The sequence below is a fragment of the Mirounga angustirostris genome, unplaced genomic scaffold (genome assembly GCF_029215605.1).
Source record: "Mirounga angustirostris isolate CCGP_5_RB_7025 unplaced genomic scaffold, mMirAng1.0.hap1 SCAF_1, whole genome shotgun sequence".
NCBI classification, from domain to species: Eukaryota; Metazoa; Chordata; class Mammalia; order Carnivora; family Phocidae; genus Mirounga; species Mirounga angustirostris.
Genome location: NW_026991709.1, coordinates 111,900,854 through 112,446,539, shown reverse-complemented (window position 1 = coordinate 112,446,539; position 545,686 = coordinate 111,900,854). Strand labels below are relative to the sequence as shown.

The 545,686-nt window shown below is 40.1% G+C and overlaps 8 protein-coding genes and 7 pseudogenes across 38 annotated transcripts; 7 read left to right on the top strand and 8 right to left on the bottom strand.

Moving 5' to 3' along the window:
• Positions 1-20,897: 20,897 nt before the first annotated feature.
• LOC135364403 (methionine aminopeptidase 1D, mitochondrial-like) lies at positions 20,898-22,247 on the top strand (annotated as a pseudogene).
• Positions 22,248-85,987: 63,740 nt separating this feature from the next.
• GYG1 (glycogenin 1) lies at positions 85,988-119,983 on the top strand. The gene is made up of 7 exons (XM_045903611.1): positions 85,988-86,183; positions 89,444-89,579; positions 91,403-91,577; positions 91,870-92,032; positions 103,660-103,786; positions 116,643-116,862; positions 119,110-119,983. The coding sequence occupies exons 1-7, from the start codon at positions 86,003-86,005 to the stop codon at positions 119,281-119,283; spliced, it is 1,176 nt and encodes a 391-aa protein (XP_045759567.1). The 5' UTR covers positions 85,988-86,002; the 3' UTR covers positions 119,284-119,983.
• Positions 119,984-126,255: 6,272 nt separating this feature from the next.
• HLTF (helicase like transcription factor) lies at positions 126,256-177,360 on the bottom strand. 7 transcript variants are annotated; one of them, XM_045903603.3, is made up of 26 exons: positions 177,133-177,360; positions 175,794-176,001; positions 166,802-166,968; positions 164,970-165,103; positions 164,324-164,421; positions 163,220-163,294; positions 162,657-162,848; positions 160,035-160,130; positions 156,597-156,672; positions 155,437-155,527; positions 153,850-153,929; positions 153,723-153,764; positions 152,570-152,659; positions 150,260-150,357; positions 144,939-145,082; positions 143,683-143,821; positions 142,689-142,824; positions 141,026-141,205; positions 138,425-138,549; positions 137,566-137,756; positions 135,667-135,792; positions 135,241-135,353; positions 134,723-134,903; positions 131,112-131,192; positions 128,312-128,482; positions 126,256-127,463 (listed from the first exon to the last, which is right to left on the bottom strand). In XM_045903603.3, the coding sequence occupies exons 1-25, from the start codon at positions 177,150-177,152 to the stop codon at positions 128,330-128,332; spliced, it is 3,036 nt and encodes a 1,011-aa protein (XP_045759559.1). In that variant the 5' UTR covers positions 177,153-177,360; the 3' UTR covers positions 126,256-127,463; positions 128,312-128,329. The 7 variants fall into 7 exon arrangements, with proteins under 7 accessions (XP_045759559.1, XP_045759560.1, XP_045759564.1 ...); XM_045903604.3 differs by having other exon boundaries at positions 128,317-128,482; XM_045903608.3 differs by having other exon boundaries at positions 137,566-137,744.
• LOC123835104 (U2 spliceosomal RNA) lies at positions 133,887-134,045 on the bottom strand (annotated as a pseudogene).
• Positions 177,361-182,833: 5,473 nt separating the features above from the next.
• LOC123862918 (large ribosomal subunit protein eL15-like) lies at positions 182,834-195,440 on the bottom strand (annotated as a pseudogene).
• A 2,017-nt stretch (positions 195,441-197,457) lies between these two features.
• On the top strand, positions 197,458-236,837 carry HPS3 (HPS3 biogenesis of lysosomal organelles complex 2 subunit 1). Of its 9 annotated transcripts, none has more exons than XR_010410164.1 (17): positions 197,461-198,018; positions 204,861-205,352; positions 206,144-206,315; positions 206,417-206,502; positions 208,625-208,817; positions 214,137-214,218; positions 217,503-217,657; positions 219,693-219,801; positions 221,865-222,046; positions 222,905-223,085; positions 223,993-224,226; positions 225,706-225,891; positions 226,237-226,425; positions 227,853-227,960; positions 231,629-231,835; positions 232,500-232,594; positions 236,011-236,077. XR_010410164.1 is itself a non-coding variant. In XM_064586595.1 (17 exons), exons 1-17 carry the CDS (start codon positions 197,802-197,804, stop codon positions 236,136-236,138), a joined length of 3,012 nt encoding a protein of 1,003 aa, XP_064442665.1. In that variant the 5' UTR covers positions 197,463-197,801; the 3' UTR covers positions 236,139-236,837. The 9 variants fall into 9 exon arrangements, 8 of the variants coding, with proteins under 8 accessions (XP_064442683.1, XP_064442686.1, XP_064442680.1 ...); XM_064586595.1 differs by having other exon boundaries at positions 197,463-198,018; positions 232,504-232,594; positions 236,011-236,837; XM_064586609.1 differs by having other exon boundaries at positions 197,842-197,965; positions 232,504-232,594; positions 236,011-236,837.
• On the bottom strand, positions 225,973-285,490 carry LOC123863736 (ceruloplasmin). 14 transcript variants are annotated; one of them, XM_045903580.3, is made up of 21 exons: positions 285,076-285,488; positions 277,418-277,665; positions 275,218-275,430; positions 274,298-274,471; positions 272,194-272,448; positions 270,780-270,951; positions 267,494-267,633; positions 265,549-265,701; positions 263,826-264,040; positions 255,015-255,165; positions 253,560-253,772; positions 252,258-252,465; positions 250,319-250,458; positions 249,056-249,184; positions 246,069-246,175; positions 244,409-244,625; positions 243,640-243,779; positions 242,352-242,514; positions 241,701-241,762; positions 230,532-230,636; positions 225,973-226,422 (listed from the first exon to the last, which is right to left on the bottom strand). In XM_045903580.3, exons 1-20 carry the CDS (start codon positions 285,216-285,218, stop codon positions 230,601-230,603), a joined length of 3,279 nt encoding a protein of 1,092 aa, XP_045759536.1. In that variant the 5' UTR covers positions 285,219-285,488; the 3' UTR covers positions 225,973-226,422; positions 230,532-230,600. The 14 variants fall into 14 exon arrangements, with proteins under 14 accessions (XP_045759536.1, XP_045759535.1, XP_054360340.1 ...); XM_045903579.3 differs by lacking the exon at positions 241,701-241,762; XM_054504365.2 differs by lacking the exons at positions 230,532-230,636; positions 241,701-241,762 and having other exon boundaries at positions 242,352-242,453.
• Positions 285,491-292,527: 7,037 nt separating this feature from the next.
• Positions 292,528-322,569, bottom strand: LOC123834639 (ceruloplasmin-like). Its single transcript, XM_045863707.2, has 19 exons — positions 322,415-322,569; positions 321,341-321,591; positions 319,852-320,064; positions 319,202-319,372; positions 317,927-318,169; positions 315,400-315,565; positions 313,374-313,504; positions 312,858-312,998; positions 312,371-312,582; positions 310,614-310,764; positions 309,777-309,989; positions 307,396-307,603; positions 306,492-306,631; positions 304,245-304,373; positions 302,134-302,240; positions 301,034-301,235; positions 297,633-297,772; positions 293,668-293,830; positions 292,528-292,661 (listed from the first exon to the last, which is right to left on the bottom strand). Exons 1-18 carry the CDS (start codon positions 322,567-322,569, stop codon positions 293,672-293,674), a joined length of 3,132 nt encoding a protein of 1,043 aa, XP_045719663.1. The 3' UTR covers positions 292,528-292,661; positions 293,668-293,671.
• Positions 322,570-341,748: 19,179 nt separating this feature from the next.
• Positions 341,749-367,301, bottom strand: TM4SF18 (transmembrane 4 L six family member 18). 3 transcript variants are annotated; one of them, XM_064586515.1, is made up of 6 exons: positions 367,075-367,294; positions 366,791-366,984; positions 363,893-363,982; positions 356,003-356,145; positions 351,163-351,343; positions 341,749-344,337 (listed from the first exon to the last, which is right to left on the bottom strand). In XM_064586515.1, the coding sequence occupies exons 2-6, from the start codon at positions 366,965-366,967 to the stop codon at positions 344,323-344,325; spliced, it is 606 nt and encodes a 201-aa protein (XP_064442585.1). In that variant the 5' UTR covers positions 366,968-366,984; positions 367,075-367,294; the 3' UTR covers positions 341,749-344,322. The 3 variants fall into 3 exon arrangements, with proteins under 3 accessions (XP_064442585.1, XP_064442598.1, XP_064442588.1); XM_064586528.1 differs by lacking the exon at positions 363,893-363,982 and having other exon boundaries at positions 367,075-367,293; XM_064586518.1 differs by lacking the exons at positions 341,749-344,337; positions 351,163-351,343 and adding an exon at positions 352,180-352,482 and having other exon boundaries at positions 367,075-367,301.
• A 9,428-nt stretch (positions 367,302-376,729) lies between these two features.
• LOC123862917 (SREBP regulating gene protein-like) lies at positions 376,730-378,346 on the top strand (annotated as a pseudogene).
• Positions 378,347-404,989: 26,643 nt separating this feature from the next.
• Positions 404,990-405,936, top strand: LOC123863733 (small ubiquitin-related modifier 2-like; annotated as a pseudogene).
• Positions 405,937-410,496: 4,560 nt separating this feature from the next.
• LOC135363877 (peptidyl-prolyl cis-trans isomerase A-like) lies at positions 410,497-413,694 on the bottom strand (annotated as a pseudogene). The gene has a single exon (XR_010410150.1). The product of XR_010410150.1 is annotated as a peptidyl-prolyl cis-trans isomerase A-like (transcript).
• A 149-nt stretch (positions 413,695-413,843) lies between these two features.
• TM4SF1 (transmembrane 4 L six family member 1) lies at positions 413,844-421,251 on the bottom strand. The gene is made up of 5 exons (XM_045903575.2): positions 420,967-421,251; positions 419,471-419,560; positions 419,235-419,380; positions 416,573-416,753; positions 413,844-414,703 (listed from the first exon to the last, which is right to left on the bottom strand). The coding sequence occupies exons 1-5, from the start codon at positions 421,141-421,143 to the stop codon at positions 414,689-414,691; spliced, it is 609 nt and encodes a 202-aa protein (XP_045759531.1). The 5' UTR covers positions 421,144-421,251; the 3' UTR covers positions 413,844-414,688.
• Positions 421,252-482,788: 61,537 nt separating this feature from the next.
• Positions 482,789-484,165, top strand: LOC123862916 (elongation factor 1-alpha 1-like; annotated as a pseudogene).
• Positions 484,166-505,388: 21,223 nt separating this feature from the next.
• Positions 505,389-526,656, top strand: TM4SF4 (transmembrane 4 L six family member 4). The gene is made up of 5 exons (XM_064590806.1): positions 505,389-505,840; positions 506,552-506,641; positions 517,285-517,421; positions 526,184-526,373; positions 526,579-526,656. Exons 1-5 carry the CDS (start codon positions 505,667-505,669, stop codon positions 526,654-526,656), a joined length of 669 nt encoding a protein of 222 aa, XP_064446876.1. The 5' UTR covers positions 505,389-505,666.
• The last annotated feature ends 19,030 nt before the right edge of the window (positions 526,657-545,686 follow it).

The following is a 545,686-nucleotide window of genomic DNA, read 5'->3' as shown; positions in this document are numbered from 1 at the left end:
GGTTCTCTGGCTGTCACATAAAAAGCTTAGACAGGGTAATGGGATAATATGAGGACTTTCTTATGTTCAGGCATCCCTTGATGTTGTCACTTGACAAAGTGCACTTGTGTCCACACCAACTAATTTTTTACAAAGGCAGAGAAATGAAGAAAGGTAAGGAACACCTGTCTGGTTGTTTTGGCAGAAGACTAGAAAGAAAAGGGTCGAGAAAAAAAAAGTAATAAAATCAGATTTTCCCTAGCCCCTTCCACAAATTCCCATCCTCTACTAGAATTATATAAATATTCTGCCACTAAGCTTCATCTTAATCTGTCCACTTCATTTAGTCTACAAAAAGCAGACTCTGAGATGAGACAGCAAGTCTTCTAGATGAGTCACCTTTCCTCAGACCTTAGAACAGGGCAGCCTCATGATTCTTGCATGTCCAGTATATTCCTATTTACCTATTTTTTATGAACTTTATGGGGGTTGAATATCTTGTATTATTTTATCTTAATCTAAACCAAATATGCTTCTGATATGCATTTTGAAAAACTACATAAGAATACAGCAATAACATTTGATTGTACAACAGATGTAATGGAGCATCTAAGGACTATGAAGCCACTCAAAGGCAGAGTTGAATAGAGGCTTCACCACTTACTAGTCATGGCCTATCTGGGAAATTCAGTTAATGATACCCATGTCATAAGATTACTGTGAAGACTTAAAAAGACCCTAAGTCCTTAAATATAAGGGTGACCAACTCTTCTGGTTTGCTCAGAAATGAGGGGTTTCCCAGGACAAGAGACTTTCAGGACTAAAACCACTGAAAAACCCAGTCCTGGGAAAACTGGGACAATTGGTCACTGAGTTGCACTAAAATGTTTCTCAAGCAAAAATAAATGAATATTAGGACGCCCCCTCTCCCCTTCCAATTCTCTGAAAGCCATTATCACCAGATAAAATATATATTAAAATTTATTAGTAGTTATCACTTTGCTGTTAGGTGTTAAATACTTCATGTGGGTTATATCAGTTTTTCTTTAAATGAACTCTTAGAGCCAAATGCCATTTTAATCATTCCCATGTTGACAGATGCCAAAACAGAGACACAGAGCAGCTAAAGGTCCTACACAACAAGGTCATAGGGGTAATAAAGAGTAGAGCAGGCATTCAAACCCAAGCAGTCAGATTTTCAAATGTGCACACAGCTCTTTCTACTCAGTGTGGTACTCAGATCAGCAACCTCAGCATCACCTGAGACTTAGTGAAGGAAACTAAAGTTGAACTAAAGTAGAACTTGCATCTCTAGAAGTAAATTTAAACACACTAAGTAAATTTGAAACTGAAACTCAAACAGTGCTTTCTTATAGCACAGGTTTAGGGGGTTTTCTTCAAAATATACCTGCTTAGAACACAACCAAGACTATCCTTTTTTTCTAATACAAATGCATCACAAAGCAGGAAGGGCAGAGACCAAAATATCAAAGCATTTTGAAAGAAACTTTGAGCTGATCTACTTTTTGTGCTGTTCAAGTTCCTGGATTTCACATAAAACTGAAAATAGGAGGAAAATTCATAATTAGGAGACTTACTTATGTTTCGCACAGATTTAGAGTTTTGAATATAAATATAAATTAACAAGTATTTAATGTTCTTTTCAAAAACAAGATCTTAGCAGTGATAGTCTATCAAGCACTCTTACCGAAAGCTAAAAGCACAGCAATAAAATCTCATTCCCGGCTGAAACCAGACACACAAAGTCAGAAGTGATGAAGTCATTATCATTTGCTAGATTAAAAACACTCAGTCTCAATAACAACTGAGACCCAGTTCAAAATAACAGCTTCAGTCTATCAGAGTAAATATTTTATGTGCCAAAATATGTTGGGTACACAGTCTGTACCAAATTATGTGTTTAATTAGCTGCATTTCATCAGATGCCTTTATACCAAGGCTATCTCTTCTATATGAAATAATTTTTTCCATATAAAGTGAATAAAATAGTCACTGGAAACAAATGCATTTAGGAAATAAGACCATAATTCTACCTTCAAAATCCCTCAGTTTAAATCTAAAGATTTTTCTCACTTTTTTTTAAATAATGCATATATTATTTTTTCATTAAATTTAAATTAATTCCTTAAGGCTTTAGCTTCAGGTATCACAACTGACATATTAGGCTATATTAGAAGGAAACTATATTTCTAAAGCTCCATGCCAGGAACTTTCATCATTATTTTATTTAATCTCCCAATGATGCTATGCAACAAGTATAATTAACCACCATATAAAGGAGGAAACCAAGACTCAAAGAATCTAAGAGAATCACCAGAGGGGCTGCATCAGGATTTGAACCCAGGTCTGAGACTCAAGCACAATGCTTCCCAAAGGCAACCATAAGTCCTGGTGGTACATCATTCAAGCCCTCTAGAGCTGAAAGTAAACTGTTTCCTATCTAACACCTGACAGTTTAGGGACAGCATAGACTCACAAGGAATGAAAAGACAAAAGGAAGATTTAATATTCCACACAGCCACCTTAGACCCCTATCTCCAAGCCACCATAGCCCATGGTAAAATGTAACCAAAGTAAATGGCACAAGTCTTCCCTAGTGATAAAAGGTGTTAGGGGAGGTGTGCAATGGTTCTTCAAAGTGCAAGTCCACCTAGGAGTCGGTCAGCATCATCCAACAAGCCAGGGATAGCAATCTCCCTCCAGCAATTCCCCAGCACAGATGATACAATGGCTTGGACCCAAGTGCATGGACCTAACTAAGTATGTCTGGATGCCCCAAAGAGCAAGCCATGAGGTTTTCCTCTTTATGGATTCCACTGCATCTGTGGCTCTTATGCAGAGGTGCTAGGCATTCCAGAAACTGTCCTTTCCATACACAAGTAAGCCAGCAAGCCTCTTCAAGGACACTGCTAAATGTCAGTCACCCACCTCTTTGGCAAACATAGCATTTGAACCTACATTCAACCTCAATGCCGCAATCAAGTTGCCTCTTTTAGGGTTTATAGATTTCAACCAACTTCTCAGACATTTGGTGATCAAAGAGGAATAAGATCACATTTTAAAATGATATTTGCGGGGGGGGGCGGAGCAAGATGGCGGAGGAGTAGGAGACCTGGATTTCGTCTGGTCTCAGGAATTCAGCTGGATAAGGATCAAACCATTCTGAACACCTACAAACTCAACAGGAGATCGAAGAAAAGAATAGCAACAACTCTCTAAACAGAAAAGCGACCACTTTCTGGAAGGTAGGACGTGCAGAGAAGTGAATCCGAGGCGATATTCGGGAGGATAGACGGCAGGGGAGGGGCCTCCGTCGGCCGCTTCTGGCAAGTGATAGAGCCGCGGAGCACAAAATCCGAACGTTTAAAAGTCTGCTCCGCTGAGGGACGTCACTCCGGTGGCTAAGCTGGGGGTGGAACCCTCGCGGGACAATGTGGTCTCAGGACCCTCGGGGTCACAGAAAGACCGAGGGTGCCTGAGTGCGGCAGAGCTCCCAGGGATCGGAGCTGGGAAGCCGGCTGCAGAGGCGGAGCCCAGGCGCGGGCTCTCAGCTCGGGGTTGTCATAAACTGTGATCCAGGGCAGAGTCGGGCCACTGCTCCTCCAGCAGGGACCCAACAAGCAGCAGATCCGGGGAGACTCCCCTTCCTCTCCCGGGAGGAGAGGTGCAGGAGCGCACCACAGGGATCTGCTGGGTTTGGAGACTCCACCCGGGGTCGGGTGTCAGAGATAGAAACGCGCGGTTACAGGCCGGGTGAGCACAGAGTGCAGCCGGAGACCGGGGAGATGGGAGTGACTGATGGCTTTTCTCTGGGGGCTCACTGAAGAGTGGGGCCCTGAGTTCTCAGCTTCTATGGGACGGAGATTGGGAGGCCGCCATTTTCACTCTCCGCCTCCAAAGCTGTACGGAAAGCTTCCAGGGAACAAAAGCTGCCGAGAGCAAACCCGAGCAGATTACTTAGCCCGGACCGGCAAGGGCAGGGCAATTCCGCCTCCGGCAGAGACATTTGGAAACCACGGCAACAGGCCCCTCCCCCAGAAGATCAGCGAGAACAGCCAGCCAAGACCAAGTTTACCGATCAATGAGAACGGCAGAACTCCAGCGCTAGGGGACTACTGCACATAGAATTCATGGCTTTTTTACCATGATTCTGTAGTCCTTCAAAGTTAATTTTTTTTAACTGTTTTTTTTTTAATTTTTCTTTTTCCCTTTTTCAACCAACATCTAATCAATCCCTTTTTTAAAAAAACATTTTTATTTTTCATTTTTAGAGTCATATTCAATCCCTTCATAGTAGTTATCCGTATTTTTGGCATATATATATATATAAGTTGTTCTCTCTTTAAAATTTTGAGATAGTTTCTTCTAACAGATCAAAATATACCCTAAATCTCTAGTGTATGGTTTTTTTCTACTCCCCTGCCTGATCACATTCTCTCCCTCTTTTTTTTTTAAATCCTCTTCTTTCTTTTTTCAAACAACTTCTTATCAATTCCTTTTATAAAATTTTTTATAATTTCCATCTTTAGAGTCACATTCCATCCCTTCATCATATCAACTATTATTTTTGTACATATATAAGTTTTTCTTTCTTTAAAATTTTGGGAGGCACCTTCTTCTAAAAGACCAAAATACACCCCAAATCTAGTGTGTGGCACTGATCTATATACCAGCCTGAGCATATTTGATCATGTTCTGTTTTTTTTTGTTTTCTTCTGTTTTTGTTTGTTTTTATCTTTTTCATTTTCTTTTTTTTTTTTTTTCTTTTTCTTTTCCTCTCTTTCCGTTTCTTTTTCCACTGCTTCAGGTCTTTTCTGATTTGTTTAGAGTATATTTTCTGGGGACGTTGTTACCCTGTTAGCATTTTGTTCTCTCACTAATCTATTCTCCTCTGCACAAAATGACAAGATGGAAAAAATCACCTCAACAAAAAGAACAAGAGGTAGTACCCACTGCCAGGGACCTACTCAATATGGACATTAGTATGATGTCGGATCTAGAGTTCAGAATCATCACTTTAAAGATACTAGCTGGGCTTGAAAAAAGCATGGAAGTTATTAGAGAAACACTTTCTGGAGAAGTAAAAGAGCTAAAATCTAACCAAGTAGAAATCAAAAAGGCTATTAATGAGATGCAATCAAAAATGCGGGCGCTAACTGCAGGATAAATGAGGAAGAAGAGAGAATCAGTGATATAGAAGACCAAATGATGGAAAATAAAGAAGCTGAGAAAAAGAGAGATGAACAACTACTGGATCATGAGGGCAGAATTCGAGAGATAAACAATACCATAAGATGAAACAAAATTAGAATAATTGGGATCCCAGAAGAAGAAGAAAGAGAGAGAGGGGCAGAAGTTATAATGGAGCAAATTATAGCAGAGAACTTCCCTACTTTGGGAAAGAAACAGGCATCAAAATCCAGGAAGCACAGAGAACCCCTCTCAAAATCAATAAAAATAGGTCAACACCCCGACATCTAATAGTAAAACTTACGAGTCCCAGAGACAAAGAGAAAATCCTGAAAGCAGCTCGGGACAAGACATATGTAACCTACAACAGTAGAAACATTAGATTGGCAACAGACCTATCCACAGAGACCTGGAAGGCCAGAAAGGACTGACAGGATATATTCAGAGCACTAAATGAGAAAAATATGCAGCCAAGAATACTATATCCAGCTAGGCTGTCATTGAAAATAGAAGGAGAGAGAAAAAGCTTCCAGGACAAACAAAAACTAAAGGAATTTGCAAACACAAAACCAGCCCTACAGGAAATCTTGAAAGGGGTCCTCTAAGCAAAGAGAGACCCTAAAAGCAACATAGACAGGAAAGGAACACAGACAATATACAGTAACAGTCACCTTACAGGCAATACAATGGCACTAAATTCCTATCTTTCAATAGTTACCCTGAATGTAAATGGGCTAAATGCCCCAATCAAAAGACACAGGCTATCAGATTGGATTAAAAAACAAGACCCATTGATATGCTGTCTGCAAGAGACTCATTTTAGAACCAAAGACACCCCCAGATTGAAAGTGAGGGGGTGGAAAACCATTTACAATGCTAATGGACACCAAAAGAAAGCTGGGGTGGCAATCCTTATATCAGACAAGTTAGATTTTAAACCAAAGACTGTAATAAGAGATGAGGAAGGACACTATATCCTACTTAAAGGGTCTATCCAACAAGAAGATCTAACAGTTGTAAATATCTATGCCCCTAACATGGGAGCAGCCAATTATATAAGGCAATTAATAACAAAAGCAAAGAAACACATCGACAACAATACAATAATAGTGGGGGACTTTAACACCCCCCTCACTGAAATGGACAGATCATCTAAGCAAAAGATCAACAAGGAAATAAAGACTTTAAATGACACACTGGACCAAATGGACTTCACAGACCTCTTCAGAACATTTCCATCCCAGAGCAACAGGATACACATTCTTCTCTAGTGCCCATGGAACATTCTCTAGAATCGATCACATCCTAGGTCATAAATCAGGTCTCAACCGGTACCAAAAGATTGGGATCATTCCCTGCCTATTTTCAGACCACAATGCTTTGAAACTAGAACTCAATCATGAGAGGAAAGTCAGAAAGAACTCAAATACATGGAAGCTAAAGAGCATCCTACTAAAGAATGAATGGGTCAACCAGGAAATTAAAGAAGAATTTTAAAAAAATTCATGGAAACCAATGAAAATGAAAACACAACTATTCAAAATCTTTGGAATGCAACAAAGGCAGTCCTAAGAGGAAAGTATATAGCAATACAAGCTTTTCTCAAGAAACAAGAAAGGTCTCAAGTACACAACCTAACCCTCCACCTAAAGGAGCTGGAGAAAGAACAGCAAAGAAAGCCTAAACCCAGCAGGAGAAGAGAAATAATAAAGATCAGAGCAGAAAGCAATGAAATAGAAACTAAAAGAACAGTAGAACAGATCAACGAAACTAGGAGCTGGTTCTTTGAAAGAATTAACAAGATTGATAAACCCCTGGCCAGACTCATCAAAAAGAAAAGAGAAATGACCCAAATCAACAAAATCATGAATGAAAGAGGAGAGATCACAACTAACACCAAAGAAATACAAACAATTATAAGAACATATTATGAGCAACTCTATGCCAGCAAATTAGATAACCTGGAAGAAATGGATGCATTCCTAGAGATGTATCAACTACCAAAACTGAACCAGGAAGAAATAGAAAACCTGAACAGACCTATAACCACTAAGGAAATTGAAGCAGTCATCGGAAATCTCCCAACAAACAAAAGCCCAGGGCCAGATGGCTTCCCAGGGGAATTCTACCAAACATTTCAAGAAGAATTAATACCTATTCTTCTGAAACTGTTCCAAAAAATAGAAATGGAAGGAAAACTTCCAAACTCATTTTATGAGGCCAGCATTACCTTGATCCCAAAACCAGACAAAGACCCCATCAAAAAGGAGAATTACAGACCAATATCCCTGATGAACATGGATGCAAAAATTCTCACAAAAGGGGCACCTGGGTGGCTCAGATGGTTTAGTGTCTGCCTTCAGCTCAGGTCATGATCCCGGGGTCCTGGGATCGAGTCCCACATCGGGCTCCCGGCTCAGCGGGGAGCCTGCTTCTCCCTCTGACCCTCTCCCCTCTCATGCTGTTTCTCTCTCGCTGGCTCTCTAAAAAATAAATAAAATCTTTAAAAAAAAAAAAAATTCTCACAAAATACTAGCCAATAGGATCCAACAGTACATTAAAAGGATTATTCACCACGACCAAGTGGGATTTATCCCTGGGCTGCAAGGTTGGTTCAACATCCGCAAATCAATCAACGTGATACAATACATTAACAAAAGAAAGAACAAGAATCATAGGATCCTCTCAATAGATGCGGAAAAAGCATTTGACAAAGTACAGCATCCTTTCTTGATCAAAACTCTTCAGAGTATAGGCACAGAGGGTATATACCTCAATATCATAAAAGCCATCTATGAAAAACCTACAGCAAATATCATTCTCAATGGAGAAAAACTGAGAGCTTTCCTCCTAAGGTCAGGAATGTGGCAGGGATGTCCACTATCACCACTGCTATTCAACATAGTATTAGAAGTCCTAGCCACAGCAATCAGACAACAAAAAGAAATAAAAGGCATCCAAATTGGCAAAGAAGAAGTCAAACTCTCATTCTTTGCAGATGATATGATACTTTATGTGGAAAACCCCAAAGACTCCACCCCAAAACTGCTAGAACTCATACAGGAATTCAGTAAAGTGGCAGGATAGAAAATCAATGCACAGAAGTCAGTGGCATTCCTATACACCAACAACAAGACAGAAGAAAGAGAAATTAAGGAGTCGATCCCATTTACAATTGCACCCAAAACCATAAGATACCTAGGAATAAATCTAACCAGAGGCAAAGGATCTGTACTCAGAAAACTATAGAATACTCATGAAAGAAATTGAGGAAGACACAAAGAAATGGAAAAACGTTCCATGCTCATGGATTGGAAGAACAAATATTGTGAAGATGTCAATGCTACCTAGAGCAATCTACACATTCAATGCAATCCCCATCAAAATACCATCCACTTTTTTCAAAGAAATGGAACAAATAATCCTAAAATTTGTATGGAACCAGAAAAGACCCCGAATAGCCAGAGGAATGTTGAAAAAGAAAAGCAAAGCTGGCGGCATCACAATTCCGGACTTCAAGCTCTATTACAAAGCTGTCATCATCAAGACAGTATGGTACTGGCACAAAAACAGACACATAGATCGATGGAACAGAATAGAGAGCCCAGAAATGGACCCTCAACTCTATGGTCAACTCATCTTCGACAAAGCAGGGAAGAATGTCCAATGGAAAAAAGACAGTCTCTTCAACAAATGGTGTTGGGAAAATTGGACAGCCACATGCAGGAAAATGAAACTGCACCATTTCCTTACACCACACACAAAAATAGACTCCAAATGGTTGAAAGACCTAAATATGAGACAGGAGTCCATCAAAATCCTAAAGGAGAACACAGGCAGCAACCTCTTCAACCTCAGCCGCAGCAACTTCTTCCTAGAAACATCGCCAAAGGCAAGGGAAGCAAAGGCAAAAATGAACTATTGGGACTTCATCAAGATAAAAAGCTTTTGCAAAGCAAAGGGAACAGTCAACAAAACCAAAGGACAACCAACAGAATGGGAGAAGATATTTGCAAATAACATATCAGATAAAGGGCTAGTATCCAAAATCTATAAAGAACTTATCAAACTCAACACCCAAAGAACAAAGAATCCAATCAAGAAATGGGCAGAAGACATGAACAGACATTTTTCCAAAGAAGACATCCAAATGGCCAACAGACACATGAAAAAGTGCTCAACATCGCTCGGCATCAGGGAAATCCAAATCAAAACGTCAATGAGATACCACCTCACACCAGTCAGAATGGCTAAAATTAACAAGTCAGGAAATGACAGATGTTGGCGGGGATGGGGAGAAAGGGGAACCCTCCTATACTGTCGGTGGGAATGCAAGTTGGTGCAGCCACTCTGGAAAACAGTATGGAGGTTCCTCAAAAAGTTGAAAATAGAGCTACCATACGATCCAGCAATTGCACTACTGGGTATTTACCCCAAAGATACAAAAGTAGGGATCCGAAAGGGTACATGCACCCCAATGTTTATAGCAGCAATGTCCACAATAGCCAAACTGTGGAAAGAGCCAAGATGTCCATCGACAGATGAATGGATAAAGAAGATGTGGTATATATATACAATGGAATATTATGCAGCCATCTGAAGGAATAAGATCTTGCCATTTGCAACGACGTGGATGGAACTGGAGGGTATTATGCTGAGCGAAATAAGTCAAACAGAGAAAGACATGTATCACATGACCTCACTGATATGAGGAATTCTCAATCTCAGGAAACAAACTGAGGGTTGCTGGAGTGGGGGGTGGGGTGGGAGGGATGGGGTGACTGGGTGATAGACACTGGGGAGGGTATGTGCTCTGGTAAGCGCTGTGAATTGTGCAAGACTGTTGAATCTCAGATCTGTACCTCTGAAACAAATAATGCAATATATGTTAAGAAAAAAAAAGAAGAAGATAGCGGGAGGGGAAGAATGAAGGGGGGAAATCGAGGGGGTAGACAAACCATGAGAGACGATGGACTCTGAAAAACAAACTGAGGGTTCTAGAGGGGAGGGGGTTGGGAGGATGGGTTAGCCTGGTGATGGGTATTAAAGAGGGCACGTTCTGCATGGAGTACTGGGTGTTATGCACAAACAATGAATCATGGAACACTACATCTAAAACTAATGATGTAATGTATGGGGATTAACATAATAAAAAAATTCTAAAAAAATAAAATGACATTTGCTTGGGGAGTCCAGCCTCCAGAAAGAACATGTCCTAAGAGCCCTTATCAAAATTGCCCCCCCAATTCAAATTTATTACTCAGACCTGGCCCCCTCGTGGGGCCTTTCCAAAAGGTTCCAGTCCATGCAAGCTCTTCTCTGTCTCAACTCCTTCGAGTCTGAATTACCACCTTGGTAAACTTCCCCCTGTGGAAGGCGATTCTGAGCATGCATCTATACTCCCCAGAATCAGCCACTATTGCATGGACTTCTTATTTATTCCCCACAGCACCTAACACATCTATGACATAGTAAAGGATAAAACCAATCCTGGCAGGCTGCTTCAGCAGGGTCCCCTGGGATGGCAACGCCTAGGTGGAGTGACCACAGTGCAGAATCTGATGTACAGAAATGTGATGAGGAGTAAACAAGCTCTGTTAAATGAACACATGTCAACAGATACACTAGGGTCTGACTTCCAAATAAGATTGCCAACATATTCATCTACCATGGCCTAATAGGGGTTTGGAAGGAAACAGAGAAAGCACAGGAGATATACTTGGGGTACACAGCATCCATCCCAAGCAGCTGTTAAAGAGGCAGAAATGCAAACAGGCTGGGAGAATAAATGTCATAAGATCACACTATGTCTCAACTTTATGCATTTTGAACTAGCAAGTAATACGGAAAAAACAAAACTAGCATATGCTTCCCAGTAGTCAACTCTCAGTTTTCATCACTGCTCTTTCTCTTTACTCAAAACAATAAGGTGTCTCTGCTCTTCTATCTCAGAGAAGCCTGGCAATTGGGGTGTGGGGGCAGTAAATGGCCCAAGGGTGAAGTTAATGGCCCTAGAGGGTCAAGTGCTTTCAGAGAGCACTTCCCTTTTTTTTAAGATTTTATGTATTTATTTTATTTGAGAGCGAGAGAAAGTGCACACATGAGAATGGGGAGGGGCAAAGAGAGAGGGAGAAAGAGAGAGAAGGTCAAGCAGACTCCGCACTGAGCCCAAGATGCAGGGCTCGATCTCACAACCCTGAGATCATGACCTGAGCTGAAACCAAGAGTCAGATGCTTAACTGACTAAGCCACCCAGGCACCCCTTTTTTTTAAGATTTATTTATTTATTTTAGAGAGAGAGCAAACAGGGAGGAGCAGAGGGAGAGGGAGAGAGAGAATCTCCAGCAAACTCCCCGCTGAGCTCAGAGCCTGAAGTGGGACTTGATCTCATGACCCTGAGATCATGACCCTGAGATCATGACCTAAGTCAAAATTAAGACTTGGACACTTAACCGACTGAGCCACCTAGGCTCCCCCAGAGAGCACTTTTTAAATATGCTCTCTATGTACCCACATCCTTATCTCAGGCTCTGCTTTTAGAGGAAACCAAACTAAGAGGGCAATCAAGACAGGAGAAATTGCCAAGTCATCCAGAAGAGCTGAAAAAGAGGTTTTTATGAATAATTTATGTACCATCCAAGATTATCCTTAAGGCCCTAAGTATCAATTTGTCAGAAACTTTTTGCTGACTATGAATAGAAGTTACTTAATTGCCAGTAACCTGTGACTCAATTGAGTAAATTAATAAAACCGTTTGTTTGGTCAAATGGAAAATGCTAAAAAAACTCCAGTGCCAACACTGTCACTGCTAAAGATGCTAAAGATAACACCATCATGACACAGGTGATAAAAAGTAGCCTAACTCTGTAAAGCTATGAATAATTACCAATAACAAGATTATTTTTATATTTAATATTTTAATAGACTTTTTTAGATTTTTTAGAATGATTTTAGGTTCACAGCAAAACTGAGCAGAAAAGAGAGTGCCCACATACCCCTTGCCCCACACATGCACAGCCTCCCCCACCAATATCTCACACCATGGTGGTATATTTATTGCAATCAATGAATCAACACTGACACATCTCTATCACTCAAAGTCCATATACACATTAACTTTCACTCTTGCTGTTGTACATTCCATGGGGTTTAGATTTAATTTTAAATTGCAAAATGGCATACAAAAATGAGATCTTACCCCCAAGATATCATAGTATGTACTCAGAAAACAGATAGATACCCACTGAGCCAGCTAGAAGTCTTCGGAATAGATACCTAGGAGCCCTAACACAACCCACTGATCAATTCTGGATGCATCACAGAAATGTGTATCAAGAAGAATAAAGAATAAGCTCATAGAGAAGTGCAGAACCTCATGGTCATTCCCACTGGCACGACTCAACCACGGTAAATCCTTACACACTGAATCCACAAACTATTTAAGTACTCTTTGTGAATGGAATAGGAATTGGCATAAAATTAAGACAACTTGGGCGCCTGGGTGGCTCAGTTGGTTAAGCGACTGCCTTCGACTCAGGTCATGATCCTGGAGTCCCGGGATCGAGTCCCGCATCGGGCTCCCTGCTCAGCAGGGAGTCTGCTTCTCCCTCTGATCCTCCTCCCTCTCATGCTCTCTGTCTCTCATTCTCTCTGTCTCAAATAAATAAATAAAATCTTTAAAAAAAAAAAAAAAAAAGACAACTCGAGCCAAACTGGCAGAAAGCTTGGAAGAAAAGACAGTAGGTAATGATGGAGTACTCTTTTAAGAAATGACCCATTACCAATGCTCCCAATGCCTCCTGATGAGTGGAAAAACTCACACTGAGAACTCTTAAGTGGAAAAAATGATTCAGAAGAGCAAAATTCTGAATATGAAGTGATTTCAGAAATAACAGTGGATTTATTGTGCTCATATTTACATTTTTATGTATGTACAATTGTATGTGCAGGTGTTTTAAAACCTATCTAATTAAGTCTAAAATAGCCTTTTCTAAAAGTATGGAACAAAAATCTTAGGGATAAAGAAATTTTAATCTAATTAGTAGCTCTTTTTCCTTTCTCAGTGACACAATTGATGGCATCTTAAATTCCATAAAATATGACAAGTGCTTACAAAATTCTGGGGAAGCCAAGGTAAGGGAAAACCACCACTGGCTTTCAGAGATCAGAAGGTTTAAGGAATCACAGAAAACGTCTGATGATGATCTCAGCTACTGGCAGCACCAAAGCAAGTGATTCTATATAAAGAATGCCCACAACTCAAAGTAAAGCTCATGTCTGCCATTGCCCTTTACCTGCCTACCCGCTGACAGGCAGAGTGGACCCCATGCCATAATGTGCTCTTATAAGAAGGCACTAGAGAGCTGGTTCCTTCTCTCTGCCTGTCACATGAGGGCACGGTGAGAAAGCGGCAAGCCAGACAGAGAGCTCTCACCGGAACCCAAGCATGCCGGCACTCTAGTCTGAGCTCCTAGCCTCCACAACTTGTGAGAAATAAATTTCTGTTGTTTAAGCCACCCAGTCTGTGAGATTTTGTTATGGCAGCCAAGCTAATACATTAGGCTTCTCTCCTAAAATGAAGTGCAGTCAGCACCTCTAATATCATATAGGGGATGGGGATGATGGTGAGTTAACAAGAGACAATCTGCATAATTGCTCTGAGAATTATGATACATAAGATTATTGTTCTCAGTTCTTCACTCACTCCTTATAAAGTTACACATCTACACTCTTTCCCACATGACTTTGCAGTGCCTCCCACTATGGGTAAAGTACATATATCCCAACCTACTGCCCCTGCACTTAGCCATGTGATTTGCATGAGACAATGGAATTTTAGTAGATGTGATTCAAACAGGAGTTTTAAATATGTTTGTGTGGTTTAGCCTGCCTACTTACACTTCAGTTGTCTGTAATAGGAAGACCATGCCCCAGACAGCCACTGGCACTGGAGAAGCAGACAGGAACCCAACCCACAGCCCAGAGCCAAGACCAGGCAATCTTGGAGCCCAGCTGAGCCACAGACAACCCACAGACCTATGAGGGAGAAAATGAGTGTCTATTATTGTAAACCCCCAAGATTTTGACATTATTTATTATGTAGCAAAAATTACTGCAAGAATTAAATATACATCTAAAACAGTGCTTGGCACATATTAACCATAATTATTTCAGGAATCTTGTAAATTATATAGCATGATGTAAGCAATATATGTAAGCAATGTATTCAGAGTTTTTGTTTAAAGATAATAGCAGGTATGAATAGCGAGGCTTCAAAATGTAAAAAATGTTACATTTTTACATTTTCTATATCAAATTATATCTAGTTTGAGGGGCGCCTGGGTGGCTCAGACGGTTAAGCATCTGCCTTCGGCTCAGGTCATGATCTCAGGGTCCTGGGATGGAGCCCCATGTCGGGCTCCCTGCTCAGCGGGGAGCCTGCTTCTCTGCCTCTATCTGTGGCTTCCTCTGCTTGTGCTCTCTCTCTGTCAAAAATAAATAAAATTTAAATAATAATAATAATAATAATATCTAGTTTGAGCACTAGACATTAGGGTTGGCAACAAGTCTAATAGCTCTCCTTTTTCCATCCCCCATCCCTTTCTTGCATGATATAAAACCCCCAGGATTTATATGGTTCCAAACAGAGGGGGAGGGCCAGACTTTCAGACAACTTGTGGAAGTAAATGGATTTCAAAAAATATTTTGTACCTTTCTGGGACACCTAAGACTTCAAACTGTATAAGTAATACATGCTCTCTATATTGCTAGAATCTAAGGGAGTAAATGTCACCCATTGTCTTAATTTATATTTATATTCCTAATTACTTAAATTAGAATTAGAATTAGAATTAAGAGGATTTTACAGGGCTATTTGGAAGTAATAGTGGTTTTAAAAAAAAGGAGATGGTCTATCACCATTTTAATTTAATGTATCCTTAAAAAATGTAATCAGAGTAGTGTAAAAAGACAGAAGAGGATTTGTCTTAAGTGATATACAACAAGTTTGCGCATATACAATTAAGTATACATCAGAATAAGTATACAGAAAACCATTCAAAGAATAGCAGCATTCTTTGAAGGGCAATTTGGCAATACTTATCAAGAGCCATAAAGTTTTTATATCCATGGACCTTGTAATCTCATTCTTAAAACAAATCTAAACCAGTAAATCAAAAGACAAAAGATATATTTATAAAGATGTTATATTCACCTCTAATAGTGAAAAGTAAAAATAACCTAAACCTAAGAGAGCCTTGGTAAATTTTGGTATGTGATTTTTAAGAATATTATGCAATATGTTAAAAATACTGTAGAACCATAAAAATCAACAAGAAGAACAAATCAAAATAACTACACTCAAAATAATGTATGGTAAAAAAAAAAAAAACCTGCATCATAAAAAAAATGTGATTGCATGTGGCAAAAGTTTGGAAAGAGAACACAAAGAGTTTGGGTAAAATATTTTACATTCTACATTTTTATTTATATTCTAAACACCTTTTGTAAAAATAAAACCATTAGAAAAACTATATGTTACTTTGTGCTGGAAAAAAAAAAATCATGGTCCCTAAAAATAGTAGCAAAGGGTAGGTGGATCCATTTCCAGATCCTATTAGGCTAGGAAGGGTGAATTGGCGATTGTTCTTGACTTTCTCTCCCAAGACCAACCAAAAACACCAAGAAAGGTATGAGAAATCCCTGCGATGAAGACAGAGGGCTATTTTGAACTGATGTGAGAGGAAAAGACTGGCTTCAGGGAACACAAGAGGAAGCCTGGTAGAGTGTACAGAGGATAGAAAAATAGAATAAAATAGAAAAGGTACCGTTGGGATGAAGAATATCCACCCTACACCCACAGCAACTCAGACTTGGTCCAAGTGATCTCAAAAACAAAGGAAAATCAATGGCAGGAGCTACTGTGACATGGTGTGAAAAGCAAAGTAATGACTCCAGTTAAGTTGCTATGTTTAAGAAAGATCCCCCACCTAAAGCTGCTCTTTCCTGAGGGGCAAAGAGCAAAGCCCTACATTAAGTTCTTTTTTTAGGGTGAGGAGAGATTGACTCAGTTTTTCACTGTCTCAGCCTCTGGACACAAGGGCTCATGCATATACCCCACTCCCACCCCCTAAGCTACTTAAGGTGACAGAGGCAGGGGTCTGACCTTCCCCTATATGCTCTGCTTGACAGAATAACCCCAGGAAAAAGAGACCCATAAATCAATAGGATAGGGTATTTAAGGAGTACAACTATCTGGATTTTTAGATTCCATTAGAAGCAAAAATACACACACCAATAACTTTAGATCAGTTTAATGAAATTTTTTTTTGGCTGTTACTTTTTTTTTAATTTTTTTAATTTTATTGTGTTATGTTAATCACCATACAATACATCATTAGTTTTTGATGTGGTGATCCAGTATCCATTGTTTTCGTATAACACCCAGTGCTCCATGCAGTACGTGCCCTCCTTAATACCCATCACTGGGCTAACCAATCCCCCCCCCAAAACCCTGTTTGTTTCTCAGAGTATTTTTTAAAGGAAAGAATGCATCAATAGGATTAAAAATTTATTTAAAAGAGTGAAGCAGATATTTTAAAGACAAGATTATAATAGTTGAAATAAGGAACACAAAAATGATACGCTTCAAAAAGAACATTGCTCAGAAAAGAAGGGTAAAGAAATGAGAAATAAAAAAAAAAATTCAATAGGCATAAGGAATAGAAAGAGAAGTGCTAAAATCCAAATCACAGAAAGAGAAAAAATTTGAAGAGAGGTAAATATTTGAAGAAGTAATGCAGATAAATGTTCGATTTTTTTTAAAGATAACGGAAAGAGTCTGTAGAGTGGCAAGAAAGAGAAAGAAAGAAAAATCCACACCACATAATATTAAAATTTAAGAATAAGAAAGATAAAGAAAAAAATTCTAAAAGTTAACAAAAAGAGAAAAAGCATATCACATCAAAGAAATAAGAATCAAATTATTCAGAAGCAACACTGCCCTAAAGACTATGGAAGTAGAATTTCAAAAGTATTGAAGGAAAAGAACTTAAATTTAGAACTGTATATCCAGCCCAAATATAAATCAAATCTCAAAGTTTGATAAACACATTTTCAGGAATATAAGGCCTCAGAAGATTTACCATGCAAAAATCAATGATGACAAGGGGGGTGGGGGAAGGATGCATAAATAAAAGGACAAACAAGATGCTGCAAGTGATATGTGAATAAAAAGAGATTAAGTACCTTGGTTGCTATGCTAAAGTTGGTTGCTATATTAAAGAGAGGGAGAGAAAGAAATCTATTATCAAAATAAAAGAGGAAATATAATAACCCTATTTAAAAGCTTAGTACTTCGAGAGTTAGGTTCTCACAGGTATGAAAGAACTCAAACTGTGGTCCAGCAAGCTTGCTGGTCTATAAACTGTTTGTCAGTTCTTAACAAGTTTCTTGCACCAAAGTGTGTATCAATCAAGTCACTAAAAACACTGCTTAGTTCAGGTAACATGATTTTTACATAAAGACTTTCTCAATGAAGGGAATGATGCTTATTTTAAATTCTAGCAGGAGGGGCGCCTGGGTGGCTCAGCTGGTTACAGTGACTGCCTTCGGCTCAGGTCATGATCCCAGGGTCCTGGGATCGAGCCCCGCATCGGGCTCCCTGCTCAGCGGGAAGCCTGCTTCTCCCTCTCCCACTCCCCCTGCTTGTGTTCCCTCTCACGCGCTCTCTCTCTCTGTCAATTAAATAAATAAATAAAATCTTTTATAAATAAATAAATAAATTCTAGCGGGAAGTCCTTATCTCATTATGGATAAGTAACAATTCCCAGATGAGCATTTTGAGTAGACACAGCTATTAATTTAAAGGAGAGAAGGAGATGAAGTGGGTGAAAATAAACAGAAATAGAGGGAAAAAAACACAGAAATAATAAGTTGAGGTATTTTGAACTGGTCCAAATATATTAATAGTTAGCATAAATATTAACTAGATTTTAAGAGATAAAGTCACAGCTTAGATTTTATAAAATCTAAAATATGCTATTTATAAAAGATATTCCTAAGGCATAAGAACACACAAAAGTTAAAAATAAAATGATAGAAAATCAAATATGCAGCAAATATAACCAAAACAAAGTTGCTACAGCTATTACTAACAATATATAAAATGAATAGCATAGTAAAACATATTATTAAGATAGAGAATTCAATTCACTACTTAATGCAATTATCCAAGAAGATAAAGTAGTTTTAAATATGTGGTTACTAATAAAATTGCCTGAAAGTACATGAAGTAAATTTTATAGGAACTGCAAGGACAGAGTAATAAATCCAGCATCATAGCGAGGGATTTTAGCACACCTCTCTCAATTATTGAGAAGTCAAATAGAGAAAAAAAAACAGCCAAGATATACAAGATCTGGATGACATAACTAAAAAATGTAACCTAAGGAACATCTGACACTTTGAATAAAAATATTCTCAAGTACAGATGACTATAAAAATTTATCATGAATTAGGCCATAAAGCCTCAACAATCTTACCCAAAAAAGTATGCAATTAAATTAGACATTAATACTACAAATATAAATTTTTAATTCCCACTTACTCAAAATTTATTTTTCAAAACCCTAATAAATGACTCATGGATTAAAATAAGGTCATAATGGAAATTTTAAAATATCTAGAACTGATTTAAAAAATTTTATTTTATTTTATTTTATTTATTATCTTTTTTTAGCCGAATAATCTCAAACACATTTTATTGAATAGAGGTTTTTTTTATTTTTTTCATTTTTTTTTTCTTCCAAGTTTTTATTAAAATCTATTTAGGTAACATACAGTGTAATATTAGTTTATGGTGAAGGATTTGGTGATTCATCACTTATATACAACACCCAGTACTCATCACAAGTGCTCTCCTTAATCCCCATCCCCTATTTAACCCATCCCCCCAACCACCTCCCTCTGATAACCATCAGTTTGTTCTCTATAGTTAAGAGTCTGTTTTCTGTTTTGTCTCTTTTTCTTTCTATGTTCATCATTTTGTTTCTTAAATTCCACATATGAGTGAAATATGGTATTTGTCTTTCTCTGATTGACTGAATTCACTTAGCATAATACTGTCTAGTTCTATCCATGATAAGTCTACTTTTTTATTATTTTTTTATTAAGTTCAATTAACAACATATAGTACATCATTAGTTTTTGATGTGGTGTTCAATGAGAGAACTGATTTAAAATTTTTTAAATATATATAAAAATTTATGTGATGCAAGAAAAGCAGTGATTGGAGGGAAATTTATAGCCTTAAACAGGACTATTGAGGGAAAAAATTGAAAGCTTCAAAATTAATGAATTAATTGTCCATCTTAAGAGATGGGAAAAGGAAAAACAGGATAAAACTAAGGAAAATACAAGATAAGAGATAAGAAAACAAAGAATAGAGAAGACTAACAAAGATAAAATGCCAAAATATGACTATTTGGGAAAACTAACAAAATAAACTTTGGCAAAATTAATCAAGATATGTAGAGAAGAAACACAGATGATTTTATAAATAAAAAGAGACAATTATTTCAGGAAAAATAGGAGTTAAAATGATTTTAAAAGACTTCTACTTCCAAACAAGACAGAATCAGGGACCAGATTGACTCATCTGCCAGAAACAACTAAAAAAAAAAAAAGCCAAAATAAATGGAACAGTAGTTTTGAGATATTGATCATTACACAACAATTGACAGTAAGTGATGCCAGAGAGACAGGAAATTTGAGGGGAGCCCCACAATCACCCAGCACCTTACTGCCTGGGAGAGTTTTCAGACTTCACCTCAGTAAAGATCTGTTGTATCTGTAACACACTGCTAGCGGGGATGTAAATTAGTGCAACCACTTTGTTAAAGAATTTAGCATTATATTCTATAGTTGAAGATTTACATAGCCTGTAGCCTAGCAATTCATTCCACTCCTAGGTATATATCAAAAGAAATTCTAGCACGTGCAGGACAGGATATGCGTAAAACATTGCTCATACCAGCGCCGTTCACAATAGCAAAAATCTGAAAACATCACAAGTATCTATCCACAGTAACTTGGATGAATGAACCATGCTATATATACATAGCAGGCAGAACTAATTAACTACACAGGGACTTGTTGCCATAAGGATAACTCCTATCAATACAGTAGTAATGTGAAAAAAAGTACCTAAAGAATAGGTTGAACATGATACTTTTTGTAAAGTTAAAAATAATTAAAGGCTACATTAGAATAAGTAAAAGGAGGGGCGCCTGGGTGGCTCCGTGGTTAAGCTTCCAACTCTTGGTTTTGGCTGAGATCATGACCTCATGTGAGATGGAGCCCCAACTGTCTGCCTGCTCAGGGGTGTCCTCTTGAAGAGTCTCTCCCTCTGCCCCTCCTCCTACGGGTGGGCGCACACAAGCAGGTGCGCGCCTCTCTCTCTAAAACAAATAAATACATCTTAAAAAAAATAATAATAAGTAAAAATACAATTTATCCATATAAAAAGGAAAGCAGCTCCCACTTCCAGGAGCTTAGCTGTATTTTTCCCTATTCCTCCCACTAAGTATAACTAAAAATCCTGCATATAATATATAAGACAAACATCATGCTGTACATTACATCCTCATGACTTACAAACTGTTAGTTTGTACTTTTGACCCCCTTCACCTATTTCACACACCTGGGATATGCCTGGAGTATTGGTGACTCCAGCCAACAGAGCAGCACCCCGTAGCCTCCGCCTGCTGGTTCTTAGAGGTTATCAGAGAATTTTCTCTTCACCTACTCAATCATGTCTACTTACATAAGCAATCAGCAAAAGAAGACATGTCTTTTTCCAGAGACCAAGAGATCTAGTTTTGCCCGCCACAGTTTCTTCAGCTCATCCAGTCGCTAAACTCACATAGAAGCCACCATTGTACCCCATGGGGAGACAACATATAAGTTAAGAATGAAGATCAGAGTCAGGGGCTTCCTCAGGCTTGTCAGCTGGCGCGACATGACCTCCTCCTGTCTGCGAAGAGCTTAAAGATTGACAAGACCCCCGAAAAGATAGATGCTCTTGTTCATCAGTAAATCAGCAGTCATGTTGCCTATCTCTCAACCTCTAGGCTATGGAGGTTCTTCAAAGTCTGTACCTCTGTAAACAAGGTGCCATGTCATGGTATTCCTGGCAACTGACCTCTTCAGAATGGAGATATGATGAACAGACGTCAGGGTCTATTACAACAGCTGCCCTGGAGACACTCTGAAACATTTTTGGTGGACAACAGTGGACGAATGTGGTAACCACTCAGTGGAGGCTGCCAAAAGGTGTAGAGATGAAGCAACGCCTCGTACAGAGCTGGGCTCCCTTCTCTGTAATTGCAAATACAATCGGCCACAGAACTCATCAGAAAGGTCTGCAAGTCTGTCCTCGATGTGTGGGGTCGCGGAGCAGGGAGGCCTTTCTTCACCTCTGCAGGATGGATGGGGCCGGGCCTTTGCATGCAGCTGCCCCACGGGACCCACGGCGGCAGCAGGAAGGGGTGGCAGGGGCCACTGGGGTCACCACGTCCAGGTCCTGGTCTGCATCTGTGAACCCTGACCCGCCGCACTTCCTCCGGTCCAGCCGGGTCCGACCCGACAGAAGCAAGAAGCTGTCCAACTTCTTCCACGGGCAGTCGCGCTCCATACACTCCGGACCCTCTGCGTGCGCACCTCGCGGCCAGATCAGCTGCAAGCTCTTCCCGTGCAAAGTTCCTGCGCTGCACCTCGCCCCGGTACCCATCTGCGATCGCCTTTGCCGGTTAAACCGCATCCTCCGGGGCTGCTTCAGCGGGTCTGCCTCCCGTGTGGAAATTGCTTTTCACGAGCACAAAGAGCACCGCCTTACATGGTTTCTTCCTCCTGAATTGAGAGGCAGAGATCTCCTGCCACCTCCACTTCACTGCCTGGTGCAGGAACTCCTCTACTTCCCTCTCCAAAAGGACGTTGGGGTCCCAGAGCAGCTGGCCTTCTATCTCAAAAATGTTCTTATTTTAACAGGGATGAAGTGATATCTCATTGTGGGTTTTTTTGTTCTTTTTTTTTTAAGATTTTATTTATTTATTTGACAGAGAGAGACACAGCGAGAGAGGGAACACAAGCAGGGGGAGTGGGAGAGGGAGAAGCAGGCTTCCCACCGAGCAGGGAGCCTGATGCGGGGCTCGATCCCAGGACCCTGGGATCATGACCCGAGCCAAAGGCAGTCGCTTAACCAACTGAGCCACCCAGGCGCCCCCTCATTGTGGTTTTCATTTGCATTTCCCTGATGACGAGTGACATTGAGCGTCTTTTCATGTGTCAGTTGGTCATCCCTATGTGTTCTTTGGAACAATGTCTGTTCACGTCTTCTGCCCATCTTTTAAGTGGATTATTTGTTTTCTGGGTGTTGAGTTGTATAAGTTCTTTATATATTTTATCAGATATGTCATTTGCAAATATCTTCTCCCATTGAGTAGTTTGTCTTTTAGTTTTGTTGGTTGTTTACTTGGCTGTGCAGAAGCTTTTTATTTTCATGTAGTCCCAATAGTTTAATTTTGCTTTTGTTTCCCTTGCCTCAGGAGACGTATCTAGAAAGATATTGCTCCAGCCAATGTCTGAGAAATTACTGCTCTCTTCTAAGATTTTTATGGTTTCAGGTCTCATATTTAGGTCCTTAATCTGTTTGGAGTTTATTTTTGTGTATGGTGTAAAAAAGTGGTATGTTAACTACACTGGAATTAAAATTTATATAAATATATTAGATAAGTACATAGATAGATAGATAGTTCTTTATAGATTGAAACTTAAAAAAAAAAATTCTCACCATGGCGGTTCAAGTGCAGGTAGCTGAGGTCCGCTTGTATAGCATGGTATACAACATGGTGACTATAGTCAATAATACAGTATTGCGTATTTTAAGTTACCAAGTGCATAGATCTTAAAAGTCCTCACAAGAAGAAAATTTTGCAACTATGTATGGTGACAGATATTAACTAAACATATTGTGATCATTTCACAATATACATATAGAATCATTATGTTGTATGCCTGAAACTAAAAAAATGTTACATGTCAATTACACCTCAACTTTATAAATAAATAAATAAGACATCATTAGAAGACCTGAAAAGTGGAGAGAAAAAAGTAGACCATCTAGGGATATGTTGGGACCCACCGAAGGCTGGTGGGTTTTCTGGGTTTTATTTTTGCCTTATATATACCACAGCTAAAGCTGAAGAAGCCAGCAACATAGAGAAATGGACACAGAGAAAAAAAAAGCCAGCAACATAGAGAAATGGACACAGAGAAAAAAAGCCCCAACAAAAGCCTACTCTCCCTAGCCAAAGAACCAGGAAAACCAGGCAAGACAGAAAACCTGTAGGCAAAAACTGCTGTATTCCAGCAAAACACCACAGAAATCTGTGACCCAACCCATGCTAGCAAAGACTGAGTGAAGAGCCTACACTTCCACCCCCCTACCAAAATCCGCTCCCCGCCACCATCCCATCAGGCGGTAACAAAGAACTCCAAACCACTAATAGGGGTGGTGTCAAAGACAAAAGAGTGGGGAACCAGGACTTTCATCTGCACTATGCAAGAATGTGGTCCCCTATGGGTTCAGGGGAGATAAGATGGGGAACCTGGATTTTTCTTTCCAACCTGAGAGTAATAGGGTGCTCTTTCCTCTCCACTGTGTGGTGTGAGAGGAAGCCCTGGGGAGATTCAGGCCCTTCCTCACCACCCAGCAGTAATGAGGCCGACATGGTTACAGTGGAGACCACATGAGGAGCAGTAATGAGGTATTCATACCCCTCTCTGCCAGAGAAGTATCACTGGAGGCCTAGTAAGGAGCCAGAACTCCCAATCCTGTCCAACAGTAATGAGGAACACCCCCCTCAGGTATCAACAAAGACCAGGTAGGGAACCTGGATTTCTACACCTACATGGTCATAATGAGGCAAGGCCCTCCCTTATTTGACCAGAGAGATGTCAGAGGAAGCCAAATAGAACAGAAGGTTTATAAAATCCAGAATCTCATAATGTAATATCCAAAATGTCCAGGTTTTATTTGAAAAATCACTTGTCGGGGTGCCTGGGTGGCTCAGTCGTTAAGCGTCTGCCTTCGGCTCAGGTCATGATCTCGGGGTCCTGGGATCGAGCCCCGCATCGGGCTCCCTGCTCCGCGGGAAGCCTGCTTCTCCCTCTCCCCCTCCCCCTGCTTGTGTTCCCCTCTCGCTGTGTCTCTCTCTGTCAAATAAATAAATAAAATCTTTAAAAAAAAAAAAAAGAAAAATCACTTGTCAGACCAAAAACAATGAAGATCTAAAACTGAATTAAAGAGATAGTTGAAAAGACAGAGATGAAAGTAATGTTAGTATTATCTGATAAACATTTTAAAGTAGCCATAATATAAAATGCATGTGCACTATTATGAGCACATTTGAAACAAATGAAAAATTAAAAGTCTCAATGGAAAAAAAAATAGTATCAGCAAAGAAGGTAAAAAGAAGAACCAATGGAAATTTTAGAACTCAAAAAAATTTTTTTACCAAAATAAAAACCTCAGTGGATGGGATCAATAGCAAAATGGATGAACAAATAAAAAATAGAATAAAATAAGCAGAAATTAACCAACCTAAACAACAGGAAAAAAAGTAGACCAAAAAAATTAACAGAACTTTAGATACCAATTCTACAATATCTCTTCTAATAAGAAGGCATAGAATAGAAAGGGAAAGGATACTTTCCGATTCATTTATGAAGCCATATTAGCCTGATACCAAAACTACAGGCAGTACAAAAAAAGAAATCTACAGGCCAATATCCCTGATGAACATAGATGCAAAAATCCCTAATAAAATATTAGCAAATAGTATAGTATATAAAAAGAATTTTATGCCATGACCAAGTTGAGCCTTAGAAATTCCCAGAAGAAAAATCCCAGGATTATATCAATGGATACAGAAAAGACATTTGACAATTCAATACTCATTCATTATAAAAGCTCTCAGAAAAAAATAAGGAGAGAGGGAAGCTCCCTCAACCTGATAAAGAGCATCTTAAAAACAAAAAAGCCTTCCAACAGCTAATATATTTATGGTGAAAGGCTGATGCTTTCCCCTTAAGATTAGGAACAAGACAAGGGTATCCACCCTCACCACTCTTATTCCACACAGTACTGAAGGCCTAGCTAGTACAATAATGTGAGAAAATGAAATAAAAGTGGGGCACCTGGGTGGCTCAGTCGTTAAGCAGCTGCCTTCAGCCTCAGGTCATGATCCCAGGGTCCTGGGATGGAGTCCCGCATCAGAATCCCTGTTCCACGGAAAGCCTGCTTCTCCCTCTCCCACTCCCCCTGCTTGCGTTCCCTCTCTTGCTGTGTTTCTCTCTGTCAAATAAATAAATAAAATCTTTTAAAAAAATAAATAAATAGGGGCGCCTGGGTGGCTCAGTTGGTTAAGCGACTGCCTTCGGCTCAGGTCATGATCCTGGAGTGCCGGGATCGAGTCCCGGGATCAAGTCCCACATCGGGCTCCCTGCTCAGCGGGGAGTCTGCTTCTCCCTCTGACCCTCCCCCCTCTCATGTGCGCTCTCTCTCTCATTCTCTCTCTCAAATAAATAAATAAAATCTTTAAAAATAAATAAATAAATAAATAAATAAAATCTTTTAAAAAAATGAAATAAAAGTTTAAAGATCAGAAAGGAAGATATAAAAGTGTCCCTATTGCAGAGGACATGATTTTCTACGTAGAAGATCCCAAAGAACTTCCAAAAAAAAAACCTCCTAGGACTAATAAGTGAATTAGGTAAGGTTGCAGGATATAAGATAAACAGAAATATCAATTAAATTTCTATACACTAGCAATAAATACATGTGGACACTGAAATTAAAAATATATAATTAAAAATTGAACAAAGCAGGTGTAAATCTAATAACACATGTATACAACTTGTACTACAAACTACAAAACACTAATGGAGTGAATATTTAAATAAAAGGAGAGTCCCACCATGTCCATGCATTAGTAGATTCAACATAGTAAAGCTGTCAGTTCCCCCCAAACTGATGTGCAAGTTCAACACAATTTCTACCAAAATCCCAGCAAAATGTCTTGTAGATGGAGACAAAGTTATTTTAGAGTTCATATGGAAAGACAAGACAACTATCATAGCTAAAACATGAACTTCACCAATTGTATTCCTGGGCATTTATCCCAGAGAAATGAAGGTTTATGTTCCAAAAAAAAAAAGCTGTACACAAATATTCATAGGAATTTTATTTGTATAGCTCTGACCAAAAACAGTCCAGTTACCGTTTGTTGGGTAAATGGTTCAACAACTGCAGTACATCCATACCATGGAAAAATACTGAGCAATTAAAAGGAATGAACTATTGGTACAGGCAACAGTGTGAATGAGTTTCCAGACAATTACACTGAGACAAGAAAATTCCCAAGCCCAAAAGGAAGGGTTCCATTTGTATAACATTCTTGAAATGACAAAATTGTAAATATAGGGAACAATCTAGGGAGTATCAGCGCTAAGGAGGGATTGAGGACCAGAGGGAAATTAGTGTGACTACACAAGTGCAACACAAATCATCCTATCCTTGATGGAAATATTTTATATCTTGACTGTATCAATGTTAACATCCTGGCTATAATGTTGTAGTATAATTTTTCAGGATGTTGCCACTGGGGGAATCTGGGTAAAGAGCACAAAGGATCTCTGTGTTATTACTTCCAACTGTGTGTGAATCTCAAATTATCTCAAGACAATGGTTGATTTTTTTAAAGAAAGAAAAACAATGGAACCATCAATACACTTTCAGAATGATGGTAATCTTGTGTAGAGCGTCAGGGAATAGAGGTGGGGAAGAGCACTTAGTTAGTTGTAGGATTTTGTCAAGGTCCTTGCTCATATTTAGGGTAACAGGTTTGCAGGGGCTTATCATCAGATTAATGATAACTAAGTAAATAAAAGTAAAATTAAAAAAAAAAACAATGGTTTTAAATTCTGTCTCAGAGTCTTATGTTCTCATTAAAATGTGGTGGATTGTTCCCTATATTTACAATTTTATAAATTTACCAAACTCATTTATATTCCTCTCGGGCTCAGAGAAAGGCTACATTTCCTGGACCCCTTGTGGCTAGATGGGACTATGTGACTGAGTTCTGGCTGGTGGTACTAGCCAACAGCGAAGTAAACCACATTCAGAACTGGCTGTTGACCAGCCTACACAATCTGTCACCATCTTTCTCCTCCATCCGTACGGTGATGGTGGCAGAGCTGTACAATATAAGAGGTAAGAAGCCTAGATCCATGAGTACACTGCTTGGAGAATCACCCAGAGAAGCCTCCTAACCAGGAATATCTGCGTTGGATACTGCCGGAGCTAGAACAAAACATGGGCTAGTTTAAGCCACTATGATTTGCATTTTTATTTATTATCACAGTACAGTCTAGCCTACTCTGACTAATACAGGTGCTTTAAAAACCCCCCAATAAGTGATGAGAACTCATAGCAATGAAAACTAGAACTGGCACTTAATTGCCAGAATCTGGAGAAATGGTCACTATTTGTAAAGCCCTTAGAATTGGATCAAGAAATATAATTGGTGATCCATGAATGTGCTGGCACTGGGTTGCAGAAAACCTGATGGCTGAAAAGAAGGTGGAAAGATGCTTTGCCCCTCCCCACTGTCTGCCCTGGCTCAGAATGAGAAAGGCACTGCCAACCAGTCAGTGGAGCAACCACTCCTCTAGGACAGCGAGGCTTCCAACAAGCGCTCCTCCCTCCTCTGCCACTTCTAACCCATCCTCACCACATGTGTTTTAAGTTAAAGGACACTGTAGGCTTATTTAAAACTCCCTTGCAACCTCCGCAGATTCTTCATCCTTCCTTATTCGTCTGCTCCGAATATGGTGTCTATTATTGTTTCTGTCCATATTTTTAAACTTGTACCATGTGTGTATTTGTCCCAAAGTAATATATAAGAGTATGGGATGTTTTTAAAAGATTTACTTCAAGGGGCTCCTGGGTGGCTCAGTCGTTAAGCGTCTGCCTTCGGCTCAGGTCATGATCCCTGGGATCCAGCCCTGCATCGGGCTCCCTGCTGGGCGGGAAGCCTGCTTCTCCCTCTCCCACTCCCCTGCTTGTGTTCCTGCTCTCGGTAACTCTCTCTGTGTCAAATAAATAAATAAAATCTTTAAAAAAAAAAGATTTACTTCAATAGCAGTCTAGCCTATGAATCCTTCTGCAACTTGTTTTTTCATTTAGTACCATGTTTTCTATATTTATTCAAATTGACACAACAGTTTGTTCATGTTAACTGCTATATATATTCAATATACCACAATTTTTATTCGCTCCTCTATTAATATGTTGTATATACATTTTGGCTATGAGAAGCCATACTCCAAAAGGCATTTTTGTGTGTCTCATTATGCATATTTGTAAGCATTCTCTAGGACATATATGTAAGAGTATAGGAATCTTCAGCTATACTAGATGTAGTTAAGTTGCTGTCACTGTAGTATACCAAGTTATGCTGCCATCAGCAGGGTATGGGTTTCTATTTCCCCTCACCCTCAATAATACTTAATAGTTTCAGACTTTTTTTTTATTCAGTTCAATTAGCCAGCATATAGTACATCATTAGTTTTTGATGTAGTGTTAAATGATTCATTAGCTGCGTATAACACCCAGTGTTCATCGGATCATGTGCCCTCCTTAATGCCCATCACCTTGTTACCCCATTCCCCTACCTACCTCCCTTCTGTAACCCTCAGTTTGTTTCCCAGAGTCCAGAGTCTCTCATGGTTTGTCTCCCTCTCTGATTTCTTCCCATTCAGTTTTCCCTCCCTTCCCCTATGGTCCTCTGCCCTATTCCTTATATTCCACATATGAGTGAAACCATATGATAATTGTCTTTCTCTGCTTGACTTATTTCACTTAGCATAATACCCTCCAGTTCCATCCATGTTGATGCATATGGTAGGTATTCATCCTTTCTGATGGAATATTTTCAGACTTTTGAGTATGAAATGTTCATTCTGAGTAACCTAATTTTTAAATTTTTGGTTTCCTGATTATGTGAGTTTGAACATTTTTTTCATATGCTTATTGGCTACTCAGGTTCTAATTCTCTTAATCTCTTGTTCACATCTCCTGTCCATTTTCCAACCAAGCTTTCTTTTTTCTTACTGACGTATAGAAATTTTCTGCATATTCAAAGTATTAATTCTTCTTCAGTTATATGCTTTGAAAATAATTTCTCTTGGTCTATGGCTTTTCTTTTCACCTTGCTAATGAAACCTTCTACCATGTAAAACTTACATACCAAATTTATCAGGCAAAGTCTTTTCCTTTATGATTTGAGTTTTGTGGGTCTATCCCACTGCTTTATAATGTCAACTCTTTCATTTACCAAACGTCTATATATACATGACAATATTTCTAGCTCTCTATCCTGTTGTGTTGGTCTGTTGGTTTATTCCTATGTCAATTACCATACCACATTAATTACTGCAGCTTTATAAAAAGCCTTGATATATGCTAAAGATATTCCCCAGTCCATATTCTTAAATTGTTTTTGCTATTCCTGTCCTATTACTCTTTATTTATTTTTCTTAAAGATTTTATTTATTTATTTGAGAGAGAGAGAATGAGAGAGAGCACATGAGAGAGGGGAGGGTCAGAGGGAGAAGCAGACTCCCTGCCGAGCAGGGAGCCCAATGCGGGACTCGATCCCGGGACTCCAGGATCATGACCCGAGCCGAAGGCAGTCGCTTAACCAACTGAGCCACCCAGGCGCCCTGTCCTATTACTCTTTAAATAAAGTTTAGGATTGACTTGCAAATTTCCTTTAAAAAAGACTTTTTAGTATTTAGAGAATGAACAGAATTTTCTTTTATATATCTTTTAAGAATTAGTAATATATAGGATACTGAAAATTAATGCATGTCAAGAAAATTTTTTAAATAATTATTTATGTTATTAAACAAATGCCTGCAGTTATCAGAAAAACATTATGTATTCTTTCTATATGAAGTTCCTGGTAGATGGCATGGGGTAGTGCTGGGTTGGGAAGACTAGCTGTGACTTCACTTTTGTGAATCCCAGAGATTAGCAAACTATGAAGATCTCATAATAATTAAAGCTGTCAATCTGGTGTGTTCCATTTAAGAAATTTTTAATGGAGGAACAAGGTAAGATATTTACATTCCTCTGAGATGCTGTAGACAACACTTTGATATTGTACTCTATTGATCAGAATTGATATTTTTTCTGAGCCAAGTACATTTTCCATTGCACAAAAAAATAAAATAAATTTCCTTCAATTCTCTGCTGTTCAAAGAATTTGGATATTGTATGAGTCAGGGTTCTCCAGAGAAACAGAACAAGTAGAATGTGTGCATATATGGAGAGATTTATTTTAAGGAATTGGCTCATGTAATTATTGAGGCTGGCAAGTCCAAAATCTCTAGAGTAGGCAGGCCGGCTGAATACCCAGGGAAGAATTAATGTTGTAGTTTGAGTTCAAAGGCAGTCTGCTGGCAAAATTCCCTCTTCTTCGGAGAGGTCTGTCTTTTTTCTTTTTTTTAAGATTTTATTTATTCATTCGAGACACAGAGATAGAGAGAGAGAGAGAGAGAGCACGAGCAGAGGGAGAAGCAGGATCCCTGCTGAGCCAGGAGCTGGACGTGGGGCTCAATCCCAGGACCTTGGGATCATTACCAGAGCCATAGGCAGATGCTTAACCATCTGAGCCACCCAGGCACCCCGAGGTCTGTCTTTTTTCTTAAGACCTTCAACTCATTGGTTGAGGCCTACCAACATCATGGAGACCCATCTACTTTACTCGAAGTCTACTAATTTAAACATTTATCTTGTCTAAAAAATACGTTTTTAGCAACATCCATAAATGTTTGGCCAAATATCTGAGTACCATGATCTAGCCAAACTGACACACACACAAAAATTAACTATCACAGATATTTCAAGGGAATTTCGTAAAATATGTGAAACTAGTTAAGATATTTTAGGAAACCCTTTAGGCAGGGGAAAAATACTGACACTGAATATAACAGGATAAATTCTATAGTATAGACAAGTAAAGAAAAAATAGTTTTTGTGAATGAACATGTTTTAGCAACATTCTAGATTACATACAAAAAGGGAGAAACTGATGAAATTTCATATTTCATATTATTCTACAGTCTCAATATTGAGTCAGGTTTTTGTCTCCTGACTTTTCAGCGATATGAGAATTGACTTTCCACTATTTCTAATTTTACTAAGAGGTTAGCAAGGTCACTCATACCAATATTTTTCCCAATAAATTTTTTCAATTTGAACTAAGTTCTTTTTTATTTGAGTCTCAACTGAAAATGTTGGTTATGTAAAAATACTATAAAGATTTTTTATTAAATTGGATATAGACTTGCTTTCTTTTCTAATATTTCAAGAACTGAAAGACTGTTGAACACAAAGCTAAAATCCACCGTCTTGTGTAAATTCAAATGGAATCATAGTTTTACTGATGTTTAGCGATTATAGCTATTTTATTGCTGTCATATTCTCCATATATTTCTCTTTAAAAGGAAATCATTTGAAAAAAGGAATCCAGTGACTCTCTGCTTTTCCTGCCAATTGCCTAATTGACTATAACTAGGCTGTATGGGCTGTATGCATAATATGCCAAATTTTCAGACAATAAAGAATTGGACAAGTACCTATTGTGTGTGTGCTGGTGGAGGAAGACGAGTAACACTTTTTCAAGTTTCCCAAGGATGAGAAGACTAGGTTTTTTTCCCCCCCACTGTTTTGCTCTGTGTCAGTAATTAGCAGACATCCTTATGTATTTACAGGTAACTGCTCAAGCTAAGAGCTTTCTGCTTTCTTGGCTGTTTGCCCCATGGAAGACATCCCATCATTTTTTTTCAACAACCACCTTGAACTTTGTGGAGTCTCACTGATTTACTTTGGACTGGGTTTTGTTTTTTGTTTTTTCTTCCTATCTTTCTTTGTCTAATCTTCAAGATTTTGGCTTTATTTTTTTTTTAGTATTTATTATTTTTAATTTCTTTTCTTAATCATTAATCTCTACTTTTATATTCTAAACTTTTATATCATAGGTTTTAGTCTTTTATGTTCATCTTTCCTCTCTTTTATTGTTATTTTTTTATTAGAGAGAGAGCATGTGCGAGCCTGAGGAGGGGAGGGGCAGAGGGAGAAGGAGAGAGAGACTCTCAAGCAAACTCCCCACTGAGCCCAGAGCCTGCCATGGGGCTCAATCTCATGACCTTGAGATCATGACCTGAGCTGAAATCAAGAGTTGGACGCTTAACCAACTGAGCCACCCCTTTTTTTTAGGGAGAGTTATTGATATATTTTTAATCATTGATTGTTTATATCTTCATTTTAAACCACCTATTCATCTATAATTTTAGCTCCTAACCTTTGTCTTTATTGCAATTTAATTGTCATATTTAGATTACATTGTTTCTTTTCATTTCTTCCTACGACTCAAATTTTCGTTGTAATCTCTTCATAGTACTTTACAGTAACAAGTAAAAATTCTTCTATTGCATGGGACAGAAGCCATCACTTCAAATAGCTGAAGCAAAATAAAGGTTTAGGTGAAGAGGGTGGAATATATTAACCCACATTCCTGAAAATATCAAATTGCAGGCTTGATTTCAGGCATAACTAAATTAGAAATTTCAATTTTTTTTTCCTTAGGACCTAGTCTCCATGCCTACTCTATATTGCTACTACATTCTGGACAGGCTTCACCACCACTACACACAGGGTGGCAAGAGGTCTACAACAATTTCAACCTATTAATGACATCCTTCCTCATTCAGGTCCTTCTGAAGAAAGAGAGCCCCTCTCCTTCCCAGTCAGCTTCCTGACATCTCACACCATCCAGGCTCTAAATAAACAAAAACATTTTCCATTTTAAAATTCAATGGAGAGAGAGTGTTTATGAGCCAAGAGGGGTTGGAATACGAGTCCTTCCTTGAGGAGACACTCTATGCAACATAAGTAGCCTGACACCATCAGAGCCCATGGCTTCAATGAATAACAAGCATCAAATTAAAGCCAGCAGCTGTATTTTGTAAGCTCCAGTGGACTCCTTGGAGTGTGCTCCTCAACAGGAAAGACTCCTTCTAAAATAAGGCAGACACCCGCAGCTTTTACTGTTTATATTACCATTTTATAGTTTTACCTCCTTTTGACTTGTCAAATAGCAGGGAAAAAATTATGGCAGGCAATAGTGTGGATGAGTTACGTTTACTGCATCAGTCCAATATCCAGTTTTGCACCTCACTTCATCAGAGCTCCTTCCTTCCCAGCCCAAGTCAGTTCCAAGAAGATGATAGGGTTATCATCCCACTCTCAAGCCAGTTTTTGAGATGATTTTACAATTTTTATTTACTCAACACACCCAAGAATTAATCATGTATGGGAAAATGAATGATACATGTGTAAACTTAATACATGTGTCAACTTAAATGACCTCTCTCTCTTTTGTTCCTATTTTGCTGGAATCCCTTCCTGATATTTTGGGGGTGATTTCTATTGCTTCAATATAGTGTGAGGAATTAGAGCAAATGTCATTCACCAAATTATTGTGCCTTGCCTCTTGACTTAATGTTTTTCACAATTATATAAGTCCCAAACCCCAAGGTTCAGCCTGGAGCCAAAAACATGCCACATCTACATGACACAAAGGAGCTTAACCTTGAAATGCATCATACCAAATGGAACCCCAATTCTTGCCAAAAGCTTTGCAGGCATCTGTCACAACATTTATCTCCCTTCAAGCCAGCAGCAACGTTCACATTGGTTTCTAACATTTGAGCTCTGGCCCAAGTCTCTTCCCCTCTGTCTTCTTCAGACCTTGTTCCAAATGCGTAGAATAGGTTTCCTCCTCCCACCCAGCATGCCTCACTTTCTTTCCATTATGAGTTTCCCTGGTTCACCCTGCAACATCTATTGCTCTCCCTGCCAAGACACTCCTTTAACATATACAGAATTGGCGTGTATCTTTCAGGGCTATTTCTGAACTCAGTCTTCTGTTCATTAGTACCGTACAATTTTCACTACTTTAGTTTTTAATTGTTTGAGGTTGTTTTAAATAATACATGCACATGATATTTATTTTAAAAGTTCAAAAGGGTATAGAATGAAAAAGTACATTTTCTTCTCATACTGGCCTTCATCGTGAGCTCCCCTTTCTGAGATAACTACTAAAAACAAAACCAGTTTGTTGTGTTTTTCAAGACATCCTCTTTTATTTATATAGAGAGATAGCAATCCAGTTTATTGAGAAATATCGAGTGGGTAGAGTTTAAACTGTGATAGCATTTTTTTTAAGCACGACATTCAACTGAGCTCTGAAGAATCTCCTTTCTTGCTTACATGACTTCTTCGGCAGATCCTAGAACTTTCTTGCCACTGTCAGTTAAATTTCATTTTCATTTGTTTAAAATTCCCACCTCATATCCAGTTTAAATCTCATCTCCTCACTTCTCCCTAGTGAAGATCTGGCACTGCCTCAAACGACTTGGAGTTGGGAAGATGCTCTTTCATTGTGTGGGGAGAGAAGGAGGGGGTCAGGCATTGTGGATTGGGGGGAGGACTGAAAGCAGAGACCTTCTTACATCACTGGCAGCCTGTGGGTTCTTGGGAGGCTCCCCTAGTCTTGCTCTGGCTCCATCTAGTTCCACCTGCTCCTAGTAGCCTCTGAAGATAGGGAGGTCTTTCCAGGGGTGGGATGATTTTCTTGGAATTGTGCCCAGCTTCTCCAGGCCTTCCTCTATTGTTGAGAGTCTCTTGAGAAAGTGGTATCTGGTCTCCTTTCAGTCGCAATAAAAAATCTAGGCCCTTGTTATAAGCTGAATTGTGTCCCCCCAAATTCCTTTATTGAATTACAAAATTCCAGTATCTCAGAATGTGATGGAGATAGGGTCTTTAAAGAAGAGATTAAGTTAAAATGAAGCTCAAGTGTGGACCTTAATCCAATCTGACTGGTGTCCTTTTAAGAAAAAGAAATTTAGACACACAAAGAGATACCACGACTGCACACACACACATAGGAAAAACCACGTGAGAACACAACAAAAAGGCAACCATCTGCAAGCCAAGGAGAGAGACCTCAGAAGAAACCAAAGTTGCTGACACCTTGATCTTGGACTTCTAGCCTTCATAACTATGAGAAAAAATTAATTTCTGTTGTTTAAGCCTCCCAACCTGTGGTATTTTGTTATGGCAGCCCTAGCAAACTGATACAGTCTGCAAATCCTGTACATCCACTTGGACCAGAGGTTTCCTGGACAACCTCATGAACTGTATCTTCGTTCTCTCCTTCATGCTCTTTTACAAGAAGATCCAGTACCCTGTAAATTCATCTTCCATTTTTCCAAAGGACATAGAGAGCTGCAAGTGGGGGCTGCCCACTCCCTCTTCCCAAGCAGAATCCCCTCCATCCCTTCTCACGGCTCTGCAATAGGTGACCCCTGCAAGCCTCCTTGCAGAAATCTCCAGATAAGTAGTGTCTGGGTTCAGATTACCTCCAGACCACCAGAGCACCTGTTAAGCTTTCTCCAGAAGTAAACTCAATTCCAATGATAACACCACAGTGAGCCTCCACATGGAATTGCATCTAGCCAGGAGAGGAGATGTCAGCCACCCTCAGCACCTTTTTCCAGCAGCCCCCATCCCTGTGAATAAGTCTTCTGAAGCCCCTTCACTATATCTTGGGAGAAAGAACCTTAACCACTAGATTTGATCCTTAATCTTTTTACATAAGCATGTGGGGCAGAGGTGATGGTTGAGGTGACAGTACTCATTCAGCACCTCTAGGTAAGCCCAAATGGAAGTGTCTGATCATAATTGTGGACAGCTCTCTTTAGTATGTGGGACCTGAACACATTTTTGTTCTCAACTTTGAGCCTTATTCACCAATTTGGGAGAAATAGGAAAAGTACACCACCACATATACATGTATATATTCCAAGTTTTTACTCAGAGGTGTAGTTTGTTTTGACTATAATTGATCTGGTCTTCAACATCAGCCCCACCTTCTAAGGGATGGTGAAACACGAATAAACTTAAACCTTTCTGGTTTGACACTTTATCCAATCCCTTCAATAACCCCTTTCAGAGATTGTTCAGTCTCTTGGGAGAACGGCTCAGTCTTTTGCTACGAAAAACTACATTCAATGGCTATCAATGTTTATGTTGCTTTGTGCACAGAAGTGTGTCGTAGAATAAATTCCTAGTAGAATTGCTGGATCAAATGGCATTCAGTAAATTCAAAATTTTTCAATAAATATTTAGAAACCACAATAACTAAGGTAGTTATATAGTACATTAGAAGATGGTAAAATCTACAGAAATAAGTAAAGAAGAGCAGAAGGGAACAGGATCAAGAGGTTGCAATTTTAAATCGAGGGGTCAGTGAAGGCCTCATTGAGAAGGTGCTATTTCAGCAAAGACCTGAAGGAGGTGAGGGATTTGGCCTTGCCTATATGTGGGAAAAACTATTCCAGGCAGTGAGAACATGCTGTGCAAAGGCTCTAGAATGGAAGGATCACTGACATGTTCAAGAAAAAGCAAATAGGTCAGTGTGGCTGGAGCAGAGGTGGTGGTGCAGACCTGGATGGCAAGAGTGGAAGTGCTAAAATGTGGTCAGAGTTTAGCTATATTTTGACTGTGTGTGACTGAGGTTGCCAAATTGCCCCTCCAAGTGTTTGCAGCAATTTCTCTTCCCACCAACAAAGGAGACTTCCTGTGTCCCCACACACTGGCCAATGCAACACAGTAACAAACTCCTGAGGTTTCACCACACTGGTAAGTAAAAAAGCAGCAGCTCAGTTGTTGTTGTTTTTTGGTTTTGGGTTTTTTTTTAATTTGTGTTTTTCCATTTGTGAGTGAGGATAGATATTTTTCACATGTTTGTAAAGTATTTTTTTCTTTTTACCTGTTCATGCACTTTGCCCATTTTTCTAGTGGGCTTGTAACCATATAAATTGATTTGTCCTAACTTTTTATATATTAAGGAAATTAGCTTTTTGTTTTGTCTGTCATCCTTTCTCAGTTTGTCATTTTCCCTTGACTTTTTCTATAATATTTTTCCCATGTGGATATTTTTAATTTTTATATACTTAAGACTACTGATAATTTCTTTTAAAATAACTCCTACAGGAAAGCATTTCTTGTCCACCAACACTCTGTTTCCCAAAGTCTCTTCAGAGTCCAGTGGTTCTCTAAGTTTCCAAAAGAATGATCCCTGTGCTCAAAAAAATCTAAAAATAACTGTAACCTTACTCCCTTCCTAGAGACTTACTGTACACCCAAGCATAGTAAGAAAAATCAGTAAAGAAATGTATTTACTTTGCTAACCCTATGTTTCCCAAACTTAACTGAATCACAAACCACAGCCATCAGCCTGCTTTCCTTTTATTCCCTATTAATTCCATGGAACTGGTTTTACTTAGAACATGGTTTTAAAGTGCTACATTAAACATTCTAAAATCTATACCAGTGTCAGTCCAGCCAAGAAAGTGATCCTGGATTGCATTGTTTTGCCTATTCTCTCCCTCCCTCCACATTGCCCTGCCCCACCCACCCAGACCCTGTCACTAGTGAATGTGCACAGCCTTACAGCACATGTGTTATGTACCAGCCTTACTTCTGATTTTATCTGACCTTCTCAAACTCTCTCACTTTCCCTCTGTCCTGCTCTCCTTATCCACTTATTTTTTTAATTTTATTTATCTCATTATTTTGCATTTATACAGGCATAGACTTGAGACCCTCTCGTACATCCTTTCTGGAATAAGGCAGGGAAAAAGGAAATATAAAGAAGTAAGTTCCATTTATATAGCAGGGATATTGGGCTGACGTATGAAGTGCTGAGGATATAAAGATAAGTCCCTTAGAAAGGAGGAGCCTGCCACGGTGAGTAAGGGTTCCTGTCTTCAGCAGCATATCAAGGCTCAGGAATTGCACGGTCCTCAATAGCAATTGCCCCCTTCTGTCCTCATCTGTCACAAGGGGCGGGGGGGGGGGGCACCAGAAGGCATGCTGGGACCTCAGCTGTGGGTCAGCAGAAAATAGGGGAAAATTGAAATTGGAGGGGACCAGGGCTTTGGGAATTGGGCCAAATTAGGGCTAGTCCTCAAGGAGGTGTAGCAAGGTGCCGCATACAGTGCCTGGCGGAGATCTAATTGAGTGGCACTTTAAAGGCGGTGGGATATCCACTGTCTGGTGGTGCATGGCCAGAGCAGTTTAAATAGGACTACGGGGGCACAGGTTTCAGGGAAAAGAGACCAACTCAGGAGATGTGGAAGAGTGGAGTGGTTAAGAGCAGGAGCTCTGCCAGGTTGCCCAGGTTCAAATCCTAGTTCAGCCATTGATTGGTTGTGTGGCCACAGGAAAATTACTTATCTTCTCTGGGCCTTAGTTGCCTCATTCTTTTAAAAAGCGGGGGGGGGGGGGGTTGTTTAACAGCATAAGACTCAATGAGCTGTCATCCATCAGGAGCTTAGAACAGCATCTGGCATAAAGTAAGGACTAAGGGGAAGAACCCAGTAAGAAGCCCTTTAGGCTCAGGAGAAAGCAATGGAAGCCAGGGGGACTGAAGAATGCAAAAATGCAAATACCCCATGCTTTGTGTTTGTTTGCTTATTTTGGAATGATCAGCAAGTCGGGAGGAAGGTCCTAAGCTGAAGCACAGCCGGACCCAACCGATCTAGACTAATCATTTCAATTCAGGCCTAAGACCAAAGGAGCAAAAACCAACCACTCAAATATTCACTACGCATCAGGACAACTGCTTTCCCAGGTGGCACCTTTTTGCAAATTGGAGGGTGGGGCAGGGGAGGGGTCACTTACCCAAGACATTTCCACGCGATTTGCTAGGAAATTAGTGTCATAAATCTACGATGACTCTGGTGTGAACGGAGTCCCCAGCACTGGGCAGTGTGCATCCTACACAACCACACACAGCCTTCCGGCTCCCACTGAAACCGTTTTCTTGTCTTTACGCAGTATGTAGCACATTCTTTATCATAAAAAGTTTTAAACAACAGGAGAAAGGAGAGTGGTATGAACCATGTTAATCTTTCCTCCTGTGTGGTAGACGGGAATATTTTAATCCTTCTGAAATCTGTTTCGCTTGAGATGTGACTACTTCCAAATGCAATTTTTTTACAACAGAACTTAGTTCAAAACATTCAAGTTGTTTAAAAGTAAAAAACATGCTGAATATGATCTAATGTTGGAAAAGCTGTGTTAGTAACCCTTCATTTTGAAATAAAGTTCTGGAGAGGTTTAACAAAAGCTGAAAGGCTTTAAAAACATTTCTGCAACAATTGAGGTCCACGGAAGTATATGACAGGGCCTGAAGCAGTTTGGCTGAAACAAACACAAACCCAACTTCTGGTTTGGGTAGCGTTCCCCCACACACACACCCCAAATAATTTTCCTTTCATCACAAACTAGAAAACCTCTTTGTTTCACGTATCCAGCTGCGCACCCATGGGCATTCATTCTGGTTTGGTCTCGGCTAAATGCAGAGAAACGCAGTGGACCTGTTTCAAGTCGACGCTGCCAAGTCGTCATGAATTCATCACTATCCTGTCACAAATGTCCTCCCACAGTGTTTTTCATTGCCTGTGGCACCAAAAGAAAGGAGCCAGTATTGTTTATGAAATGGCTGTGAAACAGATATTTGATTCTTTCTTCCCCTTAGAATCTGCTATAAGCCACAGAAGCAAAGGAAGGGGGAAGAAAAAAAGAAGGGCAGTCACTTCAGTCGTGTCAAACAGAGAAGAAGGAAAAGGAGAGAAAGAAATAGAAGGAAAGAGCTGAAAGAGAAAAGAAGAAAGCTAGAGGAAAAGAAGGGAAGGAAAAAGGGAAAAAAATCTCAGCTCTCCAGGCCATGTGCCTGGAATATAGACAGACCCTAATTTGGAGAAAGATTTTTTTTTTTTTTTTTACTTTTTGTACCTTAAATGATAAATGTCTACGTCTACGATCTCTATCTTTACTACAGTATAAGCTTCATAATTATCTGAGACTTTCCTTTCGAAAGGTGTGCTATTTAGATTTTTATCTGAATCTCTGGGTACCCAAAATAGGAGTTAAGTTCCAGGAGGAACCAGAATGTCCCTCCATCCTACTCTGTTGCTGAGGCCTGGACTGGGTAGAGCAAGCCACGCCCCCATCCACAGTAAAAATTTAAGGAGGCCCTCACTCTCAGGCTATGACCCTGCACCCACACGAATCTGACAGTGGGCACCTCCTTAAGATGTAGCACCCCAGGGGGCTCCCTTGCCTCACCCTAGTCCTGACCTGCCCCCTGCTCCCACAACAAGCCCTCCTTGGCCCTGGAAGTCATCTCAGGGCTCTTTCTCTTACTTCTACCTAACAGCCAGTTGCTGAGGCTCCTCTCCTGTCAGAATCTCACCCTATGCCCCCACTACCTTCCCACACCACCCCAAGCATCACTCCCACCTAACTCAACCAAGCTGCTCTGGCCTTAGGAATCTATTGCTGAATTTTGAACAAGCCTTCAAGAATTTTAGAGGTTAACAAGTAGTTCTGGACCTTGCTTCAAGAAGAAAAAAATCAGCCAAAGAAATTTCCTTTGTTATGCTGTGAAACTATGAAATCCCGTTTAGTGACATCATGCCTTAGAAACCATCCAAAATTCTATCCGAAACAGATCTTTATCTAAGGAAAAGATAATGTCTAACAAGATGGGCCTTACTAGTTAGGTATTGATTAGATTACTTTATTATTAGTTTAAACCCCTGGGGCACCTGGGTGGCTCTGTTGGTTAAGCGTCTGACTCTTGGTTTGGGCTCCGGTCATGATCTCAGAGTCCTGAGATCAAGCCCCAGGTCGGGCTCCTTGCTCAGTGCAGAGCCTGCTTGTGATTCTTTCCCTTTTCCTCTCTCTCCCCTTCTTCGCTGCCCCCCCATCTTCCCCCTTCCCAGCGCATGCGTTCTCTCTCTCAAATAAATATCTTTAAAAAGAAAAAACTCCTGACTGAGATTTTTCTAGAGGAAATCGTAATACCCCAATTTCCTACTGAGGCCTTGCTTTAATCACCCAGAGATACTCCTTCTCTCCACCCACTCTACTTTCTTTCTCCCCTACAAACAAATGCACTCTGCCGGGCCTCTCTCAAAGAGAAGAGTACATCATATCCCTCAGGTGTACTGAAAAGCACGGCTTTTGCTGGAGAAAATCCAGTGACTCTGGGGAGAACAAGATGACCGATGTCAAAGCAACAAGCTGGGGTGAAGACCTGCAGGCCTCACTGGCAGGTGAGCAGAGCGGTGCGCTGGTCAGTGGCTCGTCTTCAGCGCCCACCCCATCACCACCGTGGGGCAGTCAGAACCTTCCCCACTTCCTCTAGAAGCAGCCTCTGGATCCTGAAATCAATTCTTCCTTCAATTCTTTTGATGACAGAGCAACCGCAAAATGCTCTGGCAATCAAAACTGCCTGAAAAGAGCATATTAACCACTCAGAGTTTTAACTGAGTTAATCAAGGAACGTCAGCACATATGCTCTGTGCAGTTCTTCTCATGTAGATGAACTCTGGATGCTGCGTCCTTGAGACTTTGCTCCTTCTCTCCTGAAAGTCCCTCTCCCAGACGGGATGCTGGTGTTCACAGGAATGACTTCCACACGGGGGATGAGGGCTGAAATGAGGATGTGCCAGACGTTTACAAACACCTTCTCATTTCCGTTCCCAAAGAACCCTGTCAGACACATCCCAGTGTCATCACCTTGCAACTGAAACTGATACTAAGAGAAGTTCAGTGCCTTTCCTACGGTCACTCGGTTAGGAAAAGGTGGAATTAGAATTGGAACTCATGTCTGATCTTGTTAGACTCTACACTCTCTGTCCCTCTTCCTCCCTTTCCGCCACCGCTCCCTCCCATAATGCACTGCTGCCAGCACTCTCCAGAGCACAGTGCTTGGTTGACAGTGTGGTTTATTTATAAGAGCTGGGTCTTGGCCTTTCTTATCTGAGCTCCAATCATTGGAAACTAATGCTGAGCAAATCTTCTGAAGCTGCCTCACGCAATCCCTTATAAATTATGATAAGAAAACTAAAGTGCAGTCATTAAGTTGCTATGCCCCTAGTGAGCCATTAAGTCAGTGCCTGGAGCAGGACCAGCACTGACTCCACCGCAGCGTGTTGGCACCTCACCATGCTTCTGAGATCTTGCAAGGAGAAACCCATGTCCTAGATGGGGGGAGATGAGTTCTCTCAAGCCCCCAACCTTTCTGGAGACACACTGATAAGTGGTGAGGTCTGGTGTGGTGGTTCAGGGGCAACATCCATACCTGCCAATCATGTTTGGCTCCAGAGTTGGCTGTTTCTTTTCGGCAGAGCAGTTCTAGTCACTAAACCCATGGGGAAAACGTGTATCAGAGTGAACAGGAAATGGAGTCGCCAGCACATTTCCAGGTGGATTCTGGCATCTTCTTCTAGGACTTCCTGATTCTCTCATTCCCAAGCACTTGCAGGGCTCCCTACAGCAGTACCAGACCTAAACACTCCTCGAGTCACCACCACCCTTAATTCCTTGTAACCTATTTTCCAACATGCTCCCTCGGTCTGAGTCAACCTGGTCTATACATACCAGCCCCATGAGCACACCCTCTCTATACAACTTACCTGTTACCAGTTCTGGCCCCATATTCATGCCCCAGCTCCTGGATGTCTGCCTCCTCCCTCCTGTGTCCCCCTCCCCCAGTTCCTCTAAGGTGGGGTTGCAATCACAAAGGTCTTTGAGGGCCAGGAAGGTAAGGTGAATGTGTGAAGTGCTAGGTGCACGATGAAGGGAATGGTGGGAATACAGCAAACTAAGAAGTGCATGGCCCACCTAAATAAAATTCCAATTTTAAGAAATTTAAAGTATTCGGTTGTTCAAAGTACTTCCGGCAGCCTGGATTCGGTAGGCACCCGTTTTCAACCCATTTGCACTCTAATCTGCAGGCATTACTTTCTTCAAATCCTGACTCAGAGTCAAACATATTTCCCTAGTATTGTCTTTACTCATCAGCACTCCTTTATACCCCCTTAATTGTATGGAGTTCCTGTACCATATTCTCTGGCTTTTGTATTCTCTATACCTTAAGGGTAAGAACAGTTCACCTTTGTTTCATAACTCAACTTTAGATCAGCCTTGCCTCAAATTTAGTTAACCAGAACCTCCAACAATATATAGTGTATAGTGTGCAAGTCTTATTAAAAAACAAAAAACAAAAACCTTATTTGGTGTAAGTCCTATTCCTAAGTGTGTAGATTAGTGTCGTTGGCATCTTTGGAAACTCCTAACAATGGGGCAGAAGTTAATTTTCTGCATCTCCGTAGTTCGGAAGACAGGGAAACATTCTGTTGTAAATTTGCACCAATACAAATAAACCATATGGCTTTCTGAATGACAGAGTCACTGTGACACCCAGCCAACTACGCCTGGACCATTTCTCACTTGTCTCCCAGAAAGCTGTCAACACAGGAAGCCAACCTTAATGGACCTTGAGTCCTTCTGTCATCTGCTGCCCTCTAGTGGACAGAAGGGATATAGCGGAGAGTATGGTCCGGAATCCAGAACTGCCTGAGGCCTAGCTCCAGAAGACGATGGACAGTCACATAGAAAAACCATCCCTTCCTCTGTGATGTAGAGTTGGAGTGATTATAATAAAAACAGAAAAAAATTTACAGAGACATTGAGCTATGGTTTTCTATTGTGGAAGATAAAGTTTGTGTTGAAGTAATGTAAGTAGGAATCAATAACTCATTGGTGAGATATAAAAAACCACTGAGGCTGAGAGGAAACCAGGATGTGGTCTTCACACCATGCAACAAACACCACTTTTTAAAAAAATATATCTTTTAGTGGTTTTTTTTTTCTATAATATAAAAGCGTATACACTTTATTGTACACGTTTTTCTTTGTTACACAAGTATGTGTTCATCTTAGGAAGTATGGATATGCAACAAAATCCAGATGAAATCACTCAGAAACCACCTTCCACTAAAAGAATACCACTGGCAATATTGTGAGAAGATCATTCTAGACGTTATGGAATGCATATATAAATAGATAAAGGATCACATTTCGCATCCACTTTCACAACCTGCTTCATTACCGCCATATTCTGAGGACATAAAAAGTGCGTGTTTTCTGAAGTTATTCCTCACCTGCGCTGTGTTTGCCAGCCACTCGGAGTGTGGGCTCATGAGTGTGCTAAACCAGAGCAAAATTGCCTGCGTGTCTCACCTAGCGCCCCCTCTCATCTGACTAATCATAACATATCATTTTCTTTTCCAAATGGTAGTTAAAATAATAAATCTGGGCATATGGAAAATAAATTAACATTAGTACTCTCTGCTGTAACTGTATTTATCATGGATTTAAACTGTGTGGATATGGCATTCTAGTCCTGTTTTAATAAATATATTTTTAAACGACATCTATGAAAGATTTTTCTCCCAAAATTATGGGAGATATTTAATGCACTTGAGAGAAAATTTCAAACGTAACCAATCTGTACTTAGAAGCGAAACATGATCATTGTTTCTCCAGGCATGTGTAGTTTGCCCCCATGTGATAAACACAACAAGGAAAAGAACGGCATCTACTTAAGAGGAAGCCGTGATGGTGGGGATGAGAGACAGCATGACCAGATTTAATGTTAAAGCAAAACTAAAAACTCCAGGATGGCACTTAAGTGAGCGTGATGGGAACGTATTGTTTCCTTATAATGATTTTAAATGGAAATTACAATTCAATCACAAATAAAAGTAAATTGTAGATAGTGAGGCGAACAAATCTGTTTCACTCGGATTCATGGTGATTATCAAATTAGCAGCTACTCGTTCACCACTAACCATTTTCAGTCTTCTTGGTCTCTCTAACAGCCCTGAACTGCAGCTTCATGGTGATTGCAATGGTGGCAGCTCATCAGGGCTGTATTTTAGCTGTGCTTTTATCTTCCCTGTTTTGCCTTTTCATTGCTTGGGAAGGTAAAAGAAAAAAGATCATTAGAGGAGTGAAAACTTGTGCTTGCACCTGTTTTTAAAAGTTGTGCAGTACCAGTTGAAGGCCTAACATCTGGCTCCAGGCTGTCTCCCAACCCATCTCCTAGCACTCTCCCCTCATTAACTCCACTCCAGCCACACTGGTCTCCTTGCTCTTTTTCCACACGCCAAACACACTCCCGCCTCAGGGCCTTTGCACCTGCTATTCCCTCTGCTAGAACATCCTTCCCACCTACATCGGCAAACTTCACCGCCCCACTTCATTCAGGCCTGAGTTCAGATGTCCCCTCCTTAGAGAGATTGGCCTTCCCCAACTGATCCTTCCTAAAATAGCACCCCTGTCACACTCTACTTCCTCAGTCTGCTTTGTTTTTTCTTCCCCAAACATCTATCACTACCTGGTGTAATATTACATGCCTATTTTGTGTTTTGTTACTGAATGAACCCAATATCAGGGAATTCTGACAGAATGTCCAGCATGGGCCTGGGAGTACGTATATTGAAATCACCAGGACATTTTGATGTACACCTTGGTAAGAACCTGGTGTTAGGGGGCTTTATAGCTTTTGGGATCAGATGGTCTGGATTAAAATTCCAGCTTGACAAGCATAGGACATCACAGCTCTAGGCCCAGTCAGAAACACAGTAGTAAAAATCCCCGTTGCCCAAGGTTATGCTGAAGATAACACCAGGTAATGGATTTGAGACAACCTCCTGCACCAGAAAGAGTTATATAAATATTAGTTTAGTGCCCTATTTCTTCTCTGAAGGTGATCTCCTTATATTTTGAAAAATAAAAATTTTTGAATAAGAGTAAGATATATTTTTAATTAGAACCCCAGACAGTCTTCTCTGAACTAGATTGTTGCTTCTTCGTAACTCTAAATTGTACGTCCATTTCTATCCCCGAAGGCAGTGCAAATGAGAAGTGACTCGAATTTGGCCAATACTCAGCCAACTGAAATAATTCCATATTCCGAAATTCAAAATTGCCAGCACTGCCCCCAGAGTGGCCCCGGGGAAGAGCCGACCTCCCGGGGCTGCGTGTCCCTGAACTTCGCCTTGCCCTTGGGGAGTCCGGTTCGCAGCGGAGGGTGGAAGCGGCGGGCGGGCGCGCGCGGGAATGGGGGACAGGTGCAGCCGGTGCAGGTGCCGCCCGGGGAGACCCGCACACAGCACTTCTGGGAGCAGCAAGCAGACATGCGGCATTTTGGAAGCATTAGCTCTAGTCACAGGAGATTCCAGTGTGGTCCCCGAAGGGGCTGGGTCCTGTGACATAAAAAACAATCGGTGAATTGAGGCTCCGACTCCAGCGGCCAGGCTGCACCCCGCCAGTCTTACAACAGAAGTGGCTGTGATAGGAATTAGTCCTCCAGACAACATATGTATGGTCGCCTTTTATGACACAGATCACCAGGGAAGGACTTCAGAAGACACAGGTGGGGACATTTTGTTACTCATGTTTGCGTAACCAAGGAAATGGATGTTTTATAGATACACTTCTATTTATAAACGCCGCTAGCGGTTTTAATTGGATCAAGAGTGACACCTAGTGGAAAAACTTTGCTAAGCTCTATTTTCTATCTCCTCCCCACCCCCAGTCTAATTAATTTAGTTTATAAAATTACTCCACAGTATCACCAAGCGGCCCTAACGCCAATGTCTTTGAAAATTGCATCCAAAATCCTGTAACATCAGGCTCTGTAAGAACAAGGGCAAAAGGGGACTGAAAGCCTGGAACTAGTTTTAAAAGTATGTATGTATGAAGAAACTGATAAGAAAGGCAACAGTAAAAGAAATAAGACAAATCTGTGTCCCAAGTTTCTCAGCATGGTATGAAAATTTTCCATTAGACAAAGAGAACAATTCAAATTTGACTAGGAATCTGTGAGTGGGACTTTTTGGATTGGAAGCAGGTGAAAAACAGTGGCTACTACCTCTGGAAACCCTGCTGAGTGGCCTGGCCTCTGGCAATTGGCCCCTTTGCTTGAGGTCCAGGTACCCACTCTTGCCCCCAGTCTGTGAGTTTCTGCAATTCATACGTCCCAACTAACACTGGAGCAGGGCCATCTGGAAGAGCTTCTATCTCCAGATCCTTTTCCCATTTTTTTCTCACCCTAAAATCAGGACATATGACCTAACACCCAGTTGGACCGTAAAACAGAGCCATTGAACTTAGGACTGCTACAAGAAATCCAAGATATTCACTTGCTGTAACGACATAGAGGTGTATTGGCTCTTTTTTTAAAACAGTTTTTAATATTTATTTTAGAGAGAGAGAGAGCACGTACGTGCGAGCAGGGAGAGGGGGCAGAGGGAGAGAGAATCCCAAGCAGATACCCCACTGAGCCCAGAGCTGATGCAGGGGCTTGATCTCACAACCCTGGGATCAGGACCTGAGCTTAAATCAATCAAGAGTCAGACACTTAACGGACTGAACCACCCAGGCACCTGAGGTGTATTTGCTTTTAATGATTTCATAAAAGAATTCATTCTACTTCCCAAATGGCCTCTGGGATCATATTTTGCATCTCCCCACCCCCACAACTATTTGCAGTTCTTCAGGAGGAGGACTTTACCAGCCCTTCAATGACATCTCTGTGCCCCTCCAGTGTTCTCTGCTTTGTTAGTCTTTCATCCCCTCCTGGCCTGATTGCAGCGGTCCAGTTTTTAACCCCTCCTCTCCCACACTCCTCTCCATCGCCTTCTCACCGCCCTGGCCAGCCCCAATGCAGGGTTTCCATCCCAGAGTGCTCCCACCCAGTGCCTCCGTCCCAGCTGCCTCACCATGATTCCTCTGAAACTCACTGAGTAAACATCAATTTGCCATGAAACAGCTCCCACCCGAGAGTCTCCTTTCCACCAGAAACATGCACTTTGTTACTCCCATGCTTGGTCTGCACCATGCAGTTGGTTTGCTCTAGGAGCCCTGTTGAGCCTAATGGCATAATTCACTCCTGTTTGTTTAGTTGGTTAAATCAGATTAAAATGTGTTTTTGGCAGGGGTAGAGTGTGCTCACTTGTGTGTATTTTAATTTTCACACACGCTTTCAATGCAGAGACCCAGAGGCACAGTTTAAAAATTAAAAGTTTACAAAGCCATGCTGATGACAGTCAACGATAGTGGATAGCTTTCACAGCCAGCAAATACTTAAAATAAGTTTAATTATTTTGAAGAACTACCACTCTTCCAGGCCCAAAGAGGTATCGCTCCCCACTTCAAGGTCCCCAAAGGGCTTCACCAGCACCACCAGGAAAGCTTCATGAACAGACACAGTCCTGGGCCCTATCCCAGATCTCCTGAACTAAAATCTCCGGGCAGAGACCTGGAATCTCTTTTTCCACAAGCTCTCAGCCAGCCCCACATATTTTCAGTCCAATGTTTGGAAGCACTGCTCCGAATCGCTGCCCAAAGCTCACGTCTTGCAGAAAGGTCTCGGAAAGCAACTTTTGCCAGTATTTCCCAGTCTAAAGACATGCATACTATCTTGATTTCGGCCATATCCATGTATCACCTACTCTGCAATTGACCTAATATGTGTATATCAACTGGCTTGCATTTTTGCGTAAACGGATTTCATTTTTTTAGTTTTATCACTACTATAAAATCATGATTTTGATGTGTAGTTTTTCTAGTACACAATATAATAAATATACATCATTAATAACCATTTTAAAATGCTTTTCTCTGTAGCAGTATGCATAGTTTGTGTACCAGTGGGGTACACCTGCCATACCTGAGAAAAAGCTGCCCGAAAGAAAGAATCTCTGGTCCCACCTTTCCTTACAAAGAGGGCCCTGAGGACAATTATGAACAGGAGAATTTTGTATTGTTCCATTCTTCACCCACCCTCTCTTTCTTTTAATCAGTAACCAAACAAATCACTGGAGGTGGGGTCCAGGAATCGGTCATTCTAATATAAAACCAGGGGTAGAACCCATCATGCCATTTCCCCTTCAAAAGACATTTCTCCCCAGCTGGGAAGTCCCATTACCCTCTACCACCTCCATGGGGCTACTTTGTATTCACTGATAAACAGAGGATAGAAAAGCCACTTGAAATATTCTCACAAGTACAAATCCGAGCCAAAAAGTGGATGCCTTGACTCCAGAATTCCAGAGAACACCAACCTCCAGGGCCGTCTTGTACTAGTGCTGGGTTAACACTCCCGTACCTTCATGGCGGCAGACCCCGGTTTCTTCCTTTCTCCTCATTTCTTCTTATTCTCTGCTTTTCCCTTTCATTAGTTAAAAATAAATGACTTAGGGCGCCTGGGTGGCTCAGTCGTTGAGTGTCTGCCTTCGGCTCAGGTCATCAAGCCCCACGTCGGGCTCCCTGCTCAGCGGGAAGCCTGCTTCTCCCTTTCCCACTGCCCCTGCTTGTGTTCCCTCTCTCGCGGTCTCTCTGTCAAATAAATAAAATCTTAAAAAAAAAATAAAATAAAATAAATGACATACTTTTTTTTCTTACTTTGAAAACAAATGTTCATGCAAGAAAAATTAGAAAGACAAGGTAAGATAAATAAACATTTTGAAAGGTCCATAATACGACTGTAGAGACACTTATTTCTAACCCTTTAGGATATATATTCCAAACACTTTCTAGAATGTGTGCCAGGATATTATTCACAGATTGATGTGTGCTGAACTCAGTACTAGAAAAGAATGAGGGGTGCTTTCTTTATTCTTCTTCATTTCTAACCCAGCACTTGACACACTTCAGTTGCAGAGCTGGAAATGGAAGCTAGGAGGCACTAGAAGGCGAAGCCTCACCTACCCGGAAGGAGGCTGGTGCTGAGTGGAGGATGTCTGAACCAGGACAGGAGGTTCACTAGGGAGGAGGCCAGTGGCAGTGGGTTCTTCAAAAGGGGAAGACCCATGCCCCACCCCACCCCCAGATAGCCCTCACATAGTGACCTGGCTTCTGCAGGAGGGGGATTGAACACCAGATTTTTGGCCTTATCCTATAGCATAAGATCCTTGTGCCCAGCTTGGCGAAGGAAAAGAAGCTGACATCTTAGAAAAAGGACAGTAAGCAACCCAGTGGCTCCCACAGAGCCCTAAGCAGTTGTAGCCCCTCTGTTTGCTGGACACCATGTTAAAACTCAACTGAGATGGAGTTTCCAGCCAGTTCTGGTGAGTGGGAGGGGCCCAATTTATCTCCTTTAGAACGGTTAAAGCCCATTGGCCGGAGACACCAAAAAGGGAGTTGAGAGGGGCTTCTTAGGGCATTTGGGTTTTTTATGGATACGTTTAAGGAGACATTAGGGCAGCAGGGGTCAAATCTGGACTGGATTCTGTCAAGAAGAAAGGGAATATGGTGATAACTATCTTAATTTTCACCTTGAAAAAACCGAAGTGGGGGAGAGTTGTCATCAGTTTAAAAAGAAAGAAAGTAGCAGTCATCTGTGTTAGAAGAGATATTTTAGGTTGTAGAGTGGCTTTGTCTTTATCTTGTTCCAAACATGGTCTGAATGGCCTTGTACAGCTTTGTTTATATTCTTTAAACATTGTTAATTTCCACTTGGCAACATCCTGATCCAGCTGCTAGCAGAGCGATTTTTTACTTTCCTGAACAAAGGACTGTATCATTTCTTAGCCCAAATTAATATCCATTATATATGTACACAGATGTTTTTTTACAAATACAGGAGTGTACTATACATACTGTTTGAGAATCTATTTTACCTAATAATATATCAACAAGAGTTGTTTGTGACAGTATTCATCTGTGTCATTTTAAATGGGAATAATGGGGTTCCATTGTGCAGATAAGCCATACATAGTTAACTAGTCCCATACTGCTTGACGTTAGAATGTTTTCTTCCATGCATTCAAGCCTGTGTGTGTGTGTGTGTGTGTGTGTTTATGCTTTCGTAATCAATGCGCTAATGGACATCTCTGTATCTAAGATTTTGCGTCTATCCACAGTTAGTTCCTTAGGATAAATTTCCAGAAGTGGGATTGCCAAATTGAAGTGGGGCCACAGTTCTAAGGCTTTTGGTAATACTGTCAAATTGTCCTTAAAAGTTGTTACAATGTACACTGTCACAAAGCAGTATAGGAGAATGATTTTAGCCCTGTTTCCTTCAGTGTGCTTTGTAATTTTGCAATTATCTGCTTTTATTGGTTTCAAATTTGGTAGATTTATCTACCTCCACATGAGTTCAGATGCTCTAAACATGTTAGCGAGACCAAAACTATCCACTTAATTTCTTCCTGAGTTAAGAGTTTTTATCACTAGTTAAGTAAACAAGTCAAAGGAAATGTTCTATTGATAGCAAATCAGGACTGGTTTCCATACACAAAGGACAGCATGCTAAAGTTAAGGTTTTTGCTGACAGAAATAGTTCGTTGATTTCTATCTCAAGCATTTGCGGTTTGGTCCTCTATGACATTTCAATAAACATTTGTTGACTATCTTTTAAACGCTATCTGATCCAATTAGATTTTTTTGGTTGTGAGTGACAGAAAAACTCAATTCTAAAGGCTTAACCCCAAAGCAGGGTGAAATTTATTGATTCATGTAACTGAAAACCCTGGAAGACAGTATAGCCACAGGTGAGGCTTCATCCTGAAATTAAAGGCTGCCACCAGGATCCACCTCTGTTTAGCTGCCTTTGGACTGGCTTGATGCCTAAGCTCTCTGTGGTGGCCTTTGGCAGCTTCGGGCTTTGTCATCATAGTCACAGGATGACTGAAGGAAAATCAGAAGGAAGTCGTCATTGATACTGGGCAGGAAAACAACAAATACCACCGCTATGACTCTCCTAGAATTCTAAAGCTAGCAGGAAATTTGGAAATCAGCTAGTCTAACGTTTTTCAAAAGGTGTTTGTTTTGTTTTGTTTTGATGGATCAAAGATCTTTCGCTGTCTTGGGGCACCTGGGGGGCTCAGTCAATTAAGAGTGTCTGCCTTTGGCTCAGGTCATGATCTCAGGGTCCTGGGATTGAGCCCTGCTTCCGCTCCCTGCTCAGCGTGGAGACTGCTTGTTCCTCTCCCTCTGCCCCTCCCTCTGCTCATGCCCTCTCTCTCTCTCTCTCTCTGTCTCTCTCTCTAGCTGTCTCTCAAATAACTAAATAAAATCTTTAAAAAAAAAAAAAAAACTTTTGCCTTCTTCACACAAGATCTTAGGATAAAGCCAAATACATAAAATGGAGTAAAACTGAGCTACTCATGTTGAAACAGGGGTAAGATGGGGCGCCTGGGTGCCTCAGTCGTTAAGTGTCTGCCTTCGGCTCAGGTCATGATCCCAGGGTCCTGGGATCGAGCCCTGCATCGGGCTCCCTGCTCAGCAGGAAGCCTGCTTCTCCCTCTCCCAATCCCCCTGCTTGTGTTCCCTCTCTCGCTGTGTCTCTCTCTGTCAAATAAATAAATCTTTAAAAAAAAAAAAAAGAAAGAAAGAAACAGGGGTAAGAACCCTAAGCCCCAAGTATTTCACCCCCTCTCTTTTTCCTCATCCTCCCTGAACCTCCTACAAGAAGCACTGATCACTTTGGAGTAGGGAAAATGAGGCCCTGAGCACATACATGGCTGGCTCTAGGACACATAGCCCATGAGTGATAGAGCCAATGGAACTCGAATGCCCTCACCCTGTCCCTCTGTCTTGCTACTTCCCTCACCTCTGTTTATTTCTCACTGCCATTTTGAGTATTGGGTTTCACTTCTGTTTTTAACTAAGCACCTCTGTCCCCACCAAAAAGAAAAAAAAAAAAGGTAAACAGAATTGAAAGGTTCAGTTGCCTACCATGGGTGTTTATGCCCAGCCCTCATGCCTCCAGCCATAATGGATCACTGAGACAGGCTCAGGACCAAGCAGGTTCAAAGGTACATTGAGCTTCTGTATTCCTCCAAGTCCACTTGAGGTTTTTATTTTAAATCACCAAGACGATGCCAGAAATCAGTGTTTCTCAGGTGTCCAATCACCTAAGGACATTGTGGATACTTCTCTAAGATCCTCTTAGGAATTCTTGAGTTTAGAAGATATTTTTGGACAGAGTGCAGGATGAGTGACAGAAGCAAAGGGACCCAAAATAAGAGTCCTAGAGATCGCTGTCCTATGAGAAAGGAAGATTATCAGTTTGACTGTAAGGGATAGAAACATTTTCTTTAGTACACAATTGAAAGTTACAGCCAATATTGAGAAAGAAATGAAAAAGATGACCAAATTTATGCAAATGCAAAAAGAATCCTAAGTGGTTACAATAAATAGAAATAAAATAATAAACACCACCATCTGTGTCTGGTAAGAAGTATACCCCAAAATATCACCATTATGTTTCATATTACTGTAATGATTTTCATATCACCATTATCACCATATCACCATTATGTTTCATTTGCCTCTATAACCAAGAGATAGATCTGAGGGACTAATGTAATTCACAAATATATTGTCTCTCTCTCCAACCCTCATCCATCTCTTTCTCCCAGTTTTAATTAAAGCTGTTCTTATGCAGAAGAATTGGGGCATAGAAAAAACTTGGAAAACTACATTAATACATTTTCCAACTAAATCAAAATAAAAGGGTAAAAGTCATTGGGACCCTGGGTAACATTCAGAGCTCCATATATACAAGATCGTGGGTTAAAGCCAATGGATAAATGTCACAGGAGACCAGGAGGGGTGCGATCCTCTCCTCTGTAAAGAACAAATTTTGGAGGGTCTCATTAAAGATAACTCTCCTGGGCGCCTGGGTGGCTCAGTCATTAAGCGTCTGCCTTCGGCTCAGGTCATGATCCCAGGATCCTGGGATCGAGTCCCACATCGGGCTCCTTGCTCAGCACAGAGCCTGCCTCTCCCTCTGCCTGCCTGCCACTCCCCCTGCTTATGCTCTCTCTCTCTCACTCGCTCTGTGTCAAATAAATAAAATCTTTAAAAAAAAAAAAAAAAGGTAACTCTCCCTTTATATGGGGGAAAAGAATTTCTATCAAAACTATGTTTTCGGGCGCCTGGGTGGCTCAGTTGGTTAAGCGACTGCCTTCGGCTCAGGTCATGATCCCAGGGTCCTGGGATCAAGTCCCACATCGGGCTCCCGGCTCAGCGGGAAGCCTGCTTCTCCCTCTCCCACTCCCCCTGCTTGTGTTCCTGCTCTCGCTGTCTCTCTCTCTGTCAAATAAATAAATAAAATCTTAAAAAAAAAAAAAAAAAAACTATGTTTTCTAGCAAAACCCACACATAACCTTTTTTATTGTACACTGGTACTCTGCAATTTAAAGCAATATTTAATTTGTTGAAGCTAGAGGTATAGAGTTTCTCCAAATATTCAAGTTATAAAAGGAAAATGTTTCCATTGAACATAGAAGAAAAAAATTAGGAGAAAACTGAGCATGTACTTATATATCCCCTTCAGATCCCAAATCACTTTGTGAGATTAGTAACATAGACATATAGTAAACCTATCATGATTTGTTTACAGAATCTTGAGCTCCAGTGCACTGAGAAATGTGATTGCTAGGAGAAATAAGTTGGGTCAGGGAGGCATTCATTTTTTTCACCTTTGGGTTCAAATAATCAAAGAAATTAAATCATATGCCCCTGTGACCACCCACTTTATTGTTCACATCCCAGTTTTTGGTCACCTGGTGTTATACTTTTATGTTTACTCATCCATCTTTCCTACCACCAAACTCAGCAAAGGCAAGGACTGTATCTTACTCATTTAGGATCCTGAAGGTCTTAGGAAAATGCTTGTCCCTCAATAAATAACATAGAAACAGAGGCAGAAAAGAGATCTAATGAACTGTATCAGCACCCCTTCCATGTTTGATTTGCTGCCATTTTTACCTTTTTTTCCAAATTAATAAAAGGTTAAGTGTAAATTCCAAAGAAAGATTGGGTCAGAAGATTCAGAGACCATGGCCAAAAAAGGATTAGGACTGTGGAAGAAAGTTCTAGAAACATTGGGTAAAATTAATTTATCCCCAACACTACCTTTTGCTTTCTTCCTTTGCCAATTTAATGAAAAAGATAATTAAGCCTAAAAATGCAGCATTGTCAGGGAAATGGCAGTTGAAGACAAATAGGGTATACCAGAAGAGGGCACTCTTAACACAGATATTTACAGTTAACATTTTTTGAATGTTTGCCCCACAGCAGGGCCAACAGGGAAAGCACAGCATTCTTTCCTAAGGAGCTCATAATTCTCCCAGCCAAGCAAGGAAAAGGAAAAACACCAAGGGTAAAAAATTAGAGAAGAATGCCAATGGTGATGACCATGCTCCCTGGCCATTGCAATCTGGAAGCAGAGCTTTATATGGTTCTCAGAGGACTATTTACCTCCTCCTCCTCACTAAAGAAGAGAGAAAGAGAAGAAAGAAAGAAAGAAAGAAAGAAAGAAAGAAAGAAAGAAAGAAAGAAAGAAAGAAAGAAAGAAAGGGAAAAGGAAAAGGAAAAGGAAAAGGAAAAGGAAAAGGAAAAGGAAGGAAGGAAGGGAGGGAGGGAGGAAGGAAGGAAGGAAGGAAGAAAAAAAGCCAAAGAGCAACTACTCCACTCTACCGGCCAACCCACATTCTGGGCTGCGTTAACCCCACTCTCTGTATTGCATTTCAACTCTTTTTATTTCCATGCATTAAAACAAATCATTTCATTCTAGGGTTAGACCAAACCACATTTGCCAGAAGTCTGTAGTGTTAAGTGATAGTGTTGTACTTCTTAGGGGAAGAACAGCCACATTCTCCCTGATGACCCACGGAGAGTGCCTGGGCTTCTGAGCTGTGGAAACAGATGAAGCCTATCTCTTCCTTCATGCTTCTTTGGGACACTTACAGACTATAGAACTTTTGGTTCTCCTCCTACTCTGACAGCCGCCATTGCACATGATTAATCCAGAGATTGGGAGATAAGTACCCCATCTCATCCTGGCCCCAGAGCCCTGTCTTCCCCAAGGCCAGCTCTGTTTGGGGATTTCATCTGTGTGCTGGTCCAAAAGATGCCCTTCTCCTAGACCATGTATGACTCTACAATTCCAACTCAATTGCCCCACGGTGGTGCTGGTCCTCTTCATTCCTGTGGGCTGCCAGGGGTCTCCCTGCTCCAGGCTGGTTCCCCACCAGTCCTTCACACTGCACTGGAGTTCCCTTCCTAAAAAAAGAGCTGATGCTTTGCTACTGCAACCTCAACGCCCATCATTCTTCTCATTGCTTACTCCAGCCAGACTGGCCTCTATGTTTTTCCATGAACATAACTGTGTTGCTGCCTCAGGGCCTTTGTACTTACTGTTTTGTCTGTCTAGAATTATATTCTCCAATACCCACATGATTCATTCTCTCACTTCATTCAGGGTTGTGCCCAAATATCATGCCTTCCCTGACTGTGGGCATCCAAAGCAGCTACCTGCCATATTACACTCTATCCTCTTACTCCTCCTTACACTGCTTTATTTGTCTTTACAGCGTTCATCACTCCCTGACATTATGTTATATATCTGATAGTTTACTTATGTCAGCTCCCTGAGGGCAGAGACTTAGTTCTATCTTGTCCACAACTACATTTGCAATACCTGGCACTTTGGATGTTCCCAGTAAATATTTGCTGAATTAATTAATTAAACCATGCCTTTCATCCACTCACTTCCTTCCTCCATCCCCTCAGGTACTCGTCATTCATTCCAGAATTAAACCAAACCCTCTGGCATGGCATTCAGGGCTCATGATCTGACCGTCCCTTCCTTTTCTGGCCTTATTTCCTATCACACCTCCCCCTCCTGCAATGGACCCTGAACTGTAGTCAGACCTAGTCGTACACCCTCCACTCTCATGCTTGCTCGCTTGTGCTGTGGCCTCTGTTCCATCACCACTTGCTGAAACCCGCCTAGTCTCTCAAAAACCTTCCTCCATGCCGTGGCCCCGCAGGGGAGACTTCTCTATTCTCCCTCCCATCCCAGCCAATGACAGCTCTGTCCTTGGTATCAGTTTGTACATCTCTTAGATTATGTCCTGTCTTACACGGTATTGCTCCATTTAACTTTCTCTACCAGTAGACAAAATACCAGGACTGGATATTTTCTCTTTTATCTCCCAAGCACCGAGAGCAGGGGTCTCAAACGCAAATGCCCACAGAAGCTAGGCACAAAGTGAGGTACACGGGTGTATCACTCTGCTTGGGCTTCCCTAACAAAACACCACAGAGTGGGGGCCTCAAACAACAGAAACTTACTTTCTCACGGTTCTGGACCCTGGGACTCCAAGGTAGGGGTGCCATCAGGATCGGTTTCTGGCGAGGGCTCTCTGCCGCGCTCATGGCTGGACAGCTGCCGTCTGCTCCCCGCGTCGGGGTCTTTCCTTTTCTTCTGTAGACACGTGGTGACAGCAAGCGAGCTCTCTGGTGTCCGTTCCCCTAAGGGACACCCTTACCCCTCTAACTGCTTTCCTCCTCTTTTTTTTTTTTTTTTTTAAGATTTTATTTATTTGTTTGAGAGAGAGAGAGAGCGAACAAAGGGAGAGGGAGAAGCAGACTCCCCGCTGAGCAGGGAGCCCCATGCGGGGCTCGATGCCGGGACCCTGAGATGATGACCTGAGCCGAAAGCAGACGCTTAACCCACCGAGCCCCCCAGGCGCCCCTCCTAACTGCTTTCTTAAAGGCCCTATCTCCGCATATAGTCACATTGCAGTTAGAGCCTCAAAACACGGACTTAGAGGAACACAGTTCAGTCGGTAACAAGGGGCCTGATAGGACTGAGGGAAAGTGGAGGCGTTCCCCGCTCATCTGGGGCGGTCGCTGCTCGGCCCTAGCACGCGGTCCCAGGCCTGATGTGCAAGCCTCATAGCCCCACCCTTTAGGACCTGAAAGAAGCTGAAAATCGAGATCATTTGTAGGTGAGAACTCTTCATTCTAAGTTGCCAGTAACTAGTTCAAACATATGTTCAACCTATGAGAGCAAAACAGATGCAGGATCCTGCCTGGGGACCAGGATCCTGCCTGGGGACCAGTGGAAGTACTGGGCCCGTAGCAAAGCCTTGTGAAATGTTTTGTGAGGAAATGGGTCCCCGGGGTCTGTGTGTGCCTTGTCTGGAGAATTCGGAGATGAAGGTGACGTGCTAGGGGAAAGTATGACTTCTAATTCATGTAAAGACTTCCTATGCCTCCCCCCATTTTCCGTGGTGTTTGTCCACTAGCAAATTCCGCTGGCCCTGTCCACCTCTCAGTTCCTGGCACACACATACCCCCCAACCCCCCACCCCGGCCCCTCGCACCTGGGCAGACACCCCCTCCCAGGGCTGCAGTTAGTGGGGGAGAGTGAGAAACCGGAGTCGATTCTCAGAAAGCCACGGAAGAGATGAGAGGTCTGGGAAATAAAGATCAGGAGAGGTTAAAGGAACCAAGGTAATTCCCGCTCAGAGGGGAGAGGGTTACAGGTTTAGCCCGCAATGGTTTTCAAGTACATAAAAGGCTCGTGCCCAGGACAGTAATGAGCAGTTCTCCCTACTGAGAACAGAACATACAGAAAACAGACTCCAAATTCAGCATGGGGATTTGGATGTTTCTTTCCCTAACATAAACATTTGTAAGGACTTTTGTGTTCGAATGGACCTTTATAGTGGAAAAGTTCTTTTTTTCATTCATTTACCTCCCTTCTGGCTCTAACATTCTGTGATTCTAAGAAAGTCCTGTTAGAAAAGGTTGTTCATAACGAGAGAATGAGCCGTAAGGTGAAAGAAAGACTTTCATCTAGATACGATAGTGATGTGATATTGCTCAGTGAAGGATATAATATTTCTGTATTTAACCTAAGAGAGTCACTTCATACAGAAAGCAACAAAAATCCACTTGAACTTGGTAATATGTTCAAGGTCATGGATGACTATCAACAGCCACATTTTCCCCCTCATCTACTTTCCGGTTGCATACCAAGAAAGCCAGATTTCCTCCAGTAAATGAGGAGGGGTAAAGAAGATATATAAATAAATAGGGGCGCCTGGGTGGCTCAGTCGTTAAGCGTCTGCCTTCGGCTCAGGTCATGATCCCAGGGTCCTGGGATCGAGCCCCGCATCGGGCTCCCTGCTGGGCGGGAAGCCTGCTTCTCCCTCTCCCACTCCCCCTGCTTGTGTTCCCTCTCTCGCTGTGTCTCCCTCTGTCAAATAAATAAATAAAATCTTTTAAAAAATAAAAAAAATTTAAAAAAAGAAGATATATAAATAAATAGATACACATAAGCAAACAAACAACCTGTTCCTTAAGAAGTGCAGAGTCATGATCCTCCAGGGCAGAGATGATCTGCCCTCACGGGACAGCTGGACCTTTCCTAGGGCCCACTGTAGTGAGTTGCATTTTCTTAATTTGTTAAGCGAAAGGACGGGCATGGGTGAACTTTCGTCTCTGGAAACTGGCAAACCTGGAGCTACAGTCAACTGGCCTCCAAGGAACAGTTCTGCCACCCTCAGCAGAACAATAAGATTGATAAAGTCTTGGATGTTTCCTTTGTGCTTCCTCTCCCCGGTGTGGCCCAAAACGCCACCACCACCCCCCCCCCCCCCGCCGCCATCCCTAGACACCTCCACCAATAGCTAGCTCTTTTTTGCCATATGCACCCACGGAGAAGGCTAATCAGACCCAGAAACTAGCCTACTATCTTTCCTCACAGGCTAGCCTCTGACGAGGAATTCCAGCCAAAGTAATAGGGCCTTACTCCTCTTTCGAAGAATGCCCATTGTCACACAAGTCACAGGAATGAATCTGGAGGATTTCCAGGGTTTCAGATAAACACATACTCTCACGCAGGTAAAACCTGCCTGGCTAGTTTGTGGCATTCGCTCAGTCCCGAACTCCTTTCCTCCTCTTCCTGCCACTTCCCAAGATTTCTTTCTTTACCCCCATATTGCCTAACTCTATTTTTCTTCTTGGTGGACTTTTAAAGGCACTTGGTATCCTATTTTAATAGGACTAGTTATTAACTAATAAGAGCAAGAATGCCAACATTAAATCAAAGAGAAGTGTTTTGTTTTGCTTTGTTTCGTGTGATAGGACTCTATCTGAAAGGTACGATAAGGAGAGGGGATCCTATTCAATTATAGGTCATAAATTGTCGCTGGACATCTGGCATCAAAGATGACTACACCAGAAATTTGAAAAGCTGACAAGCACGAAGAAGGTATTTGAGACCATGAATTCAGAACAAGCAAAGGGGCAGCTTCTCTTACTGTGGGTGATTTCTTCCAGAGCTGTTATGCTCAGAGCTACCATACTCTGCACTGGCTTAGGCAGCATAAAAATGGGGGGATGAGGACATTGAATCTATTGTTTATGAGTAGAGATTACTCATTTGAAATTCTGTCACATAAACTTGGAGCCAGGCAACCTGGATTCAAATCCCAGATCTGCCATTTGCTGTGAGAACCTGGCCAAGACATGTCATCTCTAAAATAAGGACAGGAGTACCAACCTCCGAGGTTGCTGTAAAAGTTCATTTATATAAGATCCATTATACCCATGGCAGTTGTTAACACATACCTTTTGAGAAGTGGTGACTATTATGATCATTAAAATAATAATAATAACAACAACAACAACAAGAATATTTTCACTCCTTGTAGCCTTCTGGAACACACCTCGTAGCTTCCAATCAAACTTACCTTAAAGCAGACATCACCAACCTGGAGTATTGTGGCAAAGGCAGCCCTGGTATTGGCTAGAGATTGTCCTTCCAGGGTCTTCCACGGAGGTACGGAAGTGCCTTCACTCTATCCTAGGCAACCTCCCTCTTTCTGTCACCCTCCCTCCACCTTCCAGCAAACCCACCCACCTCTGTCCTGCCCCGAGGCTACTCCTCTTCTCATCCTCTCCTCTGTAATCAAAACTCTTTTTCCTTCAGGACTGTGATGTTCTGTATGTGCTCAGACAAAAGTATCATCAGTTTCCTCATCAGCCAACGGAAAGAGTGAATGAAAAGCTCCTAACTGCACTAGGCACTCAAGAGGTCTTGATAAATGGGAGTTCTCATCCCTCATCTATGAAGTGAGAGATCTGGACAAGGTTACCTCCAAATTCCTGGGATTCCACAGAAACTCAGAGTCAATTGTGAAGCCGGTGTATATTTGCATGCTGGCAAGAGAATTTTTTTAACCACCCACACTCCTCCTAGTTGAGACTCATCTCTGGCTGTTGGTTAACTGATATTTAAAGATACCTAGAGAAACTGGGTCACCCCCCAGCCCACACACAAAGGCCAGAAGAGTATTAAGCTCCTCACCACCCTACTTCTGAATGGTGGCTGGCCCTCACTTTGAACACGAACATGGCTAGAGAATTAAAAATTAGGTTTGCCACCTGTTAAGAATATTTATGGACAGTCCACGGACACATAGGTCAACTTCATCCTAGAGAGACCCTTTATTCAGAAGCTGTGACCTCAGGTTATCAGAAGCATGACAGGCTTTTTGAGCAGACTCTAAGAACGGTCCAGGCACCTCAGGCTTCTGGTAGCATCTACTGGATTCAGTCTGGGGTGACCGGACCTGAAGATGGCACTTGACATTAAGTCAAGTTTGGAATTCGATGGCTGGTCTGTCAAGCAGAGGACCATCTATGGGACTGATGGCTCCATAAGAGCCCAGTAATGAAATTATGTGCCTAGGATACACAGCTGGCCATTACACTCTCTATGGATCACTTTAGGCAGCAATAAAGATAAAGTGCTTTATAATGTATTCATTCATTTCAATAGAGTCAGTAGTAATGTTAGAAAGTGGTTCGTATCAAGAAAAGGCTGAACTGCATTTGAAAAGAAGAAATGTGTTTTCTTAGTGGGATTATTTTGGAGAACCAAATGAATGTACGTGAGATGCTTCATTAAATCATATGTCAGTTTGGCAGGTGATCCTAATATGCTCCTGGCAAAAGTGGGATTTGGAGCAATTGAAACGGTGGAAACAAATGAGCTACAGGTGTGCCTTGTTTTTGTTTTGGGTCTCATTTGGATTATTATGGGCTACATCAAATATATATCAAAAAGTTTGTAGATCATCCCAATAAACGGATTTCGAGTTTCTAGGAAACATCGGACATTTATTTGATGGACACACAAGGGACAAAATGTGGTTTCTAGGATGTGCTCTTGGAGACTCAACAGCTTCTGGGTATAAATCTCCCTATTCCAAGGCTGTTCTCTCCCCCTTCTCTTCCAGGGAAAAGATAAGTCACACAGGGGGAAAACTGGACTCTTAAAGTGAGGTGGGAAACACCGAGATAACCACCCAGCGAAGGACACTCTGCTGGAAGAGGTTGTTTTGATCCTTAGAAAGAAGGTAAACCTATAGAATGCCAAGCTGGGTCCCTGGCCTTGAAATCCTGCCAATCACCATCCAAAGTGTTGTTTCTTCTAAGCTGATCCATGCTGAACGCTAACTCATCATCTTCCTTTTCTTCCTTTCCCCAAATTACCCTCTTTTTTGAACTTTCCTAGTTCGTTGATTTAATTAATATATCTATATTGAGAATCTGCTCTGTGCCAGGCACTGTGTGAAGGGCAGAGGTAAAAATGAGGGATAGTGTTCGTCCCTCTGCCCTCACATTTTAGTAACAGGCGAACAAACAAAACAGAAAATAACCAAACAAATGACTAAATACATAATATATTGTTAGATGAGGAAACATAAGAAAAATCAAGCAGAGTAAGGGGAAAGAGAGGGATGGGGTGGTTAGAGAAGGCCTCTCTAACTCGGGTACATTTTAGCAATCTCTATGAACCTGCAAGAACTTTGGGGGAGAGTAATATTTTCATGTTTTGTGTATTGGTTGAAAATTCCAATTTTCCAAACTACAAAGGTAAAATAAATGTGTGGAGAGGCAAGATAGGGACTGAAAGCGAGGGAGCAAATCAGGTAGATACCTGGGGAAGAGCGCTCGGGATGGAGAAACTGGCATATGGAAAGGCCTTGATGTGGGATTTTGCTGGCCTTGTTCAAGGAACAGCAAGGACATCTGTGTGGCTGGAGAAAGTGAGCAAGATGGGACGATGGGCAAAAATGGCTCTCGGCTCTTTTTCCCCTCCAGCATGGAAACTACAGGTGCCTTTTACTCCTCCCACCCTTTATATATTTGGTTATCTGTTCTTTTCTTTTTTATTCCTTTTTGTTTTTGTTTTTAAAGATTTTATTTATTTATTTGTCAGAGAGAGAGAGAGAGCACACAAGCAGGGGGAAGGGGCAGAGGGAGAAGCAGGCTCCCCAATGAGCAAGGAGCCTGATGTGGGACTCCATCCCAGGACCCCGGGATCATGACCTGAGCTGAAGACAGATGCTTAACCAGCTGATCTACCCAGGCATCCCTTGGTTATCTTTTCTAAAGGATAATTCTCTAAAATCACCCTCCCCCTGCTTCTCTCTGATCTCTCCCCCGAATTCAGGCTCCACTCAATTTATGCCTGGATTACTGAAGAGCCTCCTAACTGGCCTTCCAAACTCATGCAGCAGCATCTATTGCTCTAATCACTTTACTCTAAGCTTCTAGATTAATCTTCCTAGAGGACTGCTTTCATCATGTCTTCCTCCCTTGCATAAAAATGGCTTAGCATTACCTATAGGATAAAGCAGAAGCTCCTTAGCATGCCCCTCCTCCATTCCTGCCTCATTCTGGCCTAAACTCCATCTTTCTGTATCTCTGTTCCCACTTTCCCAACTCCAGTGACCTCCACCCATCATGCCATATACTCGGGGTCCTCGCTCTCAAGCCTTGAAGCCCAGCCTACGACCCACTTTAACCTACTCTGAGTAGCCCATCCCAAAAAAGATTGTCTCCTCTCTTGAACAGCCAGCACACAAAGTCAGAAGTATATCTCCAGTTTGCTGCTTAATATATAGCAGTATATAGGCCCATAGCTTTCTTCTTTAGTCCTAGCCCCCCAATTATACTAAATTCATTGAGGGTAGGAACCATCTCTTCTACATTATTTACATCATTTGAGCGCCATATATGTACAAGCCGTATTTTATATGTGGACAATAAATACTAACAAAGAAAAAGTTATGGGTTGTTGGACACTGAATTGGGTAAGAAAAATAAAATAAAATGATCATATTGTATCAATGAAGCCACCCTTTTTCTGCAGACAAAAGGAGCTATTCAAAGCAAGGTCATCTTCCTCGTAATATGAAGGAAGGGAAGCTCAGCAGCATGATCACAAAAACTTTATTTTGTTCACCCCCTATATTCAGTAGCTAGCTGTCTAAGTAATCAGATAGCTCCCATATTTGTGTTAAGCACTGAGTATATGTAACTACAAATTCTCTAGGGAAATGCTATCAATGTGATTGAACCAAATGTAAAAACTCTACACATCTACATGGACTTCTAGCAGGTAATGCTAACAGGTCTGAAGAGCTTTATAAAAGTGAGAAGATACATTTCTTCAGTCCTCGATACCAATGTCAAAGGCTGGATGACAGCAATATTTTTCCCACACAGAAAGCTCACATGGGTGCCAGTAAAAACATAGGCAAAGTTTATAAATCTTACATTGTGATGGAGAAGATATAAAATCTCATTCTTAAGTAGCAAGGTTTCCAACAAGAAACTCAAGTAGAAATTCTTTCCACCTTTGAATGCCTGATGGCCTTGCAGAGTGTTGCCCGACAGAACTGAACTGTCCAGACAGTATTTTCTGTGTGGTCTTTGAAGTTCGCACCTGCCAGGGTCTTTGAAGTCCTATCTTTCAAAATCATAATAATCATAATTAAGTTAAAAATAACAGATGCCAGAATTCTGTACTCAATTCGTATTTCACCTGGTTTCAGCAAGATGAAGCACTTGAATTCAGGGAAAGGGTGAGTGTGTAGGTAGACGGGAGGGGTTCCGTGGCAAATCATTAACTTTGCCTTTCCTCTTCCCTTTATTCCTGGAGAGCCTGCAGCTGTGATTACACCGTCCAGGGGAGGCTCAGGACGAGACTGGCTGGTAGTGACAGTAGGCAGAGGCCTTACCTGACATAGGATGCAGAGGCCCTGGGACCCTCCAGGTCCTCCCACTAGCTAAAGCCTGGAATTCCTTTATTATTAGCTAATTTGCACAGCTTTCTTCCTTCTCGGTGAACCTGCAGGAATTTTGAGGAAAGCTAATACTTGAAGCTCAGGTATCTCTGAGGGCAAAGGTTGAAATTCCTGGTTTCCCGGGCCGGGCAGGGCTAAGAGGGGACTGAAGCAAACAGCTCCAGTGAACCCCAGCTGCGTGGAGCGGCGCAATGTGGGCCCGCCGCTACCAAGCCTTCTGACCTTTCAAAAGATGCCAAGAAGCCACATCTTTATGCGAAGCCCCCCCCCCCCCCCCGCCGCCCCTTTTTGACGTTGACCGCTAACTCTTGCTTGATACAACACTGCACAGACGAGACCAAACGCACCCGCAGGCCGGCGGTGAACCCTATCCGCACTCGGGTCTCAGCGCGGTGCCCGGGAGAAGTGAGGGTAGAGCCGGCAGCCACCTGGTAACCGGGGCTCGAAGGAGGGGCGGGGCTTTCGAGAGAATCCGAGGGTCCGAGTGTGAGCCGAGCGGCTCTGCCAAAGGGGGCTCTGCGGCAGCTTGCTTGCACACCGACCTGGGCAGGGAAGGAAGGGGCCACACAACGAGCCTCCGGAGGGGTTTCTGAGCAGCGGCTTGGGCCACAGCCTATCCACCTCCGCTCTACCCCTTGTCCAGGCCCACCTTAGGATATTCCCGGGCACACTGAAAAATATATCAATTATGGCTATGCCAGTGTCAAGACAAATATGAGCCAGGCTGGATTAGTATTCATTTTTTTCTTTTTTTTTGTTTAATGTTTTTTTTTTTTTTAAAGATTTTATTTGACAGAGAGAGACACAGCGAGAGAGGGAACACAAGCAGGGGTAGCGGGAGAGGGAGAAGCAGGCTTCCCGCTGAGCAGGGAGCCCGATGCAGGGCTCGATCCCAGGACCCTGAGATCTCAACCTGAGCTAAAACTAAGAGTTGGACACTTAACTGACTGCGCCATGATGATCATTTTTTTTTTAAGATTTCATTTATTTATTTGAGAGAGAGAGAGAGTGCATGTGCACATGGGCAGGGGGAGGGGCAGAAGGAGAAGCAGACTCCCCGCTGGGCAGGGAGCCCCATGTGGGGCTCGATCCCAGGACCCTGGAATCACGACCTGAGCCGAAGGCAGACGCCCAACGACTGAGCCACCCAGGCGCCCCTAGTATTCATTTTTTTCTTCTGATTTTGAAAGAAGTTTAAAACTTTTCTTGGGCCCCTAAAAGTATCGTGGGCCTTAGACCCTCGCCTCCGGTGCCTAAGGGCCTGAGTTGGCCCTTCCTCCAGCCCAGCAGGGCTTGGACTAAATGCTGGATGAAAACTCTTGGTTACTAGCTACTGGTGCCTGTCACTGTAAATATGACAAATCAGTAGTCCTGTTGAGAGGCGGCTAGATTATTGTGGACACAAAGCATAGGCCATAAAAACGGACTGCATTGGTTCAAATCCCAGCCTTGCCATTTACAATTTAAGCGATATTAGGCAAGTCACTTGACCCCCTCTGTACCTTGATCTCCTCATCCATGAAGCAAGAATAGTAACAGTACCTACCTGAGAATTGCTGTGAGGATTAAATGGGTTAATATATGTAAAAAGCTTAGAAAAATACCCAGCAAAAGTAAGAAATAAACATTAGCTATTATTTTGTTCTGTTGTGTTCCCACATCTGACTGGCTTTATGGTTCTGGATATTGATGAAACTATCGAGTTAACATGTAAAAACTCTTGAAGGACCAAGCATTCTCTGGTCTTGAAGGCAACAGCTTTATCATGATTTCCTAAAGGTAACTTAACTGTATAAAATTCAAGAAATAGATGAATATCTATGCAGGCTTGCCTTGGCTAACTTTTAATCGTGTGTCGTCTTCCTTCTATCAGCTTCCTGATTTCCCCCATTTGTCTCTAAAAGAAGTTCAAAGTGGAGACTTGAACTTAGAAACTTATCCACGAACTGTGTTTGATATCCTAAAGAGATACGGTCTTTTAATAAATAAATATGCCTTGCATTCATCGAGTGCCTAGCAACTTTCAAAGCACTCAAATATACAATGATAAATGATATACATTCAAAGCAGCTAAAAACAAGAGAGAATTTTAGAAGAGTTCATGCCATTGGGAGGACCCAGAGCGCCAGTCTCCCCTGTTGTACTGGGATAATTAATGACAGTGATTTCTGTTGTCATCCATAGAGTCGTAGAGCGAGAAGGAGCCTCTCAAGTTATCAGCCCATCCCTCATTTGCTGAGGACACTAAACACACAGTTGTTTCCTCAAGGTCATGTTGGTTGGTCTCAAGCTCTTTATGTCTAGTCTTGCCACCTCTATCACCATTTTGCATATATTGCCTATTCTGAGTCCTGTTGTATGAATTCATACCTCTAACACTAGAATTGTTGCAGCTAAAGATGGTTGTAGACTTTTGTGCAGATTTTAAATTCTTTTGGTGGAAAAAGAAAATGGTACTCAAAAATCCTTGCTAAATGAATGAATGAAAGTTCTTTAAGCTTTCATTTCATGTTATCTTGTGATCTCACTGAACTCCTCACCATTTTATAAAACAGGAGGAGGAAATAGAGACCCTCATGTATTATCATGTTCTCAGCCTCCATGTAGTCCATATAGTTCATAACCACATGTGGAATGAACTATTTCTATTTCCAAATGTTTATAGATACATTAACATGAGTGTTGTTTGATTTCAAAAGAGCAAACAACAATGTATCCAAAGCCACATGATTTGGTGATTCCTGAAGACAAGAATAAGGAAGGTCATGTGGAAATGTGAGCTAAGCTGAGCCTGTATCTCTTGCTCTCTCTACATAATATACCGTTAACTGCTCAAACTACAAAAAGTATTTATTCTCATCTAATCCGAAGGAATGGCACAACTTTGAATGTCTTACACCAGCCAAAAACGAATGCATTTTTCAAGATACATCTTTACTGTAGTCTAATAGTTCCCTTTCCAAAAAACCAATCAACAAAAACCTCTTGCACATTTGCAAAATACTTGAAAATCATTAATTCCTCCCAATAGTATTGTTAGCTTACTTTATAGTGAAGGTGCTAAAGAAAGTTTGAGACGTATTATGGAATTTTATATAACTCACATTCTATTCAATTGAACCCAGTGAGCCATGCTGTGTTCCTAATACTCAAATAGATGTCCAAATCTTTCTTTGGGCCAAAATAAACCAATTGGTTGCATCTGAAATAGCTGTTTTGTTAAAAACCAGAGTGATTTATAAACAGAATGGTGATTTCCTTATAGCAAAAGAACAAAACCCGTTACTAACCTATGCTCACATATGATGTTCAGCTCTGTGGGCTCAAATGCAATTCCTGAACATAAGCCATGTCAGCATTAAGCGCTGAATACAGGCTAATATATGGGCTCTTTTTAACTGGACTATTAAGTCCATTAACATTTAATGAAACAATTTTAACTTTATCCACAAAAACACTCACAATGCCTTTCCATCAACTCCCTAAAGGCAAAACAACATAAATTTGAAAGAAAAATAACCATGAAGCTTTGCTAAGTGCAGATGATTTCCATAGGACAGGTTAAGTCCTGAATTTCTGTCTCAGTGCAGTCCACATTTGATTTTTACTACAAAGATAAACTCAAACTGGCAATTACCCTTTGCTAACCCTACCAAATAACCTCAGCATGAAAGTGCTGGCATTTTTCTTACTACAATGCAATGTATGGAGAATTAACTAAAGTAATTTCACCAAGAGTCTTAGTAATCCATTTCAAATCTATGCTATGAAACATTATCTTTAAAAATATCATGTTAATGATTTTCCCTTTACAGCAGGCTCAAAATAAAACTATATTCACTTTGGCTTGAATGATGAAGAAAGTTCTAGAAACCAAAGTCCTTTACAGAGATCCACTGTCCCGTTGACACAAAGATATATGTGGGACACAGGGAACTCAAATTGTTCAGTCGGTTGTGGTTTTTTTCCCTGTTACCTTCGACACATACCTATGCTATTTAAACTTATGCTTGTTCTGAACCTAAGTCTGGATATTTTTATAAGTATGCCCCCCCCCCCAACGCCTATTTTGAAACTTCTAAAGTAGAGAGCTTGTTAAACTTTTTTAAAAAAAAATCATTAGCATGTTCTTCTTCATGTTTCTTAGCATGATGCTACTATCTGGACAATTCTATAGATTTAACAATTCTATATCCACTCCTCCAAATCTGACCACTTTGAAAACGGCTCTCCCTCAGTTAAAACAATAAAATACAATAAACTATAAGTATCCATGACTTAGAGTCATGTTTTTGGCAAACTTATTTAATAATCTAATGATTTAAAAATAAATCATATATTTTTTTCAAACATCTGTCTTGAAAGACCTCACATAGCAGCTTCAGGGATTTGAATACCTTTGAGAAACCTGAACATCTAAAGGAGTTAGTGGGACTGAGGCAGTTGAGGCACTGAACATTCGACATGGCAGTTGTAGGACTTGTAAATGTACCACAGTAGGAAGCAGCTTCCCATGGACTTCAAAGCAAACGGCAGTTAATTATCCAGCTTTCAGGAGCAGCGTGGACTTACCCAGACAGCTGTTAGGCGAGGACACATGGGCATCTTCACAACTGAACATCAGTTCGTGTCATTGTCTGGCTTGGATCTCATTGGAAAGAAATGCTTAAGGTCTCAGCTTGGTTCAATTCAAATTAGTCTAAGAGTTTTCCCAGATGGTTTCTCAGCACAAGCTTATTTCTCACCCCAGAGCGTGTGGCTTCACCATCACCTCAGATCTGCAGTCGACATGCTGCTTGCATATGCTCAAGCTCCATTTTTAATGCCGTGCATGGGATCTATCTATTTGAACTTTCTGCTCCCTGTTATTATTGTGAATTCAACCTGGGGGTCTTATAACTTTGGTGACAAAAGGAATGCTTCTGCTTTTTAAGCTCTCTCTCTTTCTTTCTCTCTCTCTCTCTGTATCCCTCCCCCTTCCCTCTCATCCACTCTCCTCATTTTGTCACCGACAGAGAAGATTGACTGTTTTCTACCTGGTGCCTAACAGGTGGGATGTCTTGGGGTGTTCTTCGTGGCTGGCCAAATATAGTGGGTCCAACAGTTACTTGATTTGCACGAATCCTAGCAGGGCCTGGCTTGTCCACAGTTTCCCAGAGCATCAGCTTCTATCTATGACCTGATCAGCCTTCAGATAAGCCATGACAAATGCCCAGAATAACCAAGTTCATTCTTGGCCTCTCCTAACACCACCTCCCAGTCAAGGATCGTGGTCAAAATTGTGCACTTTGCTGCATCTAGCACCATTTTTAAACCCAGACCTCATCCTTATTGAACAATGTCAAGTCGTCCATAAACACAAGGGATGTGCCCTCAAGGAAAGATAGCAAAAAGAAAGTAAAGAACATATTCCTTTGATTAGACCTGCCAGAGATAGGGAAGAATAAAATATAAAGGGGAAAAAGTGAAGGACAGAGTTATTGGGATCAGAAGCTAATTAGGAAAGAGTTGAGAAAAGGAAAACTTTTCAAAAAAAGGGGGAAAAAAATGAAGTACCAAACTGATATGACCTAAACTAACTTCATCCCTTTTACAAAAATGTCTGCCTTTAAATTCTCTAAGTTAGTGAGGTCTTGCTGTTAAACTTGAAAAGTAAAAAAATAGCACTTGAACAAAAAACTTCAACAATTGCTGACCTCTCATTGCAATTCACTTCAATCAGCCCCATACTGTTTCTTGACATGTCCAAAGTCCCAAATGAGGCCTTGCTGATTTCAAGCAGTTGGTAACTATGTGCAATATATGCAGAATCATCTTCTGGGGACTCCAAAGAGCTAGGACTCTTCTTGTCCCTCCACCTCCAGGAAACAAATATCAAATGCTTTCATCTTTCTAGTATGCAAAATGTTTTCAAGCTGCCTGTAAAACATGTGCTGTGAGTGATTTGACAAAAATATTACACAAATTTATTAATTATCTTTAAACATGTTTCTTGCAGCTTTCAGGTCGTCTTATATTAAGTGCTGAGCAGAAACTGGCTTTGTTTCTTACAGTAAAATTACACAAGATGCATAAATCTTTAATGTTCTCGGTTGCCTTCAGTGACTTTGCTTTCTTCTAAAAGTGTCTGAATACCTCTGAAATGCATGCTGGATAAATTCCCAAGATGCCAGGTTGCTAGCCAAAGTACTTAAAGGTGATAGGCTACAGCTGCTTCCTTCTTCCTAAGGAAAATGGTGCAGAGATGTGGGTCACTGGGTACTTGACAAATGTGTGATTGCCAAGCGTTCAGGCCCTGTCTTCTAAGGAGATGCTGAGTAGACCATGTGAAAGCAAACTGCTTTATGTGGAGAGTACATAGTTAATCAAACCTAGGTTTTTTAGTCTAAATAAGGCAATGTGTGACCAGTGAATCATAAAAGCTGAGAATAGGACTGTACTTTAAAAATCACATGGTACTGGGGTGGTGGGTGGCTCAGTCAATTAAGTGGTTGACTCTGGATTTTAGCTCAGGTCATGAATCCAGGGTCCTGGGATCAAGCCCCACATTGGGCTCTACGCTTAGAGGGGAATCTGCTTGAGGATTCTCTCGTCCCTCTGCCCCTCCCCCACTCATGCTTGCTCATGTGCGTGTGCTCTCTCTCTCTCTCTAAAATAAATAATCTTTTTTTTTAATCATATGGTCCAGAGATCTAATCCAAGAATACCTGCTATGTAATCCTACCAAGTGATCATATGTTTGAACACCTCTAGAGCAGAGAATCCACTCTGTGTTAAAATAGTCTACATACATACACACAATTATAATTCATATCAGACAAATGGATAATCTCCATAATACATAAAAAGCTACTACACTTCACTAAGAAAAAGGCCAATAGTCCAATTAAAAAAAGAAGGCAAAGGATATGGAAAGAAAAAGAAATAGAAATGATTATAAATTTAAAAAGAAACAGTTGGTTAAGTGTCTGCCTTTGGCTTTAATTGTGATCTTAGGGTCCTGGGATCAAGCCCCACTTGGGGCTCCCTGCTCAGCAGGGAGTCTGCTTCTCCCTCTCCCTCTGTCCCTCCCACCCCCCCCCACTCTTGCTCATGCTCTCTCTCTCAAATAAATAAATAAAATCTTAAAAATAATTTTTTTAAGGGGCGCCTGGGTAGCTCAGTCGTTAGGCATCTGCCTTCGGCTCAGGTCATGATCCCAGGGTCCTGGGATCGAGCAGGAAGCCTGCTTCTCCCTCTCCCACTCCCCCTGCTTGTGTTCCCTCTCTCACTGTCTCTCTCTCTCTGTCAAATAAATAAATAAAATCTTTAAAAAAATAAAAAGTAATTTTTTGTAAAAAGAGAAGATATGGTAAACTTCACTCATAGTAAGAAAAACGCAAATCAAAACCACACTGAAATACAACTTTTCAAATATTTCCTATATTCCTGACATGAGTATAAATTTATACAATCTCTATAGAGTAAAATTTAGCAATTAAAGTAAGAGATGCATATATATGCTTTTATTCACATTTCAACTTTTAGGCACTTTTCGACACGCAAAACGGTATACTTATGAAGGCGGCCACTGCGGCATCACTGGTGCTAACAAAAGATGTGGAAATAACCTCATTCCCATTAACAAAGATCCAGCTAAATGGTACATCCATGCACTGGAGTACTGCGCAGCTGTAGGTAATATTGATGGTAATAAGGCAGCTCTTAATGTTCATACTAGAAAGTTCTCCAAACTTTATTGTTAAAAAAAGAAAGCAAGGTACCCTCAGCAAACCAGGAATAGAGAACTTCCTCAACTTGATAACAAACCACTATAAAAAAAAAACAACACCACCACGTAACATCATACTTAGTCATGAGAAACTTGAAGCTTTCCCACTAAAATCAGGAAGAAGACAAAGATGTCCCCTCTTACCACTGCTTTTCAACATTGCACTGGAAATCCTAGCTAATGCAAAAAAAACAGTAAAAGGAAATAGGCATACAGATTGAGAAGAAAGAAATAAAACTATCTTTGTTCACAGATGACATGATCATCTATATAGAAAATTTGAAACAATTGACAAAAAAAAATATTCCTGGAACTAATAAGCAATCATAACAAAGCTGCAGGATACAAGGTTAATATATAAAAGTTAATCACATTCCTATATACCATCAATTAACAAGTAGAATTTGCTTAAAACACATAGCTATTTACCTCTAACCCCCAAAATGAAATAAATCTAACAAAGATGTACAAGATTTATGGGGCAAACTACAAAATTCTGGTGAAAGATATCAAAGAAGAACTACATAAATGGAGAGATATTCCATGTTCATGGGTAAGAAGACTCAGTATTGTCAAGATGTCAGTTCTTCCCAACCTGATTTATAGATTCAACACGATCCAGTCAAAATCCCAGAAAGCTATTTTGTGGATGTTGGCAAACTGGCTATAAAGTTTACATGGAAAGGCAAAAGATCCAGATAACAAACTCAAGATTAAAGAAGAACAGAGTTGCAGAACTGACACTACCTGGCTTTAAGACTTACTATTAAGTTACAGTATTCAAGGCAGTGTGGTATTGCAAAAGAATAGACTATTAGATAAATGGAATAGAAAAGTCCAGAAATAGACCCACACAAATATAATCAATTTATCTTTGACAAAGGGACAAAGGTCCTACAATGGAAAAAATTCGTCTTTGCTGCAATTGGTGCCACATCAACAGAACATCCACATGCAAAACAATTATTCTAGACACAGACTTTATTTACACTTTTCTCAAACATTAACTCAAAATGGATCACATGGACCTAAATATAAAACACGAAACTATAAAACTTCTAGAAGATAATAACATAGGAGGAAATTTGGATGACCTTGGGTTTGGCAATAACTTTTTAAATACAACACCAAAGCACAGTTTGTGAAAGAAAGAATTGATAAACTGGACTTCATTAAAATTAAAATTTTCCACTCTGTGAAAGACACTGTCAAGAGAACGAAAAGATAAGCCGCAGACTGGAAGAAAGTATTTGGGAAAGACATATTTGATAAAGGACTGTTATCCAAAATATACAAAGAACGCTTGAAAGTAAACAATAAGAAAACAAACAATCCAATTAATAAATAGGACAAAGGCCTTAACAGATCCCTCACCAAAGAAGATATACAGATGGAAAGCATACAGAAAGATGTTCCACATCATAGGTCATCAGGGAAATGCAAATTAAAACAATAATGAGATACCATTACACATCTATTAGAATGACGAAAATTTAGAACACCGACCACAGCAAATGCTGGTGAGCATGTCAACAACATTCGTAGTGGAGATGCAAAATGGTACATACACTTTGGAAGACAGTTTGGCAAATTCTACAATACTAAACATATTCTTACCATATGACCCAGCAGTAATGCTCTTTGGCATTTACCCAACAGAACTGAAAACTTATGTCTACACAAAATCTAGCACATGGATGTTTACAGCAGCTTTATTCATCATTGCCGAAACTTGGGAGCAGCCAACATGTCCTTCAGGAGATGAATGGACAAATAATCTGTGGTATACAATGGAATATTAGTCAGCGCTAAAAAGAAATGAGCTATGAAGCCATGAAATGACGTGAAGGAGCCTTAAAAGCATACCCCTGAGTGAAAGAAGCCAATCTGAAAGATTAGAGGTTGCCAGGGTTAGGAGAAAGGAGGGATGAATAGGCAGACCCAGAGGAACTTCAGAGCACTGAAACTATTCTGTACAATACTGCCATACTGGATACTTGTTGTCACACATATGTCCAAACCCATAGAATGTACAACACACCAACACTGAAGCCTAAGGGAAACTGTGGACTTTGGATGATAATGATGTGTCAGTGCAGGTTTCCTGATCGTAACAATTGTGGCACCGTGGTGTGGGATGTTGTTGGGGGAAGGTTGTGGGTGTGTGAGGACACGGGTATATGGGAACTCTGTATTTTCTGTTCAGTTTTGCTATGACCCTAAAACCACTCTAAAAAATAAAGTTTGTTAATTAAAAAAAAACAACAAGATACTACATAACAAGATGTATAGGATGTTCCCTTTACATAAAATATATAGGATTACCTATATATTCATTTCTTTTTTTAAAATATCTTATTTATTTATTTGACAGAGAGAGATACAGCGAGAGAGGGAACACAAGCAGGGGGAGTGGGAGAGGGAGAAGCAGGCTTCCCGCGGAGCAGGGAGCCCGATGCGGGGCTCGATCCCAGGACCCTGGGATCATGACCTGAGCCGAAGGCAGACGCTTAACCGACTGAGCCACCCAGGTGCCCCATATATATTCATTTCTTTTTCTTTTTTTTTAAAGATTTATTTATTTATTTGAGAGAGAGAGAATGAGAGACAGAGAGCATGAGAGGGATGAGGGTCAGAGGGAGAAGCAGACTCCCTGCCGAGCAGGGAGCCGGATGCGGGACTTGATCCTGGGACTCCAGGATCATGACCTGAGCCGAAGGCAGTTGCTTAACCAACTGAGCCACCCAGGCGCCCTATATATTCATTTCTTATGCACAAAAATGTTACTTGTGGAGAGTAGGACAGGAGTTGGAAGAAGACTTTTCACCATAGACCTTTTTATACTTATTTTTGAACCATTAAAAAGTTACTTATTCAAAAAATTAAATGACATAATTTAAAATATATGAAAATGGTCTATTCTATCCCTTTCTAACAGTTAAAAAAAAACAACAACTTAGTATTGAAATACTGCCTCAAACAGTTAACTCTTTTTATATTTTTTTAAACTGAGACCATCACACAATGGCCTATTTATTCTAACCCTAAAAATTTGGACCCAATTTTCAATCTTCTTGAAACCAATAAAAAAAAAAAGTACAAGGAAAACCTTATGAAATCTCCAAAAGAGAAGAATCAAATCTTACAAGAATGTGGATTCCTAAATGAACCTCCACCATTTTTTCTCTTATTTAAACTTTACCTTAAACATCAGCTATCAGTCTTGATTATTTATCTACTGTTTAAGGTCTTAACTTTTAAGCCTCCAATCCAAAAGTTTCTGCGGGCAGGAACATATGGTGCTTTGTTGTGGGTGTGCTGGAAACACCCAGCGGTCCTCACCAGCTGAGCATATTCTTTGGGAACTGCTAGTGGCAGGGCTTCTGGACCTTTAAGGAATTTTTCTCCTGACCTCAAAACAAAACAAAACAAAACAAAAACAAAAAACCAAAAACATCCAAGCACCTTTTCTGGACAAATGCTATTTCTTTCAGAATCAATTTGTCCAGGAGATCTGTCAAATTCCTGCTACTGATATGTTTTGGTACAAACTGTTGTGCTTATCCCTCAGGTGGTTAGTACCTTTCTTATAGACTTGCCTTTACGAGAGTCCCATACAGTGGTCACAGACTTTCTTGAATTTGATTCTAGCAGGTGGCAGGGCAGCTCCACCTCTCCTTCCTTTGGGATAACCCACTTGCCTCCAGAAAGGGCTGCCCTCAGCTGACACCAGCAGAACCTGCCAAAGAGCTCACATGCTGATTTTTTGATAGGCCTAGCAAGGTTAGATGCTATCCGCTCTTAAGCTTTTGGCCTGGCCAGAAGCTGGGTGTGTCCCAATGACGTACCATGACCAAACTGTTTGGGCTGTAGCACCCTGTTTGGCATAGAATGGCGGAGTATCAAATTCTGGCAACAGCTTTCAACTCTGTAGTATTCAAGGAAGATCCTGGGCTCCTGGAGGGGGTTTTCCTGATGCAAACTGGCAGTGAAAAATCTTCAGCTCAAGGTCAGTCCACACTGCACAGATTTGGCTTACCCACCAGCCCTTGAGCTATTGATTGCAAATCTGTTTCTGTAATATAGAGGTTAGCAGACAATCATTCCTACATACTTGCCCGTGAAATTTAACGTGGTGGGTACTTCAGTACATTTTTAAGCTGTTTTAAGTCCAAATCAAAAATTATCTCAATCATCCAACAGAACAAAACCTGAAATACTTTGGGAACCAAAGATTTATCTAGTTATCACACCAAAACAAAACAAAACAAAACAAAACAAAAACAAAACACTGCAAAAAAAAAACAAAAAACAAAAAACAACCAAAAATAAAGAAGTTCAAAGTTCATCAGAAGCAAAAGTGAAAGCCGCCAGAAGCATATGTTCAAGAGCTATGTAACACAAAACAGAAGTTGAGGAAGTATTTTAAAGCTCGAGGGCTATATTGATTCGTGTGAAATGATAAAAAGTCTCTTGTTCTCGCCTTACTTTAAAAAAAAAAAATGCTTAAGGGGCGCCTGTGTGGCTCAGTCGGTTAAGCATCTGCCTTCAGCTCAGGTCAGGATCCCAGGGTCCTGGGATCCAGCCCCTTGTGGGGCTCCCTACTCAGCGGAGAGCCTGCTTCTCCCTCTCCTCCCTGCTCATGCTCTCTCTCACTATCTTTGTCACTCTCTCTGTCTCTCTCAAATAAACAAAATCTTTAAAAATAATAAAATAAAAAAATGCTTAAAATATATATTTGGAAAAAAAACCCTTAAATATCCCTTAAAAAATTTAAGTACCAGGACTGAGTAAATTTCTATTTCTACATAAACACCTCTTTAATTTATAAATGACCACAAAAGCACTAAGTATTCATGGTTCTAAGAATTATATGTTACTATAATTGCTCTGTGTGCAAAATAGCCCCATATGTCAATGAATGGATCTTCTGAAAGCATGTTGCTTTATCTTAATAAAGTTTGGTTATTTTTTTTTAAAAAGTTTGTTTTCAAAAATCTTCAGTAATCATTTCAAGCAAAGCTGTACCCACAAACCGTATTCAGGTATGACAAAAATATCCCCGGACACAGAATCTATTTACTGGCTCATAAAAGGCATATTCACACATCGAAGGTAAATGGTTTCTTAACCTCTCAGTCTCATCATTTTGTGTGCAAAATGGAGCTAATAATATCTCCTGCACAGGGCTGTCGAAAAGATTAAATGAGATTATATATGTACTATCTATTCTTACTGTGCCTCATAAAATTAGCTCTTCAAATAATGTCTCTTCTTCAACCAGAACTTATTTTTTCTCTCTAATTATGGGTGAAATATCTTGTCCTCTGTAAAAGGAATTTCAGGCAGGCAAAGATATTTTAGGTGTTTAGGACACTCCAAGAAATCATTAAGCCTTTGCTCCAATGACCCCTCCCTGGAATGAGGGTAAGCGGTAGGATCTATTCTAGAAGCTGCTTAGGAATTACCAGGAGTGAAGTATGTATGTCCTTTGACAGCTTTTTTAGGACCTTGGAGACTTCTTGGCTCTTTTCCACTTGAACTCTGACTCTTTCTCGGCCTGCTTGTGGGCTAGAACCTCTCTCAGGCTGCTTCCAACATTCTTAGAGATTCTTCTTCAAAAATCCAATGCCTCATTCATTCCTCCATCTCCTCTGTGTCAAAAGGAGAAGCAGATGGGGAGAGATTATTGACATACTGACTGCCAGAATTGGCAATGAGTGTCCCTGAGGTCCCGAATCCTGAGAAATGCTCCGATTCCCACTCAAATTCCAGGGAGGCAGCGCAGTTTAAGAAGACCCAGACATGCCACTCTCTAGTCAAATGACCTTGAACAATTTTCTAACTTCTCTGAGTTTCAGTTATATCATCTGTAATACAGGGAAAGTAATTCTGCATGAACCAAAGAAAGCCTTTTCACCTGGTGGAAAAGAAAAATAAAAACACTTTTTTGTTTCCAAACATGGGTTCAATAGACATCCCCCAAACTCACACTCACTTTGGAGGTTCAGGGCTGGGATCGGGCTCAGAGATGTGATGATCCTGAGGGACTGGCTGTAGTTCAGTAATGTAAGAGGGCTCAGGGCTGTGCAGGGACACCTGTGACAGCCTTTAGTTTTGTTGTTGCTGTTGTTGTTTGTTGTTTAACCTGGAAGTTGAATGCTTTTTTAAAAAAAGAATAAAATTATTGCTTGAATCCCAGTGGCCTTGTGAAAATATCATGTAGGTGACCTGATAGGCTAGATGACCTGATGCTTTTTGACCACTATCATGTTGTTATCATGTTACTGGTAGAATAAATAATAAAAGTAAGATTGAAAGATCAGGCAATGTGTTGTCTTTTTAACTAATCTTAAACTAATTACAGAAGGTTATTCCCATGTCTGGATCTGTAACCCTTCCTCTCTAATTTATGGAATCTTCATTTTACTGACAAACCACTACAAAAAACCCACAGAGTCACCCAAATTGAACTGAAATTTCATTTTCTGTGCTCTACTCCCACTAGAAACCTCTGATAATTTAATTATTTACTAATTAATTCCACATGCCTCCCCTACTTCCAAAGGATCTCATGCAACTTCATAAATAAGGCAAGCGTAATTATGAGAGCAAGTAATGCAAGTAAATGCAGGGTAGAGAGGCTAAATAACGACTAGAAGTAGCTGCAGATTTTGCCATAAGCTTCTAAGTGGAGCAAAAAAAGGGGGAAGCATGTATTGATATAAGATTCAAAATGCCTATAAGATAAAGAAAAAACTAAGTATTAAGGAGATGCAACATTCTTTCTGAACTAAAATTAGGGTGAAAATTTTCACGTGGATCCTCTGCAAAAAGAAATTGTGTGACACAGCAAATATCATCTACAACACAGTGAGTTTTCTGTGGCATCCTTAGATCCACAGAAAAAGCCAGGAACATAATGCCACTCTATGCAGGGAAACATGGTGGCTGGAGGGAAAAGGTGGCAGGGAAGCGACTTTTCATTGCACACATCTCCTTTCATAGCTTTTGGAGAGTACACAACCTGCACATATAACCAAGCACTGGTTATTGTACAGACTGGGGAAGCACCTCCACAAATTACTAGCTGTATAACATTGGGTAAGCTCTGTGTCTCCCTTTGATAGTGGGGATTAGAGACTATCCACCTCATTTGATTATTGGGAAGGCTAAATGATTTAATATGTATAAGAAGCCTAGCATCAGGTAAGTGATAGCTATTACTAATGATAATGCCAAAGTGAAGTTTGTAAAGGTTGTCTTGTGATGGAGCAAAACAGTGTTGTTCCTTGTATAGAGGTCAATGATAATCCCATTTTAGTCAAGAATATAAATCTAGAGTATCTACTAGATATGAAAATCAGGTGTCTGTTGGTGGGAATGCAAACTGGTACAGCCACTCTGGATAAGAGTATGGAGGTTCCTCAAAAAGTTGAAAATAGAGCTACCATACAATCCAGCAATTGCACTACTGGGTATTTACCCCAAAGATAAAAATGTAGGGATCTGAAGGGGTATGTGCACCCCGATGTTTATATCAGCAATGTCCACAATAGCCAAACTGTGGAAAGAGCCCAGATGTCCATCGACAGATGAATGGATAAAGAAGATGTGGTATATATATACAATGGAATACTACTCAGCCATCAAAAAGAATGAAATCTTACCATTTGCAACGATGTGGATGGAACTAGAGGGTATTATGCTAAGTGAAATAAGTCAGTCAGAGAAAGACAAATACCATATGATTTCACTCATATGTGGAATTTAAGAAACAAAACAGATGAACATAGGGGAAGGGAAGGAACAATAAAATAAGAGGAAAACAGAAAGGGAGGCAAATGATAAGAGACTCTTAACTATAGGGAACAAACTGAGGGTTACTGGAGGGGAGAGGGGTGGTGGGATGGGGTAACTAGGGGATGGGCATTAAGGAGGGCACTTGATGTAATGAGCACTGGGTGTTGTATGCAACTGACGAAATCACTGAATTCTACCTTTGAAACTAATATACAGTGTATGTTAATTAAATTGAATTTAAATAAAAATTTTTAAAAATAATTAAAGATCAAAATTACAGGGGAAAAAGAAGAAAATCAGGTGTCATGTCTTTGGGGTTATGCAGCTAACAGACCTAGTTTGTTTGAATTTTGTTATGTGTTTTAAAAGGTAATGTACTACTAGGCATTGTTGAAAGAAATTAAGGAAGATCTAAGTAAATGAGAAGACATCTCATGTTCATGGATCAGGTTTAAGTTTTTAAGTTGTCAATTCTCCCCAAATTGATCTAAAAATTCAATGCAATCTCAATCAAAATCCCATCTTTCTTTATTGCAGAAATTAATAAACTGATCCTAAAATTCATATGGAAATGCAAGGGACCCAGAATAGCCAAAACAATTTTGAAAAAAGAACAAAAATGAAGGACTCACTCTTCTTAATTCCAAACTTACTACAAAGCTGCAGAAATCAAGGCAATGTAGAATTAGCATTAGGATAGACATAAAGATCAATGGAATAGAATGAGTCCAGAACTAGAATTGTCATACTGATGGTCAACTGATTTTCATCAAAGGTGCCAAGAAATGGTGCTGGGACGATTCAATATCCACATGCCAAAGAAAGAAGCTAGACTTCCACTTCACATGACACACAAAAATTAACACAAAGTGGATTATAGGCCTAAATTTAAGAGCTAAAACTACAAATCTCTTAGAAGAAAACATAAGAGCAAATCTTCATGACTGCGGGTTAGGCGATGGTTTCCTAGACATGATACCAAAAGCACAAGCAAAAAAGAAAAATAAATAAATTGGGCTGTGTAGAAATTTAAAATTTTATGCTACAAAAAATACTATCAAAAAAGTAAAAAGTCAACCCACAGAATAGGAGAATATATTACAAATTTTATATATATATGCAGGGGTGCCTGCATAATTCATATACCATAAAATTCAGCCATTTAAGGTATACAATTAGATGGTTTTGAGTATATTCACAGAATTGTGCAAATATCATCACAATCTAACTTCAGATTTCATCACCCAAAAAGAAAACTATACCCATAAGCAGGGGTGCCTGCCGGCGTGGCTCAGTTGGTTAAATGTCTGCCTTGGGCTCAGGTCATGATCCCAGGGTCCTCAGGCTCCCTGCTCAGCAGGAAGTCTGCGTCTCCCTCTCCCTTTGCCCCTCCCCCTACTCGTGCTCTCTCTCTCTCTCTCTCAAATAAATAAAATCTTTAAAAATTTTTTAAAAAATAAATAAAATCATAAATCATATAATATATATCTGATAAGGGCTTGTATACAGAATATATAAAGAACTCTTACAACTCAATAATAAAAAACCAACTCAATTTAAAAGTGGGTAAAGTGTTTTAATAGTCATTTCTCCAAAGAAGATATGCAAATGGACAATAAGCGCATGAAAAAATGCTCAACATCACAAGTCATTAGGGAAATACGAATCAAATCCACAATGAGATGTGACTCCAAACCCATTAGGATAGCTATAATAAAAGACAACAACATTGGCTAAGAAATTCTCATACTAGTGGGAATGCAAAATGGGGCAGACACTTTGGAAAACAATCTAGCCATCTTAAAATGTTAAACATAGAGTTACCATATGATCCAGCAATTCTATGGTTGGTATATATCCAGGAGGAGATCGATCGATCTATCTATCTATCTATCTATCTATCTATCTATCTATCTATCTATCTATCTATTTAAAAAAATATATACATGTGTGTCAAGCAAAAACTTGGACACAAATGTTCATAGCAGCATTATTCGCAATAGCTAAAAAGTGGAAACTACCCAAATATTCATCCACATGTTTATTCATGAAATGGTAACTAAAATGTCATATATCCATATAATGAAATATTATTTGGCAATAAAAAGGAATGAAACACCAATACATGCCCTAACATGGAAGAACCATGAAAACATTATGATAGTAAATGAAAGAAGCCAGTTACAAAAGACTACATATAGGCAAATCTTTCTAGACAAATCCATAGAGACAGAAAGATTAGTAGTTGCTGAGGGATGAGGGAAAGAGAAACTGAGGAGGACTGCTTATGGGTATAGTTTTCTTTTTGTGTGATGAAATGTTCTAAAGTTAGATTGTGATGATATTTGCACAATTCTGTGAATATCCTCAAAACCATCTAATTGTATACTTTAAATGGCTGAATTTTATGATATGTGAATTATATCGTAATAAAGTTGTTGTTGCTTTTTTTAAGTCATTGTAACTAGTCAATAGGCCCTTACAACTTAGGGGAGTTGGAGACTCCAGCTTTCAAGTGAAGTATGAACAACTTTGGGCCTCCAAGGATAATATTTCTTGAATAAGCTTTCACTTGGAATTAGACAGGGATGTGATTGCTGGCAACAATTCCAGGTACAGATTCTGTGTGTTACCAATTAAGGGCAAAATTTTATGTAGTTAGTTAACAAGTTAGTTACTGTGTCTGGGCAGATGTGGTATATCTATTTCATGGACTGTCTGTGGGAACTGTTTGTCTTAGGCCAGCAGGTTGCCCTCTGCTCTGGAATATATTTCTAGGTCAGTGGCTCCCACCATCAATTAGTGTGTGTGCTCAAGGGAATGCAAACTGATTTCAGCATTATCTTAAACAAAACATAATTGGGAAGGTAAGGATCCTGCCAAAAAATTACATCATGCATTCCAAAGCCAACTAAAAATGAATTTTGGACCAACCACGCTAAATATACACATTTAGCATAGGTTTAAATGGTTAATAGTTAATGATAATACTAAGTTGGTAGTACCCATGTAGCTTTTCTTTTTAAACTTATTTAAATCTTCCTTTTAGGATTTAGAAATTCTGCTACACAGATTTCACAGGAAAAAAGTTAATAAATTAAATTCTCAAACATTTGTCCTATTACAACATTGTATGTCTTTCCACTACATCTAAATCCTTACAATCCAGAATGTTCAATCACCTTGCTATGCAAAATTGGTCTGCCACCTGGACATTGCCAGGGAGATCCATTCCAAACTACTGAGTCAGAATCTGCATTTTAACAAGATCCCCAATCTGTGTGCACATTAAAGTTTGAGAGGCCTTGCTCTCATACCTAACCAAAACTCAGTGTAAAACAGCCTCAGGAAAACTGGGCAGTGCGTCACTATTAGTAATCTCAATTGAGACAACGTTGTAGCAACCTCAAAATGTCCCTTTTTGATTAAGGTGGTAAAAGCTATCAATGTTCTCTTATAGCTATCAATGTGCACGAAACACAGGAAAGAAGGCTGTGGTGACCACTCTTACTTAATCATCCTGGAGGATGGAGCAGAGAGGAGCTTGTTCCTAAGGAAATTTTCCCTACTGTTCTAGTTGTCCCCAGATCTTCCTCCTGGCTTTGACCTTTTGAGTCCAGCATCACCCTTTGTGAAAACCCAGCCTGGACGGACACTTTGCTCTGAAGCAACAGGTGGTAATAAAACCATCAAGGGCAGGAGGGTTCCTGAGTGAAAGAAACTTTACTCATTCAGGTCCACTTATCAGTATGGAAAGAAGCAATTTAGACCTGGAGCACCACTGTTTTCCCTTTCCCAAGGAGGTACAATTCAAGCACAGCCTTCATTTTCCTTAAAGAGTGTCAACTCTTCTAACCCCACAGGGTTCAAATACATGAAAACCCCTCCATTGTACCTTTGCTCTGACATTTCCACTTCCTACATAGGAAGGTTATAAAGCCAAGTAACCAGGAAGTCTTCCCAAGTGAATGGGTGGTCTCCATGCCAAGATGGGATTGGGGGGAAGGGGAAGGGATCGAGAGAGTTTTCTGGAGAATGATAATTAAGTTGCTGATTCTTGGGTTCCACCCTTAAGATTCTGATTCAGGAGGTCTGGACTCAGGACCAAAAGTTAACATTTTAACAAGTGCCTTAAGCAATTCTAAAGTAGGCAGTCCAGGTCTACACTTGAGGAAACTGAGATAATGGGCTTGGGTTTAAGAATAGCAATACCACCTTTGCAATAAAACACTTATTCTTATGCATCTATTTCATTTTTTGAACTGATGTTGTCAATTTCCTATTTGGTTTCCATTCAGCATTTACTGAGCAACTGTTGTTCGCAGAGAATTGTACTACCTGTTCCTTTCCTGGTATGTTTGGGCTGGGTGGAGGGGATGGGGAGAGGAGAAGGGTGTGATCACAAGAGAGAACTATTTCTCAACTTCCCAGCAAAATGACAAATTCACTTTTTCATGATTTGTGAAACAGATTAACCCAAACAACTATATTACCCAACCACAGTTACCATAATTTGCTAACCTTTTTAGGGCACCAACGTACCAGGGATGCCATGGCCTTACGGGTAGGAAGGTCAGTTCTGTAAACCAAACTGCCTACCTTCTCCACTTGATGATATGACCACAGGCAAGTAATTTAACCTTTCTGTAACTCAGTTTCTTCATCTGTAAAATGAGGCTATAACACCTACTTCATGGAGTTGGTATAAGGAGTAAATGAAACCCTATCTCACGGATGCAGAGGGTTCCAAGAATCTAGATAATATAGCGAAGATTTGTCAGTCAAAGCCACAAGACCATTGTGAGAATACTAAAAACTGTTTCCAGAGGCTGATTTGTAATTCCAGGTGCAAGGAGTGAAATTTAAACTTTGTTTATTTCAAACAGTTCAAGTGAATTACCGTCACTAAAACGATCTGGGGTTTTGTTTTTTAGGGTTCTCTAACCCTTGGCCCCTTCAGGAGTTTGTCCTGCTGGTGCCACGCTCTGCCCCCAAAGTTCCGTTCCAAATCCCCGGTTTGGGGGGATGCGGAAGCGCGAGGCCCCGGGCAGGCGCCCCTCGGCAGCTGGACCCGAGCCCAGCCTCGCGGGCGGAGGGCTTGGGACAGACCCGGCGCGGCCGCCCCGCCGCCGCTCAGCGGGGAGGATGCCGGCGGGCGCCGAGAGCGTGCGCGGCCACGTGACGGCCGCTATAAGAGCGCTCCGGGCCCACGCTCCGCTCCCGCCGCGCCTCCTCCCGGGACGCGCTCCTTCCCGGCGCCCGGCTTCTCCCAGCCCCAACCTGCGGCAGCGGCGGCCGCCCGCCCCTCCCGGCAGCAGCATGACAGGTACGCGCCGGCCCCCCCGCCCCGGACCTCCGGCTCCGCGCCCCGCGCTGCCTCCCCGCGCCTCCTCCCGCCCCGCAGCCCCGGGGGAGTTCCTGGCAGGACGGAGACCGCCGCAAAGTTACGGGCTGGCTGCAGTCGGGCGTGCAGCTTCCTGCGTCAGCCGCTGCCCCGCCGCCCCCGAGGCCGGAGCTGCGGCCGGGAACCCGGGACGCTGTCGTGGGGGGCAGCCTGGCGGCACCTGGGCCCTCTGCCCAACCCCCGTTCCTGCTTCCGTCTCCGTGCCCTTCCTCCTGCTCTCACCGTGAAGGGCGGGCGGAGCGGCTGCGGCGGGGCCGGGTGGGGGTGGGGAGCCGGCCCCCGGGGGCGCCTGTCCCGAGCCCTGGGGCGCGGCGGGATCGCTCGGCGGCCGCCCCCGCCCCCCGCAAGCAGGATCGCCGGGAAGGGCCGGCCTCGAGGTGGGGACGCCGGCGGCCCCGGCCCGGCCCCTTTACCGGCCGCCGGGGCGCTGGCCGCCACGCCGAGCCTATTTTTAGGCCTTTGGGGCCGGGTTGCTGAAAGCCAGAGCCGGGCGAGCGCCCCAGGGGAGCGGGCCGCATGCGGTGGGCGTGCGCCGGCCCACTTGTTGCAGGGGTCGAATCTGCCCCGAGAAGGGGCAGCTCGGAGATACCTGGTCCTTCCGAGGTTGTTGAGGCTGATAGCGCGGTTATGAGAGCAACTGAACTGCCGAAAGATTGCAGATGCACCCGGAGTTGCTGTATTTTACCCAGCTGTCATTGGTCTTTCCCGTTCTTTTGTAATGTTTGCTGGGTGTTCCAGCGTATGTTCCTAAGCATCTGTCCTGTCCCCTACTTCCATCTCGGATAGCATCCATAACCTTGCTTCCTGAAATCCTTGAGTCCTGTTTATCTTGTTAAACTTTTATCCAGGTTCCCCTTGAGTTAAAACATTAGTCCTTATCCCCCAGATTAAATACTCTTGGGGCAGACTGTCTGAAATGTTGCCATCTTGTGATGGGTTGAAGAAACAAGTAAAGGCAGAGATTGATGGGCATGTCAAATGACAGGTGTCATTGTTCTGAGCTTTCCTAGATTGTGACTAGCTGGGAAGCCGGTGGCCCTTGAAGGGTGGGGAACACCAGTGTTTCTACAGCTTAATAGCGATCCTGTTCAGGAAGAGGGTCCAGCACATGCAGTAGCCTCCCTGACAGCCTACAACTTTCTCTGGCTTCTCAATGGAATTCACTCTGCCTCCAGCCTCCACATCGGAAAACAGGCAAAGGGAAAATGAGAAAGAGCGTGACTTCATGACAAAATGTCCCAGCTCCTTGGTTGGGCAACAGTGCCCCCAAGTGACCCCTGCCAGTGTTTGATCCTAAGTATCTTGTACATTTGGATGCCCACTGCCTTGCTAAAATCCCCTCAGAGATAGAGTGGACCTCAGACTCGTTCCGGGGAAGAACTGGAGAAATCCTAAAGGCAGGGCTGGTGGTCTTGGGAGGGTGGGGCTTGTTCAGTAGGAAGAATAATCCATGTGTTTGCCTTCCCTTCTGGCAACGGAGGGATTATTGAGTGTGTGTGTGTGTGTGTGTGTGTGTGTGTTGGGGGACCCAGGGTACAGGGTAGGGGATGCTGCTTGCTTCTCCAAGAAAAAGGAGGCGGGTTTGTTAGCACTTTTGAGGTGCTCCCTAAGATCCGATTAACACTGATTGGCTGCTGTTTAGATAGAAGCAGTAAGGAGGGAAGGCCTGTCCATGGAGGTGATATTTGAGCAGACACTCCAAGTGACTGTTGAGATGTGGTGGGTGGTGTGGGTGCCTTTGCTGCAGGTTGAGGAAACAATATAGGAAGCCTGAGGCTTGGCAGAAGCCTAAGCATCAGAATGAAGAATATGGCCTCAGCTTTCAGATGCTCTCCGTTGAGGTCATTCGTTGGATTTGTGCTTGCCTGAAAATACTTGTAGGAAACAAAAAATGTACTTCTTGAGTTCATTACCACCTGTTAATTACCTGAGGTTCACCTTCTGGTGTTAAGCTGCTATTTAATCTGAGAATTTTGCGTGTTCAGACTCTAAATTGGATTTAATTTTTTTTTTAATTTTTTATTGTTATGTTAATCCCCATACATTACATCATTAGTTTTAGATGTAGTGTTCCATGATTCATTGTTTGTGCATAACACCCAGTGCTCCATGCAGAACGTGCCCTCCTCAATACCCATCACCAGGCTAACCCATCCTCCCACCTCCCTCCCCTCTAGAACCCTCAGTTTGTTTTTCAGAGTCCATTGTCTCTCATGGTTCGTCTACCCCTCCGATTTCCCCCCCTTCATTCTTCCCCTCCTGCTACCTTCTTCTTTTTTTTTTTCTTAACATATATTGCATTATTTGTTTCAGAGGTACAGATCTGAGATTCAAAAGTCTTGCACAATTCACAGCGCTTACCAGAGCACATACCCTCCCCAGTGTCTATCACCCAGTCACCCCATCCCTTCCACGCCACCCTCCACTCCAGAAACACTCAGTTTGTTGCTGAGATTAAGAATTCCTCATATCAGTGAGGCCATATGATACATGTCTTTCTCTGTTTGACTTATTTCGCTCAGCATAATACCCTCCAGTTCCATCCACGTCATTGCAAATGTCAAGATCTCATTCCTTTTGATGGCTGCATAATATTCCATTGTGTATATATATACCACATCTTCTTTATCCATTCATCTGTCGATGGACATCTTGGCTCTTTCCACAGTTTGGCTATTGTGGACATTGCTGCTATAAACAGACACCTGGCAGGCCAGAAAGGACTGGCAGGATATATTCAGAGCACTAAATGAGAAAAATACGCAGCCAAGAATACTATATCCAGCTAGGCTATCATTGAAAATTGAAGGAGAGATAAAAAGCTTCCAGGACAAACAAAAACTAAAGGAATTTGCAAACACAAAACCAGCCCTATAAGAAATCTTGAAAGGGGTCCTCTAAGCAAAGAGAGAGCCTAAATTGGATTTAATTTTTAAAGCTTAATCAGCCTGTTGGAGATTGCCAGAGATGTTTCTGCTAAAGAATGGTCTTGAATCATTCTTAAAGTGGGCACTTGGGTTCTTGCCCCACTCCCAAAGAGGCTGCTCCTTTATTAATAGAGCAAGTTGATCTCAGAGGAGCTGTTTTTGCCAAATTAGTGGTTGAAAAGGGTCCTGAGGTAGCTTTTTTCCGGGTAGGATATTGTAATGAGTGTGGTTTTTTTTCTTTCTCTTTGTATTAAGATCAGGCCTTCGTGACACTGACCACAAACGATGCCTACGCCAAAGGAGCTCTGGTCCTGGGCTCGTCTCTGAAACAGCACAGGACCACCAGGAAGCTGGCCGTGCTTGCCACTCCACAGGTCTCAGACTCCATGAGGTGAGGACCTCCTGCCTGTCTGTTGGTGGGCTCTGACATCTTTATCCCATTTCTGGTATCACTGGGTGTTGAGGCCATCCCCTTTCCAGGGGTTGAGCACTAGGTGGAGAAAGATTAGAATTGCTGGATGAAGGATTTCTGGATCAACCTCTTCTAGCTCTTAGGAGCTATTCCAGCTGAGCTCCCTTCTGGAAGGTGCTGTTCTGACCCATGCTCTTATTGGTTCCAGCTGTGAGAAGGACTCTCCTGTAAGCAGGTCCTCTAGGATGACCTGAGTGAATGTTTTAGTCCAGGCATTCATTTTATGTGGTCACACTTCACTTGTATTCCTTTCCCAAAATGCAGCAGGGGCTACTTTTTTTCCTGTTTCCAACCAGGGAAACTTCAGGTGACTGAAAGTAAGTAGCAGTTTTCTCCACTGTCAGTTGGCACTTGTAACCTAAAGTTCTTTATTTATCATTTAATAGGCTAGAATATTTGCCAGGGCTTTCTGAACTAGGGATTGTGTAAGAGAGCACCCCGGGGTAGAGATGGGGCGGGGGGGACACACACTGCTTGTTGATTGTGTTAGTTCACTTTGATTTGTTGGTATTAAACTTGGAAGTATTTGACTGAACCACCTAGATCCTAATACTACAAAAATATCTGGGCACATTAGCAGCTCTGTATGGTGTTTATTTTTGTTTTCTATCCATCTTAGAAATTGAAAGTGCCCTTTTTTGTGACTTTTTATAAGAAATATAAGCACATGCCAAGAACCTCTATATATAGCTAGATATTTCTCACATGCTAATAACCTTATTTATAAAGGGTAATTTAGGAAAATGCTAAAAAGACTTTCCTAATGTGTACATCCTAATTTGTAGTCTGTTTAGTGAGGATGTGTGCAAGAAAACAGATGTAGTCTTAGATCCCCTTTTACTGTGGTAAATGACTCCAGTGACCATTTATTTTCAAAAAGATCATATTTACTGTGTGAATTGGAACATCTTTTTCTACAGCTTGGGGACAGATAATACAATGCCAGTTTTGTTCTGCGTGTTTCATTTTGTTATAAACTTTCAATGATGATGTCTTTATCACATGCTGTGCTGAGCTTAGTGTTTTACCTAAGTATACCCCCACTTAACCCACCTCAAGATTGCTTTCTAAAATAAATCTTGACTTAATTTTGGGCCTGGAGAAGTGTTGCACCTCACAAACCAAAGTGAATCATCATGTCAGAAGTGCTAAGCATACTGTAAGTGTTGGTTATATTCGATTCTAAAAATTGGCAACCAAATAACTGAGTCTTTGAACATCCTTTGGGATGCATAGCTCTATGTAAACTGCTTTATCAAAAATGATTAGTTATAGGCTTCGTTGCAGGTATTATATGCACTTAGCATCATTTGTAAAAACATGCAGTAATCAGCAAGGCTCAGTTCTAATGAAATATCATTGTTAAATACATAGGTTGTTGTAAAGATGTGCTCTTTCAAAATGGGAGTCACATTTTGACAGGTGGTTTCTGTAATTTGCCTGGTATCCAGTGATAAAATAAATAAAAATAGAAGAGTTCTGCTATAATAATGTTTAGTACAAGTATTTCATCCTCACCAAAGCAATTTTTATTAGTGAAGTTAGCTGCACATACAAATTGATACAGTTTGGCCTGAAGTAAATTAAGACCACCTATTTAAGAGATTGTACTGTATCAAAGTAACAGATTGCTCTAGTAATTGGTGGGTAGACTAATAAGAATACAATTTTATATTAGATGGGTTACTTGTTACTTATCTGAAAAGACACTAAATGCTGTTTTCTGGATTTTATTTTGGCAGAAAAGTTTTAGAGACAGTCTTTGATGAAGTCATCACAGTAGACGTCTTGGACAGTGGTGATTCTGCGCACCTAACCTTAATGAAAAGGCCTGAGTTGGGTGTCACACTAACTAAACTCCATTGCTGGTCACTTACACAGTATTCAAAATGTGTGTTCATGGATGCAGATACTCTGGTGAGTGTGGCTTTGATGACTGGAAAGATGTAGATAGTAACTGAGGCCAGTTAGGCATTTGAGGAATGCTCTCAAGACTTGACGGTACAGTTCAGATAAAACCACTTATTGAAAGCATCAGGTGATGAAGGAGAGTAAGCCCAGGCTACTTTACAGCTGTCATCTGAATGGTTAAGATCAGCAGCAGACTGCATCGTTGGTGTGGGATAACTTAGAACCTAGGAGGAGTATGCTGGGGCAGAACATTTTTGTAATGCTTTCCCTCCCACCTACCTCCCCCCCTTTAAATTAGGTCCTAGCAAATATTGATGATCTTTTTGAGAGAGAAGAATTGTCGGCGGCACCAGACCCAGGGTGGCCTGACTGCTTCAATTCTGGAGTCTTTGTTTATCAGCCTTCAGTTGAAACATACAATCAGCTGTTGCACCTTGCTTCTGAGCAAGGCAGTTTTGATGGTAGGTATCTGTTATCTTTATATTTGATAAGCTGTTAGTAACTTCCAGGGGCTGTTCTTCTCAGGGTTCTAGTTGCTTTCATTCCTTTTGCCTGGAGGACAGCAGTGCATGAGACGTACCAAACATTTTCATTTGTGCTCTTGTTGGAAAGACTGTTGTGTGTCTGTGTGTGCACATGCATTTTTCTTCTGTAGGTGCATAAGACTGAGCTAGGAGGCATTTTCATACACCTGCCTTTAACTGGCTTTCTTGTGTCTAAATTAGAGTATGATAAATGAGCCATGATTATTCAAGAATTCAAAAGACTATTATTAAACAAATCACAAACTTTAACAACTATCTTTAAATCTAAGTAAACTCAACTGCAAGAGCTAACAGGAGGACCAAGCATTGTTTCCATAGAAATTGGAGGAATAAACCTAATAATTTGGCTCTCATTCTCTTGGGAAGCATTTTAAAAAAAAAGATAGAAAATTAAATGATCAATCTCTGTCTCCAAATTCTCATTCCCTATAAGGCTGCACATCAGAGTGGCATTTGCAAGGCCAAAGAGTAGAAAATTGGCAAAGTGAGCATCCATTTTCCATAACGTAGAAGCATATCTGTAGCTACATGTATATATAGAAATGTTCTGACTATTCATGGATTTAGGGCCCCACATCCTTTGGAGAAATTTGATCAAATGAATTAGGAGGTATGTTTCCATTTCAGGTCAGTCTCTGAAACAATAAATAATCCGCTTTTTTTTTTTTTTTAACAACAAACTATCCCAAGACAGAACTAGTAGTTAATGTGCAAAAGCAGCTTTTTCTAAAATTAATGTTAATGGATCTTTTTTTTTTTTTTAAGATTTTATTTATTTATTTGACAGAGAGAGAGAGAGCGAGAGCAGGAACACAAGCAGGGGGAGTGGGAGAAGGAGAAGCAGGCTTCCCGCGGAGCAGGGAGCCCGATGTGAGGCTGGATCCCAGGACCCTGGGATCATGACCTGAGCCGAAGGCAGACACCCAATGACTGAGCCACCCAGGCGCCCAATGTTAATGGATCTTTTGAATAAAGAAGAAAGCCAGTTATATCAGAGAAGAAGGATCTTTTCTAAGAAGTGGCGCTCTCAGCAGGGACTTACTATCAGATACTTGACATTGTGGCAAAGAGCCCTGAGCTCTGAAGTAGATCCTCCGCACCAGGGGCTGCTTTCTTCCTCCTCTCCTCTCCAAGGGCAGATCTGAGATTGCAGGGAGTAGATCTTTTGAAACTAGCAGAAACGGCTTTCCTCAGTTGACATAGGTTTGGCCCTCGGTAAAGATATGAAGATTCATTTCCATTAACTAGTTATAAAGGTAAAAGTCATAACTTCAAATTTAAACGTTTTAAACAAAAAGATTAAAAGTTTGTCAGATTGCTGAAGTTAAAACATTTTCAGTTATACATAAAACTGAAATTGGATTTTTGTTGTTGCTACTCACAGAAAATAAACTCTGGTCATTTGACAAAGGATTTGGGATCTGCAACTACGGAAGTGTCATTGAAAAGAATAAGAAAGTTTAAGTCTCCTTCTTGTGTCACTAGTTGGCTAGTTTAAACTCTGTGCCAGGAGCTCTCAACATGAGGTTGATTTGGCTTCCTGGGGGACATTTGGAAACATCTGGAGACCTATTGGGTTGTCACAGTTGACCAGAAGGGTGCTACTGGCATCTAGAGGCTTGGGTTGCTGCCGAAAACATCCTACAGTGCACGGGGACAGCCCCACAGCAAGGGATTACCAGGCCCCAGTTGTCAGTGGTGCCAAGGTTGAGAAACTTTGCTCTATGCCAAGACCTTTTATGTTCTAAAACAGTAAGCAGGAATATCTGCACCATAATGAATGATGGCATCTGATAAGAAGTACAGAATTACTTTAAGTTGGAAATAACGTGTTGACTGTTCACTGTGGTCAGCACCAAATGCAACTTCTTCACTTCACTGACATTTTTTTTTAGCTCCATAGAAGAAATGAAAGATGTATTAGTATTTGCATTCAAAACACATATTCCTTATTTCTACTGCTTTTACTAAAACCATGACCTTTGCATAAAAGGAAGGTGAGAGTATTTTTAGCAGAAGTCCACTGTTTGTCTTAGCCTTCCCGTCAAAATATAGCTTTCTTCACCTCCTCCGATCATATTTGAAGGAAGTAATTGTAATCTGCCAGAAACTCAGTGTAAATTGTCAACTCCAGTAAACAAATTCACATTCTGAAATAGACCCAGCAACGTGAAATCCAAATTACTATAATAGCGTAAAGAGAATCAATCCAATTTCGAATCTAGAAGAGTACTAGATTTTGCTGTTGAGAGTTAAGAGTTGAGATACCAAATGGTAGTATGCCATGGCAAATTATCCAGGTTCCAATTTTAGAATATAAAACTAAATGATTAACTGGTAGAGACCGATCTGGATCATCTACCTTGTTTCAGAATTAAGAGGTACTAGAGGAGTTGATGAATTCATTGTTAAGAAGCCAGGATGTGTGAAAAGTGCCCAGCTAGAAAGCACTTTCTGCTTTTTTAGCCAGAATCTGAAACCACTGAGAGATTCTCTCTGTGCCTGGTAGCACATTTCATTATTCAGCAACAGGGTTTCCAGGAGCTGGTCTTTCTGTAAGGTGTTCCATTTAACTGGCTTGGTGGTGGTGAAGGATTGAATTTTCTGTTAATAGAAATGCTTAATTGAAGGAGTTGAAAATTCAGTTATGCAGATGGGAACTTATAGTTATTCTCAATATGTTGTTGAAATTCAACAGAATAGATTAGCAGCTCTTAAATGAAAGGTAGTTTTCCCTTTGTATTGATAAGCTTTACTTACCAAAGAAAGCTCACAATATACCGGGAGAGCCTGTTCCACTCAGGAGAAGTTTACTGTCCTGTTGAATTAATACCTGTGTGACATAAAGACTTACTGGACTGACACAACATTTCGTCGTGAGCTACATCTTTTTTTCTAATGGCAGTAGTAACCTTGCTTTACTTGAAGTTTTCAGTGCAGTGAGCAATTTTGTTTAGATGTCCTGTCATAGACACTGAGATATGAACATTTTGATGTTTCACATTTTCTACTATCCACAGATATTCGCCATCCCCCTTCATCCCCCAGTTTTCCTGAACAGGGAGCTTAGGTCCCAGTATTTTTAGATCGGTATTAAGGGAAACCCATTTGTAGATGATTGTATCTCAGTCTGAATATCTCACAAGTCCTGCTTAATCTCTTGCATACGTTCAACAAACACTATGGGGCCGGGTGTCCACTGACAAGCCACGCAGGCTGCTGGGGTTGAGTGTTTGCAGCCCTTCTGCTGCGGAGGAATGTGACTGGCATGCCTCTAATCACCAGCCCTCTAATTACTACTCCTCCCCATGCCTCTGGCCAAGAGAATAACCGTACCATGGCCAGTCATGCTGGGTACCTTGACTTCTCTCTTCCTTCCAAATATATCGAGTATTAGAATTTAGAGCTGGTGACTGTGCACCTCATTCGTGGCTGAATTCTAATGTTCCATAGCAAAGTGTCTAAGTTCCTATACTGTTGTTTGTGTTTGCAAACTGTCTTGGCACTTACTTCATAACTGAAGTTACATGTTTCCTGAAAGTTGAACAATAGCTGTTGTGAAATATCTGCACACTAACATTTTATAGGATGTGACAAGATCAGGTTAATTCGGGGTTTGTTAGCAGTGAGAGGAAGAGAGGTCATATTAGATACTGATCATCGGTTTTGTCTCCACGTATTCATGTGCAACAAAGGTGATGCACTTGGCCCTTGAGGAAATCTATCTGAAAGCAAGCTTAGGTTTACTTTCTTTTCCCCCTGTTACTCTAAAGTATCCTAAATTAAGGGTACAGTTGAGTTTAGTGCTTGGGAATTGCTGTATGTTAATTTTATCTATATGTGTTAGTTTCAAAAACCTAAGTCAAAAAGAGGAATTCATATTTTCCAGTTTGGAGTGTTTTTTTTAAGTATTTATCAGAGAGAGCACAAGCAGGGGGAGTGGCAGGCAGAGGGAGAGGGAGAAGCAGGTTCCCCGCTGAGCAGGGAGTCCTACATGGGGCTCGATCCCAGGACCCCAGGATCATGACCTGAGCTGAAGGCAGACGCTTAACCAACTCAGCCACCCAGGCGCCCCTGGAGTGTTGTTTTTGTTGTTGGGTTTTTATTTGTTTGTTTGTTTGTTTTTTAATTGGGGACTTACTTTACTGTAACCGAAATACCCTAAGCTACTTACTGGAGTAATGAAATTTTGGTCTATAGTTGAATTTTCAGAAAAAATAGGAGACAATAAATTGGTGAGCGAATATTAGGTATGATTTTACTTTAGGCAGAATCCAAGACCTGCTGTGAGATTCTTATACCTACGTGTTCCATATTCCAAGTGGTCACTGAGCCCCTTAAACTGTAAGATGTTTTTTCTGTGCTTGCAGATGTAGTAAACCAGGAGAGTATACGTTTTTAAAATGATTTTTAACAGAAAAGATTTGGCTTTAAATTCTTATAAAGTGTAAAATTGACCCCACGGCTACCTCCTTTAATCTTTGTAGTTGGTTAGGCTTCAGATTGGACCTGCCCAAAAAAGGAATGAAGGTGAGAGGTATTTCCAGCTAACACTTGTCTTGTCCAACCCACACCGGTCAGAAATCCCAGTGCGCCTCCCTGGGTTCGCGCGGACTTGGTGGCTTCTCCCTTGGCGGCTGCCTGTGGTGGGCTTGCCCCAGCTGCCCCAGTAGGAGGCTGCTCGCAGCCCGGAGAGCACTTCATCAGCTGCTTTGAAAATTACTCCGCTTTCTTGCATTTGTATCATGTAACTGATCGTTGGAGTAATAAGTATCTTGAATAAGTAAAAATGAAAAGCAAAAGTCATAACATATAACAGCAAGACAAATGAGCACCAGGTTTTTTCTCAAGAGCTATTTTTACCTCCTTATACCCATGAGTATTTCTTTTAAGCTAGCCATCTGTTTGCCTCTAGCCTTGTAACCAGCAGAGATCATGAACCCCGTGAGAAATGGAGAAGGGGGAAAGGACCAACGTGTTACCTGTGTACAGGCTCTTAAACTGGTCCGACTCCTCCTTCACTTTCCCAGCCGTCCTGTGAGGTCGTCATTCACTTGCTCGTTCACTCGTTCATGTGTTCATGTAGCAAGTCGTTCTTGAGGGCTTGCCGTATAACTAGTCCTGGGAGGGCAGCCTGGCCAGCGTTCCTTAGCCAGTGGCAGAGCCAGGGCTGAACCAGACAGTGTTTCTTGACTCTCTGGCTGGGTTGTGTATGTGGTTTTTTCCTTCCCTCCCAATTAGTCCATTCTGCAGCATTCACGAAAATGAATCCTGATAGCAATACAGGATGGAGGAGAATCTCTAGGTCATGGCCCTTATTACAGATTAATTACTTAAAATTCATTCCTCTGAGTAGAGAACAGCTGATACATTCCTCATCCTACAGATAAAGAAACGGAGGCTCAAGTCTCCTATCTCTGCAGCTTATTGCTCTTCCCCCGTGAACCACGATATCTAGAAGTACTTTGTCTTTCTAAATCAGCTGCACAGTTAAGTCTTGCATTGCTTTCTGAGTCTGGAAACATTCTTGGAGATATTACTCTCTACATTTCTGTAGTCCATTTAGCATTTATATAATTTTAGGTACTAAACTGGTAGGATGCTAAGTTTAATGGCCAGCAATAGACTGGTAAATAATTCAGATTTTCATACCTGCCTCTATAAAGCTTATGAGACCTTACAGAAATTTAATAATAATTATATAACTAATCATGTAATTGTGATTCTGATAAATTCAGAGTGCTAAGAGAATCTAGACTAGGAGGACCTGCCTTAAATTGAGAAAGTGAAATTTAGGCCAAGAATAAATGTTTCCTTGCATTTATACATTATTTAATTAACATCTTGATTATTAAAATCTTTTTTAAAAAGAGAGATTCTTACCTGTTTATTAGAGAGCATGTGCAAGTGGGTGTGCACGAGTTGGGGGGGAGAGGGAGAAGCAGGCTCCCTGCTGAGCTGGGAGCCCTACTTGGGGGGAGGGGTGTTGATATGCAATGATAGACTCAAGCTCCAGGTGCCTAGATTTCTATGAGCTACCTGGGGTTCATCCGATGATCCATGGCAAACTTCATAGAAATATCCCCAAGATCTGAGCCATTCATAAACTGTAATCCTTGGCATGTTTGCTGTAGGCAGAAGCGATGATATTAGTATATTGTGGAAGTCAGTGTTAACAAAGCGAGTCACATTTTCATTTCAGTGCTTGCCTATATCGCTATATAATATTAAGCATATTTTACGTTAAATTATTTGCTTGATATCTGCTCCTCTGCCTCTTTATTAGAGAACAGTTTGAGAGCCGAAACCTATCTTATGAATCATCCTAGCCATAATGCCTGTACCTAATTTATGTCACTTCAGATGTTTTCTATAGAAATGATGGTGCAAGTTGCATTCTCCGATTGGAAAAAAAAGTCATTCCCTAGTTCTGACTCTAAACCAGTGCTTCACATATTCTAATATGCAAAGAAATCACCTAGGGATTAAAATGTGGATTCTGATTCTGTAGGTCTGGGTTGGGGCTTAGCATTCTGCATTTCTGTCAAGCTCCCAGGTGATCCCTGTGGTGCTAAAACCTGGACCACTTTGAGTAGGACAAGTAGGACGAGTCTGGAGGCAACATTCCTGTGACTGAGCTCCTAGGGTTCATGTTTAAACCAGAATTGACCCACCCTCCCTGCTATCCACAGGAGGTAGGCCAACTGCCAGCCAACTGTGGAAGGGCACAAAAGAAATGCACTCATACGAAAGACAGCACTCCCCTCCATTGCTGTCTTATAAAATAGAGTTTCTGATGAATGCTGCTATGTGTCTATGGTTACCAGTTTCATGACCCTGCTCAAAAGACCTGGAAAAGACCGGGTGGTTGTAAGGTTATTACTATACTTAGGCAGCCAGGTGGAAGGATGAGGCAGAATCTGATATTTGCTTTTGTTGGCAAAACAGGTGCCATGTGTCCCTTGTCCCATTTCCTTTCTGTCTCTCACCTGTGTTACCACGCCCTGGCCCGATGGATCACAGCTGCTGGCAAGGTCTCCTAATCCTGTTTGTCGGTTCAGAGATGATTGAAATTAGAAGTGTCTTAACCTGTCAGAATAAATAAAACTGCCTCCAGAAGTCTGGCTGAAATGTACTGGACTAAAAAGTCCTGGGGGTTTTATAGTGAAAATTCAGCAGTCTTCATAGCATGAAGCGCAGACATGCTCAGCTTTGAATTGTGCTCTAATTTAGGGACTTCTAAAAAGACGGTATTGCTAATGCTACATATAGATTTTTCTCATGAAGTTAAAACATTTGCCTGACCTTGAAACGTGGAATTGTGCATTTGGAAAAAGATGTTTGAAATACTAAACTTAAAAATTGTGTAAAAAGCTACAGACTTTCAGGTGATGTTTAATTCTATTTTTAATCCACAATTTTGGGCTCGAAGTTGACCCTCTGTAGTCACATAATGAGGTCAGCGGCCATGGAACTTTTATGCTCTGTGCTGTCCCCTCCAGAGGCAAGGTCCTTGTTGACTGTTTAAGGATTTGCCAGTTGAATGGGACGACTGACTGACAGGTCTTCCCTGCCCATTTCACCTCTTGCTTGTTTCCTGTCCCACCGGTGCTGCTCGGCCCTGATGTGGCACACGGCTGAGGGACTGATGAGGTTTGGAGGGTACCTGCGGGTAAACGGAAACAGCCTTTGGTGGCCAAGGGCAGCTAGCCAGGGGCTTTGAGGGATCAGCAGCTCTGACTCCTGTTTCCCGGGATCATCCTGTCCGATTGGGAAGTCCTTCTTTACAACTACTATTCTGACCTTCATGGAATTAGATTTCTTCATTGTCCTACATGTAGTCAGTAGTCCTTTTCAGTAGAATTAATTTTTTTTTCTGTTTCTGAAAAAACTAGTAGAAAAATGTATATAGCATGATGCCCAATTTTCCAAAGTTCAGAAACAAGTGAAACTCCCTATGTTGTCTGGGGATACTTATACATGTAAAACCAAGGAAATCAAGACCATTACAAACAAAATTCACCATTAGTAGTTCTGGGGGAGGGACAGTGGGATTGGATTAGGGAGCCCACATAGAACTTAAACAGCATTGGTAACGTTTGAGTTCTTAAATTGGGTATTGGGTAGAGTTTTATAATTATATGCTTTATAAACCACACATATATTTTTTCTTTTGATAGTATATTTCATAATGAAGATAAATTAACAGGTAAGGGATATTTAGAAAAGGTCTTGGCACAATCTCGCTCTTGCCCGTCATCGTATTATTTTAAAATTATAAAAATAATACAACTGTACTAAGGAAAAGTAAGGGAGAGCATATCTGTAACACCAGTCCCCTTATACAATTACTGTTGTTTCATTTATTTTCTTCCAATCGGAATGTTTATGTTCTCAGTTTTGGTAATGGCATCTGTCACTGTGTATCTATATTGCTTGCTGGACTGATGGTCTTTATAGCCCTTTGTTTTAATGGCTGAATAATATTCCCACAAGTGGTTAGTAGCATAATGTACTAACCATTCCTCTTTGGTGGAATATTCAACTTTTTTCAATTTTTCTGCTATTACAGAACATCTTCAAGTTTCTTGCATTCGTTCCACAAGTAATTTATGTATGTGTAAGGCATTCTGCTATGTGCTAGAATTATAGTAATAAGCAAAAAGCCATAGTCTCTGTCCTTGCGGAATTTAGAATCTAATGGCTAACAGTTCTTGATTATATCTTTGCATTTTAAGCACATTAATCCTCAGAATTTCAAAATTTTTTTTTTTATTTTTGAGAGAATAGTAGATTCACATGCAGTTGTAAGAAACAATATGGAAAGTTCCCATGTATCCTTCACCCAGTTTCCCCAATGGTAACATCTCACATAATTCCACAGACAGGAAATGGACATTGATACAATCCACCAGCTTTATTCAGATTTCAACAGTTTTAAGAGTTTTATGTGTTGTGTGTTTGTCTATGCATATGGGTTTTCTGTGCGCTGTGCAGTTTTATTACGTGTGTAGTTTGGTGTGACCACCACCACAGTCGAGACGGAACATTTTCGTCACAGGGACCCATCATGCTACTCTTGTAGTCATGGCCACTTCTCCCCCACTCTCTCCCCCTCCTTGACCCCTGACAACCACAAAGCTGTTCTCTATCTTTATAATTTTGTGGTGTAAAGGATGTTATATAAATGGTACAGTAGGACTGGATTTTTTTCACACAGCATAATTCTCTTGAGATCCATCCAAGTTGCTGTGGGTATGCATAGTTTTTTCCTTTATATTGTTGAGTAATGCTTCATTGTATGGAGGTATCATGTTCCTACACCTGTTGAAGGACATTTGGACTGTTTCCAGTTTTGTGCTATTATGAATAAAGCTGCTATGAACATTTCCTCAACCTTTATTTTGATGATTATACATAAAAGGAAATTAGTAAGACTTCAGGCCTCTGTACCTCAGCCACCAGTGTGTATGCCCACATTTGGGGTGTCTTTGTAGAATCCAAAGTAAGCCACTGATTAATGCTATGGTGTTCTGGCTTTAATATTTAATATTTTGTGTCTGAAAATATGTTAATATAGCTAAACTGTTTTTGTTTATGTAATAGTGAAGCACATCCTACCACCATCTTTATTATCCTTTAGAATTTATGAGGGTAAAATCTTGATTTTCTGTTGAGCTGTTTGTCCCTTGAGGAATGAGGACCCATCTGAGTCTCATAATACAAAGAAGTTGCTCCGTAGACATTTGTTCAATGAATGATCCACAGAGTTGACTGAGGATATTTAGAAAGGATGAGATACACAGAGGATAGATAAGGTACACTTGGGCTTCAAACCGAATGCTTTGATCTTACTCCTTAGTTCCAAATATTAAATAATCTCCAGATTTTTAAAGTCTCTTTCAAAACCAATGAAAACCAGGGCGCCTGGGTGGCTCAGATGGTTAAGCATCTGCCTTCGGCTCAGGTCATGATCCCAGGGTCCTGGGATCGAGTCCCGCATCGGGCTCCCTGCTTGGCAGGGGGTCTGCTTCTCCCTCTGACCCACCCCTCTCATGTGGTTGCTCTCTCTCATACTCTCTCTCTCAAATAAATAAATAAAATCTTTAAAAAAAACAAACAAACCAATGAAAACCAAATAATAATGATAGCCAGTTGGGTCTGTTGTGTATTTAGGAAGAAAACTGGGTCTTGGGGCAAAGCAGACTAAGGAGGGAGGTAACTGCTCAGTATAGGAGACTTGCACTTCAAAAGAGAAGGATTTTCCCTGCCTGCCGTCTCCCATACACTGTGCTCGCACACTCGTCTGCACATGCACACACCCCACCCACCTAAGCTGCTGTTTTGCCTTATGGAAGACTCTGGTTCTGTGCATGTTTTCTGAAATCTTATGAGCCTAAAACAGAAAGGACATGGGTTATGGAGCAGAATATGTTTTGAGGTGGCTTAGTGACCTCTTTGGTTACTTGTGTGTTTATGATTTAGGTTAGACACTTAGCTGTTTAGATTTTTTTTTTAATTTCTTTTGAATGAATGGCCATGATTGTCACTTTCCAAGGAAGGCATAAAGATCAGCAACCCCCAGGGACTCAGCAAACACTATGCTGTGTGGTTGTGGCTGACCTTGGTCCCAGTGATGACTGACCTGGACCTGTCCAGAGGCTTGGTCAGTGGTAGGAGAATGCACCAGGATGATGTGTCTTTCTGGGCCTCTGTCAATGAGCCAACAGTTGGGGCTCTGGAAGACCATTCCATTATCCCAGTTTGCTCTCTTTTGCTTTTTACCACCCCCACCTGTGCCCCCATAGCTCTTAACATAAAGTCAAAAATCTGGGGATAAAGTCTATAGTCTGAGTTCTGTGTGGTCTGGTGCTTGCCTACCTCTCTGAGACCCACCTGGTGCCATGCAACGCCTTCCCCCATGCCACAGTCCACGTATACAGGCCACCTTCCAGGTCTTTCCATGGCTTCATGTTCCTGCCCACCTCCCTTCTGTGGTATCTGCTGTTTGTTCTGCCTGAAACACCATCTGCCCTCCTCCTCTCCCCCTGTATTTTTCAAGCAGTCCTGTGTACCCCTCAGATCTTGGCTTCAGTACAGCTTCCTCATGGAAGCCTTCCTGACACATCCCATGTTCTTGAGCCACTTCCACCACATGCCTCGTAGCAGCCAGCCCTTTGCCGTTCCCCTCCCCGTCTGTGATGATGCTTACGGAATTATAATTCCTGGTACCAGTGTATCCCCCCCCCCTCCTGCCCTGCCCCTCATGAAGATGATGACCGTCTCTCTGTTCCCTGTTGACTCTTCAGTGCCTGGCGCAGTGTCTGGCCATAGCATCTGCTCAGTAAATATTTGTTGAATTCGTTAATTAACTCAGGAAAATGGCCACCCCCTAAAATGCCCTTGGTAGGTTTAACACGGAATGTCTTATTTTAAGGATGGAATCTGTACCTATTTTTTAAAGATCCGGTTATGTGTTCCTGTAAAATTATTGACCTGTCTTTGAAGTTTATGACTATAATTCGCTTTTTTTTTTCTTTCAGGTGGGGACCAGGGTTTACTGAACACATTTTTTAACAGCTGGGCAACAACAGATATCAGAAAACACCTGCCATTTATTTATAACCTAAGCAGCGTTTCTATATACTCCTACCTCCCAGCATTTAAAGCGTAAGTGCAAAGGTTTAACTTGTTGGAGGTGGGCAGGGCAGGGCAGCGGAGTGGGATTTAAAATTTGGAGGGTTCCTTATGGTCATTCTGAGGTCAATAACAGGTGGGAACTTTGAGGGAAGTCTTTCTCTCATGAGAAACATGGCTGTAGTGGGGAAGGGCCTTGATGTTATCAGTTACTTTGTTTGGAGTAACCCAGAGAGCACTTAACCACCTTACAGGAAAAGGTTCCCATTCGCTCCTGGGTGCCAGGCCCTCTGTTAAATCATCCCTGTGTCATGGTCATGAATCCATAGTGGGCACAAACCCAACTTGTGGTTCCTAGTGGCTGCTAGGCTTCAGTTCGCATCCCCCTAAAATGAGGATCTTAACGGCTTTCTCTGTGGTTATTGTGGAGCTGAAGCAAGCTGCCAGCAGCAGGGTACGGTCCCAGTGCAGAGCAGGGGCTGTGGAGTCCAACTGCTCAGTTCACACTCTGGAGTAGCTTCTTCCTGGCTGGTTACTCATTACTGAACTTCTCTGCCTCGGTGTCCTCCAAAACTAACTGTGATCATTAAGGGAGGTGGTCCTATGAAGTGGGTAGAAGAGGGCCTGGCCTACCCTTAGCACCAGTAAACGTCAGATTATTAGTCCTTTTTGTTGGAGAGGTGGTCTGGCAGTAGGCGTGATCTCTGAAGCCAGAAAGGCAGGGTGTGTCTTCTCACTCTGCCATTTACCTACGCTATGGCTTAGCCTCTGTGCCTCAGTTTATCCATATGCAGAATGACAAGGGGAATCAGACCTACCCCGCAGAGTTGTCATGAGGATGAAGTGAATTCACACAGGCATAAAGCGCTCAGCAGACAGCTTGTTTTTGGCAACATTGCTTGTTTGGCAGTCACCCTGGGGTGGTTCTAACTCAGCAGTTAATACAACCTACTTGCAGGGCTGGTCTCACTGAGCAGGGCCCGGGCCCTGTTCTTTAGCCTCTGACTCATTTGTGTTGAATGAAGATGATGATTCAGGTTTCTTGAACGGAGGCCAAGCTGTCAGGTTGATCCTGAGACACAGGCGTGAGCAGCCAAGCTCTTCACTGAGTTGGGCTCGGCTCTGCAGTCTCTGTCCCGCATGGGCATTCCTGGGCACACAGAACACAAAGGGCCTTTCACTCCTCATATTTCATTATCCAGAGTCCTCTCTTTACGTCTCTCACCACAGTAATGAGCACATCTGGCTTTTTGTGGGAGAAGTGTTTCCTTTTCTGTTCTTTTCTGGGCAAACTCTGTCAACATTCCCCCAGATAAGGATTATAAGTGTCTTGTGTTCTTTCCTCCCTAACTGTTCTCTTGACATATGTGTCTGACGTATTATAGCCTCTTGATAGTCCTCCCTCTCTAGAATGAAGCAGGCAAACTCTCAAATATACCAACTGTCCAAGTAACACAAATAGAGAAAGATTCACTATCAAGGGGTGGATTTGGAGAAGCATTTTTTTTTAGCCTCTCTGTCCTTGGTCTTGTCAAGTACCAGCCTGTCTTGCTTGGAAATGTGGGCCTGATTCTTTCATTCTTATTGCCTCATAACGAACCCTGCAACTTTGAACAGTGCTCCCGCAGACCATGATCCCCCAGAACTGAATTTGTGATAATAGGGAAGTTGGTTAACGTAACTGACTAGACTCCATTGAGCAAGCAAAAAGATGAGGGCGAAGGAGAAAGAATCATTACCAGTCTGAGCAATTCTACCCACCATTCCAATTAATTCTGCCCAGTGAACACGTGTCCTGGGATGAATATGTTGGGGAGACGTGAATCTGATCTCCTTCCAGTTGGTCTCAGTTCCCAAACAGAGTCAACTCTAGTGTTTAGAGATTTGTGTTTTTCATGTAATGTGGCCCCCGGTGCCTAGCAACTCTCTCCTCTATGGTTCATTTGGACTCCATCTGATTTTCACCATAACACCAAAATTGAACACACTGCACCTTTCAGTGATCACCTGGTTTGCGCAGACACTGCATTTATTTTGTTTTGACAAGAACAAGAAGCAGGTAGAGCAGAGTTATGGTTTTCTTTTGGCGGGACGGGCGGTGGGGGGAGGGAGATAGACTTATTTGTCAGAACCAGGGCCCCCTCTCTCCAGATCCCAGTTGTTTTTATATCCTCTGAATGAATTTCCCAGAAAAATAGCTTGAGATCTAAATGACCAGAATGGTTAGGATGGTTTCTTCTTCCCGGCTCAACAAATTAGTGCTAATTTTGGAAATCTTCTTGGTTTATTGCCATAACCATAGAGCATATGACACACTGGGGAGGTTGGGAGCAGCTCCCTCCACTAGCTTGCCATTGGCTGGCCCGTGGCCCCACAGGAGCTCCTGCCGCCCCTGTGCAGCCTGCCCTTGGGGGTGTCCACTCTGCACTCTGTGATAAGACTTTTCAGAGTGCTGCTTTGTCTCACCCCATTGCTGCCTATTTGGGAATGTTGAAACTCCATCAAAGAACTCCTTTTTCCCTTCCCTCTGCCAGAAAATGCCTTTGTTTTTCTTGCAGAGATCCATCTCTGGAGACATTTTTCATACCACTGGGAAGGGCTCAAAAGACAGTTCTATTCCTTTTTTTTGTTTCAAGCGAATGTAAAATTATGACCCAGATCTCTTAAGCTGAAGTAGATGATCATGAACGTTTGGGTTGCAATACCTACTCCACAGATTGCCCTGTGGACCTCTGGGAGCTCATCATGAATGTGATGCTCCATTGCTGGGCTCAGAATCACCTTATGGGTCTCCAGGACTTAGTGGCCCTGTGGCGTGCTGGTCTTCCCTAGGACAGCATGTGGGTGGTGGCAGGTAGAGTGAGAAACTGGGGAGTGGTTCAGAACAACTTGGGCTTGGTAGAACAAGTGAGAATTTGTCTTACCAGCTCCAAGCAACCCTGTGCCATGAGGTCACCAAGGCAGTATTTAGATGCCCCAGAATCTTAGAACCGTAGACATCTTAAAACACATGCTGCACTTAGAACAGTGTGGTCTTGCTGTTTTATGTGAAGTTTTTGCTAAAGGATGGCCTAATATGAATCTTATTTGGCATGAATTTGAGCCATGAAGGCAACATTTCTAATGCCTTACTCGACATACCATTTGGATAGAACAAAACCTAAAGGAAACACTTAATAGTTCTATCACTTTGAATGAATACTCAGACATAGCTTCTGAAAAACAAAATTAGTCCTATTTTCTGTAATAGAAGATCCTCTTTAACACAGCATAATTTGAGAGCTAAAATGCTTGATTTAGGAACTTTTAAGGTAATTTGTAATATATGAATTGAGAAACAAGTTCAAAAATGCATTTCTTAATGAAATAATATTTCTGCAAGTGCCTAGCATAATGTTTAGGACATAGTAGGCTGTTAGTCAATACTAGTTTCTTTTCCGTTTTCTTCACCTAGAGGGCCTATTTTATTCACGTAGTTTAGAATCTGGCTTGTGCATAGCGCTAGGCAAAATCTCATCAGCCTTTTTAAAAATCAGTCATTTAGCTCCATTTTAGCTTTATAATCTATCTACTGAGTAAAAGCTGGGGGTGGCATTTTGTGCCATATAAGAGGGGCCCAAAGCCAAGAGAACGAGTTCTCTGGTATTGCTTCAAATTGCCAAATTAATTAGTGCTATTGATGACTCCAGAGCTTGTTTTACCAAATAATTTCAAAAATAACTTTATCTAAAATTTTTACTTGAGTTCAGATATGATCTGAGACCTGGCCTGGCCTAGTCTCAGATAGTGGGTCTAAAAACCTAAAAGATTTCTCTCCATTTGCTTTAAATTCTTCTGAGGATATTTGTATCCACTGTTTCTTTTTCAGGAATGTGGCTTATTCACTAAGGTCTTATCAAACCTCTTTAAAATCCATATTTTCCAAAAATGAAATGAACCTTCAGCATCCTGAATTCTGTTGTTCTTGTGTATTTCTGATTTGATTTTTTTTTTCCTTGACCCCTGAGACACCCTTGGGTCCAGCTCCCCACCGTGACTATTGTCACTGAAGCCGTAGCCTTTCTGTGTTCGTTACTGTCACATTCTTAACATCTTCACCTAAAACCCTGAGGCCTCGTAGTTTGGCTCCGTCTTATTTCTTCAGCTGTCTGTACACTCACCTGTTTGGTTGGCTGGCGGGCCCGCAGCTCGCAGAGGGCGCACAGCTGGACGAGGGAGCTCTCATCTAATCAGCCTGCGACTTCCTGCGTGTGCAGAGTTGCCGGATGTGGCATGCAGGGGTTTTGTGATTTGCGCGTGGGAGAAGGATCCAGCCGTGGTTGCCCGGCTGTCTTGTTCCTCCTTCATGGGTGTCAGAAATGCCTGTTGAGCCCCAGGGTCCCCGTGTCCGGGATGGCCTCCTGGTCATTCCGACCTCCTCTCTGTTTATCAGGCGATGGGTCTGTCCTCCGTTCTTCCTGCTGCCTTTTCCCCTCCCCTACCTCAGCCCTTAGCGCCCAGGGGAAAGCTTCCCCATGAGACCGAGCCCAGACATCAGAGGCCACCCTGGCAATGGGCCCAAAGGGCACGAGGAGTGGTATCCCCGCGGCAGAGGTCTGAGTGAGAAATGCCTTCAGGAGGAGATGGAGCTCGTGGGAGGGGAAAAGCATGTGGATTGAGTGGAAGACCATCCTCCGGGTCTCAGACTGGTGGGCTGCAGACTCCCTTTGTCCCACAGATACGTTTTGTCTCCCTTACATAGTTGTTTTTTTTTTTTTTTTAACTCAGGTGCCAATGCTTAAAAATCAGGGAATTTCACATGAAACCCAGATTTTCAACTTCTTTAAAAATATATATATATATATATATTTGGAGAAAGATGTCCAGTGACTGTTACAGGTTTGGGGCCTTAAGCAATTGGAAAGATGGGGGCAAGCAGGTTTGTGGAGGCAGGGTTTGACCAGAGATGGATTGAATGTATCCAGTTTGGGATGCATTAAGCTTGAGGTACCTGTGAAGCATCCTAGGGAAAATGGGGACTAGGGAAGTTGCTGTAAGAGTGGGGAGTTGAGGATAGAGGTCCAGGTGAGACGACCTATGGGAGTGTCAGCACAGAAGTGCTGTTTATAGCCATGAGACAGGATGATGTCACCCAGAGAGTGACTGTGATAGAAGAGTGCTGAGCAACTGAGCCCTAAAACAGGAAAATGTGGAGAGGCAGGGCCCTGAGATAGAGAAGAGTAAGGCAAGGGAGTAAGGCAGAGAGGTTGGTGTCAGGTAAGAACCAGGACAGTTCGTTCTTGTAACGTGAAGGAAGGCAGAGTGTGTAGACACAGATGAAGGTAGGTGGGCATATTTTTTGGTTGAGTGAATGAATGAGCTAGCAGTCAGCCAGGAAGGACTGAGATTCACAGGATATCCCCAGGAAAGTCTCCATGGTGGTCTGGAGTCGTGGGGTTTCCTTGGCCTACTCTGTGAGGACAGGCCACCCTGGTAGGGGAAGTAGTTGACTAGGTCCTCGTCTAGGTGATTAAAGTCCACGTTTGAGTACTGATGTTATTCTGATTTCTGAGGCATGGTCGGGAGGGTTATTTAGCTTGAAAGGCAAGGAAAAATCAGGGGCGTCCCTGGTGGCCACAGTTCTTAGCTGCTGGGTAGCAGCTGTCTTCTGGTGATGTACTCGCTTGTGCTCCATGGTCCCGACCCTCAGCAGATCTACTCCTCCTCTGCGTGGCCAGCACCCCCTCCCCACCTTGGGCACTTGTGCTCACAATCCTTGGTGTGTGTAGACCGTGAGTGAGTGGATAAGAGGAGGAATTTGGGGGGTGAGAGGGGAAAGGTGGCTGACTGGTGGTAGGGAAGGGATGGTGCAGGAGTGAGTGGCCATGTGCCAGAGGACATGAGTCATTGAGGTGGGTGGAGGATGGCTGGCCAGTGCTGCCACGTTCCCCAGAGAAAGGCTCACAAGCCGTGCTGTGTTTCTTCTTCTTGGTGCCTCACTGAACATCACAAATACGTTGCTTTGTGAGACGTAAAATGGCTCCTGTGTGCACTGTCACAGGGTAGTTCCTTTTCCGTTCTGAACCTCTGTAGTCTCATCCACACGTTACAGCTGCTGAACTAGTCATGAAAATCCTATCTGATCTTTTGGTAACATCAGGTCACAGGGATTATTTTAATGGCTAACATAAGCAGTATTATTGCTGGCTCAGGTTCAAACTATGTCTTGTGATCTGGATGTCTCTTTTGAGATTCTATCAAGTTAAAATTAGAACACTTATTTTAAGAGATGTATGCAAGCTGAGACAAATCCCCATTACTGGGTCAGAATGAATGGTTCTTAGTAATATAGAGACAATTGTAATATGTACCCAATGTTGTTTTGTTTTTTGTTTTCTTTATTCCTGGCCGGTAATTTGGTGGATAAATCAGGCAGTGAGTCAGTGAATCTTCTCATTATCCTTGTTCTGGGTTGAGGTCAGTGGAACTTTAATTCTTTTGACATCAATATTTCCCCTTCTTATTTGTCAGCTAACCATTTGCCTTCAGCCAGGCAACATAAATTCTGTCTGGTATCCTGAGTTTACCTTCTTATGAGGAATATCCCTGAATTTGCATTTAGGCTAAAATATTCTTTTAAGCAAAAAAGTAATTTCCCTTTTCACTTATGACCTGTTCTCTTATTTCATTTTGATATGGTTATTTTGGATTTCATCAATAATTGGAGAGTAGTTGGGGCGCCTGGGAATGGCTCAGTCAGTTAAGTGTCCACCTCTTGATCTCTGCTCAGGTCTGAATCTTGGGGTCATGAGTTCAAGCCCTGTGTTGGGCTCCATGCTGGGCTTGGAGCCTACTTAATAAAAAAGATAAAATTTAATTTTAAAAAAATTGAAGAGTAGAATTGATTAAAATGATAGAAAATGATTTTTAAAAAATTCCTCAGAGGGCAGGATTAAGACATAAAAATAATTACATGAAATTCATACCTAGATTAATTGAAAGTCTAGATACAAAAACCGTTTGAGACCTTTTGCTCATCTTTTTTGCCAACTGTTTTATTATGAAAGCTAATAGAGCAAGCCCTTCAGGCTACTTTGCTGTGTAATTAAATACTGTTCTGTTTGTACAGTTAGAGCGTAGTTGTATAGTTTTACCCATATAACTCACAGACCTTCGTAGAAGGTGGCCAATGTTAGGCCTACCAGTGCCCCTGGAGCAGCCCTAGGTGATTTCCAGAACATCGTTGTGTGTGACTACCTTATGCAAAACTGCAAGTCTGTCTTCTCTTCCCCTCCCCGCTTCCTATCAGAGCCCCATGTCTCCCATTAGCAGCTGCCTTACTTTGCACCCTGCCCCCATCCTCCCACCCTCAGAGGGCCTGTGGGTTGGCCAGAATCTTCCACGTTCAGTGACTCACCCAGGCTTGTGCTTCTCATAAAGAATTCTTGCTCTAAAACTTGGTTTTCTCCTACCCCGACTCATTTCCATAGATCGGTTTGGTGTGTGGCAGTTAGGTTAGAGGAATACCTTGATACCTAAAATAAATAAATAAATAAATAAATAATTCCCGTTCTTGACTGTACAGAAGTAGGGCTAACCATGGCCTTGAACCCATGACCTCTGAAGCCTGCGCATGACTGCTGTATGCCCCAGCATCTTTCTTACTACTTCTCTCCTGCATCTCTCTGCCGTCACACTCCTGAATCCTCATGAGCTCTTTCTAGTCGGCCCCTTGGTACCCCCAGCTGCAAGAGAAACCTAGTCACATTATGCATTTTATGATTTGTTTTTGTTTTTGATTTGTTTTGTTTTTGCTGAAACTTGGGTAGCTGTTGGGTGGTTACATCACATCTCTACAATCCCGCTCACTCTCGTCCCCCACCGCCCCTTACTGGCACCAAGGAATTTCTCGACTTCAGGCACAAAGGGCAGTTCCATCCACATTTAGGACCCCTTATGATCTCCATTTCTGCCTCAAACAGGCTTATCAAGGACTTTCTTCAAACTAGGACTGCCCTGTCTGTGAAAGGACTATCCAGTGGATACAGTTTTTCTTGGTGTTACGTTGGAATAGGTCAAGAAGGTAATCTTGAGGAGGAAGGATCCTTCCTCTAGCCACAGAGGGCATCAGTGATGTAGATACGGAGACACTCAGGGATCGTGGCTTCCCGAAGGTGCAGCCCAGGCCTGAGCCACAGTGCAGTGCAGGCGGTGGACTGTCCCCAGATGGTGTTTCTGTTGACGTGCGAGGGGAAGGCACTGAGCCACGTGGGGTGGCCTCTGACCGGAGGTTGCAGAGACCCCTGACCGCCGTGGGGCACAGCCAGACCCAGAGGCCGGAGTGTGTACTCCTGCCGCCAGCAGAGGCAGAGCGCTCTGTCTCGCTGGGCCGTGTTAGCAGCTCTGCAGTGCGCTGGACCATCGTGCCCTTCCTCTGCTTCCCCGAGCTCTAAAGTCCCAATTCACGGAGTGGGGTGCTGGAGAGGAGCTGGGGTGGCCCTTAGACACGGTCGAGCGCGGTCCACGTAGGGGTCAGCTGCCGGTCCTACGCACCACCATCCATTTCTTCTTCTCCCCACCTTTCCCCTACCTTTGTGCAAACTGAACCCTTCTGAGAACAGTCTTTCTTAGGCAGTGCTAAATTGCTTGCTTTGTAGCTTTCTTTCCTATTGGTTACTTTCTTGCTCTGTCCTTGACTATATTTGGAGTATTTCCAGGGCTCCTTAGACACATCCTTTCCACTTTTCAGATTGACCCTCTGTAGGCAGGGCATCCATCTCTGAAGTAACAGATGTCACTCTCAGATGATGTCCTTCTGATTCTGGGAGTGTCTTTCAGGAACAGCCTAGTTGGGGTTAAGAACCTTGGCTCTGGAACCAGACTGCCTCCGTGGAATCCCAGCCCTGTCACTCACCAGCCGTGGTCCTAGACAAGTTACTGAACTACTTCATGCCTTGGTTTCCTCACGTACTTGTTTTGGAGATTAACTGGTATATAAACCATGCAATTGTTAGCCAGTGTCTGGTACATGTAAGTACTCAATAGATGGTAGCTACTCCTGCGACTCCTGTTTAATCGTGTGCAAACTGTCGGGAAGCAGGTTCGAAAGGAATAGAGTTTATGCTATATTCACGTTTTACTTTATTTTAATTAGTACTGTTACCTCTCCTATAATGACTGTAGGACATTCATATTAGGTCTAGGCCAAATCACAGACGGAAACTTAGCGGCCAGTTTTATTCTAGGAGGAGCAAACAAGGAGTCTTGCTCCAGGCAAGATGAGTCAGGAGGAGGAGGTCTGAGAACGTGGGAAGCCAGTGCTGTCTTCTGGTCGTGGGCGTGTTTGTATCACAGGCTATAGGTAGTGCCTGCTGCCCCCCAAAACACACACAAGTGTCTGGTCTCTGGTACAGGTCCCCCCCGCCCCCCGTCACCACGAGGACGTTTGTCGAAGGCTGTTACCTTCACCCCGCCATCTTTCCCAGGTCTTCTCTGGGCCCCCTTCCCACACAAAGCCCCTTCTGAAAATCCGCGCCTGCATTGATCGCTTTGGTGTTTCCATAGCCCCTCGTGTCCGCATTGCCCTGGTAGCCCTGACTCGTTGCCTTGTTTGTGCTGCTCTTCCTTATTTTTATGTTAGAGGACTCCTTTCCCTGTTTGGGTGAAAACCTTTTGGGGTCCTGCACTGACCCTATGTAACAGTTGCTTATTTAATTAATAGCCATGTCTGCACAAGTTTTGAGCATTATCCTTTTAAGGATAAAATTGAGAGTACTTGTGTGCATGTGTGTGTGCGCACATGTGCGTGAGTGCAAAATATGAAATGAAGAATCAGCTTGGGGATTTCCAGTATCCGTCTCATTTTCAGAAGAAAGGCGCTGTGGTATAGTCCATTACTCTTAGGAGGACATTTACAGTAGGCTCTATTTTTCTTGCATAGTTTTGGAGTGGCAGCATGGTAGGATTGGTAAGAGTGCAGGCTTAAGAGAGAGGCAGAACTGTGCCAAATCCCTTTTCTGCCACCTAATAGCTATATGGCTCTGGCTGACTCCCTGACCTCTAGGAGCCTCCATTAACATGTTAGTAAGATCTACCTTTGCCAGAGTGTTATTATTCCCAGTCATGTCCTTTAAATAAAAAGTTTGGGCCCAGGATGCCTGGGTGGCTCAGTCAGTTAAGCATCTGCCTTCTTCTCAGGTCATGATCAAGTCCCGCATCGGGCTCCCTACTCAGCGGGAAGTCTGCTTCTCCCTTTCTCTCTCCCTCTCCCCCGGCTTGTGCATGCTCTCTCACTCGCTCTTTCTCGCTGACAAATGAAAAAAAAAAAAAAAAAAAAAAAAAAAAAACCTTAAAAAAAAAAAAGTTTAGGCCCCAAACATGGAAAACCCTTAGACAATGATAGCTATGTAATAGGTCTCTGGCATTTAAAAAAAAAAAAAAAAAAAAAAAAAAACTTCACAAGATTGGAAAGCTTACATGAATAGAGTTTGCATTATTTCAGTCTGCACATCATGCTCAGCAACTTTGGTTGCCTATAGGATAAATCCACTAAAATCTAACACTTGAACCCAACACCCAAGGAACCATCCCATTTTTCCTTTCCCTATCAGAGTTTCCTCTTTGGCTGCAGTGGGAGTACCCTCGGTCTAACTCACACTCACCTGATACTTGCTCTCCCCTGCCTAGAATTCTCTGTATCACCAGCTTCCCAGCTCCTGTCTGTTGCACAAGCTTTAAGTCTCTGCTCCACGAAACCTACCTTTCATGACCACCCTGCCTCTGCATTCCCGGAGCCCCCGCTGTTCCCATATTTCTTTTGGCACTTGTTGTATTATTCACCTTTATTTTTTGGTTTTATGTACATAGATTTCCTTCCAGCCAGAAAATGACCACTCTTAATTCTTTTTTTTTAAGAAATTATTATGAAATATAGTATATATACAAAAGGGTAGATATAAAAAATGTGCTTTTTTTTTTTTTTTAAATCCAAGAAATGGAACACAACCAGTACCTTACAAGCTGTCTGTCCCTTCCCCATCACGGCTTCCCCTTTCCTCCAGAGATAACCAACATCATGACACTGACATTGATTATAGTTTTCTACTCTTTATTTTTTTTAAGATTTTATTTGTGTATTAGAGCATGAGCAGAGGGAGAAGCAGAGGGAGAGAAAGGGAGAAGCAGACTCCCCACTGAGCAGGGAGCCCAATGTGGGGCTTGATCCCAGGGCCCTGAACCACCTGGGTCCAACCCACTGAACCACCCAGGCATCCCCAGTTTTCTACTCTTTAAATAGTACTTTTTTTTTGTTTTGCCCCATGTAAATGGATTCTTATGTATGAATTTCTATTTGAAAATTTTCAGCATGTTTAAAAAAGTCATCCATTTGCTGCATGTTGTGTGTGTAGCTACCATTTTATTTTCACTGCTATATTGTATTCCATGATCTGAATATACCAGAAGTTGTCCTTTAAAAATGATAAAATAGACAAATAACTATAAAATCTCAGTGACATTCAATAGTAAGTATATATTTCTTATTCATATGTTGGTGGCTAGGCTGGAGCAGCTCTGATAATCTCAGCAGGGTTTGGAGCTACAGCTTTGATCCACATCTGCTCTGTGGGTCTCATCCATCCTTCTGCTGACAGGTCTCTCAGAGAGAGGGACCAGAAACAAGCAGGCCTGCTTGCTTTTTCTTTCTTTCTTTCTTTCTCTTTCTTTCTCTCTCTCTCCCTCACTTTTTTCCTTCTCTTCTTTTTCCTTCTTTCCCTTTCTTTCTTTCCCTTCTTTCCTTTATTTTTCCTTCTTTTTCTTTTCTTTCATTTTCTTTCCTTTCTTTCCTTTTTTCCCTTCTTTCTTTCTTTCTTTCTTTCTTTCTTTCCTTCTTTCTTTCTTTCTTTCTTTCTTTCTTTCTTTCTTTCTTTTTCTTTTCTTTCTTTCTCTTTCTCTCTCTCTCCCTCACTTTTTTCCTTCTCTTTTTTCCTTTCCCTTTCTTTCTTTCCCTTCTTTCTTTCCTTTATTTTTCCTTCTTTTTCTTTTCTTTCATTTTCTTTCCCTTCTTTCCTTTCTTCTTTTTTTCCCTTCTTTCTTTCTTTCTTTCCTTCTTTCTTTCTTTCTTTCTTTTCCTTTCTTTCTTTCTTTCTTTCTTTCTTTCTTTCTTTCCTTCTTTCTTTCTTTCTTTCTTTCTTTCTTTCTTTCTTTCTTTCTTTCTTTCTCTCTCTCTCTCTCTCTCTCTCTCTCTCTCTTCTTTCTTTCTTTCTTTCTTTCTTTCTCTTTCTTTTCTTTTTCCTTCCTTCCTTCCTTCCCTTTCCCTTCTTTCTTTCCCTTCTTTCTTTCTGACACGCTGTTACTTCCTCCCACATTTCCTTGCAAAGGCAAGTTCTGTGAGCATGCCCAATTATCAGTGAGGTAGGAAAGTGTATTCCCCCTGTGGAGATTGGGAAAAGGAGTGAACACTTGCTGAACAGGCTTAACCTACTAAGATATGGTCATATGGATGGTTTTTAGTTATGACTGTTTCAAACAGCACCGCTGCTATGAACATTTTGATGACATCTGCATGTAGGTAAGAGCTTCTCTCGGGTCTGTGCCGAGGAGCTGAGCTTCCAGGTCAGAGGTGTGAGCATTTTCAGTGTCACTAGGTAATACCGAATGGTTTTCCAAGTGGTTGTACCTTTCCAACCACAGTGGATTGGTGTTTTGGTTGTTGCCCTAACCCACTGCTACTTTTGGATTTTTGTATGTATTTAACATACAACTGAATAATTTCAAAAATCTATGCAAAACTTTTTTCAGTGAGCTCAAGTTCTTTTCCAACCACTACTTCCAGTGGAAGGTGCATCGTTAAGGCTACCGAACAAAGTGCTCAGAGTCCACTAATGGTTTCAACTTTGTGTTCTCTTGGCAGATTTGGGGCAAATGCCAAAGTTGTGCATTTCCTGGGACGAATCAAACCATGGAATTATACTTATGATCCTAACACAAAAAGTGTCAAAAGTGAGTCCCATGATCCCACCATGACTCATCCAGAGTTTCTCAACCTGTGGTGGGACATCTTCACCACCAACGTGTTACCTCTGCTTCAACAATTTGGCCTTGTCAAAGACACCCACTCATGCCTGAATGTGGTAGGTTCTGTTTTTTCTTTCAGGTAATTTAATGCTGTATTTTTTAAAACCTTGGTATACTGGTAGAGGTAGTGTTTAGTGGTACTTTAAACAGAGATCAATCAGATTTGTAGAAAAAAAAAATGCCCATCGTACAGGGAAGGAATAGTGCCAGCAAAGGCTAAAAGCAGTAGATTCTGTGGCAGATTTCATTCGATCTGGGAGCATAAGAAAGGACTTTAGAGGTGTGTGTGTGTGTGTGTGTGTGTGTAGGGCACACACATGCATATATGTCCATATCTAGTATGTATAGTATTCTTAGCCCATTGTCCTAAGATTCTGAGATTATTCCTAAAGTATAAAGAATGACTTATTTCATGTGTTAGAAACTACAAACATTTAAATATACATATTTATTTTTTCCATCTGCTTAGAAGAATGTATTTCCAGTGAACATTTTAATAACATGTGAAAACAAACACTTGTAAAAACAGATACTTTTCTAGGATTATTTTGGTTCGCCATGCTCGTGCTCTTACGGTTACATAGAATCTTGAAAAAAGAAATCTTGTAAGAGGAAGATGACATTAACATTTACAACAGCAACTTGCTTAGCCTCTTTTCTGACTTTAAATGTCTTCCTCTGAGGTTGGTTCTTTTGGAAGAATTGGAAAGAGGATGAGAAGTTACACTTCTGTGCTACATATTAAGATATAAAGAATCAAACTGAGTGGGTGAATTACAATCAAGTCTAACTGATCAGTTAATTACCTTGCTATAATTAAAAGAGGCTATAAGGTTATCCTTTTCTTTGCCATGGTAGAGACTTTAGCCATTTCACTTAGTAGCACTTGTACCAATATATAAAATGGAGAAAGGGAAAAATAACACTAACATTCTCACTTTAATTGCTTTACATGAACCATGAAATAATACTTGTACAGTACTCGGAACATTGCCTGGCACATAGTGCGTAAGGAAAGCTACTTGTTATTATGTAACCCTTACAACTACTTTGTCAAGTCAGTGTTATTGTTAATATGCCCTTTTATATATTAAAATTAAGTGAGGCTTAAAGAAGTTAAATAACTTCTCTTAGTTATATAACATACTCATCAAAAGCAGAACTGGGACTCAAATCTAGGTCTGCAAGACTGTTACCTTCTGAACAGTATCATGAGACAGAGAATTCTGGAAGAACATCCCAATATCATTACTGTTGCAAGTGGAAGCAAAGGCAGGGCTAATCCAGGGTAAGGACTTCAGCTATGAAACCACCCCATGGAATCTGCCCAGATACCTTGGAGTGCCAGTATATTTAAACACCTACATAGACACATATACTCATTTAGCAACAAAAACTGGTAATCAAAAAATTTTGTTCTCCCATTTTCTCTGTTAAAAGCATATCTGTATGCATTCACTAGCCTTCCTTTTTTTCTACTATTTCCAGTACCTTCTCACCTCAGCTTTTTGAAGAATAGCTTTGATATTCTTTTATGGTACAATTGAAGTTAATGGCCTTTCTATAAGTAATGAGCTTCTAATTTAATGTGGAGTGGGTTTGCTCTATTTCCTGCACGTTTCCCTTGTTCCTTCCACAACCCAAGGAGTGAGAATTATGAACCAAGGAAAGGTGATGGGAATTTAAACAGTTGTTCAAGACTAAGCCAATTAACACGAGCTACGAGAATAGATACTACTTGATAATAAGCTTGAACGGGCAGATAAGTTCGGTGCATAGTCTCAAACCATTTAGCTCTCGCTTTTATAACATGACAACTTGTGTATGTGGTGTGGCTCTCTGATTAGGTGCTTTCTGAAGTTTAGCCTCTGAAGTATCATTTTGTTTAAGTTCTCAACCTTTCAGAGCCCACACAGATCGAGAATGGATCGTGAGACTCTGTTCCCTTGTCCGTCCATCTTACACTTTCTAATGAACTGTTTGCAGCTTTCAGACTTGGTCTATACACTGGCTTTCTCTTGTGGCTTCTGTAGAAAGGTATGCAGAACTTAAACATTAACCCTAATTACTTTGTTCTCCCGATGTTTTCACTGAGTCAAGAAGTCTTCATTTCGTTAGGAATAAATCATATGACCCTTGTATTTCTGTGTCTTTTGTTTGTTTGTTTCATGTAATACTTTTCAGTTTTTGCTACTTTGCATGATAATTCATCCTGGCTTTTCTCACCTTCAACTTATTGCATTCCTTAAAAACAGTCTGATTTTCAGCTCTCAAGGAGTCTCTGATTATGCTCTCCTTTTTAGGAAGGAGTCTCAGGAGCCGTATCACACCTGTCCCTCGGGGAGACCCCGGCTGCAGCACAGCCTTTTGTGTCCTCAGAAGAACGGAAGGAGCGGTGGGAACAGGGCCAGGCTGATTACATGGGCGCAGATTCCTTTGACAACATCAAGAGGAAACTTGACACTTACCTCCAGTAGAAACACTGCCATTTTCCCACGGACACATCAACTTCCCAGGCCCTTGTTTCAGATACTTAGTGTCTAGATCTGGGTTAGGAAAGGCCTGTTACACTTGCTAGAAGCTTTGCTAGAATTCATCAGATGAGGGGATTTTGCAGGACAACAGGGGAGAACTGGGCAAAAGTTGTGAAGTAGCCGTTCTGTCATGTGGGCAGCATTCTGCTTTTTAACCCCAGGCTTATTCATTATTCAGCTCATGTGTTGGAAGTTCTTAATTTTGCTGAAGGCCAACATATGCGGTGGTAAGGGAAGCTCAAGCTAATTAAGATGGCTATACGTATCGACTGTAAGCACGTGCCAGTGCGGGCTCTGAACCAGTCTCCCTTCAGAACGGGACAAGGTATCTCTCTCTCTCGCTTGCACGTTGTACCTTTCACCAGACCTGCCTTTTATTTAGAATTGCCCAGAGACTGCCGGAGTGATTGTAATTCTGCTTTCAGGTGAAGACAGCCTGTAACCCTGCTGAGTGATTCATAGACCTATCAACAAACGGTGTTAACCCATTTTATTTCCTGATTGTAGTGTCTGAAATTGTTCGCCCGTTTTCTATGTACAGTAAGGCAGCATGCTAAAATGCTTTTGTTCGGTTCTGTGCATCTGTAAACAGCAGCGTGCTCTCTGGTGGCACCTTGTATGAAAATAAAGACTTCTTGCCATATCTTGGTTGTCTAATTAAGGGATTCCCACTCCCCTTGAAAAAAATGTACTAGGCAGTTATTCCTAATTTGTAGAATATGTCAGTGTTTTAACAACCAGTGTAAAACTTGACACTTGGAATGGGTTTCTAGGTATCTAGAAGTATTTCAGTCTAGTGTTCTCCAGTGACAGTGTTGGATGTGATCGATGGAGGAAAGTGAGATCCAATTTATCTAATCTCTCACATTGTATCTCCGTATCAAGTGAGTATTCAGACTTTAGAAAATACAATGTTAAAATCATCATAGGTTCATTGTTAGTCTCTGGTCATACTTGATAATCTTTCAAGACTGTTAGAATCAGTACTGGAACCAGTGACTTCTAGTGTTTTTATCCATGAATTAAAATGATGTTAAGTGTAAAGGATATTTATCAAATGTATAGATGATTCTAGGTTGCAAGGATGGCAAGCCAGCGAAAGGCAGGATCCAGAGTGACCTTTTAAAACCAATGTGAGTAATCTTTCTATTGGGGGGAAGAAAACCAACCAACCAACCAACCAGGAGAGAAGACCATGACCAGAAACTTGAGAGGTTTAATTGGGCAGTAGCTGCAATGGCTTTTATGACCCAACTAACCTTCAAGGTCACCCTTCTTTATTTCCACAATATCCTCCTGGTTACACAAGTCAGCCCTATTCAATATGGGTGTGAATGAATACACAGGGATACGGAATCCTGGAGGCAAGAATGGTTAAGGGCCACCTTGGAGGTATCAAGTAAGTGATTTCTGAAGATAAACTACAATTATTTGGACTGGTGGAGGAGTTGCTATAATCGTCAAGTACACTAAGCACTACTGGAGATTTAAGTGCCTCCATGTGTCAGGTGCTGTGGTGCCTCTTCTCAAAATACTCCTAAATCCAAGGATCTCCGCGTTGGGGGGATTATCAGGATGCAACCCCATTATAAGTCGAGAGAGATGTGTATATAAAATAAGGAACTGGTTTCCTGGCATCCTCCAAAGGTAACCAAGGTGATTTGGTGGGGGGGGGGGGGGTTGTGTTCTAAGCCGTAATTATGAATTAGTGAATTTTAACGTAGTTTGTTTCAAACCATTGCAGTTACTCTTAAAGATGATCTAATTGTTGGGGCACCTGGGTGGCTCAGTCAGTTAAGCAGCTGCCTTCAGCTCAGGTCACGATCTCAGGGTCCTGGGACCGAGCCCCGCATCAGGCTCCTTGCTCAGTGGGGAGTCTGCTTCTCCCTCTCCCTCTGCTGTTTCCCCCACTTGTCTCTCTGGCTCACTCTTTCTGTGTCAAATAAAATCTTAAAAAAAAAAGATGTAATTGTTTTACCTTTATGATTTACATTTTTTTTTAAAGATTTTATTTATTTGAGAGCATGAGAGGGGGGAGGGTCGGGAGGGTCAGAGGGAGAAGCAGACTCCCTGCCAAGCAGGGAGCCCGATGCGGGACTCGATCCCGGGACTCCAGGATCATGACCTGAGCCGAAGGCAGTCGTCCAACCAACTGAGCCACCCAGGCGCCCCTATGATTTACATTTTAAGAACGCTGCTTTTGCAGCTGGTGGAAAATAGCTTGAATTGAGGACAAAAGAGTTAATGGGAAGGACAGTTAGTTTACACTAGTGGTCCTGGAGAAGAGACCGTGGTAATCTAGCATACCTTTCACCAGGATGAAGGCAGTGAAGTTGCTGATGGATTGCATGTGAAGAGTGAGGAAAAAGGAATAACTGAAGATGAGGGGCTTGAGCAACTGAGTCTCCCAACCTTGCTGCTCCCTAAAACACTGGAGACTTAACTGTAAGTAGTTTCTTACACCTCATCACTTACAAATTCTGATTCAGTAGGTCTTGGTTGAGGCCATAGTGTCTCTGCTGCAAGTAACTACCAGGCAATGCAAAAGACTGACCCAAATAACATTTGAGAACCGCTTGATACATTAAGGAGGTATTTACACTAAATGCAACAGGCAATGAGATTTTTGGCCGAAGATGCATGAAGAGGTAAGGTGGTTGTTGCATAGCAGGGGGCTCAACTTCTAATTAAAGTTAAAGCCTTTCCAAAAGACAATCTCAGCTCTGAGTCATACAGAAAACATTACCATAAATAACATGTATAAATGTATAGTGTTTACCTTTTTAATGTCACTGAGACTTGGAGCATTAAGCTAAAGTAAGATTTGACTTGTCCTTAAAATAGTCTGCTGTGGTTTGCTTTTTTCTTTATTATTACAAATACACAAATGGATTATAGTCTTTTTATACTTAGGTTAAGTTACTTAATTAACTTATTTCTCTGGGGTTCAGATGCTGAAATTCGACATCCTTTAAATAAAACTATGTAAGAAAGCAAAAAGAGGAAAGAAAGTTTACTGGACATTTACATCTCAGTTCTATCAATCCTATGATGTATATATGGTATACACATTTTGCAGATAATCAGAGAATAAGGTTTAAAAATTTGCAGATTTTGATTCAAATTTTTGTACTCCAAACTTCAAAGCTATGCTCTGCATTAAAAAAATGTATGGTCAAAACAGACAATGAAATCAGAGAAACCTCTCTATATAACCAGAAATACAAATGCCAGAAATCTGGGGAGTAATACAATGTGTAGTAGTGTAAGAGCTTTCATTTTGCTATGAAGATAAGGACTGTGGTTTGAAATAGGACTTGGGAAATACCTTTTACAAAGGCTTTCATTAAGAAGGCTGCCTGAAAGGGCGCCTGGGTGGCTCAGTTGGTTAAGCGACTGCCTTCGGCTCAGGTCATGATCCTGGAGTCCCGCGATTGAGTCCCACATCGGGCTCCCTGCTCAGCAGGGGGTCTGCTTCTCCCTCTGCCCTCTTCCCTCTCATGCTGTCTGTCTCTCATTCTCTCTCTCTCTAATAAATAAATAAAATCTTTAAAAAAAAAAAAAAAGGCTGCCTGAAATTACAATATAAAAATAAATGGATAAAATCCCAGAATAGAATTTATTGTGTTTTGGCTGGGACTTGATTCAACTTCTGTACACACGTATCTTACAAGAAGCCTCTATTATCTTGTTTTCAGTGGTTTTAGTGGCCTAGAAGAGGCACAACTTCTATTATAGGAGACTATTCTGCGATACTGTGATGTAATCAGGGTCAACACAGACCTATATGGGCAAAGGCTCCTTACACCTTACACAAAGCAGTTCAGTTCTTGTGATCTACTTATTCTGTATTCACTTGTTTCTTGATGTCCAGTCTATCAGCTACCATTTCTCACTACTGTTTGCCTAGAATAAAAATAGGAAGAGAGTCAAATGTTCAGGAAAGGGCTTTTGAATGCTAGTCCTTTTCCACTGAGTCAAGTACAGTTGACCTTGAACAACACAGGTTGAACTGCGAGGGTACACTTACACATGGATTTATTTTTTAATATAGTACAGTACTGTATTTTCTTGTCCTTATGATTTTAGTAATTCTTTTCTCCAGCTTCATTATAAAAATACAGTATATAATTATATATATATACATATATGTGTTGAGTGTTATCAGTAAGGCTTCTGGTTAATTAGTAGGTAAGTTTTGGGGGAGTCAAAAGTTCTATGTGGATTTTCAACAGCACAGGGGGATCAGCACCCCTAACCGCCATGTTATTCAAGGGTCAACTGTATAGGGATTTACTGAAGGCTACTATTTTAGGTGATCGAAGTCTTTTTGGCTCCTGGGTCCCTGGTTGAGATTAACAGAAATCCAGTCTTCAGACAACTAATACTGCCATGCAGTATATAATCTGAGAAAGTGTATTTTGGAACTTTCTGTATCAAAAGAGATCACAAGACTCAAAGCCTTTTCTTTTTGTAATTGAGAAAAGGTTATCAAAGCATCAAATTTGGTGTATGGAGGAAGCAAACCTATCACTTGTTTTTTTGTCTTAATACTTTTTGTTCCCTTTTTTTTTTTTTAACATTGTATAAGCAATAAAGCTCTAAAGTGAAAAAGCTTACATAATTTAAGTAAATATTTATTGAAGGCTATTAACTTTTGGAATAAAAAAGAATGACAAGTATACCATAGAAAACAGCATGTAACGTGCATAGAATTATGCAGTTAAGAGGCTGAGAAATCATTGAACTAGGCTAACAGGTTTCTTTCCTTGATCTTTTCTTTTTTTTTTTTAAAGATTTTATTTATTTATTTGAGAGAGAATGAGAGAGAGCACATGAGAGGGGGGAGGGTCAGAGGGAGAAGCAGACTCCCCGCCAAGCAGGGAGCCCGATGCGGGACTCGATCCCGGGACTCCAGGATCATGACCTGAGCCGAAGGCAGTCGCTTAACCAACTGAGCCACCCAGGCGCCCTTTCCTTGATCTTTTCAAGGATATGCCTTAATTAAGGTGAAGTACTACTTTTCCAACTACACTTCAAAATCTTCTCCAGGGAGCCTAAACTACCACGGATCACCTAGTAAGATGTGTAAAATGGCAGCAATAACTCAGATTATAAGAACATTTGTAGAGGATCAAATGTTCTTACCATTTTTTAAAAAATCTTGTGAACAGTGGTGGATAAGAATAGCCTTTTGCTCTATGACAAATTTGCCTACACAACGGTCAGATCCACACCTTTGGAGGTTAACTCCATGTTTGCTCAAGGTCTATAATTCATGCCTGAAATGACTGTTTATCTTAAATCTCCTTACTTACACACCTGCAAGAAGCCTATTACATCTCCTTCACTGGAACATTTCTCATGAAATACTTAATTTACCTTTTCTTTACCAACATATTGATACCAGGGCAAGTTTTCTTTAAAAACCTACAGTGTACTAGGGAATAGCCCTTCCCTCCCCTAACAAAAAAGGTAAATTAAGCATTCTGGAAGTTGTATCCTGGTGAATTTTATCCGCCTTTATTCTTAACTAGATTGCTAAAAGACTGCAAACTTACTGAAAACCTTCTGAAAGTGTTCCTATCTCTTCTTTAGTAAGTGCAGCACATATTTAACAATATATACTTTGAGGACTCTTAATATCCCTTCTGATCACATTAAATATCCCCTTGTAGTAGTCTAGACTGTTTCAAATATGCAAACACATGTCCTAGAATTTCTTTTATCCACCAACCTAAGAAATCATTTTGACATTTGGTAGCCTTTTAAATAAAGGTCCGCAGCCTTAGTTATTATAAAGTTTTGGACACCTGGCTGAGGTTAATGGAGGTGGTCTGTGCCATACACACTAAATTATAAACATTATTAAAATGGTGTTCCTTTCATCTAGAAATCAGTTTTCATAAAAAGTAGCAATGGGTTTAAATTTGTCAGAAAACTCTTGATCAGGAAGGTTGAATAGGGAATTGGAAGATTTAAACATCCCACATTTTAATCAAAAACTGGTAACTCATTTGCTCTTTCAAATGGAGTAATTATGGGTTCATATAGAAGACTACTCTCCCTTATTACATTCAAGAAATATGAATATATTAACAGGAAAGAAAACATCTGCTTATAAGGTTTCTAATCAACAGTTTCCCCTTTGAAGTAGGCAATACTGCAGGGAAGCATCCCAGTCATTATTCACAGCTACCAGTTTCTGGCTCTTCTTACTCAGAAGTACCACACAAATAAGGTATCCAATTCCAGAATGTAGAACTTGGTTACTACATACTTACTGATGAATGAGGGAAAACAGTATTACACCTTTTATAAGTATTTTAAAGTTAATATAGCTAAAAACTTAGAGTTAAACATCTGAGTTGTTAAGCCAAACATATCTGTCCGCGTGTGTTTAATGAATCTTCCAAATCCTAATGAATAGAATTTTGGCAAGTACTATAATGAAAAAAATACACCAATGCCTTTGACTTCCCCCAATAGAAAACATACACTGCCTGAAGATGATAATTTCATTGTTACTCACTAGTAATAAGCACAAGATATATTCTTGATTTATTATTTTAATCCTAGTTTAGGGCAAAATCTACAATGCAGAGTGCTATCTAGTAATAAATATCACTACATGTAAGTATTATTGCATCAACTTTTTTCCTGGTAGATGCGGAAAATAATTGGAACCAATGTTTTAGAAGATCAAGGCACTTAACTTTAAAAATATATACACTCTGATTTCTAAACAAATTCAGCCAAATTGAGCAAAATAGGTGGTAAGAATAAACTTGTTACTCATAGTACTTTTTATGTACTGTCAGTGAAAAACAATTGTGTAATATAGGTATCTTCACAGAAGTGTGAGATTTATAAAAAACTTTCAAAGAAAAAGTCACAAAAATTATAGCACAGAAGTGGATTTTTAAAACTTTTATTTATTTTAAAACAAAATCCAGTTTGAACCACAAAATTCAGTTTGAACCACAAGTGGGATACAGTGTCTTCAAGATACTTCTAAAGCTATTTTTCTACATAATGATGAAACAGAATTAACAGCAGAGCATAATACGAACTTTTCATTCTGGTGGTTTATATATGTATTTCCTTAGGATGAATTAAATTTGTTTAACACCATTTAATAGGACTATACAAAAACAGGTATTTTTTAAATGACTTGCCAAATTTATCATTATGTTTAAAAACACAAGTCTATAAATGTTAGGTAAAGAGGCAAGCAAAGTCTTTTACAGTGAGTTTGCAAGGCTTTGCCTTTGTAAGCAAGAAGAGTATATATCTCATCTTTTTTTGCTGAACATTCTTTTTGTACTTAATCTCACGGGAGTACTGGTATATAGAAATCCACATAGTATATTTCATGAGATTTTCATCAACCTGATTTTTTTTGTGTAATGCTAGTTCTACAAGGTAAAGAAATTCCCAATTGCTCCTAATGCTAGTGGACCAACCCCAGGTTATTATTCCACTCTTATCTGTACAGAAAGGTCTGTTGATCCTTTTACCCAGCCCTCTGCCTTACCTGCAGCCAAAGAGAAGAGGGGCTGGGAAGATTCTTGCTGCCTAATACACTGTTCCCTTGGAGCAGGAGACCGGGCACAGGGAGGGGAGAATTTAGCTGTTGATAGATTCAGCACATAACTCGATGTATGCCCTAGAACACAACACTGCCTCCAAGCTTATCTTTAAGTCATTTCTTAACACTGTAAGTAAAATGAAAGGTGTTCTCAAGTCTGCATGGTCAAACAGGAAGCTTCTCCTGTACAGTAATCTTTCTTTGGATTAAAAAGTTCCCCTTAAGGAAGGACACCACTAACTAACGTGATTGGCAAATGCAGAGCTTATTTAAATGTGACTCAAAGAGTCATCTGGAATGCCATGACAACTACCGTGAGTCTGATTAACCAAAAAGTAAAAAAAAGAGGACTAATTTTATAGATAAATGTAGGGTGAATTACTGAAGTTCCAAAATCAATGTCTGATTCTAAACACAATAACAAAGAAATTTTTCCATTCAGGATTAAGATGTCTTTAAGAGTTGAACGATTTTGGAGGTCATCCAGCCCAACTTCCATCCAGATATCACGCCTCTCACATATAGTAGTCTTCTGAATTATAAAAATTTATAAAGTTATTTTTTTAAAAAAAAAAAGCTACATAAATAAAAATTATCTCTCTATATAGAAATATCTATTCAGCAATTCCATAATTTAAATATTCAAATTAAACTGGGTAGAACTGGTTCCTTCTCACCCCCAGACTGTATTTACACACTAACACATTGAATGACATTTAAACAATAGTACTACTTGGCTAAAATGGAGAAAAATAGTATTCTAACACAGTCCCTATCTTTTCATAAACATAAAACTGCAAATCACATATGTGAATTAGATCTCAAACTGTTAAAAAAAAAAAAAAAAATTGTAAGTTAACCTGCTAACCTGGACTTCAGTCTCTCATTTAAGGTTTGATTCTGGAATGCAAATATGGTTTTTCAAAGTAATAAAATCTCTTGTATATAATCTATGTATTAATCGCTTACAAGGACTGTGAATCCATCACATCACAAATGGAAGGCTCTAGTGATTAACCAAATGTGTCCAACACAGAAAATAACTCTTTTATTTGGTCAAAAGTATAAAAGGTTTGACCTTATTTGAAATATGAAAAAGCTGAGTACTTGAAAGATATATGAAAATACTCAGCAAAGACAATATGAAAAGCTGAATAACAAAGTAACTTTCTCAAAAAATTATTTTAGGCCACAGTATATAACAGAACTTATTGCTATTTGAAATATCATTAAAAATAGGTTCATATATAGAAGAGACTATATATCAGTAATACTTTACTAATATAAAATATGCTCTTTTTAAAGACATACTCTAGATCTCATTTCTAAAACTCTATTTTCTGATTTCCAAAATTTCCATATATATCTAATCAAACTGACCTTACCAAATCCCACAAATTATAAATCAATTAAAGTTCTGATTTCATTAATTTTAGCTTGTTTCATTTCATTAGCATTTGTTTTTTTAGTTCCAAAGGCTCCAGCAGCAAGTTCTCTCTTTGTGTTTTGTATTTTCAGCATATTTTCTTCAACAGAATCCTTCACAATGAACTTAAAAAAAAAAAACAAAAACTTTTTGTCACAATATTTAAAATCTTCAATTAAAAAAAATGAAAATTTAAGATATGTTGAAATGTTGGTCCACTATAAAGAAATTTGCTTTCTTACAGTATTATATAGCTTTCAGAATTGGTCAATAATCTGTTAGAAACTGTTTAGCTCTCCTTTTTTTCTCAATATGCAGTGAGCATATTTAGAATATGATAGAATAACCAGAGCTGAGCATTGCTTTCCCTCATCACTCAATATGGTTTTCTTGTATAAAGAATATGGTTGTAAGGCCATAAGTTACATCTTGAGAATAGCACCAAAACCAGCAAACTTTACAGACAACTCTGTAACTGGAATACTTGCAAAATAAATTCAGCATTATATTTAAATAGCCAAATGAGATCTTCCCAGAAATGCAAGAATACACCTTTATCTGGTTTAACTTACAATGTGGAAAAGTTAAGAATAGAAAAAAGTTAGGAAAAAAAGCATCAATAGATGCTTAAGAAGCATTTCTGATAAAAACCTTGATAAAAAAGTCTTCATTAACCTATAAATAAATGTCCCTCAGTCTTAAGTGTATCCTCTAGAAACTTACCAAGAACAATGTAGTCACAATGTAAAACAATAAAAGAACAGTTCAAGAATGATTACTATCACTACTGACAGTCAACATTGTGTAGAGGTTCAGTAACTGTAATAACTATACAACATTACTGAAATACATAAAAGACCTAAATAAATGAAGAGAGATACTAAATTCTTATATGGGAACACTCCTTATTTATAAGGAGTATTTATATATTTATAAAGAAGACCATTCTCAAATTAATCATAACATCAATAAATCCCAAACAAGATTTCTTAAATGGGATCTGGTAACCTAAATCCAAAGTTCAATTCAAGAGTAAATACTTGTATTAACGAATTTCTAAAAAGAGGGGTAATGAGAGCACTCTGCCCTGCTAGATATCAAAGCATACTTTAAAAAACCATAGTAATTGTAAGATAAGAGTAATATTGTCCTGGGAATAGGAAAAGAAATCAATGAAATAGAAACACAGAAACAAAGTCCGGAAAGAGACTCACATTAATATATGTGAATTAGTTTATAATAAAAGTGACATTTCAAATCAGTAGGAAAAAATGATATACTTAAAAATTTTAAAGCTTTTTCATGAAAAAAAAAAAAAAAAAACCCATCCAGTTCAAAGATAAGAGTTTGAAATAAACCATTTCCAATATACATAACAAAAAATTTTAAATCAGAATGTATGAGTCCTTTATATTATAAAACTATATTTTGGGGGCACCTGGGTGGCTCAGTTGGTTAAGTGACTGCCTTCGGCTCAGGTGACGATCCTGGAGTCCCTGGATCCAGTCCCGCATCGGGCTCCCTGCTCGGCAGGGAGTCTGCTTCTCCCTCTGACCCTCCCCCCTCTCATGTGCTCTCTCTCATTCTCTCTCTCTCAAATAAATAAATAAAATCTTTAAAAAAACAAAAAACTATATTTTGTACTTTATGAAAACTGGGCAAAAAAGCAATGCACAGAAAAAAATATTAACTGACAACAGATAAGTGAAAAATGAATATGCTCAAGGTCTTAGGTATACGTAAATTAAAAGAGCACTTTCCTGACCATCACATAAACAAAAATTTACATCATTCTCATGTGTCATTAAGCCTGTTTTGAAAACAAAAGAATCCTAAATCCAGAATTCTATTTTTTTTTTTTTTTTTTAAAGATTTTGCGAGAAAGAGAGCCTGGTGGGATGGGGGGGGGGGGGGAGGCAGAGGAAGAGAGAAGCAGACAACCCACTGAGCAGGAAGCCCAATGTGGGGCTCAATCCCAGGACCCTGAGATTATGACCTGAGCCGAAGGCAGACGCTTAACTAATTGAGCTACCCAGGCACCCCCAGAATTCTCGTTTTCTTAATCAATCCTGAAGAAGTACTTGTATATAATACAAGTATATAATACAATAATGCTCATTACGGCACTGTTTTTATTAGCAAAATATTAGACTGGCTAAATTATGATGTATCTATATATGGATGTTAAAAAGAATGGGTTTTGTAGAGTCATCAAACTCACAGAAAATAGAAGGGTGGTTGCTGAGGGCTGAGTTTCGATTTGAGATGAAAAAGTTCTGGAGATGGATGATGTTGAAAATTACACAACAATGTGAAAGTATGTAATGCCACTTAAGTGTACACTTAAAAATAGATAAAATGATATTATTATGTGTATGTGTGTTTTACCACTATATGGAAAAAAAAAAGAATAGGTTTTATATGTACTTACATGGTCGTATACTTATATGGACAGTCCCCAATATATACTGTTAAGGGGACAAAGTATGTTGCAGAATAATAAAGTATGATCCCATTTACCTTAAATTTTTTAAAGGAGAGATACATACAAGTGAATCTACATAAACATTGAGAAAGAGACTTTGAATAACATGTAAAACTATTGATGGTGGTTTCCTCTAGAGATTAAAGCTAACCTTCATATTTTGTTCTGCCCAATTCTACTGTAATCTTTCATAATATATTCATACATTATTTGTATAATCTTAAAAATCTCGTCAACCTAATTTTAAAATAGATGGCTTAAAAACTCACTTTTGTGATGATAACTTCTTGCTTCTGGCCAAGTCTATGGCATCTGTCAAAGCACTGATCTTCAGCAGCTGGATTCCAGGCCTAACAAGAATATGAATTGCTTTATTACCACCCTGATCTGTAAGTGTTCTGCACAAATCCTTTCATTTCAGTATTACTCATTAACCTTTTACTGACACAAATTTTTTGACTGAATTCAGATACTGACATAAATGCTCTGGGAAAAAAAATACACCCCACCCTCAACTATGACAGGCAGGTATTCTCCCCCATCAGTTCACTGCACTGCTTCTAGTATCTAATACAGTGCCTGATACATAGAAAGCACACAGCATGAGCGATTAAGTAATCAAATAGTATCTTTTTCTATTTTAAAATTGATCTATGTCTGTTAACAAAGGAAAAAAAAAAGGTTACACATCCTCTTAAATGACAATTTATATCAGAAAAGATGTAATTGAGTCTATGAGAAAGTTTTCTCCCCTTTTCATGGTCTTTTGATTCTTTTTCTTTCACTTTCTTCCATTTGTTAAGTAAAAGCACAAGAAAAGATTTCAGGAATAATCAAAAGTCCTAAAAATTAAAGGCTTTGTTGATGCAATTTTCTCTATCTGTATTTGAATGTTTGACTTCAAAACTGAACTAAAATAACATTAACTCATTAAATACAGGCATTATGGGGACTGTTTTAAAGTGAAGAATAAAACAATGAAGCAAAGAAAAAAAGCAAAATGATACAGATTCTTTAGTCTAGAAAGGTAAGAGCCGGGCGCCTGGGTGGCTCAGCTGGTTAAGCGACTGCCTTCAGCTCAGGTCATGATCCTGGAGTCCCTGGATCGAGTCCCGCATCGGGCTCCCTGCTTTGCGGGGAGTCTGCTTCTCCCTCTGACCCTCTCACCCTCCCCCCTCTCATGTGCTCTCTCTCTCTCTCATTCTCTCTGTCTCAAATAAATAAATAAAATCTTTAAAAAAAAAGAAAGAAAGAAAGATAGGAGTCAAGTGGTTGGGAAATACTATCATGAACTATCAGAGTAGGGAACATTAAATTTTAAACTATGGGATGATTCTTAAAGGGTGTTTAGGGCAAAAGAAACTATACAGCACAACTACCTGAAAGTGAAACAAAATAGCAAATGCATATGTAAATGACAAGTTTATAGTATGACTCATCCTCAGGCTGTTATTTTCTATTTAAAGTTCCTTTGATGGGGCACCTGGGTGGCTCAGTTGGTTAGGCGTCTGACTCTTGATTTTGACTTGGGTCATGATCTCAGGGTCGTGAAATTGGGCCCCACATCCGGCTCTGTGTTGGGCATAGAGCCTCCCCCAACCCCTGGCTTATACTCTCTTTCAAAAAAAAAATAATAATTAAAAATAAATTAAAAAATAAAGTTCCCATGAGCTCTAGGGAAAAGGAGATTTTACTATTGTTGTAATTTGAGTATTGGGTGATATTTCATATAGAAGTCAGATTTTAAGAATATACTTAGCTTATGATTTTCTAAAACTGATAATCACATTTTATGCATATTCTGAATTTCACAATTGGATACATTTTGAAACCATTATACCAAGAGCCCACGTAAATAAATGTTCCTTTCTGTTGTCTCTGTTTTATCTAGGAACCTTCTAGTGAGCTGACAGTATACATCTAGTATGACTACCAAGAGTCATTTTTTTTTTTTTTTTTAAAGTAGGCTCCATGGCCAGCGTGGAATCCAACACAGGGCTTGATTGAACTCACAACCCCGAGATCAAGACCTGAGCTGAGATCGAGTAGGATGCTTAACCAACTGAGCTACCTAGGCACCCCTACCTGGGATCAAATTTATCTCATGATAATATAAAACTGATAGCTTCCATTTCACCAGTACTGATGAAGGAAGGTAATTAGCTTTATCAAAAGCCCAAAATCGAACATTTAAAATACATCTTAACTCTAATGCAGCATTCCATGAAAACGTAAAATATTTTCATGAGTAAACATTTTTTGATTCAATCTTATTTTCCTGGGACCTGGCTTTCATTTTAAAGTTAGAAATATTTGAAATGTTCAATGAAAAACAATTTACTATGAACTGCTAAAACATTCTAGAAGTTTTTTTAAATTACTAAAGTTTTTTTTTATTACTAAAGAGTATAGTCTGTGATCAGCTTTATAATACTATATTTTGTATCAACAACCTTCTCTTTATCAGATACTAAGATTACAACAAAAGCAGCAAATAATTTGGGAATTTGTCAAAAAATCATCATCTAAGATTATCATGTTAGTTAATATAACAATATGCGGTTACAATGACTGTTTTTTATAATAACCATAAAATATTAAAACTCTAGCAAAGATTTCAAACTTCATCCACAGAACTAAGGCAAGAAAATACAACAGACCACTGCCATCCATAACATTAATGTGAAATCTGTGAATGTCAAAATATGGTTCTGGTTGGTATTTTACTGTGGAGGTTACCCTCAGGTGACGAAAAAGCCTTGGTAACAGATATATCTATAAACTAGATAGCCTAACCAGAATAACTCAAATTTGTATCTCAGTGAACTTTTGTTATGAAATTTTCTGAATTTCAGGTAACAAGCTAAAACTACAAATCTTCAATCTATGAATCACAGAAATAGCAAATAGGGTTGCCTCTAGCCCTGACGGTAACCCAGTGCAAATTAGAAACTGAATTAGTCCAGAGTGCCTACAGCTCTTTGTGCAATTAGAAAAAGGTGCCACTCCTCTATGCATGCTTCTCTTAGGTCACAGTTTGGTGAGTAAAGTTCAGAGTGAATTTTAGCTCCAACTCTACAGCTAGGTCTATACTGTACAACTACAAGTGACTGTACTGTATTAGATGCTAAAATTTATCCAAAATATTCCATTAACGGTATTAGTTTCTACACTTGATCTTAGCCAAAAGGCCGAGAAGCGATACGGTATTAATTTCTAAAACTGTGATGATGGACCACCTGCACCTGAGTCACCTATGATCTATATAAAAATGCAGCCTCCTGGGTCTCCAAGAACTCCTTAATCTCTGAGGAGAGGTGAGAAATTACATTTTACCTAATTCTTTGCACATTAAAACTTGAGACCATTAACATCACGATGGTAGCTACTTTGTCTACCTATGTTTATAGCCAGATCCCGGGTGCATGTAAGACTCCCTGACACAATGTAGGATCATTTGTTGGCCAAACCACTACACTAAAGCATTACAGTTAACAGAAACTAATTCTATATATAGAAGTAGAAAACCACAGCACAGAAATTAAGAACATGGAATCCTGGTCTGCGTATTATTGCATGATGTTGGGCAAGTTATTTTACTTGTCTGTGCTTCAGTTTCCTCACCTGTAAAATAAGGACAGTAATAAAACCTCATAAGGATCCATCATAGGGATATCCTAGGGATACCGTGAGAATTTGTTGATACATATAAAGCACTTAAAAGAAAGCCCTCGATACACATTTACTGAGTTATTAACTAATTTTAAAGTTTGCCTAAGAATTTTCACAATCAGTTATAACTAGGAAGGTATTTACCAAATAGTTTTTGTTTTTTTTTTTAAGTTTAATAACATACCAAAAAGTCTACAGAACTACTTACTGGATCCATTAAAAACACTCGAGAAGCTGCAGAAAGATTCAAACCAACTCCACCTGCTTTTAAGGATAGAAGCATTATAGTTGGAGATCCTGCTTCAGTGTTTTGAAAACACTGAATTGATTCAACTCTTTTCTTCTGTGCCATGGAACCATCCAAACGAGTAAACACAAATCCAGAGGCTCTAATGGAGGGACAAAAAAGATAAGTAACACTTTCCATACAATTTAAAAACATGTTAAGTAATTACAAATCTCTTCATTCAACCAATTCTTCTACTCATTTATTTTCACAAATCTAACCATCTACTAACGTGTCATGCTCTGCAGTCAACTTTTTTTCTGATAAATTCAGGACTAAATCTTTAAATCCTATGCTCCCAGGAAATATTCTGTATTGTGACTCTCATTTTAGGTAGATGAAATGAATATAACTGGTAAAACATATTATTTTTTGCCATCCAAATCAAAACACTTACATAAAATCCTTTTACTCAAAGTGAGAATCAATACTAAATTTACCTGAGTGGTGTTTCTATTAAAGACAGGAATGTTGTAAACTGAGAAACAACTAAACTTTTTATGTTGGGGTTCTTCTTTCTTAAGTCAATCAGTGCATGCATTAGAGCATTAATCTGAAAAAAAAAAAAAATCAGGACACCCATTAGCTTCCATTTTGAATGGGCAAAATATATACAACTTTTTTTAATTAGGAAAAGAATGTTCCTGCCCATTACTTCCCTAAAATGAAAAGTAAAAGACAACTAATGTTTTTAAAAATTAAGACTGAAAGAATGCACTCATAAACTGAAGCTCCTTTCCTCTCAAATTCACCGCTAGAAATAAAAATATTCAAATGATAGGATTAAAAGCAGAATTATTTTAAGACATGGTATCCATATATAAATGTAAAACAAATACTCAAATATTTGCCCATGTGTATTTTACCTTTGAACTGGATGTCCATTCCATAGTAGACTTTTTCTCAGTGTCACACTCCAATTCTTCTGGAGGACATTCTAATAAATTGTCTCCATGTATATCATTTCTGCATAAAGGACATTTAGCATGTGGCTATATAAGAAAGAATAAGTGAAGTTTATGAGGAAAAAATATAAATTTACCTAAAATTTTTAAAAAGTATGGTAAAATTCTAAATCCTTAATAGCTAGCATTTTATTAGACTTATTAGAGTCATCCACTTGAGATAAATCTGTATAAGCTGAACTCCAGCTTGTTAAGTGGGACTGGGTAAAAAAGGGAGCAAAAGTATGGTATGTGATCTTGACTAACAGCAGGAGCTTGAAACAAGTATAATACAATTTGCCCTTGAACATGGGTCTGAACTACAGAGGTCCACTTATTTGAGGATTTTTTTTTCCAATAAATACAGTACAGAACTATAAATGGATATTCTCTTATGATTTTGTTATTTTCTCTAGCTTACTTTACTGAAAGAATACCACATATAGGGGCGCCGGGCTGGCTTAGTTGTAGGAGCATGCAATTCTTGATCTTGGGGTCATGACTGTGAGCCCCACATTAGGTGTAGAGATTACTTAAATAAAAACTTTAAAAAGAATACCACATATAATATGTAACAAAAATATGTGTTAACTGTTTATGTTATCGGTAAGGCTCTGGTCAACAGTAGGTGATTAGTAGTTAAGTTTATAGGAGTCAAAAGTGATATGCAGATTTTCAACTGCACAGGGGGGTCAGCACCCCTAGCCCCTGCAACTGTTCAGGGTGAACTGTACTATTTGCAGACAAGTAAAGAAACCATGAATAACAGTATCTTGAACCTAACTACAATACAGCACACTAGTTGGAACTGTCCTTTAGAAGAAAAAAAATTTCCATCTGAATGGCTTATAAAGCTAGTCTTGACCTGTTAAATCCTATCAGGCTCATTCAAAGCAATATTTGTTGTGTCCATTCATACCAAGACATGCTAATAAAATCTCTCCTAAATAACTATATACCAAATACCATTACAAAAAAAAAATTCTGAAACTGAAAGAATGTTTAAAGTCAGTATGGTGGGGTTACCTTTAGGGAGGAGGGAGAAGGTAACTGATTGGAAGGGGACACAAAAAGACCAGGGTAATAGTTACATGATTGTGTTTACTTCATAATTCACTCAACTGTACAACCATGACGTGCATTTTTTTCTATATTATACCAATGAAAATGTAAACAAAACAAAACAAAACTCTACCTCAGCTGAAGAACTGCTTAAAGGATTATTCCACTTCAAAAAATTCTACCATACATAAGAATCCAGGCTTACCTTATCTAACAGCCAATAAACAAACATGGCAATTAAGCCCATGAACTGTGGCGAAGCCAAAGTGAGATGTGCTGTATGTGTACAATACCACCAGACTTTGAACAATTTGCCCTTGAACATGGGTCTGAACTACAGAGGTTAAACTACAGAACTACAGAAGTTAAAAAATCATGTAAATTATCTCAATAACTTTTATATTTTAGATATATTGGATAAATATTCATTAACTCCGTCTATTTCTACTAGAAAATTTAAAATTACCTTTGTGTCTCACATTTTTTTATCTACTAGACAGCAATGATCTCAACAAAAGAACTAGGATATTGACTGATCACGCCTCTAAAAGCCTACTGTCTTCTTATGTTTAAAAGGGCTTAATTGTAAGAAATATATCACTATGAAACACTGACATACATAACTGACCATAAAACGTGCACTAGTAAATCCAAGTGCAAAACTCTTAATAGTCTGTTGGACTTGGGTTTCATTACACTCAAGACTGACTAGTGTACCACTCCATCAAACACTGAATCTGTACCTAGCACGAAACTAACCTGCTCATTCTGAATGACTTGGCAAATACAGGGTTTACAAAAGACATGTGCACAATGTGTTATGACAGGAACTGTTAAAGAATCCAAGCAAATTGCACATTCTTCATCAGAACCTGAGCTCAGAATTAACTTCATCTTCCTTATTAACTTCTTTCGTAGTTCTTCAGGTGTATCATTTCCTAGAGAAAAGGCTGAAAAATTAATTTCACAGCAAGATCTGTAATATGACTAGACAAGTTAATCTTCTTATATAGGGAAAAGTTTTGCTTGGGCAGTCTTTATTTAGGCTTTTTCTATCACAGGAAACAAGCATGATTTAAATTTAAAGAAAATTCAGGGGGGCCTGGGTGGCTCAGTCGTTGGGCGTCTGCCTTCAGCTCAGGTCATGATCCCGGGGTCCTGGGATCGAGCCCCACATCAGGCTCCCTGCTCAGCGGGAAGCCTGCTTCTCCCTCCCTCACTCCCCCTGTTTGTGTTCCCTCTCTCGCTGTGTCTCTCTGTCAAACAAATAAAAGCTTAAAAAAAAAATTAATTTAAAGAAGATTCAGAGCTAAAATAGTAGCTAATCCACATAATATACCTTACACAAAAGCATCATCACAATCTGCACATACTACCACAGAATAAAAGGCAGATCCAATTTGAAATGACCATCTAAGAGTATCTATCACTGGAAATACTGGAAGACATCACTATTATTCCATTTCATTGGTAAGAATTTCTAAGTATATTCCACTGGTGTCCCATTCTAAAAACAATGTCCATTTGACAAGTAAGACACTATAGGCCATATGAAAAATTTCATTCTGATTTAAATATCCCTAACAAATATAACAGTAAACAAATCACATCTACTTACCTGAGGGACCACTGGAAGACACTGTGTTTGTAAGAAGGTGAGTATGACAACAAATCTGCCGCAATCTAAGCAAAAGACCCAGGACATCTGCATAGTGCGCAAGGACAGTTCCTTCATTAAAATACCTAGTGGTAAAAAATGCTAAGTATTATGAAGACCTCTAAACAATATTATTCCCGATTCTGAAACAGTGGAATAAAAATGGCATTGTTCTTTTCTTCTCTGAAAATCACTTCAAAACTACCTTTAATGTGAAACCATAAGAGATTTGTAACCATAAAGCAAAATATATGAGAAATGGCTGCCAATTGCAATAGAAGTCGAATAGGAAGATGCTGAGAGATAGGACTACAGATCTCAAACAGACCTGCCAGAGCACAATTCTTCAAAATACATAGCAAGCCCTGAGGGGAAAATCAAGTTCTTTCTTGTGCAAAAACAAAAACAGGGTGCATGGCTGTGATCTGAACTTGCATGGACAAGTTTTATACCAAGGAAAGAAGGCAAGCTAAATAAGGAAACACAATAGACCTACTGTGTTTTCAGAAAAGATTATGGGCACAAGATTCCACATTATAAGGAACCCTACAGCTTCTGATCTTTGTTGTGTAAGCACAAATAAAACTTAAAACAACTCAGATATAACCCTGAGTCATAATTAAATAGGGATACTTCCTACCAGTCTGGGACACAGAATGCCCCCTCCCCCCGTTCATATTAACCTCCTGCAAATAGCTAGGCCAGAAAGAACTCAAGACATTCAAATATAAGTAATAATCAGCAAAGAGCAAGGGAGGAATAAATGGCAGTGAAAGAAAACTCACCAAAAAGTGTTGCCATAGAGCAAATAAAAATTAGGAGCAAGGATACTGATCGCACTCCATCATGAAATGTCGCTCATATTATCCAGCCACACTTAACTCTTTGTGTTCTTCAAGCTCACCAACTATTCTTTCAACTCAGGGGTTTACATTTGCTGTTCCCTCTGCCTGAAATATCTCCTAACTCCATTCTCTTTTAGATCTTTTCCCACATAGAACCTTCTCAGTAAGGTCTTCAGTGAATACCCTATTAAAACAGTTTCAGCACTCCCTATCCCCTTTCTCGGCTTTAATTTTTTTTTCCACCAAATTTAATTTTTTAAAATTGTTCCCTGCATTAAAATATAAACTCCTTGAGGGTGGAGATTTTTATCTATTTTATTATGCTATATCCCAGTATGTGTTACACAGGCACATACTAAATTTTGGTTCAGAGAATGAATATGAAAGAAATTTCAATCACCACTGCAAGATTTTGAACTAAGAAATCACTTGCTTAGTAAGAACAATCTTTTTCAATCTCTCTAATTTCTGTTAAACCTGCTCTGTATTTCAATGAAGTGCTTGAATTTGAAGATTCCCCTATTTTCTCAGCACAGTTCTGCCTTCACTGTCTCCTACTCATTCTGGTCCCATGGGCACTCACATCAAATATGTTCTCGCTTGGACTAGAATTTCTCACCTTCTACCAATCCCCGATCCCTTTATTATCTGCTTCATTAGTTCCTATTCCCAGATTTCATGTGTTGTTTGGAAAGTCATATTGACTTCTACATGTATCCAATTCTACATCAAGCCTATCTACCACACTAAGAACCTCACAACTTTTTAGAACAGCTGTTAATCCTGCTATCTTCCTCAATTTCTCACACTACACCTTTCCCTGCAGATACCCTTGCCTCATTTTTCACTGACTACTCTTTACCCCCCACTAGGCTTCATTTTCTCCACCAACTGGCTTTATTCTCTTCTCTATCTGTAGTCTCTTCTATGCTCTCTTCTCAAGGCAGTTAACCCAAAGAAAATGCAAAAAATTGACAGAGCAACAACTATCAATCCTATGTACCAGTCTCACTTTCTTCTTCCTTTTGCAAACATCATGAAAAAGGGTCTACCCCTACCTACAGCTGCTACTTCTTTGAAATTCCCTTACTCCTACAATTTGGTACACACCTCAGTATTCTGGTGAAACTATGCTAAGAGTTTAGACTGGTAACTTCTGAATCACCAAATTAAACAGCTTTTCTAAGTCTCTGCATCACATGAAACTACTGACCATTCCCTCTTTCATGATTATGCTTTCATGGGATTCTCCAACAGTTTTCTTTACATTTTTTTTCCTAATTCTGTCCTTGACAGAATCTTCTACAGTAATTTCTCTTTATTTCCCTATTTCTTAAATACGGACATTCCCCAAAGTTTTGTTCCTTAAATAGGTTTATTATCTCTCACTATATATATATATATATATACACTTCTCTCAATGTTTTTATCTACTCCCATGATAAAGAGCCTGGAATAGAAGCAAGCAAGGTCTTCTGACTAGCCACTCAGAACTTGCCATTTCATGTAAACTTTTGTTTCCTAACTTAAGGAATAACTTACCTGTAAATTATAATACTATTTCATTTACTTCAACTAATTTGTAAAAAGGAATTTAAATAAAGAAGCAAGTTATCTTTCAGTATACTTCCGACTTTCCTCACATTTCTAAGAAATACTATTTAAACAGGAAAGAAAATAAAAATTATTTCCTAAAATGGCTTTCTTTTTTCCATACCTTCCAATAGTAGCTCTGCCTTCATTTTTCACAGACTGATAAATTTTTCTCTCTTCATCTGAAAGTGTAATGTGCTGAATAAATACTTTACGTTCTGGTAACTCCAAAACAGGTTTTCCTTTAATTTTGCTTGTCTTTGTTCTTCTTAGGGTAATATTTTTAATTAGGGATTGTAAACGCCTAAGTCAAAACAAAACAAAGAATTACATAACTTTTTATTTCTATATAAGTTGATTCAACAAGAACAAAAAAAGAGTATTTTAATATATTACTATTTTAGAATCAAAGTAAAGGTTTTTCTTTAAAAAAATCTGTTTTGAGTTCTATCCAATCTGATAATCAGACATATTCTACCAATAGAAAATTATAATAATGCATTCATTGCCCTCAATTCATTACCTGTCACAGTTTAATCTTCTTTTATCCTGTCTTTTTCTTAACTTCTCCCCATTTTTCTTCTATTCACTAATTTTTTTACTTCTCACTTCTGTCAACTACATCACCCAATATTCAACATTCACATTAAGTATCTACACAAAGTAAAAGGCATTATACTAACATAAAACTATAAATGTGAGGAAAGATCTTACCTTCAAAAAGATTTTTCAGTAATATGAAAATCAAGGTACAAAAATAAGTAATTTTTACAAAGTAAAGATGCCAAAAAAAATGAAAACATGATGTGACTATTCAGAAGAGGGAGATATGCCGTCTAGGTTCTACAACCTTCACACTCCCTTCTCAGTATCAGAAAAAAAGGAGGCACATCAATTCTTTAAGGAAAGAAAGGTTTTTAAGGAAAGATTTTTCCTGACACTGAAATATAAATACAATTTTTCTTAAATTAGAATTTACATAGTTGGTTCTGAGAATCAAGCAGTTTTACAAACTAGGTTGGTGGCTTTTGAACCTTTTTCACTGTAACCACAGTAAGAAACACATTTTATTCCATCCAGCAAACGTATATTATCAAAACACATACACATATAACAGAAACCTTTCACAAAACAGTACTTACTATGTGTGAAGATTTAAATTTCTTTAAATCTTCAACTCTATTTCATTTTCTTTTATAATGCTAGATGCCATCTTTATAAGGATTTCACAACCTAATGGATCCCAAACTCTGAAAAACCACTGCTCTAGGCAAAAACCTTAAGCCACATATTAGCCTAGTACCCTGTGAAATGGCTATCACTAAGCTGAATTTCACTTATCTGTCTCCATGAGAAAGAACTTGCTTTCTTAAACTTTTGCTGATGCCAGTGTATGTCATACCATTCAAGTATCACTATATAAAGCTACATAAGGTAAGTTGTGAAAATTTAATGCATATTAGATCCTCAGGGCATACAGTTTTTCCTGTCATTGTTTAATCAATTAATGGTGATTTTGAGGGCAATAGCAACACACAAAGACCATAAAGCTCTGCCTTTCCTTTCAGTTTGACTAAAATCAAAGAAAGGGAAGGCTTATGTTTTACTTGCAGTGTCTCCCCAAACAAGAATCACTAGGTTCTAAGAGCCAAAGGCATTAAGCTATAAACGCTCTTGGGAGAAGAAAGACAACAGTGAAGTTAAAATAGTAATCAAAGTGATAACTGGTTCAAGCTGCTTACAGTTATTTGTTGCTAATTTTAATCAGTTTTCATGAAATTACTTACCTAAGTCCTCCTTCATCTCCCATTGTGACAGGACGCTGTATTGTTCTATGCCACCATTCTCTATCAAGAAATGGTTTAAGTTTTAAAAAGGAAAGAAGAGACCACAAGTCCTTTAAAGAATTTTGAATCGGAGTACCTAAAAATAACAGAAAACTGTTGTAACTCTATAGTATATCCATGTGACCCAATCAGAGGAAACAACCGTTGAAAATGGGCATTCTGCACCAGGCACACCCACTAACTATCAAGGTATAACTATAATCCATTGTTAAACATATACGCAACTTTAAAATACAGTTTTGCTCTAATTTTAGCTCTCACTTGCCATACTAACAAAGAAAAAGACCACAGGTCCAGTAAATTCAACTTTCTCCTTATCCAAGAACATTTATTTGATTTTAAATCAGCAGTATTAGCAAGAAGGAAAAATGAAACTGCCTGTATTCTCATTCTCTTGCCTGTATTCTAGTAGAGGTGTCACAAGTAGCAAACAGGCTTGGCTTCAAGATGAGAAACAGAGAAATCGAGACTCTGATTGGAGAATTAAAGTGTCTAATGAATCTCCAAAGTTTAAAAAAAAAGTCTAGGGGCACCTGGGTGGCTCAGTCATTAAGTGTCTGCCTTCGGCTCAGGTCATGATCCCAGGGTCCTGGGATCGAGCCCCGCATCGGGCTCCCTGCTCGGTGGGAAGACTGCTTCTCCCTCTCCCACTGTCCCTGCTTGTATTCCCTCTCTCGCTGTCAAATAAATAAAATCTTTAAAAAAATAAATAAAAATAAAAATGAAAAAGTCTAGTGGTTGTTCCACAAATTGACTATAATTCAAATGTTGCCACAGCATGGGCAACTGTGAAAAACAACTCAAAATATTTTATTAAATGACTTCTTTGATTAATTATGGACAAATTTTATATCCCTGTGAAGTTTACAAAGTTACCTCACTAAAACTTAATGATATATGAGAATTAATTTTTTAAAAAATATAACCTTTTTACCTGTTAACACCCATCTTCTTTCTGCTTCTAAATCAAGTACAGCTTTTGTCTGCTGAGCATTTGGATTTCGGATGGCATGTCCTTCATCCAGGATCACTCTTAGCCACCTTATGCTATGTAAAGGACTATCACCTTTAGTCTGAAATAAATGTTTCATGTGAATTAAAAACACAGGAAAGTAAAATAGTACTTCCTATAATTTGGTAAATACAAGTTATTATTCTTTAATACCAATACTTACTCTGTGGTAGATACTGCTTTAAGCACTATATACATTAAGTTATTGAATGCCCAAAAGCTTATGAAGTATTATTATTTACTCATTTTACAAATGAGAAAACTGAAGCACCAAGACTGGAAGTATGTTGCTCAAAGTACCACAGCTAAGAAATAGCAGAGCTACCATTTAAACCTAGGCAGTCTAGCTCTCTATTGAGACTTTGGTTCAATACACTGAGCTAATTCTGCCTCAGATCAAAACAGTGATGAAAGAAAAATTTTCAGTTGTAAGAATTATTTGAATACAATATAATTAGTTTCTTTTATGTTGAAGTTAATGTTCTTACTGGAAGATCGAAATTTTGACAATAAGGTTTTTTGAAAAACATTTTAACAATTGGAATTACAGGCAAACAAACAACAATTAAACTTCTAAATTAATTGGGAAACTCATGAACTTAAAAAATGCTTATTTTGGGGGCGCCTGGGTGGCTCAGGTCATGATCTCAGGGTTCTGGGATCGAGCCCCACATCGGGCTCCCTGCTCCGCGGGAAGCCTGCTTCTCCCTCTCCCACTCCCCCGCTTGTGTACCCTCTCTCGCTGTGTCTCTGTCAAATAAATAAATAAAATCTTTAAAAAAAAAAAAAAAAGCTTATTTTTAAGCTGAGATAATTATTAATCAAATCATACTTGATTTGATTTAGAAAATCTGATTTAGAAGATTTGATCAAGAAAATAATATTCTAGAATACTAGAAAAAACAAAATTCACTTATAAAGTGCTATATACACTTAGTTACAATTCCAATGTAAAACTGTAACTTCAAATGTCCTAAATGGAAAATATTCCTAATTGCTTGAAGAAAGTTCAACCTTTTTTTTGCAGAATATTAAAAGACAATTTCCTATTTTACTTCCTACATATTAAGTATTTAGAAAGAAAGGAAGAGTATAAAGTCTGAATTTTAGAACACTTTAGAAACCTGAAGCATACTTCTTAAATTCAACTTCTGAAATATGAGTGTCAGCATACTTACTCCATAGTCATGAGTTAAAATGTTGTATGTAGTCAAAACAATATCCTGTTTTGAAAGCAAGGTTGGGTCTCTTATACGATCAGGACCATAATAAACATAAAAATTCAAATGCACATCTGATTTTATATGTTGTCCAAACTGGTCCTAGAAGAAAATTAGAAATATTTAAAATAATGAACAGATTAGTGTCACGTTTGATAAACTACTGTCCTGTACACAAATCAAACTACTAAAATTACATAAAATCAAATTTCCTGCAATCTAAACTAAAATAACAACAATGATAATAACAATACTATTATTTTATTGTCAGGAAAATGGACATATATGCAATAATAATGCATTATATAAATTTTGCTTGGCCCTACCAATGAGCAGCCACTTCACTTTTAGGAGGAAAAATTACCAAATTTCTTTAAAACTGTAATTTTTTAAAAATTTAATATTTTAACAGAAAGGATCTTTAATGCTTCCAGTTAGTAAAGTTTATAATATCAAAATTAAACCTTAAAAGAACAACCAATATTCTCAAGAATGTAGGCAGAGATTCAAGCATAGTATCCACTTTCATTCATTTATCATAAACCTACTATTTGCCAGTTCATCAACCAGAAATGTAGTAAAGCTAAAAAGAAAAATAAGACCGGGTCCTAGCCCTCACTGAGGACATGATCTGTTTAAAACACTTGACTTTTTCTCTCAAATCTGAGATTCTGAGCAGGAAAAAAAAATCATGGTTAGATTGGGGGAAAAAAAAAAAAAAAGGATACCAGAAAAACAAAGCTGAGAATCTATTAGGTGAGAGATGATAAAGCGCTAAAGTATCAAGGTAAGAACAGAATGGGAAGGACAGGTGTAAAAGAAAGATACCAAGAAAAAGGGACTGATGGGACTTGAGGACTAATTAAATATGGGATATGGAAAAAAAAAAGGGAGAAACAAAGAAGCCTCTGATACTTCAAGTGAGTGCCTAAAAGAACTGTATGATAAAGATATAAGGCAGTTGGTTGTTTTTTTTTTTTTATAGATTTTATTTATTTATTTGACAGAGAGAGAGAGACAGCGAGAGCAGGAACACAAGCAGGGGGAGTGGGAGAGGGAGAAGCAGGCTTCCCGCCAAGCAGGGAGCCCGATGTGGGACTCGATCCCAGGACCCTGGGATCATGACCTGAGCCGAAGGCAGACGCTTAACGACTGAGCCACCCAGGCGCCCAAGATATAAGGAAGTTTAAAAAAAGAAGGGGGAAGTTTAAAAAAAGAAGGGGAAAGTGGGTATAAAAATGAGAAAAGAAATGGGGTGCCTGGGTGGCTCAGTCAGTTAAACGTTTGACTTCGGCTGGCTCAGGCCATGATCTCAGGGTCCTAGGATCAAGCCCCATGTTGGGGGTTTGTGCTCAACCGGGAATCATTCTCTCTCTCTCCCTCTCCCCCTCCCCCTCCTCTAGCTCGTGCTCTTGTTCTCTCAAATAAAATCTTAAAATGAGAAAGAAATCGTAAGTATTATTATTTTAGACATTTAAAATTCTTGGACACTACAGAATGACTGGACACATATATTAGGAATATTTACTTATTTATTTTTAAAGATTTGAGAGAGTGGGAATGTACAAGTGGGGGGATAGGCAGAGAGGGAGAGGGAAGGGAGAGGGAGAGAGAGAGAGAATGAATCCTAAGCAGGCTCTCCGCCAAGCGCAGAGCAAAACACGGCTCAATCCCAGGACCCGGAGATCATGACCTGACCAAAATCAAGAATTGGACACTCAACAGGAATGAGTCACCCAGGCACCCCTACTAGGAAAAATTAAATATTGATCTGTAATACAATGCAGAGATGGACTTTACAAAGTTATCAGCAGATAGTACATGAAGCTATAGGAATGAGTAAGATTTTCCAAGAACAGGCATAATGAGAAAAGGAGGTTAGGGGCAGAACCTACAGAATGGCAGTATTTAAACAGTGGGCCTGTTTTTATTGGGGTAATTTAAAATATTCCAGCAAAGAGAAAAATAAAAATAAAGAAAATGTGGCAGACTTTTGAAATTCTTGAATCTTGTTAAGTAAATGCAGATCTCATTAAAAATTTTCCTAATATTTCAAAAAAGATACCATGCCTTGGAGGGGGGAGGAGGCAGACTAAATAGAAACCATGGGAGAAAAATAGTGGTCAGAAAGTTGGGGAAGCAACAAAATTGGGGGGCAGGGGAAGAATAGCAAAATTTCCAGAAGGAATAAAAGGCTGATTTTTTAACTTGTAATTTATGTTCATTCCCACTCTTTACAGAAAGTTTTCAAGATGGCTTATAAAATAAAACATAACAAAATGCCATTACAAGAAAAATAAAAGTCAGGGCAGAGGAAAAGACAAAGGGAACTCACTGGACATGGCAATAATGGGGTCACTGAAGGCCTTCACAGTTTCTATAGAGGGTGGGAGCAAAAACCAGACTAGTATGGGCTAAAGAAGAGAATGATACCTGAAAGAGTAAAGGCAAAAATACTAAGAAAGGATAAAACATGAAAGAGTAAAGGTGAAAACACAGAGAATTTTATTAAGAAATCTGGTGGAAAAGGAAAAGCGAAAGAATTCAATATGAGAAAACTGAATCAATGGGCTGCCCTGAAGTGGAAGAGAACAAATTTGTGGCAGGATTAGACCTGAAATAGAAAAAAATTAACTTTCTAGAGAAAGAACGATAGTATTGAGTTTCTAGTCACTGTGCTTCAGTTGTGTGTGTGTGTGAATAAAATATGTGTTATTTCATTTTCTCTTGGGAAGATAACTTGTCCAAATATCCAGAATAAGTATGTGGTGGAAGTGGGATTGGTATCTTAAACCTTTAACTGGACTCTCCCCTATCTGAAGACAAAAAAAGGATGATAAGGTAGTTCTAGCCTGCTCATTAGGGTGCTATGTCATTTACTTGGAGGCTAGGAAGAGAGTAGGTTATTGAGAGATTGAAAAATTCTATTTTTTTAAATTTTTTAAGAGATTTTATTTTTATTTATTTGACAGAAAGAGAGACAGCCAGAGAGGGAACACAAGCAGGGGGAGCAGGAGAGGGAGAAGCAGGCTTCCCGCAGAGCGGGGAGCCTGATGCGGAGCCTGAGCCGAAGGTAGACACTTAACGACTGAGCCACCCAGGTGCCCCTCTAATTTTTTTTAAAAGATTTTATTTATGCATTTATTTGAGAGAGAGTGTGCATGTATGCATGAGCAGGGGGAGGGGCAGAGGGAAAAGCAGACTCCCCGGCTGAGCAGGGAGCCCGACTCGGGGCTCAATCCAGGACTCTAGGATCATAACCTGAGCCCAAGGCAGACGTTAAACCGACTGAGCTACCCAGTCACCACACAAAATTCTAATTCTTGACCAGGAATCCATATATGCCCAACCATTCCTCATTCCTTTAAAAATCAGTTTTTTCCAAAAAAAATAATAAAAAAATAAAAAATAAAAAAAAATAAAAATCAGTTTTTTCCATAATCTCATTAGGCAAGACTTTGCCAAGGTTTCCTCTCTGAAGTTTATATTATCTAAAATTTTGTTTTTCATATATAAAATTATAATGAAATACTGATGACCCATTTTTAAAATACATATCCCCAATCCAAGCTCTTAAAGAATCACAGTTCTACTGTTTATACCCCCATTAATACTTGTAAACCTCAGACTGAAACTCATTCTAGTACCCATGTATTGGCCTTCCCCAAATGCACTACATCTCAAAAGAAAGAGAATACTTTTGTTGGAATAAAAAAAAGAGCAAGAAGGAACTAACCCTCACTCTGGTCCTAAGAGGAAAAATGACACACTAATCAGAAGGTTTAATTTAAAAAAATATATATACCAAAAACTTAAAAAGATAAGAATCGAAGAAGGCAAGAGTACATAAAAGTCAAGAAGTAAAGAAGCATAGAATTTGACAATTAGAGAATAACTACTCATCTTTTCCAAAGCAATTTAGAGAACAAGTGGCAGAAGCCAGATTACAAGTAGTTAGTAAGTAAAATCACAAAGTGAAAATTAAACCCCAAAAGTTATGACAGTAAAGGAAAGGATAAGAGTAGCCAACTTAAAGGTGAGACATAATCAAGAGGAAGTATTTAAAAATGAAAAAGATCCAAGTATGTTTCATGAAAAAGCCAGTAGGAAAAGACTAACCAGGCAAAGAGAAAAATAACATAAAATGCAAAGGTGGGAGAGATGGAATCCTATGTACAGACTGAGGTAATGGTCTTACAAAGACTAGGACCTCTTCCACCTCTGAGATTAGAGGAGGAAAGGTCAGGAGAGATGCAATAACCTTGGACGTGGCAAGAACAGAAGTTCACATCCAGTGGTCTTTATGTTCACAATGCTTCTAATAGAGTAGTTATTTCATTGTAACATGCAGCTTGAAGCTCAAACTGGAAAGGAAACATAACCAAGCTGCTCCTTACAAATAATACATCAAGAGGTTCCATTCCAATGTAATGTTTTAGAATAGAAAAACAATCTGGAAGGGGGAAAAAAAAAAAGACCAAATTTTTTGGTGGGTAACCTTAAAAGCAGAGGCAATAGAATCAGAATGTTGGAGACTATATCCTATCTCCATCATTTATTAGCTGGATGATCTTAAGCAAGTTACTTAATTTCTGTGTGTTTCAATTTGATCACCAAGAAAGTGAGAATAATGGTTGTGAGAACTAAATGAGAAAAATCTATGAAAAGAGCCTAGGGAAAAACTGAGCACATAGGAGCTCACTAAATGCTACAAGTTGTTAATATACACAGAAGTTAGTGTAGTTCTTAGAAAAGAGTTTTCAGTAATTCGTAAATGTAGCAGTCCTAAATTATGTATCTTTCCTACCTTGTGGGACAGAAATGGCAGAGAAAGAAGTACAAACCTAATCTTATAACAATTAATGATGTTTCTTTCTCTACTATAAATCTTCAAAAAATTACTTCAATTGAGTAAATAAAATCCCAATTCACCCAACAATTATTTTAACTTAAAGTGCTGACCAAGCATTATCTTTCCCAATGATGACTCTAATAATACTTTTTATCATACAAGACTAAAATATAAATCATGTCACATTTTTAAAAGGCTATGAAGAGGGGCGCCTGGGTGGCTCAGTTGGTTAAAGCGACTGCCTTCGGCTCAGGTCGTGATCCTGGAGTCCTGGGATCGAGTCCCGCTTTGGGCTCCCTGCTCAGCGGGGAGTCTGCTTCTCCCTCTGACTCTCCCCACTCTCATGCTCTCTCTATCTCATTCTCTCTCTCAAATAAATAAATAAAATCTTTAAAAAAAAAAAAAAAAAAAGGCTATGAAGACTTACAATCCAGTTGCTTAACACAGAAAGTGGGCAGATGATCAGTGTTGTTCTTGGTCTCTCTTCAACATCAGTTTTCTTTGAACCCTCCACTGCAGATGCTCCTGAAAGAGTGAATCAGTTGAGAGGCTTTAGTTTTCTTCTCATATATATGAAGTCAATAAAGAGATGACAATATGTGCCTTTATGAAAAGAGAAAATAGGAAGAACTAAAATGAAGTAGATAGACTGTTATTTCCAGCCATGATGAAGTAAAAGGAACTAGAGCTTACCCTGTCACTTTATTTTTTACCTTGTCACTTTTAAATCCACACAGTGATTACTTATGGGGGGAGGGAGAGAACTGTTATTGAGAGGGGACACAGAGAAAAAGTCTGGAATATCTCCTGATATGTATTTAAGTTATTCATAGTTACTCATTAAAATAACATTTGTTTTATGCAGTTTTTGGAAACTGTACTATAGTTAATATGGTAACCAGACTCCAAGATATCCACTTTCTGACAGTCACAACGTCATACAGTCTCCTCCCACAATCTACTAGGGTGACAAATAGGATATGGCAAAAATGGTGGTGTATCACTTCTAAGATTAAGTTATAAAGGATGCAGTTTCTGTCCTGGGTGCTCTCTCCCTCTCTCTGACCACTCCCTTTGGAGGAAGCCAGCTGCCATGTTGCAACAATACTCAAGCGGCCTATGAAAGGACATGCTATAATTTTATTTTCCATTCCCGTACTGGACAGTATTTACATTATTTCCAATATTTTTCTAAAATAACACAGCAGTGAAAACTACTTTTTCATAGCTACATATCTAGGTGATATATCTATCTTCATTATATTTGGCCTACTTGCTGCTCACGATGGTAATTTATACTCCCATCCATAGTGCGTAAAGAGTTCCTGTTGCTGTACAACCTTGCCTATACATGGCACCCTGTGAGATTTTTAAATGTTTGTAAATATAACAGGTGAAATGGTATCTCTCTGTTCCTTTAATATGATTTTTCCAGTGACTGAACCTGCACAGCTTTCCCTGTTTATTGGTTATGTTTTCTTTCCTTAAACTGTATAATTGTATTCTTAGTGGCTATTCTCCTACTGGACTGTCTTTTTCCAATTGATTTGTAGAGGTTCCTTTTTACACATTCTAAATACTAATCCTTTGTAAGTTACACTTACAAGAAATATCTTCTTCAATCTTATCATTTTTCACCTTGTTTATATTGCACTTTGATGCATGGGAATTTAAAATGTAGTAGAATTTCATCAATTTTTCCTTATGACTTCTTGTGTCAAATTTAAGAAAGCACTATGATTTGTCTCCACTCACTGATTTTTCTTTCTATTCTGCTTTTCTTCCAGAAATGTGCTTATTTTTTTTCACAGCTATGATTTTTTTTAAATTTCTCTCTTCTATTATGGCTATGTGCCTGCAACAAGGCACTTTTTGAGAGTGAACTTAATTCTATCTGAATTCTAATTCTATCTCAAAAGAAAATTCCACATTTCTTAAAATTTCTAAAATTAGGGTCAAGAAGTATTTGAAATGCATATTATTTTCAACTCAATTAATTGTCTGATTCTTAGACCAAAAGTTAGCTCTTTTTTCATCATTCTGTGTTGGGTCAAATTTCATCTCCTTAAACAGGTCCCTTTCATCAATCAATATTTCACTATCCTTCTTTATTTTATTCACAATGTCTACTATTTAAAATTACCTGTTCACTTGTGTATGTTTTCCCATCATCAGATATAAGCTCCATGAAATTAGACTTCTGCCTAGTATCCCCAACATATAAAATACAGGAGACTAAGTTACAGAGATACAGTAACTTGTCCCAGATCTCCTTAACCTTAGAGTTCAAACTCTTTCCTTCTCAAATATTTAGATTCTTATATAATGTTTTCCTCTGAACTACAAAATATAAAATTATAATAAAGATCACTAGCATTCATAAGTAAAAAACAAATTCTACTCATGCCAAGAACTGAATCTTTATTATAATTTAAATAAGTTCAAATTAAATTAGGTTTTAAAGAGCCATCAATTGCTCTGGACCTTCACTAGAAGAAAACATTTCTGCTATTCAGATGAGTAAAGGACCTCTTTTCCATATTTTTGACCTAACTAAAATAAACAGAATAAGAAAAGGTACTAGAAGAACACATAAACATGCACTTCCAAGAAAAATGGGATTATCTTTTTCTTTTCTCTACTTTCTAAACTTCTTGCACCATGTTTTCATAACTTTTGTCATTAAAAATTTTTTACACTGAAAAACAAAAGCTAAAAAACCATGAGATTTACTGACCCTTTTTCAACATTCTCCTTTTTGTTGTAGGGGTAGATGAAATAAGTGCACATGCAAACTCTGCATCTTCTTTAACCTTAGAAGATCCTGCTAAAATAAAACCACAGAATCATTAAGATATCTGAAAACTAATTCTCTCCTATGCTTAGGTACAGGTACCTCCTGAGAATAGGAAATAAATACAACACTTCCATACTCCAAATCTTGAGAGTGTATATTATTCAATAAAAACAAAATATCTGGTGACCAAAACTGCCTGACACTAAGCATATAATTCCAGCTCAAAGAAGGAATATAGTCACTTGTCATGAAGTGTTACTTCTCTTGAGGAAGAGATGTGAAAGTAGGAGCAGCCACATGCAAAGTGATTCAGCTTCCAGGTGGAAGAGTATTCTCAAGGAAACAGGTGTTTGACTTCTAATGATGAGGCTGCCAAATTTTCATTATCAGTTGGTGGTAATGAGTAATTTTCCAAATGCAATACAATTTCTCAACTAATTAGGAATACAGTACCATCCAGTTTACAAGAAAAGAAAATAGTTATGTTTTAAAGATAAGGAAAAAGTAATGATACTGACTGGTTACTTTTACAGCTATATGACAATGCGAACAGTAATATTACCAAGATGGTGCTCCCACTCAACTTCTGTAATTGTAATTTGTACATATAAGATTTTATTGGAGTCCTTTAATAAGCAGTAAAAATTACTTTGTTTAAAGTTAGTTTAAATATTTCTTAGATTTTAATTTGAAACTAATCTTTCAATTTGCCTCATTCATTTACCACCCTTAATTAGCTCCAAATGTAAACAGCAGTCAAGTGTAAGACCTATTACTAAAGAATCCAAGCTAAAGAGATATAAACCTATGGAGTTTTACTTTATTTTTTTTATTTTTTTAAAAGATTTTATTTATTTATTTGACAGAGAGAGAGACAGCCAGAGAGTAAACACAAGCAGGGGGAGCAGGAGAGGGAGAAGCAGGCTTCCCGCCGAGCAGGGAGCCCAATGCAGGGCTCGATCCCAGGACCCTGGGATCATGACCTGAGCCGAAGGCAGACGCTTAACCGACTGAGCCACCCAAGCGCCCCTGGAGTTTTACTTTAAAATAATCCTTAAGTGTAGATTATGTATACTGAGATTTATATACGTACCTTTTACTCTTTTAGTCTCAGACTGTGCATTTTTCAGTTTGCCTACAACAAAACCAAATACAAAAATGGTCACACTGGGAAATTAGAATATAAGACACAGTATCAAATAAAGTCCATTTCATATTACCTTTCATTTTCTGTGGCAATTCACTTGCTTCATTTTCCTCTGAATCACTGCTTTCATTGTACTGGACTGCAGTTTTCCTTCTAAAATATACACAAATTTTTTATCAAACCAAAACAAAATGGGATATGAAAACACAGGTTTAATACATGCACTACATATGCTTCTGTGTTGCCTGGTTTTTGAAAAAATTTCAAGGAAAATTTGACAAGTGAAAGTAAATTTGCTAAAAGCATTTTGCTTTCATATGCAGATGCATTTACTATACAAAATACAGTACCACTATTATTAAATTTGAAAAGGTCAACCATCCTAAAATAATCATTTTTAATACTGAGCTTAATATCTGGCAATTCAAACAAAACACCTATATAAAACTAGAACTAAAAAGAAGTAACTCTTATCAAAATATAATGAAATGAGCAGCTAAGATGCAAAAATATAATTCTCTCACAATGAAAAATTTTATGTATTTTGTGTAGAAACAGTACATTACAGTGGTTAAGCACCTAAAAATAATGGACTTTGGAGTCAGACCACCTAGATTCAAATTTCCATTCCTCTACTTATTTGCTATGTGACTTTAGGGAAGTCACTTAATATTCTTCTATGCCTCAGTTTCCTCTTTTGGAAAACAGGAATAAAAATACAATTCACTTCCTAAGATGTGTTACTACATTCAATGCCCCTAAAATAGTACCTGTTGCACAGTAAACATACATGTATTAACTATCATATATGTGTTAGTTTTCCCCCCACATCCTCCTTACTATTTCCATATCCTTTAATCTTATCTGGTCAACCTAACAGTGCTGTTCTCACGCTCATGGTCAGTTAAGAGTTGTAAGATTTGATATCTAGATGAGAAACAGGAGTCCTGGTTTTGTGCTCAGTTTAGATAGGTATTAATGATAGAGAACAATTAACAAAGCACCAGTTTTGAGATCTTTACTGAACTAGCTAATAGAGACTCAGATTTGTGATCACACCTGCAGATATTATGGTAGACAATACAACAAAAAGTCAAGTATTTAGATCTACTTCTGAGGGCAAATGAAATTTACGAAGTTAACAGATTCAAGTTAAATTAGAAGAGCATTATATATTTTATTCAAATTCTCCCTCTAGTCTACATTAATATAATACTCTCTAAAATAACTTCATCATATCTTATTTCTAAAGGTGAAATGACAAAGAACCGAGATGAGCAAAGAGTGCTTCTATCAAATCATCTAATAGTTGTCAGTTTTCATCTCCTCAAAATATAAAGAAAACTTCTAAAATCAACAACAAAAAAAACTTGGGAGCTAGATCTTAGTTCCTATGTGAAAGAAATAGAAAAGTGGTAGAAAGGTAATTAATTATTAAAAACTACCAATTCCCTTTTATAGATCAGTATTACTTTTCTTCACCTATAAAATGAGAACACCTACCTGCCTAAATCAGTGATTTTGCAAGTTTCAAGTAACAGAATGAATTTGAAAGAACTATATAACTGAGATAAATGGTCATATCTCTCTCCTACATATAAGAAAATGGAAAAAGAGTTTAAACAAACATTACACACAATCAAACCATAACAGAGTTTACCTTTTGGGGCGAGAGCTAGACAATTCTGACTTGGGATATTTATTCTTTCCCTTGACATCTGAAATACTGGGTTCTCCACTACATCTAGATCCTTTCATTTCAAAGAAAAGGACAAATATACAGAGTATTAGTAAATTACCTTGACTAAGAGTATCCTTCTTAAAACCTGGGTTTTCCAAATCAATAGTTCAACTTTTTTTAATATCTTCATTCTTTTCTTTTCAATCAGCCAGCTCATCTCTCTACCCACTCACCACAAAGGTCTATACCATACTGGATCCTTTACCTAGATTCTTAACTCCTTTGACTCCCAGATGATCTACTTCACAAAAAAAATCGAATGCTATCTTCTATCAACTCCTAATTTTCCTACCTTTCATTCCCTCAATTATCTATATTTTCCATCAACCTTACTTCCTTTCCTTCTAATGCTAATTCACTTATCTATTCTCTTGCTCTCACTGCCCCCACAGAGGCCTACAAATTCTTTCCATGGTACCCAAAAGCTATTCCTAGCCATGGATTTCTTTCTCAATGCTCCCCTGTGCAAAAAGCCCTTCAATTCTGCCTTCATTTCCAACTATTTTTCTATTTCTATTTCAAACTTAGCAAAATACATAATAGCACACAACTGTTATTTCCAATTCTTCACCTACTATTCTTATCTTAAAATATTTTCAGTTTTGCTCTGCTCTAACCAATCTTCAAAAACTAATTTTGTGAAGGTCATTAACTGCTAACCCAACTATGTAACTGCTAAATCCACAGTTTCTCCTCTAACTTCAGAATCTGGCTCTAACCTATCTTTCTACCCTTATCTGCTATTGTCCATGCACATTACATTGTAATTACCATAAACTACTCTGAGGTCTCAGAACAAAATACGCATTATGTTGCTATCGTTTTGTTTTTTTACTGCCCTTTCATGTGACTTTTTCTCAAACAAAAATGTTCTTGCCCAGCTTCTCTGACTGGTGTACAACCACCCAATTCCATCATGACCTCCTTGATGAAATTTTTCCTGATTACCAGTTCTCATGAGATTCTTAGAAAAAGAGATCTTAAAATTTTTACATGTTACAAAGCCAGAGCTCGAATTATGTCATCAAACTGGAAAAATTTAAATTAAATATGGGGTCATGTTCAAAAGTAAACTTTACCTTTGATTAGTCCATCTGCCTTTTCACTGGTATTGTTTCCTCCAAGTTTCATAGATTGATCGTTAACATTACACTCCTGGATGAAAAGGCATATTTCTTACATAGCACTGCTGTCAGTTTTAAATAAACTTAAAATGCATCCTTTATACTGCTTTACTTTACATAATAAAGATTACTTAGATTGGTACTCCATTCTGGAGCAATGCGGGGAGGTGCATTAAGTGAAGAGGAAAAATAAACAGATTAAAAAATTTTCACAGGTATCTCAAAAGAGAAAACTAATCAGTCTTTATCTTTTCAAAAGGAATACAAATGGCAAAACTCAATTATAAATGGCATATAATTACTGTAAGAAACAATGAACATGAAATAGAAATTTACTTTAGAATTAAAAGGAATTCTCAAACTATAAGCTTTTAACCAAGAGTCCCTACTCAGTAAATAACTTATCTTTAATGAGGCTGCCATTGCCATCCTTGCTCTCTGGAATTCCCAGGATGGGTAGCTCCAATAGTACAGGGTCCAGAGTCCCTCCTATCATACTCTATTAGGGATTTTCTTGCCAACCCTGACTTCTTCTTTTTCCCTTCATGTATATCCCTTTGTTTCAAAATGAATCTATATATCTATATCTATCTATATATATACACACACACACGAATAATATACACGTGAATACCAAAACTTCTGTAAAAGTAAAAATTTACATTTCTTTGTAAAAAATGTTTACATGAGTCTAATAGGGCAGGGTTCCTCTAATCTTTAATTCTTAACTTCATTCTGTAGGTACGAATAACAAACGCCAATTGGGCTGAATTTAATTCTTCCCATTAAAAAAAAAAGTAGGTGATTTAGTCATATCGAGTAGAGATTAGGACTTGGGGGGCAGGAGTACAAAGTAATTTTTGCTGAGATTGGGATAAGAAAGGATAATTTGATTTTAGTATTAAAAAAGTACATTTGAAACATCTTATAAAATCCCACCAGTTAAGTTTTACTAAAAATGTAGGTGAAAAGATCCATCCCCTTCTAAAGGTATGAGTCTAACTAAGCTGAAAATTTTAAATGTAACGTATCTAAAAATATGTAACTAGGAGTTATTTTAGGTAATTTATTTGTATTTTCAGAGCTCAGTATATTTTATTTTTTAATTTTTTTAAATTTTTTATTGTTATGTTAATCCCCATACATTACATCATTAGTTTTAGATGTAGTGTTCCATGATTCATTGTTTGTGCATAACACCCAGTGCTCCATGCAGAACATGCCCTCTTTAATACCCATCACCAGGCTAACCCATCCTCCCACCCCCCTCCCCTCTAGAACCCTCAGTTTGTTTTTCAGAGTCCATCATCTCTCATGGTTCATCTACCCCTCCAATTTCCCCCCCTTCATTCTTCCCCTCCTGCTACATTCTTCTTTTTTTTTTTCTTTCTTAACATATTGCATTATTTGTTTCAGAGGTACAGAATATTTTATTTTAATCAATGTCAAATATTTACATTATTTAAGACTGCATAGCCATTATAAAATTATTAAATACACTGCAGTCCAAAGTTGCCATTTTTATTATGGCAGTATTACACCTTTCTTTTTTTTTTTTTTTACAAGCCAAATGATTTTATTTTTTTCTCCAAGTTTTCATTTAAACTCTAGTTAGTTAACAGTATAATAAGTAGTTTCAGATGTAGAATTTAAGTGATTCATCACTTATATCCAATACCCGGAAGAAATTGATATTAAAAATGCTTTCCATCAAATGTTCTACCTTACTTCAATAATTAGTTCAACCATTTATATTAAACAACATGCAAAAAAGAACCTAATAGTTTATCCACAAATGATGTCCATTACATTACTCTTTTTTATGAAATGATTTTGCTTAGCAAGTTTTTTCTTCAGAGTTCAAAATTAAACCTTCTACAAAGTCCAACCTAAGTCATATTACACTCCAATCTAATGGAACTTAAATCAATGACATTTCACTCTGTAAGCTTGGAATATCTAAATCTATTTAAAACCGTGTAATATTTTTGTTGCAATAAATTCTTAGCTGGAAATCACATTTTCAGCCTCAATTTCAATAAATGTGACAAACCAGATATACTAACACCTTCCTGCTACCTAACACCTTAAATTCATGGCTGATTTTCGGGGGACAGAGTGTGGGGGAAGGCTTTCCTGATAACAGATAATTTTTTAAGCTGATAATTGCTACTGAAGCTGTAAGTAGTCTTAGGTGGTGGTGTTCTGTTTTAGTAACAAAATGTAGGAAGCACAGAATGTAAAGTATCAAACTACTCATGGTAAGGAATTGAATCTCAGATATTTGACAAGAGAGTTAAACTCCCAACAAAAGTACAAAGAAGGAAATGCAACGAAGGTGCAGAAATTAATAAAACAGACTCTTCATAAGCAGTGGCAGGAAACTGATACGCAGCCTCTTTGAAAACTAAAAAAATTAGAACAGCAGTACAGAAAAGTCCAGAGGTATTTTGCATATACTTTTTGCTCAGTTATTCCCTAATTTAAGTTTTTTGAATTTTAAGCTGAAAATGGAAAATAACTGCTTCATTCTAATAACATTTACTTTCCCCATAAAACTAATTTTTTTTAATTCTTAGAAATGGAACATAAATATATTATGTTTATATGCCATATGTAAAAATATATATAAATTAAATATCAAGAAGGTCACCCATGTTATCATCACTAGGACATAATTATCACTATGTATGACTACATTCAGACTCAGACATACATAAATACGCCTTTCCAAAATGAGACTTAATTCTATTCAAAATGTGTCCCTGGCCTTTTTTTTTAACTAAAAAATATCATAAAAATAAGTGTTCTTCAAAAATAGGATTTTATAGTTGCAAAATATTAAATTTTAAGGCTACATAATAACATAACTCTTACCTTACTGTGAGGAGTTTCTTTTCTGCCTTTAAATAATGCATAGGGGGAAAAGTTTGTACTTTTATCTCTGGAAAAAATGGATTTCTGATGACTTCCTTCCTTCCATTATTTTTTTTAAACAAATTAATTTTTTTAAGTAGGCTCCACACCCAGTGTGGAGCCCAACACAGGGCTCATACTCACAACCCTGATATCAAGACCTGAGCTAAAATCAAGAGTCGGATGCTTAACCAACTAAGCCACCCAAGCGCCCCTCTGATAACTTCTTTAGTTTCTCTGAAGTGGCATTACTGAATCACAGATCATAAACACTTTTAAGATTCTTGATACATATTACCCAATTACCCTCAAGAATGTAGTACACAATTTTCACTCTTTTCAGCAACACGTAAGAGAGGCCATTCAGCATTTCTCTAAAAACACTGCATGTATTTTATCAATTTTTTGGCAAATTATTTTTCAATGACAAAATTAAAATGAACCAGAGACTTTGGAGAAAACACACTAATACTTTACCTTCTTCAGCTGACTTTTTTTAATTCTTTCAACAGGAAGAGGTTTGCCATCATGGAAGTTGGTAAGAATTACTGCAATGGCTGTCAGAGTTTTGCCCTTTAAAGATGTTTTTAAAAGACAAATGGTCAGACTCCGAAACTCAACTGACCAGAGAACATTCCAAAACCAATTGTAAAATCAAATGGGCAAATATCATATAGCATTCAAGGCCACAGAAGCATACTATTATATTAAATAATCTATGTATTAATAAAAAGAATTCTGTTGATTAAGAAATGCTTTCGCACACTGTATTACTAAGAATTATTAAATGGTTTACTCCATAAAATACTATAAGCATCCGTGAGAAATATGATTCTACTGGAAGACTGCTGGTTATAAGATTTTATGTTTAACCCTGAACTAATAACTTTATCATCAAACTACAACTTGCTTGCCATGTAGTTCAGAGCTTATTTAAAATGATTAGTAATTCCAGTATGCACATGAGATAATCGATTATTTTATTAAATTTCATTTAAATATCACTGTAAAACTTAAAAGCTTTAACTTATCAACAAAGCATAAATGATGTATTTCTTGTGCATTTTTCTTAAATAGAAGCATGTAATTTTTCATTACTTTCCATAGGCGAATTTATAATTAGCAACACAGAAATAACTCTTTGGCAATTTTAAAACAGTTAAAGCAGCAGTTTCCTAAGTGTAGCCCACAGGTCCTAGAGTTTTCCAGGACCCTCTCAGGAGTATGTACAAACCTATTTTCATAATACTGCTAAGGACTAAGCAGCTGGCAGTACATCATACTAGTGGTCATTGTATTCTTAGCTGCCAAATACTTTAAAAAAAAAAAAAGCTAGTTTTAAGAATATTTTATAAGAATATTCTTGATGAAGCAGGACACATGAATTTTATTAAATCTTGCCTCAAGTACACACGCAAATATTCTAAGTATAACAAGAAGGGAAGAACACATAAAAATACTTTTGTTGCACACCAAAATATGACGGTTATCTAGAGAAAAATGACTTGCGAGACTGAGGTTACAAGCTCAACTATCACCATGCATCATCATTTTTTCATGCATCACTATTTTTACTTGAAAGAATGACCAACAACCAGTTATTCATGACTGAGTGGCAGACTTTTTTGAAAAATGAACAAAGTACAGCTATTTTCAAGGGAAAATAATTGACAGATTTGTTGTAAATTATAAAATCTGAACTTTCAAGCAAAAATTAAGAATGTTGGAAAACTTGTATCTGACACCATGAGCACAGCAGCTTCCCAAAATGCAAATGCCTACTAAAATTAGCAGTAATATCAAAGAATATAAACTTTTGATACTATATAATGAAATGCATCAACATCTGGCAGATCTGTGTAACTCAATGAACCAATATTTTCCAAATAAGCAATGCCTGATGTTATGAAATCATGCATGAGCGCAATATCCATTCAGTGTGCAAGCCCACCAATGGATTTTAATGCAACAGAGTACAAAAGCTCAGATACAATTTTTAAGTTCGACATTATAACTGTTAACCTTTAATAAACTAGTACTTGCTTAATTTTGTTGTTGTATCAAAGAATTATACAGTTATCTAAAAAGACTACTTTTAGAAGCGCCTAGGTGGCTCAGTTGGTTAAGCGACTGCCTTCGGCTCAGGTCATGGTCCTGGAGTCCCGGGATCGAGTCCCACATCGGGCTCCCTGCTCAGCAGGGAGTCTGCTTCTCCCTCTGACCCTCCTCCCTCTCGTGCTCTCTCTCATTCTCTCTCGCAAATAAAATAAAAATAAAAATTAAAAAAATAAAAAGACTACTTTTAAAATACTCCTCCCATTTCCCAACTACATATCTGTGTGAGGACTAATCCTTATGTACCTATACCAAAACACCTTATCACAACACACTGAATGAAAAAGCAGTTATGAGAACTCAGAACTCATCTCTTAGGCCAAACATTATAGAGATTTGCAAAAATGTAAAACAATGCCAGTCTTATCAAAATTACTTTTGTTTTGGAATAGTCCCTTTTCATTTAAAAATATGCTATGTATGTTAATAAGTAATGAGTTTATTATTTTTAAATTACTAACTTAAAAAATTTTGTTTTAATATCTAATACTATAAATATTGATATAACCCACAAATACAAAAAGCTCTTTGGGATTGTCAAAAATTTATAAAGAGTATAAGGGTTATGGAGACTAAAAAGTATAAAAACTGCTGGTATAAGGAATCATAAATGTATATTTAATACTCTGTATATCACAATACTGTGACAGAATACAATTTCATGTAACATTGTTGTCTCTTCCTTCTTTTTTTAAAGAAAACCCATGAAAGATAAGCTACCTTGAATTTCAAAAGAAAACTGAGAAATACGTTTATACATTATTGCTAATTAACTTAATTGTACCTTAACCAAATAAACCGAAACAAAAAAAACATAGCCTCATTTTAAGTGCAAGACACAGAGAAAACTGTTCTATACCGAAAGTGAAATCTAGTTCCACACCAGCACCAACATATTCCTATCTCTTTCTACTTCGAAATTACTTTCTATAAAATTATAATTACAAAATAAAATTTTATTAACTCAAGAAAAAAAATAATTACCAAACCCATATCATCAGCTAAAATTCCTCCATGGACATTTTCTGGTCGGTCCTTCTCAGAAAAATTTGTTATTGTGTTATAGTATAAGTCACTTCGCTGTTCCCAAAATGGTGGAAGGTCTTTACTGTTTTCCCGTGAAACCATCCAAGCTAGAGCTTGTTTTTGATGTGGAAGCAATGGTGTTTCAACAGCCTATAAATAAAAGGAATGTCTTAAATAGAAATTAAACCAGTCCTTTTTCTCCATGCAGATTCTGGAAAACAGTTCATATTGTGCTAAAAACTGTACAGATTAACAGTGTATTTTAAAATTCCAAATTGTTTTAAATAAAAAATATTGGGGGTGCCTGAGTGGCTCAGCTGATTAAGTGTCTGACTTGATTTTGGCTCAGGTCATGATCTTGGCGTCGTGGGCTTAAGCCCCCATAGGGCTCCGCACTCAGAGTCGGCTTGAGATTCTCTCTCCCTCTGCCCCTTCCCCCGTCTCGCTCTCTCCCTTTCTAAATAAGTCAAATATTTTTAAAAATTAAATAAATAAATAAATAGGAAATATTGGCTCAGTACCTCAGCTGGTTCCATTTCATGAGTTTTATCATCTTCTTTTAAATCTTCAAACAATTTGTCAAATTCTGTTTTAAGCTACAACAAATAGCAACAAGAAACATCATGAAACAAACCAATTAAAATAATTTCACTTAATTCAGGGTTTTCAAATCATTTAATTAACAAAAAGATTTGAATACCAAAAGTTACCTAACATATTCTTTGAGTTGCTACATTGCTTACTGAAGGCAGAATGAATAGGTGCTTTAGGTGTAAGAGGTTGTGTTACAATCAAAATACGGAAGAGATTAAATCTAGAGTTTGTCACAGCTGTCACAAATCTATATATAACACTGGGCAAGAGACTTAACCTTTATGGCCTATATCTTATTCTTATAAAATGAAAGGGATAATTTAGAGTGTCTCTAAGGTTCCTTCTACCATTGAAGTTCTATGATTCTATTAGTTGTATTCAAAACATTTTGTGAGATCCTACCAGGTCCATTTATTTGACTTTTTTTTAATGTCAATGACACTTCATTTACTATTACTGCAAACAACTTGTTAGGTGCTACAAAACATTAATAGATGATTTTAATCTTATGCTAATTTAGTTGGTTCTTTAAACTGATCTAATTCTATAGCAACATGTATGTGTTATAATTACTTTTATAAATTAGCACACGAATACAAAGCAGTAGCTCAGAAGAAATCAGGCTAAATCAAAAAAGTTAGAGAGGTAACCTGGGGTTTGCCCACCAAACACAGGCTCAAGCCTTACTAATAACGAGCAGGTAAAATATGGTAACTACAATTAGAAGACAAAAAGGCTAACAGAGATTCTCAGGGTCCTGGGATCAAGCCCCATGTGGGGTTCCCTGCTCAGCAGGGAGTCTGCTTCTCTCTCCTTCAGCCCCTCCCACCCGCTCTTGCTTGCTCTCGCTTGCTCTCTCTCTCAAAATCTTTAAAAAAAAGTTTTTCATATATATTCTACAGTGTGTTTCATAACTTAACATACCTGAAGATCACAAGTACTAGCACATACATATTTATCTTATTCTTTTAAACATCAATCTTCAACATTTAAAATTCACTTTTAGATTACAAAATAAAAAAGAAGCATACCTGCTCAGTTGTCATCTGTACTGCAGCATGAACTGGCATACTATAGCTTGGTCCAGCTCTTCCAGAGCCCCAACTACTTTCTAAACTGAATCCTAAAGCTGTAATTTACAAAATGAAAAGAATAAAATCACCAAATGAATTATCTTTTAGTAACTTTTAGTTGTGTTCTAAATATATTTAAAAAATTTTTTAAAAACTAATAGTCATTAAAAAAATACATTATTAAAATAATGCCACATTTTTTAACAAACTCTTGCCAAATAAATAATACTTCTTCATTCCCTATTGGGAGATTCTTTTTGTCTATAATTTATCAGACGAAGTTTAAAATCAGGGATTTTAAACCAGATATTAACACTGGGGAAAATTAGGGAGGAAATACAGGACCTCTTTGTATGTATGTGTGCATGTGCATGTTCTCTCACACACAAACACATGCCCCCTCCTATGAATCTATAATTATTTCAAAATAAAGAGAAAAAAAAATCAGGGATTTCCTTAAAAAGATTCCTAAGAAAAGTTACAACTCAGAGCCTTCAACACAAATTAGCCAAACAAACTCAAATTATTTCTCAAGAGAAGAAATGTTTTATAATTCCTGCATCTTACAGTAGCAAAATAATAGGAGCTTAAACTCTAAACTTACTTTTTGGTGCAGGACCCAATTTAAATCCATGTTTCTTCAACTGATCTAAAACCGCTTTTCTATTTTCTTCTTTTCCCCAAAAAGTCATATGGAGAGGCATGGTAAAAGCATTGTTTGCACCAAAAGGAACAACCCTATTATATTTGAGGAAAAAAAAAAAAGAAAATTAGAACTGTTATTTTTTACTTCCATTAAGAATACGACTATTAAATATTGTAAGCATCACTGGGGTGCCTGGGTGGCTCAGTTGTTAAGCATCTGCCTTCGGCTCAGGTCATGATCCCAGGGTCCTGGGATCGAGCCCCACATCGGGCTCCCTGCTCCACGCTTCCCCTCTCCCACTCCCCTTGCTTGTGTTCCTTCTCTCGCAGTGTCTCTGCCAAATAAATAAAATCTTTAAAAAAATAAAATAAAATAAAATAAAAAAATATTGTAAGCATCACATTCAAATTTTGCAAGGAAGTGAAATAAGGAACTATTGGGCAAACTAGAAAAACAGAAAAAGTACAGGGAATAGGATCAACAACAATCAGTTTCTGTTCCTCTGTTTTTGGAACAGAAAGCCAGAAGAAACTGAAAAGATGGAATAAAGCCGGGTAGCCTATAACTGAGATTAATAAGATAGGTACAAATAGTAAGTTTAATTGAAAGGGAAGAGCTTTCACTAACAGAACCACTGATGGTAGCAACCCATTCTGGGAGAATGGGGAATGATTTGCAAGAACTACATCTGACCCTTAACAACACAGGGTTTTGGGACACTGACCCCCTATGCAGTTAAAAATCCACATATAACTTTTGATACCCTAAAAACTTAACTACTAATAGCCTGTTGTTGACCAGAAGCCTTACCAATAACATAGTCAATTAACACATATTTTGTAGGTTATATGCATGATAGATTGTGTTCTTAAAGCTAAAAAAAAATTAACAAAATCATAAAGAAGACAGAATACATTCACAGTAGTGTACTGCATTTATTTTAAAAAATCTGCATTTAAGTGGACCCGTACAGGTCAAACCCATGTTCAAGGGTCAACTATATTTATGATCCAGGATTCACTAAAAATTTATTCTCAATATCCAAAAACTTTAATGAACTGAGAACGGAGAAACAAGTGAAGTAAGAAGACATTACTGAGCATTTGTCATCCAACCTCACCTTTTCATATTCTAAACATCCCATACTTAAATTCAGATCACAGACTAAACGCCTGAAAGAGAAAAAATGGTAACCAAGGAGACTGGGAGTTTTAAAAAAAAGGAAGAGGTGGTAGAACTGGGAGAATACAGGCCTTGCCTAAAGCAGCAGCTGCTACTCTGCTCCAGTCAACTGATGTTCTGTGCAAATGAAGGTCAGATCTTCCATTTGTCAAGAGAAATATTCATAAATAATTTTCAATTAGGGAAAAAATTAACCTATATAAAATGCAGAATATCCAGATATTTGAATATTGGAAATAAATGAAAAATTATAAAACACTATGTAGGCAAAATGAAACTCACCTACATATGATCACAGGCTACTAGCTTACAACCTTTGATTTAAACAAACACTTCCAAACTCCCAAATCTATGCACTAAAAGGTTTGGACACATGGTATGGATTTCCTAATATTTGAGCCAAAATCTATTATTTTCCATGGTAATAATTTAGTAGGAAAGTAAGGGAATAGTTGTTTCATGGCTGGGGTAGTAGAGGCAGATGGGAAAAGAATTAATACATACTAAAGGCATAGTGATAAAAGTTGTCAGGGCAACTATATAGCCTCTTAACAAATTCAAAGATCACAACTTATAATTATTAAAACTAAACTCTGAAAGTACATTACCCTTCAATCTGTGCCAATTTGTTGTCCATGATATAGGCCAAAGCAGCTGCAAGATCTTTCTTTAAATGGCCAACCTGATTTCCATTCACATTGTTTACTTTAATTGCATTCTTATCATAGGGGTTATTGGGCTCTCGTTGTAACGCAACCATTTCATTATTATTAACCTAATAAAATAATAAACAGATAATATTATAAATAATAAACATACAATAGGAGCTTTCTTCATTAAACTTTATCTGGGCTTTCCATTTATTTTTTTAATACTTACTTAATAACAGCATATAAGAAATGTAGATTTTCTTAGACTCATATTTGTATAGTAATATAAAAAATATATTTTATAATGTTTTTTACAGTATTTTTTAAACTTACATTCACTGGGAAGTTAACAAATCCTTGATATCTGAAAGATACAATCAAAACTAAATAAAAGTTTCACACTAAAATTTTCAACATCATAACTTCCGAAAACAGGTGATCTTTATTGAGTGCTTATTATGTGCCATTGTTCTATGTACATTCCTAGATCTGACTTTTCAAATATTCACAACTCTATCAGTAGGTACTATCATTACCCCCATTTTACTGATGAAGACACTAAAGCACAGAAAAGTTAAGTAACTTGACCAAGGTCATAAAGCTATTAAGTAGCAGAACTAGAATTTAAATCCAGGCAGGCTGGTTCCTAAGGCTGATTTCTCCAGGCTCTAAAAGGGGAAAAAGATATTAATTATAAGTCAAAATGGAATGAAATTAAGAAAATATATCCAACCTTCAATTCATGCCATTCTGATTCTACTAGATTAAAAGTTGCCTGAGGGTGATGTCACTGAAAATAGAAGACTTAAAGGACTTCTGAAAATTCTCTCTTCCATAATGGCAATGAAAAAAATGGCAGAAATTGTCAGAATCAACTTTTCCAGACATCTGGAAACCAACCAAAGAATTGCAGAAACCTGGAGGGTGTTAGTTCAAACAAAACAAAACAAAACAGCTAAACATCAGTGTCCTAGTCCCATCTCCAACTCTCAGCTGCATGATAGCCTTTAAAAATAACCTGCTAAAATTCTTGGTGCAGTCTAGTAGTCACCAAAGGGAGTGCAATGGAACAGAATCTTTCAAAGATTCATTCCTAAAGAATTGTCATTATTTGACCTGTATGATGGTTCTCCAGAATATCCCCACTTGCAAAGTGATTTCTATTTGATCTCTGAGCTCATCCAATACAAAAAAACCCTCCTTGGGTGGGTGTTTGTTAGAAACAATTTTACAGGCAACGGGTAATAGCTGGGGCAAACAATACAATAACCAAAAGGATTAAAAGGAAAGCTGGGGACTAAGATGTCCACTAAGGCTTTGAAAAGCTCCAATATATTCTGAGAACGTAAAAGGCCATATTCAAGCAGAGGGCTGTATGCATGCCCGGGGCTGTGCATATGATCAGGAAAAGACCTAAGAAGACCGTAAGCTCACACCTCTGGCTAAACTTGAGGCTCTGAACTAGCAGGACATTAAGGTTAAGGAAGACTGTCAACTGAAGGAGTGCCCCAAGTGCATACAGATCCCCACAGTAAAGACTGATAGATTTACTGGTTCTGGTTTAATCATAGGCTGACCATTAAGCTAACCAAGTACAGACATCAGTAGATTTTACAGGGTTAATTCAGGAAAATCACTAAACAAGCAACAATTCCAAAATCAGCAACAACAAACAACCCTGGAGAGGGAGAAGAATCTAATTTTTACAGTTGCCACATTATTTAAAATGTCTACTTTTCAACAATAACAACAAAAGAGACATGCAAAGAAATGAGAAAGTATGGTTCACTCATAGGAAAAAAACTATCAACTGTCCCTGAGGAAGCACAGATGTTTGACCTACTAGAAAAAAATTTAAATTTTAAGTATGTTCAAAAACCTAAAGCAAACCATGTCTAAAAAACTAAAGGAAAACATAAAAACTATGTCTCACCAAATACAAAGTCTGTTGTCAAAAGTACAGTAAAGTAAAAAAAAAATTCACTAGAGAGGCTCCACAGCAGATTATGTGAAGGCAGAAGTTATCAATGAAGATGAAGACATTAGATGGGAGTCTAAGAACAGTTACAGAGTCTGAGAAATATATAGAAAAAAGAATGAAGAAACATGAACAGGCGTCAGAAATCTGTGGGACGATAGCAACCATATCTAAGATACACATCAGTCTCAGAACGGGAGGAGAACAAAGGGTAGAAAGGATATTTGAAGAAATAATAGCTGAAAACTCCCCAAATTTGATGAAAAACATTAATCTACATATCTTAGAAACTCAACAAACTCCAAATAAACTAAACTTAAAGAGATCTAAACCCAGACACATCATAATCAAGCTGTGGAAAAAAAATGTTGAAAGCAACAAGAGGAGCAACTCCTTATTTATAGGAGGATCCTCAATAAGATTAACATGATTTCTCATTAGACAGCATAGAGGCCAAAAGGTAGTGGAATAACTTTTCAAAGTGCTTCAAAAAAAACTAAAGCCAAGAACTCTATATCTGATAAAATTACCCTTCAAAAGTATAGGAGAAATTAAGACATTCCAGTTAAACAATGAGAAATCACCACCAAGACCTGTCCTATATTAGAGAGAGAACTACAGGCTGAAATCAAAGGACTAGACAATAACGTGAATCTACACAAAGAAATAAGGACTACAGGTAAAGGCAATTAGATAGGTAAATATAAAAAGTATAATTTTTTTTGGTTGTAACTTTTTTCTACCTGAATAAAAGTGCATAAAACAATTATAAATCTGTGTTGATGAGCATACACTGTAAATAAAGATGTAATTTGTATGTTAACAGCACAAAGGAATGGGGGAAGAGGGAAATGGAGCTATCTACAAGCAAAATTTTTGTATGCTATTGAAATTAAGTTGGCACTAATCCAAACTAGATTCTTATGAATTGAGTTATTAATTGTAATTCCCCAGAGCAACAACTAAGGAAACAACTCAAAATATATAGTAAAAGAAATGAGGAAATTAAAATGGCACACTAGAAAATATTAACGCAAAAGATGGCAGTAATGAAGGTTAGACCCAAGGGCCACATATTGTATGGTTCCATTCTATGCAATGTGTAGAGTAGGCACATCCACAGAAATAGAAAATAAATGAGTAGATATCAGGGACTGAGGAGACAGAGTAATAGCAAGTGATTTCTAAAGCGTACAGGGTTCTTTCTGGTGTGACGAAACGTTCTGGAACCAAACAGTGGGGAAGGTTGCACAACCTTGTGAATAAAAACCACTCAACTGTACTTTAAAAATGGTGAATTTTGGGACACCGGGTTCGCTCAGTTGGTTAAGTGTCTGCCGTCAGCTCAGGTCATGATCCCAGCATCCTGGGATAGAGTCCTGCATCAGGCTCCTTGCTCAGCAGGGAGCCTGCTTCTCCTTCTGCCTGCCCCTCCCCCTGCTTCTGTGTGCACGCTCGCGTGCTCTCACTCTCTCTGACAAATAAATTTTTAAAAATCTCTAAAAAATAAAAATGGTGGGGCGCCTGGGTAGCTCAGTCGTTAGGCGTCTGCCTTTGGCTCGGGTCATGATCTCAGGGTCCTGGGATCGAGCCCCGCATCGGGCTCCCTGCTCTGCAGGAGGCCTGCTTCTCCCTCTCCCACTCTCCCTGCTTGTGTTCCCTCTCTCGCTGTGTCTCTTGCTGTCAAATGGATAAAAAAAAATCTTTAAAAAAAATAAAAATAAATAAAAAAAATAAAAATGAATTTTATGGTAGTGAATTATCACTTTTTTAATTGCCTGAAAAAGACAAAGGAATGCTGCTTCAAACCACCACCACCATCTGTCTACTTTTTCAGGATTCTCTATAGCCTGGGGCACCTGGGTAGCTCAGTTGGTTAAGCAACTGCCTTCGGCTCAGGTCATGATCCTGGAGTCCCGGGATCGAGTCCCGCATCGGGCTCCCTGCTCGGCGGGGAGCCTGCTTCTCCCTCTGACCCTCCCCCCTCTCATGTGCTCTCTGTCTCTCTCATTCTCTCTAAATAAATAAATAAATAAAATCTTTAAAAAAAAAAAAAAAAAAAAAGATTCTCTATAGCCTGACCAGTCAGATTATCAGACAGATATTCCTCTCTAGCCCTTTGGAGATATTCATAAAGCACAGCTCTGTTCTCTCCCAGTCCCATCCTTTCTGCCAATGCCTGTAAGCATGATCTTTTTTTAAACTAAATTATGCAAATCCCAAGAAATACATAACCCCAAAAAGTTAGGTAAAAAAACTTACTTTTTTTAGATTTCATCTCAAACAAAATTAGCTAATTTTCTTTTATTGTAATAAATCACTTATTAAAAGTAGGTAACTGTGATTTACTACAGATGATAGCTAATTACTGATAATAGATAGTAGATAATAATTACTGATAGAAGTTAAAATAGAATACATATAGACCAAAATTCTAGAGACTATAAAAACAAAGAAAACAAGGTCTGAACACCAAGACAGAAAAGGATGTATTAAAAAATATTAAAAACAAAAAAAAGAGAGAGAATTACAACTAATTACAACAATGTATTTTTTTAAGATTTTATTTATCTGACAGAGAGAGACACGGCGAGAGAGGGAACACAAGCAGGGGCAGTGGGAGAGGGAGAACCAGGCTTCCCGCTGAGCTGGAGCCCGATGTGGGGCTCGATCCCAGGACCCTGGGATCATGACCTGAGCCGAAGGCAGACACTTAATGACTGAGCCACCCAGGTGCCCCAAATAAATAAAATCTTTAAAAATAAAATAAATAGGGGTGCCTGGGTGACTCAGTCACTAAGTGTCTGCCTTCGGCTCAGGTCATGATCCCAGGGTCCTGGGATCGAGCCCCACATCGGGCTCCCTCCTCCGTGGGAAGCCTGCTTCTCCCTCTCCCACTCCCCAGCTTGTGTTCCCTCTCTCGCTGTGTCTCTGTCAAATAAATAAATAAAATCTTTTAAAAAATAAAAATAAATTAAATAATCTTTAAAAAATTTAGCAATGCCAACTTTATATATCAAAACTTAGAGGAGATATAGCGAATACAGTACTTTGAAGAATGTTTAAGATTAAAAGCTATTATTATTAAGATTAAAATTAAGCATTCAAATCAGAAATCTAAAAATAAAATAAAATAAACTTAGGGAACTTGGATAACAGAACATAAAACAGAAAACAATGAAGAAAAATAACCATAAGAAAAATCTAAGAAAGGTTGCTTGAAAAGATGAAACATAAATCTCTACCAAGGCTAATTGATAAAAACTAGACACAAATATAAAACACAGAGAATGAACACTTAAAATATTTTCAAGTATAAATGTTACTAAGCACAACTCTGTAGCATAAATTTGAAAATTTAAATAGATGCTTTTCTTTAAAAATATAAATTGCCAAAATTGACTCAATAAGTATTTGAATTATCCTGAGTTTGAATGAAGCTAGAATTAAAGAGTACATTAATGTATGACTTAATGCATATAAAGCTCTGGAACAGGCTAAACTGATACCAAGAGAAATTAGGTTGTAGGTGTTAGGGCAGGTCCAGCAGAAAGGACTACAACGAAACACAACAGAACTTTCAGGGGTGATAGAAATAATCAGTATCTTGATTAGAATGGTGATTATCATGTATTTATCTTTATCAAAACTCTTGGAATCATATACTTAGAAATGTGTATTTTCTAAAAAAAAAAAAAAAGGCATGGGGGGGTGCCTGGGTGGCTCAGTCATTAAGTGTCTGCCTTCGGCTGGGTCATGATCCCAGAAGCCTGGGATCAAGCCCTGCATCAGGCTCCCTGCTCCGTGGGAAGCCTGCTTCTCCCTCTCCCACGCTCCCTGCTTGTGTTCCCTCTCTCGCTGTGTCTCTGTCAAATAAATAAATAAAATCTTAAAAAAAAAAAATGTGTATTTTCTCATGTAAATCATATCTCAATAAAACTGGAAAAAGTTGAAAATAGTAAGTATGCAAAGTTTAATACCTCAATTTTTATATTTTCATAATAGTGATCAACCTCAAAACGTCCATCAATAAGGAAATTAAAAATACAATATAGGGCGCCTGGGTGGCTCAGTTGGTTAAGCGACTGCCTTCGGCTCAGGTCATGATCCTGGAGTCCTGGGATCGAGTCCCACATCAGGCTCCCTGCTCAGCAGGGAGTCTGCTTCCCCCTCTGCCCTCTTCCCTCTCGTGCTCTCTGTCTCTCATTCTCTCCCTCTCAAATAAATAAATAAAATCTTTAAAAAAAAAAAAAATACAATATAGATTTGTACTGACATGAAAAGATAGTCCTAATATTTTACCAGGAGAAAAAAGGGTGATCACTATAATAGACATAATAACGATCTCAATTTTTAATACATAATGTGATTTCAATTTACATGCATATGCCCACAGAGTAAAGTGTGAAAAAATAAAATGAATAACTTATGGTCCAGGATGATAAACTACAGGGAGATTTAATGGTTTTTCTTTTAGCCATTTTAAAATAATGAATATGTATTACTTATAAAATAAATAATACATATTTTAAAAATAAAAAAGTGATTACTTTTAATGGGCTCAACATTTTTATTAGCTTACTAGTGTCATAGAAATTATTCTAAGCTCAACAAATAGTAAATGTTCTAAGATCAAAAACCATAATCTAGTATTTCACAATGGCTTAAAATAATTTAGAAAACAATCTAAGTTTTGAAAAAATAGCACAAATCAGAAACAGGCAAGCTCAGAGACAGAGACAGATAAAAGAACTAAAGAAGAGAGATGGATAGGAGATAAGAACCAATAGATTTTAGGAAAAAATTAGAAATGAAAAACTATTTCAGAATTAAAAACCAGAAAGAACACAAAGTTCCACAGACCTTGTGGAAAACATGGTAAGGGAAATAAATGATGAAAAACTAAGAAATAAAGAAGTATGATAGAAAGGATTTCAGAGAAAATAATAGGCATATACACAGGCATAGATATATGCAGAGGAGATCTAATAGATAGATGGTAGAATGGAGTCCCTGAAAAACAAAGCAAGCATTTAAAACTGTAATTAAAGAAAAATTTTCTGAAATAGAAGAAAATGAAGTTACAGGGCAATCATAAGACATACCCCAATAAAACTACTAGATTTTCAAGATAAGGAAAAATACCCTTTAGTTATGGAGGCAAAAATTCCCAATTCACTTATATGGGAGAGAAATCATATTGTCATCAGAATTCTCACCAACATTTTATGCAACATCAAAATATAGAGAGAAAATACAGGCTAAGGACTTTATATTTAGCCAAACTGTCCTTCAATATAAATGTCACAATTAGAAACATACAGAAACTCAGGAAATCCTCTTTCCTAAGAAATCTCCTAGACAACACATTTCAGACAATTACAAAATAATCTAAGAAGCTCCAATATAAAGAAAATATAGGAGGGGTGCCTAGGTGGGGTGGCTCTGTCAGTTAAGTGTCTCAGGGTTGTGAGATCCAGCCCTTTGTGGGGCTCCACACTTGAATCTGCTTAAGATTCTCTCTCTTCCTCTCCTTCTGCCCCTCCCTGCTCATGCTCTGGTTTGCTCTCCAAACAAAAAGAACTATAAAAAGACATTTTTTTTTTTTAAGATTTTATTTATTTATTTGACAGAGAGAGACACAGCGAGAGAGGGAACACAAGCAGAGGGAGTGGGAGAGGGAGAAGCAGGCTCCCCGCAAAGCAGGGAGCCCGATGTGGGGCTCGATCCCAGGACCCTGGGATCATGACCTGAGCTGAAGGCAGTCGCTTAACCAACTGAGCCACCCAGGTGCCCAAAAAGACATTTTTAAACAATTAAGAAAACTGATTATGGATTAGTTATTAGATGTAATAAGGAATTACTAATTTTCTTAAGTATGAAAATGACAAGGTCTGAATTTTTTTAGAGACATACTGAATTATATGGATGTAAACTGAAACAGTAGAGGGGCGCCTGGGTGGCTCAGTCGTTAAGTCTGCCTTCGGCTCAGGCCATGATCCCAGAGTCCTGGGATCAAGCCCCACATCGGGCTCCCTGCTCTGCGGGAAGCCTGCTTCTCTCTCTCCCACTCCCCCTGCTTGTGTTCTCTCTCTTGCTCTGTCTCTCTCTCTGTCAAATAAATAAAATCTTAAGGAAAAAAACAAAACAAAACAAAAAAAACCTGAAACAGTAGAGATTTTTTTTGTTCTAAAGGACAAAAGGAAAAGTGATGAAAAAAATGTGAGAAAATTTGTTAACCGCTGAATCACAGGTATATGGGAGTTTGTTTTATTATTCTACTTTTATGCATGCTTAAAATATTTCATAATAAAGACTAAAACTAGTGACACATCAGCCAAATAACAGAGAAACATACTACATAACCATAACAAAGACAACTTCTCACCAGATATAAAGTCATATATTATCTGTCTCTCACACATACACACAATGCAAACAGATACAGAAAGACAGATGTAGGGAGAAAAATTGGTAGACAGATAGTCTTACTGCAGAAAGGAAAAAAAAAAGGACCTAAAAATAGACAATTCCCTTATCTAGTAGGAATTAATCTTCCTAAATTAAAAATATTGCAGTACAGAAATGCGCTAAGGGACAGAAGAGGAGAAAGAAAAGAACGGACTTGGAAGTTATTCTACAAATACACCCCTAGTATCTGCTTTCTGGGCCAATCATCTAACCTTCCTAAGCTTCAGTTCTTCAGTGATAAAAAGGGGATAATAGATGTTCTATCTACCTTCAAGTCATTATAGCCATCAAATGAAACCATACAGGAAAAAGTGCTTTATATATTACAAGCAGAATATAAATACAGAAGAAAATTGGCCATTAAATATTTGTTATCTTACCCAGATACATTCTACTTAAAGTAAAATAAGTATTAATTGTACATATCACCTTCAAATTCTTATTTTCTGGGTTAACAAGATAAATATATTTCAACTTAATATCTAATATTATTATACTCACTACTCCTGTGTAATAGCGTAGTCCAACTACATGACCTCTCAAAGTTCCAAATAAAACTGAATCTAGCTCTTCATCACTAGTTAGGAAGTCGTCTGGAGGTATAATATCTTGGAATTCAAAACGGGGAAAGAAAGTTGGATATGAGAGGCGTGGAAAATTTCCATGGGCTCCGTATTGGACAGTCTGCAAGTACTTCCAAACAGGATCTCTATTAAAAAAGAAAAAGCACAGGAAAATGATACAATATTTAACCAAAGACCATATTATATTTATAGGCCAACTGTTTTCTCATTTTATTTCAACATGTTAAATCTTTAGTGGGAACTGCTGTATAAAGATTGACAGAGTGTTACTATGGGTAAAGCAGGAATTGGAGTGAGTGGGGAAGGTTTCCAGGAACCCTAACCTGTTCAGTAATGCCTCTTCTACCTACCGAGTACTCAAAATGAAAACTCCAACAAGGGCTCACAAATCTTTTCCCTAGTGATGATCATCTATTTAAATTGAGATGTATATGATGTAACTCTAATTACACACCAAATTTCAATAAGAATTGAACTAGAAACGACTTGCAAATATGGAACTATTATTATATGTGAAGCCATTTATACGGTTACAGATAATACAACCAGCATCCAGTTTTAATTCTCTCCAAACAGAACCCTTATCAGGCATCTAAATCATGCCATCATGGGAAGTTGACCTCAAGTCTCCCATTCCCGTTGGTTTAAGGGTACCCTCAATCCTTTCATGGATAACTGTTCCAGGAACAGGCATGTACACCAATCTGGAAAATGAAAAATAAGGGGAAGTTCGCTGAGGGGCTTCCTAAAGTTTCCACTCTCCTAAGAACAGATGGAAGCTATTTCCCCGCGTTTTCCTTGTACGCCGCGCATACCTCTTTGGCTCCACTGCAAATACGTATTTCTATGTCTGTGCATGCACATAAACTGTGAGCTACTTGGGGACAAGGGCTTTCTTAATTGGCCCTTTATTCCGAGCACACCGTCTAGCGCACAGTGAGCATCTAACGTGTGTTCGTTGAATAAAGCTCAGATCAGGATCCCGGCTAAAGAGTGGAGCTTGGAACCCTAGGCCCCCCACAGCCCCTGAGAGAAATTTCTCCAAGGCCCCGGCATGAGGCTCGCCTGAGGAGCCTCCCCTCGCCAGCCAAGGCTATGCATTTATTTCTCCCGCGGCGATATGAGCCACCAGCAGGACGAATACAAGCTGCACCGAGAACGCGAGGAGAACTCGAAGGGAACGCGGGGAAGGTCAGGTTCATCTGGGGACGCCGACAGGCCGTTACCCCTGCGCCCCACCCCCTCGCCCCCTTCACCTCTTGAACATCCACGACATGGCGCTGAGCGGGTAACGAACGGAACGCTTGTGCGCCCCAGATAGCTCTCGAGCCGGCTCAATACGCCTCCCTCCAGGCCCTACAGCCGAGAAGCACAGAGTAGGTTCCGAGCGCCGGAGGAAAAGCGCTCCGAGGGAAGTGAGACGCCGCAAGTCTAATCCGACGTCGACGCAGTCGCCTTCTAGCAACAATCTGAGAGACCAGTGACGCTTTGTGACTGACACTGTCAAAGCCCAATCGCGAGGAAGGAGCCTACGGAAACGAACCAATCAGAGCATGGAAGGGAGGGCAACTCCGCCCCACGCAGGGATTCAAAGACTGTAGGGGGTCCCGGCTGCAGGGGCGGTTCCATCCGGGTTCTTCCCCGCCCCCGAGGCGAGCGCGCGGGAAAGCCACGCGGCCCCAGGAGTACGAGTGGCATGCTGGTGGTGTCTGCGTTATCGGCTTGATTCCCAGCTTCAAACAGAGAGACGACTCTCTTTTCCACTGTTTGCCCCAGGCCCTAAGTCTCAGCCCCATTCTTCAGGCCTTACTTCATCCTGCCTCATCCCTACCTCATCTGATGTGACCTGTAACAGGATCTTCCACTGAATAAGCTCCGCGATATTACGAGCCCCGGAGCTACCAACAAGTTACTTTCTTTCATTTCCTGGGGTGAATCTCGGGTGGATGCCTTCAAACTGTTCATCTTAAGGGTCACTAGCGAATCTATGAGACACAACGAATTCAGAAGTGTTTAATTGGAATTTAGGTTTACAGAGTTCCCCCCTCCATTTTCTTTTTTAAGGAAAATTTTCATTTCTAGCAGTTGGTGATTGCTGGGAGTAGTGAGCACGACCTGCTTTACCTGAGGCATGTGGCTGCCCATGTGAATAGGTGGGAAGAAGCTTGTTTTCCTCGGGGACCATAGGAGGAACAGAGCTCCACAGTTGGCTTTTGAGTCTGAGGAGAATCAGAGAACTGTACTTTGGGTACAGTGGGCTGGCTGCAACCAACGGGTTGGCAAGGCTGAGCTCTGCACCTTGGGAGCCCAGAAGAAATTAAGTCAGCTGACCTTTAAACTGGTGCAGCAGCAGCACCAGAGTAAAGAAGCTGGTGGTGGTTTTGAACCGCACTAAGTCTCCGTGTAACTGTCAAAGGAGAATTGTAGGATCAAAGAGGAAATGTATTTGTGAACGTGGTCAATATTGACACTTGCCCTTCATAGAGTGCTCCATTTTACATTTCCTTCAGCAGAGTATGAAGAGTAGTCAATAAGACAGTTTTTTCAAGAGGCCTTTGCTCATTTTCTTAAGCTATCATCTGTAAGCATGAACCAGCAATGGAAAGAGAAATTGAATTTGCAGCAATTTATTACTTCATTTCACTAAACAGAAAGAAGATGATGAGGAAGATGAAAACAGTGGCATTTCAAATTATTTTAATTTACTTTCTTCTGGAAGTATTAGACAAATGGCAATATAGTTCAATTTTTGGTGTGCCAGAGTCTAAATAAGTTCTTGGAACATACGCCAGAAAATGCTCAGACTGAAAATGTTGTATGTGTAAAATCAGTGAAGAAGCCATGATCGTTAGACTGAAAGATGAAATTGCAAATATGAAAATACAGGTAAGCCTGACTCCTTAAGATCTGTAATGATTGCCCCATTGTTAAAGAATGCAGATTAAGGTAAAAAAATTGCTATTTAAAGTCAACTTTTTTGTCCACTTTGTCACTATTTTACATCTCAGATCTAGCAGTTGAACTTGAACACTCTTTCACTTAGTCATAGCACAAAGAGGACGGTGAGGAAGATAAGAGCCAGATTCCATAGAAATTTATGGTCTATGGCAGAGTTTGTGTTTTATTTTAAATGCAGTAGACTCTCATTAAGGGTGAGAATAACAAAGTGAGTTAGGCTTTAAAAAATTCATCTGGCAGCTCTATGGAGTTTTTAGAGAAAAAACAGAAGTAGACTACTTAGTTGATAATTAGGAAACAATTGTGTCCAGCTAAGAGATGATGGTGGCTTGGAATGGGGAGATGATGAAGCTAAGAGAACAAACAGGGTGTGCTGATGGATTTGGGTATGGATGCCGAGAGAGGGGAAGGAATAAAAAATTCCTCCAGCCACTCACCTCCCAGTCACAAACACGCTTTCTCATCATCCCCCCTTTATGCACATTAATCATGTCACTCTCCTGTTTGATGCTGTGAACTTGAAATCAAAGAACGGCAGGTGTGGCTCTTTATAATCTGTCCCCTACCTCCCACTCCTATCACTTCCCAACCCAGCCTGCCTATAATGCCCTTCACTAACTTCTCTAAAAATTAGGAATATTTTCATACAGAACCACAAGGCCATTCTCACACCCAACAAAATTAATAATAAATCAATCTTTGGTGTCTTCTAATAACTTGTAATAACATAATCAAATTTTTACAATTGCCTACAAAAAATGTTTTTTTATACTTTGTTAATAATATAGAATTTTGAAACCCTTGGCAAAGAAAATAACTTTAAGAATCTGAATTTCCAAAAGTCTGACTGTAATACATAAACTTCTAAGTTTATGTCATAACTAATAGGTTCTGGAAGAATGTATGATATTGTGTGTTTACTTGTTTGCTTGCTTTATTCACCCATAAGGAGATAGAGACAAAGTTCAATGGAAGAGGAGAATTTTCAGGAATGACATATTAGAGTTCACAGAGTAAATCTCTTAAGTGGATCTCAGGGAAAAGGCCTGAATGCCATCACCCTAGGCTAAGCACCACAAAGGGAAGGATAATAGCCCAGTAATTTCTGGGGATCCCATTAAAAAAGAAAGCTATGCTTCATTTTCCAGAGTGTAGCCTCAAGCTTCTGCAGATCTTAAGAGTCTTAAGAGATCAGAAATGTGCCAGGGCAATAAAAGAGTAAAAGCTAATAAGGTGGCTCCGTTAAGGAGCTCAAGGGCAGCCTTTCAAAATCTTATCATAATTCCCAGTGAGCCTCCAGCACTGGGAAGGCTCAGTAGTCGTGCCTGCTGAAGGTGAACAGAGACCAAACATAGCCTACAGGGTAAGAGAAAGGGGACTGAATCTGAAACTTGTATTTAATTGACTTTAAATCTTAAAATGCCTGAGCTACCTGGAAGTCACTAAATTAAGTTACCTCCCATTAGGCAAACCGAAGGTATAAGATAAATTAAGTTCAATTAAAAAAATACCAAGCTTTATCTTTGCCAGTGGAGTCAGTGATTGAAATTAATACGTACTACACATCCATATACACATACCTCTCAGTGAATTTACACTTATGTATTTATAGCAGATACCACTAGCTGATTGAATTAAGGGATTTTTATTTTCTTCCTTTTACTTACATGCATGTAAAATGTTCTCTGTATTGAACATGTATTGCTTTTCTGCCACAAGAAAATAATAAAAGATATAAACCAAATTATAGTAAAGAAATTATGAAGTTTTTCAACTTTGTTTTTAATTAATGTTAGACTTATAGAAAAGTTGAAAAATTACTACAAAAAGTTCCCTCATATCTCTTATCCCATTTTAACATACATAATCACAGTATAATGATCAAAATCAAAAAATTAACACTGACACAATACTCTTTCTGAACTTTTTTTTTTTTAAATAAGAAGGCAGAGGAAATGATGGAAGATAAAATCTTTTGTAACTTAGTTATTTACAACAGAATTTTCTCAGACTTAATCAGGACCCCAACAGATTCTGGGGCAGATTTCTGGGTATAACAGCTGGTAGGGCAGAGGAAGTAATATAAAATGAATGCCAAGTAAAAGTCTTAATAATATAATGAATATCAAATGCCTGCCTTTGAATAATAAATGCTTATTGTCATTACTATTATTATAATAGAATTATTATCCAATGAGTCCGCTAGCACTTAACAAGAAATATAGTTGATTGAAGCTTATTTCCTGGTGCTGAGCAGCTGGGTTATTCCTAAATACCAGAATAACTGTTTCCAGAAGCCATTTTCGTAGGTGTGTGTCCTTGATCATACTGAATTGTTTCATCAAGAATCAGGAGACACTCTGATGCCAACTCCCATTCTGAGAAATCTGTGGTGTTCCAGATTACAGAGGACTTTCCCAGGAGATAGTAGTTTCCTCCTCCTTCAGGCCTTGACTCACTAAGTGCTCCTACTCGGCAGAAGACCAGAATTGCTGAAGAATCAGGCCTGCCTGGGATCTGTCCCTTCCTTTGTGTCCTGCACAGGATGCTTCTCCTAACTTCAGGAAAGCACAACTCTGAGCCATGGAATTATTTAGGGTTCTTGTCATGGCCATGGTGAAAGTTCTTATTTTAATGAATACTGCAAGGATTGGTGAATGTTTTTCTGCCTTCTTTATGGCTAAAAAATTAAAAGACCAAAACTTCAACTCTAAATACACTTTGGACATTATCAAAAACACTTTTTAAATGTGGGAAACTTTATTGTATTAGCAAATCGGTTTAAATCATCAGTCATTATCACAATTCACCAAACCATTGCATCCTACAACCATAGGATTATAGTTTGCTAACCCAGAATTAAGGTTTAACTTACCATTTCCAAGTCCTTTAGAAAGTTAAAAAAACTGCAAAATGTCAAACACATTTCTCAAATTTGAAGAAAAAGAGTATTTGAATAGATTTTTAGAGGAATTTAATCGCCTGACCTAATAGAATTAGAAATCCTAAGAGACTCAAGTTCATAAACAGATGAAATTTTAGGGTCAAAATATATTAATATCCTGCTTGAATTGCTAATTTTGTAATATTTACAAATAAAATTTCCATTTCTCAAGTATTTTTAGATAAGGTGTTGGGGTCAAAAAGAAAGACAAATGTACCCCCAGGTGAACATTAAAGCATTGATGACCTAGGTTAGCATACTAAAGTCAACACAGATGGCTGTAAATATTCAGAAAATTGAGCTTCTCAGTAAACATCAATAGTTGTCTACATTATAAATTTGTGAAAAAGATAACTAAAAGGACAAGACACATATTTTTACCCATAAAATTAATATAGATTTTTAAAAAGGATGAGACACAAAGCTAGCCTGGTGTCTAAGATGTGCTTTTTCAAGATACTTCTGCTAAGAAATAAATCACTATATTGTTTAAAATTACTATTTATTTATTTATTTTATTTTTTAAAAGATTTTTATTTATTTATTTGACAGAGAGAGAGATAGCGAGAGCAGGAACACAAGCAGGGGGAGTGGGAGAGGGAGAAGCAGGCTTCCTGCCGAGCAAGGAGCCCGATATGGGACTCGATCCCAGGACCCTGGGATCATGACCTGAGCCGAAGGCAGACGCTTAACGACTGAGCCACCCAGGCGCCCTAAAATTACTATTTATTTAAAAGAAAATTTGAGTTTAGGAAAGAAGTAGCAATAACAGATACATATATTTAAAAAATTTTTTTTGACTGTTGTAAATTGTTTATTTATTTATTTTAAAGATGTTATTTATTTGACAGAGAGAGACACAGCGAGAGAGGGAACACAAGCAGGGGGAGTGGGAGAGGGAGAAGCAGGCTTCCCGCCGAGCAGGGAGCCCAATGTGGGGCTCCATCCCAGGACCCTGAGATCATGACCTGAGCCGAAGGCAGTCGCTTAACGACTGAGCCATCCAGGCGCCCCTGTTTATTTATTAAGTAAGAATTTTACAAACATTACTTCTATTAGCAGTAACAGTGGAGTTGGAGAGTACTGGCGTGTAACTTGTGACCCTTTCCCAGGCCACGCCTCCTGGGGCCTGCAGATTTCAATTCTCAAATCTCCCTGTGCTTGAGGGCTGGTTTGGTGATCTACTGGGTGTCAGGATTTCTTCTGATAGCCTTATGTAATGGATCAATGAAGATAACCTCAAAGAATATGTATGTGGAATCTTCACCAACCCAGTAAGAATTCAGGATTTTCAGAGCTCAACAGTGGTGTCCAGCTCCCTCCTAGGCAACAGATTGAAGGCTTGGGGCAAACTTTAGCTGGTTAACACCATGATGGACAGGCTTGAAATAGGTAGCACACTGAGGAATTGGGCGTTTGCAGTCACGACCGTGCACATGAATCTGATATACGACATAACCTTTCTTGGTCTTGTATCCCAGTCTGTGCACTTTATCAGGCTAGGTTGGGTGGGGTACCCTGGGGAGTGCAGAGAGTTGGCAGTACTGCAAGCAGTGCACTCTGAGAATAAAGCCCATTACATCTGACTGCTTCTTCCTCCATAGCCCCAGGATGTACTTGTAAGCGCCCACCTTCACTGACTTTTGAGCTAAATTGCTGCCACCAGATGGAAAGGAAAGAGCCTTTCTCCCACAAACCCTTTTGGGTTCTTCTTAAAAAATTTTTTCGTACTAAGTATTAAATAGGATAGTTCTCAGTCTTTTCCCAAGAATCCCTTTGTTATTGAAAGATCGCCTAGAACTTTATTCAGGTTTTTAATCAAGAGTTTTTAACTAGCTTTTAACAAACTTGAAATTATATATGTTGAGTAAAAATAATTTTTAAAAGCTTTTTTAAACCTATACATTTTTATTTGAGGAGATATGTTTAGTCTTTTTTTTACACCAAAAATAGGTGGATAAATATTATTATCTTTGCCAGGGGTTCCTGGCAAAAGCTGGGAATTACAGAGGTTTATGTGCTAGACACTTGTATATACATGTGCAAAAATGAATACTACATGATTATTAAGAATAAAAGAGCGGGGGGTGGGGGGCTGGCGCCTGGTGGCTCAGTCAGTTAAGCATCTGCCTTTGGTCATGATCCTGCGGTCCTGGGATCCAGCCCCACTTTGGGCTCCCTGATCAATGGGGAGCCTGCTTCTCCCTCTCCCTCTGCTGCTCCCCCTGCTCGTGCTCTCTCACTCTCTCTCTACCTCAAATAAATAAATAAAATATTAAAAATAAAAAAGAATAAAAGGGTCACCTGGATGACTCAGTCGGTTAAGCATCCAACTTGATCTCAGCTCAGGTCTTGATCTCAGGGTTGTGAGTTCAAGCCCTGCATTGGATTCCACAGTGGGCGTGGGCCTACTTAAAAAAGAAAAAAGAATAAGAGATAACTAATATATGGTCTCTAAATGCACAAAAGAAAATACTGCATGTCTTGCATGGTTTTTAAAGCAGCAAGGTAAACAAGATATACTAAACTGCAAGGGAAATTAACAAAGCAGAGTAATGGAGATAAAAATACTGTGCTCTGGGAACTAGGAAAGGGTGTTCAGAGGCTTCATGAACTAGGAAGCCCCTAAGCTGGAAGAAAATGAAAATTTCATTTTTTAAAAAAGATTTATTTAACAAGAGAGAGCACACGCACAAGAGCAGGGGGGGAGGGGGAGAGGGACAGAGAATCCTCAAGCTGGCTCCCCACTGAGTGCACAGCCCAACACAGGGCTCGATCCCAGGACCCTAGGATCATGACCTGAGCCAGACACTTAACCAACTGAGCCACCCAGGCACCCTGGGGAATGACAATTTTAATGGGTGTGTTGCAAAGGAGCCTTTAAAGCTAGAGAAAACAACAACAACAACAAAATACCAAGTCAGAGAAGCCACCCATTTAAACTATGATGAAGTGCTTATTGTGGGTAAAAGAATGTCTAAGAGACTGTATAAAACAGAGAAATGAATATCTCATCCAACTAAATCCCCAAAGAATGCTGTTCTGTATTTCTCAATATCAATTTAATATAGAATTTAGTGTGGACTACAAAAATAAGAGAGTAAATATTTTCCTAAACACTAAGACTTCACATGTTTTTATTGATGTTAATTAGCCAAGGGATTGTCCTGTTGTCTCCCACCCACCCAGAGAATTCCTTGCAATCAGTGCCACACTCAGCAAGAATCTTCCTTAATGGATATTATCTCTGTCCAAAACAAACTATAGATCTTTCTCAACTTACGGGGTTATATCCTGATAAACCCATCCTATGCTGAAAATATCTTAAGTTGAAAATGCATTTAATACACTTAACCTACAGAACATCATCACTTAGCCTAGCCTACCTTAAACATGCTCAGAAGATTTGTTGGTCCACAGTGGGGCTGCCTCATCTAAAACAAAGCCCATTTTATACTAAAGTGTGGATCATCTCATATAATATATAGAATACTGTACTGAAAGTGAGAAACAGAACAGCTGTAAATCATTATCAGTTGATTACCCTTGTGACCTCGTGGCTGATTGGGAACTGTGGCTCGCTGCCACTCACTGCTGTTGCCCAGTATCATGAAGAGAGTATCATACTGTGTATCACTAGCCCAGAAAAAGATCCAAATTCAAAATTTAGAGTGAAGTTTCTTTTTTTTTTTTTTTTAAGATTTTATTTATTTATTTGAGACGGAGAGAATGAGAGACAGAGAGCATGAGAGGGAGGAGGGCCAGAGGGAGAAGCAGACTCCCCGCCGAGCAGGGAGCCCGATGCGGGACTCGATCCCGGGACTCCAGGATCATGACCTGAGCCGAAGGCAGTCGCTTAACCAACTGAGCCACCCAGGCGCCCTAGAGTGCAGTTTCTACTGAATGTATACTGCTTTTGCACCACAGTAAAGAGAAATAATCATTATGTCAAACTATTGTAAGTCAGGGATTGTCTATAAAACTGTAACAGTACAAAACAAAACAAACACAAATCCAAAACAAAACTAAGAGATCATCACCGGTCTCTTTAACCCCTCATAATTGACCTGTGCCCCAGAAGATTTCCTCCCTAACCCCCTCCACATAAACAACACACAAACACTAAAAGTCCACATCAACCTAAAAATCTTACCGTACTACTACTGTAAAACCAGATGCTGTTCTCCTCCTGCTTCTACACATTTACAAACTATTCTCATTCAGAGAGCTAGGGAATCATTATAAATATTATCGCTTTGGATTTCTATCCCTGAGGTAGTTCAAAGTCCCAAAACGAACACAATAAAATTACATGTTTTCCTTCATTACTAAGGATTAATTATCCCAAAGGCCTACAATCTAAATGCTCATTTCCTGATTCCAAGACAAGTGTAATGCTCTTCCTCACATCATACAATTTAAGCTAACAACTGAAAATATACACGAAGACATTAAAAGTCACACAAAAATCAATAGTGAAAAAAACCAAAACGCAAAAAAAAAAAAAAAAACCAAAAAAAACCATACGTAGCATCACACTAACAGGTTAAACTTAGCTAAAGACACAAAAATTTACTTTAGTAAAACGACGGGCATCTTAGGAAGTATTTGAGACATTAACAGTTTATTAAAATAGGGTAAAAATTTCAGGTGGGAGCAGAAAACTAAAATCACGTTATGTTCTACCAGAAGCCTTGGCCCTGACCGTACTCCTTGCCGGGCCCCTGCCTTACAGTCAGTCCTTCCCGTTTCATCTCCAACTTCGGTCGCTCTGGGAAACCTTCCTCACCCACTCGTTTCTGCTCAACACAGCAATTAAAAATACACGCCCTTTTACTCATGCTATTTTGTCAGTTTGCCGGTTAGCCCTTCCCAGACTGTGAGCTCTGGAATGAAAAAACCTTATCCTGTAGTAAGGTCAGCTAGAACCTCGATCAAAAGAAGCAGCGGGACGAACAGCCGCCGCGCCCGCGCGCCTTCAAGCTGCACCCCTAGGGAACACCCACCACGTGCCTATTTCGCGCGAGAGCAAGCACCAAGGTCCAGAGCGCAATGCGCAGGCGGAATTGGGCGTGCGTGTTTGGAGACCAAAAACTACTAATCCCAGAATCCTCTGGGAATGCATCCTCCTTATCCAGGTTCCCAGAAAGCCCCGCAGGGTTTCAGTCGGTGTTCGGAAGCTTTTCTTTCATCACAATACAAAGGGCGGGATTAACCGGTATGTTTCTTCTGGCGCGGGAGCCGCCGAGGCAATACCTAGCTTTCCCGGGATGGGGATGGCGTCAGCGAACCCTTTTAGGCTTGTTACATTTTGTTAGACCATGGTGTCAGTAGAAGTTCCAAAAAATCGAGATTCTGGAAGGAGTGCAAGAGAGCGGGGGGACAGCTGCGCCCGACCCCGCTTTGTGCCAAGCAAGGGCAGATGGCTTAGGTCTTCTCCAACTCACACTGGCCGGGATGGTATCTTGGTCCCCAGAAACCCCGTGTCCTAGGAGTCACACTGTGGTGGCCACCAGGCGTCAGCTGCAGAAGTCTTGGTAGGGGCAGTGGAGCCGCTGGCTGGTCTCCGTCTCCGTCTCCGTCTCAGTCTCCAGGGAAACTACCTAAACGGACCCAGACCTCCCTTCTCCCCTGTTCCTCATCTTCAGTTTCACTCCATTTCTGCTTCAGAGACTCAACTCTGCCAGTTTACGTGCAAGGATCCACCCCACGCTTTCTCCCAACCCCCAGTCCCTAAATCGTCAGCCTCTACCCTCCAACACTGATATCCTACTTTTCTTTCAGACCCTACAGTCCCATACTTTTTGCTAGTATTGTAGCATCATTTATTGTTAGCTCACATTGAGCGTGTACATCTCTAGTGCCCTCTTAGGCTGAGGCTCTAGGTTAGCCAGGGGCTTTCAGAAGCGTGCCCGGTGAGAACAGTTCTGTCCTTGATCTTCAATTTCCCCACTTGATATGAAGCCCCTTGGATTCAGGACAGAGAGAAGAGATGTATCAAGATGAATCATCTCCTCCTAATGATGGCAAACTTTACATTATGCCCTATTCTCATTTGTAAAATGGAGGTAGTTACCCTTAAGCAGAAGGCTCAGTCAGTTGCCAGAAGTGCAACTTTTGCCCTCTACCCCAAAGGAGAAACAAAATCCTAGGCCATAGAAGAAAGAGATCATTACTCTTCCGGTGGTGCTCACACTGGGAAGTTGTGAAGATGAGGCCACTCTGGGGAGGATACCTTTGAGAGGAAGGGGAAGCTGGAGGACCAATTACATTTCAATTTCACAGCTATCAATGATTCTTGTGTGCTCTTGGTTACCTTACTCCCTAGACCCAAATTTCCCTTTCTAGATATATGTGTATGTGGTAGAGGGGCACAGAGGTGGGGGATAGTCTTCATTGACACCGTTTCCCTGTATTTAAAGCATTTTTATCCCAAGTAGATTAATTTAGGTTCCAATCACACCACCAGAGGGCACTATTGACTGTCTGAAGAGCATTTTCGTTTACAACTTCAAAAGCCCTGTTAACTGTTGTCAAAGTTTTTACACACGTTACTTAGAAAAATGAAACAAGGTCCCAGATAAAGGCATTGATTTATTTAGCACCCCAAAGTCAGAAGGAAAACCAGCCTGTTAAGCCAGAGGTTGCCAACTTTGTTTCAAACTGGAATCTTTAAAAGATACTGATTCCTGGGGTGCCTGGGTGGCTCAGTCTGTTAAGCATCTGCCTTTGGCTCAGGTCATGATCCCAGAGTCCAAGTTGGGCTCCTTGCTCAACAGGGAGCCTGCTTCTCCCTCTCCTCCCCACTTGTGCTCTCTCTCACTATCTCTGTCTCTCTCTCTCTCTCAAATAAATAAGTAAATAAAATCTTAAAAAAAAAAAGTAAAAAATACTGATTCCTGGTCCCTGTCTCCAAACATTCTAATTTCACTGATAAGGGGCCCAATATGGGCATCAGTACTTTTAAAAGCTCCCCAGTGATTCTAATGTGCAGTAAAATTTGGGAACTGTGGCCTTGAGTTCTCTGCTCAGTTTTAAGAAAGGAGTGTGAGCCTGATCTAAACTTTATATGTTATCAACTTCAGGGAGAAAAGCAGGAGTCCTCAGGGAAGCAATTCCAGGAATGCACTTGATGCAGCTCCAACTGGAAACAATGCTAGCCTCTCTGTGCTATTTAGTATTCCCAGGAACAAGAGCCTTACTGGAGTGACCCAGGAAATTAAGTTGAAAATTGATAATAATAGCAGCTTTCACTTACTAAGCTTTTATAATGTACCAAGCATGTTTTATCCTTAACAGGTTTTAGCTCATTTAATCTTGAGAATAAAAAGCTGGAAGCTATCATTATTTCCATTTTATACATGGGGAAACTGAGTCACAGAATGGTTAAATAATTTGCCCAGGATCACACAATACAGCTAGTAAATTGCAAAAGCCAGGGTTCAAAACCAGATAGTCTGTCTGCAAGAGTACAAACTCTTAATCACCATGCTATTCTACTTCCTAATCCACAAATAGTGAATTTTTTCCTTTTCTCCCCACTTGGTCTATATTCCCTCCATTAGTGTTCACATCCATTTTCACCCCTCCTTCATTCTCTACTCTCATCTCCAAGGCCTACATTTCTGACCATTGTTCATTTTCAAATTACTCAAGTTTCTAGCCCCACATAACACTGTGTACTCTGGGGAGATACTAGGATATAAAATTTTCTCACTATGTGGCAGGCCCTTCAATAAAAACTTTATATGTATTATCTCATATGAGGCTTATAATAACAGTGTTGCAGTTGAAGAAATCAGCTTGGTGAGGTAAAATAACTTGTTCAGCTCTTTGGCTTGGTTTCAGGATGTTTGCCCTGACTTTACTCAGGGCATTTCCATCTGTCTTCCCAGGGTCCCATTAAGTATTGATCAAAAAGAGGAAAAAAGGGAGGAAAGGAAGAAAGAAAGGAAAGAAGGAAGGAGGGAAAGAGGGAAAAAAAGGGGGAAGAGATTTCTCTATTAGAGATATTATTAATATTATAGAACAGGTCCAAATTCCATTAGTCTGAACTTGAGTGAAGAGGTGGTTTTCCTAACGTCATTCCACCAGGATAGAATTCTGAAGCACCATTATGTGGGATTTCCCTTTGGCTTGGGCTGGTATCTTTTTCTGGGTATGTATCTTGTGTTCCTAGCTAAGGAGCAAGCTCTATGTTTCACACTCCCTCACTTCACTCAGCACATTGGCTCGTATGTAGTAGAAGCAAAGAATCAACAGGTGCTTTTAGATATGGATGACGCCTCATCTTGCCCACTCCCCTCAGTCTGCACATGTGGAAACTCAGGTCTAGGGAGATTGAGTGTTGGCACCAAGACCACAGTTAGTTGTAAAGTTGGGATTAGCATTGACTATCAGCTGAATGCTCTTGGCACTCTTCCAAACTCAATAAATATTTGATTTTTAAATTGATGTATTTTAATTTCAAAATGACGTGTATTGTGATTGGTACATTATATATGTAGAGACGTGGAACTATTTCATGAGGTAGTTACCACTGTAAATAATTTTTTGGTTGTAATAAGATTTCAGATTCATGCAGCCATGAATGAATAAAATAGTTTACTGAAAAAAATAGTTTACTGAATGGTTCTCAAAGTTTGGTTCAGTAGCATTAACATTGCCTAGGAATTTGTTAGAAATGCGGTTTCTCTGGCTCTATTATAGACTTACTGAATTGGAAAGTGGAGGTGAAGCACAGCAAAAAGTGTTTTCACAAGCCCTCCAGGAATATCTGACGCATAGTCAGGTTTGTGAACCGCTCGTGTAGTGTGAAGTGTCTGTTTGGTTTAAGAAATATATAACCATAAGGGATTCTTTTTTTTTTTTAGATTTTATTTATTCATTTGAGACACAGAGATAGAGAGAGAGCATGAGCAGGGGGAGAGGGAGAAGCAGGCTCCCCGCTGAGCTAGGAGCCCAATGTGGGGCTCGATGTGGGGCTCGATGTGGGGCTCGATGTGGGGCTTGATGTGGGGCTTGATCCCAGGACCCTGGGATCATGACCTGAGCCGAAGGCAGACGCTTAACCATCTGAGCCACCCAGGCGCCCCAAGCATAAGGGATTCTTAATCTTAGGAAAGAAACTGAGGGTTGCTGGAGGGGAGGGGGTTGGGAGATGGGGTGGCTGGGTGATGGACATTGGGGAGGGTATGTGTTGTGGTGAGCACTGGGTATTGTGTAAGACTGATGAATCACAGACCTATAACCCTGAAACAAATAATACATTTATGTTAATTAATTGAATTTAAATAAAAAAAGAAATATATAACCAATGAAAAGTCTCTAAAGATTTTGTATAATGGGTTTTTTTTTTTAATCAGATATCCTGTTTATATATTACCTTGATTAGGACTTGTCTGGCCCAGATATAAGAAAATGGTCACTGAAAGTATTTTGTCAACAACCCAGTTTTTACCATAAAATTATTCTCTAGAATAAATTGTTCTGAAAAGATACAGGATTAGACTCTCGTGACAAAAGCAGTGCAAAGCCAGTAATTGCAAGTTTATGTGTTTAACAGGTACATCTTCCTAAAAAATTAATAAAGGTAGTTCATAGAAAATTCTGTTCATAGTTCATAGAAAAATAATGTTAACTCATGAAATAGGTATATATATACTAGGTATAGTTAATTTATATATGTTTGCTTGTGTGGAGAAAAAGGGAATATGTACTTAGAATGTTTAAATCTGAGAGCTCTGTGATTATTTAGGAAACAGTTTTCATACAATTTCAGCAATAACCGGGGCGCCTGGGTGGCTCAGTCGTTGGGCGTCTGCCTTCGGCTCAGGTCATGATTCCAGGTCCTGGGATCGAGCCCTGCATCAGGCTCCCTGCTCCGCGGGAAGTCTGCTTCTCCCTCTCCCACTCCCCCTGCTTGTGTTCCCTCTCTCGCTGTGTCTCTCTCTCTGTCAAATAAATAAAATAAAATCTTTAAAAAAAAAAACAAAAAACAATTTCAGCAATAACCTAGATCAGTAGAGGATGCTACCAATTCTTCCAAGCTAGGAGTCATTTTATATAAGGAAATTCCAGAAGGGGACACTTTTGAATAAGATAGAAACTGAGTGAGCTAGGCATAACCCAGCCTGGAAGTCACCAGAAATGTAAATTGTCCCTTTGAGCAAAGGAGGCATCTATTCCATTAGCCCTGCTTTATTGAGTGAAAAGGTAGGGAAGGAAAGATGTGTTTGTGTGTGCATGTGTGCACATGTGTATGGCATTGGGTATAAGGAGAAATTTACTTTCTTTAAGTCCTCTGTAGCCCAGAGGACTATTCTGAGAAATTTGTGAGAAACTATAACCTTTGGCATTTACCCATTTTGTTATTTACTGTTATTGCCTGTTTGCTTTGTTTTCCTAGCATTAGTTTGGAGCAAATATATTCCAAATTCAGAGTACCTGAAGATCGATTTTTGGAGTAGTCCTGTGGGAGAAGGAATCCCCAGGCCTAGAGTGGGTAGGGATGGGAGCTCCCGAAGGGAAGGGTAGGACAACACTGGTCTGGCTGGGCCTCAGGGAAGGCATTGGCATGAACAAACCAAAGGGCCCATGCGGATGTCCTCTTGTGGCCGTGCATGACATTAGGAAAATGGGCGTAAAGGTTGGCTTTGGTGGCAACTTGGACATACAAGCAGTTGCTCCTTGGCATTCTAAACTAAGTATCATTCACCCTTTCTTTAAAGCCCACGACTAGTTCTGGATACCAGCATACTTTGGGTTGCTGTAGAAATCCACATGTTCTGCTTTAATAACTTTTAGTATTTTACACTTCTAGAATGGCTTGCCCACCCTGCCTTTTGCCCTAATGAATTGGGCTCTTTAAGTAAAAACCCACAAAAAGACATGAGGTGATATATCAGTAAGAAATTCTGAGCTGGGATACTTTGTCTCTTTAGATAAGTTTTCCTGAGTGAAGATTCTACTGCACATTCATGTTTTTAAAACATGAACAGTATTTTTTGACTTCTATATTTTTAAATTGAAGGAATAAAACAACTATTAAAATAAAATGTCCCATTTAAGCAAAACAATGTGAAAGACCCTACACGTTTTTTCAGTGAGGAATTGGAACTTAGAAGAGATGAGATCTTAGAGGAGATCTCATCCTCTGCTCTCTCTCTCTCTTCTAAAACAAACAAACAAACAAAATATGTCTTCTAGAGTTACATTTGTGATTATTACTCTTGCTTTCAAAAGCAAACCCATAAAGAAGAAAAGTGAGTCTACATGGTCTGGAGGGTACGTTACACAGAATGTCAGGGAAGTAATATTAGAGAGGACCTAAAAAGAAGCAAGATGGTAAGTTATGGGAAGATCTGGGAACCAATTCCAGGCACAGGGAACAGCAAGTGCTAAAATCCTAAGAGAATGAGCAGGGGATTTTTAGAGAACACAGAAGGCTTCTGTGTCTATGGCACAATGAAAGAGAGTGGTAGGAAATGAAGTTGGAGAGAGATAATGAGGTTGACCAGATAATATAGGGCCTTGCAGGCCAAACCAGGAAATTTTAGTTTTGATCTGAATATCATGGAAAGCCATTGGAATGTTTTGAGTATGAAAGTGACACTGTCTGCTTCTCTTTCTCTCCCTTACTAAAAAGCATTTAGGGGCACCTGGGTGGCTCAGTTGGTTAAGCGACTGCCTTCGGCTCAGGTCATGATCCTGGAGTCCCGGGATCGAGTCCCGCATCAGGCTCCCTGCTCAGCGGGGAGTCTGCTTCTCCCTCTGACCCTCCTCCCTCTCCTGCTCTCTGTCTCTCATTCTCTCTCTCTCAAATAAATAAATAAAATCTTTAAAAAAAAAAGCATTTAGAATTTTTAAATATTTTCCTGAACATAGCAAATATCTTAGAACACATTATTTACCATTGAACTCCAGTCCACATCACTCTTATTTTAGATTCTTTTTTTTGATTACATATTTTATTTTATTTTTTTCTTAGCTTATTTTACTTAAATTCAATTAGTTAACAATAGTGTATCATTAGTTTCAGATTTAGAGTTCAGTTATTCTCTTATTTTAAATTCTTAAATACATATGAAGTAACTTCTGTATAATTGAGGTTCATACAATGAGCTTTACTTTGCAATTAGCTAATTAGCAATATGATTTGGGCTAAGTAGTCTTATAGTCTTTAAAAAAAATTCCACATATTTAAAGTACACAGTCTGATAAGCTATGACATATGTATTCACCCATAAACCCATTACAAAAATCAAGATAATGGGCATCTGGGTGGCTCAGTTGGTTAAGCGACTGCCTTCGGCTCAGGTCATGATCCTGGAGCCCCAGGATCGAGTCCCTCATCGGGCTCCCTGCTCAGCAGGGAGTCTGCTTCTCCCTCTGACCCACCCCCCCAGTGCGCTCTCTCTCTCAAATAAATAAATAAAATCTTTAAAAAAATCAAGATAATGAACATATCCATCATTCCCAAAGTTTACTCGTGCTTTTTTTTAATCTGTCATATCTCTGCCCCTCACTCAGACCCAGGCAAACACTATTATCTGTTACTATAGTTTGTATTTTCTAGAATTTTATATAAATAGAATCATTTATATAACTAGTACATTCTATTTTTGTCTGGCTTCTTTGATTCAGCATAATTATTTTGAGATCGTTCCATGTCGTTTTATGTATCAATATTTCATTCCTTTTTATTGCTGAGTAGTATTTCATTGTATGGATAAAACAAAATTTGTTTATCCATTTATCTGTTGATGGATATTTGGGTTGTTTTCGGTTTTTGATGGGTACACAAAAAGCTGCCATGAGAATGTATGTACAAGTCCTTTTAAGGATACATGCCTCGGTTCTCTTGGGTAAACACCTAGGTGTAGAATGGTTGGAACATATGGTTGGTGTATGTCTAACTTTCTAAGAGACTGCCAAACTGTTTCAAAAGTTCAGCCACATCAGTTGCTCCATATCCTAACACTTGTTATGATCAGTCTTTTAAATTTTTATTAATACAATAAATGTATAATGATCTCTAATGGTAGTTTTGACTTGCATTTCCCTAAGGACTTACGCTGCTGAGCACCTATTGGAATCTTAATGCCCAATGTGATGGTGTTAAAAGGTAGGGCCTTTGGGAGGTGATTAGGTCACCCTCATGAATGGGATTAGTGCTCTTATATAAGAGATCCCACAGAGTTCCCTAGCCCCTTCCAGCAAGTGAGAACACAGTAAGAAATCAGCGGTCTTCAACCTCTAAGAGGACCCTAACCCTACTATATGCTGGCACCTTGATCTCAGAATTCCCCAATTCCAGAACTGTGAGAAAAAAACATTCTGTTGTTTATAAGCTGCCTAGTCTGTGGTATTTTGTTATAACAGCCCAAATGGATTATGACAGTGGCTATCCACAAGCCAAAGAAAGAGGCCTTAGGAAAAACCAGAACTGCAGACACACTTCTGACCTCCAGAACTGTGAAAAAAAAAAAATCTGTTTAAGCAATCCATTCTGCGCTATTTTATTATGGCTACCCTAGCAGACTAACACAGCCTCCCATAAGGAAATTAGGGTGTGCCTACGGCTGGCCCTGCATTTGTAACAGGAATATAAGCAGGCAACTCCTCTTTATGGCTACTGACATACATGGAAACCAGGGACATCCTCCTCCTTCCCTTGGTTAGCATGTCTATTACCTAAGAATCTTTTTTTTTTTTTTTAAAGATTTTATTTATTTATTCGTGAGAGACAGAGCGAGAGAGAAAGGCAGAGGGAGAAGCAGGCTCCCAAGGAGCAGGGAGCCTGATGTGGGACTCGATCCCAGGACCCTGAGATCATGACCTGAGCCGAAGGCAGACGTTTAACCATCTGAGCCACCCAGGTGCCCTATTACCTAAGAATCTTAAAGGAGGGCCGCCTGGGTGTCTCTGTCGTTAAGCGTCTGCCTTCGGCTCAGGTCATGATCCCAGGGTCCTGAGGTTGAGCCCTGCATCGGGCTCCCTGCTCTGCAGGAAGCCTGCTTCTCCCTCTCCCACTCCCCCTTCTTATGTTCTCTCTCTCTTGCTGTCTCTCTGTCGAATAAATAAATAAAATCTTAAAAAAAAAAAAAAAGAATCTTAAAGGAGCCAGGCTTATTTAAGGGAGAGGTGGCCTATCTCTACAAGGGACTGGGGTTCCAGGCTGTGAACAAATATCACTGGTTTCTCCAAAATAGACATTTTCAATGTAGGGTGAAATTACAATAAAATTGTAAGTTTAGTCTTGAAATTTTAATTTAGTACTGGAATTTTAATTTTCAGTCTTGAGGGAGGAAATAAAAAAAGGACACATATGGCATATATTTGTGGAGAAAGGGGTGTTCATGAGTGTTGTATCTGAATGAGTTAGTTGTAAGCAGTTGTTAGGCTCTTTGTTTTTTATATGAGTTTTCAACCCTATTGCTGACATCTTTGTCCAGTTCTTGGCCTCACTTAGTTTGGTGAATAGTTGTATCCCAAAAGTCCCTATTGGTTGGGTTAGGTGAAGGACAGTAGAATACTACTTAAGGGGTACTTTATTCATCTAGATGGCAAAGGAAATGGAGGTAGGTTTAACTTCAAACCAATTTCACCTAATTTGTAAATTCTTCTAAGAAATGATTCATGAGGGTGAGAACTAGAAACCGACCAAAGGAAAATTTGCTCTTTCCGGGCGCCTGAGTGGTTCAGACCGTTAAGCCTCTGCCTTCGGCTGAGGTCATGATCCCAGAGTCCTGGGCTCAAGCTCCACGTAGGGCTCCCTGCTCAGGGGGAAGCCTGCTTCTCCCTCTTCCTCTGCTGCTGCTCCCGTTGCTTGTGCTCTCTCTGTCAAATAAATAAAATCTTAAAAAAAATTTGTTCTTTCTTTTTAGTTTTGTCCCTACACAAGTAAGGGGACACCGAAAGTAAGAGAACATGCCACAAGTCATACTTACATATGTTATTTTCTGGATAATTGTAAAGAGTAGCTCTAATGCTCATGTGGGTTTTTTTTTGTTTTGTTTTGTTTTTAAATTGGGATTGTAACCATGAGCTCCACCTTGAGACATCAGGAATAGATACAGGATACAGATTAGTCTTAGGAGCACTGGACTGAGAGCTAGTGGATTTCACCCCTAGTCATTCCATCCTCTGGGGCTCAAACTAATTTTTTGTCAAATACCTGGAGTTCACTAGGTTATGTCCACGGTTCTTCAGCATTATATATATATATATATATATATATATATATAATATTATAATATTATATTATATATATATATTATATAATATATATATAATATATATATTATATAATATATATATAATATATATATTATATATATATTATATATAATATATATATATATATAAATAAAATTTCCTTCCTTCCTTCCCTCCTTCCTTTTTGCTAAGCATATTCTAAGTGTTGTTATTTCCAATGAAATCATTCTAGAATTTCCAATATTTTGGAACAACTCTTCAGTGTGTTCAGCCCGGTGTGGAGCCGTGTGCACTGCACTTCAGCTTTCGCAGCCCTATCCTCCTGAAGCTCAGAGCTATCGGGAAGACTAAGTGATGCCCCTGAAGTAAGTACAAAATGGTACAAGACAGCAGATAATCAAATGTTGAGACGTATTCAAGGGCCTAAACATCTCGTCTAGCCCAAAGCAGTAACGTGAAATGACGGGGGAAAAAAGGACACAGCGGTCTTTGCGCCGGTCAACCGCGGAGCGCGGAGGTGTGGCCAGCCCGGGTCGGCCGGGTCCAAGGCCCCAGACGAGAGGCCCGCGGGGCGCAGGCGCACGGGGCGGAGGCGAGGGCTCCCGGACCCCAGCCTCGCCCCGTAACAGCCTCTTTAAGAAGGGGAGCCGCGGGCGGCCCCGGTGACGCTCACGTGACTCGGCTCTGTGCAACTGCTGGCGGAAGTGGTCCAGCCTCTGCGACCCGAGCGGGGTCTCTGGGCGCCCCGCGGGGCGTGCAGGCCTGAGCGGGCGCCGCCGGGCTGCCCCGGAGCTGGTGGTCAGGATGGTGCAGCTATACAACCTGCACCCGTTCGGGTCGCAGCAGGTGGTGCCCTGCAAGTTGGAGCCCGAGCGGTTCTGCGGCGGAGGACGCGACGCGCTCTTCGTGGCGGCAGGCTGCAAGGTGGAGGCGTTCGCCGTGACCGGACAGGAGCTGTGCCAGCCGAGGTGCGCCTTCTCCACGCTAGGCAGGGTGCTGTGCCTGGCCTACAGCGAGGCGGGTGAGTAGCAGCGAGGCCAGGGGGAGCCTGGATCCCGGCGTGGGGCCTCCTTCCTAGAGGACTGAGCGTCCCCGGCGGCACTCTGCGTGGGGAAGAGACTTCCCAGAATTTGCTGGATGGCCTCGCGGGGTCTGGCTGCTGATTACTGACGGAGAGCAGAGCTGTGCGGTTGTCGTGGCAACCGCAGGTGCGCGCTTGCTTCAAGGGGGCGGGGGACGCCGTCTGCTCTTGCTTACCTCGTTCGCTCACCAGAAAGGCCTGTGGGTGGGTGGCTGGGTTCCACTCAGCCCAGACACTTAAAAAAAAAAAATACAACCGCAAAAAACCCAAACTCAAAAGCATAGAAAATCTCAAACACATGCAAAAGCAGGGAGAATAGTATCCTGAACCCCAGGTACTGCCAGCTTCAACAATCACGCCAACTCATGGCCAGTCCTTTTACATCTATACATTTACCCACTTGCCGGTTTTTGAAAGCTCACATTATATGCTGGTTTTTAAATCTATGCAAGTGGAACTCAAGTCAGAAACTCCTCCTTCCCACCCAAAACAGCACAGCAGCATCCACTGCCCTTTTTCCAAGAAATGTGAAGCAGTACAAGGAGGTACTACTATGTGGGTGTATCTCTATTTTAGAAAAACCCAACATTTAAAAATAGATGGTACTTAAGATTACAGGAGGATTTTCCATAGGCTTCTTTTAACTGCTTAATAATGCACTTAAAGTTTGATTCCTGCTTCTCAAGAGGGGTATAAAGGTATAAATTGCAGTATTTATGGTAGAAAAGCCCATGGCTCAGGGGCTTACTAATGAAGTAGAGAGCCCGAACTTGGAGGATTGGGGATCTCTTTCTGCTACTGGTTGGGTGTGAGTTTATAGAAACTTTTGGATCCCAGGCTCTCTCTCTCTCTCTCTCTTTTTTTTTTAAGTTGAAATTACTAGATCAGTGATTTCCAGGCACTGGGGTTTTGTGGCTCCATGATGGGGCTATCATCATACTTAGTATCTGACTATTCATTTTGTCCAGTAAAAATATATTTTTTTAAAAATGAAAAGCCCTACTATTTACTGTAACCATAAGAGAAAAAAGCACTTAGCCCTGAACACTGGATATCTTTGCTTTATGAGCAACTTACTATGCTGTTATTTTTTCTTTTTGACTAGTGAAGACATCAACAGAAGCTTGCATTGGTTCACAGATAATATTTGAAAACCACTCATTAGATCTATATGTTCTCTTTCAGCAGAAGATTCTGATTTTGGAATTTAGTAGAAATACTTCTCAATCACTTTTCAGTATTGGTGGTTTTCCCCATCCCACCCGCCCCCCTTTTAAACATGGAAGTTCTTACCTTCAAGAGCTCTACTGAGTGGCAAACTCACCAGTCTCAAGGTGTGATATGTGTGCATGTGTGTGTCTGTGTGTGTGTGAGAGAGAGAGAGAGAGAGGCAGAGACAGAGAGACAGACATATTTACGTGATCTGCCCCCATTCTTCCAAATGGACATTTATTCTAGAATTGAAAGTGGCAGGCATCATATAAACCTCTAGTTTTCTTCCCTGTCAGTAGTGGTGATTCTTGGCATCTTTGATGTCACTACTTGTGCTTCAGAATCACCTGGGGGAGCTTGAAAATATGCTGATGCCTGGACCACAACCTCAGAGAAACTGTCAGTTTCCTGGGCTATGCCCCAGCATTGGGGTGAGTCTGATATTTAACCAAGATTCAGAACTACTGGACCTCGTGCCATACTGGCTGCTGTAGGCATTGAGTAGCATGGTAACCTTATTAATGAGGCCTTGAAAAACAAAGACTTTTTATAACCCAGTTTTATAATCCAACTTTCCTAAAGAAAGTTCAGGAGTCATGTGGTATGGCATTAGCCTGGGTCAGATAGCTCAAAGGAAACTTTCAGTCCTCAGCTTGAAGACTGGGTACAATCCCTGGGTACAGCTTCTATTAATCCACACATAGTTGACTCCTAGCTATGCTGATATCCAGATAACTTCTCTTCCATTTCTCAGCTTTTTCCTTTTGGTCTCTTTCCTCCCATTCACAGTAATTTAGACATGGGGATTCCTGCTCTAAGTGCCTCCTGTCTTTCTCTGTAGCAAATCTCCTCCTGTCAGAAACAAAATGAATCTTGTATCAGCCATTTCTATTCATTATAAGTGCTTTGCAGGTCTCTTACCCAAGTAGAAAACATTTTCTTTTCTTCTTTTTTTTAAAGATTTTATTTATTTATTTGAGAGAGAGAGATTGAGAGAACAAGTGGGAGGAGGGGCAGAGGGAGAAGCTGACTCCCTGCAGAGCAGGGAGCCGGATGCTGGATTCAATCCCAGGACCCTGGGATCATGACTTGAGCTGAAGGCAGATGCTTAACAACTGAGCCACCCAGGTGCCCAACATTTTCACTTTTTTAATCTCTAATTAGCAAGATGCTATTCTCCCTTTATAAAATTTGGGGGTGTTAGGGAGAAAGTAGGTAGAAATTTTGAAGGACAGAGGGCCCTAACATCATCATCGGTAATGGAAATTTAATTTAGGCTTTGTGTGTGAAGTGAAGAAAAGGAGACAGGAGAATTTATTGCTCTCAATGGAGAAAGACCTGGTGGCCAGGGTTGAGTGCTGTGTGGGGAGCTCTGGTGCAGGACATTTGTTTATGGGGTGTCTGAAAGTGGTGGGGCAGGGAGGACAAGACCACATGGCTCTCATTGCCTGTTCTTTAGCACAGGTGTATTAAATGAGTCTGTCTATTACATACCCCCCAAACCTTACCATCTCTTCACTTTTCCAGAGCCATAAAACATATTTTGATGCATCGTATATTATTTCAGCCTTCTGATGTCAATTTTGTCATAGGAGCAGCCTTTTCCTTAATCATGTATTAGTATTAACCAGGTTTATGATCTTCTTATATAAAAGGAAGTTTATTATTTTAAAAAATCAATAATCTCAGCTTAAGAATAAATATGAGAATGATTTTTTAATTTACTTAATGAAGACAGAAGCTGTTGTAAAGTAAGTAGAGTAAAGCTCTGACCATATACATAATGCCTAAAAAAGTTTATAAGTCAGTCAGAGGAAGACAGATACCATATGATTTTTTGTATGTAAAATCTAAAACAAAACAAAACAAATCAAAACAAAAACCAAAAAAACCCCCAAAACTAATTGGTGGTGGCGTGGGGGCAGTGGGAGAAATAGGTGAACTGTTTTTTGTTGTTGTTTGTTTGTTTAAATAAATTAAATTTTTTAAAAAGTTTAGTTTCTTTCATAAAGAGCTATTAACCTCCACAGAATCCTCCAGACTTACATCTCCTTTTTAACATTTTGAGAAATAGCATAATTGGGGAATGAGCATCGACTTTTGAGCTAACCAGATCCAGGTTTAAGTCCCAGCTCTAGCTTGTTGGCTGTGTTGCCTTAGGCAAGTTACCTAGCTTATCTGAGCCTGTTTCCTGATCTGTAAAATGGAGAATGAGATAATATCTTAAAGGTTTGTTGTGAGGATTAATTGAGAGAACTCTAAATCTCTGATCATAATGCTTGTCAGGTAAACACATTTACTTAGCAAGTTCTAGTTCATCATTATAAAACTAATCTGAAAACATACAAGACAATATGGGCACTATCTACAGTTTGCAGATTATGTATAAATGATAAATAGACTTTATCGGTGAAATAGGTATATGTTTATAAATGTCTGAATAAAACAATTTTATTTAACCAAACAAATATTCTTAGTTTTAAAATTCATTTACTAATTTGAATATGGCACCAAAGCATGGGCAACAAAAGAGTAAAGTAAATTGGATGTCATCAAAATTAAAAACCTTCATGCATCTATAAAAGACACTAACAACAGATTGAAAAGGCAATCCACAGAATGGGAGAAAATACTTGCAAAGCATATATCCAATACGGGATTAATACCCAGAATATATAAAGAACTCCTATAACTTAACAACAACAAAAGCCACTTCAAAAATGGACAAATAGGCATTTCTTCACATGGCCAACAAGCACATGAAAAGATGCTTAACATCATTAATGACCAGGGAAATGCAAACCAAACCCATAATGAGATACCATTTCATACCTATTAGGATGGCTATTATTTAAAGAAGAAAGAAAATAGCAAATGTTGGTGAGAATGTGGAGAGATTGGAACTCCTGCACACTGCAGGAATGGAAAATGGTAGAGCTGCTGTGGAAAACAGTATGGTGTTCCTCAAAAAATTAATTACCATATGATCCAGCAATTTCACTCTTGGAAGTATATAAACAAAGTAGTTGAAAGCAGGGACTTGTGTAGATATTTGTACATCAATGTTCATTGCATTTTTAAATGAGAGCCAAGAAGTGGAAGCACCCCACAGGTCCATCAACTGAAGAAAAGATAAACAAAATGTGGCATATGCATATCTGTACCTGCATGTTCATTGCAAAATTATTTGTAATAGCCAAGACATGGAAACAACCTAAATGTCCTTAAACAGATGAATAAATAAAATGTGGTACTTACATAAAATCGAATATTATTCAGTCTTAAAAAGAAAGGGAATTCTGGCACACATTACAACACAAATGAACCTTGAAGACATTGTGCTAAGTGAAATAAGGCAGACACAAAAGGACGAATATTGTATGATTCAGTTTACATGAGGTATCTAGAGTGGGCGAATTCATAGAGACAGAAAGAAAGTAGAATGGTCATTGCCAGAGTCTGGGGGTGGGGGAGATGAGGCGTTATTGTTTAAGGGTTTTGAGGAAGATGAAAAAGTTCTAGAGAGGGATGATGGTGATTGGGGCACAACAATGTGAATATACTTCATACCATTGAACTGTATACTCAGAAATGATGAAAGTGGTAAGTTTTACGGTATGTATATTTTACCATAATAAAAATTTGAAAAAAATAATTTACTGAGGAAATTCTAGGAAGATGGAGGCTACAAAGGCATCTTTTGACGCAACTCCATCCAAACTGCTTCTCTGGAACAGATGAGCACATTTATGGAGCCTGGAGGGTACGGTTAGGCATTCTGTGAAGATATCCAGGGAATGAACAGGTGCAAGCTCCGTTTCTGTGGTATCAAAGGGACCGGCATCAAGAGAAGGCTTGCCTTTCTGGAAGGCTGGCTCATTTCGGACACGGAGGGAACCCGGCCAGCCCAGCGAGTGTTTGCTGAAAGGGGCTGCTTGCTTGCTGCTTGTGTATATGGGAAGGCATTATGCTAATAGCAGCGTTTCAGTTTCAGTTCATTGGAAAAGGGCTTATTTACCAAATAATGTTAGTAAATAGTCGGTACTACATTTGGAAAAACCCTGACTTATCTTCCCCTCAAAGTTCTAAAGATTAAAAATTTAAATAAAAAAAAGTCACTAATAGAATATGTAAGAGTATAGTTATGTAATTTGGAGGGCATAGGGGACTGTCTAAGCAAATTAGGAAAGAAGGAAATTAGGAAATTAGGCCAAGGAGGAAACGATATATATCTGACTACATACATATCTGACGACTTTCACTATGGTGAAAGATGCCATAAGTGAAATCAAACGTCAAAGAATAGACTACCAAAAACAATTTGTTATTCATGACCAACCAAAGATCAATATCACTTTTACCCAGAGAGCAGCTATTTCTTAGTAAGAAAAACAAATCAAACATCCTAATAAAGTAGGTAACTTGCAGAAGAGAAATCATATGTGACTGATAAACATAGCAGAAGATGGCCAGCTTTAGAAATGGTCTGGAAAATATACATTATAATAACCATAAGAGTCCTGGTTTCCCCATCACGCTGAGTCAGTGCTAGTGAGGATATAGGGAAACGGGCATGTTCAAACAGTGCTGCTGGCAACACGAGTTCCTATTATGTAATTGTGATAGAATCTGGCAATATCTTAAGATTTAAAACGTATCTGTCCTTTGGCCCAACATTCTTACTTTTGGGAATCTATGCGATTGAAACAAACCCGTAGGAAATAAATATATAGGTATAGGCCTATTTGTTACAGTATGAAGTATAGTGGCAGAAAAGCTTGAATATATATCAATAGGGGAACTGTTGAATGAATTATGGCACATGTATACATAGGATATACAGATAATTTTCAATAAAATGACGTTAGATACCCATGTATTGACGTGGCGAGTTAAGATTTATTGGTAATTTTTAGAAGTTGTAGATTGTTAAATATATTCAGTGAGATTCCATTTTGGTGAAAAAAAAAAAAGACAAAACACTAGTCTACGGTCTATGTTTATATGAGAGAAAAGTATAGAAGGACACGTACCAAGCTATGTGTGTTACCACTGGCTAGGACTGCAGGGAAAAGATTATGCTTTCTATTTGCCATCTCTTTACTGCTTTGATTTCTCACAACAGAGAGTAACTATAAAATTACTTTATAATTTAAACAATATAATAAAATAAACAAGGGAAAATTAACTTGGATTTAAGTTTTGTTTAATATGTATAGCTTTATCCTACTTCTCAGAGTTGACATGAAGGTGTGACTCGTGGGAAGAGGGATTTCAGAGCTACATGAAACACTCAGCTAATATAAGGAATAAAATGTACAATTTCTGTGTAAACTGCATGAATAATTAGTGGATTATCTTAAGACATAATGGCGAGAGATTTATTTCAGAACCTAAATGCATAATGTCAGTTAAAAATACACCTAAGATCCTATTAATTAGGGTTTTGTTCTCGTCAATCTTTAATTCAACCATTCACATTAGGGTTCACTAATAGTTCCTTTTCATGGCACAAAGTAAGTGGTTGTTTCTAATTCCAAATTCTAAGTATAATCTTATTTCCATCTCAGGAGACTATTTGGCAGCAATTGAAGAGAAAAACAAAGCTACGTTTTTACGTGCATATGTGAACTGGAGAAGTAAAAGGACTGAAAACTGTCGCGTGTGTATCCGAATGGTTGGACATAATGTGGAGGCACCCTTCAGTGACACCTACAAAGACCAGATGTCTATTATTGAAATGCCGCTTTCTGAGGCCCCCTTGTGCATCTCCTGTTGCCCAGTAAAAGGAGACCTTCTTGTTGGTTGCACCAATAAGTTAGTCTTGTTTAGTTTGAAGTATCAGATCATTAATGAAGAATTCTCAATATTGGACTTTGAACGTTCTTTAATTATACACATAGATAATATCATTCCTGTTGAAATTTCTTTTTGCGTTGGTTATGTTGCTCTCATGTCAGACTTAGAAGTCTTAATCCTAAAACTGGAGTCAGACCCTAAAAATGGAGAGAGTGTCAACCACCAGCCACATAAGACCGACAATCCAATGAAACAGACAGAAGGTAAATAATGAATTTAGCTTGCTTTCTTATCTTAGGTGTAGAGAAAACCCTTACTTCTGGCAATCTCTGAAGGGTGCTAATATATATATACATATATATGTGTGTTTATATATATATAAATAATCACCAAGCCACATTGTTTATAGATTCAGTTATACCTGATACATGGGATTTGGGTTTATGATCTGGCTGCCCATATCTTACTCTGTAGCATGTCAGTGTGTTTCAGCATATACTTGTCAATAGAAATAATGGGAGAGCTAGGAGGAGTTTCTGGCCCCAGTTCTCATAAGTTGAATGGCCTTGGGTTAGGAATACCATCTCTGAGTTTCAATTTCCTCGTGTGTAAAATTGGGATAATATCCTGTTGTACTTTATCAGTTGTGAGGAATAAATGAGGAAGTGCTAAGGCTTTTCAAAACCATAGTGCCGGGGCGCCTGGGTGGCTCAGTTGGTTAAGCAACTGCCTTCGGCTCAGGTCATGATCCTGGAGTCCCTGGATCGAGTCCCGCATCAGGCTCCCTGCTCAGCGGGGAGTCTGCTTCTCCCTCTGACCCTCCCCCCTCTCATGTGCTCTCTCTCATTCTCTCTCTCTCAAATAAATAAATAAAATCTTTAAAAAAAAAAAAACAAAAAAAACATAGTGCCTTGCAAATATGTAAGATGCCTGTGTGTATGAATAAATAAAATTACTATATGTCTATTTAATTGGTCTGGGATGTTGTGAAATTTAATTTTCATTCAAGTAGTACTTGGAGTTATTAAACTCTTCTCAAATTTTATTTTTTAAGATGTCAGTCATGAAACTTTGCAGCTTGAGTCAGATGACTTTGTTATCTGTCAAAAGCCCATGGAACTTCTCGGTGAAAAAAGTAGCCAATCTGGAGTATCCGTTACACTGGAGTCAACGGGATTAGCTGATGAAAAAACAAAATATTACCACGTTCAGCACCTGCTCTATAAGTATTACAAAGCTTTTCATTCACCAGCATTTAATATATATTTGCCCGCTTAGAAGTACATGGAAATTAGATCTCTTCCTCTTTCTCTTTTTAAACTCGCAGACGTTTTGCTCCTGATATTTCGTTCTGTGTCTTTTCTGATGACATCAAGTTACATTCACTTCAGCTGCTACCTATTTACCAAACAGGTAAGAAAGTATGGTATTGCTACAGTGCAGAGGTGAAAAGGCTCTGGGCTGGGAGGGGAGACCGATGTGGGTAATACTTTAGGTTCTTCTACTGAGTCTCCCTGTGACCCTGGACAATTTCCTTAGCAAATAATGCTAAATAGTGCTCCTGTGAGCACTCGCAAGAGAAGTTGTGTCTGCTAGGAGAAGCCATGGAGAGGATGTGACAGACAAAACACATTTCCCCTTTCGAAATAATTACTTGGCCTGAAAAGGGAAATTAGAGACTTGTCCTAGCTGGGTTTTTTTAGCTGGGTATGTGGCAAAGCTTCATATGATGGCCTTGCAAGCAAGGTGGGAAAATGAATGGGAAATTCATTCAGAGCAGTGGTTTTCAACCTTGTTGCACATTGGGCTTACTTGGATGCTTTAAAAAATACTGATGCCCAGGCTCTACATACTATGGTGCCGGGCATCAGTAGTTTTTCAAAAGCTCCCCTGGAACCTAAATGACAGCCAAGACTGAGAATTTGCCATTGGGTTTTGTACTTAGTCCTGGCGTGCCTACCATCTTTAGATGTTGCCTAGAGACGATATAAATATTATTCCAATTAAATGTGTTTAATAAACCTCCCTTATTTTTTTCTTTCTTAGTGAACATTTATTGACTACCTACTATGTTGGGTATTGTGCTGAATACTAGGGAACCAATAATGAGCAAAAGTAGGCAAAGTACTTGCACTCATGGAGCTTATTGTCTTGAGGGGGGAAGCAGACATTAATCGAATAATCACTTGATTATTATCAAGGAGTATACAATTACACACCAAAATGAGCACTCTGTGGGAAAAGAACCCTACCTTGAGAGCCTATAACAAAGATATTAACCTCATTTAGGGGTGAAGAAAGGCTTCCTAGGAAAGAGGATCTGAAGAGTGAATCAGGATTGATTTGGAAATATGGTTGGTGCAGAGGAAGCAGCAAAGGCATTGTGGTAGAGGGAGAATCTTATATTTGAGGAACTGAGAGAAGCAAGACCGAGAGGTAGAGCAAGGCAGAGAGGGTCGTGAGACAACGCTGGAGACCAGAGAGGGCCCAGAGCCATGTTAGGGGGACAACTATCTAATGGCGTCTCCCTTTCTCTTTTCTTTGCAATAGCAAGAAGCTGGACTAATACCGTAGAATTTCCCATAATCTGAATTTTGCTAATTGAGTCCCCACAGTGTCATTTAACATGTTCCTATATCCCCTGTATTTCCCTGTGATTTGGTGGTTTGATCTAAAGCTGTACTGTTCACTGTGGCAGCCATTAGCCACTTGCTACTGCTCAGCACTTGAAATGTGACTAATCTAAATGGAAATACACTGTTAAATGTAAAAGTCACACCATATCTTGAAGAGTTACTACTGAAATACATACATATATATATATAATATCTCAATTTTTTTGTTGACTGCTTGTTGAAATAGCAATAGGGATATATTGGGTTAATATAATATACTATGAAAATTTTGCCTGTTTCTGTTTACTTTTAAAATGTTATTCCTAGAAAACTTTAAATTACATATGTGGCTCATGTTATATCTCTATCGACAATGCTGGTCTAGACTAAATCTTGATTAGATGATGGTGGTGGTGATGATTATGAAGATGATGATTTGGTAGCACAAGTAATGCTGACTTCTGTTGGAAGGTACATGGAATCTGGTTGACTCTGTGATGATTATTACGTAGATCTGTTAATTTATTAGGGGGTGCAAAATGGTGATATTTTAATTATATCACTCCCTTTTCATATCTTGCTGGCATTCCTCTATAAATAACAGCTTTTCCATGGGGCGCCTGGGTGGCTCAGTCGTTAAGCGTCTACCTTTGGCTCAGGTCATGATCCCGGGGTCCTGGGATCGAGCCCCGCATCGGGCTCCCTTCTCAGTGGGGAGCCTGTTTCTCCCTCTGCCTGCTCTGCCTGCTTGTGCTCTCTATGTCAAATAAATAAATAAAAAATCTTAAAAAAAATAAAGAACAGCTTTTTCTAAACAACACTTTGGTTATCCACACTGAGAGACATTTTTGCTTAGAAAAGTTAAGATAACAGTTTCCTTTACTGGTTTCATGGGTTTCCCCCCCTTTTTTTTCATGCAGGTTCCCTTACTTCTGGTAGAAAAAAATTGTCTCAGGAAAAAGAGTTGCTGAGTCTCTTCTGTTTTTTCTCATTACCTCATGTGGGCTATCTGTACATGGTTGTCAAATCTGTTGAATTAATGTCAGTTTACCAGTATCCTGAGAAGTCTCAGCAGGCGGTGCTCACACCACAATTTTTACATGTCATCGCAAGGTATGTTACAGTGTTACTTGCTGGACTTTGAGTCACTTATTCTTCTGCAAATCCTTGGGGTGCTTCTTAAATCTTTAAATGAGAATTGTGTGGGGGCACCTGGGTGGCTCAGTCGGTTAAGCGTCTGCCTTCGGCTCAGGTCATGATCCCAGGGTCCTGGGATCCAGTCCAGCATTGGGCTCCCTGCTCAGCAGGGAGCCTGCTTCTCCCTCTGCCTGCCGCTCCCCCTGTTTGTGTGCTCTCTCTCTCTCTGATAGATAGATAGATAGATAGATAAATAAATAAATAAATAAATAAATAAATAAATAAATAAATAAATAAAATCTTAAAAAAAAATCAGCGAGAATTGTGTGAACCAGTATATAGTATTGTAAATTAATGGTGTAAATTTGTCTTTTGATGGCCCATACCTACCTTTTCAATGTCAAAGATTTAGATTCTGGTTTTGCCTTTGTTTTATTTTCTTAGATTGGATAGGGGTCTTTGTGAGGAAAAATTTTCATAGGGAATTTTAATGAAAAGTCAGTGGGGCCAGTCAGGACATCTCTGGATTTCTTTTTAGATTTCCTAATTTTTTTCTGTGCTGTCCTCTCCTTTCTATATGAGTTGAGTTATTTCATAATGGTTTAGAACTGTGAAGGAGCCAGAAAGACTACCCTCTGATTAGTACAAATGGGGAAATAATCCAGAGGTTGGCACTGGCAAGGTCATGTGCCTGGTTGGTGGCAGATGCCTTTTGAATTGCCTTACCCTAATACGCTAGCATGTAACCTGGGTTCCTGAGCAGGCTTTTAATCTCATTTCCTTTTATCTCAGCAGTAACTGATGCTTCTGGTTCTATTTCCTGTTGTTTTGAGCTTAGATTATGTGCAAGCCACTGCACTGAGCCCTCTGACCAAGCAACCATGAATAAGGTACACCACCTGCTTTCTAAAGCAACAGCGTGAAAGAAGGCCAGAGACACATACGTGGGGCACAAACACCGGGGGATTTGTGAAAAATAACTTTAGATTTTGTGAAAGTGGTGTAGGTACTGCGAGGAGGGAAATTACTTCTGGCTGAGTCATACAGGAAAGTTTTTTGTGCTTGAAGTGAGAAAAGCTAGTTAGAATCTACAGATGTAGATTAGAAGAGAAGGGCATTATAGATATGGGGAAGACTATAAACAAAGGCTATGTCTAGTTTTGTAGGAGCATCTAATAATTAATTGCATAGGACAGTGATTTTTAATTTTTTTCAACTGAGTGGTAGTATCAGAAGCTACAGCAGGTGCTGGAGTATATTCAGACAGCACAGAACTCACTGAAGGTTCTGCGACTCACTCATAGTGTGGTTGCTGCCCTCTCCCCTCATTGTCTGGTGTAAGGAGGAATGCCATTGTGTGTTTCCTAAGTGAACATTGTGGAAGTAGCTAGTCTCAATTTCCAACGTGTTGCGCATAGTGATGTTCTTTAACCAGGAAGAAGCTGAAATGCAGTGGTGCAAATAATGGTCAAGAGAGAGCTCAGGGCTTTGAAAATTAAGGACTTCTTTAAGCTTTTGATCAATAAAGTGATGTGATAAGAGCACTGCTTTAAGAAAATTAGTGGTGGCTGTTATGCAGGATGGATTGAACACAGGTAAATAAGCTACTGAAATGATTCGGGGAAGGATAATCAAGGGCTGTAGCAGTGAGAGGACAAGGAAGAATGCATGGGAGAGGCTTTGGCAAGAGAATGACAAGCCTTGGTGTCTGTTGGGATGGTGGGAATGCAGGAGGCATGAAAAACCTCACCAGAGTGTTGAGGCTGCTCTTATGAAAGAGTGGAGGCGGGTGAAGTGTGGGGCAAAAAGGAAGTTTGGTTTAGGCACTTGAGTTTGAGGCGCTTAGAGAGTATCAGGGGGAAATGTTAAGTAGGCTTTTGGACACAGAACTGAAGATTAGAAAGGAAAGGAAAATGTAGATGTTTTTTTTATCAAAAAAGAGCTGTCGAAGTAGGGAGCATGGCCCCCAGAGTGTGCAGCAGAGAAAAGTAGTTGGAAAACTAAACTCTGGTGAAGGTCATGTTTAGGAAGGGAGAGAAAGAACAGAAGGATTTTCAAGAATTGAAAGAACCTAGGGAACTACAGCATCTTAGAAACCAAGGAAAAGGGGCGCCTGGGTGGCTCAGTCGTTAAGCGTCTGCCTTCAGTTCAGGTCATGATCCCAGGGTCCTGGGATCGAGTCCCTTCCCGCATCCAGGCTCCCAGCTCAGTGGGGAGTCTGCTCCTCCCTCTCCCACTCCCCCTGCTTGTGTTCCTGTTCTTACTATCTCTCTCTGTCAAATAAATAAATAAAGTCTAAAAAAAAAAAAAAGAAAAAGAAAAAGAAACAAAGGAAAAACTAAAGGGAGAAAGAATAAAATATTAATTTCTTTTTTTTTTTAAGATTTTATTTATTTATTTGACAGACACACAGCGAGAGAGGGAACACAAGCAGGGGGAGTGTCAGGCAGAGGGAGAGGGAGAAGCAGGCTTCCCGCGGATCAGGGAGCCCAATGCAGGGCTCGATCCCAGGACCCTGGGATCATGACCTGAACCAAAGGCAGACGCTTAATGACTGAGCCACCCAGGCGCCCCTAAAATATTAATTTCTGTTCCAAAATATTGATGCAAAAGACTATTAATCTTTATCTGGTTGCATAAAGGACACTGAGAATTTAGTGTCTCTCTTAAATATGTCATGAATTAGTTTGGAATGTAGAGTCCTGAAAACACAGTTATGGGAATTTGAAGGGACTTAAAATGTGTGGGTTTTGCCTGTCTCCAGATAAGAAATTACTGAAGTTTTTCTCAATATCAGCACCAAAATACATTCTGACATCACTAACTTGACTGTGGAAGCATTAGACGTTAGAATAGCAGTTGTTATATGTAAATTCAGATTCTTAATAAGGATCCCCACCCCTATTTTTAAAATCCTATATTTGTTGAACTTTTTACATATTATTTTACCCAGTAAATACATGTTTTAGAAATAGGTGGGGGCCATAAGTTTGTCTTGAAAAGTTTCTTGAAACCTGGTATGTTTTTAAAAAAAAGCAATAGAAAAAAATTTTTAAAGAATCTAAGAACAATATAAAATCATATAAAATGTCATCCTTATAGAAATACGTAAATGGGAAAGCCCCCCCATAATCCTACTCCTCAGAGTCAACCATGTCAACAATTGGTGTATATTCGGGGCACCTGGGTGACTCATTCGGTTAAGGGTCTGCCTTAGGCTCAGGTCATGATCCCAGGATTCTGGGATCCCAGCCAGAGAGTCTGCTTCTCTCTCTCTGTCTGCCACTCCCCCTGCTCATGCTCTCTCTCTCTAAAATGAATAAATAAAATCTTAAAAAAAAACCAGTTGGTGTATATTCATCCAACTTTTTTAAAAAACAGTACATTTACTACTATGATTTGTTTTTCACAGAAGTGGATCATATGATGTCCACTGTTCAGCAACTTGCTGCTTCACTTAGCAGCATATCCTGGACATCTTCCCATGCCAACACATTTCAGTTCATTTTATTCTTTTCTTATACTACTGCTTAGTATTCCAGCAATAGCCAACAGCTGGATTACTATAGGTGGAAGGGATTCAGAGGACCAACCTTTTTATCTCTGAAACCTAACAGTCATTTATCTTTATGGTCACAGCTACTCTCACCTCTCCTTCTGACCCCACCACAGGTGCTTTTTTGCTTCTCACTATCTCAAAGTCCCTTCTATTCATTTTACTTCCTGGTGCTAACTCTATTCTCTAGATTTCTAAGTGGTGGTGCTACTGTTCCAGCGATTATCACGATTCCAGAGGTCATTTGTGGAAATGGACTTGTGGAAATTGACAGATAGCAATGGGCTGAGGCTGCAGTGGAAGCCTCACAAAACAGAGGGAGAATGCCCTGAGTGATACCTCTTACCCTACATTGTGCAAAATCTCCCAACTGTGAAAATGTCAGAATGCCTTCCTTATAAAGAAGTATTTCTCCTATTTTAAAAAAATATTTTATTTATTTATTTATTTGAGAGAGAGCACAAGTGCACATGCACAAGTGGGGGGAGGAGCGGAGGGAGAGGGAGCAGGGAGCCTGACGAGGGGGCTTGATCCCAGTGTCCTGGGATCATGACCTGAGCTGAAGGCAGGTTCTTAACTGACTGAGCCACCCAGGTGCCCCAAGAACTATTTCTTCTATTATAAGATCAATGCTAGGTTTGCTTTATTTCAACATAGTTCATTTTTAATTCTCTTGCTTTTTAATTTTTTAAAAATTATTCCTGTGGGAAAAAAATAAAAATTATTTATTCCTGTGAATCCACTACAAGATGGGTTTTGTAAGTTAACTGTTTTTAATGTCAGTGTTGGAGTGTTGACTTATCCACTAGTCACCAGGCCTCCACTGTGCACTGACTGTGGGGTCTCTAGGTCATTTTACAGTGCAGAAGCAGCCTGGGGTTGTGTAAAGAGCCAGAGGAGTGTGAGGAGTAAGAAGACCTAGGATCTAATTTGGCTCCATCCTCCAGAGATGTCTTAGACCAGTCATAAGACTTCCATGCCCTCATCTTTAAAACAAGCTTCTGGAGTAGATAATTCTCAAGATTCCTTCAGATAGTCTGTAATTTTCTGTTCTACCATTGGATATGTGTTTGCATAACCTAAGTGTGTTGTAATCTAGGCTCAATTACATCCTGAGATGAGTGGGATAGAGATAGTAGGAAACTTGGGTTCTAATCTTGGCTTTGATGATCACCTCTTTGTACCTTGGCCAGATCCTAGGAACATCATTTTGTCTGTGAGATATTGACCCAGACCCATGGTTCTTAACTAGGAGTGTACAGCAGAGCCACACATGGAGCTTTGCAGAAATATACATTCTAGATTCAGCTCTTAAAGGTTATGATTCAGTATGGGTGAGGTGGGGACCGGTTGTATATATATTTTTTTAAAGATTTTATTTATTTATTCATGAGAGACAGAGAGAGAGAGAAAGAGAGGCAGAGGGAGAAGCAGGCTCCCAAGGAGCAGGGAGCCCGATGTGGGACTCGATCCCAGGACCCTGGGATCATGACCTGAGCCAAAGGCAGACGCTTAACCATCTGAGCCACCCAGGCGCCCCCCGGTTGTATATTTTTACAAACACGCCACGGGGATTCTGAGGTGCTCTCCTTGTTAAGAAGCAGACTAATCATCAGCATTTGACAAATACTTGAGTCTTCCCTCCCCACCATTGCTGTGCCTCTGTGAAATCCTCCCCGCTATGGGCATGTTGGTTATTGGCCTCTGCTTTGCTCAGTGGTGTCTCTCCTCTTCCTTAGCAACAACCTACAGTGTTTCACAGTGCGGTGCAGTGCGGCGGCAGCTCGTGAGGAGGACCCATACGTGGACACCACCCTGAAGGTTAGAACTGGTTTATGATGACAACAAAATCTTAAGCTCAGAAAGGGATACATGAATGCTTGCAGATTTGCTCTTGGGTCTAAGTTGGTGAACATTAAAGGTCTTAAGATCTTATTTCTCAAAATAGAACTTTTGGATGTAAAATAGTAAACATTCTGTGATTCATGGTTTAGATGACAATTTTTAAGATTACTTTGAAAACATTTCACTCAGAATTTAGGTGTAGTGCGTAGTTTTTACAATTTGGTAAAGAATATGTGTAGTGTAGGGTCGCCTGGGTGGCTCTGTCGTTAAGCATCTGCGTTTGGCTCAGGTCATGAACCCGGGGTCCTGGGGTTGAGCCACATGTCGGGCTCCCTGCTCAGTGGGGAGTCTGCTTCTCCCTCTCCCTCTAACCCTCCCTCCTACTGGTGCTCTTGCTCTCTCTGATGAATAAATAAAAAATCTTAAAAAAAAGAATATGTGTAGGGCGCCTGGGTGGCTCAGTCGTTAAGCGTCTGCCTTCGACTCAGGTCATGATCCCAGGGTCCTGGGATCGAGTCCCACATCGGGCTCCCCGCTGTGCGGGAAGCCTGCTTTCCCTCTCCCACTCCCCCTGCTTGTGTTCCCCCTCTTGCTGTGTCTCTCTCTGTCAAATAAATAAATAAAATCTTTGAAAAAAGAAAAAGAATATGTGTAGTGTAACTTCAGAGAGAGTACTTTACAATTATAGTATACTACAATTTTATTCTTTTTTAATGGAAATACTGGTGGCACTTGCATATAGCTATTAACAAAGCCATACAGAAATCAGTGTGTTCAAGAACACAAGTGCATGAAAATGATTTATTTATATTTTTTTGTTTTGTTTTATCAGATATGTCTATAATGTATTTCTGTAGTCTTAATCTAAGAGTTAATGGATGTGGTAGGTTATTAACCTCATTTTCAGTGGGAAGTAATATGCTTATTCTCTGAAAAGCTCTTGACCACAAAATAACCATAGGCAGTTTTATGATGAAATTCTATATTTTCTGATCTTGAATTTCTGTTCTCAGAAATATACTGATTCTTTGTGTGATATTCATCATATGCTATTCCACTTCTCAGGTATAAACTACTTGAATGGATGTTTGTTATAAAGCTACATGCGGCAGGAAACTCCCAAATTATGATGGCCTATATATTTTTTTGTAAATATTTATTTGAGAGACAGTGAGTGAGAGAGAGCACGTGATCAGGGGCAGAGACAGAGAGAGAGAGGGAGAAGTGGGGCTCGATCCCAGGGCCCTGGGATCATGACCTGAGCCAAAAGCAGACACTTAACTGACTGAGCCACCCAGGCGCCCCATGATGGCCTATATTTTATAAGTTAGTTTATGTCTGTCTAGCACCTAGAACACCTTTTCCTGGAAAAGTAAGTGTTCACTACTGATGGTTATGTTAATAAGCCAGCACTTTGTAGTGCTTAATGTGTCTGAAGTCCTCTTCCACTATCACCGTCACCCAAATTGTGACATGTGATAGCGTTTTCCGTGATCTGAGTTCTCAGTAACTCTTTCATGCAGTGGCCTGCCTGTAGCTTTCTATTGCTGACCAGGCATACTGCCTACCTTCAGCCTCTGAAGAAACCCGACTTACAGCTTCCCCATGCCTTTCTATCTGTGTTATCTGTGTTTAAGGTACACATATAGCCTTTTCTTTCTTTTTTTTTTTTTTTAACATTTTATTTATTTATTTGACAGAGAGAGACACAGTGAGAGAGGGAACATAAGCAGTGGGAGTGGGAGAGGGAGAAGCAGGCTTCCCTCGGAGCAGGGAGCCTAATGTGGGGCTCGATCCCAGGACGCTGGGATCGTGACCTGAGTCGAAGGCAGACACCTAACGACTGAGCCACCCAGGCGCCCCCATACATAGATTTTCAAGAGCGTATTTTAGAAATAAAGGTTATTTCCCTAGTAAAAATGGAAAGCCAACAGATTTTTTGTCCTTCTCTCATTCTCCCCACACCTTGCTTTGCTTTTTTTTTTTTTCTGTTTTTCAAACCTCAGAAAGACATAGGCTTACATAGGTGGTGATGCGGGAGTGAGGGGTACATAATAGATTGAGGTAGGTTCAAGCTGCATTTGAAATTAAATCATGTTGTAGGTCTTCTCAGAGTCTCCTAAAACCAGAGGGAAGGAACAAGGAAGAGAGGAAGGGAGATAAGAAGAGAGATGGGCAGCTAGCTGGTGGGGGATGCTGCCCTTGAGGCCAGTCCTCCTGAAGGTGGCAAAGGGAAGGACAGTGATGATCACACTTCATGGCTCCCCCTTTCCTGGGACTCTACCATTCTGAAATCCTAGATACCACCTGAACCAGCACACGTTTAGCCCTCTTGCTGACTCAGACTTTGGGAGCCATGGCATCTGAGAAAGATTTCACAACCTCAGAATGTGGCCCAAAGTGTACATCTTACTGCCCTTTCCTCTGAGATTCTGGCTCCTCAGCACTAGCTAAGACCATCTTATCTATTCTTAGGAATGAAAAAAATAGATGATGTTGCCCCAATCTCTTTGTACAAAAGGACAATGAAGGTAACTTCAGAACCCAAATAGTGTTAATGGAAGAGAGGCCTGACAGCATCATTTTGTGAGCTTTCAGAAACAGCTCTTCTCTTACCTTTATCCATTCTACTTGATTAATGCTCCCTTACAGGGACAGGAGCCTGGCTCCTGGGCCAGGATTTCCTCCCCTTTACCTGACACACCCAGCGGGTCATCCATTCCAGGCAATGTTTCCACCCAAGGAGCTAACAGTCAGGGGCCATCTGAACATGCAAGCATTTCTCTTCCCTGTACACCCATCCACTAAGAAACCATTTATGTTCTCTCTGTGCCATAGAATGACCTTTTATAGTGTCTGATTTTTCCTAGAAACCACATTGGGCTATATTCCTGAGTCAGCCGATTGTTAGTGGGGATTTCTCTAGGTGCAGGTTACCAGCCCACAGGTGTGATCCGAGAGCTACTCTCTAAGCCACACAGGAGTTCCCACAGCTGCCAGGGGCTCAAGAGCACCTGCTATCTGCATTCACTCAGTCAGCAAATACTGAGTGGCTCTTCGGCAGGCACATATGTAACAGGTAGTTGGTTACATAACTTTAAGACAGGAAAACCTCCTGCTCTGATAAGATTAGGAATTCAGATTGTTTTTTTGGAGGGGGGGTGGACAGGGGAGCAGGACAAATAAACAGACTGGTTTTTGAAGGTTAAAGTTCATGTACATTTATTCCTTGGTTAAATTTGTGATTTTTCCTTTACTAGGCTTGCCCACCTGTCAGTATGGATGTCTGTGCTTTAAGAATACAGCTTTTCATAGGCTTGAAATCCATTTGTCACTTTAAAAACCACCTGATACTTTTGACCAAGGCAGACCCTGAGGCCATTCCAGAGAGAAGAGAATCACCCAAGAGGCTTCTGTAAGCATCCCCACACTTCCACACATTCCTGCCAATGTTTCTGGAAAGAACTGTTACTGGTATATTTTGTGTGTGTCGTAGTTTATCTTTTTAAAAATCAAGACAAAACTTTGAATGATTAGATGGTTTGTCTATGTTTTTTTTTTTTTTCCAGAGAAGGAAAAGAAAGTTCTAGTGGTCTCCATACTATCCTTTATATTAACCTTGGAATTTTAGAAGAAAGTGGATTATAAAGTAGTTCCAATAAAAATCTGTGTAATTTTAGATAAGTTAAAGGACATGCTCTTCAGTGTAATTAATAGGAAAGACAGAGCCTCTAATGCTAATCCAAACTACAAGGCTCTTTACTACTTTTTTCTTTTTTTATTTGACCTTTCAGTGGTTACATTTTTATCCAATTATTATTTTCTGGTATTTCAATTCAAAAGAAATTAATAATGCATTTCTTACCTTAAAGCACATTCATGATATATAGATATGTGCTGATCGATCTTAAAATAAAATTGCATTTTGATAACACTAATCTCTGGGTGACTCTTGGATTTTCTGCTTCTACATTGTTTGGAATAGAACACTTAGTGCCAGACTAGTTATGCTTCTGTTCAGCATTTTTTGTTCTGTGAACTTATGAGTAGGAATTAAACGATGATGATGATGATGATGATGATGATGATGATTTGTATGTTCTCCTATGAATAATTTAATCAGGAAAGAAATCCGTCTGGGGGAAGAGAAGCAGATAGTGTACAGATGGTCCCATACTTATGTTAGTTTGACTTACAAGTTTTCGATTTTACAATGGTGTTGAAGGCAGTACCCATTCACTAGAAACTGTATTTCGGATTTTGAATTTGTCATATCACATGTGGTATGGTATTTTTTGGTGATGCTACACAGTGGCAGCCACATGATCACGAGGGTGAACAACCAATACATTTACATCCATACTGTACCCATAGTCATTCTGTTTTTCACTCTGTACAGTATTCAATAAATTACATCAGATATTCAACACTTTATTATAAAATAGGCTTTGTGTTAGATGATTGCTACTGTAAGTGTTCTGAGCAAGTTTAAGGTAGGCTAGGCTAAGCTCTAATGTTTGGGAGGTTAGGTGTATCTGATTTATGGTATTTCCAATTTTTCATGGGTTTATTGGGAGGTAGGCTCATCGTAAGTCAAGGAAGAGCTGTATTTCTAGTCAAACCGGTTTTTATTTTTAACATAAGTTTTTGCTTTTTCAAATTTTTTGTGCCTGTGCTTTGTCCCACCAACAGGAATAATCAGAGGTTGATTTGGGTAACTGGTCACTCAGAGCGTGCACGGGATGGTCTGAGACTGACTAATTCTGAAAGCTTTCTGGCAAGAGGAAGAACAATTTGCAATCTTGCAAATTATTGACATTTTTTTGTAATTGGACATTTTAAAAAATTCTATTTTTAAGTGATTTAAAAAAAAATCCTAACCTATTTGAAAGTTTCTTTGGTCAGAGGTCTACATTTTAAAAAGATTGTATACTAAAGAAAATGCATCACATAGTGAAAGCAAGAGAAAAGAGAGTGCTTGAACCCATGGTTATATGTGTCTTGCGCGCTTTCCCAGCAGCCCTGAGTGTTTTGCCTCGTGTTCTGTTGCAGCTTCTGCTTAGATTGGTAACATAGGCGTGTTGGACTCCTGAAGGCCATGTGCAAGAGAGATACTGGGCACAGACACTCTCACAGCCAAGTCTTTCTTCCTTTTGAGGGGTCTTGCCTGTTCTTTGAGCATTTTGCCCATTTAAGAATTCTTGTGGAGTAAATTGGAAGCAATTGGTTTGTCAGTACATGAGAGCTGTCGAATTTTAAATGCTGTAGGCCTGTGTAGCATTGTGAACTAATGTTGTATAAAAATCCACTGTACAGCTAATCACTGAAGAAAATACTAAATGAAAATGATTGCATAAATCTTTTTAGGTATCCAATATTTACCATTTAAGATTGCCATTTATTAATTCTGTGTCTTATCCTGTAATTCTTATCTTTTGTTTTGCTTTTAGTTCTAGAAAAGGAACCAGTGGTAAGCTTAAAACACCTCCTGTAGCTGAGGCTGGGTGGAATTTGTATATTGTGGATACGATCTCACCAGTGCAACTGTACAAAGAAATGGTACTCCTTTCAGACTTCCAATTCTTATTTGTAGAAATTTAGAGTCAAAGCAATGCCCCAATATTGATTCTAATCATCACACATTCAGAGTGCCACAGCCAACCAACTTTCAAGCTCCCGTCTGGCAGTAGAGTGTGGATCTTTAGTCACCTTCTCGTTTTCACAGCTCCTGACATTTGAGGAGCCAGTAGAAATCCCCTTCACTAAAATAAGACTTCCTTATTCATACCCATCCTCCAAAGAGGATCAATTAACCAGTCTAAGCATAAATAGCCTTTGACCTTTACTTTGAACCCTAGGAAAGAGAACCAGGAAATGGAGCTGAAAGAAATCTTAGATCATTTATCCCCATCTCACTCTTTGAAATATTAGTTGATTGTCTTAGGACCTTTGCACCTGCAGCATTATCTGTTGGGTAGTAGCCCAGAGGGGGGCACCCTTCTTCCTTTTTTTTTTTTTTTTTAGATTTTATTTATTTGAGAGAGACAGAGATAGTGAGATAGAGAGCACAAGTGGGGAGGAGAGGGAGAAGCAGGCTCCCCACAGAGCAGGGAGCCCGATGCGGGACTTGATCCCAGGACCCTGAGATCATGACCTGAGCCGAAGGCAGACGCTCAACTGACTGAGCCACCCAGGCGCCCCCTTCTTCCTTTTTTAAGAGTGACAGCTGCCAACTCATTACTCGCAATTTTTTTTTAACTCTTTTATTTGAAATAATTTAAAACTTACAGAGAAGTTGCAAGGATAAGAATAGTAGAAATAAAACTCTGTATATTCTCCACACAGATTCACCCATAGTCAACATTTTACCACTTTTGCTTCTCTCTTTCTCTCTCTTTTTTGTGCTTTTGCACTTTCTAAACACACACACACACACACACACACACTCCCCCCCCGCCCCCCCAGCCCACACACCACTATCCATTGGAAGGTAATTTGCATGCATCAGAGCCTAATGCCCCTAAATACTTCACTGTATGTTTCCTAAGAATCCGAGTATTTGTTTATCACTTATTCAGTTATCACTGAAGTACCGTCAAATGCTTAATAAATTTAACAGGACACATATTCCAATGTTGCAGTTGACTCAATTATGACCTACTAGTATCTCCCTTCGCCAGTACAGGGGCCAGTCTAACATCAGGTAGGGCATTTAATTATCACGTCTCTTTGGCCTCCTTTAATCCAGAATAACTTCATAGCCTTTATTTTTTATGGCATAGACATTTTTGAAAATAAATTTTTGCCCCTCCACCTTTTTAAATTTTTTATTATTTATTTTCTTCTTGTTTAGATTCAGGTTATGTATGCTCATTCTCAGCCAGGACATTACATAGGTAACGTTGTGTCTTTCTCAGGGTGTTACATCAGGAGGCACATGATATCTGTGCCCCTCAGTGGTGATGTTAATTTTGATCATCAGGTCAAGGTTTTGCCTGATTTGTCCCTGGCATTTTAATGCTGATAATTATATTGGCTTTGCCCTGTCCTTTTAATCTTGCTTAATTGAAAGTCTTAAAACTTCATCTAGATGATTTGCTTGCTGGAATCTGAAAATACTGATGGGCTCAGATTAGCTAGTGATAATTTTAATAAGCCCACTGTGGGTTATAGAAATAGGCCAAGTAGAACCTAAATTTACTGACTGAAACTACAATAAAGGAAGCATACTCAGTCTGAATTTAAGATTTAAATCATAGAACTGAAAAAAGTTAACTGTTTCACATATGTTTGTTAGCCTTATTGAACTATGAACAAATTATTGCTAAGTTAACAGTGTTATTAGTATTACAATGTTATTTGTACCTTCTCTAGTGATTAGCACTGTTTAACAAGGGGATGTTTACAATCACATATGTATTAAGCTGGCTCATGGATTGTGGGGGAAAAAAACACCTCAGCTAGGCCCTATCAGAATGGTAAATAACCACTTTTTAGTTTTTTAGGATTTAATGTGTTTAAATATGAACTCTACTAACAAAATACATAGATATTCTTAAGAACCAGGAAACTTTTGGGTGTTTTTCTGCAGCAATATTAGCTGTTGGCCTTTTTTGTTTCAGGTAGACTACAGTAATACCTACAAGACTGCAAAAACCCAGAGCTGCATCCACCTTCTTAGCGAGGCTCATCTGTTAGTGAGGGCTGCCTTGATGGATGCCAATCAGTTGGAACCTGGAGAAAAAGCAGAGCTTTTGGAAGCATTTAAAGAAAGCTGTGGGCACCTTGGAGACTGCTACAGCAGGTTGGTGATGCCTCTTGGAAACTTGTTAGAGAAGCCATCTTGAAATTTGGGTGTAGGTACTAGCTTTTCCATCTCTGGTAGCTACCTGATGAATGGGGGAATGAATGAGGGGAGGAGATTCATTTATTCATTTATCCCATCAGCATTTGTTGAGCACATACTGTGTGCCAGGTACTGTGCTAAGCTTAGAGTCACAAAGATGAACATGACTGTTTCCTGCCTTCAAAAGGAGTTACAATTTATTAGATGAACAATGAATCTCCAGTTTATGAGTCTCCTTCCACTTAATTTAGCAATTAAATTTCTTTCAGGCCTTCTGGGCCTGCTCATGACCATGAAAATCCCAGAGACAGCTGTTATTACTAGTTTATTGCCTGTTAGCCTTCAGAGAGAGATACCATTTGGATGGTCTGTGATTTTAATCTTAGTAGTCAGTGCTTTTATGATTTCAGAAAAGGACTGGGATGAATAGTGGTTTTACTTTTAGAGATGGTCTTTATAGATTTTTTTGTGTATGATTATTTCAAAGGCTTACTCGACCCACGGGAATGATTATAAATTAATAAAACAGACCTTTCGTGCCTATCAACACCATTATTTTAGAGCCACTTTAAAAATCCTAAAATTCACTTAATGAATTATTTTTTATTTTTATTATGAGCAGACAAAAAGAAACTGTATTAATTAGAATGACTTTACAGAATAAAACTTAGAACTTGTTCCAACTGCTAATGGCAGTAGAAGAGTATTTTGAGATTTATGTCATCCGGAAAGCATTATCTGTTTTATTATCAAATGTGTTAGGCATCCAGGCTTAAAAATGACAAATTTGAGGTTTTTTTACTTCCTTCCCTTTAGGCTTGACACCCAGCATTCCCACCTCGCCTTGCCATACTATAAGATGTCTGGTTTGTCTATGGCTGAAGTTCTAACCCGAGCAGACTGGGTACTAGAGGATGGATCACAGAAATACGAGAGGGGATTAATCTTTTACATTAATCATTCACTTTATGAAAACCTGGATGAAGAATTAAGTGAAGTTAATATAGTTTTCTATTTACTTATATCAACCTTCTTAACTTTTCATGTTAGCAATTTATTTTATGCGATACTGTTTTAGAAGTCAGGTTCCAAATATTTTTCTTTGGAATTATTTTCTTCTTTTCCTAAAAAGGTAATGAATGTGTCCTTTTCTTCATTAATAATCCTAGAATTATAGCTTGGAAAATAACTTATAATCACCTTCTCCTACTTTCTCATTATATAGATGGAGGACTGTGGTCCATTGTGGTTGAGTGACCTGCCCAGTGTGACAGGAGCATATCTTTAGAAGAACGACACACACCCCGGGGCCTTCCCCTCCTTCTCGTCTGCAGCCCTTTGCACAACCCTAGTTCTCCCAAATTCCAAGTGTCCAAAGCTTCACTTATGAAATCCTGACCCAGCAACCTTGAGACATTGCTAAGGCTTATTTTTAGCCCCTCATATATTTTTAAAAAGAATTGAGTGCAAATATGCAAAGCTGGACATTGGGAGACCAAATGTTTTAAGGTTTTGAGAGAAATGAAATTTTTTTGTATACATTACCTCATTAAGTATATCTTGTACTAAGCTGTAATTTTTAAATGGACTTTTAAGTGTAATTTAATCAAATCTTTAATTTCTCCTTTTGAACTCTTGTTAAAATTAGAAATGCTAGCCACGACTTGGTACATATTTTCACTGCTTTTTCTTCATTATACCTCAGCAAAGAGATCACTTCAGCTCATCTCAGGTCTCCCACATTATCACCGTGAACGCTGTCTTTTTTAATCTAAAATGTCATACTTATTATTTTGTCTCATTTGGAAGTTTATATCTTTTATATCTCTTTTTTTCGTTTTTGCTGATTTTGTTGCTTTCTGTTGGTTAACCAGCCTTTTATTTCTTATTCATGTTCACTAAAGGAATTAGCAGCAAAAGTGGTCCAAATGTTCCACGTGGCTGAGCCAAAGCAACTGCCGCATATTCTCTGTAGTCCTTCTATGAAGAATATTAATCCTTTAACTGCCATGAGCTACCTAAGCAAGCTGGATACTTCTGGGTTTTCATCGATCTTAGTGACATTGACCAAAGCAGCAATGGCTCTGAAAATGGGAGATCTTGACATGCACAGAAATGAAATGAAAAGCCATCCAGAGGTATGGTGCCCTGCCTGGTATTAGCAGCAGGCTGAAACAGGACCTGGTAGTCCTACATTGTTTAGCTTTCTTTTGGCTTCTGTCTAGTTCATTTCTTCTTAGTCATAAAGGAAAATAGACTTAATGTTAGAAAAGAAGTGACCCAAAGTGGGAGTGTTTGGGCTTTGGATCTGGTAAATGAAAAAGAAATGAGAATGACCAGTGGTAGCAATGGGTATCCAAAGACCTCTCAACTTTGCGTCAGGTACTTTTAGAACACAGTACTTGGTACTAAAGAATATATAGGCTCTGTCCTGAGCTGACAGGCTGATCTAGCATGAGGGATATGGTATGTCCACTGAAACAGAACAGAGTGATGTGTGTTCAAGTACAGCAAGTGGGATGTTAACCATGAGCCTTAGGAGTCTAGTAGTGGAGGAAATGGCCTGCACTTGGGAAAATCACAAATTACGTTATAGAAGATTAGTATTTGAATGATATATCAAAGAAAAGGTAGCTTTTCTTTCGAAGAGAGCCCATATAGAGTCATGAACCAAAGATGTTAATCATTAGGGGAGGAAATTAAAAGGTAATGTTAATTGAGCACCTATTATGTCCCAGGTCTATTCTAAGCCCCTTATATATGCTATCTTACTTAATTCTTGCAACAATGTTATAAGTTAGATGCTTTTATTATACCTGTTATAAAGATGAAGGAACTAAGACAAAGAGGATAAATGAGTTGTCCAAGATCACATAGCTGGTGAGTGTTCGAGCCAGGGTTTGGAGCAGGCAATATGGCTTCTGATCCTGTGCTCCTATTCTGTTGTTTTGTTGCCTGTGGTCAAATGCCCACAGTATGACACTAGTTTCTAAAACAAGAGAGCAGAAGTGTTTTATCATTGTACAAATGACATGTTTTGTTAGATGAAGAGAGCGAGTCAACATTGAGGTCTATTTTGCCTTGAAGAGTACAGTTTTAGAAAGATGAATTTTCTTTTTTTTTTTTTAAAGATTTTATTTATTTATTTGAGACAGAGAGAATGAGAGAGAGAGAGCACATGAGAGGGGGGAGGGTCAGAGGCAGAAGCAGGCTCCCTGCCGAGCAGGGAGCCCGATGCGGGACTCGATCCCGGGACTCCAGGATCATGACCTGAGCCGAAGGCAGTCGCTTAACCAACTGAGCCACCCAGGCGCCCAGAAAGATGAATTTTCTTAAGATATATTCTTTTTATATTCTTATGGTATGTTATTTTTAAACAAGTAGACTTAAATATAAAGCTCTCTACAAAAACAGGATATCCTGATGCTTAATTAAATATTAATAACTTCTTCAAAGACAGTTGACAATGATGTCCCTCTTAGAGTGAGAACTTTGTAGTTAAAGAAAAATTGAGATTGAGTATTAAAAGTTCACCCATGAACCTTGAGTGCACTGGCATGTATTTTCAAGATGAATGCAATGTACGTTTTGATCCTAAATTTCTTGTTTATCTGAAGATGAAGTTGGTATGTGGCTTCATTCTGGAACCTCGACTACTGATTCAACAGAGAAAGGGACAGATTGTTCCAACTGAGCTTGCAGCATGCTTGAAGGACACTCAGCCTGGACTGCTTGTGGCTTCAGTTCTGGGCTTGCAGAAGAACAACAAAATTGGAATTGAAGAAGCAGATTCCTTCTTTAAGGTTTGTCACTTTCAAAATGCAGTGGTTCTGGGTAGGCTGATAAAACTGGTGGGGGGACAGGAAGCAGAATAAGAGACTGCGTTTTCATTTGTTTATTGAAAAAAAAAAGACATGTAACACATTTATAAAAGTATACATTAAAAGGATGTATCTAGAAAAATTCCACTCATGCAATCTAGAATCTGTTTTCTGTTCAAATATCTCAATCTACTTTGCCATGGCATGAATGCTAATGACAAATTATTCAATGCATGGCCCACATGATGGAGTGCTACTCAGACTAGCTATAACTTGATCGATAATATATTTATCTGGGATATGGGGGCTTGTTTCACTGTTTTCAAGGTGCTTTGTGGTAAGGACGAAGATACTATTCCTCAGCTCTTGGTAGACCTTTGGGAAGCTCAGCTCATAGCAGGTCTTCCAGATGTGGTTCTCCAGGAACTCTTTTTTAAGCTCACATCGCAGTACATCTGGAGATTATCCAAGAGGCAGCCCCCTGACACCATACCATTGCGAACATCAGAGGATCTGGTGAGAGAATAGAATAATATATTAAATTAAACTTATACACTGCACATTATAGTAGTGTACCTTGTGATTTTTTTTTTAAAGATTTTGATTTATTTGACAGAGAAACAGCGAGAGAGGGAACACAAGCAGGGGGAGTGGGAGAGGGAGAAGCAGGCTTCCCGCAGAGCAGAGAGCCCGATGTGGGGCTCGATCCCAGGACCCTGGGATCATGACCTGAGCTGAAGGCAGACGCTTAACGACTGAGCCACCCAGGTGCTCCTACCTTGTGATTTTTAATGGCTTAGAATCAAACCTAATTTATATTACCAGATATGTTATAAGCAGGAATGAAAAATACACTTAAATCTTGTCCATGAGTAAAGTTTCTTGCATTTTAAATAATTTTGTTTTGTAAGGACTGCCCCCTACTGCTCCTATATTACTTATTTGCAGTGGTACCTCAGTAGACAAAGCATAGAGGAGGGGCTTTCCCCCCAAACATGTCTGCACTCCCTCAGGGGATTGTTCCAAAGTAGAACACAAGACACATTTGCAGACTCCTTGATAGGAGAGGAACTGCAGAAGGCTTGGGGGAGGGAGACTTCCTTACTGGACTCATTTCCTGTCAGCTGCTCACACAAGAGCTATTCTGTAGCCCTTACAGGAGCCCTAACAACTCTGCTTTACCACTTCCTGTCCCCTTCTCCCTCTAGCCCTTTATGCCTGTCGTGGATGCCACGCCTAATGTGGGTTCACTGGAAAAGTTGCCGACTTCTTGAATAAGGGGGCTTTATGGGAATTGTGTTGAGAATTTATGGAAGAGATTTTGCCTAGCAAGGAAAGTAGTAGAAATAAAAATTCCAATATTACTGTTAAATTTTTTTGAGTAAAATTAGCTTAAAAGCAGTATTGCTTTTTTCTCTACAAAATGTTTCTTAGGAATATTTTAAAATTTAAAATGTAAGGAACTATGGGGCACTTGGGTGGCTCAGTCAGTTAAACATCTGACTTTGGCTCAGGTCATGATCTCAGGGTCCTGGGATTGAGCCCCCTGTTGGGCTCTGTGCTCAGTGGGGAGTCTGGAGTCAGTTGACTTGTATCTCTCCCTCTGCCCCTCCCCCCTTCGCTCCTGCGTGTGCTCTCTCTCTGTCTCTCAAATAAATAAATAAAATCTTAAAAAAATAAATAAAAATTTTTAAAAATATATAAGGAAATATTTAGTGCATTTCCCCCCATTTTTGGTGCAGTTTTATTCAGTGAGAAGCAGCAAGGCTGAGACTTTTCCAGGGGAATACATTCTAAAAGACTTCTGTTCCCGTTCCCAGGAAAATGGATACCTAACTCTGTGACAAGGCAGAAGATTAGCAATTGCTTGTTCTTTTTGGAATGGATGAAGAGAATCTTGTTTTGTTGTATTTTGTTTATGATAAATTTCTTTTACATTTTAGATTAATGCCTGTAGTCATTATGGCTTAATCTATCCATGGGTTAATGTCTTAATATCATCCGATTCCTTAGCGGATAAAAGTTATACAGAAGACCTTTCAAAATTACAGGTAAATAAAAATGCCTCCTTTTTTTACGAATATGCATATTACAATATAGTATCAGATTTAAATTTGGTAAAACCTCAGGTGTCCTGTTAATCTAGAGTGTATACTTTTGGGGGGGGGAGGATCAAATCTACAGTTAGGCATACTCAGGAGCTCTGGAGGACATTCCCGCCTCTGCCTGAAACTGCAGAGAGGAAGGCGGGCGGCTCCCGTTCCTGGTTTCCCCCGCCAAGGCTGGTTTTGTTGCCTGCAGAGAGTGAGTTCACCAGGTCACATGACTGACTTGCTTCATTTTTCAGGATGTGCTTGGAAACACTTTGTGAAATGGAAGTATGGCAAATGCTTAGCGGTGTTTTTATTGATGGCATTTATTTTTTGTTTAGTGTTCACTCATGTTAGGCCTCTAGCCCAAGGCCACCACTATCTGTTTTATAGAAAGTAGGTTTAATAGCCAGTTTATCTGGCTCCTGAGGAGGAGTCTTAAAAAAAAAGTAAGTATGATCAGAAAATGTAGATCATCCTGCAAGAATTCTGACCATGACAGTGTTTTTGCCACAAATGAGAAATAAAGTCCATCTTTGACTTGGTGGACCAAGCTGGGCTAGATGTGGATATGATTTTATTTCAGGTAGTCCTGTGGCCCAAGGACTGAATATAACCCCCACATCTGCTTTGTTTGGTCTGCCCAATATAGTGCCAACATATACAAATTGAAATTTCAAATGAAGAATTCTGAGTTTCAAGATTTTTCTTGAAAAATTCAGCAGAACTGGTAACCCTGGGCTGTCACTGCCTCTGAGACCTTAGAGTTGGAGCGAACTAGTGATTTCGCTCCGTGGTCAGTGCTCACGTTGTCCTGTCTGCCTCAGTTCGTATCTCTGGGTCTGCCTGGTCCAGATATGATGTCTGGTGTCCATTTTCCTTATACCCAGCTGCCTTCATTCATTTCCATAATCTGTTTTGGCCTGTTTAGGCTTTTGAGTTTGCAACCCCTGATTTACCCTGGGACTGGTATAAGTGTGGTTACTGCTTATAGAAACCAAAATGGCAAGTTGGGGTTGGGGTCAGGGAGGGAAGATCAAAAGCCCATATTGCTTAGACTCAGGCTTTAGACAGGCCTGAGTTGTAAATCCAGAGATGGAGTTACTTACATTCATGAAAAATTGCTGGAGAAAATTCTTGTTGGTTCATATCTCTAGTACACTTATGATACAGAGGCTCCTTAGGGCTTAGCCTCAAATACATTCATTCAACAAATATTCCTCAAGCAGGTGCTGTAAACTTGGTCTGTGGCATTGGATAAGCCAGGCAGGGCCTTGCCCTCCCAGAATATATATATTAATTACATATTTAAAATCACAATTGTAACTAGTGCTGTTAATCTTACCGGATAGAGCTTCACAGAATTTTTATAATCACTGCTTGAAAAAGTGTAATTGAGTGATCTTTTAAAATTCATTTTAAAGTATTTAAAAAGAATACTTTCTTCTGGGAATCTTTGCTGTTTAAGGATAGAAATGTAGTCAACCTATACTTTTAAAAATTGTTTTCCTAACAATGAATCGTGGAACACTACATCAAAAACTAATGATGTAATGTATGGAGATTAACATAACATAATAGAAAAATAAAAATTCAAAAAAATTGTTTTCCTAATTGTATCTTTTCCTAGATTATCTGTAGGTTGAGTCATTAAATAAAAAATAACCATCAAGAAACAAAAAGATCTCATTTGTTTTCACCTAGAGGAATGGGAGTTTCAGAATCACCTGGAGAACTTTTCCAAAATTGTATGATTCCCCTCTGCCCCGCATCCCACCATCACCACACAGATTTGATATGAGTGTCTGTCTGTTATCCTCAATCACTGTTATAGTATATTTGTGCAAAACTTAAAATATTTGTGCAAAACTTAAAATAAAAACAATCTATAAATCAACTAATGTCAAAAAGCTGCTATTTGGAAAGACACAGTAACTAGTAAATGCCCTGCCTTTTGCCATAATCATCATGGTCCCCTCCCCCACTTCCTTGCCAACCACCACTCCTTAGATTGTGTCGGTGGAGAAGATAGAGTCTGTGGGTTCCAGCCATGCAGAGTTGGCTGAGAATGAGGGATCACAGAAGGAAATAAATGTCCATGTGTTAGGTGTGGAAAGGAGCCCATTTCCAATACTGAAAACAAAGGGAGCACTCTGCTAAGTAGCATTAAGAGTAGTTTAAAGAGTATCCTTTGGGCCATTTTAAATTCAGTGATATACGTGTTGTCTGGTGTTTCTTATTTTTAAACTTGTTGATGATATGGATAAAACTAAGTAAAAGTTCATGGGTAATCAATTTGTACCAAACTTTGAGTAGTTTCATTTAACCATGGTTTGGGTTACCCATGCATGCCTTGATCCTTCCTACCCTGCCCATTATCCAAATTAATCAAAAGTAAATATAGAAATAATCTGTGTTTTCTTTCATGTGGGAGATCCTACAAGTGGTAGATTTTCATGTTTGCTCTCTTGTTGTCAGGAAATTATTTCAATGAAGGTGACTATTAAACTTGCAGGAAGGAAAGGGACCAACCTTATACTCCAAGCCATTCCTTGCTAGATATTTGGAATAAAATAATCAAGCTGACTGTAAACGAATAGGTCACATTCCATATCCTCTTGTGCGTCTGAGAAGATGCTGTAGTAAAAAGGATACAGGAAGAAGAAAAATCAGGAAATGACCATCTCATCTTTATCCAGAAGAAAGGGAAAGCAGAGATTTTTTTTTTTGGTGGTAGAATCAAAAGTAGTATTTATAGTTTAAATGTTTAAAAGTAAAACACTGGTAAAGTTCTGAATGCTCAAATACTACCTACTCTATGTCTTTCAGTTTGTGGCAAATAGTATTGATACAATTGCTTTAGTTTTCTTAAATGTTAGATTTTATTTTTGGTTATATATGTAGTGCATGCTTATTATAGAACATTTGGAAGATACAGGAAAGTGTGAAAAAATAAAAAGTGGGCTTTGTCCTTCCATCCAATGAGCTGATTTCTGTTTCAAATTTCAAAGACATTTCTATATGTACATGTATGTACCTGTGTAGATTTTACAAAATTGATCCTGCTCTGAATATAATTTTGTATTGACATTTTTTACTCATCATTCTGTTATGAGCATTTGCTCATTAACTAGCCTCTGAAAATAATTTTGATGGCTATATAATATTCCACCATATGAATGTACCATAATTTACTTATCCCTTATTTAACATAGATCCTAGTTGTTCAATATTACAATTACTCCTGAAATGAAATGGACATAAATCTTTGACCACAATGTTGATTATTTCCTTAGGATAGAGTCCTAAAACATTCCCATTAGTTTTAACTTGCAGTCTATCCAAAGCAACTACAATATGTTAGTTTAGAAATGATTGCTTTCTATTAAACAGATTTTTTTCTTTAAACTAGAGGTGATTTCAAGATTATTTAATACTTCAGTCTACTTAGACTTATAAATATTGTATGCATGTGCTCTAAAACCTCATTCATCTTTTTGTTTCCTTTCCTTTTTTTTTTTTTTTTTTGCAAGTGCTGTTTGGTCTTTTTAAAAAAAATTGTATTCTATATATTGTGCTTTCGTTTTTTGGGTGCCTCATTCCATAACATTTCACTTTTCTGTTCATAGTCTCTTATATGTGGTCCTTCATTTGACATAGCTTCCATTATTCCATTCCTGGAGCCACTCTTGGAAGATAATATCGCTGGCCTCAGTGTCCATGTTCTGTGTCAGACACGTTTGAAAGAGTATGAACAGTGTATAGACACACTGTTAGAAAGATGCCCAGAGGCGATCATTCCATATGCTAATCACGAGCTGAAAGAAGAGAATCGGGTACGCTTTTTCAGCTTATGTCTTTTAGGCTTGATTAGTGATAATCAGATTTGATAATCTTGTTGCCTTATCTGCAAAACAGGGACAAATTGTATCAGTCTCACCTCACAGGTCTGGATGGGTCAAAGGAGCAAATATGTTTAATATGTTACGTGCTTTGAGTACGGTTAGAGACTATTAAAATGTATGGTGATTGTATGTTATCTTCATTAAAAACCTCATTTGGAAATAAAGCAGGATATTACCTGAAGATTTGGGAAACAATGTATGATGGGAAAATATTTTCTGGGCTATAGGGTCTTTAGCTTAGAAATTAGAAGAGTTTTAAACTTTAGTACTCCTCCCTCCCTCCCACCTTCCCTCCCTTCCTTCCTTCCTTCTTGTCACCTAAGAGATGATAACAGGACATGTCTATGTTTCTTCTTGAAAATAACAAAGTACATATGTACAACATACATATCATTAGATTTTCAAGTTACAAACCTGATTTATGGTATAGTTTAAACAGAAGCCTGGCTGCTGATATAACTTCTGTTGTAACAAAGTTTGGCACCTTAACCAACATGATGTATTTTTGCCCTGTGCTTTCCTGTACAATCTTACTCTCGTTGGAAATTTGAATGTAAAATGCATCAAACTTAAAATGTATTCATTTTTTCCTAAGATAGACTTTGTGGTGGAAAAAACTGCTGCCTGAACTTTGTCACAGAATAAAATGTGGTGGAGAGAAAGGTCAGCTTTACCTGTCATCATTAAAAGGTAAAATGATCTTTTTTTTTTTTAAAGATTTTATTTATTTATTCATGAGAGACAGAGAGAGAGAGAGAGGCAGAGGGAGAAGCAGGCTCCCAAGGAGCAGGGAGCCCGATGCGGGACTCGATCCCAGGACCCTGGGATCATGACCTGAGCCGAAGGCAGACGCTTAACCATCTGAGCCACCCAGGCGCCCCTAAAATGATCTTTTTTGCTTGATTATAAATTTGAGTCCTAATTTTCGTTTCCATAATTTGCTGAAGACTTGCTTTCTCTGTTTTTTTCATGAGGTTCTCAAATGAGGTGAAGAGGGTCTTAGCAGAATCATCTCAAGGGTTTATTTCCGCATTGATATGCTCCCCCATCACACTGGATATTTATTTATCTCTTCTAGCCATGGAGCTGATACTTTTAAGTCAGTCTTTTCAAACACTTAACAAATGATCGTAGTCATAGAAACTCACAACCTCAGTATTTTAAAAACTTGAATAGCCATTAATACAATTGCATTTTTGATTGATGATCTGAGTGCTTAATTTATTTCATATAGGAAATTAAGATTATTATTATTATTATTATTAATTATAATTGTAAGCAAGTATTGAGGAATAACAAGCTTCTCAAGGCTTTAAAAGTTGACTATAAATTATGCAGTGTTTTGCAGCATAGGTATTGTTTGAATTTGCATAATTTGTAGTCACTTCTAATTTGGTTATCAATTTCTCTAGTCTTATGTGTTAATATCACTAGATAATTATTGGCCTGATGACAAAGGGTGTGGTTATATTGATTTAACTGTGCATAAAAGATTAGCAATTGACAGTGCTGGAATTGTGTTTTCCAGCTGACGTGATTGGTTTTTAAAGTGTTAGGCAGAGCCAGTGGCCATAGGAGGGTGTTTTTCTGAAGATGCCCATTTAAGTAAAGTTGCATGCTTGTGACTGGGAAGATGTGGTGACTTGATACTAACTTTTTGTCCTACTCATCTCCCTGAGTGAATTTTTGCTTTTCAGAAGGTGGAAATGTCAGACATTTGATGGCCTTGTCCCCCTTGTGTCACGTTTATATTCTAACTTGGAGCCGATTATTTGTGTGGGTGGATCACTTTGCAGAGCAGCTGTCCCACATCTTCATACCTCAGTAGCACCATTATCTCAGTCGAAGGACTTCATCCTTTCCTCATCCATATCCATGTCCTCTCTACCCCTAACCTACCCATAATCATTCCTCCAAATGTTCCATTTTTCTGTATCATCGAACTATGTCAGTGCGTGTGCATAGACATGTGCATGTATGTATGTATGTGTGTGATGTGTGTGGCTCATTAGACTAAGTGCTGGGTGAGATTTGTGTTTATTACTAGACTCCAAAACCTCAAGAGCTGGTATAGCGTTTTACTCATTTTTCCTGTTGTGCCCTCCTTACCAGCAATATGCCTGTCCATAGGAAGCGTTCTCTATTTATTGATTTGAAGGGAAGACACCTGAATAATTTCAGGTCCGTTTTCAAGGGAGTTGAAGTGCACTGAGAGGAGACCAGAACTAGAGTCTGGAGACCTGGTTACTGAGTGACCGGAAGCAGGTCAATGTTTTAGTATCCAGAGACTAATGAGAAGTTCAGGATTGACTCTAGAATAAACATTAGGCAAGATCGTAAGATGGCAAGGTTGGAGATGGAGGTCGGGAATCTCTGTAATATGCTTAGGAGCTTGGATTTCTTATCTCTCTAATACAGCATTGCTCAGCCTTGGCACTATTTACATTTTGGACTGATAATTCTTTTGTGTGTATGCATTTTAGGATGTTTAGCAGCATTCCTTGCTGCTAAATACCAGCAGCACTCCCCCAGTTATGATAAACAAAAATGTCTCCAGACATTTCCAGATGTCCCTGGGGAGCAAAATCATGCTGGTTGAGAACCATTGCACTAATGCAGAGCCATTGAAACTGGGGCTAGTGATTGGCTTGTTTCCAGGAAATATTTGTTACTGTTTTTGTGGTAATGGACTGTGTTTATTATTAAAAATGTTACTACTGTAGTAAGTTACAAAAATGAAGTTTAGAAAGTCATTTAAAATCCCATCAGCCAGAAATAACTATTTTCATCATCTGATGAATATTTTCTAGACACACTGGAGGATTTAAAGTCCTCTACAGATTTAAGATATTGACCTTATTCTTGGAGTTATAACCTATATTAGCCCCTCACTGGTTGGCAGAAGAGGAGAATTGGGCAGTGGCAAGATTTTTGTTGCCTCTATAACTTCAATACTGGCCCCCAACTCGGTTTTTTTAAACCTATGATACTATTTATAGGCTCCACATTTACGCTAAATAAACTGGTTTGATAGGGAAGTGTTGAAAATTCATGTTTTTCATATCGGTTTTGCAAACTAGTTAGTAGTCATTGTTTATTAAGTTTCTATTAATATTTTAGATATGCATCATTGTATTTTATTTAATTCTCAAAGGACTCTAGAAGCTAGCAGATGGTACCCCCTCATTATAGATGAAGAAACTGGGACTCAGAAGGTTAAGTGGCTTTCTTAAAGTCACAGAATCTCTCTGACTCCAGAGTTAGGGATCTTTCTCATACATCACTGCTGATCCCTTCATTAACTTTTTAGCAACATGGGCATGTCATTCCTTTGTGTAAGGAATGCTTTAGGTTGCTGAATATTAGAGAGATGACTTTGGATGGATGCACACACATCTGAGCAGGAGATTTTATATTGTAGTCACTCTGCAGATAGAGTAAGTGGTGGGCAGGTGAGGATCACACAGGGAATGGCACTGGTGTTATTGCCAACACTGTTCTTAAGTGTCACCCCCTCTCTTCCCAGCAGAGGGCAGCATGTATGTATCAAGAAGCAATGGAATCATAAAATTATAAACATGTTTGCTAAATCCCTTAGTAATTGAAGATGTACACGAGAGTACCTTATTTTACAGTTTGGAAAAAAATGGTCATGAAGACAGATTTGTGCTTATTCAAAACATGAAAATCTCATAATAGAGAGGAACTGATTTAGGAAAATGTCATCCATCAATTAGTAGTATTTCCTGTCCTAGCAACCTTTATAAATTAGCTGCAATATAGCCCTAACATTAAAGACAGTATCCAAATTATTTTAGTTTTCTTTAGAGGCTAATAAAAGTATATTGAAAAATAATGCAACGAAGCAGTAAATCAAAATTGCATGGAACTAATATAAAATAAAATTCAGAGCATTTTAGAAAGAATGAATAAGAAGTTGTTAAAACCGTAAGTAGTCTGTGGATTTAAAAGACCGATCTTTTTTTTTCTTCCTGTTGTAGTTATAACATTTTCTTGCCTGACCTCGCTTCTAATTGGTTGAGTGATAAGAAAATTGAATGAAAGACAGGCTTGCAGTTCTAACTCAGATACTGTCCTACCAACAGAAACGTTGTCAGTTGTTGCTGTGGAGCTGGAACTGAGGGATTTCCTGAATGTCCTCCCAGAAGATGGCACTGCAGCATTTTTCTTGCCATATCTTCTTTATTGCAGTCGAAAGAAATCATTGACTTGAAGGTATCATTTGAAAAATACCACAATGCCATAGAAGACTGACTTTTGAAAACAACTGAATGTCCAGTAAAAATGTAAATAAAGGATTTTCATATCGAATATGTGCATTTGTTGCAGATGCTTTCAGGCTGCTTACGTTTCCATGAAGTGGTATTATTAGTTTGGTACTTTATGACCTGCATCCAGAATGTAAAAAAAAAAAAGCTACAAAACTTAAGAATTTTCTCAAAGAAGGCATATGTTTTTAGAAGTAGACACTGACTTTTATTCCAAGGAACATCAAATCAGTGTTGTTAGAGAAGTGACAATCTTTTTCACCCCAGAAACACAAAGAAACATTTGGTGGGTATGTTTGAAAGAATGTCACTCCAAGTGGTCCAGAATTTATTCTTCTTGATTTTTCCAGATATCTCAATTTAGGTCTCTTCTTCTCCTCCTCCTCCTTCTTCTTCTTCTTCTTGAATAATTTTCTTTGAGAAAGAGGTTAATGTTTTCCCACAGTAAGATTTCAAATTTTACTTTTTTGTTACTTTTTAAAACTCATGCTGTGGTTTCTCCCTGAATCAATGAAGTAGAAATTTACAAAGTTAATTGTCTTATTGTCTGGCCATTAACATAATTTGTTGGATGCATGTTTTTCAGCCAAAGCCTTGTTTCTGTTTTTTTATTGGTGTACTTTTGCTTTTTTAGCTAGAGTATATGTGAAAATAAAGAAATATACCATTGTATTCACAGTTGTGTCTTCTTTTTTAGCCTCTTATTAAACAATTTTGAGTCCAAGTTCAGCTCATTGATAATGTGCTTTGACTTTACTTAAGACTGGTCAAAAGCTACTCACCCAGCATCTGCCACAACTGTATTTTGAAACTTTTCTCCTGATGTTAGTGTTCATCTTTACCAGGATTTAATCTGTAGAATTGTCAATTTTGCCTTTCTCCAGTTCCAGATTATTCTCCTTCTGACCGTCTCTTCAAGGGTTCACAAAATCCAGATAGATAGGCATTATTTTAATTTTTTATTTTACCTTGTTTTATTTCATTTTAAAAATTTATTTTATTTAAAAAATTTAATTTTTAATTTATTATTATTTTAAAATAATTTTTTACTTTCTCTACACCTATGCCCTCATGTCCACTGATTCATTAAGAATGATATCAGCACCATGTTATAGGGATTGATGGGAAGCCAATGGTTGAAAACATTTCAATGAATCTTAATAGCGATCTTTGAAGAACCATCAAGGACAACATCTGGTCATAGATTTTGGGGGTGGGGGTGGAGAATACAGTTTTATAAAGTCCTGGTGGTGATATGAAGGACTTATGTAAATCAATTATAATTGTATTAGAGTCAGTCATGTGTCTGTTGATCTTTTCATATGAAACAAAGAGTTTCCGCCACAAATACATGAAAGTGTATGTTTTCAGTCTTTTTTTTTTAATGCTTATAGCCATTCCAAAGTAAACTTTTTCTTCAGCACTTTCACGTACATTGTTATGAATCACTGTTTTTTTCTTTTTTTTTTTCCACTTATCACCAATTTATTTCTTTCAGCCAGACTTGGTCTCTATAGAAAAAGAAATTTTAAGACCATTATTATAAACAGTATAGTGGTCCCCCCTTATCCACGGCTTCAGTTACCCATGGTCATTGTAGTCCAGGGGCAGATGTTCCTTAGAAGGTCAATAGTAGCTTAACGCTATGTCACAATGCCTATGTCATTCACTTCATTTCATCATATCATGGCGGCATTTTATCATCTCACACCATAACAAGAAAAGGAGGATCACTATATCCTGAAGGATCAGGATGAGATGTTTTGAGAGAGAGAGAGAGAGGGAGACCACTTTCACATAACTTTTATTACAGTATATTATTAAAATTATTCTGTTTTGTTATTATTGTTGTTAATCTCTTACTGTGCCTAATTTATAAATGAGACTTTATCATAGGTATGTATATATAGGAAAAAAATAGTTTATATAAGGTTCAACACTATCCACGGTTTCAGGCATCCACTGGGGATCTTGGAACATATCCCCTATGGATAAGAGGGATGACGACTCTATATGTCATATGGTTTAAATGTATTCGCATTTTTTACTGTTAGTTGTTTTGTTTAATTATTCTTGATTCATTTCTATTTTTCCATTTTTTGTTTTCTTTTTTATTTAAAATCAATTCATTAACATATAATGTTTTATTAGTTTCGGAGGTAGAGTTTAGTGATTCATCAGTTGCATATAACACCCAGTGCTCATTACATCAAGTGTCCTCCTTAATGCCCATCACCCAGTTACTGCTTACCCCACCCTCCTCTCCTTCAGCTACCCTCAGTTTGTTTCCTATAGTTAAGAGTCTCTTATGGTTTGTCTCCTCTGATTTCATCCCATTTTATTTTTCCTTCCCTTCCCCTATGTTCATCTGTTTTGTTTCTTAAATTCCACACATGAGTGAAATCATATGATATCTGTCTTTCTCTAACTTATCTCACTTAGCATAATACCCTTTAGTTCCATCCACATCATTGCTAATGGCAAGATTTCATTCCTTTTTGATGGCTCAGCAATATTCCATTATATATATATATATATGTATGTGTATATATATATATATATATATATATATATATATATATATCTTACATCTTCTTTATCCATTTATCTGTCGATGGACACCTGGCAGCAATGTCCATTTTTTTATATATTTAAAAACATGTCTCATTCTAGTACTGCTTTATTTAAAGAAAATTTACTTTGCTCCCTGCAAGATCTTCATTAATTATAAAGGGGAAAATAGTAACTTTATAGTAAAGAAACCTGGCAGAAATCTCCTTAAATCAAACGCTCAAAGTTAACATAATCAGTAAGGGAAAAAAATCAACATCTTGTGCCTCTTGACATGCATACAGAGAAAAACAATATCACTTCTGTAAGAATCTTGCCAAAAAATGAATCTAATTATGAGGACATTAGAGAAACCCAAATTGAAGGACATTATACAAGGTGGCTGCCCTGTATTCTTTAAAAATGTCAAAGTCAGGGCACCTGGGTGGCCCAGTCCATTGAGCGACCAGCTCTTGATTTTGGCTCAGGTCATGATCTCAGGGTCGTGAGATCAAGCCCCATGTCAGTCTCCATGCTCAGTGGGGAGCCTGCTTGAGAGTCTCTCTCTCCTTCTCCCTCTGACTCTCCCCCGCCCCCAGCTCTCTCTTTCTCAAATAAATAAATAAATCTTGAAAAAAAAAGTCAAAGTTATAAAAGACAAAGAAACTGTTCCAGACTAAGAAGACAAACCAACTGAACACAATGTATGAGTGGGATTTTCTTTTTCTGTGAAAAATGTTATTAGAATAATTTGTGAAATTTGAAAATGGTCTGTAGTATTGAATCATCTTTAATTTCCTAATTTTGATAGGTGTATTATGTTTCTATATAACAATATCCTTATTTTTAGGAAATATATATATTTACTATATATGTTTATTTAACTTTATATATAACTTAATATATATATATTTACTATTGTATATGTGTTAGGGAAGAGGATGGGGGGCAGATAGGAGAGAGAACAGGAAGCAAATATGGCTATGTAAAATGTTAACAGTTGGGGAATTTGGGTGAAGGGTATATGGGAATTTTTTGTACTATTCTCACAACTTTTCTGTAAGTCTAAAATTACGTCCAAAAAAGTTTAAAAATTCCTTTTCACTGGTGGTTAGATATTTACCAAGCAGAGTATTGGACTGGATTGGGGTAGTTACTAGAAATACAGAATATACAGTCCCTGCCTGAATAACTGAAAGCTAGGCAAGCCTTTTTTCCTACTGACTCCTCTAAAAGGTTATCTGACTGTAGTAGAAATGTCACAGTCTAAAAAAAAGTACCTTTTATATTTATCAGAGAAGGTCTTTATTATGCTTCTTCTGGTAGGGGAAATGAAGCATTACATTAAATATATCAGGATATTTACAGTTCTTTTCTAGTGATTTTTTTCATTGTGGTGGAAATTGCCTGTCTCCTGGTGCATAATATTGAACAATTTTACTCTAACCTCCTGTGCTCCCTTTTCTGTGTCAGAGTAGACAGAAGATTTTCTAAGATTCAGAATTAATGTAGACTTACCCAAAGCTTTATCAAACTTTCATTTAAAGATAATTCAGACTGGTAAACATGGCTCTCCATCTTTCTGTTTATAGTTCAAGCTATCTTTTTTGTTCATTACCCCTTCTTTCGCTCTATACGATACCTTTTCCTTTTGTAGAAGCCAATTTCTCTTTAATCTTTTCCCCAGTGTTTGTTTTCCCTTCCCATTTGCGGTTTGTTCTACAGTTTTCTCTAAGGCTTTAAAAACAATCTCCCTTCTCTTAACCAAGCAATCCTCTCCCTCTCCTTCCAGGCTAATTCCACAGGAGGAATCTTGTCAGTGTCTGGGTGTGCATGATTAGCCTGCAGCCGCATCCTCTGCACGTGAGGCATTTGCACACATGTATTTCCAGAATGCCTGCCTCAGTGCTCCCTCAGAGCAGGATCATTGTTTTGTGTGGTGGCTTACGTGTGTGCTGATACTGCAGTTTTCTTTCTCATGTTTGACTCTTCACCTTGTTCCGTAGTGACTGGCACTGAACCCAACGGTTTATTTACCTCTGCCAGTCTTTGGCCTTCCGGTACTCCCAGTCCCACTCTTTGTAATAAAGGCTTTAAGAGAACCGTTTTTCATGTTACGAGGTGTCTGTGTAAAACCCGGGAGCAGAAATGAAAACTTGTCGTTTGCACTCACGGTTGATCTTTGAGTGACTTTTAATTTTTGAGGGATTTATTTCTATATTTTCTTCCACTTATATGTCCTCTTTAATGCCTGTTTTATTTTTATTTTTTTTATAAAGATTTTATTTATTTATTTGACAGAGAGAGACACAGCAAGAGAGGGAACACAAGCAAGGGGAGTGGGAGAGGGAGAAGCAGGCTTCCCGCGGAGCAGGGAGCCCGATGCGGGGCTCGATCCCCAGACCCTGAGATCATGACCTGAGCCGAAGGCAGACGCTTAACGACTGAGCCACCCAGGCGCCCCTAATGCCTGTTTTAAAGAGGAAACACAAGGCATTGTTTTCTCTACATCATTTCCCCCTGTTGGATTGGCCATCGCCAATTCCAACAATTCTGAACTCAGAAGACCCAAGAAACACCAAAGCCTGCAACCACACAGCAGGATTTCACTCTATAGAACACATTTTGTGACTTTTTACCCAGGAAAGGGCTGTTCCTTCTCCTGTGTTTCCTGTGCTTCAGGAGGGAGTATTATTGCTGGGCTGGGGGAAACATGGAATTTAGATTCTATTTTTTTTTCCTGGATCTTTGCTATAGTCTAAACCTTGGTGTCCCCCCAAATTCCTATGTTGAAAACCTATTGCACATGGTTGACAGCAACTTGGTAGGGCCTTTGGGAGGTGATTGGGTCATGAGGGTGGAGTCCTTGTGAATGAGATTAGTGCCCTTGTCAAAGAGGCCCCAAAGAGCTAGCTTGTCCCTTCCATCATGCAAGGATAAAATAAGAAGTCTCTAACCCGGAAAAGGGCTGTCACGCAACCGTGCTGGCACCCCGATCTCAGGTTAACAGCCTCCAGAACTGTGAAAATAAATATATGCTGTTTATAAACTACCTAGTCCGATATTTTGTTAGAGCAGCCTGAATGGACTAAGACAGTCTCTGACAAACAGTAATCAATAATACTTCCCCTCACCCCTAGAAGTAGAGAAAGATATTATTTCTGCCTGATTGACTATTTAAAATTATATTGATTTTTGGGGGGTGGGGTGGGGAGGAGTTTCTTGTGTACCAGACCTAGAAAAAAAGTTAAATGTTTTCTATTAAGAAAGAAATTAAACTCTAAATGTGTCTTTTGTTAGTCTTTTGGTAAATAACACGACCACTCCCTTATATCAGTTTTAGGAATAATTGCACTGCCTTAAATTGGTGTCATTTGTATTAGCTGAGAGACTTCTGGTGCTGTTATCAGTACCAGCTTTCAGAGGATAAGCAGTATCCCACACCCTTTAGCAGTAAAAAAAAAAATTCCTTTTTGGAGGTAGGAAAGGAAGAAATCAGGGCAGCGAATTCACGAATGCTTCATATTGGGGAAAGTATTTAGGCAAAGTAGTGCATCTTAATTATATTCATGCTATGTGACTTCTAGAATTACTACCTCGATATTCACCTTCATTTGGTAGAACCGTGTAAGTAGTCTCCATTCCAGCATGAATGTGGTCAGTCACATGGCAGTGGAGTAACCAGATTCCAGGTGTCGTTGGAAACATTTCTAGAGTTTGGTATGTCCCAGGGAAAATGTCAAAGACATCAGAACTATAAATGCCCCTGTGCTTAATTAGAAAAATGACAAATATTATATAATGTTTATTATATGTGAGAGTTCATTCAAATAATCTTTCATTGGCCAGCTCAGGGATATTGGGAAAAGTGGATGAATCTGTTAAAGAAAGAAAAAAGAGACAGAGAGACCCTGCACATTTGTGTGCCCGAAACAAACAGTGAGGTATGCGGTCTTGGTACTGCTAAATGTCTGGCAGTAGGGGCCACGAAGTGGGTGTGAAGGGGAGATGTGATGAGAGTCCATTCATCCATTAGGACCACCTGGCGCCTCTTACACTTCAAATCCAGTTTTCTTTTATCAGAGTGCTTGAGTTACACAAGGGAATTTAGCTGTGGCCTCATTTCGGTCCTAATCTCACTTTTGCTGAAGCTCTTCTAGATTAGCTGGTCTGTGAAACTTTATGGCAGGGAGGGGAATGCAGGGAGCAGGAAAGAAGGCCCATGGAGAAGCCAGAACCAGAGGCAGTTCAGGTCGAATCTAGACTAGACACAGAGTAGTTGGGGGGTATTTCTGCAAGGACAGAATTGAAAGTCTGCTAAGAAGGTAACATCTACATAAAGCAAAATACAGATAACAAAATGGCCTTTTCTGCAATGGGCTTTGTGGTAGTTTCTGAATTTTCTACATTAACTCAAAGGTAAGAAAGAGAGCTTCTGACTCCTGCTGAAATCGGCACTGGGTGAGAAGCAGAAGCAGCGTTGAGATCTAGAGACCAATCAGTTGCCCGACAGCAAAATGATAAACTTGTTCACTTTAGTCTGTTTAAGATTCAGAAGTTAGAACTGGTAAAGCTTATAATAAAGTCTTGGCTCTACTCTCTGATCCATCATTGTGTGAACCTGCCTAACCTCTCTGCTAACAATGCTATTCAAATGCCTTGACCAGCAATATGTGAGCAGAATTCCACGAAAACCCACTAAAACTATAAATCCAACGAAGAGCCCAATTTGTAACAAAGGTTGGTAACAGCAACTGAAATTGCTGTGTAGCACAGTCTTTGGATATAATTTAGTCTTGAAACTTTTTTTTTCATGAGTCTCTCTGAGGAAATATTTTCATTTGTATTAAAACATTTTCCAATAGAGCAATAATAATGACCGTGGATCACTCTTACCTGGTACCTGAAGCTGTGGCCATGAAAATGTACCGAGTGCAAGTCGATTTCGTTACCCATTCCCATCAGATACCAGTTGACTTCATCTCCCACGTGCATCGTGAGGCCTTGCAGGTTCCCAAACATTCTTCCATTAATAGCTGGGGAAATCACATGATTTTTTTTTAATTACTTTTCAGGATATTTTATTTTATTTATTTTATTTATTTATTTTTTTAAGATTTTATTTATTTATTTGAGAGAGAGAGAATGAGAGAGAGCACATGAGAGCGGGGAGGGTCAGAGGGAGAAGCAGACTCCCTGCCGAGCAGGGAGCCCGATGCGGGACTCGATCCAGGGACTCCAGGATCATGACCTGAGCCGAAGGCAGTCACTTAACCAACTGAGCCACCCAGGTGCCCCACTTTTCAGGATATTTTAAATCAATGGCTGTTTCACTGACCCTATGATTACTAGGTTAATATGTGAATCTTTTTGAGATAATGGAAGTTATTTCCCTACAGACAGGGAAATGAATACTTTAGGGTCAATAAGGTCACACTGCTTTTCTAGTCCTTTAGCACCAAAAGCTGTAATCTAATTGTGAATTTAAGAGAGAATGAGACCTTGGAATGGGGAGAGAAGTTAATAGGTGGTTTTCCTTTGAACAGAATTCTACCTCACATACAGCGTGAGGCAGAACTGGTTTATTATAAAATGAATAGTCTCCAAACTAATTTTATTTGAAAGAAGAAAAGGGGGAACATAGGGCTGGAATAATGTCTCATACCATGCATTTTATTGCTTTCTATGAATTCCTCATTGTCTTTGTTTACTTTCTCAGGGTGTTCAGAGTATGTTTTGATGTTGTCATCTATGTACCAGGACTCATTTTCATCAAAAACAAAAAACAGAAGGGAAAATTCCAGTTTTGTGATGGGGTTGAATACTTTTATGTAATGTCTCCGGCAAACAATCAGTGGGCCAATTAATCCACTATACAGATCCTGAAAACAAGCAAAAACTTTGGTCATCCTTGTGATAGAAGTCAGGATTTCAGAGAACTGGGACCTCGGGAATTTCAGAGGGATCGATTTAAGTTGGAAACTTTGCCTAACATGGTGCTGTCAGGTCAGTCACTTTCCACTTATGGATAAGTTGGACTAACGATGAGTAGTAGGTAGGTCAAATGGGTGATGCTGAAGTAACAGAAGTGCGTGCAGGGGCCAAATATTGGCTCAGCTAATGAGCAGCAATGTAAAGGAACCCCAAACGAACGGTGTTGGTTGGCCTATTCCGTAAATCAAGCACAGTGCTAGTCTCTAAAAATCCAGAGATGAATCAAACAAAGCCCGTGCCCTCCAGGAACTCAGTCCAGTAGAGAAAATGGAGGGAGAAATGAATCACTCGCTGTGATGGAGGTACATAAGGTGCTAATGAACACAGAGGAGGAAGACGACAACTGACAAATCTATGAGACGTTTGGTTTGGCGGGTGTCAATAATGACAGATGAGGTCTGGAAGGGTCTTTGAGCTCTATCATGTTCAGGAATTTTAGACTCTATCGTATGGGTCACAGGGAGCCATTGAAAACTTGAACATGACATGGCAACATATTTGCATTTTAGACCAGTCATCCTAGCGGTGAGTGAAGGAAGGATTGAAGGAGGAAGAGACTGGGGCGTGGGAGGCCATTGTAGTAGTTAGGCAAATCACGAGGACCCTATCTATGGAGACAGGGAGAAGAAATAGACTGAGCTCTATGGAGGTGGGTGAATTGCCTGTATGAGCCAGGGGGAAGAACTAGATACTTCATACCCAGGGTTCTAGCTTGAACAAATGAGTAGATTTGGAACTCGTGGTGCCACATATTGTAATAGGAAATACAAGAGGTAGAGGAGAATCTCAATTCCATGTTAGAGTTGCTGTGTTTCCAGTGCCGGTGGGACATGCTGATGGAGATGTTCAGTAGGCTGGTATATAAACAGGTCTGGAGCCCAGGAGAGAGATTTGGACTCGAGATTTAATTCTACAAAAGAATCTTGGAATAAGTTCTGATTTGCAGTTGTTGAGTGTTTTGTTGGCTTTGAAATATTCAATAAAATAGCTTTAGTTGTGCTAGTACTGAGATCAACACTTTTATTATCATTAATAGAGCTCTTAGATCATGTACCTCAGTTCTTTGGGTTTAATGTATTTTTATGTCAAAACACTGTACTTATTAATATTTGATTCTGTTACCCATAATCAGCAGTCATAGGGTTAACACACTTACAACTCTATCCTTAAAAAGAAACAAACCGAAAAATGAAACCAAAGTGAATTGTAGAGAAGCTTCCTTTCCTGGGATTTTAAGATAGAATTGGATCACAGGAAAACTCTAATCTCATCTTCCTTCAACTATGTGTCTAATTTGGGGATTTTCACAAAACAAATGATTTAAAGTTTACCTTAACTTGATCCACAGTTGAATAGTAAGCCCATGGAATACAAGCAGAATCCTCTATTCCAGGTCCAGATCTTTCTGGGATCTCCCATATGTAAGTGCGAGTTTCACCTAAATAAATAAGTGTTAATGTATCTGGTTATATTTGGTATATATTTGCGATACACACACACACACACACACGCACACACTAAGTCTTAATAACCAATGATTGTTTTCGGGGATTTAGCGTTAAGACAAACTGTAAGACATATTTTTAGATCTTCTTTGTCAGTTATGAATTAACTAACCATGACACACACATGCAATACCACCAAGCCAGGATGTGGCAATACCAATATCACAATTTGAAGGAATTTTGTAACAGATCTTTTTTTAGCTTGAAGTCTGTTTCTGTAAAACACTGTTTTCAACCATCAAGTCATTTCCCCCAATGTGAGCACCTTCCCCAAACCTTCTCTGTGTTTGTACCTGCATGCCCTGTGTCATTCCCTTGGCCTCAACTTGGCCTTCCTTTTCTCCTTTTTTACCATTATCCCTAGCGATTCCAGAATTCCTGGTGAGGAGCCATTAGCTCTTGGGATCTCATGGGTCACTGACTTGTCACAATGACCTCTTCCCGGGTCTGTCCCATTCTGTCATACCATACGCTGTTCTGTCCCAGCTTTGTCACATACAGGACACTGTCACACCCTGGACCTTGACACTTTGAAGATAGCCAGTTGCTCTACCCTCCTAACTTGCCAAGGCCTTGACCCTCTTCCATGTGCTCTGGGCTCTTCCCCGGGCTGATCTCTGCTTCCAGTCACCTCCGGGTTTCCTGTCCAGCAGTTCACCAGACCTTGACTTTTAGCTGTGGCCACTCACCGTCCACTCCATTTACGTAAACCTCACTGTTACATATTCATGCTGTCAGACTTTCATTAGCCAGATTCTGACAAACCTTTTCTAGGGAATCAAGCAGGACAGGAGGGATGGTCTCAAGGGATGTGGTAGACTTTTTCCTTTTTCTTCAAGTCCTCCATCTTACTCACCCCTACACTGTCACCCTTTTTGTAAGCAGAATCTTTCACTGAGAATATAAAGCATAGATTCACCACCTGAACATATCATCTCTTCATCTACACTCTTAATCTCATAAGCCAAAAAATAATGTTTCCTTCTCTTTTCCATTCCCCCACCTGCTCTGCCACCCATGGTGGATGTCCAAAACCCTGGCGCTGTCCTTGACTCTTCCTTCCCTAACATTTACTAATGCCTGATCTTTCAGCAAGGATTGTTAACACCACCTTTAAAATACAACCAGAATATGACAATTCACCACTTCAGCTGCGTCTACTCTGGTCCACGTCTCATTTTTTTAACCCAGATTATTGCAATAGTCCTCTAACTGTTCCTTTATTCTACCCTGTTTCTGCAGTCACTTACCCACACGTCAACCAGAAGAGGCCTTTATAAAGTGTTCCTCAGATCATCAATCTCCAGCTTGGTTAATAGTATAAAATGTAAGGTTCTAACCATGGCCTCGAGGATTCCCTTTCCTCCTACTGCATCCAGCCCCCTGCCCTCCCTGGGTCTCATCTCACATTCTGTCCCCTGTTTGCTCTGCTCTGGCCTCTGGCCTCCTTGCTGTTCCCATCTCGGGACCTTCAATGCTCTTCCCCCATAACTCCCTGTGGCTCATGACTTAGTATTTAGGTGTCCTCACAAGGGGCACCTCCTCAAAGAAGCCCTCCTGATCACCCTACCTAAAATAGCACTCTTGTTACTTCCTCTCTCTCATCTGCTTTTTTTTTTTAAGATTTTATTTATTTATTTGAGAGAGAGAGAATGAGAGAGAGCACATGAGAGAGGGGAGGGTCAGAGGGAGAAGCAGACTCCCTGCCGAGCAGGAAGCCCGATGCGGGACTCGATCCAGGGACTCCAGGATCATGACCTGAGCCAAAGGCAGTCGCTTAACCAACTGAGCCACCCAGGCGCCCTCTCATCTGCTTTAATCTTTTTCATAGCACTGTTTATAAATTAATACTATGTAATTTGTTTATCTCTTTTGGAAGAATGTGAGAGTCACAAGGGCAGGGCTTTTTATTTCTAATGCCCTGAATTGACACGAGCAACTTTATAGCGTAATTTATTTTTTCCTCACTCATTTTTTCTCACTTGCCATATTGGGGAACTGCTAAATTACTAAGAAATATTCCTTTCCTAGAAGCCAACTTTCCAACTAATAGAAGAAAAACATAGTTTTAATTAAAGGAAATAACACACGTGTATTTAACCTCTTCCAGCTTTTGCACTGTGTTAAGTGAAGTTACTGAGTTTCTAGTACATGCCAGATACTGGGCTAGAATTGGGGGATTTAAAATTCCACGTGGCAGTCTCTGCCCTTAGGACCCTGCCTTCAGCTACAGTCATGGAAACATTAACCACACACAATGTGCGGTAAATGCTGCCTGGGCATGGAGAGATCATCTCTGCTCAATCCATCTTGAGTATTTGTAGATATCCAGTACTCACAGATGTTTTCCTTACAGTTCTCCTGTGGGTCTCTCTCTTTCTTGCCCTCTCTCTCTTTCTCCCTTCCCTTCCCTTTCCTTATTTGTGCATAGAGAAGTATACACAGATATACCTCCTTGCATGTCTCTCTTTTTTTTTTAAGATTTTATTTATTTATTTGAGACAGAGAGAGAGAGAGAGCACAAGCTGGGGGTGAGTGGCAGAGGGGGAGGGAGAAGGAGACTTCCCACTGAGCAGGGAGCCTGACATAAGGGCTAATCCCAGGACCCTGAGATCATGACCAGAACTGAAGGCAGACTCAACCAACTGAGCCACCCAGGCACCCCCCTGCATGCAATCTTAACCACTTCCTTCTTCACTTGCTTAAGACACTCATTTGAAAGGAATACGTCTCTGATAATAGTCATTTGTGGAAAGCCTGTAAAGTCTATTAAAATACCCCCCCCCCCCGCCATCCTGCCCCGCCATAAGTACCTGGTAAAGTTGGAGTAACTGTAGAACTCTCTGTTTTCACCCCATGGGCATGTATTGAGTAGGGCCTTGTGGCCATGTTTTTAAAGATAATTTTAACTATGTCTCCAACATCTGCATGAAGTTGTGGACCTGGCAAGAGCAAAAAAGAACGGTTTATATACCTATTGGATGAGAAGTTCTAACTCAGTAAAAGAAGCAAAGATCAGGTAACTTTCTTAGCATGAAGGCAGGAGTGTGTGTGGCTTCATACTATACTACTCTTGGATTTACACCTGGTCTCGGAGGATTCAGAATAAAAGCATGAGGAATGGTTATCTCTATAAATGGAAACCAAGGGTGTATCTCTCATCAAGAGTCCTACGGGAGGTTTTGGCCTGAAAGTGCCCTGCAGGGCAATGGCCTAATCCTGGTGAGTCAGCAGTGACCCTACCCGGGCCAAGAGTCATTGGGTAACACTTGCTCTCATTTCTCTGCATTTGGACTTCCAGGCCTTCCTGAGTGTGAATTTGTGGCATTTGGAAGGGTGGGTGGGGCCACCCCTCCCATTTCTACCTTATTCTCTAGCCGATCTTAGCTTGTCTGCTGCTAAGAATTTCTACAACCCAGCAACAATGCCATTCCCCCTTGGGTGTCTTATTTCAGGGGCTGAGGATAACACACGCCAAGGTATTCTGTTAGTATGGAAATATGATGAGGTTGGGAGGGAAGTCCCCTGCACTTGATGATTTTCAAGAAAATTCCCAAGACCACTGTTGGTCAGGTTCTTAGACATTCTCTCTTAAAAGGATTCCTGAAAAATCGAAAGCAACTTTCCCCGTGCCTTGTGTATGGTAACACTTTTCTTTCTTTATTTCCTTGTCTATGTGTACATTTTTTTCTCTTGGAGTTAATCACTAGATGGCAATTTTAAAAGCAACTAGCTATGATTTGGGAGCCGGGAGAGAGGTGGAATAACAGGGAGAATTTGGTGAAGACTTTCATTAGAACTAATTTCTAGGAATTTCACCAAAATGACAGGCATCAATTTGATGAACACCAAATACGTACAATTTCATTAGTATATGTGATAATACATTGTTTCTGAGAAAAATAAGCAAAACTTTGGTCATATTCTTCAGTAAACACAGGCTTCTCGTTTTTATTGCATAACTTTTATTTTTATTTGAATAGCTTTGACTATGAACTGAGAAATTAAACCCTTGGACACGTACTCTCACTGCACATAGCCCCACATCGCTACCCCACACCCGATGATTAGCGTACCCAGAATGCCCAGATGTTCTTCTTCAGCCTTTCTCTCCACAGGAACTCTGAACGTGCTGTCGGTGTATTGTCGATACGCAACTTTCTTGTACTTGGAGCCTATGTAAAACTCTTCCTTATCTAAAAATGCATTCGAAACACTTCAACAAAACACACACACAACTAAGGTTAGTACTTGTCTTAATGAAAGTGGAAATTGAGTTTTAAATTTTGAATAACAATATAGTTTTCACTCAAGTAATTATGCTGATTTTTAATAGCATTCTCCCATTCCAGCAAGAAAGAATAAGACTTTAGAAATAGATAGACCTGGTAGAAAGTGCTCCTTTCTGGGAGTGAAGCCATCTGAGACCTGTGCTGACTGGCATTAGCTGATCTCCAGCTAGTCATTGCCTGGTGGATCCTCAGTTTCCTCACCCCCAAAATAAAGTATGAGATGAGATGATCTCTAAAGTTTCTCTATAGCCCTAAAATTCTGAGCCCAGATTTCACTGATGAAATGTTCTCTGGTTCCTGCAATGTTTCTGGTTTATAAGAGCCAATATGGCCGAGTGTTTTCAGCCACTCCCTTTATCTTAAGTTTGCAATGACTCCTCATGGCCCCTGTACATTTTTCTTTTCTTTTTAAAGATTTTTATTTATTTATTTTAGAGAGAGAGAAAGGGATTGCAAGCAGGGAAAGGGACAGAGGGAGAGGGAAAGAGAGAATCCCAAAGAGACTCCCCATGGAGCACGGAGCTTGAAGTGGGTCTCGATCCCAGGACCCTGAGATCATGACCTGAGCCAAAATCAAGAGTTGACTGCTCAACCAACCGAGCCACCCAGGTGTGCCAGCTCTTGTAAACTTTTGACTATCTTACCCCCCACCCCCTCTTAAAATAACCTTTTACTCCTTTATACTGCAAATCATACTCCCCATTGAAGTCAAACTAACCAGCTAAGCTTTGCTCAGCTGTAGGTTACCAGAGATGCTATGCACCCCAGATCTGAACACACGTCCATCCCGATCTCTCAGATCATATCCATGAAAGGTTAGTGTAGGACATGTGAAATGACAGAGGGCAAAGTGGTTGGAAAAGTCTTCAAGAAGGCTCTGGTGATACTGCTTTACATGCAGTTTCTGCAGCGTCAACAATGATGCTTTACTTACATTTATTCACAATGAACTTATTATTTTTTACATTTCCATAATGTCCATGTTACTGGTGGTTTTGAAGTACATTTTCCTATAAGTTCTTAGAGGACAAAGACCATGTCTACTATACTGTCCTCAAGAATTTTCTTTTTAAAGATTTTATTTATTTATTTGTCAGAGAGAGAGTAAAGCAGGGGGAGCGGCAGGCAGAGACAGAAGCAGGCTCCCTGCTGAGCAGGGAACACGAGGCAGGACTCGTTCCCAGGACCCTGGGATCATGACCTGAGCCGAAGGCAGACGCTTAACCAACTCAGCCACCCAGGCATCCCTACTCTCAAGAATTTAAAATATTCTTCACACATAATAGTTTTAAGAATATGAAAGAACAGATTACTGAACTGATAAGGAACTCTCTGGAGGAAAAATAAGGGAAGCAGCAAATGGCTGATAAGGAAAATAATATTTTAGCTTTGAATTTAGGCATTAATTTTTGCTCAAGTTTGAAAATCAATAGCAAGATAGGGCACATGAATATAAGAAGACAATCCAACAGAAAAGAAAGGAAGAGGAGTGACTACAAAGAATCAAATGAGACAGATGGAAATTTTCCTGTGAGAAAATTGCGAGAACAGAAATTAATGAGGAAAGGGTCCTGGGAAGCATTTTGTTATTGTTCTGTTGTTATTGTTCCATTGTTACTGTTTAATGCAACTGTTTGTTTTTCTAAAATTTAGCATAATTCTTAATTCTCTGAAAGAGAAAACTAAAAAAAAAAAAATTGGGAATCAGAGTCTGGAGAATTACTTTTGTTCTTGTAGGCGATGCAGCTCCCGTTCCCATTCCCTGCTTGGGGAATAATCCCACTCCATCTCCACTGCTGCAATGTAGTAGGTCCTCTCTGCCAGGGAGAGGCTTGGATCATCAATCTGTTGCTTGCATTTGTTCACCGTGTACTTTTGCTTCATGCCTCCTGTGTAGTGATCGGTTGTCAGGCATTCAACCTCAAAAGTCCCTGGGATGATAAATAAGAAAGCACATCACTCCTTTGCTCAGCACCTTCTATGGCTCCTCAACTCACTCAGAATCAACACCCAAGTCCTTAACGTGGCTCACCTGGATGATCACATCAGCTACCACTCACTCTGCTCCAGTCACAGAGACTTCTTTGCTGTTCTTAGAACAGGTCAAGTGTGTGCCTGCCTCAGGGCCTTTGCCCTTGCTGTTTCCTCTTCCTGGAACACTCCTCCCCAGAATAGCTACATAGCTCATGTCCTCATTTTATTCAAGCTTCTTGTTAATTGTCACCGTCTCAGAGAATTGTTACCCACCTTTCCCCATCAGTCTCCAGCCCCTTTTTCTGCCCTGTTTTTCTTTATAGTACTTATAACCACTATATATATATATATATTTATACTTGCTTCTTGTCTGTCTCCCTGCATTAGAATTTCTACTTCACAAGAACAGATGCTTTATGTCTTTTGTTGACTGTTGTTTTTACGCTTGTCTAATGAATAAAAGAAGAGGTGACATTGGACTTGTCTTACGTTGTAGTGGCATATGATGAACCAGATAAAGCCTGAAGCAAGTTAGTGTGTTTCACGTTTTGGTTAAAGTCCTTGCTTTTTTGTTTCAGTTTGTTTTACTCACTCAGAACCAGGCCTGCAGAAATCTCTGAGGTTGCATGGCTATCCTTCTAGCATAGGACACTCAACTGCAAACAGCCAACAAGCCAACATTACGTGAAGGCTACAGAGAGATGACAGAACTGTTACAGAAGTCATTCCCTTCCTAGTCTGACTTGCCAGCTCTCTTTAAAAGGACCATAACTTAAAAAGAGAGTGTCCTGAGGATTCTACTATGTGGAAATGGGAGGAACCACAGTCTACTCTTCACCTGTCACTCCCTCCCCTCCCCTCAATAAGCAGGAAACAGACCTATCTACCACACACTTGGCTAATAGTGGCCCGGACATGCTCTTCAAGGGAAGGAAGAGCACACACTTGGAGGTTTGGGGAAGGGATGAGTTTAGCACCCAAAACAGGATTTTAAACCAAAATGACATGAATCCATTCAATGGAGACTTGTCTTGACTTTAAAGAAATGCACCTTTAGCATCAGGCTGCATGAGGAGTGTCACACTTGCTTGAGGGAAGAGGTTTGCTGTGTCTCTTCTTTCTCCTTTTGACAGATACGTGTTTCCGGTAAAGTAAATCCCGTGTACATCAGCCTCATTTCCAGCACTGAATAAGTACCACATGACTGAATCTCCTTGGCACATGTTGAGACCAGGCTGATTCCCGTACATGAATCCATTCATGGCTGTAAAAGTTGGGAAATGGTATTTTGAAAGTGGTTTATCATCTGTCCTCCTACATGACAACCTCCCAGATTTTCTAGAACCAACTTTGTTGATCTAATTTTTGAAAGACCCGTTCATGCCTTCCCCTCCCCTTTATGTGTCAGGAGTGTCTCTGCTGTACCCAGCACTCCCAGAGCAGTCCCTGGCTGGAAGGGGACTAGCCACTTCTTAGTTCTCTCAAGAGTCAGGTTTGTGAGCACCCAAATGAATGAATAGTAACAGCTATTCCTGGGCACTGTAGACTGGGAACGTGTTTGTTGCTCTGGATGGAAAACTCTCCGATTCATCATGAATGACGAGGAAGAGTGAACGCAGGAAGTTTTCTCTCACTGCTGTTACTAATAGGTAATAGTCTTGACTTCACCAAAATGTAAAAATGCAAACTCAAAAGGAATGTTATCATGATTATTACTAGTATTGATTCAATTAAAAAACAACATTGGTTTGTAACACAACTTTACATTTGTTTCCTCTTACTACAGTGATTTTCACATGTAGTCCATTAGCAGTGTGGGTATCCTGAACAATTAGCTCACTGTCTCTAAACCTCTGGAATTACACTGGAAACGAAAGAGAAAATCTAATGCTAGGTTCCAATTAAATAAAAATTTCTGGAGGTTGCCCTGAGCATTTAAAAAATAGTTTTAACAGTTTTAATAAGACACCCAGGGGATTCTAATTTGTAGTCAAGGGTGAGAATCACTGAAGTTCATTGACAACAGAGAACATATCTTTCTTCATTTTGAATAATAAAATGAGGCTGTCACTATTAAACCACAGATGAGAAGAGTATCTAATCCAGTAGTTCTCAAACTTACGCATGTATCACCTGATGTAGAGGGTTTGTTAAATAGAGATTGCTGGCCCCAGCCATAAAGTTTCTGGCTCAGTAGGTAGGAGTTGGGGCCCAAAAATTTGCATTTCTAACAAGTCCCTGGGTCATGCTAAAGCTGCTGATCCAGGGACAACATTTTAAGGACCATGCATCTAATTGATATATTTTATATGTTTTATTATTCTAGATTAAGTGAAATGAAGAATAATTGACTGATACCTTAAATATCAATGTTATCCTCAGAGTTGTATTTAATCGTTTGTTGAAAATTAATCAATGGGCAAAGCTATTAGCATTTTGGTTTCATTAAAAGCATTACATGAGCAGTACTGGAGTAACTTAATATTGGCGGATGGTGTATACTTACAGTGCATCTTATTAGATTCCTGAAAGTCTTCATCTTCCTTATTCACCAGATGAGGTGCAGTTGTAAACATTCTAATATTTTCATCCAGGAGTAAACTTTCATTCTCATCAAACACTGTGGGAAACAGGTAGAACTCCTTGTCTACATTTTTCTGTAAATCAAAACAAGAACAATGAGTGAAGATAGGATAAGTGAGGTAGAAAGTATGCACACAATACTATTTGGGCACAAACTCACCAAAGGAAGGTTAAGAACTTTCCATTCCTCTTTGTAGATGGGTCTCACGAAGTAGCCCAGTTGATTACCAGAGTTTTCATTACTATCTGTGTAGTAGGTTTTTGGTTCAACATGATCTAAGTCTCTCTCTGCACCTAGAAGTTCTGACTCCTCTCCCCACCTTCCTGCCAGTCATCTGGACAAACATTCTCACTTCCTCTCCCCCTCTCCCTGGTGAAACATAAGCAAGCAGAGATGCTGTCTGGTCTACTGAAATGTTTCAGTAGTTCAGAAGAAGGCAGTCTAAGAAATCAAAGCGTATGAGCCCCTGAAAACTAGATCCTCCCTCAAAGAAAAGTTTAGATATTATTGCATGTCTTTTTTCTTTCAGATGAAAAATATGATTATCAAATTTTTAAAATCCAACAAAAGCAGAGACCTAAAGGTTAGATCCTATTGAAAACTGAATCAGTGACAGAGATAATTTTTTGAAAATTTTATTTATTAGAGAGAGAGAGCAGAGGGAGGGGCAGAGGGAGAGAGAGTCTCAAGCAGACTCTGCGCTGAGCACGGAGTCTGATGCAGGACTCGATCCCATGACCCTGAGATCATGACCTGAGCTGAAACCAAGAATCTGACAATTAACTGACTACACCACCCAGGGGCCGCTGTGACGGAGATAATTTTAAGAAAGCTCCCATAAATCAGAAGAAAAGATTCAAAGGTGAAAAATATGTACATAGTAATGATTTCAGAAAGAAATTATAAAAGGGGAAAACATAATGATAATAAATAATAATGGAAATGTTTACCACCATGAAGAGAAAATTCAGATTCAAAAGCTTCACTGAAAAGGCAAAAGTAGTCATAGAGATCTATGCTTAAAAATATTCTGGCAAAATTTTTGAGATTCAGACATAGACAAATTTCTACACTAAGTCATTCTAAAAGTGTTATCACAAACATTGGACTTCTCTAGCACAATAAATATCAGAAGAAGATGGAGTAGCATTTATGTTTTTGAGGGGAAAAGATTACGATACAAAAATTCTATACCTAGCAAAGAACAACAAAAATACATTCTCACATGTGTAGGGATTGTAATAGAGGACTGCTACAGTCACTTGTATTCTGATCTATAGAGTAAACTTCAGTGAAAAGTTTACAGGTCATATTTTCTGATCATAATGCAACAAAACTAAAAAGTACTAATAAAGGAAGATCATATTTGATCCTAATAACTCTTAGAGAGGAAGCAAACATGAATTACTAAGTATTTAGTAAGCAATATCCATAACAAGGCACAATGTATGGAATACACTAAACATATAAACTGAGAGTCTGAAATACTTTTATTTTTTAATTTTTTTAGAGAAAGAGAGCCCAGCACACACGTGTGCACAGGGGTGGGGGGAGGGGAGAAGCAGAAGGAGAGAGAATCTTAAGCAGGTTGCACTCCCAGTGTAGAGTCCGACTTGAGGCTTGGTCTCATGACCCTGATATCATGACCCGAGTTGAAATCAAGAGTTGGCTGTTTAGCCAACTGAGCCACCCAGGCACCCCAGAAATACTTTTTATTTTAAGTAAAACCAAATAAAAATAGATGTTTGTAAATATCTGAAAATTTTAGAAAAGTAAAATGAAAAAAAGGAGAAAGGAATTAATAAAGAAAAAGATGAACTTTTTAATAAATTAGAGCACAAATTAAAATGGTTAAACCTAAAAATGTATTATTTGAAAAGACCAATGAAATACACAAATCTTTGGCAAGTCTAATAAAAAAAATGAGAGATAACCCAAATATACCACAATAGAACTGAGAAAGGAATATAACCACATATATGGGGAAGGAAAAAAAAGATCATTATGTACATTAATAATAATTCTTCTAAGTTGACTTAGAAGAAGTTACTTGAATAGACCAATATCCATAGGTGAAATAAAATGTGATTAAAACACATTTTAATAGACAAAAAAGAAAAAAGAACAAGTAAAACCCCTAACTACTTCTTTTTAAAAGTCACACAGTTGAAATAATTTTACAGGCAATTTCTTTCAAATCTCTAGGGAGCAGATAATTCCTATCTATTTAAACAGTTCCTGAGTATTCAAAACATGGAACTCTTCCCAATTTATTTAATGAAGATAGTGTAACTATGATATGAGACCTAAGAAAGCACACAAAATCTAAAATAATATCACTTACAGCTTATGTGAGAAATTCTAAATAAAACACTATCAAATTCAATACAGAAATGTAAGTGAAAAAATGTTTTAAAAAACCACAGTGCTCATACCACCAGCATTTTTCACAGAGCTAGAACAAATAATCCTAAAATTTGTATGGAACCCCAAAAGGCCCCAAATAGCTAAAGCAATCCTGATCTAGAAAAGCAAAGCTGGAGGCAACACAATTCCAGACTTAAAGCTGTTATTACAAAGCTGTAGTCATCAAGACAGTACTGTACTGGTATAAAAACAGACACATGGGTCAGTAGAACAAAATAGAAAACCCAGAATTGGACCCACAGCTATACGGTCAACTAATCTTCGACAAAGCAGGAAAGAATATCCATTGGAGGAAAGACAGTTTCTTCAACAAATGGTATTGGGAAAACTGGACAGCAACATGCAGAAGAATGAATGTTTCTTACATCATACACAAAAATAAATTCAAAATGGATGAAAGACCTAAGTGTGAGACAGGAAACCATCAAAATCCTAGAAGAGATCACAGGCAGCAACTTCTTTGACATCGGCTGCAGCAACTTCTTATTAGACACGTTGTTAGAGGCAAGGGAAACAAAAGTAAACATGAACTATTGGGACTTCATCAAGATAAAAAGTTTCTGCACAGTGAAGGAAACAATCAACAAAACTAAAAGGCAACCTACAGAATGGGAGAAGATATTTGCAAATGACATATCTGATAAATCTATAAAGAACTTATCAAACTCAACACCCAAAAAACAAATAATCCAGTTAAGAAATGGGCAGAAGACATGAATAGACATTTCTCCAAAGAAGACATACAAATGGCCAACAGACACATGAAAAATGCTTAACATCGCTCATCATCAGGGAAATACAAATCAAAACTACCATGAGATATCACCTTACACCTGTCAGAATGGCTAAAATCAACAACACAAGACACAACTGGTGTTGGCAAGGATGCAGAGAAAGGGGAACCCTCTTACACTGTTGGTGGGAATGAAAACTAGAGCAGCCACTCTGGAGAACAGAATGGAGGTTTCTCAAAAAGTTAAAAGTAGAACTGCCCTATGATCCAGCAATTGCACTATTAGGTATTTACCCAAAGGATAAAAAAATACAGATTCAAAGGGGTACATGCACCCTTTATAGCAGCATTATCAATGATAGACAAACTATGGAAAGAGCCCAAATGTCCATCGACTAATGAATGGATGAAGAATAAGTGATAGATAGATAGATAGATAGATGATAGATAGATAGATAGATATAGATGACAGATAGATAGATATACCTATATCAGAATATTACTCAGCCATCAAAAAGAATGAAATCTTGCCATTTGCAATGATGTGGATGGAGCTAGAGTGTATTATGCTAAGCAAAATAAGTCAGAGAAAGACAAATACCATACGACTTCCTTATATGTGGAATTTAAGAAACAAACCATAAAGGGGCGCCTGGGTGGCTCAGTTGGTTAAGCGACTGCCTTCGGCTCAGGTCATGATCCTGGAGTCCCGGGATCAAGTCCCACATCGGGCTCCCTGCTCAGCAGGGGGTCTGCTTCCCCCTCTGCCCTCTTCCCTCTTGTGCTCTCTGTCTCTCATTCTCTCTCTCTCTCAAATAAATAAATAAAATCTTTAAAAGAAAAAAAAAGAAAAAAAGAAACAAACCATATGAACATATTGGGGGGATAGAGATGGAAACAAACCATAAGAGACTCTTAACAAACTGAGAGTTGCTGGAGGGAGGTGGGTGGGGAATGGGCTAGATGGGTGATAAGTATTAAGGAGGGCACTTGTTGTGATGAGCACTGAGTGTTGTGGTAAGTGATGAACCACTGAATTCTACTCCTGAAACCAATACTGCCCTGTATGTTCACTAACTAGAATTTAAATAAAAATTTGAAAACAAACAAACAAAAAACCCCACAGTGTTCAAGTAACATTTTTCCCCAGAAGTGCAAGACTGGTTCAACATTAGGAAATACTTAAGGTATTTGGTCATGCCTATAGGTCAAAGGAGAAAAGATATAAAATAATTTTTTAAATAATATTTTTTAAATACAATTTTTAAATAAAATTACACATTTTGGCACTAGCTACTCCCCCCCTTTTCCCCCAGATCTTTGCAAGGCTCCCTCCTTAAAATTTAGATCTCACCTCAAATATTACATCCCCCTTATCTAAACTAGGATTTCTGTTCACTATCCCATTACCCTGAATAAAAATTCCATGTTTGTGGATAGGAAGACTCAATACTGCCAAGTTGTCAGTTCTTCCCAATTCAATCTATAGATTCAATGCAATCCCAATAAAAATACTAGAAAATTATTTGTGGTTATCAACAAAGGGATTCTGAAGTTTATACGGAGTGGCAAAAGGCCCAGAATAGCCAACATAATATCGAAGAAGAACAAGGTTGGAAGGCTATTTCCCAACTTCAAAATTTACTACAACACTACAGCAATCAAGACACTATGGCATTGGCGAAAGAATAGACCAATAGATCAACGGGAAGAATCGAGAGACCAGAAGTAGATTCACATGAATTTAGTCAACTGATCTGACAAAGGAGCAAAGGCAATACAGTGGAACAAAGATAGTCTTTTCAACAAATGGTGACATAACAACTGGATGTTTACATGCAAAAAAAAAAATGAATCTAGACACTGATTTTACACTCTTCACAAAAATCAACTCAAAATGGATCACAAACCAAAATCAAAACAAATAAAATAAATGTAAAATAAATAAAGCTCCTAAAAGATAACATAAGAAAAATCCAGATGACCTTGGTGATAACTTTTTAGATACACACCAAAGACACAACCTGTAAAAGAAATAATTGATAAGCTGGATTTCATTAAAATTACAGTTTATGCTCTATAGAAGATAATGTCCAGAGAAGTGAGAAGACAATCCACAGAACGGGAGAAGATATTTGCAAAAGACACATCTGATAAAGAACTGTTATCTAAAATACTAAAGAACTTTTAAAACTCAACATTAAGAAAATAAACAATTAACCTATAGGCAAAGACCTTAGCAGACACCTCACCAAAGAAGATACACAGATGGAAAACAAGCATATGAAAAGATGTTCCACTTCATATATCATTAGGGAAATGCACATTAAAACAATGGTGGGATACCACTACACACCTATCGGAATGACCAAAATCTGGAACACCGACCATACCAGATACTGGCAAAGATGTGGAACAACAGGACCTCCTGTTCATTTCTAATGGGAATACAAAATGGTATAGCCATTTTGGAAGACAGTTTGGGTGTTCTCTTACAAAACGAAATACACTTTTACCATACAGTCTAGCAATTGGTCTCCTTGGTATTTACCCAAAGGGGCTGAAAACTTATGTCTACACAAAACTCTGCACATGGATACTTATGGCAGCTTTATGCATAACTGCCAAAACTTGGAAGTAACCAAGATGTTCTCCAGTAGGTGAATGGATAAGCAATCTGGTACATTCAGACAATGGAACATGATTCAGCACTAAAAAAGAATGAACTATTGAGCCATGAAAAGACTTGGAGGAAACTTCAATGTGTATTACCAAGTGAAAGAAGCCAGTCTGAAAAGGCTACATAGTGTATGATTCTAACTATACAACATTCTGGAAAAAAGGCAAAACTATAAAACATTAAAAAGACCAGTGGTTACCGGGGGTTGGGTATCAGGAGTAGGGAATAAACCGGTGGAACACGGGATTTTTAGGGCAGTGAAAATATTCTATATGATACCATAATGGTGGATACTTTCATTATACATTTGTCTATACCCATAGAATGTAAACACCAAGAGTGTTTACACCTTAGTGTAAACTCTGGACTTTGGATGATAACACTGTGTCAATGTAGGTTCATTAGTTGTAACACATGCACCCCTCTGCTGGAAATGTTGATATTGGGAGAGGCTGGGTGGAGCTGCGGGGGGGCAGGTAGGGGATATATGGGAAATCTCTACTTTCTTCTTAATTTTGCTGTTAACCTTAAAGTGCTCTGAAAAATTAAGTTGACAAAAATAATAATGAAAAAAAATTAAAAATGAACTGTAAAGCTAAAAATGAAAGGTGCTGGTATTAAGGGAATAGGTGACAGGGGAGAAAGGATAGGAGCCAGACTTCTTTGAATATGCCTCTTTTTGTAGATTTGATGTTGGAACCAGGTAAATATTTTACATTATTATAAAATAATATTACAATTTTAAAGGCAATCCCTAAAAGAAATAGAAGTAAAATTAATTAAATAAACCTGTGTATCTAGTGGGTAGCAAAACTACACAGAGAGGAACTATTCCAAGTGACTTTAACTTTGTAATTTGACTGAACATCCCTAGTGGGATCTACTCTAAGGACAAAAAGGGCTGCAAACAAATCTTAAATTGTTTTCAGTAATTATATTGCTGGCTGTAGTGTTGTAATTGTGATTCTGAGGCTGTTGTTTGTATGTTGTGGGATGAATTGAGTGAATGTTTATGTTGTTATCATTGAGAACTAAGATTTTTCAGTGTAGTTGAAGGGAGATACAGATGTAAGATTAATAAAGTTAAGTAAAAAACAATAAGAATCCTTAGACCTGACTTTGAATAGAAAGTATCAGTATGAACTCATGATTAATTTTATCTTAAAAAATTTCCTTCTCCAGTTCTGTCCATTGAAAAGGCCTAGAAACAATGATGAAGCCAATAGAAATGAGTGAGTACCCATAGTGCCCAGATTGTGGTTCTAAAAATAATTTCTTCCTGAAAAGAACTAGGGCTTCTTGGGAGAAATGGCTGATTTCAGGTCTGGCTCAGAAAGTGTGTAATATGAACTTAAAACAGCTTTTTACACCAAAAATCAAGGAAGCTTCAAAGACTACCAAGTTCGTGTAAAAATGAAGGAATCAACCTGAACAAATCCTCTTAGTAGCAAAAAATAGGTAGGATATTTGGGGCATCAATAGGGATAATGTTAATGAATTCAAACACACCAAATATTCTTAAATCCATGAGTTCACAATAGCACCTAATAAGAAAATAAATTATTAAGAATCTTTGAAGTATGTTAGAGAACTATTACTTTGAAAACTTGTAGATAAAGGGAAAGAATCAAGCATTTGTCATTCCTTTCTTATAGAATATGTACCTCAGGCTAACCAAATAATCCATTAAGGGAAGTTTCTGTTTAAGGAAGTATACTGGCTAATAAATAAAGAAGAATGATGAGATCAGGATGTTACTATTGTGCAATCCCTGATTAGTTTACGAATCTAGGAAATGGTTCTCAGGGGCTGACAACATTCCCAACTGTATAGTATATATTCTCTGATAGAAGTACCCAGTACTACACACGAAGTAGTATTGAAAAAAAGAATCTAACCTGAATTTGATCAGACCTGTAGATCTAGCTACTGATTTATAGGAAATTGAGAGAAAGAGGAAGAAACTTTCTTGCTGAATGACACCCCAGGAATACGAACAGTACATCCAGGTGTGGGAAACTTCCATAGGATAAATGACCCTTGAGACAGAAAAATGCAAGGAAATAACCTTGAGAAACACACAACTGATTGCAATGAGCGTCATTTTTTGGGTACTGATTCAAACAACAAACTTGAAACAATTAAGAGGCAGCTGGAGGGCGCCTGGGTGGCTCAGTCGTTAAGCGTCTGCCTTCGGCTCAGGTCACGATCCCAGGGTTCCGGGATCAAGCCCCGCATCGGGCTCCCTGCTCAGCGAGAAGCCTGCATCTCCCTCTCCCACTCCCCCTGCTTCTGTTCCTGCTCTCGCTCTCTCTCTGTCAAATAAATAAATAAAATCTTTAAAAAAAAAAAAAAAGAGGCAGCTGGAAAAAGGGGAACGTTAATTGGAAATGTTATGATACAATTTGATTAAAAATTGATGATACTAACATTATTATGATGATGATTCTAAGGTATGATAATTATATTGAAGGCATTTTTTTAAAGAGCCCTCATCTTTTAAAGGCTCATATTACAATACTTAGAGATAAAAACATGATGGAGTTAAGTATTTCTCTTTTCTGGTCAAATGGTCATTTCCTCCTTTAAAAATGCTTTAAACAATACTTTCCTTAGTGAATGTTGAGTGACCAATTACTTTTTATTTGTGTGTTGAAGTCTAAATGTATCATAAAAGACCTTGGGTTTCAAGGAAAGTCTGTTTCCAACTCATTTGAAATAATCATGTTAGCCAGAGAACCTCTGCATAGTAGAGCTCTTATGAGCTGGAGAAAAATTTGTAATAAACAGTGTGTGTTAAATCCTCACTGTCTCAAAACCCAGAATGTTCCTTATAATAATGATAATTCAAAGGGATTGGGAAATCATTTATATTTTCCCTCATTGGACTCACCAGTCTCCCATTTGCAAGTAAACTTCCTTTCCTGCATATTTTCATTGGCCCGATAAGCCCAGTGAATATATCTTTGGTGGGATCCACAGCAGAATAATACATCTTAGATAGACAGACAGGATCTTTGTAAGTGGGTCCCACTTCTTTGGGGACAGTCCATTCGTAGGTGAATGTTTGTTTGGGTGCTACATGTGAAGCTGAAGGAGAAGGCACACCTGTGAGAAATGTCACATTGGAGAGGTTAAGTATGATTGCTAATGTGGTCATTTGAGCCACCAAGTGGACTGGGTTTCGTCTGAGACAACCCACTTCTCAGTTCCTTTTTATGAATTAGAATGAAACCCTACTTGAATGGCATCCCCCTTGTGCTCCGGTGTCAGGTCACAGATGGGTGTGATTTCCTTCAGGAAGCCTCCTCTTAACCAGTCTGCGGTTGGTGCCTGCTACGGTCCAAATGTTTGTGTCCTCCTAGAATTCACATATTGGAATCCTAATGCCCAATGAGATAGTCTTAGAAGGTGGGGCCTTTGGGGGGTGATTAAACCTTGAGACTGGGGCTCCCCTAAATGGGATTAGTGCCCTTACAAGAGAGATCCCACAGAGCTCCCTAGCCCCTGCTACCACATGAGAACACAGCAAGAAGTCTGAGACCCAGAAGAGGGTCCTCATCCAACCATGCTGGCCCTCTGATCTTGGACTTCCAGTTTCCAGAACTGTGAGAAATAAATTTCTGTTGTTTATAAGATATCCAGTCTGTGGTATTTAGTTACAGCAGCCTGAACAGACTAATATAGGGCTGCTCTCACAGTCCCTGATGATGCCCCCAGCGCTTTTCATGTTAGATTATGTGTATTTCCCCACAAATAGAACGTAACCTTCCTGAAGCAAGCATCGTCTCAGTATTTCCTTTGCTGGAACAACACCTGAAAAGAGGGGGTAATCCATACATTTTCTATTGAACACAACTGAATTGAAAATAACTTCAGACCTAAAAGGCAACTGCAGATGATCCTGTTCAAATATCCTGATTTTATACTTGGGGAAACTGAGACCAGAAAGACTGAATAATTTGCCCACAGTCATACTGCAAGAAGTGGCAAAGCCATTCATCTTCATCGGTCACCCTGACATATAAAAATACCCAAATGCATGCATAAAATGGAATGTTTGTGTTATTAAAGTTATATTAAAATGCTTACAATGCTAAGGAAGCAAACTCAGTACAAAAACACAATGACAAGTATTATATACTATGATCTCAACTACATTCAAAATATATATTATATGTACACAGATGGAAGAGTGGGGGGTTATATAAGAATATAATAGTGGTTATCTATAGAACTGTAGATAATATTTTTGGCTGTACCTTTTTATATTTTTCAAATATTCTAAAATGAGCATCTAATCTTATAATTGCAAGAACATTTTTCAAATCTAAAAATCACCCAAGTAGTACTCCAGAAATGTATAATTGATATAATCCCAATAAGTTACTACCAGCATTGTCAAAAATCATCCAATCAAGGCAGGACAAAATTCCATACAGCAGTTGGAAATGGAAGGAGAAGAGGTTTCCTTACTTCCTGGCGTGATGTCTAAGAATGATATACGAGCGGTTTCCTTGGAAGTTCCTGCCTTCAGTTTTTGCAGGGCAGTTTTCCCTGGCTGACCAGCACAGTGGGTTATTAAATGTTGTGTGGTTATAGAAGGTGGTACTCACTTTCATTCAGGGGGTTGTGAAGTGAGGTATAGTATGTGCCCTCGTTGTTCTTACTGACCCTCACCCCAGTTGGCTCAATACTGAGGGGATATGCTCCTTTGTTATGGAAAGTGACTCTGATCGTATCTCCCACCTCTGCCCAAATGACAGGACCTAGGGACAAAGAGAGCATTATTAGTCTTCCTTGGTATATAACATACAGAATACTTAAGACAGTTGTTTTCTTTGGCTTGTCCTCTGGCAGAAACTGCTGGAAGCAACATCTTATTTATGGCAAATGGATCATCTTTTTTTTTTTTTTTTTAAAGTCTCGTATCAACTTGACATGGCAAGGCTAGAAAGAGATAAGAAGGATTTTTTTTTTTTAAAGATTTTATTTATTTATTTGACAGAGAGAGACACAGCGAGAGAGGGAACACAAGCGGGGGCAGTGGGAGAAGGAGAAGCAGGCTCCCTGCTGAGCAGGGAGCCCGATGTGGGGCTCAATCCCAGGACCCTGGGATCATGACCTGAGCCGAAGGCAGACGCTTAACGACTGAGCCACCCAGGCGCCCAAGAAGGGCTTTTTGATTTAACTTCAGGTTAAGGAAATTTGTTAGCATTTTGATCCAAGTCGGTTCACCAGCTTTATACATTGACAAGAAACTGTTCAGTGTCTATACTCTCCTTATCCTAGCCTTCTATTTGCCAGATATGTGATATTTGTCCCAAGAGTCAGGGGGCTGCTAGTTAAACCTTGACCACCCAAAGAGGGTAAGTTAAATTGTCTTGGATGTAAAGGTAACGTTTTTGTGGATTTTCTGTCACCAAAATCAATATTGTTACCAAATATAGAATAAAAACATAGATATATAGTACATATTTTATGGACTATATAAAATGATATTTATTGAGAGCTTCTCATGTGCTTTTCTGAGTGTTTATGTGTATTAACTCCTTTAATCCTTACAGCATCTTTATGAGTTAAGGACTGTTATTGTTATTTTTTTAAAGATTTATTTATTTATTTGAGAGAGAGAGAGAGAGAACACGTGGCAGGGGAGCAGAGGGAGAAAGAAAGAGAAGCGGACTCCCCGCTGAGTGAGGAGCCCAATGCAGGGCTGGATCCCACAACCCTGAAATCATGACCTGAGCCGAAACCAAGAGTCAGACGCTTAACTGACTGAGCCGCCCAGGTGCCCCAGGACTGTTATTGTTATTATTGTTCCCCTTTCACAGAAAGAGAACAGGCATAGCAAACTAAGTACTTTCAGAAGTCACACAGCTAATAGGTGAGGAGTGAGGATAGTCTGGATCCAGACTCTGTGTGCTCACCCACTATATTCTGTCTGAAGGTCTGAGTGAGAACAGGTCTCTAGGCTGTGCGCAAGGCTCTAAGACTGACCCAGCCTTTTTCATTAGTAGCCTGGATTTTATTTCCAGGGGAATGTAATTTCAGCTAAGAATAGAGGCTAACAGCTTTGCTGTCTATTTAAACCAAGCCATAAACACAATTCTCCTTACCTCTTTTTTTTTTTTTAAGATTTTATTTATTTATTTGAGAGACAGAAAGCACAACAGAGAGCAAGAGTGGGGAGGAGAGGGAGAAGCAGACTCCCTGCTGAGCAGGGAGCCTGATGTGGGGCTCAATCCCAGGACCCTGGGATCATGACCTGAACCGAAGGCAGATGCTAATCGACTGAGCCACCCAGGCACCCCTCTCCTTACCTCTTGAAGAAAAAAAAATCATCATTTGAAATCAGCAGAGTTTTCAATGATAAAGATTTACTATTGGTAATTTACATTGGAAAAGTAACTAGCTGCTACCTTTAATTATTGAATGACCTTCCACGTCCCTAGTTTCTATGTAGAAATCATACTGCAGGTCCTGAAGTTTCTATTCTTTCTGAGGTTGGGTAGCTCAGGACAAGAGTACAACAGTCACAAATATTCTGCATGGACTCACCCAGGAGGCCAAGATGTTCCTCTTCAGGGCCTCTCTTCTTTTGATTTGTGAAGGAGGCATCTGTGTATTCACGATAAACCAGCTTTTTATAAGATCCTCCAATTCTTGTAGAACCCTGTTCAAAAAATACCTCTGAAGCACTGCCAAAAGAAAAAGGGTTTATCACTGGAGTTGAAAGCGGAACAGAAAGCAGGCATTCACATAGGACAAATTGAAGAGCAAAATTATGACCAGTGCTCAAAGGTAATTCTTATGTACGATTTGCCAAATATTCAAACAGAAGCAGATGGTACTAGGCACGTCATAGAAGGATATTCAATTAATGAGTGGAGTATATGGTATGGAGGTTTCACTTTTTCAAGTGAAGTGAAAAATTGTAAGATGGCCCATGTCAACCCCTGATAGTTATTAAGTGTTCTACAATAGAATCTTTTTAACAAATTATGAAATGTTTAAAAATACAGTAGCTACTGTTAATTGCATATCAGCACCAGCTGGGTACTTAGGAGCTTTCATTTGTTATCTGAAACTCACATGATAAGGCAACAAAGTTGGCATTATTCTCCCCATTTTACAAATGAAGAAATTAAATTTCAGAAAGGCATTTGACTTGCCAAAGTCATTCCATTCATCTCTTCTCCCATTTGACGAATGTACTGGACACCTGCTTTTTGCCAGGAACCTTGTTACATGTTGATGGCATAACCATAAGCAAGCTGGACCCATCCCTGTCCACAAGGACTTTACACTGATCAGAGAAGACAGACTATGAACCGATCAACATAATAACATGCAATAAGCACAGGGCATTATGGAGTAGTTCTCCTGGGCTTGGAGAAAGTGGTGGGAAGAGGCCCCAAAGGCTTTCCAAAGAAAGTGATTTTTCAAAACTATCTAGAGGAGAGTCAAGTTAAAAAAGATGAAGTATATGTGGTGGGGAGAATGGGGTGGGTGTTTACAAAGAGGAAATACCCTATGGAAGGCTTGGAGGAAAGAGTGAATATGGCATGTTTTACAAAATATGATAGGAGCAAAGTGTACAGGGAAGGGCAAACAAGAGAGAAAGAGGCAGAAGAGAGAGAAGGAGGCTTGGGGAGATGGCGGGGGCAGCAGGACCTAGTTAAAGTTTCAGTGCTCCATCCCAGAGCAGTAGGAAAGCTTTAAAAGATGTGAGCATTCAGGAGCAGTGTTTTAAGAGGATGCCTCAGGTGGGGGAAAAGTAGATAATTGCTGGAAACATTTAGGATATAATGAGGCAGTACTGATGAGGAGGGAAGGAGGGAGTGGTGAAGTGGGGAGTCAGGGATGGTACTCAGGTTTCGGGCTTGACTGATGATGTGTAGTGATATTATTCACAGAGAAGAGAAAGCTCAGATATATGGGGGGAGACAATAGGTTCAGATTTGGACATACTGATTTGGAGGGCCTCATCCAAATGGGGTGTCTCTTAAGCAATTTGAAATGCAAGTCTACAATTTACAAGAGCCTCCTGGGCTGAGCTGCAGCTTTGGAGTCATTGCATCTGGATGTCAGTGTAGACTGGGGCTTAAATTTCTGCTTCAGGAATCACAGACCCAGTTGTGATTCCAACATGTTTCCCACGGATATTGTCCTCTGATGAAGGCTTGTTACAGTCTTGTACCTGGAAAAAGGCCTGGAGACCAGCTGAAAATCACAGGCCCAGCTATTGACCAGTTGTGTGTCATTGAGTAAGTTACTTGACCTTTCCAAGTAGCTGGGTGGCAAATAAGGCTTCTCTTAGGAGGTGATGTCTGAGTAGAGACTTGAAGCAGGGGTGTGGCATAATCTCATCAACATTTTCGAAAGCTTACTTTGGGTGCTTTATGGAGGATGGACAGTAGGAAAGGAAGACTGAGCAGGGAAGAATGGCTGGGAGGCTCTGGAAGTCATTGGACATGGACAGGAGTAGTTTCTGTGAATCAAAGGACACTATCAAGAGAGTGAAAAGAAAACCTATAGAATGGGAGAAAATATTTGCAAACCATATATCTGATAAGAGGTTAATATCCAGAATATATAAAGAAGTCATAGACTTTAACAACCACCACCAACAGAAACAAAAACAAACAACCCAATTCAGCAATGGGATAAGGACTTGAACAGATATTTCTCCAAATCACCAACAAGAACATGAAAAGATGCTCAACATCTCTAATTAGGAAAATGTAGGTCAAAACCACAATAAGATACAACTTCACCCCCAATAAGATGCCTATGATAAAAAAAATGGAAAATAAATATTGGTAAGGATGTGGAGAAATTGGAACCCTTGTACATTACTGGTGGGAATGTAAAATGGTACAGCCACTGTGGAAAACAGTAAGGCTGTTCCTCAAAAAATTAAAAATACAATTGTCATATGACGAAGCAATTCCATTCCTAGGTATGTACACAAAAGAATTGAAAGCAGGGATGTAAACAATACTTGTCCTTCCATGTTCATAGTTGCATTAGTCACGATAGCCAAAAAGTGGAAACAACCCAAATTTTTATCAACGAATGGATAAATAAAACATGGTACATGCATACAATGGAATATTATTGAGCCTCAAAGAGGAACGAATGCTACGACGTGGATGAACCGTGAAAACATTATGCTAAGTGAAATAAGCCAGACAAAAAAGGACAACTGCATTATGTCCCTTGTATTAATTGCCCAGAATAGGTAAATTCATGGAGACAGAAAGTAGAAGTTATCAGGGATTGGAAAGCTACTGTTTAATGGATACAGACTTTCTATTCAGAATGATGACAAAGTTCTGGAAATGGATAGTGTGGATGATGGTACAACTTTGTGAATGTACTTAACCCTGCTGGATTGCACAATGCTGTATTTTCTTTTATTTTTAATTAATTAATTAATTAATTAATTAATTAATTTTTATTTTAATTCAATTAGCCAAGGTATATTGCTGTGTTTTCGAGAAAGGAAAGCTAATGCATTGATCAGTCTAGTTGTTTTCAGTATTTTCTGAGGAATTTTTTGAGCCTCTGATAATTTTTAAAACCACTTTCTTTCATGAACTCAAAAATCATATTTTTCAAACTGGGACTCATACCAAACACCTTAGTAAATATTTAGCAGTGTTGTTACTCAGTTTCAGGTACCAATTAAAATGTTAATTGCTGAATCCATCTTTTATGCCCTTTCTTTCTTTCTTTCTTTCTTTCTTTCTTTCTTTCTTTCTTTCTTTCTTTCTTTCTTTCTTTCTTTCTTTCTTTTAGGGAGTCCTATTTTGAAATAATAGTCCTTTTTCTGAATTACCTTCCAGGTGCTGTTAAGTTTTTTTTGGTGAAGAGGTCTATTCCAGAAGGTGCATAGTTCCAGATGATTTCCTCAGCAGCAATGTAGTAATGTCTAACTTGTTTCCCGTGGATATCGTCCTCTGATGAAGGCTTGTTACAGTCTTGTACCTGGAAAAAGGCCTGGAGACCAGCTGAAAACCACACGGAAGGAGACATTGGTTAACGCAGCCAATGGTTTTTCCCTCCGATTGCCTCGTAATCATTGCTGATGAAATAACAGATGGAAATTGAAGAAACAGAAACAATATTACAAATTATAGTAAATAGTTGAAATAAATTACTGATAGAAAATTCAAAACTTCTCTATATGGCACAGAGAAGAGATATTAAACACTAGTATTTCTAAAAATGTGGTACCAAGTTCTGTGGAGTTTCACTTGGGAGGTCTTCTGATGAGAAAAAACAGACACATTAATAGATAATTAATGAAGAGGGGTTTGGCCATACTTTAAGGGCAGGGTGGAGTAGAGGAGAAGGAATAGAATGAGCATACATGATTATTGTTCTCAGACAAAATCAAAATGGTTATTCACCCAGTGTGTTGGGTCTTCTGAGGCTAAGGTCATATTTAATAGGTGAGGTTATGTTTGAAGGTCAGAGTTAACATACCAAAAGACCCAGATTAAAGTTAATTTCTTCAGAAGACCAATATTACAAACTAATATTTTTTTCAAGAACTAAGAATGTTCTTTTTTTTTTTTTAAAGATTTTATTTATTTGACAGAGAGAGAGACAGCGAGAGCAGGAACACAAGCACGGAGAGTGGGAGAGGGAGAAACAGGCTTCCCTCTGAGCAGGGAGCCTGATGCGGGGCTCGATCCCAGGACCCTGGAATCATGACCTGAGCCGAAGGCAGATGCTTAACGACTGAGCCACCCAGGTGCCCCAAGACTGTTTTTATATTGAAGAGATGCAGGAGGGATTTAGCAAGTTAAACCAAGGAGTAACTAGACTCAATGAACAAAGTTAGTTACATTTAATGGAACCAAGTCAAAAAAAAAAAAGTTACTTTTCAACTCCACATGCAAATCTTCTGGTGTTCACAATATTGTGTATTTTACAAAGCTGAGAAGTTATATACAGAACTATACTTTTAGGACAGGACTACACATTCAGAACCAGTTGTTCTTTTCCCAAAATTAATATATTTTCAGATTTCATTACTTTATAAAATTCCAGTATTTCAGTCTTTTTTATTACATTATGATGCATAGCGTCATAGGAATGAAATTAAGTTACCAGTTCAAGGCTCAGATTATTCCAAAGATATTTAACTTTTACATTCTGATTCCCAATAATCACCCCATTAGTGGTGTAACTGAGACATGATGCTTATTTCAGCTGACAGCTCATTTTAGGTAAAAATGCCTTACCTTTCAGGTGGTTTAGATTCTGACAGCTAAGCATCCATTCTCCAGGATTCTGGGCCACCATAAAAGCTTCGAAGAGGGTAGCAGGAAAGAGATTGACTGTATCAATCCGGTAGTTCTTATTAGTTAACACTTGGCCGTGGAAGAAAGCTGCATGCACATCCACTTCATTACCCATACCAAAAAGATACCATTTGACTTTGTCCTCTGCACACATGGAGAGTCCTGGGAGACTTCCAAAAGTGTATCCATTCACAGCTGTAAGCCAAGAGCAGAGATCGTGACTCACAGACATTGGTGCCTGGGATAGTAATAGTCACCTCTATAGAAACTGAATGATTTGGGGATGGAAAATACCTGGCATACAACCTGCTGCTATTCCTCCCTCCCGTACCCACATCAGACATTGCTAATCAATCACAGTGCTCTTACTTTAGACCTGAATTCAGCCTCAGGAATTTTGTCAACACAGCATTAGCAGATGAACACAACACTGAAGATGAAACCTGTTTTCTCTTTCTGTTATAAGCTATACACATTAGTATGTGTATATGTGTATGTGTATTTATAAATACATGCATATATATGCATATATACATACACACATACAAAATGTACAAACATAAATTTTAAAGACTGAAGGTTATTTAGTAATCAATCATGTATCATGATGATAGTGGTAATATGAATGATTTCAATGCTTTCTTTTTGCTTATCAGAACTCTACCAATTTTCTACAGTGACTATGAATTACTTTTGTAATAAGAACACAAGGAAAGCTTTTTCTTTCTTTTTTTCTTTTTTAAAGGTCGGAAGACAAAATTAGAAGAGATGTGAAGGAGGAAAGAAGAAATGCAGGGGAAGGATAGTAGAGACTGGTACCAGAACCACAAAGCCCTAAAAGTCCAAAAGCAGGATGATCTAAGACCCTTTGAAGAAACTTAGGATCACTATTCACACTCAGTGGCCCTAGAAGTAAGGTGGAAATTGGTTCTGGGAAGCACCATGAATGCACCTGATACAACAGAGGAATAACCAGACCTACCCAGACGAGATGTTTGAGGATCTTTTTCTAACATCTATTTTTGATTAGTGCATAACAGAGGCAGGATTAAAGTATAGAAAGAGGACCTTCGAGCCAGAAATAAATAAAAGTTAGGGGAAAAAAAATCTGTATTTCGTTAATTATTTTTCTGCTTTGGGAGTTATTTTTGTATTCTCAATTTCTGAGTAAAGATTATTTTGAAGAAGCTAAACACGAACAAAAATCTATACTTACTGGTCTAGTTGGTGTTAAGAGATGTGATTTCTTATGCAAATTCTGAGTGATAGACAACCTTACTAAGCTCATTATTTTGTGTCTGGGGGCACAATTAAGAATTAAGGAGAAGCCTGGGCAGTAAAGAAAGCATTTCTAGAAGAAATAAAGTGAATTAAAAGATAGAAAAAAATGATGCAGAGGAAAAATGTAAGAGAAATACCTTTTAGAACTAGTGGTTTGAACTATTTTCCTAAATACAGTTCAATGCTTTATGATATAAGTATAATTTTCAGCATTTAGTTTAATAATTTTAGGCTGCCTCAAATAATTTTTGGAATGAGTTTGGAGGATAAACAAATATATAAATAAATATAACATACATATACATTAAACCATAATTGATGGTGTTTTCTCCTTATTAGTTTGGGAACAATTTGGTATATCCAGTTTTACCAGGCACAGAGTTTTGATTTGATCTGTTTAGCTGAATATGAAGTTGCATGTTTAATATACCTTCTTATCAAGGCCAGACCAGAAACACACCACTTAGGGATGCCTGGGTGGCTTAGTTGGTTAAGCGTCTGCCTTCGGATCAGGTCATGATCTCAGGGTCCTGGGATCGAGTCCCACATGGGGTTGCTTGCTCACTGGGGAGCCTGCTTCTCTCTCTGCCTGCTGCTCCCCCAGCTTGTGCTCTCCCTGTCTCTCTCTCTCTGACAAGTAAATAAGTAAAAATCTTAAAAAAAAATAAAGAAGCACACTACTTATTCATGTGAAGGATAAACCTAGCAGACTTAATGGATAAAGAAAAATAAGATAAAGTTAACACATCTTCTATAATCTTACAATACATCCTGTTACTCTCCTGGAAGTCTTCATCATCTTTGTCAACTTTCTCTGGTTCAGAGCAATAGGTTTTAATGTTGTCATCTAGGTACCAGCTGAGATTTTCATCCACCACAGAAAACATCACCACAAATTCTTGGTCAATATTTTTTTCTTTTTCATTATCCAGAGAATCTGAAGTGAAAATTACTATTTTAGTAGTAGTTAATCTTTAGCGTGTATTTTTAGCAGGTGATTTATAGCTTTAAAGATTTATTTTTCTTATAAACCACAAATCTGGATTAGTCACTTCTGTTTTACAGACATGGAAATACTAGGAAATTTTATGTTCAGTGTCTTGGGCTTGGAGATCCTTATATACCTGGATGTCCACTGACCACATAACTATTCAATACTTTTTGGCAAATGTGAAGGTTGGAATCTAAAGTTGTGTGTATAACATACAGCCATAAGCTGAGACAATAAGTCTTTGCTGGTAAATCCTTATTCCAGTAAGAATTAGATTTCAAGCTCTTGAGCTATGTTGTCTTTTTCATGATGCTAGAAATAGATACTGTGATCTTATATTGACCAACACAATACAGGTAACTACAGACCTATCACCATGGAGTGCCGCTAAGGGAGTCACATTCAGTGAAGTCACACATCTCTTCAGCCACCACTGTTGGAAATTGGATACAGCAAAACTGTCTTCCAGGAAAGCATGTTTCTTGCAGTTTACCTATGTGTGTGAATGCTTGTTCCATTCATCCCTTCTTCTTTTCCTGCCCTGCTCTTTCTTTCCTTTTTTCTAGATTCACCCCCTCTCAACCTCACCTACTCAATCATAACACAGAAGACTTGACTTACATTTAAAAAAGCAAACTACCCCATCTCTTGCCTGTTGGTCATACATTGCGATCAATAATGAAAAAATGTACCTTTTTTACAGATTATTAAAGGTCCGATAAGTCCTGAGGCGATATCTTTTGGAGCATCAATGTGGGAATGGTAAATCCTGGTCACACAATTGCTATCTTCCTCACCAGGACTTTGGTCTTGGCTGGCATCCAATATGTATGTGTACTGTTCGCCTGGATACACTTTGTCATCTGCTTTGTGAAAATCTGTGGTGTTATCAGGATAGATGGCCCCTAGGAAGCAATATGCGATAAAGTTACAAAGTGAATGTATTTGAACTTAAATGAGAGAATAGATGGTCCATTAATTTTTTCAGCAAACATTTGGTCAATTTCTAGTATGTGCCCCCTTGGGATTGTAGTGATGTACTATTTGAACAGAGAGGAATGGAGTGAGAGGCTAATGATTAGGGGGTCTGGAAGCTTCACAGAAGATTTGGTTATTATTTTTTATACTTACTGAATCTTAAGGGAGTAGTAATAGATAGAGAATAGTGACTTTTGGTTTGCAATTTAAAGAACCACTTTTGCTCTGGGGTCATGGTATGGAAGCATGAGCAAAATGGCTACTCTCTCTTATAATTTGAAACATCTTATATGATGTCAAATTTTTGCCCATGAAGTAACTATGGATTTTTTAAAGTTTTGTACTTTTAATTTGGGAAATTTCCAAAAACATGTAAAAGTTGAGAAAATAATATGATGAATTTACATGTACCCATCACCTGAGCTTTAACAATGATCAACTCAAGGCCAATCTTGTTTCATCCTTACCCCTACCACTCTTATGCCCAACACCATTGAATTATTCTAAAGCATCATCTCATTTCATTCATAAATACTTGAATATGTGCCTCTAAAGGATAAGAACTCTTTTTTCTTTTAACAGAAACACAGTATAACTACCATACCTTAAAAATGAGTAATGCCCTAATATAACATGAAATTGTAAAAAAAGAAATAAGACAGCGGTCAACTTCTATGCTATGAATGTATTTGTTTGTTTCAGAAGAACAAACAAAAATATATGGTCAAAACAATCACCTTCTCAAGCAATACCTCTTTAAAAAAGAAAAAAATTATTTAAAAAATCTAATTTAATCTTCATTTCTAGACTTAATCCTTATAATTTCAATTAGCATGGCCTCCTCATTTTCACTTATGATAATACCTGACATTCATTGAGCTATTACTATATACTATTATTTTACTTATTTTATGTATGAGGACACTGAAGCACAGAGAATGTAAGTAACTTGCCTAAGATCATGCAGCCAATAAAAGGCAAGGCTGCACTTGAAACTTGGTCTATTACTTTTGGAGCCCTTGCTCTTATCCACAGCAAAACACCACCTCTTTCCATCATCATTACCATCATCGAGTACTAAAAATGAATCAGAGAGGGTGCCTGGGTGGCTCAGTTGGTTAGGCGACTGCCTTCGGCTCAGGTCATGATCCTGGAGTCCCTGGATGGAGTCCTGCATGGGGCTCCCTGCTCGGCAGGGAGCCTGCTTCTGCCTCTGACCCTCCCCCCTCTCATGTGCTCTCTCTCATTCTCTCTGTCTCAAATAAATAAATAAAATCTTAAAAAAAAAAAATGAATCAGAGACATCAAACCTAATCTGTGTTCTTCCTGTACCATCTTTAAGTTTTCTAAGTCCTACATTCCAGTAACCTTTTGATTAATTGTATCTCAGTTGTGGCTCTGGGTCGTGCAGCCATGTGTACCATTTGGCTGTCGTGGGAGACTACCCAGACTGCCTGAGCCGGGACAGAGTTTATCCCAAGTTAGGATGGGACAGGACAGCGGCCACGGTATATTCACACGTAAGAACTTCAAAGGTGAGACAATCCCTATCTTGAGTCCTGTTTCCTCCCTCTGGACGTTTGCCTTTTCTAGGCCTTAATTCCCATTGCCTAGTTCTCTCATTCTCTTTGGCTGGCGAGGTGCGGGGCGCTGGGAGGGAAGTCCCAGTTCTCACTGACTCACTCCATCCGTCTACCCAGAAGTCCCATCACATTCACACTTCACACAAGCAAGCACATCTAAGAGAAACTCAGCATTATTATGATGAACCAAAATACTTAATAAAATCGTTTAGAGCTAAACGACAAAATTATAGATCTTATCCAGGAAGGGAGGCCATAATCTTAGAAGTTAAAAAAGTGCTCCTACTGAGAATTAAGAGGAAATTCCAGCTAGAATATGAGCTGAACTTACCCTCATGTTCCTTATAGTAAGTTATTCCATGTGGATGAAAAGTGTAGGGCCTAGAGGCAAAGTTTTTGAAGTGTACATAAACCTTATCTCCAGTTTCAGCTTTGATAATAGGGCCTAAAAACCCCAGCCAGATAGGTTTTTCTATAACTGTTGTAAAGGCTTTGTTTGTGTACTGAAGATACAAGGCCTTCTTATAGAACCTTCCAATTCTATTTGGGCCATTTTGAAGATAGATATCAGGATGTCCCCTAGAAAGGAAAAGAAGACAACTCTATCAGAAGCCATCATTTTGGGGGATAACATTATAATTGTAACATCTCATGTAACTAAAGAGAGATTAATAACCATATCACATTAAATGTTTCCCTACTGTTGTATGGATGCTTCCAAAAAATGAAGAGGTGAGTGGGTACTTACCCTGCTATTTTAATTAAGTGAGGCATCCCACATCAGGTGTGTATTAGAGAATCATGTGTGAAGGCACAATAAAATATGGTGTATCTTACAACAGTATTTTTCTTTTTTTGTTTTTGGGTTTTTTTTAGAGATTAATTAATTAATTATTTTTTGTAGTCTGATAATCTTTTATTAATATATAATGTATTATTTGTTTCAGGGGTACAGGTCTGTGATTCATCAGTCTTACATAATTCACAGGGTTCACCATAGCACATACCCTCCCCAGTGTCCATCACCCAGCCACCCCATCCCTCCCACCCCCCACCACTCCAGCAACCCTCAGTTTGTTTCCTGAGATTAAGAGTCTCTTATGGTTTGTCTCCCTCTCTGTTTTCGTCTTGTTTCCTTTTTTCCTCTCTTCCCCTATGATCCACCAGAGTATTTTTCTGCAGGATTTTTATGTTAAAACCCAGAGGTATTATGAAATAAAATACAAAATTAGAGTGAAATATTAAGATAAAGCAGTTAACACGTTACTCACTTACGGTATACCTCTTTCAACTACTAGAAAAAAATGAGTTTATAAGCAGTTAATCTTGATATTTGAGACTTCAACGTGTGCATATATTTTGTTTTCCTATATAAATAAAATTAATGATGCTAAATTAATTTTACCATTTGTATTTCTTTTAGCAGCACTAAACCAAGATTGGAATTGAGCGTGCAGTACATGTGGGTTTTAAAATTACCTTTGGATTCAAATTACTCTTATGTTCTTTTAATCCCTTGCAACTGAAAATACTTGAACACTGAACATTTACTTTCTGCTTAGTGGCTGATTCATAGTTGCTCAAAACTTTTCTAAAAATATGAGCAAATTAAATTATAACTGGGCCAGGGGAGCAGGGGGAGGAGGAGAAAGAAAGACAAGAAAGGAAAAGGAAGAAAGTGAGTTTGGTATTCAAACTTTTAAAGTGATTCTTATGTTGTCCTTAACAGAAGGCTCTGAATAGCTCAGGAAGATCGATTTGTGGGTAACTCCATCTGCCCATGTGGAGGACCCACTTAAAACCTGGACTTTGGCAAGCTCCACCACAAATGGGATCTCCTCCAGCCTAACACTCAGGCTGATGATCTGAGGTTTGTATTTCTTGGTGTGAGTGTGTGTGTGTGTGTGTGTGTGTGTGTGTGTTGCCAACTTTCCCCTCAGTGACCTCTGATGCCTTACGGTTTCTACTCAGTCCCCGTGGGGCCGGAAGATCTGACTGGAGAATAAACTTTGTCTTATTTCCTCAGCTGTAAGCTCAATGAAAAGAGTGAGAGAGACTTTTCCTTCTTTTCTTCAAGACAAGAGGAAGGCTTGTCTGGGAGCTCTGGACTAATGTTGCTGCAGAGTTTAAAGGCCCAGTTCTTCCAAAATCTAGGCTTGCAGCCTAATATTTCTTAAGTTTTAATGTGCATGGGAATCTACTGAAGACCTTGAGGAAATACAAGCTCCTGAGCCCCAGCCCCATTGATTCTGATGGTGTGCATCTAGGCTGGGGCTCAGGCATCCGTAGTTACTAACAAACACCCCAGTGTGTTGGTGTGTTCTGTTGGGGGCGGGCAGCGCTGGACCATGGATAACCTGAATACGGGAGACTCCAAAGTGAAGGGGAAGAGAGCTGCCTAATCCCAGAGGCAGTGGGATTTCTTGGGACAGTGAGACAGAAAAGTGGCAAGTCCTGTTTCCAGACCCTACCCTGGTAGTGGCCAGGCTTCTGTTGCTATAGTTGCATGAGGACATCAGATTAAATCTGAGTACTGGAGCCAGTGAGCATAGCTGCTTGGCAGTGGTTCTGGTGGCTGAGCTTGGGCAGCAGCAGCAGGGGCTGGAAATAGCAGAGCACTATGCCCTGGATTGACCAGAGGACTTTGACAATGAGTATCTCATTGTTGTCACCATATACCGAGGATGCCATTTTTCCTGGATTGCGTGAACTCCAGGACTCTCAAATTGTTCACTGAGAAATGAACCCTTTTGATGGGAAGGGGGCCAAACTGGAAGTTAGAACACAAAGAAGTGACATCTTTTGCTTCATTTCTCCTAATTGTTTTCTAATTGTGTGTTGGACTTTCCATTTCATTAGAATAAAATAGAAAAACGAATTCAGGAAGGCTCAAGGGGACTTCAAGGACATCAATATGCATGGGAAAACAGCACGACAGTGGGGTGAATTCTTCCTCTAACACTGCAGCGTTAGCATGAACAGGAGGAGTCCTAGTAAGGAGGTGTTTTAACAACAGCAAAATTCTGAGGCACTGAAGGCCACTGAGATTAAAAGCAGATTCATCCAGATAGTACTGAGTGTGTGTGAAGAGGTTCACAGGAGTACAGTTTCAGTCAGGCACACGGCTAGAGCACGGCTCACAGCGCGGAGATGGAATTCCTCTCTGGTCACCCCAGCACTCAGTCTTACACAGGCCCATCCAAGTCTGAGCATAAACTTTCTCCAGTGTCTCCTAGTGGTAGGAGATTAGTCCTGGAGATAATTTAAGTCGAGATTCTAATCTGGGTTCTAAAATGCCCTCTTGATACACATTTTACATTGGCCCTCAAATTTTTAAGGCTTCACTCAAATACTCTGTGTATCTATATTTTCTGAATGTGACTCTGAAACACTTGAGGCACGTCTCATCCCACTTCAGTAAAATGCAGTGAGTTTTGTGGGATGCCTTCATTGCACAGAAGTTCCCCTGTATTAATCACCTCCTGATACAGGAGGAGCGCTGCCTAAGCTTCGGGATTCACTCTTTGTACACGGAGATTTGGGGAGGCAAAAGCTTCTTTTGAAATAATTGATCTGAAGTTATAACATATATTCAGGGTTTTTAACATTTGGAATTCCTTTTATATACACAGCAATATGCGAAATATGTTTCCCATCTTTTTTTTTTTGAAAGAAAATTAACCAAATTGGGAAATATTTCATATCATGTGATAGTCTAAGGGAGGTCTATTTAATTATGTTCAGTCTCCAAAGGAATATCAAAGGGTCATAAGAAGATGTCTATTTAATTTCAAGAACACAGCTTGAGGACAAGGGTCAGTTACTGGAAGTTTGCAGGAAGTCTGACAGTCAGATATTCAGTCAAAAGAATCCATTATAGCTGATCTTTGAACCAGATAATTCATATTAATTGTAGTTCTTCCTGTTGACAATTGTAACATGCTCTTTTCTACTCATTACAATAGATACTGTCTCCCTCTCAGTAATCACATCCCTCTTTTTTACACCCCCAACTTCTAGAATCCTGTAGCCAACCCTTACAATTTCTGGTAGATTCATACTCAGAAGTGAGTTTTTAATGGTAGTGGAATTTTAAAAAAAATTTATACTGCCTTAGTAAGACAATAATAATGCTACATCCTTCCATAAATTCAGAATGCACTTGAGTGGTCTTGGTTTATGTTTAGACATGATTACTAACATGTGGGTAATATATGGGAAAAGTTTCTGGATTCTTGGCTTCATCAGTGGAGACACAGAAGATTAGTTTTCTATTGCCAAATAACAAATTATCACATAACAGCTTCAAACAACACCCACTGATTATTTCACAGCTCTGTAGGTCAGAAGTCTGGCCCAGCGTGACTGGCTTCTCCGCTCAGGTTATCACAAGGCTGACATCAAGGTGCTGGAGGGGCTGAGCACTCATCTGGAGGTGCTGGAGAAATCCACTTCCAAATTCATTCAGGTTTTTGGCAGAATTCAGTTCACTGTGGTTGTAGGATTAAAATCCCCACTTCCTGGCTGGCTGTAAGTGGAGGACCTTACTCAGCTCCTCACAGCCACCTGTATTCCTTCTCAATTGGCCTCTTCCAAATGTTAGTCAGCAGCAGTTTGTTGAATCACCTCAAATCTCTTCTTCTTCCTCTTCTTCCACTAGGAATTCTCTGTTTTAGATTAGGCACACCCAGACCATCACCCTATTTTTATTTTATTTTATTATTTATTTATTTTTTTAAATTCATTTAAATTCAATGTAGTTAACATATACTATATTTTTAGTTTCAGGGGTAGAATTGAGTGATTCATCAGTTGCATACAACACCCAGTGCTCATTACATCAAGTGTCCTTCTTAATGCCTATCACCCAGTTACCCCTTACCCCCACCCACCACCCCTCTGGCAACCCTCAGTTTGTTTTCTAGAGTTAAGAGTCTCTTATGGTTTGCCTCCCTATTTTCATCTTATTTTATTTTTCCTTTCCTTCCCCTATGTTCATCTGTTTTATTTCTTAAATTCCACGTATGAGTGAAATCATATGGTATTTGTCTTTCTCTGACTGACTTATTTCACTTAGCATAATACCCTCTAGCTCCAACCACGTTGTTGCAAATGGCAAGATTTCATTCTTTTTGATGGCTCAGTAGTATTCCATTGTATATAATACCACCTCTTTCTCCATTCATCTGTCAATAGACATCTGGGCTCTTTCCATAGTTTGGCTATTGTGGCATGGCTGCCAGAAACACTGGGGTGTGTGTGCCCCCTTCAAATCACTATGTTTATATCCTTTGGATAAATACCTAGTAAGGCAATTGATGGGTCATACGGTAGCTCTATTTTTAACTTTTTGAGGAACCTCCATACTGTTTTCCAGAGTGGCTGCACCAGCTTGCATTCCCACCGACAGTGTAGGAGGGTTCCCCTTTCTCCACATCCTCGCCAACATCTGTTGTTTCCTGAATTGTTAATTTCAGCCCTTCTGACTGGTGTGCAATGGTATCTCATTGTGGTTTTGATTTGTATCTCCCTGATGATCAGTGATGTTGAGCATTTTTTCATGTGTCTGTTGGCCATTTGTATGTCTTCTCTGGAGAAATGTCTGTTTATGTCTTCTGCCCACTTCTTGACTGGATTTTTTGTGGTTTGGGTGTTGGGTTTGATAAGTCCTTTATAGATTTTGGATACTAGCCCTTTATCTGATAAGACATTTGCAAATATCTTCCCCCATTCCATAGGTTGCCTTTTAGTTTTGTTGACTGTTTCCTTTGCTGAGTCATCACCCTATTTTAAAGGCAACTGTGCCATTGAATATAATATAGACAATGAGAGCTCTAGCTCTTCATACATACGGGTTCTGGAGTTTTAAGACCACCTCTAATATGATGGGTAAGGAGATGGGGCCTTTGGGATGTACCTAGGTCATGAAAATGGAGCCCTCATAAATGGGATTAGTGTCCTCTGAAAGAGACTCCAGAGAGATTTGTAGCTTCTTCCACCATGTGAGGACACAGTGAAAAGGCTATGAACCAGGAAGAGAGCTCTTACTAGAACATGGCCATGCTGGTACCTTGACTTTGAACTTCTCAGCCTCTAAAACTGAAAAATAAATTTCTGTTGTTAATAAGCTACCCAATCTGTAATATTTTGCTCTAGCAGCCTGAACAAACTAAGACTGCTGGACATGCTGGTCATCAGAGACAGAGAAGGGAGAAACAAGTTGCTACCTAAACTCATCTTTACAAAAAGTTTAGTAGAGTATTGGTGAAATTGCTAAAGCTCTGTTCAATGGTCACAGTTCAGATATATTTTTTTTAAAAAAAGATCACAGGCAGAGTGAGCAGTGCCATTTAGAGTTCACATGACTCTAGGTTGTTGTTGAAACCACAGATTAGCAAACCAATGTTGTGCAAACTCCCTAAGCCCCGACAAGACACAAGAGTATTTAAAACCAAAGAAATTCTCTGTCCCCCAGTTCCCCTCCCCCAGCATTCTTAATAAACACCCTCTCTCTTCTCTCACTTCTGGAATTACAGACTTCTTTATTGAAGCATGTTTGGGGCAATGTCTTGCACTTAGTTTATGTCCAGTGAAGCTGATTTGATTTTTTGATCATGAATAAGAGCAGAAGAATGGTGGATGGGGGCATGGAGTATAGTGTTTTGTTTCCCTATAGAAACCGCATATAATTTACATTGTATTTAATCAGGGAAAACACTGCCACCATACAAAATAGCTTGGTGAAGTCATGAAAAGAGGTCATATTCCTAAGAAGAGAATGCTACCTCAAAACCAGGCTTTAAAAAAATTATTGCAAGGTGTATTAGTTTTGTTTACAATCAGTTATCTTTAGGTCAGAAACTTTTCTTATTGTATATTACTAAATTAATAACTTGACAGATATTTTCAGCTATGCATTTATTTTTTACTGTGAAAAATTTCAAACATACATAAAATGAATGAGAATAGCATATACCCATCAACATAATCAAAGATTATGAAAATTGGCATACTTGCTTAGCTATTTTTAAAGATATAATCTTTGCAGCTGATGGTCATTGGGTTCATTTGTGCTTTATCACCATTAAAATACATTGTTACAAGTAGTGAGCATTGAGTGTGGTGACAATTAATGAGCATTATTCAAAGTGATGACCTCAGTATAAACTTCCAGTATAAAAATGTCAAGGAGAACTATACTCTTGCTTTTCTGTATGGTGACTATTGCTTGAAATAAGGGGGCTTTCACCTAAAACATGAAAACATTTAAGTTACACCGAGTTTTTGGGGGGGCCATCACAATAGATATCTCACATTTTTTTGTACATGTGTGATGGACCAAGCACCATACTAAGAGCTTTAAATGCACCCGCTCTTCCAAGAACCCTATAAGGAATTCTTTATCTCCATTTTACAGATTAGCAAGCTGAGGCTGAGAGAGATTAAACTGAATTAACTGTCCGGAGTCATCCAACAAGTACTGGGTGCAGTCATAGTTGTTAAAATTGTGTTTAATTTCTATAAATGATGTTTTAAAGGATCAAAAAACATTTTATTATTTAAACATTTTTAATTTTATTTTTTACCTACTAGTAACCAATAAATATATAACATTTATTAACATAACATTTTACACTGTCATTATTTAAATTAACATAACATTTTACACTCTCATTATTTAAATTAAGGATCCTCAGCATAAACAGATAAGAAGACTCATCCCTGATGAGAGACAAAATAATAACCAGAGGAGGTAATAAGGAGCGCCCGCAGATCCCCTGGGACTGAGGGGAAAGGTGTAGGGCCACCTTTCTCCCTCACCAAAAAATGCCCAGGAATTTAGAGATCTATTAAAGTTTCCTGGATTTCCAGTCCACATTTTGCTCTTTCAATTTACAACAAATTAATAAAATATTTTATCTTATTGCCTTTATTTTTTAATTGATAGTTTATCAATTTGGTCTATAAACAATAAAAATAGTGACTTACGTGTCAACTGAGATAAGTTTCTGCTCACTGTCAGAGGCATAGTCCCAAGTTGTTTCAATAATTCCGATGTAATAATGCTTCTCTTTTGCCCAGGCTGAGTTACTATATAAAAACAGAAAAATACTCAGCCACAAAATCTTCATTTTTTTTTTCCTCTTGGAGCCTGAGAAGCAATGAAGTGAAATCAGAAGCAGGCAATTTTAAGCTTCTTCCTTTATTTGCTTGTTTGACACAACTTAATGTTGCACAAAAGTAAATTGTTTCGTCAAAGCAAATAACGTTTCCCACTTCAGCTCATTTCTCGTAAATCCAGAAAGAAAAGTTTTCTGCTGCCAGGCTTCTCTGATGACAAATAAAAAGTCGACAGTTGTTGTTGGAGCCAATAGAGTGTGCATAACTCTGCCTTCCTCCATTTATTGCGTAAATTCCAGGAGGGTAAAAATCAGCTCTAAATGCTCCCTTTGTTCCTCGAACAATAAGCCACAGTACGGTGGCCTGCACACGGTGAACTCTTAATAAATTAGGAGGAAATTATGCAAAGTGGTTTAAAACATGTCACTCTTTCCTTTTGAAATGCCTACCAATACTTAGTTGCAACTTGATACAAAACCTTATACTTAGCTTGCCAAATTTAAGTACCCCACAATAAGAATCTTATTTTGAAGGATTTAGCTATTTTGTATGCTCTGCACTTACTTTCATAGAAAGTTTACCGTATTATTCTGCATTACTATATGCAAATAACAGAGCACAACAAGGGCTGATAATTCTGTTTTATCATCAAAGAAATCAGACCTAAGTAAATCTGCTTGCAAAGGCAAAGGTTGGTCTTAATAAACAGAATTTTATTATCAGAAGTAAAGAGAAGTTTATTAACAGAAAATCCTGGTTGTAACATTGCACACTTTGTGTTAATATAACCTTTTCCTCTAGAATCTTTCAATGCATTATTATTTGCCCGATGTTGTTTATAAAAGTAGACTGGTATAGGAGAAAGGACCCGGATGTTTGTACAATTCATTAATTTAGTAAGTGTTACCGAGAGAACCTACTATGCACCAGGTCCTGTTCTAAGCGCTGGGGATGCAGCAGACATGAGTCCCTACCTTCATCAGCTTACATTCTGCTTGTGAGAGACTGGCAATGTATAAATGAAGAGTGAAATAGCTAGTATTAGCAGCAACTGCTAGGGAGAAAAACAAATCAGAGAAAGACAATAATGAGTGCCAGGGAAGACAGCAGGATGAAAATCAAAATCCGATGGCACCATGTCACATCAGACAAGATACTTAACCCTGGCCTCAGTTTCCTCACCTGTAAAATCTCAGTCTCAGCGACTATTGTCCAGATGGTAATTAAAATGACTCACCACGTTAAGGCACATAGTAGAGAGGCTTCTCTCACCAGGTCATAATATCTTAACTAATTGCCCTGATACAGACAACTGAATCACATTGCCCAGGATGTCCCAAGACCTCCTTCTAGAGCCACATTTAACTATTGTGTCCTCATGCCCACTGAGAAGACAACTGGCCAAAATCTGTACCTTGCAAGGTGCTGTTCCTTTTAAATACTGGAGCCCTAGAGGGGCTCCTATTTCCAAATGGTCTACTCGGAGGGGACATCTTTTAGCAATTCATTCTCCCAAAAGGAGAATGGCACAAAGCTATTATATGAGCCAGCAGCTTTCCAGACGTTTCCTTCTTTCTCATCCTCTACTCCAAGCCCAAACTCAGCCCTGAGGGATGTGAGGAGAGTGATCAGATCACAGCAACAGTCCTGTCACTTCTTTCAGCTAGTCTACCCCACTCCCACCAAAAACAAAACAAAACAAAACAAAAAACCCCAAACAAACAAAAACTGCCCAGGTAGTTACTGAGGGCTTCAGAACGTATAATCATAGCATCCCATATATTGGGGGCGAAATGAAATGGTTAAAGAGTAACACCCCTGCCCAGTGGGAGTAAATATTTGATGTTGCAATGCAGGGAAGGTGATGAAGTCCATCTTACTGTCCTGTTTTGTAACAGTTACCCTTCTCATTAAAAGGCATATAGCTGCTGAATGGCGGGAAGTAGGGAGAATTATCTGAGTCTTAGTACTGTCTAAATAAAAAGAGGCCACTGCGGGCTAATAAGCAACCAGCCATTGACAGGGTCATTTACTGCAAACCTCCTTACAGTGACTCCAGGGTTGGACCTCAAAAGTGAACTTTGAATAATGTTGCAATTGAGAACTTCTGTGCTCAAGAAATGTGTCACGGCAGCATAAACTGGGGTAAGACAAGAAGAGCAGGGGGCCCACAGGAGAGGCTCAGCGGACTTAGAGCATCGCAAGAAAGAAGAGAGGAACCTGGATGGGACCAAATAGCTCATCCACTTAACTACGTCTGTCAGAAGGTTGCTACCTCAGAACCCTGGGGTACACCTTTATAGTTTGCTATAAATAATTACTGCACAGCCAAGCTAATTGTTTAGTAACCTGAGCAGAGTCACATACCACAAGTTTTAATCACTTTCCACAATTTCTTTTCTTTGTTGTCTTAAAGATTTCTGGAGAGTCTTACCTGCATTTAGCAATTAAGACCCTAGGACTAGGGGCGCCTGGGTGGCTCAGTCAGTTAAGCATCTACCTTTGGCTCAGGTCATGAGCCCAGGGTCCTGGGTGGAGCCCCACGTTAGGCCCTGCTCAGCGGGAAGCCTGCTTCTCTCTCTGCCCCTCCCCTCCCAACTCATGCTCTCTCTCTCTTATTTAAATAAATAAAATCTTTCAAAAAAAAAAAAAGGTTAAAAAAAAGAGATCCTGGGGCTGATAAGGGCTAAAATCAAGGAAGCTTCAGCTTTATTTCTGTCTGGCAAGATTCAATCTCTCTTTACTTCCACTATTCCTGCTTATACCCTCTAGTTTCTTTTTTGGTTGATCCATGACAACTGGCTTTTAACATAATATGTCAGAATTACTAAGAAACAAACCACCGAAGACAGTCTTTCACTTTGTGACAGCAGGAAACAGTATAAAATCACAGATCGTTCTCTACATGACCAGTCAGACCACCACGATGCTATCTTTTTCACAGGAAATTGTGCAACTCTGGAATTTTATCAGTGAGTGCGGCTACATACAGAACTCTGATAATGAGTGCTTTGACTTGAACTAGTATAGCACAAACCTGGCTGATCCTCTTCTCTATTGTTCAGTTCATAACTATTTAGGGGGTTATCAAATTGGTCTTTGGTTGCTCCATCCCCTTTGGCTGCCTGTTAATGGGTCAAGGTTCTGGTCAGCACATTCTGACAGGTAGAACTGTCACAGACAGGAAGAAAAAAATCCTAGACTCTCATCTAGCAAAAGCCTTGATGGTGTCGAGGTCTACATTACAATGGGGAAGGAGATTTGTTTTTTAATGGCATAAGGATTCCAATTACTCCATTCTTGTTTTCTTACACTGTGAACAATGTAGAAATCAAAGCATATGATTTGTTAGCAATGAAAAGGAACCAAAATAGTAGAATTATTTTTATAAAAGGTTAAAGAATAGCTTGTTCACAAGGTTTGATTACATACAACTTCAATGTGCGACTTAAAAAAAAAAGATTTTATTTATTTATTTGGAAGAAAGAGAGCGAGAGAGCATGAGCAGGGGAGAATGGGGGCAGAGGGAGAAGCAGACTCCCCGCTGAGCAGGGAGCTGGGCTGGGGGCCTAATGTCAGGACCCTGGAATCATGACCCGAGCAGAAGGCCGTTGCTTAACCACTTCACCAACTGAGCCACCCAGGCGCCCCCAATGTGCAACTTTCTTGAAACATCTTCCTCTCTTGTTGTGGTTAACCTCATTTCTTCTTGCTTCTATTCCATGCTGGGGCAACACATTTTGTATAGCTCTTAACACTTTGATTTGTGCCTGGGTCTTAATTTATAAAAGATGGCTCCGTGATGACATAAAGAGGCAAAAGCCATTGAAAGAAATGTTACAATTCCCCTAGACACAAGAGGCACGCACGTCTTGCAGGGCCAGCGTTGTTGAGGAGGCAGAAGCAGATACTGGGGGAAGCATAGGCCACAACCTTCGTTGGGATTTGTGTAGGAAAGGCAAGGCAGGGCAGAGTAAATAGCTTATGATTGGCTAGTTTGAATAATCTCAGCGGGCTTTGAGGCATAGGAATGGTCTCTAGTTGTTTGGTGCTTGGCTCCAGATTGATTTCAGGCAGAGGAACTATGGCTTGGTGTGTGAGTTACATAAAGGAGGTGGTTAGGGGTATGGATTCAGGGATTGGTTGGTTTGCATATGAAAGTCTGGCTCACTGGCAAGCTGTTCACTATCTCTAGGAATTAGCTAGCTCTGGGAGAGGCAGTCTTTTCCCACCTAGCAAGGTCCCCAAAGATGTCAAAGCATGATAAAATATTGAAAATAAAAAACATGATGAATGCATATTTCGTATTGGAATTATCTGTTTATGTGACTGTCTCCTCAATTAGACTGGGCTTTCTTGGGGCCAATGACTATGCCTTGTTTTATCTTGAATCCCAGGCACTCAGCATAGGTGCTGACACACAGCTTAATAAAAATTGAGAGAATGAATAAATGTTAACCATAGGAACGGTCGCTAACATCGATTAGTTGATTACTGTAAGCCAGAGCAGTGCCAAGAGCTTTGTAAAGTTTATTTCATTTAATCTTCACAATAACCAATTGGGCAGATGTATTAGTTTTTTGTTTTTTTCTAATTTTTTTATTGCTGCTTTAACCAATCGCCACTAACTCAGTGGCTTGAAACAACATCAATTTAATATCTTACAGTTCTAGATGTCAGAAATCTGACCCCTACATCACCGGGCTAAAGTCAAGGTGTCAGTGGGGCTGCATTCCTTTTTCGAGGCTCTAGGGGAGAACACATTTCCTAGCTTGCTCCGGTTTTTAGGGGCTGCCCACATTCCTTGGTTCATGCGGGGGAGAGTGAGATCTATAAGCCAACAATGGCAGGTCGAATCCTGACATTGCATCACTCTGACCTCCTCTTCTGCCCCCCTCTTCTACTGCTAAGGACCCACCTTGATAATCCTGAATAATCTCCCTATCTTAAGGTTAGTTGATGAGAAGCCTTAATTCCATCTGCAACCTTCATTCACCTTTGCATGGACAGTAATATAGCCATAGGTTCTGAGGATTGGGATGAGGACATCTTTGGGGGAGACCATTATTTTGCTTACAGAATATCACAAATAAGTATTATTATTATTATTATCTTCATTTTACAGATGAGGGAACTATGGATAAGAGAGATTTTATACCTTGTCAAGGACCCCATAGCTAGTAAGTGGAGTAGCCAGAATTCAGGTTTGTCCTCCCTGATCCAGAGATGCACTATGATCCTGAGGACAGTAGAACATGGCTTCAGACCACGGTTGGGCTGGGCTTCCCAGTCTCTCTGTGCTGTGGAAGGATTGAGGCCAGGGTCTGGTTGGCAGTTGGCAGATTCAGAACCTTCATTTTGTCAGTTTACAAAAAGATGATTAGTTTAGAGGGTTCCCTTTGGTGAATTTTGCAAACTTGGAGAATCAGTCAATATAGTAATTTATTCATTTAAAAGTAAAGGAGAATAGGTATATATTATTGGTCTTTTTTTTTTTTTTAATAATCTCTACACTCAACATGGGTCTTGAACTCACGACCCTGAGATCGAGAGTTGCATGCTCTATCAACTGAGCCAACCAGGTGCCCCATATAATTGATCTTTTAAAAAATTTGTTTATAGATCTACTTAGAAAATCATATTATGGAACAAAATTTTCTTGGCAAGTATAGAATTTGACTAAAAGAGTGTATATTCTTAAAGTATATTCCTTTAAAAAATTTTTTTTTGCACTAACAATATTTCTGTTGAAATGGTGGTACTCATCATCACAATGAGAGCACCTTCCAATAGTTGTGCAGGAGACACATCCCACTGATGCATTCTTAGTCTTTGACTGTTCCTGTTAAGATGCATGCAGCTGACTACCTTTCCCTACAACTCCCATTCACTAAATCACACTTCACGTATCCATTAAATTAGGGTTTATTTTACTAGACTCTGACTACTGTCCATCTCTGAATCCCAAAGCCTAGGATTGTGTTCTTAAGTGAATGAGTAGATGAAGTAAGCATTACTCTTGGTGACATTGGGGCAGCACCTTTAGCAATTTCTTACAGAATAGTGTAGTTTTATCAGCAACACTTTTAAAATTCTCAGACTGGAATGCTTCTTGTGGGGAAGGGGCATGGCTAGTTTCATCCATATTTTGTAGGTTCTTATTAGTTTCAACAGCAGGGAGTGAAGTAGTATTGTTATATATATTGGGTACTTTTGCCCAATGTTATAATAGCATTATTAGCATATTAATTTTTAGAAGTACTCTTCTGGAGACAGAAGTTGGAGTATCTTGGGGTAAATGAAATGATGTCAGGGATTTGCTTGATAAGATTCTGGGTATTTACATATTACTTATGAAGTTAAGAAGTTAAAAAGTAAAAGGAATGAAGAGTCTGGCTTTGGTTTCAATTCTCACGTTGAATCCTTTTATTTAACTAATTTCTGATTTCAAATATTCTTATTGTCTAAGGCATAAGCTGTTTGTTAGCCAACGTACAAGACATGTGTAGTCCCCTCTCCCTGTTATTTCCTCTACAAAAGCTACAAAAGCTCTTTCTCAGCCTTCCTTGCAGTTAAGAACAGCATATAAGAGGGGTTTGACCAATGAGACACAGGAAGAAGTTGGCTGGGTCTCCTCAGAAGATTTTTACTTTCCTGATAAAAGGAGAATATGTGGTTGGTGCTACTCTTTTTTCCTTCTTCTCTGCCTTCAATGTGTATACAATATTTGGAGTTGGAACAACCATCTTGCAACCATGAGGCAACAGTCATGAGGGAAAGGCCAAGGACATTAAAGACACTGGCCCTTGCACCATCAAGTTGCTGAACCAACACTAGCAGCCTCCTAACTTACTTAAAAATATGAGACAAACACCATTGGTAATCCCCGTAGCTGGGTTTTCTGTTACTTGTAGCAGAACACATCCCAAATGGTCATATTGTTAGATACAAAGTCAGAGCATGAGTCCTTATTCTTGGTTCTGGAAGACTGCCACTTATACATTCTGTAACCTGCAGTCTAATAACAATACATGGATTTGCATTTAAAAGACTGATACAAATTTTCAACCATGCTATGAGAATTACATTTTTTTTTTTTGATGCTTGCTGATGGTGCAGGGTTAGTCTTGGATTGTGTATTTTTTTTTCTAACTGAGCTAGACTTCAGATTGTACCTGCTCTCTTTGTTCCTCTTGCTCACACCCTTTGCTATGTGTTGAAAACCTTGTTACACCACTACAGACTCTACTCCAGTGACACCGTTTATAGAAAGAGGAAGCAGCTCACACACAAGACGGACAAAAAAAAAATTTATTTCAAGCTCGTTTTCCTGGTAGATTGCCATGAGTCTTCAGCCAGGCCCTCCTAGATTCCTTTATCTCTGGTGTTTCTTCTTCAGCAGCTTTCGCTCTGCTCATGGACTTGTCAACACTCATATGAGAAAGATATTTATGCTGCGGAAAAGAAAGTTTCATGATGTTCTAAGAAGTAACTGAGTCAAAATATTACAATCATCGTATCAAGAGACTAAAGGGTAATGACCTCATGGATAGCCTAAGTAACTAAGGAACTGATGAAAGTCTCAGAGAAGAAGATACTGTTTTCATCCTAAAGTTGCTAGTAAAATGTGTTGGAGAAAGGGGAGATAAGAATGAGAAGAAATTGTCACTTGAATATGAAAAAATATGTAATCATTATTTAGTTTTTTTCAAGAGTTGTAGAAACACTTTATACTTCCACCAGAGTATATGTAATGCCCATCTCACCACACTGTTACTGATATTATCTTTGAAAAAAGAAATCGTTGCCAAATCAATGGCTTACTTACCCAACAACTGTATCTGACTGTTATTTAAATGCAATGTTTAAGTGATTTGATTATTAGCAAGGTTAGATATCTTTATAGTTTCAGTAATCATTTGTGTTTCATCTTCTATAAATTGTTCAAATCCTTATGCATATGTTGTATGAATCTGGAAATAACACATTTAACTCTAGAGTATCTTTTATCAGATCAGAAACAGTTATCTAAGTTTGAGAAAGAAGATAAAACCAGTTTCTTGGTCATCTCAAAACAGTAATCTTTGGGGGTTTTTTGAGATTTATTTCTTTCTTTTAGGGAGAGAGAGAAAATGAGAGAGAGTGTGGTGGGGAAGGGCAAAGGGAGAGGGAGAGACAGAATCTCAAGCAGACTCCCTGCTGAGTGTAGAGCCCAATGAGGGGCTCGATCTCACAACCCTGAGGTCATGACCTGAGCAGAAATCAAGAGTCAGACACCACTTGATCTGGTGGAATCTGAATTTGGTGGTGGATAACTGAGCCACCCAGGCACCCTACAAAACAGGAATCTTTGAATGAATGAGTCACGTGTCGGATCATGTAAATGTTCAGTGGATCAGATACCCTTATATAAACATTGAATTTATTTAAATATGATCACTTCAAATTAATTTGGCTTACCTTTTCATTCGATTACAGTATAAGTGCTCTCCATTCCACCCTCAATGTGAACACTAACATGGCAATGAAATAACCAGGTCCCAACATCTCTTGCATACATTTTTACAGTCTGATATACTCCAGGAGGAAGGTCATAAACGTCAGAGCGATACAGTCCCGTATCCTCAGTAAGGAGACAAAACACCACTAAGTAACTTAAAAAAGGCAGTAGTCATTTATACATCCTATCAATTCTAATATGCTTTGTTAGACGACAATTAGAAAGCATTAGGTGCCATTGCACTTCTCCTCTGAGTACAAGTGAGGGTTTAGAGGAGGAACAAGTCTGAGAACATTTCAGGAATGGGCCACAGAGAAACATCTCACTCTAAAGAGATCTTGTGTCATTCTTGGTGTTAGATACTTTGTCAGGGTCTCCTGCAGAAGAAAGCTCTAGATTTCAGACAACATCTGGTCTTACAAATCCCAAAAGTTTTAACTGAATTATTTCTTTTTTTAAATTTAATTTAATTTTTAAAAATTTATTTATTAACATATAATGAATTATTTGTTTCAGGGGTACAGGTCTGTGATTATTCAGTCTTACACAATTCACAGTGCTCACCATAGCACATACCCTCCCCAATGTCCATCACCCAGCCACCCCATCCCTCCCAAACCCTCTCCAGTCCAGCAACCCTCAGTTTGTTTCCTGAGATTAAGAGTCTCTTATGGTTTGTCTCCCTCTCTGGTTTTGTCTTGTTTCATTTTTCCCTCTCTTCCCCTATGATCCTCTGTCTTGTTTCTAAAATTCCTCATGTCAGTGAGATCATATGATACTTGTCTGTCTCTGATTGACTTATTTTGCTTAGCATAATACCCTCTAGTTCCATCCACGTCATTGCAAATGGCAAGATTTCATGTTTTGATGGCTGCATAATATTCCATTGTATATATATACCACATCTTCTTTATCCATTCATCTTTAGCTGAAGTTTTTCTAACTAAGGATGTTGGTGATGTGAAGATGACCATTTCTTGAGATATAGCTAATCGGGAAAACTCATGGTTACAGGAGGGAGAGGAGTTCATCTGCCTTCTGGGGTCAGGACTGAAGACTGAGGGCCTTAAGGGCTATTTGTTCTCCTAAGCAGAGAACCAGATGTTCAGAAGACTACCTCCTCGGCATGCTACTTTGATTTTGAAAGACGAGGCTCTGGGGCCTGGCCTGACTGGATTAGGATGGATTTGGAAGAGCATAGGAAGGAGATGAATTGCTCTGAATAATGCAATGGGAGGTATTTGGAGGATGGGGGTATGTTAAAGAGTACAGCTCAAGACGGGGTCTGGAATAATTTGAGGAGAGGACAGATGTCAAGCAAGTCCTGCATCGGGCTCCCTGCTCAGCAGGAAGTCTGCTTCTCCCTCTGACCCTACCCCCTCTTGTGCTCTCTCTCTCTCTCAAATAAATAAATAAAATAAAATCTTTTTTTTTAAAAAAAGAGTCTGGTTTTCTGTTTGTCTCTTCTTTTCTTTGTTCATTTTGTTTCTTAAATTTAATAGGATTGCTCTGAAAAGAGCAGTTTTGTGAAGAGGTTAAGAGTGAGGGACTCTAGAGCTGGGGTTCAAATCCTACTTCTACCCCTTATTGATTACGGGAAAGTTCTTTGTCTTGTTAATCCTTCATTTCGTTCCCTTATAAAACAGTGATAAAATAGTGCCTATCTCTGGGAATCCTCAATGAGAAATCCATGCAAAGAACTAAGCATAGCATTTGGCACATAAGACGTACTTAATCAAGGTTAGCTTTAATTAACATTATAGAAATGTTACCACAAATTCCACTTAATTTGATGCCTTATAATAATCATTTTGCAGAGCTAGCCCCTGAGAGCTAACTCTTTTGATTTCCTCTCTTCTCCACACAACTCTTGGCATGGTTCTAGGAATGTCAGAGGCATTTGCTGAACTGAACTGATCTGAACTAAACATCAAACGTACTGTAGAAACTATAACCAGAGTTTAAATCTCTCTCTTTTGTTCTAATTTTTAAAGTCTTATGTAAACACTTATGAATAACAACCCTCGTATCAAGGCTTTTCCTTCTAAAATTTGAGGAATGTAGAGGGAAGTACAGGAAGGTCATGATTGTTGGCCCCTGGGTGGTGGGTAAAGGAGTTCATTATATTATTCTGTCTACTTTGTCATGTAAAATTCTCTAGAATAATAAAAATGGTTTTTAAGCCAAAACAAGTAAGTTAAAGAAGAATAAATGTGTTCATTAAAGGACAGAAAAGAAAGCAGCACATTGATAAAAATTTGGTGCAAAACAAGTCATGCAGACTCATGGAATTTGGCTAAGATAGGCTCTGAGCATTACAGAAGCTATGAACATAATACATCTAGAATCCAGGAAGGCTTTATGTGAAACTTTTATCAATGCCAAAAGATGGACTGTATTATGCCAAGTGTCTGGACCAAATGAGGTGTCAAATGCATGAGATATAATTGGTGCTCAATTGTACATTAATGTTTATATAAGGGACTAGGATGAAGAGATAAAGAAAATGCTCCTCAAGTAAATAAATGACACTAACTTGGACACTGAAAAGAGAAAGGATAAACCTTAAAATACTTGTAATAAATTAGAGAAATGGTCAGGCAAAGATGGTCAGTAAAACAACAATGGTAAAGAATATGAAGGTGTGGTGGGGGAAAAGCAATTCGGACAGAGATATAAAGAGACTAAGAACACATAAAAGAGAAAAAGATGAAGATAATTATTTTAAAAAGTTACCACAAAGCCAATTGTCACCTAATTCCACATTTTTATTTTATAACAAATGCTGAAGGAATGATAGAATTAGAAAGCTACCATTTATAACTCCCACTGTAAAAATTGATTCTGGCAATAATCATCAATGGATCCTTTTTATAACTACAAGGTGAAATATATTTGGAGAAAAAATTTGCTTAAAAAATCACTTCACAGCTTGCTTATTAATTACAAGGGAAAGATGATGCTTTTGTAAATGGAGAGAAATTGTAGACCTCACCTCAATAAAGTTATCAAACAACCCCAACAATGTCAGCACCTGTTGTCAGGATGTACTTCTTGGTGTGATGCATGGGAAGCACATAATATCACCTATGTACTGTTCATGTCAAGAATGTTTGACATGGATCTGATCATGAGGAAACTATCAGACCAAGGCAGAATATGGGGCATTCTACAAAGCAACTGACCTGGACACTTCAAAAATGAAATGCCATGAAGGATCGAGAAAAAAAAAAAACAACCCTCTTTTTTAGGAGAGAGATGACAATGACAACCAAAGGCTATGTATAGATAATTAGATCCTGAATTAAAAACAAAACAAAACAAAATGGTTAGAAAGAGCATTTTGGGGACAACTGGGGCTATTTGAATGGATTATATGATAGATTATATTACTGAATTAATGTTAACATTGGGGGGATAGTAATGTTATCACGATGGGGCAGAGATTCTCCTTAGTCTTAGGATGCATATGGCTTTATTTAGTATTTAGAGGTGAAGAACCATGATGTTTGCAATTTACTTTAAATTGGGTTCAGAAAAATAGAGAAAGAAAATGTGGCAAAATGTATGAGTGTTCCAAGTGTTTTTCTCTTATGCTACTAAGTGTTTGAAAAAAAAAAAAAAGTTGGGATAGAAAGGGTGAAACTCGAGATGATTATAGAAGTCTTATTTACCTATCAAGTAACACCATATTAGAGTGAGAAGTGCACTTCATTCATTCGTAGACATTTACTGAGTGTCCATGGGACACAAAGAGCTAAATGTATAATTATTTACATGCACCTGATATGTTATAGATTGTAGGTATTGAACTTCAGTTCTGGCTGGGTCATTTCCTTTCTAGTCTTGTTATCCTGCCATGCTGCCCCAGTAACTGCTTCACAAGACACAACAATAATTAAACAAAGCTGCCCAGGGCTCTTACCGTGTATTCAAAGCTGTGGCCGTGAAAGTGAACTGTGTGCAGGTCAAATTCACTCCCCATGCCAATCAGATACCAGTTCACTTCATCCCCAACGTGGAACGTCAGACCTTGGTTATTTCTAAACAGTCTTCCGTTAATTGCTGTGAGGGGACACAATTTATTATATTCAACAAATATTTAAAATAATGTAGGTTTAAAAAAAAAGTCTCATAGAAAGTATCACAGATGTTTTCGGAAGCCATGAGGATGTTAAAGTCAGCCTAAGGAAGCTGTTAAACATGACCAAGCCATCCATTCATGTGGGTGAGTCTAATTCTAGAGAGTTTTTCTTGCCTGAGGAAATGAAGCATTGACTTTGCTTTAAATAATTGGGTTGCACTAGAATATTTCACCACTATGGATACTTAAATTGATGGATACTTAAACATGTCTATATATTTAAAGTATATTTAAAGTGGTCACAAGAGGCTTAGAAATTGAGTGTGTTCTTCTTTAACTGCTCTAAGTCAGACCTTCATGATCTGTCACTGGTATGATTAGAATGGCCTTTTAGTTGAGGTCTGGGCCTTTTGTCTTTCCCGCTCTCTCTCTCTAATCCTCTACAGGAGTGGTTTCCAAAGAGTAATAGGAAGAAAATATTAATTTAATTATATAATTATGTATATAATATATAATTTAATCATTAATCATATATAACTATATAGTATATAACATATGAATATTAATATATAATAATTAATAATCTATAATGAAATTATAGATTAATATATAACTATCAAGATATCAACATATCAATATATCAATATATAATATTTAAATTATATCAATATTTAAATATATAATATTTAAATTAAATTGAAATTTAAATATATAAATATATAAATTATATAAATTTATATAAGTTATATATAAATTATATATAAATATAAAATATGAATATCAATATATAAATATATAATATTTAAATTAAATTTAAATTTAAATATATAAATATATAAATTATATAAATTTATATAAAAACTATATAAATTATGTATAGTTATATATAAACTATATAAATTATATGTTATATAAATTATATATTATATAAATTATATAATTAATATTTTATATATAATTACACATAAATAATAATTAATAAACATTAAATATTATTTGAGATTTAATGATTAAATATTAAAATAAATTTTAATAAAATATTTTATATAATCATTGTTAATTTAATTATATAGTTACATATAGTTATATATATAATTATATATATATTTCCTCCTTTTTACTTTTCTATTTTGTGTTCATCTTTTGAAATGCCAAACATGCATTAATACAGTGGTACAAATATATGATTTATAACCATATATCTAGGGAGGTTGGGTTCTAACTTTTAGCTGATGGAGGGATATAATAGAAAAAACTAGGAGACTCTGCTTTAGACCATGCTTCTCAGACTTTAATGTGCATGTGCCCTGAGAATCTTGTTCCAGTGCAGATTATGACGTCCTAGGTCTGTTTCACCTGAAATTCTGCATTTCTAACAAGCTCCCAAGCGATGCTGGTGCTGCTAGGACTACAGGGGGAGCACAAAGGCCTAGCTGAGTGCCAGAGCCGTTCCTCCAATACACACCTCTTCCTGCTGTTCCCTCATTCGGTGCCTTTAGTGCCTTCGGCACAGTGGTTCTGGACTGGATTTTGTCCTGCAGAGGACATTTGGCCATGTCTGGAGACATTTTGAGGTTGCACAACTTGGGGGGAGGGTGTTACTGGCTTCCCAGGGGTCGGAGGGTAAGGATGCTGCTAAACATCTTACGATGCACAGGACAGCCCCCCACAATAGTTACCAGACTGAAATATGAATAGTGGCAGGCTTGAGAAACCCCAATTTAGATCGAGTCTAAATCCTTAACAGGGTAGTCAAGGTCTTGCACAATTCTGTAGGCTTTTCTTTTCTTTCTTTCTTAGGTCACATTCTTCCGGCTACATGGAATGTCATTCCCCTCCCTTTCTACTAGACAGACTCCCATGCATCTTTAAATACTCAACTTGGGCTCCTGGGTGGCTCAGTTGGTTAGGTGTCTGCTTTCAGCTCAGGTCATGATCCCAACATCCTCGGATCCAGCCCCGCATGGGGCTCCCTGCTCAGCGGAGAGCCTGCTTCTCCCTCACCCTCTGCCTGCCGCTCTGCCTACTTGTGCTCTCTCTCTCTGTGAGAGAGCACTGTGTTTGTATTTCTGTTACAGCAACCCCCCCTCCCCCACCGCCCCCGCCAAGTCAGCAGAGATAGGCTGGCCCTGTTCTGTGAACAACTTGAGAGAAGATGCCTCATCTAACTGGCCTTCGTATCTCCTCAGCACGAGTATAGTGCTCTGTGCCCTCCACGAGGCTTATTAAAAGATGATGGGTAGCAAGGATGCAGTCCTTGAATTAATTTCAAATTTACTATATGTATCTTGGGGGGGGGGGGAATGAAGAAGTTGAAAAAGATCACATTTGGGTTTGCCTTACTTAAGGATCCCTCATCTAGTCGCGTCCCCAAGCTTCCTCCAGTGAAAGGACTGGGACCAGAAGTCTGACTGAATGTGACTATAATTCAGTGAGATTGTTTATGTGCTTTTTCTCTGAATAATTGTCTCATTACTATGATTCTAGATGGGAGGGGGGATATAAAAAAGCAGGATGTGCCTAGTCACAAGCCACCTACAAAAGAATTTTGGTTGATGATCATGGAGTTTTTTAAAGTTCTGCTTGGTGGGAAGATTGGATGGGGCCATGTGCTCTCCAGTTTGCCACAAGCCCCACCTCTCCCTGTGTCCGTTCAGGTAAGACACTTAGACAAGTGTGTAGGAAATCCCTCCAGAAATGATAGCTGGTATTCTTGGTTTTACATCACCTGCATGGTTCCAGAAGCGTTGGAATTTGCCTCACTGCTAAGTCTACAGCCCTTAGGCCAGATCCAGCCCTCTCGTTTCCTGTTTTTCTGTGGCCCATGAGTACAGGGTGGTTTTTAAATTTCCAAGTGGTTGGAAAAAACCAAACAACCAAAAAGAATATTTCCCAACATGTGAAAATTATATGAAATACAAACTTCAGTGTCCATAAAGGAAGTTTTATTGGCTCGTAGCCACTTCCATTTCTTTATGTCTCGTCTGTGGTTGCCTTTGTGCCCCATGGCAGAGTAAAATGTAGCCTCCGGTAGGGACTGTGTGGTTTACAAGTCTATGCTCTTTACTCTCTGGTCCTTTATGGAAAAAGTTTACCAGCCCCTGGTCCACGGGATCTATGCCACAGCCCCATGCGATTGCTTTCTCTAAACTGCTGAGTCGGCCAAGGGTGAACCTTCATCTGCTCCCTTTGTGTGGGACACCCCACAAGCTCCAGCTGCTGAGGCAGCTAGTGGACATTACCGTGCATTTGGTTGCTGAGGTCAAACAGTTTATCATTCCTGTCTATGTTGTTCGGATCTGAAGAATAGGTGTTAACATTTTCTTCGAAGTACCAGGATTTGTTCTCATTAAAAATCATAAAGTGGAGCACACGGTGAACTATGCTGGCTTTGGTGTTTTTGCGACATACGATCAAAGGGCCTACCAGTCCACTGTTAAGATCCTGCAGAGGAAAAGCAAGATTGTCAGCTGTGCCCAAAACTAAAAATGTCCCCCAACCAGAGAAACGAGTCGAATCAAGGTTGAGTTCTAGCGAGGTCAGATCCTGAGTTTGTAGTTACTAGGATTCTGAGAGTAAGGAAGAAGATGTTTGACATGTTGCATCCTTGACTAAGGAAAAGCGGTCAGCTCACTCACTCGAGTTGAAGTCTGATGAGAACCACTAACTCCTGAGAGGGATTTTAGTCACATTCCTCAGTGGATTTAGCTCGCAACAACAACAAAAAACCCAGAGCTTTGTTTTTAATTAGAATTTCTCGGCCTTGGAGTTGGCCAGCCGCGAAGTCTAAAGGTCTGGGATCCTTGGCCATGTGATACCCCTGCTCCCAGAGCCGCTTCCAGCTGAGAGCCTTAGTTTGTTTATACTCATTTTGGTTTGGGGTTGAATGTCCGTGTAGGTTCTAGGCAGAAAGCAAGCCAAAATAACTAAAAGTCTGGAGATGAGCCTTTTGTTGTTGTTGTTAAGTGAAAATAAACTGAACTCGAGCATTGATGGCTTAAAAAAATATATACATCTGTATGTGTTTATTTCTCATTCATCAGAGACTTTTAACTCCATACTGTTTTCTGTAATCCAAATCCAACAAAACAAGAGGATATTATATTTTCCAATTCACAGTGACATGTTGGAAAAGTATTGTGAATCGAAGTAACCATAACGCAATGATTTTGCTCTTGGAAAATGCAAACATCTGTAGAATTAAAAGCTGAGCAGTATTTATGTTGCTTAAATGAAAGATTACATAGAACTAAGATTTTTTTTTAACACAAATTCCTTCTTTCTTCCATTATAATTTCTAAGAAGAGATAGGAGGAAAACGATGACTTGATTTAAAGTTTACCTTAATCACATCCACGGTCGAATAGTAAAACCAAGGTATGCACTCAAAGTCCTTTGAGGCAGGGCCAGATCTTTCAGGAATCTGCCAAATGTATGTTTGGATCTCTCCTAAAATAGACAAATAACAGTGCATATAAACAGAATCTTTTAAAGCACATGTTTTTGTGGAGAACCAGATAACGAGCAAACCCCAAAGCTATACAAATATTAGGCAGCATAGTCCTGGTTTTCACTTCTGGCTCTACTGTTCCTAGCTTTGTGGTCTTGGTCAATGTGTTTACAGTTTCTGAGCCTTCTGTTTCTTCCTGAGCATAAAATGGGAATTTAGGGATTAGACAAGATGGTCCAAATAAGGCATTACTTGGGTCCCAGGGTGAAGCTGATATAACTATCACAGCTGGCTCTCATGTTCTCAGGGTTACTGAATCAAAACCTTATAGTGATTTTGCCATTGAAAAATGTCAGTCGTTACATATCTAACTTATTTGTTCAACAAATATTTATTGCAGTGAAGATAATGTAGGCTTTGAAACGCGACAGACTTGTTTTGAATTCCAGCTCTGAACCTTCCAATTTATAGATCACATGGGGCTCTTCCCTGCTCCCAGAGCATTTGCCTTAGCCCTACGGAATCTAAGTCCTATACTCTTGCCTATTTCAGAAAAGTTCTTTGGGACACCTCCTTCCACTCCTGCCCCTTGCTGTATAATCGTGCATCTCCCACCTCCAGAGGCTTAAATTAATTTTCCCAAGTACCTCCACTAACTGATGCTATCCCCAACTTCCCTGCTTCCAAATCTTTAACAATCAGTCTACTTAGAACCAGCCCTCCCCTTCCACCACACCACACAGTGCCTGGGTTCAGCAGATACTCAGCAGTGTTTGTGGAATGTACCCAATGGGATCCTTCTCTGACTACTGAGAGCAGAGTGCTGACTTACAAACTCCTTGGATAGGAGATTCATGTTAGCACTACCATGGGACTGTCTCTTTTTTAAAATCAAAAGGGAATATTTCACCTGCCATCAAAATCTCTCTTTCCTCCCTCTGCCCCACACATCTTCCCTTTTTGAATTTGGCTCTTTCCTCGATACTACTTGTTTTGGTAGGCAACTGGATTCTGGATGTCCCTCCCAGGTTCCCCTTTGAGAATGAAGGAATTTTTGCTCCACAGGCTGTCCACCCTCTCCTGAGACAGCCTTGGTGGAAGAGAGTCAACTTACCCAGGCTTACATCCAATGACAGCTGCAGGGACAGAAAGGCCCAGCTTTCTCACCCCAACTCAGGACAGCTGAGGACCACCCACTCTTCAGAACTTCTAGGGGTGGTTGGGCTTTCTATTGAGGCTGCATCTCTGCATAAGCTCTCCCCCTGCCCAATTCTGTTTCTTTGTCTTTGATCCCAAGAGCACTATCTGCCCACAAATTTTCATTTCAGGATCTGCTCCCTGGGCATTAATATTAAAAAGCATTTGTTTTGGGGGCACCTGGGTGGCTCCGTCAGTTAAGAGTCTGCCTTCAGCTCAGGCCATGATCCCGGGGTCCTGGGATCGAGCCCCGCGTTGGGCTTCCTGCTCAGCAGAGAGCCTGAGTCTCTCTCTCCCTCTGCTTGTGCTCTCTCTCTCTCAACTAAATAAATAAAATTTGTTAAAAAAGCATTTGTTTTTGTCTGAGGTATGTGGAATGGCATGCTGTACAGTGGTGATGCCACAGAAATGTTAATACCTGAGGTTCATTACTTCCTCTTAGTGACTCTCTCCCCTGCCCCCTTCTTCACACACTGCATCGTATATTCAACTCCTACTTTAGCACTTGAATTGGAGAGATGGACTATAGCCTAAGAAAACCTGGCAGCTGGACAGGTGGAGAGAGGGGAGGGAAGGTGGTTCTAGAAGAGACTTGTATACACGGGGTAGTTTTGCTCATGGCACCCATCCTGGAAGCAAACTCAAGACTTGCGAAAGGAACTCGCTCCCCAACTCCTTCTTTAGACCCTTCCTACTAGTCCACTGGTCTCTCTCATCTAGAACTACACCTATACCTAAGAAAGGACATTAGCACATAGTCCTGCATAAAAGCTCTGAAGCTTTCTTTCCTCTTCTGAAGCAGTTACCTGGCTGTGTTGGAACAACAGTGGAATAGTTTGTTTTCACTCCATGAGCGTGAATCGAATATGGTCTTGAGGCTTTATTTTTAAAGATAATTCGGATTTTTTGACCAGGAGTGAGAAATATTAAAGGACCTAGGGAATATAAAAAGGAAAACGTGTGGAAATTGTTATTTATTTTAAATTATGAATCATTTGTCCTCTTAAGTATTTATACAGCGACTTATTTTTATCCTTTTTCCTTAACATGCAAGCCAAATAAAACACACTTTTAACAAGTGGATCATTGATGATTTATGAAACATGGTTTTTGCCTGGAAAATTTAAGTCTTTAGAAAACGTACTTTGATGAGCATCAGTTACTACCTACAAAAACACACAATTTAGAAATGAAATCTTTTATTTTCTTTCTTGACCAACCTTATCACTTAAACCTTTTATCTTTTTCCCCTTCACCTTAATGGAAAGTTAGGAGGAGCTGGAGGCCTTGTTACTGACCAACAGTGATTTTTTTTTCTCTCTCTCAAGACTGAAGACCCCTTCATTATATTCACTCTCCCTTCCATCCCAGGCCAAGAACTGGAGGTAAAAAAAAATTGTTTTAAATCTTCTTTCTATTTAGAAGCAGATTATGTCACTGACTCTAAAAATTCTGAAACAGGGATGGTTTTGAGATGAAATAAGCAGTAAGAATTCTCTTCAAACTTGTACTATAATTACTGAAATCAGAGCCCTGAAGATACGTACTGGACATTAGATTCTAGCTTGGGACATCCTCTCTTTGTCCCCATGGCCATTTCACCTTCCCAAACACTAGAGAATTGTTTTCCCTTTTCTGTAAAGTGGTTGTTGTTTTTTTCTTTTTTTGTATAAATAATAATGGAATCTAGAGGGTCATGTCGTGTTATTTATCTTGATGCACTCAGCCAGAATCCTAGCAAAAACTAACATCCTGCTGTTACTAAAGATAGGAGCCCGCCCAATAGCAGGGGGAACTGGACAGCACAGACCTCCTTCTGGGGGTTGCAAAGGGACAAGCTCAAGAGGTCAATGAGGAGCCAAGAAGAGTAAGAGTAAGAATTTCTCCAACAGCATGTAAATCTCAGGGTCTCACATCAGAAAATAGTCTCTAATAGGGGACCCTGGGTGTCCGACTCTTGGTTTTGGCTCAGGTCATGATCTTAGGCTTGTGAGATCAAGCCCCATGTTGGGCTTCTCACTCAGTGCAGAATCTGCTTGAGATTCTCTCCCTCTCCCTCCCCCTCTGTTCCTCCCTCTGCACGAATGTGTGCACGTATGTGTGTGCACGTGCTCTCTCTCTCAAATAAATAAACAAATAAATAAATAAAATCTTAAAAAAAAAAAGAAGAAGAAAATAGTCTCCAATAGACACTTAGATATCAGGAGCCAAATAAAATTTGAGCATATGGAAATGCCATGTGACTTCTCGAAATATTATGCAACATACAGACGTGTCATTTGACATATGAAAACATCATGTGACCTCTGGAAATGCTGTGGGACTTAGGGAAATGTTGCATGTAGGTGCTTGGGGGTGACTTGTAATTTTCCTAGCTGACCTGTCAAGGGTAGAAGAAAGGGCTGCAATATTCCTCACTCTTGGACAGAAGATGAAACTAAATATTAACACTTTACATGTTTAAATTAAACACTTAGGGTTGCCTGGGTGGCTCGGTCGTTAAGCGTCTGCCTTCAGCTCAGGTCATGATCCCAGGGTCCTGGGATCGAGCCAAACGTCGGCTCCCTGCTCAGTGGGAAGCCTGCTTCTCCCTCTCCTGCTCCCCCCTGCTTGTCTTCCATCTCTCACTACATCTCTCTCTTCAAATAAATAAAAATAAATAAATAAAATCTTTAAATTAAACACTTAAATTTAAACAAAGAGTTCCCCCTTCTCACTATAGTAGGGCTTCTGGGCTTCATTTTAGTATCAGTGAAGTGATCTCTAAATGCTACTTCTGAAGTCTCTCTAGAGTTCTTGAGTCCTAAGAAGCCAGGTAATCTGAAACTGACCACATTCACTTTCTATGGTCCCTTCAATTTCCATGAAACAACACTTGAATCAGTTTTCTTTTCCCAGTAAAAGTGCCTATCGGCAAACAAATTAGGATTAACATTATAGGCCCTTTCCTCTGTCAAGGTGGAGGTTAACAATATCCTCAAGGTGTGCAACAGTCTCTGGTGACTGAGGACAGGAAGAAAAACCTGAAGACCAGTCTGATCGTGTAGCAATACCTAGTATGTCCAGATGTTTTTCATCTTCAGTTCTTTGTGTTAGATTCTTGAATGTGATATCATCATACTGACGGTATATGACTTTCTTGTATTTGGACCCAAGATACGTCCCAATTCTATCCAAATATATGCTTGTTTTACTTTAAGGAAATAAGAACAAAACCAAAAAAACCACAAAGTTAGTTAATTTAACCATTAAATTAGACAAATTCTCATATGGAAGAGCTCCTTATTGCAACAACACAATTGATTAATGTCTAGAGGCCACTTCACCTCTTCTTCTTAAAAAAAAAAAAAGTATTAATACTGGTAAGATGGCTGGATATTCATTCTGTACTTTAAAACATATTTTCTGGATGAAATTTTAGTTTTGATAAATGAATAAATAGAAAAAGTGAAAATCAGAGAGAGAAATCAAGTTTTACAAAAAGAAAAACAAAGGTCTTAGATTTGAGGTTCCCAGAAGAAGAGAGATTGACAGAGACAAATGAAGACAAAAGGAAAATCTGACTGATGCCACATGTTAAATGTAGCTGAAGTGATGTTTATTACACCTTGGAGTGACCAAGCTGGATGGTAATACACATCAGGAAGACTGGATGCAAGGAGTGAAAAGAAAGCGAGAAACAAAGCACAGAAATAAGTGATGCAGATATTTAGAAAGAATTGAAGTCATTTATAATTGAAGGTAAGATACACAGATACATTGTGATTTGTAACGGAACGTATCCTAAGCCCACACGTGCCTCGCACTTACCATGCACACACACCCATCATGCACACCCACACCATACACACGAATACACAGGTGCACGCACGTGCACACATGTGTGAGACTGAAAAGAAAGGGTGGAGGACTCCAGAAGGAGCCCTTCTCGGTTAGAGATGGAAGTTACTGCCATACTTCTCTCCTTGTAAATGTTGCAGTTGTTTCTCCCACTTCCTGCTAGGAGAATAATCCCACAGAACTTCCTCAGCAGCGATGTAAATGGTTTTCTCTTCCTCATACTGTGTTTGATCAGGGTTTGGCTTCTCACACTGCCTCACGTGGTATTTATGCTTCATGCCTCCTAGATAGTGCTCTGTTGTCATACAAACTACATCAAAAGTTCCTGGAGATGAGTAAGAAAAGAATGCATAAAGCTTTGCATTCAGATTTCTTTTCTCTGTGAAGTCATCTAGAAGATATAAACCCCCAAACGTAATACAGTAAGATAGTCCATTTGGTTTTTTTTTTTTTCCATTAATTTGACAGATACTTATTCTTTATGCCAGGCTTATTCCTAGGCACTTGGGAAACATCAGTGAGCAAAACAGTTAAAAATCCATGTCCTAAGGGTTTATATGGCAGGGTGGGTGGGTGTTGCTGAGATAAACATAGCAGGTAACATCAATGGATGTTGGAAGCTGGTAAATGCTATGGATTAAAAAAAGGCAGACCGGTGTGGGAAGGATTGAGAATGCTGGGCAGGGTGGGGCGGGGCAGGGGGGAGCTCCAGGGAGCAATGAGCAATATTTTATAGGATGATCAGGGTAGGCCTTGATGGAAGGGTGACACCTGGACAAAGATGAGAGGTGACTGATGGATCCGCGGCAAGAGCGACCCAGGCAGAGGAAACACGCAGCAAAATCTCTAAGCTGAGGGCCTGTTTGGTGCCTGCAGACCATCCCAGAGGTCTGTGGGTCTGGAGTGGAGTGAGCAAGGGCGAGAGGAGACAAGCTTGGTGTGGGTTGGAGGGCTGGGTCCCATGGACCCTTGGGAAACAGATGGTAGTGGGCAAGTGTGGAAGGAAGGAGACCTGTTAGGATGCTACGAAGTAATCCATGAGAGATGGTGGGGCTTGGATCGGAGTGGCAGCGGTGGAAGGCGATCAGACTCACACTTTCAAGTCCCCAAGCAATGACAACAACAAAAAAACTCCAGCCTCGTTCAGACCAGTATATTCCACCTGAATTCAAGCTGTCTTTCTTTGATTTGGGTAATTTTATGCTCATCGCATGCCAACGCTGTTTCTCAAAGTTACCTTTATCATCACCAATACTTTCTTCTGTCTCTGTACGTGTTTCTGTTGTTGCTGTTACTTTTTGCAGAGGGTAAGATTCAGGAAGACCGACAAGGAACAAAACCTTCAGACTCAAGGATTTGGGAAGAAGCATTTGTTTAGAATGAACTGATGCCCATAGAGCACAGCGCTTGACACATAGCAGGTGTCTCCACATGTTTACTGCAGCTGATCTCGTTAAGTAAAGAGATGAAGAACAAAGCAATTTTTTTTTTTTTAAGTCCAGGAAAACATCTCCAGGGAAAAGGAGAGGAAGAAGTGGGGCGGGCGGGGGCAGGGAATCACCTGCCACCAGGTGAGTGCACAGGGCGGAGAGGAGAACGAGTGTTGGAAAAGATTTCTTTCTTGTTTCCCTCTGAGTGCTCTTAATCCCAGGCTCTGCTTGTTTGTAAAGTAAAATAAAAAAAATTTTACATGTAGAAAATGTAATCAAATGAATCTGTGGTATCACCAAGAGTTCAGATACCAACCCATGGCATTTATGGAGTAGCTAACTTATCGTGTAGCCAGCATTTGATTTGCCAGTAGTTTTTGACCAAGATGAATGGATTTGTGTTTTATTTATTTATTTTATTTTGGTGAAGGTGGATCTGCAGGATAAACGAAGGAACTAATATTTTATTGAACGTCTAACACACGCCAGGCACTTTACTATGCTGCATCTATCTCACCTGGTCCTTGTCTATTCCTTTTTGCAGATTGTAAATTATTGCAATCCCTATTTTACAAATGAGGGTATTAAGTTCAGAGCAGAGGGGAGGTTCCTCTGACACCCCTAACAGTATTCTGATTAAGAAAAATTTGCCACAGCAGCAATTGACCTCACTGAAGTGAAAACATTTCCCTAGAGAGCCAAGCCAGCAAGGAGAGGAGTAGAGAGAAGGCAGAAGCAGACCGGTGGGTCTGGGAAACAAACAGATAGAGAATAGAGTGAAAACAGGTTAAAATGCTTCAAAGCATCTTCATCACTTTTGAGGAGTGTGGATTGATTTAGAGTCTGGAGCCCAGGAAGAGAAAACCGAGAGGGGTGGAGGGGATTTTTGTGATCTGGGAAATGATATATTACTGCTCCTATAAATTACATGGAGCGGGGGAAAGGCTTTTTAAACACTGTTTATATAAGGTCCCTTTTTTCTGTACGAACAATATTCAGTGCATGTCAAGACACTGTTTTTCATAATTTGGGCACATTTCAGTGTGAAAGAGAAGATCTACTACTTACCTATGGAATCGGGTGTCATAAAAAGTGTCTGGGAGTTGTGGGGAAACAGAGCTATGGTGTCGTCCCTTGATCCTAAGGAAGTGAAGGTATTTCCTGAAAAATATATCCCATGTAAGTCTTTTTCTGATCCCACACTGAGAACGTGCCACGAAACGTTGTCTCCTAAGCACATGTCCAGTCCAGGCAGATTTCCATACATGTATCCATTAATGGCTACAAGACATTGGGGACAAAGAAAAGAATATTTAATTTATTGATAATTGGCATCTCTTCAAACTCAACAAAGGACTAATCCTAAGGCAGCTCAATCATGTAAGATAATCTCAAGATTATCTGTGTTCACCCCTTCCTTTTAGATTTGAGGAAACTAAGGCCAAAGAGGCAATTACTTGTCCAGTGTCATTAAGCTTATTTTTGGAACAGTTAAGATCAAAGTCCAAGTCTTTAGATTCTAGACCAGTCCTTTCCCCCTACACCTGCAGTCTTCAAAAACCAACCAACCAACCAATCAACCACCTAACTCAATAAACACTCCATCCACCAGTGTCACTAAATTTGGCAGTAAAAAAATACATGACTTTTCTATCTCACATTTAGTAATAGCTAAACAATATAGTGCACCAACAAGGCATTGTTAAGTATTTAGTAAGTTGAATTTAACATAATCATCCGAGTAGATAGTATTTTTGTTGAGAAATTATCTTTAAAAGAAACATGAAATATATTAGCCAATCCTTGGGGAAAAATGTATGTCTCTCTTAATCTGTAATTCTTTAGACATAATGAAATTAAACAAGTGCTTAATGCATTTATTTTGTAAATTGCATGTTCCCTCACAATACATCTGGTTGGACTTCTGGAAGTCTGGATCCTTTTTATCCACATTTTCAGGCCTTGTTGTAAATGTTCTGATATTTTCATCTAAGAGATGACTTTTATTTTCATCAAATATTGTGGCAAGCAGGTAAAACTCTTTGTCTTTTCCTTTCTGTGGATGAGAATAGAAAAAGAAATAGACATGAAATATAGATGCTCTATATACAAAGTCTAGTCAAATAGTTGATCTGCATACAGGATTTCCTACACAAGGTGTTTTGTATACTCCTCGAAAATTCAGGCACAGATAAAGGCATGAATCCCAGTGAATGGATTTATCACAGAACTAAGAAGTTAGGAGAATTATCTATAGTTGTTTTCGTATAAAGCTCTTACTCTAGGGACCCCTACAACTGAACTTCATAAACTAAACTCTATGATCATAGATGTTTATAGTGGCTTTTCATAGGATGCTTTGTAGAAAGTGAGTTAAATAAAATGTTTTCAATTCTAGAAAGTCTGCATTTTTAGCATTTATGAAGAAATTAAATATGTACACATATTTATATTTTTGGATAAATAGAAAGATTACATGTGCTATAAGAATTATGAGACTTATAATGCTTGAATTATATGGATGCCTGTTAATATGTCATCTCATTTTTAGATAAAATATACATTCAATTATACATATATTTATTTGGGGAGATTTATTAGGCTTTATTACCTTATAAATTATAAGTGCAAAAAAGAAATTAGATATTAGTTCACTTGTGAGTGAGGAACAGGGGAAATTCATCCCTCAAACATTTACTAAGCACCTACTACACGCCAGAGAGGGTCAGTCGTTTTCACAAAAAATTAACAAAACAACAACAAACAAACAAACAAAAAACCCTCACGTACGGTTTCAAGGAACTTATGGTCTAGTGGGACAGAAAGGCCAATAAATACAATTGCATGGATAAGTGCTCCAATGGAAACGTACGCAAGGAACTATGGTAACTGACAGAAACCACTTTAGTTAGTGAATATTGTCTGAAGGACAGGAAGGAACTTTCAGTCGGAGTTTTAAAAATGTCTCCCCTCTCAGCAGGCAAAGCCGTGAGGAGAGGCCATTCCCGATAGAGAGCAGAGGGCAAAATCAAAGAGATGTGAATGAGCCTTTCTTCCTCAGGGACTAACAAGCTAATTCTGCACAGTGTGGCAAGGAAGGAGGCATGAATCTGGAGGGGCCGACAGGGGTCTGTTGTGCTGACTTCTGAGCCAGCCAACTGCAGAGTATGGAGCGCGCTAGAGTTGGATTTGAAAAGAAGCGATGTGGAGCTACAGTGAAGCAGGGTGAGAGTGGAACCAGGAGTCAGGAGGTTAAAGGAGTTCAGAAAGAGGGGACGGTACCTCCCAAGAAGGCAGTGGTATTGGGAGGTGGATGACTAATGTTGGAGGTGAGAAAGGAGTTGTTGTTGATGGAAATCCTGGGATGGGTGGCGTCATTAACAAAAGAGACAGAGTGAAGGAGAGAGGGGCAGGTAGCGGTTGTCCAGAGGGAGATGAAGAGTTAAAGCAGTCAAGCGGAAATAGAGGTGTCTGGTACACGCTAGGGTGGGTGCTCACTGGGCAGAGGAAGGTGCAGGTCTGGAGTTCAGAAAAGGATAGAATTGAGAAAATCAGCCCACAGAAGAAACTGAACCTGCCGACTGCCACATTGCTTTGCCTCTGCAGTTCTGTCTCAGGCAACCTCTCACCAAGGCCTATCTGGACATAGATCCATGACTCACCTGTTTGCCATCTTTACCAAGGCTTCCATTTCTGCACACGAGCAGAGGCCCTACGAGGCCACTGTTGATGTCTCTTATCATATTTACTGAGGAATAGTATAACCAGGTCAGACAGTTGGGATCTGAGGAGGTAGGACCCACATATCTTGGAACTTCCCATGTATAGACAAATATCTTGCCAGGATTTACATGTGAGGAGGGTGGAGGAGTACCTAGTAAGAAATAAATATTGGTAAAATAGGTCCTAGGACCAGAAGTACCCTAGTCTAGGCTGTTAGATCTCTGAGAGCAAGGACCGTATCTTGCTCACTTTGTAGCACCTCGGGTGACAGTTGAAAGGGGCTGAAGGAATCACGGCCATAATTAGGACACAGTGCTGTTATGATGTGAAAAGTGGGCTGCATCATGATTTGAGGAGAAATTTTATTTTCTAGCTGACATTATATTGCAGTGTGGCTTGTTTTGGCCTCCCTCAAACATTACTTACTTCCTCCAGGTGTTTTGTAGAAGGAGCCCTCATTACTCTTTCTGTAACGTAGTCCATGAGGCTGAATGCTGAGTGGCATGGAAGCCTTGTTATAAAAAATGATCTTGATGATCTGTCCCACTTCTGCCTTAATAATAGGGCCTAGAGACCAACAGAATTAGTAATTGTCCTCGGTTTTCACAAACAATTGTCAGGTGTGTTACTTGAGTAAGTTTCTTCTAGGAACAAATTAAAGAGACAATGCTATGAACCAGGAATGCCTCCGACTGCAAGAGCTCGAGATGATGCACGGTCTTAGAAAGTCACTTTGGATCACATGAATATATTACTCTTATTGGATGTATAGGGACAAAAGAATGTAGTTTAAAATTGGGTGAATCAGAATGTACTGTTTTCATAAGGTTGTAAGATGACAGCCTAAAATCTCTAAAACTGTGAGATGTGAATACTATTTTGATTGCACAGAATATGTATAAACGGCGGTATAACCCTGCAGAGCTCTGAAGAGAATTTTACCAAGGATTCCAAGGTGCTCCTCTCTTGCCTTCTGTGTTTGGAAGGAAGCATCTGTATATTCACGGTAAACTAGCTTTTTGTAAGATCCTCCGATTCTGGTTGGGCTTTGTTCAAAATGTAGCTGGGATTCACTGCGCAGAGAAAGCAGATACACAAAGAACTTTTAAGTTAACAGTGATCACGTGAAAAGAAAGCAAGAATCTGTTTTAAATTACTTGTAATATATTTATAAAAGCAATGCATGCTCATTGTAGGAAATTTGAAAAATAAGAAGAAAACTGACCCCCCAAAATTAAAATCTTCATAATCCCATTATCTACATATAACCACTGTCAACATTTTCCATGGATTTCTTTTCAGTCTTTTATCTATGCGTGTGGGTATAAAAGTATCTATGCCTGTCTACTTGGCGGTTTATCCACACACTTTCTTCTGGAACACAAGGTTCTTTTTTTTTTCCAGTCAGGTAGTAACAAACGCCACTTCTAAAACAATTATGTGCAGAGATGTTAGAATAGTAAGATGAGAGATGTCATTCTTCTTTTTAGATTTTATTATAATAGGGGTGCCTGGGTGGTTCAGTCGGTAAGCGTCTGCCTTCAGCTCAGGTCATGATCCCGGGGTCCTGGGATCGAGCCCCACGTCGGGCTCCCTGCTCTGCAGGAAGCCTGCTTCTCCCTCTCCCACTCCCCCTGCTTGTGTTCCCTCTCTCGCTGTCTCTCTCTGTCAAATAAATAAATAAAATCTTTAAAAAATAAAAAAATAAATTTTATTATAATAAAATTAAATGGGGTCCCCTGAGAAAAAGAGTTTCTTAGCAGTGAAGTAGGGACTTGTCATGCTAACACATCATAGAATTTCATAGCCAGGACAATCAAGCAAGCCGAAAAAAAATCTATTAATTCATACTTATTTTAGTCAATATAAAATGAGAGTTGGACCTAACTCTGAATCTGATTTTTGCTCTAAGCCCAGATATCCTTCATATAAAATTTCCATCCCACAGATTGAATAATTTATTGATGAACTGAAGTAAGAAGTGAAAATACTCACTCGACATAACAGTCTTAGTTTTCGCAAATTTTCTCTGAGTAAATTAGAGAAAAATAATTACCATGGGAAACACTGCTTGGTGGTTTCAGAACTTGATATTTTCTGACATATAACTTCCATTCAATAGACCAGAAGGTTTAAAATTGCTGTAATCTTTGAGTTGGTAAATATAATTATAGCAGTTGGACTATCAAAAAAACTTTTTGTGTACTTTTAAATGCTGTGCCATGGTAATGTATTTTGGTCGTAGTTTTTGGTCACTAAAATAGTAATTGGTAATATATTCTTAGGTGCTGTTGAAATAAAAAATATTTATAAAACATAATTTAAGGCCGCCTGGGTGGCTCAGTTGATTAAGCGACTGCCTTCAGCTCAGGTTATGATCCTGGAGTCCCAGGATCGAGTTGGCATCAGGCTCCCTGCTCAGCAGGGAGTCTGCTTCTCCCTCTGACCCTCCCCCACCATGGTCTCTCTCTCTCACTCTCTTTCAAATAAATAAATAAAATCTTAAAAAAAAAAACCAAAAACAAAAACATGATTTAAGAATGTCATAGGAAAGAAAAAAGTAATAAAAAATGTCATGGGCAATAATTTAATTATGCCTTCAGATCTTAGCAGGAAAGTATAAATGATACATGAGGAATGTTTTGAATTTTTATAAAATTGTTATTGATAACATTATCCACTGCCTCATAATTACATATAATAAATCTATTTTAAAACAGTGCTAGGGGGAAAAATGAGCAGTATGTTTTATTTCGCGCTGGCTGCCAAGGCATTTAGAGAAAAATTTTGTGTGGTAGTGATCTTTTAATTCAACATCTTCTAATTATTGATATAATTATTTTTCTCCTTTTGTTTTATCGGTATCTTTTTATGACAAGATGCCTAAATCCTTCTTAGGAGTAGCTGGTTATGAAAAAGTTCGATTATCTTTATTTAACCATAAATATTTTAATCACTGAATTATTACCTTCCAGATGTTGTTAAATTTTCTTTAGTGAAGGAATCTACACCAGAGGGAGCATAGTTCCAAACAATTTTTTCAGCAGCAATATAGTAACATATAACATGTGTCCCATGAACATCTGTTGAAGGTTTTCGGCAATTCCTTACGTTAAAAAAGGCCTTCATACTATCTGAAAAACAGTAAACCCAAGCAGAGAATGTTACTGCAACATTTTTCTTATTCCATATATATTTTATATTTTAGCCAACAATACTGCAACTTCTCCCTTTTGGAGAAATTTGAGGCATTTTACTTACGGAATCTGTGTAAAAACCTAAAATGTATGAAACAAATACAAAAAGCAGGATGCAAAGATAAAGGTTAGAGGAACATATATTACTGGAGAATAATCACCACCTTTGGACCAGTCCCTAGATGAAGATGTTGCCTGTCTACCGAGAAGAATTTGAGATTCTATTTGGCCAAAAACATCTTTCCTCAGGGGTATAAAATTACCACCATTAGTCACTAATGAATTAGCTGATTTATTAGATTAACTAGAAGCAGGCAGGAAGAAAATCAAGGCAGGTAACTTTCCACGAGGGCACCAGTCCTGTGCTTTGATTTTGGAGTACTGTTGGTGGGAGTGTAAATTAGGACAGACATTTTGGAAGGCAATCTGGGCAGCATTTGTTAAAACATAAAAAGATACAAATAAAAAGATGTTAACTATTACATTGTTAATAAGCAAAAAACGTGGAAGCAATTTAAATGCCTATCGGTAGGCAATTGGGTAAATAACTCAGGATAGATACATCCCCAATGTGGAAAACTATACAACAGTGTAAAAGAATAAGTTAGATGTATGTGGAATGTCAGGAAAAAGATTTCAAAACATTGATAAGTGAAGAAAGCAACAGCAGAAAATTATATGCAGCGTGATCTACTTATGTAAAACAAAACACAAAATATAGCAATGTGTTTTTGGTTTCTACATGTTCATATATATTGTGTGAGAATGCATAGTGAACAGGTTTTCAAGTATTCACACCTAGTGTTTACTCTCTGGGGAGGAACGAAGATGGCGATGGGAGGGTTGGACTAACGGTGTGTTCTTAAACTGGCTCTCTAAAGACAAAAAAACACCATACTTGATTTACTTTGCTAATTTTTGTGGTCTAAACACTCCCACTGTGACCAGTTTGAAGTTACCAACAGTTTACCAGCTGGCTGGCTTAACTCCCTGCCCTCTTGAGCTGGTATGAGCTGGTTCCCATACATCACATTAGATTTTTGCTTTTTCTGCCTACTGCCCACCCCCTCAATCCTTCCCCCACCTCATTCCTTCCTCTTTCCATCCTTCCTTTCTTTCCAGCCAAAGTCTATTCATGTATTCTTGTAATTACTAATAAAATAAAATAAAATTTTAAATAAATTTTAAATAAAAACATTTTAAATACAAATTTTAAGAAGACTGAAGTAAATTTTAAAAACCACACACAACTCTAGGACACGGGAAGAGATTAAATACAAGGGAAAGCTATGGAGTCAATCAAATCAACCAAGGAACTCTCAGAAGCTTCTCAATTGTGCCAAGGGCTGACCCTATTCTTTCTGCAGAGCTGAGGGCCAGACGTGGCTCGAAGGCACCATCTGCAAAGTCAGTAAATAGGAAGAGTGGGATTGAGTGTACATTTTCACCTGAAAATGATGTTCCTTTCTAAGTGAGAAACTTTTCACCATTAAATTCAGTCCTTGAGTTGCAGTGGCTGCGAGTGGTTCTCCTTTTTCCCCAGAGCCCTCGAGGGTCCCAGCACATAGCAAATCCTGATAAATACTTGCTGTGTAGTTATTTCCGTAACTAGTGGAAGCATGATTCTAACCAAAGTATGAGACTTAGAAGGCAGGTTTGATCACAGAAGTAAACCCATTTGTGTATAAAGAAAGAAAAGTGAATTCTTCGGTTCTAATAACAACCGTGTGTTTTGATCGAAAGGTAAGACAAAAGAGTGCATGATTATATGTAGAGTTTGGTCATATTTAAGTATAGAAAAGATGAATGACTTCATAACTGGCTATCATATGATTCAATGGACGGTGTGATTGAAGAGGGAAACAAACGGAAATACAAAGGTTTCCTGAGTTCTGGATTAGTATCATTTAGTCCCACAATATTCCTGGCAATTCTTCTTACAGGGTTTTGGACACATGTTTTAACCTCTTGAAACTTGTTTCCTCAACTTAAAAACAAACAGTAATAATACCTGCTCTGCCATTCAGGCTTTTTGTAAGGCTCGCTGGCTAATAAATATAAAAGTTTTTTGTACAAACAAAACAAAACACCCCTATATACCTAGAAGCGTTCATTACTATGGAGTTAAGTGTTAGAGACCCGGGTTCCAGTTCTGATCCTGTCACTGCCTTTCCAAAAGGCAACCCCATCACCTCCCTAGAAATCGCTTTCTATCATTTGGAAGAGAAGGTATTTGTGAGGGGTTGCAACGTTGAAAATTCTCTGACACTGTGTTATGTAAAGATCACAAATCCCTACCGTGTGTCTGACATCCCAGCTGCCAGTCTCCAGGGCCCTTGGCCACCATGAAGGCATCTTCCAGCGAGGCAGGGAAGACAGTAATGGTGTCCTTTCTGTGGTTCCGGGATATCAGAGTTTGTCCATGCAGATAGATGGAGTGTGTGTCCAACACACCACCCATGCCCACAAAATACCACTTGACCCTGTCCTCAGCACACATGGTGAGATTGGGCAGATTTCCATACATGTATCCATTTATTGCTGAAAACAAATGTATGTTTTATTTTATTTTTTTTATTTTTTAAGTAAACTCTACGCCCAAAGCAGGGCTTGAACTCATGAGCCTGATAGCAAGAGTTGCATGCTCTCCTGACTGAGCCAAGAAAATAAACGTGTGCTAATCTCTCACACACGGTAGATGAGGACCAGACGCTATACATTCTTTTTTTTTTTTTTAAGATTTTATTTATTTATCTGACAGAGAGAGAGAACAAGTAGGCAGAGAGACAGGCAGAGGGAGAGGGAGAAGCAGACTCCCTGCTGAGCAGGGAGCCCGATGCGGGGCTCGATCCCAGGACCCTGGGATCATGACCTGAGCCGAAGGCAGACGCTTAACCAGCTGAGCCACCCAGGCGCCCCATACGCTATACATTCGGCGCATTTCCTCAATACACAAACCTCACAGTGTCAGCTTTATTCTCATGCATAATCTAACATGGGATTTGATTGGTGTTCCAAACATGAAAAGGCCATAAATATTGTATATAATTAGAAGTGTCAGGAGCACGAAGAATTACAGGCAAGAGGAGGAAAAGTGAGTGAAGGGCAGAGGTCAGTGACGAGGGGAAAAGAATAAAAAGAAGCTAAGTCCCGGAAAGAAGAGAATAAGGATGGGTGACTGAGGGAATGAGAGTGGCTTTTCTGAAAAAATCTTATGTAGAAACATTTTTTTTTAAGAAACACATTTTCATAAAATACCTGGTCAGTTATGTTTTTGTTCTTCCATAATATTTTATTACCTTAAAATTATACCTTTCCTTTTTTTTTACCATCTCCTTTTGATCAAGATCAGACTTTAGAAAACAAATGCATCTACCTAACTTTACATGCTATGAAACTCTGCAAACTAGCAAAATTTACTAGATGCCTCGCATATCAACCAGCGTACCTTGAGGGAAAACTGGAAAATGTAAACTCAACCACACAAACTTGAACAAAAGGAAATCACTAAATAGAATCACCGAAGTTAGAATTATAGGGTATGATGAATAAGAAAGCTTTCTTTAATCTTACAAGGCATGAGATTGCTCTCCTGGAAGTCAGGATCGTTAGCATTAACTTTGCCAGATTCAGTGTATGCATTAATATTGTCATCGATATACCAGCTTTTGTTTTCATCAGTTATGGAAAACATCAAAACGTAAGACCTGTCGATATTTTTTTCGGTGTCTCCATCCAGTGTGCCTGAAACATAAAGAACAACAAAACTTGCTCTTTGCAATAATTATTTTTGCCATGAAATAAACTGGTGATTCTAACTGATTCAACTTAATCTTGCACACCTACAGACAGAACTCTAAGGAACAATGCATGCAAGGAACAGGCAAACAGCCTCTCAGCTTCCTACCTTCTTCGACCCTGCTGATTGAACACTTCTCTATAGGAGAAAGGTGTCAGTCATTTTGTGAAAAGGCGGCTAAAGTGAAGTTCACTGGATTTGACTACCATCTAGTGACCAACCTGGACTTGAACTGAGGTGTTGGACTCACCATCGCCATCTAGTGCTCAGAGTCTGAGAGGGCAACTTTACTTTCTTGACTGAAGAATCAAGGTCAAGGCAGGAAAAGGGAGCTCATCTGATAGAAAAATTCCACGAGGAGAGCAGGGGGAGAGCCCACTTATTCTGGTTCTATTGCTACAGTGAGATTTTAAAAATATGTTACCTCTTTTGCAAGTCAGAATTGGTCCAACAAGACCCGAAGCCACGTCTCTTGGAGTGTCTACATGGGAGTGGTAAATCCTTGTCACGCAGTTACTGTCATCGGGGCCAGGCCCCTGATTTTCTTCTACAAACCACTTGTAAGTATATCGTGCCCCTGGTTGCAGACGGTCATCTTCCTTTTGCTCGCTCGTAGTATTATCAGGATAGAGGGCACCTAGGAAACATAATCCACACTGCGGTCACAGTAACCATTGGGCAACAGTATTTTGAATATCACTCATGCCTTCTCTAGTAAGCCATGAATGTATGTTAATTTCTATTTTTGGAATCAAGTGTGCATTCCTCCCCTCCTCTTTCCTGTCTCCTGTCTCTTCTTCCTTAGCTGACTTCCACTTGAATATCCAGCTTGTCTAGTTTCTAGACGAAACCGGAATGAGATAGGCAGTATAATTGCAGACTATTATCACCATTATTGACGGATTCCAAAAATATTTACTGTATATCTACTATATGCCTAGACCTCAGATACAAAAACCTAGACTCCTGACAGGCCTTCCATATTTTCTTCACACTTGGGACCCAGGGCATCAAGAGGTATTCATATGTCCTCCAAGTAGACCACTGGAGCCCAAAAGTGGCCCTCTGCATAGCTTACATTACCCTGAGCTTTTACCCCAGTTCTGAATCTGGGGCCTTTCTCTTCCTTCTTTCTTCTTTTCCTAGAATTTTTACCTCGGATCTTTATCTCTTGAGGCTAGAGTCCTCATAACTATGAATAAAGTTCTTACATTCAATAGAAGACTTTGAAGCATGGCCAACCTCTCATATTTACCCATATCCCAGCACCCCCCTGCTCCATGGTGAACATAAAACCTTATTTTTTTGGCTTTCTCTTCCCTCTCTTTTTCTAACACCATTGGGCAGCTGTGAGTGTAGATGTCTAGGAGACAGGATACTGTCTGGAAAATAATGATTTCTCTTGACAGTGATGTTTTCAAGAGGCTAATCCTCATCCATTAGGAAATGAAATGAGGAGGGGTAGAATAGTATTCCTGGAAAATAATGATTTCTCTTGACAGTGATGTTTTCAAGAGGCAAATCCTCATCTATTAGAAAATGAAATGAGGTGGGGGTAGAATAGTATTTCTGCCAACCTAACATTTGCTCATGAGCATCTCCTACCAAAAAAAAAAAAAAAAAGTGGCCCATGCTTTCTCTAGTAAGCCATGAATGTTCATTAGTTTGTATTATTATTATTGAGAGTGAAAAGTGTGTTTTCTTTCCTAAGAATTGCACAAGGGTGGGCACTTACTCAAGATGAAAAATTGAAAAAGGATTGTCAGGTATAAACATTAAAGACATCAAAAATAAGAGTTTGCATTCACCCCAAACTACTCCCAGTTCATAATTACCCTGCTTGCCCTGAGGTCTTGGGCTCATACTTCCCATAAGCAACAGCTCAGGAATATAAGAAAAAAGGATCCACTTACCTTCATTTTCTTTAGAGTAGGTGAGTCCATGAGGATGGAAACTATACATTCTTGAAGCAAAATTTTTTACATGAACATAAACCATGTCTCCAGTCTCTGCCTTAATTATCGGCCCTAAAAATCCCAGCCAGGATGGTTTTTTAATGATGGTTTGAAATGTGTCATTAGTATACTGAAAATACAAAGCCTTTTTATAAACAGATCCTATCTTGTCTTGGCTTTGTTTTAGATATTTATAGGACTGAAACTCTCTGTAAAAAATAAACAAAGAAACAAAAAGAGAGAACTTTAATAAAGTTTGACAGGAAAGAAAAAAAATGTTAAGTCAACTGAAACTAGAAGTAAGAAGCTTTACAACCTAATTTTGATAGACAAAACTCAGACACGGGAGAAAATGTGAAGGGAATCAAAAAAGGTGGTGTAAGCAAGGAGAACGTTGGAGTCTATGATGAAGGGATCAAATACAAGTGTAGCCAGTAATATGCGTGGCATTTTGGCTTACAAGACTTACCAACTCTCCACACTGAGCCACAAAAAGGCTTCTAACCCCACTTGAAGGTCACTTTAGAGCTCAAGCATTAGATCAATCCCAGTGACTTAGAATTGTTTACCCATTTATACGGATTTGTGGATTTGCTGGTAGACTTAGGGTCTTTTTGGCCAACAAACAGGGTAAATCCAAACCCCCACGCATAACCACGAGATTTCTCCCTCCCAATTACTTGAAAAGAGAAATCAAGAACAGAGCTGCAGTTTTAGAATCTCTGCCATACCCTCCATATCAGAAGGAAAAGTGTTGTTTTATATCTTGAGCACCACACAAACAAAATTGATGATAAGCACAGAATTAGAAATGATCCTTGAAATATTGTGCCATGTTGGCAGAAGTGGCGACAATTCTCAGAAAGAATAATTTCTGATTTCTATCAAGAAAACAAAGGAAGCAGTTCTAGTAGCAAATGTGCCCTTAAAGGGTCAACGATGGGAAATTCTTCATTAGCATTTTATCAGTGAATAACAATTACCAACTTCTGTTTCTGAGAGTGACTTTCTCGTTGCAAAGGTATTACTTACTGATCTTCTGAAAAAGGCTTCCCATTGAGCATATTTTTACCAGTAGGAGCATAGTTCCAAGTGGTTTCTTTAATACCAATGCTGTAGTGCCTGTCTTTTGCCCAACCTGGAGAACTAATAAAAACCAGAAAGATCAGTGGGGAAAGGGCCTTCATGTTCAAACCTTAATCCTGGAGAGTCTAAGTGAGTGATGCCTGCCTTTCTTTTATAACCCAGGCTTTCTTCCTTTATTTGTGTCCATTTACATAATAAGTAAGAGTTGCATAAGAGCCCATCAGGTTTCATCTACACATACATCATTTCCATTCCAAATGCATTTAGTTTTCATTAGTCAGGCTGAGTGAAATGTTGCACAACCCATAGAGAATACTGGTGCTTGGCCGGTATCAGAGCTTGCTTGAATTACTGGGTAGATGGGCTACCAGATTATCCCCCGACACCATCCCCCAACAATTACTTTCTGTTCCTAGGTTATAAGAATCATCTCCAATTTATTCTCCAGCCTCCACGTTCTCCCAAATTCTTCATTGCATGTTAGTTTTAATAATTCGTTGCTCTAGATGTTAATTTAAATTCCTTGTCATTTGATACTTTTATTCTCAAATTTCTTGAAATTTAAGACTGTCCATAATCTGCCCCTAATCTGATATTCCACGTTCATCTGCATAATTCACTTAGAGGACCCCTTCCCTCGGGGAAGTTGACTTATTAGGGACACAGCTTATCCAAGTTGTCCCCATTTTGCAAGCCTCCTGAAACTTTACCTCCTCAGTGAAGACCTCCCTGATTATTTCAGCCTATAGACACTTCTCTCTTTCTGAATTCACCGGCTGTGTCCAGGCCTGGTAATTAACTACACAGTTTTGTACTGTTGTTTAAATATACATGTATTTTCTCTACCACCATTAGATTATAAATCCTAGAGATTACTTCTTTTTATTCTGTGTATCTTCTAGAAATGTCAAGGAAGAAATGTAAAAATTTTTAGGAACAAATAAATAAAGTCCCTTGGCTACAGTTACAGTACGTAAGGAAAGGAACAGGAATCTTTGTCACTGATTTGTATATCATCATTTATTGGGATACCTATTACCACTGGGTCTTGTTTGAGACTTTACAATCGGAAAGCCACAACGCCTTTCAACAGTTAGAGTGGTATCCTGATTGAGGTTTGGAAACCCACACTTAGAAATATTAAGGCGGGGCAATCATATAACATGTATTGTTTTGCAGCTTGCTTTTATTCCTCAACTACGTGTCTTAGAGACCTTTATATATCACTGCCTAGAAGTCTACTTCCTTCATTCCAATTGTAGCATTTTTTTTCTATTATGAATGTAATTCATTTATTTTTTAAAACACACAAAATCAAAGTATATTTTTCCTGGGTGCACATACAGATGTCTATACACACTTAAGGAGGTGCCCAAAAGGGTACCTATCAAACTAAATACAGCTCTGAGAAGAGAGAGGGTTATTATATTTAAATTATTTTTTACAAGGAGGATACATTTCTATATTACTTGATTTTAAAAAATCAACAAAGTATTTGCATTTTTTCTTTCTTGGATTAAAAAATAACGGGACTCTGAATCTTCCTTATAAGCAATAGTTGCTAAATTCTACAGAAATCAAAACTTCTAGGCTGTTGTATCACAAAAATTATTCACATTTGTGAATTCGTAGGTGAGTTTTAAAAACAAGTTGGGTAAACAGTCCACTGCTTCGGCAGGTTTTAATGTCACCAGCAGATGCTGGAAGGAAGTCAGAAAAGCTAAGCCTGGAGGGACCTCGGTGTGTAGAAAAGCTGCCCACAGGAAAATCAAGAAGAGGAAGGGTTTCACAAGTGGCACCCTTGGGGAAACAGTTGAAAGGGTTGGAGAGAAGACTCACATCAGACCTGCTGGGTCTCACATGAGAGAGGGATTAGAGACAGCCTCTCTGGCCTCAAGGAGGAGACCCATGGGTTGTAATAGTTGGAAGCTCTAGTCTCACATATTTAGCTCTGTATATGGAAGAACCTTATGACCTTCCCTGTCACTGTAGCCTAGACCAGGAGCTGTGAAAGACCCGCCACGCAGCAGGCAGGGAGAGGGATTCCTTCAGTGGGCTTTCCAGTGTCCCTTTATCCCGAAATTCTGTGACTTCCTTCCTCATCCTCCCAGAAACATTGATTTTACTTTGGAACGTGGATAATAGAAGACCCGTTCAGCTGCCTTTTTTTCTTCTTTTTATTTAGTAAGCACCCCAAGAAGTGCAAAGTCTACTGTATTCAAATCAAACAGATGTATCCCCACCTCCCAACTCCACCATATACTAGCTATGTGATTTGGGACGAGTTGCATTATCATTCTGAACCCCAAGTCCCCTTATCTATAACAGAAAGGTAGTAACAATTAAAGCTCCTAGCCGCTGTGAGGACTTACCTTCTAGCCTATCAAAGAAAGTTAAGCATCCTCTCCCCAAGACAATGAAAATGGTGTTGGTAAACACTCACTGTTCTTCTTCTCAAGAAATAACTAGGGAAACTGGCTTTGTGTGTGTGTGTGAGGGTGGGGGTGAATGGGTGAGACTGGAAGGCAGCACTTTTTCTTAGGTGATGTTATATTTTATGGCTTGGAAAGATGACAATTTCTGTCCTTCCCTTCCTGCATAGACCTCAATAGATCCGTCTTTTGGTACAGCAGTATTTCAAGTTGGTCACCATTATTTGGTTATTTTCTTGGTTTGTAGCCCAAGAGCATAAGGCAACTTACTTAGCTAAGCTTTGTTGAATTTGGCCCAAAGGTGTAAGTTCAAACACCTTGGAGGAAAATTTGGATTCCTTCCTGGTTTTTCCATTCCACAGCTGAAAATGGTTTAAGCAGAAATAGAGCACATGAAAATATGCATAAGGTTCTAATGACACTAGTACCTTGTTTGCAAAAAAGCTTTACAATATATAAAAATTAACTTTAAAAAATTATTCTTCAAAATGTAATCTTCAAAACACTCTCCTTCACCTCAACTCTTATACCTGTTAAATAAATGAAGTATCTAAAGCTCAGAAGGTCTAGGAACTCACTGCATGATGCACACTTCCAAGTTATGGTGCCAGGGTTCAAACAGAAATCCCTGGATTCCAAATCAAATGTTTCTCCTGTGTGACCTTATTAATTGGCTTCCATAATTTAAGTGCATATACTTCTCCATTATTAATAAATGCTAAGTTTTGCTCAGAACATATAACTCTAATTTTATCTTCCAACAAAGCAGACCAATGGGATATAAATGACGTGGCGACAGGATGGGGAGTTTAAAGACAATGAGGAAGATGTTAGCAACATTTACATCCACTTCCATTCTTTCTGTTTCTTCTGCCAATAACCACTATTTGTTGAAAGTCAGATGGTCCTTAGTCATTTTCTAAACAGTAACTCTAATTGTGTCAGCAAATCCTGAAAGGAAAGTTCATTAAGTTCTTTTGATAGTTGAGGAAACTAGAACTTGGGGGCTTTAAAGAACTGACCAAAGCAAGTAGGTGTTATTGTCAAATTTAAACACAGACCTTAAAGCCTGGTGGATGTTCTTACTACTAAACTCCCCACCTCCTACTCTGGGCAACTCTGAGCAACCATCAACCAGATCAGAAGAGTTTAAATAAGTAGAGCAACAGGCAGCTGGGGCAGATAGGTACACTTAGGCTAGAGCCCTGTGTCCTTCTCAGGTTGGAACTACGTAAACTGCAAGCTTTTATAGTATGGGGTAGACTCCATGAGGGACCAGATGGCCACAGAACAAGGCATAGAAGGAAAGAGTGGGAAATGTTGAGGACCAAGAGGAAAGAGAAAAGCAGGCCCTGATATTTGGAACTGGCCTGATACTATCAGCTGGGCCTTGTCCTGGGACTCACAGTTAGACCTTGGTGTTCTTCTCCTATTGGACACAAAATGTCCTGAACTCTAACATCAGACTACACCACTGTGACCACAATGAATCAAGACAAAAATAGGTCCACTCCAAAATAATGTCTGAACACACAGGAGGAACATGAACATTGCCCAAACCTTTCAAATAACCAAGCATTCCCTTATCCTGGCTATAACTGACTAATGCTTCTTCACCAATTATAGCTTTAGCTTGGCTTTGTTCCTCCTGACTTATAGATAAGATTTAAGACATCCAGTCATAGAATCGACCCTCCTGCATCCAATCCAGAGCAAAGCCCTGCTTCTTTAAACATCCCTCAAAACACCTAACACAAGCACCAATCCTGTAAACCCTTTGTAACACCTTCTTTCTGAGATACTCCGTGATTCTCTATGGTATGTGTTGTCTTTCATTGCAACAAGCAATAAACACAACTTACTCAATTACAGGCATATTCCTGTGGTTGGATTAGAGAGCACTGACACTAATTTCCCCTAGGAAAAAAAATCTATAACATGGCTACTATTAAAATATTATCAACATGACAAAAATTCAGAAATGTATGTCTCCAACCTGGACCTCTCTGCCTAATTCCAGTATATATGGTGGTCTACTCGACATCTTCACTTAGCTGTTTAGTACAGCAATTCACAAACACTTATGTGCAGATGAATCCTCAGAAAAATCTGAGGGTCTTTCAAAATGCAAATTCTGAGTCTGTAGGTCTGAGGTGGAGCCCAGTATTCTGCATTTCTGTGCTGGCTCCCTAGTGATGCCAGCGCTGCAGGTCTATGAACCATACTCTCCGTAGCAACAACCAAATAGACATCTCAAACTCAACATGCCCAAATATGAACTTCTAAGACTTTCATTCTTAGCTCCAACATCCTTATAACAAGAAGCACTGGACAAATTGGAAATCAACAACTTTTCTTTTTTTTTTTTTTTAAAGATTTTATTTATTTATTTGAGACAGAATGAGAGAGAGAGAGAGCTCATGAGAGGGGGGAGGGTCAGAGGGAGAAGCAGGCTCCCCGCCGAGCAGGGAGCCCGATGCGGGACTCGATCCAGGGACTCCAGGATCATGACCTGAGCTGAAGGCAGTTGCTTAACCAACTGAGCCACCCAGGCGCCCCTCAACAACTTTTCTTAAACCCATTAGAGAAGTAATGCAAGTAGGGAGATGAAAATTCTAAAAGAAAGAATCAAAAGAAAATGCTAGAAATCAAAAAACACTGTAATAGGAATAAAGGTGCTTCTGAGGCTTCGTTAGACTAGACACAGCCAAGGAGAAAATCAATGACCTTCAAGAGCAGTCAATAGAAACTTCCAAAAGTGAAATGCAAAGAGAAAAAAGAATAAAAACAAAAAACAAACACATACACACACACACACACACACACTATCTTGGAACTATGGGATATTTTCAAAAGATATAACAAAATTGGATTGCCAGAAGAAGAAGAATGAAAGAAATGGAGTAAAATAAATATTTGAAATAATAAGGACCGAGAACTTTCCAAAATTAGTGACAAATACCAAACTACAAATTCGAGCAGCTTAGAGAACAAATGCTAGAATAAATACCAAAAAACAAAGCCCCATACTTAAGCATATCATATTCAAACTACAGAAGAACAAATCTAGAGAGAAAATCTTGAAAGAAGTTAGGAAGAGGAAAGTATCTTCTCTACAGAGAAACAAGAATAAGAATTATTAAACTGGAATGATCTTGCTCATCCTCCTAAAGCCATTCATTCCATTCACCGCCTTCTTCATCTCAGTTAATGGCACCTCCAGTCTTCTAATAAAGCCAGGTCAAAAATGTTGGATTCATCCTTAGCTCCTCTCTTTCTCATGTTTCACAACCAGTCTGCCACCTGTTCAAAGTATAACCTAAAATCCAGCCACTTCTCACCACCTCTACTGATAATTCCCTGGTTCAAGCCATAGTTGTGTCCCTCCAAGGAACTGTAAGAGCCTCCTAAATAGTTTCTCTGCTTCTACTCTTGCCTCCCTCCCATCTGTTCTTAACATAGGAGCCTGAGTGACCCTTTAAAAATATAAATTCCATCAGGTCACTCCTCAAAGTCTTGCAATGACTCCCTATTTCCTGCAGTATAAGATCCCTTCTATGGCTTTCAAAGCTCCTTAATGACTTCACTTCCCATTACCTCTTTTTGCCCATCTCCACTCTTCTCTCCTTCACTCGCTCTGCTCCAACCAGGCTTGCTTCCTTGCTGCTCCTCGGACCTACCAGCCACACCTGCAACAGAAAGCTTTTGCACTGACTCTTCTCTCTGCCTGAACACTTCCCCTCCGGTATCCTCATGGCTCCCTTCTTCATCTCCACCAGGTCTTAATTTAAATGTCACCCTCTCAATGAGGGCTACCCTGACCATATGATTTAATATCAACAACTGCTCCACTTTTCTTCTCCCTAGCACGTGGGATTCCCTTCTGTCCACAGCACGTATCTTCCAATTTACTATACAATCTTCTTCTTTATCCGGTTTATAATTTATTGTGTGTCTCTTTACACTAAAATGTAAGCTCCATAAGGGCACAAAATTTTGTTGGTTTTGTTTGTTGATGTATCCCTAGCACCTGAAACAGTGTTCAGCACAAAGTATGTGCCTAATGAATATTTGCTGAATGAATGCATGGTAGGATACCCTGAAACTGGCTATGTGACCTGGAAAAACAGTAGCAGCAACAATAATGACAATTTTGGAGTGCTTTCTATGTGTTAAGCACTTTATGAGTTTAACTCATTTAATCTCTATAACCTTGAAAGTGAGACAACTAAAGCAGGAAGAAGGCAAGACTCCCACCCAGGGGGCGCCTGGTTGGCTCAGTCGGTTAAGCATCTGCCTTCAGCTCAGGTCATGACCTCAGGGTTCTGGGATCGAGTCCTACATCGGGCTCCCTGCTCAACAGGAGTCTTCTTCTCCCTCTCCCTTTGCCCCTCCCCCTGCTTGTGCTCTCTTTTTCTCTCATATAAATAAATAAAATCTTAAAAAAAAAAAAAGAAAAAGACTCCTACCCTGGGCTGCACAGCTGGTGAAAGACAGAGCCAGAATTTGAACACCCAGGTATTTGGTCTCCAGAGCTCAAGTTCACAATGTGCTATGTTGAGAAAGTGGATTATCCTCTCTGTACTTCAAGCATTTTCCTTTTCATTACAAACTGTTGTGCCAGATTATTTTAAAGGACCTTTCCTTATCCACAAACCTGGATGAATGTCACTCTGCTTCACTATTTTATCTACTTTGCTGATGGTTTTCAGACTAAGTTATAAGATAAGGACTTGATGGAACTAGGACCTGGTGGCTCTGTGGACACCACATTGCAGATCCTTCAGAATATTCCTACTTCCTCTTTTCAGATGCAAATATCACACAACTGTGCATGAGTAAACTTTTTTTTCCTGCTATGATAATACAATGCTGGCTAGTCCTGCCTGTCCAAGTTCCCTTAGTATCTGTAAGAATGAGCAAACAGGGACGCCTGGGTGGCCCAGTCGGTTAAGCGTCTGCCTTCAGCTCAGGTCATGATCCCAGGGTCCTGGAATCGAGTCCCGCATCAGGCTCCTTGCTTAGCAGGGAACCTGCTTCTCCTTCTGCCCGTCGCTTCCCCTGCTTGTGTGCTCTCTCTCTCTCTTTCTCTGATAAATAAATAAAAATCTTAAAAAAAAAAAAGAATGAGCAAACAGTGATTTTGTAAATCAAAGTTCTTCAAAGAAAACAGAACAATTTTAAATAGCCAGATTAACCAAAACTAGCAGAGCCCCCACTCCTGCTTTTAGGAGCAATCAAGGACTTTTGTGGGGGAGGGACTGAGGGAGTCTGGTACAGCTCAGAGATATTCAACTGGCCAGGAATACTGAGATATAAAATGGTGGGATTAATAGAAAACTGTATTGGAAAAAAATTTTTTTGCCCCTTTTGTTTACCAACTATGAGCCATTTCTACTTCACGGTGCATGTCAATGACACTCATAAATAGGAAGTCATGTCTTCACTCATTTATTCAACATTCAGTGGATGCTTATGGAGAGTTTTTATGTGCCCAGCCTTATGCCAATCACTAGGGGAGTAATGACATTTATAAAATAGGGCAGTATAATGAATGAGGAGTGTCTGTGGCTGATGGTAGAACCACACATAAAGTATGGCCAGACAAAAACACAAACCTCATTTCTTGTTTGTATTCTCAAATATATTGTCTGGCTTATTTACTTACCACATTACTAAAATCAACCTATCTTCAGTGGATGAGTAGCTGCCATTTAAAAAAAAAAACATTTAAAAAAATTATTGCCACAGACTGCAAGGATGTTTCAACAACTGCAAATCAATCAGTGTGATACACTACATAAATAAAAGAAAGGACAAGAACCATATGATCCTCTCAACAGATGCAGAAAAAACATTTGACAAAGTACAGCATCCTTTCTTGATTAAAACTATTCACAGTGTAGGGATAGAGGGTACATACCCCAGTATCATAAAAGCCATATATGAAAGACCCACAGAGAATATCATTCTCAATGGGGGAAAAACTGAGAGCTTTTACCCTAAGGTCAGGAACACGACAAGGATGTCCACTCTCACCACTGTTGTTCAACATAGTACTAGAAGTCCTAGCCTCAGCAATCTAACAACAAAAAGAAATAAAAGGCATCTGAATCAGCAAAGAAGAAGTGAAACTCTCGCTCTTCACAGAGGACATGATTCTCTATTTAGAACGCCCAAAAGACTCCATCAAAAAATTGCTAGAAGTGATACAGGAATTCAGCAGAGTCGCGGGATATAAAATCAATGTACAGAAATCAGTTGCATTTCTATACACTAACAATGAAGCAGAAGAAAGAGAAATCAAGGAATCAATCCCATTTACAATTGCACCAAAAAACCATAAGATACCTAGGAATAAACCTAACCAAAGAGGCAAAGGATCTGGACTTGGAAAACTATAGAACACTCATGAAAGAAATTGAGGAAGAAAGAAAGAAATGGAAAAACGTTCCATGCTCATGGATTGGAAGAACAAATACTGTTAAAATGTCTACCCTACCTAGAGCAATCTATGCATTCATGCAATCCCTATCAAAATACCACCAACTTTTTTCACAGAGCTGGAACAAATAATCCTCAAATTTGTATGGAACCAGAAAAGGCCCTGAATAGCCAGAGGAATGTTGAAAAAGAAAACGAAAGCTGGTGACATCACAATTCCGGACTTCAAGCTCTATTACAAAGCTGTAATCATCAAGACTGTATGGTACTGACAAAAAAACAGACACATAGATCAAAGGAACCAGAAATGGACCCTCAACTCTATGGTCAACTAATCTTCGACAAGGCAGGAAAGACTATCCAATAGAAAAAGGACAGTCTCTTCAACAAATGGTGTTGGGAAGATTGGACAGCCACATGCAGAAGAATGAAACTGGATCATTTCCTTATACCATGCACAAAAATAGACTCAAAATGGATGAAAGGATGTTGAAATATCCTTGCAGTCTGTGGCAATAAACTCAAAATAAATGTGAGACAGGAATCCATCAAAATCCTTGAGGAGAACACAGGCAGCAACCTCTTTGACCTTGGCTGCAGCAATTTCTTGCTAGACACATCTCCAAAGGCAAGGGAAACAAAGGCAAAAATGAACTCTTGGGACTTTATCAAGATAAAAAGCTTTTGCACAGCCAAGGAAACAGTCAACAAAACCAAAAGACACCTGACAGAATGGGAAGAGATATGTACAAATGACATATCAGATAAAGGGCTAGTATCCAAAGTCTATAAAGAACTCATCAAACTCAACACCCAAAGAATAATCCAATCAAGAAATGGGCAGAAGATATGAACAGACATTTCTGCAAAGAAGACATCCAAATAGCCAAGAGACACATGAAAAAGTGCTCAACATCACTTGGTATCAGGGAAATCCAAATCAAAACCTCAATGAAATACCACCTCACACCAGTCAGAATGGCTAAAATTAACCACTCAGGAAACAACAGGTGTTGGCAAGGATGCAGAGAAAGGAGAACCCTCTTACACTGTTGGGAATGCAAATTAGTGCAGCCACTCTGGAAAACAGTATGGAGGTTCCTCAAAAAGTTGAAAATAGAGCTACCCTACAACCCATCAATTAGACTGCTGGGTATTTACCCCAAAGATACAAATGTAGTGATCCGAAGGGGCACCTGCACCCCAATGTTTATAGCAGCAATGTCCACAATAGCCAAACTATGGAAGGAGCCGAGATGTCCTTTGACAGATGAATGGATATAGAAGATGTGGTATGTATATACAATGGAATACTACTCAACCATCAAAAAAATGAAATCTTGTCTTTTGCAATGACATGGATGGAACTAGAGGGTATTATGCTCAGCAAAATGAGTCGATCAGAGAAAGACTATTATCATATGAGCTCACTCATGTGTGGAACTTAAGAAACAAAACAGAGGCTCATAGGGGAAGAGAGGAAAAAAGAAAACAAGACGAAAGGAGAGAGGGAGACAAATCATAAGAGACAATCATAGGAAACAAACTGAGGGTTGCTGGAGGGGAGGAGGATGAGGGGATGGGGTAACTGGATGGTGGACATTAAGGAGGGCACATGATATAATGAGCACTGAGTATTATATAAGACTGATGAATCACTGACCTCTACCTCTGAAACTAATAATACATTATGTTAATTAATTGAATTTAAATTAAAAAAATTAAAAATAAATAAATTTAAGTATAAAAAAAGTTATTGCCACAGAATTTTAGGGCAACCAGAAGAGAAGACCCAACAACTATCTGGAACCATGACCTTACTGTGAAAATGTCTGTGTAATTTCCCAGGTTGATGACTTTGAGAATATCTGTGTTCACTAGAATATGAACCATCTGGTGTGTTTCTTATTAAAATAGTTACACTATGTCACACTCATAACTCTTCAGCTGCTATCAGCTAAAAAAAAGTGGGTTGATTGCAAAAATTAATTTGTAATTCATCCTTTGGACTTCAGGATGACTTTTCTCCCAATGAAGTAGTCTTCTGAGTGGTGGATGCATTCCACCTCTGCCCTCCAAATGACATTGTAATCCCAAATATAGATAAAATAACCAAAGAACATTGTTAATGAAACATGGCCACCTAAAGTAAATCCATTTGAAACTGGAAATAAAATACTCGATTAGGATTTTATTGTTAGAAATGAAACCAAATAAGAGAATAAGCTTATTTACTTTATATCAGTTGAAATCCTACTTTTTTGATTTATAAAGATGAGTTTCACATGGTTTCATCTAATATTTAACACAATTTTGATTAGGCCTATAAGTCTGCACCAAATCTTAGGATGAAGCTAAAACAAATCAAGTGTTACTTGGATTTAAATATTATCATTTTTGTTGACAAAGCTTTGAGAGAGCACAATGTAGACTCCATTTCACTTTTGATATATGTAGCACCTTCACAAAGAGGGTCATTTTGCCTAAATATTGAAGGGAACCCAAAGGCATCTCTAAATCTATCATACTCAAATCATTCTTTTGACACATTTAACCTGTCATAATTCTTTGACATTTCTTCAAACATTTGCTAACCTAACTCTGCCGGATCCTTATTTGTCAAGATCTTGTGTGTAATTTGAGTAGTTCTCTATTACTTTCAGTGACTTGAAAGTGCTCCAATATTTACATTTAATTGGCACTGGGAAGTGAAGCAGAGAAGGGAGAGAAACCAAAAAGTGAGTGAGTTAATGCTGTGGGTAACTGGGGCTCAGTCAGGCTGGGGATTCTTTGAGAAACTTGGTAATAATACCCCCTCAGAACTATCCTATTGAAGAGCAAGGAGGGTATGGAATTTACCACCAGAAGGTCACTGCTGGGCTGTTGACTCCTAGGCACTTCTGGCCTCCCCATGTGCTGTGGAAGCATGCTCCTACATCCAGAGAATATATTCAGGTAGAGAAATGCAGAAAGTCATCTGCCTGTACTTGGACTATCTGCAGAAGCCCTACAGGGTGAACCAAGGGGAAATGTGAGAGGTACTGACACGTCTGCTACACTCAGTTGGGTCACTTAGAGAAGGTGACGTCAGATGTCTCCATTCAAAAGGTATCTTTTCCCCTTTGTAATTTATAAGTAATTTCAAAGGTGACCTTTGAGTAAACGTCTTATTCCCCAAACATAGTTTTACTCAATGATTTTACTATCATTCATTCATAACTTCTTTTTTTAAGATTTTATTTATTTATTTGAGAGAGCAGGAGTGGGGCAGGGAGGGGCAGAGGGAGAAATAGACTCTTTGCTGAGCAAGGAGCCTAATGGGGGGCTCGATCCTAGGATGCTGGGACCATGACCTGAGCCGAAGGCAGACACTTAACTGACTGAGCCACCCAGGTGGCTTATAACTCTTATTAACATAAGGGATCAAACCTTATCTCTAATCGCTGAGTTCCAAAAAACCTATAATTAATGAAAGTAACCTCACCTGGGTCCCTGAACTCTTTGAGCCTGCCTTAATCTTTCCCCTTGGCTATCCTTTTAGATCTTCAGTCTAAAGAACTGATCCTTAGGGGTTTGTGACATTATAGAAACTGGCCCACGATACCAGGAACTGCCTCCAGGATTCTTGCAAATATTTTTCTTCAATCTTCCTGCCCTTACCCCTAGGGCTGGGTACTATTGCCTCTGCCAAAATACGTGAAGAGTAGGCCTAGAATTCAGAGGCAGAGCAGTGAGACTTGCCCCGTCATAACCAAGAACACCAAAAGGCTCCAAGGAGCCTCATTTTCCAGTTTGGAGAAGCTAACAGAAGACTCCTCCATGATGGGGCTCAGTCGTTAAGCATTTGCCTTCAGCTCAGGTCATGATCCCAGGGTCCTGGATCCCAGGTCCCTGCATCGGGCTCCCTGCTCCGCGGGAAGCCTGCTTCTCCCTCTCCCACTTCCCCTGCTTGTGTTCCCTCTCTCACTGTCTCTCTCTCTCTGTCAAATAAATAAATAAACAGAATCTTAAAAAAAAAAAAAAAAAAGATTTCCTCCATGAGATTTCCACCACAGTGGACTTGATAGATTCAGGTCCCAAAACAATATGTTATTTACTTTTGAAGAAGAAAAAAATAATAGCAAACATAAACTTGTCTGTGTTAGAAAAGAGGCAACAGTGCAAATGAGTGTGGTTCCCATGGCCTGCCCGCTCTCGGAAGTGGGCAGGGGAACAGTCCCGAAGAGTGAAGTGAGTGTCCTCAGCCAATGCAAATGGTGGACAACAGAAGGGAGATCAGGAACATCAGCAGCACGTGGTGAAGCCAGACCAAGTAGAGATAAAAATCTCACCCAGTCATGCCGTCCTTAAGTTAAAAGGATAGTACATTTGCAACAAGGCTCCTGGTGACGACTGCCCTTGACCTGTCTCTCAAGTCCTACTGCCCCGGGGACTGGTTGCTCAACACCTAGTGAGCAGGTGTTATTCTGGGACACTCTTTTCCTTCTTCCTGGGAATTCCTCTAAGCTCTCCTCTGTGATCTATCTCCTGTTTCCTGAACCTTATTTCTTCCTCTTTGTGGGGGGAGAATTCTCTCATTTTGGTGGAGTGTGTTCTCCAGGAGCTTCCTGGGAAGGTGATATTTTGAGAACTTACTCATCAGAAAATGTCATGTGTCATGGAAATAATTTCCTTCAAAATGTAAAAGGCATTGCTCCAGTCTTTCTCTAATTTAGCTGTTTAGAAGTTTAAAGCCAATATGATTCCCTATACTTTCTATGTGAGCTGTTCTTTTTTATCCAGAAGGTTATGGAATATCCTCTTTCAGTCAGAGGTTTTAAAACTTCATTTGGTATACCTTTTCTATCTGGATACTCATGCTCTTCAGTTTCATGAAGTCTTTTCTTGCATTAAAATTATTTCTCACCTGGGGCACCTGGGTGGCTCGGTTAAGCGTCTGACTCATGGTTTCAGCTCAGGTCATGATCTCAGGGTCGTGAGATCTAGCCCCAAGTCAGGCTCCATGCTCAGTGTGGAGTCTGTGTGAAATTCTTTTCCTCTCCCTCTGCCCCTCCCCCACTCACGCATGCTCTTTCTCACTCTCTCTAAAATAAATAAATAAATAAATAAAATCTTAAATTTCTGTCTCCATTTTATCTGTTATCTCTTTCTAGAAATTCATATTATTTGGTGTTGACTTCTTAGACTGATTGGTTTTCTAATTTTCCTTAGTTTTTGCTCCATTTAAAAAAAAAAAAAACTCTTACTCTTTTTGCTCTAGTCTCTGAGTGATTCCTTGACTTCATTTTCCAAATCGTCTACTGAGTTTTTCATTTATGCTATCTTATTCTTAATTTCTAAGAGTTTTTGTCATTGTTGTTGTTCTTTGAATGCTTCTTTTTAAATAGCATTCCTGTCTTTTCTCATGAACACAGAAATTATCTTTATGAGGAATTCATGGTAAATATTTTTTAAGGTTTTCTTCTTTCCAAGTTTGTTTCCTCCAAATCAGTGTTTATATTTGCTTTAGTCTCTATCTTTCATGTGAGAGGCATTCCTTAGATGTGTGAGGACCCTTGTCTATCTGCTCATGATTATGAATGAAGAGAAGAGCTGATTGCAAGTTGAGTGTATGTGTAGGGCTTATTGACTCTGAACTTCACTGTTGGGTAAACTGGGTGAGCCGTTTGTTGAAGAATTGCAAATGTCACTATATTAGTTTCCTATTGCTATGGTGACAAATAACTACAAACTTAGTGACAGAAAACAACACAAGTTTATTATCTTACAGTTCTGGAGTGTAGAAGTCCAAAATCAGTTTCACTGGACTAAAATCAAGATGTTGGCAAGCCTGAGTTCCTTCTGGAGGCTCTAGATGAGCATCCATTTCCTTGACTTTTCCAGCTTCTACAGGCTGCCTGCATTCCTTGATTGATTCCCTTCCTCCATCTTCAAAGCCAGAAGTGTAGCAGCTTCTCCCCTGTCGGATTTCTGTTCCTATCTTTGTATCTTCTCTCTCTGAACGTGATATTCTTGTCTCCCTCCGTAACAACCTTTGTGATTACATTGGATTTGCCTGGATAATCTCCCCCATTTAAAAATACTTAATTATTCACATCTGCAAAGTCCATTTCTAGGCAACATATTCACAGGCTCCTGGGAATAGGACATGGACATTTTGGGGGGTTATTATTCAGCCTACCACAATCAGTATCTAAGTTTTCCCTCTTACACTGGCCAGACTCCCTACAAGAGGCTCCAACTTGGAAGGTAAAATGTGGCTACCAGTATTCTGAGATCTGAGTGGACTAAAGGGGTTTGGGGCAGGTGTCTCTCAGCATTCCTCATTCAGGATGAACCAGTCACTTAATGTCTCTGGTTTTGCTGCAGTGTCCATATCTTTGGTGAGTTTAATTCCCTCCAATTCAGAGACCCTCTATTTTACCTTTTCCAGAGAATAAACTTTCAAATATCTGCCACTTTCTAGTGACATAGAGAGGAGAAGGGATACAGGGAGGCACTCAATCCTTCTTGTTTTAGTATTCTTCCTTTACTCCCAGTTCCAGATGAATCTGGTGCTATCCATCTGGGAGTCTTTTGAAGATTCTGACATGTAGATTACGCTGGCTCTCTGCTCCCCACCCCCACTCCCAGAACTTGGGATTTTCATGTTTCATGAATTGGTTTTGTCAGTTATGTTTTATCAGTATGCTTTGTAGCTTCCACAATTTTATTGCTGTTGTCTCCTCTCCTGATCTCTGCATATTTGTTGGTTTATGTCTTTAAAAAAATCTTTATTATAAATTTAGTGTGATTTTAGGCAGGAGTGAAATTAGATGTGTGTGTGTGTTTTCATATTAATGCAGAAAAAACATTTGACTTGAATTGGTTATGTTTCCTTGGGTCAGGCTTGGGTTGGCTCTGACTGCAGTGGCCAGGCACCACATCTAATAAAAGGATTTTAGTGGCCAGGTTTTTTGTGTCCTGCCTTACCTGCCCAATTACACACTAAAGCTTGATTTCTTGCCTCAGTTTCCTACCAGAAATCCCAGTTCCTCTGAGACTGGGCTCTTGTCCCTAATTCTCAGCTTCATCTCACAAACCAGGAAGTAGAACTGGCAGGAGTCATTCTGAATATAAATAGTTGGGGTTTTCATAATAGTACCCTTGAGTTGCCCCCTTTCCTTGTGGCTTTTCAGTGGGATGGAAGTATATAGGCCAGAGGCTGAGGTTTTAGGAAACCGATTCTTTATTTTTATTTTTATTTATTTATTTAACAGAGAGAGAGAGAGAGAAGGAGACAGAGCACAAGCAGGGGGAGCAGCAGAGGGAGAGAGAGAAGCCCGCTCTCCGCTGAGCAAGGAGACCAATGCGAGGCTCCATCCCAGGACCCTGGGATCATGACCTGAGCTGAAGGCAGACACTTAACCCACTGAGCCACTCAGGAACTTGATTCTGACAGCTATATTCTGACACACATTCTCCAAACATGTGACAAAAGGAAGTGCAGGCCTGTCTTGCACTTTGTCTAGCCTAGAAATGCCTGCCTCTTACCTCTGCCTACTTTCCCTCCCCAGACTTCTGACCCTATCTTCTCCCTAGAACTGTAGGACATTCCTTTACTCCCTTCCCCTTCTGTTATATTTGTGGTATTTCCACATCTCAGCCATCCCAAATCTGCTCCAGCTACACTGAGTTCTGATTTCAGTCACCCGGGTTCTAAGAGCTTTATATGTATCAACTCACAATCTGCATAACACCTCTATTATTTTTTTAGTATTATTTTTTTAGAAGGGGAGTGGGGGCAGAGGGAGAGGGAGAGAGAGAATCTTAAGCAGGCTCCATGCCCAGCACAGAGCCAGATGTGTGTGGCTTGACCCATGGGGCTGATCTCAGGACCCTGAGATCATGACCTGAGCCAAAATCAAAAGCCAGCTGCTTAACCGACTGAGCCACGCAGGCTCACACACTCTATTATTATTCCTCCTTTACAAATTCAGGAACTGAGGCACAGATACTGTAAGTTAACTTGACCAGGATTGTACAACTAATAAGGCAGAGTCCCGATTTGAATCTGAGCATTTTGACTCCAGAGTACATCTTTAAACCATCTTTAAACCACTTTAAACCATCTTTAAACCACTACGTTATAGACTTATAAATCACATCCATATGCCAAACACTGTTTTCTGAGATATATATATATACATATATATATATGATACACATATCTGAGATACATAAATATATAATATGTAAATAAGATTATACAAATTAATATATATATATATATATACACACCCATATAATCTTATGGATACTATAGATCAAGCAAACAACCAAAAGGAAAGATACTGAGGCTCTGAACGACAAAATTAACAACTTCACCTAATGGACACTGTAGAATCTTGCACCCAATATTTGGAAAAATATTCACTTTTAAAGTACATAAAATATTTACAAATAGTAACCATAAAACATGTTTTAAAAATGTTCAAAGTATCAGAATCATATAGACCACATTGTATAATCACAATACAATCAAGTTGGAAATCAATTTTTTTTACTGTGAATTTTTTAAATTTTATTATATTATGTTAATCACCATACATTACAACATTAGTTTTTGATGTAGTGTTCCATGACTCATTGTTTGCATATAACACCCAGTGCTCCATTCAATACATGCCCTCTTTAATACCCATCAACAGGCTAACCCATCCCCCCACCCCCTCCCCTCTAGAACCCTCAGTCTGTTTCTCAGAGTCCATAGTCTCTCATGGTTCATCTCCCCCTCCAATTTCTGCCCCCCTTCATTTTTCTCTTCCTACTATCTTCTTTTTTTTTTTAACATATAATGTATTATTTGTTTCAGAGGTACAGGTCTGTGATTCAACAGTCTTACACAATTCACGGTGCTCACCATAGCACATACCCTCCCCAATGTCTATCACCCAGCCACCCCATCCCTCCCGCACCCCACCACTCCAGCAACACTCAGTTTGTTTCCTGAGATTAAGAATTCCTCATATCAGTGAGCGCATACGATACATGTCTTTCTCTGATTGACTTATTTCGCTCAGCATAATACCTTCCAGTTTCATCCACGTCATTGCAAATGGCAAGATTTCATTCCTTTTGATGGCTGCATAATATTCCATTGTATATATATACCACATCTTCTTTATCCATTCATCTGTTGATGGACATCTTGGCTCTTCCCTTAGTTTGGCTATTGTGGACATTGCTGATATAAACATTGGGGTGCACGTACCCCTTCAGATCACTACATTTGTATCTTTGAGGTAAATACCCAGTAGTGCAATTGCTGGGTCGTATGGTAGCTGATTTCGTCTCATTTTTCCTCCCTTCCCCTATGATCCTCTGTTTTTTTTTTCTTAAATTCCACATATGAGTGTCTTTCTCTGATTGACTTATTTCACTTAGCATAATACCCTCTAGTTCCATCCACATCCTTGCAAATGGTAAGATTTCATTTTTTTGATGGCTGAGTAATATTCCCTTGTGTGTGTGTGTGTGTGTGTGTGTGTGTGTGTGTGTGTATACAGGTGCCCCTTCAGATCACTACATTTGTATCCTGTGGATAAATACCCAGTAGTGCAATTGCTGGGTCGTAGGGTAACTCTATTTTCAACTTTTTGAGGAACCTCCATACTGTTTTCCAGAGTGGCTGCACCAGCCTGCATTCCCACCAACAGTGTAGGAGGGTTCCCCTTTCTCTGCATCCCCGCCAACATATGTCGTTTCTTGACTTGTTAATTTTAGCCATTCTGACTGGTGTGAGGTGGTATCTCATTGAGGTTTTGATTTGGATTTCCCTGATGCTGAGCAATGTTGAGCACTTTTTCATATGTCTGTTGGCCATTTGGATGCCTTCTTTGGAAAAATGTCTGTTCATGTCTTCTGCCCATTTCTTGATTGGATTATTTTTTAAAAACCCAAACTCATATATTCGGGAATTTTAAAGCACATTTAAAAACACATAGATGGAAAAATAAATCCTAAAGAAAAGTAGAAAAATTTATAGCTAAATAATAAGGAAAATATAACATATTGAAACTTGGGAGATGCAACCAAATTGACACTTAAATAAAATGTGTATAGTCTTAAATGATTATTTTAAGGAAAAAAAAGAAAGTTTGAAATTAAGCTAGGCATTCAATTTAAGAAGTTAGAAAAATTACAGTGAGAGAGAAGCAAGGGAAATAAGAGAGAAATAGCAAATATAAAAAATAAATGCATAAAATAGAATTCATTCTCAATTAGAATAGCAATATTCGGTCTCTCTGAGAATGAGAAAATGAAAAGAACAAGAAAAAGGGCTATCACACACTTACCTTCATGTTTAGTGCTTTTCTATTTTAAGCTCCTTAAGCAGATTTTACAAAAAGGATGAGAGACTACTTCCTTTTAAAATGGTATTTATTTTTTCTCATTATTTAGGTAACGCATTTTCAAATGAAAATTTGAAAATATAGAACAATGTAGAGAAAAGAAACATGGTCACAATCCAACCATTAGAGGATAATTATTAACTACTAGCATTTAGGTATTGTTCCAGTCTTTTTTTGTCTGTATCTGAAGGTTTGCACATGTCTACATGTAATCATATGGTTATTAAAAAATTTGGGCTCACAGTGCACACATAGATTTGTATCCAGCTTTTCCCCTTAAACCTGCATTATTAGCAGATGCTCTTTAAATTAAAGATGTGGGGTTGCTGTGTTAATATTTAATTTACAGATACAAATATTCTACTGCATTTGGCTGCAACCGTGTTCTTAGGCAATGTTTCCAATGGAGTCGTTCAGCTGACATCTGCTCATGGTCCCCTCAAGGCATGGTGCCATATTGAATCTAAACAAGGTTGAGACAGTCTGACTGTGTCAGACAAACGGGTGGGGTTGACCTGCCAGAAGTCTGTTTACCGGAGGGTAAAGGGTAAAGGAGTCATTGGGAGAACTAAGAAAGGTGGATGATAAATATGACAAGTTTATGGGCTGGGTGGAGTAATCAGATACTCTCTGTATGTTGGTGTCCTTTCTCATCCTTTAATTATTTTCCTGACAGCAATGATTAGGTTGCTTTTTTCTTGGCTTCCTTGAGTTCAAATTCTCAAACAAGAATGACCACTAATTTCATTTGGATGGTGTTTCACTCTTGGCTAAGTCAGAGCTAATAGGGTGACAATAGGCTGCCCATGGCTTGGGTGCCCATCCCAGTTCTTTTGGCTGGGTCCAGGCATGGAAGTCATCTGATATACAACATGGCTTGCTTTCAAGACACTCACATCAGCAAAGGCTGCAGTCAGGGCAGCTTCCTTTAAAGGAGGATGTGGGCAGAGCAGGTGCCAAGGAGAGAAGCATTTTTCCCTCTTCCCCCAGGCTGTTGCCCAGCTTTGGTACAGAGCAGGTATTGACAGAACATTGTTGACAATGTTCATGGAGGAGAGCAACAGGGAAGGGGCAGAAGTGTTATGGCCCAGTGGGGCCTATGATGGAGACAGGTGTTCAGCAGAGCAGCCATGAAGGGCAGATGGGCCTGGCATGAATATCCAACACTGAGTGTCTGCTATACCTCTTTGTGCTATGTCCTAAGGAGAATGGGAAAATATATAACATAGCTGCTGTTCTCAAGGAGGTCATAGTAAGTATAGGGTATAGATAGAAAGTTTCTAAATGTTTCACTAAAAATTTTTTTTCTATAAATACAGGTAGTGGTAACTCCCTATGACATAGGTATCAACCGGTCAATGGTCACTTTTTTTTAACCCATTGAGCATGTCCTCGACTGCTCATTTATTTCAAGGCTACCTCTTGTAGCCCACCACACTCATCCTCAGGAGTGAGACAATAAGGTTAAAGGCTCAGTTAGATTATATAAATTTGTATAACTTTTTTTGCCTTTTCTTTTCTTTTTTCCAAAGATTTTATTTATTTATTTGACAGAGAGAGAGACAGCAAGAGGGAATACAAGCATGGGGAGTGGGAGAGGGAGAAGCAGCCTTCCCGCCAAGCAGGGAGCCCAATGTGGAGCTCCATGCAGGGCTCCATGCGGGGCTTGATCCCAGGACCCAGGGATCATGACCTGAGCCAAAGGCAGATGCTTAACGACTGAGCCACCCAGGTGCCCCCTTTTTTTTGTCTTTTCTATCTCAATACTTTCTTTATTGAAGGGTTGAAGCATTATTTTATGATGTTTACAGATACTCAAGGTGGGAAAACATGTGGAAAAAGTATATATCTTTAAAGGTTGGCTAAAAGCAAACATTTTTAATAGTAGAAATATGAGTTTTAAAATATGTGTTAATTATAAAACATGATAAAGAAAACTTGGGAAATAGAGAAAAGTAGGAAGGGTCACCTATCATCCAGACAAATGACAGTTGACATTTTTCTGTAAATCCTTCTAGATTGAGTTTTTCTCCTAAATTTTGATTATTTGGTGTTTATCTTAGATGGTTATGTTTATACTGTAAACATAAATTAGTAATCTGCTTTTTAAATTAACAGTATTCATAATCTTAAAATATAATTTGTAATGACTGTGTATCATAATTTGTAATGACTATATAATATTACAACTAATGTACTACTCTTGATTTAATCCTTCCCCTAAAGTTAAACTTTGGGGTATTTCTAATTTTCTAGAATATTAAATAATATTGCATTATTTGTATTTGCATAAAGTTTTATCTTCTATTCTTATTTATTTCCATAGAATAGATTATTGGAAATGGATTTGTTTGACCAAACAATATGGATATTCCTGAAGATCCTGGCACATATTGCTTAGAAAAAAATTCCAAATTGAAGGGTGACATAGTTGGCACTTTCAGTGAGGACTATCAATTTTATAAGCAGGCTCAAAAAACACCAAACGGAGAAATCACCATCATTTAAATACTGCCTTAAGGTCTATAGTAGATATGAGACAGATGGATGGCATCTTGATAGTGGAAAATATTTTTGTTGTCATTCAAATGATTCCAGGCTATAAAAAAAGAAAAAGAAAATGAATAAAGTAGTAAATTTGGCTTGATTAATGATCCATGATCCAGGTAGCAACTTAAATTTATAGTTCATATTCAAAACATGATGAATTAGGAAAATATCTACTTGAAAATACTAGGAAGGGTATACGTTATTTTTTGTTAAATAAGACACAAGATAACTCGTTCATGATTTCTCTTCACTCTGGACTTGCTGGGTAGTTTTAGCAATTTCAATCATAATGAAATTAACATCAGTATTTTAGCAAATGAAGCAGAAGCAGTTTTGAAGGGATAAAAACATCTTTCTCGGAGGGGGGTGGAGCAAGATGGTGGAGGAGTAGGAGACCTGGATTTCGTCTGGTCCCACGAATTCAGCTGGATAGGGATCAAACCATTCTGAACACCTACAAACTCAACAGGAGACTGAAGAAAAGAATAGCAACAACTCTCTGAACAGAAAAGCGACCACTTTCTGGAAAAGTCATATTCTATCCCTTCATAGTAGTTAACCTTATTTTTGGCATATATATATAGGGCATATATATATAGGGCATATATATATATATATATATATATATATATATATATATATATATATGTTGTTCTCTCTTTAAAATTTTGAGATAGTTTCTCCTAACAGATCAAAATATACCCTAAATCTCTAGTGTATGGCTTTGTTCTAGTCTCCTGCCTGATCACATCCTCTCCTTTTTTTTTTAAATCCTCTTCTTTCTTTTTTCAAACAACTTCTTATCAATTCCTTTTATAAAATTTTTTATAATTTTCATCTTTACAGTCATATTCCATCCCTTCATCATATCAACCCTTATTTTTGTACATATATAAGTTTTTCTTTCTTTAAAATTTTGGGAGGCACTTTCTTCTAACAGACCAAAATACACCCAAAATCTAGTGTGTGGCACTGATCTATGCACCAGCCTGATCATATTTGATCATATTCTGTTTTTTTGTTTTATTTTGTTCTGTTTTTGTTTGTTTTTATCTTTTTCTTTCTCTTTTTCTTTTTTTCCTTTTCTTTTTTCTTTCTTTCCCTTTCTTTTTCCCTAGCTTCAGGTCTTTTCTGATTTGTTTAGAGTATATTTTCTGGGGATGTTGTTACCCTGTTAGCATTTTGTTCTCTCATTCACCTATTCTCCTCTGGACAAAATGACAAGACGGAAAAAATCACCTCAACAAAAAGAACAAGAGGTAGCACCGACTGCCAGGGACCTACTCAATACGGACATTAGTATGATGTCAGATCTAGAGTTCAGAATCATCACTTTAAAGATACTAGCTGGGCTTGAAAAAAGCATGGAAGTTATTAGATAAACCCTCTCTGGAGAAATAAAAGAACTAAAATCTAACCAAGTCGAAATCAAAAAGGCTATTAATGAGGTGCAATAAAAAATGGGGGTGCTAACTGCTAGGATAAATGAGGCAGAAGAGAGAATCAGTGATATAGAAGACCAAATGATGGAAAATAACGAAGCTGAGAAAAAGAGAGATAAACAACTACTGGATCACGAGGGCAGAATTTGAGAGATAAGCGATACCATAAGACAAAACAACATTAGAATAATTGGGATCCCAGAAGAAGAAGAGAGAGGGGCAGAAGGTATATTGGAGCAAATTATAGCAGAGAACTTCCCTAATTTGGGGAAGGAAACAGGCATCAAAATCCAGGAGGCACAGAGAACCCCTCTCAAAATCAATAAAAATAGGTCAACACCCCAACATCTAATAGTAAAACTTACAAGTCTCAGAGACAAAGAGAATATCCTGAAAGCAGCTCAGGAGAAGAGATATGTAACCTACAAGGGTAGAAACATTAGATTGGCAACAGACCTATCCACAGAGACCTGGCAGGCCAGAAAGGACTGGCAGGATATATTCAGAGCACTAAACGAGAAAAATATGCAGCCAAGAATACTATATCCAGCTAGGCTGTCATTGAAAATAGTAGGAGAGATAAAAACCTTCCAGGACAAACAAAAACTAAAGGAATTTGCAAACACGAAACCAGCCCTACAAGAAATCTTGAAAGGGGTACTCTAAGCAAAGAGAGAGCCTAAAAGCAACATAGATCAGAAAGGAACACAGACAATATTCAGGAACAGTCACCTTACAGGCAATACAATGGCACTAAATTCCTATCTTTCAATAGTTACCCTGAATGTGAATGGGCTAAATGCCCCAATCAAAAGACACAGGCTATCAGACTGGATTAAAAAACAAGACCCATTGATATGCTGTCTGCAAGAGACTCATTTTAGACCCAAAGACACTCCCATATTGAAAGTGAGGGGGTGGAAAACCATTTACCATGCTAATGGACACCAAAAGAAAGCTGGGGTGGCAATCCTTATATCACACAAATTAGATTTTAAGCCAAAGACTGTAATAAGAGATGAAGAAGGACACTATATCCTACTTAAAGGGTCTATCCAACAAGAAGGTCTAACAATTGTAAATATCTATGCCCCTAACATGGGAGCAGCCAATTATGTAAGGCAATTAATAACAAAAGCAAAGAAACATATTGACAACAATACAATAATAGTGGGGGACTTTAACACCCCCCTCACTGAAATGGACAGATCATCTAAGCAAACAATCAACAAGGAAATAAAAACTTTAAATGACACACTGAACCAAATGGACTTCACAGACATATTCAGAACATTCCATCCCAAAGCAACAGAATACACATTCTTCTCTAGTGCCCATGGAACATTCTCCAGAAGAGATCACATCCTAGGTCACAAATCAGGTCTCAACCAGTACCAAAAGATTGGGATCATTCCCTGCCTATTTTCAGACCACAATGCTTTGAAACTAGAACTCAATCACAAGAGGAAAGTCAGAAAGAACTCAAATACATGGAGGCTAAAGAGCATCCCACTAAAGAATGAATGGGTCAACCAGGAAATTAAAGAAGAATTTTAAAAAATCATGGAAACCAATGAAAATGAAAACACAACTGTTCAAAATCTTTAGGATGCAGCAAAGGCAGTCCTAAAAGGAAAGTATATAGCAATACAAGCCTTTCTCAAGAAACAAGAAAGGTCTCAAATACACAACCTAACCCTACACCTAAAGGAGCTAGAGAAAAAACAGCAAAGAAAGCCTAAACCCAGCAGGAGAAGAGAAATAATAAAGATCAGAGCAGAAATCAATGAAATAGAAACCAAAAGAACAGTAGAACAGATCAACAAAACTAGGAGCTGGTTCTTTGAAAGAATTAACAAAGACTTAGCAAAAAGAAAAGAGAAATGACCCAAATCAACAAAATCATGAGTGAAAGAGGAGAGATCACAACCAACACCAAAGAAATACAAACAATTATAAGAACATACTATGAGCAAATATATGCCAGCAAATTAGATAACCTGGAAGAAATAGATGCATTCCTAGAGATGTATAAACTACCAAAACTGAACCAGGAAGAAATAGGAAACCTGAACAGACCTATAACCACTAAGGAAATTGAAGCAGTCATCAAAAATCTCCCAAGAAACAAAAGCCCAGGACCAGATGGCTTCCCAGGGGAATTCTACCAAACATTTTAAGAGGAATTAATACCTATTCTTCTGAAACTGTTCCAAAAAATAGAAATGGAAGGAAAACTTCCAAACTCGTTTTATGAGGCCACCATTACCTTGATCCCCAAACCAGACAAAGACCCCATCAAAAAGGAGAATTACAGACCAATATCCTTGATGAACATGGATGCAAAAATTCTCACCAAAATACTAGCCAATAGGATCCAACAGTACATTAAAAGGATTATTCACCACGACCAAGTGGGATTTATCCCTGGGCTGCAAGGTTGGTTCAACATCCACAAATCAATCAACGTGATACAATACATTAACAAAAGAAAGAACAAGAATCATAGGATCCTCTCAATAGATGCAGAAAAAGCATTTGACAAAGTACAGCATCCTTTCTTGATCAAAACTTTTCAGAGTATAGGGATAGAGGGCACATACCTCAATATCATAAAAGCCATCTATGAACAACCTACAGCGAATATCATTCTCAATGGGGAAAAACTGAGAGCTTTCCCCTTAAGGTCAGGAACATGGCAGGGATGTCCACTATCACCACTGCTATTCAACATAGTATTAGAAGTCCTAGCCACAGCAATCAGACAACAAAAAGAAATAAAAGGCATCCAAATCGGCAAAGAAGAAGTCAAACTCTCACTCTTTGCAGATGATATGATACTTTATGTGGAAAACTCAAAAGACTCCACCCCAAAACTGCTAGAACTCATACAGGAATTCAGTGAAGTGGCAGGATATAAAATCAATGCACAGAAATCAGTGGCATTCCTATACACCAACAACAAGACAGAAGATAGAGAAATTAAGGAGTCAATCGCATTTACAATTGCACCCAAAACCATAAGATACCTAGGAAGAGATCTAACGAAAGAGGCAAAGAATCTGTACTCAGAAAACTATAAAATACTCATGAAAGAAATTGAGGAAGACACAAAGAAATGGAAAAACGTTCCATGCTCATGGATTGGAAGAACAAATATTGTGAAGATGTCAATGCTACCTAGAGCAATCTACACATTCAGTGCAATCCCCATCAAAATACCATCCACTTTTTTCAAAGAAATGGAACAAATAATCCTAAAATTTGTATGGAACCAGAAAAGACTCTGAATAGTCAGAAGAATGTTGAAAAAGAAAAGCAAAGCTGGTGGCATCACAATTCCGGACTTCCAGCTCTATTACAAAGCTGTCATCATCAAGACAGTATGGTACTGGCACAAAAACAGACATACAGATCAATGGAACAGAAGAGAGAGCCCAGAAATGGACCCTCAACTCTATGGTCAACTAATCTTTGACAAAGCAGGAAAGAATGTCCAATGGAAAAAAGACAGTCTCTTCAACAAATGGTGTTGGGAAAATTGGACAGCCATATGCAGAAGAATGAAACTGGACCATTTCCTTACACCACACACAAAAATAGACTCCAAATAGTTGAAAGACCTAAATGTGAGACAGGAGTCCATCAAAATCCTAAAGGAGAACACAGGCAGCAACCTCTTCGACCTCAGCCACAGCAACTTCTTCCTAGAAACATCGCCAAAGGCAAGGGAAGCAAGGGCAAAAATGAACTATTGGGACTTCATCAAGATGAAAAGCTTTTGCACAGCAAAAGAAACAGTCAACAAAACCAAAAGACAACCGACAGAATGGGAGAAGATATTTGCAAATGACATATCAGATAAAGGGCTAGTATCCAAAATCTATAAAGAACTTATCAAACTCAACACCCAAAGAACAAATAATCCAATCAAGAAATGGGCAGAAGACATGAACAGAGAGTTTTCCAAAGAAGACATCCAAATGGCCAACAGACACATGAAAAAGTGCTCAACATCACTCGGCATCAGGGAAATCCAAATCAAAACCTCAATGAGATACCACTTCACACCAGTCACAATGGCTAAAATTAACAAGTCAGGAAACGACAGATGTTGGCGGGGATGCAAAGAAAGGGGAACCCTCCTACACTGTCGGTGGGAATGCAAGCTGGTGCAACCACTCTGGAAAACAGTATGGAGGTTCCTCAAAAAGTTGAAAATAGAGCTACCCTATGATCCAGCAATTGCACTACTGGGTATTTACCCCAAAGATACAAATGTAGGGATCTGAAGGGGTACGTGCACCCTGATGTTCATAGCAGCAATGTCCACAATAGCCAAACTGTGGAAAGAGCCCAGATGTCCATCGACAGATGAATGGATAAAGAAGATGTGGTTCATATATACAATGGAATATTATGCAGCCAGCAAAAGGAATGAGATCATGCCATTTGCAACGACACTGGTGGAACTTCAGGGTGTTATGCTGAGCGAAATAAGTCAATCAGAGAAAGACATGTATATGACCTCACTGATATGAGGAATTCTTCATCTCAGGAAACAAACTGAGGGTTGCTGGAGTGGGGGGTGGGGTGGGAGGGATGGGGTGGCTGGGTGATAGACATTGGGGAGGTTATGTGCTATGGTGAATGCTGTGAATTGTGTAAGACTGTTGAATCACAAATCTGTACCTCTGAAACAAATAATGTAATATATGTTAAGAAAAAAAAAAAAGAAGATAGCAGGAGGGGAAGAATGAAGGGGGGAATCTGAGGGGTAGATAAACCATGAGAGACTATGGACTCTGAGAAACAAACTGAGGGTTCTAGAGGGGAGGGGGGTGGGAGGATGGGTTAGCCTGGTGGTGGGTATTGAGGAGGGCACATTCTGCATGGAGCACTGGGTGTTGTGCACAAACAATGAATCATGGAACACTTCATCTAAAACTAATGATGTAATGTATGGGGATTAACATAACAATAAAAATTTTAAAAACCATCTTTCTCTACTTTAAAACCAATTACTAATGATTCAGTATAAAGAATGATTATTAGGTTCATGTAGCAGCATTCAGAAGAGAAATTATTTCAATGGGATAATGTTGTGAGCCTTCACTTATCTTATGAACAGGGAAATTCTCAATAAATAGTAAGACCTCTTTGTGCTCTGAGTTATTTCTACACAAAGCTGTGGCTCATTCAAAACACTTGTGCCGTTTTCACCATTCAGGACTGAGTGCAGATTTTATAACTATTCCATTGATTTAATCCACATAGGCAAGCCAACAGACACATTGGAATATCGGGGGAAAAACTGAGCTATTTGTTGAGGGCAGTAGGGATGGAAAGAAAACCTTTCAACCAGAGTCATTGAATCTTGGGTAATGGGGGGTAAAATGGAGGAGGTAGACGTGCCACTAGTGATCTATTACCTGGATGATGACTGAAGAGGTTCCACACAGTATCTTGGATAACTGAGTGACTACTCTGATGAGGCAAACAACCACTTGAAGCCCACTGAGAGCTATGAGAATAGAAAATAAAATGATGTTCCACTCCACTACGTGTGCAGGTTCCAGGCACTCGGTCCATATGCTGGAGTCTGTAAGGAAACTGAGAGAGAGGAGGGATATAGTCAACAAGACTCGTGGCCAAGCCAACATACTTGGTCCAAGTAAGAAGGCTCCAGATGTTTGTATGTTTGGGAAATTAATATATATTACTGAAATACATAATATTATTAAATGTGAATGAAAGCACTTAAAAAATCATTCAAATACATATATGGAGTATATAGCATGCATAAAGCATTGGGCTATGCTTATTTTAAACAGGGAGCCTGTCTCAGAGACAATTTTAATTCAGTTAGAAGGCAAGACACATTCTGAAGGGTTCACTAGTAATAAAAGGCAGCACGTGTCAATACCAAGAAAGGTAAAGATTGCTCATTCCCTAAAAGTCCAGAAGTTAGCCTGGGCTGTCCGGGACAAGGCTGAGCTTGTGTTAGATATAAAAGATCACAGATGTGGCCAAATAACAAAGGGAAATGCTGCTAGAAATTCCTAGACTCGGGGCACCTGGGTGGCTCAGTGGGTTAGGTGTCTGCCTTCGGCTCAGGTCATGATCCCAGGATCCTGGGATCAAGTCCCGTGTTGGGCTTTCCGCTCAGCGGGAAGCCTTCTTCTCAACCTCTCCCTTGGCTGCTCCCCGTTTGTGCTCTCTCTCAAATAAATAAATAAATAAAATTAAAAAAAAAAAATAAATCCCTTATAAGCCCTATTTTGCTTAAAAAAAAAAAAGAAAGAAAAGAAAAAGAAACTCCTAGACTCTGTCCCCAGAGTCCTTTCAAACAGTGGTTCCAGGATTATCTGGAGGGCTTGTGAAAATGCAGCTTGCAGAGACCCCACCCCACCCCCACCCCCACCACCGAGTTTCTGATCCAGAAGGTTTGGATGAGGCTTGACGTTTTGCATTTCTAAGTTCCCAGTGTGGCGGCGGCTGCGGCTGGTTTGGAGTCCGCAGTGCGATCACGTCTGCTTTAGAACACTGCTGCGCTCTGCTGCTGCTAAAATTTAAGTGATGAGGTGGGAATGCAAAAACTCGGAAGGTTCCATCAGTCTAGTTTAGCACTGGATTGCGAGAATTCAACCATGCCCCAAGATGATCTTGAAAGCACGCTGAATCTATCCGACTGACATTTGCTCACTTCCAGATCCAGCATGCCCCGCAGTGCTTCTCCGAAGGGTGACACTCTGTCCAATGGAATCAAAATGGAAAACTGGTCTCCTCAGAGAATTCTCCAAACAAAGATAATCAAACCTATTTGTAGGGCAGAGTTGTTCATAAATACCTTGTCAATAGCAATATGCTTTTTCCTGAGATGGCGGCTAAGGCAAAGAGCCTACTGGGCAAGTGGCCTGGAGCACTGATGTCTGTGGTGGGACCGGTGAATTCTGCAGTTCAGGGAACACCACCACCATGACTTCCCTCCTCTCTTTGTTTTTCCTTCTCCCCTACCCTCCCCCCACTCTGCCCCGTTTCTCTCCTATTCCCTTCCTTTAGTTCTCTCTTTCCTCCCTTTCTTTAGTTCCTACTCTCTATGCTCCGGGACCCTCAGAAGCACCGAGAATTTCCTGATCTTTCTAAAGGCACTTAAGTCTCAAGCGGCAAAAGTACTCAGTAGGGAGCTCTTGGTTCTGTATGATCTTGGACAAGAGACTTCACATCTCTGACCTCTAGAGTCTTACTTGGACAATGGGATTAACATATGGAACTCTGGGGTTATTAGGAAAATTCGGTGAAAGGTGTGTAAAAATGCTGTGGAACCTGTAAAGCCTGATACAGATAAAATCTCCTGTTACTATTTCCCTAGACCCATTCCATACACCCTCATACTCTGAACTCAGTCTCAGCCATCAGGGAAGCTAATCCCTTCAAGATCCTCACTCTAGACTTCCCAGTACACGCTCTGCACAGATCACCCAACACCTGAAAGCAAGATGACCTCCATGGTGTTGATTTTTCTTCTGGACTGTGGTGCTTATTTATTCTTCCTGTAAACCACAGAGTAGTAAATGCACTAGTAGGGTCTGGAAGGAATGGAGATGCTATTTCTGATACTCCTTCCCTCCACAGCCTCCATATAAAGCTCTATCACAGCATTTACTTCCTTATATTGTAAGTCTGTCTTATCTGTATCTATATCTATTCCCTCACTAAGCTGTGTACTCTGAGAGCCCTACCTTGATTTCTACACCCCTGAATAGCCAGGCCTAAGACCTAAGGCAGTGCCTGGCACATTGCAAAGATCCACAAATGCTTGTTGAATGGAACTGATTCAGGATCCCCAGCAGTCGCCATGCCCGTGATTGAGCCTACTGACTACCCAGCAGATGGAGCCATAAAACATTGTGCCCGGTAATGATGTTAATCATAAAATCTGCCTCATTCTAAAAATTTATTAAATCTTAATCTGTGCTTTGTTTCCATTTAATTGTCAATTCTGTGAGGTGGAAATGATTTACAGAGACTCAGGGATATCTGTTTAAGGTCATCATACAGTTTTGTTTTGTTTTGTTTTTAAAGATTTCATTTATTTATTTCACAGAAAGACACAGAGCGAGAGAGGGAACACAAGCAGGGGGAGTGGGAGAAGGAGAAGCAAGCTTCTTGCGGAGCAGGGAGTCTGATGCGGGGCTCGTTCCCAGGACCCTGGGACCGTGACCTGAGCTGAAGGCTCAGACGCTTAACGACTGAGCTACCCAGGTGCACCTAAGGTCATACAGTTTGTAAGTAGCAGATGGAAGACATGAACCCAGATGTGTAAGCATTGAAGGCTTGTGCTATGAGGGCAATGTTCACTCCAAAGCCTCCATCTTAGCAGAACATTCTGTCAGGTCCGTGTGAGCTCCTAGAGGGAAGTAAAACTGTGTAACTTATCTTTGATTCTCTAGCACCTAATTCAAGACCTGGGCACAGTAGATGCTCAAGAAATATTTGTTGAAAAACGTACAAATAAATAACTGATTTGTGGAACTTTAACATTAACATTTGTTCCACCCAGAATTTGCCAAGGTTTGGAAACTTCTCTAGGAGACCAGAGACTTGACTTAACTTCCCTTCATGGCTTCTAATGTTTTACCCCCAAATATTTGTCTGTAGCTGGAGTCAGGTGAATACAAATATCAAGGGCAACTTTCAATCTGTACCTCTGAAACAAATAATACAATATGTGTTAAAAGAAGAAGAAGAAGAAGAAGAAGAAGAAGAAGAAGAAGAAGAAGAAGAAGAAGAAGAAGATAGCAGGAGGGGAAGAATGAAGGGGGGGAAATTGGAGTGGGAGACGAGCCATGAGAGACGATAGACTCTGAAAAACAAACTGAGGGTTCTAGAGGGGCGGTGGTGGGAGGATGGGTTAGCCTGGTGATGGGTATTAAAGAGGGCATGTTCTGCATGGAGCACTGGGTGTTATACGCAAACAATGAACCATGGAACACTACATCAAAAACTAATGATGTAATGTATGGTGATTAACATAACAATAAAAATTTTAAAAAGAAAGAATAATGAAGAGGCATGTGAGCAATCTCAGATTCTTGCATTGAAAGGGAAATCTTCTTTGGTTTGGGGGTCTGGGGATGATGGCACAAAAAAATCATTTTTTGCACCTAGTGGGATTTTTTTCATTAGGGTCCCCTTTCCTGAGCCCCTAAAGTCCCACAGGAGTGGTCCGAAATGCCTGAGGTTATTTTCTAGGTTCTCCCGACCTGAGAGAGAGCTCTGCTCACAGCACGTGGCACTTGGTGGAACCTTCAGGACAAAGGTGGCTGTGGGCACAAAAGCAGTTTTGCAATCCAGGCCTAGCTGAGCATGTAAGACTTCAAATAAATGTGGGTCTTGAACAACAGAGCCAGTCATAGGGAACTGAGAAGAGACTGTAACTTCCCTAGGGAGTGGTACAGACACTCCCTCCATTTATATCATTAGAATTCTGAGCACAGGACAAGACCAGGAGAGGTTCGATGGACGTCTCCTGCATCTCTAGATGGCCCTGCTACCTCTAGAGCTGTCTCTGCAGGTGGTGGCAGGTACAATGCCAGTGTGAGGTGTTCTGCGATCCAGCACTGGGTTCCCCAACAGCTAACTGAACCACCAGCCCTCTAAGTAAGGCTGCCTTCCTAGACTCCTCTTCAGGCCACACTAGATCATCTCCTGGCTCCCCCACAAACCTTTGCACCTGGTCGTGTCCCCGGATCTCACTCTGAACTTGGCCGCTCATGCTGCCTGCTTCTATCTCTGTGTGTCCCTGATAGTATAGAGTGGGTAACACCATCCAAGGGCACTGGGATTCTCTCCCAGACAAGCCCTTTCCCAGCTCTAACAGACCGCACAATCCAAACGGGCCACACAAGACTGAGTTGTTAGAACCATTGAAGTCCTAGGCTCCAGCAGTTGCCAGGCCACAGTAACCACAAAGCTTTGCTCTGAAGTTTGGGAGAAACACACCTTTCATTTGGATATCTCCACATCAACCTCAAAATAGTGAATGCAAATGACATTAAAAGACTGGCCAAAAAAAGAGAGAGAGAGAGAAGAAAAACATCTAAACAGAGATCTGTGTAGGAAGAAACTGGTCTATTATTTAACTAATAGGAAAATTCTGCACTAACATACCCACATGGAACCCCAAAGTGATCATGGAAAATGAGCATGAGCATGAAGCCAGGCGTTTCTGGCTTTCTGAGCCCCTTGATTTGGGGGATTATTCCTTACCGTCCTGCCGTGCCTTCAAAGGCGTACTCCCAGCCATCCAGAGTGCGGCAGTAGGGACCCTGAACAAGGCCCAGAGCAGATATGACCAGGCAGTATCCAGAGAAAGCAATTCCAAGGGCAGAAAAGATCATCGACAGCAGTGTCTAAATTAAACATAGAAGAAGGAGGTCAGAAAAAAAAAAAAAAAGAGGAAGGAGGAGGAGGAGGAGAAGGTGGAGGAGGTCAGTGCCATAGAATGAGACAAGGGGATATTGTGGATAAATGTTCAGATAGGTACCTTCCCCTACTCACCCAAATCTACTGCATGCAGTCTGTGTAAATGCCCACAGAAAAACAGAAACATTTAATCCAAACCCACCTGATCTTTAAAATAAGTTTTTAAAATGACTTTTTGTTTGGGATTCCACAGAGGATCCTAGTTAATTTACTACATTTCTTCCTTTCTTCTGGAATTTCAATATCAAAATAATGATCATACATTAATGCAGTGAAAGGGTGTGACCGATCAATCTATAGTTACTAAAGACATTATTTTCTAGGTTAGGTGGGTTCTCTAAGAATCAGAAGCTAGGACCTTGGCTTTTCTCCTGTGAAGATGATATGTGAATACCTTCACTCACAGGAATATGAGGGGAAATATCAGGTGTTAGCCTACATGCCATATTTATGTTCAAGTGAGGATAAGATTAATGGGGAAGAGGGTGTTTTCCTTGGAGTAGAGAGAACGAGCAGTGTTCACAGGCAGATCGGTACAAGCAGAGTTGTAAAGGTAAATAGATTAGTGTGATCTAAGAGAGGGTTCCTACCGAGCGTTAGAGAGTTTATGAAGACCAGATTGACATGTTTGCTAATGTTGGGGAAATGGAGCTGTTGGACACAACCCAGCCCTCAGAGTTGCTTACAAAGTGAGTGCAACTTGGTATATGCAGGCAGAAGGTGACTTTGAATGCTGGATCAAGGAGGGTGGACTTCATCCTTCAGGGCAAGTAGCTTTCCCCCCCATACCTTTCACTAAATTTTTTTTTCAAATCTACCAAAAAGTTGAACATATAGTATAGTATACTAGAGTCAATGCATCTTTGTATACTCTTTGTCTAGACTCATCTTCTGTGAATATTTTATCATTTTTGCTTGCTCTCTCTCTGTATGTATATGTATATATCCATGCACATGTATGTATTTATTTACACATTTCTGTTCCCAAACCACCTAAAAGTAGGTTGTAGATACTGTGATATCTCACTCCTAAACCCATCAGCACATATCTCCCCAAAATAAAGATATTCTTTTATTCTGCAACTGTGTTTTACTTTTTTGTACAGAATCCAATGAGAGTTTATGCACAGGGTTACATCTCTTTAGTTTCCTTTGATCTACATTACTCTTACTGCCTTTTTGTTTTTTAGAATATTAAATTGTTTTTTAACAATCCCAGCCAGTTGTCTTATAGAATGTCCCCCACAATCTGGGCTATTCTGATTTTTAACTCACAACTAGACTTGGGTTAAACATTTTGGCAAGAACACCTGATGGGCATGAATACCTTAGGGACCTCTCACTGCTATTGGTGATGCCTTTGACCTCTTCGTTAAGGTGGTGTCCTTCAGGTCTATAAACATACATTTTCCACTTTGCAATTAGTAAATAATTGGTGAGGTAATTCTTTGAGACTGTGTAATATCCTATCCCCCAAAGACATTTCCACTGATGAATTTACCATCCACTGATGATCCTCATATCCATTGATCACTAATGATCACAATGACTGGTTGCAGGGTGCTGTTCATCTCACGCTATCATTTCTTCTGCATTTATAACTTATTACTTTTCTGCACAGAAAAACTTCCATTTCCCATCTCTCTCTTTCTCTATTATTGTGTACACATGGATTTTCTAATTCAGTGTGTTATCATTCATAACTGTTATTATTCTTTTAGATGCTCATTTGGTCCAAATATGGCCAGTGAGAACATCCTGTCAAGTCAATTCCTGTGCCCTTTGAGATATCCCTGTCATTCCTTGAACACCTCCTTGCTTCCTGGCACAAAATGTACCAAGCTCATTTTGAATTTATAAATAACCAGAATAGCTCTTTTTCCAACAAGCCATGTACATGGTTTTTGAGTAAGGAAGTGACATGAACCAATATATAATTTTGAAAGATGGCTCTGTGGCGATGGCATGCCAGCCAGAAGTGAGAGACCCCAAAACAAGGATTCCATGTCAAGACAATTTCAACTTGCGGTGACAAAGACATGCCCTGGAGGAAAAGGAAAAGATGTTGGGGAGGAAATAAGTAGCTAGAGATGGACCAAAAAAAAAAAAATTCTGGAATGAAAAGGACAGAAATAAGGATGCAAAAAAGGGTAGTTTGGTTTGGGAGACAACTTAATCTGGTTTTAGAAATGTTCCTTTCAAGTTGAGAGTAGAACAGCCAAGTTAGTTGATGATAAATTCAAAACTTGAGACCAGAAAAACTGAGAACAACAAACCTGTGATTTGGGGAACAAAAGTGATCTCACATTATATACATCTCAAATAATTTAACATTATTTTACTGATTATCACATTAATACATGCTCATTACGGGAAATCAGAAAAAAATGTATTTAAAAACCCAAAGAAGAAAAGAACAATTCTGCTTTTTTCCTATTTGATATTATTTCATTGGCACCTTCACATTGATTAAAAGATCATTCAAATTATATTTCTCATATTGATTTTAATAGAATGTTGGCCCATGATGGGATGAGACAAGCTACTTTTTTTTTTTAACAGGTTACTGACCGTTACACTTTACAAAGAAAATTTACCTATTCACCAATGCCATCTTCCAAAAAGGAAGAAGGATGTTTTGAAAAGAGAGAGCTCCTTGTTTACCAAATACGCTCTTAAGCAGTTCACTGGAAAGATCAACGAAGAATTTCTTCATTTGGTGAAACTGGCAACCATAGCATAGGACATATATTTGTATATATATATACAAATCACAGTCTAATGAGTAGATACCATTGCACAATTGAGCCTCGAAATAAAGCAGGAATAAGAATCTCTCTGAGTCAGAAAGACATGTATCATATGATCTCACTGATATGAGGAATTCTTAATCGCAGGAAACAAACTGAGTGTTGTTGGAGTGGGGGGTGGGGTGGGAGGGATGGGGTGACTGGGTGATGGACACTGGGGAGGGTGTGTGCTCTGGTAAGCGCTGTGAATTGTGCAAGACTGTTGAATCTCAGATCTGTACCTCTGAAACAAATAATGCAATATGTTAAGAAAAAAAAAAAAGAAGAAGAAGGTAGCGGGAGGGGAAGAATGCAGTGGGGGAAATCGGAGGGGTAGACGAACCATGAGAGACGATGGACTCTGAAAAACAAACAGGGTTCTAGAGGGGAGGGGGGTGGGAGGATGGGTTAGCCTGGTGGTGGGTATTGAGGAGGGCACATTCTGCATGGAGCACTGGGTGTTGTGCACAAACAACGAATCATGAAACACTTCATCTAAAACTAATGATGTAATGTATGGGGATTAACATAAGAATAAAATTAAAAAAAAAAAAGAATCTCTCTGAGTCAGTTTCATTTTCTATAAACTGTAAATGATGTAGATGATTATAGTACCTATATAACAGGGATGTTTCAAAATTAAAGAACACAATGGATATAAAAATTATTTCAAAAGTGTAAATATCATGACAATTTTTATCTATTATTCCAAGCACCTCTATTTGGCAGATAGTTGTTTTCCAGGGTTAACAACACACAGGATTTTGGCAGAAAACGAGACTCCACAGAAGAATGAATAGCAAACAAGAAGTTAATGGAGTTCAGGTCACCCCCAAAATATGGCACCTTAGCAGACTGAATATTTTAGACTGAAGGAGTTTGAGAAAATGGCAGAAACAGGATGGTCACTCCGACCCGTCCCAGACCCTTCACCCTTCTTCTCTGAAACAGGTCATAAAACTCCCACGTGCAAGTTACCCTCTCTGTACAAGGAGGAAAAGGAAGACATTTTTATCAGCAGAGACAGGGAATTTGGGGCCAAGAAACCTATGTAAACAAACCTCATTAAACTCAACCTTATCTTCCTGGTTACTTCTTCACCATTTACTACCCCCAGCCCAAACCCCCACACTTGCCAATTCTTTAATTGCTGTTTCTTGCTACTCTGGTCACTCCTTTAGGTCTTCATTCTCTTGTGAAGGCTCCCATGTATACATAAAATTCAATAAAATGTGTACCCCTTTCTCTTGCTAATCTGTTTTTGTCAGTTTAATTTTCAGATTGAGTGCCAGGGACCCTAAGAGGGTCGAATAAAACAGTATCTGGCATCCAACAGGGGGCACCATTGGCTGGGGGCCCCTTGCTTGGTCCCGGAGCTATGGTTAGAGATCCTGGATCTGTGACAAAAGCCACAGAAGAATTCTTGCCATGTCAGTTTCTTGGATCTCTGTCTGTGGGGGACTGGTCCAGGGTAGGTGGTAAGAGTCTTTTCCTTTTCAGATTCAGATTGGCAGGGGAAAACATTTATAAAAATTAGTTCTTTGGATTGTGACTCTGGTTAAAATTTGGTTTTGAGTTATCCATTGGTTATTGATCCTTTCCCTCCCATGGACAGCTAATCAATTTCCTGTTTGTCTCTTATTTGTGTCCTGAGAAATTGGCTTGGCTTTCTGCCTGTCAGGGCATGCAAGTGTCAGTTCTTGGAGGCAGCCAATTGTCAAGTTGTGGGCCCCCAAAAATCTGCCATACAGAAATTTGGGCTGCACCCCACTGTGGCTAGCATCCTACCAATTGTCGCCAGCTTTCAGGAGGAGTTGCCTAAGTCTTTCTTTTGCTACCTTTGAGAGTGATTTTGCTATCTTGGGAGGGCTGCATCTTTTGCACCCTCCTTGGGGACATCTCTTGCATCCATGGTTAAGTTTTGGTTTTGGTTTCAAGTCATTTGGTTTAAATATTTGAAACGATTTTTTTAAGGGGCTGTATGGTCAGAAGTTGGCCAAATTGAAGGTTGATATTCAGACCCTGATAGAAATTTTTTTTTTGGATTAGTCTCTGTATTTAGGAATACTTGATTTATATGAGCATTCATTTATCTCTATGCCAATTAGAATAAAACTCTTTTGAGAGATTTTATAAATTATTTTGGTAATACCATCTGGAGGTAGAAAAATATCACACATCTGTAACAGACATATACAGACATAAATAAACATATAGAAAGACACAGAGATCTTACGGCCTTTGTTTTTAAATTTTAGCCACGTATCAGGTACGTTGATACAAAACTCACCAGTTTATAAAAGAGTCCAAATTGTGTTTCTGGCCGATGGAACAAGTTATGGCTACCCATTTGGATGGCTAAAGTTTTTTACTAATAGTTGTGGAGAAGAGTGTTAAGATTTTTATCTGCCCTTGACAAGTAATCTTATGAAGGCTGTGGACTAGATTTTGGCAAGGGAGTTTTTATAGCAGTTGGTTTTTTAATTTTTTTAATTTTTATTTTTTATTTATTTTTTTGACAGAGAGAGACATAGCGAGAGCAGGAACACAAGCAGGGGAGTAGGAGAGGGAGAAGCAGGCTTCCCGCAGAGCAGGGAGCCCGATGTGGGACTCGATCCCAGGACCCTGGGATCATGACCTGAGCCGAAGGCAGACGCTTAACGACTGAGCCACCCAGGCACCCCAGCAGTTGGTTTTTTTAAAATGTATGCTTTAGAAATTATGGAAATAGCATATTCATGAATTTGCCAATCAACAGGATGTTGATATCTATAACACTCCACAATTGCTTACTTCCTGGTTTTCACTAGAAATTTAAGTTTCTAAGAGTTAAGAATTCTAATATATGGAATTAAAACTGCTAAAAAAAAAAAAAGAAAGTAAAACTACTGGAAATAAGAAGAGAACAACTGTGTGTGCAAGAAAAAAAAGTAGGTGTTTTGGTAAAAAAAAAAAAAAGTATGAGTTACAGAGATGTGTTTTTGTTGAGGGAAAAAGAAACTTTTGGGGAAAACTTTTTCTCCTCTGTCAAGTGAATCAATTTCCATTGCAGAGCTTCAGCAGTTCCAAACCTGGGCAGACTCACAGTTAGCCTTCAAGATGTGCTTTATTTAATTTAAATGAGAATTAATTGCCACCATGCTGTAATTGAGAAGTTGTACATAAAGCTCCATATTTCTACTTTCTACTGAAAACTGAGAAACACTGCCCAGTTTTATCATGATAACAATCGGCTGGACTTGAGGAGCAGCTCCCTCTCTCCCTTAAACAGAGACTTGCTCTAATGCCTACCAGGCTCAGTTCTTTCATTTCCATCAGGTAGTTGCTCCTGGGGGCATATAAACTGGGAACCCTGTTCTAAAGCCCTACCTTGAAAGAACCAAGCAGAGAATTCAGAGAATCCCCTCTCCCTTCCTCCTGCTTTTCCCTTTGAGATACCAGTCATCTCATTCAATTTGATTATCAGACCCTGTCCAGACTCCACACTGTCTACAGCATCCATTTGTGCTGGAGATGGTAATAGTCAAGGCAAATTGAACACATTTATTTTTATTATGAACCTAATGGCACATACGTTTGCTTTCTAGAGATTCCCTGAGTATCACAGGTTAATGTTTACCTGAATCTATTGCTTCAACTAGGCAATTTTGAAAGCTTTTCCATAAGTGTAATACCAGCAGCTACTGGGGAATGTCTGAGGTGGTCGGTTGGTTAAGAAAATACATACACCCACAAAGCACATGTACATGCACATGCACGTGCACAGAGTGTCTTTCAATTCTTCAAATCTTCTCCTCCAGAAGCACAGTTCTAAATTTAGCAGCTAATTTAGTCGTCCAACACATCTGTCAAAGAAAGCTGGACATGTCATCTTGGCTGCGCATTAAAATCTGGTTGCCCCTCGGACCAGCCAGCTCAGGTTGTCTGTGGGTGGGATTCCAACTCCAAGCTCTCAGATGATTACAACGGGCAGCCACAGTGGGCAGCCACTGCTGCAAAATATGCCTACCAGGCCTCCAGGAAAGTCCTTTTGGTTAATACATAACGCGTTCTCTCTGAGCCACAGGTAATTCATATAAGTATGAATAACAATGATCTAACTCACGGGGTAAGTGTGAAAAAAACTATCAAGTGCTATGCAAATATGATTAAAAGATGATGACCCTGAGGAGAAGGATAATGATGGAAATGTAGGAGCCTAGCACCTGCCTGCTGAGCACAGGCTTAGAAAATTTGGTTGTATTATTCTCTCTTGATTCTATTTAAATTATTTTTAAAATCCCAGTTTAAAAAAATGTACATCACGTATACCCAACACATGGATAAATCTAATCATTATGCTGAGTGACAGAAGCCAGATACAGAAGAAAAATTCTGCATGATTCTATTCACATAGACTACAAGCTAATCTACAGTGACATAAAGCAGATCAAAGATTAATCTTTCAGGGGTGATAGAAATGTTCTGTGTCTTGATTGTGATGGTTGCTTGGGTGTATTTGGCTGTCAAAACTCATGGAATTGTACAATTTTAATGGATGCCGTCTATTGAATGTAAGTCAGTCCTCAATAAAGTTGAAAAGGGAAAAAAAATAAACTCACAGAAACCCAGTTAGGAAAAGGTAATATTATTTTCTAATTTCATGTATCTTTAAATCCTGAACTTCTGGAAGAACATCAGCAAGACAAAGGTGGAGGAAAGACAGTAAACAAAATGGAAGTTTGTTTGTTTGTTTGTTTGTTTGTTTGTTTTGAGTAAGCTCTTGGGCTCTGAGTTGAAAAGATCAGGGAGAGGGGACAATAGTGTCAATATTTTCATGTTTCATGAGTGAGAGGAAAGAGAGCCAGAGCCCATTCAGCCATCCTCAAAGTACTATTGCTCTTACCCTGTATTTTTTGCTGCAGTTTTCACTCTGGCAACATTTATAGTTGCTATCATTCTCCAATACAAGAAGAACTGCTGCTACTATAAGCATCTGTAGTAGGGAAGAGAGGAAATATCAGAAATGAAATACTAGTCATAATCAGAGCACAGTGATTCAGAGCAGGGACTCTGGGGTCAAGTGGACCTGGGTTCGAATCCCAGTGCTGCCATTTTCTAGCTGTGTGAGCTTGAGAGTCCTTCCCTATAAAATGGTGTTGGGAACGCATCTCATTGGGTTGTTAGGAGGTCATGTATGCAAAATTTTGAACATAGTGCTTGGTTTATAGTAAGTGATTGATAAATGTTAGCTATTATTGGCATGGCATCAAAAGCTAATGATTAAGCAGTAAATGGTATGGACATGGGAATACCACCCCACACAGCAAACCTGCATTTCTCACTGACTTAGTTGCAGAGGTCAAAGGAAAATCATCCACCAGACTTTTCTGTTTGCCAGCCTCTCTCCATTTACTGCCCTCTGGGAATGCAGGTGAGAGGCATGGTTAATCTGAAACTACATGTCTTAATTCAAAGTAAAGTCAGTTTGATTTGCCCAAGCACTCAAATCATCTCAGGTTCAAATTTTCAAGCGTCCTTTGTCTCTATCAAGCCAACAGACTGGGAGAATTCAATGTATTCTACTTTCTTTTCTTGGTATCCTAAGCAAAGGGCTCAAGTTCTGAAAAGAACGTGGATTTCTTTACTGTTATAGTTCCCAGTCTGGGCAGGTATGGACCGTGAATTGTTTCTGACAAATTCTCCACCTATCCTTTACTCCCAGTGCTCAGGACTGAATCTTGAAGCTGAGTTCCATTGTTATTTTCCTATGTGTAGTCAACATTTCCAGTTTCCAAGTTCGTCAGCTTTTGTTTGTCTACTTATTTATTTATCCACATCCCTCTTCTTTCTCTTAAAAAGATTTGATGCAGTAACAATCATGTTTTTCAAGAATTCCTTGACAATGGAAAATAGAGAACTGGTTCTTTTCTAACTTTTAAATTTTACACAGAATATAAGCCAAAGAGTCTTATATTCTCCTCCTTTCAACACCATTAGTTATCGCAGATTTTAATAGATTCTGGTTTAATCTTATCAATGCCTTGCAACCCTTCTATTGACTACGGTGACATATTGAGGGAAACAATGACGAGAGAAAGCACAGTACAACAGGAACGGTAACTGGCTTCATTACAATATTAGTAGAAACAATTAGACCTAGACCCTGGAGTCCTGTGTCCTAAGAGAAACACAGGCATCGCTCGTGTTGAAAGAGAAACTGCTTTTTTTTTTTCATTGTAAAATTATAACTGGAATACAGGGCTCAAGCATAATGGAGGAACATTACCCCAAATCCCGCACCCTCACATGTTTTTATGTATTTACTCCTAGTATATTACCACATGTGTATATTTTGCATAGTTGTAATCGTAACTTATTCACAATTTTTGTATCTTTTCTTTTTTTTCTTAACACAAAATAATATGCATTTTTCATGTTACTACATCTTCATAATTATCATTTTCATCACCATAGAAAGTGAATGTACCACAATTTATTTGGCCAATTCTATGCTAGGGGGCTCCTACTAATTACTTACTATTATGAATAATGCTGCCATATATATCTATGTATGCATCTCTCTCCTTATTATGGATTAGTTGCTCAGAATTTATTCTCAGGTTTAGGATTACTGAGTCAAAAGACATAAGCATTTTCATGGATCTTAATACAGCCTATCAAAATCTTCTCCAAAAGGTTTGCATTCACTTATAGTGCAATAACCAAACATTCATTATGTACCTACCTATCACATAGCAACTTCAATAGCATTGGATATCAATACTTTAAAGTTGACTAACTTCATATGCAAAATAGTAACGAAATGAAAACTGTTTTCATCATAGTTATTCAAATATTATAATAATTAAACACCCATGAAGATGTAGAGATAAATTATAATGCATTTTCTTTTGTGTCATTGGTAGTATAGTAAGCTTGTATTGCACAACGTGCTGTTTTTAGAAACGATATGATCAGGAAAAGGGTTTTTTCCTCCGACTTGCCAACATGATTTACTACCAGCTTGTTTTTAAAGAGCACAAAGTCATCAGGAAAACATTCATGGATTCTGACTGGAAATAATTTGATTTCATTTTCAAAAACACCCCCCATTAAGAGGTGTATAATATCAGACTATTTAATGATGATCTGGCCCATTCTTCAACAAGGATTTATAATCGCAGTATTCGCTGGCTACCTATACATGTCAGCCTCCGTCCTGGGCACTTCCTTCATGAGATTTTATTGAATCCCCACAATTACCCTAAAAAGTAAATGCTATCACTCCCATTTTTCAGATGAAGACACCGAGGCTCAAAGACATCGAGTAACTTGCTCAAGGTCTCATGGCACAAATGGCAGAGCTTGTATTTGAACACAAATTTGAATCTCCAAACCTCTGTTTTTTCCACGCGGTCTTGATACCTCTCCAATCTAGAGAAATCATGAGTGCAGATAGAAAGTATTCTAGAAAAGAGCACTGCCACTGGACATTAAACAGCTTAAACCAACACACAGGGTTCATGAGGACATATTTCGACCAGCCAGCGACCCACAGACTTTCATTAGGACTAATTTCCTGCACTGCTGAAGTGACATAAATGGGCAGCTTACCGAAGACAAAGCCACCCTCCCAAGCCCTCACAGACTACCTGTCCCTCTACCCCCACCCATCTTCCAAATCCCAAACCCAGGATTAGTGGCATGATTTTTCCATTATTCATTATTTCTGCTAGGAACAAGACAATGCTTAGTAAAAACACCCCCTTCTGCAACCCCAAGTCTCCAAAGTCACACTTACCATGATACCTGAGAAACAGATTCCTTCAAAATACCACACGTAGTTGGTGAGTTTATTGCTGGATGCATAGGAAGTTTGCCCATTTGGGAAATACAATAATATATTCACAATTATGCTCCAAAGTGCAAGCAGAATCAGCAGACCACTTAAGCAGCCTCCACATTTCCGAGACCCCATTTTACCCTGCTCAGAACCTGCAGGAGATTTCAAGAGTGTAGAATTACATAAAGCCTAATTTTCTTCCTACCTGTCCCCCTTTTTTTTTTCTTTTTGAGATTACCTACCACTTTCTGGGTCAGAGCCCTTCACTTCATATTCATGAGAAGCCCAGGGCTCGGACAGAACTGCAGCCCGCAATCTCTGGTGAGAAATAGTGGTTTACTGTTTGGAGAACAATAGACAATGATCCAGGGCTGAAGAGCGGAGCTGGTCTTCATCCTGTGCCAAAGGAATGCGGTGTTTTTACTGCATTTTAAAATAAGTCATTTTCCTCTGGATTACAGAAAGAAAGCCTTAACCCTGAGCATATTTTTAAGAAGGAAGTTGGGGTGGGGGGTGGGGTTGGAATCAAATCTGGCAAATTTCATCCAATGGTGAACAGGGAGGTTAAAGGGAAAACTACCAAGGAAGTTTATGCTAGAGCAGTATATCCTGACTTTATGTATCTACCCTTCATTCAGTATGCTCTATTTTGTGCTCACTATTCACCAAGCTTTGTTCCAACTGCAGGGGACACAAAAAGACAAAGACAGGGACAGGCTGATGGGGGAGAAAAACAAGACATCCCTGTGGGTGAGTTTACTGTTGCAACATGGGTACAGTTTTCCTTCCAGGAGTTCATCTCTGTGATTTCTACCTCTCTGGAAAATAATAACAGGTATAAATTCGTATCTCTCTTGCTGCTTAAGAAAATGGGTAAAAGAATCTGGGTAATTTGATTAAGACTTTATGTGTAAGAAGTTTGAAACAAGGATTTAAGAATTATTGCTTCTAAATGACTGCCCTGAATAGAAAGAGCCACAGGCCCTTCTAATTAGGATGACATGAGCAAAGGATTAAGGGATAGCATCCTGACACTGCTATGTTTTTTTGTTTTAAAGATTCTGTTTATTTATTTATTTGAGAGAGCCAGCATGAGCAGGGGGAGAGGGGCAGAGGGAGAAGCAGACTCCCTGCTGAGCAGGGAGCCTGACTCAGGGCTCAATCCCAGGACACTGAGATCATGACCAGAGCCAAAGGCAGGTGCTTAACCAACTGAGCCACTCAGGCACCCTCACCCTTTTTTAATGATTTTATTTATTTATTTATTTATTTATTTATTTATTTATTTATTTATTTGAGAGAGAGAGGAATTGTTGACACTACTATGTTAAAGATGATGCGGACAATGGTGGTAAGGAATTCAAGGTTTGCCTGACCTCATTGCCACCTCTTTCTATTGGTAGCAGCAGAACCCTGTTCAGCTTAACCTTCTTTTTAAAAATTATTTAATTATTTATTTCTTTATTTGACAAGGACAGAGAGAGAGAGAAAGAGCACAAGCAGGGGGAGCAGCAGAGGGATAAGCAGGGAGCCCAACGTGGGGCTCAATCTCAGGACCCTGGGATCATGACCTGAGCCAAAGGCAGACGCTTAACCAACTGAGCCACTCAGGCGCCCCTCAACTTAACTTTCTTTTTTTTTTTTTTCAACCTAACTTTCTTAAGTCTCAACTTCCTCATCTGTGAAATGGAAATTAAAAAAAAATTATACCTTCCCTAGAAGAATAATGTGAGGGTTAAACAAGATTTTGTGTACAAACCACAGTGTCAAGTGATATAGAAGGAGTAGCCAATAAATCAGAGCCATCATTAACAATAAAAAGAGCAGTTATAGGGACATAATTTCAAAACAGTACAGAGAGCAGAAGTAACATCTGCTCTCTTGGTACCCAAAGAGTTCTGTTTCATGAGCTCTTAAATCTTGATCCCAGAAGTATTTACATTAATTTGTTAGTGTCCTCCAGAAAGTATTAATATTCTATAATATATATACTTTTAAGGCAAGAGAATAAAAACTTATTTTATATAAATAATGTTATATTATATTCATACTTTTTTTTCCCAAAAAATTGAGATCCTGGGCGCCTGGGTGGCTCAGTCATTAAGTGTCTGCCTTCAGCTCAGGTCATGATCCCAGGATCCTGGGATCGAGTCCCACATCGGGCTCCCTGCTCAGCGGGAAGCCTGCTTCTCCCTCCCCCACTCCCCCTGCTTATGTTCCCTCTCTCGCTGTGTCTCCCTCTGTCAAATAAATAAATAAAATCTTTAAAAAAAAAAATTGAGATCCTTGGATCCACTTTTGGATTCAAACAAAAAAAACCTAGAAACTAAATCTTATTCTAGGATGGGTTCCAAAGAGATTTCTTGGCACCCCTGGTGAGTGTGATTTTTTTTTTTCCCTAGTGTTTTTGAGCAAAGTGCATCACAAAGTCTGGTCATTGGATTTTTTTTCCAGGGACATAGAAGCAAACTAAAATCATATTTACTAGAACCCTTAGGATGATAGGGAGAGCAACAGTTTGGGCTGAATATTATTGAGCACCTCTTATGTGCCAAGCACTGTTCTAAGAGCTGGGGAGAGATGGATCCATGAAGGAGATAGTTCAAAATCCTTGCCCTTGTAAAGCTTACATTCTATTGTGGGGAGATTAAAAATAAAAAAATACATATATAGCTTTTCAGGTAGTGATCAGTATGGCTAAAATAAATCAAGAAAAGGGCAAGTAGGAGTTCCAGAGAATAGGGATGGGAATATCATTTCAAACAGAGTGGTCAGGAAAGATCTTAACAAGATGACATCTGAGTAAAGATGTGAAGGCAGTGGAGAGTGCGAGCATGTAGGGAACTTGGGGGGGAAGGATTCCAGGCAGAGAGAATGGCAAGTGTACAAAAGCCCTGAGGTCGAAGTGAATCCTGGCGAGGAGACCACTGTGGCTAGAGCCAAGTGAAGGGGGGGAAAAGTAGTAACATCTGAGATTAGTTTTGAGTAGGAAAATGACTTGCTATGTTCAAAGGCTCACCATGGCTGCTGTGTTGTGAATTGGTTGAAAGAAAGGAGGTGAGTTCTAAAGACATTTCAACAACCCAGGTAAGAGATAATAGTGGCTCAGACCATGACGGTAGTAGCCGAGATGGTGAAAAAAAGGCTGGATTCTGTGCATGTGTGTGTTTAAGATTTTATTTTACATAATTTCTACACCCAATGTGAGGCTCAAACTCACAACCTGGAGATCAAGAGTCACGTGCTTTACTGACTGAGCTGGCCAGGTGCCCCTGTATGTATTTTTAAGACAGAATCAACAGTATTTGGTGACAGATTGGATTGAGTATAAGAGAAAAAGAGGCATCAAAGATGACTACATGGTGCAAGGCCCAAGCAACTGGAAGAATGAAGTTGTCATTAACTGAAATGACCAAAACAGCAGGTTGAACAGGTTTGGGAGGGGAAAAGATGAAGTGGTAAGTTTCAGGCATTCCAAGTTTTGAGATACCTATTAAAATCCAAGTGGAGATGCCAATTAGGTAGTTGGATATACAAATATGAAGTGCAGGAGAAAAGTCTTGGGTGGAGTGTATAAGAGTTGTCAGCATTTGATATTATTTAAAGCCATGAAACGCTATGAGAATAAGTGTAGACAGAAAAGAGGCCCAAGGACTAAATCCTGGGCAGTCCAATGAGTTGAGTTTGGAGACATGACAGGGAGCCAGCAAAGGAGCCTGAGAAGTGGCCAGTGAGTTAGAGAAAAACCAGAAGCTTATCCTAAAATTTGAGTTTCTAGCTGAGGAGGAAGTAACCAACTGAGTCAAATGCTGCCTATTCTTCAAGTAATATGGGAGGACTGAGAGTTGGCTATTGGATTTAGCAACATGGAGGTCACCAATGACCTTGATAAGAGAAACTGGTGGTGCGACAGACATAGGAGGCCCACTGGAGTGGGTTCAAAAGAGAACGGAAAGAGAGGAGAGGAGTTTTTTTGGAGAGTTTTACTATAAAGGAGAGCAGAAAAATGACACGGTGTGGCCATGAAAGCGAGAGGCGAGGTAGGATTGGAAAAAGGAATTGAGAGGATTTAGTTGAGATTTTATTCTTATTCTTATTGCTGATAAGATATTGCAGTAGCTGGAGGAAAATGGAAGTCAAGGGAAAAAATTTAATGGGAAAAATTGTAGTATGTCTGTACATTGATGGGAATGTTCTCGTTGGGAGTGGGTGAGGGGAGGTGGGGATTGACAATGCAAGAGAGAGAGGGGAGAATTGCTGGAATGTGTCCTTGAGTAAATGAGAAGGTTGGGAGCATGTACACAGATGGAGGAGTTGGTCTTAGATATAGCCTGGGCCCCTCAGTCCTTGGCACAGAAAGGAAGACAGAACAGACGAGATTGGATTTGTTTTCTTGGTGAAACAGGAAGCAGGTTGATCAGCCGAGAAGGAGAATGGGGGGAGAGTATTAAAGGTTTGGAGAGAGAGGAAAAGGTATAAACAGTTGCCTAGGATGGTGGATGGTCTGGAGGATAGCCAGCAGGCAGTGGGGGCCCAATGAGGTCATGAATGGATAGTGAGCCTGGGCAGCATGATTGAGTGTTTTTCCTAGTGAACTGCAGCTGCAGAGGTATGGGCAGAGGAGTAAGGAAGCTGGAATTGTCAGGACTGGGACTTTGCCAGGCAAGTACCGTGAAGAGAGAGAGAGGCAAGGGAATCAAGAATCTATGTAAGAGAGTGATTACAATGATGGACCATGGAACGCAGTGTGAGAAAGTCAAGGACATGAGAGAATGTGAGGAGAGAGAAAAGGGGGTTGGATTTGGAGACTGTGTGTCCCAGTGTGGTTGAAGAGTTCCTTGTTTGGGGTGGCAGAAAGAGAAAGAGCTGGAAAGGCAGAATTTAATGATTGAGAAGTGGGATGCTGGAATTTGAGATTAAAATGTTTCAGGCATTGATGAAGACAAAGTCTAAAGGTGTATTATGGGCTGAATTGTGTCCCTCAAAATTCATTATGTTGAAGCACTAATCCTTATAACCTCAGAATGTGACTATATTTAAAGTGGTAATTAAGTAAAAACGGGGCTGGTAGGGTGGGCCTTAATCCAATGTGACTGGTGTCCTTATAAGAAGAGGAAATTTGAACACACAAAGAGATACCAAGTGCACCTGGTGTACAGAGAAAAGACTGAGTGAGGACACAACAAGAAGGCATCTGTAAGCCAAGGAGAGAGGTCTCAAGAGAAACCAAACCTGCTGACATCTTGATCTTGGACCTCAAGCTTCCATTACTCTGAGAAAATAAATTTCTGTTGTTTAATCCCCCTAGTCTGTACTATTTTGCTATAGTAGTCCCTGCAGACTAACACGGTGTGGCCATGAAAGCGAGAGGCGAGATAGGATGGGAAACAAGAGGATTGGAAAAAGGAATTGAGAGGATTTAGTTGAGATTTTATTCTTATTCTTATTGCTGATACTTTGTACTTTGAAGAAGAGTGACTAAATACTTTTTGTTAAAGTTTACAGAGAGTGGAATCATTGAGGATTTTCCATCTTCTACCAGCACAATGGCTTCCAGTAAATTCCAATGTCGGTGAGATGAGCAGTCACTCCCAATTCGGGTGTCCCTCAAAGTAATCATGATGAATTGACATCTAATACTCATTAGATGTCTTTTTTCATGCTAGAAACTGTGCTAGAAGCTTTCACATACATTAAAACAAACAAACAAACAAATGAATTCAATGACACTAAGGTGAAAGCATTATTAATCTCATTTTGCATGTGAAAAAAAAAAGGACCTAAGAAAAAAAAATTTTCACCTTGCCCAAGAACTAGAAGTTAAGTCCAAGACTTTTATATTCTTTGGACTCTTCAACTGCCTTTGCCGGATACACTTCTATGTATCAATCCCTTCTTCTTCATTGCAAATGGGTTTCAAATGTGGATATTCTGATTCCTTGGTAGTGGCTGCCTCCAATGTTATTTTGAAGACACACTGGTAACAAGATAGGTTAGCTAGATATATGACTGCTGTCTACTGTGGAGATAGGTCAGGGAAGGGCAACATGCATGGCTAATACTCCCCAGTCTTAGTCGACTTTTATGTCACAGGTAGTTACGAAGACTTGGGGAGGTACAGGACCAATTGCCATTTGGAAGACCGTTCAGTAAGTGTGAGGGTGACAGAAGCAAATAAAGAGGATATGACAGGCTGGAAAATCTGATAAAATTGTGGAAAGGGGAGTTGAGTAATATCCTTATTTTGGTGATCCCATTAATGAATACATCTAATGAAGTGTCCCCAGACAAGCAAAAAAAAATTTAAAAAAATTACTTAATTTCATTTCTAAGAAGACTCTTTTTTAACCTGCCTCCTGAAAAAAATAGGTGTACTCATAAAGAAGATTCCTGAAGCCATTTGTCTCCAGTAAACTCCCAATTTTCTTGCCAATGAATTCTTACTAAATCAGGATTTTCTTGCTAGTCCTCCAGGAACCAGGGAGAGTCACTGGGCTGCCGTGCTTATTGGCTGCTTCTGGCCTTGGCTTCCTGTTCTCAACAGCAGAGCTGAGGAAATCCGCAGGATGCTTGCTACCAGGGGACAAGATGACTCAGGAGGAAACATTCCACCTAAAATAGTCTTGGTGTGCAGCCTCTGAGTCACTTTGGAATCAAAGTTAATGTGTGATCCTGGAATTAATCCCACAGGTGATGGGAAATGGAGAAGAAGGAAGTATCTGAAAGAAGTTTATCCAAAAGAAAAGTTTGCCACAAAGATGAAAATTTAACTGCAGAAAAGGCTACTACTCAGGGAGAAATTTCATCCTGGAAATTCAAAGTGGTTGAATTACGATTTTCTCCAGTGACCATGGGCATAAAGTGGTCATCAAGGCCCAATCTAGGGACCCACTGGAAGTGGATATTTCCTTAAAAACACATTAGGAAAGCAGCAGTAGAACAGCTGTGTAAACAGAAATGGACCACTGGGTTGCAGTAGCCTTGATTTTTGTCTTTATAATTCTTTCTCAAGAATTATCTGGCCAAAATGTTTATGGTGCTGCTAGACTCTACGTTTATCTCTAATTCATAAACATCTAGTGTTTCACCTACTGAGAGAGGGGATGGAATATACAATTCATATTCAAAGCTCTCCAAGCAACATTCTGTATTTGGAATGGCCTCTCAAACCTTTGTCTTACCTGCCCTTTTCCCTGTTCAGCCTGGCTCCAGCCCTCAGAGTCTATTTATTTATTGTAGTTCTTCCCAATGAGGGACCAAGGAACTGGTATTCCATCATTTATTCTTTAAATGTATTGAACGATTACCATCTAGCAGGAAGGCAAAGAATGCCAATTTTTTTGCCCTCAAGATGCTCAGAATCTAATTGAGGAAATAGAAAATTTCAACAACAGGTTTGTAATACAAAATGTCAAATCTCCCAATAGATTTAAGCATAGGCTTCTTGAAATCACAGCAAGGCACAGGGAACTTGAATGGAGCTGGAGGTTCATGGGAGATTTCTTGCTAAGGCAGGGACACAACTGAGTCATCATGGTGAAGAAGCAGGTAGCTGGGCAAACTGTGACTCAATCAAAGTTAAACATTCACTGGTAGATAAATGCAATGTATGAAGCTTGATTGGATCTTGGCTTGGAAAACAACGAGGTGAAATATATTTTGAGGACAATAGCAAACTATGAATATAAAGAGTATTAGACAATATTAGGTGTTTTAAATATACTTAAGGTAAAGTAATGGTGTAGTTATGAAGGAGGTTGTTCTAATTTTTAGGAGATACATACACTTGAAATGTATTTAGCAAATGGTTTAGTAAACATCTGAAATCTGAAATGGTTTAGAAAAAGGAGGAGGAGGAGGAAAAGGAGAAAGAGGAGCAGAAGAAGAAAAGAAGGAGAGGAAGGAGGACCAGGAAGAGAAGGGGAAGGAGAAGAAGAATGAATCTATGGTAGATAGATAAAGGAGTCAAACATAACAAAATGTTAACAATTGTTGAATTGAATCTGGGTGTTCATTACACTAGTTTTTCAACTTTGTTGAGTTTTTGAAAATTTTCATAAAAAATAGTGGGAGAAAAAAATACCCTGGTAGATATTCAGTTGCATAAATGCCAACACTACCCAAAATTCAGAGAGTGTATTCATGCTGGGAATAGAAAATAAATGCTCTTCCCAAACAACCACATTAGGCTACACAGAAGTACCGAATTAGGAAAAAGGGGCCTAGTCTGCAACTTAGAGCCAGTGTCCAGCTGCCTGAGTGGGAATAAATGTAGTTGGGAGGGTGGGTGAGGAAGGAGCTCAGAGCTTGAAGAGTCTTGTTTGTGTCAGGCTGAGGAGTTTGGACCTTATCCTGAGGAAGTCAGAATCACGTAAGAGTGGAGGGCATTTTAGAGGCATATTTGAGGGATGGATCAGAGTTTGGGAGGCATGGAGCTAAGAGATCATTGCAGAGACAAGTGCAGTCATCCCATCAGAAATAAAGAAGGCCAGGGCACCTGGTTGGTGCAGTTGGTTAAGCGTCTGACTCTTAGTTTCAGCTCAGGTCCTGATCTCAGGGTCATGAGATTGAGCCCCATGTCGGGTTCTGTGCTTGAGATTCTTTCTCCCTCTCCCTCTGCCCCTCCCATTCATGCTCTCTCTCTCTCAAATAAATAAATAAAGCTTTAAAAGTAAAAAGAAAGAAGGCCAAATGTTGGGGAGGATGCAAAACAAGCTGCTTTGGAAAAGAGTTCGGCAGTCTCTTACAAAGTTAAATATATACATACCCTACAAACCAGCAATTTCACTCCTAGGTATTTACTCAAGAAAACAAAAAACTTAGTCCACACAAAGACTTTGACAAGAATGTTTAGAGCAGCATTATTCATAATCACCAAAATTGGAAGTATTGACTAGTAAATGGATAAAGTGTACACTCATAAATAGAATAGTGTGTAATAAAAAGGAATGACCTACTGATACTACAACATAGATGAATTTCAAAAGCCTTATGCTAAGTGAAAGGAGCCAAACTAAATACCGTATGATTCCGTGGCTACGACATTCTGAAAAAAAAAACAAAGCTAATGGTACAGAAATCGGACCAGTGGTTACCAGGTCCTGGGGTATGGGGAGGATTTGCCTACAGGGCACATGGAACTTTCTGGGGTGATGGGGAAATATTTTATATAATATTTTTATCATGGTGGTGGTTACACAGCTGCACACATTTATCAAAGCTATGCACCTACAAAGGGTGAGTTTCACTGTATAGAAATTGGATATCTCAATATACCTCCCTTCAAACAAAAGAAAAAGAATAACAGGACATGAGGACTGAATGGATAGGGAATAGGAGAAGGAAAAGTAAAAGATGTTTTGGTAATCAAAAAAACAGATACACTAATACAAGAAGTGGAAATGTCAGAGGATAGCACCTGATACAGCCAGTTAACTGTTGCAAGAATAAAATGATCAATCAAGTTATATCTAGGAGTAATTCAGAATATATTAAAATATTTTCATCTATTTTTATGTTACTACTTTAGCAGCCAACTTGGCACAAGTGTGAGGAAAATGTTATTAACTTTAAAAAGTATATAATGGATTCTCAAGAAGAAATTTATATTCTGGAAACAGAAAGTTTGTGTGTGTGTGTGTGTGTGTGTATGCATGGGCATTCCTGTCTCAAAATATCTGATGATAATCTTCTTTGCGTTGTGTTTTTCACTGATTTTACATGGTTTTTAAAATTTATTTATTTGAGTAAAATTAAATAATTTTAATTTAAATAATTAAAATGTATGCAAAATGCTTTCTTAATTCCAATTAATAAAAAACACTAATTTTTTTTTTTTTAATGAAGAATGCTTATAATATGGTGGAAGCAGTAAGTATGGAGATAGTTTGGAGAGAATTCAAGAAGATAGAATCTTTTCCAGGAAGTGATTTTTCAGATAAGATAGGCTTGCACATGGGCATAGGGACCTCTCAAATAAGAATACTACTATAGTAATTGTGGGGAGAAAAGAGTGGAAATAATCTAATTTTCCATTAATAGGAAACTGGTTAAATAAATTATGGTACATCTATACAAGAGAATCCTACGCAACAGTTAAAAACGAGAAAAATTTACGTGTGCTGGTATGCAACCACGGTTGAATTTAAAAAAACAACAACATTGTACAGAATATTACTAATTATACAACAAAAGAGATCACACACACACACACACTGCATAGCCATAGACCATCTCTGGAAGACTATGACCAGAAGCTGTTTTATCTGTCAGGGTCCTTTCAGGAGACAGAAATTACACAATAATTTGAATAGTGAAGGCTTAATATAAAGACGAGTTAGTGGCTGCCGGACTCGGGCTGGGCCACCACCCGCCACAACTGATGGGGCCACTGGCCACACAGAGGCCACGCCGCCTGGACCTGCGCCTGCCCCGCCCCGACATCCGCGGGCGCCGCGAGCATGGCCGCCAGGGTGTGGCGCCAGCTCCTCTGGAAGAGGTGGCTGCTCGCCCTGGTCTTCCAGCTCTTGCTCGTCTACTCCTCCTCGGCACCTCCGAGCAGGAGGAGAGGGCAGTGAGAAATCAGAATCTCCTCTAGGTTCAAGACCACGGCCAGCCCGTTCTGTGGAAAGTGCTGCAACACTTTGCGGCCATTCAAGGGAAGCACCTCGTCACCGACAGGCTGGGATACGTTGGTGAAAGGGAGGATTTGCTGGGGAACGGCCACTGGGACGTCAGTCAACGTCCCTGGCACAAAGCAGTACCGCTGTGACGGCTGCTTGCCTCACGACCGCTGCAGCGCTTGCAAGTGCTGCGTGTCCTGCTGCCGGCAGCCCAGCAAGCGACTTCTCCGGGCGCGCCTCCTCACCTGGGCAGCCGTGGTGTTCCGGAACCTCTTCATGGCCGTCAAAGATCACTTTGAAGTGCGTTTGGCCAAGTGCCGGACCTCATCCCAGGTTCCCAGGTAGTTGATGCTGGCTGCTGACTTGATCTGTTCAGCATGACAAGGGTAAAAGAAAAAGTTTAAATTACAGGAGCATCCAGCCCTCTCCCCGCCCACCGCCCACGCAAAGAAGGACGCAAGGTCATTTCGTAGTGAGTTGAATGGTGGCTGCGCAAAAAGGATACGTTCACATCCCGACCCCTCGGAACCTGTGAATGAGAGGCTATTCAGAAAAGTGTCTTTGCAGATGGAATTAAGTTCAGGATCTTGAAATGAGATCACCTTGGATTATCTGGGTGGGCCCTAAATCCAATGACAAAGTTCCCATGAAACACACAGAGGAGGTACACACAGAGGAAGGCCGTGTGGAGACAGAGGCAGCCACAAACCCAGGGATGCTGACAGCCACCAGGAGCTTGAAGAGGCAAAGAACAAAGCCCCCCTAGAGCTCTGGAAGGAGCACAGCCCTGCCAACACCTTGACCTTGGACTTCTGGCCTCCAGAGATGTGAGAAAATAAATTCCTGTTGTGCTAAGCCACCAAGTTTGTGGCAGTTTGTTTTGGTAACCCTGGAAAACTAACAGACATTTCGTCTTGCATTAATGGAAAAGGAGCCAAGTTAAAAAAAAAAAAAAAGATATTGGAGAAGTCAGTAGGATTTAAATAACAAGGTTGGATTTATTGAGTACTATACCACATGCCAGGTACCTGCTTCAGTTAAAACATGACAGAAATTTGACCCAGCAAGATGAGCCCTGGAGCTTATGTTTTTAACTCGTTACCCTGTACTTCTAGGAAAGAATGGAAGCTGGAAAGGAACATGGGAAGGGAATGAGAAAAGTTCGGAAAATTGGGGGTAATTTGAGAGAGATGTGGGGGCCAATTGCCATGAAGGTGAGATATGAGTTTGTAAGTTTTGTTTTACATTATGAATTGAATTTTTGGGGGGTGATCCTTGAGAAATTTGGCAAAGATTTAAAGTGCTCTCCAGTTAATTTTTTTTTTTTTTTGACTTGAGACTCTGAAGAGACTTGGACATTTGGTACTTTTGTTTTATATGAGTTACATTTTCACACAGTTGCCATTCATTCATGGAGCTCCATTTGGCTCATGTGCCAGCATCTGTGCTCAGAGGTGGGCAGACCTGCAGATGAGTGAGAACAAGATCCTGCCTTGGGAGGCTCAGGTCGTCCTGGTTCTGTAGACAAAGACTGTTGAGTTTGGACATCATTCTGTGGACAGTGGGAATTTGTATGCAAGGGGGACAAAGTTGAGAGAGAGCGAGAACTGGTTCTGTGTTCCCCAGGCTGCTGAGCCTTCCGGATCTGTGAACCCCCATCCCTAAACTTTAGCGGGCTGTTGGCTAAGAGGATAAACTGAACCTTGCTAGTCTACTGAGGATTAAAGGGCTAACTCATTCAGGTAGCACAATCAGATTAAAAATGTTTCCTCCAGGGCTTTTTTTTTTTTTTATGGGGGGTAGGTGGGTGTGTGTGAAGGAAATAGGAAACGAGGTGTAGCATGGTTGATTGATTTTCCTTTAATCTTATCTCCTTGATAGCCCCTACTGAACCCAGTCGTAGGGTCAATCCTGGCTTTCAGAAAATATGTGCCTTGACAATATGGACAAAACCAGATTCTAGTCAGCTCTGAGACTCCAGGGAAGTCATATCTGATGTGGTAGGGCAACTCTATAGTTACTGGAACCCCAGGGAAGAACACACATTACTATGGTCAGAAATGATCCATGAAAACCCTTGGAGAGACATTAAATTGAGACTGTTGTGTTTTCTGTCAGTCCAGTGCAGCCAGGTAGCCTACAGTGTTGGGGAAGGCTGTTGATTGTTTGGTTGAGCACCGGATGAAGAAGTTGGCCAGCGTTTAGAGGCCATATTGTATGAAAATAGTAGATATTTAAGCACTAGACTCATGCTTGGGGCAGAGAGGCACTCAGGAGAGGGGGAGACTGAATGGACTCCATGTTGCACACTGGGAGAAGAATGGCAGGTGAAAGCCTGCTTGGCACTTAATGTTCATTTGTCCTCTCTTTTCTCCCATCATTTTGCTATTATTGTTATTTTTACTATTCTGCTGAGTGCCTATAATTGAATTTGCATGACACAATTGCATACATTATAAGACTACACAATAATGGAAGTTTTTCTTGAAACTACTTGCTTTTCAATATGAGAGTTAGACCTTCCTGGCTGCTAAAACAGGACTTTAGGGAAACCAGAGCATTTTCGTCTCTGGTCCTTTCTGAGAATAAAACTTAGCCAGCTGAGCTGTCTGTGTGGCTCTGCCAAGGGATTGCATTTTCTAGCCAAGTTGGGTCTTGTCCACAGTGATCTGCAAGCCAATTTTCTGAGTAAATCACAAAATCGTTCCTGGAAAAAAAAAGGGTGTTTTTTTACAGAGAATTTACTGAGCGAGAATGAGAAAACTCTGAAGAATACTTTAGGGCCGAGAAAGAGTACCCAAGAAAGGAATGAACTTGAAAGGTAGAGCCTCAAGCCTGGACCCAGATCTCCTTGGAGAGGGAGAAGTCCCACCATGATGTAGCATTTTACTGGGTTCCCTCAAGTCAGAGCTGCTCCACAGTTGACAGGCGAGGAATGACAAGCTGGAAATACCTCCAGTGAGGAACCAGTAGTCTGAGACTGGTGGGAAAGAAATCACTTGCTGGGGGGTGCTGATGGAATTCTCTGGGAAACTGCCATGGAGAGTGCTGTTGAACTTGATGGGAAGCTGGCTGGGCCACCGGTTGGTCACAGTGGAAACCTGCCAGGAATTGCTTACAGGAGTGTTGCTGAGTTGGCCTTGGGGAAGCCAGCTGGGCCCCCACCATCATTACGTTTCCCACATACCTGCCTAGCACCACAGGCACAAGAACAGAAAGCCCACCAGAACCGGGAAGAGAAGCCCATCTTTCCTCCAGAGTCCCACCAGTGTCCTTTACTGGCAAAGCTGAACATTGTGGCAGGGGGCAAGGAAAGCTGCTTCATTTATCAGAACAGAGAAACGAAGAGGAGATTGGGGGCTGGAAGGCAATAAATTCCTAAGTGCCACAGCCAGTAACAGTCATATCTGGGGAGAAAAACTGGTTGATGAGGCTCTGATGTGGGAGAGAAACTCACTTTTCACTGTAAATCTTTGTACTGCTTGATTTGGGGGAGGGACATTGAGAAATTTCTTTAATGCATTATCTTAAGTTTCATACTATAAAATAATAATGCTGTTGGTGATAGTGATAGGCCAGCCATTGTTCTAAATGCTTTGACTATGTTAACTCACACAATCTTTCCCCAGTTACTTATTATTAGACCCAATTTTTATACCTGAAGAAACTGAGGCACAAAGAGATTAAGTAACTTGCCCAAGATTAGCTGGCAAGTGATTGAGTTAGTAACTAGTTATCTGGCTGCAGAATCTGTGTTCTTAATCACTACATTATATTAACTTCTCACATTTATCAATGTTTACTGTGGCATAAAACATAGTGAATGAGCAAGGTGATAATCATTAATACTGCTCATCAGATATTTCCCAATCTTTTATTCCCCGTAGGGGTGAGTTGGATCATTTGATTAAACAGTTACGCATGTCACTTCTAGTCAGGCATGTCATTATTTGAAAGAGAACTTCCACAGCTCTCTTTCTTCTCTTGCACCAGACTGTGTTGACTGTGATGGGTAGATAGCATGAGCAAGAAATAAACCTTTGATTTTCTAAGACCTTGATATTTTTGCTGCTGATTCTCACTGAAGCAAAAATCTAGCTTATTTTTATCGATATAAATGATGTGTTTCTGATTAGAGTTAATACCAAAACATGTGTTTTATAAAATGCCAAGTAAGATATATCACTTACTCTAAAATTTTTTATTGGAATTTTGAACTTAAGAAAAATTGAAAAAATGAGAATTATACAAAGATCACTATTCTTCAGCTAGACTCATCAATTGCTCATATTTTTGCTCCCTTTGCTTTATGTTTCTCACATGCTTTTTTTCCTGAATCATTTTTTTTTAAGATTTTATTTATTTGACAGAGAGAGAGCCAGAGAGGGAACACAAGCAGGGGGAGTGGGAGATGGAGAAGCAGGCTTCCCGCAGAGCAGAGAGCCTGACACGGGGCTCGATCCCAGGACCCTGGGATCATGACCTGAGCCGAAGGCAGACGCTCAACGACTGAGCTACGCAGGTGCCCCTTTCCTGAATCATTTAAAAGAAAGTTGCAGACATCATGAAACTTCACTGGAAAAACTTCAATAAGCATCTCCTTTTTTTTTTTTTTAAGAATTTTATTTATTCATTTTAGAGAGAGTGCAAGCTGGGCAAGGGGCAGAGGGAAAGGGAGAGAATCCCATGCAGACTCCACACACTGAGTGCAGAGCCTGAGTCAGCGCTTGATCTCATGACCCTGAGATCATGACCTGAGCTGAAATCGAGTCAACCGACTGAGCCACCCAGGCGTCCCTCAATGGGCATTTTCTAAGATCAAGAACATTTCTACATGACCACTGTGAAAATCTTGGTTCCTAATAGCATTCACATATTTACTTCTCGCTGCATCCTACACTACTGTATACATAAAATAGCTTTAGAACCACAATTTTAATATTAATACCAATCATAAATCTATGAAGTACACTTTAAATGTTTTGCAGTCTCCCTTTTCCTTTAGTATTAAGGACACCAAGGATGTGAAATCATGGTACAATGTATAGTACAGAACAGAGTAATTCAAATAACTTTGAAACCCGTCCTCTGTACATCCTTAGTGAGATATATTCTAAGGACATAAAGGAACTGCCAAGAAATCTTGATAATAACTGGATAGAGATTCACGTGCTTCTTTTTATATTTGATTTTAGTTTTGATTTTTAAAATCTTTTTATTACATTTTATTAAATTGTTTTATGGATGGGCTTTTACTTGGTTCAAAAGTCAGAACAATATAAAAAAGTGTATTCAAAGAAGTGCCACTCACTTCCCTTTCCTTTACTCTGTTCCCACCATCTCCAGAAGCAGATATTTTCATTAGTCTTTGTTTTATCCTTCCTGTGTTCCCTTTTTTTTTTTCAAAAATAAGCATGCATATATATATGTATATATATATGTAATATGTATATTCTTATGTTCTTATTTTTTCCACTTCATTTTTTTCCACTTAATAATATAATCCTGGAAATCACTCCATATCAGTTTATAGAAATATTTCATATTTCTTGTTGTGACCTATAGTACTCCATCATATAACTGTACCACAGTTTAATTTATTAGTGGCTGTTTGGGTTGTTTCCACTATCTTACTATTACAAGTAATATTGTAATGAAGAATATTGTACATGCGTTCTTTCATATTTGTGGTGGTTTACCTTCTTTTTTTTGTTTGTTTTTAAAGATTTTATTTATTTGACAGAGAGAGACACAGTGAGAGAGGGAACACAAGCAGGGGAGTGGAAGAGGGAGAAGCGGGCTACCCACGGAGCAGGGAGCCTGATGTGGGGCTTGATCCCAGGAACCTGGGATCATGACCTGAGCCGAAGGCAGACGCTTAACGACTGAGCCACCCAGGCACCCCTGTAGTGGCTTACTTTCAAGGTAGTTTCCTGGAAGTGGTTTTCCTGGGTAAATACATAATTATTATTGTTGTGTATTGCCCAATTTCCTTCACCAGGGGTTGTATCACTTTGTATTCCTACTGGCATTGTATGACAGTGCTTATTTCCCCACAGCCTCGCCAACAGAGTATGTTGCCAAGCTTTTGAATTATTGCCAGTCTGATAGATGAGAAATGATATCTCTGTATAGTTTTAATTCTCATAGTTTTTATTCTATTATGAATAAATTTCAACATCTTTTTACATATTTAAGAGTCAACTCTAGGGGTGCCTGGGTGGCACAGTCAGTTGAGCATCTGACTCTTGGTTTTGGCTCAGGTCCTGATCTTAGGGTTATGGAATGGAGCCCCACATTGGGTTCTGTGCCCAGCATGGAGTCTGCTTGAATTTGTCTCTCCTTCTCCCTCTGCTCCTTCCCTCAAGGCTGGCACACTCCCTCTCTCTCTCTCAAATAAATAAATAAATCTTTTTTTTTTTTTAAAAGAGGAGGATGAATTAAGATGACAGAGGAATAGGGGGACCCTAAATTTGTCTCATCCCTAGAATACAACTAGAAGTTATCAAATCATTCTGAACACCTGAGAAATCAATCGGAGAGCTGAGAAAAGAAATGCTGCAAGTCTACAAGTAGAAAAGTGACTACAATTTGGAAGGTAGGAGGTGTGGATATAAGATGTCTGAACTAGAATTTAAAATGATTATAAAGATACTGGCTGGGCTTGAAAAAAGCCTAGAAAACTCTAAAAAATCCCTTACTGTAGAGATAAAAAGACTAAACTCTAGTCAGGCTGAAATTTAAAATGCTATTACTGAGATGCAGTCCCAAGTGGAGGCCAGATAGATAAGGATGAACAAAGCAGAGGAGTGAATCAATGATATAGAAGATAAAATGATGGAAAATAAGGAAGCCGAAAAGAAGAGAGAAAGAAAACTATTAGATCATGAAGGGAGACTTAGAGAATTCAGCAATTCCATAAAGGGAAATAATATCCATATTATAGGGGTCCCAGAAAATGAGGAGTGGGAGAAAGAGACAGAAGGTTTATTTGAACAAATTATAGCTGAGAGAACTTCCCTAATCTGGGGAAGGCAACAGGCATTCAAGTCCAGGAGGCACAGAGACCACCCCCCCCAAATCAACAAAATATGTCAACTCCTCAGCATATTAGAGTGAAGCTTGACAATTTCAAAGTTAAAGAGGAAATCCTGAAAGCAGCTCAGGACAAGAGATCCTTAAACTATAAGAGTAGACACATAAAGCTGGCAGCAGACCTGTCCACAGGGACCTGGCAGGCCAGAAAGGACTGGCATGATATATATAATATATGGGAAAAATATGTAGCCAAGAATGCTTTATCCAGCAAGGCTGTCACTCAGAATAGAAGGAGAGACAAAGAATTTCCAGGACAAACAAAAATTAAAGGAATTTATGAACACTCAACCAGCTGGGCAAGAAATATTAAAGGGGATCCTTTGAGTGGAGAGAGAGCCCAAAATTAACAAAGACCAGAAATGAACAGAGACAATCTACAGGAACAGCAACTTTACAGGTAATACAATGGCATTAAATTCATATCTTTCAATAATTACTCTGAATATAAGTGGACTAAATTCTCCAGTCAAAAGACAGAGGGTATCAGAATGGATTAAGCAAACAAACAAACAAACAAAAAACCCCAACACCCATCGATATGTTGCTTACAAGAGATTCATTTTACACTTAAAGAAACCTCCAGTCACCATTTATCATGCTAATGGACACCAAAGAAAGCTGGAGTGGCCATCCTTATATCAGACAAACTAGAATTTTTTTTTATTATTTTTATTTTTTTAAAGATTTTTATTTATTTATTTGAGACAGAGAGAATGAGAGAGAGAGAGCACATGAGAGGGGGGAGGGTCAGAGGGAGAAGCAGGCACCCTGCCGAGCAGAGAGCCCGATGCGGGACTCAATCCAGGGACTCCAGGATCATGACCTGAGCCAAAGGCAGTCGCTTAACCAACTGAGCCACCCAGGCACCCAGACAAACTAGAATTTAAACCAAAGACTATAATAAGAGATGAAGAAGGACACTATATCATCGTAAAAGGGTCTACCCAACAAGAAGATCTAACAATTGTAAATATTTATGCCCTTAATTTGGGAGCAGCCAAATATATGAACCAATTAAAAACAAAATTAAAGAAACTCATTGATAATAATACAATAATAGTAGGGGACTTTAACACCCCACTCACAGCAATGGACAGATCATCTAAACAGATCACCAAGGAAACAAGGGCTTTGAATGGTACACTGGACCAGAGGGACTTAACAAATATATTCAGAGCATTTCATCAGCAGAATGCATATTCTTTTTGAGTGCACATAGAATATTCTCCAGAATAGATCACATACTGGCTCACAAATCAGGTCTCAACTGGTACAAAAAGATTGAGATCATACCATGCATATTTTCAGACCACAATCCTATGAAGCTTGATGTCAACCACAAGAAAAAATTTGGAAAGGCTACAAATACATGGAGGTTAAAGAACATCCTACTAAAGAATAAATGGGTCAACCAGGAAATTAAAGAAGAATTAAAAAAATTCATGGAAACAAATGAAATTGGAAACACAACAGCTCAAAACCTTTGGAATGCAGTGAAGGTGATCCTAAGAGGGAAGTATATAGCATTACAGGTCTTCCTCAAGAAACAAGAAAAGTCTCAAATACACAATCTAACCTTACACCTAAAGGAGCTGGAAAAAGAATAGCAATTAAAGCCTAAATGCAGCAGGAGAAGAAAAATAATAAAGATTAGAACAGAAATCAATGATATAGAAATTAAAAAAATAGTGGAACAAATCAATGAAACTAGGAACTGTTCCTTGAAAGAATTAATAAGATCAATAAACCCCTAGCCAGACTTATCAAAAAGAAAAGAGAAAGGACCCAAATAAATAAAATCATAATTAACAGAGGAGAGATCACAATCAACACCAAAGAAATACAAACAATTATAAGAGGTATTATGAGCAATTATATGCCAACAAATTAGGCAGTCTGGAAGAAATGGATAAATTCCTAGAAACAAACAAGCTAAAAAAACTGAAGCAGGAAGAAATTTTAAAAACCTGAATAGACCCATAACCAGCAAAGATATTAAACCAGTAATCAAAAATCTCCCAACAAACAAGAGTCCAGGGTTGGATGGCTTCCCAGGGGAATTCTACCAAACACTTAAAGAAGAATTAATACCTAATCTTCTGAAACTGTTCCAAAAAATAGAAATGGAAGGAAAACTTCCAAACCCATCCTATGAGGCCAGCATTACCTTGATCCCAAAACCAGACAAAGACCTGACCAAAAGGGAGAATTTCAGATCAATAATCCTGATGAACATGGATGAAAAAAAAAAATCTCACCAAGATAGCTAATTGGATCTAACAGTACATTAAAAGGACTATGCACCACGACTAAGTGGGATTTATTCTTGGGCTGCAAGGGTGGTTCAACACCTGCAAATAGATCAATGTGATATACCATATTAATAAAAGAAAGGATAAGAACTATATGATCCTCTCAACAGATGCAGAAAAAGCATTTGACAAAATACAGCATCCTTTCTTGATTAAAACCCTCCACCATGTAGTGATAGAAGGAACATACCTCAATATCATAAAAGCTATATATGAAACACCCACAGCAAATATCCTCAAAGGGGAAAAACTGAGAGCTTTTCCCCTAAGGTCAGGAACACAACAAGGATGTCCACTCTCACCACTGTTGTTCAACACAGACTGGAAGTCCTAGCCTTAGCAATCAGACAACAAAAAGAAATAAAATGCATCCAAAGCAATAAAGAAGAAGTCAAACTTTCACTCCTCATAGATGACATGATACTCTATGTAGAAAGCCCAAAAGACTCCACCAAAAAATTGCTAGAATTGATACAGGAATTCAGCAGAGTCACAGGATATAAAATCAATGCATAGAAATCAGTTGCATTTCTATACAATAACAATGAAGCAGAAGAAAGAGAAATCAAGGAGTTGATCCCACTTACAATTGCACCAAAAAAAAAAAAAAAAACCATTAGATACCTAGGAATAAACCTAACCAAAGAGGCAAAGGATCTGGACTCAGAAAACTATAGAACACTCATGAAAGACAATGAGGAAGACACAAAGAAATGAAAAAATGTTCTATGCTCATGGATTGGAAGAACAAATATTGTTTAAATATCTATGCTACCCAAAGCAATCTACACATTCAATGCAATCATTATCAAAATACCATTGACATTTTTCACAGAACTGGAACAAATGATCCTAAAATTTGTATGGAAGCAGAAAAGACCCCAAATAGCCAAGGGAATGTTAAAAAAGAAAACCAAAGCTGGGGGTATCACAATGCTTGACTTCAAGCTATATTACAAAGCTGTGATCATCAAGACAGCAGGTACTAGCACAAAAACAGATATATAGATCAATAGAACAGAATAGAAAGCCCAGAAATGGACCTTCAACTCTACAGTCAACTAATCTTCAACAAAGCGGGAAAGAATATCCAATGGAAAAAACCCCGTCTCTTCAACAAATGGTGTTAGGAAAACTGGACAGCCACATGCAAAAGAATGAAACTGGACAACTTTCTTACACCATACACAAAAATAAACTCAAAATGGATGAAAGACCTATATGTGAGACAGGAATCTATCAAAATCCTAGAAGAGAACACAGGCAGCAACCTCTTTGACCTCAGCCACAGCAACTTCTTGCTAGACACATCTCCAAAGGCAAGGGAAGCAAGGGCAAAAATGAACTATTGGGACTTCATCAAGATAAAAAGCTTTTGCACAACAAAGGAAACAGTCAACAAAACTAAAAGGCAACCGACAGAATGGGAGAAGATATTTGCAAACGACTTACCAGACAAAGGGCTAGTATCCAAAATCTATAAAGGACTTAGCGAACTCAACACTCATAACATAAAAAATCCAGTCAAGAAATGTGCAGAAGACACAAACAGACATTTCTCCAAAGAAGACATCTAAATGGCCAACAGACATGAAAAAATGCTCAACATCACTAGGCATCAGGGAAACACAAATCCAACCCACAATGAGATACCACCTCACAAGAGTCAGAATGGCTAAAATTAACCAGTCAGGAAACAATGGATATTGGTGAGGATGTGGAGAAAGGGGAACCCTCTTACACTGTTGGGAATGCAAGCTGGTGCGGTCACTCTGGAGAACAGTATGGAGGTTCCTCAAAAAGTTGAAAATAGAACTACTCTATGACCCAGTAATTGCACTACCATGTATTTATCCAAAGGATACAAACATAGTGATTTGAAGGGGCACCTGCACCCCAATGTTTATAGCAGCAATGTCCACAATAGCCAAACTATGGAAAAAGCTGAGATGTCTATTAACAGATGAATGGATAAAAAAGATGTGGTATATACATGCAATGGAATATTACTTAGCCATCAAAAAAGAATGAAATCTTGCCATTTGCAATGACATGGATAGAACTAGAGGGTATTATGCTAAGTGAAACAAGTCAGTCAGAGAAAGATAAATACCATATGATTTCACTCATATGTGGAATTTATGAAACAAAATAGATGAACAAAGGGGAAGGGAAGGAAAAATAAAATAAGAGAGAAACAGAAAGAGAGGCAAACCATAAGAAAATCTTAACTAGGGCGCCTGGGTGGCTCAGTTGGTTAAGCAACTGCCTTCAGCTCAGGTCATGATCCTGGAGTCCTGGGAGAGAGTCCCACATCAGGCTCCTGGCTCAGTGGGGAGCCTGCTTCTCCCTCTGACCCTCTCCCCTCTCATGCTGTTTCTCCCTCTCTCTCTCAAATAAATAAGTAAATAAAATCTTTAAAAAAAAAAGAAAATTTTAACTATAGGAACAAACTAAGGGGAAGTGGGTGGGGGAAGAGGTAACTGGATGATGGGCATTAAGGAGGGCACTTGATGTAATGAGCACGGGTGTTATATGCAACTGATAAATCACTAAATTCTACCCCTGAAACTAATAATACAGTATATGTTAACTAAATTGAATTTAAATTAAAAAATTTTTAAGTCAACTGTATATCTCTTTCTCGAATTGTCTGCTTATGATTTTGTCCATTTTTCTCTCAGGGCTTGAATTTTATTCTTTTTGACTTTTAGGCACTCTTTATGTATTAAAGAGATGAATCCCAATATAAGTTGCAAATATTTTCCAGCAATTTGTCATTGTCTTTTGACTTTGCTTGTGATGTCTTATACCTTGCCAAAAAATTTATTTATTTATTTATTTTTAAAGATTTTATTTTATTTATTTATTTGACAGAGAGACAGCAAGAGAGGGAACACAAGCAGGGGGAGTGGAAGAGGGAGAAGCAGGCTTCCCGCCGAGCTGGGAGCCCGATGTGGGGCTCTATCCCAGGACCCTGAGATCATGACCTGAGCCAAAGGCAGACGCTTAATGACTGAGCCACCCAGGCGCCCCAAAATTTATTTTTATGTAGTCAGATTTATCAGGATTTTCTATTGTTGCTTTGGGATCTTGTTTTATAGCTTTAAGAAGTTCTTTCCAAACTCAGTTATGTTTTCTTAGTACTTTTATGCCCTTTTTTTTTGCATATAGATTACTGATCCATTTGAAATTTATTCTGATCTATGGTATGAGACAAAGATCTAATTTGTCTTTTTTTGAAATGGCTATCTAGTTGTCCCTACACCATTTTTTTAAGTTAATATTTTTCCTAGTGACCATCTTATTATTTACTAAATTCCCATATATACTTGGGTCTATTTTGGAATGTCTAGTCTGTTCCATTGGTCTGAGTATTTGTCTATTCATGCTGTATCTTTTAAAATCATATGCAAGTATTACTCCCCTATTCTTCTTGAAAAATAATTTTTAAAAAGAGTGCAGTGTCAATGGGACTTGGTGACTAACTGAATGTGGAAGTTGAAATAGAGGAAAGTGCCCTGGCTACTCCCAAACTTCTTTCCTATTTGCCTTGGGTAGTAGAGAGTAAGGTTGTTTGCCAATAGGTGTGGGGGAGAAGATGTAAGGAGAGAGTATCACCAAGGAAGGAAGCCTTGGATCATACCAAGGGTATGCACAGGAAGAGGAAACCAGGAAAAGGACTGAGAATGCACAGTTGAAGAGATGTATATTAGTTTCCTAAGGCTGCCATAACAAATTACCACAAACTGGGTGGCTTAAAACAACAGAAATTTAATGTTTCACAGTTCGGGAAACTCAAGGTCTGAATTCAAGGTGCCAGCACGTTTGGTTCCTTGGAGGTTCTGAGGGCCACCCTGCTTCATGCTTATATCCCAGCTTTGGTGGTTGTGGCAATCCTTGGCATTCCTTGACTTGCGCTACAACACTCCAGGCTTGGTTCTGTCATACCACGGCTTTCATCTCTCTGTGTGTCTTCACATGGGCTTCTTATAAGAATACCCATCCTTGGGTTTAGAGTCTACTCTAATCCAACTATTCGACTTATTACATCAGCGAAGACCTTATTTCCAAATAAGGTCATATTCGGAGGCTCTGAATAGATATGAATTTGGGGAACACTATTCAAATATTCACTATTTAAGATGGGAGAAAATCAAGAGGTGGAGGCAACATGGAAATCGAGGAAATACAATTTCAAGGTTCAATAGGTCCAGTGATTTGGGAAGATCAAGTGAACCATGCCCAGAGAGTCATCTGCTGCTTGCTATCCTGTTGTCCTCCACTATCCAACTACCCAAGTTGCCTTTCAATTGCCCAAACCTGTAGTGTGTCCTGCCCCCAGGTCCCGTCCTTGCTGTTCCCACTGCCTGAACTCTATCCCCACCTGCTTTGGTTAGTGGGCACCACCTCATCCTTCAGGTCTCACTTTGGAGCCCTATGGGGCAAGCTTCACATCCATCTTAGACAAATGTATATCTTGTGCCTCTCACTGTGCTTGGCACATAGTGGATTCTTAATAAATGTATGTTGAATGAATAAAGGTACTTTTATGTAAATGACATTGTTCAGAGCATATTACTCAACAAATTGCTTTTTTGTTATTACCATAATTTGCTATTTTTTCTTCTTAACAATAAATCAAACAACTTACCTCCTGGTACAGATTTATCTAGCAATATTCAAAGCTCTGCTCTAATCGTCCTCAGAAAATTGACTCTGAAATTGGGCATTTTGTTGTTAATTTCTCATTGCTAAGATGTAGATTAAAGTTAATTTACACTCCTATAGTTTGTCTATACCAATGTACCTTAGAGTAAATTACAGATGCTATAACACTGGGTTAAAAAGTGTATTTTTTTTCACACTTATATGGTGTTTACTATGTTCCAGCTACTGTGTTAAGCATTTTACTAATATTAACTCATTTAATCCCCATAACAACATAATGATGGAGTTACTACTGTTTCCTCCATCTAATGGAAGAGGAAACTGAGGCCCAGAGAGATTAAATTACTTGCCTGAAGTCACACAGTTGGTAAAAATTGAAGCTGGGATTTAAACTGGGCAGTGTGACTCTAGATGGACTCTGTGCTGTAGGTTGCCTCTCAAACATACTTTTAATCTTTCCTTACATGGGCAGTTGCCTTGTTCATATAACCTTTTTCTGCAGCATGAGCTGTAGAGATAAGCCTGCAGATTTCTCCAGTGGTCCCTACCTACAAATTCCACATCTGCATCCAGCTGCCTACAACACAGCACACACAGCTCTGTAGGAACATACAAGAAAGTACACGTCCAAGGCAGTCCGAGTCAGATTTAGGAAGATGTTAACGTAACCAGATTGGGCCCAAACTGGAGTCACTTCTGCTAAGCCTCATGTCAGTAAACCAAATCTTTTAATTAAGTTTCTATGCTCAGCTTTCCCAGGAAAGGAAGGTCCAGGTCCACCAATCAGTGCTTGCCTGCTCAGCACAGGCTACCAAGCTCCAAGACTTCCCTTTGCTAGAAGGAAGGTAACCTTGCAATAACCAATCCACTTCTGCCCAGTATGACTTCTTGTTCCTGCTCACTTTGGTCTATAAACCCTCTCAAATTGTACAACTATTTGGGGCTCCTTTTTATTTGCTAACTTGAATGCTGCCAGATTCATGAATCTCTGCATAAAGTTAATAAGATCTTTAAAATCTACTCAGTTTAATTTTGTTTTTTGAGAAAAATAAATGTTCCCTAAAGTCTCCATAACATGAAAGGAAATAATTCTGCTAAAACAAACAAACAAATAACTAAAAACCAAAAAACAAACCAAAACAAGAAAACCCATCATTTATATTTCTAATTTACATTACTAATTAGAACCCTTAATTTGAATTCTGGTTAACTTTTTATCCTCAATAAAATTGCATGGACCCAGGTGCTTTATATTTGTATATGTTAACTTTAAAAATGAAACTGTCAGTTATTTTACCAGCAAAAATGGGTTTATTTGGGAATAGCAGAAAATTTCGATTCAGGACATGAAAGCTACGGCAAACCCTAGGCAAGTTCAGAGAACAAAGGAGAGGAACGCTCTTTTGTAGAGGAAAGTGGGGAGTTGGGAGAGGCTATTATAAACAAAAAGTCCATTGGAGGGCGCCTGGGTGGCTCAGTTGGTTAAGCGACTGCCTTCAGCTCAGGTCATGATCCTGGAGTCCCGGGATCGAGTCCCACATCGGGCTCCCTGCTCAGCGGGGGTTCTGCTTCTCCCTCTGATCCTCTTCCCTCTCGTGCTCTCGGTCTCTCATTCTCTCTCTCTCAAATAAATACATAGAATCTTAAAAAAAAAAAAAAGTCCATTGGAGTAAGTTGGGAGTTCAAAGTATAGTGGTTTCCCATTGGCTGAGTTGTGACAGTCTCTCATTGGCCTTGCTGTTGCTGGGTAAGGAGAAAATCTTTCTTCCTACTGGCGTTGTAAGGTATAGGGCTCTTCCTGTTGAGAATGCAAGGGCTGCGGCCAGTGGTTTGGTGTGAGAGCTCCACCTTCTGGCCTCTGACTCCACTTTGAATTAGCTTTCCTTTATTCAGTTCCACACATAAGGAAAACTCATTACAGTAATTATTTTTCCACAAAAAAGGAACCATTTTACCCTGAGGCCCATACCCTAGATGGTGTTTTTCAAAAGGTTTATTATGACAAATTATTGAATAGGACAGAAAATAGAGTTCATTGCTGTATTGCTTTTGTGAAACCTAGCACAGAAAATTGCTACAGAAAATGGTCTCAATCATTGCAACTTGGTACCAGGTGCTTGAAAACTTAGCTCTGGACAGCAGAAATGATACAGAATAACAGCTTTTAGCTTCAAAAAATGCATGTCTAATCTCTACTGGTTATTTTATTTCATTCATATAGTATTTTATGGTTTACAAAGTGCCTTACCCACATACCTCATTGACCTAAGAACAGGTCTGTGGGTCATGCAAGCCCAACATTCCCATCTCCTCAAACACACACAGATAACAAAACCGAGATGGGGCAGCCAGTTTCTTGGCTGGGCTATGGTGGAGCTGCCCCTAGAATCCACCTTTCTAATTCCAGCTGTTCCAGACATCCCATGGCAGCTGGCAGAGCAACATGTCCTGGTACTGTAATGACTAACAAATGCCTCCTGGGGCTAGACGTACAGGGGCCTCCATCAGTTTTCAGCACCAGGTGGTGGAGGTGACTCCCTCTCCCTCTGGTTCTTTCCAGGACAACTTCTAGCTCAGAATGCAGGTATACAAGGGGAAAGTCATCAGTAACTGCCTTGGTTGCCTGTGACCCAAGGACAGAACTGCTCACTCTCCATACTCAGTTAGACCAGTGGGTCTCAACCTTGATTGCACATTAATTCATGATTAAAAATCCTGAAGCCCAAAGCACACTCCAGACCAGCTGCATCAGACTCTGGGGTTGAAGTCTAGGTATCGGCTTTAAGATTCCCCAGGTGATTCTGATATACAGCAAAGGTCAAGATCCGGAGAATTAGAGAAATATGGTAAGTCTCATCTGGTCTAAACCCTCAACTCTTTATTAAATGGGTCAATTCTTGATTTGAACATAACAAAAATACACTGACGATCTGATTGGTCTACAAATTTTTGACTTACTATCATTATTAAAATAAATCTCAACTTAGAGAGCAATCCTGCTCAGCATTACACTTTGCCAATATTACCTAATTTAAACCTCTCCTGAGGTTGGTATTCTCTCCAATTCACAGGCAAGGAAGCTGAGGCACTTGGAGCTTAGTAACAATACCCAAGATTACACAGCGGCTAAGGGGTGGAACTGGGATTCAAACACAAGTAGTCTCGACTGCAACACTCAGCACACGACTTCTGAGCAGCCCTGCCTGCATGTAATTATTGATTTTATGGGCTGGTTCTGTGCTTGGTCGTTGGCATTCATCTGTGCCTTATGCCCCTCAAAATCAGTGTTGGCAACTGAGACTGGCTCAGATCTTCCTCCTTTCTGCTCTTATAGCATCTTGTGATTCTCTCCAGCCAGGAAGGCTCCTTGAGGAAGATGCCATGTTCTGTTCTCTATCATTCTATCTTCCATGACCAGAACAATGCTGCATAGTGGGGCTCACACATTACCTATTGTTTGAATGAATGACACTCTAAGCCACATGGACTATATCCATTTGACTAGTTTACACAGTCTTATTCCCCAAACACTTATAAATAAATGCTTTGAGAGACCAATACTATGGTATTCTGCTGGAAATAAAATGGAAGTTCCTCAAAACCAACTAGTTCATAGTGAGTAGCATGAATAAGTTTTCCAGGAGATTCTTAAAACATAAAACAGCTCCATATAAAACTGTAGACATTTGAGCTGAAAGGTACCTTGGAGAAACATGTAATGGCCCCAGTGTAATCTCATTTGAAATTCGAAAATTAGGTCCTCCCACTCTTCCCTCTTCCTTCTTTTCAAAAACAAAAACAAAAACAAAAACAAAAACAAAAACAAAAACAAAAAAACAGGTTGGCACACCATGCAGTGAAAGAGGAAACAAAACAGTGCTTGTGTTCAGCGGTCTGGAGTGCGATGCTCAGGGGCTCCAGCAAAACCTGCAAAAGGCAAAACGATGTAGTTATAGATTTTCAGAAAATCTATAAAGTCTATAACATTTATTTTAGAATGTATTTAATTAGTATGAACTGCTCCCAAAACGCAAAGTACCAATACCAAATAAAATCGCCGTGGCCCCCACCCAGCCTAGTAACAAAAAGGTCGGTCTTCCTCTTGACCTGCCCCCTCTCACATCGTTCTCTTGGGCGTAGGCTGGCCCGGGATCCTTCAATCCCAGCGCTGTCTTTACTTCCCTCGGCCACATGGTGTCACTGTTGAAGACCAGTTGGTTCACCTTAAAGTGCTTCCTCTGCTGTAAGGAGCTCTCAGCAGGACCGGGTCTGAAGGGGCTGCAAGAGCTCTTCAGGGGCGGTGCCTTCCTCCAGCACCGGGCTCTGTCAACGGCCCCCATGTGGCTTCCCTTTCAAGCTAGCTCTTTTAGTCTCTACAGTCAGAGCTGGCCCCTGAAGCTCTGAGTTGGAATGGGTTCCACTGTTTACAGAATGCTCTCCATCCTTTCTCTCCAATGATCCCCAAGAGGTGGGGTGCCAGCATTATCTCCGCCACCCATCCCCCACCCCGCTCAACTCCCCAGACATAAAGGGCCTCTCTAGATCATCTTCCCCTAGACGATCTAGGCTACTCACCCTTTACTTACTTGTCTTCTATGGTTTAAATTGGTATATATCCTCTTTTTTTTTTTTTTTTTTTTTTAAGATTTTGTTTGTTTATTTGACAGAGAAAGAGGGAATACAAGCAGGGGGAGTGGGAGAGGGAGAAGCAGGCTTCCCGCCGAGCAGGGAGCCCCATGCGGGGCTCATCCCAGGATCCTGGGGTCATGACCAGAGCTGAAGGCAGACGCTTAACAACTTAGCCACCCAGGCGCCCCGGTATATATCTTCTTAAGGGAAAACTGCCCCCTGGAGTCCACAAAGCTATTTTCTACCCTGGCCCGTAAAGAAAAGTAACTAGCACTTCTCTCACTAAAGAAGTAAAGAGAGAGTGCCTGGGTGGCTCAGTGGGTTAAAACGCTGACCCTCGGCTCAGGTCATGATCTAAGGGTGGTGGGATTGCGCCCTGCCCCGGTGGGGCTCCTCACTCAACCTGAAGTCCGCTTGAAATTCTCTGCCCCTTCCCGTGGATGCTTTGTCTTTATCTCTCTCAAATAATAAAATAAATAAGTAAAATCTTAAAAAAAAGAAAGAAGTGAAGAGATACAAGAGAAGATTAACTCATAGGGCTAAGTTAAAATAATACCAAATATATTTTCATTCTATCATTTTTTTTATTTTCAAGGAAGTTACAAATCTGTAATATAATACCTTTGTAACTTTGTGGATATATATATATATCCTTCCAATTCTCCCCACTTCCAGCCCTGTGCATGTTTTTACCATAATCTGTTTACATATGGCCTGGTCTAATGTCATGACCATTTAGAAGTGAGTGAATTTAATCAAGTCAGGGGCAGACCTGGGATTGAGGGCCTGGACTCCCAATCCAGCCCTCTTTCTGCAACACTACCCTGCCTGCCCCTCCATATCTGGAGAGAGTACCAGGCTGGGAGGGCCAAGGTGTTACCTATCAGCTAGATGGGAGATAGGATTGAGTCAAAGTGGACAGTCAACGGAGACTCCTTAATATCTGCTCCCACCACTGAACGCACATCTTTCTCCAAGAACTGCTGAATTCAAACTGCAGCTGGTCTTGGGAGCCACCTCACTCTGCTCTCTACTTTCCATTCCCTCTCTCCATGTTGGGTGCAAAGTATCCCAACATGGGATTCCCACCAAATCTACTTATAGTAAAGCCAGCATCCATCTTATCAGATCATATCATCCCCAGGCATAGCTGGACCAGCCAGAAAACACGTAGGTCTAGGCTCAGGAGAGAGGAATGCATGCTTATCATCCAAAGGAACATATAGGACTGCAACTCCAGAGCTTACAGGTAGTTAATCAGCACTACCCTAAAGATAAAATCACTATATGTACCTAATGAAATTTCTAACGTATAAAATAAAGATATTTTTCAGATTCCAAGTCTCTTCTCATGGAATAGACCTCCAGGGGACCAGACATTAGTAACATCTGCTAGCATGACCTCATGGGCCTCCCATCAATGGAGTCTACCTTCTCAGGAGACCTCTGGTAGCATTTCCTCCCGGGCCTCTGATTAACAGCATCCACTTTCTCAGGGGACCCCTCCCCCAAATTTTGCCCTTAAAAATCCTCACTTGCCAGCCATTGGGGAGTTCAGGACTTTCGAGCATTGACTCTCCATTCTTCTGGGTGGTGCCCTACCAATAAACAGCCTCTTTCTTCACTGCAAAAACTCTGTGTCAGTTTTTTTATTGCCTTGCTACAGATGGGGTGGATGAAATTTCATTTGGTTTGTTATAATAGCAACCATGTATTATTGTTTTAGCCACCTGGAATCTCTTTTTTCCTCCTTTGGGGAACTGTCCTCTAGCATTCCATGCAGTCTTGGCATATTTGGCCCATCCCAGCCATCCCTAACTACCCACTGGTGTAAACACATGGCTTGTGCCCAGTCAAAATATCTCAACTTGGGGACCACAGAACATTGGTCTTGTGACCCAAGCAAGGCAATTAGGGCTCATCCTTGGATTTTACTTATGGACATTGGGCTAGACAAGCTCTCATTCTTCTGGATTCACTAATCTAAGATGATAAATCATTTAAGTAAGGAATTATTTCACTCAATGTATTCTGCTCACACACTGCCATATGGAGGAAGCTCATCTGCAATAAGAGAAATGAGGTCAACAAGCCAGGGGATGCAGAGGAATAGGAGAGAGAGTGACAGTAAGAAAACAAAGGGTGTAGACAACACAGTTTGAGGCCTGGAGTCTCTTGAACTCATTGGCATCAGAGTCGAGTTTCTGTAACATCTAACTGAGAAAGTTTTTTTGCATATTGACCCTCTTGGATCTTTTTTTTCTGTGTGGTGTGATAAGAAATATATTTGGTTTTTGTCCCTAATTCCAGACATAGGTCTCCTAAAACCCTTGGAATTTCCTGAGTGATAGGAGTGTCTTTTGTTATTTATAATTAGCCTCTTTCCACCACACCTGAGTTTATGGGAATGAGGTGACTTAGGATGGGGCCTCTACATAGAATCAAGATGGGGCAGGTCACCAAAAAGATCAAGTGATCAGAGGATGGAAACTCACTGACCTTCAGGAAGTCGAAGGGGAGCTGGAGATTAAACTTTATAAAAACTCTTGAACAACAGACTTGATGAGCCTCCAGGTTGGTGAACATCAAGGTGCTGCGAGGGTGGTGTGCCCAGAGAGAGGGCATGGAAGTTTTGTGTCCCCCTGTGTGTATCTTGCCCTGTATATCTCTTCCAGCTGGCTTTCCTGAGTTATACCCTAATAATAAACTGACAAACATAAGTGTCTCCCTAAGTCCTATGAGCCATTTTAGCAAATTATTGAGCCTATAGAGGGGGGACGTTATGAGAACCCCTGAAGTATGAGTGGCCTAGGACTTGAGACTAGTGTCTGAAGTGGGGGCAGTCTTATGGGGCTGAACTCTTAAATCTGTGGAATCTGATACTAACGCCAGGTAATTAGTATCAAAATTAAATTGAATTGTTGGACACCTCCTTGGTGTCCAGAGTACTGGAAAATTGGTTGCTGGTGTTGACAAATACCCTATATTTTGTCACAATATACTGATGTTGGGTTTCATTTGTTTGAGACTCTACTTTAATGAAAAGAATAGCACCGCCACTGTGTGCTGGGGGCAGGGATACAGATGTGTCAAATTCCCAACCATCATATTTGCATTGTCTGCCTTCCTAAAACCCATGCTGGACACATAGTGGGCATCCCCACACTCCTTCAAATGGGGTAACACTCCTATCCCAGGAGCCCTCCACGTGCCCCTTCTTACACAACCCACAGCTCCCTCCCTTTTCTCCAAAAGTAACCACTATCCTGAGTTAACAGTGGTCATTTCCTTACTTTTCTTCATAGTTTTATCATCCGAGGACATCCCCAAACACTATAATTTAGTTTTGCTTTGTATGTGTGTGTGGAGGGGGGATGGGGGACTATGACTTTTGGGATATGTCATACACCAAAGGAAAGGATTTTACAATGAGCAGTGGTCCTCAAACTTCTCATGGCAGTGGTTCTCAAACTTCAGTAAGCATCAAAATCACCTGGAAGGTTTATTAAAACACAGACGGCTCATTGGGCTCCACTCCCATGTAAGCTGATTCAGTGAACCTGAAGTGAGGACTGAGAATTTCAAATCAGTTCCCAAGTGACGATGCTAGACCAGGACCACACTTTCAAAACCAGACTTAGGGTATGTGGGGCTATACCCAGGGCTGTTCTCAATTCATCTTGAATAACTAAGCTTCTTACTTACCATAATACTTTGGAAATCAGGATTTGATGGCTCCACAATTTTACAATCATCTGTTTATTCTTTTCATTATGCTGGCAGATGATGATTTGCTTAACTAGTTTCCTTGTACCCAAACAAAAGAGCCTAGGTCTAAGATCCTGTGAGCTCTTGTATTTAGACCATCATCTGGTGCCAAACCACTGCTCTGTAAAGGTCAGAACCCATAAAGGTGGCTGAGTTCTCTTGGGTAACTGGTCTCTAGAGCTTGGAAAAGAGAGATTAGTAAAATCCTAAGATTCTCCATTTTGCACACAAGCCAGAAGGAAAGCTCTCCATCCCTAGCCATACCAAGTAGTCAAACACAGAATCTTCCCTTCAACATCCTTTCACCCTCATTGCATCTGCCTCTCCAGGTAGACTGCTGTATGAACTGAAAGGATGAGTTTGATGCTGGTATAAACCTAAAGGAAGATTCAATCTCTTCCAACAGAATTTATATTCGGTAAAAAGAAGAGTGCTACACAGGGAAGAAAACTAATGTTTATTTCTGACTTTCTTTCCATCGCTCAATGTGTTAGGTGCCAGAGGAATCAGTCTTCAAGATGGCACCTGGTGATCCTTGCCCTCCTATCTTATCCCTATCTTGTGACCAATAAAATATGGCAGAAAAGACAGTATGTAACTTCCAAGATTAGGTATAAAAGCTGGCAACTTCCATCTCTCCATCTTGGGCCTTCTCTCTCACTTTCTCTCTCTGTCTCTCTCACACACACACATACACACACACACACATCACTGACTCTAGGATCAGTGTCATAAGCAGTTCAACAGAGAGGGCTACAGTGCAGGGACTAAAGCCTCCAACTGACAGCCGCATGAGTGATCTTGGAAATGGATCCTCCATACCCAGTCAAGCCTCAGATGACAGTGGACTCAGTTCACTTTGCAGCCTCATGAGCAACCCTGACTTAGAACCTGAGTTAAACTGCTCCTGGATTCCTGGCTGCAGAAACTGTGAGAGGGCAAAGAAAGTTTATTGCTTTAAGCTGCTAAATTTGGGAGTAATCTGTGATGCAGCGTTAAATAATAAATACAGGTGCCTTTCCCTAATTTTTAGCCCTCATACAGCCCCGAGAGATAGTTATGGCTGTATTTCACTGGATCTAAGATGTCATAAATTGCAAGGAGTTCTGTGAACCATTAAGAAAGGAAAGAAATGTTGTTATTTAAACTGTGATATGCCTTCAGTTGTAAGATGCACTCCAATCTCAGGTGCAGAGTGACAAAAGTGGGTATCTCAGAATTGATGAAATGTGTTACCTGTATTTTGTAGCAAGGGTTTCTTCTCACACATAGGGGAAATGAAAGCTTTCTCTTTGATCCCCATTATTCAGCTCTGTGTGGAGTAACCACTTAGTATGTTTGGTTTTTTTTAAAGATTTTATTTATTTATTTGAGAGAGAGAATGAGAGACAGAGAGCATGAGAGGGGGGAGGGTCAGAGGGAGAAGCAGACTCCCTGCCAAGCAGGGAGCCCGATGCGGGACTCCATCCCGGGACTCCGGGATCATGACCTGAGCCGAAGGCAGTCGCTTAACCAACTGAGCCACCCAGGCGCCCCAACCACTTAGTATGTTTTGAATAGAGAGGTCAATGGTCTACATGGACATAACCTGACTTCTAGAGCCATGCTGAACTCAGTATGGATCTTGTTTTTCAGTATAGTTCAATAAGAGAAATTTTTAAGAGATGTAAGTCCTCCTAATTCTCATTTTAGCCAAAGGAAGGCTCCTCTCTGGATTCTTCTTTTTTTTTTTTTAAGATTATTTATTTATTTATTTATTTGAGAGAGAGAGAATGAGAGACAGAGAGCACGAGAGGGAAGAGGATCAGAGGGAGAAGCAGACCCCCCGCTGAGCAGGGAGCCCGATGTGGGACTCGATCCTGGGACTCCAGGATCATGACCTGAGCTGAAGGCAGTCGCTTAACCAACTGAGCCACCCAGGTGCCCTCCTCTCTGGATTCTTAATCAGCACTGTCCCTACATTGTCTCTTACTAAAGTGCAGAAAATTGCCTTTGTGGCCCTTTAAAATCAGCCCCAGCTGGCCCCAGCTCTAGAACAGCTGACATCAAGTGTCTGTTCTCACATACATTATCTGAGCCAGACATTATCATTCCCACCGGACATAGGAGGGAAGAGAAGCTGAGAGACATGAAGAAACTTGCTTACAATAATAAAGCTAGAAAGTGACAAATGCTGGATGGAGTTCTACCAAGCTGTGCTCACTGCCATTCCTCCCACATCAGCAAGCCTTCTCTAAAGCACGGCGTCGTGGCCTGGTCTCTTGGCCTTAAATGATATTCATAGCCAAGCGAAAAAGACAGCCAATGCCTGTAAGAGTTTTCAGTAGCCTCTAAAAATGCCTTTTCCATGAATAGCCTGCTGTCTTTCATCTTGGGAACACCGAGTGTTTCATCAACAATATCTCATTAGTCCTCATAGCACCGGACTTTTCAAATAAATGAGTTAATGTTTGCAAAAAGTCCTTGAGATCTAAAGACTAGAAACGCTGTATGAAGATACGGCGTTGTCCTAAAGCCTGAACAGCTGCTACAGAGTCTGTTCAGAGTCTGTTGGAGAGCTCTCCCATGAAAATGGTGGACTTTTCAAGTCATGGAGATGGAGGCAGGAATAAGGGGAGGCAGATGCAACATAGCCGATCCTGGTTTGGAGATGGAGTAAATCTATAAAGCAGAGATGCCAAAGGGGATTCCATTGGCAACTCTGGTCAATTACTGATGCCCTCCTGATGGGCTGAGAAGGATCCTGAGGCCATGTCTGGACTCCTTGGGAAAGAGGTTGGGAATGGTTAGTGATGTCTGCCATGGATGCAGGACTAGTGAATTTGGAGCATATGTTCCAGAAATTTGCCCTTCTTGCTACAGCTCAGTGAGCAACTTTAATCATTTATTAGTTCTAGGAGGGCCTTTTTGGTTGTTGTTGATTCTTCCGGATTTCCTGCAGAGACAATCATATCATCTGTGAACAAAAACAACTTATTTCTTCTTTCCCAATCTGTATACCTTTTATATCATTTTCTGGTTTTACTACATTAGCTAAGATTTCCAGTATGACGTTGAAAAGAAGTGGTGACAAGGGACATCCTTGCTTTGTTCTTGATTTTAGCAAGAAAGACTCTGGTTATTCACTTAGTAAGAGTAATTCACTTAGTAATCCATTAGTTATGGATTTTTGTGGATGTTCTTTATCAAGTTGAGGAAATTCCCTCTATTCCAAGTTTGATGAGTTTTTTTTTTAATCATGAATGGGTGTTTTGTCCATCTATTGATATGAGTATGTGATTTTTTTTCTTTTTTAGTCTGTTTATGTGGTAGATTACATTAATTGATTTTTAAATGTTGAACCAGCCTTGCATTCATGAGATAAATCCCACTTAGCTGTGATATATAATTCTTTTTTTTGATTTGCTAATGTATTGTTGAGAAAGCTTACATCTATTTCATGAGAGATATTAGGGTATAGTTACCAAGTGATTTTAACATGCAGTCAGACTTGAGCTCCTTGAAAGAAGAAATTATATACAAAATTCTTCACATGTTGGGTGGCTACTGAATACCAGAGCCCAGGACTTGGGTGAGGAAGAGAACGATGAAGCAAGAATTAATGAGAGTGATAATAGAATGGAACTACTATTCTAATCTCTTTATTCATGGACAAAATAATAGTCATCTGACACAAAACTTTATAGCTTGTAACGATTTCATATAGGCTCTAATTTGACCATCCTAGTCCTGTTAGGCAGCTTAGAGATGACATTAGTATCTCTACTTTACAAATTAAGAAATAGAGGTTCAGAGAGAAAAACTGATTTGTCCAAGATCAACAGCCACAACCCAAATCCAAGGTTCCTGAATGAAACCCAGCACGCTTTCTGTATGGTTCTTCAGCTCTTCAAATTTCAGTGGATTTTTAGTTACTCAAATATGCTTATTATTTGATAAAAGTCCAAGAAAGGGCCCAGTTGTCATTTAATTCCCTGTGGCATTAAAGGGGGGAATGACTTCCAAAACAAAAAGAAGGAATCTTCAAAAAGGCAAATAGAACCACCCACTTCTGGTCTGTGGAAACCATTCAGTTTAGTTTGTTTTACCCTCAGAAGCAGAGGTGATGGGCGAGTACGAGGTGTGGAGCCAAGGAAAGTATGGTGCTCAGGGAAGGTCAAGGGAGCCTCTGCAGCTCTGCTCATACTTTCTCTCTACACTTGGGCGCTGGTCCTCCCACCTGGCACATCTACAAACTATCAAACCCTGATGTTCTCATCTGCATATGGGAGCCCTGAAGATGCAAACATGAATACTTCTCTCATTATACAAGATGAGACTCACCATTGCCTCTAGTGTGACGCTTCCCTGGGCCCAAGAAACACCTACTTGCTCATGGGTTACCTGACTCACAGGGCACCCTGACCCTCCAGCCAGGGGTGCTGAAGCCTGAATCGTCCAACTTGCCTTTGCAGAAACTTGTTACTACTATGTCATTTCGTTTCTCTCTCTTTCCGACCTCAAGCTTTGCCTGCCTCACGTCAACGGCTTGTCCTTGCTCCCTCTACCTCTACACTCATGCACAAGAGGATGCATGCACAAATGCAGAGGGAAGTTGCTTCTCAATCTTTCTACACACACCAGGGTCCACACTCACATACAAGCACACCCCATGATAAACACACTGGGACTCAGAAATGGAGTTGGTGGGAGATCTGGCTTGACCCTAAATGATGGAGGGGTGAAATGCCTTATAATTAAGTTATTTTTATCTCTGAAATTCTGCTGTCTCTTCCACTCAGAGAGGTCTCCCACTTGGAGACCAAGACAGCTAAGTAGAAACTTTCTTCTCCAAAATTGTGACACTGGAAATCAGGACTCCCCACAAAACCTAGGGAGCTGGGGCCCTTGAAGGGCACATAATATTCTCCTAGAGAATTGGAGCAAGATCCTTCTGGATCTTGCAGTGGTAACCCTGCACACTTATTCAAGAGCAGCATAGATAAAGCACATCAGAGTTTCTGTCCATTGAACAGACAGCAGCTAATTATACTGAGAAACGTTTTCTTTCAGCCTAAGTTCCTGGTCAATGGAAATCTCCTCTGGGGGTGTGTGCTCGTTCGGTGCGGACCTGGTACCTCTTTTGTGAAGCGGCAGCTGAGGAGACTCCGGCGCTCGCCGTGGCCGAGGAAAAGCCCAAGGAAGGAGTCAAGACTGAGAACAACGATCATATTAATTTGAAGGTGGCAGGGCAGGATGGTTCTGTGGTGCAGTTTAAGATTAATAGGCATACACCACTTAGTAAACTAATGTGAATGACAGGGTTTGTCAATGAGGCAGATCAGATTCCGATTTGATTGGCAGCCAATCAATGAAACAGACATACCTGCACAGTTGGAAATGGAGGATGAAGATAGAATTGATGTGTTCCAGCAGCAGACAGGAGGTGTCTACTAAAAATGGAACCTGCTACTTTACTCCAGAACTCTATTCCTCCAGACCAAGAAGACATTCTCAGTTAGAAAGCCACAATTTGGTTCTGCCACATCCTGACTACTACAGTATAGTTTTCTCTATTCTTTCATTTTCCCCTTCCCCCATTCCTTTATTGTACATAAAGTAACTGTGTATGTGCACAAGCATATTGCATTTTTTTTACCTAAATGGCCAATGGTATGTTTTGATTGACATCAAATGGAGATGGGATGGGGGAAAATACTGCTTCTGTGAAAATACCCCCTCTCTCCATTAGTGGCATGCTCAGTCAGCTCTTATCTTTATATTCCAGTAAGTAATTTTGCTCTCACTGTTTAACAAAAAAAGAACAACATAAAAATCCTTGCATACCTTGTTCGATTGGAGAATTTTAATGTTTTTCATTTATCATTGTAAAACCAAGGACAATTTTATAACTTTTTTGTATGTAGCTGTTACATGTAGGGCAATCTGTTTTTAAGTAGGGATAAATTACTCTAAAAGAAATGAATCCTAGATAGTTTTCCCTTCAAGTCAAGGGTCTTGTTGTTTAAATTAAAAAAAAAAAAATCTCCTCTGGGGACGCCTGGGTGGCTCAGTCGGTTAAGCATCTGCCTTCGGCTCAGGTCATGATCTTGGGGTCCTGGGATCGAGTCCCGCATCGGGCTCGTTGCTCAGTGGGGAGCCTGTTTCTCGCTCTGCCTGCCACTCCCCCTGCTTGTGCTCTCTGTCTCTGACAAATAAATAAATAAAAATCCTAAAAAAAAAAAGAAAGGAAGAAAGAAAGAAGAAAGAAAGAAAGAAAGAAAGAAAGAAAGAAAGAAAGAAAGAAAGAAAGACAGAAAGTCTCCTCTGACCTCTATCCTCTATTGTCACTTCACAAGTTTATCATGTTCCCAGATCTGTGCTTTTCTTCTTACCTGCTATTTACTTTCTTTCCAAAGCTGTAGCCCTAGGCTCTGAGAGTTAAATAATTTGGGAAGTTTTGAGCTGAACAGGTTTTACAACAAGACTTCTCAGAGCTTATGGAATGTTAATGGGTACATGGTGACTCTTCGGGAAGATTTGTCTTGTGTGCACTATTTCGCAGACATTTTCAAAGAGGTCTCATAGGCCACCGATTTAGTTCAGAAGATGCTGATGAAGTCCCAGACAGAGACTGCTATCTCTTCCTCTGTTATGGGTTGAACTGTGTCCCCTCAAAAAAGATATGTTGAAGTCCCAATACCTAGTATCTCAGAATGTGACCTTACTTGGAAATATGGTATTTACAGAGGTAATCAAGTTAAAATGAGGTTATTAGGGTGGGCCCTAATGCAATTCAACTAGTGTCCTTCTAAAAATGGGAAATTTGGACACAGAGATGGATATGCACAGAGAGAAGTCTATGTGAAGAGACACAAGGAGAGGATGTCCTTTTACAAGCTGAGGAATGCCTGAGACTTTCAGAAGCTAGAGGAGAGGCCTGAAACAGATCCTTCCCTAGCACCTTCCGTGGGGGCCTGGCCCTGCTGACACCTCCATGTTTGACTTCCGACCTCTAGTACTGTGAAATAAATTTCTGTTGCTCTGAGCTACCTAGCTTGGGGTACTTTATTACAGCAGCCCTAGGAAACTAATATATCCCCTAGTATCCATTCTTCTAGCTGGGTGGTAGGTAAATCAGGTTCATTTTTTCTCTCTCTCTGTTTATTAAAAAAATTTTTTAATTTCTATGATAAGCTTAAAAACAACAAAAATACCCATTCTTCTCCTCTTCTATTGTAATGGAAGTATCAACTTTTAGCTAGGCAAATGGCCAGCTAGACTAGAGTTCAGCAAACTCTTTCAGTAAAGGTCTAGATAGTAAACATTTTAGGTCTTGTGGAACAGATATTTACTTTCACAACTGCCCATTCTGCCATTGTAGCAGGAAGGAAACCATAGACAGTATGTCAACAAACAAGCATGGCTGTGTTTCCATAAAACTTTATTTACAAAAACAGTCAGCAGACCCAATTTGCTGACCCCCAATCACTGAGTACTGCTGTTTGCTGGGCATTATTCTAGGAGCTGGGAATACCGTGGTAAGCAACACAGTCAAGGCCTTTGCCTTGTGGAGCTTGTAAAGTCTTGTTTACAGCTGTGTCCTCAGCACCTTGTGCAGGGCAGGGCACGTAGTGATCAGTCCAGAAATACTGAGCCAGTGAGTGATTGACAGGCCCTTGGGTGAAAAGAGATGAGTCAAGCCTTGGGGGTGGTAGGCCAGGGGGGAATCTCTGGGCTCCTTGTGATGCTAACTAAAGCCCAACAAAAGAATCTCCACTGGCAGTTTGATTCCTTAACAAGGCAAAAGCAAACCAACACCAGGAGGTTGCTTTTTTTTTTTTTTTAAGTAGGCTCCAGGCCCAAAGTAGGGCTTGAACTCACTATCCCAAGATCAAGATTGCATGCTCTACCTACTGAGCCAGCCAGGAGTCCCCAGTGTATTCTTATATGCACCAAAAAACATGTACAAGAATGATCATAGCAACATATTTCTAAAGATATAAAAACTGGAAACAATCCAAGTATCCGCTAATAGAATCAATGAGTAAATAAGCTATATTATTTTCAAATAATGGAACACTATACAGCAAAGGACAAGAACAAACTACTGCTGCAGAAGACAACATAGAAGAATATCAAAATCACTGCAAATGGAAATCATCTACCCTCCAACCTTCCACTTGGACACTGAGGACTAAAACTGTAAACTGCTCTACAGCTTACTGTCTACATTTATCCAGATTTTGTTATCCCATAGTCTTCATTAGCACAGCTTACTTACTATTCCAGGATACACTTGCCCAGGCAAATCACTTTATTGCTCATTATAGAACTTCCTGAAAGACCCATCATCTCTTCAATAGAGAACATCAACAGTTTACACCTCAAGAGTCTTTGAAACTTTTTCACCTCAAAATCCTTGCCTTACTTTCCCCACAGTCCTAAATGATATAATTCCTACCAATCCTATTCAAATCTTCACAGTGAAAGACTCACCTAAACCAGAATCAAAATCTCAAATTTAACTTTTTCCTTCCCCCTCCAGCGAAAGCTCATTCAAGGTGGTATTCTCCCTGATGGCAATAAGCAATACATTCAGCTTTGTCCTCTGAACAGATTGTTCTGGTGATATTTCGGGAGCCAGCATTCAACAACATAATGTTTAGTGAGAAAAACCAGACACAAAGAAAGCGCGTTTTATTAATTAATTTATATAAAGTTCAAGAACAGACAAAACTAATCTATGGTGATAGAAATCACAATGGTAGTTACTCGGGGTGTGTGTAGCGGTGGGAGATTTACATACTGCCTGGGAGAGGATATGAGAGAGTTGTCTGAGCACTGGAAGTCCTAGATCTTGATCTAGATGGTGGTTACATGTGAACAGACATATGTAAAATTCATTGAGCTATACACTTTTGTGTGCATTTTACTACATGTAAAAAAGTAATTTTTTTTTTGAAAGATTTTATTTATTTATTTGAGAGAGAGACAGAGAACATGAGTACGAGCATGGGGGTGGGAGGAAGGGGCAGAGGCAGAGGGAGAGGGAGAAGCAGACTCCCCACCGAGCAGGGAGCCCGATGCGGGGCTTGATCCCAGGACCCCGGGATCATGACCTGAGCTGAAGGCTGATGCTGAACTGACTGAGCCACCCAGGCACCCCATAAAAAAATAATTTAAATAAAGGCTTAAAAAGGTTAAAAATTTAACCTCGATGTCAGAGGTTACCAGGAGAGCTGAGTATAGTTTTAGAACTTCTCCTTTAGCCAAGAGGTTGCCTTAAACCATACGGAGTTAGGCATTTCGTGAGATCCCAACCTGGCTACCTTGGTTTGTTTTCAAACCTCGTAGGTATGGTGTCCATCTGAGATGCCAGCGGCCATTGCAATTGGCCCTGAGCCCTGGGGATAAATTAATAATATTTATACGCACGGAATAGAGATGGGTGTGGTGAGAATTAGCAAGTGAAATGTTTGACACAGAGTCTTGCCCTTGCAGGATGCAACTTGTGGCTATAGACAGCTTGAAACAACCCCTCTGGGGGAACGATAGTGTTGTTACTATAAAAACTAGTGTGTGAAATGTCGCATAAGGGGACTTGCCACCCCTCTGTCTTTAAGGACCGAGCTACATTAGTTGAGAGTACATACAGAATTGTGTCATCAAAATGGGGGGGGGCAGTCTTGATGGCTTTCGTTCTCCTTATTTGTAAGATTCACCCATGTTGTCTCTTGTAGTCACAGTTTGTTTTTTTAAGTGCTGTAGGGTAGGAAAATGTGGTTATATATGGTGTGTGTGTGTGTGTGTGTGCTCATGAAAGGAAGAGAATTGATTATTTAATTAATTCCAGGAATTAACAAAAAATCCAGCTTCAGAAAGGTTGAATAGGCTTCTTCAGCTGCAATAATTTTTAAAAGCATCTACATTGACAAAGATGAACAAACACACAAAATACTTTGTGTTGAGAGGAAGAACCCGTTGTACCAGCCTAGGGTGGGTGACAATTTCTCTACGTAAGATGCATTGAATCATTTCCACAAACCAGGCCAGACCATGTCCTATAAAGCCATTGTTAACCCTCATCTCAGAAAACTAAAATGAGGAAAATTCAAGCTGTGCCTACAAAAATCCTGATAAAAGGCCAATGCTTAAAGTAAAAGCATTTCATCACTTTCACTTTTAAGAATGGAAAAACAGATGTGTAGTTGATATTTGTAAAAATCTTATTTGGTAGCTAGACCAAGTGGACACCATGTACTTATATTTCCCAAACACTGAGTGAGAATTATGGCCTCCCTATCATATTTTTAGCCCATGGTTACTGCCTGCCTCACCTTGCCCATGCCTTTGGTTAATTGCCTGCACAATTATTCTCCAGTGTTCACTGCAGAATGACGCCTCTGTCCACCCAGACACAATGGTTTTCTCCTACACTTGGGGATTTTCCTTCAAAGACTGTGGACCACTCCCTGAATGATTTTAGGAATGAAGCTTTCTTTTCTCAAAAGTAATATGTGTTTACTGTAGAAACTTCAGTACGTAGAGATAGGCAAAATGAATCCAGACAAAAATCATCCAGAATCTGACCAATATTATTCCTTAGTGCATATGTATTATAAATATAAATAACATTTTATTGTGCTGACATTTTATCAAACCAGTTCCTTGTTGGACATTGAGGCTTTTGTTATTTTTCTTGGTATAAACACCACTCCCAAAATTACTCCTGGAAACTGAATGTCCTTTTTTTGTTTGTTTGTTTGTTTGTTTAGTTTTTACTTTATAATCACGAACTTAACTCTGCAATCCAGCTCTTGGAGGGGAATAAGGAAAATATGGAACCACAGACCTGCAGCAAGAGCACAAAGATTATAGGCTATTTCGAGCAGATGGGGGTGAAGCGGTGCTCTCCTGAGCTACAGAAAGAATGGTCTGGTAGTTAAGATAACACATAAGTCAAATGTATTAGATTTGTCCACAGTCAGCCATGGTGATCTTCTTGCTGGTTATGCCATTCCTGGACACAAACCCATCCACACTTCCACAATATTCATGCCCTCTTTCACCTTGCCAAAGACCACATGCCAACCAGCCAACCACTCTGTCTTGGCCGTGCAGATGAGAAACTGGGAACTGTTTGTGTTGGGTCCAGCATTTGTCACGGACAAGATGCCAGGACCCGTGTGCTTCAGGATGAAATCCTCATCATCAACTTTGTCCCCGTAGATGGACTTGTCCCCAGTGCCATTATGGTGTGGGAAGTCACCACCCTGGCACAGAAATCCTGGAATAATCCTGTGGAAGGAGGAACCTTTATAACCAAATCCTTCCTCCACAGTGCTCAGAGCACGCAAGTTCTCCGCTGTCTTTAGCACTTTGCAAAGTTTTAAACACACACACACACACACACGGGGGGCTAAAAAGGATATACAGACCTTATAGATAGTTGCTTTTCTGAAAAGTTGCATCAAATCCCATACCTGTTCCCACTGCGGATAAGCGCCAGAGGAAACAAAGTCAAAAAGATCTCACACATGTACCAGAAACAAATTGTAGTGAAGGTCACACTCTATCAATGTCCTTAGATTTTTTTTTCTTTTTTTTTTTATTCTTATGTTAATCCCCATACATTACATCATTAGTTTTAGATGAAGTGTTCCATGATTCATTGTTTGTGCACAACACCCAGTGCTCCATGCAGAATGTGCCCTCCTCAATACCCACCACCAGGCCAACCCATCCTCCCAGCCCCCTCCCCTGTAGAACCCTCAGTTTGTTTTTCAGAGTCCATAGTCTCTCATGGTTCGTCTACCCCTCCGATTTCCCCCGCTTCATTCTTCCCCTCCCGCTACCTTCTTCTTCTTCTTCTTCTTCTTCTTTTTTTTTTTTTCTTAATGTCCTTAGATTTTAATTCGAGAGGTTCCCTGTATTTAGCTAGTTATTTGTAGATTTGGTAACTATGACAAATGCATACTCAGAGGGAACTAGCTAAACTTCAGGCCATGTGTGCTATTCAGGTGACTCAGAGTCTACAGTAATCTTATTGTTTTTATGTTGCCAGGTGATAATAAGCTGTTTTAGTACAATCTCTGAGGGAATTTCCAGTCAAATTGAAGGGTTTGGAATATTACAGACCCAGAGTGTGGGCTATAAATATAAGTAAGCTAGGATAGAAGGTAATTTGTTTCAGCTATTTCCTCTGGATGATGGCAATGTCTACAATTAAAGAATTTACAAACTAGGGGAAGCTTTGAGTCACTCAAATTTCAGTCGTGGGATGGGACGACCGAGGGTCCCAGGGGCCTGACCAAGGCTCCTTCAGGTGGGTGGAAAGGCTGAGTCAGTGTTGGAGGAGACAAGACTCCAGCACCTGAGCAGGCAGGGGTAGCAGAAGAGGTACAGGGGGCCAAAGAGAGGAGCCAGAAAAGTGTGGGTTTTCATGTTAACTGACCTAGATTCATATCGTTGTTTTCCCACTTGTTAAAGATAGGGCCTAGGGCATATTACTCAACCTCTCTGAGCTTTAACTCTATACAGTGGAGACAAACACCACTTCCTAGGGCTGCTGAGAGATTTCAGTGAAATAAATGACTATAGTAACTGATACATCGAAGGAACCCCAACAAATGGTTGCTATTACTACTATCATGATTAATCATTATTATTGCTGTTGCCTTTGAGGATAGATGGATAGATTTTAGGGGGGAAGTTGCTTATTACTGATCATTATACCTCTTCTTTGGATTTTCTATTTCAGGGGTTCTTAATCTTGTGCCCAAGAATTCCCAAGAGGCCCATGGATAGATATCTGGGAGGGGGGCTATTAAACTCTGGTGAGAAAAAAATGTCAATGTTTTTACTAACCTGTAATGAAAACTTACTATTTCCTCTGTTAGGACCACATGCAACAATTCACAGTAGTGATCATGCTTTGAGGAACAATACAAAATCACATATTATTTTTGTATCACATTAAAATTGTTGCAGGTTTCTCAAAATATCATTTCAATGGGAATCCCGTTTCAAAAGCACAGTTGTTCGTAGACCCACTCATTAGACCACTGCTGGAACACATGCGATCTCTGTTTTCCTGTCTACAGATCTTGGAGTGATGGAGCTGGCTGTCAAGGTAACTGTATAATTTTCAAAAATATTTTGATAGAATATCACAATTTGATAAAACATTGTACCTTTATTTTATGCACTTTTTTTTAAAGTAGGCTACACACCCAGCGTGGGGCTTGAACTCACAACCTTGAGTCGAGTGTTGCATGCTCTACCGACTGAGCCAAACAGGCACCTCTATTTTGTGCACTTTTAAACAGTATTCTTCCAAGGGGTCTGCAGTCTTCATCAGACTGCCAGAGGGAGACAGAGGCACAACGAAGATTCGAACCCTTGGGCGGGGAGGCCACTGCAGGGCACCTGGCACACAGGAGGGGCCCTGCTGTCCACCAGCCCAAGAAGCTTCTTTATTCCTGTGTCGATTGCCTAGGCCAATAAACACCAAAAGCAGAACACTTCTGAAGACAATTCCTAACAGATCAGGGGATCCTGTCTCTTAAAAGAGCCTAACTCTCTACAGTAGATATAAAATATCAAGGGAGAAAATGTCTGTGACCCTCCACAAGAGCCTGATGCCTGGCGCATCCAGTAGAAAGGAAAGTTACCTAAGTGGTGTAATGAACTCAACCCCAACGGATGCAGAGCAACAGCAATGCACGGATAGCGAGAAAGGTAGAAGAGGAGGACGAGGATGAGGCAGAGAAAGTGGGATAAAAAACCCAGAAGCCACAAAGCCCTGAACAACAGTGGCTGCACAACCTGCAGGCTGGGGGGGGGGGGGGGGGGGAGGCGGGCCAAGGCGGAAATAGGGAGAAAAAAGGAGGAACTTTAAATAAAGGACAATGAAATTAAACAAGAAAAAACATGGTAGTGGATACTTTATTTTGTTGGATTTCAACCACCAAGTTTTGGGTTTGTTTCCTCACGGTCCTCCTGCCCTTCCTCCCCCTCCCCCATTTTCCCATGATGTTGATAAACTGCTTTATTCCGTTTCCCATCTTTTTCTTGCCCAAGTATCCAGGCCTTTTTCTTTTTAAATGCATGATCCTTAGCACTTGTCTTTGAAGGACAAAAAGTTTTCCACGTGTTAGAGAAAGTTAGGATTCGGGAGGACTCCTGGAAGCATTGTTTGTATTGACTCCTTCCTTTAGCTCAGGGCACTCTCAACCAGCCCTCCTGCTCCGCGCAAGTATCTGTCTCTCACAAAACTCGAACAGTTCATAAAGGCCTCTTGTCAGAGATTTGCAGGCATATGAATGGGAAACACCATATAAACAGTGAAAAAAATACATCTTTTCAAGTTGTTAGATTTTTTTTCCTTCATGGTCTTAAAAAAAAAAAGCAACTAGACATCTTCCATTTAATAAACCCATGCACATATAATAGAAATGGGAATGCAATATTTATCCTTATAACGCTTCTCAAAAACATTACTCAGGCCAGGGTTTATCTCAGCTACGCTGAGGACCAGCCGTCATTCAGTCGATAAATTACCTCATTTATTTTCTCAGTCCTAAAAAAAAAGGTTTGTTTGTTACGCTCAAACACTGACATCACATGAAGATGCCAGTCTTTATACACATTTATAAAAGTAGAATATGTAGAGTATGATACAGTGGTACAAAGTTTTACAAATTAATACAAGTCAAATATATAAATTACAATGAAATAGAGGAAGGTTGTGGTTCTGTCTTGGGGTGGTTCTTTTAGCAGTCATATCGCTGTAAAGAAAATGAGATCGGCATTAGGTTACAATCAGGCTAAACAAACAACAATGCCATTTTCGTCCTAAAAGTTCCTGTCTGAAGCAGACCTAAAGCAGGCTGATGTCAGCTTCAGCTGAGAGCTCAGACAATGCTCATGAAATGTTTCCTAAACAAAAGGACAGCCATTGTCCTCTCTGAGGAAAAGCTGCAGGAAAGGGCCATGAAAACGCAGCTTACCAGTGTTGGGTTTGCTCTGAATGTGTTTGGGGTAGGTTTTTAATCTTAAGGATTTTAGAGATAATGCCATGGGAGTTTCACCCGGGAGTGGGCTCAATGTGGGTAACTTTCCCAATTCAATGCTACCAAGTTACAGACTTGACTCATCTACACTAAAAACCTTGCCCTTTGAAAGTGTCTTTTGTCTGAGGAATAAAGTTAGCAGATCTGCACTGGCGTGTCTGGGAAGAAGCCATCCCTACTGTGACTCAGATGGGAAACCCTGTGGGACTATTTCCCCTCCACCCCATGCCCCCCTCCCACGCTCAGGGAGGAGAGTCACTCTTCCAAACCACTCTGCCTCTTCCCCAAATGCACAAGGGCTGATGTCCAGCAGGGCCTCACCTAATTTAAACTCTGCCTTGTACAAAATTCAAGGCTAAAGATAGGTTACATTAGAGTAATTCAGAGAGGATTCTTCTCTGTCTCTCCCCAACCATACTGCCCGGACACAAGTCCACATTGAAAGTTTTCCACTGTGTTGTTTTCTTGGAAATTTGGCAGGCTCCCAAAGGAAATTATTAATCTTGCTGTACTTGCCTAATAAGGGAAACCAGATTTTTATTTTAACTTCCCCTCAAAAATTTTAGAAAGTTTCCATTTATTTACAGCAAGGTTTTTCATGGTAGCAGTGGGCTTTCAGTTTTCATTAGGTTTTGTCATATTTTAAAAGAAAGAGACCTTGATTGAACCAAAGGAGCAAATGATTAGGTAAACAGAAATTAAGTTTCTGTTTACCTAATCCTGTTTTACAGAATAATGCATAAAACAAACCCTCCAAAATTGGACCAAAGCTGCGGGACTTCCATCAATTCATTAATACATGGGTTTTTTTTCTAGGAGGATATAGAAACAAGAACTTTCCCTGCTACTAACAAATGCATACCTCTCTCTGAAATCATATCTCCAGGAAACAAGTGCTTCCTGGTTTTCTTTCACCGTGAAAGCCTTTTCACAAGCTGCTATTCAAAGGTTACCAGCGATTCTCTGTGCTTAGCTGTTGGGTATTTGGGGGACTCCCTTTTAGGAAGGAATTGTAAAAAAAATGCAACAGAACAGCAAGTATTGTGTACAGGTTGAGAGCAGGAGCTGTGGCATAAGATGACCCAGCGTCTGAAGCCTGCTAGCTCCTGACTAGGTGATCTTAGACATATTGCTTAATCCCTGACTCATGGTCTCATCTGAAATGTCGGTGTAGCTCAGTGCCTAGTGCAATGAACGTTGGCTACTATTTGTGTACACTAGTTGGGAACATGAGAGCAAGCAAAGTCGTGTCTCTTTGGCCAGAGCAGGGCCAGTGAAAGGGGCAGGGAGTTTGCTCTTGAAGGGACACTTTGTCTATGGACAGGACAGCATTTTCCTTATATACACAGAGCCAACTACAAAAAAACAAGATAACCCAGGGACTATGACACTCAAGGAAGCTTACTACCAAGAGCAAAACCGAATGCTGTACATGCTTTGCCACAAAGAGGGTATAGGAACAAATCCTGGTAGGTTGAGCAGTGTTTAATTTTGCCCTTTTTTTCTCTATGATGAAAACAACGGTGTATTATAGTCATTGAATACCCCAGGGCCAAGCGGTGACATTTTCACACAGGTTCTTACCTGCTGGCGCGAACAGCAATAGCCACATATTCCTCCCATCATTCCATTTATTACTTGAATGAGACACAAGATGAATTCAATTCCGCCGAGGGCCAAGAGGATAGAAAACAGAGAGACATTCCATTCTACAACATGCTTGGGTTCAAGGCACTGGGACCATGTGGAGGTATCCAGAAGGTACCTGTGGATAAAAAAAAGAAACTTCTGACACCTGACCACACCTAATGGGATGGCTCATAAGCTACTTTCTGTGGGGTGCTTTTTCATTCAGAAAAAAAGAAAGGAATTAATTCATTGACCTGTATCAAACTGTTCTAGTCCTAGTCATTTCACAAAGTGAGGAATTTAGCCCAGGTCGTGTTGCAAGGACAAACATAAAATTCAGCAAAGATTATCGGGCAGTCAGTGTGAGTTAGACATCAAGCCCAGGCTGGGGATATAATGGTGAACATGGCGTGGGCTTTGCCCTGGAAGAGCAGAGCCTCCAAGGGAGGAGACAAGATGCAATCGCAACGCAACAAGTATACTGCGCAGGTTAACCAAGTGTGAGGAAGGGCACCAAGCTCGGCCAGGAGAATACCTGCTTATGTAACCATTCCACAAGTCTGAGCTCCATGAAGATAGGAACCAGACCTTTCATCATTGTATATATTACCCCTAGACCAGTATCTGGCACATAGTAGGTACTCAACACTTTTAAAAGTAATTGAATGATAAATAATCTGAAGTCATGTTAGCAAACCATGCTGAAGTCACGTATACACACATACACATGGGCACACACATACAAGTCATACACATATATACGTGACTTCGGAGATTTTCTAGATACCTGAGTACTCTTACAGTCTGAAAAATTTCTCTCTCTGATTACTCTCTTAGAATCTCAGCCTTTGCTACCTCATAAAGCATTTGGATCCTTAATGAAAGGAGTCAATCATGTGGGAAAATCTACAATTGACTTAATTCCACAAAGAGGTCTGGTATAACTCTTTTCTTATCAGTTTTTCCTGAAACAGCAGAACAACGGGGCTTGGAATTAGAGACCTAATTTTGAATGGTCATTGAGCCAATCAGAAATTCAATTTGTTGATTAAAAAAAAAAAAGAACTCTGTCCTTATGACCTTGTCTTTCTGCCTATCAGTGGGGAAAAGAATTTGTAATTTTAGGACACAATGTAAAAAAAATTCTTTGGCCCCACTTGTCCATTGAGCAATTAATCATTGGCTGTGACCATTAGTTATTTCCCATACTGAAATCCTTGCACAGGTTGAAGTGAGGAATGATACAGAAGTAAAAGTTTTCTTACAGAAGCTGGGGTGGGTCAGGGGAGGGACATACACTCAAACAGCTGTAAAAATGTTTTAGTGATACTCGCCCTTCTCCTTGCATTCCTGCTGCATTCATCATGATCTTGTTTAGAGGTGGGTTTTATATGTCTGTGAATACATGAATAACCAATCTCTCCTAGTATGTTCAGTATGTTCAACACAGTTGAATCACGATCAATAACCATTTTTTGACCACCGAAATTTCAAACCCCTCCTTCAGAGGCTACCTTGGCTGTATTCATTCTAAGTTACGAGATAGTATTAACAGCCAGCAGAGGCCATGCTCAGAGTGCATCAGCTTCTGTGACAAATACTTTACATTTATTGTCTCATTAATCCTCCTGACAACTGCCCCTGGTTTTATTTTACAGATGAAGTAACTGAGAAGCACTGAGCTCAGTCTACTTTTTCCTGGTTGCTGAGGGAGAAATGCAGAGCTGGGATGGAATCCAGGTCCATGTAATTCCATGCGCATGGTTTATGAACTCACTATTCATGGGGGACAAACAGTCTTGATAATGTAAAGGCAACTGAAATTCATTATTCATATTATTTTCACTCATGAATCTCATAACTAAGCTTTTCAAAATTCAAAGGATGTCATTCATTTGTCATCACGTACATCAGTTTCTATCAGCTATTTCTGATCCTTTCTCAATAATGGATAAGAAATAAGCATCAATATAAAATAAAAGACCTTAAATTATCCTGACGTTAAAGTCGTGCATCAGACCTGTCTTATATAGGCTGATCACTTTAAATAACGGGTTTGTTGTACGTAGTTATTATGTTTATATGTGAGTGTGTGTATGGGAGTAGTATGATCTACCCTGGGCTTTGGTTAAATTCATATGCTTTCCATCCACATTATGTAAGGATTCCATAATATTCTCTTACAAAATAGTAAAATCAGCTAATCGCTCTGGTATAGTGGACACACTGTATGAGCACAAGCTCTACAGCAGGCTGCCTGGGTTCGCATCCTGACTGTCCATATCCTTCCTAGCAATGTGACTTTGAATAAGTTCCTTCAACTCTGTGTGCCTCCGTTTCCTCATCTGTAAAATGGGAGCAATGGTGGTACTATAGGGTATCATGAGGGCAGAATCAGAGAATCCACCAAAAAGCACAGAGAGCTTCTCCAGGTCAGAGATCCAAGTGCTGACACCACCGCCTGGTGCAAAAAAAAAAAAAAAAAAAAAAAAAAAAAAAAAAAACCTGGCCGAGCGGACGGACACACGGATCGCTGCTGCCCTTCCAACCTGACGGGCTTGCCACTATACCATGCGCTGGATGAGAATGTGTGGCCCGACGGGAAACAATTACTCACCCTCCATCGGTGTTGGCAAAGGTGTAGTTCCAGTGGCCAAAAGTATCAAGACATTGTGGTCCTTCCGCCAAGCCCAGGGCTGCCACGATGACGCAGTAGCCAGACCCGGCGATTCCGATCAGAGCAGCCAGCGCAGAAGAAAGCATCTGGCGAGAGGAGAAAGAGCGGAAGTGAGCCCGTGTGGCCGCGGCCGCGTCCCAGGGACCGTTTCCACCCACCGGAGCTGGAGCACCTACCGCACATCTCTTGCCGCAGTTTTCGTGGCCACAGCCTCCGCAGCAGTCGTCCTCCTCCAGCCCCATAAACACAAATGCCGGCAGGAACATCTGGTTCGAAAACAGGCAAATGAAAGTCACCGCCTGTCCCCCAAATCAAAGCCTGCCATAAGGGTCAGGCTAAGCATCTTTTGGTGGAATATATTTTTTCTGACAGTGGTGGATGGCTTTGAGTTCGCTTGCCCAAGTATCTCAAAGAATGTAAAACTATGAGAACAAGACCCTTCTAAGTGGAGTACCTGCTCGTTTGCATGTAATGTGTCAAAGCAGTCTTTGGGGTGAGCGTGCAGGATGGGAGGGCTCAAAGAGTAACCTATAAAAATGTTTTTTCCACAAGAGTTCCTAGCACAGTCCCAGAGGGAGCTCTGCTTTGAAACTCTTAAGCCCTGTCTTTAAATCTGATTTTTTTCCCTTGTAAAACATAGACCATACTAACAGTCTTTCATAGAATAACTGAAATTTTTCATAAATGGGAGAGATGAAGACACCATACAATAAATATGAACTGCTTCTTTGATGATACGAGTGTATGGTTGTTGCCTCACAATAAAGCTCTATAAATAAGGTAAGTATGAAATACTCTGAGTTTGAGATCAAAAGAAGCCTAAACACGTGCGATGTTATATGAAGGACAAATGATTATGCCAACATGATAATAATGCTTCATAATAATGTATTAAATTTAAATGTTGTAACGTCTTTTCTTGACTAAGAAAAATATTCTCTGTGGTACTAGCAATTCCATAAAATGTCTTTTTAGAATTCTCAATCCCAGCATTTAAAGTGGCAAACTCAAGTTTGTCCACATTCTTTCCATGCTGTGGTTGAAGCTAATACTTTCAGCTCCCAGGTTGGCAGGCAAATTCCTCTCACTTCAATTAAAAACAAACCTTGGAAAAAACAACACATTCCACTGTTAGCTTCAGACCCTGATCTGCTGTTAACTGAAGGGTTTTTCCTAGACACCACACCCAGGATTACATAAAGGAGAAAATTTATAGTTCTTTCTAAATAGCAATACACTCATAATTCATGATTTTTTTTTTCTGTCACAGATGCCTGAGAATAAACAGCAGAGAATTTGGATCCAAAACTCTGTTGATTTAGACAGTGAACCAGCGGCGTCCTCCAAGCTCCCCAGAGCAAATGTTATATGCCCACCCCCTCCAGTACTAGAAACTCTATAGTCTCGCAGATCTGATTTAAAAGCTACTGTTTTCTAGCTGTAAAGTAAGAGAACATAGCAAAAAGGTAGTCCACTGTTAGCTGAAAGAGGATTTTGTAAAACGTCTAACAAAATTAATACACCAGACCTATCTTTTGTGTGATCTGCTTTCCAAAGAAGAACGAACAAAAATAACTGGATTGGGAAGCAGGCATCGTAGAAACCTTTCCATGAAAACACCTCATTAACAGAAGAGAATTGTTTAAGCTTCTAATAATTCTGAACAACTTACCAGCAAGCCCCCTCCTACGATGCCAGAGAAGAACCACACGAAGCGGCTGAGATGGTTTTCAGAGGCATATTTTGTTTCCCCATTGGGAAAGTAAAGCAAAATATTGGCCACAATGCAGAGGATGGCCAGCCACACCAGAGAATGTCCGATGCATCGTGCACATTTGCCGTAGCACATGGCGGCAGAGAGTCTGGGAGGCTTTCCCTCTTCCCTCTGCAGCTCAGTGAGGGCCTGAGTCAGGCGAGAGTGTGCCCGTCTGGGGAGAAAGCAAAAGCAGGTCTCAGCCCATTCCTGAATCTCTTAAATACTCGGAGTTCTTAGTCACTGGGTGGGTGAGGTACTTCGCTTTCATTGGTCCTGATTGCAGGCTCCCGTTGGGGTGGGGGGAGGCAGGGGGAACGTCCCGCCCTTCGGATGAAATCCTTGAGACAAGCGAAACCAGGGTAGGGATGTGAGGAAACAGCCTCAGTCATAGGCAAGGAAGAAAATGATTAATCTTCCCCAAGACATGCACCGTGCAACTCCTTCTCAGGACAGAGAACTAACAGGAACGTCTAAGACAACTTTCCAGCAACTGTCGAGGGTCCGCAGCGTGACCGAGAGGGGAGGCTTTGCGAGGCAGCGGGCTGTGATCCTGCTCCACGCAGCTGTCTGGACAGCTTCCAGTCTGACGGCTCCGTGTTCACTTCCCCCTCGGCCCCGACTTAATGCCAGACCTAGGGCCAGTCTCCTGAGCCCTGAGCTTGTCTCCTTGTCTGTGAGAGGCAAGGGAGGGGGGGAGGCGAAAGCCAGCGCCCACAGATTTGAGGAGGCTGTTGGGAACGTTCCCGAGCAGTCTTCTTTCCTCTGCCTGCAGCATGCTCAGCGGGACTGCTCCGACTGGCCGGCTTTCCCGGAGAGCTGCCTCCAGAACAAATCTGGCACCAAAACAAAGGTGGCATGAGTCAACACGAAGGGCTCGGGCACCTTTTTATTCCTGAGTACTGCTCTCAGGCAAAGTGAGGACTGCGAGGGCCAAGGGAGGCCTAAAGCATGGGGAAAGGATAAAAAGAAAAAGAATTAAAAAGAAAAAAGAAAAAGAAAAAGAAAAAGAAAGGAACAGGAAAGGGACTTGACAAGCAGAGCGGGGGGGCCGGGGGGGCGGGGGGAGGGGAGACTGAGAGAACCTGGACTGAGTGGGAAGGCACGGTTGTTGATCGGGACTGAGGGTCTGCCCGTGGTCTACCAGCCAGCTCCTGAGCCAGCTGTTGCACCCTCGCAGATGAAGGCCGAGAAAGGGGGTTACACTGACTTTCTTAGGTGGCTGCCTTGCAGAAGGAGGGGTCGGACTCCGAAGAAGTTCAGCCCTTGAAGAGCAGGTTGTGCAGGCCAGGTGGGCTGGGGGAGGACGGGGTGACCAGGTGGGGCCAGGACTGGAGGGGCCTTGTCCCCCGGGACAGAATAGGGAGTGAAGAGGCAAAAGGCCAAGATGGGGTGTTGTTAGTTCGGAAGAGGAAAGTGAGCAAGGCTGGCGAATCTGGGAGCTCAGGCTGCGGCCAGAGGCTGAAGGATCTGGGCCAAAACTGGAGGGCAGGACACATACCAAATTTGAGGAGGCTAGCCGGGGTTAGTCTCATAGAATCCGGATTGGGAGGAACATACTAACAAAGGTGGGGCCATGATCCAGACTGGCCTGAGGGAAGAGGTGGATAGAAAAGTGAGCGCAGGCTGGGAAGGCTGGAACCGCCCACCTGCTCAGGTAGAGGAAGGCAGATTTTTCACAAGAGTGTCACTCCGTTACCACCATGCATCCAACAACCTGGCCCATGCACCCTCTGTCCTGGCTTCAGGTCCTAATGGAGAGAAGAATCCACAGGTATCAGGGCCTGGGATGGCGTCCCAGGTGAATGCCTGGGCCCTTTGTTAAGGCGTCATCATTGCAAACCTCCACTCTGCAGATCTATCCCATCTGGGGCCAAAATGGGGCGAGCAATCCTGTGACGACTTTGCGCCTGAGTGCTTAATCCCCTTCCCCCTTCTCTCTCAACCCTACAGTCTGCAGGGTGTGGAGAAGAGAGTGAGGGGCAGGCAAAAAGTCTGGAGTGACAGCCCACCTTTGCTGTTTTCCAGTTTTGTGGATCAGGCAAGTCATCACATTTGTGGGACTCTGTTTTCTACTCTTTAAGACATGGGGCAGGACTAGATCAGTTGTTCTTGAGTTTTTGAGACTCTTGTGATGATATGGACCCTCTTCCCCCCAACCCCCGCCAAAAAAAAATGTACAGGTGCATTCATTCAACTTCAGAGGTTTCATGGATTCCCTGAAGCCCATGAGTGGATTCTCTTGCACATTTCTCCAGGTGGGCCCTGTCTGGAGACCATTTGCATCACAGATGCAGATACTTGGTCCACTCCCAACATAATAAATAGGAATTATGGGGGATGAGGCCCAGTCATCTGAATTTTTTACCAACACTCCAAGTGAGTCTTCTGTTTCGCTCAGGTTGGGTATCACTGGCCTGGTCCACGGGCCAGCTAAATATCATGTGTATTAGATGTTCCCTGAGGCCACTCTCACCTCCAGTGGCTCCTCAGCTCTAGGCAGACATACAGGGTGTGCATGAATTGTGGGGGACACTCTGCAGTTTGGTGTAAGTCCCTTGCAGGCTTGAGCTGACCAAATTCACTTGTAATATGGAGTCTGTCCACCTTGCCCACACTCCTATCATTCTATATAGTACCTTCTGCTTCTGCCTCTCAGCTGGTAACCTAAATCAGGGTCCTTTTGGGTTTAGTTCCTGGTTTAAGACCAGATATGCTTTTCTGGACAACTGTTTAACCACTTCGCTCTGGTCCTAGCCAGACTTTGCCCTACAGGCCTTTCTCCTGGCTGTGAACTCTCAGCCTCCTGTACAGAGCTGCGATCTCCATGGACACTTTCTGGGTTCCGTCCCACTCTCCAAACCCCACCCCCGTCCCTCCCCCAACGTCTGCGTCCCCCACCCCCCATCATCTTTGTTCTAAGCATTATCTTCTCCCAGAGCTTCCTGCTGCAGGATTCTGCTCATACATCCCCTCAAAGAGGCCCTCTCCAAAGACCCCATCTAATGATGGGATTCCCCCTCCCCTAGCTACTCTTCATCACATCACCCTGTTCTATTACCATCCCAGACTTTATCATCCCTGAAATTTTTCTGTGTATTCACTTGTTTCCTTTTCTATTGTCTGTCTCCCCTCCTCTGAATGGGGAACCCTTTTGGCCCTTGTCCACCATTGTTTCCCAGGGCTCGGAACAATGCCTGCTACATGGTAGGTAGTCAGTAAATATTTGCTGAAAAGCTAACTGAATAAATAAATGAATCGATGAATTCTTAAGCCTGTTCTTACCAGGCTGATGCGCCAGTCCCTCCACCTTCAATTCTGTTATGCCTCCTTGTGAGCCACGGCCTCATTAAAAACCCCCTTAGCTGGTTCACACCATTGCTCCCTGGTCCCGCCACTGCCTGACTGTTTAGTTGGGGCAAGTTATTAACCATTCTGTACCTCAGTTTCTGTCATTCTTTGTTCACCAATATTTATTGAGCTCCTACTGTGTTTTCTAAGTTCTGGGTATATATTACAGCAGTCAACAAAACAAACAAAAGTCCCTGCCCTTAAAGAGAGTCCATTCTATCAGAAAGCGAGACACAAATACAAAATAATATTGAATAAATAAAACACCTTGTGCATTAGTGATAAGTGCAGGAAAGGGGACTAGGTGAGGGAAGGAGACAACCTCCTGAAACAGGGTAATAATAGAACCTACATCACAGAGTGTGATGTGCAAAGTGAATCAGTGTGTGCAAAGCATGAAGCACCTGGCATTTAACAATCACTCAATAAATGCTACTTGTTATTACTTACTCTTTTCATCAGCCCACTGGCCCAGGCAAGATGTCTCTACTCCCTTTATGATATATCTACTTCTCTGGCATCCCATCACTCCAATATGTATTGGATCCCTTTATTGTCTTTTGTGACTGATTTTTAGATACTGGAGTTCCCACAGTGATATTAAAAGTTCACTTTTAGGGCACCTGGGTGGCTCAGTCGTTAAGCGTCTGCCTTCGGCTCAGGTCATGATCTCGGGGTCCTGGGATCAAGCCCCGCATCGGGCTCCCTGCTCCGCGGGAAGCCTGCCTCTCCCTCTCCCACTCCCCCTGCTTGTGTTCCCTCTCTCGCTGTCTCTCTCTCTGTCAAATAAATAAATAAAGTATAAAAAAATTTTTTTAAAAAGTTCACTTTTACCTCCCTCGTTCCCTCTGGAATCAGCCTCAATGCACGAATACCTTTGGAAAGAGTGGTCTTTACTTTGCCACAGGACTGTAGGTCTCTGAGCATTGGACACTGGTTCTCAAACCCATGTTTTGGGTATGCTGTCCCACTGCCAAAAAAACCCTGTTCTTCCTTCTCACCATGGTCCACCCCACCTGGCTTTGTTCCCTTGGCTGAACTCATCGCTTTTTCCATGACACCATCTGTCACACCCTGCCTGCCTCTTTCCTAGATCTGCTCATCACTCCCACGTTGTCCTTGAACACACCCCCCATCCAGTACCAATCAAACCACGATATGCTGATGTGTATCCTCATCACCTCTCAATAATAAGTGCTAAATTTTGTTCAGATAAATAGGGGAGTTGAATATGTTCAGTTCTAAGGTTATTTGCTTTTAAGCAGAGCCAAAAGTCTTATGGAAAGTTAGGCAAAATTGGCATTTTTTACACTAAAAATTTTTTTAATATTTATTTATTTGAGAGAGAGAGAGATCACAAGCAAATGGGAGGGGAGAGGGAGAAGCAGACCCCCTGCTGATCAGGGAGCCCGATGCGGGACCCAGTCCCAGGACCCCAGGACCATGACCCAAGCCAAAGGCAGACGCTCAACCAACAGAGCCACCCAGGTGCCCATTACATTTAAATTTTAAAGTGTTCAGTTTTACCTGTCATTCACATGAGCACCTGGTATGACTTATGGTGAGCTCTCCTGACCATTTGATGTACAGAATGTGGCTTCGAGAATAATTCCAAGGGAAACTCCTTTTGATAATATCAAGTACCATAGATGCAGAGGTTTTAATGTTGGAAGAAACCTCAAGAGAGTGAATGGTTCAGCTCCTGCCCCTTCACAGAATCTTTATGGCCATTTTATAGTTAAATCCACAGGGATTAAAAACTCTTTCCAATATCATCTAGTTATGATGTCGGGCAGTGGAAATGAGTTACCTTTAAGAACTCATGTCATTTAAAATTTTTTAAAAAAATTTTTTTATACTTTATTTATTTTTTTTAGATTTTTTTATGATATTGGGCAGTGGAAATGAGTTACCTTTAAGAACTATGATTAGGTGTAGTTGTGGGATTCTAAGAGGAAGATTTAAACCCAGACCTCCTGCCCCTGGTTGCTTTCTTCCACATGTGTTTTGCCTTCTTCACTGGGAAAGCACTGGTCTGTCACTGGTTTGAACACGAAAAATATAATGATTCATACATGGTAGCCATACTTGTTAGAGCTTTTTTGATTACAATTGACTCTTGAACAACACGGGGGTTGGGGTGCTGGCTCCCCATACAATTAAAAATTCACATATTACTTTTGACTCCCCCAAATGCTAGTAGCCTACTGTTGAATAATAGCTTACTGATAACATAAACAGTCGACATCTACATATTTTGGGTATTATATGTATTCTATACTGTATTCTTATAATAAAGTAAGCTAGAGAAAAGAAAATGTTATTAAGAAAATCTTAAGGAAGAGAAAATACATTTACAGTGCTGTACTGTCTTTAGCAAAACAGTCTGAGTTAGGTGGATCTATGCAGTTCAAACCCATGGTGTTCAAGGGCCGCCTGTATACGTAGCAGAAGCCGGTTCCAGCTACCTTAACCAAAGGGGCATTAATTATAAACTAAAAGGTAAGGATGCAGAAGGGGTAATAGGACACATGAACAGGGGGAACTGATCCGTACGAAATCCAGAATGTCTTCAGTCTCCATCTTGCCTCTTTTTGACTCTTCTATACTTAACTACATTCTTCCTCATGCAGACTCATTTCTCTCTCTCACGGTCCACACAGAAGAATATGGCTACTGACAGTTCCCAAGGTTACATTTTTCTCTGTTCAAAAGACCTATCAATCTCAGATTCTGAATGATGGGAGTTACACTGGACAAGGCTGGGGCGTGCCCACAGCTTGTGGGGACTGAATAAACACGGCTGCTAGGATCCATCTCTGATCCATGCAGATGAAGGAGCAGGTATCCTCAAGGAAGGGTGAGCATAGGACCAGGCAGAGATGCTGGGAGCCGTCCTTTGTTTGAAACTATAATCAGGGTGTCCAACTGCAGCAACAGAAAGGCAGAAGGAGCAGTGTTAATTAAGCCATTGTAGCTACACTCTCCTGGCTTTCTCCTCACCTTAGATTGTAGCTCAATTTATTCTTGGGTTAAAAATAAGCTTCTTGGGAGTGCCTGAGTGGCTCAGTCGTTAAGCATCTGCCTTCAGCTCAGGTCATGATCCCAGGGTCCTGGGATCGAGCCCCGCATTGGTCTCCCTGCTCCGCGGGAAGCCTGCTTCTCCCTCTCCCACTCCCCCGGCTTGTGTTCCCTCTCTCTGTGTGTCTCTCTCTGTCAAATAAGTAAATAAAATCTTAAAAAAAAAAAAAAAAGCTTCTTGGCCCAAGATTAAACCAGAGTTTACCTTCACCCTCATCGACCTTTCTCCCCGATGCCCCCATCCCCGTCTGGTAGGTGTAGTTCAACATTTCACAGTGGTCATCTTACCCCCTCATCAAGCCAAGGAATCTCCCAGGTCTCATTGCCATGTTCAGACAAGGCCGCTCCTGGGATGCCAGCCCCCTGGTCTGAAGCTCAAGGTGTGGGTCTGGCTGCTCAGAAGGGCTGGCCTGCTCCCTTGAGGGATAGGTGAGCTGAGGGCATCCAGAACATGCCTGTGACAACCAGCACATGAAAACAAATACTAGAAAATGAACGTTTTCTAGTTTGAGTATCTTTTCCTTGGGTTTTGTAATAAAGCCAGGCATATGAGATGGTGGAGAGCCTCAAAAATCATCTGAGTCTCAATGGAGAGTGGCCTGTGGGTTTCAGCATAGGGAAACAGGGAATCTCTGAGGGTGGGGACAGGAATCTGCATTTTAAGAAAGCTCTGTAAGTGATTCTATTGCATAGCCAGAGTTGAAACCCACTGAGGTAGGTGGTCCAACTTCCTAATTTTATAAAGGAGGTCCCTGAGATCTAGAGGGATTCATTTCAGTTCAGAAGAAAAGCCACAGATTAAATGAAAACAAAAACAAATGAAAAATTAAAACTAATTTATCTGCTTGTGTATTTTGAACCTGGTCAACCAGGTGGTTCTCTTTGTGATTCTTTTGCTTCCCTGGATCCCAGATGCCTTTAGGGAGAATGACAAAACTGGGTCTCCAGTTTCTGTACATTTAGGGGAAGGAGGGGAGGACAATTAAATAGTGTGCAGAATATACATGTGTCAGTCCTTCCCATGTCATAATTGAACTTTATGGCTCTCCTGTGTGGAGCTGTCTCCAGGTGAGGAAACAGAGACTCAGATGGGTTAAGTATGCAGGCTAAAGTCACAAGGCTAGTGAGTGACATGCTCTGGATTCCTACTCAGGTCTCTCTGACTCAGACACAGATGTTCTTCCTTCACACATTTGGCTTACTTATATAACTTCACAACACCCTCACCAATGAAAAACGACCAAATTGAAGGACTTTTTTTTTTTTTTTTTAAGATTTACTTATTTATTTGAGAGAGAAGGAGAGAGAGCGGGGGAAGGGACAGAGTGAGAGGGAGAGAGAATCTCAAGCAAACACCGTTCTGATTGCAGAGCCTGACCTGGGGCTTGATCTCATGACTCTGAGATCATGGCCTGAATGGAAATCAAGAGTCAGACACTTAACCAAATGAGCCACACAGGCGCACAGGCGCCCCTAAAGGACTTTCTATTTGACACCTCCAAATAACAAAATTCCAAGACATTAATCATTTGGGTTCTACTTTGATTGGATAAATGGTTTTAAAATTAACCTGGTGTTTTTCAAATGAGAAGCTGTTACACTTATGTGAGTTAAATTGTCAGAAATCTGGTGGATGGCACAGTACGAAGGCTATGGCAGTATTCAATAAACTTGGCTCTATTGTAGCAAAATAGTACTGTCAGCAATCAAGATATGAGCACAGTTAGAAGGAAAAAATGGTAATTAATTTTTTCCTACATTTAGTATAGGAAAGAAATATATGGCACCCTTCCCACTGATACTGAATAAGCCAAAAACTTGGGTTACTGTTGATTTTGCCCTAGGGAATTTTACTGAGAAGGCCTTGGACCTTATATAAAAAATATGCTTGCCTTTTTTCAGAAAGGTTGGGGTAAAACCCTCCTGCTCTCATGCCAATTAAAATTCAACTCCTTGGGGCTTCTATCAGTTGGGAGTCGAAGATCGCACAATAATGAGAAGGGAAGGCAGTTGACTCAGAGCAGAATTTTAGATATCACTTTCCAGGGATCCCTAGTGACAGAGGAGCTTTTATGTGTGTGTGTGGTTGAGTTGTAAATAAAAAAATCTTCCTGCTGTACATTTGTTTAGTCTTTTCTATGACTTCACCACTCTTGGAGATGCAGACTGAAGCATGAGTAAGAGGCAGTGTGAGCGTTCTCCAAATAACCATTCCAGGTTGGTGAGTTAATACTCCACCTAGACCTTGTGGCCTTGCCACTCTCAGTCAAACTGGTTTTTGGGGCTGTCAGTCAAAGTCCAACATGGCACCCTTCCCACTGATACTGAATAAGCCGAAAACTCGGGTTACTGTTGATTTTGCCCTAGGGAATTTTACTGAGAAGAGCATTATAGCAGTGGAGCAACTGAGACCCTGTGTGTGTGTGTGTGTGTGTGTGTGTATAGACAGACAGACAGCAAGGAAACATGAGTTGGCTGCAAGGATTGCTTCTGACCAAGGCGGCTGGTTGACCTTCCTTCTACTTTCCTGTTCATAGTCTCTGCCTGGCACTGATGGACGAGAACTGAAGCCTTGCTGTCCGTGTAAGCATTACCCTTGCCTCTAATAAACACCACGCCTCGGATTTCCTCCCAGAAAGGGAGTTGAGATTCTAACTAGCTGAATCATCTAGTGACAACGCCTTTCATTGTGTTAGGTTACAAAACACAGTAGTAGCCTACTCTGGGAACCCTGATGGGAAATCCATTCCATTTTCATGTTAAACCACTAGTCTGGCCTGTTGCAAATGACTAAAAGATTCTACAGTCATGAGTTTTCAACGAAGTGATTTGGAAATTACCTTTTCAGATTTAGAAGATGAGGAAAAAAACTTGAGCAAGAATTGCAAAGGGACTGAAATACCAATTGGAAGCATAACAATTATCTAGAATATCGCTAATGCATTTATTCCTGCCCAGTGGGAACCAAATAAGCTTCTCTGGTGAGAGCCTTCCGAATAGCTGTCCCTGTGAGTCACTAAATCAGGAATTTGGGATAGAATGAGAGTTGTGAGTTGTTGGGGAAATGTTATTAAAAGCAAGCTGGGGATGTGGAGTCCCTGCTTTGCTTTGCAGCTCCTTTTGCAGACAGCTCTCTCTCTCTGGCAGTTCTCACTCCCCCTCAAGAGAACACTGAGAAGAATTGACTTGTCCTTCTGAACCACCCTTCTCTTCCACTTGCCTGACTGCCTACCCAGTGCTCCTGGTGTTTTCTGTAATGACTTGATGCTTGCAGGAATCGGAATCCCACATACAGAGTGACATCTAGGTTTGGCACGAGGCTTCTGTGTTTCTTTCTGGCCTTTTTATCATTAGAAAAAAGAACATGAACATAAACAAGTCGAAAGCGTTTTTTTCACAATCACATCTGTGACATTATATAGGGATATCCTCTAACTTCTCACAATATATTAAAGATTATTTAATAATTATCATGGGGAGTTTTTAAGGACCTCTGACAAATTCATTTTTTATTTATTTATTTTCTGAAAAGGATATAAGTCAGGATTTTTCTCTCATTTTCATCCTTCTGAAAGAGTTTCTGATCAACCTGAGGATCATTCATTCCACAAATATTAACTGAGTAATTCCTGTGTGCCATGCATGAGTTTAAGAACTTTACTTGTATATCTCACTAAATTCTCACAACAATGTTTTGAGGTAGGTACTATATACACCATCATATGAGTCCTGCATTCTTTTGCGATGACCTACTAGTCTTTGGTAACTTCTTGTTGTCTGGTATAACACGATACACCAAGCTCATTTTGTACATTTCCTGCCCTAGACCTGGAACCAGTTATCTCCCTCAGGAGCCCTGGATCTTAGAGAAAAGGTATTTCAAAATCACAATTTGGGCTCAAGGAAGCATCCCCAGTATCACTGTTCTTAAAATTCTTATCCTGAAAAGACATTGGAAAAAGAGATTCTTCTACTGTTCTTTGTATACTCCTCTGTATTGTTTGAATTTACATCACACATATGCATTCTTATCATTTATTTGTTGCATACAAGTAATACATAATTACAGCATTGAAAAAAGTCAAAGTAAAAATTCTTTCACACCTTTTCCATGCCCCTCCCCTTGCCAGAGATAACCACAGTTATCAAATTGCTGTGACTTCTTTCAGACTTGTCTTGGACAACATTGTCACCTAAATAAGACTAGTGCCTTCAGGATTCCAGATGCTATTTTAATCTATTTGGGTGACTCAAAAAAACAATAATCTGAGGTAAAAACGCAATGGACAGCAATGTAAATCTTCACCCGGACAAGCAAGTAGGGTCTCCATGTTTAACTCCAGGGAGCGCTGTTTACAACTCTGTCTGGGTGATTCAGCAGCAACAAACCTGCCAACAAACCGATAAAACAATAAGCAAAGGGCATGAAGAGATAGGAAATGCCTCTTAAATACATGAAAAGATGCGCAAGTGTGCTTTTAATAAGACAAACACAAAATACAACTACACCAGGATACTATTTTTCATCTCTCAGATTGGCAAAGATGAAAATGAACCCTTGTTCAATGCTGGTGGAATGCCCATATTTCTGGCAATTTGACAATAGGCATTCAATGACAAATGTATTAGTATATGCTAACTTAAAAGGCTTCTGGGAATTTATAAATATATGCAAATATGCTTGACTATTTAGGAAATGATGTCTGCATAAGTCAGGGCTTCTTAATAAGAGCTGCACAGGAAAATCTGGGGGATTCATCAAATTGGATGGAGGAAAAACTGTGTTTTTATTTTCATTAAAAAATAACTGGAATTTATCATTTCCTTTCATTATGAAAGTAGGCAAGAAACCGTAATAGTATCAGCCTGCACCCTTGTTACCAGTAAAAATCAGATCTTTTATGTCATATTACAGTTGTTGCAGATATTCTGAAATACCATTTATGTTCATTCATAGTTTGAAATTAGAGTAGTTATTAGTCCCACTGCTAGATCTTGTTATGTAACTCATTAATAAATAAGTGCATATATTTTTAAATAAAAAATATTTTGATAACTATATTTCAGTATAATTGGTTTCCATTTAATCTTAAGGATTTTATTTTATACACTTGAAAGAGAACACTGCAGTGGGAAGAAATTCATAGGCTTCACCAGACTGCCAAAGGGGTGTATGGCACAAAACAAATTCAGGATTAAGTAGTTCATTGCATCATGTATATAATCATAGCAAATGATGAGAAGCCTCCAAAAGTGTGAACTGGCTAAATAACATCTGTATATTGCTACAGTGGAATACTTTGCAGCTGCAAAAAAGAATGAGGACTCTAGCTAATAAAATGAAATGATAGCCCAAATATTGTAAAAACATAAAACAGCACGCAGAAGAATTTGTGTAGTGCGCTACCACCTGTATAAAAAGTGAAGCGGGGGCGCCTGGGTGGCTCAGTTGGTTAAGCGACTGCCTTCGGCTCAGGTCATGATCCTGGAGTCCATGGATCGAGTCCCGAATCGGGCTCCCTGCTCGGCAGGGAGTCTGCTTCTCCCTCTGCCCTCTTCCCTCTCATGCTCTCTGTCTCTCATTCTCTCTCTCGCAAATAAATAAATAAAATCTTTAAAAAAAAAAAAGTGAAGCGGGAGATTATATAACATGAATGCCTATCTGTTCGTATATGTATAAAATACCTCTGGAAGATAAACAAGCAACTGGTAATATGGTGGCCTCCAGGGATGAAATCTGGGTGGCTGGGGGCCTGGAGCATAAAGGAGACTTTTTCCTGATGAACTTCATACTACATTTAATTTTTGAGCCTTGGGAAAGTATAATCTATTCAAAAATTAAATAACTCCTAGCATTCAAAAATTCCGTGCCAGAATCTGTCAAAGGGATTACTACAGAACCATGAGAGTACTTCTCCAAGTCCAGTTCCCGCTCTGTCTTTGGAACCACAGACAGCCTGACCTGGAGCAAATCCCTGGGGGCTCTAGCATTTCAACCCCATACCCTGTCCAAGCCCCCAATAAAACGTTTCTGAGACTTCCTTGGCTCTTGCCTTTCCTTACACCTTCAGCATTTTCTCTTCCAGAAGTAAAATCTAGCCTATTCCAATTCAAAGCAGACACTCCAGTCTTGGCTCTACTTTTGCTGCATCACAAACGCTCATGAAGCAAGTTGGCATGGGTGGGATTATTCCTAATGGGCAGCAAAGGGAAGTACATGAATATTCATCAATTATGCATTTTTAGTCTCCAATATTATTTTTTTTAAGTTTTATTTATTTGAGAGAGAGAGGGAGGGAGAGAAAGAGCATGAGCCAGGGGACAAAGGGAGAGGGAGAAGCAGGCTCCCCACTGAGCAGGAAGCCCGACTCAGGGCTCGACCCCAGGACCCTGGGATCATGACCTGAGCCAAAGGCAGATGCTTAACCAACTGAGCCACCCAGGCGCCCTGACACTAGCCATTCTTAATCATATTAATTTAAGGCCCATTGAAATGTTTTCAGTATTTGGTATAATAGTCTAGTTTAAATAACATTTCCTTTCATAGGAAAATTTAATAAATAGATCTACTCTATGGGTAAAAAGTTCTTCCCATATAGTTTTTTATTTTTATTTTTTTTAAAGATTTTATTGATTTATTTGTGAGAGAGAGAGTGAGCACACAAGCAGGGGGAGCAGGAGGAAGAGGGAGAAACAGGCTCCTCACTGAGCAAGTAGCCTCATGCAGGACTCAATCCCAGGACCCGGGGATCATGACCTGAGCCAAAGGCAGATGCTTAACCGACTGAGCCACCCAGGAGCCCCTAGTCTCCAATATTATTTGTTCATGTTTTCATAATACATTTATTTTTAAAATGAAGTCAAACTCATTGAATGGGGTAGATTTTTAGTGTTGTTAGAAGTGAAGCCTAGTTACTACTATTTGTAAGAGAGCATAAATATTATGGGATTAGATCACTAAAAATATTTCTTCTTCCCAAAACTTCTCTCATGAATTTCCTACTGTTTTCAACATGAAGCCAAGTTTCAGGACAATACACTGATGACCATGCTTGTCTGGTACGTCTTTGGCAATATAGGGTATATTTATACTACCAAAGTAAAATATTTTGAAGAAAACGTTAATACTGAGTCCAAGTAACAATGCTAGCATGAGTATTGATTGTCAAAATCATGCAAGTTACAAAACAATTGTGCCTATAAGTATTTGTTTAGAGCGTTATGACAACAAATGCTAATTCTTCTTGAGATCTGGGTCAGCAGAGAGAAGTCGGCATTAGTTTTGGAAAACATTTTGTTTAGAAGCAGACTTGAGGCTCTTTGCAGGATAAACAAAACTGTAGCAGAGTCTTGCCACAAGAACTTGAACAAATCGTTTAAAATTACAACATAACATTATTTTTATGGCAGACTCTGGGAAAATATTTGAGGTCTCAACAGAAACCTCCAGCTTGTTTTTGAGTTAGAAATGTGTTTTCCTTGGAGTCAGGAACAGGATAAAGAAAACTGGGACAGTTGCCAAGGCTGTGGGCTTTGAGCTCTTCCACGCTGCAAAGAGAAATAGTGGCCGGACTGCCAGTGGATTGGGGTCGGGCCTGGGGCAGACTTTGGGAGGAGGAAGATAAAATGTTCTGTTATTTCTGAAGACCTGTGTAGCAAGGTGAGTTGTTAAGAAAGGAATAAGTGGTATTTCCAGCTCCCTTTTTGCCCTGTGACAACATCCAGTACAAAAATTTCCCCAGACTGTGTTCCCCAGAGGAGAGCATGGAGGTTAGGGCTTTGGAATTGAAGCCGTACAAGCTACCTAATCGAAAATGGGTGGTTTTCTTCAGTCTCATTAGAGATTCTGAGGCCCGAAGGGTCTCTGTGGGCCTGTGTGCCGTAGAGGAAGGGACCACCATGACGGGCATCTCTGGTCTTCCTGATCACACTGCCTGACCAGTACCTTGGAAACTGATGAGTGACAGCAGATGGAGTAGCTGATAAGGACTCTGCAGGGTATGGCATCTCAAATACCAGGAGATCCTCGCATGAACCCCTGGAGAATAAGAGAGAATTCCCAAACATGATTGAGGTTGAATTTGTCTGCCATCATGTAGGTAAAAGTACAGAACCAATTTCTCTAGTTTAGAGAAATGTAGCATTTACACATCAGAAAGTGGCAGAGTGACATCCGTACTTGCTACATTGAAAGTATTTATCTACATGAACCTTGAGAGACAATGGACTCTGAAAAACGAACTGAGGGTTCTAGAGGGTAGGGGGGGTGGGAGGATGGGTTAGCCTGGTGGTGGGTATTGAGGAGGGCACATTCTGCATGGAGCACTGGGTGTTATGCACAAACAATGTATCATGGAACACTTCATCTAAAACTAATGATGTAATGTATGGGGATTAACATAAGAATAAAAAATTAAAAAAAAAAAAAGAAAGTATTTATCTACAGTCAAGTATAAATCTCACCTCCCCTACTACCACTACTCCCATGCAAATATGGGTGCCTGCTCATATACATGCATACACACACACACACACACACACACACTTCTATTATACATCTTGGAAGTGAGACTGCCTGGGACCAGCTTGCCTCTCCACCCTTCCTTACCCACCCTTCAGTCTTCATGTTACCTGCCACATTAGTCTTATTTGTTGGCTTCCTTAACTTAGTCATTCAACTGATTCTACAGAAAAATCTTGAGGGCCTGATATTTTCCTGTAACTCAAAGGCATAATTCTAGTCTCAAGACGTTCATAGTCTGGAGCATAATGTTGAGTACAGAGTGGGAAGGTACGGGTAGAGGGATGTGAGAGTAGTTCCTGACCTAGAAGATGGGCAGAGGACTTTAATGGTACAGAGAGGCAGGTAACCCAATCTGGAATGAGAGGAGGGGTCAGGGTAAATTTTTCTAAGAGATGATGACTTGTCAGATCTTGAGGTTGCAGAAAGCAAATGAGAACAGAATAACATTCATGGGAGATGAATCCGCCAGGGCAAATGTTTGGGGTCATAAGAAATATCGTCTCTTTTATGTACCACAGAGTTTGGCACCATAAGAATATAAGCTGTAAGGGAAGCAACCATACATTTGCTCTGCCTGTTACTGTTTCTAAACATTATGCTCTACATACTGCTCTTAATGGTCATCTAATTTCTCAAAGATTCTGCCCAGTTGGAATATATGTCAGAAGAAATAGTAAGCCAAACAAAATGATCGCTGGTAGCAAAGTAAAGACGGACACTATTAAGAGAGTTCTACCAGAAAAATCATATGGAAGTTTTGAATCCCTCCTGATATATATGAATCATCAAAATATGCTAGTCAAATGCTTAGAACTTTTCCCACTTCTGTGCCTAGATTAAGAATTGTAATATAATGGGGTGCCTGGGTGGCTCAGTTGGTTAAGCGTCTGCCTTCGGCTCAGGTCACAATCCCAGCGTCCTGGGATCGAGTCCCGCATCGGGCTCCCTGCTCTGTGGGGAGCCTGCTTCTCCCTCTCCTCCCCACTTGTGCTCTCTCTCTCACTATCTCTGTCTCTCTCTCTCAAATAAATAAAATCTAAAAAAAAAAAGAATTGTAATATAATGGTTTCCTGAGAATAGCATATATTAGGAGATGTTACTGCAACAAATATCTTCCCGTATGTGAACAGATTTAACCTAAAATTTAGTGCTTGCCCACTGAAAATAAAATTATTTAATTATTTCATGCAAAATTTGATTACCACTGGTTGAGAAAATGCAGAAAGGTTAGTTCATGGCATGGTTTTCCATATGAAGACAAATGGGGTTTTCAGACTCAATGCAGAAAGTCTTGTTCAAGGTAAGATCCTGTCCTTGGCTAATTCCTTTATGCAGGTATTCCTTCCCCTTCTACTTTACTCTCCATCTTAAACCATCTCTCCTTTTTGGAAGTGTCCCATGAACTAAACTCAGTGTGTTTTTAGCAGTCTGCTCACTTCTCCAAGAAGACAAAGGAGTGTCATTCTCTGTGAATGTTTATTGCACATGTGCTGTTTGTCAGAAGTTTGATGGGCCAAGTAGAGAAATAGAAGAGACAACGAGATTGAGGAATTGTTGCCTCAACTTAATTCCTTCCCTAAAAAACGTTTTGAAAATTTTGTTCTCTGGGAATAATTTAAGATTTTTAGTGAATGTCCTTTTTAAGCCAGTATTAAAAAATTTTATTTGTTGAACTCCTGTGACAACATGGTGATACCTATACCCCTTCCAAAGTATTGTTTTTAAATGTGTAAAATAAAATACATATGATTACAATTAAATAGATAATTATATAGAAGTACACTTACAAAATGGCTTTTAAAACTTCATAATAAAATGATGTGTCTCATAATAAAACAATAAAATAGGGGCACCTGGGTGGCTCAGTCGGTTAAACATCTGTCTTTGGCTCAGATCATGACCCCAGGGTCCTGGGATCGAGCCCCACATCGGGCTCCCAGCTCAGCGAGGAGCCTACTTCTCCCTCTCCCTCTGCCCCTCCTCCACCCTTGCTTGTGCTCTCTTACTCTCTCAAATAGATAAAGAAATAAAATCTTAAAAAAATAAATAAATAACGTGTCTTTATTAACACATTAAATAATAAGATCCAGCTGCAAGTCTCACAGCTACCATATTTTGAAGTAGTGATGAGTATAAAGGATATTTTCAAGACATCTACAACAATTGTAATGTGATAGGGACAAATCTTTTATTTCTCTTGGTGGCAAACTCACAAGAACAGTTAATAATTATGATGATTATAATCTACATTTAAGGGCGCCTGGGTGGCTCAGTCGGTTAAAGCATCAGACTCTTGGTTTCAGCTCAAGTCATGATCTCAGAATTGTGAGACTGAGCCCTGAGTCAAGCTCCGTGGTGAGTGTAGAGCCTGCTTAAGATTCTCTCTCCCTCTGCCCCCCCCCAACTACTAGCCTGCTCTCTCTCTCTCTCTTTTGCAATAAATAAATAAATAAATAAATCTACATTTATAATTCTGGAGACGGCTAGAGGCTCAAGAAAATTTTTTAAAATATTTTTTCTTCATCCAAGCCCATGGACTGCTGAATTCTATCCCTAGACCCTTACAAAGAACACTTGTTTTAGTCTGGGATCAACACATTGACTCCATTTCTACTGTTAACATAGAGATCACCCCAATAAGACCCATCCCTCCATGAGAAAACAAGGAGCATCTTCATTCCCAGTTAGGAGATATAAGAAGGAAGAGGAGGTCTACTATTGCCTTGTTCAAGTTGCTTCACTGTAAACTCATTCTACACTCCTTCCTTTATCCTTTATAATTTCAGACTTTATTTAAAAAATAAAAATAAAGGGGTGCCTGGGTGGCTCAGCTGGTTAAGCATCTGCCTTTGGCTCAGGTAATGATCCTGGAGTCCTGGGATCAAGCCCCACATCAGGCTCCCTGCTCAGGGGGAAGTCTGCTTCTCCCTCTTCCCCCCACCTCGCTCATGCTCTCGCTCTCTCACTCACTCTCTTTGCTTTTACTAAATAAAAAATCTTTTTAAAAATTAAAAATAAAAATAAAAGCTTTGTCCAGAGACAGCCCAGAAAAAAGCAAACAACCACATACCTTCCAGAGGACTCGGGCCCCAGCTTCATCTCCTGCATGACCTTGATAAGTATCTTAACTCACTCACCATAAAATAAGCACAATAATACCAACCTAGCCATTATGGTGATGGTCAAAGGTGATACCATCTTTGAAATACTTTGTAAGCTCTGATGAGTTGTGCAAACACAAAAGAAGTCCACCCTACATTTATAGAGGATGGGGTCTCCTCTATGTCTTTCTCTCTTTGTCGTACAAGACACTGGGGCCAGAGAAAGGCAAAGTCACTGACAGCATATTCAGGAAGAAGTGTCCCGGGCTGGAACCTGGTACAGAGCTTGAGAAAAGTAGAGTTTTCTCTGCATCTGGAGCATGTCGGAGCTTCTTTCCCTGCCTGCCCTACCAGCCTCCACGAGAACAGCAAAAGTTCCCCAAGTTTGCTTTAACCAAAACATATCATCCATCCACCCACAAATAGTGATGAAAGGATGTTAGAAAGGGCTTTGCAGGTGCCAACTAATTGGAATAGTATAGCCATCAGGGAATACAGTGGTCCTTCTGTTTTGGAATAAATATTTAAACCTACAAATATTTGTGGGCATAATTGTTAAGTCCCAGTGCACATTCCTTGCTCTTCAAGCCTATAGGCCACCAAACTCTACTGACACTGAAACCATGTCCCATTTTATGTGAATGGTTATTATTTTAAGATTTATATGTGTCTTTTAGAGAAACACGCTGAGGTATTTTGAAATGAAATGAGACTGGCCACTTTAATGAAATGATTTTTTTTTGCCCCCTCGCATGCCAGACAGTGGCAGTGAAATGAAATGAGACTGGCCACTCAAAACTATTCTAGCTTTGTCTATGTTGGAATTTTTCCATCACAAAAATATCTAGAAGTTTTACCTGTCCAAAAGAAAAAACAAAGGTATTCCATGTTTATGTTAAATAAATGCAAACAAATTAAGGTAGATTAGTATATCAGCAAATTTATATTCTTTCAGGTTCATCTAAAGCGATGAGTGCTGTGCACCCGAGTTTGTCCTAAAATACCTTTTACCAATATCGATGCTATTATGTAACAGAAGATAACAATAAACATTACATCTGGCAGAAAAACACTTAAAACATGATTTTTTTTTTTGCTCTTTATGCACCTTTTCCGGCTGGATTGATTTGTCTGCCAATGAGGATATCCTCTAGTTGTATCTGCTCAAATATTTGCTGGTCTTTCATTGATAAAAGACCAGCAAAGATGAACTATTTTGAAAATGGATGTGGGTGGTCAAGAAGGTGATCATTTGAAGGGCCTTGTGTCAAAAATATATGGCATATATTGGAAGTAGAAATAAAATCATAATAGAGATGCTGTGTTATTTACTGAGTGTTTAAGGGCATCATCATATCTTCACTAGATTAGGCACATTTGGCAGCCTCAGTACCATAAAGATACTTTCGATAGCCAGTTACAAGTGAATCACAATCGGGGATAATATATCTTTATGTAAATAATTCACCACTTTATCTTATAGCTAAGCCATAGATCCATTTGGAAAACAATCATCTTATTAAAAAAAAAAAAAAACAGCCTTTCTGAAACTGGTGATTACAATTTAACAAGGCAACACTGTAAAATGGCAATAACCTACTAACAGATGACCTAAAGATGAAATTTGAAGTTTGAAGAATAGTCCTCTGGAGGTTGTTCCATTTCTATTTTCCTCAGTATCACCAAAATTTTACATTAAGACAAATATATCACATTTAGGAGTGATTGCTAACATCAAAAGGAAATGACTTATTTTCTGCATGATGTTTTTTAAGTCATAAAAAAGGAATATTTACTTCTTCTGTCACTTTTGTAAGTGTCTCTGTGAATGTGTATTTATGAATTTTGTTCCATATTTCCATGAAAACTGGTCTTAAATATTATTTTGGTATGCGATACAATAAAAACTAAACAATGAATACCGTGTTAACTCTTCTTCTTCCACTTGGTGTCAAAACACGCAACTTTTGATCACGGCAATGGTGACCTGCTACCACAAAGCCCAGCTCCCTGTGTAATCAGTCCCTCTTCTTTGGGAATGGGGAAAAGTCTCTCTGCACCCTGGGAGCTGATTCGTGACCGAAACAGACAAGCTGTTAGACAGCCTCTCTTCATCCTGTTCAGGGTCTCACGGGGGCAAATTGGGTCAAGGGTAGTTGCCCAAGTTTTAACTTTTATAAGAAAACCCAATGAGTCAGAGAGAAATCGCAGCATCTACATCATTATCAAACGCTGGTTTGATTCTGCTTTGAATGCTTTGATCCGGTTTATCCCATAAAAAGTGCCCAAGAAACAAGTCCGTGTTGCCATGATCTAAATGGCTCAATCATGTGGGCATAGTATTCAAGGCTATATTAGTTTGATTCTCTACAGGGACATTTTGCTCAGGGCAAAAAAAGTGAAGCAAGAACTCAAAAGAAATATGGTAGGCATACTCCTTACTAATAACACCTCCATTTATGTACACCTTTTTGGTCTTTAAATCCCTTCTAAATTCATAACCAAGATGTTGAGAAAAGGACTATATGATTGTTACACTTACCGATCAGAATTGAGCTATTTCATTTGATGCTCAAAAGAGTGTAGTGATATAGGCAGAGCAGGTATTATTGTTACCATTTTGCAACTGGGAAAACTCAGAATCAGAGAGGTCACATGACTGGCCCAGGATCACAAAAAATGGGCAAGTCTACAAGCAAACCTATGGCTCCTGGATCAGAGCACTTTTTGCCCCCTCGCATGCCAGACAGTTTCTAAGATAGGTATGAATGATGATTGGCCTTAAGTCACTGATTTGCCTTCAGAAAGTGGTTTGCTCCCCTAATCCGCAGCTGCCTGGCACCAGCCCTCTGCTCAAGCTCTTGGAATCGTGATTAACTGGCAGGGCTGGCGGCAGCTTGGCCATCTGCCATGAAGAAAGACTAGATCACTTCTTTTTGGTAGAGGGTTTCCAGGCTCAGCTTTGCCATGCATTCTAAAGCAGAAAGAAAAACAAATCCACCTCTAAAGCAAATGGAAAAATAAACACCAACGTCAGTATTTTGTGTTCCAAATGAAAGTGTCATTCTAAAGACAATTAGTTGTTATTTTTAGAAAGAGATTAAAATTTCAGCCCTCTACCAAAATCATGGCCTCATCCATTAAGGACGCTGATGCAGAAGCAAGTAGAGACTATCCAAAGTCTGTAGTTCCTCTATGAGTAGGTAATGCTTAAATAATCAGTTCCCATTATACAACTCAATGTTTAGCCAAGTCCAAACATACTGCTGCCAAGAGTTTTAAGTCAACACTGATATCTAAGGTAAACACAGGCTGACTAACACACACTGGTACTTTAATGAAAATAAATTGTGAAATAGCTCCTTGCCAAGAGAGGTTCTTGGGCTCTTTCCTGGGTAACTGTTGATTAGTCAGAAGAGTACTAAGTTCCCTAAACATTTTTTTTTTAAATTAATACATTCAACACACTTTCTCTTTTGAGCACTTACTCTCAAGAACTGTGAAGAGTATGAGATTTTACCCTACTTTCAAATTAACAAGTTAACTTGCCAGTTTAGAAGCTGGCAGAAGTCGTGAAACTCCTGGGTCAGAGACAAAGGACTTCGTTACTTAGAGCAGTAGCAGTAGCCAGCGTCTGCATTTGAGCAACTCTAAGCTCAAGGAAACCAGGTTTGGTCTTTTTTTTTTTTTTTTTTTTTAAGATTTTATTTATTGATGTGAGAGAGATCACAAAAGGAGAGGGAGATTGCAGAGGGAGAGGGAGAAGCAAACTCACTGCTGAGCGGGGAGCCCATTGTGGGGCTCGATCCCAGGACCCCGAGACCACGACCCAAACCAAAGGCAGTCGCCCAACCAACTGAGCCACCGAGGCGCCCCAGGTCTGGTCTTTTATACTGAACAGTAAGCACATCTGCTTAATGCTGTTGAAGGAAACACTCCCAACAACGCCTCTAAACAAAAGATGTGCAGAAATGTGAGAAATCCATGGAAAATTGTTTCCTGATGCTTATTCTCTACAGACACTGATAGATGCAAAAGATATGAAGATGAAAAGAAAGAACGTACTATCTTGTTCCTGATAAATCTATTATCGCTAATAAGTTCAACCATAAAATTGAACTCTCAAATTCTGTGCATAGAAAATGTGGGAAGTACAGCTTGTTCAGTATCCCTCCTTAACTTGATTCTTATAATCAGGAAAAGTGGCAGAGGATCCACAAGGCAGAAATCTTGTTCTTCAGTTCCCAACTTGTTCACTAGTCATGTCAAAGACATGAGCACCACCAAAATGGATCCAACACGTTGCAATTCCATTTCCAAAGCATCCAGTCTATAGCATAATGACTCAAATGACATAAAAGTAAAGGTCATTGTCAGAGGAAGTAGATAACAGTGTTTAAAGAAAGAAGTACAAGCTGATAGAAAAATATTATGAGGGAAACCTCTCTTAAGTGCACTGGCAGGACTTGGCTATAAAATAAATTAGAGTCAAGCCAAACCAAAATAGTTAGCTCTAGCAAATGAATCAGCGACAAATGACCTTTAAAGTGCAGTTTCGAGGTGAGTTTTTCTATGAGGACTTGAGTATTACCACCAGAATTATTGAAAAGAGAAGTTGTAAAATTCCGCTGAGAATATACAATCTGTGCCTCTGAAAAAGACATATACATTTTATCCATATTGTTTCAATTTTCATTGATTGTTTATAATAGCACTTCTCATTAAGATGATCCAGCTCCCTTTATTCTGACTTTGTTTTTACCAAGCACTTTGTCATAGTAATCTAACTTCCCAGGCAGACTTCCCTACAAATAAGAGAAAATATTGTCCTGCGTATATTAAAATTCCAGACCTCCTAATAGCTCTATTTTTTTTCCACTTCAAATTAGTTAATTGGCAACCTGTTGTTATCAATCAGGCTCTTGTAAGTTTAGTTAGTACAAGCCAGTTCCATCAGACTCTGATTTCCCCTGAGCAACATGAAAATAATTAATGGGGTTTTTGAAAATTCAAACACACTATCAAGAAATACTTATGCTCATCAATGGGCTCATCCTGGGGCCCCACTGATGAATATATTTATTCCGGAAGGCTCTGAATGATTAACCAAATGGCTCTTCTCCCTTTGACATCTTTTCAATGTGAAAATCATTCTATTTGTCCTTTTCCTTAGACTTTTCCATAAAAGTTAAAATTTAAGAACTTGCTAAAGATCTATCTGTAGTCTTTAGTACACAGCACCATTTCTTATGCTTGAGTATTACCTATCAGCTAATATGATTTTCTTAGACTACCTACAAAAATGACAATCTCCAAATCATTTTATATAGTTATGGCTGTAATTGTTTGATCTCAGAAATATTTCCTCTAAGCTATTTATTTATGTGTTTATATATATGTATGTGTGTGTTATTTGTACATGTGTATGTGTGTTTGATTTTGAGACATAGTAGAATAATATTGGATAACAAAGGCTTACATGCATGGAAATACAATGTATGTTTAGATGACAGATCCATTTAGTTATAATGGTGCAATTATCTTCAAATTAGTTTATAATTCCAAAATATTTGAATTACTTAACACTGAAGAAATTATAGGAAACTGTTCAATTTTCCAGGGCCTCAGGCACTTTTCCTATGAGTATTGCCTCCATTGTACTTTGATTATGGGTAAAGGACTGTGAGGGAGTCATTTTGTCACCTTATTTAGATGTACCCAATGTTTTGAAGCTCTTAGGAAGAACAGATTATAAAAATCATGAAATTTAATCACTACAAAAAAAAAGTAATAAACACTATTTGAAATATCTACTGTGTCTTAAGGTGTTACTCTGCCATATGCAGTGTGGGGGTGAGGTGGGGTGAGGTGGGGAGGGGTGAGAGGCCCTGGTGAGACATGTCCAGGAGAGCCTACCTAACCAATTCCTACACTCACCCACAGCAAGATGTTCAGAGCAAAAGTTCCTTGGATGTGTAAGGAGGAAAGAAGGAAAAGTATATCGGAGCCAAATGTGTTTCTCTATCCTCTGCTCTTGGTCCCCCATCAGTCAGTGAGGGTGTGCATTTTCCCAGTTGTCAATAAGCCGAGTAACAAGAGAAGGTAGATAGCAGACAACTCAGAGGAACTGGAAAGACATAAGCCAATCTATTTGAGCAGGGAGAGTTGCCGGTGTTGTATTTGGAGACAGACGAGATATGTCCAGGGGATCTGGTACCTACCCCTGAATGGAATTTCCAAAAGTTGCACTTTTTAAGACAAAAGTTGCACATCTTAAAAGGTTTACTGTCTCTAAGGAGTGACTGACGTGACCTTTGCGAAGGGTATGATGAGAAGAGGAGACAGGCAGGAGCATGAAGGCAGGAGCCGCAGGCCGTGGAAAAGAGTAGCCCCGTCATGTGCCGCCCGTGCTTGCTCCCCGCCAACCAGTATCAGCCATGCTTGCCAGCCAGCTGCCACCTCCAGTTAGAGCCTCTCAAGTTAGGAGTTAGGTGCTGGTTATTACCCTGAGCCAGAACTAGAGCAAGGGATCTAAAAAAAAAAAAAAGCACATGTCTACCTGACAAGAATTTTCGCTACCGTTCCCTATCTTGACTCAGTTACGTACCTTGGTGTTCTCACCTGCAAAATGGAGTTTTTAACACCAACCTCACAGAGCATTATAAAAACTAAGTAAGATAAGCTTTGTGTCTTAGTTTGGGTCCCCAGAAGAGACCTGAATCAGGGGTTCGGATGCACGTCGTTTATTTGAAAGGTGAAGGGAATACTCGAGGAGGGCAGCGAAGCCAGAAAAGACAGTGGCCCCTGAAACATGCGTCAGCAAGCAGCTGTGGCTGGGCACTGCCAGAGCTTAGTATGTGTCTAATAATAATGTGAAAAAAGGAAAAAAGTCTAACTGGCTGTGTGACACAGGCTGAATCCTACAGAGATTCATGGAGGAGGAATTCTCTCTTTTAAACTGGTTGTCAGTGGGCCCCACAGCTCAGGGCTTCGTCTTTTTATTTTATTTAACTACAAGCTATCTAAAACAAGTGTGGCAAATAGTAGAAGCTAACGTGTCAATTCTGACGTATTATTGACATAATGGATTATTGACAAGAAGGGGGCGGAGCAGTATCCTGGTTTTTGTGGCCGGCCCTAACCGGATTACCAGCCGTACTCTGGGTATTCATTTACCCAGACCTGACAGACCTTCGTCCTTGTAATGACCTCCCTTTCTGTGAAGGCTTTAAAACAATAGTTTAGATATCTGTTCTCTTAATATATTAGTTTTTGGTGTCATTAAATATTTTTCTACAATACGGAGTTTAACGTTATATTATAGATCCAGAGTATGGATACCCTATAAACTCTCCAGTTACTGCCTTAAATGTTGAATACGTAAGCATGCAAAGTTATTGCTGAGAGCTGAAAACATATGGACTATAATCATGAGCCCGGTGGTTTTTGTGTGTGACTTGAGGTACTAGTTTTTTCGCCTCTAGTCACACCTCATTCGTAGACAGTTACATAGTTCTCTCTATTTTCTCACACCCTGTGCACCTCCCTTAACCAAAATCATACATGGAATCTTTTATTTGTAAAGAAGCCTTTTGCAGAAGGAGTGAGTACCTGGAAAACAATGCAGTGCCTTAAAACTATTTTGCAAATGACTTACTCCTGATTCTGACATGAATTGGAACTAAGGGCATTAGCATACTTTAAAACCAAATTGAAGGGGCTGTCTTTTTAAATGTTAAAATATAAGGAGATGTTCATCTTATTCTACAGAAGGCATAATAGAGTTAGAGTACATTTTTCCAGAAACCAGGACATTTGCAGGGCAGAAATCCTGGGAGGAAAGGAGCATGTTTACCAAATAATACAAATAAATTCATCAGTGGTTGCGGCTTATGAAAACAACATGACAAATGCTTGCATTTAACAAAGCCACTTCAGCCACCTGTTTGAAAACTACAGTTCTACACAAGGCCAGGTTTATGGAGGTATAAAGGTGAAAGGAAGTTTATGGACTTAAATTCCTACTTTCCCGTAGTGTCTAAACCCTGAGTGCTTAGAGGGAGACTAAGGTCCCTAGCACCATCTCAGCAAGTGGGACTTGAGCAGATCAGACCCTGCCCTTCTGTTTGCAGACTTGGAGGATTGAAGAGGTGCCTCTCCCATGAGCAGAGTGGTGCCCTTGGGGCTAACTTGCTAAATATATAATAGAAATCACTAGGAAAATTAAACATTTTTAGAAACTTGATATTGCGATCGACATTTTCATATATATTACATTTGACCCAACTGTTTGTAAATTTTTTGGTATGTATTTTGCCCCTTAAATGCAATATTAATATATGTTATTCATTCATTCAGCAAATCTTTATTCAGTGCCTGGTGCCAGACACCCTTTTCAGCTCTGAGGATACAAAGATGAACGGTCTTACATTCTCATGGTAGGGGTTGTTAATAAAATAAACAAGCCAATGAAGAAACCAACTGCAACAAAAAGCAACAAGGGCTATGAAGGAGACAAATAATGGGCTGAGATTGAGAAAAACCAAGGGTGACCTCCTCTAGGTAGGCAGCCAGGGAGGAATGCTCCAGAGAGGTGATGCTTAAGCCGAGATCATCTGCAGGAAGACATGGAGCCAAGCTGGGGATTGTGGGAGGAAGGGCATACTAAGCGGAGGGAGCAGCCTCCCAGGGCTCTGAGAACAGAGAAGATTTGGCATAGCTGAGGAACTGAAAGAAGTCAAGCATGGCAGAGTGTGGTGATGTAGAAAGAGAAAAAGATGAGGCTGAAGGTCCAGGGCAGGGGCTCTTACACAAGACCTTGTGCGCCAGGTAGGAACCAGGATTTTTTTCGGAGTGTGAGGCCAAGCACAGTAATAAAATAATAATGCTGGGGCGCCTGGGTGGCTCAGTCAGTTAAGCATCTGCTTTCAGCTTAGGTCATGATCTCGGGGTCTTGGGATCGAGCCCCACGTCGGACTCTCTGCTCAGCGGGGAGCCTGTTTCTCCCTCTCCCTGCTGCTCCACCTGCTTGCACTCTCTGTCAAATAAATACATAAAATTAAAAAAAAATTTTAAATAAAGTTATAATGCTTTACTAAAGGTCCTGTTCCAGAAGTTAAATAAACTCAAAAGTCAGTGAATAGTTTTACTTTAAGAATAAAGACATAGCAATCAGAGAAAGACATGTATCATATGACCTCACTGATATGAGGAATTCTTAATCTCAGGAAACAAACTGAGGGTTGCTGGAATGGTGGGGGGTGGGTGGGGTGGCTGGGTGATAGACATTGGGGAGGGTATGTGCTATGGCGAGTGCTGTGAATTGTGTAAGACTGTTGAATCACATATCTGTACCTCTGAAATAAATAATACGTTATATGTTAAAAAAAATTTTTTTAAAAGATAGTAGGAAGGGAAAAATGAAGGGGGGGAATCAGAGGGGGAGACGAACCATGAGAGACTATGGACCCTGAGAAACAGACTGAGGGTTCTAGAGGGGAGTGGGGTGGGGCTTGAGTTAGCCTGGTGATGGGTATTAAAGAGGGCACGTACTGAATGGACCACTGGGTGTTATATGCAAACAATGAATCATGGAACACTACATCAAAAACTAATGATGCAATGTATGGTGATTAACATAACATAATAAAATAAAAATTTTAAAAAAAGAATAAAGACATAGAAGGGTTTATTTAATGACAACTCAGGAAGATGACAACTCAGGAAGATGACAGTGTCATGTAGCCAAATCCAACCAGAAACTGTCAGTCGGGCTAGGGAGATTGCATGTCTCAATTTGCTCAGGAGAGTCCCAGTTTGCATCTATATTCCCAGCACTCCCTTGGTGTAGCATTTGTCTCAAATACTTGATTTTTTAATGAAGTGTTTTTTATTAGTAGTGGTGTTAGAACGAGCCAGAGTGGGTTGGGCAGACAGCCACTTTGTATTTCCAGCTTCTCATTGAATAGTGTATGAAATGCTTGGGCGATGTTGAATTTTCACTTTAACATATGGTAAAATCTGAAAGAAACCAGCAGTAACCCATTTCTCTTTTCTCACCTTTCCAGAAGCAATGTGGCTGATGTTTCCTTTTCATGGCCACCATACAGGGCCCTCACTGAAATAATGAAGTGTAGCGTCGTGAGCTGCTCGTGACAAATAACTCCTTCTGGTCTCAGGTGATGGTGAGAGAAATATTCTGTGTTGCTGACCCTGCCAGACACTTGGTGTATCAGCTTGTGACATTCTCTGTAGATGTACAAAGTCACCAAGTCACCGAGTCACCAGATTAATGGAAAACATGTCAAATTATGGGTTAGGTATGTACAGATTTCACGCAGGAAATAGAACATAAGCAGTCCCGTCTAGAACTCTGTGTCATAGGAAGGCCGTGGTGCCTTTGCCTTTTACTGAATGGGGTAAATCCACGACTGTTTATTTAATTGTTTGACAATACTTTTTTATTTTTCAGTAAACCCTTTCAATAACAATTACCTCAAGGAAATGAGTTGAATGGAAACAGAAGCACAAAATTTCCACTTCACAAGAAAGTTAAGAAAGTGAAACTTGCACAAAACATGAACATCTACCATCAATTATGGGACAACAGTGATAGCACTGGCCACTTGAAAGTAAGGAGATAAAAAACCTCCTGAAAAGTCATCAGATTCTACTTCAAAAGTTAATCGTTAATTTAAGAAGATTGGCATTGAATACAACTGTTGAGCAGGTGCAGTGTGAGAAGGCATATTTGCACAACCCCTTCTGAAGCATGTCTTTTGATTTAGATCAAATCCTTAAATCCTTTTTCTATTGGAATTTTGCTCTTCTTTTTTTTTTTTTTTAAGATTTTATTTATTTATTTGACAGAGAGAGAGATAGCAAGGGAGGGAACACAAGCAGGGGGAGTGGGAGAGGGAGAAGCAGGCGGGGGCCGAGCAGGGAGCCCCATGCGGAGCTCAATCCCAGGACCCTGGGATCATGACCTGAGCCGAAGGCAGATGCTTAACGACTGAGCCACACAGGCGCCCCTGTAATTTTGCTCTTCTTTAATTCCAAGTTTCTTCATGTACATAAGCTTGTAATGTGAGAGCTGAAAATAGTTCCACTCCATTAATATAAAAGAACTTGCCAAACTGGGGAGCCCAGGTGGTTCAGTTGGTTAAGTGTCTGCCTTTGGCTCAGGTCATGATCCCGGGATCCTGGGATCGAGCCCCCTATCGGGCTCCCGGTTCAGTGTAGAGTCTACTTCTCCCTCTCCCTCTGCCACTAACCGCCGCCCCTCCCCCCCCCAGCTTGTGCTCCCTCACTCTCGCTCTCTCTCAAATAAATAAATAAATAAATAAATAAATAAATAAATAAATAAATAAATAAAATCTTTAAAACAAAACAAAGAGTTGGCCAAACTACTAAATGATGCCAATTTTATATCAATGTCATCTGGTGATTGACATAAAAATCCAGTTAACTCTAATCGTTGAAGGTTTTCATCCAATTTTTCCTGGAATCAAAGTAGAACTTCTAGCATTTTATTTTGTTGAAAATGAAACATCTGAAATTATTGTGAATGCTCTTAGAAATTCAGTTACAGATTTCAACACTAAGGATTAAATTATTTGTTTCTGTAGCCACAATATGTTTACAAATTTTGGTGGTAGACAGAATTGTGGAAAAAACCAATTCACTTACTAAATGGAAACTGCAGAGCAGAAGTGTACCGGAATTGATTGCCAGGCACATGATTCGTAAATGCATTCAAACAAGCTGTGATAGTCTAGCAGTTGTAACAGAAGCTGTGTTGTCAACATTTACAAATATTTTTACAAAGACACAGATAAAATAACTGAACTACATAATTTCCATGGAGACACTGATGTTGAAGCAAGAAAATACTTGAGTCTGGCAGTATGTGAATTTACTCTTTGCTGTCCAACATTAATTACATTCTAGAAACACTGGAGTCTTTCAAGAACAAATTTCTAACTCAACAAACTGAGCGCAAGTGCCCTGTAACGGCACTGAACACTTTTTGTAAATATATCCTTTAAATTTTGGTTGCATTTTGCTCAAAATCAGTTGAAAATCTTTAAAGATTTATTTGTTTATTTATTTATTTGACAGAGAGAGAGCACACAAGCAGGGGGAGAGGCAGAGGGAGAGGGAGAAACAGACTCCCCGCTGAGCAGAGAGCCTAATGTGGAGCTCGATCCCAGGACCCTGAGATCATGACCTGAGCCACAGGCAGACGCTTAACCGACTGAGCCACCCAGGTGCCTCTGAAAATCTTTAATCAAGGTGTTTGATGAATGGAGCACTCCAAAACCTCAGCTTTTATGTTCCAGCAAATTGCAATTATTGAGCTTGCAAACAAAGAAGCTGGCAAACAAGAAGATCTTGAAATTAAGCCATACAAGAGCAAGGGAGGAGCTGAACAAAATAAACAATGAGAATTTAAATGGTTTACAAGGTTTAATTTTAAAATTCCATGATTGTATTTGGGACTATTTTGATTTACATGAAGAAATGTTTGATGGACCTTTTATTTTTAATTGCCTAAATGTGTATTCTGTACCACAATAGAATGAAATGGAAAATGTCTATATTTCTGCAGAATATATATTTGTTAAAACACTTTTGAGTAGAACTACTTTATAAGTTCAGTATTATAGTAAAACTAATCCGTAATTCAAAAAAAAATTTTAAGACTATATAACTTTAATTATTTTTAGCAATCTCTTTTATTCTTTTTTGCTTTTCTCTTTTATTCTTAAAAATGTCCCGGTCTGTATGATAAGCTATATAGTCAGTATAATCAGGGCAGGAATGAGTGTAAGGCACAGGGACTGAAATTTCTGGGAGCCCCTCCATGGAAGTCAGGTCTCAGGAGCACAAATGCTCAGCTCCTACCTGCTCTCAGACCCTTCTGCATTTAAAACATCCCACCACCACGCCCAACCCACCGCCGTTAAAGCTTCCCATGATGCATGGCTCTATCACAAGAGGAGATTGAGAAATACTGGTCAACTTCTGCTTCTGCAAGGCTGAACTCTCAACCTACAGTAGATGTAGATCACGTACCCCAGGTCCCTCATTAATTAAAGAGCAAGTGGCGGGCAGTTCTGCCTCCCTGTGTCAGATCTCCCATGGAAGTAAAGAGAATGAGAGAAAGTATGCCAGTGAAAAGCAGGCAGGAATCCCACGAAATCCTGCTTTGAAAACATTGACCAAAAAAGGTTTTGGAAAAACGGCCAAATATAAGGGAAAAAAAATATATTAATCATGGGAGCACATTGCTAATCCTTGCTGAGAGTTTCTGAGCTGAGTTTGGAAGCGATTAAGGAGAATGAGGGAAACACAATTTCCCTCATAAGCCATTTGATTTCTTCAGAAGCTCTTGCTCCGCAAATCACATTTGACTCCAATGTTTTCTCAACGACAAGAAGTCAGAAAGTCTTCTTCCACAGAGAGGAATAGTACGTCCTGCTCCGCCCTGAAATAGCAGAGTTCAAAGGTTCATAGCACTTTGCATTTCTCACGGTTTCTGTCTCTCAAAAGTGGAAACTCAGATACATGAGTCATGATCCCTCTGAAGGAGAACAAAAATTAGCTTAAGTTAAATGTTCCAGAAAGTCAGATAAATCACATATAAATCCCATGTTTAAAGGAAAGGAGAGATCAAATACACCCTTCATCCAGTCATTTCTACAAAATGATTCCAATTAGCTTTAAAATATGACTTTGGAGACATTCTTCTTCTACGTTTTCCATAACATGGCCCAACCAACTTCTGCACCTTTGTGTCCTCCTAACTCTTCATCACTAACTCTCACTGTTGTCACCTGGCCTCCTCACCATCTGTCCTCACTCATGCCCTACTTCTCTTTCCCTGACTGGAAGTCCTGCTCCTGATGATTTTAATTCCACTTGAGTACTAACCCTTTCTCCAAATATCAACTCCAGTCCACCATAACATCTTCGCAACCTACTCCAGCTCACAGTGATTTTTCATTTTTGAAAACTTACAGCACTTTTCAACAAGTCACTTCACCTCTGGTGGTCCTCATTTCCTGATTTGCAAATGGTGACACCATCTTCTTTGTGTGGTTTGTGAAGATGGAATCAGATGATAAAAACACCTGTGACTAGCCATGGTAATTATCAGCCAATGCCTTTGCGTTGGGGAAACGCTGATATTGTGGAGGGACAGAGGGATGTTGTGGAGAGAGTTTTCTGGGTCTGCCAGTATTGGATTCTAACATCATTTAACTCCCTGAGCTTGTAAAATAGGAATAATTATTCCTATCTCATACAGTTGTGTGAAGACCAATGAAGAGAAGTTGGCAGAGCTCCTCCTGGCCCTCACACACTCAGTTGTTTTTTTTTCCTTCATTGCCTCAGAGGCTATTCATTCATCCACTCATTCCCCAAGCATTTGTTGAGGGCTTGGGTTTAACTGTGAGTGGGACATAAACAGTTTCCTCCCCCTTGACCTGACAATGATGGTCCTATGAGGGAGACACATGATGCCCATAGGAAGGGCATCTGAACCAGACTTGGGCGGTCAGAGAAGCTGGGACCTGAGGGAGCAAAGGAAATCTGTGCGTCCCACGTAGAGGCACATTTCTTTACTGAATTTTTATACCAGCAGTGTGTAACTTCTGCAAGCTTCACAGTCAGCTCTTATGAGTCTGTACGAGGCAGATCCAGCATGCTGCTTCTTCTAGGGGAAGAGAGGGTCACCTTGGGTTGACAGAACATCCCTGAATATTTCCCTATGGGAAAAACATGTTAAGCATGTTAATGAATTTCAGTAAAAGGGTGTCAGCATTTAGCTAGCAGACAAACACCTCCTGACCTCGCTCTAAATAAGGAGAAAAGCCTAATTCTTGTTGATCACAATTCGAACCTCAACACCAAACAGATTTTCAAATGAGAGAGAGGTGTCCTAATGACCCAGTCAGCTCAAATATTCTAACAATTTAAGATGCTGTGCTCCAACTCTGTGGGTACATCTTGGCCTCTCTGAGTCTCCATTCCTTCATCTGTAAAATGGGGAGAAAGAATGACCTGTGAGTTGGTTTTGAGGAAATAAAATTATAGCAGTGGTTTGTCAGAAACAACCCAATGTCCATCAGCAGATGAGGGGATAGACCATCCCCGGCTTACTAGATGATGGAACATACGGCAACAAGAAGAATGAACTCTTGATATATGCAACATGGATAAATCTCAAAATCATTATGCTGAGTTAAAGAAGCCAGATTAAAAAGTACATATACTCTGTGAAACATCTTTTTTTTTTTAAATCTTTTTTTTTTAAGATTTTATTTATTTATTTGAGAGAGAGAATGAGATAGAGAGAGAGCATGAGAGGGGGGAGGGTCAGAGGGAGAAGCAGACTCGCTGCCCTGCTCGATGCGGGACTCGATCCCGGGACTCCAGGATCATGACCTGAGCCGAAGGCAGTCGCTTAACCAACTGAGCCACCCAGGCGCCCACTCTGTGAAACATCTTTACAAAATTCTAGAAAATGCAAACTAATATACTTACTGAAAGCAGATTCTTGGTGAGAGATGTAGGGGAGGGATGACAAAAGGACAGAAGGAGATTTGGGGGGGCTGGTAATGGAAATGTTTGTTATCCCGATTGTGGTAGTGTTTCCATGGATGTGTACATGTATCAAGACTTATCAGATTGTACATTTAAAATACAGGTAGCTTATCATATGTCAATTTTACATCAAAACGCTATTAAAAAAATAGACCAAACCAAAAGGCAATGTTTTGCTCCATGATTCTGAATTCATAGTGAATCTCATCATTCAAGAGGATGTTAATAGTTATGAATCAGTTTTCCTTAGCAATGCTTTCCAACTAGGAAGGAAATGCAGTTTTCAAACAGTTCATGCCCTTATCAGGTCTCATGAGATCAAGTCTCACGATGGAGGATCATGAGCTATCATGTGTCAGACACTCAAATACTGTGAGAAGTGTGTAGTGGGCGTTCGTTGTTTTAAATTCATGACTGAAATTCCTGGGAGTTCTTCCCTTCTCATGGCTCTGCCCACCCTTTACACAAGTTCAGCAGATACTTGAGCAATCTGCCGTTTGCTAAAGTCACAGACCTAGTGTCCAGGAAAGAAAAACAAAAAACATATATGACTAAGTTAAGTGACAAAATTGGCTGCAGTCAGTGTTCCTAAAGATCCATGCCACTCAATTATTTATAGACATGTTATATATTAATTAATATTATTTATTATTATATATTATAATTATATTTATATACCTAAAATAAAATTTTATATTTTTGAAGTAATATAGTCACATGATATGCATTTAAAAATATAAGAAGGCTAGGGTGCCTGGCTCTTTCAGTCGGTAGAGCATGTGACTCTTAATCTCAGGGTTGTAAGTTTAAGCCCCGCGTTGGGTATAGAGATTACTTAAAAATAAAATCTTAAAAAAAAAAAAATACAAGAGGGTATATGGTGAAAAGCCCGAGTCATGCTCCTGCCATTTCTGGCCATTCCCTGGTGGTAACCAACAATAACAGATTTTCATTGTGTTTCCAGATATATACAGGACTACAAATATGTATGTATATTCTTCCCTCCCCCCTTTTTAAAACCCAGGTATCTGTGTTTTGACAAGCTCTCCAGGTGATCCTATTGCACAGTGAAGTTTGAGAACCACTGACCTTACATGATCTCATTCCCTTGGGTTTTTCAGCATAAAAGGTGGATATCTTTGTCCAAATTTCTTGAGGCAGGAGTTATAAAGCCTAGTTCTGAGCTGGAAATGAGGGTGAGGGATGGAAGGCAGGACAAACTAAGGGGATTTCAATGGGCCACCCCACCTCATTTATTTTTCACTTTGTATTCTTAACTACAAAACAAATAAATACCCAATACATAAACTTTATGAAATCCCATCACCCATAGGAAACCACTTCACATACTGATGTATCACTGAAGGCAATGGAATTTTATTTAATATTTTTACAAGCTAAATACAGTCTTTTTCCTTTCTCAACAGTACTTTAATTGTATATAAATTTGTATCTTTATTTTTGTTCCCACTAACAGCATATTGAAAGCACTTTTCCAGTGAAGGGGAGGCAGTTGGGTCCCCTAGTTGGTGGGGACGGAGGAGAGGGGGAGGTGTCACAAAGCTGCAGAGATGGGTCTCGAAGGCAGCCTCAAAGGGATGCGGGTTGAGTCGATGGTTGTCCAAACAGGCAGGCAGCCACACGTGAGCAGAGCAGAACCTGAGGGCAGTCACGTACTTGGAAGTCAGAGGGCCTGCTACTAACACATCCATCCTTACTTCATAGGACTCCCGGTAGTGAGTCGAGGAGTTCAGGGGCTGGGGCCAGGCTCAGAAAGGGAGAGTGGGAACAGTAAGGTCAGGGTATCCACTGGGCCTGAGAGGTTCAGAGTGGTGCTTGTTCCTGAGGAGGGTGGGTGTGGCTGAGCCTCTCACGAGAATGAGAGAGAGACTCTATGATGACCACTTCCCATCACACTCCGTGGCGCACCTACTGGGGTTAGGGTTAAGCCTAGACCAGCTTCAGGCTGGAGATGAATTCAGGCTTGAATTAAGACAGCAGTGGCAGGGATAGAAAGAAGTAATCTGTAGGTAATATTGGTATGAGATGGGGAAGGAAAGGGAGGAATATAAAGAAATTTCCCCTTCTTCTCTGCTGAGAATCAGAGACTGATAGACATACAAAATTCCCAGCCCCTTCCCTGAGATTCTGATGCAATGAGCCTGGGGTGGGACCCGGGAATCTGTATATGTCATTCTCACTGTAGGAAGAGGACCTGTAAGTCTCGGGCTTGGGGGATTGGAGAGGAGGAATATCATTCACTGAACTCAGTTTTAGATGATGATGAGTTTGAAATGCCTCTGGAACAACACAATAATGGTGACTAAATCTGTCGCGCATTTACCCAATACTAGTGCTTTACATGGACCGTTTAATCCACACAACATCCTAATGAGAGAATTGCTATCATCATGCCCATTTTATAAATGAGTAAACTGCATTATAGAGACATTAAACCATTTGCCATCATTTACACAGGTAATAAAGGGCATATCTGGGTTTTAAACCCAGACACATCTTACTCCAAAGTCTTTGTTCTTTTCTCTAGTGTCTGCTGAGTGTATTTATGCCCCTGGGCATAAATTTCATTTTGAAATGAAAATTTGTTTTAGATTGCCCAAGGAGGGCCTGCAGAGAGAGGAGAGTATTTGGCCAAAGATGGAGCTGTGTTCCTGTTTTAAGAGATGGGCAGGGGATGAAAAGGCCTTGAGAGTCCGAGAGGTTAAAAGAGAACCAGGAGAGACGAGAGTTTTATAAACTAAGCAAGTTGAGTTGCCTGAGGAGTCAATATAAACACCGCAGAGAGCTCCAGTAGAAAAATTACCCACTGAATGGTGCAAAGGGGGGTAATTTTTTACCTTGCCCAGGAAGGTGGGGGAGAGCCTCCAGCCGTGTCTCTGCAGATTGAGGACGAAGAGAGGAGGAAGGGGAGACAGTGAGGGAAGACCAGCTTTCCAAGAGGCTTGGCTATGACAAAATAAATCTGGAAAGATCTGCACAAAATGTTAACTGTGCTCATCTCTGAGTAGCAGGATTATAGGTAACTTTCATTTCTTCTTTCTCAGGCTGCAGAACTCATTTTATGAAGCCTTGTTCTAACTGAGAGGGGCAGGGCTCTAGAAGGGGCAGGCTGTGGAGAGCAGGTTGCCTCACGGAGCCTGTGGTGGGGGTGAGGAGAAAAACCGTGGCCCTTCCTCACCCAGGGACAGCCAAACCATGGAACTTGAAAAGAAGATGCAGCCTTTAAAAAAAATTTTTAATGTCAACTTTGAAGATTGTGCATGTATTGACTACACATTTTTTAGTAGGAAAATTATTTAAGACGAAAAATAAAGATGTTTGGGATTCACGAGCAGAAAGGACATAGAGCCCTGGCTAGAGGGGCTTGCAAGAGTTTTTCAAGTCGGGGAAGGGAGCCTGGGAAGATCCTGGTTGGATCAGGATGTCTCAGATGTAATTAAGCTGAGGAAACGGGACTGGGACAGAGAAGAAGCCAGGCTCCTGGGAACAATAGCATCTCTGTCACTCCATGGCTTGTGGATAATCCCTCTCGCCTTCTCAGCTTCTACTTCCGGTCTGGTTTCCACATACTTATGTAAAGTATTTTCAGCACAAAACCGATCTTTTTGTAATATGATCTTTTTCACTTAATATTATAGCATTTCTGTCATTTAATATTGTTTTTAAATAACATGTTAGTACATAATAATCCTTTATGTAGCTGCTACATTTGGGGGCTAATGAAACATATCCTCAGGTTACTTTCTAGAAAAATTATATCAGTTCCTTTCCCACGAGGAATAGATCAATCCCATTTCACCATATTCTTACAAGCTGTGGTGTTATCAATTTTTTCATCCTTGTCAATTTGATAAGGAAATTAAGGTGTGGAGTTATTTATTTTAATTTGCATTTCTTTGGTTATCTTCAAGGTTAGTCATTTTTATGGGTTTATTAATCATCTATATTTCCATTCTGAAATATTCATGTCCTTCCTTCCTTTGTTACCGTAATCTGCTTTTGTTAACTTGAAATAAATTTTAAAATATTAAATATGTTAATATTTACTTGCCATTTTGAGCATACGTTCTTAATTAAAAATTTTTTTTCTGGGAATGGCCAAACCTTTATATTTCTTATGATATTATATCTGCTTGTTGCAGATACTGAAAAGTGATGAATGACAATATTTGTAAATATTTATATGTGTTCTTCTTTGTTGATTACATGTTTTAAATGCCAGCAGGCATCATCATCATCATCATCATCATTTCATGCTTCAGTATTTACCCCAGGTATTCTTTTCCTTACTTCTCACTTGAGCTGAAGAATTTCTACAGTCATCATTGTATGGCATTTCATGAAATGCCAATAGAAAGTGGGTTTCTGGGGCCCCTGGTGATTCAGTCGTTAGGCGTCTGCCTTCGGCTCAGGTCATGATCCCAGGGTCCTGGGATAGAGCCCCGCATCAGGCTCTCTGCTCAGGGGGGAGCCTGCTTCTCCCTCTCCCACTCCCCCTGCTTGTGTTCCCTCTCTCGCTGTCTCTCTCTGTCAAATAAATAAATAAAATCTTAAAAAAAGAAAAAGAAAAAGAAAGTGGGTTTCTTCACAGAATGCCAAGGATTGAGAAATGAGCAGCAGATGAGCTCTGTGGCTTTTCTATGAAACATCTCATTCTTTCAGTGAATTAAAATGGGAAGAAAAGCAGCATTTCATAGTGATTAAGAGTGGCTTCGGGCTTGGGAGTAGAAAGCCCATGCTCCCTGGTCGCTTGCTGGCAGTGCGTCTGTGGGCCATGGCTCCTCTCTGAATTTCAGTTTTTTTCTCCGTGAAATGGGAATGCTCAGTCTGGGCATCAATGAAAAGATGAATGTGAAGTGTTCAGTCCCAGGCCTGACACATGGCAGTACCCCGTAAATGGCTCCAGTTCCTGGGATCATCCGATGCAGTGCTAATGCACAGAGTATCTCTTTGTGTGATATTATTCTATGATTCTGCTTTTCCAGCATCTTTATAAAATCCTTACAACCATGAGTCCTCTTAAATTCTATTCTGTGTAGACTTAACTTGGATCCCTTTATGGAACTGTGATAAAATATTACAAAGAGAACCAGGAAGCAATTATTATTTTCTGGTCATCAGCCTAGTGACAGTTTTTCTGATAAAGGACCTGGATCCTATTTGTGATCAAATAAATTAGTGTTTGCATGATGAACTCCCAAATATTCAAAGATACCAAGGAACTTACGCAGAGGTGGGTATGGGGAAGAAAAAATAAAACAGCACAGTTGCTTTCATCTGTCCATGAGGTGGAGAAGAACCGTCTGGGATGGATCCCCATAGCAACTGCCGATGGATGGAGAAGCCCTTGTTCCCATGTAAAAACCCAACATTAGATGTCTCACAGCACATTGTGGCTGCTTCAGATAATGGAAGGGGCAACCAGATTTGGATTAGTAAACTTGATTTGAATTGTTTCAATGAATTAAAACAGTACTAATAGGAGTTTAAAACAAAATTTCTTCTCCCCTTTCTCAACTTTTTACTAAGAGAGAACTTCCTGGCCAGCTTGCTTTCAGAATCTAAAAAATGGAAATAGGAGGGAACATCAGGATCTTTCTGCAGAATCAAAAGTCATCTCTCAACTGTACTGCAGTTCCTGGTGGTTCACATGCAAATGCTGCTCATCTGCACCCTTTAATCCAACCCTCATCTCACCTTGATGGTCTTGCTTCGGAGGCCTCCTTGATGGCGCTCAGTAGTTCCTTGTCTCTCGCTTGGCTCCCATATTTAAACATTCACAATTGTTTATTTGTGTCATACCCATGCATCGTCTGTCCCTTTTCCAGGAACGGAAGTTCCATGAGGGCAGGGCACATGCCTCAGCACCATACACCCCAGCACTCAGCCTGGGGTCCTGACCCAACGCAAGTGCTCAGGGTACCTCCTCAGGTGCACTTGTTGACTGAGACACCTTCCAAGGTAAGCTAACAGTTCAAATCGATGATCTCCACACTGACTCTCCTCTTTTCATGCTGGCTCTCCTTTGTATCTGATGAGGACACATACTTGAAATTTCTCTGGACGTGCTCAGCTCAGGCCCCTATCGGTTCTCCATGAGTCTCCTGACTCTCTCTCATGGGGTTTCTGGGAGGGTAAATGGAACTGAGCCCTAGGGAGTAATGTGGTTACATCTTCTCTCCCTACTCCATACTAGAATTTTCTCATAAAGTGAGTAAGTACATAGCTAAACTAGGATATCTTCATGCTTTCAGTTGTTCAACAAAGATAAAGATAGAGATTGACAAATTGAAATAAAAATTTAAGTGGCATTCTGTAGTATTCACCTAAACTAGAGCCTGAGGGTATTTGTCTCTCTCTGCACCCTTCCTTTTCTCTCTACTTCCACAGGACCTCCGAGAAAGCCCTTGCTTCAAAGCTAGCTCTTGTACCCTCAGCCCCCTGTGAATACCAGGGTTTTCCTTTAATCCACACCACTCAGCCTCAGGTCAGCACACCCGGGCTTTAGAGACCTCGCCTGGGGCAGAGCTTTATTGTTGTTCAGGTAACAAAACTATACAAGTTCATGGCCACACAGAAACATGGCAGCACAGGAAAAACAGAAAAACTCCAGTGAGGTAAGCATGAATACTGAAAACAACTTCATGGAAAAAGCTAACAAGCACCAACTTTCTGACATATCCTTCCAGGAGCTTTTTTTTCTATGTACTTATTTATCTAAGTACGGAAATAGCAATGATTCATTTTCAAAAGGAAGCATCTTTAATCTGTCACAAACATTTACTTTTTTTAAAAAGAAGCAAAATTTTTGTTAGAGTTGGAGGAGAAGGATGGTTTGTTGGTTCAGTTCATAGCTAGAACCCAGCAGTTAGAACAGTGCTTGGCTCAGTAATTATTTGTTTGAATGAATGAATGAATGAATGAATGAATGCATGTGTGCAAATAGCATCACTCTGATAAACAAGAAAATTGCTCTATGTTGAGAATGTCCATCTGTCCATGTATCTTTTTTCTTTGTCTTATATTTTCTTCTGTGCAAACTTTGGGCAATTCTTCCAAACAAAGTATTGACTCCCTATTCAGGGAAGTTTTTAAAAGTGTTTTGGAGCCTTTATGGTGAGCATGTCCAGGGTCTCTAGCCAAGGTTTATGGTGTTTAATTGAAAAAGCTAAGCCAGTGATGAGCCCAGATCTTTGTTTATTCAGAAATGAACAGAATCTTTGAGTATCTGGCCGAGTCAGCATATAAAGGAATAAAAAGTTGTCCATTAGAATTCCCAAAGGCTTAGCCTTACAGAGTTGCTTGAGTGTTGTCTATTTTTTTTTTAAGATTTTATTTATTTATTTGAGAGAGAGAATGAGAGACAGAGAGCACGAGAGGGAAGCGGGTCAGAGGGAGAAGCAGACCCCCCGCTGAGCAGGGAGCCCGATGTGGGACTCGATCCCGGGACTCCAGGATCATGACCTGAGCCGAAGGCAGTCGCTTAACCAGCTGAGCCACCCAGGCGCCCCGAGTGTTGTTTATTTTTAAAGCATGTGTGTAGTGGCGTGGGAGATGGGGGTAGAGACCTAAATAACATCATGTGTCTCATGCCAGCATCTATATAGAATTTGTAGGAAGAACTGTTTCATCTGAATCTAATTGTGAGGCACAATCAGACAAACCCGGATTGAGGGGCATTCTGGCCTGGACTCAAAAAGATGAGCCAGCATGCCTATGTGAACCAGCAGGAATTGCAATAGAATGTAGAGATGACATGTTTTCTATTGCCTCCTATTTCCATTGTCTAGTTTATGAAAGTGAGCTAGCCAGGAAGCAGACTCTTTAGCTCTGGAAATTAATTTAATATAGAGCATGGCAAAATCCCACTCATTACCTAATGAACAGGAACATCTCTCCTCCAGTAAAATTTGTTGACCTCATTATCTTAGACCAGAAGCCCTAAGAGAATGCAGCTTCCCCTAGAACATATATTCCTGAGCTAATGAAATAAAAGCCAGACTCACACTGTACAATTTGAAGTTCTCTCTTTTTCACTCCTAATCACTGCATCTCTCTCAGGCACGTATTACCTGACAAGGTACTGGCATTTTGAAGTTCTTCTCTACTCTATCAGCGCCACTGTGCCAAGTGGTCCTATCGAATGAAGGTGATTTCTGTTTGGGGGACATTTGAGATGTGGTTTTCTCATAAGGCAAAGGAGGCCCCCACTAGTTTTCAAATATATTTACCATCAGAAGTCTAGAAACGAGCAGGAGGCACCTTTCCTAAATTAAGCTTCTCATCCTACCATTGCCTTTGGAAAGTTAAAAATCTGCCATTCCATTTTAATGCTCAGAAATATAACCAAGGAGTTAAAGTTAATCACAGGGTTTGGTTGGCCGAATTAGGTTGATATTACTTTTATGAGTTAATGGATTCAATCCATAATTATTGAATTCCTGCTATACTGGGGAATTCTAGAAGACACAGGAAGAGGGTGGAGGTCATTGATGGGGGTGGGAGGTCATTAAGCAGCTAGTATGTAATTATCTAATCAGCTACTTCATTTGAATTGAAGTAAGGGCTACAAAAGAGGAATACATTGTGCTGTGAAAGCCTATGACAGAGGGCCTAACCCCATCTGGGGAGGGCAGCAATACCTCCCCGAACAAGCAGTACTGACCTGGGCTCTGAAGTAGGAGGAGGAGTTGACCTAAAGGAAATGATGGGCGGGAGAGGGGGTATTCCCTGAGAGAAGCCCAAAGTGGTGGGTCCCAGAGTGCTTTGGGGCACCTGGTAAGCTAAGGTAAGCGGAGGCCAGATGATCCAAAACCCTGCAGATGGGTTCAAGTTTTTGGTTTTAATCATGACAGCAATGAGATACCACTGGTTTACAGCGGTGAGGGATGCTGCAGAATAGTGAACCTGGGAGCATTTAGAAACCACTTTCATGCATAAAACTTTGTATGCCATTCAGATTACTTCATCAGGATATATTCCTAAATGGAAAAGTATTTAGGTCAGAGGATGTGAAATGGTTTGATTATTGTTGTTTTTGCTTTTTATTATGGAAATTTGTACACACATAAAGAATGGAGAAAATAGCAAAATGAATCCCCATGTCACCATTTCCCGTTTTTCATCTGCACTCGTATGCAAACACATCCACTCTCCAGTGGATAATTTTGAAACAAATTCTAGACATCATTTCCTCTGTAAATACCTCAATATGTATTCTAAAATATAAAAAGGCTTTTTGTTTTTTACCTTAACTATAACACCATAATTACATCTAATAATAATAATAATTCTGGGGCGCCTGGGTGGCTCAATCTTTAAGCGTCTGACTTCAGCTCAGGTCATAATCTCAGGGTCCTGGGATTGAGCCCCACATCGGCCTCCCTGCTCAGTGGGGAGCCTGCTTCTCCCTCTCCCTCTGCCTGCCTCTCCCCCGTTTGTACTCTCTCTCTCTGTCAAATAAATAAATTTTTAAAAACCTTTACAAAAAAATAATAATTCTGTAATATGACAAAATATTCATATAGAGTCGCTTCAAGATTTTGAAAGCTTCAGATACACATTGTTAATCTGCTTCTTGGAAAGGCTAAACAAATTATATTTTGGGGGCGCCTGGGTGGCTCAAATGGTTACATGTCTGCCTTCGGCTCAGGTCATGATCTTAAGGCCCTGGAATCGAGAGTCCCACTTCAGGCTCCCTGCTCAGAGGGGAGTCTGCTTCTCCCTCTCCCTCGGCCCCTCTCCCCCCTCAACTCATGAGCTTGCAAGCACGCTTGCATGAGCTCTCTCTCTCAAACAAATAAATAAAATCTTGTAAAACAATAAAAAATAAAAAAATATTTTTCACCAGTCATGTTGAGACCACTCACTGTACCTTCATCAAAATAGTATATTATTTTTTTAAAAATAGTGTATTATTATTCTTACCTTCACCAATTTAATAAATGAAAAATGATATCTTGTGGATATTTAAATTTGCATTTTTTTAATTACCAGTGGGGCTGAACATTTATTCATAAGCTGATGAATTATTCATCCTTCCTCTTTTGTGCACTGTCCATTCCAGGACTTTGAGCATTCAGCAACTGGAATCTTAATGTTTTTCTGAGACATTGGCATGAACCTTAGTTAGAAGAATTTTTCCCATGTGCTGCTTGGTAAAATCTTAGCACTATCGGGAAACTTAGAATGTCATTGAAAGAAAACAGACAGAACTCTGAAGTTTAACACCCTCCTGGAGTCATCCATGCCCATGTCAACCCTGTACTTCAGTAGTTTGCCCGAGACTGATCTGACTTCTGTATAAGCATTTCGAGTAATGGAAACTTCACTGTTTCAGGAGCATCAGCCCTGAATATGGGCTGTAATGATTGGAAACTGTCTTATGTTGACCTCAGGTCTTTACATTGAACTTAGTAACTTCTACCTAGTTCTATCAGGTGAAGCTACTCAAAATGTCTTTCCCAACAGATGACATCCCTTTAAATCTTTGATGACAGGGGCACCTGGTGGCTCAGTCATTAAGCGTCTGCCTTTGGCTCAGGTCATGATCCCAGGGTCCTGGGATCGAGTCCCGCATCGGACTCCCTTCTCGGCAGGAAGCCTGCTTCTGCCTCTCCCACTCCCCCTGCTTGTGTTCCCTCTCACTGTCTCTCTCTCTCTCTGTCAAATAAAATCTTTAAAAAATAAGTAAATAAAAATAAAAATAAATCTTTGATGACAGTATAGTTCCCTAAATTCTCCAAGCCAGCATTCCAGTTGCTTCAACCACTCCTTTACTGTCATTTCTAAGCTCATCATTATTTTGACGATTCTCTCCTAAACATACCCAGACCTCACGTTCCTGAAATGTCTCTGTCTAGTTCCCTATTTCCTACCTACAAAATGGCTTGTGGCACGGAAGGGACAATGCTATATGATTCTTGTGCTGCAGCTCTGTAAAACTGATTATAATTTAGTATTTTTTTATTTTTATTTTTATTTTTATTTTTTTATTATGTTCAGTTAGCCACTGTATAGTACATAGTTAGTTTTTGATGTAGTGTTCGATGATTCATTAGTTAAGTATAACACCCAGTGCTCATCACGACACGTGTCCTCCTCAATTTAGTATTTTTAAAGATTCTTGAAAATAGTCTCTGATGTAAGTCAGACTTACATGGAACTGAGACTTTAGAATTGGAAGGAGACCATTATAAGTCATCTTATTTCCTCATATATGTTATTCTGATTTTTCTATCAAATTAAAGTAGCACAAATTACAAAGTTGTTCAGGTGCCAGACAAACCCAAGACCCCAATTTATACTGTGTGTATGTTTTTGTGGTAGGATATTATTGTCAGTATATATTTTCCTAACCTTTGAGAATCCCGCAAAAATTAGATTGTGAAATATCGTGCATAGTGTCTAGTGATTTTTTTTAAGTCTTTATTTAAATTCCAGTGTAACAAACAAACAGTGTCATATTAGTTTCCGGTGTACAATATAGTGATTCAACGCTTCTGTATATCACCCAGTGCTGCCTAACAATTTAAAAAAAAAAAAAAATCATAGAGGGACGCCTGGGTGGCTCAGTCATTAAGCGTCTGCCTTCGGCTCAGGTCGTGATCCCAGGGTCCTAGGATCGAGCCCCGCGTCAGGCTCTCTGCTCTGCAGGAAACCTGCTTCTCCATCTCCCACTCCCCCTGCTTGTGTTCCCTCTCTTGCTGTGTCTCTCTCTGTCAAATAAATAAATAAAATCTTTAAAAATAAATAAATAAATAAAATAAAAAATAAAAAAAATCATAGAATGTCGGCTATGGAAAAGTCCTTTAGAGATCATCTAGTCCAACCTCCCCTTCCCAGGTTTCCAGAGAAACAAGCTGAAGTTTAAGAAGGCTAAGGGATTTCCCCAAGGACACACTGGGCATTGGGAGCAGATTTCTGAAGTAGAAGTCAGTCAACCAGGCTTTTCCATGAATCTCTGTAGGCATCTGAAATAGATTGGTCGCGGTGATATCGGAACCCAGGAGGACACCTCACGATTCTCAGACGGCTTTCCTGGTCGAAGATATTACAGGCGGTGGAATCTGCCAAGATAACTGAGGTGAGACAACAAGGAGAGGGCTCATAAAAAGGCCCTTCGGGATGTTAATAATGAGGAATCTAGACAGCATTTTGTGGCAGATTGTATTTTCCAAAGACAACCACGGTAATAAATCTTTAAGGAATTCTTAACCCAGTAAATCCACAGACCTGTGAGGAATAATAAACTATTGTTTTAAGCCATGGAAATTTGGAGTGGCTTAATACTGAGCAATAGATAACTGGAACAGGCTTTCTAAACCACTCTCAATTTTTATTTGTCCTTTTTATAAACAATGCCTATGATTCATTAACAGAAATGCTAGTGAAAGGCATATAAAAGTATTCTTGATCCCTGAAGCCTCATTTTTAAAACCACTGGCCTTCTTTCCTAATATTCCAGTCCTTTCAACTATATTTTTGGTTTATATGTTATATTGCCAGAACCCTTTAAGCGAGACCCTACGGTTCCCACTTCACAGATGACGTGCTCTCGACTAAAAGCTAAGAGATTCTGCAAGCAAGTAATAGAGTCCGATTCAGACCCATAGCTCTCTAACTAAAGCTGGAGTTCTTGTCACATTCAAAATTGGTGAAAGGGCAAGGTATTTGGTCTGGGGCAAGCCCTGGCTTTGGTTGGGCTTTAAACAATTTGAGACAAGTAGTGTCAGGTCTGTCACTACTAAGTGGCAATAAGAATAATTATCTGATAGAGTTATTGTGAGGACTAATCGTGATAACACATATAAAGCAAGAAGCGCAGTGCGGGTCTGGGGCAGACAGCCTCCAAATAATCCCTCCCACCCCTGTACACATCATCCTCTCCTTGCCCCCAGGTAGAGCTGTCTATTTCCCCTCCCCTTAAATCGGGGCTGTCCTGGTGGTTTTATTTTTCTAGTTTCTATAATTTGCATGCAGGCATTTTTTTCTAAAACTCTGATGGGATGAATGTAAGTGGCATGTTTAGTTATTGCTGTGAAAACTATTAATTTGGCTGACACACTATTTAAGTATACTTCTAAAAAATCTCCATAATTATTGAACTCAAAATGCTTTTTCCCCTATTAAGAATAACAAGAATTGACACAGAAATTTATAGTGAATCTACTGAGATCTCATTACAGAGATGACCTTCAGCAAGTATGGCAATCAACCAAAATTTTCAGTGTGACTTACTTCAGATGGACAGACTGCAGCGAAAATGATATGCTGGGACTTCTAAGCCCCAGCCATAAGAGGACTGGCAGTTTCCACTTTTTATGCTATTAAAACGATTCCCCTTGGACTGCTATGCTAGGAGGAAGCCCGAGTTAGCCACCCGAAGACCTGAGATGCCCTGGTCAAGAGCCTCAGCTGCGCCTAGCCCCCTGCCAGTCGGCCAGCTGAATGCAACCACAGGGGAAGTTCCAGGCAGGCCCAGCAGAATGACTGCCCATCCAATAGTCAAATCGTGAGAAATAATAATTCATGTTGTTTGAAACCATTACGTTTGAGGTGCTTTGTTACTTAGCAGTAGATAACTGAAATGTTGTCACATATTAATGTTCAATAAATAATAACTTTTTAGTATTACTACTATTCAGAAGTTGGTATAAAAGATAATGGTATTTATTTAAACAAAATTGGCAAAAAAAAAAGTTGGCTGCATGGGAAATGGGAGCAAGGAAGAAAATTGTCTTTAATCCCTCATGAATTTTCATTTTTAAAATGTAAAATAAGAGGCGCCTAGGTCAGTTAAGCGTCTGACTCACGGGTTTTGGCTCAGGTCATGATCTCATGGGTCACGCTCAGCGGGGAGTCTGCTTGAAGAGTCCCTCCCTCTTCCCCTCTCCCTGCTCATGCTCTCTCTCTCTCAAATAAATAAATAAATCTTAAAAAAAATAAAATAATAAAACAAAATAAAATGTAAAATAAGAACGGCAGTTCATTCCAACCTGGGAAATCCTTATTGCTGTGATTGTTGAAATCCCCAACATGGAATCTGAGCCACTCAATCATTTATTTCTTATTCAACCTGCCTCCATCGAATAGTTTATAAATACATGCCTTGTCACATTCTTGCTTTTCTTCCTGACTCCCAACTTTGTGTAATTGCTGTCTGAACAGACACTGCAGCAATCGTTTATCAGATTTATAGGTCCAAACCTCCTTCCTGGGTGATATAGCATCTTCTCTAGGCAAAAATATGAATATTCCACTCTCTCCCACTTCCCCTCCGCCCCCATGCATCTGGAGTTTTGACTTCCTTCATCTATTTTAAACAAAGTAAAGATGTTAGTGGAGACATGTCTCCACTAAAAATGATTTGCTTTTCTTCCGCCAACCAGCACTGAGCCCCTTGGGAGAAATTTTAATTTGTTTTCTCAACAAGGGCATCTTGTTTCTCTAAGGAAATACTAAGGGGAGAAAGAAGGGCTTATGCTTTCAGGTAAGAATATTTTTAATCCAAAACTGGGAGGGTGGAGGGAAAAGAATTTTTAAAATCCAGACTTTCAGGGAAAATGGCAAATGGACACATCTAGTCTCACCTCTCCTAAATCCTCATTTACGTGACAGTGAAGGTTTTTGTTTTTTTCAGGCCTATGTCCACAGAGATGTGGCGAATGGGAGAAGAAACAAATGCAAAAGCAGGAAAGCTCTAAAGCAGGGAGGAAAAAACTGAACCCCGAGGGTCTTAGTTTCCTAGGGCTGCTGTGACAGGGCGCCAAAAAGTGGGTGGCTTGAATAACATAAATTTATTCCGCACAGCCCTGGAGGCCCGAAGTCCAGCCTGGGTGTGTGGGCAGGGTGGGTTCCTTCTGAGGGCTGTGAAGGAGAATCTGTTGCATGCCCCTCCCCCAGGTTCTGGGCGTTTCCTGGCAATCTTTGTGTTCCTTGGCTGGTGGAAGCATCACCCAATCTCTGCCTTCATCTTCACATGGTATTTTCCCTGTGTCCATGTCCTTTCTAGATGGACACCAGCCATATTGGATTAGGGCCCACGCTAATGACCTCATCTTAAAGAATTACCTCTACAAAGACCCTATTTCTAAATAAGGTCACATTCTGAGATACAAGAAGAAGGACTTCAACCTAGGAAATTCGGAAGGACAAAATTCCACCCATGATACTGAGCCTGCAGTAGGAAATCTGAGAACCCAGGCAATTTACAACACAGAATCTCCCAAATTCCCACAAACACGTGTCACCAGGTGTCTCCGGAGGTGGGGCGAAGGGACAAGGCTGAAATAAGCAAGATGGGAGCAAAGCTGTGTAAGCACCTCAGAAACTGAATTTACCCCACTTCAGCTGGAGGTTAATTCTCTCGAGCTACGCTATCTAATGGGGTAGCCAATAGCCAGATGTGGCTAATTGAACTGAAATTTTAACTAACTAAAATGATATAGAATCAAAAAATTTAAACATCCTCAGTTCCACCAGCCACCTTTCAGGTGCTCAAAAGACTCATGTAGCTGGTGACTTTCTTAATAGACGGTACAGAACCTTTCCATCATTATAGAAAGTGCAATTGGACAGCACTGTTCTGGAGAAAACAAAACTGAGGTTGTCTGGACTGGGGGAATGACGGGCACAGTTGAACAGAGAGACATACATTAGAAAGCAGGGGATAGAGTGAAATCTGTGCTGCTGGATGCTAAGAAGTCCCCAACCCCACAGCCCTTTTCCTACCTCGATGTATTATTTTAAAATTCCAAAGTTTTTTGACCATTAGGAGCTCCAGTACAGGCCTATGTGTTCTATAAGAGACTCACCCAAAGTGATAAGGTATCTGATATTTTATTTCCATTACAGATGGTTTGGAGTTGGGTTGGGCTCCATTATAGACATGACTGGTACAGGGTATTCTGTTGCAGTGCAAAGCAGTGTTGTGACTGGACTGTGGTGTCCTAGCAAAGACAGTGCAGAGATATCCCCGCTGCCTCCAAGAGCCCTAAGCGTGGCCCTCATTGAACAGGTTTATCCTTCATGACAAGAGTTAGCTGTGGGGTGCCTGAGTGGCTCAGGTGGGTAAGCGTCTGACTCTTGGTTTTGGCTCAGATCATGATCTCAGGGTCCTGGGATCAAGCCCCATGTTGGGATCTAGACTGGGGGCAGAGTCTGCTTGTCCCTCTCCCCTGCTCCTCCCACCACCTCAAAAAAATAAATCTTTTTATATATATATATTTTATTTATTTATTTATTTATTTGACAGAGAGAGAGAGAGAGAGAACACAAGCAGGGGGAGCATCAAGCAGAGGGAGAGGGAGAAGCAGGCTCCCCATTGAGCAGGGAGCCCCAAACACGGGGCTCGATCCTGGGACGCTGGGATCATGACCTGAGCCGAAGGCAGACGCTTAACCCACTGAGCCACCCAGGGAGCTCAATAAATAAAATCTTAAAAAAAAAAAAAAAAAGAGTTAGCTATAAAACTTCCCTGTAACAGACTTCATAAAGCTGCATGTATAAAGAACATGGCAAGCTCTATGGCATATTTATTTCTAAGTACATGTGAATTTGTTTGGCACTGGCTTTGGTATTGTGATGTCTATGTCGTTAACTCTTACAGGCATTGCTTTCTATATCAAGAAATTAAATGATTGCTAATGAAACGTTTTGAAATGCTATTTAGAAGGAAAGATTGTTTCCTGATTTCTTCCTACAGCAGGATGTGGCTTCTAGAAAATTTGATTTTCTTTTGCTTAAACATATCTCTTTTTTTATTGAAATTTTCCTTGAGATAATTGTAGATTCATATACGGTTGTAAGACATAACAGAAATCCTGGGCACCCTTTATTCAGTTGGAAATATCTGTTTAAATGTTTTGGGATTGTTGTTCTTTCCAATTAGGTAATGAAATTATTTTCTTCTGACATGTAGTATTGATGCTTTATGTGTACATGAATAATGCAGACAACTTAGTCAGTTGCTTACACTCTCTAGCCCTCATTTTCTGATATTTAAAAAGAAGTTGTACTAATTCATTCCTAAGGGTTCACCCAGCTCTAATATTCTAACAGATTCTGAGACCAAGATCTTTGGGAAGCCACAGCCACCACTGTTTCTGTAACAGCCCACAAGCTAAGAATGGTTTCCACATTTTTTTTTTTAAGATTTTATTTATTTATTTGAGACAGAGAGAATGAGATAGAGAGAGCATGAGAGGGAGGAGGGTCAGAGGGAGAAGCAGACTCCCCGCCGAGCAGGGAGCCCGATGCGGGACTCGATCCCGGGACTCCAGGATCATGACCTGAGCCGAAGGCAGTTGCTTAACCGACTGAGCCACCCAGGCGCCCTGGTTTCTACATTTTTAAATGGTTTAAAAAATTGAAAAAAAAAAACCTTTTTGTGACATGTGAAAATTACACAGAATTCGAATTTCAGTGTTAATGATAAAGCTTTATTGGAACACAGCTGTGCTCATTCATTTACGTATTATCAGTGGTTGCTTTCACATTACAATAGCTATGACGGAGACGTATGTCCCACAAAGCCTAAAATATTTCCTGGCTCTTTGCAGAAAATGTTTGCTGACTCCTTCTTTAAACCATTCATGCCTTTAACCCAGGAATACCACTTCTAGAAACTTATCCTAAAGAAAAAGCAGAGATGTCTAAAACTAGGGGATGTATTTCATAAAATATGTTACCTTCACCTGAGGGAGAAGTATGAAGTCATTAAAGACAATGTTTTATAAAACAACTTAATGAAATGGGAAATGCTCACAATACATTCATTGTTCAGTTGAAAATATACATCTAAAAAGAACATGCTCTCGACACAAATTTTGTGAGGGAAAAAAAAGAAACAACCTTTCCATGTATTTATATGGCTAGGAAAAAAAAAAAAACAGCACCTGACAAATGCTCCCAGTGCCTATTTTGGATGGAAGGTTTTCTATTTTCCTCTTCTTTGCATTCTGCATTTTCTAATGTTTCTGCAATGAACATATTTTACTTTATTCCATCTGAAAATTTTTAAGTTCTATCCTGTGTTATTTACTACTACTTCTAGCCGAATAGTCACTTACACATGTTCTTAGCAGAGAATTAATATATCTCTGTATAGTTTGCCAAAAATCATCAGAATGCAAAGCATGGGAAAATCTGAGCAAGACGGGATGGAAATTCTAATTTCTTGCCTCATAGTACTTTGTAAATATAATTGATAGTGCTGATTCTATGGTGGTTTTATATTCACTTTAAAATGAAGTTTGGTTCTGAGATACCATTTTATATCCATCAGACTGACAAAATCTTAAAAATCTGAGTACTGGTGGGTAAACAGGAATTTTCGTGTATTTATGATGGGAGTGTAAATTAGATCAGCCACTTTAAATAACCATTTGCCAATTTTTAATAAGACTTATATTGCACATATCTTATTCCCCAGCATACCCATTTCTAACTATATACTCTAGAAAATTTCCCTCATGTGTGCAAAGAGATAAAAAATCAGGGCAGAGTTGTTTATAAACACATTTTTTTTTAAAAAAGAGATAAATTAGGTGTATTATATATTTCCATGGTCAAGGAAATGCATTGATAAAATGTGTTTTATTCATGTGGTAATCTCATATAGCAGTTAAAATAAATGAACTCTATTATATCATCATGATGAGTAATATTAAAAAAAGGAAGTGCAAAGAGAGATGTATAATATAGTATTTATGTAAAGTGTTAAAAATCAGAAGATTATTGGGGTGCCTGGGTGGCTCAGTCGGTTAAGTGTCTGCTTTCAGCTCAGGTCATGATCCCCGGGTCCTGGGATCGAGTCCTGCATTGGGCTCCCTGCTCAGTGGGGAGTCTGCTTCTCCCTCTGCCTCTGCCTGCCGATGCCCCTGTTTGTGCTCATTCTCTCTCTCTCTCTGTCAAATAAATAAATAAAATCTTTTAAAAAATCAGAAGATTGTATATATTGTTCATTATTACATATAAAAATGGAAAAAAATTGAAAACACAAGCCTAAAAGATACATACTATATTTGTGATAGCATTCACTCTGGGAAGGGAAGAAGGGAATTAGGAGTACAGAAAAGTTCAAGGGGATGTAACTGTATTCATGAAATTTTATTTCATTCCTAAAGCAAACAAGGAACTTAAACATATACAACACAATGTGGATTTCTGGGTTTTTTTGGACATCTGCTTGTGTTTTATATGGTTTGCGTTTTTTCCCCTTTAACAGCTCAAGGAAGTCAAGCTGGGTAAAATTCACAGACTACTATAGTAGGAGAGTGAAAGGATCTCTAAAAGGAGATAGTACTGAGCAATCTCACAATTTATTATGACTATTTTGAATTACTGTCTATAAGGATGTTCTTCTGAGGCCTTATCTCTAAACCTTATTATTCCAGGAAGTCATGTGCCTCCTATGGTTTACAGTAGAGCCAGAGGCGTCTCCACCAAGTCCATGATACTTCCAAGTTCAATGACCTTTGCAGTGATAGGCATTGCCACCCTTTACCATAACTAGACAAGAGGGTAGGATGTTTTGTTTCAAAACACTAAGACTGTGTCTCACAAGTAAAACAAGAATCACAAAGGTTATTGGGAAAAAAGAGAAAGAAAGAAAGAAAGAAAGAAAGAAAGAAAGAAAGAAAGAAAGAAAGAAAGAAAGAGTTAATTGTTGGTTATGAAAAAGAGAATTCACAGATTCTTTCCTCATAGCAACTATTAATTATTTTTAATAATTTAATAAATTATTTTTATTAATTTATTTTATATATTTTATTAAATTTATTGATTTATAAATTTATTATAATAAAATTATTAATAAATATTATAAAATTATTTTGTATTATGTCATATTTTATATGTGATATATAAATATATAATTTGTATTATAAAATATAAATTTAATAAAAACAATATATATATTTAATATGAATTAATTATTAATTAATATCTGCTTTCAGAACATTTACAATTCATCTACATTTTATCAAATTCTGTTTGTAAAGTTTTAAATGACTATACTTTTTAAATTTTTTTTAAAGATTTTATTTATTTATTTATTTGAGACAGAGAGAGTGAGAGGGGAGAAGGTCAGAGGAAGAAGCAGCCTCCCCGCTGTGTCTGGAGCTCCATGCGGGACTTAATCCTAGGACTCCGGGATCATGACCTGAGCTGTAGGCCATCGCTTAACCAACTGAGCCACCCAGGCGCCCTATCTATATATATATATATATATTTTTTTTTTAAATCATATATAGCTGAGTAGATAAGAGTACAAGTGTTAGGGGTCACTGGGTGGCTCAGTGGGTTAAGCATCTGACTCTTGGTTTCAGCTCAGGCCATAATCTCAGGGTTGTGAGATGGAGACCCACATTGGGCTCTGCACTCAGAGGGGAGTCTGCTTGAGTCTTCTCTCTCTCTCCCTTTCCCTCTGCCCCTCCCTCCACTCTCTCTCTAAAATAATAAATAAATCTTAAAAAAAAAAAACAACATTAGATCTGGAATACCTGGGTCTGAATCCAGATTATGCCATTTACTATTTATATGAGTTTAGGGATGTAATTTAGCCTTTTTAAGTAATGTCGTTATTTTAGGTATTTAGCTTTCTAGTTTTACATCTATAAAATGGGAATAATAATAGCACCAACTCCACAAGGTAATTACAGTTATTAAATGGGTTACTACATATAAAATTTTAAAAACGTAAAAATACTCAACAAATGTTGGCATTTTGTATATTCCTTCAATATGTTTAATGGATGGCTAAATGACAGTATGGTATTACCCAAATGCTATGCACTTAGTAGGCATTCAGTAATACTGATGGTAATGAACATGAAACAACCCAAACTTAGACATGGAATCCATTAAGTCACTACAAAATCATTATTCAAGCCAGTAGATGGCTTCGTATCTACTCTTGCACATTAAGGCCCCCATCATTCTTGGCTCTTGATATCACAATACAGCACAACCGTAAGAATCTGTGTCTATAATGCCGCAGAGCAAGATGATGGTTTCCTTGAGCCATGGCTTTCCAGAGGCACCCAGTTCTGCAAAAACAAAGTGACTATCCCAGTATAGACAACAACATGGTAGATCCCTCATAAAGTTGAACTTCCTATTTAGCCTTCTCGTCTCTGAACCTAACTATCTCAACTCTATCTTTTCTCATAGATGTTGTTGACTCATTTAATTTTTCCTAGTCCCTTGTGTGTACTCTACCATGTAACAGACTTCTACACGGGAGAGGAGAGGCGGCTACTTTCCATTGATCCATTTGATCATTATAGATCAAATCATGGCACTTCCAAAATAAGAATGCTACAATGTCACAAAGGTTCCGGCTCTGGTACACAGATTTTTAGCTCTAGAAATTAAATGACTTATAATTAGTTGGCAGGCAGGTATATGACTAGCTCATAGTCAGTGGCCTATGCTACATATAATTGAAACCTGCCACATACAATAAATTTCCTGAAGGTACTGAAAATACATGGTAGTAATTCTGTATGCTTGTTTTGATGAGTGTAACCATAGTTTCCCTACATTTTAATGTTTTATGGATGTTTCTTTGGAAGGAACACAGAATAAATGTGATAGGAAGATTCCACTATTAAAAAATAGGAAGCCCCCTCCCCAAAAAATCCTTGCATCTTGAAGTTTTAATATGTCTACTTTGATTCTGTTCAATGGCACATTCAAACTTCTCAACCAGGAGTAATAGGATCAAAGATAATTTAGAATTTTATGTAGAATATATATATACAATGGAATATTACTCAGCCATGAAAAGGTTTGAAATCTTGCCATTTGCAATCACGTGGATGGAACTAGAGGGTATTATGCTAACTGAAATAAGTCAATCAGAGAAAGACAAATACCATATGATTTCACTGATATGTGGAATTTAAGAAAAAAAACAGATGAACATAGGGGAAGGGAAGGAATAATAAAATAAGAAGAAAACAGAGGGAGACAAACCATAAGAGAGTCTTAACTATAGAAAACAAACTGATGGTTGCTGGAGGGGAGGTGTTGGGGGGGATGGGGTAATTGGGGGATGGGCATTAAGAAGGGCACTTGAAGTAATGAGCACCAGGAGTTATTCAGTGATAAATCACTAAATTCTATCTCTGAAACTAATAATACAATATATATTTATTAAATTGAATTGAAATAAAAACTTTTTTAAAAAAGCAGTACCATCGCCCCCATGTCCCCACAATAAAGACTTTAGCTTTTATAACTGCATTCAAATCACTCAATAATAATAATAAGCTAAAGTTTTAGCTTAAGCAACTCTTTGGAATCTGGAGGTTCCCAGTTGTGCCCCTCTGTGTTTTAGACACATTTTTCTCTCAGGTCTTAATTAGAAAGGTTTTTCCATTCAAACCATCTTTTCCATTCAAACCATGACATTTGTACATGCAACCTTCAGTAATAAGTGAAGGCTACAAATAGGCAATTAAAGAGATGGAAGTAATTGACTTTTCTTAGAAAACACAGAGATAATAAAACTCCACGGTTCCTAGTCATCTTGAGGTGTGGCTTACTTACCTTATTTTTAGCAGCAGTAGAACATACATCTTTCCCTACAGTGTCATTGCCTATGTGTTCGTAGGTCTAACTGGTATCTAAAGTATTTTCCACCATGGAGATTTGTAAAGGGAAAGAGTAGCAATGCAGCCTGAGGTTTTGTAGGGCTGAAGGGGTAAAATGAGGTGGGTACATTTGTTTTTCCTTCCAAAAGGCTGTGTGATCGGAATAGAAGATGTAGTCTTGATGAAGTTGGCTTCCCCAACTCTCTTCTCTGGTTCTCCAATCCTAACTGTGCAAATAACAAGCACTGACCAGTGTTGTAATCTCTCGCCTTGCCTCATGCTGAGCCCATATAAGAAGATGATTACTTGTGCTCTCATCTCTGCAATGACAATGATCCTAAACTTCTAGTTAAAGTCACTAATCTCTAACTGCAGACTTTAAACACAGGTCGAAAACACTGTTCCATTTTAACTCTCTCTTTTGAGTACTTAAAATTTGTTTCCTGTGGATTAAGTTCTTATTTGATGGCCTCACAAGCTCTTTAAAAATTTTTTTAAAAATTAAAACTTTGCTTACAAACAGGTCAAACACATACCACTAAGGCAAATAAATGCCTTCACAGAAATGTAATGCTTTGTACCATGGGGACACATTTTGATTGAAAGGGAGTTGAAATGGGAATGAGAGGACCAGCATTCACCCTCATTCATGGCATGAGGCCATATCCTTGGGAGACGAGCAACAAGCAGGCAGAGAAATGTCAAGGCATTACTGGGAGGATGGAGAGGTGGGACATAGGAGGGTTTTTTGAGGGTCAAGTGGCAGATTGATTTCTAAAGTCATCATGTTAGATGAAAATTGCCTATATTGAAAATTTATCTTGAAAGTGACCTAAATCTCCCAAAACACAAAGCATATGAAATTTATTACAAATAAAGCAATCCAATTCCTTGTCCAAAGTCATTTGCACATTTTCTCCCTGGACCTTTTCTGTGTGCATGGACTGTATTGGACTTGACTGCATCCTTTGTCTGATTAATATAATCGAGGCAATCAGTAGTTTAAAGGGCTTGCAATACACCACGTGTAGGAGAATTCTCTTTGATAAAAGGGACTGATGCTGAGATGTCACTGTGTATGCATTCTAAAGTTGTGTGTCTATGTGCGTATGCCCTGCTGGAGGATGGCTGGGATAGGACTGGTGTCATCTCCAACATTAATTTCAAGCCTCGGTGAGGAAAGGCTTGAAATTGTCTAGCGTGTATTTGCTCTTTTTGTATGGATTCACATTTGGCTATTAGCAAGAGGAGAAAGAGGGAGAGACAGAGTCAGACCGAGAGAGAGAGAGAGAGAGAGGACCTGGGACAACCTTCAGGCATGAGAGATCATAAAACTAAAAGTATACACTGCTTCCCACTTTGATAGGTGAGGGAAGCTCACTACTCCAAGCTGGAAAAGAGGCACCCTGCCACATCAGTTACATTTTGTTCATCTTCTAACACTTCTTAAGAACTTACTACTGTCTGTTCTTCAGTACTGTTTGTGGGACTACATGTGTTCTTTTTTCTTTAATGGTTGGTTGTTGTTTTTTTTTAAGATTTTATTTATATATTTGACAGAGAGACACAGCGAGAGAGGGAACACAAGCAGAGGGAGTGGGAGAGGGAGAAGCAAGCTCTCTCCGTGGAGCAGGGAGCCCGACGCAGGGCTCGATCCCAAGACCCTGGGATCATGACCTGAGCCGAAGGCAGACGCTTAACGACTGAGCCACCCAGTCGCCCCGGACTACATGTCCTCTTAACTTCCTCAGGCACAAATTGGTTGTCCATGCCAGACCATGAATAAATATTTCTACTTCATGATAGTTTAAATATACTTTCCCTTTAACACTTCACGGTTCCTGATATGATCACTTTCCTGGTGGAGAAAACAAATTGAAGAAAAATAAATTTTGTTTGTTGTAGAAAGGATACCATTTTGGGCCTAACAATTTTTTTTATTCAGTGATCTCCAATGTTTAAAAGTTACAGCTTTTCAGGGCACCTGAGCGACTCAGTCAGTTAAGCGTCTGCCTTGGCTTGGGTCATGATCTCAAGGGTCCTGGGCTTGAGCCCCACATGGGGTTCCCTGCTCAGAGGGGAAACTGCTTCTCCCTCTTCTCCCAGCTCGTGCTCTCTCCCCATCTCTCTCTCTCAAATAAATGAATAAGATATATATATTTTTTTTAATTACAGCTTTTTTACTCTTTGATCCCTCTCTCACAGAGGAAAATTCTGCTGGAGATCCATGGCCAAAGAAAGTATTTTCAAGAAGATGACTTTCTTACAGAAGGGGGCAAATGGATAGTGGGTCTTTTCTATATGAGCATAGTTTTCTTTAAACATGACTCTGATTAAATAAATTAAAACTAAAAGACTGTTAGATGGGAGTTAGAAAAACTCATTTTCAGATGGCCCCACTAAAATAAAACTGCTGTTGACATCTGGACTCTGGGTCTAATTGCTAAGTTGGAAACTGAGCCAGAGATCTGATGTGTAAAACAAAAAACCACCTGAAGACTCACAAGTCACTATTCTTGGAATTGGAATTATATTTTCAATCAGGAGGACGTGTTTTCGTTTTTCCATTCCATTTTTTAAAATAATTTTTAACTGCAAAGCTTCTATAATTTTATTTTAAATGAAAGGAAATATTTTGAAGTGGGTATAAATATTAGTTCTTTTTGACAGGTGACAAAAGTGAAGCTCTAGCAGCCTAAATTCCTCATCCAAGGACTCCAACCTGCGAAGTTTCATGGGTGGGACTCGAAGCCAGATTTCAGCCTCGAAGCTTCAGAGCTCTTTCTGCTACACTTGGCCCTTCTCACCTCCGTCATTTCCCTGCATGTTTCATTTGCAGATATTTTCCTGAAATCAGGGCCCAATCACTAAAAAGTGAAAATATACAGTGGTTACAAATGGCCTGCCTACTTCTCCACAAATTCTCATTGAATGTAATTCCATAGGTATTTATATAACTCAGTGATGGTGACACAGGGGCTTGCCCTGTGTTGGGAAGGCAGGGTGTTAACAGCAGACTAAAGACTCTGGAATCAGACTGGCTGGGCTTGAATCCCAGCCTCCCACCTCCCACTCCTGGGCAAGTTTCTGTGCCTTTTTCCTCATCTGTATAAAGGGTATAATAATATCTACCTCTTAGGGTCGTCATGGTAACTAAATATTGTAATCCATATTAAGCACTTGGAACAATGACTGAGACTTAGTGAGAACCCAATAAATCCTGGTTAATATTCTTTGGAAGGACAGAGATTTGTGGTGACCATACTCCACACATAACGACTTGAAATGCATAAAGAACTCTGCCATCTGGAGGAAACCGATTAAGTGCCATAAACTAGGTATTAACCAGGTATTATTAAGGTTCTAACTAGGGAAGCAGGAGCCAAAGGAGGAAGCAGCTCGAGAAGGCCTGTGGGTAGGGGGAGGATTCTAAAAGATAGAAAAGAGACACTTAGGTTTCCCAAAAAAATGGTGACTAGAATTATTATTTGATTTAATAGTTGTTTAAAGCAGTGCAACCCTGGTGCCAAGCTTCAGGAGTGAGACATAGGAAATGGAAAGGCTTCCAGAATTTTCCAACTACCCATTCTAAGGAAGCACCTGACCTGAATAGCTGAACTTTTCTGTCAGCTACTGTGTGGTGAGGCTACCAGGCTCCAGGAAGACAAGTGCAGTATTCCTGCCAAGGAGACTGAAGCTTCCAGGTTACAGTCTGCCCTCCCCTTCAATCCTCACTTACTCTGTGACTCCCCTAAGTCACATAGCTCCTTAGGGACCTCCTCCTCACTTCTTCTTCACCCCTTCCCCCGTCTGCCTCCTCCTTCCCTTCCATGTGATTCTATCTAATGATGTTTTTGGGAAGGATGACTAAGACACAAAATCAGTTGGTAAATATAAAAAATGCCCTGTGGTTAAATGATGATTAAACAAGAAATAAAAATCAAACCAACAAAGCATAACTACCTTTTAATCGTCACGTGTACTAGCTTGCTCACTCTCAAAATGAATGATTTCAGATTAATTGTGCCTCAGACTCTCAGGCATGATACTGCTATTTTATAGAGGAGTAAACTGTGACACAGAAGCAGCTTGCCTGATAGAAGCCCATGAGCCAGGAGTAGAGTCAGCGAGAGTCCTAAGAGACTTGACCCCTGGCTGGACTAGCAGCCCAAAGGTAACCCCCAATTTACTTTAGACTGAGACTTTCCACTACATGTTCTGGTAGCTCAGAGGGCTGTCCTCAGGGCTCTAAAGGGAAGCTACCGAAAAAGTCCTCTATAACCATGTTAATAACCTGGAGAAGTCCTCCAGCCTCGGGAGTGGTAACTTTGTCCTTTTAATTTCCCAGAACAAATACATATATGCATTTGTATACGTATGTTTGTGTATATGTATACCTACACAAACACTGTGTGCGTGTTTGTGTGTGTGTATGTTATATATATGTTATATATATAATATATATATATGACTTGGACCTCGACTACACAAATAATTCTTGCAATTTAGCAATAAGAAGACAACTGAATAGAAAATGAGCAAAAGATTTGAATAGAAAAAAGAAGATATATACAACTGGCCAATAAGCACATAAAAAGATGCTCAAATCATTAATCATCAGGGAAATGCAAATTAAAACCACAAAAGTATACCACTTCATATCCATTTCAGTGGCCAAAATTGAAAAGACTCACAGTATGAGGTGTTGTCAAGCTTGTAGGGCTGCTAGGACTCTCACACATTGCTGATAGGAGTGTAATATGATACAGCTACCCGAGAAAATTATCTGACAATTTCTTACAAGGTGTCCATATGACCTAGCAATTCTATTTCTAGGTATTTAACCAAGAGAAATGAAAACATGTCCACACAAAGACTCGTACACAACTGTTCATAACAGTCTTTGGAAGGCAACCTCTCACATGGATCCCAGTGATCTCCACCTCCTAGAACTCAGGCCTTTATGAACACCCTCCCCTTGAGTGTGAGCTGAAGCTAGTGACTTATCTCTCACAAAGAGATTATGGCAAAAGTGAGGGGATGCCACTTCTGAGATTAGGCTCAAAAAGACTGGTTTTCATATTTTTGCTCTCCCTTACTCTTTTCCTCACTCACTCTGATGAAGCCCTTGGGCACATTATGAGCTTCTCTTTGAAGAGACCCATATGACAAGAAATTGAGGGAGGCCCCTGACCAACAGCCAGAGAGGAACTGAGGCTCTCAGTCCAATAGCCCTCAAGAAATGGAATCCTGCCAAACACTGTGAAGAGGAGGATGAGCAGCCTGGCCAACACCTTGCTTACAGATCTGTGGGAGACCTGGAGGCAGAAGCACCCAGCTGACCTAGACCCAAACTCCTGACCCATAAAAACTGTGATATAATAATATTTCCTTTTTAAATCACTAAGTTTTCTTTTTCACAATGGGTTTGCTGCCAGAACACAGATGTGAAAACCACTGCTCAACCTAAACCAAAATGGGAAAGGAAAAGACTCACATCAACATCGTCATCATTGGACACGTAGATTCGGGCAAGTCTACCAGTGCTGGTCATCTGATCTACCAATGTGGTGGGATTGACAACTATAGAAAATTTTGAGAAGGAGGCTGCTGAGATGGGAAAGGGGTCCTTCAAGTATGCCTGGGTCTTGGATAAACGGAAAGCTGAGCGTGAGCATGGTATCACCATTGATATCTCCCTGTGGAAATTTGAGACCAGCAAGTATTATGTGACCATCATTGAAGCCTCAGGACACAGAGACTTTATCAAAAACAGGATTCCAGGCACATCTCAGGCTGATTGTGCTGTCCTGATTGTTGCTGTTGGTGTTGGTGAACTTGAAGCCGGTTATCTCCAAGAATGGGCAGGCCCGTGAGCACGCCCTTCTAGCTTACACACTGGGTGTAAAACAACGAATTGTTGGTGTTAATAAAATGGCTTCCACTGAGCCACCCTACAGCCAGAAGAGATACGAGGAAATCGTTACAGAAGTCAGCACCTACATTAAGAAAATTGGCTACAACCCTGACAGAGTAGCATTTGTTCCAATTTCTGGTTGGAATGGAGACAACATGCTGGAGCCAAGTGCTAACATGCCTTGGTTCAAGGGATGGAAAGTCACCCGTAAAGATGGGAATGCCAGTGGAACCACACTGCTTGAAGCTCTGGGTTGCAATCTGCCACCAGCTCGTCCAACTGACAAGTCCTTACGTCTGCCTCTCTAGGACATCTACAAAATTGGTGGTATTGGTACTGTCCCTGTGGGCCAAGTGGAGACTTGTGTCCTTAAACCTGGCATGATGGTCACCTTTGCTCCAGTCAATGTTACAAGTGAAGTAAAGTCTGTTGAAATGCATCGTGAAGCTTTGAGTGAGGCTCTTCCTGGGGACAATGTGGGCTTCAATGTCAAGAACGTACTGTCAAAGATGTTCGTCGTGGCAATGTGGCTGGTGACAGCAAAAATGACCCACCAGTGGAAGCAGCTGGCTTCACGGCTCAGGTGATTATCCTGAACCATCCAGGCCAAATCAGTGCTGGATTGTCACACAGCTCACGTTGCTTGCAAGTTTGCTGAGCTGAAGGAGAAGATAGATTGTTGTTCTGGAAAAAACTGGAAGCTGGTCCCAAGTTCTTGAAATCTGGTGATGCTGCCATTGTTGATACGGTTCCTGGCAAGCCTATGAGTGTTGAGAGCTTCTCTGACTCTCCTCCTCTGGGCCGTTTTGCTGTTCATGACATGGGACAGACGGTTGCTGTGGGTGCCATCAAAGCAGTGGACAAGACGGCAGCTGGAGCTGGCATGGTCACCAAGTCTGCCCAGAAAGCTCAGAAGGCTTTGAATGAATAGTATCCCCAATACCTGCCACCCCAGTCTTAATCAGTGGTAGAAGCATGGCCTCAGAACTGTTTGTGTCAGTGGCCATTTAAGTTTAAGATTAAAAACTCATTCATGATAACAATGGGTCAAAAAGTCTTCAGAAGGAAAGGAAACTATTTTGTGGACCATTTCGGTTTTTTTGTGTGTGTAGCAGTTTTAAGTTACTAGTTTTTAAAATCAGTACTTTTTAATGGAAACAACTTGACCAAAAATCTGTCACAGAATTTTGAGACCCATTAAAACAAAAGTTTAATGAGGAAAAAAATTAAAAAAAAAATAGATCACTAAGTTTTGTGGTGATTTGTTATGAGTACATAACATATTCATAGAAGTCAAAAGCTGAAAACCACAAGACAATGATAAACATTGTGGTGTATTCATTCAATGGAATGCCACTTGGCAATAAAAAGAAACAAACGTCTGACACATGCAACAACGTAGATGAATCTAAAACCATTAAACTCACCAAAACAAACAAATTGCAAACAAAAGAGGGCATATAGTATATCGCATTTATATGAAAGTCTAGAAAAGACAAAGCATATTTAAAGTGACAGAGAGGAGTGCCTGTGTGGCTCAGTCGTTAAGCGTCTGCCTTCGGCTCAGGTCATGGTCCCAGGGTCCTGGAATCAAGCCCTGCTTCGGGCTCCCTGCTCGGCGGGAAGCCTGCTTCTCCCTCCCCCACTCCCCTGCTTGTGTTCCCTCTCTCTCGCTGTGTCTCTCTCTGTCAAATAAATAAATAAAATCTTTTAAAAAAATTAAAAAATAAAAAAAATAAAGTGACAGAGAGCAGATCAGTGGTTGCCCAGGGCCAGATGGTGGGGGTTGACTGCAGAGAAGCAAAAAGAAACTTCCGGGGTTATGGAAAAGTACTATATATGATTGCGCCAATATAGACAATATAGATGTAGACATTTGTGTAGACCTTTGTCATAATGTATGGATTAAATAGTTTAAAAAGATATATAAGCATATTTTGTCATATGCAAATTATGTTGCAATTAAGTTGATTTGCAAAGTTAAAAAAAAAAGCCAAAGTAAATACAAGGTGTAAAACTATGGCAGCAACTTTTTTTTTTTTAAAGATTTATTTATTTATTTGAGAGAGCGAGAATGAGAGAAAGTACATGAGAGGGGGGAGGGTCAGAGGGAGAAGCAGACTCCCCACCGAGCAGGGAACCCGATGCAGGACTCGATCCTGGGACTCCAGGATCATGACCTGAGCCGAAGGCAGTTGCTTAACCAACTGAGCCACCCAGGTGCCCTGGCAGCAACTTTTTTTTCAGCAGGCTCCACAGTCAGCATGGAGCCCGATGCAAAGCTTGAACTCATGACCCTGTGATCAAGACCTGAGCGAAGATCAAGAATCGGATGCTTAACTGACTGAGCCATCCAGCTGCTCCTATGGTAGCAAGTTTAAATATCTGTAGGAAATGAACCATTACCTAGCAAATATAAGTAACCAAAATTAGTAGAGAAGAAATGGAAAACTGGAATATACAGCAACCACATATAATAGATTGAAAAGATGATTAAAGAACTACCAAAAGCTACTTAGAAATTATTTAACTTATTGATCCTCAGTTTCTTAATCTGTAAAATGGAAATAAAGTAACACTTAGCTCACAGAATTTTTGTGAGAATTGAGCTAACGTGCTTAGTATAATACTTGGGGCCCAGGAGATGTTCAGTACTAGTTTCCCTGGTGTGCAGTGGTGTTTTAAGCCCTTTTGATGCTAGTTTTACTTCTCTTTCCAGATGAGCAACACAACATTACTTAATTCAGTCAACAAACATTGGGTTCCTTCTTTCAAGATTCTTCCCAAGGAGATTCTCAACTCCACAAGATGGAACAGAGTCTCTCTGTGTTTTTCTTTCCTGAACCTAATTGTGGAGAGAGAGGAGAAAAGATGACTAAAAGCAGGAAGAAGGAGGCTAAGCCCTCAGAAAGGAAAAAACTGCCTGGGGAGGAAGAAGACATCTTAAGAATATCATAAGCATATCAACACACAACCTTCTGCAAGCCCTAAATTAGGATGACAGCCAGTTCTGTGCTGAAGAATGCTGAGGTTTCGAAAGCTTGTCCGAAGTATTGCCAAGCTAGTTATCAGCACCTAAAGCTAAGGGGAAGATTGATGGAACCAGAGCTTTTCACCTGGATGCCTTCGCCTCCCTCCCTGCCTCAGGGAAGGCTCTGGGCCCAGGGAGGAGACTGCGCCGCCTGGGAGGTTTAGGAGTGGTATTCAGGGAGTGGAGCCTCCTGCCTGGTTGGAGGTCTGAAAGAATGCGGCAGATCATTTTTCCGCTGGCCTCCTCCCCTCTCCATACTTCATGAGTGTTTCTCTTGGCCTCCTCCAAGATCTGGGAATGTTCTAGCTTTCAGACAGAGCTTCCTGTAGCTCTGACCCAGGTGATACTTAATGCCAGAGAGCGTTTCTGTGGATAGCAAGGAGGGGCCGGTGCCTGGCTGTTATCCCGGGGAGCAGGGGTGAACTCCAATACAGCCATTATCATATCCCCTCCACCTTCAGATACACCGTTCCCCACACTCACAGGAAGAAGAGTAGGTCAGGCTCAGGCTCCAAGGGACAGTTGCCAAGAATCTGCCACTGCATCAGAGGAACTTTTCAGTAACTTCCAATGAATTCCCTCTGGATGAAAGTGCACATTTTAGGCAAGGTAACTGGCACTGAAATCAAATGGATCCATCAGGCTCTGCCACTCAGCAATTTTGTGGCCTCAGTTTTTTCATCTCTAAAATGGGGAAATGAGGGGCACCTGGGTGGCTCAGTCAGTTAAGCCTCTGCCTTTGGCTCAGGTTGTGATCTCAGGGTCCTAGGATCGAGCCCCACGTTGGGCTTCCTACTCAACGAGGAGTCTGCTTCTCCCTCTCTCTCTCCCTTTGTGCTCTCTCTCTCAAATAAATAAGTAAAATCTTTTTAAAAAATAATAAAAATAAAATGAGGAAGATTATATCGCCTCCTTTGAATGGTTGCTTTGAGAATGACATGGGATAGTTCATGTTGAGTGCATGATACTGTCCCTGGCTCATCACAGAGACTCAGTAAATATGAATATTGCCTTGACCACTGTCATTTCACACATATCCCATAGGAGTGTGTGCAAGACAACTCACCCCATTCTGCTAACTTTCCCCATTACCCCTTACTAAAAGCTGCAGTGAAATTTAGAGGGATCTGGGAGAGTCTACAAAAGACATTTCAACTCAAATTCGGCCTAACAAGCATTTGTAGAGCACCAGCTATACTCCCTGTAGGGACTGGGAGTTAAAGGTGATTTCTGGGGTGCTCAGTCGTTAAGCGTCTGCCTTCGGCTCAGGTCATGATCCCAGGGTCCTGGGATCGAGCCCCTGCATCCGGCTTCCTGCTCCGCGGGAAACCTGCTTCTCCCTCTCCCACTCCCCCTGCTTATGTTCCCTCTCTCGCTGTGTCTCTCTCTGTCAAATAAATAAATAAAATCTTTAAAAAAAAAAAAAGGTGATTTCTGGTTACCTATTACCAAAACACAGTGTCTTAAAATAATGTATTATTGATTGTCATGGTTTCGTGGGTTGGGTCAACCTAGTTGGCTTGTTTTTATGTAATAATGGTAAGTGAATAACTGAGTCCTCTCCTGTCCGGGCTGGGTGGCCAACATGGTTTCTTCACACCCTCATCTGGTATCTCAGTGGCTCTCCCCATGGCACCTTTCTCTCATAGAGCAGTCTAGCTAGACTTCTTACAGGGTGGCTCAAGGTCCCAAGAAAAAGAAAGCAGAAGCTGTCAGAGATCTTACAACCTGAGCCTAGAAATGGTCCAGAGTCTCTTCTGCCACTTTCTGATGATGAAGCAACCACACAGCAGCCCAGATTTAAGGAAGAAGAGGAACAGACTCGACCTTTCAATGGGGAAGTAGCACATATATACACAAAGGGAAGGAATTAGTTGATGCTGAACATCTTTGGAGATAAGCTGCCAATGAACACAATACATGAGTTCCATGTGGATAAAAACACAAGATATTTACTTGTATGATTTTATTCTTTTCAGCTGATAGTTTTTCATCCGAGTGTGTGACAGGAATCATTCACTACATGCCTCAGGCTTCTGAGTTCCTACCATGAAATTGGCTCCTCAGTGAAGGGCAAATTCAGTGAATACATCAGATCATGACATTTTTTTGTTAGCTAAGATGGTTTTGTCACTGTAGGACTCTTTGTACCCACAAATTTCATCCCCCAGGTGAACATGTCACTTTGCACTCACTGACTTGTCTTCTGAGTAAAAACCAAGGCTTTTGATTAGTCAGACCAACAGCCTGCTCCTAGTCTCATTTCTTGGCATTGCCTTATAACCTTCCATTTTCCCAGTAATCCCAGCTTCCAAAGAGGTCACTTACACAGGTAATTCTGCCAACTAGAATAAGTCATAGGCTTTAATAACTCCTTGTACTTCTTCAAAGCACTTACCTTAATTTTATCTTTATATTTGAAAGATCGTTAGACTCATTTCTCTCTTCCTCATTAGACCCTAAACTCTATAGTGTCAGGTTCCATTTATCTCCAGCATGTAGGTCTGTGCCCCGTACATACCAGGTGCTCAACAATATCCTTTGAGTGAATGAATCGTTCCTCTTTCCAGAACTATTTAGAGGTAAAAGAAGGCAAACCCATTTATATGCAGAGAAATTTTAATAATTTATTTTCAAAAACATAGTGTTTGATTTGTAACTGGTAGACCTTGGAGATCTGGATATCCAACTTAGAAAAGTGAAATGATTGGAACCTGTGACTCAAGCAGGTACAATGTAACCTTTCAGAACTCCTTCCACAGCAGTAGATATGACCTGAAGCATGCAAGGCTCAACTAAAGGGACATTTCTAGGTTTGAATTCTCACTTACCATTCCAGACCTTCTTGCTGTGTTGTTCTCACATCTCACATTCCTTCCCAGCTGCCTCATCCCTGGCTACCCAACCCTGTCTGATGGATGTTACAGTTGTAGTCGTCCGTTTGGTTTAAAATCTCCCTGAAAATCCAAACGCCTTTGGACAACATCTTTCAAAAGTCTGTCCTTGCCTCACCTCCACACCTACATATAACTCTGGAATCCTCTACTAAATTCCAATACCCTGATTCTCAACATATTCAGACATAGCCTCATTTAGCCTTGGGGCTCCCCAAACTGGAAACACAGATGTGCAACTGGACTCCAGGAACCTTTTTATTCTTATTTTTTATTATGGAAAATTTTAAAGGTAAAGAAAACACCATAATGAACTGTTACACTCATCCCCCAGCTTTGATTATTATCAACTCATGACCAGTCTTTCCATCCACACCTCCACCCATTTCCCCTCTCTCCTGGTTGGATTTCAGGGTCTATCTCTAAAAGATAAGTGCTTAAAAAAAAAAAAAACCCAACACACAACTAAAATACATTATCACACCTGAAAATACTCTGGGCACTCTTTTTTTTTTTTTTTTAAAGATTTTACTTATTTATTCATGAGAGAGAGAGAGAGAGGCAGAGCGAGAAGCAGGCTCCCAAGGAGCAGGGAGCCAAATGCGGGACTCGATCCCAGGACCCTGAGATCATGACCTGAGCCGAAGGCAGATGCTTAACCATCTGAGCCACCCAGGCGCCCTACTCTGGGCACTCTTAATTGTCAGTAATTACTGATTTTCAGTCTGAAAGATACTGACACAAGAAAGCACCATAAAGTTAGCCCTTTTTCACTACTGCCCTCCCCAAATACTCCACAAATGAACACTCACATGCACTCTCTAAAGAGCAAAAAGATACGTATTTCTTTTTTTTTTTTTTTAAGATTTTATTTATTTATTTGTCAGAGAGAGAGCGTGCGCGCACACGAGCAGGGGGAGTGGCAGACAGAGGGAGAGGGAAAAGCAGGCTCCCCACAGAGCCCGAAGCAGGACTCAATCCCAGGACCCTGGGATCATGACCTGAGCCGAAGGCAGACGCTTAACTGACTGAGCCACCCAGACGTCCCAAAAGATAAGCATTTCTGAGGACATTGTTTATTGTCTCATGTAAGAAATGGCACTAACAGATAATTGGCTTTGCTTTTATCAGTGTTCTTCAGACAAAGACACTGGGAATATCTTGAGCAAGTTGGGTTTTTTTTTTTTACAGGTTGCTCTGAGGGGAACACACACACATGGAGGAACCTGGAGCATCTCTTTCAGAAAGAAGCTAGTAAAGAATTTGAGCTTCAGTTGGGTAATTTGGGGGAGGGTCTAAAGAAGCAGGGGCTTCCTCTGGATAGTCAGAAAATGGAGACAGTTCTATGGTTGGACATCCCAACAGGTCTTCTCTGGAAGGAGGACAGACTAGAGAGTCACCCAGTCAGGGAGCAAGGGGGATGCTTAGTGTTTTTTTGTTATACAGTGACCTTATTTTTGTCTCAGTCATGGTCTGAGATTGACCTCATTTGATATAGATATCTGTAAGATTGTTTCTGTCCAATAGGAGAACAAAATGATGCCATGAGCATCAGACCACCTTGTAATAGTATTGACATCTAGCTGTGAAAGTCAAATCCATTCCAGATGTCGTGGGCAACTTTTTTCCTTATTATCCTGCCACTTTCTAGGGTATATGAATTTGTTGACTACTACTAACTTTAGTCCTGGTTCTACTTGAGTTTCTGAACCCACTTGTCCTTTTAGATCATTTTGATCACTCATTATTTATTAGTGTGTCTGTGTGTTTTATTATGTTATATTCAAGTGTTGATAAACTTTCTTAAATCTTCCTCTAGAGAAGAAAAATGAGTTCATGCATTCCCATTGAGAGTCAAGGGAACATAATTGTTTAAAAATAACTTCCAAACATTTTATGATTGTAAAATGATGATATATGAGACAGGAAAGATTAGAGAATACAGTGTAGCGTGACCTGTGTGAAAAACTAACATGGGATTCAAAGGCTTCTGTTCAAGTGTTGCATGTGTGGCTCTTGATTTAGTCACTATGTCACCAGACCTCCCTTACGTCATCTACAATATAACTGTTTGGGCTAAATGACTTTGCACTTGCATCAGTCTCCGATTCTACAGCATGAATTAGTCTTAGCTATGTTATATGTTTATACAGCTCCTTCCTTCCTTCTAACTCTCTATCCTGGTAAACTTCAAACATGGATAAAAGTAGAAAGAATAGGAAGGCAAACCCCAAGTAGCCATCACCAATTTCCCAGCCACCAAATTCCCAGCCCTGGCCAATGCTATGGTTCTACACCCAGCCACGCCAGTGGCTATTTTGAAGCAAATCCCTAGACATCATCTCATTTCATTTGCTTTTCTTTCCTGGAAAGAAAAAAAATTTAAAGAAAAAGAACAGTTTTAAAATGTGGAGCCCCACAACATCACCTTTGCTCATACATAGAAATTTAAGGAGAAAGAGTCTTCGTTTAATAGTATGACTGCAGATGAACAGCAGTTTTATCAGAAGTAGTCTTAAGATATATGATGGTCAGTTGCATAGTAAAACCAAAAGAAAGTAAAGACATAATATTTTTCCGAGTATTCTTTGCATTTAAAAATAGCTTTCTGCAGCCATTTATCAGCTCTAATTGAAACAATCAGAGAAATGGGCCTGGGGATCAGAGAGAACTTGCGAGCCCCGGGGGGAAGGACGTTCAGTCCCAGCTGCAGTCAGCCACTGTCTGTTTTTCTGCTTGGTCCTCAGCTTCGGGTAAGCTGAATACCTGGGTCGGCAGTTGCATTTGTGGCTTCCCCAGTGTTGCAGGTATTCAATGAATGTGACAGTGCAGATTCCACATGGATTCATACTGCAGGTAAGGTTGCCGGATAGCAAATAAAAATACAGGATGCCCAGTTAAATTCAAATTTTGCATAAACAACAAGTAATTTTTTAGTATGAGTATCTCCCAGAAACTGCCTGGGACATACTAAAAAATAAAAATAAAAAAGTAATTCAGGGGCGCCTGGGTGGCTCAGTTAGTTAAGTGTCTGACTTTGTCTTGGGTCATGATCTCTGGGTCCTGGGATTGAGAGGTGCCTCAGGCTCCCCACTCAGTGGGGGTCTGCTTGTCCCTCTCCCGCTGCCGCTCCCCTTGCTTGTGCTCGCATGCATATGCACGCGCTCTCTCTAATAAATAAATAAAACCTTAAAAAAATAAAATAAAAAATAGGGGCACCTGGGTGGCTCAGTTGGTTAAGTGTCTGCCTTCGGCTCAGGTCATGATCCCAGGGTCCTGGGATTGAGTCCTACGTGGGGCTCCCTGCTCAGCAGGGAGTCTGCTTCTCTCTCTTCCTCTGCCCCTCCCCCTGCTCATGCTCTCTTGCTCTCTCTCTCTCTGTCAAATAAATAAATAAAATCTTTAAAAATAAATAAATAAGAAAAGAAAAACTTAGTGGTTTAAAGCAATATTATATATTCTATCTCCTACTTTCTATAGGTCAGGAATTCAGGCAGAGCATAGGGGGATAGCTTCTGGTGTTTCTGCTTCATGATGTCTGGGGCCTCAGCTGGAAGACAGGCCCAGAATCATCAAAAGCTTATTCAAACATGTGTCTGGCAGTACATGCTGGTTGTGAGCACGGCACATAGCTGTTAGCCAGAGTGTTCACAGGGAGGCTTCCTTACAACACAGTAGATGAGATCCCAGGGCAAGAGTCCCTAGAGAGACAACCAGGCACAGGTCATTGCCTCTTATGACTTGGCCTCAGTGTCACCTCCACCCAGTTTCAAGGGGAAGAAACATAGATCTCATTTATCTTTCTCAGGTTATGAGAAGAGTATGGGGGATGGAATACATATTGGTATAGTCATCTTTAGAAAAAACTATCTGCCACAGCATGTCCTTTCATTTAGATATCTTATACCTGAATATTCACTTCTAAATATAGGTAAACCTTCCAGCTGTAACTTAGAATGGAGAGTCTCCTCATGTGCTCGTTTCATTCACGTTCTGTTGGACAGCTAAGACGTAAGTGTATATATTTATGATTGTAAGGGTAAAATGTCAAAATACTCATGATTGTGAAAGTTGTTTATTTTATATACAAAAGCAATTACTAATAACTACTAAACAGCGATGCCGGGGTGGCTCAGTCCATTAAGTGTCTGCCTTCCGCTCAGGTCATGATCCCAGGGTTCTGGGATCGAGATCCGCATCAGGCTCCTTGCTCAGCATGGAGCCTCTTCTCCCTCTGCTCCCCCTGCTTGTGCTCTCTCTCTTCTCTGACAAATAAATAAATAAAATCTTTAAAAATTAAAAAAAAAAGAACTACTAAACAGATCAATAGGGAAATCAACTGACAGTTTATGCAATAATGCTAACCTTGGTGGAACAGATTGGTGGGTTAACTTTCATGACATTAAATAAAATAACTTTTCAGAATTGCATTTCACTCGTAGTTATTTAAATTCCATTTAAGCTATACACCTTTCAAGGAAAAGTCCCATTTGGAAAGTCTTTACATATTAGGGGGATGTATTAAAAGCCTAAGAATAACTTTAACCACTTCAAAATGTGATGGGCAGGAGAAACTCCAAAGTCATACAATGACATCTATGATAAATCACCTTCGATCCAGACAGGGTAATGCTATGATTCCATATTTTGTAAATATATATATAATGAAATATTACTCAGCCTTAAAAAAGAAAAAGATCTTGTCATTTACAACAATGTGGATGAACCCGGAGGACATTGTGCTCACGAAATAAGTCAGGCACAGAAAGAAAAAGCTGCATGAGCTCGCTTATACATAGGATCTACATATTGAATACATAGAAGCAGTGGGTAGGATGGTGGTTACCAGGGGCTGGGCAAGTGTAGAAAATAGAGAGATTTTGCAGTTGGGTAGGAAGAATAGAGACCTAGTGGACAATATAATGACTATAGTTAATAATACTGTACTGAGGGGCGCCTGGGTGGCTCAGTCGTTAAGCGTCTACCTTCGGCTCAGGTCATGATCCCAGGGTCCTGGGATCGAGCCCCGCATCGGGCTCCCTGCTCCGCGGGAAGCCTGCTTCTCCCTCTCCCACTCCCCCTGCTTGTGTTCCCTCTCTCGCTGTGTCTCTCTCTGTCAAACAAATAAAATCTTTAAAAATAATAATAATAATAATAATAATAATAATACTGTACTGAATACTGGAAATTTTGCAAAGAGAGTATATTTCAGTGCTCTCATGACCAAAAAAACCCCAAAAAGGTAACTATGTGAGGAGAAGATATGTTCATTAGCTTCACTATGGTAATCATTTCACTATGTTGTATATAAAATCATCCTTTGCACCCCTTATAGATATACAATTTTTATTTTGAAAAAAGAAATGGCATGAAGAAAAAAAGTAAGTATTAGATAAAAGTGAAGTGTTACCGAATATCTTGCTTCTCCACTAGCTTCAGTTAAAATGAGCAGCTATTTAGTGCCAAAAAACGTGCAGCATACTGGCTGTGGCAGCAGAAATCCAGGAGCCAACAGTGTTGAGTACTTACTGCTCTAGCCAGACTTCTACCTTCCTTCTACTAAAATGCAATTGTGATGATCATTGTGATGCAATTGTGATGATCATTAAGTTTGTTGGTCAAGTTTCACATTCATTCTTCTATCCCTCATGTTTATTTTACAAAGCTGACCTTTGGCTTTGGCCGCAATTTTGGATGAATATTGATTTTAACATTTGGTTGTTCAACAATTGGCCCAAGTAAGTATGGTGTCCACACCTACCAGGGGCCACGTAGCTCGTGTAATCGACAGAACTGCAAGTTCTAATCCAAGGTTTCTATACAAGCTCTGTTTCCCTGCAAAGTGTTTTTGAAAAAGCACAGGTGAAGAAATTAACTTTCTGATGAGAAAGATCATAGAAACGAATGGATAATAAATAAGGATAAGATAAGGGTTGGAGAGGGAGTGTTGGCATAAAAATACCATAAGCCTAAAAGGAAGATGGATGGAGAAACTGGGGCCTCCATTTCCACAAAGTGGGAGGAGAGATGACAGGATGCAAAGGAGTGGGGCATAGGGGGAGAGGACAGTGCTCAAAGAATGTGGAAAAGAGTTGGAATAACAGCCATGGAATGCGATAGGGAATGCATGAGTAAGGCAGGAAGACAGACCGCTGAGTATAGGAGGGCCCTCCTAGTGGTCCTCAGCATGAATTTTAAGGGGCTCAGATTTTGAGAACTACTGCCTTAAAGCATGCAGAAAACAGCACAAGCCAGAATGATGAGAGCTCTCTTCCAACCCCAGAACCTGCTGAAAGCCCCAATTGGGGGTCTCGAGAACAGAAGTTTACTAGAGCAAATAGCAAATGTCTGAAATACCCCACAAAGGCCAAAGCCAGTGCGAAGTCAAAGGGAGGACACCTATTTGGCCCCAAATAAATATACTAATAAATGTGTACAGCTTCAGTGTATGATCCTAAGACCCCTATGGATGTCCTACGATAGGACCACCAGCATCACCTGGAAGCTTGTTAGAAAAGCAGCATCTCAAGTCACACCCCAGACCTTCTAAATCCGAATCTGCATTTTAACAAGACAACAGATAATTCACATACACATTAAAGTTAGAGAAGCCCTGGTCTATAACTCTGCTAAAAGCTTCGATATACACATGGGTAATCGCAGTAATACTAATCTCAATTTAAAAAAAATACTGAGCCTCTGCAATATGCCTCATGCCATAGTGGGTACTCTGAAGACCACCAAGGACCTCTAGGATGTCTTCTGTACCTTCTAGGTTTAACCACTATAGTTAGGTGGGAAGGTTTTTTATTTTTTATTTTTTATTAAAAAATTCTTTTTGCAACTGTAGTTCAGTCTTCAAAGTCTATGAAAAGAAAACAGTGCATTTTAGCTTTGACTTTCTGTGGTTTGGAGCTGGTCATTCGATTTCAAGTGAGTGAGGTTTATGCTTGAACTCAGGCTTCTGGACTACACCACTGACGGAAAGGGCGGCTGGAATCAGCACAGAGTAAGCATGTATCACACCAGCTGCCTACACCTTTAAGAGATCCGCCCAAATATCGACTGTTTTTAGTTAGCGTGCTTGTGCCTGATACGTAAGAGCTCAATAAACAGGCTAAGAAAGAAATAATAAGTGTGTGAAAGTTAAAACTGACCTGCATGAAAGCTTACTGATATGATCAGCCTTTAAGTTCTGTCTTTTAAAACTTATTTTTAGTGATTAAAAATTTCTGGAAAAGGTGATGATGGTTACACAATAATGAGAATGTACTTACACCACTGACCTGTGTACTTAAAAATGGCTAAAATGGTGTATTTTAAGTTACATATATTTTACCACAATAAAAAATATTTAAGAAACAAACAAACAGGGGCGCCTGGGTGGCTCAGTCATTGAGCGTCTGCCTTCGGCTCAGGTCATGATCCCAGGGTCCTGGGATCGAGACCCGCGTCGGGCTCCCTGCTCAGCGGGAAGCCTGCTTCTCCCCCTTCCACTCTCCCTGCTTGTGTTCCCTCTCTCGCTGTGTCTCTCTCTGTCAAATGAATGAATAAAATCTTAAAAAACAAACAAACAAACAGAAAGCTTAGTTTTAATGTTTTCACTGCCTCAGAATCTGATCTTACCCACAATTTTTGCTCTCTTTGCTCATCCTTTTACAGCTTGGCATCAGTCCTTAAAGTCAGTGCGAGCATCTTTGGGCAGTGGGACAACGTGAGTGCTCCCATTTCCCCCAGCACTGTCTTTTCCTTTCATTAAGATGAGCAGTGTGTACGCTTGGGTTCAAAGCTGACTTGATGCTTTCTAGCTGTATGGGCTTCAGCAAGCTCTGGACACCTCCGAGCCTCAGTTTTCTCCCCTACATAGAAGAGGCAGTTACTCTACTATACACCTCAGAGGGACCTAGTTGAGATAAAATGAGTTAATGATGAAAGCATTGAAGTCCTATCTAGCATGTAACAAGTGTACAAGAAATCTTAACTACATAATTTTATTAAAATGTATTCCTGACAACGAACAAATTTTCAAGGACGCATTACCTTCTCAGAGGAGCCTTCCCTCCCCCACCTGAGTCCCCCCGTTACTAGGGACACTTTCATGGCTTCCTCAGTGCCACAGCACAGGTCACAGTTGGTTATCACATGGTTCTGAGACTCTGATTAGCAAGAGGCAACATTGCATAGGAGGTGAGAGCACAGACCTTTTTTGTTTGTTCTAGAACAAGGCTACATGGGATCCAATCCTAGCTGTTGCTACTAACTGAAAGATCTTGGGATGCCTGGGTGGCTCAGTTGTTAAGTGTCTGCCTTCGGCTCAGGTCATGATCCCAGGGTCCTGGGATCGAGCCCCGCATGGGGCTCCCTGCTCAGCAGGAAGCCTGCTTCTCCCTCTCCCACTCACCCTGATTGTGTTCCCTCTCTTGCTGTGTCTCTCTCTGTCAAATAAATAAATAAAATCCTTAAAAAAAAAAAGATCTTAGCCAAGTTACTCTCTGTATCTCGATTTCCTCATCAGTAAAATTCAGATTGTAACAGAACCCTCTTAATACAGTTGCTATGAGAAATATATGGCTAGCTTGTAATAAGTACTAGACTTGTTTCCTATTCTTAATATTATTAGTATCTATCTTCCTTTTCTTAGCAGCTCTGTCCATTTAACATTTTTCCAGTGCCGGATACATAAGGGCATAATAAAGATGCTAAAAGAATAAATGTATGAAAGCGAAAATTGACATGAATTTAGCTCATTGACCTGACAAATGCTTTTGGCCAATGCTCTCAATATTCACTTCTTTCTGTTTTTGTTTTTGCTTTCTAATATGTGTGTGAATATTTTAACAGCAAATATGACTTGAGGAAACATAATACTAAAAATTATTGGGGAAATACCTATCCAAAGGTACAGACCAAAAGAATAACGTATAATTTTATAAAGCCAGGTGTATAGATATAAAAGAACAAATGTGTGAAAATGTCCCTGCCTTTTAAAAACCATAACATGAATTTCTAAACTTAGTCTACTTTAGAACCCGTGAGTGTATTTCATTTTATTTTTTTTTAAAGATTTTATTTATTTATTTTTTAGAGAGCGAGCGAGAGAGAAACAGGATGAGAGGGGAGAGGGTCAGAGGGAGAAGCAGGCTCCCCGCTGAGCCGGGAGCCCTATGCGGGACTTGATCCCAGGACTCTGGGATCATGACCTGAGCCGAAGGCAGACACTTAACCATCTGAGCCACCCAGGCGCCCTGTATTTCATTTTAAAAAGAGGATGAGGAGCCTCAGTTATCGATGTTCCACTTTATGGAGAGTGGGTGGCGGCTGAGATCCTGCTGAAAGTTAATTTTCTACCTATAACCATAGAGACATGAAACAATGCTAAAACCAATCCATATTTGGGCAGATTTCTTGGACAGATTTATCAGCCAGGGCTCACACTTCTCGGAGAGGTCAAGCTACGTCCTTCTGTACTGAAGCCCATGTCAGAGAGGGTCACACAGCACCAGCACCCCCTTTGAACCAGGGGGAACCTTTTGTGCACCTTCATTCATCCTGATTGTGAAAACAACCGGAGATACTGAGTTCTAGGTGTTGATGGCACCTGCAAGATCCCCAAGTCCAAATCTCAACTCAGGCTGTGTCTACCCATATAAAATAGAGGGAATTACCCAGATTATTCAGCCTGGAGGTAAGAAAAGCCCTTCATTTGAAGTTAAATCCTTGCAGGCAGCCTTCCCATGTTGATGTAAGAGTAGATGCCGGTTTGGGTCATTGAGGCATTACAGTGTGGTAGTTAAGAGCACAGTCTCTGGGGCGCCTGCGGGGCTCAGTCGGTTAAGTGTCTGCCTTCAGCTCAGGTCATGATCTCAGGGTCCTGGGATCGAGTCCCACATTGAGCTCTCCGCTCAGCGGGGAGTCTGCTTCTCCCTCTCACTCTCCCTCGGTGCTCTCCCTCTCTCTCTCAAATAAATAAATAAAATCTTAAAACAACAACAAAACACTGTCTCTGGAGCCAGAATTCCTGGGTTCAAACCCTATCTCTACCATTGTGGCAGGTTACAGATGGCCACAAAGTCTCTGATAATCTTTTTCATGGACACGTGAGGTCTATGCCCCTTCCACTGACCAAGGGGGTATGATAAAAGGAGATCTGTCCCAGTTTCTGGCCCGGGCCTTAAGAAACATGGCTTCCAATTCTTGTCTCTTGGAGCCTGAAGCCATCAGGTAAAATCAGACTCTTCTGCTACAGAGACCACAGGGAGAACCTGAGACAATGCGGGGGGGGGGGGGGAGGGGAGGGGGGCAAGACAGGGGCCCCGACAAGCCCAGCCTTACAGCCCTTCCCATGAAGGCACCTGGCAGGTGAGCCGAGCCTGCATGGACCCTACAGAACAATGCAATGCAGCCCTCAGCTGCATAAGAGCAAATAACCTCAGTCAACACTACCTGGGACAAAAGAATCACCAAGTTGATTCCTGTCCTACAAAATCACAATATATTAAAAAAATGGTTGCTATTTCGAATACAAAGTCTTGAGGTGCTTTATGATACATTGATGGATAACTAGAACAACACTTACTAGTTGTTTTGGTTTCCTCACCTCTAAAGTAAGGACAACAATTACAATACCTACCTTAACCGGATTAAATGAGTAGCAACAGAAAGCCCTTAGACCAGGGCCTGGCACATAGCAAGAGCTCTGTAAAAGTTGGCTCCTGGAAAGCTTGGATGACAACCTTCATCAGATTCTGAGAAAGAGAAGACTGAGAGTGGGCTCCATGTCATCTAGTTCTCCAGGACATTTGGACCTTGTATAGTCCAATCTCAACCAGGACAGTGGCCCCCTTTGGAACACTCATGTTGAAATGACCCAAGCATGAAGGACTAGAGTTTACTGTTCCACCTAAGATTAGCTACGGCCTTCCTACAGGCCAGCTATCTCCCATTTAATGGAGGCCCACCTGGCTCCCAACCCTACTCCCAGCTCACTACCCTGAGGGTGCATCCAGCTCCCCCAAATCACGCTTTATCCCATCTTCAACTTTCATTCCTGTTACACTTCCTTTCCCTCAAATGACCACTTGCCTTCTCCCTGCTAACACAGATTCCTTCACAAACACTTGAGCAATACGGAAACTCCAAGTTTCCCCAGGATGTGCTGGAGAACCCTAGTCCTTCAGGATGAACCACTCTGTGCACACTGAAGTTCTGGAAACACTGGACACTGCATTTCCTAACTTTCCTTCAATAATTACAAGTGCATTTGCCAATTAAAAGCCCTAAAAAGTTATACCATTCAGAAATCTATTTAACTTTGTATTATCTAGATATGTACAGACATATCTTGATTGTGAAACACTTTTCTGGTAAAACAAGGCTTCTTGGAAGGAGTGACAGCTGAGCTGAGTCCTAGAGGTATAGAAGAGGGAAGTAGGTGAAGAGAGGAGAGAAGAAAAGAAGACGGTGAACTTGACTTGGCAGGAAGGCAAATCAGGGAGGGCTGGGTTTAAGCTATGAGGGCCATGGGAAGCTTCTGAGGGCTTCAGGCAAGAGCATATTTGATCAGATTTGCATTGACTCTTACTTTTGACTTTTATTTATTCATTGGAGACCTGCAGTAAACAAAACATGTTGCATTATTACCTGTTATCTATATGCACATTACAGAAGTTTCATAAAATGGATCTAATTCTTGTTACATGTAATGCCCACTAATATTTTCTATTATTTTTTCCTCCTCCTGGAAATCACTTTTAAGAAGCTATTCCAGGGGCGCCTGGGTGGCTCAGTCGTTAAGCATCTGCCTTCAGCTCGGGTCATGATCCCAGAGTCCTGGGATCGAGCCCCGCATCGGGCTCCCTGCTCGGCGGGAAGCCTGCTTCTCCCTCTCCCACTCCCCCTGCTTGTGTTCCCTCTCTCGCTGTCTCTCTCTCTATCAAATAAATAAATAAAATCTTTAAAAAAAAAAAAAAAGGAAGCTATTCCAGTAATCTAAGCAAGCAAAGATAGAAATCAAAATTTTATAACACCTGAATATGAGTGTCAAGGCCCCTCATCTTCTCCCTGATGTTCTAGATGAATAAACGAGAGTGATCCATTTTCAGGAAAAGAGAAAAGCCTATTCTAGTTCTTCTGCTAAGAAGCAGTTAATTCTTATATCCTCTATGCACAATTTCCATTGTCTCTTGTTGCAAGTAAGAGGTTGTAATACCAGTGAGGGCAGAAAGTAAGTCAGATTTTTGTTTGTTTGTTTTTGGTTCATTAGAAGAGCTTGGTACATTGGTGGACACATTGTGGGTGCTTCAAACTCACTTATTGTTGGCATTGCATTGCACTGAATTGATGATTCTTCATCCTTTGGAGGCAAAGAAGTTTAGCAGGCTGAGAAACAGTAGCAAGCTTCACCTAAGTAGTGTGCATACCCCCCCAGGTGGTCAGAGCACCCTGGAAAATATCTCTTACTCCTGTGCTCATTGTCTCAGGAACAGAGTGCCTGCATCACAGAGAGGAACCCCTGAATCTCCTGCAGTCAAACCTCCCAGAAGGTGAAGTCCAGAATGGCCACCATGTTTGCATTCTTCTTTTCTTTCTGCAAGGATCATTACTGTCTTTTCTGTCCCTTCCAGAGCTGCCATCTGCTCTCATTGCTGAGGTCTTCTTATAAGACTGGATCCAAAATGGGGCTCAGTCTCAGCTTCCTCCTCCTTGCTTCTCTGAAAAAGAGGGCTCTAGCCTTTTCGGTTTAAAGGCTTCACTGCTAAACAGAGAGCAAGCAACAAACCATCAAGCATGGGTATCACAAGAACAATTGCCAGAATCTCAACAACATTTTTTTCCTAGTGCTTAGAGCAGTCTGTTGGTGACCCTTATCCCTTCCTGCCTCCCTCCCCTACTTTCCCCTTTCTCCAGATTAGGTGCTCCACTTCCTGCTTGCAGGTCTGAAGGCACGATTCATAGTTGAACAATAAATGAGTCAGTCACCCTCCAAGTTTTGGATGGCCAGAGCATTCCAGAAGAGTGACTCTCAGTGTTTCACCTTCTCCACACAGGAAATAAATTACCTCAGGCCTCTCCCTCACAGTTACTCATGTACCAAAACTTCTTAAAAATTGTGGAAGGACTCTCTGGGCTGAGACCTAGTTTGCGGTGACATGGCTAAACCCAGCAAGTAGGTCAGAATCACTGGGAAATACGGGACCCATTATGGGGCCACCCTCAGGAAAATGGGAAAGAAAGTTGAAGTAAACCAGCACGCCAAGTACACTTGCTCCTTCTGTGGCAAAACCAAGAGGAAAAGACGAGCTGTGGGGATCTGACATGGTGGTTCCTGCAATGAAAATGGTAGCCCGTGGTGCCTGGACCTACAACATCACTTCTGCCATAGAGTCGGCCATCAGAGGACCAGAGGAGTTGAAAGACCAGTAGAGGGGCGCCTGGGTGGCTCAGTCGTTAAGCGTCTGCCTTCGGCTCAGGTCATGATCCCAGGGTCCTGGAATCGAGCCCCGCATCGGGCTTCCTGCTCTGCGGGAAGCCTGCTTCTTCCTCTCCTATTCCCCCTGCTTGTATTCCCTCTCTCGCTGTGTCTCTCTCTGTCAAATAAACAAATAAAATCTTTAAAAAAAAAAAAAAAGAAAGACCAGTAGAAGCTCCACCATTTGAAACAATAGTAGCCTATAATAAATGGGTTAATTTATGTAACAAAATCACTTTGGCTTGTTAAATTTATTAGATGTTCCAACTTGCGTTGCATTAGTGGCCTTCTCAAAACTCTTGGAAATTAAAAATCCTTCTAATTTTGGGGTGCCTGGGTGGCTCAGTCAGTTAAAGGTCTGACTCTTGATTTTGCTCAGGTCATGATCTCAGGGTCGTGGGATGGAGCACCGCTGGGTGTGGAGTCTGCTTAAGATTCTGTCTCCCTGGGGCGCCTGGGTGGCTCAGTTGGTTAAGTGACTGCCTTCGGCTCAGGTCATGATCCTGGAGTCCCAGGATCGAGTCCCGCATCGGGCTCTCTGCTTAGCGGGGAGTCTGCTTCTCCCTCTGACCCTCCCCCCTCTCATGTGCTCTCTCTCTCTCATTCTCTCTCTCAAATAAATAAATAAAATCTTTAAAAAAAAAAAGATTCTGTCTCCCCTCTCTCTCCCTGCCCCTCCCCCCCTTAAAAAAATCCTTCTAATTTTTATTGGAAAAAAAATTGTGGAAGGAAACTGAAGTGTGGTGCACAGTACCCTTTACTTTCATCTCTTCTCTCAGATAGGGTAGGCTGGCAAATCCAGTTGCTATTCTGTAAAGTCTAAGACATCAGGGCTCTGTTGAACAGTGTTATTGAAATGCCGTGATGGGAAATTCTAGGGGTCCAAGGCCCTGACAAAAGAAAGAAGCTGTCCAGGTCCCAGTGGGGGAGCATCTTCAAGGTGGCATCTATGATGATTAATTCAAGCCTTACATTTCTGGAACCTTATCTTCCTCTATGGGAATATTCTCAAGACTCCCTATCAAAACTGGTGGTTTATAAACAAAGCTCATTTGCACCTGCTTGGAGTGTTGGAAAGCACCCGCCAGCAAAGTGGTGACAGTCCTCATCTGCTGGTGGTGGGAACACAGCTGGTTTTCCTTTTCTTCCTTCCATTTCTCTGTATATCTGACTTTTTTACCTAAATAAATACCTATTCGTAATAAAGAGAAAAAATCAAAATTGTTGTTCAGAAGGAAGTATGTCCCACTGTTTCCATATACTTGCACATAGTGACATTCTGTTGTTTATATTGAAAAGATCATCTTTTTTTAATTTCTAAACCTATTTGGGAGACCACAGCCCCGGTTTTGACAACATAGCATCGTGATTGACAATCTTAGCTCCTTGCCTTATTATTCAGGGATGACCTAGCAAAATGTACTTCATCTGTCTCAGCCCGAGTGTCTTTGCCCGTAGAGGGGCCTGATATCTTCTTCACAGGAGGATGAGAAGCATTTAAAGCGCTCCTGTGTGCTTAGTATATTATGCCTGCTCAAGAAACATTTGCTGTTTTTCTTCTCACCCCAACCCTGAGATCTCAGAAAGTCTCTCTATAGAGCAACCAATACACAGTTCAAAGAATCTTCAGAAGGAAACTCATCATCCATCCAGCCCGACTTCTCCAGAGTCCTGTCCACAGCCTCCCTGGCCGGCCATCCCTGAGCCTCGGGGGAAGGCAGCCCCCTGCCCCCCTGGGAGTGGGTGGACAGCTCCACTGCAGGGTAGCCGCTCTCACCATGATCATGATGCTACTTGCTTTTTATTTAGCTAAAATTTGACCCTCTATAAAATGCTCCCTATTGTTCTTAAATCTCACCTCTAGACTCTCCACGAAGAGCTAGCAGGCTCCCTCTTCTGCCCCACAGTCCATTGACTACCAGCACCAAACTAGGTCCTTGAGTACCATAGAGCTGGGTCTAGGCATGGCAGAGGCCTTCCTAAGTGACACAAAGCAAATGAGTAACCGAATCATGCCTCTGGCAACTGGCAAAATTTCCAATAGAGATCTACCTTACGGCCCCCGGTACTTTCTAATGGTTCTTCCAACTTCATCCACTCAGCCTCCCCTTGATTGATTTATCGGTACCTTTCCTCTCCTCTCCCCAACACCAACTTTCCCTGTCCCTCACCATTTGTGAAGAAGAGGTTTCTGTTCCTACGTGGAGGATGTGACTTAACAAGCTGATTGGTAAAACTTTTTTGCTATTTCCATCATACCAGGTAAGGGAGAAGATAGAACTTAATGAAGTGACAAGTACAGAAATACAGCAGTCAGGCAATAAAATTAATAATCATTAATTAATAACCATTAATAATGGTTTTATCCTTTCAAAAGTTCCTATAGGGCTGAACTCCGTGATACCCAACTAGACCATCAAATTGCTATTTTTGTATCGAGGGAAACAGAAGCTCTTTGGGATAATTCTTTTACATTCCTGGCTTTCGGTGGAAGAGAAAAGGACACACACTGTAGACCATTAAGTACTGGAGAGACATGATTTTAGGATGTAACTCAATTACCCAGTGATTATAAAGAGCCTGGGAGAAATATTTCTATATCTGGGCAGGACCACTGTCAGATTAAAGGTGCAGTAGTTCTAAGTGCTGTTTGTTCCAGCCCTACATTCGATTGCAACAATGTGAGTGTCTTGCCTGTGCTGGTGGATCATTAACAGAGGTTATTGGTCTCCATGGCAAAATCATTGCTCTGAACGTAATCTCATTTATGGAGTGCAAAAAAAAAAGGACTTCAGGTCAGGGAGAATGTATAAATGTCCATCGCCATCAAGGTTCTGCCACATTTGAGAAGCAGAAGCAACTCCAAGGACACAGCTCACAGGCTGATTTGGTTCTCGGCTCCAAAACACGGACTGACTTGGGGATACTTTCTAGGACACTCTGGCCGATAACTTTGAAGAGACCCTGTGAAGGTGACAGTGAGGGGCCTCTGATCGCAGACCTATATTATACTTCCCCAACATGTGCAGTGGGGGCTGTGCCAGGTGCCTGGGGGGCACCCTCATCCCCCTCGCCTTGTTTGGCTTTTTGGCTAACGTCCTGTTATTTTTTCCTGGAGGAAAAGTGATAGACGACAACGACCACCTTTCTGACGAGGTCTGGTTTTTCGGAGGAATATTAGGAAGCGGGGTGTTGGTGAGTAGGGAAGCCTTAAAACCCTCCCATTGATCTTTGCCGAATCCTTTTAAAATTGGGTACTTTTTGAACAAGATAATTTAGTTGCTAACAAGAGCCCAAGCTTTGCATGATGAAAAGTCAGTGCTTTAGTTCTTTTCCTTCTCCCTTAGGTCCTGACACGGACACGTCCACTAAATTTACGAAGTAATGAATTCCCAAGATTGGGCTGGCAGTTCTCATGGGTCGATTGAATTCCACCAACCAAGCTGAGGGCTACCTGGATTCTCTATTCTAACAAGATAGTGCTGGGGACCGTAGATACACACTTTCTGGCAAACTGACTGAAAACCACCAAGAGAAGCAGGTGTCGGTGGATTCTTCTTCCACTCATTCATTAATGGTCTATTTACCCCTCGTTTCCAGGAGAGTTTAGAGAGAGACTCACCTTTCCTAACTGAGGACAAGTTTCTTATTGCTGTCCTAACCCACCAGGTAAATGGAAACTCAGGGTGTCAGATCTTGAAATCTGGCCTCGCTGAACTGCAGTTAGGCCTTACGGACCCCACAGAGTCAGTGGTGCTTGGCTACGCGGTGGAGCTCTGGCAGTTCTCGCCATAGCCTTCAGCCCCCGAGTCCCACAGCGTGGACGTGGCTCCGCGCGCAGCCAGGCAGGCGCAGGCCCTCCCTCCCCGCGTCAGCCCCGGTCTGAGGTGCTTCTCTCGCTGGCAGATGATCTTCCCCGCGCTGGTGTTCTTGGGCATGAGGAACAATGACTGCTGTGGGTGCTGTGGCAACGAGAGCTGTGGGAAGCGCTTCGCGGTAAGTACCCGGCGGCGCCGCCGCAGGGACTTCGGGTGCCCTGGGCCCTTGTGTGGGGCACCGTGGGAATGGGGCCGAGTCACCAGCCCCAGGCAGTCCCCAGCTCTGGAGGCAGCTGGGGCATGGATAAATAGGGACGTCTTGCTGGTGCAAAGTAACAATAATAATAAAATTTAAACTCCCATAGCCCTGATACCTACAGGGTGTGAGTATCATTATAGCTTTTGCAAACGCGCAGGGACGTCAGCGCTGGAAAACTGGAGCGGTGCCATGTAAAGGAGGCAGGCATGGAAGGCAGGGATGGGGGCTGCAGCTCTCCCTCTGTCACCGAGAGGCCTTGAGACCCTGGGCAAGTCATTTCCCTTCTCTGGCCCCGCGTTGTCTCATCTGTAAAGGGAGTGGGGTGGGGCTGGGGGGCAGCATGACAGATGATACCAGCCCCTCCCCAAGAGTCCCCTAAATTCCCCATTCACCCCACTGCCGGCTGCACTGTCAAGGTGCCCAGATTTTGCCTCAGGACTTCCGTTTCTTGTTTCAAGCATCTTTTAGTAGGTGAGCTAGAGAGATTTGGCATCACCGCGCCAGCCTGGGAAGTGGGGTCGGGTCGCATTTCTGCACCTGGGCAAGTCACTGTACTGCCCTTGGCCTCCCTTTTACTCATCTGTAAAATGAGGAAGTTGAATTAGATCAGAATTTCCCAAGTATGGGACAAGCTCTGCTGGCCCACAGGTGTGCTGTATCTGTGAATAACATAGAAAGTCATTCCCTTGTCAATTCTCCTTCAATCCTTTTGATTTTATCAAAAGAAACTCAAATTTTGATGGAAATAAGTCTTTACCATCCCAAATCCCTCAAAATCTCCCTTTCTGACAAAGGGAGAACACGTTTCAGGCTCCAGGAATGCAAGCAACATTAACTAAAAATTCAATAGTACTGTATTATCTTTGTTAATGATTCTAGCTCTCCACTCATAGTGGTGATATAAATGAATAAAATAGAGAGTTGACTTAAAGAAAAATATTAAGAGTTTGGGTACACTGATAGGGCAAAAATGAAGAAGGCTGAACTGGAATTCCTGGCTGGCTGATAAATAAGGCTGGTTCTTGCTCTAAATTCCCCAAGGCTCAACTGTCCATCTAGGAGATTTGTGAAACTCAATGATGAATTATACAAGCTTACCTTAACTTCTAAAGGAAAAGGTGTAGCCATATGTTTCGAAATAGAATCATTTCTAACATTTCTTTCCCATTATTATTTGCTTATTTGTTCAATCAAAAAATATTTGTTCAATCAAAAAATATTTATTGAGCACCTATGAAGGGTTGAAGCTAGGGCACTGGGCATACAATTATAGTTTTTTATGTCCAAAGATCATTCAAAGAGAATGTTCTTACCTTCTTAACACCAGCATGAGTCCCAAGTAAGCACTGATCATTTTTTTTAGCATTGATTATTATAACATTTAAAAGCAAAGAGATGTAAAAATTAGCCACAATTTATTTGATATAGTTATGTAACATGTGTTTTATATATGGTATTTTTATATAATTAATTATAAAGGAAAGAAAGACATCTATAACTCATTTGCCCTTTGAAATATAATCCTGTTTTCTCCTTTTGGAGAATACGTTGAAGATGAGAATTTGAAAAAAAATTGGCAGTCAAGGAATTGGATGAAAAGGAAAATAAGTCATTGCCTAGAAATCTAACAGCTCGGGGGCGCTTGGGTGGCTCAGTTGGTTAAGCGTCTGCCTTCGCCTCAGGTCATGATCCCAGGGTCCTGGGATGGAGCCCCATGTCGGGCTCCCTACTCCGTGGGGAGCCTGTTTCTCCCTCTCCCTCTGCCTGCTACCTCCCCCGCTTGTGCTTTCTCTCTCTCTGGTGCTGAATAGAAGGCTCAGAATTAAAACAAGGCGTTTTGTTTATTTTTTTTGTTTTTAGGTTTATACATAACCACAAGGAAAAGTGAAATCATATTCAAAGTATTGTACCTAATTTGTTTTTTAATTAGATCTAAGTGAGGTTCCAAGGAAAGGCAGAAAAGTCATGTTTTTTCTTTTTTTCTTTTTTTAAAGATTTTATTTATTTATTTGACAGAGAGAGACACAGCGAGAGAGGGAACACAAGCAGGGGGAGTGCGAGAGGGAGAAGCAGGCTTCCCACGGAGCAGGGAGCCTGATGCGGGGCTCAGTCCCAGGACCCTGGGATCATGACCTAAGCCGAAGGCAGATGCTTAACGACTGAGCCACCCAGGCGCCCCAAGTCATGTTTTTTCAATCACAGTTGAATTCATAAAATCTGAAACATTTGGTCTGCCCAATTCGAGTTGTCTGTCTGGGCTCCCTAACCCCCCACGTAGGATGTGCCCTTGGCTTGGGTTGAGGATGACTCCTCCAAACGACTGGCTTTTGGGCACAGGGCTGGTACCCATCAAAGGACCAGCTCTGCCCGATGTAAGACAAGGCAAACAGCCATAGCCCCCCTGGACCAGGGACAGCCACCCTCTAGGAGGCCAGTGGAATTTCTTGGTTTGGGTTTGGTTCTTAATCAGCTGTCAACTTTTAAAAACAGAGAGATTTTACAGAAGTATTTAGATATCCTACTTCTTTTCCAAAAAATTAAAAATTGACCTGGGCCTGCATTTTGACACAACGATGGCCTGCAGTGGACACGGCTGAGCGCTTCATTTTGGGTCCCTGCCCTGTCCCTAAGGGCCGCTGAGCTCATGTTCCTGCTGCAGGGCTCTGTTTCCTTAACGGTCTGAGGCTCTGGAGCACTAAGGAATCATCATTTTTAAAGAAAGGAATCCACAAACATTTTGTCAGACAAAAAGGAAGAAGCTGCAGCATATTTTGATCAGTACTCTAATGCTGAAGATTCAGATTATTTTTCCAAAGGCTTGTGGCTTTCCCATCCAGGTGTTTAAAGAATACTGGGCTTCTGTGGAACACTGTTTAGAAAATGCAGCTGGGTACAAATTCCTATGAGGCAGACACACACTAGGCCAAGGGCTGTGGGGCTATCTACATCCTGTCCCCGTCTCCACAACCTTGCTCTCATTTGTTTCCTGGCACCCCCCACCCTTCTTTGCTACACGTCTTTTGGGAATACTTTTCAGAAGTCAGCTGCATCATTCTCTTCCCTTTCCCTGGGTGTAAAACCAGGGCATAATGATCTATAGTAGAAGCAGGATATGGTGGTTGTAGAGATAAAGCAAGACAATGAGCTGGAAAAAATCTTGAGCTGAAACCAGTAGTTTCATGGTCAAACTAGAAGATGGAGGCCAGCTCTCCTCTGAGGTAGAGCAAGCCAGAAGCCTGCACTCTTTTAAATAAATTAAGCTACATAAGGGGCGCCTGGGTGGTTCAGTCAGTTAAACGTCTGCCTTCAGCTCAGGTCGTGATCCCGGAGTCTGGGAATCGAGTCCCGCATCAGAGGGGAGCCTGCTTCTCTCTCCCCCCACCACTCATGCTTTCTCTCTCTCAAATAAATAAAATCTTAAAAAAAAAAAAATTAAGCTACATGAGAACTGAGAAAGGGGGCAAAAACTGTGAGATGAGAGAGACTTCCGAAATGGGCTTTGAAAACCCAAACCTGGGTTTGTTTTGGGGTCTCAACCTCTTCCTCCCCTATAAGAGGTTCTCAGTGGCCTCCTGGCAGTTTATCTGTGGCTGGTCAGGGTCTCAGGGCCCCTAATCCTTAAAAAAACAACAACAACAAACTCTCGGAGTCCATAGAATAGCTTAATTAATTTTATCCACTCATTCATGTTAAGTCTGTGCTTTAATAAGAGCCTTTTGAAGACCTTGGCCTTGACTCAAAGAAATATCTAATAATAGAACTGAAGGTACCTTGATAAAGGAGTTATTAGGGACAGGCAGGCATTTCTGTCCAGAAAGCATATCCTTAAAGCATCCTTAAAGCATATCAGGTAGATAAAGGGGCACCCCACCCACAGGCAGGGCCAGATGGTTGACTGACCTGTTGCCAAGGAGGATCTTGTCACTTAGTCTATTCAATGGAGAGTCAGCACTTCTTCCGTGCCCGGCTCACCAGTGCCCCCTAGGGACACTTCTGCAGTGAATACTTCCTGAGTGGCATTACCTCCGCATTCTTTGGAATGACAGCCAGTTTGAGGAGGATTCAAGATAGTTCTTTTGAAATAATAGATTATCTTGAGAGAAGAAATAAAATATGGAATCCTATTTCTTCACTAAATGTTTTTTATGTTTCAAAATCCTCTGCTATGAAATGGATAATGCACGCATGTCCCTTCATGAAGACAGTCCAAGGGTGGGGGAAGATGATGCAAGCATTAGTGTACCCAGAAGGGGGGAGGAGCACTAAGTGGCTGGGTAGTGAGGACCTCCGTGAATGCTTGTTGAATGAGTGAAGCAAATGAATGCTCACGAGGGATTTCAGGTGATTTCCAAACTTTATCAGGCCCAACTCTCTAACACTAACCCTTTGAGTTAGGCATTAAACTCCCTGTTTTGTAAATAAGGAAACTGAGGTTCATACAAGTTAAGTTTCTGATGGCCACAACCCCCCACCCCCACCCAGTCCTCTCCCCTTCGCAAGCCTGGCCAAGGCAGAAAATACAGAACATTAACATCCTGAGAGAAAAAGTGCTTCAGGTCATCTCTGTATATCTCAGAATAATTGTTAAGGAGGAACCTTCACGCCCATCAGAAATGTTTCCCCAACATGTTGCTCCTACCCAAGTCTCTAAAAGCTATGTCCCCAAGCCTCCCAGGTGTCTTCCCTTCCCAGGCCCCAGTGTCTCTGCCATCTGGTTCAGCCAACCTAGGCACACAGCTGACCAAGAACACACCGTGGCCAGTGGCAGAGCTGGGGTCCGATCCCACGTCCTCTGCCTCTAGAACCTGACAGAGAGGATGGTTTTAAAGCTGACACATGGTGAATTCGAGGGCATTTTTATCTTCCTTTTCCAGGGAAGTATTTCCAGCATATACATAAACACATTTCTTTAGCAGTGTGAACAGAATGTGTGTGCGGAGAGTCGGCCTGTTATTTTTCTGCCCAGTGTTATGTTCTCAGTATTTGTGGAAAGTAAGAGTGTGTGAGGATATGATAATAAAAATATTAAAATATAATAATGACACTGACAGACTGCTTGTTAATGTCATGGGAAATTATCCAAAACTTAGAAGTAGGCAAAAGAAGTTTCTGGGTATCGGGGCGCCTGGGTGGCTCAGTCGGTTAAGCGTCTGCCTTCGGCTCAGGTCATGATCCCAGGGTCCTGGGATCGAGCCCCGCATCGGGCTCCCTGCTGGGCGGGAAGCCTGCTTCTCCCTCTCCCACTCCCCCTGCTTGTGTTCCTGCTCTCACTATCTCTCTCTCTGTCAAATAAAAAAATAAAATCTTTAAAAAAAAAGTTTCTGGGTATCTTATCAGTGAAGTACTAGGCATTATCTAATAGCCTACCCCAACTGGGGGTTATCTGATCTTGTAGAGATGTGTACTTTGGATTCCCTGTTTACTATTGATCAGGCTATCTTACATATTATGATCTCCCTGAGCAGGTACTTATTTTTGAGCCTTATTTTACAGAAGAGGAAATGGAGGTCTTAGAAAGATTAACTTGCTGAGGTCACAAGGGAGGAACAAAGACTCAGACCCAGATGAGTCTGCCTGTAACCCGCGCCCTTGACCACTACACAGTAGTGCCCCGTCTTTATTCATCTAGACCAGGGAAAGCACTACCATAGTACAAAAATGACACATTTCTGACTGTAAAGTCTGGCAACTCCTCTCTCTAGAGGTTACCTCTAGTCCCAATTTTGTGTCTCCTTCCAGAGATTTTCCAGTCTTTTGCCTGTTTACTTTAAATAACACCGATTTAGAGTGTCTACCCTCACATAGTCAACTTGGTCTCAATACTTTACTTTTTTTTCACAATTAATTAGCATATAGTATATTATTAGTTTCAGAGGTTCAATAACTTTACTTTTAAATATTTTATTTATTTATTTGTCAGAGAGAGAGAGAGCACAAGCAGGGGAAGCGGCAGGCAGAGGGAGAAGCAGGCCTCCCGCCGAGCAGGGAGCCGATGAGGGGCTTGATCCCAGGACCCCGGGATCATGACCTGAGCCGAAGGCAGATGCTTAACTGACTGAGCCACCCAGGCGTCCCAACAACTTTACTTTTAACATGAAAAGTTTTTTATCATGAAACCCATGATAAAGTTATTACATAGTGGTTTTAAGACTGATAATATCTCTGAGTAGTGAATTTGATTATGTTTTAAGACTTCCGAATGTGAAATTACTTAAAGCAAAGTGACATAAAATATACTTTGCTTCATGTGGTTCGTCCATTCTGGAAAAGTTATGAAAAATCAGTTTGGGTTGTTTTCTTTATTTTAACATAAGGTATTTCAAATTTGGATACAAAATCAGAACATGCCTCCTGTAGCTTTCTGAAGTTGTAACCTGATGCCATGTTTCCTTCAGATGGTTTTATAAAGAAATAAAACATTATTGATTCAATTGAGAGTCACTGTGTTCCTCTCTTCTATCATATTTCCCTCCTCCCTGAGAGTAACCATAATCATAAATTCAGTGTAGACTATATCCATGCATTTTTTTTAAACTTTTACCACCAAAAATCAGCTTTTCAAATATTCTAGACTATGCTGTCCAGTATGGTGTAGCCACTGTTCACATGTGGCCTTTAAGCAGTGGAATGTGGCTAACCTAAATTAAGGTGTACCATAAGTAAAAAATACACACCGGATTTCAAAGAATTAGTACAAAAAAATGGAAGCTATCTCATTAGTAATTTTTATACTGATTAGATATTGATATAATTTTTGAATATGTTGAGTTAAAGAAAATATATTAACATTAATCTCAGTGGTTTTGGTTTGGGGGGTTTTGTTTGTTTTTGTTTTTCCTTTATAAATGATAGTTCCTGGAAAGTGTTAAATTACATATATGGCTCTCGTTAAAAGTCCATGGGACAGTACTGATCTAGAGGGCCTTATAATGGAAGCTCCTCATAAAGGGCATATCATCTAATTGATATTTTATGTTAACCTGGTTTTTCATTTACTCAGACTTGCCTAACACTAAGAATGTGTGCATTTGTACTCACTTTCTGTATCTTTAAATATTTGCCTGCTAAAATGTTCCAGGAGTGATATCTAAAATCCTTTACTCAGCTTACACAGCAGGAATAGCATGAGTCAGATTTCTCCTCTCCCTACCAGTCAGCAGATGTTGAAATCCTGGGTTGTTTTAGCTGAGGGGACCTTCTAGAGCTGCCCTCCCGCCTTCTTCTGTTTACCACAGGAAGCTGAGGCCAGAGAGGTGGGGGCCTCCATAATGCTGAGGGCTAGAACACAGGTCTCTTCAGACTTCCAAACTGTCTTCCTGGAAATGCAACCTTTCTTTTTCATTACAGCAATTTTAGATACTCTTGTATTCTTAGTCAGTAGTTTAGTGATTCCTGACTAAGAGCCCGGAGTGTAAGTCTTCAGTTGCAGTACTAGAATATTCTGGCCATTCCTAGAGTGGTATCGGCCGTGACTAACTGAACAGCGATTTGATTGGAGCATGGAGGAAGCTCAAAGACAGAGAACCAGGCAGATAAACTGTCACTAAGAATTAGATCAACATTTCCCAAAGTGTGTTCTTGCAAGAACTCATGGAAAAAAAAAAGGTATCAATTCCAATGAGATTGGAAAACTCTGCAAATCACCATATAAACCCAAACATAAGGCGAAACTGAATAGAGAACTATCTCCTGTTTTCCCATTAAGACGTTTCAAAAAAAAAAAACCTCTTTGACTGACATTAATATACAAACTTTGAATGACATACACATATTTCAATCACATTCTATAAAATTTTAATACATTGATTTTGAAATAAGACTTTTCCCCCACTCATTAAGTTTTAAATCTATTCATGTTTTTTTGACATCAATGTCAAATATTTCCCATAGTTCATCTTCTCTTCCCTTCCATTAAGTTTGGATACAACATTTTTGTATCCAGGTATGATGCTGTCAGTGGAAATTTCACTTAGTCACAAATACCAATTCACGAAAGACAAAGGCAGTATTTGAACACTTCTCTTGCAATTATAAGTAATGATCCCCACAATTGTAAACACTAGGTATGCTCATTCAGAATGCCCTTTAAAAGGTTTGTTAACTATAACATTGAGAACTAGAAATGATGAGGTCAACCTTCCTAGAAAAATTAATACATCTGTGTTCAGAAAACTTTTTTAAACAATTCTGTCAGCTAACATTAGTTGGGTTGTTTCTGACTAATGTCCTCCCCCTGCAGTACTCAGTTGTTCAAAATAAAGTGTTGGAGGAAGTACCCTATTGCCTGGTAGATAAAATAAGGACTCAGCTCTAAGGCAATTCCCTCACTTTTCAGGGGTGATCTGAGAGCTAATAAGTTTGTGTATATTCCAGAATACATAGTGAATCCTCTTCTTGGAGGCTCACAGACTTTAGCACGTCACAAAGATATTTAGGAGTAAAATAGGAATGAAACACATTTAACTTGATATAACCCAGCAATTTCCAAAGTCATTCAACTAGACATCCTTTGGAAAAGATAGTGCCTGTTCTAACATGATAAATTGACCAACATTTTCATTTACTTCTGACCTAGATTATATTCACAAATGTTCCTAATGGTGAGAATGGACTAGAAACAAAAATTAAGGGGAAAATTTAAATAATGAGTAACATGAAACCATCGTCTTTGTAAACATCCAGCAAGTAGTTATTCAGTGCCTTAGAAAAGGTAGGAAGAAGAAAAACCAGATAGCTGGTGGTAGGTAGAGCAATGTCCTATCTATCTTCAAATAACTTGTTGTCCATGACTGCAAGGAGCTTATGCTCTGGTTCAGGAGAAGACAGACATAAAAGGCTATACATGAATGTGCTGTGGGCGTTGTGCTGTGTTAGAAGTTCATACAGTCCAGAGTACTGGGGTAAGAGATGAAAGAAGGGTCGGTCAGTTTGCCATAGGAAGTCAGACAAGGCTTCGTGAGGCACATGGGGCAGAGCTCAGCCTTGGAAATTTGCACCAAAAATACATTAATATACGATATGAAAACAAATAGAGGCTACAGTGGAACTCCATTATTACATAGATTCCAACTGTCCAGGTACTATCCAGTCCTCTCCACCCCAAGCCCACCCTCTCCCCACCCCCTGCCCAAATATATTCTGTGATAAGATTGTTAGTAATACACGGAAGGGGGGGAGGGGAGGAAAGTACCTGCCATTTAACTTAGGTTATCACATCTAATTTTCACAACTGACCTTTGGGCAGGCTTTATCATGTCCATTTTATAGATAAGAAAACTAGGATTCTGAGGACGCATCCCTTATGCAGAGTCATCACACAAAGATAAGCTGCAAAGCTGTGATTGGAGCCTGGGCCTGCCAACGTTTAAACTTTTGTGCTTTGCACTACACCATCATGTGACCAATGTAAGAGAGGTGGTCATCTTCCACCTCCATTTCCAAAATTATTAATGTTTCCATGCTACTCTCTAATGACTATTTAGACTGGACATGGCATTTCTGAGCCTGATTGTTTTCATCTATAGGAGGGAGTTAGCCTGGATGGGCTTTAGGATTTTTCCTGCCTTTCATATTCTATAATTCTATTTTGCTTTTATAATTACAAAAAGAAAGAAGCTAGTGCCATCTATGTCTTACTAATTAATCCCTGTCATATAAAAATATTTAAAAGAACTTTAATTTGGGGGCTTGTTTAACCCAAAGAAGAGAAAACTTTCAGAGGGTAGAAGGAGTGGAGAGATGTAACATATAAAATATGTGTATATGAAATATAAAATATCTTCAGCTATTTTAAAGGCTGCTACCACATGGAAGAGAAGTTGGGCTTAATCTCTTTGACCTTGAGAAATGGAACTGGGACCAGTAGGAGAATTCCAGGACCTCTGCTCTTTCTCATGAGCGGAACCTGCCAGCCACATAGGACCCTGCCGTGGCTTAGCTTAAGCGAGATGACTAGACCAGATAACTTTTAAGATCATTTCCAATAAATGAATGAAATCTTTTTTTAAAAAGAGTTTATTTTATTTGACAGAGACACAGCGAGAGAGGGAACACAAGCAGGGGGAGTGGGAGAGGGAGAAGCAGGCTTCCCACTGAGCAGGGAGCCCGATGCAGGGCTCGATCCCAGGACCCCGGGATCATGACCTGAGCTGAAGGCAGACGCTTAACGACTGAGCCACCCAGGCGCCCAAATAAATAAAATCTTAAAAAAAAAAAAATCTGTTTAAATAGGCTGGTCTTTCATTTTATCACTGAGAAGGAGGGAGAATAGGAGGAGAGTCTTTTCTTAACAAGGTTTAAAAACCATGGTTCAAAGGGATCAACCAGTTACTAGCACTGCAGTCATCAATGAATAAGTAAGAAAAGATATGGGGATGCGGGAGAAGAAGGAGACACAAGATACCAAATTTCCTTCTGGGAGACCCCACAGGCCCCACCTACTGTGAAGACTGGCTCTTACCCCCAAACTTCCCTGGAGTCCCCATGTTCAACAAGAGCCGGTGAGGTGTGCTGGGGGTAACCTCGGGAACACTTAAGAACCTCTCTCTCTCCTTCTCTTTCAGATGTTCACCTCCACAATATTTGCTGTGATTGGATTCTTGGGTGCTGGATATTCATTTGTCACCTCGGCCATCTCAATCAACAGGGGTCCTAAGTGTCTCATGGACAATAGCACGTGGGGCTACCCCTTCCAGGAAGGGTAAGGTACATCCTGCAATGCCCCATGTCCCCACAAGGGGCATGGGCAGGTAAATGGCCCAAGGGGGATCCTGCACAGGTCCTGTCACCTTCATTTGAAAAGTCTCAGGTGCATTGCTTCTCTGAGGCAGAACTGGAGTGTGGGTGGAGTGAAGTTGCCCAAGATCTCACTTCTAATTGTGTTTTTGACAGACACCAGGAGAAATAACAAGAGAAGGTGTTTCAGCTGGCCTGGGAGAAGGAGATTTGCTGTCCCGTTACGGACACCCAAACATTTATGAGCAGCAACACAAGGCAACTAAAAATATTAGTAAACAGAAAGTGGTGGCATCCATTAAAAATCTTAGGATAGAAAACGAGAATGACTACTCAGTAACAGAGCTCAAAGGCTTTCACTAATACCCCAAATGCTCTATGACTAAACAATCTTTTTTTTTTAAGTTTGATAGCATTTTTTTTATTTTATTGTGCTATGTTAATCTTTTAAGGTGAGCATTTATGGAAAATGACATTGAAGATACTGTAGATTCTTCATGAGAGTTAATGTCAATAGAACTCATTAAAATAACACTTCGTATTTTCATGGAACTTTGTAGTTGATAAAGAACTTCTTTCCCCACGAATTTATAATTTAATCCCCACAGCAACCCCAAGAGGTCATTACTCCCTGCCAAGGCAAGCTTACTAAGTTCAGCTTGCTCAAACTTACATGGCTAGGTGAGGCCAGAGGCAGGGCTCAAACTCCTGTCTTCTGACTTTGAGGTCTAGTCTTTCTACATTACACATCCTTCTGCCCACAGACTGCACCATCCAACGCAGTAGCCAGAGGTCGGATGAACCTGTTCAAACTTAAATTCATTTACATGAAATAAAGTTAGAAATTCCGCAATCACACTAGCCAAATTTCAAGTACCAGCAGCTACATGCGTCTAGCGGCAACTGCATTGACCCTCACAGATCCAGGACATTTCCGTCATCACGGACGGTCTATGAGGCAGAGCTGCACCAGCCTCCGACCTCCGGGAGGGCTTGGGACAATTTCTGTTTTGTTCACCGCTGCCTGGCACAGTGACTGACACGCTGAGGTGGTCAGGAAACACGGTTGTGGGGTCCTCCTACACGGGGAGGATGGGTCCGTGCCTAAAGAAATCGGAACACCAATTTATTAACTCTATGTATTAATTTACAATGAGAGTCTAAAGAACCTCAAGAGCAGGCTTCCGACGGGGAGCTGGAGGGCACTGGTTCTGTGATGATACGGGTCACGAGGGTTTCACGTAAGAGAGCATCCCTACCGTACTCTAGAGTTAAACAGGGGTGCAGGCCTCTATTATCCTCATCACATGCAAGGATTCCCAAAGGTATTGATCATATTGTGGAAAAGCCCCCTTTTCTTGCAGAGGACTGTTGGAAATGTCCAACGGCCGTGGGGTTGGCCTGCATGAGCATAGAAATTGGACACCAGACTCATTTCTTGAGGTTCCTCCCCTGCTCACTCTCTCCCTCCGTAGGGGTGTATTTATGAAATTCCAGATTGTCTCCTTTCAAGGCCCCCTCTCCTCTTATCTCCATCCACAGCCTCAGTGCCGTATTAAACATGCTTTTCTATTTATTGTTATGTGAATGACGAACGTAAAATCAATTAGAATAAGTCTATGTCCAAAACAAAGGAGGGAGAAAGGAAACACAGCACTGGGCCTACAGCCCTACAGTACCACCCCAAGGCAGCACGATGGCCTTAGGCCCTCACACCCTCCTTGGGCACAGCCGCTCCCTGCTTGGGAGGGAATGGGACGGATGCCCAAGGTCAGGAGAATGACAGCTGGTCTGTGGGCCACTGCAGGAAATGCCAGTGTGGGGGAAGGACAGGAAAGTACTTTTCAAAGTCCTCTTTCCTGCTGGTGAAGCAAGTTTTCATGCACATCCCTGCCATCTATTGCACGTTACTCTGTGATGGATGCTTTCCTGTATGTTACCGTGTCTTCTCCCAACTGACCCGCTCATGAACTGGTACCAGATCAATGAGGTTTAATAATAAAAATGGAGTAGAGTCGACGTGGCAGGCAAGCTGGGGCATTTCAGAATTCTCCACCCTCCTCTGTGCATGGCAGGGCTTTGGTAATTATCTGAGAGGAGACAGGTTTGCATACCACGAGGTCTGCATTGAGGCTTCAAACTGTAATGTGATTAAATATCACTGGGTAGGGGTTTATTACAAAGCCATGGAGACCACACTTCCCAGGTGATTTATAGGATATTTAAGAGACTATCCACGGTTGGGTTTTTTATCCTCATGCCCTGACTTTGGAATTTAATCCCCCAGAAGTTGCACATCCTCCCTCTGTACAAGGCTGGAAATAAGCCACGATTGGCACAGGAAGGGCTTTCGGGGGGTGGGGGCTGTCTAGGTGGAGCGTGTCACACTGCATTCTCTCTGCCACCTGGCAGGCTTTCTTCAGCATTCCATTGTCTCCTACATCCTGTGTCCTATCTTCTGAGGCCAGAACTCACATCCTTTTACGACCTTATCTCCCACACCAGCTCCAAACCTTCCCTCGGCCTGCAGGGGCTCATCCTGAGTTTCTTATGACAATAACTGAACCTCTGTCACTTGGTGTTTTTTGGTTAACAAAGTGCTTTCGCCCACATGTTTCATTCGATCCTTACAAAAAGCCTGGGGGATTAACTCTCCTTCAGAGGGAAGGTAGCTGAGCCCAGAGAGGACAAGAGGCTTGCCCGGAGATAGGCTGTTCCTTAATGACGGAAGCTCAACTCCAATCTTTCTGAGTCCAAGTGACACTGTCTCTTCTAGAACACAAGGGATATTGATTTGCACTATCTGCTTTATAGATTCCACGTAGCATAGTTCAGGGGCCTCTGCCTCCGTGGCTACTTCTTATCCAGGGGATTCCAGGGCATGAGCACTGTAGCAGTTGCTATTATAGCTGCAGACCTGACACACATGCACAGTTACCAGTGAGGAGCACGGATTAATCATGTTGGGGCTGCAACGAAAGGACCCAGGACAGCTGTCACTCTTTCCTCATCACCAAAGGGCAGTGGCAGCCACTACCACTCCTACCTTCCCTTCTTCCTTCCTTCCTTCCTTTTCTTTCTCTTTCTTTTTCTTTCTTTCTTTTTCCTTCCTTCCTTCCTTCCTTTTCTTTCTCTTTCTTTTTCTTTCTTTCTTTTTCCTTCCTTCCTTCCTTCTTTTCCTTTCCTTTCCTTTCTTTCCTTTCCTCTCTCTTTCTTTCTTTGTTTTCTCTCTCCTCCTCCCCCACTTCCCCCTCCTCCTTCTCCTTCTCCATATTTAGGGGCTAAGTGGTTTTGCATGCATTATCTCACTTAGTCTTCCTAATAAATCTGAGGAGAATTCTTATCCCTGGAGTAGAAAAAATGAAATTCAAAAGGTTAATCGGCCCAGGGCTCCATAGCTAGTCATCAGTGGAAGGAGAATTTAAAAAGCAAACAAATACTTGGCCAGTATGCTACTTTGTGCTGAGGGGTATCCCAGACATGGAGCAGGGAAGGAGAGACATGTGGCCCCTGCCCCAGTGAGCACAGGGCTAGTTAGGGGGCCCACACCGGCCAGACCCTCACAGTGCAGAGAGGGATGAAATGGAGGAGTGCGAGGGAAACTTTTCTGAGGAGGTGATAAGGGCTGGTTTGGAGAGATGAGCAAAGGTGTGCCTTAAGAGAAGGAGGAGAAGCATATTTCAGGCAGAGAGAAGAGCAGGTCCTAAGACAATCACGGGACAGGCCGACATGCTCAGAGAATGTCCCATCACTGTGAGTCTGAAGCTCAGGCTGAACGTGGTGGAGAGCAACAGAAGGGGACACCACATGGGGGTGCAATGGACAGGCAGGCCAGAACTTTGGGACCTCAGGGACCAGCAGAGGACTTCAAGCAGGACATGCCACCACCACTTGGGATTTCTAGGACGATCGTGATGACAGTGATATGGAGGATGAACAAGGGCCCAGTACCAGAGATAAGTAGGAGGTTGGAGTAGTAATCCAGATAAGATTATAAACACCTGCAAGGCAGTGGAATTGGGGCTCAAAAGAAGGACGTAGATTTCAGAGACCATCTGAGATGAAATCATCAGGATGAAGTATGAGGAGACAGGGCAGAGGGTTATTAAGGTGGACTCAGATTTCCAACCTGGGGCACAATATTCAGGACTCTTCAATGCCATGCCATAGAATGTAGCCTGTTTTTTTGTTTTTGTTTTTTTTTTCCTTCAGAAATGTTTGTTAGCAATCATATTAAAAGAGCAAAGACAGTTAACTTTTTCTGTCATGAGAACCATACTCGAGAAGCATTCTAGAAGGAAAAAGAAACCTAGGACATTTTGAGATACACCCTCCTGACTTCCTTTGATGTAGGACCTCCTCCCATCCAAGGTCTTCCTTTCTGAGACAATTGGCTCCCTCTACCTTGACCCTGAACTGCTGATAGGGAAGCAGCTTGCACAGGGCATGGGGGCAACTACAGGAGAGAGAGCCAGAGGAAAGGCCAAGGACAGGTAGCAGTGGGGGAGGGACAAGGGACATGGCCAAGGACAGTACTCCCCCGTCGGGCTGCAACGCTCCCTGCTCCCCAGGGAAGGTGAGGTGAGGCGAGCTCTCTCACACCAAAACATGGAAGTGAATACAATAAATGTTCAGCCTGGACTTTCAGTTGAGACCATCGGCATTTGTACTTCAAAGATTACTCATCAGCAAGGAACTCCCTGAGCTGCTCTTGAACACATACCCTAGAGCCAAAAGCCACACAATGTTCCGTGGAGCAGGAACATCAGAGATGTTAAAGCAGCTTTGCCCTTGGTCTGTCTGGACTTGGGGACCAGTCCCACCTCTGCCGCATACCAGTGGTGTGATCTTTGGCAATCCATGAAACTTCTCAGCTCTTACTCGGTTGGGGGTTGGGGGTGGGTGGGGGTAACAGCAAGCTCTACTTCACAGGTGCAGGCAAGAATGAAATAACCTGATGTCCAGAAAGCACTTGGCACAATTACTGCCACTTGCTGTTTGCTAAACATTCAGCCTTATTATTCATTTTCATGAATAGAACTCATGACTGTGAACAGAATTCATTATTATGCATTAGAACTTCCTAAAATGTTATGCTTTTATAATGATTTTGTGCTTTAATTTCTAACCAGCCACATGAAGGTGCAAAGAGAATATTCTCTTTACCATGGTATAGGTAAATCTTAATTGACATGCTATGATAAATATATTGTGTAAATCAAATTTCACAAATAAATCATACTGCAAATATACCAAAGGGGTATAATTACTCAAGCAGAGGGGGTTTGTGTAATGATGAAGAACGTTGGCTGTGGAGTCAGACAGCCCAAGATCAAATCCCAGCACCTCCCTTTGCTAGACCCAGGTTCTTAATCTGTGTATATTCGTTCATTCAGTGAATATTTCATGAAGGCTACTCTATGCCCGGCACTGTTCCAGTAAAATAGCCTCTCCTTGCGGGACTGGGGAAGATGCTGTGGAGCAGCTAGCCCAGGGCCCAGCACGTGGGCAGGACCAGGACACGACAGCTGCTGGTGGTGACGGGTGACTCCCTGTGCTAGAGCCGGGGGCAGACTTAGGAGACATGGTCTCTGCTCCTGTGGGTGTACGGTCCTGGAAAGAAGACAGGCACACGGACAGACAATGGCAGCACAGGGTCTTGGGGGTTCTCTGTTCCAGAGGGACACGGAGTGCTGAGAAGCGCAGGAGGGCTACCAAAGCCAGCGAAGGGCAGGAGGAGCATCAGGGAGTCTGTTCTGGAGGCCGTGGCCGCTGAATAAGCCAGGCAGAGCACACCCGGCAAGGCATTTGGGCTCCCCGTTCCTTCCATCCACTACCTTTGTTGCTCGCAAGAAGTGAGTTTCAGGAAATGCATCGCTTTCTATCAGGATGTGGATGGGATTGCTGCAGCTCAGGTGGAAATGCCCTTCCCAATAATGAGATGCTTGAAAACTCCAGTTAAGTGGCTTTAAACTGCCTCGGCTCTCCTTGCTACACAGAATGCAGAAACATGATTAGCAACTGGGGCCATGAAAAATTAGGGCCCCCTCTCTCCTGGGGTTGGAGAGTTGCACCCAGCAGTCATTGCCAGCATCTCAGAGACTCGAAGCCTGAGAGTCTGGGAGGAGAGTAGAAGGGTCTGGAATGGGTATTCGCGGTGGTTTGTGAGCGGGGAGGCAGCAGCAGGGGTGGGACTGAGAGGATTTCTCCAGGTACCCAAACTCAACCCTTGCTTTCAAGAGCCCCATGAGCGTTTTGCCAATCTCACCGCCAGGAGGCACTGTCGTCCCATCTCTGCAGAGACTCTTGCCGAGGGAAAGAACTGGGCATTCATTGCCAAGGACTTCTTAGAATCTCTGCGTTATAGAATGTGCCTGGAAATTATTGTGCCTTTATGACTGTCTATAATCAAGTTGGAAAATTGTAAAGACAGAAGGGGCTACACAGAAACATGCAGAACAGAAAGATGAGTTTTTAAAAATAATTAAGTAATTAAAAAAGGAAGTTTTATACAACAATACATAAGGTGTATTGTCTTCATGAGTCTTCACAATTGTGAGGTTGTTCTCAGCCCATTTTATAAACGAAGAACTGATGCTAAGTGTGGGGGGTAAGACTTGTATGAGGAATACACAGCTAGTAAGAAGAATGCTTCAGGGGCGCCTGGGTGGCTCAGTCGTTAAGCGTCTGCCTTCGGCTCAGGTCATGATCCCAGGGTCCTGGGATCGAGCCCCGCCTCGGGCTCCCTGCTCGGCAGGAGGCCTGCTTCTCCCTCTCCACTCCCCCTGCTTGTGTTCCCTCTCTCGCTGTATCTCTCTCTGTCAAATAAATTTAAAAAAAAATCTTAAAAAAAAAAAAAAAGAAGAAGAATGCTTCAAACCCAGGCCCAACTGAATCCAAAATACCAGCTCGTTCCTTTAGACCACACTGCTCAGATTAAGTAAAATAACAACAATACTAGTGTTTATTGAGCACTTACTACATGCTAGGCGCTGTTCTAAGCACTTCACTAGTATTAATTCATGTAATTGTCACAGCAATCCTATGATTTGATGTTATTCCCACTTTACAGGAAGTATGCAAGTCCCACAGCTATGGAATTATGGAAAGGTAAATCAATGCTACAAACAATGGCTAATTTTGAAATCAGGAGTAAAGTGCCCCTTCTTTCTTTTATTCCTTCTGCTCTATTAAACTCCAGGGTATCTTCCATCATTCCAAAGATTTTTGAAAATCTTAATACAGAATGTATTTAAAATGAGTACTGATGCCCTGGAGAATTTGTCAGAAAGAGGAGTCATCAAAAAGATCTGGAAACAATAAGGGAGATGTTAATTTAGTAGCCAGATGGAGTTTCCCACTGAGCCCTTGAAAGGATAGAGGATACATAAAGGAAGAGGGAGAGACCAGTTTGTAGCTCTAAGAATGTGAGAAGAAATTATAATAATCCACAACATTTACCTACTTTACTCTTGTTTTTGTCTTAAAGATAATATACTTCATATTTCTCCTTCAAGATACAATGCCCCTTATATTGTAGTGAACTCCTAATATATATATATATTACAAATATATTGCAGTTTCTCCTATTTCAAAGTTTTATAAACTATGTATTAAGGCAGCAGATGATTTCTTCCTTTTTTAAGGAAGGAATTAAGGAATTTTAAGGCAGTAACTAAATCTTTGCATGTTAACAAAAATACAGTTGAGTCAAATTCACAATTTGGCTAGAACTGGACCTTTAAAAAACTAAGCTATGGGGGCGCCTGGGTGGCTCAGTCGTTAAGCGTCTGCCTTCGGCTCAGGTCATGATCCCGGAGTCCTGGGATCGAGCCCCGCATCGGGCTCCCTGCTCGGCGGGAAGCCTGCTTCTCCCTCTCCCACTCCCCCTGCTTGTGTTCCCTCTCTCGCTGTGTCTCTCTCTGTCAAATAAATAACATCTTTAAAAAAAAAAAAAACACTAAGCTATGTGACACAACTATACTTTACATGGCTTCAGAGGGCCACTACACTTGACAGAAAATCTGTCAGAAGTCCAAATGGTCCCTAACAATAGGGAAGATAATGGCCATGAACAGTGGTGAGAGTCCACTCCTGCAGCGTCTTCATTTTCCTGGCCCCATAGTAGATACTGGATGCATCCATTCTTTTGGTCAGCTCACAAAAGTCGCTCTGTCACTTAGTAGCTCTGTGACCTAGGGGCAAGTCGCTTAACCTCTCTGTGCCTCTATGTCCTTATTTGTGATATGGAAGAAAAGAACCATAAGGTTTCTATAGGAAAAAATGAGTGGATATGTGTACAACGTTTAGAACAGGGTCTGGCTGGTACAGAGTACATACTTAATAAAAATGTTAGGTGTTGTTTTTAAAATTGTTATTACAGGACATTTTTCTGTTTTTAAGATTTTATTTATTTATTTGAGAGTGAGAATGAGAGAGAGAGAAAGAGCATGAGAGGGGGTAGGGTCAGAGGGAGAAGCAGACTCCCTGCTGAGCCCGGAGCCCGATGCAGGACCCAATCCTGGGACTCTGGATCATGACCTGAGTCGAAGGCAGTCGCTTAACCAACTGAGCCACCCAGGCACCTATTATGGGATATTTTTCTCATGGAGCTTATGTTTGGGATGGAAAGTATTGTAAAAGGAAAATCATGACGGTGTCTTTCTAGCCCAGGGTACTGCATACATTTTACAAATGTCTCCTTTCTCAATTCCATGTCCCCGACAGGGATTACCTCAATAATGAGGGCTTATGGAGCAAGTGTCACGAGCCTGTCAACGTGGTGCCCTGGAATCTGACCCTCTTCTCCATCCTGCTGGTCGTAGGAGGGATCCAGATGCTTCTCTGTGTCATCCAGGTGGTCAACGGCCTCCTGGGGACCTTGTGTGGGGACTGTCAGTGTTGTGGCTGCTGTGGGGTAAGTTGAGGTCCTGGCGCTTTCTTCTCAACGTGCAGGAGGCCAGGGCAGGCCAGCAATGCTGATGGAGAGCAGGTGGGGAGGGTGGCAGCTGTAGAAACCCAGGCTGGAAAGGCCAGGCGGCCCTCTCTATCGGCTCAGGGGAGCGGAGACTTTGCGTGGCCAAGAACCCGGTTCTGCTCTCTGTGCGTGTTAATATACACAGGCTGAAGGTGACCAGACTTTTCAGTCTCACACACAGTTGACCACAGTCCTGGAGAAAGAGGACTCCAAATACATGTAGGCGTTTACAATAATATTTATTATTATTTATATGAAGATCCCCAGGAATTGGGCATTTGTCATAAGCACATATTGACAACAAATACACGTCATGGTCCAGCCTAAAATATTCTCACTATTCCCTAAGTAGATCTAGACAGTGGGTTAAAGTTGCCAAGAATTGGGCACCCGGGGGGCTTAATCAGTTAAGCATCGGCCTCTGGCTCAGGTCATTATCCCAGGGCCCTGGGATAGAGCCCTAAGTCCAGTCAGGTTACCTGCTCAGCGGGGAGTCTGCTTCTCCCTCTCCCTCTGCCCCTCCCACCAGCTCATGTGCGTGTGCGCTCTCTCTCTCTCTCAAATAAATAAATAAATAAATAAATAAATAAATAAATAAATAAATAAATAAAAATAAAGTTGCCAAGAAATATGTGAAACTCATGTCGGGGCATTGTCTTTTCCCTGGCAAAAACCTATATTTTGATGAGATTGCTGATATAAAAGAGAGAAATGGTTCTCAAGTAGGGAGGATAAAAGGAAATCACTGAGGATTTAGTCTCCAAATGTGATTGTAAATTATCAACAATACAGAAAACAAAAATAAACCTGTGGACAGTAAGACGGTGCAATTATTTCAAGTAGTGACCAAACCAAATCAGGCAATTGTTCAAGCACACATGGAAATATTTAAAAACACAAATTGGTGTATGAGGAAAAAACTAAACAGAACTTGAGAGTTCCATAAGAAAGAACTATGTAAATAAATATGAACTGTGGTCCATCTAAAGATAATATTATGCCCCAATTTTAAATGATTCAAATCATTTTCTCTAAATTTCTAACAAGCATTATATGTATATAGGTCAAAAACTCTGTGTCAGAAATATACAGAGGCATTCAGTTGGAAAACCTGTGTCCTGCCCTGCCTTCTATCCACCCAGTTCCCGCAGTTTCCACCTGATTTCTTCTATATCCTCTGAGTTACTTTGTTATCGTTTTTTATTCCCCCTACCTTAAAAATATTTTTAAAACTATAATAATACTGAAAATGCTTATGGGATAGTGTTATTTTAAAAGAGCAAGACATAGGGGTGCCTGGCTGGCTCAGTTGGAAGAGCATGTGACTCTTTATCTCTGGGTTGTAGTTTCAAGCCCCACACTGGGTATAGAGATTACTTAAAAATAAAATCTTTCAAAAAAAGATAAAAATAAAAAGAGCAAGATACCAAAAAAAGTATATAGAATAAACATGTATGTACATAAGAAAAAACAAACGCTATGAGTTTTAAAAAGACCTAAAGGAAATCCAACTCAACTCAAATGATCAGTAAGAAGACTTTGACTTTTTTCCTTCCTTCTAGCTTATATTATTCAAAAAAAAAGTTTAACTATCATAAGTTTTAAAATATACAAAATATAAATAAAAAGGTCCCCAAAATCAAGTGTAAAATGAGTATATAACAAATAAGTTTCACTGACTATTGAATTTTTTGTTCTATAAATTTTCTTTTTTTCCCCCAAAGATTTATTTATTTTGGGGGGTGGGCAGAGGGAGAGAGAATCTCAAGCAGACTCCATGCTGAGCACAGATGCCTGACATGGAGCTTGATCTCACGACCCTGAGATCACGACCTGAGCTGAAACCAAGAGTAGGACATTTAACCGACCATGCCATTCAGGCGACCCTGTGCTATAAATTTTCAATTCTATTGTGTTGTATTTAAATGTTTTGGTCTTTAAACACAAATGAGAAGGAAAGAAAACTACCAGTTAGCAATCCATCAAAATTATTTTCAAGATAGCAGTTAAGAATATTGAGCATCTAAATCTTGTAATTCATACAAAATGAATTCATGCTTGCTAAATCAGCTCATTTCAAATACTTTCATTATTTCCTTTTCTGCCTACACAGAAGAGAATCATATATTTAATTAGGAAGCAAATTTTCATTGCAAGATTTATGACAAATACAGCTGCCTTTTGAATAGAAGATAGTAGTTTATTCAATTTGAGGATTATCTATAAATTTTAAAACATACCCATAGGTGCCAGCACATAGAATCTTGTCAGTGAGTGTCATCTATACAGATACTGTAGTTTAGCAATTTTATTTTTTTATTTTTTTAAGATTTTATTTATTTAGAGAGAGAGCACAAGCAGGGGGAGCAGCAGAGGTAGAGGAAGAAGTAGACTCCATGCTGAGCAAGGAGCGCAATGCTGGGTTCGATCCCAGGACCCCGGGATCATGACCTGAGCCAAAGGCAGTTGCCTAACTGACTGAGCTACCCAGGTGCCCGTGTAGTTTAGCAATTTTTTTTTTTTAAAGATTTTATTTATTTATTTGACAGAGAGAGACACAGCGAGAGAGGGAACACAAGCAGGGGGAGGGGGAGAGGGAGAAGCAGGCTTCCCGCCGAGCAGGGAGCCCGATGCGGGGCTCGATCCCAGGACCCTGGGATCATGACCTGAGCCGAAGGCAGACGCTTAACGACTGAGCCACCCAGGCGCCCCTAGTTTAGCAATTTCAATGAATAAATCACTTGATTGTCAGAAGACAGTAGAAGGACTCCACAGTTGTCCGTGCATGCGAACCGGAGAATGAGGACAAATGTACACCTCCTGAATTCCCCTCCCTTCCTCCCCCCTCCCTCCCCTCTTCCCTTCTACCCTCCCTCCCTCCCTTCTTCTCCAACTTTTTATTTAGAAAACTTCAAATCTACATAAAATTTAAAGGAACAGTACGATGAACACCTATATATTTTCACCTAGGATCCACAAACGTTCACATCTGCTTGCTCTCTCTTTCTGAACCACTGGGAAGTAATGTGCAGATAATCATGAAACTTCACTACCAGATATTTCAGTGCCCATGAGAGCTGCATTTTTTAACAATCGGTCTGCTGAGGATTCCTTTCTTGTTGGCGGCTTGCCTCTCCTACAGCTGGTCAGCATCGCACCCTCCCACCCCCCGCCTCCGAGGCACACTGTGGGGGGACTTGGGCTCGCAGCCTAGTTCCACAAGCTCCTCGCTGAGTGACCCCAGCAAGCTTCCTCACTTCCCGAGCCTTAGTTACCCCGACCGCCTCTTGCAGACCTTTTCCAGAGAGTGTGCAGAGCTCCCGCATTCAAGCAGGAAGTATTTACTGAGAGATTCCTGAGCCTGGCACAGGCCTTCCATGAGGTAATAGATGGAAACATGCCTTAGATACAAACTATGAGACCTGGGTTGGGTGTCGGCTGTGCAGTCTTGGCCAAGTCTGTTGCACGCAACCGTTTCTTTGTCTGCAGAACGTGCTTGTTAAACCTACTTCCTGAGGTTGCTGCGTGTCTAACATGGGGTGATAAATATGCATGCATACCAACAGTTAGAAGGCTCAGCACATTGTACTGATTGTTATTTACTGATAGAAACATTGGTGAGGCAGCGGAGCGTCAAGGAGAGGAGCGAGGAGCACAGTCTCCGAGGTCAACCTCCCTGGGTTCAAATCCTCGCTCCTCTACTTATTAGTTGTGACTTTGTATACATCACTTGAGTTCTGTGCCTCTTATCAAAAAAATTTTTAATAATATATGATGTGGGGCACCTGGGTGGCTCAGTTGGTTAAGTGTCTGCCTTCAGCTCAGGTCATGATTCCAGCGTCCTGGGATCAAGTCTGCATCAGTGGGGAGTCTCCTTCTCCCTCTCCCTCTGCCCCTCCCCGCCCCGCTCATGCTGTCTCTCAAATAAATAAAAATCTTAAAAATAATAATAATAATAAATGATGCAAAATAAAATGAAGCCTGTAACCTAAACACAGGTAAGTGATGGATGAAAGACCCGAAACAGTCAGAAAAGTATTGAAAATATTCAATAGGTAACCAATATGGGGCAGGAGTAATCAGGAAGAAGAGGGGTGATGGGGAGGGGGAAGGGAAGGAGAGAAGAAAGCAAAAAAAAAAAAAAAAGAATGATGTCATAATTAACTTTTCTACCTTCTAGGGAGACGGACCAGTTTAAATCTCCTTGATGAGCTGCTCTAACTCGACGGCATGTAGGACATTACATTAGACTTATTCTTATTAGAATTATATTATACTAGACTTATTCTTCCTGGGGTTGGCAGTTCCTATCTGCGTCCTAACTGACAAAGCTTTGGGAGAGCAGAGTTGTTCCTTCCACTTTCCAAGCAACTTAGCTCAACTCAGATTTTTATGCTATTTTCAAATAAAAAATTGTTCAGCCACTTAAGTTAGGTTTATATATCTTTCAGACTCGCTTCCTTCTAGAATTGAAGAACAGGTTCAAAGCAGAGTTATCATGATTTGTTTTGAGGGAAAAATGTGTCAGGTTACACACACTGCCATACTGCTTCTTTGTATATAGAGATGTTTATATCTTTGGAAGTTTTACATAATTCAACGGAGGAAAGCATATCAAAAATGAGAAACTAAGACCAGTTTTTGTTTTCAAGATTTATGAGAAAAAACAGAATGACTGATGTACCATAAATAATTTTATTTGGTGTTTTTGGCCTATTGCATTTGAATTACTTATGACTAGACTTTTGAGCCTGCTTATGTTTGCAAAGGTGATATAATAAAGATTGTGTGTGTTTGGGAGGGAGGAGAAAAGACTGAATGACTTCCACACTTTTTTTCTTCTTCTCTACAAATGGCTTCTTTTGATGAAACAAAAAACAATGTTTTAGAAAAGTTGACTTCAGTGATAATTTTTGTCAGCGTATAACCAGGATTAAGGTAATAGGTATTATTAATTCTATGTTTTATATTAAGATATTAAGTTTGGTTTTATGAGTCAGGCACTAATAAGGAGTCCAATCCATTCTGTTGATTTGAGTTCAAACCCCAGTTCTACCACACACCAGCTTGGGGATCCTGGGAGAGTTACTTTCTAAGTCTCCATTTCCCTACTGCTGAAAGGCAACCCATCAGCCAAGAGATTTTGAAGTTCCCCAAGGTGAAACAAGGAGGCCCGTTGAATTGTCAACATGACTAACGTACAATTAAAAGGGTCTCAGAAGAGGTACATGCCAGAGAGCCTCACTTCTGGACCTGCCAAGCTGAGAGGCTGCACTATGTGGGTCAGGCACGCTGAAACTACGTTTCTCACAGTCGTCAGGAAAGCGATTAACAATCACCTCCTGAGTGCTGGCCATGGGGCCTGGGCACTGAAGACATGAAGGTTACAGGCTGTGATTCTGCCCTCACTATAGGGAGAAGTCTGGGATCAGGTCAAGACCCCATCTGGCACGTAATGGGCAGAAGGAAGAAAGGCGAGCAGATAGGCACTTAAGATCACACACACACACACACACACAGTTTCAAGTCAATGTAGAATGTTGGTTCTCAACGATGATCATCAGAATCACCTAAAAAATGTCCTATTATGATTCCTGTGCCCCAGCCTCGACTTACTGCATCTGAAAATCTAGGTATAAGGCATAAAAACCTGTCTTTTGTTATTTAGTTTTAAATAACACGCTCTACTGATTAATATTAATATGATGGCTTATACATTAAATCCTAAAGGGTGACACAGGTAATGATGTTCCAGAGGTTCAGAGACATCAGGCCATTACGATTGATTCACCTATGTTCTCTGGCAAGGAAATAAGAATGTAGATAAAAGGGCATCGATTGCTTATTTAGGGGTTTTCACTGATTCAGAACTTGAAAATGAAGAAATTATAGTCATCATCAAATCTGATCTCATTATTTTATAGATGAAGAATTAAAACAATTCTTTGACGAGCTTTCACACAAAAGGCCATTTTTCAAATCCAATTAACATAAAATTAAAGAAAAATGCTTACCATGGATTAAAGGGATTAAAAGGAAGAGACAGAAAACAAAGGGTAAAGATGTACGGGCCCCTCCCTTGGTTGATGCTCCTACACACACACACACACACACACACACACACACACATTTGGTCATAAGACTGTCTAGAAACTTCTCTCTGGGAGTTGCCAGCTTTGTGTTGATTTCACAAATACATGACTTATGTCTTCACATTTGAGATTACAAATTCTTTGAGGCAAGGACAGTATCTGATTCAAGTCTGCACCTCCAGTGCATAATAGGGGCCCTAGGACATAGTAGGCAATCAATAAATTTGTTGTGTCAGTAGAGGGATATATAAATCCGTATCACAAGGATTTGCCCTTTGTAATTGCGGGAGCTAGCTAGCTAGTGTCTTTGGGGCTGAGGCTGGAGCTTAAGGTCCACAGGGCAGGTCAGCAGAAAGAAGAGATGGATATAGAGTGTGAGAGAGCAAGAACAAGCTGGAACCCACCTGAGCTGCAGCCCCAGAAGCTGGGGCCCTTTGTCATGGAGCTAAACACACCCTACCCACCCGAAGGGTCAGTGAAGCTGGAGGAGATACTGGGGAAGGCTGTAGGGCAGTTGTAGGGCCCGCATGCTGCTTTGCGTCAATGAGATGAGTTTGTATGAGCTACAAAACGCTGCTGCCTCCCTTCGGCCCTCCAAAGTTTGCAAGAGTTGTTCTTGCGGGTGTCCCAATAGGAAACATACAAAAAGCAACTTCGGCAAATATAGTTGGGCTTAGCCAAGTTGACACATTACAAAGCCACCATCTCCAGCTGAGAGAAAGGAATGGGTGTTTGTTTGTTTGTTTGTTTTTGTGTGTGTGTACGTGTGCTGTTTTAGTGTAGATCAGGGTTTCTCAACTTCTACACAATTGATATTTGGTACCAGATAATTCTTTATCAAAGTGGGGAGAGCGGTCCTGGGCCCTGAAGGATGTTTAGCAGCTTCCCTGACCTCTACTTAGGAGATGCTACTAGGAACCTTCCCTCCTCAGTTTTGACAACCAAAAATATCTCCAGATATTGCCAGATATCCCCTTGGGGGACAAACTCACCCATAGTTGATAATCACTGGTCTGGATCATGTGCTGCTTGAGAAGAACCATCAGTTCTTTTTCCTGGAAGCCAACATGGTGTTTTGCACGTAGAAAGTGCTTAGTAATTACTGGTTGTATGTAAACATATGTGCATAAACAAATATTTACCTATCACCAAAGTGACATATACACATTTAAAAGAAGGTGCTCTGCTCCTTAAATGTTCGAGTTCTGGCTTCAGAGCACTACTCTGTTTGGTCTAAATACTCTCCCAGATAATCTTCACCACTATGGTTCTAATGACTATGTTCATGACTCCTGTGTCTTTATCTCCAGCCCAGACCACTGCCCTGTCTGCTAAATATCTTTTGGGTTTTGGGGTTTTTTTTTTAAAAGATTTTATTTATTTATTTGAGAGAGATCAAGAACACACAAGCAGGGGGAGAAGCGGAGGGGAAGGGACATGGACAAGCAGACTTTGCATTGAGCCCAGAGCCCCACATGGGACTTGATCCCAAGACCGTGAGATCATGACTTGAGCCAAAACCAAGAGTCAGAGACTTCACTGACTGAGCCACCCAGGCATGCCTAAATATCTGTTTCTGAATGTTTCACAGGCATCTCAAAGCAACAGTTCCGGCCTGAGCTCTTCCAGTCCTCCATGCATGGCTCTCCTAGAACCCTGGCCTCGGAGAGTGCCGTTATCTGCATTTAAGCAGACACAGAACTGAGAATGACCCTAGAGGACTGTCCTAACTACAGAACCTACCACGCCCCTACCCTTTCAGTGGCTTTCATCACCCAGCCCCTACTGGCCCCTGCAGACCCAGCATCACTCTGCCCAGAACCTGGGGATCCTGGTCTTTGGCCCCACACACTCTTTCAGACCCTTTCTTGCATATGCTGTTCCGTGTGTGTAGAAATGCTCATTTCCTCCTGCTCATCAGGGTAAATGCTTCTTCTCCTTCCAGATTCCATTCAGGGCTCATCTTGTCCAGCTTCTTCCTTCCCATAGTCCCCACAGTTAATTGATAGCCCCTCCCCAATCTCCCATGGTATCCTGTATACATCAGAATGGTTGCCCTTCCGTGTTATACCACATAACACTTCCTTCTTTCCCTCTGGACTGAGAACGCCTTGAGCTCAGAAACTCCATCTTATCAAAGTTCAGACCTCTCCCCAACCCTGGGCCTGGAACATAGTAACTGTGCTCTGGATGGGTATTATCATTGTCATGGAGGTGTGACTGAATTAGTCTGCTCAGAACAAAGAAAAAGCCACTCTCAAGCTGAAAATCAAGCTTTTGTCATAAAAAATAACCCCAGGGCGCCTAGGTGGCTCAGTCGGTTAAGCATCTGCCTTCGGCTCAGGTCATGATCCCAGAGTTCTGGGATGGAGTCCCACATCAGGCTCCCTGTTGGGTGGGGAGCCTGCTTCTCCCTCTGCCGCTCCCCCTGCTTGTGCTCTCTCTCTCTGACAAATAAATAAATAAAATCTTTAAAAAAAATAAATAACCCCAGCACTTACTGGTAATACCCAGAAACCTTGGTAAGTAATATACATGCATGATTTCACTTGGTCCTCAAAACAACTGACCAAGTGCTCACGACTGCCCTTGCCTCACATGCTGCTCTGTCTTCACCAGATTTCAGGGAGGCTTCTCTCCTCCCCCAGGCCCCTGACCTCCGCTTGCCCCCAAGCCTGAGCAAGCACGGAAATGTCCCTTTATTAGCTTATCCGGGGAATCGGCTGACCACAGGGAGACACATTTCCTGTCAGACCCCAGCAAGCATGCCATGTGCTTGCCCAATGTCCCATCGCTGCCAAGCTCTGCTTAGCCCAGCCTGGAAAAGAAAAGCCTTTTCTGTTTGTTTCTGAGACGCCTGCAGATTCCTGAGATTGGAGATTCTCGTGTTGCAATAGTCTTTTTGAATAAAGTTTTTCCTTATCTAAGTCTGGTTTTTTTTTTAACCTGGCACAACTTTATGATATAGAAACTATGATTAGCTCCTTGCGTGTAAGAAAGAAGAAAATGAGGCTTAGAAAAAATAAACTTTCCCAGAGCCCCATAAACAGCAAATGAAAAATCTGGGATCTAAACCCAGATCATCTGCCTGTTTGAAGGTAAGAGTCCCACTCTCACCCACGGTGCTCTAAACCTCACTAATTTCCTAACAGCATCCAAGAAGGGAGGCTTTGTGATGCTTATCTCCAGTTCCTATGTGGAACTGAAAGCATGAGCATTTTGTTATTTTTTAAAATGTCACAATTTATCCTGTTCATTCATTCATGTTAACCTGAATTAGTGCAAATGATCAATTAAAATATCATAATCAAAATCAGCATTTTTATATAATCTTTCAAAGCACCTATATGAAGACAACCACACCCAGTCGATGTCCCTTCCCTCCCTCCCCCCGGCACCCCCCAACCCCCCTCCCACCCGTTGCTCCCTCCTCTGCTTTTTCTTTCTACTCGCTGACATTATCCCCTCTGTGTAGAAAAAGCCGGAATGCAGAGGCAGATTTCTATAATCCTCAGGGTTAAAAACGAAGAGGAAAGAAAAGGCAGGTTCCTGAGCTCTCTGCCTCACCTGCGGCAAGCAAGGCAGCTACCCCCCAACCCCCCTCCAGTCACCACTCACCGGTGCTGCCACCCACTGCGAGCTTACACTGGCAGAACATGCGACCTGATGTGGAAATCAGTCTTGACATGCGTCAAACCCCTTTAGTAGTCACAACCCATGGGGTAGTTGTGCTATTATTATCGTCCCTATTGAGAAGTGAAGAAACTGAGGCATGAAGAGCTTGAGCAAGAAGCCCAAGGTCACGGAGTGAGTCAGTGGCAAGACTGCCGTTAAACCCAGGACTCCCGGCTGCCTCCCAGCCCCTGGCACACTCCCCTGCCCCATCCCCCCACCTCTCAAGGGGAAGAAGGCTCTGCTGCGGCCCCACGTCAGCTCTGCTCCTTTCCACTGGCCAGGCAGAGCTTCAGCTCCTTCTGAAGAGAGCTTAATGAACTGAGTTCAAAGAAAATCAATGGCAGATGTTGAGCCAAGGAGGAAAAACCACTGGAAGCTGATGTCAATGATCTGTAGCTGAATATGCTGTGATCTAGTCCACTTTTAACTACATGTGTCTTCTCTGGCCAAGCTTCTTCAGGAGTGTTTTGGGATCACTCTTTCGGTGTGTGGCACTTCCTGGGACAGGGGAGGAGAACCGGGTGCCTAGACATTCAGTAACTGTGCAGCATGGAAAACTTCTCAGCGTCCTCCCCAGTAAATGAAAGTGATGAGTCAGGCTGTGGCTAAGTTCTTCTCTAGTGCTATCATGCTCTAGTTAGAGGATCGTCAGAAGTAGCCTGAGTTATTAACATCTCGATCCACAGAGCTTAGCTCCGTTGGAGAGCTTTTAAAAATCCCAGTGTCCAAGCCCCACCTCCAGAAAAATACTGATTTAATTAAAGGAGATTGGAGCCCAGGCATTGGTGGCTTCCAAAAACTAAAAAAAAAAAAAAAAAAAATCACCAGGTGATTCTAATAAGGAAGCCGGTTTGAGAACCTCTACTCTGGAGTGTTCTCAAACTTGAGTATTCATCAAAAATACCTGGAGGGCTTATTCCCACCCCAGAGTTTCTGATTCAGTAGGCTTGGGTGTGGGGCATCTCAAGTAAGTTCCCAAGAAATGCTGATTCTGCTGGCTCAGAGTACACATGTTGAGAACTCCAAAAGTTTCCACACGCTCGGAAATGGTATATATAGTCAGAGGAGTATTTTTTTCCCTGCCCTGGGGAGAAAGCTCATATATTTCATTAGATTCTCAAAGAGATCCATGACTCCAGAAAGGTTAAGAGCCAGAAGTAGAGTCAAATCATTAAATTTAAAGCTTTTTGTAGGCAGGGTTTCATAGCAGAGGATTTTGCAACTTTTTCAGTCTTAATGTAGCCCCAGGTGTGTGTGTGTGTGTGTGTGTGTGTTCATGAATTACCTGGGCATTGCTGGGCTATAAGATACCAACACACTGACCAGTCTATACTCGGTTTCCCACCCCAAATTTGCACTTGGGACATCAGGTTGAGGAAGAGGGTAAATATGACAACTTTCCTGAGAAGCAAATGTGAATTTTGTGGGGAGGGAGAGGGAGAATGCCCAGTGATACCACTGAAACAGAAATAAAACCTCTACAGATAATCATGCTGTCTCATGCCCATTGACGTTGGGGCCATAAACTTGAGAAAATGAGTGTTGTGCCATAACAATTACCCTGAGGATCAGTTAAATAACATTTCATCTGCATGAGTTATACTCATCCTCTCATTCAAAATGTGGCATGGGAAGTTCATACATAAACTTTATATGATCTTTCATCCTTTCACATTTTCTATTTTTGTGAATGTTTTCCAATATACACAATACATTAGAACAGTCATCTATGCATATAGCTTATAAATAAGGAAATAAACAGGCAAACATATATACATTTCATGATAAAAAGTTTGGAGACTACTCACCAGGTGTGGTGGTCCTCAAACTTTAGAATGAGCCAGAATCACCTGGAAGCTTGCTAAGTAAATGCAAATTCCCAGCCCTCACTCTACTTCAGATTCAGGAAAGTCAGAGAAATTCACATTTTACACTAACATCTTAGGATATTCTGAGGCAGGTGATCCACTGACTCCAATATGAATCTTATTCTGAGAATGCCTTAATTTTTCTTTTGTTTTCTTTTTCTTTCTTTCTTTTCTTTTTTTGCTCTGTACTTTAAAAAAAACCCTCATTCTCACCCAAAAGCCACAGATCTTCCTGGCAACGTGTATATATAAATGAGTGCAAAGAGGAAACAAAAACTGCAGTCTCCTGTCTTTCTAATTCCCCTTCGTGATACCCCATCCCTTAGCCAGTCTGCACGGTGATTAGGGGGCGGGGCGGGGGGGCGGGGATTGAGAGAGGGGCCGGTCACCACGCCCTGGCAGAGCCAGCTGCTGCCCTCTAGTGGCGGCTCAGCGCACGGCTCACTCAGTGGGCAGTTTCTCAGAAGACCGGTTTGGCCATCTTTCTAAGTATCTCCCCATAAAGAAATATTTTCCAAAAGCCTCATCAATTTAAGACCCACAAGTGTGAGCAAACAAGTCAACAAAAATGGCACTGTCCAAAGGAAGGGCTGCAGTGTGAAAAACAATATTCTCACAAACATATTCTTCCATTCAACAAATATTTTGAAAATATTTTTCAACAGTCTACTGGGCATCCATCAAGGTGCTAGTCATAAAAGAAACAAAAATCCCTGTTCTCACGGCACTGATAGGCTAATGGGAAGAGACAATGAAGAAGTGAATTATCTCTTACTGTTATATGGAGGTAAGTGCTGTGGAGAAAAACAGGGCCTGGGAAGAAGAGAGGGAAAAGCTCACAAAAAAGGAGGAAATGAACATTTATTGACCACCATTTATTTATTTACTGGGTATTCTATATAAGTCAGTTTTCTGAATCTTCACCTCTCTCTCACTGCTCCCCCACTTTTATTATAATAGCCAATTTTACATGTAAAGAAAAACTGTAAGAGACTTGGCTAAGGCCACTGTGTTAATTAATAGCTGCGTGGTATGGAACTCCTTAACTGTTGGAGGAATGGAGCCCCCGGCAAATTTGTAAAGGAGACTGCCCACACATGCCCTTTCTTAATGCTCACACACCCACCTCTCCAGGACTGGCAATGCTGCGTGGAATGTGCTGGACCTCACCCTTCCCTGTTAGGGCTTCCCTCTTATTCTCTCAAACTCTTATTTTACTCTATGCTAATTCCATAAATGGATTCTCTTCCCAAAGTGTAAGGGATTACTGATTTTATTTTAAAGATTGTATTTATTTACTTGAGAGAGAGAGAAGGAGCAGGGGCCATGGCAGAGGGAGAAGCAGGCTCCCCACTGAGCAGGGACCCCGATGCAGAGCTTGATCCCAGACTCCGGGATCGTGACCTGAGCTGAAGACAGACACTTAACCAACTGAGCCACTCAGGCGCCCCGGGATTACTGATTATTAATCACTTGCTAATCCTGTAAATTAATTTTCTCCATTTATAGACCACTTAGTCACATCATCATTATCCAAGTAAGGTACTTGAGTGGGACCTTTTTCTGGAATAGTCCCTAAATCTCAATGGTGGAAATGTCAGGCCCCCTGGTTGGGCAGTGATGAACGTGCTTGCTGAAATTATACCACTTTGGGGGATTAGAGTCATAGTTAAAATATCAGTTTCTCATTCTCCAGTCTATTATAACTATTGGATTCTCAAAAAATGCTATAAGAAAAAGAGTGTTCTTATGTACATGACACAAATCCACCTATCTCCTCAATGTAGAAAATCTGTTCAAACACTAAGAAAGATTACAGAATGGGAGGATTTTAGTGCCAGGAGAAAATGAGCATTTTACAGCTAAGGAAAATAAGAAATGATACCCAGGAAAGTTAAGTGGATTTCCAAGAGATTACAATTACAATTGACCCTTGAACAGTACAAGTTTGAACTGCCTGGGTCCACTTATACATGGTCTGTTTGTTTTTAATAAATACAGTACTGTACTATAAATGTGTTTTCTCTTCCTTATGATTTTCTTTAATAATGTTTTATTTTCTCTAGCTTACATTATTGTAAGAATACATATAACATATGAAATAATGCATTAATTTGCTGTTTTTGCTATTGGGAAGGCTTCCGGTCAACAGTAGGCTATTAGTAGTTAAGTTTTGGGGGAGTCAAAAGTTTTCTGAAGATTTTTAACTGCATTGGGGGTTGACGCCCCCAATTCCATGTGTTGTTCAAGGGTCAAGTGTATATCTGTCATTTCTGATAGAGCTGGCCCAAGCGCCTGACTTCCAAGACTGAGGTTTTACGGGAGTTTGTTTTTTTTTTGTCTACCCATCTTCAACTCTCATTCTTTGAGGATGTTAAGAAAACAGATTGAATTGAATAGAAAGACTCAATATTATAAAGATTTCAATTCTGCCTAAATGACTCTAAAAGTGTCAGGGTACCGCAATAAACACACAGATACACACTCGGAGGAAATAGTGACACCCAGTTCCTGGAACACAGTGGGTTGTCAACATGTATATTGTTTTCCATCTGTGCTCCCATGCCTTCATTTACCAGTGCCACATCCCTGCTCCCCCTGTCCTACCTCCTCACCAGCAAGCCCCAAGCAATCTCTCTCGCTCCTCAACTCGGCTGGCACACACCTGATGCTAAATACATAGTAGGGTATTATCTTCTTGGAGGCAGAGGCCATGATATCAATTTCTTCCTATCCTCACGGCACCAAATAGGCCCTTGTCCTCAGAGAGGGCCAACTTCTCTCCATTCCAATACATCTTCACTTTTCCACCTGTTTTCCTTAGGTCATTCTACTATTGGAAAACTCTCCATGGCTTCCATTATACAGGCTAAAGTCCAACTCTGGAACAAAGCATTCGAGCCCCTTCGAGGATTATCTCCATCTGTTTTATTTATTTACTCACCTCCTGCCTCATGGCCTTCCTACACTCTCCCTCCAAAGACATGGACTTTCTCAGCACTCAAAATTTGGGGCTTTCGTGTATGCCATTTCCCTGAAATGCCTGGGAAACTCCTCGAAGCTAAGGCTCACGCTCCGTGTCTTATTTGAGGTTGTTCACTCCTCTTCTTCATTCCCTACACTGAGCTCCCAGTTTTGTAATTACCCCCCTTTTTTTTTATGTCAGCCTCTTCTTTCTTATTCTTACAGAGAGATATACTAGCACAGGAAATCCTTTGATTTGCAGGATTGCAATGAATGGGGCTGGCTTCAGGACATGTCCTGTGCAATTACAGAGGGCCCCACCCTCACAGGAGCCCCACAGTTTAATGCTCTACTGTCAATTCTTAATACATTTGAGCAAGGCCCCATGTTTTCATTCTGCACTGGGTCCCACAAATTATGTAGCCGGTCCTGCCAACGAGTACATGATGCATACTTTCCAACTTTCCCAGTTCGCTGCGACTTCCCCAATTTTAATACTGAAAGTCCTGAGTCTTGGGAAACCCTTCTGTCCCAAGCAAACCAGGACACTTGGTCACCCTATTTCTGGTCCTCAAACTGCAAACATAGGAGGCATGCATCACTTTGTTCAATTTCTAATATGACCTATTGTCTTACAAGCAGAAGGGTCCATTTAGGACATATAAAACCTGATGGTAAACTCTGTGACCCCTGCAAATTATTATTTCTAAACACAACTTATACATCTCTGTGAACTACAGTTAAGGCTTTATCATCTCACACTTTTAAGTTACTACAAGGGACCTATTTCAAAGGACAGCCTATAGGAAAGAATCGCAAATTCTAAGGCCAATGGAAGAGTTTCAGTGACTCTATGAGCCATCTGGAATTAACTGTAAAATGTGTATGGGAGCAACTTACTATGAACAACACCTAAAGCTTTGATCAGTTTCTCAAAGCCATCCGAGTCAGTGAAAAAATAAAATGCATTGGCTAATTGTTTTGGTGAATCTTGAAATCTGGGGGCATTCCAGAGAAAGTTATAAGGAGTTCTGCTTTGAGGACCCTAATGTACCAGACCTTTTGAGGCATAACTGGAATAAATCCATTCTGTTTTAGGGCCAGAATTCACAGCCCATCTAGCTCTAGTGACCAGAAACTCGTCCAGAAAGTCTTTCTAACATGACATAATGTGTCTGATCTTAATTTTATATTCATTTTAATCCATTGCATATATTAAACTATTCTGGGCAACAAGGCAGATATCAGAAATTATCTAGGGGCGCCTGGGTGGCTCAGTTGGTTAAGCAACTGCCTTCGGCTGAGGTCATGATCCTGGAGTCCCTGGATCGAGTCCCGCATCGGGCTCCCTGCTCGGCAGGGAGTCTGCTTCTCCCTCTGACCCTCACCCCTCTCATGCTCTCTCATTCTCTCTCTCAAATAAATAAATAAAATCTTTAAAAAAAAGAAATAAATAAAATCTTTAAAAAAAAGAAATAAAAAGATTTTAACCTTACATATATAATACCTTCATATGTGCCCTCAATGGAAGATTAGTAAATTTTATACCCAGGAGCTTTGATATCCACACAATATTGATTGTAATTTTTAAAAACCTGTGTCCTAAGGAAAAAAAACCCTAAATTCGGCAGCTATAAGTTTTTAATTGAAAATACAAATAAATGAATTTTCAAGATTGTAATCCTAAAAGAAAAAAAAAGGGGAACTTGGATACACTATAAATGTACAAGTCCCAGTTGTGAGCTAGTTTGGCGGCAATGCCTGTCACCCCATTGATTGGTGACAGATTTGTTTACTCAACCAAATCATCTAGGAAGTTCCTCAGCCCCTATTTTGCAGCCAGCCCTTCTTCCCTGTCTGTCCCTGCTGAAACTACTCACTTACTTGGGGAATACAATGGGGATATAGTGGTCAGCAAAACAGACCAAGTGGCCCCCTTCATGCCTTTATCAACTTATGCAGCCCCCCAACAGTGCATTAAGAGTTCCCGTTTCCCCATATCCTAGCTAACACATGGTGTCCTCAGTCTTTTTCATTTTGCAGTTTGATAGAAATGAAATGGTAGATCACTACTATCTAATTTCCATTTTCCTGATTAGTAGTTTTTTTTTTGTTTTTTTTGTTTTTATTCATTTGAGACACAGAGATAGAGAGAGAGAGAGAGAGAGAGCACGAGCAGGGGGAGAGGCAGAGGGAGAGGGAGAAGCAGGCTCCCCGCTGAGCCAGGAGCCCGATGCGGGGCTCGATCCCAGGACCACGACCCCAGGACCCCGGGACCACGACCTGAGCCGAAGGCAGACGCTCAACAATCTGAGCCACCCAGGCGCCCCTCCATTTTCCTGATTAGTAATGAAGTTGGCAAGCTATTTGGCACCCAGTTCCCTGTCCTATACATTTTCAATTCATATCCTTGGCCCATATTTCTATGGGACTGTTTTTCTCATTAACATGCAAGCTTGTTGTATATTCCAGATACTAGCTCAGGTCTGGTTCTCAGAAGCAGACCCTGATCAAGGACTCATGTACAAGTCATTTACTAAAGAAGTACTATTTAAGAAAGGATTTTTCAAGGAATTGAGTATTTACAAGGGAAACTGGTAAGAGAGTGGGGTAAACAGGACAGGGAAAGGGAGGAAACAAAGCAAGCGTGTGCTCTCAGGCCAAGTCCTTAGAAGGCAGTCTGTGCCTGGTCCCACAGGAGACTTTGAAATGTAAGTTACATACCCACCTGTCATTGGCTAAAGGTTGTATTGTAGAATGTGAATTCCTATGCATCTAGCTCTCTGCCCGTGTGGGAGCAAAGTGACTGCGATCCTTTTTAAAAGTCACAGATATTAGCTGTTGGAAGCCAAAACACACCAGGGTGGGAGATGGGGTGCACAAAACAGTAAAAAGGAATCTAAGGTGATATGGGTGGAGAACTGACATCACTCACTATAGACAACAGTATTATGAAAATATCAATTTCACGATTAATTCAAGAAATACAAACTGGGGGTGCCTGGGTGGCTCAGTCGTTGAGCGTCTGCCTTCGGCTCGGGTCATGATCCCAGGGTCCTGGGATCGAGCCCCACATCAGGCTCCCTGCTCAGCGGGAAGCCTGCTTCTCCCTCTCCCACTCCCCCTGCTTGTGTTCCCTCTCTCGCTGTGTCTCTCTCTGTCAAATAAATAAAATCTTTAAAAAAAAAAAAGAAATACAAACTGGAAAAAAAAAGGAAATACAGGCTGTAACAGTACGGTATTTTCTATCTATACAGACTTAAGAGTTAGTCAAAAGTTCTCACCACAAAAAAAAAAAAGTAGCTATGTGAGGAGATACATGTATTAACTAACCTTATTGTGGTAATCATTTTCCAATATATATATACATAAAATCACTACACTGTACACCTTAAACTTATACAGTATGTCAATTATATCTTGATAAAGCTGGAAGAAAAACAGAAGAGACTAATTTGTATTATATTTATTGATAGAAAATACATTTTTCATTCAATTTTTGAACTTCATATATATCTTCCCAAATATTTTATGGAATGTACAGTGGGGGGAAAAACCCCAAAATGTTAATGTTTATTCAAATCAAATTTGATTATTTTTATTTTTGAAATTGCATGTTTATAGGAAAACTCCTCAATCTTCAAAACAAAACAAAACAAAGACACAATATTCAGCTCCAGATTGGCAGTGGTGAGACAGGCCTTTGCATTTGTTGTTATTGGAAGTATAAACTGGTACAGTCCTTCCTTTCAAAACTATTTAACAGAATCTATCAAAATTTAAGATCACATGATGTAATGATTTTTTCTTGGAATTTATCCTCCAGCCATATTCACATGAGAATGGGCTGGTTACTGTAGGACTGTCTATAAAGGCAAAAACTAAAAACTGGCTAGCAATAGGGGACATCCATATAAAATATTAGTTGTTAAAAATAATCCAGTATACAACTCTATGTCCTGGCATGGAAAGATACCCATGAGATTTTGGATATATTTGTTGCTTACTGTGTAACCTCATGCAAAAGATTTAACCTCTTAAATTCTTCATCTATAAAGTAAGGATAATATTGAAATGATAGGGTCACTATGCAGATTAAATTAGATAATACATATCAAGTGTTTTTTCGTGGTGCTTGGCACATAGTAAATGATCAGTAACTATTAGTAATATCATTATTATTATTAAGAGAAAAAATGAGGGGCACCTGGGTGGCTCAGTCATTAAGCGTCTGCCTTCGGCTCAGGTCATGGTCCCAGGGTCCTGGGATCGAGCCCCACATCGGGCTCCCTGCTCGGCGGGAAGCCTGCTTCTCCCTCTCCGGCTCCCCCTGCTTGTGTTCCCTCTCTCGCTGTGTCTCTGTCAGATAAATAAAATCTTTAAAAAAAAGAGAGAGAAAAAATGAAAGCTTAAAAATAGCATGTATCATTATTTTTCTTGTTAAAAAAATCCAACTTATAGGAATAAAATCTTATATATTTTTTTAAAGTGTGAGACTTGGGGGATAGAGAAGTTTCACTTTTTACCTTATACATGTTAGTATTTATAACATTTTCAACAAGCAGTGCATGTTATATTGGCAGTGATGATGAAATACGGTTTTTAAAAAGAATGCATGAGACTACATCAAAATAAAAAGCTTCTGCACAGCAAA

Bases quoted from the DNA above. Each gene is read 5' to 3' on its own strand.
- LOC123834639 (XM_045863707.2), bottom strand. From the start codon at position 322,569: ATGAAGGCCCTTTCCCCACTGATCTTTCTGGTTTTTATTAGTTCTCCA. The intron at 319,373-319,851 runs GTAACATATTTT...TTTATGTTTCAG, and splicing joins AATTCTGACTTGCAAAAGAG to GCACACTGGATGGAGACACC. The intron at 293,831-297,632 runs GTAAGAGCCCTG...CTCCTTACTGAG, and splicing joins GCCACAGCTTTGAATACACG to GATACGGGACTGTATCGCTC.
- GYG1 (XM_045903611.1), top strand. From the start codon at position 86,003: ATGCCGGCGGGCGCCGAGAGCGTGCGCGGCCACGTGACGGCCGCTATA. The intron at 86,184-89,443 runs GTACGCGCCGGC...CTTTGTATTAAG, and splicing joins TCCCGGCAGCAGCATGACAG to ATCAGGCCTTCGTGACACTG. The intron at 103,787-116,642 runs GTAAGTGCAAAG...TTCTCTTGGCAG, and splicing joins TACCTCCCAGCATTTAAAGC to ATTTGGGGCAAATGCCAAAG.
- TM4SF18 (XM_064586515.1), bottom strand. From the start codon at position 366,967: ATGGGGTCTCGGAAATGTGGAGGCTGCTTAAGTGGTCTGCTGATTCTG. The intron at 363,983-366,790 runs GTAAGTGTGACT...TCCCTACTACAG, and splicing joins TCTGTTTCTCAGGTATCATG to ATGCTTATAGTAGCAGCAGT. The intron at 356,146-363,892 runs GTAAGAGCAATA...TGTTTAATTTAG, and splicing joins ACTGCAGCAAAAAATACAGG to ACACTGCTGTCGATGATCTT.
- TM4SF1 (XM_045903575.2), bottom strand. From the start codon at position 421,143: ATGTGCTACGGCAAATGTGCACGATGCATCGGACATTCTCTGGTGTGG. The intron at 419,561-420,966 runs GTAAGTTGTTCA...TTTTCGAACCAG, and splicing joins TCGTAGGAGGGGGCTTGCTG to ATGTTCCTGCCGGCATTTGT. The intron at 416,754-419,234 runs GTGAGTAATTGT...TTTTATCCACAG, and splicing joins TTTGCCAACACCGATGGAGG to GTACCTTCTGGATACCTCCA.
- TM4SF4 (XM_064590806.1), top strand. From the start codon at position 505,667: ATGTGCAGTGGGGGCTGTGCCAGGTGCCTGGGGGGCACCCTCATCCCC. The intron at 506,642-517,284 runs GTAAGTACCCGG...CTTCTCTTTCAG, and splicing joins GCTGTGGGAAGCGCTTCGCG to ATGTTCACCTCCACAATATT. The intron at 526,374-526,578 runs GTAAGTTGAGGT...TAATATACACAG, and splicing joins AGTGTTGTGGCTGCTGTGGG to GCTGAAGGTGACCAGACTTT.
- HPS3 (XM_064586595.1), top strand. From the start codon at position 197,802: ATGGTGCAGCTATACAACCTGCACCCGTTCGGGTCGCAGCAGGTGGTG. The intron at 206,316-206,416 runs GTATTACAAAGC...TTAAACTCGCAG, and splicing joins GTTCAGCACCTGCTCTATAA to ACGTTTTGCTCCTGATATTT. The intron at 232,595-236,010 runs GTAAAATGATCT...TCCTACCAACAG, and splicing joins TTACCTGTCATCATTAAAAG to AAACGTTGTCAGTTGTTGCT.
- HLTF (XM_045903602.3), bottom strand. From the start codon at position 177,152: ATGTCGTGGATGTTCAAGAG. The intron at 150,358-152,569 runs GTCAGTAAATCT...TCACTCTTTCAG, and splicing joins AAGGAGAATGTTGAAAAAGG to GAGCATCTGCAGTGGAGGGT. The intron at 131,193-134,722 runs GTAAGTAGTTCT...TATTCTTGTTAG, and splicing joins GAGTGTTTTTAATGGATCCA to GCCTGGAATCCAGCTGCTGA.
- LOC123863736 (XM_045903579.3), bottom strand. From the start codon at position 285,218: ATGAAGATTTTGTGGCTGAGTATTTTTCTGTTTTTATATAGTAACTCA. The intron at 275,431-277,417 runs GTAAGTTCAGCT...ATTGCTTCCTAG, and splicing joins TTACTATAAGGAACATGAGG to GGGCCATCTATCCTGATAAC. The intron at 244,626-246,068 runs GTAAACTTTAAA...GCTTGTTTTCAG, and splicing joins CAACTGTGGATCAAGTTAAG to GATCTGTATAGTGGATTAAT.